Genomic DNA, 563,814 nt, shown 5'->3' with positions numbered 1-563,814 from the left:
ATTTTTGATCCCAATCTTTTTGTTAGCAGCTTTATTTAGTTATCAGTCTCTCCATCAGATTTCTGTAATTTCTTACCAAGTTCAGTTTTATGATCAGAAAGTTTGTCAGAAACTTGTATTCTAGTGTAAATGTCAGAGTCTTTGTTATGAATTTTTTTGAAGTGGAAACATTTTGTAAAAGCATTAGAGTAAAGAAATGTCTGTAAACAACAAGACCTCAAAATGGCCATTGACAGAGAAATTTGGTTAATTTTGTGACATACAACACTTTAAAATAATAATAACCAGAGTTATGACTGATAACCAGGACAGATCAGAATTTTAGTAATGTTATACAATTTTAAAACACCTATGTCAATAACATTTGTCCACATAATACCACCTAAGTAGGTTTATCATCACTTGTCTGACAACGCTTTCCATGTAATTTACCATACTGAATAAGCCTAATAAGTTAAGTATCTTTTTCCTTATAGGAAGAGAGCAAATTTTTTGGAGAAGTTCTAGGGCCCTTTGAAAATTTTTAAAGAAAAAAATAAAAAAAAGACTTTATTTAAGATATGAATTTTGGGGAGCTTGTCAAAAATATAAAAAGTCTAAGCAAACAGAGCATTAACAGTCTAAAAAGCCTTAATAGAGAGACCTCAGTCTTTTGAACACAGGAAATTATTTTAACAGTTTTTTTTTTTTTTTTTTTTTGTCTTTTAGGTAGACTTACCCAAAGGTAAAGAAAAATCTTTTATAACTGCTTTATCAAGTTTAAGAAAATTATCTTTTAGGAGAAATAAGACCAAATTATAATTTTGTATGAGCTTACTTTTGATATTAAAACTCATTTACTTAATTAAATTTATTTTAATCTTAGCCAACTTGACCATGCAAAAACTCTTTTTTCAGAATTCTTCTTTCACAAACCTATAACTTTTTTTACATTTAGAATTTGTCCCATGTCTTTTTTTACCCTCCTAGTACTTGAAGACAAATTTATCTTTTTTTAATCAACCAAACAAAATATTTCTATTCTTTTTAACTTCTTTATATATCTTACTTTTCTTGTACACAGACATATTTTTTTAATTTTTAGTAGCTTCGATCACATATATTAATTAGAAATTTTAACCCTTAGAAACCTTAATTTGTAAGTAAAAACTAAGTAAACAATTATAAACTTTCTTTTACATTAGTATCTTGTGGCTTGGAAAATTTATAAACACTTCATAATTTCTAGAAATATGTTATTTTATAGTACAATCTTTTAATAAAACACATGTTTACCAATAGACCCAAAACAGCTTTTAGTTTTCCTGTAATGAAAAGCCAAAAGTAGACAAACATATACTTAGCAATCAATGTCTAATATCTTATCTTATTTGGAAATGATGATATTCAGAATTTTTATCATAAAATTTAGCAAAACTCTAAAGTTTTAAGTCACCAAAAAGAGTTTGGAAGCTGTAACCACCATAACACATAATTATTGTTTAAAGTTTACCTAACATTTATCTTTTTTACAACTATTTAGTTACTTCTTCCCAATAATTATTTAGATTGCCTATAAGACTTTATAAGACATTAGATAAAATTAGCCATCATTTAAATTGCTATTTTTGTTAACCAGTTTTGTAATAGAAATAACATCAGTTTTTTCCTACAAAATTTTATGTAAATTTTATCATCTCTTATACTTTTAAACAGAGTTATCATTAAGATTTTTATTAATAAGTCTTGGTCTTTTAATTTTGGACAAGGGAAGCATTCCCAGTCAGACATTTTATTTTGTTTATTTTTTATTTTTTTGAATTTTTTATTTATTTATTTTTCCCCTAAAGCCTCAAGCGATAGTTGTAAGTCATAGTTGCACATTCTTCTAGTTGCTGTACGTGGGACGCGGCCTCAGCATGGCCGGAGAAGCAGTGCGTCTGTGCGTGTCCGGGATTCGAACCCGGGCTGCCTGCATCGGAGCGCACGCACTTAACCGCTAAGCCACGGGGCCAGCCCGCAGTCAGACATTTTAAAATATACTCAGGCAAAGTTGATGTAACCTCTTTATATAAAATTAGCTCAAACATTTCAACCTTTATAATCTTATCAACACTTACACTTTTACATGTTCTCAATTTAATTGTAACCTGAATCAAGGTCTTAAGGCTATTTAAATTTTTTTTCTTTCTTTTTTGGCCTTTTTTTAGGTACCAAATAAACAATTATGTGAGAGCTCTCAAAACATTTTTTTTCCCCCCAATTTAGAAGTTTTCCCAATTCAAAGGATCCATCGTCTGGCCATTGACGAGTAAGATCTTTATTTGTATATTTATTCCAATAGTGACTCGATCCAATGAGCCTTTTTAAGGAAAGACCCGGAGGTAACTTTTCACGCTTAGAATAATCTTTACCATGGACACAAGAGGCGTCCCTGGTGAGGGCGCAGATGATGTAGCCCCCATGATCCACAGAATTTACTCTCAAAGATATTCAGAGAAAGTAAAGACCTTCATTGCACAGGCGGTAAGGATGGTGTAGTGAAAACGGTGTCTCCGGTCTCCCACAGTAGTGTGGGACGCCTCCAGTCACAGACCCGCTAATCTGTGACACCGGGCAGGCGATAACGGAATGGGATTTTTCCAGCACTAACAAGCAACGAAGGTTAAGACGACAAAAGCCCTTATGGACTGGGCCGTTTATGACAAACTCCCCTGAGAGCTTGGCACAGCCGGACAAAGAGACAGTTCGGAACCCCAGTGTACTCGACTGGCCACCAAGGTGCACTCCGGTAAATGCACCTTCTGTATGGTGGAGACCAAGGAGAATATTCTCACTGGTCACAAAGCCAAGTTCTCAGGACACAGAACAAGACAGAGACTACTCTGGGAGGAAAAGGGATCAAGATCAAAACCAAGAGTACTCTACCAAATTTAAACCAAGAGTCACTAAAAGCACAAGAAACTAGTTTTCTAAATATTTTTTCCTGCCAATCTAAATTTAGAAAGAGAAAAAAAATTTTCACCACTTCTTTCTACCGGACTCCGCAGATAGAGATTCCGGGAGGCTGTCGTGGTAAGAAGTCTTACGCTTTGTCGGCTTTCGTCAGGTGTTCCCGTATCTCATCATCTGCAGTAGTCCAGAGAGAAGGCAGTTCTTCCAGCCGGAGAAGGCAACTTGCCAGCCAGTTAGGGTCCCATCTGGGTCGCCAAAACTGTGGGGGAAGAGGGAGAATCTCCCTCTGCCCTTTTTTTTTAAGGTTTTTATGGCTGGCCAAATAATTAACAAGACAGGTTAGCAGGAGAAAATAATACTAAGTTTAATAACATGTATATATGGGAGAAAGCAGGGACACTGCGTTTCTCAACACAATAGCAGAAATTCTCGTCTTAAATACCATGTTCAGCCAACGACAAAGGAGGATATTGGGGGAGGGGGGAGTCAGTTACAGGAGATTACCACTAAAGCATAGTAAACAAGAGTAAGGTTATTATGTAGATTCAAGGCCTCACCTTCTACATTGATAAGCCTCTAGAAATGAGGCCATCCCCCCTCTTCCCAAAACAGAGAGGGAGATACCTTTACAAATGGAGATTTCTCTTATAAATGTAAATGTTTGTCTGGCAACTCCTTGCAGGGCCATCTAGAGAATGTGGCCAGAGAGACAGAACTTCCGATAAGATGGGCTTGTTGGTGCATTTCCTATTGTAACATTTATCTTATATTATTGTGGGAGATCAAGATTTGGCCACCCTGAAATTTATCTCTTTACCTTGATTGTTTTCTCTGAGGGACATTTGACCTCCCCCACTAACTGCCTAAAGAATTTGACATGGTGACTCCTTCCTGGAACAGATCTTCTATCATGATGGCTATAAAGATAATGTAGGATAGAGGTTACAATAGCAAAGGCACCAAGCCTCTTTTATCAAAAAACTCTGTCTCTCTCTGACCACATTATCTATAGATGACCCCAAAAAGAATTGTCCTCCTGCCCTCTGAAGTCCCAGGCCACTACCCACCCCCAAAACGCTCCTCGCCTTTAGCTGCAATACTTAAGCAAGCAGCTTAGACAGAGGGACGAGTTGCTCATTTCTGAGTTTCTCCCATGTATACATGTTATTAAACTTGGTATTATTTTCTCCTGCTAACCTGTCTTGTTGATTATTTGGCCAGCCATAAGAACCTTAAGGAAAAGGGCAGAGGTAGATTCTTCCTCTTCCCCCGACAGTTTTGGCGTAGTCGCCAGGAGCCACACTGGCTGGCAAGTTGCCTTCTCTGGCTGGAAGACCTGCCTTCTCCCTGGACTACTGCAGATGATGAGATACGGGAACGCCTGACGAAAGCCGGCAAAAAGGTAAGACTTCTTACCACGTCAGGCTCCCGGAATCTCTATCTGCGGAGTCCGGTGGAAGGAAGAGGTGAGAATTTTTTCTCTTTCTAAATTTAGATTGGCAGGAGAAAATATTTGGGAAACTAGTTTCTTGTGCTTTTAGTGACTCTTGGTTTTGTAGGGGGAAGAGGGAGAATCTCCCTCCGCCCTTTCCCTTAAGGTTCTTCTGGCTGGCCAAATAATCAACAAGACAGGTTAGCAGGAGAAAATAATACCAAGTTTAATAACATGTATACATGGGAGAAGCTCAGAAATGAGCAACTCGTCCCTCTGTCTAAGCTGCTTGCTTAAGTATTGCAGCTAAAGGCAAAGGAACGTGTTGGGGGTGGGTAGTGGCCTGGGACTTCAGAGGGCAGGAGGACAATTCTTTTCAGGGTCATCTATTGATAATTTGGTCAGGGAGAGATAGAGTTTTTTGATAAAAGGGGCTTGGTGCCCCTCCCATTGCAACATCTATTTTACATTATATTTATAGCCATCATGATAGAAGATCTGTTCCAGGAATGAGCCACCATGTCAGATTCTTTAGGCAGTTAGTGGGGGAGGTCAAATGTCCTTATTGTCTTCAGCTCGAAATAATCCGCAAACCAGAGTGGTGCTTCCTGGGGCAGCTTGCCCTGAGCACCATCAGTTTAAATTTGGTAGAGTACTCTTGGTTTTGATCTTGATCCCTTTTCCTCCCAGAGTAGTCTCTGTCTTGTTCTGTGTCCTGAGAGAACTTGGCTTTGTGGCCAGTGAGAATATTCTCCTTGGTCTCCACCATACAGAAGGTGCATTTACTGGGGTGCACCTTGGTGGCCAGTCGAGTAGACTGGGGTTCCAAACTGTCTCTTTGTCCGGCTGTGCCAAGCTCTCAGGGGAGTTTGTCATAAAGGGCCCAGTGCATAAGGGCTTTTGTCGTCTTAACCTTCGTTGCTTGTTAGTGCCGGAAAAATCCCATTCCAGTATCACCTGACGGGTGTCACAGATTAGCGGGTCTGTGACTGGAGACGTCCCACACTATTGTGGGAGACCGGAGACACCGTTTTCACTACACCATCCTTACCACCTGTGCAATGAAGGTCTTTACTTTCTCTGAATATCTTTGGGAGTGAATTCTGTGGATCATGGGGGCTACATCATCTGCGCCCTCACCAGGGACGCCTCTTGCGTCCATGGTAGATTTATTTTAAGCGTGGAAACTTACCTCCGGGTCTTTCCTTAAAAAGGCTTATTGGTTCGAGTCACTATTGGAATAAACATACAAATGAAGATCCTACTCGTCAATGGCCAGACGACGGATCCTTTGAATTGGAAAAACTTCTAAATTAGGGGAAAAAAATTTGTTTTGAGAGCTCTCACATAATTATTTAATTGGTACCTAAAAATTAAGGCCAGAAAAAGGAAGGGAAAAATTTGACTAGCCTTAAGACCTTGACTCAGGTTACAATTGAATTGAGAACACGTAAAAGTGTAAGTGTTGATAAGATTATAAAGGTTGGAATGTTTGAGCTAATTTTATATAAAGAGGTTACATCAACTTTGCCTGAGTATGTTTTAAAATGTCTGACTGGAAATGCTTCTCTTGTCCAAAATTAGAAGACCAAGACCTATTGATAAAAATCTTAATGATAACTATGTTTAAAGGTATAAGAGGTGAGGAAATTTACATACAATTTTGTAGGAAAAAACTGATGTTATTTCTATTACAGAACTGGTTAACAAAAATAGCAATTTAAATGATGGCTAATTTTATCTGAAGTCTTATGAAGTCTTGTAGGCAATCTAAATAATTATTGGGAAGAAGTAACTAAATAGTTGTGAAAAAGATGAATGTTGGATGAACTTTAAACAATAATTATGTGTTACGGTGGTTACAGCTTCCAAACTCTTTTTGGTAACTTCAAACTTTAGAGTTTTGCTAAATTTTATGATAAAAATTCACTGAGTATCATCATTTCCAAATAAGATATTAGACATTGATTGCTAAATGTACATTTGTCTACTTTTGGCTTTTCATTATAGGAAAACTAAAAGGTGTTTTGGGTCTATTGGTAAACATGTGTTTTATTAAAAGATTGTACTATAAAGTAACATATTTCTAGAAATTATGAAGTGTTTATAAATTTTCCAAGCCACAAGATACTAATGTAAAAGAAACTTTATAATTGTTTACTTAGTTTTTACTTAGAAATTAAGGTTTCTAAAGGTTAAAATTTCTAATTAATATATGTGATTGAAGCTACTAAAAAATTAAGAAAAATATGTCTGTTTACAAGGAAAGTAAGAGGTATAAAGGTACAAAGAATGGAAATGTTTTGTTTGGTCGATTAAGAAAGATAAATTTGTCCTCAAGTACTAGGAGGGAAAAGAAAGACATGGGACAAATTCTGAATGTAAAAAGAAAGCTATAGAAGTTTTGTGGAGGGAATTCTGGAAAAGGAGTTTTATGCATAGTCAAGTTGGCTAAGATTGAAATGAAGTTAATTAAGTAAATGAGTTTTAATAGCAGAAGTAAGCTGGTACAAAATTATAATTTTGTCTTATTTCTCTTAAAAGGATGATTTTCTTAAACTTGATGAAGAGGTTACAAAAGATTTTTCTTTACCTTTGAGTAAGTCTACCTAAAAGACAGAAAAAAAAAAAAACATGGGGAGGTAAGCACAATCATGTTTTGGGTCTGCCCATAGGGACAACCTATGACCAGCTCAGAACCAGCTGCCCATCACAAATCTCATGACACCTTCACCACCTCCCTGAGACCAGAGCAGCATTTCTCAGGGACTCTCAGCAGGTGCTGTCACCAGAGGGGGTTGGGGCAGAGTGAGGACATTGATGCCAGGCTCTTCCACTAAGACTCTCATCCTATCAGGATATAAACTCGATTCCCACCCTGGCCCCACCCCTGCCCTGCCTCTAGCACTCCCACACTCACCCATACCATCACCCCTTGCTGCTCCAGGCTTCCCTACCCCTGGTTCCTCCCACATCCGTCCCTATCTTAGATAATTCCTCTGCGGCCTCTGAACCATTTTTCTTTTCTTCTTCTTCTTTTTTTTGTTTTTTGGTGAGGAAAATCGGCCCTGAGCTAACATCTGCCAATCCTCCTCTTTTTGCTGAGGAAGACTGGCCCTGGGCTAACATCCATGCCCATCTTCCTCTACTTTATATGGGACGCCGCCACAGCATGGCTTGACAAGCGATGTGTCTGTGCGTGCCTGGGATCTAAAAAGGCGAACTCCGGGCCGCGGAGCGCGCGCACTTAACCGCTTGCGCCACCGGGCCTGCCCCTGAACCTCTTTTTCCATACAAAGCACACTTCTTGATCTTTCCAGAATGTTTCCTTCCATCAGGCCCTTGTACAGGAGTAAACGGGAGGCCTTGACTCGAGGTTGACTTCACTTGGAGGAAGGGTGCTTTGTAAATTTGTCCAAAGAGATGTCCTAATCTTCACAAAGGCCTTCATGGTGGCCGTGTCTCCCCTCCTGAGCCTTCAAAAAGGATACTGCTTCCGCTAGGGCCCTCTCAAGCAGAGGCCTCTAACTTCCTGACATCCCTATACATCTCAGAACCTTCTCCATTCCCGGTGTTTCTTGCACATTGTTACTTCTCGTTGTGGGTGTTCATCATCCCTTTTAGCCACCCAGCATCTGAACTCCTTTCCTGTGTTCAGGAAAAATCCCCTGCCTCTGAGACAGAGCCATCCTTCCATACTATAAAAAGAAATGTCTCTCTTGCTGCTAGGGTATAGTCATGTGACCTGGGCTCCACCAGTCAGATACCCACAGGTCCAGAAAGACTCTATGTGTGGGATGCCATGTTTGGGCTACTGGCAGCTACAGTGCTGTCTTCATAGGGACAGTTCTGGCCCAAGCTTTAGGGCACTGACCTTGGCTAGGTCATCTCTAAGCCTGGTTCTCTACACATCCACAAGAATCTGTGAGTTATCCATTATCTTTTTGTAAATAATTCTTCTGCTCAATTAGTCAGAATTATTTTTTGTTTCTTACAACCTAAACTATCCTGATGGATGAATTCTTCCTCTTCACATCAAAACACCAGCTCTTTGGGGGTTCATGATTTCAATTACATTCCCCTCTTCCCTGCTTTGCTGCTACCAACTTCTTCATTCACTGAGGACTTTGGCCCCTGCCCCACACTCTTTCTCTCCCTCCCAAGTCCTGCCATCTCCCTAAGTGACTTCACATTATACAAGGTTGACCCATTTTACACCTTGGCCTCCTGATTCCTCATCCTCCTGATCATCAATGACCTGCACCTCCAGTTCACATCAGCCACCGACTCCAATGGCCACACGCTGGATCTTATCCTGCTCATATTAGTCAAAATTTGGGCTGCAAATACATAAAACCCAAATAAAATGGGTTTAACAAAAAGGGATGCTCTTATCTCATGTAACAAGAATCTGGAGATAGGATGGCTCCGGGTTACATTAATTCAGTGGCAGTTCTGTGACTTCATCAAGGACCCAGATTCTTCCTTTCTCTCCATTCTGCTGTCCTCAGGAATTGGCCCTGTCATCAAACTGGCTCCCTGCATGCTCACAAGATGGTCACCTCAGGCCCAAATATCGCATCCTATGACAATGTTCAGAAGCAGAAGAAAGGGACCTTCTCTTCCTTCTGTCACTTTTTAAGATGAAAGGAAAACTTTCCTAGGTGTGCTCTCCCTCTCCCATTCCCACACTTGGCAATAAACTTCCCCAGTGACCAGAACTGCATCCCCTACTCATGCCTACACTCAATGCTGGTGTAGCAGCAAGAATCAGGTTCAGGTGCATGGAATAGAAAGGAAAAAGTAAGTGTGGCTTAAAAAGGAATGAAGTTTCTCATATGTAAAGAATTAGGAGGTAGGATTGGGGATAGGCTGCCCAGGGTTGTTATGGCAGCTTCTTGGTGTCATTAGAAACGCGGAAGCTTATCTTCCCACTCCACCGTTCTCAGTGTGGATTCCATCATTAAGGGCATCATAGTCCAAGAGGGCTGCTTGAATTCCGGTCACCACATCCTTCTTCTAGACAGAGGGAAGGAAGAAAAGGAAGAAGAAAGATATGACATCACCTCTTCCCCCAAATATCCCAGAAAGCACACAACATCTCACAGCTTACGTTGTACTGGCTAAACTTGTCAAATGGCCACAGCCAATTGCAATTCTGGAAAATACAGTCTTTTATTTCACGAAGCTAGGTGCCTGGTTAAAAATTTGCTGCCACACCTTTATCTGACCCAAACTTCCTTTTGCTGTACTCCTAGGAAGCCAGGGAAAAAAAATCTCATGATTTAGAATCAGACAGATTTGGACTTGAATCCTTCCTCTGGCCAAGTCAATTGACCTGTCTGAGCCTCTGTTTCCTCAGTTGTAAGGCAGAGGTAGTTCAAATGTTGCCGAAGAATGCTCTTGCTTGCAAGTAATAGAAAACCTGACCAATAGTAGGTTAGGGCATTTCTTGTCTTACGAGAAGTCTCAACACAGGGAGCTGCTTGTATTGTTTCACTGGCTTGATCATGTCATGGCCAGTGTCTCTGTGATTGTCTTGGTCTTTTCCTCATGTCGTGGCCTCACAGAATATGTTGTTCTGTAGATGACATCATGTCCATGTTACAGGCAGAAGAAAGAACGGTAAAAGAATGAAGGATAAGCAATCTGAAAAGGGAAAGCCAGTGTGTTCCCAGAAGCGTCACCTAGTGTGCATTCTCTTCTGTCTCATAGCCCAGAACTATATCACAGGGCCCCCCATTAGCAGGAAGGTAGCTAGAGAGAAGGATGTTGATGAAATCAGTCACTAACCAACAGTGTCTACACACACACATCTACCTCTTAGGGGCAATGTGAAGATTAAAAGAGCATAGTGCCACCAGAATAGCTAAAATTTAAAAGACTGACAATATCAAGTGTTGATGAGGATGTGGAGCAACTAGAACTCTGATCCATTGCTGGTAGGAAAATAAATTGGTACAACCCCTTTGGAAAACTATTTGACAATACATACTAAAGCTAAATATATACCTTCCTTCTGATTCACCAGCACACCTAGGTTTATATACCCAATGGGAATGAATACATATGTGTCCCAAAAGACATGTGCATGAGTGTTCGTAGCAGCCTTCTTCACTGAAAATGACCGAAATGCCCATCAACAGCAGGATAGGTAAATGGTGAACTATTCATACAATGGAACACTTCATAACAAAAAGAGAGAGAAGGAGAAAGAAGAGGAGGAGAGGAAGAAACCACTAATACACACAACAGCATGACTTGCCCAAAGTCATGTTGCAAAGGCAGGACTCACACCCAGGTGAGGTGGCTCCAAATCCTGTGCTTCTTAGAGGAAACAAGATCTCCAGTTGAGGGGAGTATAAATTAGAAAGGCCTTTCTGAGGGAAGTTGGCAGTATCACTATTAGAAATGTAATGGCCTTTGACTCAGCAAGTCCACCATCATAACACATCCTAGGAAACATATCCGTGTAGACATAAAGAGGCGTGTGCAAGGATGTTCACTTCAGCATTGTTTGTGATGGGGAAAAGTTGGAAACATCCCAAATATCCACCAGTAGAGCAATGGGTTAAATAAACTGTTCCATTTAAGAAGGCACTTAGAAGTACAGTGGTTAAAAGTGTGGACTCTCAGTTCAAACCCTGTTTCATTCACTCGGGTAATGTACTTAACTTCTTCATCTTTAAAATGGAAAGCATGCACGTGATCAGAGGCTGTAGGGTTGAAATGAGATATGCATGTGAAGCACGGAGGATAGGACCTGGTACCTCGTAGGCGCTTGGGTGCATTTTCACAGTATACACGCTGTGGAATACTGGGCAGCAGTTAAAAATAACTAGTAAATCTATATGTACTTGTATAGAAAAGAAATCTCTAAGTCATGGAGTGAAGCAGGAAAAGCTAGTTGCAGAACAACATGACGCCCCTGGAAAGCGAAATGATGTATTTCTATATGTTATGCCGCAAATACATAAAAGCAAGATCTGGCAGGATAAACATCACATTTATGCCAGTGTTACCTTTAGGGCAAAGGAGGAGTTTTGTTTTTTCACCCCTGGGTTCTGACACTTTCCAGCTGTGTGGTCTTGGGCAAATTATATTGCCTCTCTGTGCCTCAGTTTCCCCATCTTTAAAATGGGAGTGCACTAGTAGTTAATTGAAAAATGGTTGTAAGGATTAATTAAGTTAACATACATGAAACACTTGGAATAGTGCCTGTTACACAGTGTAAGGTAACTGTTTGCTATTACTCATGGAGTTAAATTTCTTTTCCTTCTCTGTGCCCTTCTCACTGTACGAAATAACCTCTCTGTCCTGGTCAGAAGTGGGGGACAACTTCCCCCTCACAATTCCTTCAGGGTCTTATGCAGAGGAAAAGCTTTAAAAAGCTTGGGGGATTGTACTGGAGACACAGGGTTAAGACAAGACTGCAGGGGAAGGACACGCCTGTGGGTGGCAGAAAGCCTGGGTAGGGGGAGGTGGAGGAGGGAACACAGTAGGGCCTGGCCTCCAAGAACAGGGCCTAATTACTGTATTTCATCAAATTTAAGATGCATCATTGCAATGTGCACCATTACTTTATGTAATAATACGTACTTTTAAAAACGCTGCGATTAGTTTATGACTTGTCAACTGTTACATGCATCTCAATTTTCAACATATTAAAAGGCAAACAATGTGCATTATAGAATCATTAAAATACGGATCCTTAAAGCACTGAAAGATTTTAATGCCCTCACCCCAGTTTTTTAATATCACGCTAAACTATAAAATAAGTGGGAGGATTTTCCCCATGGTGATTACTTTGAATTTTTTGGGGGGGGAATAGTAAATGTCAAATTCTTTCTCTAAACCATATCTCATTTCCTTCGTTCCCCTGCATAGGCTGAGTGAGTCTGTTGGGGGCCTGGCCTGGGGGAGAGGGGAAGCCACACGACTAAGTTCTTTGATCCTTTCCTCTGCCCCGGAGGGCAGCAGCAGCTGGAAAGGGGCCCAGCTTTATGGGGGAACAATGGTGCCAGCCAGCTGCGGGTGAAGCAAGGCTGAGCAGCCTGGCCTGGCCTGGCCTGGGTCCAGAAAAGCAACCCGTGCACCTGAGAGGTCCACTCCACTTGGGCAAAGGTCTGAGAGATCCGAGGAAAGTGGAGAAGGAATCCCCTCAGCATTCCTGGTGAACAACTCTGTGCATGGAATCACAGAATCTCTCAGCCAGAGGACCTCAGGGCCCATGGAATCAAACTGCCCCATTGTACAGATAGGAAAACAAAGGCCTCAAAGGGGCTGGAACTTGCCCTCGGTCACACAGTAAGTCAGTGGCAAAGCTCAAGCCAGAATCGCTAAGTCCACTGTCAAGCGACAATTTGTGCAATCTGTTATAAACCCAGGTTATGTTGCTTTGACAAAGCATCTGTCTGACACATCAGATAGTGTCTGACCCACCTGATCACTGGAATGAGATGCACAGGACATCAAGTATGAATATCCGGAGGACAGGGGAGACCTGTGGGTACCTGCCTGCCTCTGCTCCTTCAAGCCAATATTTACTGTGACATAGTAACTGCCTGGGTTTAAAGCCCACCTCTAACACTTCCCATGTCATGACCTTGGGTAAATTACTCTGTCACCTGTGGTAGCTGGCCTCCAAGATGGCCCTCAATGATTCTCACCCCCTGGTATTCATACCCTTGTGTAGCCAGTCCCCTCCCACGATGATTAGGGCTGACCTGTGTAACCACTGGGATATTGCCAAAATGACAGTATGACTTCTGAGGCTGAGTCAGAAAAGACATTTCAACTTCTACTTCACTCTCTTGGATCACTTGCCTAGGGGGAAGTCAGCTGCCATGCTGTAAGGACGCTCAAGCAGCCCGGTGGAGAGGTCCACATGGCAAGTAACCAACACCTCTTGCCAGTTGCTGACTCATTTGCCAGCCATGTGTATGGGCCACCTTGGAAGTGGATCCTTGAGCCTTTTTCAAGTTTTAAGATGACTGCATCCCTAGTCAACATCTTGGCTGGAATCTCATGAGATGCCCCAGGCCAGAATCACCCAGTTAATCTGCTTTTAAATTCCTGACCCAAGGAAAATGTATGAGATAGTCAATGTTAATTGTAGTTGTAAGATGTTAAGTTTTGGGGTAATTTCTTATGCAGAAATAGGTAATCAATACAGTCACTCTTTTCCTTCCTTTCCTCATCTTTAAAATGGAGATGATGATGGTACCTGCTTCATAGAATCACAGCGAGGATTCAGTAGGATGACGCATGGAAAGGTTCTGGCTCATAGCAAACAGTAGCAGTGGGGAGCCAATATCACTGCATTATTTTACAGTCTTGATTAACAGAGACCAGAGGTTAAATACTGTTTGGCCGCATGCCCAGCTGGGTGAGCAGTGCAGGATGTGTTGAGGAGAGACCAAAGAAAAGCCCTGGAGACGGCGGGCGAGACATATAGATTTACTGGGACTTACATGCAGGGAGAGTCCAGGGGCGGCCAGATGGACACAGATTTGTGCGCCGTTCCTCCCCCCGGAGAGAAGCTTGCTTAAGTAGGCAGAGGAACAAAGACTGTGTGCTTGCCGAAGGGGATTGTCCTTGTATGACCTGCATTCCAAGGACCAAAGCTCTCCTCTGGCACGCCTCCATGTTGCCTCAGACAGCGATGGTCTTTGTGCTAACGATCCCACAAGAAACAGCTGGGTTGGCCAAGCCCAGGACTGTTATCATCAGGGGTGCTGGCGCGTAGCCCAGATAAGGGGCCTCAAGGACGCATGGCTGCTGGAAAGCACATAGGCCCTGTTTGAGCAAGGTCCTACAAATACCATGTGAGGGAGGGCCAGGAAGGAGAGCGAAGCAGCAACAGCCAGTATCTTGTTTATTTTCCTGGCAATTCAACTCTGACTCAACACTTGCATACCCTCTCCAAGACAGAAGTCTGATAAATAAACGGCAAGCAATAGGATATATTGGAGCATACGGGGAAGCCATTTGAGGTAAAACTAATTCAGCCTGCGTTTGTTTTTCCAACAGGGGCTGTCACCTTTAAACATGCATTGTGTATCTGCTTTGCCATGTCCCAAAGAGAAGAGTAAATGCCCTTAAGATAAGGATGCAACTTCCTCGACACTGGCATTTCCTTACGGATAAGCATTTCTCCCTAGGCTAGGATTTGATTGCTGCACTCATCCTGTGACCACACAGCTCGAGACAACAGACCTGACACCAGCCACGCCCATCGAGACAGCAGACCTGCTCCCCACTGTGTCCATCAATAGCTATTCTGGCAGGGCAATCTGGCAGGGCAATGTTGCAGCTATTGTAAAAGGAACATTGCAATCACACGTGATACGTGCTCTTTGTCGGTATATAACCGCCTGTACACCCCACTTCTTTGGTGCCCTTCCTTCCTTGGGGAAGGAGGGCCCTGGGCTATGGTCCTCAAAAGTTGGCTCATAATAAACTCACCCCAATTTTGATTTCGAGATTGATTATGGATTATTTACAGCAACAAGTCCTTCAGGGAACCTCAATCTCCTCTCCTTAGAAGGCCATGTGGGGGCTACTGATTGCTCCTCAAGCATTTCTCGTGCAGGTCTCAGTCTCTACCACCCCCACTCCTGGAGTTTATCGAGCAATTTCTTGCTCCTCTGCTAGGAGGCCTTATCAACAGAATTTGGTTCATCTCAGTCCTTTCCAGGACCAATCCTTAGCCCAGCTAAGGATTGCTTTGCTCCTTCATCTATCCCTGAGAAGCAAGTGTAAATTTTAACTCTGCTACTGATTTGCCCTTTGTCAAGTCACTCAACCTCTTGAGCCCCATTTCCTCCTCTTCCAAACAGAGGGAGTGAATGTTGCCTCAGGGTTGTTGGGGGAAGAAAAAGAAGTAAGACAGTGAGGTATGAATGCTTTGTTAAGTGGAAATAGTCAACTATGAATGCCCCCAGACTGTCAGGTGCCTCCCAGGTCCCTGCTCTGCCCCATTAGACTTCCCCCCACAGCTGGAGCCACTTAACTCTCACATGCAGCCTCTGCCCTGCCCTGGGCTTGAGACCAACTTTGTTTTTTAATCAGGCAAATTCAGAGAGATTTAATTCCTTAATCAGGGGCTCAGCTATAAACTGAAAATATGCCCTAGTACCTTCTTCCTATGTCCAAGCCCAGCTTAAAGTAAATTATTTTTAAATCACTAAAGTAATAAACTCACAGTATAGAATAGTGATCCTTAAATTTGGATGTGCATTGGCATCAGCCTGAGGGGTTAATGTTGATGCCTGGACCCCACCTCCAGAGATTTGGATTTAATTATCTAGAGAGTGGCTTAGGCATTGGGATTTTTAAAAGCTCCCCTGAATGAAACAACTGTTTTTGAGACATTGGACATCAGGTAATGTAGGACAGTGATCCCTGAGAGACTGGAAACCAAGGACGTGAGACCTGTGATTCCCCAAATTACTGTCTTGAGCAAGCGTTTTCGGGCCATGGTCCAGGGAAGGGGAACCCAGGTAGAGCCCAGCAGACTCTCTGAGTTGGGGAGACAGAGCTGAGAGTCTGTGGAGATCAAAGAGGCTAGAGTTTGCAGAGTATCAGAGAGGAGTGAGTTGCACAGAGAGACAACTCTGGAGGTCTACTCAAGTATTCAGCTGAGTACTCACTAGCGCATGCATGTGAAGAAACTATCTGAGGACAGGGGAAGAACCACCCACGAGCTTTAGAGGTAACACTGTTCAGTGCTCAAAAAGGGCCGGGAATAGTGCCTGTCCCACCAGCCCGACTGGAAAGCCTCACGATTCATGGTGCGTTCGGTAGAGTACAGAGGTGTGTATTGCCTCAGTAGTGGTGAAAAATTAGCCCTAGACCAAGCACTGCTTTGGACCCACCTAATCTTAAAAGCAAGACCCAAAAGGATGAAACTGTTTCTCAATAACTTAACTGCATCCCAGAACAAAGTTCAAGAATACTTATAGGATTACAAAAATATCCAGCATCCAACAGGTAAAATTCACAATGTCTGACATCCAATAAAAAATTGACCAATTATGCAAAGCAGGCTATAATAAAGAGAAAAAAGAATTGAAACTGACTCAGAACTGACTTAGATGTTAGAGTTACCAGACAAGAAATTAAAACAATTATTATAACTATTTTACCCATGTCCAAAAATTTAAACAGAGACATGGACAATATAAAAAACAAGTCAGGAGCCAATGTGGTGGTGCAAGTGGTTAAGTGCGCACGCTCCGCCGCGACAGCCCGCGGTTCACTGGTTTGGATCCCGGGCACACACTGACGCGCTGCTTGTCAGGCCATGCTGCGGTGGCGTCCCATATAAAGTGGAGGAAGATGGGCACAGATGTCAGCCCAGGGCCAGTCTTCCTCAGCAAAAAGACAAAAAGTAGAGCATTGGCAGATGTTAGCTCAGGGCTGATCTTCCTCACCAAAAAAAAAAATAATAATAATAATCAAACTTCTAGAGATGAATGAGATTTAAAAAATATACTGGATGGGATTAACAGCCTATTAGACATTATAGAAGAATAGATTAGTGAACTTGAAGTTACAGCAATAGAAAATACCCAAAATGAAACACAGAGAGAAAAGAGAATTATTAAATAATGAATAAAGCATCAGTGAGCTGTGAGATGACTTCAAGTAGTCTAATATATGTGTAATTAGAGTCTCTGAAAGAGAGGAGGGTAGGACAGAAAAATTATTTGAAGCGATAATGGGCTGAAAATTTTCCAAATATGATGATATAATGGTCTATGTAGAAAGAAAGCCCAATGGAATCTATTTTTAAAAAAACTCTTGGCACTAATATAAAGATCAATCTACAAAAATAAATTGTATTTCTATATAGTAGCAGTGAAAAATTGGAAATTGGAATAAAATATATCATTTATAATAGCTCTAAAACTATGAAATATTTAGGGATAAATATGATAAAGGATATGAAATATCTCTGTATGCTGAAAGCTATGGAACACTGCTGAGAGACTAAAGAAGACCTAAATAGGGCCAGCCCTGGTGGCCTAGTGGTTAAGTTCAGTGTGCTCCTCTTTGGCACCCAGGTTTAGATCCCGGGCCAGACCTACACCACTCATCTGTCAGTGACCACGCTGTGGTAGCAGCTCACATACAAAAAGAGGAATATGGACAGCGTATGTTAGCTCAGGGCAAATCTTCCTCAGCAAGAGAAAAAAAAAGAAAGACCTAAATAAATGGAGAAAAATACTGTTATGGGTCAGAAGATTTAATAGTGTTAATATGTCGGTTCTCCCCAAATCGACCTATAAATTCAATGCAAACCCAATAAAAAATTCTAGTGGACTTTTTGTAGCAATTGAAAAACTGGTTCTAAAAATCATTTGGAAATGCAAGAGCCTAGTGTAGACAAAACCTGATTTCAAGTCAATATAAAGCTATAATAGTCATGAAAATATGGTCTTGGCTTAAAGATTGAGATATAGATTCATGGAAAAGAACAGAAAGTTCAGATACAGATCCACACATATATGAAGAGCTGATTTTCTACAGAGGTTCTAAGGCAATTGACTAGAGAAAGGATAGTCTTTTCTACAACTGGTGCTGAAACAACTGGTTATTGCTATGCAAAAGAAAAAATAAAATGAAATTTAAAAAGAACTTTGAGGGGCCGGCCCCGTGGGGTAGCGATTAAGTGCGTGTGCTCTGCTGCTGGCAGCCCGGGTTCAGATCCCGGGTGCACCGATGCACCACTTCTCAGGCCATGCTGAGGCAGCGTCCCATGTAAAGTAGAGGAAGATGGGCATGGGTGTTAGCCTCAGGGCCAATCTTCCTCAGCAAAAAGAGGAGGATTGGCGTGGATGTTAGCCCAGGGCTGATCTTCCTCACAAAAAAAAATTAAAAAGAACTTTGATCCACATCTTGCACCATAAAAGAATTAACTCAAATTGAAGTATACACCTAAATGTAAAACCTAAAGCTATAAAACTTCTCAAAGAAACCTTTCTGACATTGGGTTAAGCAAAGTTTTCTTAGATACCATGCCAAAAGCACAATCCATTAAAGGACAAATTGGTAAATTGGATTTCATCAAAATTAAAAACTTCTGCTTTTCAAAAGACCCTGTTAGAAGAATGAAAAGACAAGTCACAGACTGGGAGAAAATATTTGTAAATCATGAATAATAAAGTACCAGAATATAGAAATAACTTTCAAGATTCATTAAGAGAACAAACAACCAACAATGACCAAAGATTTGAATAGACATTTCACCAAAGAAGATATACAGCTGGCAAATAACCATATGAAGAAATGCTCAACGTAACTAGCTATCAGGGAAATGCAACTTAAAACCACACTTAGAAACCACTACACACCTGTTAGAATGGCTACAATTAGTAAGAGTGACCCTACCGAGTGGAGGAAGAACTGGAGCTCTTGTACACTGCTGGTTGGGAATATAAAATGGTACAACCACTTTGGAAAAACATTTGGTAGTTTCTTAAAATGTTAACAATACCATATAATATAGAAATTCCACTCCTAGACATATACCCAAGAGAAATGAAAACTATGTCCATACCAAGATTTGTACATGAATGTTCATAGCAACAGCTTTATTCCAATGAGTATATATTCCAAAAAGTGGAAACAATTCAATGGCCAATCAACTGGTGAATGATAAACAAATGGTGGTATATTCATGCAATGGTGTACTGCTCGTCAGTAAAAACAAATGAACTATTGATATATGCTACAATATGGATGAATCTCAACACAATAATGCTGAGTGAAGGAAACCAGACACAAAAGAGTATATACCATATGATTCCTTTTGTATAAAATTCTAAAAAACACAGTGATGAAAAGCACATCAGTTGTTGCCTGGGGAGAGGCAGAAGGAAGGGATTATGAAGGGATATGAGGAAACTTTGGGGAGTGAGGAATACGTTTGGTTTCCTACATCTTTATCTATGTTAAAATTTATCAAACTGTGCATTTTAAATATGAGCGGTTTATTGAATGTCAATTATATGTTAATAAAGCTGGTTTAAAGAGTTCTCCAAGTGATTCTAAGATACAGCAAAGTTTTAGAATACTGTTACAAAACACTTAAATCTTAAAAGAAACCCCATAATCCCACACAATCCCAACTACTGTTGGCATTCTGATCATCTAATCTTTTCTTCAAATTGCATATATTTAGTTATGTCAAGTTCTTTGGGATTTGGGGGATTTGTTTTGTTCTTAAATTTGTGTGTGTGAGGAAGATCGGCCCTGACCTAACATCTGCCAATCCTCCTCTTTTTTGCTGAGGAAGACTGGCCCCGGGCTAACATCCATGCCCATCTTCCTCCACTTTATATGGGACGCCACCACAGCATGGCCCGACAAGCGGTGCGTCTGTGCGCCCCCGGGATCCGAACCCGCGAACCCCGGGCCGCGGCTGTGGAGCGCGCGCACTTAACTGCTTGTGCCACCGGGCCAGCCCCCTTAAATTTTAACCAGAAGAGTAATATATGCTCAATGAAATCTTGAAAAATATATGAGAGTAGAAAGAAGAATCACAATCACACTACCCAAAAATAATCACTGTTGACATTTTTAGTATATTTCCTTCCAGGCTCAGAAGAAGGATCTGAGCTATAGAAATAAAATTTCGAGTCACTGGCACAGGGATGGTAATTTTGAGTTTTATTTTTTAAAATAAATTTTGATTTTGATGGGGCCAGCCTGGTGGCATAGTGGTTAAGTTTGCACCCTCCGCTTCTGAGGCCCGGGGTTCGCAGGTTTGCATCCCAGGCCCATACCTACTCACCACTTATCAAGCCATGGTGTGGCAGGCGTCCCACATAAAGGAAGATCAGCACGGATGTTAGCCCAGGGCCAATCTTCTTCAGCAAAAAGACGAGGATTGGCAATAGATGTTAGCTCAGGGCTACTCTCCCTCACCAAAAAAAAAAAAAAAAAATTAATTTTGAAAATGTTCTAATACACAGAAAAGTTGAGAGAATAGTACAATGATTACCCAAATACCTAGCATCCAGATTTAACAACTGTTAACGTTTTGCCATATTTGCTTTACCTCCACATAGGTGTATCTGTGTGTGTGGTTGTTTTTTTTTTTGCTAAACCTTTTGAAAAAAGTGTTAGACCTCATGACACTTCAGCCCTACACACCTCAGCATGCATGCCCTAACAAGAAGGATGTTGTCTTTATCACACATAGGATAATGAATAATAATTCCCTTATACCTAATTTCCAGTTCACAGTCAGATGGTCTTAGTTGCCCATTGTATAGCTTTTTTTGAACTATAATCTATGGAAATTTCACATAATGTGTTGTAGTTTTTTGTCTCTTTAGTCTCCTCCAATCTGGAACAGCAGCCCTCTTCCCCTCTTACTTCCCCATGGCATTGATGTTTTAAAGTAACAAGGCCCATTGTCTTGAGGAATACCTTACATTCTGTCATTATCTAATTGTTTGCGGTCTATTTAAATTGTTCCTCTGTCTCATATATTTCCTATAAATAGGAAACTAAGTCTAAAGACCTCGTTATATTCAGGATAGATATTTTGGGCAAAAATACAGTGCTTTATAGGTCGTGTTGTGTACTTCATATTGTATCACTTCTTTTTTTTTTTATTTTTTTATTTTATTTTTTTCCCCCAAAGCCCCAGTAAATACTTGTATATCATAGCTGCACATCCTTCTAGTTGCTGTATGTGGGACCAGGCCTCAGCATGGCTGGAGAAGCGGTGTGTCGGTGCGCGCCCGGGATCCGAACACCAGGCCGCCAGCAGCGGAGCGCGGGCACTTAACCGCTAAGCCACTGGGCCGGCCCCAAATTTTTTTTTTTTTTTTTTACTTTTATTCATTTATTTATTTATTTTGAGGAAGATCAGCCCTGAGCTAACATCTGCCAATCCTCCTCTTTTTGCTGAGGAAGACTGGCCGTGGGCTGACATCCATGACCATTTTCCTCCACTTTCTATGGGACGTCGCCGCAGCATGGCTTGCCAAGCAGCGCGTCGGTGCGCACCCGGGATCCGAACCGGCGAACCCTGGGCCGCCTCAGCGGAGCGCGCGCACTTAACCACTTGTGCCCCCCCTTTATTGTATCGCTTCTATAGGCACATCCTGTTAGGCTGTCCCTTATAAGTGATGCTAATGTTGATCAGTTGGTCAAGGTGGTGACCCACTGTCAGATCTCGCTATTGGAAAAAGGATCTACTTCCTCTTTGCAATTAGCAAATAATCTGTGGGTTGATACATTGTCACGGTGGGACTACTCTGTTGTCCAACAGCCTTTCACCTAATGGTTTTAGCAGCCATTGGTGATCTTTCATCAATTGTTTCACTGGGGATTGCAAAACGGTAGTTAAAAACGTTTTGATTCTGTCACTCCTTCTACATTTATTAGCATCACTCTTCTGTAAAGAAGAGTTTTCCTTTTTCCTAAGGATGAATTACAGGTTCTACTGAAAAGACGGGTTAAATGCTTAACTCTTTCCTTTTAATAACCAATAACCAGGGTGACGAGGTGATATAATAGTCTTCTCCAACGGTGGCAAATGAGTTCTCTCTCTCTCTTTCTCTCTCTCATTTTATAAACTCATAGCTTTTTATTTAGTCAATATTTTACAGTTGATTACATTCATTTTTTGTTGTTGATACTCCCATTGTCCCAAATTTAGGTAGTGGAAGCTTCTTCAAGCTGGCTTTTGTTTCTTATTGACATACCATTATTAATCTTGAGTACATCCATATTTTTTGGCATAACAAGATGTTCCAGGCTCTACTTGTACTTTCCCCGCCCCAGCTCTAGAATCAGCCATTTCTCTGAAGAGCCTTGGCCACTTTTAATGGGGAAAAGGTATTAAAGACTAAGATTTGGGCTCCAGGTATGCTCATTGCTACTGGCTTTTTATTACCTCCAGACCCTCTCTTTCATTGAGTAAGTCTAAGAATATATATAAAAATATATGATCGTGAGATTGTATTATTATGTCCAATTCATAAGTGTTTTTTCTGAACTTCTTTGGCTTTATATTAGGATCTCTTTTCTCTTACATGGAAAATTTTGATTCCTAATAACATATTTACTTATTTGCTTTACCCTACACTATACGTACAATAGTTCCAAAATCACGATGCCAATATTAATAGTAAGAATAAAAATACCAGGTGAAATTTTGGTCCTCAGAATATATCCCCTTAAGCATGTAGACTTTCTGTGTTCAAAGGTCACTCTGTTGTTCCTTATTCATTTTAAGCCATGGGAATGAATTATCTCACTTAGGTGGAGAAGAGGTCCCTGAGGTCAGCAGCATTTAGATGTCAGGTAGAACAGCTGGCAGGAAGGAAAGCAAGAATTTGAGGTATCACAGGGACCCAGAGAGGAAAGTTTTTCATTACCAATGGAGGGTCCGCAATTGTATCGACAGCTGCTGAGAGCTCAAACATGATACAGACAGATACTACTAATGATAACCAAAAACATATTTATTGGGTACTTTTCTACATGCCTGTATGAAATAATAGAAAACATATGTATAGGTCTCTGCCCCTGGTTCCTGGCACAGAGCTCCTAAAACCCTTGTAATTTCCTGGGTGATAGGAGCATCTTTTATTCTAATGAGTTGACTCTTGCTGGTGTCGACTGAAATAAAGAGTTCAGGTGATACTAGAAGGAGTTTATTCAATCATCAGCGTGAGGAGGTAGAACCCCGGGAAACCAGCTCAACAGAGCGCTCTGACGGAACTGCCCCAAGGTGTGTGCAGCTTATATCTCTTCCACAAACAGTGCACGTGCAGAGAAGAGGAAAAGAAAACAAACTTACAACTAGATTTTTTGAAAAAGGGGTAGAGAACATCTGGGCTTTTCTCTAGATTATGCACTGAAGGTAACATAAACAAGAATTTCTTGGTTCTACATCAAACAAGTTCACAGATGCTTATGTTATCTGTGTGGAGGGAGGCAAGGACCAGGGTCGTTAATTACTCCCTCAATCTCTATGAAACGCAGCTGGGAAATGTGAGAGTGAGGTACCCCTTTCTCTTTTCCTGTTGTGGATCTGTCCAGCTGGTGTCTTCAGTCATGAGGTGTGGGGTTGCAAGGTCATTTTGACACAGGCTGAAGATGGCCTGCACGGCTGCTTCACAGTACAGCGTGGATTTTATTGTACTGACTTAAAGCCTATGCAGTTTGCTTGCTCTCTGTTAGACCAGGGAAAGGTGTCCCCAAAATCTGTCCTCACGGGGCTCCTGGATAGCTTCAGGATAGGGCCCTGTCACAAGAAAGACCAAGCCATGATTAGAGGCTTGGAACTTTCAGCCCACCCTCCAACCTCAGGGAGGGGAGAGGGGCTAGAGATTGAGTGAATGATCCGTCATCATTAGCTATGTGATGAAGCCTCCATAAAATTCCCAACAGTATGGGGTTTGTGGACCTTCCAGGTTGATGAACATATTTATGTGCCAGGACGGTGGTGCCCCCTCAAGTCTTCGAGGCAGAGGTCCTGCGCTCAGGACCTTTCCAGACCTCACCCTGTTCATATCTTCATCTGGCTGTTCGTTTGTATCCTTTAAAATATCCTTTGTAATAAATCAGGAACAGTAAGTAAATTGTTTTCTTGGGTTCTGTGAGCCACTCAATCAAATTATCAAACCCGAGGAGGGGGTCATGGGAACCTCCAGTTTGTAGCCAAGTCTGACAGAGGTTGTGGTGACCTGGGAACCCACTACCTGTGATTGGCAGCTGAAGTGGGGGACAGTCTTATGGGACTGAGCCCTTAACCTGTGGGATCTGTGCTAACTCCAGGCAGTTTGTGTCAGGATTGTTTGGTGTGGAAAACTCGCACATCTGGTGTCAGACGTGTTGTGAGTGTGGTACCAGTGTGAGAGTGAAGGAAAACAGTGAGTTTTTCATAGATAACCAGGCACCGTGTTTAGTGCTTTACACAGTTACCCATTTAATCTTTGTAGTAAGCCTATGGGATAAGCACTACTATCATGTCCATTCTCCACATGAGAAATTGAGCTACAGAGAGATTAAGCAACTCGCCCAAGGCCACACAGCAAAGGAGTGAGGGAACTTGGTTTCTCCCCCAGGCAGTTTGCCTCAGAGCAAGCTCTGAACCATGAATGTCCGCTGGATTTGGAAACGTGGCAGTTGTTGGAGGCCTTGATAAGAGCATTTTCAGTGGGAAGGAGGGAACAGGAGCTAGGAGGGAGTATGATAAAGAGTGGATTTGTGTGAGGAAGTGGAGACACTGAAGTGAGTCAGTTCCTTGAAGAAGTTTGGCTGTGAAAGGGAACAGAGGATAGAAACACAGATAGAGGGGGATGTAGAGGCAAAGGAGAGTTGCTTGTTCTTTTAATATGGGAGGCTCCAAAACATGTTCATTTGCTGATGGAATAAACCAATAGAGAGAGAGAAACTAGTGATGCAGGAGAGAAGGGAGAATTGAGAAGGTGAAAGGAATAGGACCCTGAGACCCAGAGCATCAGTGAAGGGGATGGTTTTAGATAGGGTGAGAGATATTTCTTCGGTACAGATGGGAAAGTAAGGGCATTCTCTTGACTTCATTTCCCCAAAAACTTGAGACAACATTGCCAGCTGAAAGTGGAGAGAGGTCTATGAGAGAGGTTTGAAGGAAAGGAGAAGGTATAAAATGGCTATCTGACAGAGTGAGCCAAAGGAGTTATCCCGGTAAGGTTGAGACCCAACTGGGGTTTATGAACTTGAATCTAAAGTAAAATAAAGCTAAGATGTATGGTTTTCTCCAGCTGTGTTCAACATGGCTGCCAGAGAACGCAGACAGATGATGGGGCTCATTCTGTGTTGGGAATTACCCAGGAGCAGACAGGGCAGAGTGGATCACAATGAGTTGATCATAATGACGGAGCAGGGAATCCAGGTGGACCAAGAGGCACATGGAAGCAGAGGGGATGGATGGGCAATGTGTCAGGGCCAGTATATCTGTGGGCCCAGTGAAGTCAAGAATGGAAGAGGAGGAGGTGGTAAAGGGAAATCAAGGGTTCAGATCTGGTGTTCAAGTATGACCCTGGGAGACCACAGTCATTGGAGGTCAGGAGACCAAGGAAGGCTCTGATTTTGAACTAATCATCCTAGAATGATGATAAGAGTCGAGGTGAGAAGTAAAACAATCAGTCTTTCTACAGGGGAGGAAACAGAGGTCAGAGATGGTGAGGAATGTTCTCAAGGTCACATGGTGATCTGGGAGGTGGGACTGGGATTTCAGGCCAGCTCTGCCTAACTCTAGATCCTGGGTCAAACCACTGCTCTACTGTTGAATCAGGGAGTTAAGCCTCTGGGGCTGGGGCCTTGAGTGCTTTTGTTTCCTCTCCTGCAGGGCTGGTGTCTGCCAGGCCACCTCATGCCAACTGCCAACACGGGTTACCCCAGCCACCTGCCTCCAGCATTTCTAAATCCTGCATTCTTCTCGCTATCATGAACTTCTTCTCCTCACCTTTAGCTGCCTCTGTCTCCAGAACCTGTTCTACCCTGGTGGCTGAGTCTATAGCTCCAGATCCTGCTTTTCATGGCACAGTCTGTCCCATGGCTAGGACTTCTTTTGACATGGACTGTCAGAGAAATGAGCGATAATGAAAACAACAGCACCTTCTTCTATTACCTTTATCAAGCACCTACTCTGTGCCAAGCTTGACATGTATCCTCTTTCATTTGATCCTCATGACATCTCATTATTGTCCACATTTTACAGATGAGAACACCAAGGCTCAGAGACATTAAGTCACTCATCCAAGACCACATATCTGGGAAGTTGCAGATCTAGCGTCAATCCTGAGTATGTCTGGCTCTGACAGTCCTTGCCCTTTGCAAAATGTGAAAATTACATAAGATAATGGACATGACAGCATTTGCACCGGTATAACACATTCTTATTTAAATAACTTTTTAAAAGAATTTCATGTTTCCTGGCCCCTATCTGCCTAATCAGGCTGGCATTCCCTGTCAAGTCTCCTCCAAGAATTCCTTGGAATCTAGGAGGGTGTCTTACCTGCATTCCAGAACATGTCCTGTCAGCTGCCGCATGACCTTCCCAGGTCTAACCTAATTGAGGAGGCACTTACAGTGTGCCTGGTGTCTTGTCCAGCACTATCTGCGTGATTTCATATACGTGTACTCACCCCTAAAATATACATTTAACACTGTTTCTATTCCACGAGTGAGGCACAGAGAAGTGAGAGTGGTAGCTATTGGTAGCATCCAGTGCTCAGAGTTGGCAAAGCAAGCTGTAGTGTCCGTACCGTTCAGTAGTGACCTTGGCATCTTTTCGAGCCTGAATCCTCAGGGTGATTTAGGGAGCTGTTCCTAACTGTACACAGCCTCCAAGCCGGGCACTCTGGCTCTCATGAAGATTCTGTGAGACACCCAGCATCCTTTAATATATTTCTTTGCTACTCAAACAGAAGAGAGCGGGTTTCTTTCACTTGTAACTAAGAATCCTGATTGATACACCCCATAACAGCTCTATCAGGTATGTGTGTCATTTGTATTATTTTAAAATTATTTTTGAGTATTTAATTAGCTTTTTAAAGTAATGACGTAGGTGCTTGTCAATCAACCACCCCAAAAGTAAAATGCAGAACCTCACAATAACCTGCGTCTAACCACATGCTTCCCTCCCCACTCAACCCTTTCCCTGACCAGCGGAACCATCCTCCTGAATCCTGTGTTTATCGTTCCCTCTCTTTTTTATTTTTAAAAATATCTATGGCATTATAACATATATACAGTAAACTGCACAAATATTGTGTACAATTCAAATTTATATGTGTGTATGTGCTATAGATTTTTGTGTAAACAGATCAACGTATAGAACGTTTCCTACACCCCAGACTGCTCCCTCATGACCCCTCTCAGCTAATTCCTGATGCTCCAGAGTAACCAGTGTTCTCACCTCTATCACCTTATGTTTGTTTTGCCTGTTCTTAAACATTAAAAAAAAGTACACTTTTTATGATGTATGTTCTTTTTATGGTCTGGCTTCTTTCACTTATCATTGTGTTTGTGCAATTCGTCTATGTTTCTGTGTGTAGTGGTAGTTTGTTCTTTTTATCGCTGTATATGTTCCATTGTATGAATACACCATAATTTACTTTATTCATTCTCCTATTGATAACATTTGGGTTGTTCCTTACCTTCCTTTGCATATCGCTTTATTTCATTTATATGTATTTCAAAAAGTATCATTTCCATGTTCACGTCTGAGGAAACTGAAGCTCAGAGAAGGTAGAGGACTTGCCTGAGCTCATGCAGCAAACAAGCAGCAGAACCAGGATTAACTCCACATCCTGAGTGGAGTCAACTGCAGAGGAGTGGGAGAAAGACCCTTCCTCTTTCCATTCTGTGGGACTTAGGGGTTCCCTGGGGTCCAAAAGACCCAGGTGGCCTGACCATCCTTGGTGGCAGCAGAATTGTGATGCAGCCTGGTGGCAAGGGGCTCTGTGTTGGTGACATGAGCCTATTCTCACCCTCCCAGCCAGGAATCACAAGTACCTGACAGCTCCTTCCACATCCACTCTGCTGGGCAATGTCGGGAAGGCTCAGGTTTCAGGGGCCTAGCCTCTGTCCCCCTCCAACCTCAAGCCAAGCAGAGTGGGGTGTGGAGCCACCAGGTAGGCAGGCCCAGGCTGGCCACCCTGATAGATGGCCTTGGGTTGGCTCCCAGCTCCATTTTCCACATCCCACCTTTGTGGTTTTTCCTTCTCTGCATACACTCTGTGACGTGACTTACTCATGTCTTTCTTTAAATCAACTCACTTTTTTTAACTTAACAATGTTAATAATTTTAAAAATTCTATTTTTCAAATAGCTAGTATAGGCATCTGATACATTATTCAAAAACCATGAAAAGGTATAGAAGGAAAATGTTTTCCTCCTACCCTTGTCCCCCAGCCACCCAATTCCTGTAAGAGACATCCAATCTTACTCATTTCCTATGTGTCTTCCAGAGGTGTTCTATGCATATACAAGCAAACAGGTACAAAGTCTATTTATTTTTGTATTTTGCCAAGTGTTTAGACTTTGTTTATTTTCTAAATAAAATAAGTTAGAAACTGTTTCATATCAGTACATACAGATCTTCCTTGCTCTTCTTTTTAAAGGCTGCGTAGTTTTCCAGTGCCGTAATTTATCTCATCCCCAACTCGTGGACGTTGACCTTATGTCCAATCTTTTCTTATTACAAACAATGTTATGATGAATAACCATGTTCATCTGCTATTTTGCTCATTACATATTTATCTGTAGGAAAAATTCTTAGAGATAGAACTGCTGGAACAACAGGCATATGTGTTTTCTAAAACAACTTTATAGAAGTATGATTGACATACCACAAAATTCACCCATTTTAATGGTACAATTCAGTGATTTGTGGTAAGTTTATTAACTTGTACAATCATCATCATAAAATATTTTTAGAGAGATGTCAGCATCATCATGGAGTGAGCTGTTCCTGTAGGCTCTCCCCCCAAGATACAATGAAAAGGACATTCATTCATCAACAGAAGACATCCACACAACCCAATAGACACCTGAGAGATCCACACAACCACATGTCTGAAGGCAGGGGTGCTGGACCACCCGGAGGCAGTGGAAGGAGAAGCGGATCTCCTCTGCCTCCCCTGCAGCAGTGATCTAGGGTGCAGGACCTCACATGGTGGCCGGTATGTGACTCTGAGAAGAGAAAGGGGGAAAGGCAGCCCTCCACAGGAATGCTTTCACTCTTGGAGTTGCTTCCCAGCCCCCAGGAATGCTCCACACCGAGGCAGCTAAGCCACTGTGGGGGCACCCCCACCACGCCAAGCAGCCCAGGCGGGCAGCCAGCGAGCGCAGAGTGGGAGCTTGGGCAGGAAAGAAGACTCCCTGTCCCCCCGATTCTGCCCAGCGCATCAGCTCGGCCAGTCAGCAAGGGCACGGGATCCCCACCAGACTACCTGAACCAGCGTCTGTGAAGCAGTGGCGGCCAGATACAGAGACCCCCATTGGCACAACTTCCAATGGCTGGGCACAACTGCCAGGGGTCACAATGGGCTCAGAAACACAGCTCCTGCTCCCCTAGTGGTGGCAGGTGGAATCTGCAACCAGATAGTACCACTATACGACGGCAAAGGTCCACTCCACCAAACAGCATGAAGAAATACATTACCACTCCATCGGAAGGAAAATGACAAGTATCCAGAAACCAATCCTAAAGTCACAGAAATTTACCACCTAAATGACAGAAAATTCAAAATATTATGAAGAAACTCAATGAGTTACAGGAAAACTCAGAAAGACAGTTCAATAAACTCAGGAATAAAACTAATGAGCAGAGGGAATTCTTCACATGAGAGATTGAAACTATAAAAAAAAAACAGAAATGTTGAAGATAAAGAGCAAAATGAATGAGACTAAAAATATGGAATTCTTAAAACACAGAGCTGATATTATGGAGGACATAATTAGTAATTTAGAGGACAGAAATATAGAAATGCTTGAGGTGGAGGAGAGAGAGAGCTAAGACTAAAAATAAATGAAGAGGGCTGGCCCCATGGCTGAGCGGTTAAGTGCGTTCGCTCCACTCCTGGCGGCCCGGGTTCAGATCCGGGGCACGCACCGACGCACCGCTTCTCCGGCCATGCTTGGGCCGCGTCTCACATACAGCAACTAGAAGGATGTGCAGCTATGACATACAACTATCTACTGGGGCTTTGGGGGGGGGGGAATAAATACAATCTTTAAAAAAATAAAATAAAAACAAATGAAGAAATTCTCCAAGAAATATCCAATTCCATTAGGAAATGCAACATAAGGATTATACCTATTCCAGAGGGAGAAGAGAGGGAGAAAGAAGAAGAGAGCTTGTTCAAAGAAATCATACCTGAGAATTTCCCAAACCTGAGGAAGGAGCTGGAATTATACATAAATGAAGCTAATAGAACTCCTAATTAAATCAATGTAAAAAGACCTTCTCCAAGGCATGTAATAGTAAAACTGGCAAAAGTCAATGACAAAGAAAAAATGTTAAGGGCAGCAAGGCAGAAGAAAATAACCAACAAAGGGAGCCCTATCAGGCTTTCAACAGGATCCTCAGAAACCTTACAGGCTAGGAAAGAGTGGAACGATATATTCAAATTCCTGAAAGACAAAAACTTTCAGCCAAGAAGACTCTATCCAGCAAAAATATCCTTCAGATACAATGGAGAAATAAAACTTTCCCAGATAAACAAAAGCTGAGGGAGTTCATCACCACACGACTTCCTCTACAAGAAATGATCAAGAAGGCCCTCATACCTGAAAAAAAAAGAAAGAGTTTACAAAGCCTTGTGCAACGAGACAAATACACAGACAAAATCAGAAAATTGCAGCTCTCTCTCAGAACAGGTTAGCAAATACTTAATTACAGCATTAAAGAGAAAGGGAAGGAAAGCACCAAAAATAACTATAATCACTTTATTTTAATCACAAACTCACAACACAAAATGGAATAATTTGTGACAACAATAACTTAGACAGGGAAGAGGAAAGGGATGGAACCTGCTTAGGCTAAGGAGATAAGAGGCTATCAGAAAATGGACTATCTTATCTACGACACATTTTATATAAACCTCACAGTAACCACTAAACAAATAATCAGGACAGAGACACAAATGATAAATAAAGAGAAAATGGAGAAAACCATCATAGAGAAATACCAAACTAAATTGGCAGTCTGAAATACATGGGACGATAAACAAGGGAAATACAGAACAACCAGAAAACAAGTGATAAAATGACAACATTAAGCCATCTAATATCTATAATCACTCTAAATGTAAATGGATTGAGTTCTCCAATCAAAAGACACAGAGTGGCTGGATGGATTAAAAAACAAGCCCCAACCTTATACTGCCTCCAGGAAACACACCTCAGCGCTAAAGACAAACACAGGCTCAGAGTGAAGGAATGGAAGATGATACTCCCAGCTAATGGCAAACAAAAGAAAGCAGGTGTTGCCATGCTTATGTCAGACAAAGTAGACTTCAAGACAAAAAAGGCAATGAGAGACAAAGAGGGGCAGCATATACTGATAAAAGGGACATCTACCAAGAGGACATAACACTTATAAATATACATGCACCTAAGACGGGAGCACCAAAGTACATAAAGCAACTATTAACAGACCTAAAAGGAGAAATTAACAGCAACACAATAATAGTAGAGGACCTCAACAACCCACTTACATCAATGGATATATCATCCAGCCTGAAAGTCAACAAGGAAATAGTGGAATTAAATGAAAAACTAGACCAGATGGACTTAATAGGTATGTATATGTATATAACACTCCATTCAAAAACAGCAGAATACACATTCTTCTCAAGTGTACATGGAACATCCTCAAAGATAGACTATAGGTTGGGAAACAAGGCAAGCCTCAATAAATTTAAAATTGAAATCATATCCAGCATCTCTTCTGACCTCAGTGCTGTGAAACTAGAAGTCAACTACAAGAAAAAAGCCAGGAAAGTCACAAATATGTGACTAAACAATATCCTGTGGAGCAACCAATGGATCAATGAAGAAATTAGAGAAATCAAAAAATATCGAGAGACAAATGAGCATGAAAATACATCACCAACTCATACGAGATGCAGCAAAAGCGGTCCAAATTGGGAAATTCATAGCAATACAGGCCCACCTTAACAACCAAGAAAAGTCTCAAATAAATAATCTTAAAACTACACCTAACGGAACTAGACAAGGAAGAACAAACAAAGCCCAAAGTCAGCAGAAGGAAGGAAATAATAAAAATTAGAGCAGAAATAAGTGAAATAGAGTCCAAAAAAACAGTAGACAGGATTCACGAAACTAAGAGCTGGTTCTTTGAGAAGATAAACAAAATTGACAAACACTTAGCCAGACTCACCAAGAAGAAAAGAGAGAAGACTCAAATAAATAAAATTAGAAATGAAACAGCAGAAATTACAACAGATACCACACAAATACAAAGGAATGTAAGAGAATACTATGAAAAACTATATGCCAACGAATTGGACAATCTCAAAGAAATGGATAGACTCTTAGACTCATACAACCTTCCAAAACTGAATCAAGAAGAAAAAGAGAACCTGATTAGACCAATCACAAGTAAAGAGGTTGAAATACTATTCAAAATCCACCCAAAAAATAAAAGTACAGGACCAGATGTCTTCTCTGGAGAATTCTACCAAACATTCAAAGATTTAATACATTTCCTTCTCAAATGCTTCCAAAATATTGAAGAAGATAGAACACTTCCTAACACAACTCCAAGGCCAACATTACCCTGATCTCAAAACCAGACAAGGACAACACAAAAAAGGAAAATTACAGGCCAATATCGCTGATGAACATAGATGCAAAAATCCTCAACAAAATATTGGCAAATCAAATACAACAATACATCAAAAGGATCATACACCATGATCAAGTAGGATTTATACCAGGGACACAGGGATGGTTCAACATCCACAAATCAATCAATGTGATACACCACATTAACAAAATGAGGAATAAAAATCACATGATCATGTCAATAGCTGCAGAGAAACCATCTGACGAGCTCCAACACCCATCTATGATAAAAAAAAATCTAAATAAAATGGGTATAGAAGGAAAGTACCTCAACATAATGATGGTCATATATGACAAACCCACAGCCAATATCATACTTAGTGGTGAAAAACTGAAAGCCAACTTCTGAGAACAGGAACGAGACAGGGTGCTTACTCTCACCACTCCTATTCAACATAGTACTGGAGGTTTTGGCCAGAGAAAGTCAGCAAGAAAAAAAATAAATGGTATCCAAATTGGCAAGGAAGAAGTGAAACTCTTGCAGTTTGCAGATGGCGTGATTCTATATATAGAAAACCCTAAAGAATCTGTCAGAAAGCTATTAGAAATAATCAACAACAACAGCAAAGTTACAGGGCACAAAATCAACTTACAAAAATCAGTTGCATTTCTATACTCTAATAACGAACTAACAGAAAGAGGGCTCAAGAATACAATCCCATAGGGACATAGGGAAGTGGAATTGTTGGGTTGTATGATAAATTTAACTTCTTAAGAAACCAACAAACTGTTTTCCAAAGTGGCTGTACCATTTTACATTCCTACCACATTTATGAGACTTCCTGTTTCTCCGCATTCTTGCCAACGTTTGCTATCGTCTGGATTTTTTTATATTATTGTTATTATTATTATAACCACTGTAGTGGGTATAAAATGGCATCTCGTTGTGGTTTTAGTTTGCGTTTCACTAATGACTAATCATGTTGGGCATCTTTTCATGTGCCTATTAGTCATTCTTGTATCATCTTTGGTGATAAGTTTATTCAAATCTTTTGCTCATTTTTAACGGGGTTGTTTGTCTTTATTATTGAGTTTTAGGAGCTCTTTTTATGTTCTGTATAGAAATCTTTTATCATATATGTGTTTTGCAACTATTTTCTCCTAGTCTGTGGCTTGTCTTTCATTTTCTTCATGGTAGCTTTTTAAAAAGTCTTATTGAAGTGAAATTCACATAACAAAATTAACCATTTAAAATTCAGCAATTCATTAATGGTGTCTTTTGAAGCACAAAACTTTTGAATTTTTATAGTTTAATTTATCAATTTTTTCTTTTATGGATAATGGTTTTGGTGTCATATCTAAGAAATCTTTGCCTAACCCAAGGCCTCAAAGATTTTTCTCCAATATCTTCTTCTCAAAGTCTTACAGTTTGACTCTTCTCTTTAGGTTTCTGATCCATTTTGAGTTGTTTTCTGTGTATGGTGTGAAATAGGGGTATAAGTTCATCTTTTTACATGTGGATATCCTGACACATGTATTTTTAATTTCAATAGATATGGCGAAATTGTCTGCCCACCACATAATTGGCATCACACCAATCAGCAGTGAGCATGGTTGCTTTCTCACACCCTTGCTAACACAATTGAAATATCAAACTCTTTGTTCTTGGCCAATCTAATAGTGAAAACATAGCATCTCATGGTTTTAAGTTCCTAAATTCCTACTTTACCCACATCCTAAGCATTATCTGTGAAATGACCAGCTCAATGTATTAGCTGCCTGCTGTCTCAGTATACGTTCCTAAGAAACACCACTGCTAAAAAAAAATTATAATATAATCTATCAAAAAGTTACAGATGAAATGATATGATGCCAGGAATTTCCTTCAAAATGAGGCATCAGTGGAGGTAATGGATGAAAGCTATTGTTAATGAGTTGATACTTGAAGCTGTGTGAAGCTAGAAATTCATTATACTGTCTTCTCTTCTTTTATATATGTTTGAAATTTTTCATAACTAAAAGGTTTTTACTTTTTCCCTTGTCTTTTCCTTTGTGTTTATTCTTTTTTGTTTTTGATTTTTTTTTTTTTTTTTGCTGGGAAACATTTGCCCTGAGCTAATATCTGTTGCCAATCTTCCTCTCTCTCTTTTTTGCCTCCCCAAAGCCCCAGTATATACCTGTATATTCTGGTTGTAGGTCCTTCTAGGTCTTCTATGTGAGGTGCCGCCACAGCATGGCTATTGATAGATGAGTGGTGCGTTTCCAGACCTGGGAACCAAACCCCAGGCCACCGAAGTAGAGCACCCCAAACTTTAACCACTAGGCCATCAGGGCTGGCTTGAAAACTTTCTTTAAAATGAGTATTTATGGCACCACCTAAAACGATCTTGTGTACATCCATCAGTGCACAACGCCTTGGAAGTTGCTGGCTTAAAGTTAAGAGTAAGGGCTCTAGGGCCGGCCCCGTGGCTTAGCGGTTAAGTGCGTGCGCTCCGATGCAGGCGGCCCGGGTTCGGATCCCGGGCGCGCACAGACGCACTGCTTCTCCGGCCATGCTGAGGCCGCGTCCCACATACAGCAACTAGAAGAATGTGCAACTATGACATACAACTATCTACTGGGGCTTTGGGGGAAAAATAAATAAATAAATAAAATTATATAAAAAAAAGAGTAAGGGCTCTAGAGTCAGGCTGACCAAATTTGAATCCTGCCTCCACCAGTTACTAGCTGATCTCAGGCAAGTTGTCAAACCCCTCTGGAACACAGTTGCCTCATCTGAAAAATCAAGCACTAACTTCAATTGAACACTTACAATGGTCCTCTTCTGTGTTAACGCTCTCCAATTTTATCCCCCCAACATCCCTAAGAGGTAGGGTACTACTATTAGTCCTGTTTCACAGATGCGGAAACGGCCTGATCGCAGGTGACTGGACCATTTGATCTTGCAGGACCTGCCCCTCCTCCGAAGTTTAGAAGCTCCTCAAGGACTAGAAACAGGCACACATCCCTGTAATCATGAGGCCACCTCATGAATCAAGGCTGAGTTCTAAGACGCCGAGAAGTGTTTCTGGTTTGACGACACCTTCCCAGCTTGTGTAAAGTGACCAGGATGCTTGTGGCTTGATTTTGTCTTTGCCTGAGGGATTTGCAGGCATGACTTTAATTTTTTTTTTTTTTTTAAGAGATGTAGATTCTGGTTTAGGACAGACATTTCCAGTGAGAACTGTAGGCAGGAACTGATTCTGATCTGCAATCTGTAGAGATGGGACAGTGGGCCTTTCCTAGGAGAAGGACTTGAGGTTTGAGAACAAGGAAACAGGGAACTGAGGATAATAAGCAGGACTAGAAGAAGCTCTGACTGCCGTTCATGATCTAAGGGAGTTCTTTGGTCCTGCGATTGCTCACCTGAATTTCAGTCCTCCCAAAAACTGCAGGAGGAGGCGATGAGAGCTCTTTATGGATATTTATTTTTATAACTTTTTTTCCTACTTCTGTATTCAGTACAGAAAATCTGAAGGATACGGAGAAGCACAAAGTTTCTTCTTTACATTCATCCAAGAAGAGGCAGTTGTGAAGTAGTTGAAAGAGACACTCCTGAGTTTAAATCCCAAGTCTGGTTCTTGCGTTCTCTGTGAGTTTTGGCAAGTCACTGAACCCTTCTGAACCTCTGTTTCCTCCTCTAGAAAAATGGCAAACACAATATCTCCTACCTCATCCGGGATGAATATAGGCACATCTAGTTCAGGGCATACAGTGGGCACTCAATAAATGTGTCTCTGTCTCTTCTTTTCACAATTTACAAAGACGTTTTCTTTTTCTTTTTCTTTTTTTTGTGAGGAAGATCAGCCCTGAGCTAACATCCATGCCAGTCCTCCTCTTTTTGCTGAGGAAGACTGGCTCTCAGCTAACATCTATTGCCAATCCTCCTCCTTTTTTTCCCCAAAGCCCCAATAGATAGTTGTATGTCATAGTTGCACATCCTTCTAGTTGCTGTATGTGGGACGCAGCCTCAGCATGGCCGGAGAAGTGGTGCGTCGGTGTGCGCCCGGAATCCGAACCCCGGGCCACCAGTAGCGGAGCGCACACACTTAACCGCTAAGCCATGGGGCCAGCCCCTACGAAGAAGTTTTCGTTCAAGTATTCTCTGAGCACCGTTAAGTTGTTACTACATGCCAGGGGAAATACAGGGATGAATAAGACTGGTTCTTTTCCCTTGATGGGCTTGTGGTTTGGGGAGGGAGGAAAACTTACAAGATTAAATGGTCCAGTCCGCTGCCTTTAGATAAAAAAGGACATGTGACCTCAACTTCCAAACGTCAGCAAAGGCCCAGAGAGGCCAGGTCATACAGCAAGTAAATGGTAGGGAGGGGACTGGAACCCAATTAGGAGAAATATTGGGACAGAGGCAATGAGAGTGGGATTTTGGAAATAAAATTATGCTAGTTTGTAGCTCAAAAGGGAGGAACATTAGGAGATGGAGATGCCTGTGAATGGATCAGGAGTTACAAACCCAGCCCTGAGGATGGACTGCGTTTTTCTTGTGCAGGATTTACTCCTCCTCTGACAACATTTTACTATGAAAAATTTCAGAAAGTTAAGGCATGGAAAAAGATACTCCATGCAAATGACAAAGAAAAGATAGCTGGGGTAGCAATACTTCGATAAAATAGGCTTTAAAACAAAATCTGTAACAAGAGACAAAGAAGGGCACTACACAATGATAAAGATAACAAGCCAAGAAAAGGATATAACACTTGTAAATATCTATGCACCCAACATAGGAGCACCTACATATATAAAGCAATTATTAACAGACATAAAAGGAGAAATAGACAGTAACACAATAATAGGAGGGGACTTGAACACTCCACTTATGTCAATGGATAGATCATCCAAACAGAAGATCAATAAATGAACCTTTGGCCTTAAATGAACCATTAAACCAGATGGACTTAGTAGATGTATATGGAACATTCCATCCAAAAATCGCATAATACATATTCTTTTTGAATGCACATGGAACATTCTCCAGGATAGACCACATATTAGGCCACAAAACATTTCTCAATAATTTAAGAAGATTGAAATAATACCAAGCATCTTTCCTGACCACAATGCTATGAAACTAGAAATCAACTACAAGAATAAAATTGCAAAAGCCATAAATATATGGAAATTAAACAAAACGCTACTGAACAACTATTGGGTCAATGAAGAAATCAAAGGAGAAATCAGAAAATACCTGGAGAAAAATGAAAATACGACATGCCAAAATTTATGGGATACAGCAAAAGTGGTTCTAAGAGGGAAGTTTATAGCAATACAGGCCTACCTCAACAAATGAGAAAAATCTCAAATAAACAATCTAACAGTGCACCTAAAGGAACTGGAAAAAGAAGAAGAAACAAAGCCCAAAATCAGTAGAAAGAAGGCAATAATAAGAATCAGAGCAGAAATAAATGATATAGAGACTAAAAAAAATAGAAAAAAATTCAATGAAACTAACAGCTGATTCTTCGAAAAGATAGACAAAATTGACAAACCTTTAGCTAGACTCAACACAAAAAAACAGAGAAGGCTCAGATAAATAAAATCAGAAATGAAAGAGGAGAAATTACAATGGTCACCTCAGAAATACAAAAGATTATAAGAGAACACTACGAAAAGCTATACGCCAACAAATTGGATAACCTAGAAGGAATGGCTAAATTCTTAGAATCATACAACCTTCCAAAACTGAATCAAGAAGAAACAGAGGTCCGGCCCCGTGGCTTGGCGGTTGAGCGCGCGTGCTCTGCTGCTGGCGGCCCGGGTTCGGATCCCGGGCGCGCACCGACGTACCGCTTCTCCGGCCATGCTCAGGCCGTGTCCCACGTACCGCAGCTAGAAGGATGTGCAACTATGACATACAACTATCTACTGGGGCTTTGGGAGAAAAAAATTAAAAAAATAAAATAAAAAAGAAGAAACAGAGATTTTGAATAGACCAATCACCAGTAAGGAGATCAAAATGGTAATCAAAACCTCCCAAAAAGTAAATGTCCGGGACCAAACGGGTTCTCAGGAGAATTCTACCAAACATTCTAGGAAGATCTAATACCTATCCTTCTCAAACACTTCCAAAAAATTTAAGAGGAGAGGGAGCTTCCTAACATATTTCATAAGGCCAACATTACCCTGATACCAAAACCAGACAAGGACAACACGAAAAAAAGAAAATTACAGGCCAATATCACTGATGAATAGCAATGCAAAAATCCTCAACAAAATACTAGCAAATTGAGTACAACAATACATTAAAAAGATCATATACCACGATCAAGTGGAATTTATTCCAAAGATGCAGGGATAGTTCAACATCTGCAAATCAATAAACATGATACCCCACATTAAGAAAATAAAGAATAAAAATCACATGATCATCGCAATAGATGCAGAGAAAGCATTTGACAAGATCCAACATCCATTCATGATAAAAACTCTCAAAATGCGTATAGAAGGAAAGTACCCCAACATAATAAAGGCCGTATATGACAAACCCACAGCCAACATCATACTTAACAGTGAAAAACTGAAAGCCATCCCTCTGAAAATAGGAACAAGATAAAAGTGCCCACTCTCACCACTTGTATTCAACATAGTACTGGAGGTTTTGGCCAGAGCACTTAGGCAAGAAAAAGAAATAAAAGGGATCCAAATTGGAGGAAGAAAGAGGTGAAACTCTTGCTGTTTGCAGACGACATGATTCTATATATAGAAAACCCTAAAGAATCCATCATAAAGCCAGTAGAAATAACGAACAACTACAGCAAAGTGGCAGGGTACAAAATCAGCAAAAAAAGCAGTTGCATTTCTAGACACTAATAACGAACTAGCAGAATGAGAAATTAAGAATACAATCCCATTTACAATTGCAACAAAAAGAATAAAATATCTGGGGGTAGGGCCGGCCCTGTGGCTTAGCGGTTAAGTACGCGTGCTCCACTGCTGCCGGCCCGGGGTTCAGATCCCGGGCGCGCACGGACGCACCACTTCTCCGGCCATGCTGAGGCCGTGTCCCACATACAGCAACCAGAAGGATGTGCAGCTATGACATACAACTATCTGCTGGGGCTTTGGGGGAAAAAAAATAAATAAATAAAATTATAAAATATCTAGGAGTAAAGTTAACCAAAGAGGTGAAAGACCTGTACACTGAAAACTATAAAGCATTATTGAAAGAAAATGAAGAAGACACAAAGAAATGGAAAGATATTCCATGATCTTGGATTGGAAGAATTAACACAGTAAAATGTCCATACTTCCTAAAGCAATCTACAGATTCAAGGCAATCCTTATCAAAGTTCCAATGACATTTTTCACAGACATAGAAGAAAGAATCCTAAAATTTATATGGAACAACAAAAGACCCCGAGTAGCCAAAGGAATCCTGAGAAAAAAGAACAAGGCTGGAGGTATCACGCTCCTTGATTTCAAAATATACTACAAAGCTATAGTAATCAAAACAATGGTACTGGCACAAAAACAGACACACAGATCAATGGAACAGAATTGAGAGCCCAGAAATAAACCCACACATCTATGGATAGCCAATGTTCGACAAGGGAGCCACAAACATACAATGGAGAAAGGAAAGTCTCGTCAATAAATGGTGTTGGGAAAACTGGACAGCCACATGCAAAAGAATGAAAGTCGACCATTATCTTATACGATACACAAAAATTAACTCAAAATGGATTAAAGACTTGAATACCATGTCTGGTATTTGAAACAATAGAAAAAATTAACAATAGAAAAAATAAACGAATGGGACTACATAAAACTAAAAAGCCTCTGCACCGCAAAGGAAACCATCAACATAATGAAAAGACAACCTAACAATTGAGAGAAGATATTTGCAAACCATATATCTGATAAGGGGTTAATATCCAAAATATATAAAGAACTCATACATCTCAACAACAAAAAAACTAACAATGCAATTAAAAAATAGGCAAAAGATCTGAACAGACAATTCTCCAAAGAAGATATACAGATGGCCAACAGGCACATGAAAAGACGTTCAACATCCCTAATTATTCGGGAAATGCAAATCAAAACTACAATGAGATATCAACTCACAACCGTCAGAATGGCTACGATTAATAAGACAAGAAATAACAAGTGTTGGAGAGGATGTTGAGAAAAAAGAACTCTCATACACTGCTGGTGGGAATGCAAACTGGTGCAGCCACTATGGAAAACAGTATGGAGTTTCCTCAAAAAATTAAGAATAGAGGGGGCTGGCCCGGTGGCGCAGCGGTTAAGCGTGCACACTCCACTTTGGCGGCCCGGGGTTTGCAGGTTCAGAACCCCAGGCGCGCACCGATGCACTGCTGGTCAAGCCGTGCTGTGGCGGCATCCCGTATAAAGTAGGGGAAGATGGGCACAGCTGTTAGCCCAGAGCCAATCTTCTGCAGCAAAAAGAGGAGGATTGGCATCAGAAGTTAGCTCAGGGCTGATCTTCCTCACACACAAAAAGTTAAGAATAGAACTACCATACGATCCAGCTATTCCACTGCTGGGTATTTAACCAAAGAACATGAAAACACAAATGCATAAAGATATATACACCCCTAAGTTCATTGCGGCATTATGCACAATAGACTTGGAATTCACAATTCCAAGATTTGGAAACAACCTAAGTGCCCATCAAGGGAGGAACGGATAAAGAAGATGTGGTATACATACACAATGGAATACTACTCAGCCATAACAAAAGATGAAATCTTGCCATTTGCAACAACATGGATGAAGCTTGAGTGTATTACGCTAAGCAAAATAAGTCAGAGGGAGAAAGTCAAATGCCTTATGATCTCACCAATAAATAGAAGATAAAAATGACAACAACAACAACAAACACACACATAGATACAGAGATTATATTGGTGGTTACCAGAGGGGAAGGGGGGGAGGAGAGCAGGCAAAAGGGGTGATTAGGCACACGTGTATGGTGATGGATGGTAATTAGTCTTTGGGCGGTGAACATGATGTAATCTACAGAGAAATTGAAATATAATGATGTACACCTGAAATTTATATAATGTTATAAACCAATGTTACCTCAATTAAAAAAAAAATTCAAACATATAGAACAAATATGCCCCCCAGGCTGATAACCAGGATTCATTGTCATAGGTCAGAGCTCCTTCCTGCTCATTTTTCAAAATAATCCTGGAGAATAAAATGTCTCTTAACTCATTTGGTTTGGGAAAGCCCTGTACGCCAAGAATCTAATATGCAGCTTAGCATGTTAGAGGCTCTGAGACAGCCTGAAGTCAAGACACAAGGTGAATTTGGTTTAATTTAGCATTTCTGAAACTCATTGAATCACAGAACTATTATAAATGGTAAAATACTTTAGGAAACGCTGCAGAATATAACCAAGTCTGGGAAGAACTAGTCGTGTCATGCCAGGGTTGAGAGTCACTGCTCAGGAGAAATATGAGGGGCATTAGAGCCTGGCATTGGAGATCTTCTGGTTTAACTTCATCGGATAATAATCTTCTTCCTAGTTCACAGTTGAAGAAACTGAGGATTAGAAAAGTTAAGTAATTAACATAACATCACACAGTGCTATTTTTTTTTTGGAGGAAGATTGGCCCTGAGCTAACATCTTTTGCCAATCTTCCTCTTTATTTTTTTCCTCCCAAAGCCCCAGTACATAGTTGTATATCCTAGTTGTAGGTCCCTCTAGTTCTTCTATGTGCTGTGAGTAGGTCCGCACCCAGGATCTGAACCAGCCAACCCCAGGCCGCTGAAGCAGAACGTTGGAACTTAACCGCTGTGCCTTCGGGCCCCAGATCACGCAGTTCTTAATTGGCAGAGCCAGAATTCCAACCTAGCTGTTTAACTCCAGAAACTATGCTCAAAACTAATGTCCCTTACTGTCTTCCCTCGCACTAGGAAAAGAGGATATTCTAGACGTATCAGGGAAGTAAAAGCAGGAAAGGGGCTGGAGCACATCAGCAGTGATTGATCACCTTCAATGTGCCAGCTTCTCCACTTTATAAATATACCTCATTTATCCTCAAGACAACCCTGCAAGATAGATATTACAGTACCCTATTTGCAGATGAGAAAACTTGAGTCTTAAGGAAGTTAAGGAGGTTGCCTAAGGACACACAGCTGTTAAATGGCAGAGTAAGGGTTCAAATCAGGTGTGCCTGGCTCCAAAGCTCTGGGAAATGGAAAGTAGGAATACAGGAAACACAGGTCCATCCATGTACAGGACACTGAGTCCATTTTCCAGGGCCTTCTTGGATTTCCCCTTTGCCTTCCCTCAGAGGACACCTTGCTCTTAGTCCCTGGCTCCAGGCCAGCAGCCAGGCTAACGAGAACCTGCCAGCTTAATCCCAAGATGTGATCTATCCAGCCAACCTGTCCTCCTCTCCCTATCCTGGGACTTCCCAGAGTGCCCTCCGCTCCTCCCACTGCTCTGCAGCTCTGGGCCTCCAGAAACATCTGACTTTGCTCCTTCTGTCTCTCTTGGAAGCACTGAACAAGAAATCCAGAAAGATCAGCAGAAAAGAGGCAGAAAAGAAGAAGAGATCTTCCAAGGTAGGCCTGGGAGTTCTCATCGTGGGGGTGGGACCAGACTTAAAAGCGGAGGGCCCCATGTTCTGGCTAGGAACTGAATGAAGGATTTTTCAGGCCTACATGAAGAAGAGAAGCTGAAAGCTACCAAAAGGCTTCCTGGCCTGGAGCCCTGAACCAGACTCCACAGAAGCCCAGGGAGCTGAGGTTCGCTGAGCAAAATAGCTTATCTGCTGAAAAGCATCTCTCTATACTAGCTAGCCCCCTGCCCGAAATTTCACCATCATTCATTCTTATGGATGAATGCAGTGTTTCCCAAACCTCAGTCATTTCAGCACCATTTCCACAACTTTTGCCATATCTAAGTTTCACCTGTTTATTTTTATTTTTGCTGAGGAAGATTGGCCCTGTGCTAACATCTGTTGCCAATCGTCCTTTTTTTATATGTGAGCCTCCCCGACAGCATGGCCACTGACAGACAAGTGGGGAAGGTCCGCACCCAGGGAACCAAACCCAGGCCACCGAAGCAGAGCCTGCCAAACTCGGCCACTGGGGCTGGCCCTCACCTGTTTATTTAATATATTTGTTTAAAATTAAAACTTAAAAAATTATATAACTCTGATAGAAAAACAGTATCACTTGCCATAAATAGAAGCTAACCATAAAAATAAGTGAAAAATGAAAATACAACCTTGTTAGTGAATTCTGGCTGGATGGTGTTGCCTGCCAGAGGCTCTAAATCTGAGGCTTGCTCTCTGTGTTAAAAGGAAGATTAGAGAGTGTTGGGGAAGCATTAAGGATACATTGGCACCAAACTGAGCCTTTCAAGTTGAAAGAGATTGAAAAAAGAATCCTTTCCCAGCATGTGATCCAGCGTCATTTAATATTCATATACCACCTAAAATCATACCGCCGTGGTACAGGCTCCCATACTGGGAAATACTGGATTAAGGCATTGTTGAAATGCACATGTTATTCCTGTTTCGGTGTGCCTTCGTTTATCAGATCAACTGTAACCAGAGCAGAAAGTACTGGACTAGGCATTGGGAGGTACGACCTGGCACTGTGTGACCTTGAGAAAGTTCTTGCTCCTCTCTGTAAAGTGCACAAGCAGATCAGATGATTGACAGAACTGACAGATCTATTTACATGCTAGGTAGTGGGAATAGAGTAGTGAACAAGAGAGATACATCCCTGCTCTCATGGAGGTTACATTCTTGTGGGGGAAAACAGGAGAACAGGAAGTAAACCAATAAAGGGGTAAAATAAATTCAGATGATGACAAACGCTGTGAAGGAGTTAAAGTATGGTAATGAGACAGAGTGAAGGGAAGAGTGGTCAGGGAAGACCTCTGGAAGGAAGCAGCACTTAAAGACTGAAATCTCAGTAATCTCGAGCAGCAATGTCCAACAGAAATACAACGTGAGCCACATATATAATTTTAAAGTTTCTAGTAGCCGCATTAAAAAAAGTCAAAAGAAACAGGTGCAATTAATTTTAATAATATTTTATTTAACCCAATATATCCAAAATATTATCATTTTAATATGTAATGAATATAAAGTTATTGAGATATTTTACATTTTTTAGGGTGCTAACTCTTTGAAACCTGGTACATATTTTACACTCTCAATTCCAGTGCTAATTTTTTACAAAGTGAAGTATAGTCCTAACAAAACAACAAAGTTGTGTTTAACGGATAAAATTTTTTATACTCCGTTTTAAATTTAAATTAATTAAACAAAATTGGAAAATTCAACTCCTCAGTTGCACTAGACACATTTCAAATACTCAGTAGCCACATAAGGCTAGTGGCTACCTGTACTGGACAGCACAGCAAAGAATGACCCCAGGAAAGGGAGCAGCAAGGTCAAAGCCCCCGCAGCAGGAACTCATTTGCCGTGCTCGGTGCACACAAGGAAGGCCGGCGGGGCACCGTGCTCAAGACTGCTCGGAAAGGTGGACGGAGCCAAACCAGAGAGGGCCTCAAGGGTCAAAGTAAAGTTTATGTTTCACTCTGAGTGCAATCAGAAACCACTGGGGGCTTTAAGGCGGAGTGGGATGCCATCCTAGGTCCGCGGAGAGGTCCCATGGTGCACTGGAGACGGACTGTAAGGGGGCCAGAGCAGCAGACAGAAGATAGTGGCCTGGCCAGCGGTGAAGTGGGTGGCCTCCGGATCTATTGTGAAGGCAGAACTAAGAGGATCGCGGATGCCCTGGGAGGGGAGGACAGAGATGGTAGTTAAAAACTGTAGAGATGAGTGGGATCCCCAAGGGAGAAAAGAGGGCCAGGCCGGAGCCAGCTAAGTTTTGATGAGGCACGGCGGACATTATGGGGGAAGCAGGCAGGGACCTGCTGGGGTGCCCTGTGGGCAGGGGCGAGCGGGCGGTGGCAGCGGGTGGGGATGTCAGGTCGGCGGCATCCATAGCTCCCAGGCAGGGGTGAGGACGGGTGGGGCGGGCGTGGCTGGCTCGGGCAGCCCCGGCGTTTCCCCGCAGAAAAACGCTTCGATGAAGAAGGTGGCGCGGCCGCGGCCCCTGCCGCCCGCCCCCTGCGTGGCCACCCGCGACAGCTGCAAGCCGCCGGCGCCCGCCTGCTGCGACCCGTGCGCCTCGTGCCACTGCCGCTTCTCCCGCAGCGCCTGCTCCTGCCGCGTGCTCAACCCCGCCTGCTGAGCCCGCCCGCCTCCCGGCCGCCGGCGGGGCTCCCTGGGGACCCTCGGGGCCCTTCCGGGGCGGCTGATCTCTAGTAGGTGAGGCTTCCTAGGACTGGGCGCGGGCGCGGCTCCCGAGGCTGGCGCGCAGCTTTCGGGAGCCGGGACTTCAAGCAGAATTGGCTTGGGTTGGACTAAAATCCAAATATATGTAGGCTGCTCCAAGGTGTGTGGCTGTTTCTTTAAAGGGCAGGAAAGCTTGCTTTTCCTTCGCCGAGTCCCCTTCGCCGCCCAAGTCCCGCCGACTGCGCACGCGCTGTCTCCTGGGCCTGGAGAAACCCGGTTACCCAGCCCTAGGGCTGCGCTCCTGGTAAACTCTGCTCTGGTTCCGGGCACTGGAGACAATGCTGCCCCCTACCTTTAAACCTCGGAACACCCGAAACTGCCTCCAAAACCAGGAATGCAGGCCAGCCAGCAGAAAGGAGACATTAAGGAACCTCCATTCAGTCTTGCACCCTTTCCTCCCTTCTAAGGATTTCCCCCCACTCCTGAGAAAAACGAGAAAGGCTACGACTCCATACACAGTCTCACTGGGCGGTCTGTCCTGGGGATCTGGGGATCTATGGCTGGGTCCCTACAGCCAGAAGGCTCTGGCCTGAGGATCCTAGAGCTTTAGGAGGCTTCCAAACCAAGGTGCCACTTGTGCCCACTCCTCCCTTTCTCCCAGGGTTGCCAGAGGTGCTGGGGCCTGGGAGGAGTTTCTCCCACTCCCAGGCTGAATGAACACTGACCGTTGGTCGCCAGGCATTTTTAACTCTGACAGCCTAGAGTTTGGGCTCCCAAGTCAGAAGCAGGGGTTCAGGAATCCTTCCTCACCACCCACTTCAATCCTGTCAGCCAGTAAGGAGGCTTTGGGTCTGGGCTTGGTGAGCAGGCAGCAACCTTTGTCCCGGATCATCAGGGCCTGTCGCTTAAAGTGTCCCAAGCCATCGTCTGAAATACCATCCTTAGAGATTCTCTGAGTCTGTGAGAAACTGAGTGCAGCATTATATCTCTGGAAGGACGCCGAGAGGGAAGCACTGGGGATACTGCTTTGGGGAAAGAGGGGTAAGAGGCAGGAGCTGGGTCTGTGAGGAAGGACCAGCCAGGGTCAGGGGTCACATGGAAACTTCCAGCACATCCAGGGGCAAGGGCTCTAAATGACATCATCTACTCGTACTGCTTGGCTGGGGGCATCCCTGCCAGTAGGGGGAAAGCTGCGATGTCCCCCGTCAGCACCTCGCAGCAGCTGGACCTCTTCCCCAAAGAAACACTATAAGCAAGAAAGAGGAAGCTGCACACAGTGGTGGTATAAGATGCTTTTAACAAGGCCTATGCCCAAGAAAGATTCTAGAGAGAGCCTGTGAGACAGGATGATGTGGAGCAGTTGCCTCAGCCCTGATAACCACCATGTATCTCTGTCCCTGGAGGTGAGGACAGTGGTGCTCAAGGGCTAGCACCAGTGAGGCCACCTCCCCTGGCCCACTTGTCCACTTGCAATCTTCCATTTTCAGATTCCTTAAAACTTCCTCCTTTCCAAGGACCTTTTTGCAACTGGAGACCCAGGTTGTGCCTGCAGTGACATAGCCAGTATGGAATCAAGGAGGCACATATCAGACCCTGGACTGGATAGAGTGGGAACCACCTGGACAGAGCCCAAGAAAAAAGATGAGTGCCCCAGGCTAGGCTGTGGACACAGTTCTGCACACTGGGCAAGTCTCTGTGTTTCTCTGGGCTTCCATTTACTTGTCTATAAAATGGGAAATAATCATTCCTGCTCTTCTTGTTACAAATCTGAGATAGTGATGCTTCATGTGCCTTAACACAAGAAATACACACACACACACACACACACACACACACACAGAATAGCTCTAGTTGCTTGTTTTGTTTTCTGTCATTTAGGCGGCAGGTCCACAGGGCAAGAACCTTTTGTTCCTTGTACCACAGCGGCTGCTGAGTAAATGTCATCAGTAATGAGAATATGGGGAACATACTGCAGCCACTGCTCCTGTTTTCCAGACATTGCTCACCAACCAGGCACCATTTGGTCCCCAGGGGTGAGGATGCAGATGCAAAGCCAAAGACCCAGTCCATTAGTGACAGTACCACTTGGCTGCTGGATCCAGACAACTACATGGAAGACCAACCCATTCACTCATTCAGCAAATGTGTATTGAACACCTACTATGTGCCAGGCATTGCGCCAGGTGCTGTGAATACTGTGGTGAATAAGTCCAATATGGATCTTCTTATAGAGCTTATGGTCCAGGGGGCCATGCCTATTGGTCCTTGTTAGAGACTAGAACCATTGTTAGCATATGTAGTCTATTCCTCAGACTCTCAGTTCTTGCTTCTGTTGATTCAGAACCCTGTTTAGGTATTTATCTGCTCAAGTTTCCCTTCAGCTTGAGTTCCTAAGATTCCTCCACCTTTTCAGAATTCCTCCTCAAACCTTAGGGTCCAGAGAGCACGGTTCTGGGCTTTTGCAAAACCCTGCCTGAGGGACCAGAATTGAAACACTTCTGTGGGCCGGCAAAAAGGGACCCTCTTTTCCTCCCTGGCTGCTTGAGGATCCACCACTATCATGAACGACACAGTAACTATCCGGACCAGGAAGTTCATGACCAACCAACTAGTTCAGCAGAAACAAATGGTCATCGATGTCCTTCACCCTGGGAAGGCAACAGTACCTAAGACAGAAATTCGGGAAAAACTAGCCAAAATGTACAAGACCACACCAGATGTCATCTTTGTATTTGGATTCAGAACCCATTTTGGTGGTGGGAAGACAACTGGCTTTGGCATGATTTATGATTCCTTGGATTATGCAAAGAAAAATGAACCCAAACACAGACTTGCAAGACATGGCCTGTATGAGAAGAAAAAGACCTCAAGAAAACAGCGAAAGGAACGCAAGAACAGAATGAAGAAAGTCAGGGGAACTGCGAAGGCCAATGTTGGTGCTGGCAAAAAAAAGGAGTAAAGATTCTGCAGTGACTTTATCTGTGGTGATTGTGGAGATTTTTCATGAGAGGATTAATAAACTAAGATCTTCTAAAAAAAAAAAAAAAAAGACTTCTGTGGCTCAGAGCTATGGTTCCACTGTTATGAAGATCTGCGACCCCCTGCCTTTCCCACACCATCATTCGTTCTCTTTCTCTCTGTCATACACACATCATGAACTCTGTCCTAGAAAGATTTGTTCCACTTGTATGACTGTTGATTCAGGATCATTTCTTCCTATAGGGCATGGCCTTAAACCCGTGCCCAGAGTTCTCACAGCGTGGCCTGAACAAGTCACTAACCCCTTGATGCTGCTACCGTTTCCCCATTTGCAAAATGAAGAGCAAATCAGTCAGAGTGTTTTGGTTGCAAACAGCAGCAACTATTCTGGCTAGCCTAAGCAAAAAATAAAGCAGGGCAGGGAGGGTAGTCTACTGGAGAGGTCTGGGGACATGAAAGTATCAAAGAGAAAGCCATACAACCAGCCTCAGAAAAGACAGGACCCTGAGGGGTGCTAAAGGAGCCAGGTCAAAGAAACCAATGGGCGATGTCTTCACAAGGCCAGGCAAGGGCAAGGCCACGGGTAAGTCATCTCCAACCACGTCAGTTCTTGCATTGGACTATTCATAATTGAAATTCCCAAGAGAGAGATTGTGATTGACCTGAAGTGATGCCCAGGAAAGGGTGGTCCATCTTCACTGACAGTCCTACAAAGTCTGGAATATGAGAGGGGTAATTCCCTCAGAGAAAATCAAGGATACAGTTGCTGGGGGGCAAAATCCACAACTGGCCACTATGAGAGAGCTGGACTCCAGATTTATTCTAAGGATACTTCCAGCCCCAGAAATTCTGCAACATAATCTGAAGCGATGGTTTTCTTTTGTTTTGTTTTGTTAAAGAGAGGTACCCTTTCCTCAGTTGAAATCTTCAGGGGGAACCACATTATATAATACACATTAAAGCAGTTTTAAGTTAGTATAACATTATAATGATGCACATAATAATTTGAAATCAGGGATTAGAGATTAACAGTTGCCCTCCTATATCAGCCTCAGCAACCAGTTTGTTTCCATCTTTTGTTTTGGTTGTGCGGTACTGAGAAAGGTCTAATTCATGCAGAGAAGTTGTTGCAGAAAGGTTTTAACAGCTCACCCTGGGACCTCAGGACAGTCTTCTGTTAAACAGAAACAGCAAGAGGTTGATTTCAAAATCTGGTCCAGGGGGTCTCCGGTGTGTTCAAATTGGTGCATGGCACATTTAAACACGCATGTTTTTATTACATCTTTTAAATGGCTTCAATGTTCTTGAAAGTAGAAATTGAAGGAGCTGGCCCGGTGGCGTAGTGGTTAAGTTCACACGCCCTGCTTTGGAGGCCCGGGGTTCTCAGGTTTGGATCCTGGGCACAGACCGATGCACTGCTTGTCAAGCCATGCTGTGGCGGCGTCCCATATAAAGTAGAGGAAGATGGGCATGGATATTAACCTAGGGCCAATCTTCCTCAGCAAACAAGAGGAGGATTGGCAACAGATGTTAGCTCACGGCTCATCTTCCTCGAAAGAAAAAAGAGTAGAAATTGAAGCACATGGTTCTATGGAAGCAATATACTTCAAAAACCACTACCCTGAGGAGTAGCAGGGCCTCAGGGCCTCAAACCCCTTCTTGGATATGAACCATAGACCAACCTAATTGGCAATCTTTGCATCCTTAATCTAAGTTCCTCTATCTGTTTGAACAACCACAGATCTAGCATCTCTACCCACTGTTGGGAAATTACCCCCAGTCATACAATAGGAACTTTATAAAGGAACTTAACTCCTCAAGTCAATTCCCATGTGTGAAGGAGACAGGGTAGGTGAAGAAAGGATTTGATTTGATTTGAATTGAATTAGGAAACCATCTGTAGTAAATTCCAGGTTAGTCTAGAGTAAACTTGTTCCTCTCTTTCTTCTTCCATGCACCAAGTATATTTATGGTGGCATATTGGGCATGTGTGTTGGAGGGGTAGAGGTGGGGCAAGAACGTCTTTTGTTTTATCGGTAAAATCATCAAATGTTTATGTTCACTCCAGAAAGGAGTGTTCTATGATGGCTTGCAGAGAGACAGTAGCTATTGCCAGCCCTCCCAGCTGGCTATGGGAATTGTAGACTCTGAGAGGTGGTGATGCCAGTCCTGATCTCAGTTCCCCTACATTAAACCCCGGGCCGCAGAAGCGGAGTGCGTGAACTTAACCACTATACCACCGGGCCAGCCCCTGGAAGCCTATTTTAATCTTTTGAGGCTTCTAAATAAAATCAGAAATACTGTACTGCTTCTTTAAAAGAAAATAATTAAATAATTAGAAATGCTAGCAGCCAAAGCCAAATCTGCCACTCCTCTCTCCTCTCCCACGGAACTTCCCTACTTCAACTCCCCCAAAATTCCTGACCTAAAATTAAGCAAGTGAAAATAAGTAAACTTTTGAAAAAATTTGGCATTGTAATGGCCATTCTTGGAAACTCTGTTTCAGGTGAGTCCACCTTAAGGGTCACCCTTCGAAGAGAGGATTCAAAACCTCTAATAATAGAATGCAGTCTTTAATTAATATGCAGAAACTTCTAAAAGCAAAGTTATTTCACATGCTATAAAATGATCCTTGGTAAATCAAAGCCTGTTTAAGTTTGTTGGTTTAAATAAAATAAATATGTTTTCAGAGTTATCAACATTGGATATGACACAGACCTGATATCTCTGTTATGCAGTTTGTCAGCAAAAATAGTAACTTAGAATAATAGCTGATTTTGATTAATGCCTCATGAGGTTTTTATAGACAATCTAAATATAATTGTTGAGGACAGGTAAACTAAATAGATGTAAAAAAGATAAAAGTGTTTGGAGAAACTTTTTAACAGTAATGATGTGTTATGGTGTATATATGTAAAACAACTTGAGATTATGGCTCACTGCTTTAATGTCACACAAAGTTTTTAAGAGCAATCTAAACATAATTGCTGAAAACAAATAATTTAGATAAATAAAAATGGGTAAGAGTTTTTGGGTGTAATAATTATGTTTTATGGTATATATGCTTAAAAAAAATAGCTTCCAAAATCTTTTTGGTAACTTAAAACTTTAGAGTTTGCTAAATTAAGTTAAATGATAAAAATTTGTTGAGTATCAGGGTCATTTTCTTTTTTTGTGTGTGTGAGGAAGATCAGCCCTGAGCTAACATCCATGCCAATCCTCCTCTTTTTTTTTTGCTGAGGAAGACCGGCTCTGAGCTAACATCTATTGCCAATCCTCCTCCTTTTATTTTTCTCCCCAAAGCCCCAGTAGATAGTTGTATGTCATAGTTGCACATCCTCCTAGTTGCTGTATATGGGACGCGGCCTCAGCATGGCCGGAGAAGCGGTGCGTTGGTGCGTGCCCGGGATCCAAACCTGGGCCTCCAGTAGCGGAGCACGTGCACTTAACCGCTAAGCCACGGGGCCGGCCCCAGGGTCATTTTCAAGTAAGATAAAATACTAAAACATTATGGCTAAACATATCTAAATTTGTCTACTTTTGGCTTCTTATTACAGAGAAACTAAAAGGTGTTTTGGGTCTATTGGTAAAGGTATCTTGTGTTTTGTTAAAAGATTGTACTATAAAGTAACGTGTTTCTAAAATTATAAAAAATGTTTATAAACTTGCCAAGCCACAGACCGCTAATGTAAAAGACAGTTTATAATTGCTTACTTAGTTTTTACTTAGAAATTAAGATTTCTAAGGGTAAAAAATTCTAATATGTGATTAAGACTACTAGAAATTAATTTTAAAAAGTTTGTATTGAAGGAAAGTGAGATAGGTTTTCAGTAAAAAAGGTATAAAAAATAGAAATCTTTTTGTTTGTTTTGTTAAGAAAGATAAATTTGTCCTAAAGTACTAGGAGGAAAAAAAAGGGAAAACATATGACAAATTCTGAATGTAAAAAGTAAGTGACAAAAGGTTTATAGAAGTAAAACCCTGAAGAGTTTTGTGCCTGGTCAAGCTGGTTAAAGTAAGCTGGTGGAAAATTAAAATTTGATCTTCTCTCTCTTAAAAGGAGAATTTTCTTAAACTTTGTGTCTGCTCTTGATAAAAGGCTTATGAAATGTTTGTTTTGTTTGTTTGTTTGCTTTTTTGCCTGTTTAAACTCTGCCTTCAACTGTTTCTCTTATCACTTTGATTGGATGGATAACTAAACATTATTTCATAGGGACCTATAATATTAGGTGGGTAAATGTTATTGCTATAAATGTTGAAAAATTATATAAGATTCCTAAAATTCTGATTGTCCTGGTTGTCAGTCATAAACCTAGTTATTATCTCAAAGTGTTCTATGTCACAGAAATAACCAAATTTCTTTGTCAAATGTCATTTTTAAGACTTTGGGCGTTTACAGACAGTTATTGTTTTACTCTGATGTCTTTACAAATACATTTAATCTTCGGAGAGATTCATAGAAAGAACTCTGACACTTACTCTAGAATATAGGTTTCTGATAAACTTTCAGATTATGCAACTGAGCTAAGTGAAAAATTACAGAACTGTAAAGGGAAAACCAATGGCATCATGAAACAGCTAACAGAAGATCAAGAGTTGGTTACATAAAACTAAGTCAACTGAGAAAAATGATTATAATTTTTATGACTTTTTGTTTGAAATATTGCTCATTTTTTTGGTGTTTTGTTTTTTTCAGATTAAAGAAAAACTTATTCTCTTTTCTCTTAAGCTAACTATGACTTATAACAGTTTGGTAAATTATACCTTTGTAAGCAGAACTGAAACGTGTATCTTTTTCTCTCTAGCTGATCCCTCCAGAATTTGTAAACTCTTAGTAAGCAAATGTTCTTGTTTCATGGCAATATAGTTATTTGCATAAGTTCAATAAGAATCTGTTCTGCTTATAACAGGACACAATTGGAAACATTGGTTATATTACCAAAGTCTTTGACTGGAATATCCTATTTGAGAGAAACATACATGCACTCAGATATGACCAGACAGCTTTTGAGAGACAAAGACTGGACTTTATGGAATAAAGCCACTTGAAACTATTGGCCTGGTACCTTGTTTATAGCGTTCTAAACAGCAACCTTACTGGATAAGTAAGGAAGGTCACTTGTCTGGCAGGTGCCTAGAACCTCAATATTTTGGGGAAACTCAAAACAAGAGAGGAATTCACCCAGATCTATAGGTATTGCAGGCAGAGTCTGATGACAAGTCCTTGGCTTGGCTTTCCTGGCCTCGAGAGGCCTTTAAAGTTCAATCTGAGATTCCTTATAAAAAATTTCAGCAAAGCAGATTTAAAAGAGCCTATATGATCAACTGCTATTCTTGCTGTACTTATGTAAATAATTGGGCCAAGTTTATTAAAACTAGACTTATTTACAAACCAGTGAGGCTTAATTTCGCTATATTTTATTAAAAAATGAGGGTGATTTTAGAGAGAAAAATTATGTTTCAATAGAAACTATAATACACATTTGTGAATGTTGAATTCTGGTTCTGCTAATTGTCTTGAGGTTTTTATTATGTCTGTTAACTGAATTGAATCATGAATCCTTCTAGTCTCCTGAAATATCTGGCTAAATCTCTGAATTAACGTTTTCCATTTTCTCCATCCTTTTCATTTGGAATCATTGATTGAGAACTGAACCTGTCCCTTTTCCTGAAGCCTTACAAACTGAAGCTGGAGGACTTGATATAAACTTAAGAGAGATGCAGGTCTGTTGCTGTGTAAGCCACTCAGAAAGGTACCTGAATACCCAATAACATCATCAGAGACATTTCAAACTGAAAAAGGTGCTTTGACCCTGACTTCTAAAAATCTTGATTGGCTGCCCCTCTGGGCTCAAGAACTGGTTTATAATTTGCTCCAACCATTAACCTTGATTTTCTTTTTGTTTATCTAGAACTACTTCTTATTAAATACTTGGTTACTTACTTACACAATACAGGCCTAACATTGGGAGCCCACCTGCATCACCACCTTACTAAGAGACTGGTCCAATGAGATGGAACAACCTCACTGCTTATCAGCAGGTATCCCCAGAGGTACCAGATCCAAACTGGTTTTAGAACTGTTTTCTTGGATTCCCCAAGGGATTAAATCAATTTTTCAGGAACTGGTCAAATTTGGGTTGTCTATTCTTCTTATCCTCCTGGTCAGATACTTAATGTACCTTTAGATGCTGTTCCAAAACTGTTGAACAAGGTACAAAAGTTCTAATAATACAAAATGTCAACCTGAAGCCAGGAACAAAAAATATTTCCAAATGAGTGCTAAACAGTCTCATTCCTCTAACTGGGACCTACACCCTGATTCAGCAGGAAGTAGCTAGATCAGTCATCACCACAAATCCCTCAAGATTGAGGAATAAACATAAAATAGGGGGGAATTGATGCCAGTCCTGATATCAGTTCCCCTACATTAAACCCAGCATATATCAGGTTAAAACCAAAAGCACTCATCCTCTTTTCCTGCTTCTCAAAGTTACATTCATATGTAAATATCACGTTTCTTCAAAACCTTTGTATCTCTGAACTTCACAAGGCAAATAGAAGTTACAAATTGTTAAAAGCCCAGTGTGAGGCCACCTGAAGTTTTGGCTAATTACAAGTTCTTGAGGTTTGTTATAGGAAAACTGATATCCAGAAAATAGCAAGAAGCTAGAGCTTCCCAGACCTCAACTCCTTGGCTTCCTGGTGCCAGAATCCACCATCCACCACGGAGACAGACAACGAAGGACACCCACCTGTGGATTCCCTTATCTCACCATCCTCCTCCCTGCCAGCAGCCTCACAAGGCCAAATGCAGGCTGGTGGGAAAGCACCGAATAGCAAGGCCACAGGCTTCCCCTCCCTACAAGCAGCCACATTCCTCGCAACCTTTAAAGCCCCTTGCCTCCTATCTTTTGGGGAGATGAGACAAATTTGAGGGCTCACTCTCATCTCCAGGCTGATGTGACCCAAAATAAAAACACTTTCCTTGCCATCAGCCTAGTGTTTCAGTTTTTATTTGGCCCCTCTTGTGTGGCAGGTAAAAGAACCTGTGATTGTGGCACCAGAAACAGTGGCACCGCCTAACAGTAATGATGATGCTGCTGATGATTGTGCCTTCTTCCTGTCTGGGGAGCCCAGCAAATAGCTTTATTCCTTTGGCCCCTGAAAGCTTTCACACCTTCCAGAGCTCTTCTTTAGAATTCCTGGACCCAACAGCTGCATAGACTATCATAAAAAAAAAAAAAACAAAAAGACTACTAGAAAAATTAACATGATGATGATGATGATAAAAAATAACCTTCCCAAGTCACCTGGTTTGCTGAGATCACATTTACAAGCCATTGGGTGAGCTGATTCCTCCCCAAATCGAAAAGTAGAATCTTGTGACATTGGGAAAAAGTTTATTTCTCCTCTTTTTCTCTCTCATTACTTATCACAATATTTATCAACATCTGGAATTCTGCATAATGTATGCATGTTAGAGGTTGCAAAGGTAAAACAGATGAGGCCTGAGGGGAAGGGTGGGCAGTGCAGCCACTAGGGAGCTGGGAAATAAAGAGAAGAGGTGGACTTGATGAGGGGAAAGGAACACTGAATTCACTGATGGGCCAAGGGCTACTCCTTTGGAATCCAAAGGCAGCCTCGGTTTCCTAGTTTTGAATGATCTGGAATTAGTTGATCTCTGTCTGACAGAAGCCCTGCAGGAAGGCCCAGCTGTACTGGAGCACCCCAAGTAACCCTCAGTAATTTCATCCAAACCAGAATCATGGAGCCCCTGTACTCACTGATGCCTCTGGAGGGCCCTGAAACATGTCCTCTCTCCAGGATGTCTCTGAGGTTGTTTCCTGCCTTTTGCCAGGGACCCAGGACTGTTGCTCACTTCTGAGGCCTGTGTGATCTGTGGTTATCATAATATCATACTAACAGTGACTACCGGTTGAGCAGCTACTTGATCCCAGGATGATACCCAGGCTCCCAAATTTGCTTGAGGTAGGTATTATTGTAAATAAGGGAACTGGGCCTTGGAGATGCTAACTATCACACCTAGATCTCATGCCTCAGCGCTGAAATTCATACCCAGCCCACCTCATCCCAAAGCCTATGCCCTTAACCACTAGGCCACTGAAAGCCAGACATAGGGGATTCTGTCTGCCCAGAGCCTACACCTTGCAGGAGACTCAGCTCCAAGATCTTTTCCCCTTTTCTTTTCTCTGTTGTTTTCCTGCAACCTGGTGCCATCTCTGTCTTCTCCACCACAGCAGGACTCTTGAAATTGCCAGGGACGGCAACTCAGTTCAAACGGCCTACAGGAAAAAAGGGAACTTTTTCGTTGTTGTTCACGGCATTAAAAAGTCCAGAGGATAGATCTAGTTAGTATAAAGCATGGCTAGATTCAGGTCCTCTGGAATGTGTCACTCTGTCTCTCAGTTCTGTGTTGGCGTCACCTTCTGGCAGGCTTCCCCTCCTGGGGGCAAGGAAGCAGCTCTAGGCTCACCTTCCTGCCAAGCCTGACAGCCCTACTGAAGAGAGTGTCTTTTCTCCATTTTCAGGACAGGCAGGTCTCTTTCACAGTTGCCGCCTGCAGTGCCACAGGCACAGGGGCAAATCTGCTATGGATCAGCAGCATAGGCATCACCTGGGACCTTCTTAGAAATGCCAATTCTAGGGCCCCATCCCAGACCTACTGAGTCAGAAGCTCTGGGGATGGGCCCAGCGAGCTGTGTTTCAACAAGCCATCCAGGTGGTTCTGATGCACACTCAAGGATAACAACCACTGGGTTAAGGAACAGGCTTTGGTGGGGATACATATAAACCAGCAATTAGTAGAAGAGCAGGCACAGGTCCCCACGGAGAGACACGCTGAGGCAGGTCATTCTGTTGGACATCTTGTAGGTGTATGTTCCCATCTACCTCTCTTTTTCTCTCCCTTGTAATAGGGCAAGTATGAGAACAACTGTGAAGGGGGGCAATCAGACTATCAGGGTGCTAGGCAGTGTGAATTTAGGTACTGACTATTTACAGGGGTTGTCAGGAAAAGCCCACTGCCTAGCACTTGGGGACCTTTGGGACCCTTGGGAGGTCATAACTCCACCAGCCACAGAAAGGACGCTAGTAGACCTGGGGGAATCTGGGTCCAAGCACAGCCCCCACTGGGTCCAGGCATCCCAGGGTAAGCTTCTGGCATCACTGTTGGACAATTATCTCTTTTGCACCAAACCACATTTCTAGTAAAAGTCCTAAAGTTTGGGGGTTGAGTCTGGACCAACTTGAGCCATGTGCCTGTCCTTGAGCCAGTTTGGAGAGTTGATCAATGAGGAACTTATTGAAGCTGATTGATGAGGCCTAATCACATAAGCATCCCTGCCTGCCTCCATCACTTCAAGCTGATTTCCTAGCCTTGTCCCCTGGGGTAGTTCTAAGTGGGTCTCAGGGATCAGAATCCGGATTCCTGAGGTTTCCTGAAATCTCAGACCCCCAAAGCAGAGCTGACTCCTGCCAGCTACCTCCTGTAGTTCTCACCGGCATAAACAGGCCCCCCCCAACCCCTCCTGGGTTTTAGTCCATGCTACCTCAAGCCCTCCAAGCTCCTCATTACTTGTCCCCAGCAGGACTTGAAAAGGGATCCCAACACCTCTAGCCTAGCAGGGCCCTCCCACCACAGCCTGCCACAGAGGTGGGCAGAGGGGCTTAGTAGGCAGGAAAGAGCTCTGACCGGGAGGCAGGCAGGACACCTGGATCTGCAAATGACTTTGGACGTCACTTAAGCTCTCTGGGCCTCCATTTCTCCATATGTAAATGCTGGATTCAGTTCTACACATGCTCTAAGGTCGTTCCAAGTTCTAAGATCCTATAATTTTCTAAAGTGTTGTCTAATATTTCTAAGTATTCTAAATTCCCTGCCCTCAAAACAGCTCTATCTCATGCATCGCTGACTGACACAACCCTTAAAAACTTGACATAAAACTCTTCATACATGTTATATCATTGACAGTCAAAATAACCATCTAAGGTAGGTATTTCTGTCTCTGCCCCAAGCCATATGGTGAGTTAACAGCAGAGCCAGGTCTCCTTTCAAAGCCCAGTCCACTGCTCCACAAACCACCCCCACCCAGGCCTTAACTTTCCCTCTCCCTTTCCTAGAAAAAAAATCCAGCCAGGGCAGCCCAGACTATAGGACCGTTGGCTAATTCCTTCTTTCCACATGAAGCTTTGATGGGGGAGCACAGACATCAGGAGTGGGGAGTTGGGAGAGTAGGAGACACATCATCTTTCATTATAGGTACCTGGTCAGTGTCACACACATGACAGATTAGCAGACCAATGATCAGAGGTAAGGCTGAGACCATGTGTGAGGGTGTTTTTTTAAAAAAGACAGCAAAGGTTCTAAAGCTGGAGGCATCACAATCCCTGACTTCAAAATATACTACAAAGCTATAGCAATCAAAACAGCATGGTACTGGTACAAAAACAGACACACAGATCAATGGAACAGAATTGAAAGCCCAGAAATAAAACCACACATCTACAGACAGCTAATCTTCAACAAAGGAGCTAAGAACATACAATGGAGAAAGGAAAGTCTCTTCAATAAATGGTGCTGGGAAAACTGGACAGCCACATGCAAAAGAATGAAAGTAGACCATTATCTTACACCATACACAAAAATTAACTCAAAATAGATCAAAGACCTGAAGGTGAGACCTGAAACTATAAAACTCCTAGAAGAAAATATAGGCAGTACACTATTTGAGATCGGTCATAAAGGGATCTTTTCAAATTCCATGTCTACTCAGACAAGGGAAACAATAGAAAAAATAAACAAGTGGGACTTCATCAGATTAAAGAGCTTCTACAAGGCAAATGAAACCAGGATCAAAATGAATAGACAGCCCATAAGCTGGGAGAAAATATTTGCAAGTCATATATCCGACAAGGGGTTACTCTCCATAATATAGAAAGAACTCACATAACTTAACAACAAAAAAACAAACAATCAAAAATTGGGCAGAGGATATGGACACTTTCCCAAGGAAGATATACAGATGGCCAATGAGCATATGAAAAGACATTCAACATCACTAATTATCAGGGAAATGCAAAGCAAACCTACACTAAGATATCACCTTACACCCGTCAGAATGGCTATAATCACCAAGACAAAAACAACAAATGTTGGAGAGGTTGTGGAGAAATGGGAACCCTCATTCACTGCTGGTCAGAATACAAACTATTGTAGCCTCTATGGAAAACAGTATGGAGATTCCTCAAAAAATTAAAAATAGAAATACTTTATGATCCAGCTATCCCACTACTGGGTATCTAGCCAACAAACCTGAAATCAACAATCCAAAGAGGCTTATGCACCCCTACATTCACTGCAGCATTATTCACTATAGCCAAGAAGTGGAAGCAACCCAAGTGTCCCTCGACTGACGATTGGATAAAGAAGATGTGGTATATATATACAATGGAATACTACTCAGCCATAAAAAAGACAAAATTGTCCCATTTGCAAGAACATGGATGGATCTGGAGGGTATTATGTTAAGGGAAATAAGACAGAGAGAGAAAGACAAACAGTGCATGATTTCACTCATATGTGGGATATAAACTAACACATGGACCGAGAGAACAGTTTGGTGGTAACCAGGGGCAAGGGGGTTTGGGGGTGGGTACAAGGCGTGAAGGGAGGCATTTGTATTGTGACTGACAAACAATAATGTACAACTAAGATTTCATAATGTCAATTAAAAAAAAAAGACAGAAAAAGTTCTGCAGGACATCTCCAAAGAGAAAAGGAAAAGGCAGGGATAACAGAAACCAGAACCCCTGGGGGACCAGAGATGGGGGACTGCATGGGATCTCACAGGAAGAAACAGCTTGAAAGGTATTTCCTGTCATGTCCAGTATTTCTGCCCTAAGTATCTTTGCTGCAAGCAGTTTTGCCACAAGCACTTCCTGTGTCTGGGAGGAGACAGACTTGAGGGAAGGGAGTGTGCTTCCACACTTGGAGGGGGCAGCACGGCTGCCGTGCAACAGAAGGCATTAAACCTCTCTGGCTCAGTGAGCAGCAGCCTCCCCTTGCTTTCTACTGAGAAGCCACTGCGCTAAAGACCACGATGGCAGAGGAGCTGGGGTCGGCACTGTGGGCAGCACCGTCTGGTGGCAGCCTTGCATTTAGGGGACCTGGGTTACACTTCCAGATTTATTGTTCCAAGTTGAAAGGCTCCTTTCCTCCTAAACCTGGGCCTGTGGGTGTGGAAATGGCTTGGATTTTGGTCTGAGAGAGTCCTACCTAGTACCAGAGCCAGTTCACTCTGTGTTTCTTGAACTGTAAAACAGGAATTCAAGTCTCTACAAGGCTATCATTTGGAATAAATAAGCACTTACTTAGCACACACAGGAACACAATTAGGTGTAAAAGAAATGGCGGTAGGCAGTAGTAGATCTCGGACTATTTTGACCATTGGTGTCGAGATCAGTTGAGAGGTAGGTCCCGGGCCATTTGTTGCTAATAGCTGAAGTACCAAAGTATGTAAATTATTTACAGTGGAGTCATATCATATATGCATGTAACTTAATGAAACTTCAACTATATGCATGCAGAAAAAAAAAAGTGAGAATTAATGATCTAAGGGAAGACACTCTGATAAGCATCTAAGCTTGAGTGAGCATGGGGAGGGTCTTGTTGATCCTCCAGTTTTCAGCCCTTCACATCTCTGTGAGACCACAGGCCACTGAGTGTGCCTCAAGGGTTTTGCTTGACACCATGTCTTTAGAACTTAATGTAAGCCCTGACTCAGTGCACTTTAAAAAATAATTAGATAAAACAAGGCCTTCTTTGTAGCACTCAGATGCATTTGCACTCAAATAGTAGAAGAGGTGGAATTACAACTCCAGATACAGCCAAAGATGTGCCAAGCATGATGCTATGGACTTACAGTTGGGAAAGCTGATCTGTGAGGAAGGGTCAGCCTCGACCTCCATTGCCTCATGTTCCCTTGTTCATTCAACTCAACTCAACTCTGAAGAAGGAAGAAATACTGAAGAAAGCCCCAACCCCAACCCACTACCTCTGTCAGACATCATGCCCTAAGTGCAGCAATCTTCACTTAAACATTTCCCGTTGTCTCACATGAGAGCATGGCCCTGGACTTAGACCAACCTGAGCTGGAGTCCAGGCATCACCACTTACTGTATGATCTTGGGTCAGGCCACTTGGCCTCTCGCAACCTCTCTGCTCACTAGTAACATGGGAGTAATACCATCACCTCATAGCCAGAGGCTAAGAATACAAAAAGGAACAAGCCACAAGTGTGGACTGTTCAGTCAAGTAGGAACATTTCAGGAGTCTGTGCAGCTCAAGGATTAAAAGTAAGGTCTCATCCTGGTGTTCAAGGCCTCTCCTTCCAGTCCTCCAGACCACCTTTCTAGCCCTCTATCTCATAGTTCCCCCTATACTAGAGCTGAACCCCCTGCCCCCTAACTCACTCTTGCTTAATCTGTTCTGCTGCCTGGAATGCCCTTGCCTTTAATTCCTCCAATTCAAAATCTTCAGTTCTTTCAAAATCCATTTCAAGCACCGCCTCTTGCATGCGGCCCTTTTCCTATTGCTGCCAGGCACTGGAGTCTGAAGCAGGGCAGAGAAAAGGAAGTGCCAACAGATGGCAAGGCTGTTCATGTGCCTGCCTTCTCCCTCTAGCCTGAGATTCCCAGCAGGTTGAGGTTAGGTCTCAAACATTCAAGCAAACTCTGATATCAGGCCTTCCATTTAGTGGATGACCCTTAGGAGAGCCTTAGTTACCCTTCCAAGGTGGGTTCTTGTTTTTCTTTGATTTCTAAGACCAGACAGGGGTTCAGTACATGACCATTTAGGCAAGTAGGAGGGAGCACAATTTCCCACCCACTTTCCTATCATTTGAATCACAGTGAGGCCTCTTATAAACTGTGTGACTTTAGGACAGATACTTAACCTCTATGAGTCTCCATTCTCATCTATAAAATTAGGCTAATAATATTACTAAGCTTCTTTTGAGAAGAAAATCAACTACAAAGCACCTAGCACCCAGTAGGTGCTCAATAAATAACAGTGCCCCAAGGAGAACTGGATAAATCTAAAGTGGAAATGGGGAGATAAAGAAAATATGAATTGGAACACAAAAAATAAGGTGGAGGAAATAAATACAAACAGGAATTACAATAAATATAAATGGGTTAAATTCACCTATTAAATGACAGTCTTAGGTTGGGTTAAAAAACAGGCTGTTTACAAGACACACATGAAGAGATAAGACTTCTTTCACTTTACCCATCCTTTCAACCCCAAGGGTTTGCCTGCAGCCTTTATCCCTCTGCACTGCAGACAACTGCTTGTCTTTATCAGCACACAACTATTACCCCTTGCTCTAACCCTTGCTCATGCCGTACGTTGTTGGCAGTGGATTATCTATATAATAAAGGCTCAAAATTCATTTAGGCACCAAAATTTTTATTTACTCACCTTCCTGATCTCTTTTGATATTACAAACATCCTATATAAACACTATAGAACAAATTAGTCTCTTTTTGATCCAAGGTTGTGATAGGAACCATCATGTTACAATGTGGTGGCAGATCTATGCCTGCTTTTATGTTTCTCTGGGCCTTCTCAACCTCTGGCTGTCATTTTTCTTATCCTTTCTTCGCTTTTCCTTAACAGTACATTCTAACCCCTGTAAAATAGGGACTGAAAGTACCAAGCTCATTGTTCTGAGGTTTAAGAGAATGTCTAGCACTAAGCCAAGCTCTTAGGAACACTCAAACTCCAACAGTTCCTCCCTGCCCTTTGATATAGGTCCTTCTCATCTGTCATGGGCTGAGGAACCAGTGAACCTGTAAGCCAAGAACATGAGTATAAAGTCCATAAGCCAGGTGAGGGCCTAGATGGTAAAGTGGATGGGCTGCTGACTTCCAGCCTAAAAAAGGACTGACTGAGTGAGCAGTTCCAAAACCCCTGAGCTCATGGTTCCCTGTGGGTATCTCCCGTGTACCTCCGTCATGACCAGGGCTTGAAGAAGGGCTTCTCAATTCCCCCTGCCAAACTTAGAAGAGTATGAGAGGTGCAGCAGAAGCCAAAGACTGAGTGACCAGCCCCAGGGAGTTGATGGGGGACATTAACAAACCAAGCTCAAAGTTGGTGCCATTGTTCTTGGGGAGGAGAGGTGGGATCCGGGCCAGGGCAGCAGCTGGAAGGCTAAGGGCCGGCCTGATTCTCAGTAGCGGTAGTGATCAGGTTTGAAGGGGCCATCACGGGACATGCCCAGGTACTGGGCCTGTTTCTCAGTCAGCTTGGTCAGCTTCACATTCAACTTGCCCAGGTGGGCTTCAGCCACTGCTTCATCCAGCTGGGGAGAAACACAGGAAGACCTACAATCAGTGCCATGCTCTGGGACCCCTTACCTGCATCCAGCTGCCAACAGAGGTCAGAACTGTTCTGTTGTGTCTGCCATGTGTGTTACACATACTATCTCATTCTACCCTCACAGCCAACCTCAGTGGACATGTTGTTTTTGGCTACCCAGTTCCCTTTCCTGAGGAGAGAACCACGCTACATCCTCTCCTCCAAGTAGCCCCGGTAGGACCACCAATTACATATCCTTCCTCACCATCCACCAACCCAAGCAGCTAACCAACAAGCTTCCCTGGAATTTATCCATGGACAGGACATATTTTCCATGACAAGTAGAGACAGGCTCTCCAATTCCACTGGGATTCCTAAACAGGGAGGGTGTCAGTCTCAGCCCACCAGTGGCAAGTCTATTTGACAAATGAAGTGAATGTAGAGAAAAAATGAGCCAAGAGACAGAGAAAGACAGCTCTGACATTGAATCCCTGGATCCAGTGTCTGAAACTTAGACTCCTCCATTATATAGCCAATAGAGCTCCTTTTTAGATTAAACTGGTTGTGGTTGTTTTTAAATATGTCCTTAAACTCTTTGTCTACAAATTCATAATACTCCTTCCCTCAAGAGATGGAGCCTAATTCCTCACCCCTTGAGTTACTCACTTCTAATGAACAGAATAAAGCAGAAGTGATGGTGTATGACTTGGAGACTAGGTCCTAAAAGGCATGCAGCTTCCTCCTTGGCTCTCCCCCTGGAGAAGAAGGCCAGCTGCCATCTCATGAGGACACTTAAGCAGCCCTATGCAGAAACCCATGTGGCAAGGAACTGAGACCTCCTGCCAACAGTGATGTCAAGTGGATCTTCCAGCTCCAGTGAAGCCTCAGCTGACTGCAGCCCTGGCTGACTTTTTGACTGTAACCTCATGAAGGCCTCGAGTCAGGACCTAACCAAGCTAAGCTGCTCTCAAATTCCTGACCCACAAAAACTGAAATAACAGATGTTTATTGTTTTAAGGCAATAAGTCTGGGGGTTAAATTGTTATACAGCAACAGATAACTAATACACTGGTTTGAACACGGTTTCTATCTACCACTTGCCACCAAAAGGATGCTGATTAATAAAAAATTGCCATCTCCTTTTACAAATGAGGAAATCAAGGTTCAGAAAGGTGGAATGACTTGCTCAAGGTTAGTTAATGACAGCCCAAGGTTAGTTAATGACCACAGGTAGTTAATGACAGAGCTAGGATTTGAACCCAAGTCCATCTGGCTCCAAAGTCCCAAAATTGTCTCAAGATCCCAACTTATGGCCTCCAAGGCAGCTTTGAAGAGCCAGAACAGAAACCAAGGAGGACAGAGGCTGGGGTTAGACAAGGCCAATTTCTAAGTCTCAGCAGTGCTGAAACGCATAAAAGGGGTCTGAAAAGAAGGGCAAGTGGTTGCACTTAGAGAAGGGGCTCTCACTCTCTCAGCTTCTAGCTCTGGGCGGTGCCTCTCTCTACTCTCAGGGCCCCATGTCCCATCCCATGATGGCATGATAGCCTTGACTACAGCCCAGCCCAGAGAGCTTTACATTCCCAAGTGGTTTCATATCTACCGTCTCACCAGAGCCTCACAAACAACCCTAAGAAGGAGGGCAGGATTTATTCTTCTATTTAACAGATAAAGAAACTGGGAAGAGGCAGGCAAAGGCAGGAGCAGAACCCAAGCCCACATCAGTTCTGGAGGCAGAATGAAGGTCTCCAAATCCCAGAGTACACTGAATCCTCCCTTTGCTTGACTGGTCCTAGCCCAGAACACCCTTCCTTCTCCCGGCACCCTGCATCCAGAAGGCAGTGTGTCATAACGGTTAACTACTTGGACAGACAGAGCTGGGTTCTAATCTGGCCTAATACTTAACAGCTGTGGGGGCAGGTCAATATCTGAACCTTAGTTTCCTCATTTGTAGTATGGATCTCTCACTGTTACAAAGATCAGTGCTATTCAGAGTGCTTGGTACAAGTGGGTACCTTAATAAATGGTGGCTGCTCTCTCTGTCACTGTTGTTAATCAAAGTACCTAATCCCTCGCCCACACGTTGCACATGAGGCATGAAGCCTGTCCCCAATCCATGTCTTGGCAGTGATGGAGGAAGGAAGTCAGATTGGGGCCAGGTGCTGGGGTAGGAGATGAGATGTTTGCCTTTTCACTTCCAACTCTGGCATCATTTCAAAGGCCTGCTTACTTTCTCTCCATATTCACAGCCATATTTCCTCCAATTGGGATCAGATGAAGGTCAAATGAGACTTTTTTTCACCCCATAACAAGCCTGGGACCCTGGCAGGCTACATAGAACGGGATAGCCCTGGAGGCCCTTATGAGTAAAATATCTAGGCTGGCAACACAGTGCCTAAGGAAGACTAGTGGGAAAGGAGTTGGTTGGCTCTGGGGACAGACACCCCAGGCCTTGAGTGGACACCCAGCACTCTTCTTACTTCTTATGAGTTGGCAGAACCAGCTTTTCAAGGGCTGGGAGGGGTTGTATGGAGACTCCATCACAGCCTCTCCAGTAGCTAAAGGCTGGAAGAGTAAAACCTACTCCTTATATTTAGCTGATAAGGAAACAGGCCCAGATAGGCTAAGGAGCAAAGCCAAGTTCACCCATGACACTGGCAAAAAGAGCCAGGACTAAAACAGAGCAATTCTGACCCCTGCGGGGGAACATGTTGCATGGGGTGTTAGGATGAGCACTGGATTTGACGTCAGAGAACCTCATTGTCATGGTAACCCTGACCACACACCCCTAACATGTCAGGGCCACGCTCAGTGTGTTAATGGCATCATCTCATTCCAAGGCCATAGTCCTGCAGCCTATAGGCTGCATTCGGCTTACGGACATGTCCAAGTTGACCCACCTGGTTATTTTTAAAAACGGCAATGAGTTGCCTACATATAAAAATTGAATATTTCATACAAAAATTTTGATATCTGGCTTTTCTTGAAATGTCAGTGTAACTGTTAATCACAGGTTACTAACTAATCACTAATCTATATTAATCTAGCTGAGGCAGTGCTGTATAAAGTACACTTCCCTAAAAGGGACACCATTGACATGCCTCAGCAGTCTTATAAATCTGATAATGGAATTTGGCTGACCCCAGTATGAGTTATTTTCCAGGAACCAAGAAGAATGTGGAGCCCGCCCATGATGGAAACCCATTGTTAGAACAGGAAATAACATCGGACCCTGCCAGCAACACAGGAGACAAGAAGTCTGGATAGTGGATGCCAGAAATAACTAGACCTCCTCCTTATTCCCCTTTCTCCCTATGTAACTGCCTCAAGAGTTTGTACTTGTTTAAGATGGTCTTTGGGACATAAGTCCACCATCTTGCCATTTTGCTGGCTAATCAAATAAAAACCCCTTTCTCGACCACCGGCTCATCTTGCAAGTGATTGGCACCAGGTTGTGGTGGGCAGAACAAGCCCTTGCTCACTTATATCAGGAGCCCTGGTCCAACGGGTCCGGACTCCAGGTTGATGACAGGCAGCCAATCCCTTCAGCTGGGGCATGTGTTCTTCAGTCAGTTCCCACCCAGCCCACATCACTCATTTATCTGCCCAATCCCTGTGGGCTAATGCATTTGTGACCCCCGATCTAAGGAAATCCTCACAATTCTTAAAGGAGGTACTATCACCCTCATTTTACAGGTAAGGAAATAGAGGCACAGAGAAGTTAAGTAACTTGCCCCAATCATACAGCTTCTAGGTGGTAAGGCCGAGATTTAAACCTGGGTGTCTTTCACTCCAAAGCCCATGCTGTTCTCACCACCCAGCCCTGCCACTTCAGGGTGTCATTCCCTGCTTTGGGCCTCAGTTTCCTCTTCTGTTAAATGGAAAGAATGATTTGTGCCCTGTAGAGGATGCTGTGAGGACCTCTAAGAGGGTAGAGAGGTGAGCACTTTACAAACTCTGGCAAGCCCTGTGAGGAGAGCCCAGCATTGGACACATGACCCTTGGCCTGGGGTGGAGGTGGGAACCCACCTTCTTGGGCAGGAAGTGGACCCCAATAGAGTACTTGTCTGGGTGGGTCCACAGCTCGATCTGCGCCAGCACCTGGTTGGTGAAGGAGTTGCTCATCACAAAGCTGGGGTGGCCCATGGCGCAGCCCAGGTTGACCAGCTGGCCCTCAGCCAGTAAGATGATGCGGCGCCCATTTTTCAGCCAGTAGCGGTCCACCTGCAAGTGGGCGGAGCAGTGGTGAGGGCTGGCAGGGCACTGCTCCCAGTGTCCACCCTGCCTCATCCGACCCTGTTGTCTAGCAGGCCTCCCTACCTCCAACAGTGTCCAGGAAGGGCCTGGCACACACAATTAGTAATAAGAGCCAATATTATTAAGCAACTCTAAATTGCAGACCTCATAGGTCTCCTGGGAGAATATATAATGAGCTGACACATGTAAAGCACTTGACAGATGGCTTAGCACATACAAAGTACTTGGTAAGTATTAGTTAATGTTGTTATTGTTATTATTATTATTACTGCCATGTGCCCTGGGCTAAGAGCGTACACATAACTATATATATACACACACACACACACATATAAATAAAAATATGTATATACATATATACACACATAAAATTATCATATTTAATCCTAATAACAACCCTACGATTTAAGTACTACTATTATTCCCATTTCACAGATAAAGAAACTGAAGTTTAAAGGGTTAAGTCATTTGTCCAAAGTTGCACACTATAAAGTGGCTGCAATTTGAGCCTGGACAGTGTGAGGACAGATCCCATGTTCTCAATCCCCATGCTTAGGAAAAGCTGAACTCAGCAGCCCTCAGTGTTAGCTGCACATCAGAATCATCTTGGGAGCTTTGAAAAATGGGGGTGCCCTGGCCTCACTCTGAGATTCTGATTCAAGTGGCCCTGAATCCAGGCCCTCTTCCTCCCCATCCCACTGCCCAGGTTGCCAGAGCCTCCCCATCTGCCATCCTTGGCGGCCAGCCCACAAGCACGGCCCTCCGTCAGCCCTCCATCCCCCCACCCTGCTGGCAGGGCTGGGGATTCTCACCTGAGGCTTAATGTTCACCTTCTGCACAGCGTTCTCATTCAGCCACTTGACATCAATCTCCACGTCAAACTGTCCGATGTTACACACAATGGCATCATCCTTCATCTGCTCAAAGTGCCTGTGGGGAGCCCAAGCCCATGGGAGACTGTCAGGGACAAAGAGCAGCCCCAAGCCTGCCCCCTGCCTCGCTGCCCAGGATCCGCCCACCTGGTACCTACCGGCCGAGGATGATGTCAATACAGCCCGTGGTGGTGACAAAGATGTTGCCCTCCTGACAGGCCTCATCCATGGTGGTCACCTCATAGCCTGTGCAGAGACAGTGGCCACGGGTCATCCAGGGTGGCCTGGCCCCTCCTCTGGCCCCAGTGGCTGACTGCCAACCCTCGCCCTATCATACCCTCCATGGCAGCCTGCAGTGCGTTGATGGGGTCGATCTCCGTGATGATGACGCGGGCCCCAAAACCCCTCAGGGCCTGGGCACAGCCCTTGCCCACGTCGCCATAGCCCGCTACCACCGCCACCTTGCCCGCAATCATCACGTCTGTGGCCCGCTTGATGCCATCTATGAGGGACTCTCGGCAGCCATAGAGGTTGTCAAACTTGCTCTGAAAGGAGAGGGAGCAAGGGGGTGATGTGGGCAGGCAAGGCCCTGAGATCTCAGACCCACTCTCAGCATCTCAGCCTGGAGGGCCTTGGGCTGATCACCTCCTGTGACTTCTCCCCACCAGCTAATGCCCTCATGTGCCCCTTACCCTGATCACCCTCAAGACCTTCCTCCTAGCCTTTCTCTGCTGGTCCAGAAAGCTTCCTGAGGATCAATTACTAGGAGAGATTGCTCAGTCAAAGAATCTGCTCCACTTTAACGCTCTTCATGCCCAGCTCTGAGGCTCACTGCGCAGTTCTCTCCCTCTTCAATGCACTCCTTACGCTCAGTCTACAGCCCCTCCCTCCCACCAAATAAGGGCTTCACATGCCTAGTCTGCAGCCTTCCCAGGGTCCCCTCTCCAGGGGTCTACTCCTGAGCTGCACTGGGAGCCAAGGGCTGGAGCTGTCACTGTCCCATGGGCTCACCTTGGTGACAGAGTCATTGACGTTAATGGCAGGCAGTTTCAGGATCCCGTTGGCCATCATCTTGTATAGGTTGTGGACCCCCGTCGTGGTCTCCTCAGAGATGCCTCGGATGCCTTAACAAGAGGGGAGGGGATGAGCTTCAGGCCAGGAAGAGGCTGCCCGAAAGATGGGGGCCTCTGGGATGAGGCCCCAAGAGGCTACACCTGAACTCAGCCAAACTCCTCATCTTTGCCCCCTAAAGCCACTCCTCTTTCTGGGTTCCCATCTCTGTGACTGTGACTGATACCACAGTCCACCCAATCACCCAGGCCAGCATGAGGGAGGAGTCACCACCACCACCAGTCCTAGTCATTCTACCTCCCAACCACTCCTGACTCTCCATTCCCACTGCACTGCCCTGGTCCCTGCCACCATCAGCTCTTGCCTGATCTCCCAGCCACAACCCATCCTCCACACAGCAGCCATTTTTTTTTTTCCTCAGGAAGATTTGCCCTGAGCTAACATCTGTTGCCAGTGTTCCTCTTTTTTTTTATGTGAGCCACTGCCACAGCATGGCAAATGACAGACGAGTGGTGTGGTTCCATACCAAGAAATCAAACCTTGGCCGCCAAAGTGGAGCATGCCAAACTTTAACCACTGGGCCAACGGGGCACAGCAGCCTTTTTTTTTTTTTTATTGAGGTCATAATAGTTTACAACTGTGAAAATTCAGTGGTACATTATTATTTATCAGTCACTATATATATGTGCCCCTTTACCCCTTATGCCCACCCCCAACCCTATTCCCCTCTGAAACCACTAATCTCTTCCCTTTGTCTGTGTGTTAGTTTATCTTCCACATGAGTGAAATTACACAGTGTTTGTCTTTCTCTATCTGGCTTATTTCACTTAACACAATACCCTCAAGGTCCACCCATGTTGTTGCAAATGGGACAATTTTGTCTTTCCGTGACTGAGTAGTAGTCCATTGTATATATATATACCACATCTTCTTTATCCATTCATCAGTTGTTGAGCACTTGGGTTGCTTCCATGTCTTGGCTATTGTGAATAATGCTGCAATGAACACAGGGGTGCATAAGTCTTTTTGAATTGTTGATTTCAAGTTCTTTGGATAAATACCCAGTAGTGGGATAGCTGGATCATAGGGTGTTTCTATTTTTAATTTTTTAAGAAATCTCCATACTGTTTTCCATAGTGGCTGCACCAGTTCGCGTTCCCACCAACAGTGTATGAGGGTTCCCTTTTCTCCACATCCTCTCCAAAATTTGTTATTTTTTGGCTTGTTGATTGTAGCCATTCTAAGAGGTGTAAGGCGATATCTCATTCTAGTTTTTTTTTTTTTTTGGTAAGGAAGATCAGCCCTGAGCTAACATCCATGCCAATCCTCCTCGTTTTTTGTTTTTTGTTTTTTTTTTTTTGCTGAGCAATACTGGCCCTGGGCTAACATCCATGCCCATCTTCCTCCACTTTATGTGGGACACTGCCACAGCATGGCCTGACAAGCAGTGCGTCGGTGCACGCCTGGGATCCGAACCCGGGCCGCCAGCAGCGGAGTGTGCACACTTAACCGCTACACCACGGGGCCAGCCCCCTCATTCTAATTTTGATTTGCATTTCTCTGATGACTAGTGACGTTGAACATCTTTCCATGTGTCTGTTGGCTGTCTCTATATCTTCTTGGGAAAAACGTCTGTTCATATCCTCTGCCCATTTTTTGATCAGGTTGTTTGTTTTTCTCAGGCTGTGTGAGTTCTTTATATATTTTGGAGATTAACTCCTTGTCAGATATATGATTTGCAAATATTTTCTCCCAGTTGGTGGGTTGTCTTTTCATTTTATTCCTGGTTTCCTTTGCCTTGCAGAAGCTCTTTAGTCTGATGAAGTCCCATTTGTTTATTTTTTTCTTTTGTTCCCCTTGCCTGAGTAAACATGGTATTAGAAAAGATCCTTCTAAGACCAATGTCAAAGAGTGTACTGCCTATATTTTCTTCTAGGAGTTTTATGGTTTCATGTCTTACCTCAAGTTTTTAAACCATTTTGAGTTAATTTTTGTGTATGGTGATAGATAACGGTCTACTTTCATTCTGTTGCATGTGGCCGTCCAGTTTTCCCAGCACCATTTATTGAAGAGACTTTCCTTTCTCCATTGCATGTTCTCAGCTCCTTTGTCAAAGATTAGCTGTCCGTAGATGTGTGGTTTTGTTTCTGGGCTTTCAATTCTGTTCCACTGATCTGTGTGTCTGTTTTTGTACCAGTACCATGTTATTTTCATTACTATCACTTTGTAGTATATTCTGAAATCAGGGATTGTGATGCCTCCAGCTATGTTCTTTTTTTTCAGGACTGCTTTAGCTATTCAGGGTCTTTTGTTGCCCCGTAGGAATTTTAGGATTCTTTGTTCTATTTCCTTGATAAAGCTCATTAGGATTCTGATTGGGATTTCATTGAATCTGTAGACTGCTTCAGGTAGTATACATTTTAACTATGTTTATTCTTCCAATCCATGTGCATGAAATATCTTTGCATTACTTGATGTCATCATCAATTTCTTTTAACAATGTATTATAGTTTTCATTGTATAGGTGTTTCCCCTCCTTGGTTAAATTCATTCCTAGAAATTTTATTCTTTTTCTTGCAATTGTAAATGGGATTGTATTCTTGAGTTCTCTTTCTGTTAGTTCGTTATTAGAGTATAGAAATGCAACTGAGTTTTGTAAGTTGATTTTGTACATTGCAACTTTGCTGTTGTTGTTGATTATTTCTAATAGTTTTCCGGTGGATTCTTTAGGATTTTCTATATGTAGACTCATGTTGTCTGCAAATAGTGAGAGTTTCACTTCTTCATTGCCAATTTGGATTACTTTTATTTCTTTTTCTTGCCTAATTGCTCTGGCTAAAACCTCCAGAACTATGTTGAATAAGAGTGGTGAGATGGGCACCCCTGTCCTGTTCCTGTTCTCAAAGGGATGGCTTTCAGTTTTTCCCATGTTTAGTATGATGTTGGCTGTGGGGTATAATATATGGCCTTTATTATGTTGAAATACTTTCCTTCTATATCCATTTTATTGAGAGTTTATGTCATAAATGGATGTTGGATCTTATCAAATGCTTTCTCAGCATCTATTGAAATGATCATGTGATTTTTATTCCTCATTTTGTTAATGTGGTGTATCTCATTGATTGATTTGTGGAGGTTGAACCAACAGCAGCCATTTTTAACATGTATATTTGAGAGAAATCTTTTCAAAACCCTCCAATTACCTCCCTTTGCTCTCAGGATCAAGCGAAATTCTTTTCTCTTGGCCTACTAAGTCTTCACTAAACCCCAGCAACAACCTGGCTTCCTTTCTGTTTCCTCAAAGTCAGTCCTTTCCTGCCTCAGGGCCTTTGCACTCACCGCCTCCCTCCCCTGCACTTTCTTCTCTGCCCTGCTTTTAACAAAGCTGACTCCTTTCCCAGAGGTTTCTAGCCCTGGTCTTATGCTTGCCCTTGGACCATCATCTCAACCAGGCCTTCCCCAGCCACCCAACCCCCACACCATCAGAAGTCAGGAAGCCACACCCCAGCACGCCTACAGGAGCCTGCTGTCCTCCCATCTTCCATAGAATCTGCTGCTCGAGGCACTGGGAGTCCTGCCAGACCTGCTGCTTTTACATGGGCAAGCAGGTACTCCCCATCTGTTTCTAAACTGCCAGCACTCAGCCCACCACCTGCCTTACTCACCCGACAGGAGCTGCGGGTACTTGGTGTGGACAAGGTTGGTGAGGTCACCGCCATCATCCAGAATCATGTTGAGGGGGCCATCCTTGAAGTACAGCGTCTGCTCAATGCACCACAGGTACTCCTCATCTGTTTCACCCTTCCAGGCATACACTGGAGGGTGAGTAGCACATCAAGAACTGCCCTCCCCACTGGCACCTGCTCCAGGGAACTACCTGGAGCAGAGCCAATACTATCTCCTTCCTAATTCTCATCCCCAGCCACCTCCAGCCCCTCTGAGGACTCAGTGGTGGGAAGAACACAACTTGGACCCATATAGATCTGCGTTCAAATCCTGGCTCTGTACTTGCCAGCTGTATGACTTTGGGCAAACCACTTTACCTCTCTGAGCCTCAGTTTCCTCATCTGTAAATGGGGCTCACAACAGTATGGATTAAGTCAGACAGAGGCCAAGTACAGTTCCCCAGATTTAAGTATCTAGATATAATTATTTCCTTTCCCACTCCTTTCTGCTTGGGCCCCAAGGACTGGGCATCAACCCACAGTGACCAGACTCCCACCCACAATGCCTACAGTGGGGAGTGGGGTGCTGCAGGGGCAGGGCACCACTCAGGTGCACCCACAAGGCAAGATCCACAGTTCATTCTTCACTGAAAATACTTGAGGGCACAGCAGTCTTGTAGTGGTTGGCCTCAGGCAAACTCTGGCCAAAAAATTACTAATAGCATCTACTATGCATGGAGAACTTTCTCTGTGCCAGACATTACTCTCACTGCTTCATGCCCCATCTCATTTTTCCTCACAGAAACCCTGTGAGGCAGGCATTACCATCATCATCATTTACAGATGCCCAGAGAAGAGCTAAGACGTGCCTAAGTCACTCAGCATGGCATTTCAGAGCAGGCCTCAGAACCCAGGGCTCCTGACTACCAGCCCAGGCTCTTCTCATCATATGGTATGACTGGGACACAGGTATAGGGCTCCTATGAACCTCCTGTGAGCAAAGGACACCAGCCAAGTAGGGGCAGCTACCCCGCCCCCTAACTGGGGCAGACAATGGTCTTGATAAAAAAGCCTTTTCCAGAAAAGGGCCATGAAGCCCAACCAAGGATGAGGAGACAGAGACACAGCGTTCCAGCCCCGGTCAGTCTCTAGAGGGGTCCTCTGGACCCTTTCCCCTCCACCTGAGGTTGGCAAGAAGGACTCATGAATGTCCTATTTAATCACCATCAGAGCTAACTACTCCCCTCCCCAGGCCCAGGCAGACATGTGGACATTTCACTAGCACCTTATGAAAGTCCCTCTCCAGTGCTGGTCCCTCCCCACTCCCATCAACCATCAGACCCGAGGCAATAGATCTCTGGGGCTCTTTTTCTGCCCAGTGTCCCTCCCCAACTTAGAAACAGACCCACACCCTTTCTTTAAGGATCTTCAGTTCCTTTCTTTAAGGAACTTTCCTTCCTCTTCATCATGTGGTTCCCAACCATAATAAGCTCCCACCTTTCCTGGTCACGTGACTGGAGCTAGGCCAATAAGAACCTCCGACAGGATTTGAGATGACCAGTAGGACAAAACAGCTCTTTCCTATGGGTCACTAGGTTAGGATTCTGTGGCCATGACTCCTCTCCCCTGTGGTAGGGAAGCCTGTTGCTGTAGGAGTCTGTGAAGCAAACAAGGAGAAGCAGAGGCCCTTCATGTGGTCCCACATCCTCAAGCAGCAAGCAGGACCCACCTGGAATGCCAGCCTTGGCAATGGCCGCCGCTGCATGGTCCTGGGTAGAGAAGATGTTGCAGCTGGACCACTGCACCTGGAAGAGCCAGCAAGACAGAACCGTGGTCACAGATGGCTCAGCAGCACCAAGGCCCATGGACAGGGATAAGGAAAAGCCCTGGAGCTAAGGGTGAGAGGCTCGGGACCTAGGCCCAGCCCGCTCTGCGACCATAGGCTGGGGACCTTGGTGAGTGGATGGGAGCCAGAGCAGTGACAAGACCTGACTTCCATTTTAAAACATCACTCTGGTGCTGTGTGGAGGGAAAGGGCTCCACAAGGAAGCAAGAGGACAAGTGAAGAAGCTGTTGTAAGTACACACAAGAAATGCAACAGTAGCAGTGGAGGTGATGACGGGTATATTTTGAAGGCTGAGCTGATGGGATTTGCTGCAGAATTAGTTGTTGGAGTTTGAGAGTCAGGGATGACTCCAGGTTCTTGTACCGAAACAACCTGGAAGGCTAGAGTTTCCTTTTGCTTACCTGGGGAAGACTGCGGGAGGAGGAGGGTTAGGAAATCACGAGTTTGTTTGCACATGGTGAGACCGAGATGTCTATTACATCTCCAAGTAGAGATGACACATCAGCTGCCTGATATACAAGTCTGGAGTTCCTGGGAGAAGTCCAGGCTAGTACATGTATTTGGGAGGCATCATCATATAGACAGTGTTTAAAGCCATAAAATGATACCACCCAGAGTGTGGATGTTGTAAAGAAAGAAGAGGTCCAAGGACTAAACCCCGGTGTGTACTTTGTTAGTTTTGGCTGCTCTGCCGAGCCTACTCCTTAGGAAACCATCTTGCTCTGAGACTCGCGGAGAGGTAGGAAGACCTGTCAATCACTGGTACACATGACCCTGGCTGAACCAATCAGAGCACACCATCCCTCAGGCAGCCAGGATTGGCCCAAGGCAAGCACATGACCCTGGGAGGGCCAATGAGAGCCAGTCCTTAGTTGACCCAATAGGACTCTGGGGTTGAGCTTTTCCAACCAGGGCTTCAGTGTCAGGAGCTGTGACTTAAGGGCAGACAGACGCTGTCTTCCCAATCAGGGAGAAAATGTGCAGAAGTCACCACAAAGGGTGGAGACCCTGTGACAAGGCTGGAGCCCCTGCTGGGCCCGAGGGGGCACCACATTGGACTTCCCTGCCCCACAGAACAGCTTCTGGCCTCACCTCAGCACCCAGGGCGACGAGGGTCTCAATGAGGACGGCTGTCTGCACGGTCATGTGCAGGCAGCCTGCGATGCGGGCGCCCTTCAGTGGCTTGGAGGCCGAGTACATCTCCCGCATGCGCATCAAGCCTGGCATCTCGTTCTCCGCAATGTCCAGCGCCTTACGTCCCCAGGAGGCCAGGCTGATGTCAGCTGCAGGGGCAGGATGGATGGGAGTTCTGTGAGGCACCTCATCCCACCAACCAGGAAGCACCACCACTCGTCACTCATCCACTTATGGACTCGAAACACCAGGCCCAGCAATCTGCTCGCCGCACCTTCCCACTCATTCAACCAGGATTTATGGAGCTGGGGCAGTCAAAAAAGAAAGACCTGGTCCCTGCCTAACCGCAGCTTACAGCCTTGTGGGAGAACACGTTTCATCAAAGAATCACACAGGTACACGAAAATTACAACACAAGTAAGTGCCTTCTTGAAAAACAGCTATCAACCTACATATACCTCCCACAACCCTTTCTGCTGCCACCTCCCAACCTCTCGTTCCCTAAAGATTGCAGCTCCTGGCTCTCTATCTTCCAAGTCATCACTCCTGGTACCTTCAATACTCATCAATGATGTTATCTAACACCTTGCACTCAACACACTTCCTTGATCTCCTTGAAGATATGAAAATCCTTCTTCCCCACTCCTAATGTTTCTTTCCAATGGAGGCAACACATCTGTGTAACTAACACTCTTGGCCTCTCTCTGCCCCGGGGAGGTAGAGTGACCCGCCTGATTAGTCAACTTGAGAGGAATACACTGGCCATATGCTCAGTTGAGCTCTCCCTTCTTTTGCAAGCCAGCAGCAGCCAGCCTGCCTCCAGGAAGCATGTTCTTCCACAGAGACCTACTCAGGCCCAGCTTACCTGTAACTAGTGGGTAACTGCTCAGTTTGGGGTTCAGTTAGCAGGATCACTGGGCTTGGACACTAATCTACATAATCTGGCCTCGATGTCATTAGGAATGAAAGTTCAATTTTGGCCTCTATCTGCCACCCCAAATGTCTCAAATTTGTCCAAATTCTCAGGCAGGAAAGGATACTATTATGAGCTCTCTCACTATCTCAATACTCTTCCCTCTAATAGTCTCACCCTCCCTCCTCTGCCACACTAGCCCATTCCTAAGGTCAGTCCCTAGGTCAGTGTTCGCAAGCTTCCCTGATACAAGTCATCCGGCAAGCTTGTAAATCTCCCCTGGAAAATCAGATTCAGTAGGTCTAGGATGCGGCCTGGGACTCCTGGTGATTTTTATCTTTAGGGAAAATAAGATCCTGCCGATCATGAAGGGGGGTATGGGCGGGAGGGAAAGGAATGTAGAGAATTTAATACAGTAATAACAAATAAACCAACTAAGTCAGTCTGCTTCCTACTGTACATCTAAGCAATTTCAGAGATGAAATGTCCTCCCCCGATGGGAGGGACTTGTCCCACTGTGCCTCAACACACACCCTCTCCCCCATCCCCCAGCCCCACCCAGTCCACCTTTTGACAGGCCATCACCTATGACACTCTCCCTTGGAAATCTTGATTTCAAGCAACCGACTCTGGCCATGACCCATCTTTCCAATCCTCTCCCTCTAGAGCCCCAAACTCCAAGGCCCACCTGGATGGTGGCAGCCAGTCAGGTCAGAACCTCTAAGCCATTAAACCTACCGATATCCACTGTCCCTCACCACACCCCCTTCATGTTCTCAACTTCTTCCTCCACAGTTTAAGATGGCCCCTCCACCCTCTTGTCCTCTGAAAACTCCTTGGCAAAACTCCCACCCTGGTTAAACCTAACCCTGCACTGCACCCAAGCCACTGAGGCCAACAGGAGGAAAATCACACCAAGAGGTCTCATTTATTAAGACCACAAATCTCAAGGGACACTTCAGCAATCCTATGACATTTTCTTAGTCAATCTACTCTCCAAACCTCTAATACCTTTCCTCATCAACTGATGACCTCACTTCAGGATTCACTGAGAAGAATTCAGAACTATGCCACTTTTCCTCCATGGACTCTACTAGTTCTCATCTGTAGCTACAGACCGGGCATTCTTTAGTTACAATAGACCAGCTGTCCCTGCTCCCTGGGGCCTGATCCCGTATCCTTTCACCTCCTGAGGACTTCACTACTCCATTGAAACTGCTCTTCTCAAGGTCTCTGAAGACCCACCTGATGCCCACATCTAATGGTCAATCATCTGTGTTCATGTTTCTCCCTGAGACACTGATCCCACTAATGTCCCCCTCGTTCTGAGACCTTTTCTTTACTTGGCTACTATGCCTGTCTTTCCGTGGATTTCCTCCTACCCCTCTGGCTCCTCCTCATATAACTGACTAGTGTTTGGAAGCCCTCAGGCCTCCATCATCTCTCTCTTTAACTCTCACCAGCTGAGCTCATCCCACTTTATGGCTATAAATACCTTCTCCACAGCAATGACTCCCACATATTTATCTTCAGCCCAAACTTCTCCCCTGAACTTGAGACTCATGTAATCCAACTGCCTACTCAGCACCTCCACTTGGATGCCCAACTGGATCTATTATGTGTCAAGTTTGAACCCTCGTGACTCCTTGTGCCACCCCACCAAACTTGTTACTCCCCTAATCTTCCCATTTTAAGGAATGAAACCACCATTCGACCAGCTGCTCTGGCCAAAAACTTACAAGATGTTTTGATTCCTCTATTGCCCTTTCACCCCCTTTCACCCCATCAGCATGCTGTTGGCTCAACATCCCAAATATGTAAGCAATCCAACCACATCTCCCCACTGTCATCTAAACCACTTCTCACTTGGACTGCTGAAGCAGCCTCCTCACTGCTCTTCCTGCTCCCACATGCTGTTCTCCCACAGAACCCAGAGGAAGGGAGCTTTTTAAAATTTAATTTATATCATCTCCACTCTTCTACTAAAGTAAAAAACATACAAACCAACCAACTTCCAGTGGCTTCCCCTTACCCATAAATAAAATCCTAACTCCTCACATGGCCTTTAGGGCCCTACCCCCATGACTGCCCACCCTTCCCCCAATCTCTCCATCCTCTTCTCCCCCTCACTAGCTCAGCCTCATGAACCTCCTTACTGTCTTCAGACAAGCTAAACTCATTCCCACCTCAGGCCCTATCCCAGGTACTTCTCTTAGCCTGGAAGACTCTTCCCCAAGACCCTGATACACTATGTGGCACATAATAGGTGCTCGAGAAAAACATGGAACAGGAAAGATCTTCGTATATTGGTGCTGGAGGAACAGAGAGTGCGCCAGGGTGAGTCTAGTAGTTGGAGTGAAATGAAGAGGCAGGATTTTATTCCTAATGAGGTGGGAAGCCTACAGAGTTTAAGGGGAATATCATGACCAGATCTGTTTTTGAAAAGACTCCTTTGGCTGCTGCATGGATCTGTGGAGCCAAAGACTGAGGGAGATCTGTGAGGAGGGAGACCAGAACCGGGGTGGTGGCTGTGGAGACAGAGAAGCGCGCAGATCTCCTCACTTATAAATTGGAGACCATAATACGACATTATCTGTATATGCATGTCTGGCCCACCCTGATCCTTGAGTCGCCTTTGTAGCTCCAGTGCCCAGCCCAGGGCCTGGCAGAGAGAAAGGGTCAACAAATGTTTACTGACCAGATGTGTTGTTAGGACTGAATGAGAGAAGGTGCATGAAAGGGGCTGGCATAGGACAGGGGTGGCAAAAAAAATGAAATAAATCTGAATCTCGCCCAACTCCCAGCATTTCCCAACAAGCAAAGGGCCCAGAAAGGGCTTTGCCCCAGGTTCCATAGCCAGTCAATGGTGGCCAGGCTGGGCTAGAGCCAGAAGACCTTCTCAAGGCTCCTGGGAGGGGCCCAGCAGTATTGGACAATGGGTTCTGTCCTATCCTCCACCCCCTCCACTACCACCTGTCCCTCTAGCTATAAATAACTCCTTCACTGCCCTCAGGACAGCTATGCCAGCCCCAGAGTTTTCTGTGGGTCTCTCAACTCCAAGAGCATAGGAGGGTCTGGGGCTCCAAACTCCAGGGCTTTTGGTGCCCAGGGAAACTGAGGACTGCAGAGGTTGCAGGAACACCTGCCCCAGGACAAGCCAAGAGGAATGGCAAGACCCTCTCTGAGCCTCAGTTTCTTCATCTGTAAAGTGGGAATAATCATCCCTAACCTTGCTACGAGTCCTGAGTATTAAAGAAGATGCCATATGGCCAAGGTGTGGCATAGTATGCCCTCCTTGATGGGGGCTTCCTTCCTCCCGCCCTACCCCACCAAGCTCCTCCTCTTCCAAATGCAGCCTTCTTTCCTCCCACACAACTCAGTGCCCTCAACCCTGACCCAATGATCTCTCCACAGTGTGACAAGCCCCCATTCCAGCTCTGCCACTGATGTGACCGTGACTTAACCTTTCTGCACTTCAGTTTCATCATCCACACAATGGGGACAACAGTCTACTCTGGACACTACCTGATAAGCTACTAGTTTGACAGAATCTTTGCAAATCACTTCCTATTAGGGCCTCAGTTTCTTCCTCTGTGTAACGGGATCAAGTCCTTCTCTAAAGATAATTCTATAAACACATGCAAATCACCAGATACACAGCAAGTGCTCCCTAAATGTTGATGCCTTTCTCCAGGTTTAATGGTGTCTTGACGTTACTTAAAAATTGCCAGCCAGCCTGAACTGGACTTTGCTGACTGCTCATTAGGGTTGTTCCAAGTGTGTTCACTTATATACAGTGGTGAAAAGGTGTGCTCAGAAGCCTACCTGGCCAGGGTTCATATCCTGCTCCAACACTGTAAGATCATGGGCAAGTTACCTTTATTGCTGTGTCTCAGTATACTCTTCTTAAAATAAGCAAGTAACAGTCCCTACCCTAAAGAGCCGAGAGAATAAAATTAATTAATCTATAATAAAGGTAGAAGGTGGTGCCCATGCCACAGTAAACGCCCAATAAGCGTTTAACTATCCATAGGACAGCAGGAAGGATTTTTCTAACCGCTCCAAATTTTCTCCGAGATTCTCAGCACGACGGTCACCGCTGGTCAGGCAGGTGAACCCAGAAGTTGAGCAACGAGCCCAAAGTCCCCGGAAAGCTGGACCAGTGCCGGCCCCGCCTCAGGCTCGCGCTCCAGGCCTCTCCTCACACCCTTCGGGGCTCCAGTGCCCTGGCCCTCCCTGGAAGAGGCCCAGGGAGGGGTGGGCCCTTGTCAGGGACCACCCAGCCGGCCAAGGAGCCTGTCCAGGCCCAGGAGACAGGATCCGAGCCTCCTAGCGCAGGTCCCCGCAGGTACCAGCCGTCCCAAGCCGCGGCCAGGTGCGCACTCCCCGCCTGCCTCCGCCGGGCCCGGAACACATCGCCAGTTCTCGGCTCCAGACTCCGACTTGTAGTCCGCGGCGGCCTCCGACGACCCGCTCGCCGCGGCACTAAACCTCCCGCCCCCGGCGGCCTCACGCGGCCGGGATCGCGCCGAGCTGGAGATTCAAGGGGTCCTGAGCGCCCGGGATTGGCCCGCGGGCGCGGAGCAGACGCGGCCGGCTGCGCGTCCTGGAACTCACCTACTTTGTAGGGCAGTTTGTCCGACATGCTGGCGGCGCTTCCGCAGGGAGTGATGGACACGGGCGAAGCGGCAGTGCGCCTAACTCAGGACCCGTGCGCGGCCAGCGGCGCCGGGCAGCGTTGTGCGCGTGGCGCGGCGCCTTTAAATACCTTCCTCCGTTTTGCATATTCATGAGTCCCGGGGAGCTGAGCTGTCCGGGGCGGGGCCAACGCACGGGGGCGGGGCCGGAACGGTCTTCGATTCCTGCTGAGAAGTGACTAGACTTATCTCGTGCCTTCCTCCGACCTTCAGCACCTTCAGCGCTGGTCGCGACCGGAGCTCGCCCTAGGCCTGACAGCGAACCCGCGGCCGTTCTTTCACTTGTTCAGCCAGTGAATCCGATGTCAAAACCGAGTGGAACTGACGTTCCAACCAGTTCGCTTCCCTGAGCCTCAATTTCCTCATCTGCAAAACGGGCCGAGTGATACCTATCACACAGGTTTCTGGGCTGACGGCACATTTTTAACTTTCCTAGATATTGCCAAATTGCTTTCTAAGGTAGCTTTACTGACCCTCCCACCAGCAGTGTTTGAGAGGGCCTGTTGCTCCACATCCCTGTCACCACTTGTCAATCTGACACCAGTTTTTGCTAAACTGATGGATGTGAAAATGTATCTCCTTGTGTTTTTAATTGGCCACCCGAACACCCTTTAACATCTCTCAAGGAATCCTTCCCCCAACCTCCACCCAGCTGCTATCCCATCTCATTCCTCCCCTTCTGGTACTTGTACTTTTTCAGTTGTCCCATTCTGGCCCTGCACTGTTTCACCTCCCACTCAGTCCTCAGCTGTGTGGCCTCCACCCCCAGGTCTCCGCTGAGACTGATCTAGCCAAGGTCATCAGGGAACTTGGCTGAATCCAGCGCATGTGCCTCAGTCTGCGCCCCAACCCCCCTCCCTGCTCTGCTGCACGCAGTGTGCCCTAGTCTTCCACTTTCCTGACTCTCCTCCCACTGTTCACACGGCTCCTTCTCTGGCCTTCATAACTTCCTCCTCCTTCTCTAGCGCCTTCAAGGGTTGGTGTTCCTTTTTCCTCTGCTCCGTCTTCCTGGGCCATCTCACCCACACTTATGGCGGTTGTGACCACTTATGTCCAGCTGATCCATGTGTCCGTGGAATAAAACACTGCCTTACCCCGGAAGCCACCCGCCTCCCCTCTCAATCACGGGCCCCTTCTCCCCACCCCTGGAGTTACTGCTACAGTGAATTTTGTGTTAACCGTTGCTTTCCTTTTCTTAATTGGTTTTAATACCTATGAGACTATCCCTAAACAATACGTTGTTTCGTTTTGACTGTTTTTGCCTTTGTATAAATGAAATCACACTGTATATATTCTTCTGCAACTCGCTTTTCTCTTTCAACACTGCTTTTGAAAGTCATTCATGTAGATGCTGTAGCTGTGGTTTATTTTCATTTCAATATAAACCACTTATTTTTTTCATTCTATTCTTGATGAATGTTGGGTTGTTTCAATTTTTTGCTACTATGAAGAATACTGCTCTAATATTCTTGTGTGTATATATAGATATAGATATAGATACCCAGGAGGCAAATTGGTTGAACAGATATGCTCATGTCTAACTTAACTAGGTAATAAGAAACTGTTACCCAAAGTGGTTGCATCAGTCTATACTCCCACCAAGAGTAGATAAAACAGCTTGTTCTTTGCCCTTATCAGCACTTCCTATTATCAATTTTTTTTTTTGCCAATCTGGTGGGTGTGAAATGGTATCTCGTTGTGGCTTTTGTTTTTTTTGTGTGTGAGGAAGATCAGTCCTGAGCTAACATCCGTGCTAATCCTCCTCTTTTTGCTGAGGAAGACCAGCTCTGAGCTAACATCTATTGCCAATCCTCCTCCTTTTTTTTTCCCCCAAAGCCCCAGTAGATAGTTGTATGTCATAGTTGCACATCCTTCTAGTTGCTGTATGTGGGACACGGCCTCAGCATGGCCAGAGAAGCAGTGCGTCGATGCGCGCCCGGGATCTGAACCCTGGCCGCCAGTAGCGGAGCGCGCGCACTTAACCACTAAGCCATGGGGCTGGCCCTCTCGTTGTGGTTTTAATTTGCATTTTTCTGACTACTAATGAGGTTGAGCATCTATTCATATTGTTATTATAAACCATCTAGGCTTCTTTCATTGTAAAAGTTCCATTCATGTCTTTGCTCATTTAAAAATAGGTGGTTTGTTTTTTCTTTTCAATTAATCGGATAAACCAGATTTAATAATTAATATCTAATATTTTATCTTATTGGGAAATGATCTAGATACTCAATGAACTTTTATCATTTAATTTAACCTAGTAAAACTTCAAAGTTTCAAGTTATCAAAGACACTTTGGAGGCTAAGTACTCGTGTCATAAACTATAATTATCATTAAAAGTTTATGTATAAACTCATCTCACCTACATCTAGACTGTTTGTTTGTAACAATCATATTTAGATTACTCACACAAATATTTTATGTGACACTGAAGCAGTTAGCCATCATCTTAAGTTAGCACATACATTATAACACATAAACATTGTTAAAAAGTTTCCCCAAAACTTTCACCTTTTTTACACTTATTTAGTTTACTTGTTTTCAATAATTATTTAGATTGCCTATAAAGACTTTGAGACATCAGACAAAATCAGTTATCACTCTTAGCTATTATTTTGCTGACAAATTTGTAACAGGGATAACATGAGCTTATTTGACTAGTAAATCCAGGCTGTATGTCTGCATCATATACAATGTTCATAACTCTGAGGACATGCCTATTTTAATCAAACTAACAAACTTAAATGAGCTTTTATTTACCGAAGATTATTTCATAGCATGTTAACTTGAAAGACATTGGGTTAGGGCCGGCCCCATGGCTTAGCGGTTAAGTGTGCACGCTCTGCTGCTGGCGGCCCGGGTTCGGATCTCGGGCGCGCACCAACGCACTGCTTCTCCGGCCGTGCTGAGGCCGCGTCCCACATACAGCAACTAGAAGGTTGTGCAGCTATGACATATAACTATCTACTGGGGCTTTGGGGGAAAAAAATAAATAAATAAAATCTTTAAAAAAAAAAAAAGACATTGGGTTAGTTTCTATTACATTTAGAAATAATTTATGTAAATGCTTACTTTAGGCCAATTAAACAGAGCTCTTAATTTTGGCCATACCATCCAGAGGTAAAATATCATATATATATACAGCATACATATAGACACACATACACACAAAGACTCTACAGTTATTGTTTTAAAAATCTAGGACAATGTACTATCACCACTTTCACGTCATTCTCATGGGATTCCAACCCACACTCGCAGGAGCTCTGAGGAGGGGCCCATGAGTGGGCCTCATATCCACAATCTGTCCCTTCCTCTGAGAGTTCTTTCCTGTTTGGTGTCATGGATTTGAAACAAAACCAAAGCTGAGCATTCAATAGCACAATCTTTATTCAATGGCCAAAGAATGGAGAAGTGGGAAATAAGTTCACAAATCAACTTCTCAGCTCCTGGGGTGATTAAGCAGCTGTTATAAGGGGTGCAGGTAATGAAGGGGATGAATATTCACAATTGTTCAGGGAACTGGGGAGGCTTTTCTGGGGAGCAAGTGTGCCACCTCTTTTCTTTCCTTATTTGGTTATATCCTGCCGTTGCCGTGGCAGTTGTAAACTGTCATGGCGCCAGTGGGTGTGTTATGTATCATGGTAATATATTACAATGAGCATATTATGAGCTGCAGGGTCTATATCAGGTCAAGTCAGACTGCCATGTTGCCTTCAACCGGTTTTAACTGGATGTGACCTATGTCTCAGCCATCTTCTCCTTCCTCTCTTTGTGGTTTCCTACAAGCTAAAGACAATGTGTTAGGCTTGTTCTGAGCCAGGTTGTGGTTAATGTCTTATGGGACCAGGGGCCAGGGTAACAGTACCACACCTTTAAAAGTGTGCACAAAGCATTTAACAAAGGCCCTCTTTCTAAGTGTACAATTTAACCTTAGACCAATTTACCTTCAGGGGGGGTGAGCCTTTATTATGTTTTTAGCATCTGATATTAGCCTCTATTTTTTATCTCACATGATGTGGGCTCAGGTAACCTTATTGCTTTCCCTTTAGCATGTTTAATTAACATTGTCTGAAGGGCCGATTTATCCCAAAAATACAATCAGGCAAAAAGAGATGCAATCATTTTATATAAAGCCCATTTAAATATATCATTTTTTTCAAAACTTTATCTTAATTTTATCAACTCTTATACCTCTAATTATAACTTTTAAGATTCCATTAACAAGTTTTGGTGTTATAATACCAAAGGGGCAAGCATTTCCAGCCAGACATAACATCTATTTCCAAACAACATTCAGGCAAAGTTGACATAACCTCTTCATATAATATTAGCTTAAACACTTTAATCTTTATGATCCTATTAATATTAGCAGCCTAATTCTTGCCCCAAATGATTGTTGGTCAGGTTTCTCATTGTGATTTCTGCCTTCTGGCTTTTTAAATTTTTTCAAACTGGGGTGAATAGAACAGGCCTCTTGGAAACCCTTTAATGTTGGGGGAGGGCCAGTAGGAGGTCCCTTTATTTTTTCCCTCAGCTTCTTTCATTCTTTTGTTAAATGTTGTTAAAATAAAAACTTGTTTTATTTATTTTTTCTTTATTTTTTTATTTCATTTTATTTTGCTTGTGAGGAAGATCAGCCCTGAGCTAATATCCGATACCAATCCTCCTGTTTTTGCTGAGGAAGATCAGCCCTTGGCTAACATCAGTGCCCATCTTCCTCTACTTTATATGGGATGCCACCACAGCATGCTTGACAAGTGGTGTGTCGGTGTGCACCCGGGATCCGAACCTGCGAACCCCAGGCTGCCAAAGCGGAGCGCGTGCACTTAACCGCTGCGCCAACTGGCCGGCCCCTGTTAACTTGTTTTTATTAGTACCTGTAAGACCATGAAAGGAAGCTGAGACCCCAAGTTTGATTAAGATCTTAAGACTAGTCATTGTATTTTCTTTTTAATTTGGTCTTTTCATAGGTACCAATAAAGCAGCTGTTTATGATGAGAGCTCTCTAAAAAATTTTTCCAACTTAAGGATCCATTGTTTGGAGATTTTCTTTACAGAGTCTAAAGAATATTGTGGTCATGTGGTGTTACAAAAGAAAATCATCCTTTTTTAGACATTGGCTTATAATTATAATCAGACTATCTAATCAGAATCAGCCCCAATGGGCTTTGCTTGGGGATAGACTGCACGTTCACCATTGCGATACATAGAGATGGACAGACACACAGATCCAGACACAGAAAAACCAGATGCCAGTGAACTAGTTCCCAGATTTCAGGTAAAAAGTCATATAATTGTTCCTACTTTGAATGCATGCCCAGATAGTCCTGCCATAAATGGCAGGACTCCAGATGGAGGGGGAGGGAGTTTCTCGGGCATCCCTAAGGTGACTTACCCTATTCCAGATTGAGCCTATCAATTCACCAGAAGCAAAAGCAAACAAACAAATCTAGAGCCTGTTTCCTTGCCACAAGATAAATGTGCCTAGGGCCAGTGGTGCCAGGTCAGATGGAAAGTACTGGGGACAGTCCCCAGGGCAAATCACCTAGGCAGCTGCTGGACTTCTTCCCAGGAAATCCCAGTCAGCCCGGGGCTGCAGAGCTGCAGGCAAAGAGCCTCCTGGCTGGCTCACCAAATTGTTACCAGTCACAAACACGGGATCATTTACCCATCACACAAGAGAGGCCAAAACTAACAACGGGAGTGACATCTGGACATGGCAGAATGAACTGTTCCCTTTGTCTCTCCCCCTTCAAGCTACAACTAAGTGGACATTCACTGATCAGCCGGGGATACCCACACAGCACATCAGGATGCCTGCGAGACTTGTGCAGCTATACATCTGAAGGTGGATGGACTACCCCTGGGGAGGTGGTGGAGATAGGTAAGCAATCTCCAGCCCCCTAGCAGCCCTGTACACACGTACGAATGCTCTTCCAACTGGAGCTCTCATAGCACTGCTGCAGCCCTGAGGGTGGGAATGCGCCTCGATGCAACTGCAAGAACAGGTGATGGCAGCCCTGAGCCCCCACGTGATCACTTTCCCATCCAGTGGGAGAGCCCACAGAGCCACCATGGTCCCCAGGGGGTGGCCCAGGCTTGGAACCAGTGGGGAGACCCCACCCAATAAGCACAATGGCTGGTGTGACATAGGAGGAGATGGCTGTGGATCTGCAAGACCAGGCGAATGAGTTCCCAGCTGCTTCAAATGCCCATAGTACCACTGCAGCCCCAAAGCAGGGAACACATCCCGGTGGAACTGTGGGAGTAGGCAGCAGCAGCCCTGAGCCCCCACATGATTGCTCTCCCATTCAGTGGGAGAGCCCACAGGGCTGCTGCAGTCTCAAGGAGTGGCCCAGGCAAGGACAGGCACAGCTGAGAGGGATCATGGCAGGCTCAGAATACACAGCTCCTGCCCACCCCCAGTGGTAGCAGGTGGAATCTGTGACCAGATACTATCATTATGCAAAGGCACAAATCCACCCCATCAAATAGTATGAAGAAATATATTAATACTCCAGACCAGAAGGAAAAATACAAACACCCAGAAATCAATCTTGAAGGCATAGACATCTACAATCTAAAAGACAGAGAATTCAACACAGTTATCATAAAAAAACCCAACAAGTTACAAGAGAACTCAGAAAGACAGTTCAATGAAATCAGGAACAAAATTAATGAACAGAGGGAATTCTTCACAAAAGAGATTGAAACTATAAAGAAAAACCAATCAGAAATGGCTGGATATGAAAAACACAATGAATGAGATAAAGAAAAAATCTAGAGTCCTTAAATAACAGAGCTGATATTATGGAGGATAGAATTAGCAATTTAGAGGATAGGAATATAGAAACGCTTCAGATGGAGGAGGAGAGAGAACTAAGACTAAAAAGAAATGAACAAATTCTCTGAGAAATATCCAACTCAATTAAGAAATGGAACGTAAGGGTTATAGGTATTCCAGAGGGAGAAAGGAGCAGAGAGCTTATTCAAAGAAATAACAGCTGAAAACTTCCCAAACCGAGGGGAGGAGCTGGAATTACAAGTAAAAGAAACTAATAGAACTCCTAATTACAGCAATGTAAAAAGACCTTCTCCAAGACATATATTAGTAAAACTGGCAAAAGTCAATGACAAAGAAAAAATATTAAGGGCAGCAAGGCAGAATAAAATAACCCACAAAGGAACCCCTATCAGGCTTTCAGCAGATTTCTCAGCAGAAACCTTACAGGCTAGGAGAGAATGGAAAGATATATTCAAAATTCTGAAAGACAAAAACTTTCAGCCAAGAATACTCTATCCATTGAATCTATCCTTCAGATATGATTGAGAAATAAAAACTTTCCCAGATAAATAAAAGCTGGGGGAGTTCATTGCCACAAGACCCCCCACCCCTCACGCGCTACAAGATATGATCAAGGAGGCCCTCATACCTGAAAAAATAGAAAGCGTTTACAAAGCCTTGAGCAAGGAGATAAATAGGCACACAAAATCAGAAAATTGCAACTCCCTTTCAGAAAAGATTAGCAAACACTTAATTATAACATTAAAGATAAAGGAAAGGAAAACATCAAGAATAAATATAATCACTTCATTTTAAGCACAAAATCACAACAGAAAACAGAATACATTGTGACAACAATAACTTAGAAGGGGAAGAGGAAAAGGATGGACCCTGCTTAGGCAAAGGAGAAAAGAGGCTATCAGAAAATGGACTATCTCATCTATGAGTTCTTTTATACAAACCTCATGGTAACCACTAAACATAAAATCAGGGCAGAGACACAAATGATAAATAAAGAGAAACCTGAGAAAACCACCAAACTGAATTGGAAGTCCAAAACACATGGGATGATAAACAAGGGAAATACAGAACAACCGGAAAATAAGTGATAAAATGGCAGCTTTAAGCCCTCTTATATGAATAATCATTCTAAATGTAAATGGATTGAATTCTCCAATCAAAAGACACAGAGTGGCTGGGTGGATTAAAAAACAAGACCCAACAATACACTGCCTCCAGGAAACACATCTCAGGTCAAAAGAAAAACACAAGCTTAGAGTGAAGGGATGGAGGACGATACTCCAAGCAAATGGCAAACAAAAGAAAGCAGGTGTTGCCATACTTATATCAGACAAAGTAGACTTCAAGATAAAAAAGACAATGAGAGACAAAGAGGGGCAGTATATACTGATAAAAGGGACATTCCACCAAGAGGATAGAACACTTATAAATATATATGCACCTAACACAGGAGCAGCAAAGTACATAAAGCAACTATTAATTGACCTAAAGGAGATACTAACAGCAACACTATAATAGTAGGGGAACTTAACATCCCACTTTCATAAATGGATAGATCATACAGACAGAAAGTCAACAAGGAAATAATGGAATTAAATGAAAAAATAGACCAGATGGACTTAATAGATATACATAGAACACTCCATCCAAAAACAGAAGAATACACATTCTTATCAAGTGTACATGGGGATCCTGCCTGGTGGCACAAATGGTTAAGTGTGCGCACTCCCCTTTGGCGGCCTGGGGTTCACAGGTTCTGATCCCAGGTGCACACCGATGCACTGCATGTCACGCCACACTGTGGCAGCATCCCATATAAAGCAGAGGAATATGGGTATGGATGTTAGCTCAGGGCCAGTCTTCCTCAGCAAAAAAAAAAAAAAAAAATTATGAGAACCTCAAGTGCACATGGAACATTCTCAAAGATAGACCATATGTTGGGAAACAAGGCAAGCCTCAATAAATTTAAGAAGATTGAAACCACATCAAGCCTCTTTTCCAAACATAATGCTCTGAAACTAGACATCAACTACAAGAAAAAAGCTGGGAAAATGACAAACATGTGGAGACTAAACAACATGATGCTGAACAACCAATGGATCATTGAGGAAATGAAAGGAGAAATCAAAAAATATCTGGAGACAAGTGAAAATGAAAATACACCATCAACTCATATGGGATGCAGCAAAAGGAGTCCTAAGAGGGAAATTCATAGCAATACAGGCCCATCTTAACAAACAAGAAAAATCTCAAGTAAGTAATCTTAAACTACCCCTAACAGAACTGGAAAAAGGAAAACAAACAAAGCCCAAAGTCAGCAGAAGGAGGAAAATAATAAAAATTGGACCAGAAATAAATGAAATTGAAACCAAACAACAGTAGAAAGGATCAATGAAACTAAGAGCTGGTTCTTCGAGAAGATAAACAAAATTGACAAACCCTTAGCCAGACTCACTAAGAAAAAAAGAGAGAAGGCTCAAATAAATAAAATTAGAACTGAAAGAGGAGAAATTACAATGGATACCACAGAAATACAAAGGATTATAAGAGAATACTATGAAAAACTATATGCCAAAAAACTGGACAATCTAGAAGAAATGGATAAATTCTTAGACTCATACAACCTCCCAAAACTGAATCAAGAAGAAATGGAGACTCTGAATAGACCAATCACAAGTAAAGAGATTGAAAGAGTACTCAAAGACTTCCCCGAAAATAAAAGTCCAGGACCAGTTGGCTTCTCTGGAGAATTCCACCAAACACTCAAGGAAGATTTAGTACCTATCCTTCTCAAACTATTCCAAAAAGATTGAAGAACAGAACACTTCCTAACACATTTCAAAGGCCAACATCACCCTGATCCCAAAGCCAGACAAGGACAACACAAAGAAGGAAAATTACAGGCCAATATTGCTGATGAACATAGATGCAAAAATCCTCAACAAAATATTGGCAAATCAAATACAGCAATACATCAAAAGGATCATACACCATGATCAAGTGGGATTTTCACCAGAGATGCAGGGATGATTCAACATCCACAAATCAATCAGTGCAATACATCACATTAACAAAATGAGGAATAAAAACCACATGATCATCTCAATAGATGCTGCGAAAGCATTTGACAAGATCCAACATCCATTGATGATTAAAACTCTCGATAAAATGGGTATAGAAGGAAAGCACCTCAACATAATCAAGGCCATACATGACAGACCCACAGCCAAATCATACTCAAGGGGGAAAAACTGAAAGTCATCCCTCTGAGAGCAGAAATAAGACAAGGGTATCCATTCTCACCCCTTTTATTCAACATAGTACTGGAGGTTTTAGCCGGAGCAATTAGGCAAGGAAAAGAAAAGGTATCCAAATTGGCAAGGAAGAAGTGTTTCTCACTGTTTGCAGGCGACATATTTTTATATATAGATAACCCTAAAGAATCCATTGGAAAACTATTAGAAATAATCAACAACTACAGCAAAGTTACAGGGTACAAAATCACTTACAGAAATCAGTTGCATTTCTATAATAACGAACTAACAGAAGGAGAACACGAGAATACAATCCCATTTACAATTGCAACAAAAAGAATAAAATATCTAGGAATAAATTTAACCAAGGAAGTGAAAGACCTATACAATAAAAACTGTAAGATATTATTGAGTGAAATCAATGATGACATAAAGAAACGAAAAAATATTCCATGCACTTGGATTGGAAGAATAAACATAGTTAAAATGTCCATACTACCTAAAGCAATCTACAGATTCAATGCAATCCCAATCAGAATCCCAAGGACATTCTTCACGGAAATAGAACAAAGAACACTAAAATTCATATGGGGCAACAAAAGACCTAGAATAGATAAAGCAGTACTGAGAAAAAAGAACAAAGCTGCAGGCATCACAGTCCCTGACTTCAGAATATACTACAAAGCGATAGTAATCAAAACAGCATGGTACTGGTACAAAAACAGACACACGGATCAATGGAACAGAATTGAAATCCCAGAAATAAAACCTCACATCTACTGGCAGCTAATCTTTGACAAAGGAGCTGAGAACATACAATGGAGAAAGGAAAGTCTCTTCAATAAATGGTGCGGGAAAACTGGACAACCACATGCAAAAGAATGAAAGTAGAACACTATCTTTCACCATACACAAAAATTAACTCGAAATGGATTAAAGACTTGAAGGTAAGACGTGAAACCATAAAACTCCTAGAAGAAAATATAGGCAGTACACTCTTTGACATTGGTATTAGAAGGATCTTTTCAAATACCATGTCTACTCAGGCAAGGGAAACCTAAGGAAAAATAAACAAATGGGACTTCATCAGACCAAAGAGCATCTGCAAGGCAAAGGAAACATGAACAAAACAAAAAGCCAACCCACCAACTGGGAGAAAATATTTGCAAGTCATATATCTGACAAGGGGTTAATTTCCAAAAATATATAAAGAACCCATACAACTCAACAACAAAAAAAGAAACAACCCGATCAATAAATGGGCAGAGGATATGAACAGATATTTTTCCCAAGAATCTATAGAGATGGCCAACAGACACGTGAAAAGATGGTCAACATCACTAATCATCAGGGAAATGCAAATTAAAACTACAATGAGAGGGCCGGCCCTGTGGCTTAGCGGTTAAGTGCGCGTGCTCTGCTATTGGCGGCCCGGTTCGGATCCGGGCGCGCACTGACGCACCGCTTCTCCGGCCATGCTGAGGCCGCGGCCCACATACAGCAACTATAAGGACGTGCAACTATGACGTACAACTATCTACTGGGGCTTGGGGTGGGGGGAAGGAGGAGGATTGGCAATAGATGTTAGCTCAGAGCCGGTCTTCCTCAGCAAAAAGAGGAGGATGAGCATGGATGTTAGCTCAGGGCTGATCTTCCTCACAAAAAAAAAAAAAAAAAAACTCCTCTTCTGCTTCCTCAAGGAAAAAAAAAACAAACTACAGTGAGATATCACCTTACACCTGTTAGAATGGCTATAATCACCAAGAAAAAAACAACAAATGTTGGAGAAGATGTGGCGAAAAGGGAACCCTCATACACTGCTGGTGCGAATTTGAACTGGTGCAGCCACTATGGAAGACAGTATGAAGATTTCTCAAAATATTAAAAATAGAAATGTCACCGACTAGGTGTCTTGAGAAACTCAAAGGTGGGTTTGGAAGCAATTAACTGTTTTTCCAAGTTGCTTCTTTTCCTTTTGTATGTTAAGGAGATGTAGCCACCAGCCATCCTGAAACTGACCAAGCCCCACCAGAAGAGCTATGCCCATGACCTTTGCCTTATTTTTAATGCAAAGATCTCTCCAGGGGCTGGCCCCGTGGTTTAGTGGTTAAGTGCGGGCACTCCGCTACTGGCAGCCCGGGTTCGGAACCCGGGCATGCACCTACTCACCGCTTGTCCGGCCATGCTGAGGCAGCATCCCACATACAGCAACTAGAAGGATGTGCAACTATGACATACAACTGTCTCCTGGGGCTTTGGGGAGAAAAAGGGGGAAAAAAGGAGGAGGATTGGCAATAGATGTTAGCGCAGGGCCAGTCTTCCTCAGCAAAAAGAGGAGAATCGGCATGGATGTTAGCTCAGGGCTGACATTCCTCACAAAAAAAAAAAAAAGTTTCTCCAGGAGGAGCTTAGGCCTCATTATGTGGAAGCATGTTTTCCAGCTGAGCCTATGCAAGCAAATACCCACCTCTCCCTTTTGAATCTTCATTCCCCAACCAAATAAAAGTTTCTGCTTCCCTTTGTTCAGGGATGCCATGACTTTGGAAATGATTCCTCACGGCCTCCTATTTGTTGCAAATACACTTTATTTTGTGAAACAACTTACACTGATGTAGGGTCTTATCTAACTCACCAGGAGGTGAGCCCACTTGGTTTGGTAACAGAAATACCGTATGACCCAGCTATCCCACTACTGGGTATTTATCCAAAGAACTTGAAATCAACAATTCAAAGAGACTTATGCACCCCTATGTTCCTTGCAACATTATTCACAATAGCCAAGATATGGAAGCAACCCAAGTGCACATCAACTAATGAATGGATAAAGAAGATGTGGTATATATACATACAATGGAATACTACTCAGCCATAAAAAAGACAAAATCATCCCATTTGCAACAACATGGATGGAACTTGAGGGTATTATGTTAAGCAAAATAAGTCAGACAGAGAAAGACAAAAACCACATGATTTCACTCAGATGTGGAAGATAAACAAATACATGGAGAAAGAGAACAGATTAGTTGTTACTGGAGGGAATGGGGTTGGGGGGGTGGGCATAAGGGATAAAGGGGCACATCTATATGGTGACTGACAAATAATAATGAGGATCATGTTAATAGGGTTTCCCATATTAACCACACAAAACAGATGAGTGGCTTTAAAATACTCCTTCAAATATATTGCAAATTCCAGATAATGCTAAAATTACAACAGCAAAAAAAAAAAAAAAGAGAGAGAAAAGAGCAAAGCTGACTGGTCTCCTCCTTCTCATATGAACTCCTGTCCGTATCAGCCATGATGTAAGGAATGTAATAAAATTTGAGGAAAAAAATTGATCAAAAAGACACTTTGAAATGTGAATTTAGGGCCGGCCCCATGGCTTAGCAGTTAAGTTCATGCGCTCCACTGCTGGCGGCCAGGGTTCGGATCCCAGGTGCGCACTGACGCACTGCTTCTCCGGCCATGCTGAGGCCGCATCCCACATACAGTAACTAGAAGGATGTGCAACTGTGATGTACAACTATCTACTGGGGCTTTGGGGGGAAAAAAATAAATAAATAAAATCTAAAAAAAAAAAAGAAATGTGAATTTATATGCTCTATCATTAATGACGAATCTCATCCTAAGTCTATATTGTGCCTTCAGATATCAGCTAAGGGCATATGTGCTAATCTATGTATATTAAGTTCATTTAAACAAGACTTTTGGAGACTGCTGGCCTCAAGAGAAGGTCCATGAACCTTAGTCTGGCCTTCAAGGCCCTCCCTTCGTGGTCCCTGCTTATCCACCTCACCTTGTCTCTTTGCCCCCAACAGCATCACAGTTCACATTACAGCAACTCAAAACTTCCAGATGGTTCTCTCAGACCCACTATGTTCTTTCTGGCCTTGATACTCTCCCCTGTCTCTGCCTGGATGCTCCGCGACTGGTCTCGCTATCAAAGCCGCACTTGTGCTTTAAGGCCCAGCCCTTCCTTGACCCCCCCGGCCAGATTAGATCCCCCACCTGTGCTCCCATAAAACCCCTAGTGAAGCTCTAGCCCTGTACTCCCCACGTTGCTTTATACCATCTTTTGGGGGGCATTCTCTCTTTTAGCCCCAGGATCCAGCAATGCCCTGGCTAATAAAAATAATAATCATAAAAATATTAATAAAACCAGAAGTTGAAGTCATTCGTTTATTCATTCATTCATTCAGCAAGTATTGATGGAGTTCTACTTTCTGCCAGGCGCTGAGCTAGCTTCTGAGAATGCAGCTGTGATCAAGCCAGACACAGTCCCAGCCCTCAGGGAGTTTGCATTCTAGTGGGCAGGGGGTGGAAAATAACACATAAATGAACAAGAGATTTCAGGTAAAGATTTGTTTGTCATGCCAAAAGGGCCTTTGCACATGCTATTCTCTCTGCTTGAAAAGTATTTCCTGACCCTTTGCACGAAAAGCTACTGCTCTTCCTGTAGAGGGTACAAATTTCACAAACCACAAAATCAGGTGTGCAAAAGTGTAGCTTTATTATTCTTTTTCTGTGACTCAGTGGGGGAGAGAGGGGCCCTCAGTGGGGAGAGAGGGACCCTCAGTGGCTTCTGAAGTCCCTCCCAACCTGAGACACTGCATTTCCCATTGCAGCAATGTTGTCAGCCACATATCAATAATCATTCTGTAGATAAGAGAAATAAGGTGAGTTTACTTGAGCCAGAGTGAGGATTATAACCTGGGAAGGCCTTAGAAAGCATTCTGGAAAAGCATGGTTTTCAGTACTGTCTTATATCTTTTTAGAACAAAGAACATACATTAAACACCCCCAGGATACATTTTCATCAAAATTTCAAAAAGGTATTCAGTTGCAAATTAGCAGGTCAACTTGACCTGGATGTCAGGAAAGGGACTAATCAGGGCATTATCAATAGGACGTTACTTGTAGGAGGGGAAGTATGCATTCTTAAGAGAGTGGGTTCTTTACTTTAATGGTTAAGCAGATGTACAATGTATGTTTAATAGGTCATAAGTCAGGATTTTTAGTTCAAGCAGAATCAGTTTTGAACCCAAATAGTTACCCTATGTACCTCAATATGTGAGAATCTCTTTGATACCCGCTCAAGACAAGGTTGACATAAAAGAAGCCATATTTTTTTTTTTTTTAAGATTTTAGTTATTTATTTTTTCCCCCCAAAGCCCCAGTAGATAGTTGTATGTCATAGCTGCACATCCTTCTAGTTGCTGTATGTGGGACTCGGCCTCAGGATGGTCGGAGAAGTGGTGCCTCGGTGCGCGCCCGGGATCCGAACCCAGGCCACCAGCATCGGAGCGCAGGCACTTAACCACCAAGCCACGGGGCCGGCCCAAAGAAGCCGTATTGTAGAAAAGAAACCCTATTTAACTTAGGATAACCTCTGACTAAGTAACCCAACTGGATATGAACCCTCCAGGAGACCTAACTGCTCTGTAGATTTTACAACCCCCACTGTGCATGTACCTCCCAGCTTTGATAAGATGATAACTTTGTTCTTTTGAGTTTCTTAGGAATGTGATGACCCCCGAACAGAGAGTCTATGCTGATATTCATCATCAACGAAAACTGAAAGATCTGGTGTGGCAACTCCCAGTCTGTAAAACCAGAGGGTCAACATTCCTAACTTCCTTCCCTATAACCCACCAGCCTATATAACTGCTGCAAGATTTTGTGCCCCCTTAAGACGGTTCTTTGAGATATTAGTCAGCCGTTTTCCCCTTTGCTAGCAAGCTGGAATAAACTGTCCTTTCTTTTCCACCATCTTGCCTCTTGATGATTGGCTTTTGTCTTGAGGCGAGCAGATCATACCCTTTGCTCAGTAACATCTTGTCCCCCACTTTGGCCGCTTGGGCTCCTAAGAAAATCATCCTGGCACATAGCAGATGTTTAATTTGTGGTATGATTGATTGAATGAATGTAGCTGCATTTTAGCTTTTGACATTAAATTAAATTAATTTTTCATTCTAATATAGAGGAGTTGGAAAATAAAGAAAAGAAAAAAATGCACCTGTCTTAGCCCAAGTTTCACAGAAAGTAGAACCTGGGACAGAGGATTAAGTGTAAGTCCTCTGGGGTGTGTGATCCAGGGAGCCAGGCTGAGGGAGGACAAGGAGGCAGAGCAGAGAAAGGAGAGCAAATGAGAAGCTGCGTTACTGAGCCGGCCACCGCTCTGGGTTGCTCAGTCCCACCCTAGAACCATCTAAGGAATTGTATGAAAAGAGTCTCTGTGCCCAGGCCTGGCTACATAAATTGCAGGGCCCAATACAAAATTAAAATGCAGGATCCTTGTTCAAAAAGCAGGGGGAAAAAAGTGCCATTAAAGGTACTAAACTATAAAAGTTTTCCTTTACGTCCATGGTCTCTCTCTTGACTTGTCATGGTGTTTTTTATTTGGTATTTAATGTCATTCTAAGTAAAGAAAAATTAAAAATTTAAACTTTACCATTCATCTTTGTACAGTACAATGCCATTTTTTAAGGTAAGTGTAAGAGCAACTAATTCATATTCATACCAAAATTACACAATTTATATTTCATAGCTTGTACGTGCATATGTGTTTTGTTCTAACCAGAAAGTGGAAACACTGCATGAAACCAACTTTATTTCACTTTTCTCTACCTTCAAGATTTTATTTTATTTATTTATTTTTTCCCCCCAGAGCCCCAGTAGATAGCTGTATGTCATAGCTGCACATCCTTCCAGTTGCTGTATGTGGGACACGGCCTCAGCATGGCCAGAGAAGCGGTGCGTCGGTGCGCGCCCGGGGTCTGAACCCAGGCTGCCAGCAGCGGAGCGCGCGCACTTAACCGCTAAGCCACGGGGCCAGCCCTCTCTACCTTCAGCTTAATAATAAGTAAGGGAGTATGGAAAGGAAAAGGAACTATGGATTTCCCTGTCTTTCCTTTTCCTTCTCTATAATCATTTTCAGCCTGTTTGGCTAGTACAGAGTAAGTACTATGGGAGATCAAAATTGGCCATGTCAAAATATGTCTTATTACCATGATTATTTTCTCTGATGGACATTTGACCTCCCCCACTAACTGCCTAACGAATTTAACATAGAAGGCCTGTTACAGGAAGGAGCCACTACCATATGATAACTGTAGTATAATGTAAAATAGATGCTGTGATAGGAAAGGCACCAACAAGCCCATCTTATCAAAAATTCTGTCTCTCCAGCCACATTATCTATAGGTGGCCCTGTAAAGAGTTGTCTGACAAACATTCGCATTTCCATCTCCATGTGAATTGTCTTCTTCCCCTCTGAAATCCCAAACCACTACCCCCCAACACCCTCCTTGCCTTTAGCTGAAAATACTTAAGCGAGCAGCTTAGTCAAAATGACGAGTTGCTCAGTTTCTATTTTCTGAGTTTCTCCCATGTATACATGTCATAAATCTTTGTTTGATTTTCTCCTGCTATTTGGTCTCACGTCAATTTAATTTGTAGCCCAGCCAGAAAGGACCCAGAGTGGGTAGAGGATACTCTTCCTCCCCCCTTCAGTACCGTGAGAAAGACAGACATGACAGGGTCCCTTGGTTGTTAGGGTTTTTCTGTGTTCCAATCAAGTTCTGGTGTGAATGGAAAGCATGGCCTCTTGGAGCTGTGGCACTCCTGCTTGTGTAGATTTAACACGGTTACCTTGTCAACATCCTACCCCCATGGATCCAAGGTTCTCTCCACATAAATAACATACTAAGTATGTTAAGCCATAGATTTTTTGTAGATGCTCTTTATCAACTTGAGAAAGTTCCTTCTACTCCTATTTTTCTAATATTTTTGAAAAATCATGAACAGATGTTGAATTTTGTCATATGCTTTGTCTGATGTCAGTTGATATCATGAGGTTTTTTTTTCTTTAGGCTGTTCATATGGTGGATTACACCAATTGGTTTTAAAATATTAAACCAGCTTTGCATCTTCGGAATAAGCCCCACTTCATCATAGTGTACAATTCTCTTTATTATTGCTGAATTCCATTTGCTAATACTTTGTTAAGGATTTTTGCATCTATATTCATGAGGGATATTGGGCTGTAGTTCTCTTTCTTTGTACTGTCTGTCTGGTTTGGGTATCAGGATAATACTAGCTTCATAAAATGAATTAGGAAGTTTTCCCTTCTCTTCTATTTTCTGGAAGAGAGTGTGTAGAATTAGTGTTAATTCTTCTCTAACACTTTGGTAGAATTCTCCAATGAAACTATCCGGGCCTGGACATTCCTTTCCTGAGAGTTCTTAAACTACGAATTCAATTTCCTTGATAGTTATAGGGCTAGTCAAATGATCTCTTTTACCTTGAATGAGTTGTGGTAGTTTGTCTGTTTTGAAGAGTGGACCATTTTGTTGAAGTTGTCTAATTTGTGTGCGTGGAGTTGTTTGTAGTATTCCCTTATTATGCTCTTGATGTCTGTATGGTCTGTAGTGCTATCCCTGTTTCATTCCTGATACTGGTAACTCCTGTCTTTTCTCTCTTTTTTTCTTTGTCAGTCTTCCTAGAGGTTTGACAGTTTTATCAATCTTTTCAAAGAACTGGCTCTTGGTTTCATTGATTTCTTTACTGTTTTTCTGTTTTCAGCTCATTGATTTCTGCTCTTATCTTTATTATTTCCTTCCTTCTGCTTGCTTTGGGTTTATTTTGCTCTGCTTTTTCTATGCTCTTGAGATGTGATTGATTTGAGACTTTCTTCTTTTGTAATATACACATTTAGTGCTATAAATTTCCCTCTCAGCACTGCTATAGCACAAATTTTAATATGTTATACTTTTATTTTCATTCAGTTCAATGTATGTTTTTAATTTCCTTTGATACTCTCTCTTTGATTTAAGGACAATTTAAAAGTATGTTGTTTAGTTACCAAATATTTCGATATTTTCTTGTTATCTTTCTGACATTGATTTTTAAGTTTGATTCCGTTGTGATCAGAGAAGATAATCTGTACAATTTCAATTTATTTAAAATTTTGTGTTTTTTTGTGAGGAGGACCAGCCCTGAGCTAACATCCAATGCCAATCTTCATCTTTTTTGCTGAGGAAGGCTGGCCCCGGGCTAACATCTGTGCCCAACTTCCTTTACTTTATATGGGACACCGCCACGGCATGGCTTGACAAGTGGTGCGACGGTGCGCGCCCGGGATCTGAACCAGTGAATCCCGGGCTGTTGCAGCAGAGCATGCGCACTTAACCACTTGCGCCACCGGGCCGGCCCCTCAATTTATTTAAATTTGTTGAGATTTGTTTTATGACCCAGGTTGTGGTCAGTCATGGTATGTGGTCTTTGGGCACTTGAAACAAATGTGTATTCTGCTATTGCTGGGTGGAGTATTCTATATTTGTCAATTAGATACTTTGGTTGATGATGCTGTTGAAGTTTTATATCCTTGCTGATTTTCAGTCTAGTTGTTCTATCGGTTGTTGACAGGTGTGTTGAAGTCTCCAAGTGTAATTATCTATTTGTCTATTTCTCCTTTCAGTTCCATCGGTTTGCTTCACATATTTTGCAGCTCTGTTGTATTGTGCAAATGCATTTAGGACTGCTTTGTCTTCTTGGAGAATGACCCTTTTATCCTTATATAACAGAAAAGAAACAATAAAAAAAAAAATGGAGAGGCCAGCCCCGAGGCGTAGCAGTTAGGTGCAGGCGCTCCGCTGCTGGCGGCCCGGGGTTCCGATCCCGGTTGTGCACTAGCCCACCGCTTGTCAGGCCATGCTGTGGCAGCGTCCCACATAAAGTGGAGGAAGATGGGCACGGATTTTAGCTCAGGGCTGATCTTCCTCACGCGCGCACACACACACACACACACACACACACAAAATCGAGGAGAGGAAGGGATTCCTTGTTAGTGCCAGGTAGGGGTGGAGTCTGGGCTCCCCATGTGGTTTAGGAGAGTGATCAATTTCTTTTTAAGTTTACTACCAGATAGGAAAAATTAAAACATGTGATAACGGTTGGTTATCTGTTGGTGAGGCTGTGGGGAAGCAGCCCCCCTCATACATTGCTTTCGGGATTGTACATTAGTCCAACTTTCGTGGGCAACACTCTGGTAACAGCTAACAAGTTTACAAACTCACAGACCCTTTGACCAAGCTGTCCCGCTTCTAGTAACTTGTCCCACAGATGTAAGTACACGCGAGTGAAATAGCGTTAAGAACAAAAATTGGAAACAGTCTAAACGTCCTTCAGTAGGAGACTTGTTAAATTAATAACGGTGAAGTCCACGCGGTGGACACTGAGGCTGGCACCATTTAAAAAAGATGTTTACCTGTTGATATGGAACGATGGATCGTCAAGATTAAAATGTTAAGTGAAGGAAAAAAGCAACGAGCAGAACAGTGTGTCTAGTATGTTATTATTTGTGTAAAAGGAAAAACACACAAACAGGTATTTGCCTATATACGCGAAAAAAACATGTATCAGGCTGGATACACAAGCAACTGCTAACAGCGCTTCCCCGGGGGTCGCCCGCCCACTCCGCTGAAGGCCACTGCGGACCAATAACCGTCAGACACGCCCTCTCCCAGCCCAGGCGCCAGCGGCGGGCTCTGAAGCCAGGGGCGCGGGAAGCAATCGGCAGAGACAGCCCAGGCCCTGCGGCCGCACCGCCCGCCCTTTAGACCTGCCCTGTCGGCGTTTGCTTTTGCTGACTCCTAGGTCCCCAGTGTGGAGGGCGGAGAGGGGCGGAGAGGGAAGGAGCCCGCCCATTGGCCCCAGGGCCCTCTGGATTGCCCTCGCTCCGGCTTCCTGCGCTCAGACTCGGGATTAATTGAGAGGCTGCGAGATGGGGGAATGGGGTCCAGGTGCTGCGGACGCCCGCTGGTGGAGATGAGACAGAATAATACAGTTCTGGGGAGACCACCCCGCCCCCGCTCCACCCCAATCAGGTGTCTCCTCCCCCTCCCCAACTCTGTCCACGCCCCTCCCTCAGGGCCACTCGGATTTGTAACTATCCATTGGGTCCACCTTGATATCACTGCTGGGCGGGGCAGTACAGAGGTGGCGGGATTTCTTAGAGAGCTTGGAACACCCCTGCCCCCATCCTTCTCTTCCCAGACTGCCCAGTTGTGGGTGCTGAGGGGGCCTACGAGAGTCCCGGAGCTGGCTGCACCCCCCACTCACACACTTCTCCCCTCGGAGATAGAATACAAAAGAATGTTCCTCACTAGCTGGGTGCCCTCTCTAAGCCTCAATCTTTCCAGCTGTAAAGTGGGGGACCGAGGGGTGTGTTCGATTACATATCATTATGTCAAAATGGTCTGATTATGTGTCTGACTGTCCCACTCCTTCCAGAGGGTCAGGACGAGTCTGGTTTGCCTGCTGCTGTATTCCCAATGTACAGCTCGGTGCCTGGCACACAGAGGCACCCCAATATTTGTGGGGTGAATTAATGCTCCCAGATGTCTGCCCAGGAGCCACCTTGTGGTGTCTCTTGGCTTCAGCCCACAGATCCGGCTGTCCTTGGATTGGGGCGTCAAGAGCTCCCCGAATCTGGGTCTCTAATGTCCCCAACTGAGGCTGGAGCCTTCCCCAAGGGGGCTAGGTGTCCTTTTGGGTCAATTCGCACTCGAGTCGGGGCTTCCAAGATCCTTTCATTCTAACATTTGCTGAGAGCCTAATGCAGGGACCCTAGGGATCCAATAGTCTGGGACACTGCACTCCCTTTCATTTCTGAGATGATCCCTTCCCTCGCGGAGAGAGAGACATCGCCTGAATAATCCCACAGGGAAATGCAAAATGAACACGGGATGCTCTGAGAACGCGTCACAGGGGTGCCAGGTCCAATCTAGCGAAGGGTCAGGGAAGACTTCCTGAAACGAGATCTGAGGGAGGAGGAGTTCAGCAGACAAAGGGGGAGGAGGCAGCTCATGCTGGGGGCTGGACAAGTCTCCTCCCCAGCCCCCTGCCCCTCTGCCCGGCTCCATTTGCTGGGAGATCAGCCTCTTTCCCGCGAGAGCCAACCTTTACCCAATACTGCCAGCAGAGGGCACCCTGCTCCTGGCTTTGGCTTCGGCCTGCCTATGACCTCATGTCCTGTATACCTCCCAGCTCCCCTGGGAGACAGGCAAAATGCAGTTTATTGCTCCCTCTCGTGGAAGAAACTAAGGCTCAGAAAAGTTTGATGGACATGGCTGGTGAGTAGTCTTTTGACTTGTTTTGAGGGCCCTTAGCCCTTGGAAGCATCTGCTCTGAGTGTTGATAGTGACTCGGTGTGATGATACTAGTTGACATTTATTGAGTACCTCCTATGCTCCACTCTGTAAGGTAGATGCTGCAATTATACCCATCTTACAGGAGAAAAAAACTGTGGCTTATAGTGGTCGATTGGCCCAAAGTTAGGAAGCACCAATGATGTCTGACTCTAGAACCCCTGCTGGTAAGCACTGTGCTACTCTGCTTTCCCATCATGCTCTCCCCTATACCTGCCACTCCTCCACCCTCGCCCCCACCCCCATCCCCCATTCACTACAGAGTGTTAGATGCTAGATGGGAAGACACAAGAAGGAACAGGACAGAGACCCTGCTGCCCTGGAGCTCCATCTTAGTGAACATGTTTATGTTTACACACAAATACAGTCATAGAAACCCTCACATGCATATTCATTCAGGCATACACTTTCTCAACCGTCACATAAAAATACACACACACATATTTACACTCTTACACATGCACACATATTCACACACTCACATACTCACATGTATTCAGACACGCTTACACACACTCTGTTAGGTATTAGACAAGGATCTTATCTTGTGCTTTAACTGCCAGGGCCCTGGGGCCTGAGGTTCAGCCAGTGATCTGTGAGCTGTTTGGGACACCCCTCCCTGCCTCTTTCCTTCCATTCATTCCACAAACATTGCTGGCTGCCCACTCAGGGGCAGGCTACTGGGGAATACAGATGACTCAGACCTGGCCCCTGTCCTCAAAGAACTTCCTAGCAGTGGGGGAGAAAAACTCACCAACGACCACCACACAGATCATCGTGCCAGGGCAGGTCTGAGCGGAACGTCCAGAGTGGAGGGAGGGGATAACACACCAGCCTGGGGGCTGTGGGGGTTTCTCAGAGGAAGAGGTGCCCACCTGGGTCTTCAGAATAGCCAGGCAGAGAAAGCAGAGAGAGACTTGTCCAAGTGTGGAAAAACATTGCAAAGTCATGGCAGGGTAAAAATGTAGGCGGAAAAATAGTAGCTAACATCATGAACTGTTTCAAACCCTCTGTGTAGAGTATCCTGTTTAACCCCCTCAACAAGCCTATGGGATAGAAATCATTAGTTACTGCATTTTATAGATAAGGAAATTGAGGGTCAGGAAGACCCAGCTGGTAAGCTGCAGAGTCAGGGTCTAAACCCAGCTCTGCCTGTCTCCAGGGTATAGGCTCATGGCCCCAGGGCTCTGCTACTTTGGCTCTGATTGCTTTTGCTTCCCACACATCCACACACACACACACGCACACACATTCCTTCTCTCCCTCTGGCACTGAAGGGGACACTGACAGGTGCACCAACATAACATCACCTCCCTACTCCCTCCAAACTCGTCTAAGTACCCTGATGCCTCCTCAACCTAACATGCTGCTGTTCTGCCCAAGAACTTCCTGGTAGTGTGCCCTTAGGGACCACCTGGTTTGGTTTTGTTTTTGGCAGACAGCTTTGTAAAATGTGTTATACGTGCTCCTTCATTCTTCACAGAGGACTGAAAGCTCAGAAGGCCGTGAACTCCTCCGGGGCAGCCACCAAACCTTGGGCATCTCTGCATCCCAGCATCCAGCTCCAGGCCTGGACCAGGACAGCTGCCTGGTCAAGGTTTGTGTGCTGGAATGGATGACACATGGGTTTGAGCAGAGGTTTTCTGATGTTTTGAATTAGTTGTAAATGTTTTAAAATCGGAGAAGGTCACATGGAAATTCGTATTTCCAGCTACTCTTTAAAAAATTATCATGTCCCGCAACTGAGCCTACATTGTCATATAGCAATAGGTGGGTGTTAGCAGACCTCTTTAGATGATGTATAAACTCTCCAGGCCAACAAATGTCCCTACCCTGGCCCACTTCAGTCGTCATGCAGTCTGATCTCTGACTTAAAGTTTCCTCAATGGTGCAGGATCATCCCGATGAATATTGGTTGTCATTCTCATTTGCATGGCATCCACTGAGTTGTTTGCCAATACGCTAGATGTCCCCATATTGCAGGATTCCTGAATTCTCGTGTTGGTTATAATTACCTATCTTCCTCCTTTTGTAAGCTGTCAACTCTTGGTGATGTCAGTGAGGCCACCTCTTGTGCCTTGTTCTCTCCCTAATAGAGTAGAGGCTGTAAGTATGGGACAGAGAGGGAGGGGTCACTCCAGGCCCTGCTGATTGCCTATTTTCAGGGCAAAGATGGTGTTGTGAGTTAAATGGTGGCCTCCCAAATGATGTGTCCCCATGGAAACTGTGACTGTAACCTTATTTGGGAAAAAGGTCTTTGCAGATGTCCTAAATTAAGGATCTTGAGATGAGATCATCCTGGATTCAGATGGGCCCTAGATCCAATGACAAGTGTCCTTTTAAGAGAAGGGAGGGAGAGAAGACAGACACAGAGAAGACCACATGAAGACAGAGGCAGAGACCGGAGTTACGCATCTACGTACAAGCCAATGAACAGCAAGGATTGCCATCAGTCACAGAAACTAGGAGAGAGGAATGGAAGAGATTCTCCGTTAGAGCCTCCAGAAGGAAACAACTCTGCTAACACCTTGATTTCAGACTTCTGGCCTCCAGAACTGTGAGAGAATACATTTCTGTTTTGTTTTTTGGTGTTTTTTGTGTGCGTGTGAGAAAGATCAGCCCTGAGCTAATATCTACCCATCCTCCTCTTTTTTTTTTTTTTTTTTTTTTGCTGGGGAAGACTGGCCCTGGGCTAACATCCGTGCCCATCTTCCTCCATTTTATATGGGACGCTGCCACAGCATGGCTTGCCAAGCAGTGTGTGGGTGCACGCCCGGATCCGAACCGGCGAACCCCAGGCCGCCGCAGCACAGCGCACGCACTTAACCACTTGCGCCACTGGGCCGGCCCCTGCCTTCCAGCTTCTGGTGGCTCCAGGAGTTCACTAGTTTGTGGCTGCATCACTCCAGTCTCTGCCTCCATCTTCACATGGCCTTCTCCTCTGCTTCCTCTGTCTCTCTCCTCTGTATGTCTCTCCTGAGGATACTTATTGGATTTAGGACTTGGGGCCACCCTGATAAACTCATCTGAAGATGCTTAACTTAACTGCATCCACAAAAACCCTTTTTCCAAATAAAGTCACAATCACAGGTTCTGGAGTCAGGACGTGGATATAGCTTTTGGGGGCCACCATTCAACCCACTACACTTCATTTTTCCGGGATCTAAGGCAGAGCCAAGTGGGGCCTCTCTGAGTTTCAGTTTCCCCCTTTGTGAAAGAGGACGATAGCACAGACTGCTAGGGTTGTCAAGAGGGAAAGATGAGATCATGAATATAAAACAAGTTCTCAGGTTCCTCACGTACAGTAGGTGCTCAATTTTGAATTATTATTATTTGGATGATGTCCCCATGAAATTAGTCACTTTATCGAGTTTCTTGAGTTTCTTTTGAGTATGATACCGAACCTCTTAATCTCAAGTTTGTGTGCCTGATGCACAGCAAGCCAAACACTGAGACATCAGTGCTTGGAGACGGAGAAAGGCCCCATTCGAGTTGGCCAAGATGAGAAGGCAGGAGCATGGGTTTGCTCAAATCCACCTTAACCTGAGCAAAAAAGCAAGGGGGTTTTACACAGCTAAGGGGCTTGGGCAGGAGGAGGAGAGGAGGAAGGAGGAGCTTTGGAGAAACAAATGGGTCACTCCCAATAAGCCCCTTGGCAATCAGGAACAGGCCGCAACCTCCTCGAAGGCATTCAGTTTCTTCTGCAAAACAAACTCACAAATCCTGGAGATCTGAGTCACCCCTCAAGTTAAACAAGAAAACAGCAAATTGACAAGATTCATAACAAAGTCAAAAGGAAATCATGTACTTACTACACGTAATTACTACAGTAATCCTCAGGTACCTGGCTTCAAGAGTCTCTACTAGGCACCATGGGAGTCACAGAGGAAGAGGCAGGCCCAGGATTTGATCCTCTTCCTGAGGCTGCTCTGGTTGGCAAAGGGTACCCACCATCCTCACACTTTGTGATGGTTAATTTTATGTATCAACTTCACCGGGCCGTGGGGTGCCCACATTAAACACTATTTCTGGGTGTGTCTGTGAGTGTGCATTTGAATGATGAGATGAGATGCGATTAGCATTTGAATCAGTGGACTTAGTAAAGTAGATTGCCCTCCCCAATGTGGGTGGGCATCATCCAGTCCCTTGAGGGCCTAAATAGAACAAAATGTGGAGGAAAGGAGGATCCTTCCCTTCCTCACTGCTTGCTGGAGCTGGGACATTGATCTTCTCCTGCCCTGGGAATAAATTATACCACCAGCTTCCCTGGGTCCCCAGCTTGCAGATGGCAGATCATGGGACTTCTTAGTCTCCATAATCAGGAGAGCTAATTGTTCAAAATAAATTCCTCTCTTTCTCTCTCTCTCTCAACATGGATGAATCTCAGATACTATATTGAGTGAAAGAACCCAAACAAAAAAGAGCATGTGCTAATTCCACGTGTATGATGTTCAGGAACAGGCAAAACTAATTTATGTTTATAGAAATTAGAATAGTAGTTACTTTGGCAGTGAGGATTGGGGACCCTTGGGGGGGAAGAGGGAGAATCCCCCTCTGCTCCTTCCCTTAAGGTTCTTATGGCTGCCAAATAATTAACAAGACAGGTTAGCAGGAGAAAATAATACCAAGTTTAACAACATGTATACATGGGAGAAAGCAGGGACACTGCGTTTCTCAACACAATAGCAGAAATTCTTGTCTTAAATGCCATGTTCAGCCAAAGACAAAGGAGGATGTTGGGGGTGGGGGGGTCAGTTATGGGAGATTACCACTAAAGCATAGTAAACAAGAGTAAGGTTATTATGCAGATTTAAGGCCTCAACTTCCACATTGATAAGTCTCTAGAAATGAGGCCATGCCCCCTCTTCCCAATACAGAGAGGGAGATACCTTTACAAATGGAGATCTCCCTCATAAATGTAAATGTCTGCCTGGCAGCTCCTTGCAGGGCCATCCAGAGAATGTGGCCAGAGAGACAGAACTTCTGATAAGATGGGCTTGTTGGTGCCTTTTCTATTGTAACATCTATTTTACGTATACAGCTATCAGATAGAAGATCTGTTCCAGGAAGGAGTTACTATGTCAAATTCTTTAGGCAGTTAGTGGAGGAGGTCAAATGTCCCTCAGAGAAAACAATCAAGGTAAAGAGATATATTTCAGGGTGGCCAAATCTTGATCTCCCACAGTCCTGCCTTTGAAACTAAAAGTTTCACAGTCCTTTTGAAACTTAAAGAAGTTTCATAGTCCAGAAGCTGAGTTGGTAGATGTTCATCTCACTGAACACATTTCTTAGTCCTGATAATAGATCAGTTTAATTAAGTTCATTTTAGAAGTGGTCATGCAGGTGGGCTCCCAAAGTTAGGCTTTATATATTGTGGAAGCAAGCAATCAAGTATTTAATAAGAAGCATTTCTATGGAAACAAAAGTAAAACAAGGTTAGTGGTTGGAGCAAATTGTAAACCAGTTTCTGAGTTCAGAGGACAGCCAGTTAAGCAGATTTTTAGATGTCAGCGTCAAAGTATCTTTTGCAGTTTAAATGTCCCTGATGATGTCATCAGGGAAATCTCTTAAGTTTATGTCAAGTCCATCGGCTTCAGGATAAAGGGCAGGTTCAGTTCTCAGTGATTCCAAATGAAAATGATGGAAAAAATCAAAAACGTTAGTTAGGAGATCTGTAGCCAGATATTTTAGGAGACTAGAAAAAATCAGGATCCAGTCCAGTGAACAGATATAAAAGAAAAAGCTCAAAAGATAATTAACAAAACTAGGATCTAATATCCGCAAATGTATACTATAGTTTTTACTGAAATATAATTTTTCTCTCTAAAATCACCCTCATTTTTATTAAGATAGCCAAATTAAAACTAACTAGTTTGCAAAATAAGTCTAGTTTCAATGAAGTTGGCCCAATTATTTATATAAGTACAGCAAGAATAGCAATTGATCATATCAGCTCTCTTTTTTTTTTTTTCCCCCAAAGCCCCAGTAGATAGTTGTATGTCATAGCTGCACATCCTTCTAGTTGCTGTATGTGGGACGCGGCCTCAGCATGGCGGGAGAAGCAGTGCGTCGGTGTGCACCCGGGATCCGAAGCCGGGCCACCCGTAGTGGAGCGCGCGCACTTAACCGCTAAGCCACGGGGCCGGCCCCATATCAGCTCTTTTAAATCTGCTTTGCTGGAACTTTTTATAAGAAATCTCAGGTTGAACTTCAAAGGCCTCTTGAGGCCAGGAAAGCCAAGCCAAGGATTTTGTCATCAGAATTTACCTGTAATACCTACAGATTTGGGTGAATTCCTCTCTTCCAAGGTTCCCCCAAAATATTTTGAGGTTCCTTGTACCTGCCAGATAAGTGACATTCTTTACTTATCCTGGTAAGTGTTGCTTGGAACATAAGGTACCAGGCCAATATTTCCACATGGCTTTATTCCATCAAGTCCAATCTTCATTCCTCAAAAGCTGTATGGTTATATCGCAAATATGATGTTCCAGTCACAGCCTTGGTAATGTAACCAGTGTTTCCTATTGTGTCCCGTTATAAGGAGAACAGATTCTTATTGAACTTATGCAAATAACTATATTACCATGAAAACAACAGGACTCACTTACTAAAAGTTTCCAAATTCTAGAGGGATCAGGTAGAGAGAAAAAGATAAATATTTTAATTTTGCTTACAAAAGTATCATTTACCAAATTGCTATAAGTCATAGCTAGCTCAGGAGAAAAAAGTTTTCCTTAAATCTGAAAAAACAAAACATTAAAAATTTGGCAATACTTTAAAAGAAAAATCGTAAAAAATTATAATCATCCTTACCAGTTCATTCAGCCCTGTGTAATCCATTCTTGATCTCGATCTTTTTGTTAGCAGCTTCATGAAGTCATCAGTCTCTCTATCAGAGTTCTGTAATTTTTTACCCAGTTCAGTTTTATGATCAGCAAGTTTGTCAGAAACCTGTATTCCACATTAAACGTTCAAGTCCTTTCCGTGAATTTCTCTGAAGATGAAACATGTTTTGTAAAAGCATTAGTGAAAAGAAATGTCTGTAAACGAGACCTCAAAATGGCAATTGACAAAGAAATTTGGTTAATTTTGTGACATACAATACTTTAAAATAATAACTAGAATTATGACTGATAACCAGGACAGATCAGAATTTCAGTAATGTCATACAATTTTAAAACGCCTATATCAATAATATTTGCCCACATAATACCACCTAAGCAGGTTTATCATCACTTGTCTGACAATGCTTCCCATGTAGTGTAACATACTGAATAAGCCTAATAAGTTTAGTATCTTCCTCCTTATAGGAAGAGAGCAAATTTGTTTGAGAAGTTCCAGGGCCCTTTGAAAATTCCCAAAGAAAAAAAGTAAAAAAAAGACTTTATTTAAGATATGAATTTTGGGGAGCTTGTCAAAAATATAAAAAGTCGAGGCAAACAGAGCATTAACAGTTGAAAAAGCCTTAAAAGAGAGACGTCAGTCTTTTGAACACAGGAAATTATTTTAACAGGTTTTTTTTTTTTTTTTCTGTCTTTTAGGTAGAGTTACTACAAGGTAAAGAAAAATCTTTTATAACCTCTCAGATGAAAAGTTCAAGAAAAATTATTCTTTTAAGAGAAAGAAGATCAGGTCCAGCAGCGTGGCTTAGCGGTTAAGTGCGCACACTCCGCTACTGGGAACCCAGGTTCGGATCCCGGGCGCGCACCGATGCACCGCTTCTCTGGCCATGCTGAGGTCGCATCCCACATACAGCAACTAGAAGGATGTGCAGTTATGACATACAACTATCTACTGGGGCTTTGGGGGAAATAATAAATAAATAAAATTATAAAAAAAAGAGAGAAAGAAGATCAAATTTTAATTTTGCATCAGCTTACTTCTGACATTAAAACTCACTTAATTAAATTCATTTTAATCTTAGCCAACTTGACCATGCATAAAACTCTTTTTCCAGAATTCCACTTCCACAAACCTTCTATAACTTTCTTTTTACATTCAGAATTTGTCCCATGTCTTTCTTTTCCCTCCTAGTACTTGAGGACAAATTTATCTTTCTTAATCAATCAAACAAAATATTTCCATTCTTTGTACCTTCTTTATACATCTTACTTTCTTTGTACACAGACATATTTTTCTTAATTTTTAGTAGCTTCAATCACATATACTAATTAGAAATTTTAACCCTTAGAAACCTTAATTTGTAAGTAAAAACTAAGTAAACAATTATAAACTTTTTTTACAGTAGCATTTCATGGCTTGATAAATTTATAAACACTTCAGAATTTCTAGAAATATGTTACTTTACAGTACAATCTTTCAACAAAACACATGTTTACCAATAGACCCAAAATACCTTTTAGTTTTCCTGTAATGAAAAGCCAAAAGTAGACAAATGTACCTTCAGCAATCGATGTCTAATATCTTATTTGGAAATGATCTAGACACTCAATGAATTTTTATCATAAAATTTAGCAAAACTCTAAAGTTTTAAGTCACCAAAAAGAGTTTGGAAGCTGTAAGCACCATAACACATAATTATCGTTTAAAGTTCACCCAACATTCATCTTTTTCAGAACTATTTAGTTACTTGTTCCCAATAATTATTTAGATTGCCTACAAGACTTCATAAGACATTAGATAAAATTAGCCATCATTTAAATTACTATTTTTATTAACCAGTTCTGTAATAGAAATAACATCAGTTTTTTTTTTACAAAATTTCATCAACTTTTATACCTCTTTTTTTTTTAAAGATTTTATTTATTTATTTTTTCCCCCCAAAGCCCCAGTAGATAGTTGTATGTCATAGCTGCACATCCTTCTAGTTGTTGTATGTGGGACGCGGCCTCAGTATGGCCGGAGAAGCGGTGTGTCAGTGCGTACCCGGGATCCGAACCCAGGCCGCCAGCAGTGGAGCGTGTGCAGTTAACCGCTAAGCCACAGGGCCGGCCCATCCTCTTATACCTCTAAACATAGTTTTCATTAAGTCTTTTATCAACAGATCTTGATCTTCTAATTTTGGACAAGGGAACCATTCCCGGTCAGACATTTTAAAACATACTCAGGCAAAGTTGATGTAACCTCTTTATATAAAATTAGCTCAAACATTCCAACTTTTATAATCTTATGAACACTTACACTTTTACATGTTCTCAATTCAATTGTAACCTGAGTCAAGGTCTTAAGGCTATTCAAATTTTTCTCTTCCTTTTTCTGGCCCTTTTTAAGGTACCAATTAAACAATTGTGTGAGAGCTCTCAAAACAATTTTTTTTCCCCCCAATTTAGAAGTTTTCCCAATTCAAAGGATCCGTCGTCTGGCCATTGACGAGTAGGATCTTCATTTGTATATTTATTCCAATAGTGACTCAATCCAATAAGCCTTTTTAAGGAAAGCCCCAGAGGTAACTTTCCACACTTAGAATAAATCTTTACCATGGACGCAAGAGGCGTCCCTGGTGAGGGCGCAGATGATGTAGCACCCATGATCCACAGAATTCACTCCCAAAGATATTCAGAGAAAGTAAAGACCTTCATTGCACAGGCGGTAAGGACCGTGTAGTGAAAACGGTGTCTCTGGTCTCCCACAATAGTGTGAGACACCTCCAGTCACAGACCCGCTAATCTGTGACACCGGGCAGGCGATACTGGAATGGGATTTTTCCAGCACTAACAAGTGTGGGAGATCAAGATTTGGCCACCCTGAAATATATCTCTTTACTTTGACTGTTTTCTCTGAGAGACATTTGACCTCCCCAATAACTGCCTAAAGAATTTGACATAGTGGCTCCTTCCTGGAACAGATCTTCTATCATGATGGCTGTAAAGATAATGTAGGATAGAGGTTACAATAGGAAAGGCACCAAGCCTCTTTTATCAAAAAATCTGTCTCTCCCTGACCACATTATCTATAGATGACCCTGAAAAGAATTGTCTTCCTGCCCTCTGAAGTCCCAGGCCACTACCCGCCCCCAACATGCTCCTCGCCTTTAGCTGCAATACTTAAGCAAGCAGCTTAAAAAGACGGACGAGTTGCTCATTTCTGAGTTTCTCCCATGTATACATGTTATTAAACTTGGTATTATTTTCTCCTGCTAACCTGTCTTGTTAATTATTTGGCCAGCCATAAGAACCTTAAGGAAAAGGGCAGAGGGAAATTCTCGCTCTTCCCCTGACAGTTTTGGTGTAGTCGGCAGGATCCACACTGGCTGGCAAGTTGCCTTCTCTGGCTGGAAGACCTGCCTCCTCCCTGGACTACTGCAGATGATGAGATACGGGAACGCCTGACGAAAGCCGGCAAAAGGTAAGACCTTACCACATCAGCCTCCCAGAATCTCTATCTGCGGGGTCCGGTGGAAGGAAGTGGTGAGAATTTTTTCTCTTTCTAAACTTAGATTGGCAGGAGAAAATATTTGGGAAACTAGTTTCTTGTGCATTTAGTGACTCTTGGTTTAAATTTGGTAGAGTACTCTTGGTTTTGATCTTGATCCTTTTTCCTCCCAGATAGTCTCTGTCTTGTTCTGTGTCCTGAGAAAACTTGGCTTTGTGACCAGTGAGAATATTCTCCTTGGTCTCCACCTTATGGAAGGTGCATTTACCAGGGTGCCCCTTGGTGGCCAGTCGAGAAGACTGGGGTTCCGAACTGTCTCTTTGTCCAGCTGTGCCAAGCTCTCAGGGGAGTTTGTCATAAAGGGCCCAGTCCATAAGGGCTTTTGTCATCTTAACCTTCGTTGCTTGTTAGTGCTGGAAAAATCCCATTCCAGTATCGCCTGCCCGGTGTCACTGATTAGCGGGTCTGTGACTGGAGGTGTCCCACACTATTGTGGGAGACCGGAGAGACCATCCTTACCGCCTGTGCAACGAAGTTCTTTACTTTCTCTGAATATCTTTGGGAGTGAATTCTGTGGATCATGGGGGCTACATCATCTGCGCCCTCACCAGGGATGCCTCTTGAGTCCATGGTAAAGATTTATTCTAAGCATGGAAAGTTACCTCTGGGTCTTTCCTTAAAAAGGCTTATTGGATTGAGTCACTATTGGAATAAATATACAAATGAAGATCCTACTCGTCAATGGCCAGACGACGGATCCTTTGAATTGGGAAAACTTCTAAATTGGGGGGAAAAAAAATTGTTTTGAGAGCTCTCACACAATTGTTTAATTGGTACCTAAAAAAGGGCCAGAAAAAGGAAGAGAAAAATTTGAATAGCCTTAAGATCTTGGCTCAGGTTACAATTGAATTGAGAACATGTAAAAGTGTAAGTGTTCATAAGATTATAAAGGTTGGAATGTTTGAGCTAATTTTATATAAAGAGGTTACATCAACTTTGCCTGAGCATGTTTTAAAATGTCTGACCAGGAATGCTTCTTGTCCAAAATTAAAAGACCTATTGATAAAAATCTTAATGATAACTATGTTTAAAGGTATAAGAGGTGATGAAATTTACATGAAATTTTGTAGAAAAATACTGATGTTATTTCTATTACAGAACTGGTTAACAAAAATAGTAATTTAAATGATGGCTAATTTTATCTGAAGTCTTATGAAGTCTTATAGGCAATCTAAATAATTATTGGGAATAAGTAACTAAATAGTCGTGAAAAAGATGAATGTTGGATAAACTTTAAACAGTAATTATGTGTTATGGTGGTTACAGCTTCCAAACTCTTTTTGGTGACTTAAAACTTTAGAGTTTTGCTAAATTTTATGATAAAAATTCACTGAGTATCATCATTTCCATATAAGATATTAGACATTAATTGCTAAATGTATGTTTGTCTACTTTTGGCTTTTCATTACAGGAAAACTAAAAGATGTTTTGGGTCTATTGATAAACATGTGCTTTATTAAAAGATTGTACTATAAAGTAACATATTTCTAAAAGTTATGAAGTGTTTATAAATTTTCCAAGCCACAAGATACTAATGTAAAAGAAAGTTTATAATTGTTTACTTAGTTTTTACTTAGAAATTAAGGTTTCTAAAGGTTAAAATTTCTAATTAATATATGTGATTGAAGCTACTAAAAATTAAAAAGAACATGTCTGTGTACAAGGAAAGTAAGATGTATAAAGAAGGTACAAAGAATGAAAATATTTTGTTTGATTGATTAAGAAAGATAAATTTGTCCTCAAGTACTAGGAGGGAGAAAAAAGACATGAGACAAATTCTGAATGTAAAAAGAAAGTTATAGGTTTGTGGAAGAGAAATTCTGGAAAAGGAGTTTATGCATGGTCAAGTTGGCTAAGATTAAAATGAATTTAATTAAGTAAATGAGTTTTAATATCAGAAGTAAGCTGGTACAAAATTATAAGTTGGTCTTATTTCTCTTAAAACGATAATCTTCTTGAACTTGATAAAGAGGTTACAAAAGATTTTTCTTTACCTTCGGGTAAGTCTACCTAAAAGCCAAAAAAAAAAAAACTATTAAAATAATTTCCTGTGTTCAAAAGGTTGAGGTCTCTCTTAAGGCTTTTTGGACTGTTAATGCTCTGTTTGCTTTGACTTTTTATATTTTTGACAAGCTCCCCAAAATTCATATCTTAAATAACGTCTTTTTTTTTACTTGTTTTCTTTGAGAATTTTCAAAGGGCCTTGAAACTTCTCAAAGAAATTTGCTCTCTTCCTATAAGGAAGAAGATACTAAACTCATTAGGCTTATTCAGTATGTTAAATTACATGAAAAGCATTGTCAGACAAGTGATGATAAGCCTGCTTAGGTGGTATTACGTGGGCAAATGTTATTGACATAGGTGTTTTAAAATTGTATAACATTACTGAAATTCTGATCTGTCCTGGTTATCAGTCATAATTCTGGTTATTATTATTTTTAAATGTTGTATGTCACAAAATTAACCAAAATTCTCTGTCAATTGCCATTTTGAGGTCTTGTTGTTTACAGACTTATTTCGTTTCTCTAATGCTTTTGCAAAATATGTTTCAACTTCAAGAAAAATTCGTAGAAAGGACTCTGACAGTTACACTAGAGTACAGGCTTCTGATAAACTTGCTGATCATGAAACTGACCTGGGTAAAAAATTACAAAAATCTGATGGAGAAACTGATGGCTTCATGAAGCCACTAACAAAAAGATTGAGATCAAAAATGGATTACACAGGACTGAATGAACTGATAAAGATGATTATAATTTTCATGATTTTTCATTTAAAGTATTGTTGAATTTTTAATGTTTTGTTTTTTTCAGATTTAAGAAAAACAACTTTTCTTTTCTCCTGAGCTAGCTATGACATAGCAATTTGGTAAATGATACTTTTGTAAGCAAAATTGAAATGTTTATCTTTTTCTCTCTATCTGATCCCTCGAATTTGGAAACTCTTAGTGAGTGAGTATTGTTGTTTTCATGGCAATATAGTTATTTGCATAAGTTCAATAAGAATCTGTTCTCCTTATAACAGGACACAATTAAAAACACTGGTTATATTACCAAGGCTGTGACTGGAACATCATATTTGCGATATAACCATACAGCTTTTGAGGAATAAAGATTGGACTTTATAAAATAAAGCCACGTGGAAATATTGGCCTGGTACCTTATGTTCCAAGCAGCACTTACCAGGATAAGTAAAGAATGTCACTTATCTGGCAGGTACAAGGAACCTCAAAATATTTTGGGGAGACCTCGGAAGAGAGGAATTCACCCAAATCTGTAGGTATTGCAGGCAAATTCTGATGACAAAATCCTTGGCTTGGCTTTCCTGGCCTCGAGAGGCCTTTGAAGTTCAATGTGAGATTCCTTATAAAAAGTTCCAGCAAAGCAGATTTAAAAGAGCCTATGTGATCAATGGCTATTCTTGCTGTACTTATGTAAATAATTGGGCCAACTCTATTGGAACTAGACTTATTTTGCAAACTAGTTAGTTTTAATTTGGCTATCTTAATAAAAATGAGGGTGATTTTAGAGAGAAAAATTATATTTCAGTAAAAACTATAGTATACCTTTGCAGATATTAGATCCTAGTTTTGTTAATTGTCTTTTGAGGTTTTTGTTTTATATCTGTTGACTGGACTAGATCCTGATTTCTTCTAGTCTCCTAAAATATCTGGCTACAGAGATCCAAACTAACGTTTTTGATTTTTTCCATCATTTTCATTTAGAATCACTGAAAACTGAACCTGCCCTTTTTCCTGAAGCCTTACAAACTAAAGCAGATGGACTTGATATAAACTTAAGAGATTACCCGATGACATCATCAGGGACATTTTAAACTGCAAAAGATGCTTTGACGCTGACATGTAAAATCTTCTTAACTGGCTATCCTCTAAACTCAGAAACTGCTTTACAACTTGCTCCAACCACTAACCTTGTTTTTCTTTTGTTTACATAGAAATGCTTCTATTAAATACTTGATTGCTTGCTTCCACAATATAGGCGTAACCTTGAGAGCCCACCTGCATCACCACCTTCCAAAGGAACTTAATTAAACTGATCTATTATCAGGACTAAGAAATGTGTTCAGTGAGATAAAACAATCTACCAACTCAGCTTCTGGACTATGAAACTTCTTTAAGTTTCAAAAAGACTGTGAAACTTTTAGTTTCAGAGGCGGGACTGTGGGAAATCAAGATTTGGCCACCCTAAAATATATCTCTTTACCTTGATTGTTTTCTCTGAGGGACATTTGACCTCCCCCACTAACTTCCTAAAGAATTTGACACGGTGGCTCCTTCCTGGAACAGATCTTCTATCATGATGGCTGTAAAGATAATGTAGGATAGAGGTTACAATAGGAAAGGCACCAAGCCTCTTTTATCAAAAACTCTGTCTCTCCCTGACCACATTATCTATAGATGACACTGAAAAAAATTGTCTTCCTGCCCTCTGAAGTCCCAGGCCACTACCCACCCCCAACACGCTCCTCGCCTTTAGCTGCAATACTTAAGCAAGCAGCTTAGACAGAGGGACGAGTTGCTCATTTCTGAGTTTCTCCCTTGTATACATGTTATTAAACTTGGTATTATTTTCTCCTGCTAACCTGTCTTGTTAATTATTTGGCGAGCCATAAGAACCTTAAGGAAAAGGGCAGAGAGAGATTCTCTCTCTTCCCCCGACACAAGCAACAAAGGTTAAGACGACAAAAGCCCTTATGGACTGGGCCCTTTATGACACACTCCCCTGAGAGCGTGGCACAGCCGGACAAAGACAGTTCAGAACCTCAGTCTACTCGACTGGCCACCAAGGTGCACTCCGGTAAATGCACCTTCCGTATGATGGAGACCAAGGAGAATATTCTCACTGGTCACAAAGCCAAAGTTCTCAGGACACAGAACAAGACAGAGACTACTCTGGGAGGAAAAAGGGATCAAGATCAAAACCAAGAGTACTCTACCAAATTTACTAGAGTCACTAAAAGCACAAGAAACTAGTTTCCCAAATATCTTCTCCTGCCAATCTAAATTTAGAAAGAGAAAAAAAATTCTCACCGCTTGCTTCTACCGGACCCGAAGACAGAGATTCCGGGAGCCTGACGTGGTAAGAAATCTTACCTTTTGCCGGCTTTCGTTAGGCGTTCCCGTATCTCATTATCTGCAGTAGCCCAAGGAGAAGGCAGTTCTTCCAGCCAGAGAAGGCAACTTGCCAGCCAGTGGGGATCCTGGAACTACGCCAAAACTGTGGGGGAAGAGGAAGAATCTCCCTCTGCCCTTTTCCTTAAGGTTCTTCTGGCTGGCCAAATAATCAACAAGACAGGTTAGCAGGAGAAAATAATACCAAGTTTAATAACATGTATACATGGGAGAAAGCAGGGACACTGCGTTTCTCAACACAATAGCAGAAATTCTCGTCTTAAATACCATGCTCAGCCAAAGACAAAGGAGGATGTTGGGGGTGGGGGGAGTCAGTTACAGGAGATTACCACTAAGGCACAGTAAACAAGAGTAAGGTTATTATGCAGATTTAAGGCCTCACCTTCCATATTGATAAGTCTCTAGAAATGAGGCCATCCCTCTTCTTCCCAATACAGAGAGGGAGATACCTTTACAAATGGAGATCTCCCTTATAAATGTAAATGTCTGCCTGGCAGCTCCTCGCAGGGCCATCCAGAGAATGTGGCCAGAGAGACAGAACTTCTGATGAGATGGGCTTGTTGGTGCCTTTTATATTGTAACATCTATTTTACATTATATTACAGTGATCAGATAGAAGATCTGTTCCAGGAAGGAATTACTATGTCAAATTCTTTAGGCAGTTAGTGGGGGAGGTCAAATGTCTGTCAGAGAAAACCATCAAGGTAAAGAGATATATTTCAGGTGGCCAAATCTTGATCTCCCACACCCTCAACTGGGAAGGGGCATGAAGGAAACTTCCAGCAGTCTGGAAACAATCTGGGTAGAGGTTACGCTGGTTTAACAAGTGTAAAAATGCATAAAAATGCATGAATTAGGTGCCTTTTATTTACTTAAGTGTATGTTTGTTATATCTCAATCAAAACATTAACAAGTCTGTCAGTACCAAGTGTTGATGAGGATGAGGAACACCAAGACTTCTCATGCTTTCTTGTAGGAGAGGAGCAAATAGGTACAACCACTTTGGGGAGCCATTTGGCCATAACTTGCAGAGTTGAAGTTGTACATGCCCTTGACCCACCAATTCCACTCCCAAGTCTATACCTGAGAGAAACTCACACATGTGCAGAAGAAGACATGTACAATGATGTTCATTGCATCCTTCTTTATAAACGCAAAATATTAGAAGCAACCTGAAGGTCCATCAACAGGATAATAAAATGTGGTGTACTCATGTAAAGTAGTTATACATACCAGGTGGGTTAGAGAGAATAAAAGGTAAGAGGATCATAGGTAGTAGATCTAGGAGGCCCTCAGAGACCAAGTCCATGCTCTATTTTATCTCATGTGTGTGTGTGTGTGTGTGCGTGTGTGTGTGTGTGTGTGTGTGAGGAAGACTGGCCCTGAGCTAACATCTGTGCCCATCTTCCTCTATTTTGTATATGGGATGCCACCACAGCATGGCTTGATGAGTGGTGTGTAGATCCGTGCCAGGGATCCCAACCTGCAAAGCCAGGGCCCCTGAAGTGAAGTATGCAAACTTAACTACTACGCCACTGGGCTGGACCCCCATTCTCTATTTTAGACATAATGAAACTGAGGCTCAGAGAGGTTGACTGATTTGTCTAAAGTCACACAGCAAATTAACAGACAAGTCATGTTAGGCCTAGGTTTTCTTATTCCCGATCCAGTACTCACCCTGAGGGATAGAAAAGGAAATTAGTTATAATCCCTGCTCAAGGAGCTCCTTTGAGGTTGACAGGCACAAACATGGGGAGGTAAGCACAATCATGTTTTGGGTGTAGGGACACTCTGCCCATAGGGACAACCTATGACCAGCTCAGAACCAGCTGCCCATCACAAATCTCATGACACCTTCACCACCTCCCTGAGACCAAAGCAGCATTTCTCAGGGACCCTCAGCAGGTGCTGTCACCAGAGGGGGTTGGGGCATAGTGAGGACATCGGTGCCAGGCTCTTCCACTAAGACTCTCATCCCATCAGGATATAAACTCGATTCCCACCCTGGCCCCACCCCTGCCCTGCCTCTAGCACTCCCACACTCACCCATACCATCACCCCTTGCTGTTCCAGGCTTCCCTACCCCTGGTTCCTCCCACATCCGTCCCTATCTTAGATATTTCCTCTGTGGCCTCTGAACCTCTTCTTCCATACAAAGCACACTTCTTGATCTTCCCAGAATGTTTCCTTCCTTCAGGCCCTTGTACAAGAGTAAATTGGAGGCCTTGACTCAGGTTGACCTTACTTGGAGGAAGGGTGCTTTGTAAATTTGTCCAGGGAGATATTCTAATCTTCACAAAGGCCTTCATGGTGGCCTTCTCTCCCCTCCTGAGACTTCAGAAAGGATACTGCTTCTGCTAGGGCCGTCTCAAGCAGAGGCCCCTAATTTCCTGACAACCCTATACATCTCAGAACTTTCTTCATTCCCCAGTGCTCCTTACATATTGTTACTTCTTATAATGGGTGTTGATCATCCCGTTTAGCCACCCAGCATCTGAACTCCTTTCCTTTGTTTGGGAAAAATCTTCTGCCTCTGAGACAGAGCCCTCCTCCCATACTATAAACTAGAAATGTCTCTCTTGCTGCTAGGGTATAGTCATGTGACCTGGGCTCCACCAGTCAGACACTCACATCCACAAAGACTCTATGTGTGGGCCGCCATGTCTAGGCTGCTAGCAACAGTGCTGTCTCCATAGGGACAGTTCTGGCCCAAGCTTTAGGGCACTGACCTTGGCTAGGTCGTCTCTAAGCCTGGTTCTCTACACATCCAAGAGATTTTGTGAGTTATCCATTATTTTTTCATAAATAATTTTTCTGCTAAATTAGTCAGAATTATTTTTTGTTTCTTACAACCCAAACTATCTTGATTGATACATTCTTCCTCTTCATGTCAAAATAGCAGCTCTTTGGGGGCTCATGCCATTCAATTACATTCCTCTTTACCCTGCTTTGCTGCTACCAACATCCTTTCATTCACTGAGAACTTTGGCCCCTGCCCTACACTCTTCCTCGCCCTCCCAAGTCCTCCCATCTCCCCAAGTGACTTCACATTATACAAGGTTGACCCATTTTACACTCTGGCCTCCTGATTCCTCATCCTCCTGATCATCAATGACCTTCACCTCCAGTTCATATCAGCCACCGATTCCAATGGCCACACGCTGGATCTTATCATCCTGCTCATATTAGTCAAATCTTGTCTGTGAACAACAAAGGGGATGCTATTATCTCACTTAATAAGAATCTGAAGACACGCTCGCTCCAGGGTACATTAATTCAGTAGCAGCTCTGTGACTTCATCAAGGACCCAGATTCTTCCTTTCTCTCTGTTCTGCTGCCCTCAGGTATTGGCCCTGTCATCAAACGGACTCCCTGCATGCTCACAAGATGGCTATCCCAGGCCCAAATATCACATCCTATGACAATATTTAGAGGCAGAAGAAAGGGACCTTCTCTTCCTTCTGTCACTTTTTTTTCCCAATTATTTTATAGAGGTCACAATGGTTTATAACATTGTCTAATTTCAGGTGTTCATTATTATTTTGTTAGTTTCTCTATAGACTGTATCATGCCCACCAACAACAGTCCAGTTTCTATCTGTCACCACATATATGTGCCCCTTTAGCCCCCTCACACACCCCCACACCCCCATCCCCTCTGGCAACAACTAATCTGTTCTCTTTATCCATGTGTTTGTTTATCTTCCACATATGAGTGAAATCATGAGGTGTTTGTCTTTCTCCATCTGGCTTATTTCGCTTAGCATAATACCCTCAAGGTACATCCATGTTGTTGCAAATGGGATGATTTTGTCTTTTTTTATGGCTGAGTAGTATTCCATTGTATCTATATACCACATCTTCTTTATCCATTCATCCGTTGATGGGTACTTGGGTTGCTTCTACATCTTGGCGATTGTGAATAATGCTGCAATGAACATAGGGGTGCATAAGCCTCTTTGAATTGTTGATTTCAGTTCTTTGGATAAATACTCAGTAGTGGGATAGCTGGATGATATGGTATTTCTATTTTTAATTTTTTGAGAAATCTCCAAACTGTTTTCCACAGAGGCTGAACCAGTTTGCATTCCCACCCACAGACTGTGAGGGTTCCCATTTCTTCACATCCTCTACAACATTTGTTATTTTTTGTAACAGGTGTAAGGTGATATTTCATCATAGTTTTGATTTGCATTTCCCTGATGATTAGTGATGCTAAACATCTTTTCATGTGCCTGTTGGCCATCTGTATATCTTCTTTGGAAAAATGTCTGTTTATAGCCTCTGCCCATTTTTTAATTGGGTTGTTTGTTATTTTGTTGTTGAGTTCTATGAAATCTTTATATATTTTGGAAATTAACCCCTTGTGTATATATGACTTGCAAATATATTCTCTCAGTTGATGGGTTGTCTTTTCATTTTGTTCGTGGTTTCCTTTGCTATGCAGAAGCTTTTTAGTCTGATGTAGTCGTATTTGTTGATTTTTTCTTTTGTTTCCCTTCCCTGAGTAGACATGGTATTTGAAAAGATGCTGCTAAGACCAATGCCAAAGAGTGTACTGCCTATATTTTCTTCTAGGAGTTTTATGGTTTCATGTCTTACATTAAAGTCTTTAATCCATTTTGAGTTAATTTTTGTGTATGGCATAAGAAAGTGGTCTACTTTCGTTCTTTTGCATGTGGCTGTCCAGTTTTCCCAACACCATTTTGAAGAGACTTTTCTTTCTCCATTGTATGTTCTTAGCTCCTTTGTCGAAGATTAGCTATCCATAGATGTGTGGTTTTATTTCTGGGCTTTTGATTCTGTTCCATTGATCCGTGTGTCTGTTTTTGTGCCAGTAACATGCTGTTTTGATTACTATAGGTTTGTAGTATATTTTGAAGTCAGGGATTGTGATGCCTCCATATTTGTTCTTTTTTCTCAGGATTGCTTTGGCGATATGGGGTCTTTGGGTGTTCCATATAAATTTTAGGCTTCTCTCTTCTATTTCTGTGAAGAATATCCTTGAGATTCTGATTGGGATTGCACTGAATCTGTAGATTGCTTTAGGTAATATGAGCATTTTAATTATGTTTGTTCTTCCAATCCACCAGCATGGAATATCTTTCCATTTCTTTATGTCTTCTTCCATTTGTTTCAATAATGTCTTATAGTTTTCAGTGTATAGGTCTTTCAGCTCCTTGGTTAAATTTGGTCCTAGATATTTTATTCTTTCTGCTGCAATTGTAAATGGGATTGTATTCTTGAGTTCTCTTTATGCTAGTTCTTTTTAGTGTATAGAATTGCAACTGATTTTTGTAAGTTGATTTTGTACTCTGCAGCTTTGCTGTAGTTGTTGATTATTTCTAATAGTTTTCTGGTGGATTCTTTAGGATTTTCTATATATAGAATAATGTCATCTGCAAACAGTGAGAGTTTCACTTCTTCCTTGCCAATTTGGATTACTTTTATTTCTTTTTCTTGCCTAATTGCTCTGGGCAAAACCTCCAGTACTACGTTGAATAGGAGTGGTGAGAGTGGGCACCCCTGTCTTGTTCCTATTCTCAAAGGGATGGCTTTTAGTTTTTCACTGTTAAGTATGATGTTGGCTGTGGGTTTGTCATATATGGCCTTTATTATGTTGAGGTACTTTCCATCTATACTCATTTTATTCACAGTTTTTATCATAAGTGGATGTTGGATCTTGTCAAATGCTTTCTCAGCATCTATTGAGATGATCATGTGGTTTTTATTCCTCATTTTGTTAATGTAGTATATCGCGTTGATTGATTTGCGGATGTTGACCCATCCATGTGTCCCTGATATAAATCCCACTTGATCATGGTGTATGATCCTTGTGATGTGTTGCTGTATTTGGTTTGCCAATATTTTGTTGAGGATTTTTGCATCTATGTTTATCAGCAATATTGGCCTATAATTGTCCTTCTTTGTGTTGTCCTTGTCTGGTTTTGGTATGAGAATGATGTTGGCCTCACAAAAGCAGTTAGGAAGTGTTCCATCTTCAATTTTTTGGAATAGTTTGAGAAGGATAGGTATTAAATCTTCTTTGAATGTTTGGTGGAATTCTCCAGAGAAGCCATCTGGTCCTGGACTTTTGTTTTTTGGGAGATTTTTCATTACTGTTTCTATCTCTTTACTTGTGATTAGTCTATTCAGATTCTTTTTTTTTTTTTTTTTTTTGTGAGGAAGATCAGACCTGAGCTAAGATCCATACCAATCCTCCTCCCTTTGCTGAGGAAGACCGGCCCTGAGCTAACATCTATTACCAATCCTTCTCCTTTTTTCTCCCTTTTTCTCCCCAAAGCCCCAGTAGATAGTTGTACATCATAGCTGCACATCCTTCTTAGTTGCTATATGTGGGACGCTGCCTCAGCATGGCCAGACAAGTGGTGCATCAGTGCACGCCCGGGATCCGAACCCAGGCCGCCAGTAGTGGGGCACGCGCACTTAACCGCTAAGCCATGGGGCCGGCCCCGGATTCTCTATTTCTTCTTGGTTGAGTTTTGGGAGGTTGTATGAGTCTAAGAATATATACATTTCTTTTAGGTTATCCAATTTGTTGACATGTAGTTTTTCATAGTATGCTCTTATAATCCTTTGTATCTGTGGTATTCATTTTAATTTCTCCTCTTTCATTTCTAATTTTGTTTACATGAGCCTTCTCTCTTTTTTTCTTAGTGAGTCTGGCTAAGGGTTTGTCAATTTTGTTTATCTTCTCAAAGAACCAGGTCTTTGTATCATTTATCCTTTCTACTGTTTTTTTTTTTTTTGGTCTCTTTTTCATTTATTTCTGCTCTAATTTCTATTATTTCCCTCCTTTGCTGACTTTTGGCTTTGTTTGCTCTTCTTTTTCTAGTTCTGTTAGGTATAGTTTAAGATTGCTTATTTGAGTTTTTTCTTCTTTGTTGAGGTGGGCATGTATTGCTATGAATTTCCATCTTAGAACGCTTCTGCTGCATCCCGTAAGAGTTGGTATGTTGTATTTTCATTTTCATTTGTGTCCAGGTATTTTTTTATTTCTCCTTTGATTTCTTCATTGATCCAATGGTTGTTCAGTAGGGTGTTGTTTAGTCTCCACATATTTATGACTTTCCCTGTTTTTTCCTTGTAGTTGATTTCTAGTTTCATAGCATTGTGGTAGGAAAAGTTGCTTGATATGATTTCGATCTTCTTAAATTTGTTGAGGCTTGCCTTGTTTCCCAACATATAGCCTATGAGAATGTTCCATGTGCACTTGAGAAGAATGTGTATTCTGCTGTTTTTGTTTTTGTTTTTTGTGAGGAAGATCAGCCCTGAGCTAACATCCGTGCTAATCCTCCTCTTTTTGCTGAGGAAGACCGGCTCTGAGCTAACATCTATTGCCAATCCTCCTCCTTTTTTTCCCCCCGCAAAGCCCCAGTAGATAGTTGTATGTCATAGTTGCACATCCTTCTAGTTGCTGTATGTGGGACGTGACCTCAGCATGGCCAGAGAAGCGGTGCGTCGGTGAGCGCCCGGGATCCGAACCAGGGCCACCAGTAGCGGAGCACGTGCACTTAACCGCTAAGCCATGGGGCCGCTGCTGTTTTTGGATGGAATGTTCTATATGTATCTGTTAAGTCCATCTGGTCTAGTTTTTCCCTTAAGTCCACTGTTTCCTTGTTGACTTTCAGTCTGGATGATCTATCCATTAATGTAAGTGGGGTGTTGAGGTCCCCTACTATTATTGTGTTGCTGTTAATTTCTCCCTTTTGGTCTGTTAATAGTTGCTTTTTACACTTTGGTGCTCCTGTGTTAGGTGTATATATATTCATAAGTGTTATTTTCTCTTGGTGGAATGTCTCTTTTATCATTATATATTGCCCCTCTTTGTCTGTCATTGCCTTTTTTATCTTGAAGTCCACTTTGTCTGATATAAGTATGGCAACACCTGCTTCTTTTTGCTTACCATTTGCTTGTAGTATCGTCTTTCATCTCTTCACTCTGAGCCTATGTTTGTCTTTAGAGCTGAGATGTGTTTCCTGGAGGCAATACATTGTTGGGTCTTGTTTTTTAATCCATCCAGCCATTCTCTGTGTTTTGTTTAGTGAATTCAGTCCATTTACATTTAGAGTGATTATTGATGTATGAGGGCTTCATCCTGCCGATTTATCTCTTGTTTTCCACTTGTTCTGTATTTCCATTGTTTCTCTTTCCTTGTATTTCTGACTGTCATTTGAGTTTGGTGGTTTTCTGCGCTGGTTTTCTCTTTGTTTATGATTTATGTCTCTGCTCTTATTTTTGTTTAGTGGTTACCATGAGGTTTGTATAAAAGATCTCGTAGATGAGATAGTCCATTTTCTCATAGACTCTTGTCTCCATTAGCCTAAGCAGGTTCCATCCCTTTCCTCTTCTCTTTCTGAGTTATTGTTGTCAGAAATTATTCTGTTTTGTGTTGTGAGTTTACGACTCAATTGAAGTGTTTATAGTTATTCTTCATGCTTTCTTTCCCTTTACTTTTATGTTATAATTATTTGCTAACCTGTTCTGATAGAGAGCTGCAATTTTCTTATTTTGTCTATTTATCTCCTTGCTCAAGGTTTTGTAAACTTTTGCCTTTTTGTTTCCAGTATGAGGGCATCCTTGATCATTTCTTGTAAGGGAGGTCTAGTGACAATGAACTCTCTCAGCTTTTGTTTATCTGGGAAAGCTTTTATTTCTCCATTGTATCTGAAGGATAGTTTCTCTGGATAGAATATTCTTGATGGGAAGTTTTTGTCTTTCAGTATTCTGAATATATCGTTCCATTCTCTCCTAGCCTGTAAAGTATCTGCTGAGAAATTTGCTAAAATCTTGATAGGGGTTCCTTTGTTGATTATTCTCTTCTGCCTTGCTGCCCCTAATATTTTTTCTTTGTCATTGACTTTTGCCAGTTTTACTATTATATGCCTACTATTAAAAGACCTTGGAGAAGGTCTTTTTGCATTGATGTAATTAGGAGTTCTATCGGCTTCATGTACTTGTAAGTCCAGTTCCTTCCCTAGGTTTGGGAATTTCTCAGCTATTATTTCTGTGAACAAGCTCTCTGCTCTTTCCCCCTTACTTCTCCCTCAAGAATACCTATAACCCATATGTTGCTTTTCCTAATTGAGTCAGATATTTCTCAAAAAATTTCTTCATTTTTTTAGGTCTTAGTTCTCTCTCCTCCTCCACGTGAAGCATTTCTATATTTCTGTCCTCTAAATCACTAATTCTGTCCTCCATAATATCAGCTCTATGTTTTAAGGATCCTAGATTGGTTTTTATCTCATTCATTTTGTTCATCATATCCAGAATTTCTGTTTGGGTTTTTTTTTAATAGTTTCAATCTCTTTGGTGAAGTATTCCTCTGCTCATTAACTTTATCCCTGGGTTCATTGAACTGTCTTTCTGAGTTTTCTTGTAACTCTAGTTTCTTCATGAGAACTATTTTGGATTCTCTGTCATTTAGATTTTAATTTTCTGTGAGTTCAGGATTGGTTTCTGGAGACTAGTCATTTTCCTTCTGCTCTGAAGTGTTACTCTAGTTTTTCATGATGTTTCATGAGCTGACCCTTTTCTGAGGCATTTGTAGTACTATCAGGTCACAGATTCTACCTGCCACCTCTAGGGGTGGGCAGGAGCTGTGTTTTCTGAACCTGCTACATCTGCTGGAAGTTGAACCAGTTGGGCTCCTCTGCATTTGCCCACTGGCTGCAGCTGCTTGGCAGGTGACAGATGCACAGGCACTCTGTTGTGGGACCGCTGCCTTGGCAGGGGACAGGCATAGCTGGTGCACTAGATGGGAGGGAAAGGGCCCTTTCTTTTGCCCATGGGCCTGCTCTGTGCTCACAGGTAGTTTGCCTGAGCTGCTGCGCTTGGTGGGGACTTCTTCACAGGGGCTGAACCATGTCACTTGGTGTGGAGCATTCCTATGGTGGGGCTGCTGGGGCATGGTGGGCACTCTCATGGGCCGGGCTGCAGGTCAGAAAGTGAAAGCATGTGCACACAGGCCTGCCTGACCCCCAACTCCTCTTACTGTTGTGCACCAGCTGCTGTGCACCAGTGACCTAGATTGCTGCCACAGGGGAGTGGGTGGCATCAACCCACCTCCTTCCACTGCTTCCCAGGCATCCAGTACTCTCCTTCAGATGTATGGCGGCGTGGATCTCTCAGACGTCCTATTGTGCTTTGTAGGTAATCCTTTGTTGGTTAATGAATGTCCATTTAGTTGTAACTTAGTGGGGAGACACTAAGGGAACAACTCACTCCACCATGATGCTGATGTCACTCCAAGAGCTCTTTTTCTAAGTTGATCTCTGGATGAAGGATCATCCACAGTCCCTTCTGTCACTTCTCAAGATGAAAGGAAAACTTCCCTAAGTGTACTCTCCCCTTCCCCTGCCAACACTTGGCAATAAACTCCCACAGTGACAGAAGTGCATCCCCTACTCATTCCTAAACCAAATGCTCGTGTATCAACAAGAATTAGATTCAGGTACATAGAAAAGAAAAGAAAATTAAAGTGGCTTAAAAAAGAAACACGTTTCTCATGTATAAAGAGTTTGGAGGCAGGCTTGGAGGTAGGCTGTCCAGGGTTGTTGTGGCAGCTTCTTGGTATCATCAGAAACCCAGAAGCTTATCTTCCTACTCCACCGTTCTCAATATGGCTTCCATCATTCAGGTCATCTCATAACCCAAGAAGGCTGCTTGAATTCCAGTCATTACATCCTTTTTCTAGACAGAGGGAAGGAAAAAAAGGAATAAGAAAGGTATGACATCACCCCTTCCCCCAAATATTTCAGAAATCATGACAACATCTCACAGCTTACATCTTACTGGCCAGACTTATCAAATGGCCACAGCCAGTTGCAAAGGATTCTGGAAAATACAGCCTTTTACTTCATGAAACTAGATAACTGGCTAAAAATCTACTGCCACACCTTTCTCTGACCCAGACTTCCTTTTCTTGAGCTCCTGGGAAGCCAGGGAAAAAAGTCATGATTTGGAATCAGAAAGATTTTGAACTTGAATCCTTCCTCTGGCCAAGTCAAATGAACTGGCTGAGCCTCTGCATCCTCAGTTGTTTTTTTTGTGTGTGTGTAAGGAAGATCAGCCCTGAGCTAACATCTGCCAATCCTCCTCTTTTTGCTGAGGAAGACTGGCCCTGGGCTAACATCCATGCCCATCTTCCTCCACTTTATATGGGACGCTGCCACAGCATGGCTTGACAAGCTGTGCGTCAGTGCACGCCTGGGATCCGAGCCAGCGAAACTAGGGCTGCCACAGCAGAGCACGCACTTAACTGCTTGCGCCACCAGGCCGGCCCCTGCATCCTCAGTTGTAAGGTGGAGCTAGTCCAAACATTGCCAAAGAATGCTTTTGGTTGTAAGTAATAGAAAACCTGACCAATAGTAGGTTAGGGGATTTCTTTGTCTTTCAGGAAGTCTCAACACAGGGACCTGCTTGTGTTGTTTCACTGGCTTGATCATGTCATGGCCAGTGCCTCTGTGATTGTCTTGGCCTTTTCCTCATGTTGTGGCCTCAGGGAACATGTTGTTCCATGGATAACATCAAGTCCATGTTCCAGGCATAAGAAGAAAGAAAGGTAAAGGAATGAAGGATGAGCAATCTGAGTCTCTTCTTTTCTCAGGAAAGCCAATGTGTTCCCAGGAGTCTCAGCCAGCAGTCATTCTATTCTGTCTCATTGGCCAGAACTATATCATAGGGCCCTCCTTAGTAGGAAGGTAGCTAGAAAGGAGGATATTGATGAAATCAGTCACTAACCAACAATCTCTACACACACATCTACCTCTCAGGGGTGATGTGAAGATTGAAAGAGCACAGTGCCATCAGAATAGCTAAAATTTAAAAGACTGACAATATCAAGTGTTGATGAGGATGTGGAGCAACTAGAACTCTGATCCATTGCTGGTAGGAAAATAAATGGTACAATCCCTTTGGAAAACTATTTGACAATACATACTAAAGCTAAATATACACCTTCCTTCTGATTCACCAGCACTCCTAGGTTTATATACCCAAGGGGAATGAATTCACATGTGTCCCAAAAGACATGTACATGAGTGTTCGTAGCAGCCTTCTTCACTGAAAACAACCCAAATGCCCATCAACAGCAGGGTAGATAAATTGTGAACTATTCATACAATGGAACACTTCATAACAAAAAGAGAGAGAAGGAGAAAGAAGAGGAGGAGAGTAAGAAACCACTAATACACACAACAACATGACTTGCCCAAAGTCATGTTGCAAAGGCAGGACTCACACCCAGGTGTGGTGGCTCCAAATCCTGTGCTTCTTAGAGGAAACAAGATCTCCAGTTGAGGGGAGTATAAATTAGAAAGACCTTTCTGAGGGAAGTTGGCAGTATCACTATTAGAAATGTAATGGCCTTTGACTCAGCAAGTCCACCATCATAACACATCCTAGGAAACATATCCGTGTGGACATAAAGAGGCGTGTGCAAGGATGTTCACTTCAGTATTGTTTGTAATGGGGAAAAGTTGGAAACATCCCAAATATCCACCAGTAGAGCAATGGGTTAAATAAACTATTCCGTTTAAGAAGGCACTTAGAAGTGCAGTGGTTAAAAGTGTGGACTCTCAGTTCAAATCCTTTTTCATTCACTTGGGTAATATACTTAACTTCTTCATCTTTAAAATGCAAAGAATGCACGTGATCAGAGGCTGTAGGGTTGAAATTAGATATGCATGTGAAGCACGGAGGATAGGACCTGGTACCTCATAGGCGCTTGGGTGTATTTTGACAGTACACATACTGTGGAATACTAGGAAGCACTTAAAAAGAACTAGTAAATCTATATGAAATTGTATAGAAAAGAAATCTGTAAGTCATGGAGTGAAGCAGGAAAAGCTAGTTGCAGAACAACATGACCGTCTTGGAAAGCAAATGGTGTATTTCTATATGTTTATGCCGCAAATACATAAAAGCAAGAACTGGGAGGATAAGCACCACATTTATGCCGGTGTTACCTCTGGGGCAAAGGAGGAATTTTGTTTTGTTTATCCCACTTACTGCCACTCACTAGCTATGTGATTGGGCAAATTATATTGCTTCTCTGTGCCTCAGTTTCCCCATCTTTAAAATGGAGATATGCTAGTAGCTACCTGATAAATGGTTTAAATATTAAATGAGTTAACACACAAAAAACACTTAGAATAGTGCCTGTTACACAGTGTAAGATGTTAGCTATTATGGAATTCAATTTCTTTTCATTCTCTGTGCCCTTCTCACTGTACGAAATAACCTCTGTGCCTTGGTCAGAAGTGGGGGACAGCTTCCCCCTCACAATTCCTTCAGGGTCTTATGCAGAGGAAAAGCTTTAAAAAGCTTGGAGGATTGTACTGGAGACACAGAGTTAAGACAAGACTGCAGGGGAAGGACAGCCTATGGCTTGTGGTAAGGAGTGGGTGAGGGAGGTGGAGGAAGGAACACAGTAGGGCCCAGGCTCCAGGAACAGGGTCTAATTACCATATTTCATCAAATTTAAGATCCTTCACTGTAATATTCACCGTTACTTTATGTAATGCTACCTACCTTTTAAAAAAGCTGCAATTAGTTTATGACTTGTGAACTGTTACATGCATCTCAATTTTAAAGATATTAAAAGGCAAACAAATGTGCACTGTAGAATCATTAAAATACGGGTCCTTAAAGCACTGAAAGATTTTAATGCCCTCACCCCAATTTTTTAATATCACACTAAACTATAAAATAAGTGTGAGAGGATTTTCCCCATGGTGATTACTTTGAAGTTTTTTTGGGGGGAATAGTAAATGTCAAATTCTTTCCCTAAACCATATCTCATTTCCTTCGTTCCCCTGCATAGGCTGAGTCAGCCTGTTGGGTGACCCAGGCCTGGCCTGGGGGAGGGGGGAAGCCACACAACTAAGTTCTTTGAGCCTTTCCTCTGCCCCGGAGGGCAGCAGCAGCTGGAAAGGGGCCCAGCTTTATGGCGGAACAATGGTGCCAGCCAGCTGCGGGTGAAGCAAGGCTGAGCAGCCTGGCCTGGCCTGGCCTGGGTCCAGAAAAGCAACCTGTGCACCTGAGAGGTCCACTCCACTTGAGCAAAGGTCTGAGAGAGCCGAGGAAAGTGGAGAAGGAATCCCCTCAGCATTCCTGGTGAGCAACTCTGTGCATGGAATCCCAGAATCTCTCAGCCAGAGGACCTCAGGGCCCATGGAATCAAACTGCCCCATTGTACAGATAGGAAAACAAAGGCCTCAAAGGGGCTGGAACTTGCCCTCGGTCACATAGTAAGTCGGTGGCGAAGCTCAAGCCAGAATCGCCAAGTCCACTGTCAGGCGACATTGTGCAATCTGTTATAAACATGCCCAGGTTATGTTGCTTTGACAAAGTGTCTGTCTGACACATCAGATAAAGTGTCTGACCCACCTGATTACTGGAATGAGATGCACAGGACATCAAATATGAATACCCGGAGGACAGGGGACACCTGTGGGTACCTGCCTGCCTCTGCTCTTTCAAGCCAGTATTTACTGTGACATAGTAGCTACCTAGCTTCAAAGCCCACCTCTAACACTTCCCATGTCATGACCTTGGGTAAATTACACTGTCACTTGTGGTAGCTGGCCTCCAAGATGGCCCTCAATGATTCTCACCTCCTGATATTCAAACTTTTGTGTAGCCAGTCCCCTCCCACAATGATTAGGCTGACCTGTGAAACCACTGGGATATTGCTGAAATGACAGTACGACTGCTGAGGCTGAGTCAGAAAAGACATTTCAGCTTCCACTTTGCTCTCTTGGATCACTTGCCCAGGGGAAATCAGCTGCCATGCTGTAAGGACACTCAAGCAGCCCGGTGGAGAGGTCCACATGGCAAGTAACTGAGACCCCTTGCCAGTTGCCAACTCATTTGCCAGCCATGTGTATGGGCCACTTTGGAAGTGGATCCTCAATCCCTTGTCAAGTTTTAAGATGACTGTAGCCCTGGTCAACATCTTGGCTGGAATCTCATGAGATGCCCCAAGCCAGAATCACCCAGTTAATCTGCTTTTAAATTCCTGACCCACAGAAAATGTATGAGATAGTCAATGTTTATTGTAGTTTTAAGCTGTTAAGGTTTAGAGTAATTTTTTATGCAGCAATAGATAATGAATACAGTCACTCTTTTCATTATTTTCCTCATCTTTAAAAATGGAGATGATAGGAGTGACGTCAGCATCATGGCGGAGTGAGCTTTCCCGTGAATTCTTCCCCCACAAGATACAACAAAAGCAACAGCCACAGACCAACAACGGAATCCCAGACAGTGAAAAGCTAGAGCGGAGGGATCCACACTGCCGCACATCTGAGAGCGGAACGTGCTGGGCCCCCGGAGGAAGTGGGGAGAGGTAAGGAGAACTCCGCTCCCTCCCCATCAGATCAGCGATCCGGTCCGCGGGGCTCCCAGAGAGGGGGGAGGGGCGGCCCTCGGCGGGAAACTGTAGCTCTTCGGGCTCTCTCAGCCAGTGGGAAACTCCCGCACAGAGGGCTCAGAGGAGCCACAGGGCTACCATCAACATCTGAGCACCCCAGAGAGCGGATAAAGAGGGGCAAACCAGAAGCCTCCCACGTCAGGGACCCAGAGGACAAAAGAGAGAGCTCCCCCCTCCCCGCAACCCGGAGTCTGCAGCTCGACCAGATCTAGCGATCCGAGGCAGACCTGAACAAATGGACTGGACCCGTGGATCGCAGTGGGGAAAAAACAAAACAAAACAAAACAAAACTGCGGATCGCAGCAGAAAAACTGGGGCAGAGCGCAGGGGGCTTAGACTACACAGCCCTTTACCACCAGACAGTGGCGGCAGGTGGAAATTGCAACCAGAGACTTCCAGGATGAGGAAAATCAAAACCAACACAGGAACCACAATGCAAAAATATATGAAATCACCAGACCAGAAACAAAATGACAAGCACCCAGAAATCAACCCCGAAGACACAGAAATCCATAAACTAAATGACAGAGATTTCAAAATAGCTATCATAAAAACACTCAACGAAATACGAGACAACACAGACAAACAATTAAATGAGATTAGGAGTTTCTTCACAAAAGAGATTGAAATCATAAAGAAAAACCTATCAGTGCTGATGGAGATGAAGAACACAATGGAGGAGATAAAGGAGAATCTGGAATCTTTAAAGAACAGAGCTGACAATATGGAGGAAAGAATTAGTACTTTAGAGGATAGGAATACAGATATACTCCAGATGGAAGAAGAGAGAGAACTAAGACTAAAAAGAAATGAAGAAAGACTCCGAGAAATATCGGACTCTATTAGAAAATGTAACATAAGAATTATAGGTATTCCTGAGGGAGAGGAGAGGGAAAGAGGAACAGAGAGCCTATTCAAGGAAATAATAGCTGAAAATTTCCCAAATCTGGGGAAGGAGCAGGAAATACCAGTAAGCGAAGCCAACAGGACGCCTATATATATTAACAGACAAAGGCCTTCACCACGACACCTAGTGGTAAGGCTAGCCAGGGTCAACGACAAAGAAACAATATTAAGGGCAGCTAGACAAAAACAAAAAATAACGTACAAAGGAACTCCCATCAGGCTCTCAGCGGATTTCTCAACAGAAACTTTTCAGGCTAGAAGAGACTGGAATGATATATTCAAAATACTAAAAGACAAACCTTTCAGCCAAGAATACTCTATCCAGCAAAAATATCCTTCAAATATGATGGAGAAATAGTAACTCTCCCAGATAAACAAAAGCTAAGGGAGTTCATGGCCACGAGACCCCCACTACAAGAAATACTCAAGAAGGCCCTCAGGCCTGAAAACAAGAAGAGAAAGGGAACACAAAGCTTGGAGTAAGGAGAAAAGTAGGTAGACAAAATCAGAGAAATAGTAGATCTTTACCGGAATAGGTTAGCAACCACTTAAATACTAAACTCAAAGATCAAAGGAAGAAATTCACCAAAAATAAATTTAACCTCATCACTGTAAACACACAGCCACAACACAAGATAGAATAAGGTATAACAAGAGCAACTTAGAAGGGGAAGAGGAAAGTGACTGAATTGACTTAGTATAAGGGAATAGGAGGCTATCAGATAATGGACTATCTCATACAGAAGATTTTTCGCCCAAACCTCAAGGTAACCACTAAACAAATAATCAAATTAAAACCACATATGATAAACAAAGAGAAAACTAGAAGAATCATAAGACAGAACAACCAAACTGAATTGGCAGTCCAAAACAAATGGGACAAGAAACAAAGGAAATGCAAAAGAACCAGAAAATAAGTGACAAAACAGCAACATTCAGCCCTCATATTTCAATAATTACCCTAAATGTAAATGGATTGAACTCTCCAATCAAAAGATACAGAGTGGCAGGATGGATTAAAAAGCAAGACCCAACAATATGCTGCCTTCAGGAAACACATCTTAGCACTAAAGACAAGCACAGGCTCAGAGTGAAAGGATGGAAGACAATACTCCAAGCTAATGGCAAACAAAAGAAAGCAGGTGTTGCCATACTCATATCAGACAAAGTAGACTTCAAGATAAAACAGGTTAAGAAAGACAAAGAAGGGAAATATATAATGATAAAAGGGACACTCCATCAAGAAGACATATCACTTATAAATATATATGCACCCAACATAGGAGCACCAATGTACATAAAACAACTATTAACAAACCTAAAAGGAGAAATCAACAACAACACAATAATAGTAGGGGATCTTAACACCCCACTTACAGCAATGGATAGATCATCCAGACAAAAAGTTAATAAAGAAATATTAGACTTAAATGAAAAACTGGACGAGATGGACCTAGTAGACATATACAGAGCACTCCATCCAAAAACAGCTGACTACACATTCTTCTCAAGCGCGCATGGAACATTCTCTAGGATAGACCATATGTTGGGAAACAAAGCAAGCCTCAATAAATTTAAGAAGATTGAAATCATAACAAGCATCTTTTCAGACCATAAGGCTATGAAACTGGAAATGAACCAGGAAAAAAAAACTGGGAAAGTGACAAAAATGTGGAGATTAAACAACATGCTACTGAACAACCAATGGATCATTGATGAAATTAAAGGAGAAATCAAAAACTATCTGGAAACAAACGAAAATGATAACATGCCATATCAAACCATATGGGATGCGGCAAAAGCGGTCCTGAGAGGGAAACTCATAGCGATACAAGCCCACCTTAACAAACAAGAAAAAGCCCTAATAGGCAACCTTAAATTACACCTAACAGAACTAGAAAAAGAAGAACAAACAAAGCCCAAAGCCAGCAGAAGGAGAGAAATAATAAAAATCAGAGCAGAAATAAATGATATTGAGACCAAAAAAACAGTAGAAAGGATTAATGAAACAAAGAGTTGGTTCTTCGAGAAGATAAACAAAATAGACAAACCCTTAGCCAGGCTTACTAAGAAAAAAAGAGAAAAGGCTCAAGTAAATAAAATTAGAAATGAAAGAGGAGAAATTACAACGGATACCATGGAAATACAGAGGATTATAAGAGAATACTATGAGAAATTATATGCCAACAAATTGGACAATCTAGAAGAAATGGATAAATTCTTAGACTTATACAACCTCCCAAAATTGAACCAAGAAGAAATGGAGAATCTGAATAGACCAATCACAAGTAAAGAGATTGAAATAGTAATCAAAAACCTCCCAAAAAATAAAAGTCCAGGACCAGATGGCTTCTCCAGTGAATTTTACCAAACATTCAAAGAAGATTTAATACCCATCCTCCTCAAACTATTCCAAAAAATAGAGGAAGATGGAACACTTCCTGAATCATTCTATGAGGCCAACATCACCCTGATACCAAAACCAGACAAAGACAATACAAAGAAAGAAAATTACAGGCCAATATCGCTGATGAATATTGATGCAAAAATCCTCAACAAAATATTGGCAAACCGAATACAACAATATATTAAAAAGATCATACACCATGATCAAGTGGGATTTATACCAGAGACGCAGGGATGGTTCAACATCCGCAAATCAATCAACGTGATACATCACATCAACAAAACAAAGAATAAAAACCACATGATCGTCTCAATAGATGCAGAGAAGGCATTTGACAAGATACAACATCCATTTATGATAAAAACTCTCAATAAAATGGGAATAGAAGGAAAGTACCTCAACATAATAAAGGCCATATATGACAAACCCACAGCTAACATCATACTCAACGGGGAAAGACTGAAAGCCATTCCTCTGAGAACAGGAACGAGGCAGGGCTGCCCACTCTCACCACTCCTGTTCAACATAGTACTGGAGGTTTTGGCCAGAGCAATTAGGCAAGAAAAAGGAATAAAAGGAATCCAAATAGGTAACGAAGAAGTGAAACTCTCACTATTTGCAGATGACATGATTGTATATATAGAAAACCCTAAAGAATCTGTTGGAAAACTGTTAGAAACAATCAACAACTACAGCAAAGTTGCAGGGTACAAAATCAATCTACAAAAATCAGTTGCATTTCTATATGCTAATAATGAACTAACAGAAAGAGAGCTCAAAAAGATAATACCATTTACAATTGCATCAAAAAGAATAAAATACCTAGGAATAAATCTTACCAAGGAGGTGAAGGACCTATACAATGAGAACTACAAGACATTATTGAGGGAAATCTACGATGACATAAAGAAATGGAAAGATATCCCATGCACGTGGATTGGAAGAATAAACATAGTTAAAATGTCTATATTACCTAAAGCAATCTACAGATTCAATGCAATCCCAATCAGAATCCCAATGACATTCTTCACAGAAATAGAAAAAAGAATACTAAAATTTATATGGGGCAACAAAAGACCCCAAATAGCTAAAGAAATCCTAAAGAAAAAGAACAAAGCAGGAGGCATCACAATTCCTGACTTCAAAACATACTACAAAGCAATAGTAATCAAAACAGCATGGTACTGGTACAAAAACAGACACACAGATCAATGGAACAGAATTGAAAGCCCAGAAATAAAACCACACATATACGGACAGCTAATTTTCGACAAAGGTGCTAAGAACATGCAATGGAGAAAGGAAAGTCTCTTCAATAAATGGTGTTGGGAAAACTGGACAGCCACATGCAAAAGAATGAAAGTGGACCATGTGCTATCGCCATTCACAAAAATTAACTCAAAATGGATCAAAGACCTGAAGGTGAGACCTGAAACTATAAAACTCATAGAAGAAAATATAGGCAACACACTATTTGACATTGGTTTTAAAGGAATCTTTTCGGATGACATGCCTACCCAGACTAGGGAAACTAAAGAAAAAATAAACAAGTGGGACTTTATCAGACTAAAGAGCTTTTATAAGACAAATGAAACCAGAATCAAGATGAACAAACAACCAACCAGCTGGGAGAGAATATTTGCAAAACATACATCTGACAAGGGGTTGATCTCCATAATATATAAAGAACTCACACAATTGAACAATAAAAAAACAAACAACCCGATCAAAAAATGGGCAGAGGAAATGAACAGACACTTCTCCAAGGAAGATATACAGATGGCCAATAGGCACATGAAAAGATGCTCAACATCACTAATCATCAGGGAAAGGCAAATCAAAACAACACTAAGATACCACCTCACGCCCGTTAGAATGGCTATAATCACCAAGACAAAAAACAACAAATGTTGGAGAGGATGTGGAGAAACAGGAACCCTCATACACAGCTGGTGGGAATGCAAATTGGTGCAGCCTCTATGGAAAACGGTATGGAGATTCCTCAAAGAATTAAAAATAGAGATGCCCTATGATCCAGCCATCCCACTACTGGGAATCTATCCAATGCACCTGAAATCAACAATCCAAAGAGGCTTATGCACCCCTATGTTCATTGCAGCATTATTCACCATAGCCAAGAAGTGGAAGCAACCTAAGTGTCCCTCGACTGACGATTGGATTAAGAAAATGTGGTATATATATACAATGGAATACTACTCAGCCATAAAAAAAGACAAAATCGTCCCATTTGCAACAACATGGATGGGCCTGGAGCGTATTATGTTAAGTGAAATAAGCCAGAAAGAGAAAGACAAACACTGTATGATCTCACTCATATGTGGAATATAAACCAACACATGGACAGAGAAAACTGGACTGTGGTTACCCGGGAAGTGGGGGTGGGGGGTGGGCACAAGGGGTGAAGGGAGTCATATATGGGGTGATGGACAAACAAAAATGTACAACCCAAAATTTCACAATGTTAGAAACCATTAAAACATCAATAAAAAAAAAATGGAGATGATGATGGTACCTCTTCATAGAATCACAGTGAAGATTCAATAGGATGATGCCTGGAAAGTTTCTAGCAAACACTAGTAGATGGGAGCCAATATTGTTGTATTATTTTACAGTCTCCATTATTTGAGAGCAGAGGTTCAATACCATGTGAGGAAGGGCCAGGAGGGAGGTGAAGTAGCAACATCCAGTATATTCTTTATATTCCCTGCTATCCAACTCTAACTCTACACTTGCGTACCCTCTCCCAAGACAGAAGTCCTGCATGGAACCTCAATCTCCTCTCCTTGGAAGGTGAAAAATAAATGGCAAGCAATAGGACATATTGGAGTATGTGAGGAAGCCATTTGGTGTAAAACTAATTTGTCATGACCTGGTTTTTCCAAAAGAGGCTGACTTGGCCTTTGAACATGCATTGTATATCTGCTTTAATCATTTACCATGTCCCAAAGACAAGAACAAATGCCCTTAAGATAAGGATGCAACTTCCTCCACATTGGCATTTCCTTAAAGATAATCATTTCTCCCTAGATTAGGATTTGATTGCTGTGCTTATCCTGTTACCACCCAACTTGAGACAACAGACCTGCTGCCTGCTGTCCTTCGAGACAGCAGACCTGATACCTGCTGTGTCCATCAATCACTGTGCTGACAGGACAATCTTGTGACTATTGTAAAAGGGACACTGCAATCATATGTAATAATGATCTTTGACGGTACATGACTGCTTTGTACACCCCACTTCTTTGGTGACTTTCCTTCCTTGGGGAAGGAAGGCCCCAGGGCTATATGGTCCTCAAATTTGGCTCATAGAAAATTCACCCCAATTTTGAATTATAGATTGATTATGGATTGTTTGCATCGACAAAGGCAATGTGGGGACTACTGATTGCTCCTCAAGCATTCCACTTGCCAGTCTCAGTCTCTACCACTCCCACTCCTGGAGTTTATCGAGTAATTTCTTGCTCCTCTGCTAGGAGGCCTTATCAACAGAATTTGCTTCATCTCAGCCCTTTCCAGAGATGTTCCCTTAGCCCAGCTAAGGATTGCTTTGCTCCTTCATCTATCCCTGAGAAGCAAGTGTAAATTTTAACTCTGCTACTGATTTGCCCTTTGTCAAGTCACTCAACCTCTTGAGCCCCATTTCCTCCTCTTCCAAACAGAGGGAGTGAATGTTGCCTCAGGGTTGTTGGGGGAAGAAAATGGAGTAAGACAATGAGGTATGAATGCTTTGTTAAATGGAAATAGTCAACTATGAATGCCCCCAGACTGTCAGGTGCCTCTCAGGTCCCTGCTCTGCCCCATTAGACTTCCCCCCACAGCTGGAGCCACTTAACTCTCACACGCAGCCTCTGCCCTGCCCTGGGCTTGAGACCAACTTCGTTTTTTAATCAGGGAACTTATAAAGAGATTTAATCTCTTTAATCAGAGGCTCAGCTATAAACTGAAAATGTGCCCTAGTACCTTCTTCCTATGTCCAAGCCCAATTTAAAATAAATTATTTTTAAATCACTAAAGTAATAAACTCACAGTATAGAATACTGATCCTTAAATTTGGATATGCATTGGCATCAGCCTGAGGGTTAATGTTGGTGCCTGGACCCCACCTCCAGAGATTTGGATTTAATTATCTAGAGAGTGGCTTAGGCATTGGGATTTTTAAAAGCTCCCCTGAATGAAACAACTGTTTTTGAGACCTTGGACATCAGGTAATGTAGGACAGTGATCCCTGAGAGACTGGAAACCAAGGACGTGAGAACTGTGATTCCCCAAATTACTGTTTTGAGCGAGAGTCTTTGGGCCATGATGCAGGGAGGGGGAACCTAGGTAGACCCCAGCAGACTCTCTGAGTTGGGGAGACAGAGCTGAGAGTCTGTGGAGATCAAAGAGGCTAGAGTTTGCAGAGTATCAGAGAGGAGTGAGTTGCATAGAGAGAGAACTCTGGAGATCTACTCAAGTGTTCAGCTGAGTACTCACTAGCGCATGCATGTGAAGAAACTATCTGAGGACGGGGAAGAACCACCCACGAGCTTTAGAGGTAACACTGTTCAGTGCTCACAAAGGGTCAGGAATAGTGCCTGTCCCACCAGCCAGACTGGAAAGCCTCACGATTCACAGGGTGTTCGGTAGAGTATAGAGGTGTGTATTGCCTCAGTAGTGGTGAAAAATTAGCCCTAGACTAAGCACTGCTTTGGACCCACCTAATCTTAAGAGCAAGACCCAAAAGGATGAAACTGTTTCTAAATAACTTAACTGCATCCCAGAACAAAGTTCAAGAATACTTACAGGATTACAAAAATATCCAGCATCCAACAGTTAAAATTCATAGTGTCTGACATTCAATAAAAAATTTACCAGTTATGCAAAGCAGGAAATAATAAAGAGAAAAATGAATTGAAACTGACCCAGAACTGACTTAGATGTTAGAGTTAGCAGACAATTATCATAACTGTATTACACATGTCCAAAAAGCTAAGCAGAAACATGGAAGATATAAAAAAGAAGTCGAGGGCCGGCCCCGTGGCTTAGCAGTTAAGTGTGTGCACTCCACTACTGGAGGCCTGGGTTCTCATCCCTGGCGCTCACTGGTGCACTGCTTCTCCGGCCATGCTGAGGCCACATCCCATATACAGCAAATAGAAGGATGTACAACTATGATATACAACTATCTACTGGGGCTTTGGGGGAAAAAAATGGAGGAGGATTGGCAATAGAAGTTAGCTCAGAGCCAGTCTTCCTTAGCCAAAAGAGGAAGATTGGCATGGATGTTAGCTCAGGGCTGATCTTCCTCACAAAAAAAAAAAAAAGAAGAAGTCAAAATTCTAGAGATGAATGAGATTTAAAAAATATGCTGTTTGGGATTAACAACATATTAGACATTACAGAAGAAAAGATTAGTGAAAATAAAACCATTTTTAAGAATTGGAAAAAAAAAAGAAAAGAAAAGATTAGTGAACTTGAAGATATAGCAATAGAAAATACCCAAAATGAAACACAGAGAGAAATGAGAATTTTAAAATAACGAACCGAGCATCAGTGAGCTGTGAGATGACTTCAAGTAGTCAAATATATGTATAATTGTAGTCTCTGAAGGAGAGCATGGTGGGACAGAAAAGTTATTTGAAGCAATAATAGGCTGAAAATTTTCCAAATATGATGGCATAATGGTCTATGTAGAAAGAAAGCCCAATGAAGTCTATTTTTTAAAAAAACTATTAGAACTAATACAAGTTCAATATACAAAAATAAATTGTGTTTCTATATACTAGCAATGAGTATTGGAAATTAGAATAAAAAATATCATTTATAATAGCATCTAAAACTATGAAATATTTAGGGATAAATATGATAAGGGATATGAAATATCTCTGTATGCTGAAAACTACAGAACATTGTTGAGAGACTAAAGAAGACCTAAATAGGGGCCAGCTCCATGGCCTAGTGGTTAAAGTTCCACGCTCTCTGCTTCGGCGGCCCGGGGTTCGCAGATTCAGATCCCACACATGGACCTGCACACCACTTATCAAGCCATGCTGTGGTGGTGACCCACATACAAAATAGAGGAAGATGGGCACAAATGTTAGCTCAGGGCGAGTCTTCCTCACAAAAAAAAAACAAAAAAGAAGAAGAGGAAGAAGACCGAAATAAATGGAGAAAGATGCTGTGTTATGGGTCAGAAGATTTAATAGTTTTAATGTGTCAATTCTCCCCAAACTGACCTATAAATGCAATCCCAATAAAAAATTATAGCAGGACTCTTATAGAAATTGCCAAGCTGGTTCTAAAAATCATATGGAAATGCAAGAACCTAATGTAGATTGAACTTGTTTTCAAGCCAATATAAAGCTAAAATGGTCATGACAGTGTGGTCTTGGCATAAAGATTGAGAAATAGACTAATGGACAAGAATAGACAGTTCAGAAACAGATCCACATACACATGAGCAAATGATTTTCTACAGTGATTCTAAGGCAATTGAGTGGAGAAAGGATAGTCTTTTCCACAACCGGTGCTGAAACAACTGGTTATCCCTATGCAAAAGAAAAAAATTAATAAAATAAAATTTAAAAAGAACTTTGATCCACATCTTGCACTATGTGAAAGAATTAACTCAAATTGAATTATATGCCTAAATGTAAAATCTATAACTATAAGAATTCTCAAAAAAACCTTTCTGACATTGGGTTAAGCAAAGTTTTCTTAGATACCATACCAAAAGCACAATCCATTAAATGATAAATTGGTAAATCGGGTTTCATCAAAATTAAAAACTTCTGCTTTTCAAAAGACACTGTTAGAAGAATGAAAAGACAAGTCACAGACTGGGAGAAAATATTTGTAAATCATAAATAATAAAGTACCAGAATATAGAAATAACTTTCAAGACTTATTAAGAGAACAAACAACCCAACGATGAGCAAACAATTGAATAGACATTTCACCAAACAAGCTATATGCACAACAAATAAGCACAAGAAAAGATGCTCAACATAATTACCTACCAGGGAAATGCAACTTAAAACTACAATTAGAAACCACTACACACGTTAGAACGGCTAAAATTAGTAAGAGTGACCCTGCCAAGTGTTGGAGGAAGTGGAGCTCTTGTATACTGCTGGTTGGGAATATAAAATGGTACAACCACTTTGGAAAATAATTTGGCAGTTTGTTAAAATGTTGACAATACCATATGATATAGAAATTCCACTCCTAGGCATATACCCAAGAGAAATGAAAACATATGTCCATACCAAGATTTGTACACGAATGTTCATAGCAACAGCTTTATTCCAATGAGAATATATTCCAAAAACTGGAAACAATTCAATGGCTAATTGGCTGGTGAATGATAAACAAATGGCAGTATATTCATACAATGGTATACTGCCCATCAGTAAAAACAAATGGGGGCCGGCCCCATGGCATAGTGGTTAAGTGCGCGTGCTCCGCTGCTGGCGGCCTGGGTTCGGATCCCGGGCGTGCACCCACACACCGCTTTGTCAGGCCATGCTGTGGTGGCATCCCATATAAAGTGGAAGAAGATGGGCACGAATGTTAGCTCAGGGCCAGTCTTCCTCAGCAAAAAGAGGAGGATTGGCATGGATGTTAGCTCAGGGCTGATCTTCCTCACACACACACACACCAAATAAATAAATGAATAAATGTTTTTTTAAAAAAAAGTAAAAACAAATGAAGTATTGATATATGCTACAATATGGATGAATCTCAAAATAATTATGCTGAGTGAAAGAAACCAGACACAAAAGAGTATATACTGTATTATTCCATTTATGTAAAATTCTAAAAAATACAAACTACAGTGATAAAAAGCACATCATTGTTGCCTGGGGAGAGGCAGAAGGAACGGATTACAAAGGGACATGAGGAAACTTTGGGGAGTGATGAGTATGTTTAGTTTCCCGGATCTTTATCTATGTCAAAATCTGTCAAATTGCACATTTTAAATACGAGCAGTTTATTGTATGTCAATTATATCTTAATAAAGCTGGTTTAAAATTTCCCCAAGTGATTCTAAGATATAACAAAGTTTTAGAATACTGTTACAGAATATTTAAAATTTACAATAAACCCCATAATCCCGTATAATCCCAACTCCTGTTGGCATTCTGATCATCTAATCTTTTTCTTCAAATTGCGTATATTTTCTTAAGTCAAGTTCTTTGGGATTTGGGGGGAGGTTTTTTGTTTTTTAATTCTAACCAGAAGAGTAATATACGCTCAATGAAATCTTGAAAAATATATGAAAGTAGAAAGAAGAAAAAAGATGACTCACAATCACACTACCCAAAAATAACCACTGTTGACATTTTTAGTATATTTCCATCCAGGCTCAGAGGAAGGATCTGAGCTATAGAAATAAAATTTGGAGTCACTGGTACAGGGATGGTAATTTCGATTTTTATTTTTTAAAATAAATTTTAATTTTGAAAATGTTCAAATATACAGAAAAGTTGAGAGAATACTACAATGATCACCCAAATACCCGGCATCCAGAGTTAACACCTGTTAACATTGTGCCATATTTGCTTTACCTACACATAGGTGTGTGTGTTCTTTTTTGTTTTTTTGCTAAACCTTTTGAAAATAAGTGTTAGACATCATGACACTTTAGCCCCACACACCTCAGCACGCATACCCTAAAAAGAAGGATGTTTTCCTTCATAACCCTATCTTTATCACATATAGGATAATGAATAATAATTCTCTAGTATCTAATTTCCAGTTCACGATCAGATGTTCTTTTTTTTTTTTTTGTGAAGAAGATCAGCCCTGAGCTAACATCCATGCCAATCCTCCTCTTTTTGCTGAGGAAGACCGGCCCTGAGCTAACATCTATTGTCAATCCTCCTCCTTTTTTTTTTTCCCTTTTTCTCCCCAAAGCCCCAGTAGACAGCTGCATATCATAATTGCACATCCTTCTAGTTGCTGTATGTGGGATGCCACTTCAGCATGGCCAGACAAGCGGTATGTAGGTGCGGGCCCAGGATCCGAATCTGTGAACCCTGAGCCATTGCAGGGGAGCGCGCACACTTAACTGCTGCGCCACCAGGCCAGCCCGTCTGTTATTTTATGAACTCATAGATTTTTATTTAGTCAATATTTTACAATTAATTGCATTCATTTTTTGTTGTTGATACTCAAATTGTCCTAAATTTAGGCAGTGGAAGCCTCTTCAAGCTGGCTTTTGTTTCTTATTGACACACCTTTATTATCTTGAGTACATCCATATTTTTTGGCATAACGAGACGTTCCAGGCTCTACTTATACTTTCCCCGCCCCAGCTCTAGAATCAGCCATTTCTCCGAAGAACCTTGGCCACTGTCAATGGGGAAAATGTATTAAAGACTAAGATTTGGGCTCCAGGTATGCTCATTGCTACTGGCTTATTATTACCTCTAGGCCCTCTCTTTCATTGGATAAGTCTAAGAATATATATATATAAAAATATGATCATGAGATTATATTATTATTTCCAATTCATAAGTGTTTTTTCTGAACTTCTTTGGCTTTATATTAGGATCTCTTTTCTCTTACAAGGAAAATTTTGATCCCTAATAATAACATATTTACTTATTTGCTTTATCCTTGTCCCAAAATTACCATGCTAATATTAATAGTAATAATAAAAATACAAGATGCAGCTTTGGTCCTCAGAATATATCCCCTTAAGTATGTAGATTGTCACGTTCAAAGGTTGCTGTATTGTTCCTTACTCATTTTAAGCCATGGGAATGAGTTATATCACCCAGACGGAGAAGAAAACAAGTCCCTAAGGACGGTAGCATTTAGATGTCAGGTAGAACAGTAGGCAGGAAGGAAAGCAAGGATTTGAGGTATCACAGGGACTCAAAGAGGAAAGTTTTTCATTGCCAATGGAGGGTCCCCAGTTGTATTGACAGCTGCTGAGAGCTCAAACATAATACAGACACTTTTTTTTTTTTTTGGTGAGGAAGATTGGCCCTGAGCAAGCACCTGTTGCCAATCCTCCTCTTTTTGCTTGAGGAAGAGTGCCCCAGAGCTAACAACTGTGCTCATCTTTCCTCTATGTTGTATGTGGGATGCCTCCACAGCATGGCTTGATGAGTGGTGCAGGTCCATGCCCAGGTCCGAACCCATAAACTCTGGGCCGCCAAAGCAGAGCACGCTGAACTTGACCACTATGCCACCTGGCCGGCCCCATACAGCTACTATTAATAACAACAAAAATATATTTATTGGATACTTTTCTATATGCCGGTGTGAAATAATAGAAAACATATGTATTGGTCTCTGCCCCTGGTTCCTGGCACAGAGCTCCTAAAACCCTTGTAATTTCCTGGGTGATAGGAGCATCTTTTATTCTAATGAGTTGACTCTTGCTGGTGTCGACTGAAATAAAGAGTCCAGGTGATATTAGAAGGAGTTTATTCAATAATCAGCGTGAGGAGGTAGAACCCCGGGAAAACAGTTCAACAGAGCGCTCTGACAGAACTGCCCCGAGGTGTGTGCAGCTTATATCTCTTCCACAAACAGTGCACGTGCAGAGAAGAGGAAAAGAAAACAAACTTACAACTAGATTTTTTGAAAAAGGGGTAGAGAACATCTGGGCTTTTCTCTAGATTGTGCACTGAAGGTAACATAAACAAGAATTTCTTGGTTATACATCAAACAAGTTCAGAGATGCTTATGTTATCTGTGTGGAGGGAGGCAAGGACCAGGGTCATTAATTACTCCCTCAATCTCTATGAAACGCAGCTGGGAAATGTGAGAGTGAGGTACCCCTTTCTCTTTTCCTGTTGTGGATCTGTCCAGCTGGTGTCTTCAGTCATGAGGTGTGGGGTTGCAAGGTCATTTTGACACAGGCTGAAGATGACCTGCACGGCTGCTTCACAATACAGCGTGGATTTTATTGTACTGACTTAAAGCCTATGCAGTTTGCTTGCTCTCTGTTAGATCAGGGAGAGGTGTCCCAAAAATCTGTCCTCACTGGGCTCCTGGATAGCTTCAGGATAGGGGCTGGTCAAAAGAAAGACCAAGCCATGATTAGAGCACTTTCAACCCACCCTCCATCCTCAGGGAGGGAAGAGGGGCTGGAGATTGAGTTAATGATCGATCATCATTAACTACGTAATGAAGCCTCCATAAAAATCCCAAAAGCATGGGGTTTGGGGAACTTCCAGGTTGGTGAACACATCTGCCTGGCAGGACGGTGGTGCCCCCCCAAGTCTTCGAGGCAGAGGTCCCGCGCTCAGGACCTTTCCAGACCTCACCCTGTTTATATCTTCATCTGGCTGTTCGTTTGTATCCTTTAAAATATCCTTTGTAATAAATCAAGAACAGTAAGTAAATTGTTTTCTTGGGTTCTGTGAGCCACTCAAACAAATTTTCAAACCCGAGGAACGGGTCATGGGAACCTCCAGTTTGTAGCCCAGTCCGACAGAGGTTGTGGTGACCTGGGAACCCACTACCTGTGATTGGCAGCTGAAGTGGGGGACAGTCTTATGAGACTGAGCCCTTAACCTGTGGGATCTGTGCTAACTCCAGGCAGTTTGTGTCAGGATTGCTTGGTGTGGAAAACTCGCACATCTGGTGTCAGACGTGTTGTGAGTGTGGTACCAGTGTGAGAGTGAAGGAAAACAGTGAGTTTTTCTTAGATAACCAGGCACTGTGCTTAGTGCTTTACACAGTTACCCATTTAATCTTTGTAGTAAGCCTATGGGATAAGCACTATTATCATGTTCATTCTCCACATGAGGAATTGAGCTACAGAGAGATTAAGCAACTCGCCCAAGGCCACACAGCAAAGAAGTGAGCGAACTTGCTTTCTCACCCAAGCAGTTTGCCTCAGAGCAAGCTCTGAACCACAAATGTCCACTGGGTTTGGAAACGTGGCAGTTGTTGGAGGCCTTGATAAGAGCATTTTCAGTGGGAAGGAGGGAACAGGAGCTAGATGGAAGTATGATAAGGAGTGGACTTGTGTGAGGAAGTGGAGACACTGAATTGAGTCAGTTCCTTGAAGAAGTTTGGCTGTGAAAGGGAACAGAGGATAGAAACACAGATAGAGGGGGACGTAGAGGCAAAGGAGAATTGCTTGTTCTTTTAATATGGGAGGCTCCAAAACATGTTCATTTGCTGATGGAATAAACCAATAGAGAGAGAGAAACTAGTGATGCAGGAGAGAAGGGAGAATTGAGAAGGTGAAAGGAATAGGACCCTGAGACCCTGAGAGCATCAATGGAGGGGATGGTTTTAGATAGGGTGAGAGATATTTCTTCAGTACAGATGGGAAAGTGAGGTAGTTCTCCTGATTTCACTTCCCCAAATCTTGAGACAACATTGCCAGCTGAAAGTGGAGAGAGGTCTATGAGACAGGTTTGAAGGAGAGGAAAATGTATAAAATGGTTATCTGACAGAGTGAGCCAAAGGAGTTATCCCAGTAAGGTTGAGACCCTACTGGGGTTTATGAACTTGAATCTAAAGTAAAACAAAACTAAGATGTATGGTTTTCTCCAGCTGTGTTCAACATGGCTGCCAGAGAACGCAGACAGATGATGGAGCTCATTCTGAGTTGGGAATTACCCAGGAGCAGAAGGGGCAGAGAATTGATCCCAATCAGTTGATCACAATGATGGAGCTGGGAATCCAGGTGGACCAAGAGGCACATGGAAGCAGAGGGGATGGATGGGCAATGTGTCAGGGCCAGTAGATTTGTGGGCTCAGTGAAGTCAAGAATGGAAGAGGAGGAGGTGGTAAAGGGAAATTGAGGGTTCAGACTTGGTGTTCAAGTATGATCCTGGGAGACTAAGGTCATTTGAGGTCAGGAGACCAAGGAAGGCTCTGATGTTGAACGAATCATCCTAGAAGGATGACAGGAGTAGAGGTGAGAGGTAAAACAATCAGTCTTTCTACAAGGAGGAAACAAAGGTCAGAGATGGTGAGGAACGTTCTCAAGGTCACACGGTGATCTTGGATGTGGGACTGGGATTTGAGGCCAGCTCTGCCTAACCCTAGAGCCACTGCTCTACTGTTGAATCAGTGAGTTCAGCCTCTGGGGTTGGGGCCCTGAGTGCTTTTGTCTCCTCTCCTGCAGGGCCGGGCTCTGCAAGGCCACCTCGTGCCAACTGCCAACATGGGTTACCCCAGCCCCATACTTCTTCTCCTCACCTTTAGCTGCCTCTGTCTCCAGAACCTGTTCTACCCTGGTGGCTGAGTCTATAGCTCCAGATCCTTCTTTTCATGGCACAGCCTGTCCCATGGCTAGGACTTCTTTTGACATGGACTGTAAAAGAAATGAGTGATAATAAAAATAACACCTGCTTCTATTACCTTTATCAAGCACCTACTCTATGCCAAACATGGCATGTATCCTCTTTCATTTGATCCTCATGACATCTCATCATTGTTCTCATTTTACAGATGAGAACACCAAGGTTCAGAGAGATTAAGCCACTCATCCAAGGCCACACAGCTGAGAAGTTGCAGAGCTGGCATCAATCCTGAGTATGTCTGGCTCTCACAGTCCTTGCCCTTTGCCAAATGTGAAAATTAAATAAGATAATGGACATGATAGCATTTGTACCAGTATAACTTTTTATTAAAATAACTTTTTAAAAGAATTCCATGTTTCCTGGCCCTCATCTGCCAAAGCAGGCTGGCATTCCCTGTCAAATCTCCTCCAAAAATTCCTTGGAATCTCAGAGGGTGTGTTCCGGAACAAGTCCTATCAGTTGCCACATGACTTTACCATTGCTAGCCCTAACTGAGGAGGCACTTATAGTGTGCCTGGCATCTGGCCTCACACTTTATATACGTGATTTCATATACATATACTCAGCCCTAAAATATACATATAACATTGTTTCTATTTCACAAACGTGGCACAGAGAAGTGAGGCTGGTAGCTATTGGTAGCATCCAGAGCTCAGGGTTGGCAAAGCAAGCTGTAGTGTCCGTACTGTGCAGTAGTGACCTTGGCATCTTTCCTGGCCTGAATCCTCAGGGTGATTTTGGGAGCTGTTACTGACTGTACACAGCCTCCAAGCCTGGCACTCTAGTTCTCTTGAAGATTCTATGAGCCACCCAGCATCCTCTAATATATTTCTTTCCTACTCAAACAGAAGAGAATTGGTTTCTTTTACTTGTAACTAAGAATCTTGATTGACACACCCAATAACAACTCTATCAGGTATGTATATCATTTGTACTATTTTAAAATTATTTTAGTTATTTAATTAGTTTTTTAATGTAATGATATAGGCACTTGTGAATCCACCATCCCAAAAATAAAATGCAGAACCTCATAATAACCTGCACCTAACCACATACTCCCCTCCCCCTCCCAACCCTTTATCTGATCAAAGGAACCATCCTCCTGAATCCTGTGTTCATCATTTCCTCTTTTTTATTTTTAAAAATTTCTATGGAATTATATATACAGTAAACTGCACAATTCAAATTTATATGTGTGTGTGTGCGTATAGATTTTTGTGCAACCAGATCAACATATAGAACGTTTCCCACACCCCAGACTGCTCCCTCATGACCCCTCTCAGCTAATTCCTGATGCTCCAGAGTGACCAGTATTCTTACCTCTATCACCTTATGTTTGTTTTGCCTGTTCTTAAACATTAAAAAAGATACACTTTTTATGGTGTATATTCTTTTTGTGGTCTGGCTTCTTTCAGTTATCATTATGTTTGTGCAATTCATCTATGTTTCTGTGTGTAGTGGTAGTTTGTTCTTTTTATTGTTGTATGTGTTCCATTACATGAATACACCATAATTTATTTTATTCATTCTCCTATTGATAGCATTTTGGTAGTTCCCTTACGTTCCTTTGCATATCGCTTTATTTCACTTATATGTATTTCTAAAAGTATCATTTCCATGTTTACAACTGAGGAAACTGAGGCTCAGAGATGTTAAGTGACTCGCCTGAGCTCATGCAGCAAATAAGCAATATAACCAGCATTGACTCCACATCCTAAGTTCTGCACCTCAACTGCAGAGGAGTGGGAGAAAGACCCTTTCTCTTTCCGCTTTCTGGGACTGAGGGATTTCCCTGGGGTCCAGAAGACCTGGGTGGCCTGACCATCATTGGTGGCAGCAGAATTGTGATGCAGCCTGGTGGCTGGGAGCTCTGTGTTTGTGACGTGAGCCTATTCTTACCCTCCCAGGCAGCAGTCACAAGTACACAATAGCTCCTTCCACATCCACTCTGCTGGGCAATGTCGGGAAGGCTCAGGTTTCAGGGGCCTAGCCTCTGTCCCCCTCCAACCTCAAGCCAAGCAGAGCAGGGTGTGGAGCCACCAGGTAGGCAGGCCCAGGCTGGCCACCCTGATAGATGGCCTTGGGTTGGCTCCCAGCCGCACTTTCCACATCCCACCTTTGTGGTTTGTCCTTCTCTGCATACACTCTGTGATGTGACTACTCATATCTTTCTTTAAATCAACTCATTTATTTATTTATTGTGAGGAGATCAGCCCTGTGCTAAAATCTGCCAATCCTCCTCTTCTTTTGCTGAGAAAGACTGGCCCTGGGCTAACATCCGTGCTCATCTTCCTCCACTTTATATGGGACGCCACCACAGCATGGCTTGACAAGCGGTGCGTTGGTGCGCGGCCGGGATCCGAACCCGCGAACCCCGGGCCGCCGCAGCGGAGCGCGCGCACCTAACTACTTGGGCCACCGGGCCGACCCCGACTTATTTATTTTTTAACTTACCAATTTTAATTATTTTAAAAAATTCTATTTTTCAAATAGCTAGTATAGGCATCTGATACATTACTCAAAAAGTATGAAAAGGTATAGAAGGAAAATGTTTTCCTTCTACCCTGTCCCCCAGCCATCCAATGCCGGTAAGAAACGTCCAATCTTATTCATTTCCTATGTGTCTTCCAGAAATGTTCTATGCATATACAAGCAAATGGATACATAGTCTATTTATTTTTATATTTTACCAAATGTTTAGACTTTTTATTTTCTCAATAAAATAAATTGGAGACTGTTTCATATCAGTACATACAAATCTGCCTTGCTCTTTGTTTTTCTAAAGGCTGCATAGTTTTCTGGTACCATAATTTATCTCATCTTCTACATGGACATTGACCTTATTTCCAGTCTTTTCCTATTACAATGTCATGATGAATAACCATGTTTATCTGCTATTTTGCTCATTGCATATTTATGTACAGGATAAATTCTTAGGGATAGAACTGCTGGAACAATAGGCGTAAATGTTTTTTAAAACAACTTCATAGAGGTATAATTGACATACTATAAAATTCACCCATTTTAAAGGTACAATTCAATGATTTGTAGTAAATTTACTGTGTTGTACAATCATCATCATAATCTATTTTTAGAATATTTTCAACACTCCAATAAGACCCCTCATGGTCATTTACAGTTAATTCTCATTCCTACCCCCTGCCCCAGGCATCTATGTTCTGTATCTATAGATTTGCTTTTACTGGGCAATTCATATACATGGAATTATATAATATGTGCTCTTTTGTATCTGGCTTCTTTCATTTAGCTTAATGTTTTTGAGGTTCGTCTACGACATAGCATGTATCAATAGCTCATTCCTTTTTATTACTGAATACTATTCCATTGTATGGATATAGCACAGTTTTTAATCTGTTCACCAGTTGATGGACATTTGTGGGTTTTTTCACTTTTGGCTATTATGAATAATGCTGCTGTGAACATTCATATGCAAGTCACTGGTGGACAAATTTTTAAATTTTTCTTGAGTAGATACGTAGAAGTGGAATTGTTGGGTTGTATAGTGAATTTGTGTTTAACTTCTTACGAAACCAACAAACTGTTTTTCCAAACTGGCTGTACCATTTTACATTCCTACCAGGAGTGTATGAGACTTCCTGTTTCTCCACATTCTTGCCAATGTTTGCCATTGTCTGGGGTTTTTTATATCATCATCATTATTATTATTATAACCATTCTAGTGGGTGTAAAATGGCATCTCATTGTGGTTTTAATTTGCATTTCACTAATGACTAATGATGTTGGGCATCTTTTCATGTGCTTATTAGTCATTCCTGTATCTTCTTTGGTGAAAAGTTTGATTCAAATCTTTTGCTCATTTTTAATGGGGTTGTTTGTCTTCTTATTATTGGTTTTAAGAGCTCTCTGTATATTCTGGATACAAATCCTTTATCATATATGCGTTTTGCACATATTTTCTCCCAGTCTGTGGCTTGTCTTTCAATGTTTTAATGATCTTTTTAAAAAAAATTTTATTGAAGTGAAATTCACGTAACATAAAATTAACCATTTAAAATTGAACAATTCATTAATGGTGTCTTTTGAAGCACAAAAATTGTGAATCTTGATGGTCTAATTTATCAATTTTTTCTTTTATGGATAATTTTTTGTGTGTGTGTGTGAGGAAGATCAGCCGTGAGCTAACATCCATGCCAATCCTCCAGTTTTTGCCCGGGAAGACTGGCCCTGGGCTAACATCCATGCCCATCTTCCTCCAATTTATGTGGGATGCCGCCACAGCATGGCCTGACAAACAGTGCGTCGGTGCATGCCCAGGATCTGAACCCAGGCCACCAGCAGCAGAGTGCACGCACTTAACCACTACGCCACGGGGCTGGCCCTTATGGATAATCTTTTTGGTATCATATCTAAGAAATCATTGCCTAACCCAAGGTCTCAAAGATTTTCCTCCAATGTCTTCTTCAAATCTTATAGTTTGACTCTTCTCTTTAGATTTCTGATCCATTTTGAGTTGTTTTCTGTGTATGATGTGAAATAAGGGTATAAGTTCATCTTTTTATATGTGGATAACTTGACATATGTATTTTTAATTTCAGTAGATACGGCCAAATTTTCTTCCCACCACACAATTGGCATCACACCAATCAGCAGTTAGCGTGGTTGTTTTCTCACACACTTGCTAACACAACTGAGATATCAAATTTTTTGTTCTTGGCCAATCTAATAGTGAAAATATAGCATCTCATAGTTTAATTTGCTGAATTCCTAATTTAGCCACATCCTAAGCATTATCTGTGGCTCAATGTATTAGCTACATGCTGTCTCAGTATACATTACTAAGAAACACAACTGCTAAGATAAAAAATTAGTATACAATCTACCAAAATAGTTATAGATGAAATGATATGATTTCTAGAATTTGCTTCAAAATAAGGCATCAGTGGAGGTAATGGACGAAAACTATCATTAATGAGTTGATGCTTGAAGCTGGGTGAGGCTGGAAATTCATTATACTTATTTTCTCTTCCTTTATATATCTTTGAAATTTTTCATAATGAAAAGTTTTTTTATATGGCACCACCTAAAATCATCATGTGTACATCCATCACTGCACAACCCCTTGGAAGTTGCTGGCTTAAAGTTAAGAGTAAGGGCTCTAGAGTCAGACTGACCAAATTTGAATCCTGCCTCCACCAGTTACTAGCTGATCTCAGGCAAGTTGTCAAACCCCTCTGGAACACAGTTGCCTCATCTGAAAAATCAAGCACTAACTTCAATTGAACACTTACTATGGTCCTCTTCTGTGTTAATGCTCTCCAATTTTATCCTCCCCACATCCCTAAGAGGTAGGGTACTACTATTAGTCCTGTTTCACAGATGCGGAAACAGCCTGACTCATCTGGTGACTGGACCATTTGATCCTGCAGGAACTGCTCCTCCTCCTTCCAAGCTTAGAAGGTCCTCAAGGACTAGAAACAGGCACACATCCCTGTAATCATGAGGCCACCTCATGAATCAAGGCTGAGTTCTAAGACGCCGAGAAGTGTTTCTGGTTTGACGACACCTTTCCAGCTTGCGTTAAGTGACAGGATGCTTGTGGCTTGATTTTGTCTTTGCCTGAGGGATTTGCAGGCATGACTTTAATTTTTTTTTTTTTTTAAGAGATGTAGATTCTGGCTTAGGACAGACATTTCCAGTGAGAACTGTAGGCAGGAAATGATTCTGATCTGAAATCTGTAGAGATGGGCCCGTGGCCTTTCCTAGGAGAAGGACTTGAGGTTTGAGAACAAGGAAACAGGGAACTGAGGATAATAAGCAGGACTAGAAGAAGCTCTGACTGCCGTTCATGATCTAAGGGAGTTCTTTGGTCCTGCGATTGCTCATCTGAATTTCAGTCCTCCCAAAAACTGCAGGAGGAGGCGCTGAGAACTCTTTATGGCTATTTATTTTTATAAATTTTTTTCCTACTTCTGTATTCAATACAGAAAATCTGAAGGATACGGAGAAGCACAAAGTTTCTTCTTTACATTCATCCAAGAAGAAGCAGTTGTGAAGTAGTGAAAGAGACACTCCTGAGTTTAAATCCCAAGTCTGTTTCTTGCATTCTCTGTGAGTTTTGGCAAGTCACCGAACCCTTCTGAATCTCTATTTCCTCCTCTAGAAAAATGGTAATCACAATACCTCATTGGGGATGAATAGAGGCACATCCAGTTCAGGGCATACAGTGGGTACTCAATAAATGGTGTCTCTGTCTCCTCCTTTCACAATTTAGAAGAAAGTTTTCATTCAAGTGTTTTCTGAGCACCCTTAACTTTTTACTACGTCAGAAGAAATACAGGGATGGATAAGACTAGTTCTTTTCGCTTAAAGGGCTTGTGGTTTGGGGAGGTAGGAAGTCTTACAAGGTTAAATGGTCCAGTCCGCTGCCTTTAGATAAAAAAGGACATGTGACCTCAATTTCCAGACGTCAGCAAAGGCCCAGAGAGGCCAGGTCATACAGCAAGTAAATAGTAGGGAGGGGACTTGAACCCAATTAGGAGGAATACTGGGACAGAGGCAATGAGAGTGGGATTTTGGAAATAAAATTATGCTGGTTTGTAGCTCAAGAGGAGGAACATTAGGAGATGGAGATGCCTGTGAATGGATCAGGGGTTACAAACCCAGCCCTGAGGATGGACTGCATTTTGCTTGTGCAGGATTCCCCCACCCCCTGCAACATTTTATCATGAAAAATTTCAAACATAGAGAATAGCTGAAAGAATTGTACCGTGAACATCAACTTTCCACCACCTAGGTTCTAGAATTAACAGTTTGCTATATTTGCTTTGTCACATATTTATTCATTCATCTCTCTCTCCACACATCCATCTCATTTTTTGATGCATTTCAAAGAAGCTCTAGAGTTCACTCTACCTCTTAACACTTCAGCACGCCTGTCACTAACTAGAGTTCAATATATTTTTTTTAGGTTAAATTTATATACAATGATACACATATATCTCAAGTAGACCATTTACTGTTTTGACAAATGTGTACCACCACATAATCCACACCCCTAACAAGATACTGAAAGAACCTTTTCAACACCCCAGAAAATTCTCTCGCTCCAGAGGCAACCACTATTGTGATTTTCTTTCACCATTGAATTGATTTACCTATTCTAGAACATAGTACAAATAGAATCTTACAGTGTATACTCCTTTGTATAAGGCTTCTTTCTTTTAGCTTAATGTCTGAGACTTATCTGCTTTATTTTGTATATTAGTAATTGTTCTTTTTTATTGCTTAGTAGTATTCTACTGTATGAATGAATATACCACACTTCATCCATTTTCCTGCTGATGAAACATGCAGGAGTTTTAAATGTTTTGAATTGGTTGCCAATGTTTTAGACCTGAGTTCAAATCCTGGCTTTGCTACTTGCTAGATGTATGACCACAAGCTGGTTATCCTGCCTCTTTGAGACTCAGTTTCCCCATCTGTATAATGGGAAAAAGTATAGCTATTGCTTATTGAGTGCTTGCCTGGCATTGTTCTAAGTGTTTCACATGCTAATTTAATCCTCACAATGACCCACGATATAGGTTATATTACCATTCTCATCTTATAGATGTGGAAACTGAGCACCCCACCTAGGTTGCTGAGAGTATTCAATGAGATAGTATATATAAAACACTTAAGACTCTATTTGGTAATTACAATGTAGAAAGTAAATATTAGCTGTGATTTTTTATTTTTCCTTACTGGCCCTTGGAGGAATTTAAGTTTACTACCCCTGATGGAAAAAGTGGATAAAGCCCTGGATGTCGAGTTGCCAAAGAAAATGCAGGATGCCCAGTTAAATTTGAATTTTAGATAAACAAGGAAAATAATTTTAGTATAAGTATGTTATACCAATATTTGTTACATATTTATGCTAAAAAAATTATTCATTGTTTGCCTGAAATTCAAATTTAACTGAGCATCCTATATTTTTATTTTCTAAATCTGACAACCTTACCTGGGAGGGAGTAACTGCAGAATGTGTGCGCCTCATTTTGCAAATGAAGAAACAGTCTTAAAGAGGGGAATTGATGGAGCCATGACCTCAGGTCTTAAGTGGTCTCTTTGGATCCAGATCTTAGATTCCCAGAAGCCCCATCCAGTGTCTTCTCTCCATCTACACACAGCTCTGCCACATTTCAAGTCTTCCCCTGTCTCTGGCAGTTGAATACAGAGTGGCTTCAGGGAAGAGAGGGACAACAGCGTGACTAAGCCTTCTGCAGGGAAAGCCAGTAAGTGACAGGCTGTGTGTGGGCCACTGGGGTTTCTCTCCCCACTCATTCCAGCTCTGCATCCCTGCTTCCTTCCCCCCTACTCTCCCCAGAGGCCTGGGAAGCTCCTTCTCTTGGTGGTGGGGGCCTCCTCCAGGCTTCCTGCCCCTGCTCTAGCAGGGCTGGGTCTTGTCCCAGGCTGACCTGGGTGTCCAAGGCAGAATGAGGGTGTAGGTGGCTCACAGCTTTATCAGCCACAGGTCCTGCATTCTGACCAGGCCAAGACTAGGCTGACTTCTGGATCAGGGAACCTGGGGGCCAAAACTGCACAGCATGAGAGATGAGGAAATGGCCAGGAGAGGATTCTCTGCCCTCACCAACTCAACTTCTCTTTGGAGAACCACCAACTACCTACCTGGATTTTCTAGAGTCTTCACAACATCCTAGGAAGTAGGATCTATTATTTCCATTTAGAGATTGGACACTGAGTTTCAAGGCACTTGCCTAAGACCCTGAAGCAAGTTGTTGATAGTCAGGACTAGATCTTTGATCCATATGCCTCTGAATAAGCCTAAATTATTAACTCTTCCAAGTACTGCCTCCCAGGGCAGAGCTATTCCACCCTGTTGGCATTAGCATGAAAGTTAGGTTGGCATAGTTCAGTGTTTCTCAAAATGTGATCCTTGGGCATCAACATCACCTGGGGAACTTGTTAGGAATGCAAATTCTGGGGCCGGCCCCATGGCTTAGCAGTTAAGTGCATGCGCTCCGCTACTGGTGGCCCGGGTTCAGATCTTGGGCGCACATCGACACACTGCTTGTCTGGCCATACTGAGGCAGCATCCCACATACAGCAACTAGAGGGATGTGCAACTATGACGTACAACTATCTACTGGGGCTTTGGGGAGAAAAGGGGAAAAAAAGGAGGAGGATTGCCGATAGATGTTAGCTCAGGGCTGGTCTTCCTCAGCAAAAAGAGGAGGATTGGCATGGATGTTAGCTCACAGCTGATCTTCCTCACAAAAAAAAGAAGAAAGAAATGCAAATTCTTAGGCCTGATTCCAGAACTTCCTAACTCAGAAATTCTGGGAGTGATAGCTGACAATCTGAGTTTTAATAAGCCCTCCAGGTGATTCTGAGGCACTCTAAAGTTTGAGAATCTTTGGCATGTAGTAGAAAGAGATGCATTTTTGGAACAAAATGAGCATATATTTAAAACATATATTTGCTTGAGGTAAACTTTTATTGACATATAATACAAATACAGAAAAATACACAAATCATAAGTATACAGCTTGATGAATTTTCACAAAGTGAACATGCCTGTGTACCAGCACACCACATTATTACCAGCCCTGAGAAGCCCCTTTGTGTCTCCTTCCTGGTACTACTTCCCCTCAAAGGGATTCACTATCCTGACTTCAAACACCGTAGATTAGTTTTGCCTAACATTATATAGTTTAAAAAATTGTAGATGAAGACAGAATCTGGAGCCAGAGGACTTTGGTTGGATCCCTAGCTCCTGGCTGAGTGATCTTGGATCAGTCATCTAATTTCCTTGAGACTCATTTCCTTCTCCGTATAATAGTCATAAAAACACCTCATACCTTAAAGAGATAGTGTTTCCCAAACCTGCCTGCTGACAAAAATCACCTGGGGCACTACTTTAAAAACCCACGTTTCCCAGAGCATACATTCTTTTTTTTTTTTTCCCTCGTGTGTGTGAGGAAGATCAGCCCTGAGCTAACATCCATGCTAATCCTCCTCTTTTTGCTGAGGAAGACCGGCTCTGAGCTAACATCTATTGTCAATCCTCCTCATTTTTTTTTTTCCCCCAAAGCCCCAGTAGATAGTTGTATGTCATAGCTGCACATCCTTCTAGTTGCTGTATGTGGGACACGGCCTCAGCATGGCCGGAGAAGCAGTGTGTTGGTGCGTACCCGGGATCTGAACCCCGGGCCGCCAGCCGCAGAGCGCGAGCACTTAACCGCTAAGCCACGGGGCCGGCCCAGAGCATACATTCGTAATGGGACAAAAATTGGTTGGGGGTGGAGAGGAAAATTTTTTTACTTTTTCATGTAAAAGCACAGATATACATATAGTACATAAATAGATATACAGTATACTTGTGATATTAAAATTTCATGGGGGGAATGACTAGAGAAAAAAATGTCTTAAAATGTTCCTTAGAGAGATGATTAAAAAAAGGTTGAGAAACACTGCCCTACAGCAGTGACTCTCCAAGTGTAGTCTGTGGTTAAAAATGCAAATTCTGAGGCCCCATTCTAGACCTACTGAATCGGAAATTCTGGGGGTGGAGTCTAGCAAACTAAGGTTTAACAAATCCTCCAGGTGATTCTGATGGGCACTAAAGTTTGAGAACCACTGTCCTAGAGAATTTGAATAGGTAGGACCCCCCCAAGAGTACAGGATACTGTATCTGTATCTTTAAGAAGATCTGTAAGCAGGAATCTGTATCTTTAACACACTCTCCTAAGGCATATTGCAGGAAACATTAACATACAGGATTTGAAAGTATTTTGAAAAGCGTTAAGTGACTTTCTAGATGGTGAAATATTATTTTCACTAGGAGGAAACAGGCTAAACAATAATAGCAAAGGTTACTAATTACTAAGCACTTAGTTGTTCCTCTGAGTCTACTTAGCCTATCTATTCTCATAAACAACTCATGAAGGAAGTTAAGAGGATGGACTCTGAAGCCAGACTGCCTGGGTTCTTATCCAGCTGTGACTTTGTTTATGCATCTGTAGAGTGAGGATAGTGAAGATACTTCCCTCATAAGTTTGTTGTGAGGTTTAAAGAAGTTTATTGAGTAGCTCTTGGAACACCTGCCCTGTTGGCACCAATTACGTGTAAGCTATTTTCATCAACCCTAAGCGCACCCTGTTAAAAGGTATATTTGAACCGGATCAATGTAACTCCCGAGTGCACTTCCTTAAGGACAAATCTTGGTTCTCAAAGTGTGATCCTCCACCAGTGGCACACCAGAGAGCTTGTTAGAAATGTAAATTAATACAGGCCATCTAAGATCAGCTGAATTAGAAACTCTGGGGGAGGAGGGGGGGCCCAGGAGTCTAAGTTTTAGCAAGGCTTTCAGCTGATTCTGACGCACACTAGAGTTTCGGAACCGAAGCTACAGTCTTTAGAGGTTGGGGGTGGGGGTGGGGGTGGGGGTGGGGGTGGGGCGGGAGGGATTAAAAAAGGGCCTAGAAGCGCTGGGAGGGAGCAAACTCCGATTTAGCTGCGCTCACCAGCTCCAGCCAGCTCTTCCGGCCAGAGGCTGGCAAGTTCGCCAGGCCTTCTGGGGTTTGTAGTCGGGGTCGCTCCCGAGGAGGAGGCGCCTGCGCATTGGCGGCCTAGTGGCTCCGGTCCCTGTAGTCGGGGCTCGGGACCGGCTGCCATCTTAGTCGAGGGACTGAAGAGTCGCCGCCGCCCCGAGTCCCGGTAAATACCCGCAGGCGGGCTGGGGGCAGTTCTGGGGAGAGTGGGGTGCCCGGATGAGAGTGTCCGAGGAGAACGAGGAATGGAGAAATGTGGCGCGCGAGCCGGGCCCCCAGAACCTTGGCTCCTCGCTCTTCCCTCAGAGCCGGTGCCCCTGGGGGCGCGAGGAGCTCGGGCTAGTGGCCCGGGCCGGGCGGGAGGTGGGACGGCCGGACGCACCGAGTGGCCACTGTCGGGCTGAGGCGTCCGGAGCCCCTCGCCTCGCCGGCGCCAAGTTGTGGGAGGGCTGGGCCGCGGCGGACGCCGGCAGGGTCCGGCCCCGCGCCCCTCAGCCCCGCCCGGGGGCCACTCTCCCGCCGCCGGGCCTACGCGCGGGGCCCGGCGGCAGCGGCCGGCGCGCGCGACGTGGCCTTGTGAGGGGCGGCGGCGAGGCCCACCTGCCACCCGGCTGGCCTTCTCGAGACTTTTTGGAGCCCCCAGTCGCGAGGGGGGCCCAGCACAGCGGCTACTTACCCTTGTCTTTTCCAGTCCCCTCCTCCTTCCATTGTCCCCCAGCGTGGTGGTCCCGGCCCGGGCGCCCTGCTCGGCTCCCGCCGCCCCGACCCTGCCGGCGCCTCCCGGCGCCGAGTTTTGCAGACGTGGAGCTGTCACTGTCCTCCTTCCTGAGAGTGTCCGTTCCTTTAGCAGAGAAAAGAAAAAAGTAGCCGTGAACGTATTATAAGGGTCAAAACATGATGAGGACATGACTTCGTAGGGACCTCAAGTTTTAAGATTTATTTCCGGGCAGCGAGTTAAAGAGAGATAAACACAGGGACCGTGCGCCCGAAGTAGACTTTGGGCCTAACGTTAGTCCGAGATGTAACCAGGTGAACTTGCAAACCACCCGAAATTCACGATTCCCGGTAACAACCCAACTTGTTTTCTTGGTTACATTTGTATCTTTAATCGTGTTACATTTTCTGCCATTATTTTACAGCTTCAGTATACTTTTTTGGGGGAGTGAGGGGTGGGGAAGGAAGAGTGGGACTTGTCTTTGAAAATTAATGAGGCGCTGGAGCCAGCCGCCTATCATTGGCACTTAGTTGGGGTCTCCGGCATCTATTCCTAATATAATTCGATTTTAAGGAAGTATGTAGAGGCAGTGTATTTCCACTCTCAAAATCTGCTAAGGATTTGTTTCTCGGCTGAAATGAAGTTCTCGTGGCAGATCTGGTGAGCGCCTGCACTGTGTATTCATAGGTTTACTCAAGGTACAATTACTTCATTTTTAAGATTTAGAAATGAAGGTGGAAATTCAACTGTTTTTTTTGAACAGTGAATGTAAGGTTTTTGGGTGTGAGTCCAAAAGGAATTCCTTCATCTTCAGCATATGAATCAAGTCAACAAGGATTATGATATGAAATAAAAAGCAAGTGCAGAATACTTCTTCAGTGTATTCTAGAGTAAATCATTTCTACATTCTTTTAAAAAACACATCTTTACACCTATTGGAAGAGACAGACCGGTAGTCCCCAAATTTGACCATTAGAATAATTAGGGAAGATTGTTAAAAGTAGAATTTCCGGGGTCTTGTCTCCTGAGATTGATTTAGTATGCCTGTGTTGGCTCTAAGGAGTTTATTTTTACAACATGCCTCAGGTAATTCTGATGGTGTTGGGAACCACTGAGGCAAACAATACTGTGAGCATACCTAGGACAGCTCAAAAAACTTGGAGACAGATGAGGAAGTGACCTGTTCTATCTGGGGGTTGGCCACAGAAGGAGGCAGAATCTGCCTGTGGACCTAAGTTGGGTCTTAGATGATGAGTAGGAGTGTGATAGGGATGGGGAAAAGGAAGGACAAGGCAGATAAAGGAAGAAACCTTAATGCTGTTTGTAAATGCAGAGGATTGTAGAAGAAAAAGGGTTCAGAGAGCAGGGAGTGGAATGAGGAAGGAGAGCATGTGAGACATGAGGCCAGAAAGGTCAAAGGAGGCAACTATATGAAAAGTTCTAAGTATAATGCTAAAAAACTTGAGTTTTATGTTGTTAGCAATAGATGCAAATTTTTAAACAGGAAAGTGGGATGAGTATGTGTGTGTTTCAGAAAGATTGCTCTGGTGATAAGAGTGAAGGGATGGAAGAGTGGCCATTGCAGAGGTCTAGGTGAGAGGTGAAAAGCCTTGACCTTGGACAGAGGCTGTGGGGATGTTTAAGGGTTTGAGTTTAGTTCTTTCCTAGTGTAATATTGTTGCCATATTTTTGGATGAGGATTTTTTAGGGACAGTCTGGGCAAAGGACTCCTTTTCTGTCAAAAGAACCCATTAGCAAGCCTGAATTATATTGCCAGGTTAAATATGTTAATGGTATTGGAGTGTATTGTTCATTAGCATCTTTGAAAAAATTAGAACGAGATTGGGTGCAATTTGGAGGAGAATTAGGAGATAAGACTGAAATTTATGACTATCAACGGTGATCTAAGCTTGTTTGAAGTTTTTCTCCCACTCAGAAACTTGGTCTTAGAATTTTAGAGTTGCAAGAGATTGCAGAGATTATACAGTGGCAAATATGGTTTATGGGCCAACTCTGCTTTGAAGTAGCTGCCAGAAGCACTGTATTGAGAGGGATTTTGGTCATATGGGTTCTCTGGGAAAGTGACTTATGATTGATTGGTGATGCCTCCTGCGGGCACAGTTATCTAGTGGGTGGTATATGTGCCAGGTATATACTATTCTTAGACTAGTCCAACCTCTTGGTTTTCTGTTTGTTTTAAAAAAAAATGTCCTAAGGAGGTTAAATAATTTACCTAAAACTAGTTAAGAATCAGAGCTAGAACTAGAGCTAGAACTAGAGCTAAGTTTTGTAACTCTTATTCTATTATTCTCCAGTGTACCAAGATGAATGTGTGCTACTAAAGAGCTTTGGATATTTTATCAAAAGAAAAAAAAGGTATTTCTAGCCTGTGCCTCTTGACTATTTAGGCAAGAGTTTAGCAAGGAACTTTGGCCTAGAAGTGAGTTTTGTTGTGTTCATTCTGGGTTAAGAAATTTGTGTTAGTACTGATAGGAAATAGTCACCTGTTTTTTTTTTTTCCACTTCCTTTTTTGTTCTTCACCCTTTCTCAATTTTGGGTTTTGGGGATTGGTTTCCTTTATATGAATTAAGGCAAAAGTATATAAAGTTAATTTTTTGTGTATTTATAGTATCTAGCCAAATTCTGGGCTCATAATAAGTACTCAGTAAAGGCATGTTGATTTTTATTGCTCTAACTGATACTGGCTTTGAGTCAATATAAATTAGCAAGGAGGGTTGCAGAATTGAACTGTAGCATTCTCTGGTTGGGAGGTCGGCCCTCAGCTCAAAATGTTGGGTTGAAAACTAGCCTTACAACTAGAAGTAGTTAACCAGAAGAAGTTCCTGCCGCTATCCTCCTTCCGTCTAGTAGTACGCTGTCCTTGGAAAACTGTTGCCAGCTCAGCTCTTTTGCTTTTGACTATACTCAGATCCTTGGAGTGCTTTTTTTTCCCTATCCCTAGGATCCTCTAAGTTGCAGGGACCATTCTTACAGTGACCCCAATAAGTAGAATATGTTTATATTCCCATCCTCATTTTGCCATGTGGCCATCATACCCAGGTGGGCATCACCCCATACTATGCATGACTCATTTTCCCCCGACTCACCTTCTTATTCTTTCTGCCCCATCAAAAATTATCTATCCCGTGGAACTTTTTAAAAGACATAGTGCTATCAGATTCCCAAGGTCATCGCTAATCTGATGCATTTAACTATAGGAGTAATATGTTAATGGACCCTCCTTCCCCTCTCAGGTAACATGCATTTAACAGTGGCCTTCTGGAGACAACGCCTTAACCCAAAGAAGTGACTCGAATGGTGAGAACTTCAGGTATGGTGGCATGCCTGTGAGAGAGATTGGGGGGCAAGAATGCTGCACAGGGAGAACCCTGGTCTTATAACTGCTATAGGGAGGTATGGGGAGAGAGCATTGTTGATGCTGGCTACATCAGTTGGTTGAAGTAGGTAGTTTCCACTTGGATCTGAAACTCAAAGACTATTCTACAAGGATTAGCCTTTGAGCCACGCTGTGCTCTTAATTTGGGTCCTCTGACTTTTCTGTTTTTATAGCTTCCTTAGACATACCACACACTTTTCCCACTTGTGTTGTTTTATAAATATTTGTCTCTGTTTGTCCAGATGTGTGCATGTGTGTGGCTAAAAAGTGTAGAAATTAAAAAGAAGGCAACATGGTGCAATGGAAAAAGAATAGGACTTGGAAAGAAATGATCTGGGTTCTGGTTTGATTTTGTCGCTGACGAACTGTTTGACTTCTGGCAAATTATTTAATCTTTTTTTTTTTTTTGGTGAGGAAGATTGGCTCTGAGCTAACATCTGTGGCCAATCTTCCTCTTTTTGCTGAGGAATGTTATCCCTGAGCTAACATCTGTGTCGTCTTCCTCTATTTTGTATGTGGGACGCTGCCACAGCATGGCTTGATGAGCAGTGTGTAGGTCTGCACCTGGGATCCAAACCTGCGAACCCTGGGTGGCCAAAGCAGAGCATGCGAACTTAACCACTGTGCCACAGGGCCAGCCCCAAATTATTTAGTCTTGCCAGGACTCAGTTTATATATTTCTAAAATAGATTTATTGATTCCTACCTGGCATTGTTGTGAGGATCAGCTGAAATAATACATATTAAATGTTTAGGAAAAAATGAGTTCACAAGGCATTATGGAGATCTACAGAGTGGGAGAAATTGGCAATAATATTGAAAAGGAAAGCATGAGGACAAGACAGATTCACTTTAAAAGATGAGGAGAGAGAAAAGGAAGACTATTGGATAAGAAAAAAAGAAAGCATAGAAAAAGTCAAGCAGTAAGAGAAAAGGGAGTGAATGAAGTAGAGCAGGTGAATTGGTAGGTGAGAAAGCTGAATAGGAAGAGTCCCTTTCGTTTGCTTAACCCTAACCTTGTGACTATTTGGTGTCATTGTCATTACCACCTCCCTTCACATAAATGTTCCATTCATACTTAGATTCTTGTCTCCACTGTAAACGTGAATGTTTATTATTCATTCATTTATATGACCTTTTTGTGTTTATTATATTTTTGTTAACTAATTGCCCTATAAATGCTTAGAGACCAGGCTGTGATTTTCTTATGGTGTCCCAGGCCAGTGCTGCAATCAAAAGTATGCTTAATCTACTCTTTTTTATAATTATGGAGGGAAAGGAAGGAGATGGTGGTGTGCTTCGTGAGAGATACTAGGAAAGGAAGTGGGTAAGAGGGAAAGTAGATAAACAAGAGATGGTAAGAAGAATTCTCAGAAGATAGTGAAAAGAAAGACATGAAAATGAAAAATATGCAGCGCAAAAAAAGAAGGGGAAAAGGAAATGCTATTATCTGCAATAAAGGAACAAGGCAGCTTTCATTTCTTTAATGATGATGTAATACCCCATAGAAAGTTATGTGCTGGGAAAGATCATTCTCCATACCAAATATCTTTAAAATATTTCTGAAAGTATCCACTTCATCCTGAGCTTACAAAGTAGTTCTTTGTGGAAGGAAAACTGGGCCAACATTCAAGAGACCTGGGTTCTAGTCTTGGTGTTGCTAGTTACTTAAATTCTGTGATCTTGGGCAATTAATTCACTTAAATCTCTCTGGGCGTCCATTTCCTCACTTGTCTATTCAAAGTATGGAACATGATGATCTCTCAGGTTCTTTCTAGCTCACTCTTTGATTATACTTTGTGCTTCATGTGCTGGCTCACTAATTTTTCAGGGCTTTGTTGATATTACAATGTAGGACTGGTCTCAGAAATATCTTATAATGGGACTTCATAATATCCAGTGCTTTCTAAATGAGAAACCATTTTATTTTAAGTTCTACTTTAAATGCTGGTAGAAAGAGAGACTTGTAGGAAACCTAAGTATAGAAATGTTAAGTTTGTAATATTTAGCAAGCATTTATTGAGCCCTGGTTGTGGTAGGTCTCAAGGGGTACTTAATATAAAACCCCCTGCCTCAAGGATTTTTGTGTTTTTGTCAGGAAAAAAAGTTGCTCACCAGTAATTATAAAAAGCAAGATGATAAATGCCATAATAAGGATAGCCTTGCAATTTAAGATATTAACTTCAGATTTCTTGGTTCCTTTAATATAATTGAATATATGCTAAGTGCTGCTCTGTGCTAGGTACTGCAGGAACTCATGACGAAAAAGTAGTCCCTGCTCTCAAGAAACTTGCAATTTTTTTTTCACACCTAGAAAATAGATAATATACTTCTACCCCAGAAAAGAGAAGTTGTTTTGTACATATCATCACTTTATAGTTTTTTTTTTGTGTGTGAGGAAGATCGGCCCTGAGCTAACATCTGCCAATCCTCTTTTTTTTTTTTTTTTTTTGCTGAGGAAGACTGGCCCTGGGCTAACATCCCTGCCCATCTTCCTCCACTTTATATGGGACACCGCCACAGCATGGCTTGACAAGTGGTGCATCGGTGTGCGCCTGGGATCCAAACCGGCGAACCCCGGGCCGCCGCACCGCAGTGCGCGCACTTAACCTCTTGCGCCACCGGGCCGTCCCTATAGTTTTAAACTAAGAATTCATCTGCATATTGAGCTTACCTCACTCCAGAAATATCTAACAACATGTTTGCTTTCTGAGAAAATATATTTTTTGTTGGATTCCATAACCTTTTCTCTATTACAGAGAAATTTTTCTTGTAAGACAAGGAAAAAGTCCAGAAATGCCCTCTGCATTCAGGTGAACTTTGGTTTGCTTCTTAGTCATTCGTACAAAGAAAGAATGGGCTCTAATATTTAGTCTTTTGGTTCTTTGTTCCAGAGAATCACTTCAGTTGGTCACAGAGGAAGGGATGCTAGTCCAAAGGAATCATATTATAGAGGTTAACAGTGTGTACTGGAGTTAGATTGTCTGATTTTGAATTTTGGTTCTACAGGTACTGGCAGTATGACCTTGGCCAAGTTGCTTAACTTCTTTGTGCCTTAGTTTCCTCATCTGTAAGTTGGTAATAGTAATAGCATATATTCATAGAGTTATTGTGTGGATTAAATGAGGTAATGTATTTTTGCTTGAACAATAGTTGGCTCACAATAAGCATGAGATGTTAGTTGCTATTATTGTTATTGTTGTTGTCATTCTCATTACCACCAACCTTATCTATCTTAAAATTATCATCTCAATTCATTCATTCAGTAAGCTTATCTGAGGAGAGTATTATAAATTCAAATGCCTACAAGTGCTAGATGAACATTTTAAATAGAAATGATAGATCAGTTTGGGACTTAAGTGAACTAAGGAATTTGTGTCCCTCGGACAGGGCAGCTGTTAAGCAGCTTTGGCTCACTTTTTTTTTTTTTTTTTTAAACTGGTCTTTTACTTTTTTTTTTTTTTAATTTTATTTATTTATTTTTTCCCCCCAAAGCCCCAGTAGATAGTTGTATGTCATAGCTGCACATCCTTCTAGTTGCTGTATATGGGACGCGGCCTCAGCATGACCGGAGAAGCGGTGCGTCGGTGCACGCCCGGGATCCGAACCCGGGCCACCAGTAGTGGAGCGCACGCACCTAACCACTAAGCCACGGGGCTGGCCCTCACTTTTTTTTTTTTAATTGTAAAATTCACCATTTTAAAATAACTTAGTGTTGGCTCACTATTGATCTAGGGAGGAGTGTAGACTGAGGTGGCCTGAACATCTTAAGTTTTTTCTAAAGAGAAGCCAGATTTTGTGAGAAATCTTTATTTTTAAATGTTGGCAACTTATGAATTCATAATATAAACATTGTGGGCCAGACAAATCACTGCTGTGGGCAGAATTTGTCTTGTGGGTTGCCGCTTTGCAACCTCTGATATGGGGCTTGGCTTTTTGCAGCATAACCCATGTTTCCCTGTCCTCTGGGAAGAAAGTCCTTACCCACATAAAGATTTAAAACAGTTCAAGCAATACCTCAAAGCAGTCTAGGGCTGAATGAGGGGTGTGCAGAATAATTATTAAGGCAGAGAGGAGAAGGGAAGTTTTTTAAGACCAGAATTCAGAGTGGGCAAAAGTACAGAGGCAGGAATGGCTTGAGATGTAGAAGTGCAGTGAATAGATTAGTTGGAGTTTAGATTCTGAAGAGGGTTTGTGTGGGCCTGGTAATAAGAGAAATTTTGGAAAAGTTAAAGAGACCAGCCTTCTTATTTTGGGATAACCTTCGGTCCTGTTGGCTGACAGGATGAAATGGTATTTTATGAAAATTTATTTGGTAATATTGAGGTCTGCAGGGTTAGTAGGGTCTGAAGGCAGGGAGACCAGGCTAGGGAGGCGGAGTGGGAATGGAAAAGAAGGGACAAAAGCTTATATAAGAGAAAAGCTTATATATGGGCCACCCTGTGACAATGGGACCCTGCATTAAATAAAGAGGGCCAATTTTGAATGCTTTTTCTCTATTTATTCTTTTGTAAAAACTGGAGTATGTGAGGATAGTACTATGCTATCCCTCTTTTTTTCGTGTTTTGGGTCTTGCTTCATCACTGTCCCAGCCCCAGTACCCTCCTTAATGATGGATGGCATACATTGTCTTATGATTTCCCAGCTTGCACACGTAGAATAGAAAGAAAAGGAAGAATCACAATAGTTCAACTGCTCATCACGTTTCTAGTTTCGAATTTTTGGTGATGTCAGTTAACCTCTGATAAGTTTCATTAGATTTTGGTTTATACATGGAATTTTTGTATTTACCAAGGTTTGGAAGCACTGACAAACAGTTTGCTCGTGGAGAAGATGTAGAATTTTGCTGCAGAAACTTGACACAATAGTTAATCCTTGACTCAGAATGTTTAAAGAAACTGATAAACGTTGTAGAAAAGTGGAATGTGTTTATTTTGTATAACCTGAGAAAGTGATTTTTAAGATTTTATTTTCACCAAGACTTTTGTTCTGTTAATACTTTCTCATGAAAATTTTCTTGACATACACAGGGAAGTTATTCCTTATTGTTGGCTAGAATGCAAAATATAATTATTGTAAGTAGTCTTTTTAAGTAAGCTGAATAGTGTGTTAAATATAGCCTGAGTATTAAGAATATTTGAGATACAGCAACGGTTCCCTCATTGATGAATAAGAGTACTGAACTGAGCCTATGAAAAGTACACAAAGTTGCTGCTGTCATAGAGACGCAGCAATCGGGTCAAATTGAGCTAAATCTAAATCTCATTTAATGGAGTACTTTGCTTTTTTTTTTTTTTTTTGCTTTTGAAGCATAGTCTAACCTAGTTTTGGGAGTTCATTTGTTCTGAAAATTAAAAGGGATTTTCAGGTGGTTCATTTAATTATAGATCTGATTTGGAAGTGGGAAGGAAAGGAAAATGGGAGAGGGATTAGTTGCATTTGCTTCTGTGGAAAGTCAGTAGGCAAAGCGAAATCCCAGATTATCTTTTTCTGTTCTTGAATTTTTTGGAGAAAAGATATTTACTATAGGTCTTAATTAAAAACTATATTCTCTATATATGTTGAAATGTGCAAGAACCTAGCTACTACTGCTTTTCATTGCCCAGAATGTTGCTGATATTTATCTGCTGTCATCTCTTCTCCCTTTGTGTTTGCTCTTGAGCGTTTATGCTTTTTTATTCCTTAATTTCATTTTGTTGGGGTTTCAGGAGGGAATGGAGAGGGAGCACATATGTTCAGTCTGCCCTCCTAGTTGATTTTACTATATAAATTGATGTTTTCATCTCTAAGGGACAAAGAAAATGATGAACTTATCTGTCCTGATTATTTTTTTGTTTCTTCCTTATTTTGGTAATATATACATAACATAAAATTTACATTTTAACCATTTTTAGGTGTTCAGTTCATTGACATTAAGTACATTCACATTGTTGTGCAGCCATTATCACTATGTGTCTCCAGAGCTTTTTCATCATCCCAAACTGAAACTCTATACCCGTTAAACAATAACTCACCATTCCTCCTCCCCTAGCCCTGGTAACCACTATGCTACTTTCTGTCTCTATATAGAATTTGACTATTCTGGGCACCTCATGTAAGTGGAATCATAACATATTTGTTCTTAGTGTCTGGCTTATTTCACTTAGCATAATGTCTTCAAGGTTCATGTTGTAGCATGTGTCAGAAATTTCATTCCTTTTTAAGGCTGAATAATATTCCATTTTATGTGTATACCACATTTTGTTTATTCATTCATCTGTTGATAGACAGATTTTGGGTTATTTCCACCTTTTGGCTATTGTGAACATGGATGTACAAATATCTGTTCAAGTCTCTTCTTTCAGTTCTTGTAGGTATATTACCAGAAGTGGAATTGCTGGATCATGTGGTTTAATCTTTTGAGGAACCACCATCCTGTTTTCCACGGCAGCTATACCACTTGCATTCCCACCAGCAGCGCATAAGAGTTCCAATTTTCCACACCTATGCCAATATTTGTGTTTTTTTTCATTTTTATTTTTTAATAATAGTCATCCTCACGGTGAAGTGGTATCTCATTGTTTTGATTTATATTTCTCTAATGATTAGTGATATTGAGCGTCTTTTCATGTGCTTTTTGGCCATTTGTATATCTTCTTTGGACAAATGTCTATTCAAGTCCTTTGCCCATTTTTTAATTGTGTTGTTCGGTTGTTTGGTGTCTTAATTACTTTGTAGGCTGCTGCCCGTGTGTTTTCTGCTTCTGAGTCTACTGCTATTCTTCCTCCTTATCTATTGTTGACAAAGCAGCTGGAACCATTCTCTGCAATATATAGTCCCTCAGTAAATGTTTGATGATAAAAGGTTAAAAGTAGTGTGTTCTGGAATGGTGAAGGCAGGTCAAGGCAGTCTAGTTTTGGACTTCTCTATTCTCTTTTAACCATTTACTTGGCGAGGTAAACATTTATAAAGGATTAAGCTTTTAGGCAAAGAAGTCCCTGTGCCATTTAAATTTCATTTTAGAGAAGGAAAATATAAGATCTTATTGAAAGAAATTTGATTCTTCTCTTGGAGGACTGCTGTTGTTACTGTTTGCCTAAGAAAATACAACTCAACCTGAGATATCCAAACAAGGATTTTTACCTTTTGTAATTCTGAAGGGAAAAAAATCTGTTTTAATTATTTCAGTGGTTCACTTCTTACTTGATTTTATTGTGTGATGATTTGGAATTTCTTATTTTGAGACTGTGCTATTTGTTAGGGTTTTTTGTTTTTGTCAAGAGGGGGTTGGGAGTGATCCTAGACTCAGTATATGTTTTAATAATTTTGAAAAGGACCAAACTAAGTTCAAGTACAGCAATGACATAAGTATTTTTTGTTTGTTTGTTTCTGTGTTATCTTTTTTGGCTTCTTTATGGAACCATGATTTTAAATCATGAAATTAACATTGAGCAAGGCTAGAGATCTTGGTTTTTAACCACATCTTCTGTTCTGACCTTGGAGAATCCATTTTCATTGGGTTGTTTGTCATATTATTATCAGGTTGTAAGAGTTCTTTGTAAATTCTGGATATAAGTCCTTTATTGGATATGCGTTTTGCGAATATATTCTCCTAGGCTTTTACTTGTCTTTTCATTTTCTTAATAGTGTCTTTTGAAGAGAGAAGTTTCTAATTTCGATGAGGCTTAATTTTTCAATTTTTTCTTTTATGGATGGTACTTTTGGTGTCATATCTAAGAAATCTTTGCCTAATTGGGCAATCCGTTTAACTTTCCTGGATTTCCATTTGTTTACCTATGAGAACAAATAAGATGTGTGTGGTATTTTGCCTTCTTTGGAATGATATTTTTATTCAGGTCTTTTTCAGATTCAAAGTAGAGGAGGTAGTCTTGGAATAGAAAACTAAAGTGAAAATCCACAGACCCAAATTGGAGTGTAGAGTTGGCTCTGCTTTTGTAATCCTGTTTGTTTCCTAATGGGAAAGTGATAATTTGTCTTTTTCCTTCTTCCCTTCACCCAGTATTTAGGGCTTGTGGGTGTAAATGATTCTCTGATTTTTTTCTAAGTTTTTAATACAATCTGAATAACAATGCTTTTTGACTTCTCTTAATAAAAATGCGTAAATTTGTTTATAAAGTATACATATGCATTACTCAGTAACTCATTAGTATTGACATCTAGTTTACTTGCTGATTCTTAAATAATGTTTGGAAATGATCTAAGAAAGGTTTGCTGGAATGATGGGGATGGTGGCTAGCGGGGTCTTGTATTTTCAGAATTCATGGGTATTAAGAGATGGTCAGAAACAAGAGTTTCTTGGGAGCTAGGAAATTCAACTTTATATATAATTAGGTTGTATAATTTCACACAAGCATTGTTTGCAAAAGAGAGCAATATTTATAGTAGCACAACAGTAGTTGTATTTATTGTGGCATGTCAAATCCTTTAAACTCGAGCGGTAAATAGTCAAAGCCAGGAAACAACTTGTAATAGTAGTTAATATTAAAATGTTTGTCAGAAAGCTGTTTGGGAGAACAGGGAAAAAGTTGCCTTCTGGAATACTGAGTACAGAGTTCAAACCAGCAAATGAATGCTAAAGTTCGATTCTGTTGCCAGTTTCCTTAAACTGTTTTCTTACTATTGAACCTTGAAAGTTGTACCTTCCTGTTTTTCTCTTTAATAAGGTAATCGTCTTTTTGTGCATATGCCTTAGAATCCATGCTGATATATTTGGTTGGAAAATGGACAAAGAGCTTTGAGTGATCTGAGATCATTACATGATGTTCAAAATCAAGGTGTCACTGTTGTGGAGGAGAGAGGATGGTCCACATCCTACCTCCTTATTAAGGTAATTTTCTCCAGTAAATAGGAAAGCAACTTTTCCCGGTTGTGAGTGAGTTTGAGTACATTCCCTCTTTTTTGTTGAGAAATTAGGTTATGGAAATGAGTATTTACCTTCTACCCCAACCCAAAGAACTCTTATCCCCTCTGACAGTACCTTCAGCAACCCATACACCAAGGTCAGCTCCTTTGCTATCATTAGTGGAGAATGGGATCTAAACATTGTTCCTTCTAATTAGTCTCAGCTCCTGTGGCCCTAGGGAACAGGATCTAGTTTTCAACCTAGCTGGGTAGTGTGGCTACTGGTTGCATACACAAGAACCATTACCAGCTCCATGGTTTCACTTCCAACTGGATTGAGGCCCAAGTCCGTTCCTCACAGTAGTATCTGGTGAATGAAGACAGATTTTTCAAAACGGATCCTTTGATACAGAGCTCTTTCACTTGAGTAGTGAGTAGTGAGTAGTAGTGGCCCTATCCGAGGGAGACTACTCAATGTTTACAGTTACCATGTATGCTTCTGTATTTTAGTAAGGCTGTTTGAGAGTTTGACTTCATTAGGTTTTAGTTCTCTGAATACCACTGTGTACTTTAGCAATTTGAACTCTGTGCTATCTGCTTCAACAAGCAATTTTTCTCTCTATCGGTTTTGTGTGTTTTCTGAAATGTCTTTTTGGTGGCTTCTTTTAAGAAAATATAGACCTATATTAAATTATTGAAAAGTTTTCTAGGTCAGAATAGACATGACGTATAAAAATAAGTGATTATGTTGAATATGTTATTTCTGAAAATAAACCAAGGAAATTTCATAGTATCGTGACTATTTAATAATTTATCTATAAATAGGATACATATTTTAAAATAAGGCTAGAAATGTAGTTTGCCTGTTTTTTGCTTATGGGGCAAGGTGTTACTGAAATAATCTCCTGAAATTGTCTGTCTCTTTCCACTATCTTTCAGGAAGATGTTAAGGTTAGTTTTTACCTCTGGCAATGTTTTAACACCTTCTTTCTACATTAGACGTTCTGTCACATTTTTCAAGTGTGATAGTAAACATTAGTCAAAATAAGTGTTATAAAACTGTTGAATTGACCCTATTTTAATTTTTTTTTTTTGATAACTGACAGACTAATAGATAATAGATTATTTTAATATTATACCAGATCTTAGATTAAAACTAATATCTTCATTAGTTCAAGTCACAGTGGTTTACTAGATGAAGATATAGGTTCCACACCACTGTATTTGATTGTGAAAGCTTTTTAAAAAATCATGCAAAAAGTCAGTTATTTTCCATAGAAAATTCATGCAGAAGCATCCATCTCCGTCTCTGTATCTTATGAATTTTAAAGCTGTAGACAGAGGCAAAGTTGAAATTGGCTTTTAAATTGAGTGTTAGAAGGAAGTAGAGGAGGTGAAAGAAAGATTATAAAATGAAAGGGACATTAGAAAAGATAGGTTGGGCCGGCCCCGTGGCTTAGCGGTTAAGTGCGGGCGCTCCGCTACTGGCGGCCCAGGTTCGGATCCCGGGCGCGCACCGACGCACCGCTTCTCCGGCCATGCTGAGGCCATGTCCTACATACAGCAACTAGAAGCAACTATGACATACAACTATCTACTGGGGCTTTGGGGAAAAAAAAATTAAAAAAGAAAAGATAGGTTAATCTAGCAGTGAGATATGGAGATAAAGGAGAGGTGCTAGAAAGGAAGAATAGGTGCTGGAGAGATCCCCCCAAGATACATAGGAGATCTAAAGTCAATTTTTTTTTCTTTTTATTGTAGAAACTAGATTGACAGCATTTTTTTGTCATTCACGTTGGGAATACTCTTTTTCTTTTTTTGGAGTCAGGTTTATTGAGACGTAACTTAACACATAGTAAAATTCATCATTTTCAAGTATACAGGTCTTTGAATTTTGACAAACACTTGCAGTCTTTACTTGTGCTCCTTTGTAGTCATTTATTTCTCCCCAAACCCATCCTCTAGGAAGCACTGATGTGTTTTCTGTCCCAGTAGTTTTGCCTGTTTCAGAATGTCATATACACAGAATCATAGGGTGTATTAGTTTTAAAGAATTCAGGCCAGTTGACTTGTAGAGTGTCATGCATTTTGGATATAATTATTTCCTCATTATTAGATTCAGGTTAAACATTTTTTGGGCAAGAGTACCAGTCTCGGTGATATTGTATAGTACTTACTTTTTTCATTATATTGGGAGGCACAGTGATGGCAGATTGTCATGCTAATTGTGTTGTTAAGTTTATTTACTTGATTAAGGTGATATTGTCAGATCTGCCCATTATAATGGTATACTTTTCCTTTTGTAATTAGTAAGCAAAGTGTGGGTTAATACTTTGAGATCATGCAAATATCCTATTTTCCAATAACTTTTCATCCAATTGTTTTAATGTTGTACTAATTATCTATTAGTGCGTAACAAATTATCCCAAAATTTAGCTGCTTAAAACAACGAATATTTTTTATCTTATATAGTTTCTGTGGGTTTGAAATTCAGAAGTGGCTTAGCTGGATGGTTCTGACTCTGGGTCTCAACAGGTTGCAATCAAGATGCTGACTGGGCTGCAGTCATCTAAAGGCTTGACTGAGGCTGGAAGATCAGCCTTTAAGGTATCTCACTCATGTGGTTGGCAGGTTGGTGCTGGTTGTTGGCAGGCAGCCTCAGTTCCTTGCCGCATAGACCTCTTATAGGGCTACTTAGTTTCTCCTCACAAACTGGCAAACTACTTCCCTGAGAGCAAGTAATCCAAGAGAGCAAGTGGCATTGCCTTTTTTTTTTTGGTGTCATAATAGTTTATAACATTATGAAATTTAAATTGTATATTATTATTTGTCAGTCACCATATATATGTGCCCCTTTACCCCTTATGCCCACCCTCTAACCCCCTTCCCCTCTGGTAACCACTGATCTGTTCCCTTTGTCCATGTATTTGTTTATCTTCCACATATGAGTGAAATCATACAGTGTTTGTCTTTCTCTGTCTGGTTTATCTCACTTAACATAATACCCTCAAGTTCCATCCATGTTGTTGCAAATGGGACGATTTTGTCATTTTTTATGGCTGAATAGTATTCCATTGTGTATATATACCATATCTTCTTTATGCATTCATCAGTTGATGGGCACTTGGGTTGCTTCCACGTCTTGGCTATAGTGAATAATGCTGCAGTGAACATAGTGGTGCATAAGTCTCTTTGAATTGTTGATTTCAAGTTCTTTGCATAAATACCCAGTAGTAGAATAGCTGGGTCGTATGGTATTTCTATTTTTAATCTTTTGAGAAATCTCCATACCATTTTCTATAGTGGCTGTACCAGTTTGCATTCCCACCAACAACGTATGATGGTTCTCTTTTCTCCACATCCTCTCCAACATTTGTTGTTTTTTGTCCTGGTAATTAAAGCCACTCTAACAGGTGTAAGGTGATATCTCATTGTAGTTTTTTTATTTAATTAATTTATTTTTTTGTGAGGGAGATTGGCCCTGAGCTAACATCTGTTGCCAATCTTCCTCTTTTTGCTGAGGAAGATTGGTCCTGAGCTAACATCTATGCCCATCTTCCTCTGTTTTGTATATGGGACACCGCCACAGCATGGCTTGATGAGCGGTGCCTAGGTCCACGCCCAGGATCCAAACCTGTGAACCCCGGGCTGCCAAAGCAGAGTGCACGACCTTAACCACTATGGCACGGGGCCAGCTCCTCAATGTAGTTTTGATTCGCATTTCCCTGATTAGTGATGTTGAATATCTTTTCATGTGCCTGTTGGTCATCCATATATCTTCTTTGGAAAAATGTCTGTTCATATCCTCTGCCAAAATTTTGATCGAGTTATTTGTTTTTTTGTTGTTGAGTTATATGAGTTCATTATAAATTTTGGAGATTAACCCCTTGTTGGATATATGATTTGCAAATATTTTCTCCCAATTGGTGGGTTGTCTTTTCGTTTTGTTCCTAGTTTCCTTTGCCTTGCAGAAATTCTTTAGTCTGATGTTGCCCCATTTGTTTATTTTTTCTTTTGTTTCCCTTGCCCTAGTAGATGTGGTATTTGACTCTTCTAAGACTGGTGTCAAAGAGTGTACTGTTTGTATTTTCTTCCAGGAGTTTTGTGGCCTCACATCTCACCTTCAAGTCTTTAATCCATTTTAAGTTAATTTTTGTGTATGGTGAAAGATAATGGTCTACCTTCGTTTTTTTTTGCATGTGGCTGTCCAGTTTTCTCAACACTATTTATTGAAGAGACTTTCCTTTCTCCATTGTATGTTCTTTGCTCCTTTGTTGATGATTAGCTGTCCTTACACGTATGGTTTTATTCCTGGGCTTTCAGTTCTGTTCCATTGATCTGTGTGTCTGTTTTTGTACCAGTACCATGCTGTTTTGATTACTATAGGTTTGTAGTGTGTTTTGAAGTCAGGGATTGTGATGCCTTCAGCTTTGTTCTTTTTTCTCAGGATTGCTTTAGCTGTTCGGGGTCTTTTGTTGCCTCATATAAATTTTAGGATTCTTTGTTCTGTTTCTGTGAAGAATGTCATTGGGATTCTGGTTCTGATTGCATTGAATCTGTAGATTGCTTTAGGTAGGATGAGCATTTTAATTATGTTTATTCTTCCAGTCCATGAGCAGGAATACACGCAGCAGTGAATTTACCATCGTAACCATTTTTAAGTGTACAGTTCAGTGGTATTAAGTACACTCGTATTGTTGTGCAACTATCATCACTATCCGTCCCTAGAACTCTTTTCATCTTGCAAAATTGAAGCTGTACCTATTAAACAATAACTCCCCATTCCCTCCACCCCCCTGAGCCCTTGGTAACCACCATTCTACTTTCTGTCTCTGATTTTGACTACTCTAGGTACCTCATATAAATGGAATCATCTTTTTGTGGCTGGCTTATTTCACTTGGCATACTGTCCTCAAGGTTCATCCGTGTTGTAGCATATGTCAGAATTTCCTTCCTTTTAAGACTGAATAATATTCCGTTATATGTATTTACCACATTTTGCTTATCCATTCATCTGTTGATGGACACTTGATTTGCTTCCACATTTCAGCTATTGTGAATAATGCTGCTATGAACACGGGTGTCATACCTATTCAAGACCCTGCCTTCAGTTCTTTTGGGCGTATACCAAGAAGTGGAATTGCTTGGTCATATGGTAATTTTATTTTTAAATATTTGAGGAACCGCCATACTGTTTCTCACAGTAACTGTATGTTTTACATTCCTACCTACAGTGCACAAGCTTTCCATTTTCCCTGCATCTTTGACAAAATTTGTTATTTTCTGGGGTATTTTGTTAGTAGCCATCCTAATGGGTGGGAGGTGGTTTTGATTTGCATTCCCCTAATGATTAGTGGTGTTGAAAATCTTTTCATGTACTTATTGGCCATTCTTCTTTGGAGAAATGTCCATTCAAGTCCTTTGTCCATTTTTTAATCAAGTTATTTGTTTTTTTGTTGTTGTTGAGTTTTAGGAGTTCTCTGTATATTCTGGATCTTAATCCCGTAAATGAATGATTTGCAGGTATTTTCTGCCATTCCATAGATTGCCTTTTCACTCTGTTGATAGTGTCCTTTGCACAAAAGTTTGTCAATTTTTTCTTTTGTTGCCTGTGCCTTTGATGTCCTAGACAAGAAATCATTGCCAAATCCAGTGTTGTGAAACTTTTGCCCTAAAAATTCCTCTACGAGTTTTATAGTTTTAGATCTTCCATTTAGGTCTTTGATCCATTTTTAATTTTTGTGAATGGTGTTAGGTAAGAGGTCAGCTTTATTCTTTTGTGAATGGATGGCCAGTTTTCCCAGCACCATTTGTTGAAAAGACTGTCCTTTCTCGATTGAATGGTCTTGGCACCCTTGTCAAAAATCATTCTACCATATATGTAAGAGTTTATTTCTAGGCTCTCTATTCTGTTCCAATAGAATAAGTCTATATGTCTGTCTTTATGCCAGTACCACACTATTTTGATTACTGTAGCTTTGTATTAAATTTTGAAATCAGGAAATGTGAGTCCTTCAACTTTGTTCCTCTTTTTAAAGATTGTTTTGGTTATTCAGGGTCCCTTAAGATTCCATATGAATGTTAGGATGAATTTTCTATTTCTGCACGAAACATCATTGGGAATTTGATAGGGGTTGCCTTGAATCTGTATATTGCTTTGAGTAGTATTCACATCTTTTTTTTTTTTTAAGATTTTATTTATTTTATTTTTTCCCCCCAAAGCCCCAGTAGATAGTTGTATGTCACAGCTGCACATCCTTCTAGTTGCTGTATGTGGGACTCAGCCTCAGGATGGACGGAGAAGCGGTGCCTCGATGCGCACCCGGGATCCGAACCCGGGCCACCAGCATCGCAGCGCGCACACTTAACCACTAAGCCACGGGGCCGGCCCTAGTATTCACATCTTAACGATATTAAGACTTCCAGTTCATAAACACAATGTGTCTTTCCATTTATTTGTGTCATCTTAAATTTCTTTCAGCAATGTTTTGTAGTTTTTGGTGTTACAAGTCTTTTACCCAATTGGTTAATTCCTAAGTGTCTTATTGTTTTTGATGCTGTTTGTAAATGGAGTTGTTTTCCTGATTGTTGATTATTTGTGTACAGAAATGCAACTGATTTTTGTGTGTTGATTTTGTATCTTGCTACTTTACTGAATTTATTATTTCAAATAGTTTTTTTGTGTGGAATCTTCAGCGTTTTCTATATATAAGATCATATTTTCCAACAGAGAATTTTACTTCTTCCTTTCCAATTTGGATGCCTTTTATTTCTTTTTCTTGCTTAATTGCTTTGACTTGGACTTCTAGTACTTTGTTGAATAGAAGTGATGAGAGTGGGCATCCTTGCCTTGTTTCTGATCTGAGAGGAAAAGCTTTCATTCTTTCACCATTGAATATGATATCTGCTTTGGATTTTTTATATACAGCCTTTATTATGTTGAGGTAGTTCCCTTCTATTCCTAGTTTGTTGAATGTTTTTATCATAAAAAGGTGTTGAATTTTGTCACATGTTTTTTCCCCATCGTGTGTTTTTTCCTTCTGTTAATATGCTGCATTACATTGATTTTCATATGTTGAACCATCCTTGTATTCCAGGAATAAATCCCACTTGGTCATGTTGTGTAATCCTTTTATTATGCTGAGAAATGTCTATTTCTTCCATCAAATATGTCAGTTTTTGCTTCATATGTTTTGATGGTCTGTTAAAAGGTATGTAAATGTTTATAATTATCGTATCTTCTTGCTGTATTGGACCTTTTATTAATATGTAGTGTCCTTTGTCTCTTATAACCTTTTTTGATTTAAAGTCTATTTTGTGTGACATTAGTATAGTCATCTCTGCTATCTTTGATTAGTATTCAGATGGAATATCTTTTTCCATCATTTCACTTTCAACCTATTTGTGTGTTTGGATCCAAAGTGAGTCTCTTGTAGACAGCATATAGTTAGATCATGTTTTTAATCCAGTTCTGCCAATCTCTGTGTTTTGATTGGAGAGTTTAATCCATTTACCTGTAAAGTCATTACTGATAAAGAGAGACTTAGTTCCTCATTTTACTGTTTGTTTTCTGTATGCCTCATAGCTTTTTTTGTCCATCATTTCCTTCATTACTATCATTGTGTTTAGTTGGTGAATATATATATATATATTTTTTTTTTGGTGTTGAAGATTGGCCCTGAACTAATATCTTTTGCCAGTCTTCCTCTTCTTGCTTGAGGAAGATTGTCCCTGAGCTAACATTTGTGGCAGTCTTCCTCTATTTTGTATGGGATGCCGCCACAGCATGGCTTGACGAGCAGCACATAGGTCTGTGTCTGGGATCCGAACCCATGAACCCTGGGCTGCTGAAGAGGAGTGTGTGCACGCAACCACTACACCACCAGGCTGGCCCCTTAGTTGATATTTTGTAGTGAAACATTTTCATTCCCTTTCATTTTCTTTTTTGTATATCCTATAACTATTTTCTTTGTGGTTACCATGGGGTTTACATTTAACATCCTAAATTTATAGTACTCTAATTTGAATTTATAATAGCTTAATTTCAATAACATACAAAAACTGCTCTTTTGCAGCTCTGTCATCACCCATTTCAGTTATTGATGTTACAAAACTGCATCTTTATACATTGTGTGTTGTGGCATTGCCTTTTATGATCTAGCCTCATAAGTCACATACTGTCACTTCCTGCCACTTTCTACTCATTAGAAGAGAGTCACTAAATCTGCCCTACATTCAAGAGGCAGGGTATTAGGTTCTGTCTTTGGAAGGGAGGAGTGTCAAATAGTTTGTGGACATATTTTATTTTATAATTTTATTTATTTATTTATTTATTTTCCCCCAGAGCCCCAGTAGATAGTTGTATGTCATAGCTGCACATCCTTCTAGTTGCTGTATGTGGGACGCGGCCTCAGCATGGCTGGAGAAGCAGTGCATCGGTGCGCCCCCAGGGTCCGAACCCAGGCTGCCAGCAGCGGAGCGCGCACTTAACCGCTGAGCCACCGGCCGGCCCTGATAGTGCTTACTTAACACTGTATATTGGTCATTGTTAATTAGGTGACATTGACTACATCAGTCATTCACAATTTACCCATTTGTATTTGGAAATTATATTAATCAGCCTCTCCCAAATTGCAAGATTTCTTAAGTAATGGAGTTTAAATATAAAGATATTTATGAAAATAAAGAATGGAAAACTCACCTGTGCTATCAGGTCTCATAGGAAAAACAGGATATCACTAGCCGGTCCTCACGAGCACCAAAAAGTAGTTTAAAGCTGCAAGATTATTTAAGATTATATCATAGCTCTGGCAACCAAGTTATTTTGTCAGCCTGGCAGCAGCAGGTATCAGTTGATCCCTACTCCAATGCTCTCACAAGCTGAAATCTATGTACGGAGCTTACAATTTCAAACTACTGAAGAGCTGACCAAATTGGTGTAGCCTGTCTCCGTAGTATAGGCTGTTCCTGTTGGGGAGAGTTTTCATGCTAATTCCTTCTTTTCCCTGAATGTTCTTTTTTTCCGGCATCCTGTTTTTGTTTCGTGAATGTAGTATCTTTTCATCTCTCTGAGGATATTTATATATCTTTTGAAGCTTTCTGTGTTTCTTTGGCGTCACTTTTCATGATAGAAGCTTTTCACATTGCCTGCTAATGCTTTATCATGTTTAAGGGTGGGAGACTAAAAATCAGGCTGGGAGCTCTGAGTGTGCATGTGGGGAGGAGAAGACTTGTTCACTGAGAACCTCACTTTAGGGTTATCTGGTGGACTGTTCGGGAAACTTCACAAGAAGACTCGTCCTATCTCCTGCGTGGTTGGTTAAGTCTTGGCTACAGTGGGGTGAGAGCCAAGTGGGAAAAGGTGATGGGGAGTTTTGTCATTTAGTTTGTGTGTGTTCCTTTAATTCTCCAGTTTTTGATACACTGTTCTCCAGCCTTCAGCTGTGCCTGGCATCTCCCATTCCAGAGATGCTCTATTTTACCCTCTCTAGAGAAAATAACCTGAGCCTTCTGGTATGAAGTAGGGGATGTAGGAATCAAAATGTTTGGTAAGTTGGGGCCGGCCCGGTGGCGCAAGCGGTTAAGTGCGCGCGCTCCGCTGCGGCGGCCCGGGGTTCGCTGGTTCGGATCCCGGGCGCGCACGGACGCACTGCTTGGTAAGCCATGCTGTGGCGGCGTCCCATATAAAGTGGAGGAAGATGGGCACCAATGTTAGCCCAGGGCTGTCTTCCTCAGCAAAAAAAAAAAGAGGAGGATTGGCGGATGTTAGCTCAGGGCTGATCTCCTCACAAAAAAAAAAAAAAAAAATGTTTGGTAAGCAGCTTTCAACCAATCCTGCTTTTGTGTCCCAGCTTTACTGCCTACTTCCAGAATTACCTGGTGCTTCGTTTGGAGGACGCTGCAGTGTGAACCATTTTGATTCTTGGCTTTTTGCCATTACCAACATAGGAGTCAAGTTTCTTGGCTGTGCTGTCAGCATTGGTCCCTCTGCTTTGTAGCTTATTGAAGTTACTTGCTTGTTGTCTCTACTTCTATTTTTTTTCATTTTTACTATTATTACTTTTTTAATTTTTAATATTCCTTCACCAGAGTTAAAAGGAGATTCAGATGCACATGTGTAATCTATCATCTTTTTGTGAAAGCCCACATATTCCTTTTTTTTTTTTGGTTTTGCTTACTTTTTGCGTTCTTTTGGATTCATACATTTTTTCTCTCAAGTCTTTTTTCTCCATACTGGTTTGGAATTTGTGTGCCCTATTTTTATTGTTTTGTACTGCTTCCCTTTGAAATTTTATCTTGCATATTAACTTCACAAAATTTAATCAGTATGTTTGCTTTGTCCTGAGCAATACAAGGATCTTGCAACAATTAACTCTACTTACCTCCATTCCTGACTTTAATGCTGTTATTCAGTATTTTAACTTCATATTTTTAAATCCCCAAGTTAGACATTGTTTTATATATTTTAGATTTACCTAATGTTTACCACTTTCTTAGCCACTTTTATATCTTGAATTGAAGAACTTCCTTTGAGGATCATTCTCCTTATTCTTGAAGTACATCATTTAGAAATTCTTCTAGTGAGGGTCCATTGGTAGTAAAATATTTTAGTTTAGAAAAATAAAGTTTTTCCCCTAATTATTTTGTTTTTTTGTTTTAAACAGCTTTATTGAGATATAGTTCACATATCATACAATATACCCATTTAAAATGTACAATTCACTGCCTTTGGGTGTATTAAAAGTCGTGACTCTATCACCACGATCAACTTTAAAACATCCTTATCCCCAAAATAATCCCTGCACCCCTTAGCTGTCACCCCCAACCCCTCATCCATTCAGCCCTAGGCAACCAGTAATCTACTTACTATCTCTATAGATTTGTCTACTCGAGACATTTCATATAAGTGGAATCATACAATATATGGTCCTTTGCGAGTGGCTTCTTTCACTTAGCATAATATTTTCAAAGTTTATCCATGCTAAAGTATTTACTAGTGCTTCCTTTCTTTTTATTGCTGAATAATATTCCATTGTATGAATATACTACATTTTATTTATCCATTCATTAGTTGATGGACATTTGGGTTGTTTCTATTTTCTGGCTATTATGTATTTTGTTGTTGTATTTTGTGAGGATTAGCCCTGAGCTAACGTCTGTTGCCAATCCTCCTCTCTTTGCTGAGGAAGATTGGCCCTGGGCTAACATCCGTGCCCATCTTTCTCTACTTTTGTACATGGGACGCCTGCCACAGCATGGCTTGATAAGCGGTGCATAGGTCCACGCTCGGGATCTGAACCTGTGAACCCCGGGCCGCTGAACCAGAGCATGCTAACTTAACCACTACGCCACCAGGCCGGCCTCGATTTTCTGGCTATTATGAATACTACTGTTGTGAACGTTCACATTCAAGTTTTTGTGTGGACGTGTTTTCATTTCTCTTGGGTATATACCTAGGAGTAGAATTGTTGGATCATATAGTAATTCAGTGTTTAACTTTTTTTGTTTTTTTTTTTTTTTGGTGAGGAAGATTAGCCCTGAGCTAACATCTGTTGCCAATCCTCCTCTTTTTGCTGAGGAAGACTGGCCCTGGGCTAACATCCGTGCCCATCTTCCTCCACTTTATGTGGGATGCTGCCACAGCATGGCTTGACAAGCGGTGAGTTGGTACGTGCCCGGGATTGAACCCCAGGCCACTGCAGCGGAGTGCGCGCGCTTAACTGCCATGCCACCGGGCCGGCCCCTCAATGTTTAACTTTTTGAGGAACCAAAAAACTGTATTCCACTGCAGCTGTACCATTTTATATTTCCACCAGCAGTGTATGAAAGTTCTAATTTCTCCACATTCTTGTCAACACTTATCTATCATTTTGATTATAGCCATCCTAGTAGTTGTGAAGTGGTAGCTTGTTGTGGTTTTGATTTCCATGTCCCTGATAGCTAATGATGTTGAGCATCTTTTCATGTGCTTATTGGCCATTTGTGTATCTTCTTTGAAGAAATGTCTATTCAGGTCTTTTGCCAATTTTTCAGTCATTTGTCTTTTTATGTTGAATTATAAGAGTTCTTTATATATTCTAGATACTTTTATCAAATATATGATATATAAAAATTTTGTCCCGTTTTGTGAGTTGGCTTCTCGTTTTCATCATGGTGTTTTTTTTTTTTTTTTTAATAATTTTATTTATTTACTTATTTTTTTCCCCCAAAGCCCCAGTAGATAGTTGTGTGTCATAGCTGCACATCCTTCTAGTCGCTGTATGTGGGACACAGCCTCAGCATGGCCGGAGAAGCAGTGCATCGGTGTGCGCCCGGGATTCAAACCCGGGCCGCCAGCAGTGGATTGCACGCACTCGACCGCTAAGCCATGGGGCCGGCCCTATCATGGTGTTTTTTGAAGCACAAAACTTTTAAATTTTGATTTGTGTCCAAGTTATCTTTTTTTTCTTTTGTTGCTTTTGGTGTTATATCTAAGAAACCATTGTCTAATGCAAGGTCGCATAGAATTACGCCTGTTTTCTTCTAAGAGTTTTATAGTTTTAGCTCTTAGATTTAGGTGTGTGATCCATAAGTTAAATTTTGTCCATGGGTGTCAGATAGGGATCCAGATTCATTCTTTTGCATGTGAATATCTACTTGTTCCAGCACCATTTGTTGAAAAGTTTAATTGTCTTAGCACTCTTGTCAAAAATCAGTCGGCCATAGATATTTGGGTTTATTTCTTGACTTAGTTCTATTCTGTTAACCTGTATATCTGTGCTTGTACCAATGACACATTGTCTTGATTACTGTGGCTTTGTAGTAAGTTTTGAAATTGGGATGTGTGAGTCTTCCAAATTTGTTTTTCGTTTTCCAGATTTTGTCTATTCCTGATCCTTTGCATTTCCATATGAATTTTAGGATCAGCTTGTGAATTTCTGCAAAAAAGGCAGTTGAGATTTTGATAATGATTGTAATTAACCTGTAGATCATTTTGGGGACTGTTGCCATCTTAATGATGTTAAGTCTTCATTCATGTAGGTCTTCTTTAGTTTTTAGTTTTGTACTTCTTTTGTTGAACTTATTCCTAAGTATTCATTTTTATGCTATTATAAATTGAATTGTTTTCTTAATTTCATTTTCAGATCTTTTTTATTGCTATCATATGGAAATACAATGGCTTTTGTATATCCTGCAGCCTTGCTGAATTTAAAAGATTTTAAGTGGATTCTTTAGGATTTTCTATACACAAGATCATGTCATCTTCAAATAGGGGATAGTTTTACTTCTTCCTCTCCAATCTGTATGCTTTTTATTTCCTTTTCTTTCGTGATTACCCTGGCAAGAAACTCCAGTACAATATTGAATCAAAGTGGCGAGAGCTGCATTCTTGTCTTGTTATTGATCTTAGGGGGAAAGCATTCAGTCTTTCACCATTAAGTAGGATGTTAGCTGTGGATTTTTTTGTGTGTGTGTGAGGAAGATCAGCCCTGAGCTAACATCTGCCAATCCTCCTCTTTTTTGCTGAGGAAGACTGGCCCTGGGCTAACATCCATGCCCATCTTCCTCCACTTTATATGGGATGCCACCACAGCATGGCTTCACAAGCAGTGCGTCGGTACGTGCCCGGGATCCGAACCGGCAAACCCCGGGCCACCGCAGCGGAGCGCACGCACTTAACTGCTTGCGCCACCAGGCCGGCCCCAGCTGTGGATTTTTAATAGATGCCCTTTATCAGGTTGAGGAAGTTCTCTTCTGCTCCTAATTCCTTGGGTGTTTTTATCGTGGAGAGGTATTGAGTTTTGTCAAATGCCTTTTTTGTGTCTGTTACGATGATCATGTCTTTTTTGTTTTCTATTCTAGTGATGTGGCATATTATATTAATTGATTTTTTTGATATTTATCCAACTTTGCATTCTTGGTATAAAATCCAGTTGGTCATGGGATGTTGCTGGATTCAATTTGCTGGTATTTTGTTGACAATTTTTGTCTCTATATTCAATATAAGAGATACACCAACTGTGTACAAGAGTTCCAATTACTCCACATCCTTGCCAACACTTGTTATCTTTTGTTTTTTGGTAGTAGCCATCCTAACAGGTGTGAGGTGATGTCTCATTGTGGTTTTGATTTGCATATCCCTGATAATTAGTGATGTCAAGCATCTTTTCATATACCTGTTGGTGGTATGTATGTCTTCTTTGGAGAAATGTCTCTTCAAGTTCTTTGCTCTTTTTTTAATTGGGTTATTTGGTTTTTTTTTTGCTATTGAGTTGTAGGAATTTCTCATGTATTTTGGATATTAACTCCTTATCATATATATATATGGTTTGCCAATATTTTCTGCCTTTACATGGGTTGCCTTTTCACTCTGTTGATGTTTTCTTTGCAGAGCAGAAGCTTTTTAGTTTAATGTAGTTCCTCTTGTCTATTTTGGTTTTTGTGGCGTGTGCTTTTCGTATAATATCTAAGAAACCATTGCCAAGATGAATGTCATGAAGCTTTTTCCCTATATTTTCTTCTAGGATTTTTACAGTTTCCTGTTGTATATTTAAGTCTTTAATCCATTTTGAGTGGATTTTTGTGTATAGTGTAAGATAAGGGTCCAGTTTTATTCTTTTGCATGTGGATATCCAGTTTTCCTAACACCACTGGTTGAAGAGACTGTCCTTTCTCCATTGTGTATTCTTGACACCCTTGTTGAACATCAGTTGACTATGTATTTGTGGGTTTATTTCTGGGCTCTCTATTCTGTTCCACTGGTCTATATGTCTGTCTTTATGACAGTATCATACTGGCTTAATTACTGTATCTTTGTAATGTATTTTGAAATCAAGAAGTGTGGTATCTCCAACTTTGTTCTTCCTTCTCAATTTTATTTCGGCTATTTGGGACCCTTTGTGGTTCCATTTGAATTTTAGGATTTTTTGTTTTCTATTTCTTTAAAAACTGCCATTGGGATTTTGATAGAGATTGAATTTATAGATTGCTTTAGGTTGTATGGACATTTTAACAATACTAAATCTTCCAATCCATGAATACAGGATATCTTTCCATTTATTTGTGTTGTTTTTCATTTCTTTCAGCAATGTTTTATAGTTTTCATCTCCTTGGTTAAGTTTATTCCTAAGTATTTTGTTCTTTTTGATCCTATTATAAATGGGATTTTTTTTAATGTCTTTTTCAGATAGTTAATTGTTAGTGTCTAGAGATGCAGCTGATTTTTGTATGTTGATTTTGTATCTTGCAAGTTTGCTGAATTTTTTAATTAGTTTTTTAAACAGTTTTTGTGTGAAGTCTTTAGGATTTTATATATAAGATTATGTTGTCTGGGAACAGAGATCATTTTACTTCTTCTTTTCCAATTTGGATACCTTTTATATCTTTTCTTGCCTAATTGACCTGGCTAGGAGTTCCACTACTATGTTGAATAAAAGTGGCGAGAGTGGGCATCCTGTCCTGTTCCTGGTATTAGAGGAAAAGCTTTTAATTTTTCACCATTGAGTGCAATGTTAGCTGTGAGATTTTCGTATATAGCCTTTATTTTGTTGAGGTAATTTCCTTCTGTTCCTAGTTTGACAATTTTTATCATGAAAGACTTGAATTTTGTCAAATGCTTTTTCTGTATCAATTGTGATGATCGTGTGATTTTTATCCTTAATTCTTTTAATGTGATATAACACATTGATTTTCATATGTTGACCCACCCTTGCATCCTAGAGATTAATCTCGCTTGACCATGGTGTATTAATCCTATTAATGTGCTGTTGAATTCAGTTTGCTAATATAAAAACTGAACATTTTGAATGTTATAAGATGAAGACTCTGGAAATCAGATTCTTCCCCCACCTCATGATTTCTAGTTGCTGCTTGTTGTGGTGGTTGTTTGCTGGTTTGGTGACTTTCCCAAACTAATTTTGTGTAGTCTGTATTCTTTGTTGTGTGTGGCCACTAAAGTCTGTGTTCTCATAGGTTAGTAGTCAGCTAGTGATTTGACAGCTATCCTTAAACTCCTAGAACCAAAAAAACCCAAACCCTACCAGTGTTTGCAGATTGGCTCTATTTGGGGGCATTCCTATGCTTAGCCAGGCAGTTTAAAACTGTGCCTTAGCTTTCACTTGTTTGCATGGAGCGTGAAGGTCAATCAGAGTTAAGAGCCAGGGTCTTCTCAGGGCTTTTCTGAGCATGCATCCACCCCTGGGCATGTGCATGGCCTTCTAGATTCTCCATAATACGTAATACCCGGGAGTTTTTCAAAGCCCTTATTACCCCAAGTGTCTCCTTCTCCAGCCTCTTTCTTCCCAGTCTTTTCAATTGGTCTATTGTGTGCTCACCTGTAATCCCTTGTCCCCGAGGTAGTGGTTAATACATTTGCTGTTAAATGCTTTTGGCTACTTAGGAAGGTGTCTCAGCACCGAGGAACCTCCAAGGCAGGGAAAACAAAGGCAAGCCCTTGAGCCAATCCTTCAGGGAACTTCCAGACAGGTCAAAACACACAATCACAATTCTTTGAGAGTAACGTCCAGTCCACGTTGCTTATCTTTGATCCATTTTTTACTTAGTTTTGATACTGAGCAAGGGCTCTCCACCCCTGTGCACAGAAGCCGATACTGTGTACATCCGTCTTTGATGGAAGAAAGTTTCTTATTATGCAAACGATTGGCAAGGAGACAGGAGAAGGGCTCTCAAATCTGTCTCCCCGATCCAGGATATAGGGTCAGGTTTAAGGGATCAGGCTGTTATGCAGAAGCACTGGCAGGATGAGTGTTGATTGGCAGATCAAAATTTTCTCTTCTTGCACACACTCCTAGGTGGCTCGCTGCCCCTGAAAAATAGCCTTAACGTTCTGTTGTTAAGGTGAGGTCAGCACAGTAAACAAGAATGAAGTTATGTAGATTTAAATAATTCCCTTCTCTACTCATAAGGATTTCTAGAGATTTAGTCTTCCTCTCCTTCCTGGCTCAGAGAGGAAGACACCCTTACAAATGGAAATTTCTCTTTATAAATGTAAATTTCCCCTACAAATGGGTAACTTCTACTAGGTTTTCAGAGCTTTTCCCTATGTCTGCTGTTTCTTCAAAATAATCAGCCTAAAATAATTCTTATGCCAAAGAGGCATATTTTGGTGTGACAAATTCTGTTCCTGGTCCTGTGATTACAGTTTTGGTATATGGTGTGAGGTAGGGCGTCCGACTTCATTCTTTTACATGTGGATATCCAGTTGTACCAGCACCGTTCGTTGAAGAGATGGTGATGAGTTTTTAGACACAACACCGAAAGCACAATCCATGAAAGACAAAATTAATGTTAGACTTTATTAAAATTAAATCTGGGGGCCGGCCTGGTGGCGCAAGTGGTTAAGTGCCCACGCTCTCCTGCGGTGGCCCAGGGTTCACCGGTTCGGATCCCAGGCGCACACCGAGGCACTGCTTGTCGAGCCATGCTGTGGCGGGGTCCCATATAAAGTAGAGGAAGATGGGCACGATGTTAACTCAGGGCCAGTCTTCCTCAGGAAAAAAAAAAAAGAGGAGGATTGGCATCAGATGTTAGCTCAGGGCTGATCTTCCTCACCAAAAAAATCTGGTCTACAAAAGGCACTGTGTGCTATTGTGATGTTTTAATAAGAAATATATATATCTGGTCTGGTCTTCTATCCTGTTTCTGGCACAGAGCTCCTAAAACCCTTGGAATTTCCTAACTGATAAGAGCTATAAAGATGTCTTTTGTTATGTCAATGAGGTGACTTTTGGATAGCGCTTAAGGATGGGGACTGGTTGCCAGTGGAGCCAACCATGTGATAAGAGGGTTGGAACTTTCAGTCCCCTCCCACCCCCAACCTCTGGGGAGGAGAGAGGGGCTGGAGATTAAGTTCAGTTGCCACCAGCCAATGATTTAATCGATCATCCCTATACAATGAAGCCTCCATAAAAACCCAAAAGTATGGGGTTCAGAGAGCTTCCGGGTTAGTGAACACGTGGAAATTTGGGGAGAGTGGCATGCTGGGAGAGGACATGGAAGCTGTGCACCCATTCCCCATATCTTGCCCTTGCATCTCTTTCGTCTGGCTGTTTCTGAGTTTTATTCTTTTATAATAAACCAGTAATCTAGTAAGTAAAATGTTTCTGTGAGTTCTGTGAGCTACTCTAGCAAATTAATCAGACCCAAGGAGAGGACATAGGAACCACCAATTTATAGCTGGTCAGTCAGAAGCATGACAGCCTAGACTTGTGACTGATGTCTGAAGTGGGGGTGGGGGGGGCAATCTTGTAGGGCTGACCCCTTAACCTGTGGGATTTGACACTATCTCTGGGGAGAATTGAGTTAAATTGTAGGACACCCAGCTGATGTCAGAGAATTGCTTGTTGGTGTGGGAAAATTCACTCCACACATACCCACACATTGGAATTGGTGACCAGAACCTTTACACTGTTAAGAGTGTATGGGAGGAAGACAAATCCTCTACCTTCTGGGTCCTTCTAGCTGGGCACTTGTTACTGCACCAGGTCCATTTTTGCCCGCCACCCAGAAAGCCAATCACCAAGACAACGAGACTACAGAGAGAGAGGGTTTAATCACAAGGCAACCAAGTGAGGAAAAGGGGAGAACAAGTCTCAAATCCGCCTCCCCGAAAATATGGACTCAGGTATTTATGGGGAAGGGGGCAAGGTGGTCTGAAATGATTGGAGGTGAGGAGAGATGTGGTAATTGATGATTTGCGCAAGCATAGTCAGCCTTCATGCCTCTTTGTAGGACACATGTTCACAGAATGGCGGCATTAGCGTGCCCTGAGGGTGGAATTCCAACCTCTTGCCATCAGAAGGGCCCAGTTGATGGGTTGGTGGTCTCAATCCGGCCTGAAGTGGACAAGGAGTTCAATTCCTGAAAAAATAGCTCAAACACCCATTACCATGGTAACCCAGGCTCCAGGGGGATGTCATCTATAGGAACGTAGTGGGAGTCAGATAGCATATTGCCCAAACTGCACAGTTAACAATGAGTAAGTTTATCATGCAGATTTAAGTCCTTGCCTTCCATTCTGATAGGTTTCTAGGTAAGGCCATCCCCCGCTTCTTCCTGGTACAAGGAAGAAGATACCCTTACCGATGGAGATTTTCTTTTCAAATGTAAATGTTTCTCATCAAGGGTAGCCAGAACTAAGAATGGGCGTAGCACGGACCCACCCAGACACCGGAGATGTCTATGGTAATGGCCTATTCTGGGGGCAGGCCTCCCATCCCAAACTCCTTTGGTTCTGTAGTGGGGGTAGGGGCCAATGTGTCATTCAGGCAGAGACATATTCTGAGCTGGCAAATTCCAATCCCCCATAGTTACTAGCTGGTTAATCATCAATGGCTGTTTGCCGGTTTCACTATGAATTAAATTGACATGAGACAGAATAACAGGAGAAAATCAAACGAAGCTTTATAACATGTATACGTGGGAGAGACTCAGGAAAACTGAGTAACTCAGCCAAAATGGCCAAGCTGCCAGCTTAAATATCATCTTCAGCTAAAGACAAAGGAGGATGTTGGGGATAGTGGTTTGGGACTTCAAAGGGGAGGAAGGCAATTCACCTGGAAATGGAAAAGCAAATGTTTGGTAGATAGAACTTTGATAAGGGTGGGCTTAGCAAGGACCCTCACAGTCTACCGATACTCAGAGTTATCTATGGTGATGGCCTGTCCTGGGGACAGGCCTTTTATCTTAAATTCTTTTAGGCAGTTAGGGGGAAGGTCAAAGTTTCTTTTAGAGTCTTTTGTTCTTACAAATAATTAAGGCAAAGAGACATATTCTGAGGTGGCCAATTCTGATCCCCCATAAGAGAGTGAAAAGAGAAGCCATAGGCTGTAAGAAAATATTTGCAAAACACATATCTGGTAAAAGACTTGTATCTAAAATATACAGAGAACTCTTATTTTTTTTTTTTTAATTTTATTTATTTATTTCTCCCCAAAGCCCCAGCAGATAGTTGTAGGTCATAGCTGCACATCCTTCCAGTTGCTGCATGTGGGACGCAGCCCCAGCATGGCCAGAGAAGCAGTGCGTCGGTGCGTGCCCGGGATCGAACCTGGGCCGCCAGCAGCGGAGCGCGCGCACTTAACCGCTAAGCCACAGGGCCGGCCCTAAAATAGACAGAGAACTCTTAAAGTGCAATAGTAAGAAAATAAAAAGTGAGCAAAAGATCTGAACAGCTACCTCACCAAATATACATAGATGGCAAATAAACATATGAAAAGATGCTCACATCATATGTTATATGGGAATTGCAAATTAAACCATCAGTGAAATATCACTGTATACCTATTAGACTGGCTAAATTCCAAAAAGGTAACAATACCAAATGCTGGTGAGGATATAGAGTAATAGGAATTCTCCTTTGGTCCTACTAGGAATGCAAAATGGTACAGCTGCTTTCGAAGACCATTTGACAATTTCTTACAGAGCTAAAACATAGGCTTACCATTATCATCCTGCAGTTGTATTCCTGTTTGAGTAGAAAACTTATGTCCACCAGTAACTTGCACATGAATATTTATAGCAACTTTTTTCATAATTGCCCCAGATTGGAAGTGACCAAGATGTCCTTCATAGTGAATGGATAAACTGTGGTACAGACATACAGTGGAACATTATTCAGCAATTAAAAAAAAAAAAAGAACTGTCAAGCCATGAAAAAGTATGGAGGGACTTTAATCATATTGCTGAGTGAAAGAAGCCAGCCTGAAAAAGCTCCAAATTGTATGATTCTACTTGTCTGACATTCTGGAAGAAGCAAAACTACAGAGACAGTAAAAAGATCAGAGGTTACTAGAGGTTCTGAGTGAGGGGAGAGGGATGAATAGGTGAAGCACAGGGGATTTTTAGGGTGGTGAGATTATTCTGTTTGATACTGTAATGGTGGATACATGGCATCATGCATTTGTCAAAACCCATAGAGCCGTGCAACACAAAGAGTGAACCTTAATATACACTGTAGACTTTAGTTAATTAAAAAAAGACAAACTGTAGAATATTCTGGGCATTGATTAAGAAGGTAGACAAGGTGCCTACTTTTGTGGACCTTATAGTCAGTAAACAAATCAGGAAATTTTCAATGATGTGATAGAAAGTAATAGGATGGCTATTTTAGATTGGATAGGCAGGGCAGACCTCTCTGAGGAGGTGATATTTAACTTGAGGCCTGAATAAGAGAAGGTGTTAGCTATTTAAAGATAGAGGAAAAAGCATTCCCAGCAGAGGGAACAGTTAGTGCAAAGGCTGTAAGGCTGGAATGACCTTAGTGTGTTTGAAAAATAGAAAGAAAGCCAAATTTGCAGTGGGTGAGGGGGAGAATGAAATATTAAACTCAAACAGTTTAATGACTTGTAGTAATTTATTGACAGGGAAGGGATGGATGTGTGTAGCTTGGACTACGATGGTTAAGAAGAGAAGGAGAAAAGTACGTATATATTTTAGGGTATGTAGTAGGGTATATTTTGTTGGTGGTATTTTTAGAACTTGTTGGTGAGGGAAAGATAATGCCCGTATCTTTGGCTTGAGCAGCTTTTGGATGGTGGTGCTGTTGAGGCCAGGGTGAGTGTGCCCAGATACAGACAGTTTTGATTTAGTCATTTTAACCATGTAGGAAGTTATAAATAATATTCAAACATAAGAGTCTGGAGCTCAGGGGAGAAGATGGGGCTTGAAGTGTAGATTCTGCATTCTGTCTACTCTGTCTTGCCTGTTTTTTAAATTCTACAAGTCATCAGTGATACACGTTTTCTTTTAAAAACCTCCAACAATACATATAAAACCAAAGTTACCCACAACCACCTTCTTTAGTACACAGACCGCCCCCATGTGCACAAAGGTAACCACCGTTACCAGTTTGGGATTTTATACTTTTTCTGCATTAATTATAAATATATGTACCTATAGGAATGTATAGTTTTTGTTTGCAAAAATAACATCATGTTGTAATATTCTGTAACTTTAAAAAAAATGTTCTTGGAATCATTCCATTTCAGTCATTAGTAAGTTACTTGTTTTAATGGCTGCACAGTGTTTTATTATGGTATGAGTATGTGGTTTATTTAACTGGTTGCTGATTGATATTTAGGTGGTTTCTTTAGTTTTTCTATTTTGCTGTTATACAAATGGTAATTTTTATTCTTTTCAGGAATTTAAAATACTTAGTTAATTTTGATTATGTAAAACAAATGTTTCAAGTACATAAATAATTAAAATTACCAGCATGTTTTTGCAGAGCATCTCACAGTTCTACCACAGTGATTCTCTGTAATTATCTGGAGAGAATCACTGTTCTGTACTTCTGTTAATCTTTTCTACATGAAGTTAATTTGAGTTTTTAAAATATATTTTATTTCTGTGGAGATTTTTAATTTCTTTTCTTTGCAACTTTGTAAGTAATAGACAGTTTAGGTTAATGTAGAATAGTCTACACTATTAAAAAGGGTATTTTTCCAGCAATAAATTGTTGATATAGATCAGCACCTAGAGTAGTACTTTATCATGCATAAAATCAGCACTCAGATATTGGATTTTTCTCGCTCCCTCTTAATTTACTTGTCTTGATGTCATAGTTCTGTGGCAAATAGTCTTTTCGGTATCGAGGAGAAAATAATAACTATATAGAATGTGGTAATGATGTCTTTGAGGGCCCTTTCTCTAACAGGCAGTTTGAATTAGAAGAATATCCTATGCAATACATTGTTAAAGCTTTTATATTACATCTCATTTCCTTTATATTCTGGATGACTACTAATGACTTTATTTATGTCTTTATTTATGTACGCATACAACCTAAGTGAAATAAAAGGGCCCTTTTAGTAAATTGTAGGTTATAAAACATCTGAAATGGTGCAATTTAAATAAAGAAGCTGAAGGAGAAAAAATACATATATGTACACCAGGTCAAGGGAATGAGCTAGTCACTATAGTTAAGGCCAAAGTTTTAGCTTTGAGCATTTTCAGGTATAAGTCAATGGATAAAACATATTGGATTTTATAGAGTTTGTCTCAGTAGGAATTACTGTTCCATTTCTTCTTGGCAGATTTGAGAAGACATGAGAATTGTTTTATATTTAAAATTTTTAATGGAAACCTCGTTGTGTATAAAATCTCAAGGCAATGCCTTTGTAGTTTCAAGATATTTTGTTTGCTGTATTGTATTTGTGTACTTCTTACAGAGTACCTGGCAAATAGTAAGTGCTAAGTAAATTTTGTTTGACTTTTAATTTTTACCTTGACCCACTTGAAATATTTCTGATATTTTTATCCAGTCCCCAAAAGCCTAAGAAAAGATTTTTATTTTACAAACATTTTTAGTTTAATTCAAGCACAGTTAATGATAAATAAACATTTACAGAGCACTTTTTTCATATACATAATCATTCAGTTTTTACAACAACCCTGTGAGATAGAGGTGGTGTTATCCCCATTTTTCTGACAGGAAACTGGGACCTAGAGAGGTTACCTAACTCACATAGTATCATATAGTAAGTGTTGTAGCCAGGAATCAAGCCCAAGTGCCCTGACTTTGTTATAAAACCTTTGCTGTATGAATCATGCTGTTTATACACAGGGATTACCTCTTCCATGATTAGGGATTGAAGAAGATATGTTGGAGTTGTTCATTTAGTATAATTCAATAGCTATTTCTTTGTTCGTTTCATTGAACAGATATTTAAGTGTTTTCTATATGTCAGGCACTCTTTCGGGCTTCTGGGTTTCATCAGTGAACAAAACAAAGATTCCTGCTCACATGGAGTTTATATTCTAGCCTGGAGAGTCAAAACCAATAAACATAATTACCAAGTAAATTACTTAGTATGTCAGAAGGTGACATATTCTACAGAAGAAAAAAGTGACCAGGGTAGGTGGAGTAGACTGTAATATCGTCAAGAGAACAAGAAAATCAAAGGTCCTAAGGTTAAAACGTGCTGGCATATTTGAGGAATAGAACATGTTGGCATATTTGAGAAATAACAAGGAGGTAGGTGCCTGAGTAGGGGAGGGGAGTACAAGGAAATAAGATCAGGAAATTGGGAGCAGAGGAAGCACTCATAATGTAAGGTCTTTTAGGTCATTGTAAGAATTTAGTCTTTTACTCTGAGTAAAATGGGAAGCCTTTGCGGAGTTTTGAACATTTTAAGAGTCATCTTGGTTGTGTTGAGAATAGGTACTGAAGCTAGACGAGGGTAGACACAGGGTGACCTGTTAGGTTATTGCAGTAATCTAGGAGAGAGGCATAATACAGGAAAAAGATGGCTGTCAGAGGTGGCTCTGAACAGATTGGTGGTATAGGTGGTGAGAAATGGTTGGATTCTGGATATGTTTTGCAAATAGAGACAATAGAATTTGCCAGCAGGTTGGAAGGGAAATATAAAAGAAGGAGTCAAGGATGACTCCAAGGTTTTTAGCCTGAGCATCTGAAAGGGTGGAGTTGTTGTCAATGGAGAGAGTTTACAGGGAAGATCAGGAGTTCAGTTTTGGATGTGTTAAATTTGAGATGTCTTTTAGATACCCAAGGGAAGTTGTTTAGAGTTTAGAAGTGAAGTCTGGGATAGAAATATAAAGTTGAGAGTTGATGATATATAGATGATATTTAAAGCCATAACACTGGGTGATATCCTTGAGGAAATGAGTAGTACCACAGAGAGGTTTGAGAATAGGGAACCAAGAACTGAGCCCTAGGATACTCCAACCTTAAAGAGTGGAGAGAAGAGCAGGAATCTTCAAAGGAGACTAAGAAGACTAAGAGACTAAGAATCAATGAGGAAGGATATAAACCTAGAGAATGTGTCTTGGGAACTGAAGGGAAGAAAGTAAACCGTAGAAGAAGGAATGATCAACCAGTGCCAGATTTTGCTGATAGGTTAGGCAGGATGAATACTAGAATTGAAAATTGTATTTAGCAATGTGAAGCCCACTGGTTATTATGTGGGACGTGGAAATGGCCTGGTTAGTACTATTTACTTAATTTTTAAATGGGAATATTTGATGTTTACAGTGTCTTTTTTGCCGTGTTCAGGTTTGCTGTCCTGTCGGTGGTATGTCTGACAGTGGATCACAGTTTGGTTCAATGGGTAGCCTGACCATGAAATCACAACTTCAGATCACTGGTAAGTCTTAAAAAGGTCCACTACTTTACTTTTTTGTTTCCCCTAGGATAAAAAGGAATCTTAAGAGAAGAAAATCTTTAATGGCTGTTACATATACTGTAATTAATATTGCTGAATTAATATTTGCTTAATGAATGAATGAACAAAATGTTTAGATGTGTAAAGATTACGTTTTTATTTCAGGATATTCTTGGGTATTTTGCAGGATTTGTGGGTTTGTTTTTTTTTTCCATTTAAATTGGTGCCTGGGCAATTGCTTTTTGTTTTGTATTGTATTAATAGCTTTATTGAGAGATAATTCACATACCATAGGTTTAGAGGTCAGTGATTGTTAGTACATTCACAGAGTTGTGCAGCCATCACCACAGTCCATTTTAGAATATTTTCACCACTCCAGAAAGAAGCCTCTAACCATTAGCAGTCACTCTTCATATCTCCCAACCACCCTCAGCCCTAGGCAACCACTAACTACTTTTCTGTCTCTATAGATTTGCCTATTCTGGATCTTTTATATAAATGGAATAATAAAATGTGTGGTCTTTTTGTCTCTGAGTTCTTTCCTTTAGTATAATGTTTTCAAGGTTCATCCATGTTGTAGCATGTATTAGCATTTTATTTCTTTTTATTGCCAAATAATATTCCATGTATGGACATACCACATTGTATTTATCCATTTATCAGTTGATGGATGTTTGGGTTGTTTCTACTTTTTGGCTATTATGAAGAATGTTACGAATATTTGTGTACAGGTTTTGTGAAGTTGTAAGTTTTCAGTTTTCTTGAGTATATACCTAGAAGTAGAATCATTGGGTCATATAGTATCCATGTTTAGCGTTGTGAGGAATTCCAAATTATTTTCAAAACATCTGCTCTATTTACATTCCCCACCAGCCATGTTTGAGGGTTCCAATTTCTCCACATCTTTGCCAATGCTTATCTGTCTTTTTGACATCCTAGTAGGTGTGAAGTGGTATCTCATTATAGGTTTGATTTACATTTCTCTGATGGCTAACAATGTTGAGCATCTTTTCATGTGCTTATTGACCATTTGTATATCTTTTTTTGAGAAATATCTGTTTAAATCCTTTGGTTGCTATTACTTAACTAATATCTCTCTCTGGTAACCATACTAACCAAGTATATCACTTTCAGATTAATGTTCTTAATATGCCACCTGAAATGTTGCATTCCTGCTCAAAAACCTTAAGTGCTTCTCCTTGACTATGGTATAGAATTTCTTTAACCTGGGCTAAGACGTTTCACCGTCTGGCTCCATATGATGTCTTTGTAGGTCTTTATATATGAACTATTTGCACTAGCCAAGGTGAGTCACTGGATTTTCTTCGGACTTGCATGTGTCTCTGTCATAGAGTGAAACCCCAGTCTCTCTCCCTTTAATTTAATGGTATTTATTGATTGTAGACAAATTATCATCCTCTGTATAGTATTTTAGTTTCTACTATACCTGGCTTATATCCATCTCTGGATTATGAATATTAGTCCACACTATATACTTATTATCCTCCTCAAAACCTAAAAGTGATTGAATTATATAAAAGTGACACTTTCTTAAGGTGACAGCATCCTAGAATTGATTTTTGGGAATTCCTTCAGTAACTCCAGTCTCTTTCCTTAGCAATGTCTGATTCTTTTTTTTGTGTGTGAGGAAGACTAGCCCTGAGCTAACATCCATTGCCAATCCTCGTCGTTTTGCTGAAGAAGATATTGGCCTTTAGCTAACATCTGTGTCCATCTTCCTCTACTTTATATGTGGGACACCTGCCACAGCATGGCTTGATGAGCAGTGTGTAGGTCTGCACCTGGGATCTGAACCCACGAACCCTGGGCCGCCGAAGCAGAGCATGCACTTAACCGCTACGCCACCAGGCCAGCCCCAGCAATATCTGATTCTCAGTGAAAGATATTAGTATTTATTTACCAAAGCCAGATTCTGGTTGTTTCCCCCTCTCCCCATCCTCAAGCTAGCCTGAATAACTGGTTTAAATTGGGCCAGGGTTCTTATGACTTTTCTTTTCTTTTTGGCACCTTAATGTTGAAACCTTTGATTGGAACCATCTTTTAAAACATTATTTAATTTTTCAGATTATATAAGTAATATACATGCTTTTTATTTTCAAAAACTCAGTAAAATTATAAAATGAGGAGTCCTTATTTATAATCTTAGTCCTCAGAGATAAATATTGTTATATTTCTTAGATTTAGGTTTACTTACCTTTAGACTTTTTCTTTGCATAAACTAGCTATCTTATTTGCTATCATCTTTATTATCATAGTAGGAAAAACATTTAATAAATGCCTCAATGCACCTCAAGAAGACATAATTCTTAGCCATTTTAAAGTTTTTAATCTTGGGTCTAAACATTCTGAGAATGCACAAGTATAGGGCAAAAACAATTTAATAAAAACAAACACCATGTATAATGGATAAAAATTAATTAGCAAAAATATCATTAGATATGAGACAAATGGAGAGCAGGGGAGAGCATAAGATAATAAACAGTTAAGTGCCAAGTTGAATAGAATCAAGTACCCTTCATCATTCATTATTTACTTCTTTGCTTTTGATGCTAGAAACCTCAGAACTAAGTTTTTTGCGCGAATCCCCTTTATTTTTTATTCTGTGTTAATGAATCACTTATGGTATTTGTTTTTATTGTAAGGTGCCTCAACATCTTTCTAGAATCAAGGAAGGCGTAAATATGCAAGTGTAAAAAGTAAATGCCTGGGCAGGCCCCGTGGCTTAGCGGTTAAGTGCACGTGCTCCGCTACTGGCGGCCCGGGTTTGGATCCTGGGCGCGCACCAATGCACCGCTTCTCCAGTCATGCTGAGGCCGTGTTCCACATACACCAACTAGAAGGATGTGCAGCTATGACATACAACTATCTACTTGGGCTTTGGGGGAAAAATAAATAAATAAATAAAATTATTAAAAAAACAAAAAGTAAATGCCTTGGTATATGGTAATGGCAAGAAGAGAGAACTTTGGTCAGGAAAGAGAGATCAATATTTGACTAGAGTTGCTGTGAAAGGAAGTGGTGCTTGAAGCATTGCTACTGTTTAAATGTAGAGCGGTAGAAAGGGATCCTTTCAGGAGAGAACATGTGCATTTCCCTCCTTCGTGCCTCTTGCTTGAGACTTCCCTTAATGCCCCTAAAAGCTGCTGCTGCAGAGAGGAGAGCCATGAGAATTAATGGAAGTAGGTCATCTCCTTCAGGTGTGTCAGGGCTACAAAAAAATCATGGCTAAGGGAGATGGGAAGTAATCAGGGTCTTTAACAAAGAGCAGTCAATCAGATATGTGTTTTAGAAAGTTGGTGTGCAAGACTGATAGGAGTATTTAGGGTCAAAAGTTAAAATCCTCCTCTGTGGTTCCACTCAAGTTTATGTTCTTAACTCTATCATACAGACATAAATATATCCATACATTCCTATTAATTATTTACAATATATATTTGCTAATTGGTCTCCCTTACCAGATTAAGTGAGGGCAAGTAGAGAGATGGCAGGTGCTCTTTCAGAGAAACGGTACCTATTATAGGTTGTAGCAAAATAGAAATTTAAAAAATAATTCATAGTGCTGTTGATAAATGGATTGTTTAGAGAACTTAGATGTTTTAATTTCACTAATTCTTTATAACGGTATCAAGGAAGGGCAACCTCACCTTTCCTTTTCAGCATTTATATAGAATAAAAAAGTATAGTACCAGTGCATTAGTAACACTTTCCGTAACTTGAATCTAACTAATTTATGGAAATAACCTGAATTAGCTATTTAGCTATTCAAGTTTGAGTTGAATAAGAAAGATTGTTTTTTGTGCTATTCTTTCACATAGATCAAGGTAATTAATTGAAATAGCCCCTTTGGGAACTTCTATTGATCTGTTAACATTTTTGTTGGATATTGAATGTTACCTGTATCGATCCTTGTGTTGGACAATAGCTTTCCTGTGTAATTTATCGATAGGTGCAAAAATTATAGCAGGAAATCATAAATACTTAATCGCAGGTATTTTGACTAGTGCGCCATTAAAGCTTCTACACTTAAACTCTTGGGGAGGTCATCTAGCCCCTTATCCCCAGTTTTAATCAACAAATTTATACAGACTAATGACTCCCATTGTTATCACACAAAATTGGGGTTCTCCTGCCCAGTGCATAAAAAAGGCGATTATTATGGCATCAGCTTTTGGAAAAAGAAAACAGCTTTATTGCTAGATTGATCTGCAAGGAGACAGGGGGCATATGCTCTCAGATATGTCTCCCTGATCCAGGGCTTGGGGCAAAATTTATGGGATGAAGGACAGGGCAATCTGAAGTGTGGAGATAGATGAATGGAGGTAAGGAGAAGCGAGATAATTGATGATCTGCACAAGTATAGTCAAGCTTCCTGGCTCTTCATGGGATAGATGTTCACAAAATGGTGGTTTTGGCATGATCTGAGGATGGAGTTTTCACCTTTTGACATAAAAAAAGGTCTCTTATTGGACATTTTGCGCCAGCCCAGTTGATGGGTTGGTGGTCTCAACCGGCCTGAACTGGACGAGGGGTCTCACTTCCTGAAAAACCACTCTTAATCACTCTGTTAATAAGATGGGGTCAGTCGAACTGGTCCTAGAGGGCCTGTGGTTACATGATTTTCAGGGGAGTTAATGTCACTAGATTTTAGCTCTGATTCTGATACCTAATAGTTGTGTAACCTTGTGCACGTCACTAATATCTTTGAGCCTCAGTTTTCTTATCTGTGAACTGAGGAAATTAACATCTTTGTCACGTGGTTGTTGGGAGGCAGTGTATATGAGTGGGAAAACTCCAAAACACTGTGTGAGTACAGAGTAGTGTATTCTCTTTCCCCTAATTCCTTATTTCTTTCTCCTTCTAGGATTACTTATATCTAATTTAATATCTTAATAGCAATCTAAGCTTAAATCTTTTATAAGGTTGGTTGCTTATTTTACATTGTCTTTTCTTAACATCATCATTCTAGTTTTCTTAAAATTTAAAAAGGGCCAGAATGAATGCCAAGAATGGTACTGATTTTGTGAAAGGTCATTGATGTTTATTGTAAAAACTTAATTTATGACCAGAATGGAAATGTTAACATTGTTATCAAGAGGCTAGCTGTTGGATCACATGTTTAAAATTTTTCTTTACCTCTTTGTTCTTTACCCTTCCATCATCAGACTCTGCTGATTTTTACTATGGCATTTCCTGGATCATCTACCTCTTTTCCTCTAATGCTGTGGCCTGAGTCCCTTACCTTGGACATAAGTCTGTTTTCTTAGTTCTTCTCTGTCTTGAACCATTTCCTGTTTAATTATGTTCTATACATTAACTCAGCTATTATACTTAATTTATCTGTGATTTTTATTTGATGTTTGCAGTGTGCTAGCATAATACTATGTGGGCAAAATAAGTACTTTTGTATTTCCTAGAAATTTCTTAGTCTCAGTCTTACTCAAAACTTGTCATTTGAGGAAGAGAAACCATCTTGATTTTTTTTTTTGGTGAGGAATGGTGGCCCTGAGCTAACACCTGTTGCCAATCTTCCTCTTTTTGCTTGAGGAAGAGTTGCCTTGCGCTAACGTCTATGCCCGTCTTCCTCTGTTTTGTATGTGGGACGCTACCACAGCATGGTTTGATGAGTGGTGTAGGTCCGCGCCTGGGATCTGAATCTGTGAATCCTGGGCCACCAAAGCAGAGTGTGCTGAACTTAACCACTGTGCCACCGGGCTGGCCACAAAACCATCTTGATTTTAGTTACTACTAATTGGAATTAAATGCTATTACTGAATTTTCCCAAATTTATTAGAATACCATATATTTAGCTGTGATTGCTTAGAGACCAGGAAGGTCCTTCATACTTAAAATTTTAAGTCAAGAGTTTATATCCAATTCTGCCCAGCCAAGACATAGTTCTGCCAGAGGCCTCCTGTGGCCTGTCCTGACTTCTGATTACAGAGGTAGCCCTTGCCTAATTGATTTTCTCTCTTATCAGCTAGCTCATCATACTGCTAATTTACCTCATCTCAGCACCTTTACTTAATTTATGTTGTTTACTAAAGCTCCCTGCTTCTCAAAATAGGATAAGCTAAGGATTCACGTTTAGTTTCTTTATATTTAAATTGTCCAAGTTTTTATTTTCTACCAGAGAGGTAGGATGAAGAACTGAAATCAGGTCAAAACATTGACCTTCAGAACAGAAGGATCAGAAGAACATTAACATTTACTATGAAACTATATGTAGTAGATAATGTGTGTGTGTGTGTGTAACTATAAAGCAAGGAAACTTGTTTTCTGCCATTGGGTTCAACAAATGTATTAAATGTCTCTCAGGTTTAAATCACTGAGTGCTGGGCCGGCCCCATGGCTTAGCGGTTAAGTGTGCGCACTCCGCTACTGGCGGCCTGGGCTGGGATCCTGGGTGCGCACCGACACACCGCTTCTCCGGCCATGCTGAGGCCACGTGCCACATACAACAACTAGAAGGATGTGCCACAATGACGTACAGCTATCTACTGGGGCTTTGGGGAAAAAAAAGGAGGAGGATTGGCAATAGATGTTAGCTCAGAGCCGGTCTTCCTCAGCAAAAAAAAAAGGAGGATTAGCGTGGATGTTAGCTCAGGGCTGATCTTCCTCACACTAAATAAATAAATAAAGTAAGTAAGTAAGTAAATCAGTCAATCAATCAATCACTAAGTGCTGTAGGAGTTATAAAGACTGGCTACATTTTTGCCATGAAGGGGATTACAGGGTGAGTTAAATAGATAAAAACCAATAAATTTACTAAAAACTAAGAATGAAAAGCTAGGGGCCGGCCCTGTGGCGTAGCAGTTAAGTGCGTGTGCTCTGCTGCTGGCAGCCTGGGTTTGGATCCTGGGCGAACACCGACGCACCACTTGTCAGGCCATGCTGTGGTGGCGTCCCACAAAAAGTGGAGGAAGATGGGCACAGATGTTAGCTCAGGGCCAGTCTTCCTCGGCAAAAAGAGGAGGATTGGCATGGACGTTAGCTCAGGGCTGATCTTCCTCGCAAAAAAAAAAAAATAAAGAAAAGAAAAGCTATAGGAGCCATACATAAATATGAAAATGCTGTGGAAGCATAGAGGCAGGAACAATTTAACTTCTTAGGTTTAAAGAAGCATTCAATCAAAGAGAAGGGGGCATTTGTCTCTCAAGAAGTTCGGTTTTATTGGGTGGAAAAGGAAGAAGGATCATTATGAGTGGAGGGAGTAGCACATATAGAGGCATGAAAGTGCATGTCCCTTGTGAGGGACAGCAAACAGCTAAGGGTGGTTAGAATAACAGGGGTCTGGGTGGGATTTGTTATAGGAAGAGGCTGGAAAGGTATATGGTAGACAATATAAAATACCCCAGAAGAATTTAAACTTTATTTTGTAGGCATTAGAAAATCATTGAAAAGTATTGACATGATCACATCTGTTGTTTTTTAATTTTTATTTATTTATTTCCCCCAAAGCCCCAGTAGACAGTTGTATGTCATAGCTGCACAGCCTTCTAGCTGCTGCATGTGGGACGCGGCCCCAGCATGGCCGGAGAAGCGGTGCGTCGGTGCGCGCCCGGGATCCGAACCCGGGCCGCCAGCAGCGGAGCGCACGCACCCAACTGCTAAGCCACGGGGCCGGCCCTGATCACATCTGTTTTAGGAAGATAATTCTAGTAGCTGTGAGGGATTGGATTGCAGAAGTGAAAGTAAAAACAGACAATTGTTAGAGGCCTCTTGCAGTAGCCCAGGTGACAGATGATGTACTTTTCTGGTTTCTTTTCTTCCAGTTTATAGTTTACAGTTCTTTTGTTCTTTTAATTACTAAGGGAATTTAAATTTCTGGAAGTAGTACATTGATCTGTTTTATAATATTAAGACTGTAACAAAAGTGTTATGCAGTCTAAACTTTGAGATTTAAACACTTAAATAATTTCTCCTGTCCAGACTTTGCAGTGAACCTTGGGCAAACTTTTAAATTCTGTTGAGCTTGTCTTTTTTATGTGTAAAAATTAAAATGATACTACTCATCACAGAACAGTCGTAAGTATTGAAATGACAATATTTAAGCGCCAGACACATAGCAAACACTAAAAGTTGGCGTTCCTTACCCCTTTTGTTTCCCGTTTAAACTTTCCTAAAATGGCTCTAGTGCGGTTGAATAGGATTATGTGGCAAAAAGGCTTTCAAAAGTTTGAATCCTAAAAAGCCACTGAGAGCAGATCATTTCCTTCCTGTCAGACCTGCATTGCTCTTTGTTCTAGATTCAATCAGTTTCAGAGGACCACAAGAGCCCCTGAAATATAATGGGCTTATGTTTGGGCTGTTTTACATTTTCTCAGACCAGAAATGTATTAAAAATAGGAATTTTATATTTTTCTATGGCAATCTTGTGGTTGAATTTGGAACTGTATTAAGGACTAGAGCTTTATAGTACCTGTTAATCAGAGATAGGTCTGGTCCCCACTTGAATATTTTGTGTTCTGAAAAAGACTTCTTACTTAGTGTTTCCACTTAGATTGCTCACAAGCATCTCAAATTTTAGTGAGATGGCTCACAAGCATTTCAGCATTCATTATAAAACTCTTAATTTCCTGCCCACACCATCCTTCTCAAACTTGTTCTTTCCCAGATCTTTTTCATCTTATTAAATGACACCATCTTCCATCTAGTTATTCATGCCAGAAACCTCGGAGTTATCCTTGCTTCTTCTTTACTCCAACTTCCTCGTGCAATCTAATCCTCTTGGTTCTCCTTAGAAGATACTTAGTCCTCCCCATATCCATGTTCACCACCCTAGTCCAAACCACTGTCTCTTGATTGGATGACTTTGTAGACTCTTAACCCCTACTTTTGTCTCCTTTTCAGTTTATTTTTCCCAGAGCAATAGAGTGATCTTTGAATGTTAATCTGATCATCACTGTATCCTCATCACTGTGCCCGTACCAATAATTGATATATATTGTAGGCACTCAGTAAATTTGTTGAATAGCACTCTTACTGAAAAATTTCTCAGTGGCTCCTTATTACCTACTTTTCTAGCATTATCTCTTGCAGCTCTTCTTTTTTTTTCTTTGGCAGATTTTTTTTTTTTTATGAATATATTTTTTTTTATTGATATTTTAATGGTTTCTAACATTGTGAAATTTGGGGTTGTACATTTTTGTTTGTCCATCACCCCATATATGACTCCCTTCACCCCTTGTGCCCACCCCCCACCCCCACTTCCCGGGTAACCACAGTCCAGTTTTCTCTGTCCATGTGTTGGTTTATATTCCACATATGAGTGAGATCATACAGTGTTTGTCTTTCTCTTTCTGGCTTATTTCACTTAACATAATACGCTCCAGGCCCATCCATGTTGTTGCAAATGGGACGATTTTGTCTTTTTTTATGGCTGAGTAGTATTCCATTGTATATATATACCACATTTTCTTAATCCAATCGTCAGTCGAGGGACACTTAGGTTGCTTCCACTTCTTGGCTATGGTGAATAATGCTGCAATGAACATAGGGGTGCATAAGCCTCTTTGGATTGTTGATTTCAGGTGCGTTGGATAGATTCCCAGTAGTGGGATGGCTGGATCATAGGGCATCTCTATTTTTAATTCTTTGAGGAATCTCCATACCGTTTTCCATAGAGGCTGCACCAATTTGCATTCCCACCAGCTGTGTATGAGGGTTCCTGTTTCTCCACATCCTCTCCAACATTTGTTGTTTTTTGTCTTGGTGATTATAGCCATTCTAACGGGCGTGAGGTGGTATCTTAGTGTTGTTTTGATTTGCATTTCCCTGATGATTAGTGATGTTGAGCATCTTTTCATGTGCCTATTGGCCATCTGTATATCTTCCTTGGAGAAGTGTCTGTTCATTTCCTCTGCCCATTTTTTGATCGGGTTGTTTGTTTTTTTGTTGTTCAATTGTGTGAGTTCTTTATATATTATGGAGATCAACCCCTTGTCAGATGTATGTTTTGCAAATATTCTCTCCCAGCTGGTTGGTTGTTTGTTCATCTTGATTCTGGTTTCATTTGTCTTATAAAAGCTCTTTAATCTGATAAAGTCCCACTTGTTTATTTTTTCTTTAGTTTCCCTAGTCTGGGTAGGCATGTCATCCGAAAAGATTCCTTTAAAACCAATGTCAAATAGTGTGTTGCCTATATTTTCTTCTATGAGTTTTATAGTTTCAGGTCTCACCTTCAGGTCTTTGATCCATTTTGAGTTAATTTTTGTGAATGGCGATAGCACATGGTCCACTTTCATTCTTTTGCATGTGGCTGTCCAGTTTTCCCAACACCATTTATTGAAGAGACTTTCCTTTCTCCATTGCATGTTCTTAGCACCTTTGTCGAAAATTAGCTGTCCGTATATGTGTGGTTTTATTTCTGGGCTTTCAATTCTGTTCCATTGATCTGTGTGTCTGTTTTTGTACCAGTACCATGCTGTTTTGATTACTATTGCTTTGTAGTATGTTTTGAAGTCAGGAATTGTGATGCCTCCTGCTTTGTTCTTTTTCTTTAGGATTTCTTTAGCTATTTGGGGTCTTTTGTTGCCCCATATAAATTTTAGTATTCTTTTTTCTATTTCTGTGAAGAACGTCATTGAGATTCTGATTGGGATTGCATTGAATCTGTAGATTGCTTTAGGTAATATAGACATTTTAACTATGTTTATTCTTCCAATCCACGTGCATGGGATATCTTTCCATTTCTTTATGTCATCGTAGATTTCCCTCAATAATGTCTTGTAGTTCTCATTGTATAGGTCCTTCACCTCCTTGGTAAGATTTATTCCTAGGTATTTTATTCTTTTTGATGCAATTGTAAATGGTATTATCTTTTTGAGCTCTCTTTCTGTTAGTTCATTATTAGCATATAGAAATGCAACTGATTTTTATGGATTGATTTTGTACCCTGCAACTTTGCTGTAGTTGTTGATTGTTTCTAACAGTTTTCCAACAGATTCTTTAGGGTTTTCTATATATACAATCATGTCATCTGCAAATAGTGAGAGTTTCACTTCTTCGTTACCTATTTGGATTCCTTTTATTCCTTTTTCTTGCCTAATTGCTCTGGCCAAAACCTCCAGTACTATGTTGAACAGGAGTGGTGAGAGTGGGCAGCCCTGCCTCGTTCCTGTTCTCAGAGGAATGGCTTTCAGTCTTTCCCCGTTGAGTATGATGTTAGCTGTGGGTTTGTCATATATGGCCTTTATTATGTTGAGGTACTTTCCTTCTATTCCCATTTTATTGAGAGTTTTTATCATAAATGGATGTTGTATCTTGTCAAATGCCTTCTCTGCATCTATTGAGACGATCATGTGGTTTTTATTCTTTGTTTTGTTGATGTGATGTATCACGTTGATTGATTTGCGGATGTTGAACCATCCCTGCGTCTCTGGTATAAATCCCACTTGATCATGGTGTATGATCTTTTTAATATATTGTTGTATTCGGTTTGCCAGTATTTTGTTGAGGATTTTTGCATCAATGTTCATCAGCGATATTGGCCTGTAATTTTCTTTCTTTGTATTGTCTTTGTCTGGTTTTGGTATCAGGGTGATGTTGGCCTCATAGAATGATTCAGGAAGTGTTCCATCTTCCTCTATTTTTTGGAATAGTTTGAGGAGGATGGGTATTAAATCTTCTTTGAATGTTTGGTAAAATTCACTGGAGAAGCCATCTGGTCCTGGACTTTTATTTTTTGGGAGGTTTTTGATTACTATTTCAATCTCTTTACTTGTGATTGGTCTATTCAGATTCTCCATTTCTTCTTGGTTCAATTTTGGGAGGTTGTATAAGTCTAAGAATTTATCCATTTCTTCTAGATTGTCCAATTTGTTGGCATATAATTTCTCATAGTATTCTCTTATAATCCTCTGTATTTCCATGGTATCCGTTGTAATTTCTCCTCTTTCATTTCTAATTTTATTTACTTGAGCCTTTTCTCTTTTTTTCTTAGTTAGCCTGGCTAAGGGTTTGTCTATTTTGTTTATCTTCTCGAAGAACCAACTCTTTGTTTCATTAATCCTTTCTACTGTTTTTTTGGTCTCAATATCATTTATTTCTGCTCTGATTTTTATTATTTCTCTCCTTCTGCTGGCTTTGGGCTTTGTTTGTTCTTCTTTTTCTAGTTCTGTTAGGTGTAATTTAAGGTTGCCTATTAGGGCTTTTTCTTGTTTGTTAAGGTGGGCTTGTATCGCTATGAGTTTCCCTCTCAGGACCGCTTTTGCCGCATCCCATATGGTTTGATATGGCATGTTATCATTTTCGTTTGTTTCCAGATAGTTTTTGATTTCTCCTTTAATTTCATCAATGATCCATTGGTTGTTCAGTAGCATGTTATTTAATCTCCACATTTTTGTCACTTTCCCAGTTTTTTTTTCCTGGTTCATTTCCAGTTTCATAGCCTTATGGTCTGAAAAGATGCTTGTTATGATTTCAATCTTCTTAAATTTATTGAGGCTTGCTTTGTTTCCCAACATATGGTCTATCCTAGAGAATGTTCCATGCGCGCTTGAGAAGAATGTGTAGTCAGCTGTTTTTGGGTGGAGTGCTCTGTATATGTCTACTAGGTCCATCTCGTCCAGTTTTTCATTTAAGTCTAATATTTCTTTATTAACTTTTTGTCTGGATGATCTATCCATTGCTGTAAGTGGGGTGTTAAGATCCCCTACTATTATTGTGTTGTTGTTGATTTCTCCTTTTAGGTTTGTTAATAGTTGTTTTATGTACATTGGTGCTCCTATGTTGGGTGCATATATATTTATAAGTGATATGTCTTCTTGATGGAGTGTCCCTTTTATCATTATATATTTCCCTTCTTTGTCTTTCTTAACCTGTTTTATCTTGAAGTCTACTTTGTCTGATATGAGTATGGCAACACCTGCTTTCTTTTGTTTGCCATTAGCTTGGAGTATTGTCTTCCATCCTTTCACTCTGAGCCTGTGCTTGTCTTTAGTGCTAAGATGTGTTTCCTGAAGGCAGCATATTGTTGGGTCTTGCTTTTTAATCCATCCTGCCACTCTGTATCTTTTGATTGGAGAGTTCAATCCATTTACATTTAGGGTAATTATTGAAATATGAGGGCTGAATGTTGCTGTTTTGTCACTTATTTTCTGGTTCTTTTGCATTTCCTTTGTTTCTTGTCCCATTTGTTTTGGACTGCCAATTCAGTTTGGTTGTTCTGTCTTATGATTCTTCTAGTTTTCTCTTTGTTTATCATATGTGGTTTTAATTTGATTATTTGTTTAGTGGTTACCTTGAGGTTTGGGCGAAAAATCTTCTGTATGAGATAGTCCATTATCTGATAGCCTCCTATTTCCTTATACTAAGTCAATTCAGTCACTTTCCTCTTCCCCTTCTAAGTTGCTCTTGTTATACCTTATTCTATCTTGTGTTGTGGCTGTGTGTTTACAGTGATGAGGTTAAATTTATTTTTGGTGAATTTCTTCCTTTGATCTTTGAGTTTAGTATTTAAGTGGTTGCTAACCTATTCCGGTAAAGATCTACTATTTCTCTGATTTTGTCTACCTACTTTTCTCCTTACTCCAAGCTTTGTGTTCCCTTTCTCTTCTTGTTTTCAGGCCTGAGGGCCTTCTTGAGTATTTCTTGTAGTGGGGGTCTCGTGGCCATGAACTCCCTTAGCTTTTGTTTATCTGGGAGAGTTACTGTTTCTCCATCATATTTGAAGGATATTTTTGCTGGATAGAGTATTCTTGGCTGAAAGTTTTTGTCTTTTAGTATTTTGAATATATCCTTCCAGTCTCTTCTAGCCTGAAAAGTTTCTGTTGAGAAATCTGCTGAGAGCCTGATGGGAGTTCCTTTGTACGTTATTTTTTGTTTTTGTCTAGCTGCCCTTAATATTGTTTCTTTGTCGTTGACCCTGGCTAGCCTTACCACTAGGTGTCGTGGTGAAGGCCTTTGTCTGTTAATATATATAGGCGTCCTGTTGGCTTCGCTTACTGGTATTTCCTGCTCCTTCCCCAGATTTGGGAAATTTTCAGCTATTATTTCCTTGAATAGGCTCTCTGTTCCTCTTTCCCTCTCCTCTCCCTCAGGAATACCTATAATTCTTATGTTACATTTTCTAATAGAGTCCGATATTTCTCGGAGTCTTTCTTCATTTCTTTTTAGTCTTAGTTCTCTCTCTTCTTCCATCTGGAGTATATCTGTATTCCTATCCTCTAAAGTACTAATTCTTTCCTCCATATTGTCAGCTCTGTTCTTTAAAGATTCCAGATTCTCCTTTATCTCCTCCATTGTGTTCTTCATCTCCATCAGCACTGATAGGTTTTTCTTTATGATTTCAATCTCTTTTGTGAAGAAACTCCTAATCTCATTTAATTGTTTGTCTGTGTTGTCTCGTATTTCGTTGAGTGTTTTTATGATAGCTATTTTGAAATCTCTGTCATTTAGTTTATGGATTTCTGTGTCTTCGGGGTTGATTTCTGGGTGCTTGTCATTTTGTTTCTGGTCTGGTGATTTCATATATATTTTGGATTGTGGTTCCTGTGTTGGTTTTGATTTTCCTCATCCTGGAAGTCTCTGGTTGCAATTTCCACCTGCCGCCACTGTCTGGTGGTAAAGGGCTGTGTAGTCTAAGCCCCCTGCGCTCTGCCCCAGTTTTTCTGCTGCGATCCGCAGTTTTGTTTTGTTTTGTTTTGTTTTGTTTTTTTTCCCCACTGCGATCCACGGGTCCAGTCCAGTTTATTCAGGTCTGCCTCGGACCGCTAGATCTGGTCGAGCTGCAGACTCCGGGTTGCGGGGAGGGGGGAGCTCTCTCTTTTGCCCTCTGGGTCCCTGACGTGGGAGGCTTCTGGTTTGCCCCTCTTTATCCGCTCTCTGGGTTGCTCAGATGTTGATGGTAGCCCTGTGGCTCCTCTGAGCCCTCTGTGCGGGAGTTTCCCACTGGCTGAGAGAGCCCGAAGAGCTACAGTTTCCCGCCGAGGGCCGCCCCTCCCCCCTCTCTGGGAGCCGCGCCGACCGGATCGCTGATCTGATGGGGAGGGAGCGGAGTTCTCCTTACCTCTCCCCACTTCCTCCGGGGGCCCAGCACGTTCCGCTCTCAGATGTGCGGCATTGTGGATCCCTCCGCTCTAGCTTTTCACTGTCTGGGATTCCGTTGTTGGTCTGTGGCTGTTGCTTTTGTTGTATCTTGTGGGGGAAGAATTCATGGGAAAACTCACTCCGCCGTGATGCTTTGGCCGATTTTTTTTGATAATGCATATTGATTTTGAATCCGATTGAACTTTATTATACAAAATATTTCAACATAATGATCAAGCTCTAATTTATAGAATGTGAATACATTGTTAGCGTGGCAATCCTGCAGCTGGTTTGCATGCCACCTAAAAGGCACATAAGCACAAAAGAACAAAAGTGTTTGATGTGTGTGAAGTCAAGAATTCAGGACTGCTACCTGGGACTGTGCCTGCTAGATTGCCCAGACTGTCAGTGCTTTGGACTGTACATTGAGCTTCTTGAGTAGCTGCTATACAAATTCCTCTAGCAACTCCAAGGCCCCTTGACCTTGAAGGGCACTGGCAGTCTCTGAACTTTGCTACTGGAGTAGATATCCCCGTGGTAGAGGATTTTCTTGACTGTGTCACCTCATTTATAGGGGAGCAATGAGTTGTCACTTGTGGGAACCATGGGGTTCTCTGCTAGATTCAAATCTATGTGTTGCACCTTCCAAAGGGCTTGGACAGGCGATTTCATGGCAAATGTGATAACTCAAGGGTGAAGGCTGAGGAGTCAATATCTCAAGATGCATGATATAGGAAGCTCTTGTTAAGATAATATGAGATATATGAGGTGCTAAAAATTATCTTAGTTTGTAACTCTCGTCCTCCAGTGGCTTTCCAGCATGCTTAGAATAAAATCCAAATTCCTTATCTTGGCCTACAAAGCTAAACGTGATCTCACCTCGTTTACCATTCCTTCCTGTTTGCTATACTTTTCCTCAGATATGCCAAGCTTTCTTGCCTCTGTCTGGAATGCTCCCCTCTTCTCAACTCCAATCTTCACATGGTTAGCTCCTTGTCATTTAGATGGTTGCTTTCCTTATTACCAAGTCATATTCTGCCACATTAGCCTGTTTTCATCACAAGGACTTTTCTCTAACTAGAATATTACCTCTTTGAGAGCCGGGGCCTTAACTATATTGTAAACTGCTCTATCTACAGTTTAGAGCAGTATCTGATACATGGTAGGCATTCAAATATTTGTTGACCAACTTTGTTTATTTACTTTTTAATTGACCTCCAAGTTCTGGGACTATTGATACTAACAGTGGGGGTCTACTGATGGGAATCTGAGTGGATGGTGTGGAGAAGTCCTATATTTATTTACTAAGATGGGAGGAAATACAAAGGTCATGAGTGAATGAAATTAGTAAATATTTTAGAGCAAAACTGCTTCTCTGAGTAAAAGTAATAATGTTCTGTTTAACCTTGATGAAATTAAATTGATTTGAAGGATGAACTAACATCTCGAATATTGAAATATTTTCCCTTTTCTTTTACTTAGTCATTTCAGCAAAACTTAAAGAAAATAAAAAGAATTGGTTTGGACCAAGTCCTTATGTGGAAGTCACAGTAGATGGACAGTCAAAGAAGACAGAAAAATGCAACAATACAAACAGTCCCAAATGGAAGCAACCTCTTACAGTGTAGGTTTGAAAGTATTTTCTACTGTATATTTTGTTTAGTAGGTGAGCAGAAATGCAGCTTTAAAAAAAAATTTCTCCCTTGTTTTTCTTGGCTTTTCCTCTCTCTGTCATCTTTCTTTTTCTTTTTCCTCGGTTCCTAGGACTCCTTCCTCTAGTCCCCTTTTTGTTTCTCTTTAAATATTTCTGTTTTTCCAGTGTCATCTTTTTTTTTTTTTTTTTTTACCTTCTCCAGTTTAGTTGATGATGGTATCACTGTTGCCCCTGACAGCTGGGAAAGCCCATGGTCAGTGGGTCTGGAAAGATTCGTAGCAGCTTTTTCCTTAACTTAGGATTGAAATAGAGGGCTATGAGTAGCTCACTTTTTTAATTTTTAATTTTTTATTTATTTTTTTGTGAGGAAGATCAGCCCTGAGCTAATATCCATGCTAATCCTCCTCTTTTTGCTGAGGAAGACCGGCTCTGGGCTAACATCTATTGCCAATCCTCCTCCTTTTTTTCCCCAAAGCCCCAGTAGATAGTTGTATGTCATAGGTGCACATGCTTCTAGTTGCTGTATGTGGGATGCGGCCTCAGCATGGCCGGAGAAGCAGTGTGTTGGTGCGCGCCCAGGATCCAAACCCGGGCCGCCAGTAGCGGAGAGCACGCAGTTAACCACTAAGCCATGGGGCCGTCCCAAAAGTAGTTTGTTTTTTATTTTTGTTTTTTTTTAATTACAGTGCCCACATAGAACCTACACAGGGCATTTCTAGCCGAGTACGTACAGGTCTAACATTCCTCATATAGCTACATAATATTCCTTAATATGGATGGACTATCATTTATTTTACTAGTTCCTATTGTTTATTATTTGCTATTTACTATTGATCAGTTGGTTTCTGATGTTGTGCTACTAGACAGTGTTGCAGTATGCATCCATGAGCATATGTCTGAATGTTGGTGTTTTCATCTGTAGTATGAATTCATAGAAGTAGGATATAGCTCAATTTCAACACTTATTGACAAAGCCCCAAATGTTGGTACTGAACACTTGTTGAAGGGAATTATAGGTTAATTTTAATTTTTTACTAAAATGAAAGAAAAAGTATGATTTATCAACAAATGATTTTAAAATAATAGGGCATATTTGGCTGTGGACCAAATGTGTATTTAAATGTTAGTTCAAAATGTAACTAATTGTTACCATATCAAATATAGACAAATTGCTTTCATTACCTAGCATTGGAATTCTTGCATTCGTTTCCCTTAGAGAAACAAACCAGGGACTAAAAAAAAAAGTTATTTCTAAATGGTGAGATGAGACATTTGGAACTATAAGCTCTTCTCTTCACATGATACATGCATATGTGGATAGTATTTATATCTAATAAATGACAAAACAAATTGGATATACCTATATTATTCTTTAACATGGATTTTTGAAGTTCTAGGGCATGTATTTTCTAGTACATGTTCTAGTTAATGCACTTTATGATGATTTTGAGCAAATGAGTGAAATTTAAGAATTTACTGAAGATCATCTTGATGCCTATTTGTAGAAATATTCTAATGCTCCTCATCAATATTTATTTTAACATTAATGTTTCTTAGACTTTGTTTTTAATTAGTGGTTCATTAGAGATTGAATCTAAATTAAACAATATGTGAGTAAAAATTTTAAAGAGACAAATGAAATCTATAAAAGGTCACAGCCTCCATAATGACTAGAGATGTTCTGCAGAATAATAGACTGAATGCCCATCTACTTTCTACCAACTGCTGTCTGTGCTCACTAGATATGCACTTTGAGGCTCTTAAGCTGATAATGACACGCACTCCTTAGTGGTTTAAAAGTTAAGAAAAAAGAAATTCTCCTTGTAGCCTTATATGGTAGTGCTGTTGTTGAGCCCAGATGTTTGGGGGAAACATGTAGCTCAAGTTCTCCTCCAGAATTTCTCAGTCGCAGCAGATTGACCTGCAATTTTAACACAGCTTCCATTGTTGCTTAGCAGCCTTTCCAGACTTCTCTCTAGAATTGAATTGAAATAATTCAGATAAGACCATCTTTGACAGTATACTTTATCCTCTCTCAAATTAAAGTAAAATTAAATTTATGAACTCTTTTATTCCATCCCCATTATGATTTCCCAGAGGACTAATAGAAAAATGTTTTATTAGTATAATATGTACTATATATTCTCCTGAAAGTAACATCTTAGAATTTTGACAAGAAGAAAGTGAATACATTGTACCCCCCAACCCTAAAAAGAAGCAATGTTAAGGTGAAAATTTTTTAGTTTGTTTAAACTACCTGTCACTGTTAAAATGGTGGTGGAGTTATGATGATGGGGGTGATAGGGATAGGTAGACTTCTAAGGAGGAAAGCGTTTATTTGTCCCCCCAAATTTGATCACATTTTAGAGAAAATGAGGTATAGAGAAATTCAAATATTTCTAGAATTTGTCTTGATAGCATTGAACCATAGGCCTATGGTAGATTATATAGTGTTCCTATAGTTCTTTTTTTTTTTTTTATAATTTTATTTATTTATTTTCCCCCCAAAGCCCCAGCAGATAGTTGTATGTCATAGTTGCACATCCTTCTAGTTGCTGTATGTGGGATGCGGCCTCAGCATGGCCAGAGAAGCGGTGCGTCGGTGCGCGCCCGGGATCCGAACTCAGGCCGCCAGCAGTGGAGCGCGCGCACTTAACCACTAAGCCACGGGGCCGGCCCTGTTCCTATAGTTCTAATTGATGACTCTAAAATAGTTTTAATACAGTTTATTGCAAATTCAAATTTCCCGAAGTTTGCTTTGGAAATTAACATTACAGATAGCATTCTTTATTGGCATTTAGCAAAGTATGAGTGAATCTATATTTGATAGTTGTCCTAGACACTTTGCCCCTAGCAGTGTGAAACTTGGGATATCTAATATAATCCTGAAGTCATTATGTAGCTGATTGAGGAACTTTTTAATATAAATTTTAACGACAGACCTCTTTCAGGTTACAGTCTGCCTCTGACTGGCTGTGTGATGTTGGGCAATTTGCTTAACCTCTCTGAATATCAGTTTCTATATCTGAAAATGGGAGTGGTAATTCCCAATTCATAGGGTTGCTATGAAGATTAAATGAGGGCCGGCCCAGTGGCTTAGCAGTTAAGTGCGCGCGCTCCGCTACTGGCGGCCTGGGTTCGGATCCTGGGTGCGCACCGACGCACCGCTTCTCCGGCCATGCTGAGGCCGCGTCCCACATACAGCAACTAGAAGGATGTGCAACTATGACATGCAACTATCTACTGGGGCTTTGGGGCAGGAAAAAAAGGAGGAGGATTGGCAATAGATGTTAGCTCAGAGCCGGTCTTCCTCAGCAAAATGAGGAGGATTAGCATGGATGTTAGCTCAGGGCTGATCTCCCTCACCAAAAAAAAAAAAAAAAAAGATTAAATGAAATAACCTCAAGCTCAGCAAACTACCTGACAGAAAATAAGGATTTAATTTATAAATTAACTTTTTTTTTTTTTGTGAGGAAGATCGGCCCTGAGCTAAGATCTGCCAATCCTCCTCTTTTTTGCTGAGGAAGACTGGCCCTGGGCTAACATCCATGCCCATGTTCCTCTACTTTATATGGGACGCCGCCACAGCATGGCTCGACAAGCAGTGCATCGTTGGTGCGCGCCCAGGATCCGAACCGGCGAACCCCAGGCTGCTGCAGCAGAGCACATACACTTAACTGCTTGCGCCACCGGACTGGCCCCTAAATTCACTCTTTTATACTACTTATTATACTATTTTTATACTACTAAAATAAGACTAGTTTACCAGTAGTTTATATAGCATGATAAACATTTACTTTTGTTGACGATACATGCATAAAGTTGCCCCTATAGTTCAACCACAAGTGAAAATGAGTGCAAGCCTGTGGCATTCAGATATGTTTTTCATAAGATTATAGAATATAGGCAATATTGGCTGTACAGTAAACTATAAGGGATGCAGTGAGAAGATTTTAGCCATTAAAACTTAATTGTAATTTATATACGATCCTATTGTAATATTTAATGAAAATAATATTTTTTTTCACCTTTCTTCACTTTTAGTATTGTCACCCCTGTGAGTAAATTACATTTTCGTGTGTGGAGTCACCAGACACTGAAATCTGATGTTTTGTTGGGAACTGCTGCATTAGATATCTATGAAACATTAAAGTCAAACAATATGAAACGTATGTATGTAAAAATAATAGAAATTGTGCTTAGCTGTTTTTCTGCAAGAAATTCATATACCAAACATGCAGAATGACTATTTGTTTTTAAGTTTACTTGGTTATAATATTAACAGGGAGAGGAATCTTGAACTATTTAAAGCATTCCGAGTAACTTTGGTTTGGCCATTCATTTTGGATCCAATATTTTAAATAAATATTTTTATTTAGTAAATAGATATTTATTAAAGTACTACATACTCAATTATGAAAAATTAAGAAACATAGAGCAGAAATGAAGGAAAAACATAATCCCACTTCAGAGAGACAAATATGGTTAATATTTTGACAGATTTCCTTTTTTGTGTGTGTGTGTGTGTGTGAGAGGAAGATCAGCCCTGAGCTAACATCTGCCAATCCTCCTCTTTTTGCTGAGGAAGACTGGCCCTGGGCTAACATCCATGCCCATCTTCCTCCACTTTATATGGGACGCCGCCACAGCATGGCTTGACAAGCAGTGCGTCGGTGCGCGCCCAGGATCCGAACTGGCGAACCCTGGGCCGCCGCAGCGGAGCGCGCGCACTTAACCGCTTGCGCCACCGGGCCAGCCCCAGATTTCCTTTTCAGATGCTTATTTTTTTAATTTCCTCATTTTAGATGGTTGTGGTTTTATTATTTATGTGTATATAGATATATAATAGATAAAAACTTGAAACGTGCTTGTTTTTATTGATATATCATGATTTTAAAACAGATATTTTTCCACCCTTTGACTGTCCAAAACATACTTCTAAGAATTTTATTTCTCATTTAGGACTTATGAGATATAATCCATTCTTAAGTTATATGCTTTCACTCAATATAATTCAGACATACATTGCTGGATAATCTTAGTTGTCCTGCTGGCTCATTTTATACAAAGAATTAATGTAATAAATGAGGTGATTGAGCTATTTTACATTATGGATATTGAGCTGTAGCAAATTTTGTTCTGTTTTTAAAATGTTTTGGTGTTAAAAGGCCTGAAACCTAGGATAAAATATATTACAATTAATATACACGTAAGTGGAAATTTTTTCTGACATTGTTTTTAACAGTTAAGATAACTTAAAGGAAAAAAAGTGAGTATTTTGTTCTGTAATTTTATTCTCTTTCAGTTGAGGAAGTAGTTGTGACTTTACAGCTTTTAGGTGACAAAGAGCCGACAGAGACAATAGGAGACTTGTCCATTTGTCTTGATGGACTGCAATTAGAGTCTGAAGTTGTTGCCAATGGTGAAACTACCTGTTCAGAAAGTAAGTAGTCACTTTTTGTATAAGGTCTTTAATGATACTTCTTATGTTAGCCACTGTAGTATGCTGTATGTAATTATTGCTATTCTTATTCACATTAAAGAAATTATTTCCTTTTTAAAAAGAGTCAATGAGGGCCGGCCCCATGGCTTAGCAGTTAGGTGCGCGCGCTCCACTGCTGGCGGCCCGGGTTCGGATCCCGGGCGCGTACCAACGCACCGCTTCTCCGGCCATGCTGAGGCTGCATCCCACATACAGCAACTAGAAGGATGTGCAACTATGACATACAACTATCTACTGGGGCTTTGGGGGAAAAATAAATAAATAAATAAAATCTTTAAAAAAAAAAAAGAGTCAATGATCATTTTAAACATTTTCCTTTTAGTGCATTGTTTCTATGAATAAAACATATTTCTATAAGTTGAAAAGCTAGCCAAGTAAAAGTTGAATCACAGTTGGCCCTATGAATAATGAATTGATATATAAAATATTTATTCTGTAGGCCAACAATGGCAGTTAATATGGCATATATGATGCCATACCCCCTCTAGTGCCTAAGGCAGACATAGTTTGTCTGTAGCAGTGTCCAGTTGAGTTTAAATTTTACTCGAAATCCTCCTTAGTACTGTACCAGGCAGCCAATACAAGCTGAAAGCCATTTGTCATTCCTCTTCCATTTCTGTAGGCTACATTTACAGAGATGTCTTTGTGTTATAATAATAACAAATAATAACAAAACCAATTCATTGTATCTATGCTGGTATGTCTTACAATTTAGGATTTACTAGTGCTTGTTAAAGGGAATACACATGAGCTGTGATTAAAAGAAGTTTGATGGCACCTGAGTTAGTGCCTGCACAGCTAGCGTGGTAATAAAACTACTTCTCAGCGGATTCCCTTTAGATATTTCCGTCACTTAGCAATGTGCTAAGTGTATTTTCACTTGAAACATAGATTTTAGAGGCCCCAAGACAAATAGCAGATTAATGGTTTCCTAGATTAGTCTGAAAAAGATCTTTTGGTTTACTTAGAAACTGTGTTATGACACATTTTGTAGTTGTCAGTTGCTGTTATTCTTCTGTTTCTACTTTGGAGGACTTCCTACTTCCCTCTTTAACTCATGACCTTTTTTAATAGCAGAACCTTCAAAATAGTCCTGGTATATGTTCCAGATGGGTTCTTTGGGCTTAATGAGAGTGGAGAGAAATTTCTGAAATAGTCACAATGCTTCCAGGTTGACACATTGATTTTAATTGACTACGATTCACAGGAACTTTATAATAGTTACATTTTTCTATAAATTGGAATTCTGGAAGATAATATGCAAGTTAAATTACATTGTTAAACTACTTTAAACCTTGGGATTTATAGCTTTCTAAGTTTTTTCCCTTGCAAATTGAAACTATTACTAATGCAGAATATTTAATAACTAACAAAAGTAAAACGTGTCAGTCTTCATATTTCAGAGTAGGATCTAAACTGCATATTTATACTTATGACTTTACTGTTTATTTCCTACAGAAGTGGACATTTCTGTGTCACCAGTTTTCTGCTCAAATAGGAAAGTAATTGACAGAATTTAACTTGATTCTTTGAAGTAAAGAGAGATTTTAACCGGGAAGTCACAGTGGATTTTAGCGTTGAAGTTGCCAGATATAATAGTTGCCACTTTTTGAATGCTTATCATGTGCCAGGCACTATGTTGGTGTGTTTACGTAGATACTTATTTAACCATCACAACTCTGTAAGGTGTTACCTGCATTTTGCCTGTAAGTGAGGCTCTGAAAGTTTAAATAGTATGTCCAATATCACACCAACTAGTGTGATGCAGAGTCAAGATTGAAACAAAAATGTTTGTTGATATTTCCTTTTCTTTCCAATACACTATTGGTTTCACACTTAAAAACCTAGGAACTTTAGGGGCCGGCCCATTGGCTTAGTGGTTAAGTTCACACGCTCTTCTGCAACGGCCCCGGCTTTGGCTTCACAGGTTCGGATGCCAGGTGCCGACCTATGCACTGCTTATCAAGCCATACTGTGGCGGCGTCCCACATATAAAGTAGAGGAAGATGGGCACGGATGTTAGCTCAGGGCCAATCTTCCTCACGAAAAAAACCCTAGGAACTTTAGATCAAATCATGAATTGTTTTAAGCAAACAAAGAAAACCCGGTTCAGCCCACAAGCATGTATGGTGGGAACTGCACTTGTATTGTTCTTTGATTGGTTCCATTTCTCTAACTTTAACTATGAGCCAGAAATGAAAATTAGAGTTTAGCACTAAAATTGAATTTCCAGCACCTGGGCACTGTTTGGTTGGATCAGAACTGGGGGTGAAGGGGGTATGGGGTGGTGTTATTGCTTTGTATTCTAATATTTTTCTTGTGTTTTTGTTTTGCCTTTTTTTTTTTCTTTTGATGAGGAAGATTGGCCTTGAGCTAACATCTGTTGCCAATCCTCCTCTTTTTGCTGAGGAAGATTGGCCCTGGGCTGACATCCGTGCCCATCTTCCTCTACTTTATGTATGGGATGCTGCCAAAGCATGGCTTGATAAGCAGTGCGTAGGTCCACGCCCAGGATCCGAACCCGCGAACCCTGGGCCTCCAAAGCGGAGTGCGTGAACTTAACCACTACACCATTGGGCTGGCCCCCCTAATAGTTTTCTAACGTTGCAGGTTTTAGATATTTTTTTTCTGAGCGTGTTCAATCAGAGGTTTTTGTGGAAGAACACATAGGATGGTTCTTATAAGAAATCTATTATAGACTTTAATATTTTCTGTTAGTTTTTCTTTCCCTTTTTTTTTTTTTTTTTTGCTGACGAAAATTGGCCCTGAGCTAACATCTGCTGCCAATCTTCCTCTTTTTGCTTGAGGAACATTTGCCCTGAGCTAACATCCGTGCTAGTATTCCTCTATTTTTTATGTGGGTCACCACCACAGCGTGGCTATCAATGAGTGGTGTAGGTCTGTGAACCTGGGCCGCTGAAGCAGAGTGTGCCAAACTTAATCACTAGGCCATGGGCCTGGCCCCTATTTTCAGTTAACTTTTATTTATTTATTTTTTTAATTTTATTTATTTATTTATTTTCCCCCCCAAAGCCCCAGTAGATAGTTGTATGTCATAGCTGCACATCCTTCTAGCTGCACATCACATCTGTATGTGGGACGCGGCCTAAGCATGGCCGGAGAAGCGGTGCGTCAGTGCGCACCCAGGGTTCCGAACCCAGGCCGCCAGTAGCGGAGCACGCGCACTTAACCACTAAGCCACGGGGTTCAGTTAACTTTTAAATGTTTACAAAAAGAAATCACTATCTGAATTTTGATATTAAGTCACCACATAATAGCTTGCTATATATTTAGATATACTGTGAAGATCGGATTTTCCTGATGAGATAGCATTATCCCTTTTGGTACTTATAAATTTTTGGTTCATTCTTTCTGGTGGATGGATTTTCTAAAAATGGCAGTTATATAAGTAAACCTTTTTCAAGAGAAACAAAATTTACTCGGCATGTTTGTTTGTTCTTCCCACTCTTCTTCAAGCTTTATTTAAAAATCGGAGAGCTTCATATCCCCACCCCACCTCCTCATCCCTGCCCTCGCTCAGGGAACAAGTTTAATATCCCACTGAGAGACTCAGTGGTAACGTTTCTTTTTTGGTACTCTTATTTCTCTGGTTTAGAAAGTAACTACATAATTTGCCCTGGTGTTTTCCTCTACTTAAGTACAAACAATCTACTTTTATGAATCTCTGGGAAGAAGCCTTTATTGAATTTGCTAGTTAGGTAGACTTATTGTTGTAGCCCTCAGATATAAATTAACTCAACAAATTGAGCGTAGGCAGTTGTTCCTATCTACAAAAACTTCCATTCATCTATTTTTACTTGTTGGGTGGGTGGTGGTAGTGGATTGTTAGTTTTAACACCTGTCCTCCCAAATATGGCATCCAAGAAGAAACACCGAAAAGTATTATTATCAAAGACATTAGTTTTCCTAAAGAGAAATAAAAATCTATTTTACTTTTAAATTCACGGTTATAAAATAGGAACGTATTCTGATAAAGATCTTTGTTCTTTACCACGTATACTCGGGAGATGTATTTAAAATTAATTTGGGGATAGTTTTTCGCATATATGACCTCTGGTTCTTATTTTGTGTGTTCCATTCCATTTTGATTTTATCTCATTCTTTCTTGTATTAGACTCTAGTTTTTGTGGTTCTTTCTAATTTTAGGGTAAATAGCCATTTTCCTGTGTGAATATATCTATCATTTTTCTTATCAGTATAATAAATTCTAAGAAATTAGCCTAATTTTTTTGGTTTACCAAATATTATTTGAAATTACTAGATCTCAACTGGGTCTGGGTACCAGCTAATTATTTTATAGAGAGAAACTTTGCTGTAATGGTATTTTTAAAAATCTGAATTATACTTGAACATTTTTTATGTATGCCCAGAATATTAACTAACTTATTTTCCAAAAAAAGCCACTAAAACTCCCATTCCACACTTTTATGTTTTTATCGTACTGTACCAGTGCTGCTTTAAAAATTGAAGTACTAAAGCTGTAATATGGTCATTGTAGGTTTCAACTAAGACTTTTTGTGTTCTTCATTCATTTTTAGAATTTACAAAGCATTTTGATTTATATTCTCATATATAAAAATATATAACACATATTCTCATATTTAATATGTGTAAGATATAAACCAGCATAGTAAAATGAGTACCCATGAACTACCACACAGCTTAAGAATTAGAAATTAACAATATCATTACATCCACCTGTATATTCTTCCCTATATCATTGCTTATCTTTCCCCTGGAGATAATTACTGTTCTGAATTTTGAATTTATCATTTTCTTTCTTTAAGAAAATTTTTAGGGGGCCGGCCCGTGGCTTAGCGGTTAAGTGCGCGTGCTCCGCTACTGGCTGCCTGGGCTCGGATCCCGGGCGCGCACTGACGCACCGCTTCCCCGGCCATGCTGAGGCCGCATCCCACATACAGCAACTAGAAGGATGTGCATCTGTGACATACAACTATCTACTGGGGCTTTGGGGAGAAAAAGGAGGAGGATTGGCGATGGATGTTAGCTCAGAGCCGGTCTTCCTCTGCAAAAAAAACAGGAGGATTAGCATGGATGTTAGCTCAGGGCTGATCTTCCTCACAAAAAAAAAAAGAAAGAAAATTTTTAGGGGCCGGCCCGGTGGCGTAGTAGTTAAGTCTGCACACTCTCCTTCGGTGGCCTGGGGTTTGTGGATTCGGATCCCAGGCGTGGACCTACATACCGTTCATCAAGCCATGCTATGGCGGCATCCCACATATAAAACAGAGGAAGATTGGCACAGATGTTAGCTCAGGGCCAATCTTCCTCACCAAAAAAAAAATAATAAAATAAAAATTTTTTTTATTGCATATGCATGTGTCACTAAACAGCATATTGTACTTTTTCTGGAGCTCTATGAAAATATCTATATTGCCCTTTAAGATTTATCCATGTTATTGTATCTGTAACTCATTTATTTTCACTGCTGTATACTAATCTGTTGGGTGAATGTACCTCAGTTTATTCTTTTGTGTGTGTGTGTGAGGAAGATTGACCCTGTGATAACGTCTGATGCCAATCTTCCTCTTTTTTCTTTTTTCTCCCCAAAACCCCAGTACATAGTTGTGTATCATAGTTGTAGAGTTATAGCTCTTCTATATGGGACGCCGCCTCAGCATGAGCGGTGAGTAGGTCTGTGCCCAGGAGCCGAACTGGTGAACCCTGGGCTGCCGAAGCATAACTCGTGAACTCAAACACTAAGCCACCGGGCTGGCCTAGTTTATCCATTTTTATGTCAAAGGATATTTGGATTGTTTCCAGTTTTTTGCCATTATGAACATACAATGACACGTTGAACATTTTTGCATTTATGTATTTATATGTCTTCTGGTACACAGATTGAAGGGTCTATATAGGAGCTATACTGGGGAGTGGAATTGCTGGACTCTGACGATATGTGCATTTTCATCTTTACAACATTTATTGTTTCTTTAAATATGCCCCTTTTCTGTGATTCTTTTAATTGAGGTGAAATTTACATAACATATAATTAACTTTATAAAGTGTACAATTCAGTGGTATTTAGTATATTCACAATCATGTGTATCCACCACCTCTCTAATTTCAAAACTTTTTCATCACCCCAGAAAAACAAACTATTGCCCATTAAGTAATCATTCCCCATTCCCTCGTTCCCGCCTCCTCTGGTAACCACTAGTCTGCTTTCTATCTCTATGGATTTGCATATTCTGGATATATCATAAAAAAGGAATACAGTATGTGACCTTTTGTGTCTGGATTCTTTTACTTAGCATATTGTGTTCAAGGTTTATCTAAGTTGAAGTGTGTATCAGTACTTCCTTCCATCTTGTGGCTGAATAATGTTCCATTGTATGTATATACCACAATTTGTTTATCCATTCATCCACTGATGGACATTTGGCTTATTTCCACCTTTTGGCTGTTATAAATAATGCTGTTATAAACATTTGTGTACAAGTTTCTTTGTGTACATGTTTTCATTTCTCTTGGGTATATACCTAGGTGTGGAATTGCTGATGCTTGTGTTTGATAGTTTCTCATTTCTTGCTCGTTAATTTTCTCTTGATAACATAGTTTTTTTACATTCTCCATTTGAAAATTTTAGTATTTTTTACATTCTCCATTTGAAAATTCTAGTATCAGAAATCTTTGGGAACATAAATGTTTTACGTCTCTCCTTCACTGAGGATTGTTTTGTTATGTGTTTGCTGCTCTTTGATTGCCAATTTATATTGATCTTACTCTGTGGAAATCATAGGGACCTAAATTGGGGATTATTTGCTCCAGAGAAATTTCTTTTGCTTCTGCTGTGCCACATACCTGGGAAGACTTTAGCTCCTTTCCAGGATTCCCAGCCTAATGTGACTGTCTCTGGTTCAGCCCCCTCACCTTGGTGCTAACCCAAGCCTTTCTTTCTGATCCATCTCAGAGCTGGTAACAGCCTTCAAATTAACCCTTTCACATTTGCTTACTGCACCCTGTTCCTGCTCTAGTATCAGTTCAGTTGTTTGTTTTGCTTTTGAGATTGCTAGGCACCCAGAAAATAGGAACAATGTGTTAAATTGGTTCATCTAAGCTAGTTATTTTGCGGTAAGAGGGCCCTTTTGAGTAGTACCCAGTTATCTATTGAAGAGATCTTTTTTAGATCTTCTTCCAAAATGTCCTGTGGGTAAAATGTGTGCATTTAGAAATCTGATCAGTTTTTCTTGAGGAAATTTGGATTGGGAATATTTTTAAAGAGCAAAACATTTGTAAAATGCTATTAAGTATACCCATTGTTCTCTTGAATATTCCTTGTATATATACGTGTTGGATATTTTGTTTTTGTTTTTATTTTTTAACTATTCTCTTGTTGAAAGCACAAGATCAGATATAAACAGTTATTTATAAATTTCATAATTTTGGCTTCACTCTATATTGAAGTGAAATAAAAGATTGAAAAAAATGGCCCTTGTTCCAACTTCCCTGATGAAATGTAAATTTTTTTTATTGATATTTTAATAGTTTTTAACATTGTGAAACTTTGGGTTGTACATTTTTGTTTGTCCATCACCATATATATGACTCCCTTCACCCCTTGTGCCCACCTCCCACCCCCATTGCCCCTGGTAACCACAATACAGTTTTCTCTGTCCATGTGTTGGTTTATATTCCACATATGAGTGAGATCATACGGTGTTTGTCTTTCTCCTTCTGGCTTACTTCACTTAACATAATACCCTCCAGGCCCGTCCATGTTGTTGCAAATGGGACGATTTTGTCTTTCTTTATGGCTGAGTAGTATTCCATTGTATATATATACCATATTTTCTTGATCCAGTCGTCAGTCGAGGGACACTTAGGTTGCTTCCACTTCTTGGCTGTGGTGAATAATGCTGCAATGAACATAGGGGTGCATAAGCCTCTTTGGATTGTTGATTTCAGGTTCATTGGATAGATTCCCAGTAGTGGGATGGCTGGATCATAGGGCATCTCTATTTTTAATTCTTTGAGGAATCTCCATACCATTTTCCATAGAGGCTGCACCAGTTTGCATTCCCACCAGCTGTGTGTGAGGGTTCCTGTTTCTCCACATCCTCTCCAACATGTGTTGTTTTTTGTCTTGGTGATTATAGCCCTTCTAACAGGCGTGAGGTGATATCTTAGTGTTGTTTTGATTTGCATTTCCCTGATGATTAATGATGTTGAACATCTTTTCATGTGCCTATTGGCCATCTGTATATCTTTGGAGAAGTGTCTGTTCATTTCCTCTGCCCATTTTTTGATCGGGTTGTTTGTTTTTTTTGTTGTTCAGTTGTGTGAGTTCTTTATATATTATGGAGATCAACCTCTTGTCAGATATATGTTTTGCAAATATTCTCTCCCAGCTGATGGGTTGTCTGTTCATCTTGATTCTGGTTTCATTTGTCTTATAGAAGCTCTTTAATCTGATAAAGTCCCACTTGTTTATTTTTTCTTTAGTTTCCCTAGTCTGGGTAGCCATGTCATCCGAAAAGATTCCTTTATGACCAATGTCAAATAGTTGTGTTGCCTATATTTTCTTCTATGAGTTTTATAGTTTCACATCTCACCTTCAAGTCTTTGATCCATTTTGAGTTAATTTTTGTGAATGGCAATAGCAGATGGTCCACTTTCATTCTTTTGCATGTGGCTGTCCAGTTTTCCCACCACCATTTATTGAAGAGACATTCCTTTTTCCATTGTATGTTCTTAGCTCCTTTGTCGAAAATTAGCTGTCCATATATGTGTGGTTTTATCTCTGGGCTTTCAATTCTGTTCCATTGATCTGTGTGTCTGTTTTTGTACCAGTACCATGCTCTTTTGATTACTATTGCTTTGTAGTATGTTTTGAAGTCAGAGATTGTGATGCCTCCTGCTTTGTTCTTTTTTCTTAGGATTGCTTTAGCTATTTGGGGTCTTTTGTTGCCCCATGTAAATTTTAGTATTCTTTTTTCTATTTCCGTGAGGAATGTTATTGGGATTCTACAATAATAGCTAATATTTATGGAGTGCTTATATGTGCTGGGCTCTGTTCTAAATGTTTATATGTTTAATTCTCACAACTGTTCTGTTAAGTAGGTATCACTATTGTCCCCATTTTATACATGCAGTAAAAGGCACAGGAAAGTGTACTTTTCTAAGGTCACAAAGTTAGTACATGATAAAGCTGGAATACAGACTCAGAAAGTCTAGCCTCAGAGTCCATGTGATTAAATACTATGCTTCACTGTAGTAAATGAGAAACTTTAGAAGTAGCAGTTATTGGTAGATTTAAATGGATTATTCCAAATGGTTCTCTTAATTTTTGAGAAGAGTAGGATAATAACTGACTGATTTAAGTAACTTACGCTGTATATTTTCGTTTTGTTTTCTGATTTTGTTACTGGATACAAACATAGGTTCTTTACCTACCACGTAAGAGGGGCCAAATAAAACTGGAACTCCAGGCTTACCGCAAGGCAAGGGTTTATTTCGGGTGACGTCAGCCAGGAGCTGAGAGTCAGTCCTCAAATTCATCTCATCTCACCGAAAGATGAGAGGCAAGGGGTTTAAAGGTTGTGAGGAATGCAGCTGCTTGTAGGGAGGGGAAGCCTGTGGCCTTGCTGGTTGGCACTTTCCCACCAGCCTGCGTTTGGCTTTGTGAGGCTGCTTGCAGGGAGAGGGATGGTGAGATAAGGGAATCCACAGGTGGGTGTCCTTGGTTGTCTGCCTCAGTAGTGGATGGTGGATTCTGTAGCAAGGAAGCTGAAGAGTAAGCAGGGAAAGGGGATGGGTGCTTTTGCTTTTAACCCCATATATGCTGGGTTTAATGTAGGGGAACTGATACCAGGGCCAGTATCAATTTCATTTGTCTCATTTATCAGCTATTTTAGGGGAATATATCCCATATAAAAATAATTCTTGTAAAACTGAAATGTGCCCTTTTAACTAAAAATGTATTTCATTTTACCATGTTCTTTAAAACCGTTTTAATAGCTTTATTGAGGTGTACTTTATATTTCATAAAATTGGCTTACTTCAAGTATGCGATTTAATGATTTTTAGTAATTTAACTGAGTGATCCAACCATTACTGTAAATTGGGTTTAGAATATTTTCATCCCCCCAGTAAGATTCCTCTTGCCCATTTACAGAAAATCCTTTTCCTACCTCCAGCCCCAGGCAACTACTAACCTATTTTCTGTCTCTCAAAATTTATCTTTTCTGGACATTGCATATAAATGGAATCGTATAATATGTGGTCTTTTGTGTCAGGCTTCTTTCAGTTAGCATAATTTTTTTCAAGTTCATCCATGACATAGCATGTTTCAATAGTTTGTTCCTTTTATTACTGAATAGTTTTCCATTGTATAGATATACCACATTTTATCTATTCACCTGTACCATTTTTTTAATGTAATATTTCTAGACTAGATGAAATACTTGCCAACCTTGCAGAGTATGATATAGTGGTGACTCAGCATCTTGTTTTTTTGTTTGCTAGGAAAGATTCATCCTGAGCTAGCATCTGTTGCCAATCTTCCTTTTTTTTTTCTCTCTCTCTAAAGCCCTAGTACATAGTTGTATATTCCAGTTATAAGTCCTTCTAGTTCTTCTGTGTGAGCTGCCACCACAGCATGGCTACTGACAGACGAATGGTGTGGTTCCACACCCCGGAACCGAACCTGGGCCACCGAAGTGGAGCATGCCGAACTTGAACCGCTAGGCCATCAGGGCTGGCTGTCAGCATTTTTTTAATGAATTAACCCATTAATTATGCTTTGGAGTAATATAGTGATGATTTCACTGCTTGAAACTATGACTGTATTCGGGAACTATTGTTCTTTAAATGGACCTAGACTATTAAATTTGAGTTCTTGTTTCTGCATTTTATAGTTTTTCCTTCTCTGTCTACTGTTTTTGCTGCAATCACTGTGCCTGCCTCTAGCAGCCTCCCTCTAACGCTTTTATAGTGCATAGGCCCTTACTGAATCCTAGGGATATTTCTCATGAATGAAATTTGAAGAGTGAATGTTGTAGCATTCATTTTGTCCACTTGGAGACCCATTTGTGCCTTTCCTATTCTTGAAGCTGTTTTCCGGGCCATTGCATAGTAAACATGTTATTGTTACTTTATTTTTGTTATTGGATTTTCTGTTTTCAGAATCTGTTTTATTCATCATCCTGCTAGTGATCAGCACTTTTTTTGTGAGGTATTTGGAATACAAAAGATGGCTAAAATAATAGATTTGAGTTAGAATCAAGCAAACATACATTTCAAAAAAAGGCACAAGTAGCACATGAATTTATACCTTGACTAATTAACATCTCCTACACATGATGATAAGCCTTTGCACAGAATTTTGGTAAAACTTTTCTTATTTCAATCATATGACCTTTATCACATTTTCCTTTTAAATGTCATGTTGGAATTTAAGTTCTAGTATGTTCTTTACTAGAAGATTTAATAAAAGGCTTTCGTTATATAACATGTTTAGGAAAAAAGTGAAAACCACTTTTGAAACTCATTTTCTGTCTAAATTTTATTAATGTTAAAGGTGCTTCACAGAATGATGATGGCTCCAGACCCAAGGATGAAACAAGGTAAGAGTTCGCTTATTGCTTACCACAGAATGCAGAAAGAGACGAGGGTGAATGAATAAAGATTCATTTTAGTCAAAACTTCAAGTTCAGATTGATATAAGAATATATGAGGGTCAAAAAATTCAGGGCTCAGGGTAAGAAAGGAAATATTTATGAAAGATTCAAGACCCACTTTATCTGACTACAGTTCTCTGCAGTAGGCCAGGGATACCCAAATTGCTAATACTTCTTGAGCTTGTAGAAAGTGAATATATTGACACTTTTCCAAAGGTCGAGTTCAGAATCCTAGGGCCATCACTGGGCTGTTGGATTTCTTTTCTAGGAAAGTTGGGATATAAGCTTTGAGTATATGTGAAGGTCCCCACTAGCTGTAGTATCTTCTGGGCCTTCAGAGAAGGGTTAGAGATTTGTAGGAGCTGTTTGCTCTTAGCTTAGATTCAGCACTTTAATTCAGCACTATCAGTCTTCAGGTCTAGGGCCTGAAAAGTGTTGAATGCTGTGGGTTGTGTTAACTGACTTAACAAACTTTGAGTGTTTATTGGTTATCCTGGAAACTGGTAATAGGAGATAAAATTAGGAAAGGAGATGACCCTAGTCTTAAAGCAGTAAGTGACTTGTCTTAAACAGAGAATTTAAAAATCCCACTGGATTCTTTGTTTTTCCCCAATTGAGTGAGCAGTGGGTAGGAAGAAGATGAACCACAGAAGGAGTAGTCACAGGAGAGAAGAAGAACCAGAGAAGCTGTGTCACAGAACATAAGGGAAAATATCCAGAAAGATGGGATATTTTAGTGTCAGATGCTGCAGGGGAGGATAGGTAGAGCAAGTAGAATAAAATGTTGATAGTTGTTGAAGCTGAGTTGATAGGTACATAGGAGTTTGTTGTACTAGTCTGTCTACTTTTGTGATGTATGGAAAATTTAATAATAAAAAGTTAAAAAAAGACAACTCATCAAGATCTTTAGGAAAATCAAAGTTTATAAAACTTGTATTAAGGGGCTGGCCCGGTGGCATAGCAGTTAAGTGCACGCGTTCCTCTTTGGCGGCCCAGGGTTCGCAGGTTCGGATCCCGGGCGTGCACCACTGCGCTGCTTGTCAAGCCGTGCTGTGGTGGCATCCCACACAAAGTAGAGGGAGATGGGCACGGATGTTAGCCCAGGGCCAGTCTTCCTCAGAAAAAGAGGAGGATGATTGGCAACAGATGTTAGCTCAGGGCTAATCTTCCTCACAAAAAATAAATATAAAACTTGTATTTTACCTAATAGAAATCTACCTGTACAGAGTCACTCCTGTGATAGTCATCTGTTATAGTACTCTCACAAGAGGTAGAATATTAAAGAGTAGTAACTTCTTGCCCAGAGAAAAATATCTACTTTTATTTCTCACTGTGATTAAAAAGCAATAGAGGGGCCAGCCGGTAGCGTAGTGGTTAAGTTCACACACTCTGCTTCCATGACCTGGGGTTCGTGGGTTCAGATCCCAGGTGTGGACCTACACACCACTCATTAAAGCCCTGCTGTGGCAGTGTCCCACATACAAAATAGAGAGGAAGATTGGCACAGATGTTAGCTCAAGGCTAATCTTTCTCAAGCAAAAAGAGAAAGATTGGCAACAGATGTTAGCTCAGGGCCAGTCTTCCTCACCAAAAAACAAAAAGCAATAGAAAAGGTTTTTAAAATTCCATAAATATCTCTGTAGAATCGAAGACAACTTATGCCTCTTGTGCCTCTGTTTTAGTTTTATGTTAGTAGGTTTTTTTAATTCCTGAAATTTCCTCCATAAAAAGGTTTTAATATTTCAGTTTGCTTTGGTCAGTTAACTCCTCTTTTGCATAATAAACCCATGTTTTTTGCATTAATAAGTGAGAATGTGATAGAATTTTATACACCCATTGAAAGGTTCTGTTATGCTACTCTGTTATTGTTTTCTCTTTTGCAAATCTCTTTCTTACAATACTTTTATGAAACCACTCTAGACAACTGTAAATTTCTTATAAAGGCATTGCTAGAGCCCTAGCTTCATGCCATTTATTTAATCAATGGTTTACATCTTCCCAAATGAATCTTTGTCATAAATAATCTGAGGAACAGTGTCTTCTAAGTTTCTGAGGCTGCCGGGCTAATCTTTGAGCATGTCTTTTGTGTTAAGCGTGAATTCATTTGCATTAGCTTTTATTCCAGAGAGCATACCTCTGAGATGATGGGTTTGAAATGCATTTTGCAAACTGTCAAACGCTGTTTATTTTATTTGTTTATTTTTAGGAAGATTGGCCCTGCACTAACATCTGTTGCCAATCTTCCTCTTTTTCTTTTTTTTTTTCCTCCCCAAAGCCCCAGTACATAGTTGCGTATCATAGATGTAGAATTGTAGCTGTTCTATGTGGGATGCTGCCTCAGGGTGGCTTGATGAGCGGTGACTTGAATTCGAACCAGCGAACCCCGGGCCACCAAAGCGGAATGGGAGAACTTAACTGCTATGCCACCAGGCCAGCCCCTGTCAAATGCTGTTTAAATGTTACTACACAACAGTCATGGCCATGACTGGCTTTTCCCCTTTGCTTTTATTTGCAGACTTCATAACTATAAGACTAAAAAGCAGGTCAACATATATCTAGTGAACAAGGGCTTCAGCTCCCTGCCAGTTACCATTTAAGAAGTTTACTAAACACCTTTAGGTTGTATTACCTTTTTGTCCTAATTCAAGTGCCATGTTTATTGTAAATGTAGCTTGCTCATCTCCTTTCCCCCGTAGCATGTCTGGATGTTTTATGTTTCTCAGTGTTGTCTTGGTCATTTTTATGAAGTACCAAGATGATTGGTGCCTGATGTTCAAGATTTTGTTGTTAGATGTGACTTTTTGACTGTTACTCTTTGATTTGTATATTTCTTATGACCTTATTGTATTAGCATCTTGATTCTCAAGGTTCTTTTTCCTGTCCATAAACATCTGAGTTTATGTGTAGGTCAGATGTATATGTATGGTGAGATAAGCAGAGGTTTGCAAGATTGTGGAACAAAGCCTTTGTTAGCACATAATTAGTAGCTAGTTGCTTTTCAAAGATAATTAATAGTAGCACATAATTAGTAGCTAATTGCTTTTCAAAGATAATGGTGGTAGTGAGTTCACATTGACAATTCTGTATAGTGTATAGGTTTCCATATTGCTTTTCAAAATCCATTTCAGGTTTTAACTTGACACCTACTTATTAAAGGAACTAAAATAAACCACCATGGGCCGGCCCCATGGCTTAGCGGTTAAGTGCATGCGCTCCGCTGCTGGCGGCCCGGGTTCGGATCCCGGGCGCGCACCGATGCACCACTTCTCCGGCCATGCTGAGGCCGCATCCCACATACAGCAACTAGAAGGATGTGCAGCTATGACATACAACTATCTACTGGGGCGCTTTGGGGGGAAAATAAATAAATAAATAAAATCTTAATTAATTAATTAAAATAAAATAAAATAGAAATAAACCACCAGTGTTATTTTAGTACTATGGCCGTGTTTCTGAAAGTTCAGAGTATGTTAGAATCACCGGGAGGACTTTTTCAGCCATGCATTGCTGAGTCTCATGTCCAATTCCCAATTCATTAGGTCTAGGGTGGGGCCCAAGATTTGAATTTCTCACAAGTTTCCAGGTGATGCTGATGCTGCTAGACCAGGCCCTACACTTTGAGAACCACTATGGCTAGAGAGATAGGTATTTCTTAGATTACAGCAAGCTATTATGGGTTGTTCAGTTACGTAACAAAGGCTATTTCTTGAAAATCCAGGCTTGCAGAATTTTCCAGAAATGTCACTCCATCTTAATCTCATACTCTTTTATTTCAGAGCTGGTTTGAATCTTGTTTCTTTTTGAACTGTTTTTATTTTTTTTTATTATTAGAAGATATAACATTATTTTTAAAATGTAAATCAGTGTATAAAATGTGTAAAAACTTCATGGAGAAATAGAGTTTGACCTAAGACCACGAAGCATGGTTATAATTTGGATATGCATGTGTTGGAGAAATTGCAAAGAGGAAGGAGTTCTAGGGGAAAGGAAGAAAGATTGTCATGGAGGTGGGAAAGAACACAGTGTTTTATTGGAAATCTTCAGTCACAGTGTTTGGCTGAAGATAGAGTAATTGAAAGGGGGAAATGGCAGGAGGTGAATTTGAGAGTAGAATCAATTAATATTTATTGCCTCTTATTATATGTCAGGCAATATGATGAGACTGTTTCCTGTTATTTCAGTTACTCCTTAAACGTTTCTTTGAGGGAGGTAGGTATCATTTTTACAAGCGATGAGAACACTGAGGCTCAGAAAGACAGAGAAATTTGGCTGAGTTAATAGGGTAAGTGGCACAGTTGAACCTGGGGCAGCCTTACCTTCAGAGCCTGAGCTCATAATTATGCTTTACTGCTGCCTAAAGTGGATTTTTTTTTTCATGTAAGTGTGTGCTTAGCCCTCAATAAAAGTTAGTTATTTTTAGTATTACAGTTGTCAAGGCCAGATGGAGATTTTGGTTTGCAAGTACAGGCTTATAGTATCTTTTTCTGTGGAGGGGAATGTCCCTAAAAATATTTGAACAGGCCATTGGTATGATCAAAACTCCATAGGAGAAACTATCTTGTTTGACAGCTGTGTGTAGTTTGGATTATATGGTGGTGAGTGAAGGTGGGCAGAGCTATGTGGGAAGTTGTTATAGTAATCCACTGAGAGATAATGAGGGTTGGAACTGGAGCAGTGGTGGAAGAAGAGTAGAGAGAATATGGAAGTGAAATTAATGGGACTTGGGTATTGAGTGTCAAGAGGCACAGGAGAGAAGAAAAGTCAGATTGTCTGGGAGGATAGCAGTGTCCCCTACAGAACCAGAACATAGGAGGAAGAGTAGCCTTAGGATTGGAGAGTTATTCTAGGTCTCCTGCATTTAGGTGATAATTTGGTACCAGAGGATGGGAATGAGACAAAGATTAGAGATTCTGATTTGAGAGTGGTTTTAGAGATGATCTTTGTTTGTTTTTTTTTTTGTGTGAGAAAGATCAGCCCTGAGCTAACATCCATGCTAATCCTCCTCTTTTTGCTGAGGAGGACTGGCTCTGAAATAACATCTATTGTCAATCCTTCTCCTTCTTTTTTTCTTTCCCCAAAGCCCCAGCAGATAGCTGCATGTCACAGTTGCACATCCTTCTAGTTGCTGTATGTGGGACACGGCCTCAGCATGGCCGGAGAAGCGGTGCGTCGGTGCGCGCCTGGGGTCCGAACCCGGGCCGCCAGTAGCGGAGCACGCGCACTAAGCCACGGGCCCGGCCCTAGAGATAATCTTTGAAATCATGGAATTTGAGACCCTAGGGGATAATCTATGGAGAAGGAAAAGGAAGACAAGAACAGAACCACAGGGACCTACAATTTAGTAAATGAGAGGAAGAGGACAAACCAAAGAAAGGATGGTTAGAAGTGGAAGTACAAGATTAGAAAAGCAGTGTCACAGAAGTTAAGAGAAAAATGGTTTTAAAAGATGGGGTTTTTAACGCTGTCAAATACTGCAGAAAAGGGTGAGGTCTTAGACTAATCAAGCCAGGCAAGACTGGCTGTGTGGACAATGAAAAATCAGGTTAGAGCTTCAGCTCATCCCAAAATCAGAGTAGATTCCAGGTTGATTTTAAAATTGATTGCAAAAAAAATGAAACTATGAAAGCTTTAGAAGAAAATATGAATAATTAACTTATTTGTGAATAAATTTAATTATACAGAAATATAAAACTCTTGTATGTTTAAAAATATAGAAATAAAAGCAAATGACAGATATTTAACCAATATGAAAAATGATAAATTAGTATCCTCAGATTATAAAAAGCTCTTACAAATAATAAGGAAAATACTCTCTTATAATAGAAAAATGTATAAAATACATATACAGTTCATGGAAGAAGAAACTCAGATGGCCTATAAATGAAATCTTGTTGAACATTAACCTTTTTATTTACCAAATTGGCAAAGATTTAAAAATATTTAAATACTTGACAGTGAAATGGGCATTTTCATATCCAGCTGATGAGAGAAAAGATCAATTATTACCCTTAAAATATTTTTTAAAAAATTTAGCAATCAATATTTCTGTCTTCAAAATATTTGCATACTTTGTCCCAGCTATTCTATTCTGGCTATCTGTTTGAAGGAAATAGAAAGTGCCGGAAAAAAACCCAATCAACCAACAAAAAGAAAATGATTAAATTATGGTATGTCCATATGATAGGGTATTCTACAGTCATTAGAAATGTTTTTGAATAATTTGGGGGAAAAGCCCAGTATATAATGAATAACAAAACACAGAAACAAAAACTCACCAGGATCTGAAACATCGTGTAATCATATATACATTGTATGATCACAGTCATAGCCAATGAAGAAAGACTGGCAAGACATACTTCTATATCTTAATGGTAATAATCTCCAGAATGTAGGATTGAGGGTAATTTTTATTTTATAATTAGAAGTTACTTTTCACTTTGAAAACCTTTTAAAAATTAAAATACACTAACTACATTAATTGCATAAATACAAAAACTTATAATGAAGGAAAGGAGAATGAGAGAACAGCTTGAGGAACTGTTAGGATTGAGGAAGTGTTTTAGGTTGAGGGGTTCAATTATATTTGTGAACTAAGAGGAAAGATCTAGAAGAAGGAAGATGATGAAAGATACAAGAAAGGTGTTAAATGAAATTAGAAAGCTTTTCTCAAGCTCCTAAAACTTTAAGTTTTGGTCTCCCTACTGTTTTTTTGTGAAATTCAAGGAACATTCTTTTTCCCTTCCCTTTCCTCCCTTACCCAGAGCAAGCACAAATGGATCAGAGGACCCTGAGGACGTAGGGTCTGTTGAAAATAGGAGGGTCAATGAGAATAATTCTCCATCACTCTCAAATGGCGGTTTTAAACCTTCTAGGCCTCCAAGACCTTCACGACCACCTCCACCTACCCCACGTAGACCAGGTATGTATTCCAGCCATATGCTAGGGGTGTAGCTCTCAGTATTGTGATTATAGATAATGTTCTGTTTGGGAATTGGCCTTCAGATAGTGTCAAGAGAACCTGTTAGGTCGGTTTTCTAGGTGTATTATTACATTTCAGATTTTGGCCAAGAATGATCTTTCTATAGATAACGAAGATGTGGCTTTTCCCTAAGTTTTTCCTCCAGAGGTGAAGTTATTAAGGCAAGTGCTCTATTGAGAATGAAAGTCACATGTGCATTATATAAAGTATAGGCGGTGCAGATAAGATTGCAACTTTCTGGCAGGCTTTGTAACTGTGTGGACATAAGCATGTCATAGAGTCAAGAATCTGGTTGTTTATTTTCATTATATTCTTTAAAAAGACAATTCGTAAATGGAAAATAACGCAGCAATGCTAAATGATATTCAGATTTTAAAGCAAAAATTATACAACAAATGAATATATTTCATGTAGTAAAAATGTGAACATCTACAGGCAGAATGTTCATTTTTCCTGATTACTCAAAATGAAACTTTAATCTTTTATTATTTTCCTGTGCCAGTGTGTGGCAGGGAGTGTAAAATAATTAAACCAAATATTATTAGAAAAGTAAATTGGTTGTCTACAAATCATTTTATTAAATGACTTTGTGTTTAATTATACATCTCGTTTTCTGTAGATAATTGTGTTAACAACATATTTCCAGTCTTTAATATTGTATACTACTTTGCCATAATATTGGAGACTTCCTCCAGGAATTATTTTGTCAACAAGTATTTCTTGAAGACATAATATGTACTTAATAACTATTTGTAAGAATATTATTGCTTATCAGTCAGATCTTCCATATTTATAATTAACATCAAAAATTGGTCTCTGATCTGCAGGATTTCATGGGAAAGACAGTCTTAAGGATCTAGAAAATTACTAAGTGAACTTATAATACCAAGGGATACCAACTTTCCTATTCTAAAAGTTTTCATTTCTTGTGGCATCAGGAAATCAGAATGTGATGTGCTTCATAATTAATAATGAAACATGGGGTAATCGGAACTTAAAAAGTTGTGAACAAGCCTGTTAAGTGGGACCATTGACTAGTTCCCATTATTTATTTGATTTGTCATTTTCATCTGCATATCCACATCTTAAATTTTGTATCTCTCTTTTTATTTTTTAAAGTTAATATTCTATCCTGAATTTAGATTTATGAAAATAAAAGATTTTCCTATTTTCCCCAAATCTTTTATAGCATCTGTCAATGGTTCACCATCTGCCACTTCTGAAAGTGATGGATCTAGTACAGGCTCTCTGCCGCCAACAAATACAAATTCAAATACGCCTGAAGGAGCAACGTCTGGATTAATAATTCCTCTTACTATATCTGGAGGCTCAGGCCCTAGGCCATTAAATCCTATACCTCAAGCTCCCCTACCACCTGGGTGAGTAACTGTTTTTGGTTAACATTTATTTTCTTTAGGCTTCTGCATATACTTATTAATAAGAAAAATAATACTGAACTCCATTCTTTAAAAGACTGTCTCCAAGCAATTGTAACTGATTTTGGGAGGGAGTCTAGAGTCAAACTGAACAAAAAAAGCTCACCACATTTGAAATTTCTCCCCTCGTTTCCAGGGCAAAGTGGAAGAATATATTTCTTTATTGAAGGACTCTGAACCATAGAAAGTTAGCAAAGTCTAAGGAATAAAATAGTCACCTAATTCAGGTTGCTTTTTCTTTGAAGGGAAAAAGAATCACTTTTTAAAATAAAAAAAATTTTTCCATCATAAAGTCATTTAAAGCAAAATAATAATAATTTAGGAAACTCAGAAAAGTAGTACTCATAATCCCATTTTAATCTCTACTGATTATTTTAAAATTAATAATACTCCAGTAATTTATATATGTATATACATTGTGATATTCAGATTAATCCAGAGCCCAGAATGCTAATCAAAGTTAATTGACTGGCTGATAATAAACTCTCATGATGAGAATTTTAATTGCTAAACAGATTATATTACTTGTGTGGGTAGTTAGGCCATTTTCCTTTTGGAAAGCCTACATAAGAAGCCAGAATTGAAAGTTGTTTGTGCAGGAGATTAGCAAAGAGAAACTGGATACTCTTAGAAGTAATTGGTACTTCTAAGCTATGATGGTTTATTCCTATCTTCTTCACTTTGGGGATAAACCTATCTAGCAGACTAGAATAGTGAGATTGACTTTGTCTGTTGGACCGTGCAGAGACACATCTGATAAAGTCTTATTCTTTGATTTTAGTTTTTCTAGAACCCAAACAATCCTTTGCCCTTCAGTTAGCAGCTCAGTCTTTCTTCAGATTTTATAACATTAATTACATCTTTCTTTTTCACTCAAGTCCTGCGTATACCCTGATCTAATTGAGACAGACTTGGTCTCCTGAGTGCATCCGACCTCAAGCCTCTTTAGAAATACAAGGCATTTCCTAATCAGATACTTCTGCAGAAGAAATCTCATCTACTATGTGTCACCCTCAGGATAACATTTCTTGACTTTATTCCTAAATTCTTTTGGTATCTTCTTTATATACTGATATGCTTATTTGCCTCAGTTCTGTAATATGGTCATATAAGAGAAAAAGACTAAGACAGGATTAAAAGGCCAGGCTGTTCATACAAGTACCATACTAGCCTTTTTAATTTTGTGTTTAAGTTGGGAGCAGAGAGTGGATCAGCATGGGCGAGTTTACTATGTAGATCATATTGAAAAAAGAACAACGTGGGATAGACCAGAACCTCTACCTCCTGGGTAAGTGTCTGAATTAAAGAAGAAAAGAAGTATTTATTCAGAACTATAGATTATATCTGTACAAAATCTTTCCTACATTGCTACTTTTCCTCTCTCCAACAGTCTTTTTTCTATCCACTCTATTTTGTAGTAGGTGCAGACTGGAAAGAGTCAGAGACTTGATTGAGCATGATGAATGATTTTTATTTTCACTCATTTCTGACCTAAAGATTCCCTAGGTCTTGCTACTTTCAAGTTTTCCTTTTTGAACTTTTACCTGGCTCAAACCACAGGGTTTTAGGATTGGTTTATTCAAGAGTAATTATTTAACTGAATAAGAATTATAGCCCATATCATATCTATGAGGATAAAGTCCCTATTATATTAAAAACCTTAATATATAATAGTGAATTCATTGCAAAATAGTTGGGGAAATAAAGGATATATTAGTACATGGTGTTACGCATTTAACATTTACATTATAGAAAATAATTGGAAGAAAAATATTTTTATTCAAGGGAAGTCAGTAACAAACATGGGGAAATATTTAATTTTGCTAGTAATCTTAAATGCACACCTAAAAGATACTGTTTTACCTGTTAAATTAGCAGATAGTATCCAGTATTGGTGAGATTATGGAGGAACTTGACATAACATTGCTGGTGGTAGTGTAAATTAGTTACAACTCTTACAGGAAGTATATGTAACCATCAATACACATACTCTTAGTAATCCTCTCCAGGAAATTTATCCTAAAGAAATAATGCAAAGTAAGGAAAAAAGTTTTGATAGATTAAAGGTGTTTATTATTTTACTGTTTATAATATCAGAATATTGGAAAGAACCCTAAACAATCAACCAGGTAGAAATCACCAAGTTATTGTGTCAGTGTTTACTTAATATTATGCATCCATTTGAAATGATAAATAAGATAGTTGTATTCTTGTGAAAAAGTGCTTTTTGATATTTGCGAAAAGCTATATACAGTTGTGTCCCTAGAAGGATTACAACAGTCAAAAGAACATGGGAAAGAAAATGAAAACTTTTTTCTTAATGACTGAATATACCTTGTTTTAAAACCTGACTGATATATCTTAAGAACTTTTAAGAAAGAATTTGTAGAAATATTTCTCTTAAGTTCACTTATAGACCATTTAAAATATATAAAATAAAAGACTTCAGGTAGATCAAAAGTAGTTTCTCAAGGTAAAATCTTAACCAAACCTGCACCAGAGCCAACATGAAATCTTGTTTAATTCTTATCTGTTTCACAAGTATTTATTGAATTAGGTTGTTTTTGTCCTGATTTAGCTGGGAACGGCGGGTTGACAACATGGGACGTATTTATTATGTTGACCATTTCACGAGAACAACAACGTGGCAGAGGCCAACATTGGAATCCGTCCGGAACTATGAACAGTGGCAGCTCCAACGTAGTCAGCTTCAAGGAGCAATGCAGCAGTTTAACCAGAGATTCATTTTTGGGGTGAGCAGCCTGTTGCATTATAAACTTAATAAGAGCATTTGGTTTTTAACCTTTTCCTATATATGAAATGTAAAGCACTAAAAAGAAGGTACAAGTAGGACGGCAACCTAGTTGTGGTGTTGATAGATGTTATTTTTAGACTTGACCCGAGTATTCTTTGTATGTAATCTATTCTTTCTTCTTTGAAATTTCCTGAAATTCAACCTCCTTTGATTTTATTAATGTCGGGGGGGAACAAAAAAAGTTAAGACAGCATACAATCCATGGACAAAAGAATAGTAAAAATAAACCCAAACAGTTTGAAAAGAATTAAAACAGTTCTAAATTTAATACTGCCTAACTTAGCAGAACATTTGAAACTTTGGGTCTAAGAGCACCTGACTCTTAAGTGGTTGTATAGAATTGATGATAGAATTGAATCACTTTGTAACATATAAAGGTAAAGTTTACCTAATACATTATTTGGTGCTCTGGGAGACTAAAGAAATTTGATTTCTTATAGGATTATGCTAAATATATTATTCTGACTTCAAAACTATATTATCTTTTGTATAAAAAATTTCCTTTCTGGAAATGGCTTAAATTTTACATATTTTCATTTAGAGTACTAGTGCAGCAACAGTGATAAGCACACCAAAACGTATTAATGTTTTGTTATGCAATTTTTGGTGCTAGGAATTTTACAGTCTTTCAAATCATAAAGTATCACAGATCTTTTCTCTGAGGAAAAGAACATAGTCCTTGGGGAAATTTGATTCTATGTGCCAAACAAGAGGGATTTGTTTGAGTAATATATAGAACTTAAACAGAAGAAAGCCAACTCTCCAAGAGTTCAAGAGAAGCTGACCCTCTTTATTGCCACTGCTTCCCCTCCACCACCATCGGTATCATCCCTGTTAGAATGCATCAGAGTAAATTCCTGTCCTCACTAGGCATTACCTTTTTGCTTTTTCTCCATATTCCTGTCTATTTCTTGGATCTCATCACCATAATAGTTCTTACTCACTACTGTAGACGAATTCACCTTTATCAGCAGCCTTCCCGTCACTACCTGGTTATGACTAAGGTAACTTCTTTCATGTAACAATTTTTGCTGCAACCTTCTGTAGACATATGTCACTATATTCCCCTTCCCAGTGGTTTCAGAGGTGAAGTTAATTTTTGTCTCTCGTCTACCTTACCCTTTTCTTTTTTTTTTTTTTTTTCCCCTATACTGTTTTACATCTTCCTTTCTTTCTAAATTATAATCACTTTTGGTATGCCTGGCCAAATTTCTTCTAGGTTTGAATGCCTAGCTTGCCTGCCTTCTTTAAAGCTAGTTTCCACATGGGTGTCCAGTGGAGAGAGCATGGGCTTTGGAGTCAGACACAGCAGGGTTCGAATCCTGATTCCACAGTTACTTTCTCTATATGGCTTTGAATAAGTTACTTAACCTCATCAAGACTCATTTACTTTATCTATACGTAATTACCTCAGAAGGTTTTTTTGAGAGTTCTGTAAAATAAAGTTCCTGATATGTTTGGCACATACTAGGTATATAGATATGTTATTTTTCATCTTTTCTCTCCCTCATATCCACAAATGTAAATGTGCCCTTTATCTTACTTTTACAGTACATAATCTTTTTAACGACAGATTTAGCAAATTTCTGGAGCATATACAATGTGTATTGCTTCATTGTAAACTTGACCAATTTGATACTCAGAGTCTTTGCAGCTTTTGCCTCATCGTCCATGTTCTTTTTTTTTTTTCCCCATCCGAAATAATCTGACAAATTTTATGCAGTTCTTACTCTTTGCTCTTGTTATAGAATGGTTCTAGATCATAAAGAACTTAGCCTATTTTAGTTACTTTTAAACATAGCCAACGATATGAACTGAATTGAATAAATTGAACATTCTTTTTTTTTTTTAATTAATTAATTAATTTATTATTTTTTTTCCCCCAGAGCCCCAGTAGATAGTTATATGTCATAGCTGCACGTCCTTCTAGTTGCTGTATGTGGGACACAGCCTCAGCATGGCTGAACAAGCGGTGCGTCCGTGCGCGCCCGGCATCCGAACCCGGGCCGCCAGCAGCGGAGCACGCGCACTTAACCGCTAAGCCACGGGCTGGCCCCTGAATTGAACATTCTTAATGCCAGCTACTTAAAAAGTGGTGGAGTGTTGCTGAGAAAGTCTGTTTATTGAGTATATGAAGTGGCCTTTGTTCTGATCCTGGTTACAGGGTGGTAGACTCTCATACACCCAGCATTTTTAACCTCAGAATGGATATGGCTGATGATGGAACACGGTATAATGGCTCTTTCTGGCCCATGGCTTCATTGTGCATATTCCCAGCTTATCTGTCCAGGAAGAGCCAGTGGGATAGGCTTGGGTCTTAGAAAACTGCCAGAACAGTTTGTCATATGCCAAACTTTTCAGAGCTGTTCTATAAACAGGGTTCAGCCTTTTATAGTGTTTCTCCCTGGCCTCTCTACTCTTACTCCTTTTCGTAATTGTGTCTGTCAGGAGAAGCAAGGCCAGTTCTTGACACGTCTGTCTTCCAAGAGCTGTTAAATTAGGAATGGAATATCTCTGATGCTTTCCAACTTTCAGTCGGTTATCCCAATTTCTGTAATAAGTCAGTGACATGGAAAAAAAAACAAAAAGAGATGGTGGGAGGAGCTGCTATAGATTGAGACTTGAGACTCAACCAAATGTAATGTGAGGACTTTGTTTGGATTCTGATTTGAACAAATAAGCAATCAGAGGCATTTAATTAGAGATTGGGCATTAGATGATAAAATTAATATAGATTCTTTGCTAGGTGTGATAATGATATGTGGTTATATAAGAAAATGTCCACAAATTTTGGAAACGCATGCTAAAGTACATAGGGGTGAAATGATGACTGATTTTTCTTCAGCAAAGAATACGGAAAAAAAGATAAATGTGGCAAAGTCTTGATAATTGTTGAATTTTTGTGCTGGGTATATGGGGTGCACAGTCCTATTTTAGTTTTTTTTTTTCACTAATAATTTTTTTTAAAAAAAGCAGTTAGTGTCTATTATTTATTTGCCTTATCTTACTAAAGAAGAAAGGGCTTGGGCCGGCCCCGTGGCTTAGCAGTTAAGTGCACGCGCTCTGCTGCTGGCAGCCCAGGTTCGGATCCCGGGTGCGCACAGACGCACCGCTTGTCTGGCCATGCTGAGGCCGCGTCCCACATACAGCAACTAGAAGGATGTACAACTATGACATACAACTATCTACTGGGGCTTTGGGGGGAAAATAAATAAATAAATAAATACATAAATACATAAATAAATAAATAAGAAAGGGCTTAACTAAATCTTACTGAGAAACCACAAATTGTCCCCACTTTATTATACATTTAAACCAAAACCTACTCATTAACCCTACACAGAGTCAATATGACTTTTGCTTCTCTTTTTCCAATGGTTGACTCCTGCTTTCATTTTATCTAGCCAAACCTCTCTCTCCACCAATGTGATAATTGCAAACAAATTTAAGAAGTCTTCTGTACAGTTCTAGGCTTATCAACTCCTTCCGACTGGAATTCTTTCCTTTTACTCATTTGCCAACCTGTTCTTCCTGCTCCCCCAACTCTCTTCCCATAATTCTTTGTATATACTATGTTCTGTATGTGATCCTCTCTTTTTGAGTCAGAAATACAAGATTTTTCTCAGCCATCTGATGACTCTGAGTTCTATTATTTATAAATGACTTTTGGGGGTTTATATATTTCTCTAATTTACTGATTTGTAGCTAAAGAAGAAAAAATGGTCATTTGGGGGTTATGTATTTGTAATGTTTGGATTTCAGATAGTTACAAATGTTAAATAATGTTTGCAGAGATTTTTTTTTCTCCACCAGAGTATAGTGGCATTTATTCATGACTGCGTGACACTTCTCTAAGATGTGGACTCTGTAAGAGTGTGTTATATTGCACATGGCCAGGGAAGGCATATCAGAACTCAAAGCTTGCTCTCAAGTTATCTGTTTAAGTTGTTCATTATTTCACCATTTTATTGTTGTTGTTCTTTTTAGAATCAAGATTTGTTTGCTACATCACAAAATAAAGAATTTGATCCCCTTGGTCCACTGCCACCTGGTTGGGGTAAGTCACGTGAATTTTTTCACTGAATTTGGTCATTTTAAAAATCAGATATTTATGGATGATACTCTGCCCTAGCTTGAGTGAATATCTGGAAGCTTTTTGGGTGTGTTGGTTTCATTCAGACTACCAAATAGGCATTAAATTTCCCAAAAGTTATAAGTTGACTCTTTTATCATAGTAAATTTTTATGGGGATTCAGAATTATTTTACTTTTCTAAAGTTTAAAAATATTACTCAGCAATAAAAAGAAATGATTTATTGATACACACAACAATCTGAATGGACCTCAAGGGGCATTATGCTTAATGAAAAAGTCAATCTCGAAAGATTATATACTGTATGATTCAATTTATATAACATTCTTGAAATGACAAAACTATAGAGATGGAAAACAGATTAATAGTTGCCAGGAGACAGAGCCAGTGGTAGACGGGCGCAAATACAAGAGGTAACAGAAGTTGTTCTTATGTGGTGGTGAGACCATTCTATATCTTGACCATGGTGGTGATTACACAAATCTGTACATGGGATAAAAGTGCGTAGAACTATACATTCACATAAATGAATTCAGCTTTAAAAATTGGTGAAAATTGAATAAAGTCTATAGTTAAGAGTAATGTACCAGTGTCACTCTCCTTATTTTGATACTATAGTAGAGCTATGTAAGATGTCATCATTGGGGAAACTGGTTGAAGGGTACGTGAGGTTATTTGAACGATTTTTGCAACATCCTGTGAGTAATAATTATTTTAAAATTAAAAACTTAAAAAAAAATTTTGATCACATTGGTGCTTCCAAAACACAGTTCAGAGTTTGGTTGGGTTAATGTTATCTGAAAGAACAGTGGAAGGGGAACATGTTAGGGTGGTGACTTTGTGCCCCACACCACGGAGCACAAGAGCATGCTCTGTTATTGAGTACATTTGGTACCTTAGTTATTGATAGGCCTACCCTTTCCGAATTCTGTTTTATAGCGTTATATAAGTCATAGCACTGTAGCAAGTTTCCAGAATAAACATGGCAATGTAGAAATAGTTTTGTATGGAAGCCAAAGAGAATATTGAAAGTGGAAAACAGCAAAGTAAAGCCAGTTATAGAACCAGTTGAAGTTTTATCTTCAGGAGCTGCAGATATTTCGTATTGGGGTAAATTCGAAAATGATATTTCTAGATAGTCTTGTTGGGAAGCATCGATCCCCAGGCTCTAGCATTACTTTATTAAGGAGTTGAGAAACAAATTGATGTATCAAGATCACATGAATCTGGGCAATAAATGATACTAGCTGTGTAAGCCTACCTTTGAGAAACCTCATTGCTCTTAACATTGTTTATCCTTAACACTCCTGTGAGTCAAAGAGGTAAAAAATGTAATAGGTCATATTTATAACTATTATTGTTACTAGCCTGTAACCAAAGGAGGGCATATGAAAGTTGTGAGTTTCTGCCTTCACCAAAGCCTAGCAGTCTGGTAAGGAGTCTTTAGGCTCTATCAGAGCCTGGGTGGATAATGCATGGTTGGTATGAAGTACTTTGGAGGAGGGGATGTTGCCCTTAAGAGGCATGTTGAACTAGACCTGTCAGATTGCATTCACAGACATGGGTGGTTTTCCCAGCTTTATTTCTTTATTGCAGTGTATGTTGCCTTTATTCGAAAAGCTTTTCCTGCAAGCTGGTCCTTGCCTTCTATATTTATCATTATCCTTATCATCAGGATCTTCCTCATTTTTACTTTGGCTTGCAACACCTCCCTAAAATACTGCCTCTGAAGTCCCAATCCCAGCTTATTCAGGTTATCAGAATCTTGCCTTGCTTATTTTACATTCTGCTTATTTTTAGGTTTCACACTCCTGAAGTTGAAGTGTGCCTCCCTTCCTAAATGCGTTCATGATCATCCTATTACTCAAACTGAACACTACTGTATGACTCTTTGCCTTTGGGGCATATGCCTTATTTGTGGAACCAGTGACAACACTGGTACCGTAATAGATGAGACCCACCTGACATACCCTCACGAATGACGCAGGAAATAAAATCCCAGTTTATAGCCTGTGTTTAGATTCTGAAAATGACAGCATTATTTTTGTGACACCATATATATTTAAATCCAACTTCCTCACCCTTTCAGACTTTTAGCTAATAGGGCTAGACATTACCACCTTACAAGCTGACAGTGAAGGATTCTTAACACATGCAAACTATAGAGGCTAGAGAACAAAGAATGCTTTTGGTTTGACAGTATAGTCTAAAAGGGCTTTGTATAGCTGGTTTTACTCATCAAATATAGATATTTACTCATTTTCAGAGTTGCTGTGAAAGAATACAGAGAACAGCAAGAAGCTTCTGTTTTTTACTGTTTTATTCATCAAGTCAGGAAGTGCTCTGATGTGCTTTCAGGTTTGATGTTCAGTAATTTCAGTATTGTTTATCATGTGATTTTTCCAACAAAGTAAGAAATCAGCTCTACAGTCACAGTACTTCCTCTCATTAAGCAGATGAGTTTTCAGTTTACAAGTGCATCCACCTTTGAAATTTTGTTTTTGACAGCCTCAGCAGAATATACTTAGAACATGCATAGAAAATAAGTTTTCTATTAACTTTATCTTGCCTCATGTTAGATTTTAAAGAGAAAATCTCTGGCTCTGAAATCTGAACTTACATGGTAGATAAAAGATGAGTATATGCTCAGCTATGTACTCAGGGTATTATTTTTAGATTGTAGAAGTTACTTTTCTTTCTTTTTTTTTTTTGGTGAGGAAGATTGGCCCTGAGCTATCATCTGTTGCCAGTCCTGCTCTTTTTGCTTGAGGAAGACTGGCCCTGAGCTAACATCTGTAGCAGTCTTCCTCTATTTTGTATATGGGTTGCTACCACAGCATGGCTTGATAGTGGTGTAGGTCCATGCCTGGGATCCGAACCCATGAACCCTGAGGCACCGAGGCAGAGCGTGTGAACTTAACCACTACACCACCAGGCCGGCCCCTATAGAAGTTACTTTTAAAAAATTATTTGGATATAAGAAATTTATAGATTCTGCAAATATAGTTAAAAATTTATTTTTTATTTATTTAATTTTTTTGGTGAGGAAGATCGGCTGTTAACTAACACCTGTTGCCAATCTTCCTCTTTTTGCTGAGGAAGATTAGCCCTGAGCAAACATCTGTGCCCATCTTCCTGTTTTTGTATATGGGATGCCGCCACAGCATGGCTTGATGAGTGGTGTGTAGGTCTGCGCCCAGGATTCGAACCTGAGAAGCCAGGGCCGCCAAAGCGGAGCACACAAACTTAACCACTACGCCACCAGGCCCCTTTTATTTATTTATCTTTTGTGTGAGGAAGATTAGCCCTGAGCTAATATCTGTTGCCAATCCTCCTCTTTTTGCTGAGGAAGATTGGCTCTGGACTAACATCCGTGCCCATCTTCCTCTATTTTATGTGGGATGCCTGCCACAGCGTGGCTTGATAAACGTTGTGTAGGTCTCTGCACCCGGGATCCAAACCTGCGAAACCCTGGGCTGCCAAAGCAGTGCACATGAACTTAACTGCTCTGCCACCGGGCTGGCCCCTATAGAAGTTAGTTTTAAAAAATAATTTGGATAGAAGAAATTTATAGATTCTGCAAATATATTTAAAAATTTAAATTTAATGTGACTGCTAAGAACATTAACTTACTTTGTTCTCATGTACCCAGCTGTGGCACCCTTGGTGCTTCTTATTGTCTCAGAAACAGCCTTGAAGTTGGTTACATGTTTCCACACTCAAGATGCCATGACCAGCGAAGCCAGTGTTAATATTCAGAGTATGTCAAAGATGCAGAGTCCCATTTTTCTGTATATTATGCACACATGGAGTTCTATTTCCCCTTTTAGTCTCAGCTGATGTAGAAAGTAGCTGAGATGTCAGGAGTGGGTTCATGATACTCACCAGTATATCCCTTCTAACCGCTCATATCACTGCTACTTGAAATCATGGAATCCGTGCTGGAGATATAGTTAAAAGTTACCAAATACTAACTTGACAAGGCTGTATAATTTGGCCTAAGACTCATCCTGCAATATCTTGCTTAAAGAAAGATCCAGAGGATCTAAATAAATGTTATTTGAAAAATAGATACCAACTTTTCAAACCATAGGAAATAAAAATTGACTTTATCAATATGGAATTAGTCTTAAAATTTTCTTTGAAAATTGCTCATTTTTAGAAACTTATGCTTTTAAAAAAGTTGGAATCCATTCTATATTCTTTAATATTTCCAATTATTCATTTTGAGACATCTTGGCCAAATTAAATTCGGGTACAGGAAGAGACTTATCTTTTGAAGAATTAGTAATAGAGCAGAGAAGTCAATAGTTCAAAACAACAGAACTTAATATAAAAATTTCTAAACTATTTGTTTATTAAGAGAGAAGATAATATCCACATGTCTTCTAAACCTTAATGAGAAAGTTCAGGGAAGCAGGGGACATTTTGTAGAATGGAAACAAGAAAACAAGGAGAATCCTAAGGCAAGAGGCAGGTGAGGAAACAAGCAGCAGCTTCAGACGCAGTAAATTAAAGAACTGAGCCCTGCTGCCCAGCCCCTTGTGTAGAAAGTTACTATAGTTATTTAGGATTCGGGAACTGAGTATATTATATTAAGGAACAGGATATATTCTGAAACAGTGTCTTCCCTAGTAGAATAATGCCTAACGTACAACAAAGAAATAATTAAGTTATATCCCATTATATTTTTAGAAATGAGATAGTATAGTATGAAAAAAATCCCTGAATGGAGACTTGAGTTTCCATCCTGTCAGTGCTACTTTTTTCTGAGATTTTGGGCAGATCACTTAACCTGTCTGAGTTTCCTTATCTTGAAGATAAACTAAAACCACCTACCCATGGGACTCTTAAGGATAAAATGAAGTCATGTATGAAAAATTAAAACAGTTAATTATTCTTGCTGCTTTTATCTGGATTGAGCAGAAAGGTCCTGTGGGCAGGACATTGTGAATTAAGTCTATTTAGCTTCTAGGTTGTAATGATGTTTTTGTAACCTTAGTAAATATGTGAATTTAATAATGAAAGAATAAATTAAAACTTTTAAATTTGTGATTTAAAAACTAAAAAATCTGCAGTGCAGTGAGAAATGGGCAAATTCAGTTCATCATATTATTTTAGTTTGAGGAAGACTATGCCAATTCTAATGCTTTGAATTTTTTTTTTTAAGAGAAGAGAACGGACAGCAATGGTAGAGTATATTTTGTCAACCACAACACTCGTATTACACAATGGGAAGACCCCAGAAGTCAAGGGTAAGAACTTTCAGTTACTAGTGTATAGATAACCTCTTAAAGATTATACCCTGTTTCTGACTCAGTTATGAAAAAAATCAGTTACGTGTTCTTCCCCAAAGGCCTTAAACATTAATCACCCACATATATTAGAAAGAGAAAAAATTGTTACTATTACTTTCATATAATGGATATGGGTTTCTTGAGAGTATAGGGGAAAAAACCTCATTGGTATATGCGAATCCACTTACATATTCAAAAATACCTATTTATTATTAGTAAGACCAGATTAGTAATTCTAAAGCAGGGTTTTGCAACCTGGGATCACTGGATAGAATTCAAGGAGTATGTGACTTAGGAGGAAAAAGTACATATTCAGTTTCACTAACCTCTACCTGAAATTGAGTGTTTCCTTCCATTATCATTGTAGGCTACAATCACAGTAGAATTAGCAATGCCTGGAACTTTGCCACCAGTAGAAATCACAGACTTTTTTTTTTTTTCTTTTGGTGAGGAAGATTGGCCTGGAGCTAACGTCTGTTGCTCTTCCTCTTTTTGTTTGAGGAAGATTGTCCCTGAGCTAACGTCTGTACCACTCTTCCTCCATTTTGTATGTGGGACGCCACAGCATGGCTTGATGAGCAGTGTGTAGGTCCACGTCTGGGATCCGAACCCACGAACCCCCGGACCACCGAAGCGGAGTGTGCAAACTTAACCACTATGGCACTGGGCCGGCCCCTGAAATCACAGATTTTTTATATCATTCTGTAGTTGTTGTGGCTGTCTCACAATATTGTTTACACACATTATAAGAACTTGCTAGTTAATATGTTAATAAAAAGACACATTATTATCAGTTGTCTTTTTAATATTTTGATAACTATGTATATATGATTGTTTTTCTTTGTAACATTATGTAATAGTGTGTGTATCAGTTTGCTAGGAGTGCCTTAACAAAGTACCACAAATTGAGTAGCTTAAAACAACAGAAATTTGTCTCATAGTTCAGGAGACTGGAAGTCTGATATCAAGATGTTGTCAGGGCTGTGCTCCCTCTGAAGGCACTAGGGAAGGATCTGTTCTAGGCCTCTCTCCTAGCCTCTGGTAGTTCCTTGGCTTGTGACAGCATAACTCCAGTCTTCACATGGCATTCTTCCTGTGTACGTGTCTCAGTGTCCAAATTTCCCCTTTTTATAAGGACACCAGTCATATTGGATTAATGGCCCGCTGTCCTCATGATCTCACCTTATCTAATTATATCCATAATGACCGTATAAGATCACGTTCTGAGGTACTGAGGGCTAGGACTTGGAAAAATCATATGAATTTGTAGGGGTTGTAATTCAGCCCATAACAATATGTATTATGCATTTGTCAGACTGCCAGAGGGTTCCATTCTGCAAGGATTGTGGCAAGCTATAGAGTCAGAGAGCACACTCCCCACAAGATTGCCCTCACTTCACACATCAGCCACAAGCTGAGAGGTCCCGCTACTCTTACTTCAGACCAACTGGCTACAAATTCGGAGGTCCCCACAACCACTTACAGGTTTGATAACTCATCAGAGAGACTAGAACTCACTGAAGCCTGTTATATTCACAGTCACTTTTATAACTGGGAAAGGATACAAATTAGAACCAACAGAAGGAAGAGATGCATATGTCAGCATCTAAGAGGGTTCCAAACACCCAGAATTGATGTGGAACAGTATGCATGGAGTATTGCCAACCAAGGAATCTCACTTGAGTCTCTGATATCCAGAGTTTTTATTGGGGCTCCATCATGTATTGCCTGCGTGGCTAACCTTTAGCCTCCAGCCCTTCACTAGAGTTCGGGCTAATACCTTTAGTTTCCAGTTACTCCAGAAGTTGGAACTGATATAGCAGGTCCCAAAGCCTCCATCATAAATCACATTGTTGACTGTTCAGCGTTCAAAGCTCCCAAGCAGAGATACTCCTGACGGGCAGGACATTCTAGAGGCCTAGAAATCACCTCCCAGTAGCTGAGAGCAAAGGCCAGACTTCTCTTTAGGTATGATTAATTCTTCACATATTTCATGGCTCAGAGTTTTAAGAACCTCTGTTCTAAAGATATACTTTAAATTTAAAATCTATTTCTGGATACCAACAATTCACATTTTTTATGGAGTTATGGTATTTAACTTAAATATATTCAGTTTCCCAAAAAGGAAGAGTTAAGAATTTCAAAAGTAATATTTCTAATGCCTCTTCAAAATTCTGTCTCTAAGGATAGGATAGACCATGTCATCTTTCTGTAATTTACTACTTTTTTTTTTTGTTCCCCTGTGACCTTTAAAGTTTCAGAGTTGTTAGAATCATTTTAATAAGTAATACAAATGACCCAGTTCTATCCAGTTGGTTTTGTTTTCAAGAAAACAACTTGTTAGTGAGCGTGTCTTGTGAATATAATTACAACAAATGAGAAGTGTTATCTTTTAAAAATTTTTGGTAGTGTATTTTATCCGACATCTGTATTCAGTTCTGTGAATATAGCTAAATCTTCTTAACCTTTTGACATAGTTTACAAACACTGTTTTAGGCAATGGTTGTCAGCCTTTTGTTTTTCTGAAGTACACTTGAGGAAAATGACACTCCTGTCAGCAATCTTGGCTCTCTAAAACAGTGAAGAACTTAAATGCCTCCAAACCCTCCCTTTCTTCCTTCTTTCTCTCTCTCTCTCTCCCCAAACTCACCAGATGAGAAAATTGAACCTGTAGAATAGAGAAAATGAACTGGCAAATACAGATAAAACTTGGAACACTTATTATACCTAACCAGCTAAAAAGACTGGCTGTCGTGGCAGAATACACAAATAAAAATTGCAAAGAAAGTGTTCAATAGTTACCTACTCATTCTAGTGTAATATTTTGAAATGACACAGGAGCTAAAATACTTGGTTAATGCTGTGCTAGCAGTATGAAGGAAGTACTTTGAGAGACCTGAAGAAAATGATCAATATAAGTAGGAGGAATAAGAATAGTTAGAATTTGAGGGCTTACTATGTGCTAAGCTTTTTACTTGCATTATCTCATTTATTCCTCATATAGTCTTATTACATAGACATTGTTATCTCCATTTTATGGACAAAGAAACTGAAGTTTAGAGAGATTAAGCAAGGTCTAAAGATATGTATTAAAGAAGTGACTATGAATATTTCATAAAGAACATTTGAGTTACCTTAACAGAGGACTCATACAGATTCTGGATAAGGGGAAAGGCTTCACTTGGAGGTGTGGTAGATCATGTCTTGTTTAGGGAAACGGTGAGTAGCCATATACTATGAAATCATAGGGTTAATGGAAGGGAGTTGGAGGTAGAGTGCAGAGATAATTCTGAAAGGGAACATTGAGGGTGGAGTATAGAGGCAGAGTGAGTGCCAGGTGGAGGAGTTTAGATCTTATCATTGGTAGTGGTGAACAATGTTATCATTACTTTAAGGAGAGAACCAGTTGGGTCAGATCACTATTTTAGTACTCTGTCAGTGATATGAAATAACAGAATTTAGGACCAGAGAGAGACTAGAGGCAGGAAAACCAGTTAGGGGGCTCTTGTGAAAGTTTAGAAGAGAAATGAATAAAGCCAGAGTAAGGATGGTGCTGGTGATTGAGAACAGTGAAGAACATGAAGACTTCTAAGGCAGAATGGGCAGAACTTGGTTACCATGAGATATTTAGGTGGGTTATTAGGTAGATGGGGAATATAGGCCAGCTAGATGGGAGAACACTGAATGGTGTTTGATGGACCTGTTGACATGCTTGTAGGATATCTAGATAGAGAGGTCTAGTAAACAACTGGAAATACTGGACTAAATGGTTTTCTAGAAGATTTCTACTGCATTTATGAGTACTTTTAGTTTCTATACTTGGCAAACAAGCAACTCTTTAACATATTCTTATTGGTTTATATTTTTTTCTTATGTTTCATAGTCAACTAAATGAAAAGCCCTTACCTGAAGGCTGGGAAATGAGATTCACAGTGGATGGAATTCCGTATTTTGTGGACCACAATAGAAGAACAACCACCTATATAGATCCCCGCACTGGAAAATCTGCCCTGTAAGTTTTCTAAATATTGTAAATTAAAAGTAAACCTGATTCCTGAGATTTTGCTGTAAAGATTTGAATTAGCAAAGAGTGCAATTCTTATTATTTCTTTTTTTTTTTTGGTGAGGAAGATTCACCCTGAGCTAACATCTGTTGCCAATCCTCCTATTTTTTTTGCTTGAGGAAGATTAGCCCTGAGCTAATCTGTGCCAGTCTTCCTCTATTTTGTATGTGGGTTGCCGCCACAGCATGGCTGATCAGTGGTGTAGGTCCGCGCCTTGGATCCAAACCTATGAACCCTGGGCTGCCGAAGTGGAGCACACCGAACTTAAACACTATGCCACAGGGCTGGCCCCCCAGTTCTTATTATTTCTTGAGTTGGCTTGCCCATAGGTCTCTGTTCATAAATATTTTATATTTCCATTACCTTCTTGAATATTTTCTCCTAGAGACTTTTCATATTTGTTACCATCTGTTCACATAGCACTAAATGAGACTGTTTAGAAATTATCAGTGCAGTACTGCCCACTAATTAATCTTTGATTTCTAATACCTGCTTTCTTTCATTTCCATTACTTTTTAACGTAAAAGCTCCCATTACTTTTGTTTTTCTTTTCTGTTTTGAAAAGTAACTTTGTGTTTTGTTGATTTGCTTAGTTTTTTTTTAGGTTTTTTTTTTATAGTGGTAAAATATACCTAACAAAGTTTATCATTTTAACCATTCTACAGTTCAGTGGCATTAAGTACATTCATACTGTTTTGCAGCTGTAACCACCATCCATCTCCAGAACTTTTTTTACCATCCCATATTGAAACTCTGTACCCGTTAAACAATAATTCTCCAATCCCCCTTCTCCTCCCAGCCCCTGATAACTACTGTTCTATTTTCTGTCTCTACGAATTTGACTACTCATGTAAGTAGAATCATATAATATTTATCCTTTGTGACTGGCTTATTTCACTTGGCATCATGTCTCCAAGATTCATTCATGTTGTAGCTTGTATCAGAATTTCATTCCTTTTTAAAACTTCATAATATTCCATTGTATGTATATACCACATTTTGTTTATACATCTGTTCATGGACATTTGGGTCGTTTCACCTTTTGGCTATTGTGAATAATGCTGCTATGAACATAAGTATATAAATATCGGTTCAAGTCCTTGCTTTCAGTTCTTTTGTGTGTGTACTCAGAAGTGGAATTGCTGGATCAAATGGTAATTCTGTGGGGTTCTTCTGTTTTTTTTTTGTGAGGAAGATCGGCCCTGAGCTAACATCTGCCAGTCCTCCTCTTTTTGCTGAGGAAGACTGGCCGTGGGCCAACATTCATGCCCATCTTCCTCCACTTTATATGGGACGCCGCCACAGCATGGCTTGACAAGTGGTGCGTCAGTGCACGCCTGGGATCCGAACTGGCGAACCCTGGGCCACCGCAGCGGAACGTGCGCACTTAACCACTTGCATTGCTGGGCCGGCCCCGAATTCTGTTTTTTTTTGAGGCACTGCCATGCTGTTTGCCACAATGGGTATACCATGTTACATTCCCACCAGCAATGCACATGGTTTCTAGTTTTTCCACATCCACACAACAGTTGTTGCTTTTTTTTGTTTTTGTTTTTTTTTTATAATGCCATCCTAATGGGTATGAAGTGACATCTCATTGTGGTTTTTATTTGTATTTCTCTAATGATTCATGATGTTGAGCATCTTTTCATGTGCTTATTGAGCATTTGTATGTATTCTTTGAAGAGCTGTCTATTCAAGTCCTTTGCCCATTTTTGAATTGGGTTATTTGGTTTTTTTGTTGTTGAGATTTAGAATTTCTTTATATATCCTGGATATTAATCCTTTATTAGATATGTCATCTGAAAATATCTTCTCCCATTCTGTGTGTTGCCTTAGAGTTTTATAGCTTTAATTCTTACATTTAGGTGATGGATCTATTTTTAGTTAATTTTTGTAAATGGTATTAGGTAAGTGTCCAACTTCATTCTTTTCCAAGTGGATACCCAGTTTTCCCAGCACCATTTGTTGAAAAGACTGTCCTTTCCCCATTGGATGGTCTTGGCACCCTTGTTGAATAATCATTTGACCATATATGTGTGAGTTTATTTCTGGGCTTTCTATTTCATTGTTCTATATGTTTGTCTTTATTCCAGTACCACACTGTTTTGATTACTGTTACTTTTACTAAATTTTGAAATCAGGAAATAAGAACCCACCAACTTTGTTCTTCTCTTTCAAGATTGCCTTGGCTTTTCAGGGTCCCTTGAGATTCCATATGAATTTTAGGATGGATTTTTCTATATCTGCAAAAAAAGTCATTGGGAGTTTGATAGGGATTGCATTTGAATGTGTATTTTGTTTGGGTTAGTATTGATGTTTTAATACTATTAAGTTTTCTAATCCATGAACAGAGGCTGTCTTTACATTTATATATTTATTTGTCTTTAATTTCTCTCAGCAGTGTTTTGTAGTTTTCAGTGTGCAAGTCTATCCCGTTGGTTAAAATTCCTAATTCTTTTTTCATTGTTTTTGATGCTATTTGTAAATGGAATTGTTTTCTTAATTTCCTTTTCAGATTGTTGCTTGTTATTGTATAGAAATGCAACTGATTTTTGCTTCTTGTTTTGTATCCCACTTTGCTGAATTTACTTATTCTAACAGTTTTTTTGTCTGGAATCTTTAGGGTTTTCTATATATAAGATCATACCATCTTCAAAAAGAGAGAATTTTTACTTCTTCCTTTCCAATTTGGGTGTCTTTTATTTCTTTTTCTTGCCTAACTGCTCTGGCAAGATCTTCCAATACTATGTTGAATGGAAGTGGTGAAAGCAGGCATCCTTGCCTTGTTCCTCATCTTAGAGGGAAAGCTTTCGTTCTTTGACCATTGAATATGATGTGAGCTATGGAATTTTCATATATGGCCTTTATTATATTGAGGTAGTTTCCTTCTAGTCCTAGTTTGTTGAGTGTTTTTAATCATAAAAGAATGTTGAATTTTGTCTGTTTTTTTTTTTGCATCAGTTGAGATGATCGTGTGGTTTTTTTCCCTTTGTTATTAATGTGTAGTGTGTTATATGGATTTTTCATGTGTTGAACCATCCTTGCATTCCAAGAATAAATGCCACTTCATCAAAAAGATTAAAATATCAATACTTTTAATATACTACTGAATTCAATTTGCTAGTATTTTGTTAAGGATTCTTGCATCAGTGTTCATACGAGATATTGATCTGTAATTTTCTTTTCTTGTAGTGTCTTTAGCTGGCTTTGATAACAGGGCAATGCTGGCTTCTCATTACTTTTTAATTTTATACTCTCTGCATATTAAAAGCTTTCATGTTTAAAGCAGAAACTAGGAATTCAGGCCAGTTAGGTATTAATGAAATTAGAAATGATTTAGATATGAAAATAAATTATAAATAGATACTGTTGTATCATTCACTTTTGTTATATTTAAGTTTGGGTGCATATAACAGAAAACTGCAAAACAGTAGTGGTTTATAGGGGCCGGCCCAGTGGCATAGTGGTTAAGTTCGCTCACTCCATTTCCGCAGCCTGGGGTTCACAGGTTCAGATCCCGGTGCAGACCACACCTATGCACCGCTCATCAAGCCATGCTGTGGCAGCATCCCATATATAAAGTAGAGGAAGATTGGCACAGATGTTAGCTCATCGACAATCTTCCTCAAGCAAAAAGAGGAGGATTGACAACAGATGTTAGCTCAGGGCCAATTTTCCTAACACACACACACAAAAAATAGTAGTTTATATAAGACAAGTATATTTCTCTCCATCATTTAAAAATAGTCCAGTGGGGGCTGGCCTGGTGGCGTAGCGGTTAAGTGCGCATGCTCTGCTTTGCCAGCCCAGGGTTTGCACGTTCAGATCCCAGGCACAGACCGACACACCGCTTGTCAAGCCATGCTGTGGCAGCGTTCCATATAAAAAAGTAGAGAAAGATGGGCACGGATGTTAGCCCAGGGCCAGTCTTCCTCAGCAAAAAAAGAGGAGATCAAGAATAAGATGACGGTGAGCCAGCCCTGATGGCCTAGCGGTTAACGTTCGGTGCGCTCCACTTCGGCAGCCCAGGTACCCTTCCCAGGTGCAGAACCACACCACTCATCTATCAGCTGCCATACTGTGGCAGCAACTCATATAGAAGAACTAGAAGGACTTACAACTAGAATATACAACTATGTACTGGGGCTTTGGGGAGGGAAAAAAAAAAAGAGAGGAAGATTGGCAACAGATGTTACCTCAGCCTGAATCTTTCCCAGCGAAAAAAAAAAAACAAGGCAAGGATATCTGTCACTGCTTCCATTCAACATTGTATTAGTAGTCCTATGAGATAAGAGAAAGAAGTAAAAGGTATATAGATTGGAAAGGAAGAAATAAAACTGTCTTTTTTGGGGCCAGCCCGGTGGCGCAAGTGGTTAAGTGGGTGTGCTCCACTGAGGCAGCCCGGGGTTCGCCAGTTCGGATCCTGGGCGCGCACTGATGCACCGCTTGGCAAGCCACGCTGTGGTGGCGTCCCATATAAAGTGGAGGAAGATGGGCAGAGATGTTAGCCCAGGGCCCATCTTCCTCAGCAAAAAAAGAGGAGGATTGGCAGATGTTAGCACAGGGCTGATCTTCCTCACACACACAAAAAAACTGTCTTTTTTTTCACACAGATAACATAGTTGTATATAGAGAAAATATAGGAATTTAGAGAAAACTACTAGAACTAGTAAGTGAATTTAACAGTGTTGCCAGGTACAAAATCAGTATACAAAATCAATTATATTTCTACATAGCACATTTAAAAAATGAAATTAAAAATAGTCCAGGGGGCCGGCCCGGTGGCGCAAGTGGTTAAGTGCGTGCGCTTTGCTGCGGTGGCCCAGGGTTCGCCGGTTCGGATCCTGGGCGCGCACTGATGTACTGCTTGGCAAGCCATGCTGTGGCGCTGTCCCATATAAAGTGGAGGAAGATGGGCACAGATGTTAGCCCAGGGCCAGTCTTCCTCAGCAAAAAAAGAGGAGGATTGGCAGATGTTAGCACAGGGCTGATCTTCCACACACACACACGCGCGCGCGCACACACACACAAATAGTCCAGAGGAAAAAGCAAATAATCCAGTGGTATGAAGTCCAGGGCTAGCTTGGAAGCCCTATGGTGCTGATCTTACACACACACACACACACACACACACACACACACACACACACACACAAATAGTCCAGAGGAAAAAGCAAATAATCCAGTGGTATGAAGTCCAGGGCTAGCTTGGAAGCCCTATGGTGTCATCAGTGATCTAGACTTCTTTCTTTCTATTCTACCATCCCAGACCATGGTCTCTATCCTCAAAGTCACCTCATAGTTTGTGATAACTGCTGAAACTTCAGCTATCATAGTCATACTCCAGGCTGGAATACGGAGGAAGAGCAAATTGGAAAGAGAAAAAAAATCTCTTTTCAGTTAGCTCTCTTTAAAAGAGCCTTCCTGGAAGTCCTACACAGTACTTCCACTTATAGCTCATTAGCCATATTTAAGTCACATAGCCACACTGGGAAATGTAGTCTTGATTCTAGGTAGCTGTCTGCCCAGGTAAATATCAAGTCTGATTTAAGGACAAAACGAGAGAATGGACTTGAGGATAGACAGCATTCTCAGAATAAACCTCCTTTACCTAACCCTGTTAGATTGATTTGGTTGTATATAACAGAAAATCACACAATAGTGACTCTAAAAAGATCAAATTTTATTTCTGTCTTTTACTTAAAAAATAAAAAAGGTGACATTAAGGAGTCTGCTGTACTAGGGTATTTTTGCATTTGACTGCTAAGTACTGAGGAAGTGTGGTATTTTGCTTTCCTTCAATATTTTATCTTACATGCAACTATATATGTCATATTAACATTCTTCCGTAGAGACAACGGACCCCAGATAGCCTATGTACGAGACTTCAAGGCAAAGGTTCAGTATTTCCGGTTCTGGTGTCAGGTTAGTAGCAGGACTATATTTCTGTACTCCCTGGTTATGTTGCTTATATTACACAGTCAGTGATTGTGAAAATAACCCATGAAAAACAGGTAAAATGGGAAGCATTGGAATCTCTCCTATTTTTAGGGCAAACAAATAGATTTATCAGTGAGATAATTTGTGGCTTCTGTTGTCCTGAAGTATAATTTTGAAACCATTTAAATAAGAAAACATTGCTACTCTCTTTCTAGTACTCATTACTTTCAGATAGCAGAAATCTTCAAACAAATGAGTTAAAACATTTTCTGGTGTAAATGTAATCAGCCCCTTTCACATCTAGCATTTGATATAAATAACTGTTAAATGCATACATATATGTATCACTTTGATAGATACATACGTATATATGGTTATAGTCAGAGTATTTTTCCCAGATGTGATCAACTATTTCTGATGTATAAATATTTACTGAATTAATGATTTCTTTATGCTTTCTAAGTAAAATTAATGTCCTCGTCAAAGTGTTACTATGATGAATATTTTTAAACTTCAAACTCCTATAATTAACTGGGTCCAGGCAAATAAGAAGAATCTGAATTAGCTTTTTGAAAATAAAATTAAGGAAAGGTTTATTTGACTCCTTAAGTAAGCACTGTGCATATAAGATCTTGTTTTCTTCTCTTTCTTATGTATCAAATGATCTATGATTAGCATGAATGGTCACAAATGCATGGTTAAACATTATTGAATATAAATTCATATTCATAGTCTACTTGTTTCTGTAAGCAAAGATAAAAGTAAATAAAACTTTACTTTTTTGGGGTTTTGATAGGCCATTTTAATGGTAAGAGTTGACTTAAGTCATTCTTATATTTCAGCAACTGGCCATGCCACAGCACATAAAGATTACAGTGACGAGAAAAACATTGTTTGAGGATTCCTTTCAGCAGGTACTGTTTCATCCATTCAATAGTTTGCCTCCTCACGCCCAGCCTAATACCACCTTTTGGTGCTGGCAGTTTAATCTAAATAGTTGAATTGTTAAGTCTTATCTCATGCCAGCTACCTTAGTACTTAAAATTTAGGAACATGCAGATAGTTTTGTATTTGTGTATGTGTATATTTTGTGCTTTTGAAATGTCAGAGTAACATAAAGTGATTAGTGAGTTTCAGGTTTCCATTTTTAAGCTAAGTGTTTGATTGGAAATAGATATTTAAGTAAGAAAACAGGCGGAGCCAGCCAGGTGGCACAGGGGTTAAATGCGCGTACTGTGCTTCGGCAGCCCGGGCTTTGCAGGTTCAGATCCCGGGTGCGCACTGACACACCGCCTGTCAAGCCATACTGTGGCAGTGTCCCATATAAAGTAGAGGAAGATGGGCACAGATGTTAGCCCAGGGCCAATCTTCCTCAGCAAAAAAAAAAAATGAGGATTGTCATCGGATGTTAGCTCAGGGCTAATCTTCCTCACACAAAAAAAAAAGAAAACAGGCTTTTGGTAGACAAGAGTCTGGAAATATCCATATAAACATTGGATAGGTAGAAAAGGAGAGGGGAACATTTTGTTGTTATACTTCCGTATTACTTGCATTTTTACATGTATGTAAAATACATGTTAAAAAAGCACGTTACTCTTATAATTTTAAAAAACATTTTACGTAGGAAAGAAAGTAGTTGGTCAGTGGTGACAATATCTAAAAAAAGATATGTTTTCAGAAATAGTCAACAAATTTTTTTAGTTGTTCTCAGAACCTGAGTTAATTTACTACTTACCTTTGTTGTGCAACCTTATTTACCAACCAACTGCAACTAAATGTTAAGTAATTTTGTTATAGGGAAGGTTAAAATGACCAGTGAAAAAATGTCTTAAAACATCCAGTTAGTCCTTATTTTATTGTCTTTATTATCAAATCCCTACGATAATTGTGGTAGCTATAGCTTCAAGAATTGCCAAACTGAATGCAAAGGGAAAAGAGATCGTCTGAGATAGCTGACAGTACCTGGCTACTTGCTTTCAGAAATAGTTATGTTCATTTCCTAATGGAACCTCAATTATTAATATTGAAGGGAAAAGCCAGTTGGCATCCTGCAAAGTAGGAGGAGAAAGCTTTTTAGCAGCAGAGCTTGACTAAGGCCATTTAGAGAATTATGAGTCATTCCCTTGATCTGATGTAAGTCTCCAAGGCCATTCCCCACCCCACTCGTTACCTGTTTCTAATTTTCATATTCATAACCACCGTGTAGTCACTGGTGGACCAATTTCTTGGAACATAGCTTGCCAGTAGCAGTGCTGAAAAGATACAAAACATGATTAAATGTCCCTTTATCTTTTGACTTTTTGTGTGTGTGTGTGTGAGGACATCAGCCCTGTGCTGACATCTGCCAATCCTCCTCTTTTTTTTTGCTGAGGAAGACTGGCCCTGGGCTAACATCCGTGCCCGTCTTCCTCCACTTTATATGGGATGCCGCCACAGCATGGCTTTCCAAGCAGTGCGTTGGTGCGCGCCCGGGATCCGAACCAGTGAACCGTGGGCCACCGCAGCAGAGCACGCGCACTTAACCGCTTGCACCACTGGGCCGGCCCTATCTTTTGACTTTGAAAACCTAATGGCTTTTGCAGAATGACAGACCAGATGGTGCTAAAACAGTTGTTTAAAATTGTCACCCTAGATTTGACGTCCATCAAATAAATGTGAAATAAAAACTTAAGAGTTTGGAAGAGTGACAAATCTGATAGCAAAATTAGTATCAGATTTTCTAAATAACTGTTGGATAAAGTTGTTTTGGGTAGTAAGTGTTTTTGTTAACATAGCACAACTATTTATGGGGGAAATTGCAAGAGAAAAATTTCTTTTTTTCCTTCATATTAGGCATTTGTTAAAGGTTATTATTTAAAGATATTTTTTTCCGGGGAACAGTGAATCCCCAGATATCAGACACAGGGCAAAGGAACAACCAGAACTTCCTAGGGGAACAGTCTCAGTTTTGGGGGAACAGCAAGAGAGATCAGGGACAGCCCTAGGGTTTGGGGAGCAGCCATAGAGACAAGGAATAGCAAGAGGGAGCAAGAAACAAACAAAAAGATGTTTAACTTAACATCTCTCATTTGCATTGCTATATATCTAGCCTATAGTATTTGTAGAATATTTTGTCATACGCATGTCATAAGCATTGAATTTTTCATTACATCTGAGATTTTCTTGTTTGAGTGGGATATGAATTCATGAAAGCGATTTATCTGTTTTGTGGTAACTGAGAGAGCCCCAGCATAAGCAGGTTACCTACTAAGCCTCTCTGGATATTTAAATGTGAGAGTTCAGTCTTATCATTTCTTAAAATAGAGGCATTGTATCCACTTCTCTTTCACCATGCCCTGTCATTTTTTTCCCTAAGAGTAATTAATATTTGTAATATTCTACTGGCCCAACTTTAGGCAAGTAATTAAATAGTTTTAGAAAGGAAGAACCCAAACGACCTATCCCTTGTAGCTCAATAGTGGTACAGTCAGTCCTTCAAATATGAAGATGATCTTATTAACCACTCTAGTAGGACACAAAATGTGAGTAGTTTTTCCAGGTATTTATAGGTTTCAACTGAGAAATGAGTTTCCAAAGTTAACTATATTCTCTCTGTAGCCATTGGTTTTCATATCCAAGTTAGGCAATTAGCTATTATATGTATCTTTTGGCTATAAAACAAACACAAACCTATCCAAACCAAACCAAACCCCACCCCTGCAAAGGATATAACCTTTGACCATGCCCACAATTAACTCTGCTCTAAGCAAGTGAGAGAAGCAACTTTATGTCAATAGTAGGATCATTTAAAAGAAAATTATGTATGTATAAAGTATATAAAAGTATGTATAATAGATAAAATATTATGGAACTTTAATGTATTTTCTGTATGTGTGGTATTGACTAGACCACAAACACCATTCTATGTCATGGGGAATTTAAGTTGCCTATAATGAAGGAGATTTCAAACCTGAAAGTGGTAGATTGGTGTTTCAACAACGGCTTTTACCAATTCTTTTACTTTATTGTTTTGTAGATAATGAGCTTCAGTCCCCAAGATCTGCGAAGACGTTTGTGGGTGATTTTTCCAGGAGAAGAAGGTTTAGATTATGGAGGTGTAGCAAGGTAGTGATAATATGAATACTCACAACTTAGTACCTTTCCTCCAAAGGTATCATTACACTTTGCTTGCAAGTATTATTTTCTCAATCTTATATTTCAGGAAAATGAAATGTAGCAAAATTATTGTACCTTTATTATGCTGCAGCTACAGAATTTCAACAACCATTAATTCAGCACTTTTTCTCAAAGGTACTGCTTAGTTGAATTTCACCCTCATCACGCGTTTAATCCTCAGGATAACCCTTTGAGATAGAATTTTACAGGTAATAATGAGGTTAAGACGCATAGCTAACTTGTAGAGCCCGGATGCAAGCTCTGTGTCATCACACCAGAAGCCAGTATTCAATCCACCACCTGATGTCTGTTCCACAAAGCATACAAGGCCCTATAGGGATCAGGTCATTTTCCCCATCACAGATTACTGACACAGATAATAGTCACTCAGTTCCCAAATGAGATTAATGTATCTGTTTTGAGAATATAGAAGGCTGTATAAAATAGGAGGTGAAATTTTTAATTCTGCTTTCTTAACATTGGAGCTTCTAATCAAACCCTAGAAGATAGACTTAAGCAAGAAATTGCTTTGCTTATTCCATAACAATATATTATATCAGGTTAAAAGTTTGCATAGCAGTGGCAGTGAGGAAAGGCAAGGACTTTGGAGTCAAGGCTGCATTTGAATCCTTTTTCTGCACTCAGTAGTATGACCTGGGGCAAATATCTTCATCTGTAATGTAAAAATAGTCATATCTACTTTTCTAGGATTCTTTTGAAGAGTAAAAATACTGTTTATTCATTACCTAGTTGAGACCCTGAGCCTTTGCATGCTAACTGGTGGCTACATTTTAGTACTTTTTACTTATGTTGTGTTTCAAAGTTCATGTTTCAAAATGTATGAAATAATCACAGGTAAATAATAAATATCTATAGAAATATTTAATTTGGTTCAAGTTAAAGATAATTCAGGAAGAGGGCAATCATTCATTCTTAATTAGAAAATCAACTAGCAGTATTAAAGTATAAGGAGCGTTACCACTAGAGGCCATGAACTAACAGGAAGAGAAATCATGGACAAAGCTGACACCACATGTACTGCTCCAGATCCTCTCTGCCTACAGTCCTACCAGACCCACCCTTGTTACATAGTTAGTAACTATATCTTATGTTAATATTGTTTGGTATTTTCACAGCATTTGAATTAGAGCTTCTCAGAGCATTTTTCTAATGAATGAGTGGCTTGAATTAAGTATTTTATTGCCTCTCTGAAAGTGGAAGGTTTTTCATATTTATCTAAGATTTAGGAGCAGTGGTACTTAATGAGGATCACTGTGGGGCTTAGTAATAGATGGAATAATCTTAGACTTGTTTCAGCTGCTCTAACCACAGGGTTAATAGTGAATTTTAAACTTGCCTATGTATAGTATTTCATCGATTCTAAGACTACCATTTTCATATTTTAATGTCTCTGAAATTGGGACTGTATCATAATTATAATTGGAAAAAAATTCTTCAGTGGTTCATCAAAGTCAGTGATGTCTTAGATTCTTTGAAATATAATAATAATAAGCAGTGTGCAAATATTATCTCTAAAATAAATACCAGTTTGAACAGAAGCAGTAAAAATCGACATGAAATTAGAAAACCATCACCATCTGAGGAGTGTAGATTCCTGAGAACTTTGTAGCACTGCTCTTTGATTTGTTGGCATGGTTACTTACAAGATTTTTTACGCTAAATTTTCTTTTGATTTCAGAGAATGGTTCTTTCTTTTGTCACATGAGGTGTTGAACCCAATGTATTGCCTGTTTGAATATGCAGGGAAGGATAACTACTGCTTGCAGATAAACCCAGCTTCTTACATCAATCCAGATCACCTGAAATATTTTCGTTTTATTGGCAGGTTTATTGCCATGGTAAGTGCAGATGGAGAACTGTGTTTACTTTGCTAATTCAGCAACACTAAAGCATTATTTCTTTAACGTTATCATTTGAAATTTTCTCATCACTAAGACATTTCTAAGATTGGGTTTGTTATATTTGCCCATTTTCCAGAAATGTACCATAATAGATCATATGACAAGGGAGCCTTTTTTTTAATGAAGAACTCATCTAACATTCTGAAATACAATGACTATTACAAAATTCTCTTAAATGGTATTATTTTATTCTTGCATAGGCTCTGTTCCATGGGAAATTCATAGACACGGGCTTTTCTTTGCCATTCTACAAGCGTATCTTGAACAAACCAGTTGGACTCAAGGATTTAGAATCTATTGATCCAGAATTTTACAATTCTCTCATCTGGGTTAAGTAAGTTTGTTTCCATTTAGTTTATCAACATATAGTCTATATGCTTCCATTATGGTATTGGTAACTTATCCAAACTGTAAGCATGTAATTGCTTTATTGAATTTAAATAGTTTACATTTAACCTATCTCATTATTCAATATGATAAATGTTAAAGAAATACACCCAAAATCTTAGGCAAAAATATGATGACTTTAGAGCATAATCTTCTAGTTTTCTTATTATTTTGATGTTGTAGTTTAATAGTAATTATTTAAGAACATAGTCTGTTAGTTAAAAACTCTTATATGATTGAATTAGTGTAACACATAGTGTTAATTTCATTTGTACAGAGAAAACAATATTGAAGAATGTGGTTTGGAAATGTACTTCTCTGTCGATAAAGAAATTTTAGGTGAAATCAAGAGTCATGATTTGAAACCCAATGGCGGCAATATTCTTGTGACAGAAGAAAATAAAGAGGAATATATCAGGTGAGAGAGAATGCTCCTTTTGACATAGTTTAGCCTTTCTGTTGGTCTACAGCATGTTGATTATTGCCTAGTAATACTAGTGGACAGTGTTTTTTAAAAAATTTGCCTTTTAACTAATTACTATAAGAACTGATCGTGTATTAATAAGAACATGATTGATCACCTTCTACCTTATAAGTGCATTGAGGAACATGGAAAGTGCTTTGGGAACTCAAAGAAGGGAGACATCATTTCATCTAGTTGTAATCATGGAGCAAGTAGCTGGTGATATTTAAGTTGAGCCTTGAAAGTTGGGGAGAATTCAGTTGTGCAGAAATGAGAGCAAAAGTTATAAGCAGAGATATGGAGGCTAGAAAACACAAGTCACAAATAGTAAATAGGGAAGAGTAGCCATGGTGTGTGGTGCTGTCAGCTCAGAGTTGATATCCCATTCTGCCGTGTCCTGCCTTACAGAAGCCAAAGAAAATGAGGAATATTGAGAAGATGTGGAGGCTAATAAGTTATAATAACCCTTAAGAAAACAGAACTACAGCCAAGTGGTAGATATAGAAGCCAGATTACAATAAATTCAGGACTAAATTCAGTAGACAGTCTAAATTTCTCTTTGAATAAGTCTGGCAGCAAAACAGTGAGAGGTAGGATGGATTCTTGTGGAGGCAGCAGGGTAGAGGGACTGTCCCACAGGTTAATTCAAACTAAATCTGACAGAGAATTAATCTAGTGGGTGCTAATGGGTTTTATACCCCCTTTCTGGCACGTTTCCATTTAACCAGAATTTTGAAGATTTATAAAGTGATAAAAAAAATTTTCGTTATATAGAACTTTCACTTTTTCTCCATAAGTGGGAGTTTTAAGGGTAGAAGTAGTGCCGGATCACTCTTTTATTTTTTTAATTTTTATTTATTTATTTGGTGAGGAAGATTAGCCCTGAGCTAACATCTGTTGCCGGTCTTCCTCTTTTTGCTGAAGAAGAGTGAAGGGTGGCTCTGAGCTAATATCTGTGCGCATCCTCCTCTATTTTGTATGTGGGATGCCGCCACAGCATGGCTTGATGAGCAGTGCATCAGTCTGTGCCCGGGATTCAAACCTGCGAACCCCGGGCCGCCAAAGCAGAGCGGGCAAACCTAACCACTATGCCACCTGCCAGCCCCTAGATCACTCTTTTAAATACCAATTCTGTAACCACTATGCCATGTAACATCATGTCATTGAAGAGAATCTCAAATTTATATGCAGATATTTTCATGGGGAATATTTTAAGATCAGGTAAAATATAAGTAAAATGATGGTTTATAGTGTATCTCTCTTCTATTTTGCATTGGTTCATACTTTTAGTCTCAGGAGTTAGTAGTTCATTCACATATTCTCAACACCAATTCTGTCAGACCAGGGTTAGATTTCACATATCTGCTGCTGCTTGAGTTCCAGTTTCTGGGTCTCTTGCCTGCTTTTCTACTTTTACTTCTTTTGCTTCTTATTAATATAGCCGCTCCAGCTTTCTTGTGATTGGTATTTGCATGGTATATCTTCCTCCATCCTACTTTCAACCCTGTGTCTTTGTATTTAAAGTATGTTTTCACTAGATTTAGAATATTTTCACTAGATTTAGAATTCTAGATTTCTAGTTTTTTTTCTCTCTTTTTTCTTTAGCACTTTCTGTCAATAACATTCCATTTTTGGCCTCTGTTGTTTTTGATGATGTGAGACATTGTTTTTGTTGTTTTTCTGAATGAAATGTGTGTTTCTTCTGTGGCTTTTAAAAGATTTTCTCTTTAATTTTGGTTTTTAGCGTTTTGACTCTGATGTACCTAATCGTAATTGCTTCTATATTTATCCTGTTTGGCATTTGCTGAACTTCTCGTATCTGTGCTTGATGCCATTTCAGCAGTTGTGGAAAATTTTGGGGCTTTGTCTCTATGGATGTTGTTCCTTTTGCCTCATTCCCTCTCTACATACTTCAGAGACTTCAGTTACATTTATATTTAACCTTTGCTATCCCATGGTTCTCAGATGCTGTATATACTTTTTATCTACCCTTCAGTTTGGATCATTGTGATTGATCTGCCTTTGAATTCACTACTCTTAAACTCATCTAATGAAATTTTCATTTCAAATATTCCGTAATTTCCATTTGGTTCTTTTAAGAGTTTCTCTGCTGAGAATCTCCTTCTCTTTACCCACTTTGTCCACCTTGTCCTATAAATTCTTTAATACATTTTTAATAGTTTTTTAAAAGTCTTTGTTGACTTCAACATTGGGCCATCTGTGGTCCTTATTCTATAGACTTTTTTCTCTTGATTATGGGTCACATTTTCCTGCTTTTTTGCATATGTAGTAATTTTTTATTGTGGATGATACATGGTAGAGACTCTGGATTCTTTTCTCTTCCTCTGAATAATACTGAGTTTTGTTTTGACAGGCAATTAGATTAAGGGCAGATCACATTGATCTGTGGAAGCTTGCTAGAGCTGGTCTATTTCCATTTTGCCTTTAATCCTAAAACATAACCTTTATTCCTAGAACATGGTCCTTACTCCTCATAATGGAAAGCCCAAGGTGTTTACCACATAACTTTGTGAGATGTAAACTCTTAAATTCTGTCTGTCTGGTCCTAGGTAGCTGCTGAAATTTCTTCTTGGGTCTTTGGCTTTCCAGATGTTGCTTTGCATAGGGTTCCTTGGAGTCTCTTCATCCTACACGTGTGTTTTAGGGGTCAGCTAAGGATTTGAAGTAAATTTCTGTGCAGATTTGGGAGCTCCCTCTTCTTTCTTTCTGGGATTTTTCTGTAGCAGCTTTGGCAGCTTCAGGCTTCCCAACCTCATGTCTCCTCAGCCCAGTAAGGCTGTTGCTTTCTGTTTGAGCTGCATTCCCTGTGCTTCATGTAAACTAGGAAGTGCCCTCAAGGAAAAAGCCTGTTAAATGTGGATCTGCTCCAGTGTGCCAACCTCCTTCAAGAATTTCATCACCCCCAGTTTCTGCCTGCTTTTGGTTTTTCTCCGATGCCTTCAAACATTTATTTTTTATAATTTGCCCAGAGTTTATAATTCCAATCACCAGAAAGATTAGTCCAATACAACCTCCACTGCCATTTCCCATAATTTCAGAGTTTTCAATGAACTTTAGGACTTCACTTGTCTTAAGTTGTCATCAAGTAATCAAATGTCTAAAATACACATATTTGCTCATTAAAATTGTTAAAAAGTAAATATTCTGTAGTAAAATGGAAAAAAGTTTGTCATTTTAACTCTGTTAATATGTATGTATGTAGATGAAGATTAGAAGAAAGTCCAAGTTGAAATCTAGAATATTTAGTTGATGAAAATTTTCATTAAAAGTATTTTCATTAAAAAAAATTGCGATGGGGAAACCTATAAGTTAAAAGAAGCTTAAGAGACTTGCAGTCTCTTTTTTAGAGTCTGATTCAAGCAATATGTTAAAAAAAAATTGAGTCAATCAGTAGAATTTGAGCACTGCATATTTGATATAAAGGAATTATTGTTCACTTTTTTTGTGTGATAATGGAATTGTGGTTATGTTTTTAAAAAGAAACCTCATCTTGTAGAGATATATACTGAAATACTTATATTTAAAATTAAATTATATGGTATCTAGGGTATGAGTTAGGGGCATAATGAAATAAGATTGGTATTGTATTGAAGCTGGGATATCTGTACATGAGGTTCATTATATTCTACTTTTTATATATATTTGAAGTTTTTCATAATAATAAAGTTTTTAAAAATTATTTTTACACTCAGAATTTAAAGGTAAAATCTAAACTTCCTGATAGTTTTTTATATTTATTTACCAGAATGGTAGCTGAATGGAGGTTGTCTCGAGGTGTTGAAGAACAGACACAAGCTTTCTTTGAGGGCTTTAATGAAATTCTTCCCCAGCAGTATTTGCAATACTTTGATGCAAAGGAATTAGAGGTAATGAGTTTTTCTTCTTTCCTCTGCAGCATGCTGGTAAATAATGCCTTCAGGTGTCTGCTTTCAACTCACTTTCCCATTTTTCCAGTGGCAATAGTATTTTTTATGCTGGCAGGATGTTTTGAAGCATCTCCAGTAGTTTAAAAAGTCCACGACTTATCCAAATATATTAAAGTATTACAAAAAAAAAACTATTACTATCAGAACCTCTCTACAATGAGTGACTTATTTACCTGAATACGTATATGTATTAGACACCATACATGGAAACTCAACCTTCATGAATAATGTAGATATAATTCTTGATACACAATGTACAAGCCAAAGCTGATTAATTTGTTTTTTGAAAGTTGTCTAATATTAGTCTTTTCTTACCTACATCTAGCATTTTTGTATAGGTTGTACTATTACTTAAAGAAATCATTTGTCTTTTTCATCCCTAAAGGTCCTTTTATGTGGAATGCAAGAGATTGATCTGAATGACTGGCAAAGACATGCCATCTACCGTCATTACACTAGGACAAGCAAACAAATCATGTGGTTTTGGCAGGTTTGTCTCAGTTTATTTCTATTGGCGGCCACACCATAATTTTTTAGAAATTGCTTACCACATATGGAAATGAGTCACAGAACAAAATGTACCAGTATGTTCAGACTCCTTATTCCATCCTATTCATTTATAATAAATGAATACAGATTATAATAGCATCCTTTTAAGACTATTGCCAAGTAAGCAACACACACCTTATGCCTTTGCCCAGAGTATGACAATTCCAGATGATTAAGATTCCCCTGCATTTGATCTAAATGTTTTTAGAATTTTATAGAACTATCTAAAGTATGGTTTTTATCATCATACCTCATTAAGAATTACATAATGTTTAGAAGGCAAAACTTAAGAGAGACCTGGTTTGGAATCATAATGGTATCTCTTCAAAAAATGTCTGCTATAAACACATTTTGAAAACATGCTCAAAATCACTAATCATTAGGGAAGTGCAAATCAAAACCACAATGAGATACCATTTTACACCCATTAGGGTGGCTGTTATCAAAAAATGGAATGTAATATTCATGGTGAGGATGTGGAGAAATTGGAACTCTCTTACATTGCTGGTAGGAATATGAAATGGTGCACCACGTGGAAAACAGTTTGGTGGTTCCTCAAAAAGTTAAACATAAAATTAACGTATGACCCAGCAATTCTACTCCTAAGTATACCCAAAAGAATTAAAAGCAGGGACTCAAACAGATACTTGTATACCTATGTTCATAACAGCATTATTCACAATAGCCAAAAGGTGGAAACAACTTAAGTGTGCATCAACAGATGAATGGATAAACAAAATGTGGTATATACATACAATGGAATATTATCCAGCCTTAAAAAGGACATTCTGACATAGGCTATATAACATGGATGAACCTTGAGGATATTATGCTAAGTGAAATAAGCCAGTCACAAAAGGACAAATATTGTGATTCCACTTACATGAGGTGTCTAGAACAGGCAAATTTAGAAAGTAGATAGAAAGTAGAATAGAGGTAACCAGGGGCTGGGGAGAGGGGGAAGTAAGGAATAAATTTAATGTATTCAGAGTTTTTATTTGGGATAATAAAAAAGTTCTGGAAATAGAAGTGATGGTTACACAACAGTGTGAATATACCTAATGCCACTGAATTGTATACTTAAAATGGTAAATTTTTATGTTTTTATATATTTTACCACAACAACAACAACAAAACCTTTTTGAATGTCTACTATTCATGTAAAGAAATTCATAAGAAACTCAGATGAACTGGGCTTCTTGTAACAAATGAGATTAGCATTTAAAAATACTTAACAGTAGGGGGCTGGTCCAGTGGCATAGTGTTAAGTTCTCATGCTCCGCTTCGGTGGCCCGGGGTTTGTGAGTTCAGATCCTGGCTTGGACCTACATACCACTCATCAAGCTATGCTGTGGCGATGTCCTGTATACAAAAAATAGAGGAAGATTGGCACAGCTGTTAGCTCAGGGCCAATCTTCCTCACCAAAAAATAAAATAAAAATAAAAATAGTTAACAGTAGTACAATAGGATAAAAAATATTCTTTACAAAAAAATATCTGGCTGAGCCAAAATACTTGTGCTACAGGCTAAAAAGCATCCTCTAGAAACCTAATGCTTTGAGTCAGAGTTGTGGGAGTTAAAAGCCACATAATTCTGGCAACGCATAGCTACACCAAAACCTAAAGAACATTGAGAGGAGGAGGTTATTGGGATATATCTGGATCAGATTTCTGTGAGCTTGATTTCATTTGTTTATAAAGCCAAAAAGTCTATACTGACTCAAGCTCTGTGTCCTGTGTAACCACATGAATATCCTATAGGATAGGCAGATCTAGAGGGAAAAAGGAGGGGCTGCCGTAGAAGAGCTGATCTTGAGACTGCATGAGTAGGAAGCTCTTAGGCCCACAGCACTCTTCTTTTTCTATCTCCCTATAAGGATGTGGTCCTAAGATTTATATCGGGGAAGGTTAGTGGGGATTTTTAACCAACATGGAGAAGCTCCTCCATCTACAGTGGTAGGTACAGTCATTATCTAGTGCATCTGATACCGGGAGTTCAAGATTTGAAATTATCATTTTTCTTTCTTGTTTAGTATGCTAAATGTAACATATGACCTATATATCTCTTCAAATGTGCTTTTAACAGTTTGTTAAAGAAATCGATAATGAGAAGAGAATGAGACTTCTGCAGTTTGTTACTGGAACCTGCCGATTGCCAGTTGGAGGATTTGCTGACCTCATGGGTATGTATACAGGATCACTTTTCCTATACAGAAAATTGTTTATCACACTGCTGTTACATCAATGTGTATACAACTTATCAGAAATAACAAAGACAAGTTATAGGCATTTTCTTAACTAGTCACAGTTATCCTGGATTTGTATAAACTTTTAAATTACTTTGTCGTCCTTAACATCTAGAAATGTTTAACCCTTAGGATAGACCCCATATTTTAACTTAGTAGGATAATGGTCTTCTATATGTAAATCTGTTTAGTCATTTGGTCATTTGGCAAACATTTTAGTGTCTCCTACAAGCCAGGCACTATTAGTTGTATTATACTATACAGTCATGCACCGCGTAATGACATTTTGGTCAACAATGGACCGCATATACAACGGTGGTCCCATAAGATTAGTACTATACAGCCTAGGTGTGTAGTAGGCTATACCATCTAGGCTTGTGTAAATATACACAACGACGAAATCACTTAACGATGCAATTCTCAGAACGTATCCCTGTTGTTAAGTGACGCATGGCTGTATTTTAATGTGTTTACCGCTATTCCTATTATACCTGGAGCTCCTTGAGCTATAGATCCGTATCTTCATCTTTTTATTTCTGGTGCTTAGCACAGTGCCTGTCATGTAGTAATCACTGATTAAATTTGCATTGTTTTGAAATGAATGATCATGAGAATATTTATTTTTTGACTAAATAAATTAAGTAAATTCAAGTTTTACTTGAATACAACATAATGCCAAGTACCATAGGAGAATAGAAGAGAAGTTGTGATCTCTAAGCCTGCTTCAGCTGAAGCAGAGTGTCAGAATTCAAGAACTAAGCAGGCAGTTTTGGATACAGTGTAGACCCAGTTTAAAAGACTTCAGGGCCGGCCTCGTGGCTTACTGGTTAGGTGCGCGCGCTCCGCTGCTGGTGGCCCGGGTTCAGATCCCGGGCACGCACCGACGCACCGCTTCTCCAGCCATGCTGAGGCCATGTCCCATATGCAGCAACTAGAAGGATGTGCAGCTATGACACACAACTATCTACTGGGGCTTTGGGGGGGGGAAAATAAATAAATAAATAAAATTAAAAAAATAAAAATAAAAGACATCAAAAGCCAGACAAAAAGAATTTAGAAATAACTCTGAGGGTATTGGAAGCTATGGAAACTTTTTGAAGGGAGGAAAACTTGCTGAAGCTGCATTTTAGGAAGATTTGGTAGCAAGGTATAGCATGCATTAAAAGATAAGGAGAGCCTGGAGATAGGAAGAAATTATTGGAGCAATGATGAGAGCCTGATCTTAGGAGCTGGAAGTAGAGACGGAAAAGAAGGGATAAATGCTAGAGAAGTTAAAAAAAAAACTAGAAATAGGACTTGATTAGAAGATGAGATATAAAGGAAGAATGTCAAAGATAATACCATGTTATGAACCATGGAAAAATGGAGAAGTTGTGACGTGTAAAGAACATGGTTTGGAGGTGTTGGGGGAGGATAATGAGTGGTTTAGAACCTATTGAGTTTAAGGTGACTGCCAGGCAACTAAGTAGAAAATTTTGGGGGGCCGGGGGTGGTGGCGGGTGCGCAATTTTACAGGTGTTACTAAACTATGAGTTGAGAGGTAAGAATAGAGAGGGAAAGTAGAGTCATCAGAGCAGTGACATTTGAAGCTGTGAGAATGCGTGGGCTTATGCAGAAATAGAACACAGAGAAGAGTTAGAGGGCTGATGCTTAGGAACATCTGTATTTAGGGATGAAACAGAAATAGCCTAGAGGCAGACTTAAAGGAGAGGCCAGACAGAGGTTGAAAAGGAGAAATAAATATTCTACTCTCTCGGAAGCAATATAGAAGGGAGGTTTTTATCCAGTGCTGCAGAGAGGTCTCAGAGAAGGATGATTTCTAAGTTTTTGGAGAGGTGCACTTTTGAGAATGCTCTCTAGTTCGAAAAAGGAAAACCATGTTGGAGGTTGGGGAGGTAAGGAGTAGTGACCAAAATGAGGAAAAAATTGGTACAAGCTTCTCAGTATAAACTGGAAGTCTGATCATTAAAAAGATGAGAACTATGGGGGCCGGCCCTGTGGCATAGTGGTTAAGTTTGGCACGTTCGATTTTGGTGGCCCAGGTTCGTGGGTTCGGATCCCAGGGGTGGAGCTACACCACTCATCAGCCACGCTGTGGCAGCAACCCACATATAAAGTAGAGGAAGATTGGCACAGATGTTAGCTCAGGGCTAATCTCCATTAGCAAAAAAAAAAAAAAAAAAAGAACTAGGTCTGCTCTTGGGAATAATATTTGGGGTTGTGTGGGGCTGTCTACAACACAGAAGGATACCTGTGGAAGGCAGAGACGGGAAGATTATGGTTTGTAGAATTTTAGAGGCCATCTGATTTAACCCAGTGTTGGAGGAGAAATTTGTAAGAGTGGTGTATATAATAATTTAATGTGGTGGTTCTTGACCTTATCAGTTCTAACGTCCCATTTTTATAACAAATATTTATAATAGCTTCTTTAATATTCTGGAATGAAATTGGTAGATGTGAAATAACGTATCTACAATCTCCAAAAAATACATACACGTAGCATTAACTGTAATATAAAGGAGAAATTTTTTAAAAATGATTTATAATGAAATAATATTTATTTTAATACATGTATATTTGGGAACAGCTATGTTAGTAGTCAAATACTTCTTCCTACTTAAAAGAAAAGGTTTGGGTTTAAGAAAAGATGAGAAGCCCTTCTGTATAGCACTGGAATATGAAAGAACAGATAGAAAAGGTAAGAAATAAACTTAAATATGATAACAAAAAGAGGGAAATAACCTAAATGAAGTAGGGATAATACTGCCAATAAGTTATAGATGATCAAAATGGAGAAAAATTAGGTAGATCTTAATTTAAAATGTAGCGTCGGGGCTGGCCCGGTGGTGTAGTGGTTAAGTGTGTGTGCTCTGCTTCAGCAGCCTGAGGGTTCACAAGTTCGGATCCCGGGCATGCACTGACGCACCACTTGTCAAGCTATGCTGTGGCGGTGTCCCATATGAAGTAGAGGAAGATGGGTGGGCACGGATGTTAGCCCAGGGCCAATCTTGCTTGGCGAAAAGAAAAAAAAAAAAGAGGAGGATTGGCATCAGATGTTAGCTCAGGTCTGATCTTCCTCACAAAAAAAAAAAAAAAATGTAGTGTCTATCATGAAATTCCACTACAGGCCAAGGCTCTGATATGTAAAAAGGCCTCAGAGACCATATCATTTGAAAGTTGAAATAGGCTGAAATTAGGAACATAGGTGTAAGAGTCTACCTAGAAGTTGCGTGGTTTAGGGACAGTGTCAGAGTAAGATTGAAAACAACAGGCAACCTAAAAATAATTTCATTATAAAATGTTTGTAACTTGATGTCTTACCATTCCATAAAATTTTAGAAAGCATTCAGGATGATAGTATGACATATTTGTAAAATAGCCTTTATTAATGAAATTCACTAAGATCTCTTCAATTCATATTTCTCTGCTAGTTTAATATTTGATTCTAAGTCTATTAAAAACAATCCAGACTCTTGTTACATATTAATTAGCACTATTAAATGAAACTTTCCATCTGTGTGGTTAGAAATGCTGTAATGGGGGCTGGCCCGGTGGCGCAAGTGGTTAAGTGCACGTGTTCCGCTGCAGCGGCCCGGGGTTCGCCGGTTTGGATCCCAGGCACGCACCGACACACCGCTTGTCAGGCCATGCTGTGGTGGCGTCCCATATAAAGTGGAGGAAGATGGGCATGGATGTTAGCCCAGGGCCAGTCTTCCTCACCAAAAAAAAAAAGATTTGGCAGATGTTAGCACAGTGCTGATCTTCCTCACAAAAAAAGAAAAATGCTGTAATATATTGAGTAGAGAGAACGTGCAGAGTAAACTATTTAATAATTTTAGGCTTAATTATTTAATAATTTTAAATATCCTTTTCCATAATGACCATTTCCTATATTACTGAGCTTTTCACATAACTTGTGAAAACACTTTGACGTTATTAGATACAAAAGTACTACCAATTTATATTTGTACTGGGTTTAGTCAGGTGGGACATAAGGAAATTCTTTGAACATGACTGACCCACACATTGCAGAACATTTAGTGTGCCTGGCCCCTTCTAATTAAAAAGTCCAGTAGCACTACCAGTCATTGAGACCACCCGTAAATGCTTCCTAGGGAGCAGTAGTGACCTTTTAGAAAACCAATGCTTTAAGATCACCATTCACAGCTGTCTCCAACAGAAGGCAAATGAGAGGCAAGAATTGGGTGTGTTAAGTGTGTAAGGGTATGCCCGACAGGACGTATAAGCACAAGCATTGTTAATATTGAATTCACTAGGATGTTCATAAAGTTTTAACAATTTTATATTTAAATTGTTTTATTGTATAAAATAGTGGATTATAGTTTCCCTATTGTGTTTACACTAAAATTAAGCTTTTTATGTGTTCTGTTCTTATGTGAGGTATTATTAATTATAACATTTCTGTTATTCTGGCTAAGGAACACTAGATAAAACTGCATTTTCTCCTCATGGGCACACATTAACAAAATGGTTCTCAAACTTTAGCACTCATCAGAATCACCTGGACGCTTGTTAACAAAAAACACATTGCTGAGCCTCACTCCCAGAGTTTCTGTTTCAATTCAGTAGGCTTGGGATAGGGCCTGTGAATCTGTGATTCTGACAAGTTCCCTGGTGATGCTAATGTTGCTGGATTGGGGATCACAATTTGAGAATCATTGTACTATCAAACGTTGATGATTTCAATATGTTTTAGGGAGCAATGGACCACAGAAATTCTGCATTGAAAAAGTTGGGAAAGAAAATTGGTTACCTAGAAGTCATACCTGGTAAGTAAAATCAGAAAGATTAGAGAACATAGCCTTTTTCCAGTTATCCTGTAGATATTAGAGCCTGTTAGAAATTAGAAATGAAATATTTTCCACATGGTATTGAATTATTTTTAACAGCTTTATCAAGGCATAATTTACATACCATAAAACTTACCCATTTTAATTAAATGATATAGAGTACATTTAGAGTAGTAACCATCACTACAATCCAGTTTTAGAGCATTTTCAATACCCCAAAACAATCCCTTATGCCTATTTGCAGTCAATCCCTTTTCCCACCCATGAATTTTTTCTTTAATGTGATATTTAGAAAACTTTTAACTTTTTTTTTATTGATGTCTTAATAGTTTATAACATTGTGAAATTTTGTCTTTTTTTGTGTGTGTGTGTGTGAGGAAGATCAGCCCTGAGCTAACATCCATGCCAATCCTCCTCTTCTTTTTGCTGAGGAAGACTGGCCCTGGACTAACATCCGTGCCCATCTTCCTCCACTTTATGTGGGACACCGCCACAGCATGGCCTGACAAGCGGTGCATCAGTGCACACCCGGGATCCGAACCGGGCCACCAGCAGTGGAGCATGCGCACTTAACCGCTATGCCATGGGGCCAGGCCCTGAAATTTTGGTTGTACATTTTTGTTTGTCAGTCACCATATACATGTCTCCCTTCACCCTTTGTGCCCACCCCCCACCCCATTGCCCCTGCTAACCACAATACAGTAGAAAACTTTTAACTTTTTTCTCTGAAGGTAGAGGAAGAAATCAAGTCTAGATAGCTATTGGGAAAGCTAATTTCTAACATGATGAATAGAAGTATTATTTTCTCATTATAAATGTAGTTTAACCACATTTCCAAAAATGTACAAAACTAAAAACCAACCCTAATCTTAACTTAAATACAATATGTTTGAATTTGACCTAACATCAACAGTATCTGAACTTTATTTTGTGAGATGTTTCACTGGTCATATAGGGACCTTTATTTTCCCCATCTGCCCTTTTTACTTGGTTTATTGTCTATTCCTTTATATTTTCATACATATACATACATGTGGGGGGGTATTTTTTTATTTTTATTTATTTATTTATTTTTTTGAGGAAGATCAGCCCTGAGCTAACATCCATGCCAATCCTCCTTTTTTTTTTTTTTTGGCTGAGGAAGACCAGCCCTGAGCTAACATCTATTGCCAATCCTCCTCTTTTTTTTTTCCCCCTTTTTCTCCCCAAAGCCCCAGTAGATAGTTGTATGTCACAGTCTCACATCCTTCTAGTTGCTGTATGTGGGACGTGGCCTCAGCATGGCCAGACAAGTGGTGCATCGGTGCACGCCCGGGGTTCCGAACCTGGGTCGCCAGTGGCGGAGTGTGTGCACTTAATCGCTAAGCCACGGGGCCAGCCCCGAGATTTTTTTTTTTTTTAAATAACAGCTTGGCACCTTTGTTGAAAATCAACTGACCATAAATACATGGGTTTATTTCTGGATTCTCATTTCTGTTCCGTTGATCTATATATATCTATCTTTAATGGCAGTACCACATTATCTTGATTACTATAGCTTTGAGTAAGTTTTGAAATTAGGCGGTATTCATTCTCCAACTTTGTCAAGATTGTTTTGGCTGTGCTGGGTCCTTTGGATTTCCATATGAAGTTTAGGATCAGTTTGTCCATTTCTGCAAAGAGGTCAGCTGGGATTTTAATACAAATTATTTTGAATGTGTAGATCAATTTGGGGGGGAGTATTGCCATCTTAACAGTATTAAGTCTTCCAATCCGTGAACATGGGATGTCTTTCCATTTATTTACGTCGTCTTTACTTTACTTCAACAATGTTTTGTAGTTTTCATTATACAAGCCTTGCATTTCTTCTGTTAAGTTTATTCTTAAGTTTGAAGCTATTATAAATGGAATTGTTCTCTTAATTTCATTTCAGATTGCTCATGCTAGTATATAGAAAAACAATTGATTTTTGTACATTCATGTTGTGCATATATGTTTTGATTTGACCTCTTTTCCCTTGCTTTTTTCAAACTTGGAACAGACTGTGCCATTACACTGTTGTGAACAGCTTATCTTAATCACACAGGAAAACTAGCCTCATTACTTTGTCAAGTTCCATGTTTCCATTTAACAAAAGTAATAATTGTACACTTATTTTCCCTTTGTGGATAGTATTATTTCTTCTGTTGCCAAATGTTTACCTAGGCCTTATCCTAAAAATATAGCAGAGGGCCAAGGCTTTAGGGCAAATTCATTACATGTTACCTTGTGAAGGTGATATTAACATGGCCCAAAATGAGAAGATGCCCTTTAAAAACTCACAGCTAAGAACAAGGCAGAGAAATTCAGTAGGAGCAGAATATTAGATATTAGAGCAGAAGATTGTTCCTTACTATTAAAGTGGTATACTTAAAACCTTTTGATAAGAGACCTATGGCCCTAGGTCAGAAAATTACAGAAAAAGTTTGCTGACCACTGATCTAGATTAGGGTGGATGGGAGAGCATGAGAGAACTAAACTTTTACTGAGTACCTGCTGAGCATCAGGCACTGTGCTATATAGATGCTTGTTTTTTCTTCACTCTACCCTGAGAGTTAAATAATATTATTCCCATTTTACAAAAGAAGAAACTGAGACTCAGAAAGGTAAAAGTACTTGCTCAAAGGCTCAGTGACAGAGCTGGGATGTGAACCAATTTTGTGTGACTTTAAAACTAGTGCTGTTATATACTACACTGCCTATATTATTCTTTGTATATTTCCTTTTCTAAAGCTAACAATTCTTGCTTTTAGTTTTAACCGCCTGGACCTGCCGCCGTATAAGAGCTATGAGCAACTGAAGGAAAAGCTGTTATTTGCCATTGAAGAAACAGAAGGATTTGGACAAGAGTAACTTCTGAGAACATAGACCACCGAAGGACAAGAACTTATTTGCAATGTTTCTCCTTTTCCTTCTCTGCCTATTGCACATCTTGTTGTAAACTTGGACTGTGACTGATTAGAGAGTTATCTGAGTGTAAGTAAATTAATGTTATCTCAGAGATTTATCTCCCATTGATTCTAGATTTCTACTCAGCGTTTCCAGAAATCAGATCTGCAAACGACTAGTCAAAATCTTACTTAACATAAGATTTAACAGCAATGAAATCTACCTTGTCTTATTCCACTAGATTGTTTCCTTAACAACAATTTTGTATATGTGTGTCAGAAGTCTCACTTGGGGGTAGGTTTTTTTCTTTTAGAGATACTACAGATATGCAGGGAAGTCCCATGGTAACTGAAATATGTAAGATCTTCCTATTAAGCCTCTTGGTAAGAGGTATTTGTTAAAAGAGCAAGCTTAGCCCTGCTTCTGGGGACATGAGCAAATTTCTGGCTTGTGCTCTCCCTTTCATTTCATCTGGCCTGTTGTTTTTCCTTTCTGGAGCATGAATCCATGCATCATTTTGATGTTATCACTAGAAAGTGATGCAAAACTCTTGTATCTCTCTACAGAGTAGTTTTGTTAATTTGAATTCAGGGAGAAGTTGGTCCCAGCCTGCAAATGACTTCATAACTTTCTTCATTTGGAAGTTTGATTAATTGCCTTGCAAATACTAAACTTTATATAAACAATATTAACACTGTGCTTCCTTCACTGTCGTTTACAAAAGTTAACCTAGAATTGGAATTAATTTAGCTGAATTCATCAAAGGCCATCATTGACAATTTTTGTATGTTTCTCTATATAAATTGCATCTTTATAGTTTTATCATAATCCAACAACTTCGGTTATATTATTGTTAAGGAGTTCAAGTTGTAACTAGAGTGCTTTCTAGTCCAAACAGAGGTCAATGAAACATCCTCTAAAATTACATTTTCATTAGGGAGGGAGAGCTCTGGTACTGGCTAAAAAGAAGGGAGTAATACATTTACTAGCAATATATTTCTAATAACCACAGAAATGTATTCTCTGTGTAAATTAAAAGTCTGCAAATTTATTATTTCTCTGACATAGACTGGAGTAGTCATTTCCATTCTTTACATTATCCTGAATTGGATGTTCTGTTCACCTCTAAAAATTTTAACAGGTTTTTCCCATGACTATTTAATTTTAGACTGCTCTGTTAGTAACTGATGAATACACTTTGAACTTCTGTGTAGTTAATTCTTTTAACTTGGCCCAGCTTAGACTCTGTCAAGATATCGCTGCTGTCAGAGGTTTGACTTTATAGACAGTGGGATGAAGCCTAAGCTATCTGAGTCCTATCATAGCTGAATCCTGAAGACAGCCTCATAACTTGTGAAACAGGGACTCGGGCAGGTTTCAGTAGCATAGCATGAACAAGTAGCATTGAGCCAAAAATAAGCAGAGAGTAGCAAACCCCTGTTCCATATGGAAAGAAAATGTTTTTTTGTCCCTAACTACTCTTTTTTTTACATCCTGGAACAACAATAAAAACATTTTTAAACTTGTGTATCTGTATTCTAAAACACTGCCATTGTAAAACAGACTTATGTGAGTGAAAGGGTTGCCTCATCCAGAAACTGTCAGTGTAAAGGGGGAGGTTAGGCTCTCCTCAACCCTATATTTTGTTTTTTATTCCATGTACTCCAGGAAACTGTAGTAGGGCTCTCTAAAAGCCCTAGTTGTTTTCAAAGTAGGGACTCTCTGCCTTTTTGTTGGTAGGGAAAAAAAGTGCTATTGCTTTGTCTCACAGAGCGAATGTCTGCCAACTACCCATTCATTATATAAGTCTGAATTTTGGTAATATATGGCTATGGAGATTAAGCCTTCTGTAAAGACTTTCTATTGAGGTGAATTCTTATAGTGAAATGTAGTTACCTACAATATTTACTAGAGATTTATGAGATTAAATTAAGAGATAATGTAAGAAAGTAGACTTTTTTCGTTCTACATAATGCTTGATGATTTATTTAGGGACCTAGACATATTGTGTGAAAATGTATAAATATCACCCAAAAGGCTTTCTGCCCTATATTTTTAAAATACAGAATAGTTATATTTGAAGTAGCCCTGGCCCTAGTTCTATAGGGCTTGGCTATTTAATATTTTTATGGAAGAAACGTTTAGTTCTGGAAAAGGTAAATGCTTGTATATATTTTTGCAGCCTGGGATCTCCCTTACTCCAGTTCTTCCTTTAATTTAAGTGGCCACATGTATATGTCTTCCCTGCTGTGTTAGGAAAATGGGGGCTGGATATCCCAAGAATCAGAGGTTATATAAAAATACTGCAAATAGACAGCAGACATAAATATCTACCAAATGCTATCTTAAATTTTGGTCCAAACTGAACATTTGGAAATAGATTTATTGTAAGTGTTTAATTAGAGTGATTTCTTAAATCTGAACTAAATTGCTTTTAGAATCCTTTTTCTTTGTAAGCATTGTAAATGCTAATAAATCCTGTTAATTTTTTTACTGCATGTTATGTTGAAATAAAAACAAAGTAAAATGAGCAATTGCCTTATTCTTCTGCTCTTTTGGGAGGTTGGGGAAGTCAGCATTTCACAGCCTGAGTCAGGAGGGAAGGACCTCGCTTGTTTCATCAAATAGAGTGGTTTAAAACTGATCCAGCAGCTTATAATAATGAATTCCTGCTCTGTCTTTTATGATCTTATATCGGAGTGGAGAAGAATCTTAATTTCATAAGACTTACAATAACTCTAAAATTCGGGTACTAATTTTTCATCAAGAGATTGACATACCAAGGTCAATTCATCAGATTTTAGTGAAACATGACTCACCTGCCCACAAAGGTCTCATCGTAAATGAACCATTTCCGTTAAGCCCACTCTACCACTTCTTATTTATCTGGTTAATAATCTGAAATGTTATCAGGATGACTCATGGAATAAGACTTCTCTTTTTATATCCCTCCTTGTTTTGGATGTAATTCCATCCTTCTAAACTCCTTTAGGTTAATTTCTTCTATTTAATATTGTTGGTATCTCCAGCCCCCCTCATTTTTGTGTTTTTGTTTCAGAGTTATTGATAAAATTATTTGTATATATGCTATGCTTTCATTAACTAAAAACAGGGAATGGCAGCACTGGATTGTATATTACTGTATTGGAGTTCCTTTGTTTTCTTGAATTGTAATTTCAAATACTCAGGTAACTCTACAAATATCACAGGGAGTCAAGTGCTCTTATAAAGGTCCTTCGGGGGCTGCCTCACTTGCATTTCCTTAAAAGATGTAAGACTGTTTATAATTAAACTTTTTCGATCCTTCATTTGCACACTTTTTTGTTAGTCTTGAGTAAGAAGGTATTCCCCACCTGTAGAAGAGCCTTCTATATGACTGGGTTGTATAGATTTCCGCCTCTCTGCTTTCATAATTGGGCAGGTTACAGCCTCTCTGTACTGTAGAGTGGGTAGAAGAAAACTAGGAAGACCACTGAGGTGAGATTGGATTTGGCGCCTATGTTGAAGAGAACTGAGATGAAGACATCTGCTTTTCTGAGACAACTAAAGATGCTCTTAAGACAAGACCCCAGCCATGGGTGCCAACTAGAGAATCACCAGCTAGCTTCCAAGACTGACTGACTGTTCTCAATAAGCTGTCCTGCTCACTAACTTCAGTAGACTTTTATCTTATTAGGAAACCAGGTGGTCATGGTCTCATTTAAAATAGAACCAATGGAGAGGCTAAGGGAAGAGGGATCTTCTAATAGGCTGATCTAACAGTGACTGGAGGACAGAAACTGCAGGTCCCCCCCAGGTCCCAGAAGCAGACCCTGTCCTGTTGAATCTATCCCATATAAGCAGCTAGGAAGTTCTAGCTTTAGTATGGCTAAGAAAAAGGGGGAAGACATATTGCCCTCAGCATGAGGAAATCTTTCATGGGGAAATAAGTAGTGGTTCTTACTGACCATTTGGCTCTCTGGCCCCAGACCCTACAAAGCATCAAACTGAGACTCAGCTGTGGCTGGCTGACTGCTGTTCTCTAGACTTTTAGGAAGAGTGTCTCACATGTTCTGAAACTCCAGAACAGAAACGGCTGTCACTCCCAGCCCATTTCAGTTGTCAACTCCTTTGTGGTCCGGACATTTTAGGGGAGAATCTAGGGGAATCTTCCTGGTTGGCAAGGAGAGGAGAGTCTTCAGTGGAGAGCTCAGAAAGACAATGTTGGTCAATGAACAGGTTCCCATTAAGCAAAGATGTTGTGGGCAAGAGGGTTTCCTGAAAGCACCCCACAGGGAAGGATCTTAAGAATTTGCAGTCATACCTGCAGATCACTGAAAACAGCCATATTGTTATTTTTCCTCTTTTTTTCCTAGGAAGATCAGCCCTGAGCTAACATCCATGCCAATCCTCCTCTTTTTGCTGAGGAAGACCAGCCCTAAGCTAACATCTATTGCCAGTCGTCCTCCTTTTTCTCCCCAAAGCCCCAGTAGATAGTTGTATGTCATAGTTGCACATCCTTCTAGTTGCTGTATGGGGGACACAGCATGGCCAGACAAGCGGTGCCTCGGTGCACACCCGGGATCCGAACCCGGGCCACCAGTAGTGGAGCGCACACACTTAACTGCTAAGCCACGGGGCCGGCCCCATTTTTCTCATTTCTAATTCAGACCTCTTCTATTTGTCTTCCCTATCCTAGCAACCATTGCTACACCTATATTCACTTAGTCCTAGGACAACTGTCAACATTTACTACTATGTCCCAAACACTGTTAGATATGCTTCATGCACTGTCATTTAGTTTTCCTGGCCACTCTCACAGAAGGATGATTATCTCTATTTTACAGATAAGAAAATAGAGGCTCAAAGTGATGGAGTAACTTGAAGTGTCCACAGCTATTAAGTGGCAAGAGTGCAAACAGGAATTCAGGACTGACTCCAAAACCTGCGTTCTTAAACGTTTTGCTGTACTGCTACTCACCCTGGGAGTCTTCTATAACCAATTAAGGTGTTCCATCTAACTGGTCTCCAAATCTTGTCAAATCCATCTTCAAAACTTCTTTTGAGTCACTTTCAGAGCTGCCCCCATTGCCACAGCCCACATCCTTCATCCCTACCTTGGTTACTAGCAACCCCTTGTCATTGCTTCCATTCTTCTCCCTACAGTCCATCTGTGCTGCCTCAGAATGATATGTGGAAGACCTCAGTCTCATGCTTCTCCCCTGCTTAAAATCTTACAATGGTTCCTCCATTACCACAGTATAAACTCCAAAACTCATAAGCCTGCCACTCAAAGCCCTAACTATCTCCAACTCCTTCCCCCTCATTCTGGCTCCAGTAATTTGAACTACTGGCCATCCTCTTTTTTGCTTCTGTGATTGTGATCATGTTAAATCCTTTCACCTCTCTCAGTCTGGTTCTCCATATGTAAGATGGTGGTGAAGATCCCTCATGTGCTTATCTTCCAGGATGTTTTGAGGTACAGTCACTGCAGCCCTTCTCCCTACTAAATGCTTTCCTAATGTTTCCAGCATTCAATAGTCATTTCTTTGTACCCAATCCTCTTTTAAAAACTTTACTTTGAAATAATTTTAGACTTACAGAGCTGTTGCAAAGATAGTACAGAGAGCTCCTGCACAACCTTCACCCAGTTCTCCCCAATGTTAACATCCCATATAACTTGGTACAAAAGATTGGTTAAATAACACTAAACTACAGCCCTTATTCAGATTTCACCAGTTTTTCCACCAGTGTCTTTTTTCTGTCTCCTCCAGTCTGCGACAGTTCCTCATTCATTCCTTGTCTTTCATGACCTTGATAGTTTTTGAAGCGTACCTGTCAGCTACCTTGTAAAATGTCCCTCAAATTTGGCTTAATGTTTTCTCATGGTTGAGGCCATAGATTTTTGTGGAAAAATGCCACAGAGATGACATGTCCTTAGTGCAAGATGTCAGGGAGCACACATCAGTATATCCTATTACCAGTAATGTTAACCTTGATCCTGTCGTTAAGAGGGTGTCTGCCAGGTTTCCTCACTGTAAAGTCACTATCCAATCCTTTTAACATGCAGACATCCCTGGAAGGAGCACCAAATCCTTCCCCAATTAAAAGAGGCTACAGTGGAATGAAAATTTGGAGTTTGATAATCTGCGTTGAATTCAGCAAGCTCCAGTGCCTGGAAGAAACAGCATTTGTAAAGGAATGCTGAGGCTACTGGAGATAGTGCGTGCGAGCGTTCAGCCCAGTAACGTGGCACAAGGTTCGCTAAATGGCAGTGTGATTTACCAAGTTATTTCTCGCTAGACAACCCAAAAATTTCGCGAGAGTAGAGGGCTAAAGGGTGGAAAGGGAAACAACACAGAAGGAAGAAAGGTCCCCCTCTTAGAGGTGAGAAAATGAGCACAGAGATGTTAAGTGGCTACTCCAAGGTAACAGAAGGGGTGGGGCTGAGCTCGGAGCCCAAAATCTGCAGACTCCCAGGCTAGCCCTGACCACTCCATCTCAGAGCCTTCGTGAAATATTCCCAAGGGGGCCGCTCTGGAGACCCCAGAGACACTGGACTCCAGCCCCTCCCGGGCCTTCCCGCGTCTTCCGCGAGTTTTGGCTCCCCGCCTCACTTTGTCTCAATCTGGGCGCAAAGAAGGTCTCAGCAATCCCCCGCCTCGCCTTGAAACTCTCCCATCACCCTCCCCCCAGGGCTCCCAGAGCCAGCTCAGACCTCGGCTGAGAGTTGAAAGCCTCTTCTGACACCTCAATCAGCATCTTTTTCGGCACAGCGGGAGTTGGGAATTTTCCACAGCTGGAGTGCTGCCTTCGGACAGCGCAGGGCAAATTCCCCATGATCCCTGGAGGCGCTAAGCACCGCCTGCCTGTCTGCCCCACGCTGGCTCCTGATAGGCTGCCGAAGCTGTCCGTTTTGACAGGGTGCTCTGCGCAGGCGCGGAAAGGTACTGGGCTTAGGCTGAGTGCCGGGGTCGTGGAGCTTCTCGTTCGGTCCGACATGGTGAGTGTCCGCCCGGAGTTTGCGGCTGGTGGCCGCCCACAACCAGGGCAGCCCACTACCTTGAGCTTGGCCGTCCATCGTCCGGGGGCGTCTCAGAGCGCCGGGCTGGGAATCCGCGGGGCTGGGCGGGGCCGGGCCCGAGCTGCCTGAAGGGCGGAACGCGGACAGCGCGGGCCTCCAGACCCGGACCGAGGGGACCCAGGCGGGGCCAGCACATCCCGCTGCCCCTTGACCGGAAGCAGGAGCTCGGGCCTCAGCGAGGGTCTGACCGAGATGGGGAGGCCGGCCCACAGGCCCCTGCATTCTAGCGTCCTGGGCCTTGTTGCACGATGATAGCAGTCATGACGTGTCCTGGAAGTTTAATTTATGTCAGGCACTGCCAAGCGCTCACGAGTCTTGGCTTTCCTTCTCACCACAGCTCTGTGAGGTAGGTACGACCATTGTCCCCAGCTGACATACTTGGAATCGAGAGCCCGGTCAAGCCAAGTGCCTTGCCCTCGGAAATGGCGGAGGTGGATTTGACCATTAGAAGCGTGGCTGCCGCCTTTCTATCCGTCTGGTTCTTTCGAGTCGCTGAGACTTGGTGTTTAGTCAGAAACGGGTGGTGTCCGCCCTTGGGGATCCCAGAGCCTCCTGCCTCGCTGGCTGGAATTGTGGGCTCTTCACGCCTTTACAGATTTATTTTCTCGTGTTTTTAATCCAACTTGTAAAAAAACATGACCTTTTACATGTTAAACCATGTGACTGTTACCTTTTCAAAAATCTTATTTAAAAACTTAAAGCCTATAAGAAAAATTGGAAAGGAAAAAGAAACAGTGCTATGACCTAGAGGCAGTCACATAATTAGGCATTTTACTTCTAGTCTTTTTCTCTTCAGTGTTTGCTTTGTATAGTTTAGTTTAGGTCCTACTGAATGTGCAATAATAGACTCTGCTTTTTTCATTTATGATTACACCACAAAGAATGTCTTCACCTCACTAACAATTTGTAATAATGCATCAAACATGTGTAACTTCATCTTTCACATCACCTTTTAAACTGTAAAAAAAAATTTTTAACAGATAATACTTAGACAAGCTAAAAAAATAATCTGAAAGGATCTAAGTGTAAAATAAATCTACCCAACCCTGACCCCCAGCCTCAGTCCCTTTCAGAAACATTGTTAGTTTCTTGTATATCTATAAGAGCAAGTATATGCCCCCTCTTTTTCTTGCACAAATGGTAGCTTACTGCAACCTGTACCATGCTACCGTCTGTTTATACTCATAAAAGCAGAACATATTTGGATGCACTTTTTTTTTTTTTGGTGAGGAAGATCAGCTCTGAGCTAACATCTGATGCCATTCCTCCTCTTTTTCTTTCTTTTTTTTTTTTTTTTTTGCTGAGGAAGACTGGCCCTGCTAACATCGATGCCCATCTTCCTCTACTTTATATGGGACGCCGCCACAGCATGGCTTGCCAAGCTGTGCGTAGGTGCTGGCCTGGAATCTGAACCTGCGGACCCAGGACCGCCAAACTGGAGTGCGTGCACTTAATCGCTGCGCCACCAGGCCAGCCCAGATATGCTGTTTTTCGTAATCATTTTGTGTGATGTTTTGGAATTACTCTTTTGTCTGTTATATTTGATGCAGATGTTTTTCTATCCTTTTGATTCATTTTTGTTTTATAGAAATTAACATTTTTATGCTTAGTAGTCAAATTGGTCACAGTTCCTGTGTGAATCATTTGCTTCAGATGGTTGTCCCTCCTATGCTGAACCAATAAATAATCCTGGAGTTTGACTGCTACTTGTTTTTCCATCTGTCAGCAACATGCACCTAGAAACTAGAGAACTCAGGAGCTTTGTCCCTTCCCTGATGCAGACACCCATAATAATAGTACTAAAAACCCAGGATGCTGAGGATACCAGTTGGGCCCTTTCTAGGAGCAGAACAGAAAATTGGAGATGGGAGCTGACCCTGGGGGCTACATATCCACTCAGATACTTCTGGTACCAGTTTGCTGGCACTGCAGGGATGACAAGCTTTGAGGCAGAGCTGACATAACTTGGATGCCTGGCTAGGATTGTCCTTTCCCATCTGCAAATGTCCCTGTTACTGCTTGTGGCTTTTTGGCAACATTTGTTTTCTTTCTTGGCTCCCTTAGGGCTGAACTTGAGGTTTGTTTTAAGCAGTGTCTCCTGAACCCCGTCAGGTAGCTGGTGCCCTGCACCTCCTGGAGACCCCTCTAGACCTCATGGCCCGCACTCACCCAGGCCTAGCCCCACCCTAGTGGTGGGGGTCAGGTTGAAGAAGCTATTCTCTAGTCTTACAAGAAAAAATTTTTATTAAAAATTTTAAACTTTTGGTTATTGAAAAAAATAAGATTAAATGAAAAAATAGAAGTATAATTTATATGATGGATAAAAGTCTAATATTTCTAACTTATGAGAGTTTTTGAAAGTCAGTAAGATTTGTATAAAATCAAAAGACTCAAAAAAGGAGAGATGCAAACAGTCAATAAATTCCATTTTAACTTCTCTGATAACTCTAAAAAATTAAAGAAAAATGGGCTTTCTATTATTTGGCTTTTGTCTATCGGTTAGCAAAGAATCAAAAAACTTGGCAATAATGATCATCTCTCTATTCCTTAAACATGCCACACTTGTTCTCACTTCACTGCCTTTACTTTTCATCCATTGCCTGGAGTGCTTTTCTTTCTCATCACTTAGTTCTTGGCTTAAAAATTACATGCTCAGGTGTTCCTGACCACGCTAGCCAAAGTAGCATCCCTCTGCCCCCCCAGCCCTGTCCCTGTCCCCTGCAAGAATCTTGGTCACTTGTTTTTTGAAGGTCTCTTCCACCACAATGTGAGCTCCCTCAGGGCAGCGAGCTTATCAGTTGTGGTCCATGGTATATTCATCTCTTCTCTTGACCTAATATGTGTCCTTGGGCAAAACTCTTCTCCTTTCTGAATCTCAGTTTCCTCATTGTAAAATGGAGATCATACTAACCATGAAAGGTTCAAATGAGAGATGTGTCTGAAAACATTCATCCCAATATCCGAGTAGGTACTGAGTAGGTCACTGTATACTTGTATGTCCTCCCTTTCTTGGTAAGTGTGTGTTTACTTTTTAAGCAGCCAAATCTCAGTGGCTGGTTCTCATCAAACTCAGGATTACCTAAACCCTAGCTCTTTTTCACACTGAGTACTGTAAGGCCATGTCCCCCTCCTGTACTTAAAAAGATTGATTTTTGTAAAACATAGTTGCAGACATGCTTTTTATTTGTTCCTTAAGTATTTAATGAGCCTATACTGTACCAGGTACTGGAGCTACAAAGTCTAGGTCCCTGCTCCCAGGGTGCTTTGGGTCTGGAGGAGGAGACAGATACGAAACAGTTACACTGCGTTATGTTAAGTGCTGTGAAGGCAGGGTGCCGTGGGTACCCAGAAGAGGAGCAGGTGTCAGAGAAGGCTTCCCGCAGGAGGCTCATGTGCTGAGTCCAAAGAATTAGGAGTTAGTTACATCAAGTAGTGAGGAAGAGAAGGTTGCTTTCTTCAGAGGGAACAGCGCATGCCAAGGGGCCCGGCTCAGGTAGGCTGTGCTTGCCCCCTGCAGTCCATTCTCCACACAGCAGCCAGAGCCATCCTTTTGAAACATCAGATTTTGTCACTCCTCACCTCAGACTCTGCTGGTAGCTCCCCAGATTATCCCCAGTAAAAATCAAAGTCATTACGGTGGTCTACCAGGCCTGCGGACATCTAACCTGGTCCTGGCTACCTCTCTCATCTGGCCGCCTGCCACTCACTGCACTTAAGCCACGCTGGCTCCTTTACTTTTCCTGGAACATGCTGCTTTTCCACCTCAGCTTCCTGAGGGCAGGGGTTTTTGTTATATTTTGTTCACTACAGCATCCTCAGGCCTAAAACAATGTCTGCCATGTAGAAGGTACCCATATAGTTACTGAATAGCAGTCTCATGAAATTTCATCTCTTTCATTTCAGCTCCACTCTCCAACCTCCAGGGGACATTTTGGACCTCGATTCTGACATCTTTGGTTTTAGCTTTCTTTCCCCTTCCCCAGGTTGATTGCAGATTTTTTTTTTTGTGAGGCCCTGAGCTAACATCCATGCCAATCCTCCTCTTTTCGCTGAGGAGGACCGGCTCTGAGCTAACATCTATTGCCAATCCTCCTCCTTTTTTTCCCCTTTTTTCTCCCCAAAGCCCCAGTAGATAGCTGTATGTCATAGTTGCACATCCTTCTAGTTGCTGTATGTGGGACGCAGCCTCAGCATGACCGGAGAAGCAGTGCGTCAGTGCGCGCCCGGAATCCAAACCCAGGCCGGCAGTAGCGGAGCACATGCACTTAGCCACTAAGCCACGGGCCCGGCCCCTTGATTGCAGATTGATTGAGCTGTCCTAAATGGTCATCCAACTTATTCTTATATGTTCTTATTCTTATAACGGTGAGCCTGTCAGAGCCCTGTGGTCCTCATATCAGAGATCTCTCTCTTGGATACACAGAGAGAGAGGCGTTAAGAAATGTTTTTAAATAGAAACAATAGAATAAAAAGAGGCTGTTTTGAAAAAAAGAAAAGAAAACCCTATCTATAATTCCCTGCTCTCAATGTGGCTTTTTGTTTTTTTCATATTCCCTCTAGTCCTCTTCTTGTTTTCATGTGGTTGCAGTCACCAAGCACTTTATTTTTGCATTTAGCTGTTTTCACTTAATGTTATATCATAAACCTTGTGCGGTGGTATAAATATTCTGATCACCATTGTTAATGTTTGTATTATGTTCCTGTGAATGGACATGCCATTAACTTACTTGGCCTTTTCCCTAATCATTGGGCATTTTTGGCTCTTTCTGCTTTTTGCTATTGCAGATGTCATTGCATCAAACATCTTCCTGTGTCCTTCTTTTAGTTATTTTGGATTATTTCCTTAGGATGAATTTCCTAGTTATTTTGGATTATTTCCTTAGGATGAATTTCCAGGAGGGTTACCAGGTCAGACTGAGTACTGTGTAGTATTGACCACTACCATGCTTTACCCCTCCTCTCCAGAATAGCGCACAGTAGGGGCTCAGTGAAAGTCTGTTGGATGAATTATGATCTCATACATGCATGACCCACTCCATTGTACTCATGTCCACAGAGCTAACCCTGTCCTTTTACCCAGGCCCCAGATTTTAGAGGCGTCAGGCTATTTGCCATTTTGTAGGAGGAACTTGTTTGTGCTTCTCTCCAGCATTTGAGAGTATTCTTACATCATTAGGGAGTGGGTGGTGGTGACTGGATTGTCAGCCTTGTGCCTACTAGAAAAACAATAATTCATTGTGCTATCTCCATCCACTGTTTAGAAGCTCTTCCTCCCTGCCGCACTCATTAGCCCCTCGGGGTGGGAAACCACTCTCTTTTGGTGAATTGAGCCTCTGTTTCCAACATAGTCTAACTCTTAGGCTTTGAGGAGCTTCCGACTGGATTCTGGATCAGTCTGGAAGGGGCCTCCTGAGAACAAGCACACTTCAAGGCCAGTTTCCATCCACAGGAAGAGTTAGGCCTAGTTCACTTAAGCATCTGTTTATTGAGCCCCAACTCTGCAGACCATTGTAGAGGCTCTAAGTAAAACAGGATCTTGGGGGCCGGCCCTGTGGCTTAGCCATTCAGTGCGCGCGCTCTGCTACTGGCGGCCCAGGTTCAGATCCCGGGCATGCACCGACGTACCACTTGTCTGACCATGCTGAGGCGACGTCCCACATACAGCAACTAGAAGGATGTGCAACTATGACATACAACTATCTACTGGGGCTTTGGGGAGAAAAGGTGGAAAAAAAAAGAGGAGGATTGGCAATAGATGTTAGCTCAGGGCTGATCTTCCTCAAAAAAAAAAAAAAAACAGGATCTAATGCATCCCCAGATAGGTACAGTGAAGAGTTTGGGGAGTCAGAAGTGGGCAAAGACTCCACTGAGTTAGGGATCAGTAAAGGCTTCATGGAGGAGGCAATGTCTTAGATGGCCTAGAAGAATTTATTAGATTTCAGCAGAGAAGAGGCCGCCTTAGGGTAAAAAGATGTGGGGACAGGGAGGTATGGGCATGTAGATGGAGAGTGGAAGGAAGGGTAAAAGAGATGGGAGTGATAATATAGAAGGCCTTGCATGGCAGGGCGAGTACCCAACGTCTTGTTGTCCCCTCTGTTTACAAATTCTATTGCCAAAGTATCCCACCTTGACTAGTTTCTAGAGAATCAGGATTCACGAGCCCCTTCCCCAGACAGATTTCTTGTGGCTCTGTGCCACATGTCACACTATCTCAGATGCTAGCTTATTAAGTCACTGAGTCTATCCTCATGGAGGCATTTTACTTCCTTTGGAATGTTTTCAGTTGTGCTCTTTGGGCCACAAATGACAATGTATCTCCTTCCTGTTAGACACCACTGTTTGGGTTTTTTCAAATCATCAAGAGTCCTGTCCCCCGGGTATAACAAATGTGTGAGTCATGGATGTGTCTATGCTCCTGGGAATGGTATTTATATTCTGCTCCCAGATAACTGAGACAGGAGGGATAATAGTGCCTGGTGAGCAAAGGGCCAGGAGCAGCCGTCCCCAATGCTAGGGGTGGGAGCAGTTGGTTTAGGTGCTGGTGGTGGCCTAGGGACCACTCCAAACAGACCTGGGGTGCTTTGAGGAGGTGCCACGTGCCAAAGCATTACTTGTTTATTATTGGGAGACAAGTATGTGATTCATCTGCCGAGGTATTGAGGGAGTTAATCCAGCCGTCCTGGCCCCTCCTGACTTTGGTCTTGTTCTCTGTGGCAGGCAGAGGTAGAGGAAACACTGAAGCGACTTCAGAGCCAAAAGGGAGTGCAGGGAATCATCGTGGTGAACACAGAAGGTATGCCCTCCCTCCGCCCATGACCTGCCCACGGGCAGGCCCCCAGAAAACAGCCCAAACACAGCATAACATGTGCTGTTTGCTAAGCCCCTTCATGTATGTGATCTAATTTTCATCCTTTTTTTTTTTTAACACCTCCAGTGTCCCATTACTATTATTGGAATCCTAAATTTAAAAAAAGGAAAAATTCACTTAATCCCACTGCCCTGACAGATCACACTTTTCAATATGCCATGCTTTTTCAGTGCTTATCCAGGTGCATTTTCTCTTGGTCTCTCTTTTGCATGTGTTTACTCATGAGGGTTTTTTTTTTCCTTCATGGTTTACATAAGGGAATTTTTTTTAACTTCGAGTACAAGCTTTATTAACCATCCTCCATTTATGTTTCTACTTTTTTGCTAGGTACTACTCTGGTCAACTTTGTGCCTGTAGCTTTTCTCTCCTCTTCTGGGGTGTTATTTCAACAATTAGAAGAGTACAGATACTAATTTTCCCAAACTGGAGAGACATGGTGAAGAAGGGGACTAACACCTATCACATGCCTATCTGGGCCAGGCCATGGGCTGGCGCTTTACAAATGTACTGTTTCATTGATTCCTTAAAGCAGCCCTGTTGTCTCCATTTTGCAGTGGAGAAAACTGAGTCTAGAAATTTAATTGATTCACCTGCCATCACAGAGCCAAGATTTTATTCCAAGTCCATGGGCTGGCGCTTTACAAATGTACTGTTTCATTGATTCCTTAAAGCAGCCCTGTTATCTCCATTTTGCAGTGGAGAAAACTGAGTCTAGAAATTTAATTGATTCACCTGCCATCACAGAGCCAAGATTTTATTCCAATGCACCTGTGCTCTTTCTTCCACATTGTGCTGTGAAGGAGCAGAGAGTGGCTGCTAGCCTGGCCTGTGGCCCAGGCCATGCCCAGGGTCACCCAGCTGGGCGCCCCCAATTCTCTAGCCCATTGCCTTCAGTCAGCTCTAATTTGTTCATGGCTCCTTGAAAGCCCCTGTGTGTATGTGTTGTCATTCTAGGCCTTGTTTTGGAAAGGCAGAATTCTCAACAATGCCTACTTAAATAGAGCAGAATGAAAGTCACCAAGGGTGACAAAGTGCAGGTGGCATGTCCTCAGAATGTTGTTTTCCAAATCGTCAGATCCTGGCCAGCCCAGAGCTAGGCAGAGCATGCTCCGCAGCTTTGTCAAACTCTGATTAAACCATGTTGTCATTGCATTCAAAGGAGGCAACAGGTTGGGAGCACTCAGGACACTGTGGGAGGCAGGAGCGGGTTCCAGCTCAGGTCTGCCACTGATCAGGTGGGTGGCCCGGGGCTTCCCCTTCCCAAACTCTTCAGACCTCAGCTTCCCCAAGTGGAGTGGTTGGTCCAGGTAATCTCTTTTGGGTGCTTCTTGCTCCAAGACCCAACAGACTGTTTATATATTACTCAGAGAGAAACTGTCTTCTGGGACTGGACATTTTTGATTCCTCAGAGGCTGACCCCCAAGCTGGGACCCCTAGGCCTCCACCAGTCAAGCCTTCATTCTTGCCTTAAAACTGCCCCAGTGCGGTGGGGCCGGCCTGGTGGCGCAAGCGGTTATGTGCACGCGCTCCGCTTCGGGGGTCCGGGGTTCACAGATTCAGATCCTGGGTGTGCACGATGCACCGCTTGTCAAGCCATACTGTGGCGGCATCCCATATGAAGTAGAGGAAGATGGGCACGGATATTAGCCCGGGGCCAATCTTCCTCAGCAAAAAGAGGAGGATTGGGCTCACATGTTAGCTCAGGGCTGATCTTCCTCACCAAAAAAAAAAAAGACAAAACTGCCCCCAAAGCTAAGCTTTTTCATTGGGAAAATACAGCCCCAAATGCTTACTTTTTGGATACTAATGAGCACTTCTTTTTCACATACTAATGTGGCAGTTTTGTTTTGTTTTTTAATAATTTTATTTATTTATTTATTTTCCCCCCAAAGCCCCAGTAGATAGTTGTATGTCATAGCTGCACACCCTTCTAGTTGCTGTATGTGGGACGCGGCCTCAGCATGGCCAGAGAAGCGGTGCGTCGGTGCGCGCCCGGGATCCGAACCCTGGGCTACCAGCAGCGGAGCGCGAGCACTTAACCGCTAAGCCATGGAGCCGGCCCCACTAATGTGGCACTTTTGCACGGTGGTTAAGAAAATGGAATGTGGAACCAGACTGCCTGGATTTGAATCCTGACTCTACTTATTTATCAGCTGTGTGGTCTTGGATGAGTCACTTACCCTTTCTGTTCCAATTTCCTCATCTGTAAAATGTGGATAATCATACTACCTTCCTCTAAGGGAATCTTTTAGAACAGTGCCTGATGTATAGTAAATGCCATATAAATGTTCAAATTATTGCGTGTGTGCTTTTATTTTTAATTTGTGTCCCATTCACAGAGCTCCCACTTCAGGCTCTCATTTACATTTTACACAGTGACCCTGCAAGGCAGAAGTGTTTGCCCATTTTTCGGATGAGAAACCTGAAGCTGAAAGAGGTGAGGTGACCTGCCCAAGGTCACCCAGCTGTGGATGAAATGGTCAGAACTCACTGCTCCATGGGGCCTTTAAGCCTTCTGGAAGCTTCCATTAAGGATGACTAGTTGGGGCCGACCCCGTGGCTTAGCGGTTGAGTGCGCATGCTCTGCTCCTGGCGGCCCGGGTTCGGATCCCTGGTGCGCACCGACGTACCGCTTCTCCGGCTATGCTGAGGCCGCGTCCCACGTACAGCAACTAGAAGGATGTGCAACTATGACATACAACTATCTACTGGGGCTTTGGGGGAAATAAATAAATAAATAAAATTATTTAAAAAAAAAAGGATGACTAGTTAGGGATCCCTATTATCCTCTCTAGGGCTTTCCTACCCCAGTGATTCAGCTCAACTGCCCCTTCCTGCAGGATGCCTTCCCTGACCACCCCAGCCCGGAGTGATTGTTCTTGCTCCTGAACTCATGACTCACCCTTGTCCCAGCCACTTAACCAACTCCCTGCCACTGCCTTTTAACATCTCTACCTTGGCCAAATTCAAATATTTCATAATAAAAGTGTGAGTTTAAGCAGACTTACCAAGAAGTTAAAGAATGTTTCATTCCATTTGTACCTCTCCAAACCCCTGCCATCCTCTGCTGCTACCACATGGGGCAAAATAAAAGACTCACGTGTAAGCTCCATGAAAGCAGAGATTTGTCTCTTGTGTTCACTACTGTATCCCTAGCACCTAGAACAACGCTAACACAGAGTTGGTGCTTAATATCTGTTACATTTTGTTAATGTTTTTTTATTGTTGATTGATGGAGCTGGGTTTGGTGGGAGGACCTGGCTAGACAACCTGACAGATCCGAGCCTCAGGTTAAAATCACGCCTCCCTGGTGATCAGCCATTTCTGCAGGTTGCACAGTCCCCATTTATGAAGGCAGGGGCTTGGAGTAGGCGGCCCAGTCATTAGGCCATCTTTGAGTTGTCCTCAGCTCTGGCATCCTGTGAATCTGGAATTGATCTCTTGTCCTTATTTGAACTTCTCCCCAGTTTTGGTCCCTGCCCACCCCCACCCCCCACCCCCTTTATGTTTTCTTTTGTTTTTAAAGTGAGCCAACAAGTGGTTAATTTCTTGTCTCCTTTACATACCCTCTCACTTGGTAGAAATATGATCAAATTCATGACAGTATTTGTCTGAACTACTGAAAGTAGCCCTTGTGACCACTCATTTATCAACAGCAATAAATGCTTAATGCGGTCTCTCTAAGGACACTGGTGAGCAAATCAGACCTGGTCCTAGTCCTCAGGGAGCTTACAATCTGCCAGAGGACACACATAATAATCACTTCCATAAAGGTGTGATGTCAAACTCAGGTAACTGCTCAGAAGGAAATTGCATGGTGCTGGGACATTAGAATGGGGGCACTGACCACATCTGGGTGTAGGTGAAGCCACCAGAAGATGAAGACCTGAGGGACCAGTGGGAGTCATGAGAAAGTAAAGGAAGGAAGGAAAGTTCCAGGCAGAGGGACCTGAAAGACGGTGGCCTTCTGGTATATAAAAAGGAAAGGTCAGGAGGTTTGATCACCCAAACATTGCCAGGCCTTGAGACTGGCCCCTCAAGTTACCTGGGGAATGGGATTTACTGTGTGGGTGATGTTCATAACAAACCAACATTGATTCCATGCATGCTCATGCTAAACATTCTTAAATGAATTAAGCCATGTTTAATCCTCACAGCAGCCCAGGTGACTTGGTCATCTTGTCCCTTAAAAGCAACTGATCACTACAACCTGTTCTCATGACTTCACTTGGCTTAAAACAGCCTCTCTGACTCAGCTGCGTCTCTTGCCACTATGTCCTCTTCTGCCCACTCGTGTTCCTATGCCCTAAGAAGGCAAGGTTGGGCTAGTTTCTTGCCACCCACTGGTAGGCCTGAGGGTGACTGCATTTGGCGGATCCCTAGGCTGGTCAGTTGTGGGTCAGATTAGCAGGGTCCTAAGCCCAAAATCCAGCCACTTATTTGTCAAGAACCACTTGTGCCACATTTGTCAACAAGTGGCTGTCAGCTGTGGGCGCTTGGGGCCTCATCGATACAGCCTTCTGCTGACATGTCACAATGATTCATAGGCACCTGATGATCCAGTTGTGACCTGAGGTGGCTCAAGCTGAGCCCCATTCCTCACCTCCATGACAATAGGCACTGTCCAGTGAGGGAGGTCCATTTAATAGTTCATCGCAAGGAAGCAATCCTCAAAACAGAAAAGTCTTGATGCACGATGGTCTTCACCGCATAGTAATTAAGTTAAAAATCCAGCCTAAGTACCCAACAATAGAGGAATGATTAACTCTGTGGAATGGCCACTGTGAGCTCTTTGAAAGCATAAGGATGATGCAGCCAGAGAAATGGGCTTTAATTTTGGGGGCACGATCATGTGTATAGACAGTGTGTTTACAAGGGGGCCCTAAGCCTCCCTTGGTGGGAACTGGAGCAGAACACTAGTGATGGTTATGTCTTGGCACAAGCTGACCTTTTTTCTTCCTACTTTTCAGTATTTACAGATTTGTAAGAGCTGTCCTTGTTCAGGTTCTAAGTGTTGTGAATGATAGTCTCTCCTATTATTGTTGGAAACCAGTCAAGACAGTGTGGCCCTGTGACAGGAACCCAGCAGGGGGGCCAGCAGGCCTATATTTGAATCCTGGCCCCCCTGCTTATCTGTTGTGTGACCATAGCAGGTCATGTCACCACTCAAAGCTTCTGTTGCCTCATTGATGAGTAAAGATGGTGACACCATGCTTGGAGTAGTTCTGGGGACTGGCACTGACATAACATGAAGTGCTCAGCACTGTCCTTGTCAAGCCCTCAGTAGATAGTGGCATTGAATGTCAACTGCCAGTCCAGTACTCTAGAAGTAGGGGTGTGGGGTTGGGAGCTGGGCAGAAAGAGGCTCCAACATCCTGCTCAGTCTCTGTCTGCTCTCCCCTCAGGCATTCCCATCAAGAGCACCATGGACAATCCTACCACCACACAGTATGCCAACCTCATGCACAACTTCATCTTGAAGGCCCGGAGCACCGTGCGTGAAATTGACCCCCAGAATGACCTCACCTTCCTTCGAATTCGCTCCAAGAAAAATGAAATTATGGTTGCACCAGGTAAGAGGTCTTCCACATCCCCTTAGGAGCAGACCCTCACAGCACATGTTCTGTAGCATCAGGAAGGCTTAGCACATTGGTGTCTCCACAGCTTCCATGTAAACCTGATGGAAAAGGCCTTTTCTTCAGGAAAGGCCTGAAGAGTTGAAGATACAGAGTTGATTGCCTCACTGCCTGGCCAGTCTCCAGCTGGCATCTCCAACAAATATGCATTCGCAGTGCCTCTAGGCCAGACCCTGTCCTGGGTTCTAGGCCACAGAGGGGAATCGTGGTCTCATGTGGGGAGATAGACACATAAGCACGACACAGTGTAACCCTCACCTTGATGTCGGGAAATTCAGGGAGCACCTGGGAATATTAGAGGAGGGTATGATTAGGCCTGCTGGGGGCAGTCAGCAAAGACTTCCCAGAAGAGAGGACATTTGAGCTGAATCTTGAGGGCACAGGAAAGTGTAAGCAAGATGGAGGGGCAGGAAAGCTATGTTTGAAGGAAAAGGAATTCAGTGATTCTAAGGCAAAGCATAAGGCAAAAATACTGCATCGTTATTTTATCCTTGAAGAAATGTTAAATTGCCCACTTCTGAAGTACAGTCCTATCTCTCGGGGCCCCATACAGCCAGCTGTTCCTCCAGCAATGGAACAGATTGCTGCTTTTGTTTCACTTGAAGTGCTTGGCTCACATTTGGGGGCTGTGCAGTACAAACAATACCTGTCTTTAGGTCTTAGGACCATTCTCAAGGTGATGAGATGCTCATCCTGGGAGGAGCCCACAAGAGCTGGGAGCACGGGAGGGAACAGCAGGGCCACCTGTCCTGCCCTGCCTCACCTCATTCACATTCACAGGCTGGCGTGGTGGACAGATTCTCCAGGACTATTTTTGCATTGCTATTTCTCTCTCCCTCTCTTTTTTGGCTAAGCCACGTAGTTGAGTGTGCATGAGTAAACTGTGCACATGATGATGTAGCTAGGCTGCAGTGCAGCTTGTCTAGGGCATCAGAATATGTGTAGGAAGGAGTGGGAGGTGAGAGTTTGGTCCAATTTAGAAGAGGCCTCAAACACCAAACTCAGCTGTGTGGACTTGACCCTGTGAGCAGAGGTTTTTAAGGCAGGAGGTGATATGATTGTGATTAGGGCCTGGATAAAGGAGGGCATTGGGAAGGGTGGGGACACTTAATGCCCCTGGGCTTAGCAACACAGATAGCAAGGAGGCTGACTGCAGAATTCTGAGGTAATTTGAAGGGGAGTCAGCCACTCCCAGCAGCAGAGCCATGTTGGTTCTGTTCCCATACCTGTTCTGGCCCAGTCTGGCTGCTTGGAAGGTGATAACCAGAGAGCCAGTCACAGGGGTCCACAGTCTCTCTGGGACACTCCCTAGAGGGTAGGGACAGAGCAGGTCAGTCACAGAGAAGAACATAGGCTAACTTCAGTCATTTATTCCAAAAACATGCGGTACACTGTTTATCACTTTAATCACTGTCTGGTGCATCACATGCCAACTATGATGAGCTCTCTGATTCTGTCAGGGAGACAGGTTGTAGCAGGCAGAGTCTGTTTGCCCAGCTTTACCTCTTATGAATGTGACCTTAAGAAGTCACAGAACTTTCCAAACGTCTTATTTCCACACCTGTAAAGTTTCAAGTAGGGGACTGTACTGTTCTGGTCTTCTGAGACACCGCCTCTGGTTGAGTGCATTGGCATGGGGTGGGGCAGAAAGGCTCAGAAACAGATTTGAACTCAAATCCCTCTCAAGATTTCACACTGTGTGACTACAGATGAACCTCCACTTCCCTACAATTAGGCTCAGAAGGGTCTCTCTACTGACCCTGTGTGTTAGAGCAGACCTTGTGCCCACATGGGAGCTCAGTGTGAGGCAAGGACAAATTATGCATCTCCACATCAGACAGACTCTCCATGGACAGTGTCTCTTAAAGCTTCCGAGAGTGTTTCCTCTGGAATGGCAGAGTCGTCTGAAAGCTCCTGGCCATCCGTGTCTCAGCTTGGCAGCAAAGGCATCTATCTCCAGCTTGCCCTTGAGGACCTGCAGACATTGAAAGCTCGTGGGTGTGGCTGGTGCTTAAGTCCTGGATTGGCAACTTCCAAGTTAGAAGTTCTCCTTGAGGTTCACAGGCTCAGAAGCCCGTTAGCTTGGTAGCAGAAGCAAGGATGAAGTGGTCAGATCCTTGCCTGGGTGACACACAGAGGAGTGCAGGGAGGGGTATGCATACTGTCTCTTGCTTGCTCACTTGCTCTCTGTCTCACACTCACACACCCACGGGACCCACTCACACACATCTTGTTATCCTGGAGGGGTGTGTGACTTTTCAGGGTTACCTTAAACCCAGTGAGTGTTCCTTCTGAACACCCTCACCACTTCTCCAGCCACCCTGCTGCCTTTCAGAGCCCCAAGAGACTTCAACTCCTCTCCCTGGGCTCTCACACATGCTGTCCTGCTGCTGGCAGTGCTCCCATCTTGCCTTTTCACTTGGCTAACCAGCTGCTTATCTGCATTTTTAAGTCTGTCTCCCCTACTAGACAGTTCCAAGAGGACAGAGACTTGTAAGCACATAGTAAGCATTTAACCAATATTTGTTGACTAAATAAATGAATGACTCCAGAAACCTCCCTCCATTGCTGACACCCCACTATGGGGGTCAGAGGTGCAGTCAGTAGTGGGAATAGGGGTCAGGGATGTCTGTGGGACATGGTATTGTGATTTGACATCTTGACACACCCACTTTGATATGGTAAAAAAAAAAAAAATACTGGATTTTGATGCCAGAACTCCACTGACCAGATCCTCTGAGGCATTAGGGCTGGATCGCCTTGGGATTTCCATAGAGCACAGGCCCCACAGGAGCAGCTCCCAGCGTAGAACAAGCCTAGCTGCTGCATGTTTGAGGTGGGCTCTTCTGGGACTATAATTAGCACCCCACACGGTGATATTATTGGATTTAGAGCTTAATTATTTGGAAGAAAAGACATTAGTATTGCTAATGGTGTCTGTTTTTATCAGTGGCTTGTTAGTTATTTCTGTTTTTATTAGTAAGTGAATTTTTACTTATACAAATTGCTTAGCCATGAAACTTTAGTCATATAAGATCTGCTTTGTCATGGGAAGAAGCCAGCTTTAGGCTTGAATCAGTGGACACAAAGCAGACAAGGCCGAGTTCCTGCTGTGTCTGTCCTGTTCAGCAGGGGCCAGACCAGAGGCATTCAGAGCATCTGGGTCAAACCCAGCTTACCCCACCTTGCATTTTTGCCTTGGCTTGGGCAAGTCATTTAACTCTCTGAGCCTCAGTGTTCTCATTAGTAAAATGAGAAAACACTAGTACCTGCCTCACTGAGTGATTCGAGGATTCACTGAGGTGCTGTATGAGAAATGGTTAGCCTTGGGCAGGGCATATGGAAGCCTTGGCAGGTGTTTTTGGTTTGATTGTTAAGTGGGCAAAGTTGAAACACCCTGCTTCTCCAGTTTCCTCTTCTATAAAATGAGGGGCAATCACGCTCACCTCTGAGGACTTGGACTTACTAAGATTTCATGATGGACATTCCTCCTTACTAGACTGGATCCCAGAGCTGGGATCCAGATAGCTTTGGCCCCCTTTGACCTGGTGCCTTTGAAATATTCTCATCCAGAAGGCTCTGGAAGGCTAGCAACTGAGCTTGTGACAGAACTGACACTAACCCAAGACCAGTGGGGTTGAGGTTGGAATTCCATCTTTGACACTAACTAGCTGGGTAACCTTAAACTAGTGGTTCTCTCAGAATCTGCTTCATCAGCATCACCTGGGAACTTGTTAAAAATGCAAATTCTCGGGCTCTACCCCAGACCTACCAAATCCAAAGGGCTGGGGGTGTGAGTGGCAGCAGTGTTTATTTTGAGCCCAGCCCTCCAGATGATTGACATGCCCTCTAGTTTGAGAACCACTGCCATAGGCAATTCATTTAAACTCTCTGAACCTGAGTTTCTCTACCCAGAAAACAGAGATGATAATCCTGCCTCCCTGTTGGTATTGGGAAGAATAGAAAAGAGGATGCGCTACAGAGCGCCGCTGCCAGGTAGAGTGAGGGACTTTGCATCCCAGCAGCCACACTTGCAGAAGCTGCCACGGGAAACTTGCAAGTTTATCTTCTATTTTCCCAGCAATTGGAAGTAGCCTGAGCATTGCTGCTTTTCATTGCCCCGCCCCCATTTTATGGTTGGTGATTTAATGATTTATTTCCTTTCTAGTGTGTTTTTCTCTCATTTTACATTTAGTGATTTGTTTTTTCATTTTTCTTTTGCAGATAAAGACTATTTCCTGATTGTGATTCAGAATCCTACTGAATAAGCCACTCTCTTGGCTCCTCTGCATCATTACTTAACTTAATGCCCCCCAAGAATAATAGTGTTAATCATGTCAACCGACTGGCTGGTAGAAATCACCTTAGAGCCCACTCAGATCAATCCAGTGACCAAGGGTGGGCTGCGGCTTCGCCCACCCCACCAGAGTCATCTCTCTGCTGGCCAGTCTCCCCTGAGTTCCTGGGAGGCCCTCTTCCCTCACGTCCTGGTTTTGGAGCAAGAGCTTGTGAGAAACCCACATCCTGCTTCCTTCTGACCTTCAGTTCACTTTGTCACCCTTGGAAAAGGCTGTTTTTCTTTAACTAAAAATAACCAAAATGCTTACCCTGCTGTGTGTCTTTAAACACTAGGTTGAAAAGGCCTCTCTCTTCCTGTGTAATCACGTGGTCTGAAGACTGAGGCCCGGTGCTGCCTCCAGCCTCCACGGCAGATTGTGTTCATGGCTCTGAGAGGCCTGCTCCTTGCTGCACCTGTGGCCACACTTGCTGAGCCGAGCCTGGTTTATAATTGGTACCCTCGTTCCTGGGCTTTTTGTCCTTGGCCACCCCTTTTATCATTTCCCACTCCCACCAATGTTTTGAAAGATTTTTATCTACTACACCACACTGGGGAAAGGCAAGGAAGGATATTCGTTGAGTACCCAGAATGCCCCAAGCGTGTTATATAGTGTGGTTCATATCATCCTCATAGTACCCTGCAGACAGCCTGTTAAAGCCATCTTAAAGATGAGGAAATTGGGGTGTAGAGAATGAATGGCCCAAGATCTCACAGCTGGGAGCACAGGTCTTAGACTCCAACTCTGCTCTTTCCACACTACCTTCCCCAGAAATCTTGGCTGGTCCCCGTCATCTGAGTGAGCTCATCCTGGGTAAACATCTGCCTTCCCTTAGACTCATGCCTGGGGGGTCCCAGAACATGCCTGGTACTCTCTGAGGCTGTAGGCACCCATCATCTGGCAGCACTCTGGGATTTTTCCCCTAGAAACTACATGTATTTATTTTTTATTACGTTTTTCTTTTTGTCTTTTGTTTCTTTCAGAGGGAAAAGATGCAAAACTGTATAGTGCAAACCTTGAAATCCCCCTTCATTGTCCTCCCTTCCCCAAAAGTAACCTTTGTGTACAGCATGAGTTCTTCTACATAGCAAAAATATTCTAAATTTTCCAGTGAAGTTTCTTTAACAGTATCAGGGGAGTAAAACCTGTATCCCTGGGAGCCTAGGGGTGTTGTTTATAAGGACTCAGCAAAATTTTTTCAAAATCTCCTATTTTAGTGAAAGATCATAGGAATTTTCCACTTCATAATATATTCATGTTTGTCTTAGTATAGAAATAATCCTTTCAAATAATTTTCCCCAAATCTTCAAGTAAAACTGATTCTCTGGGAAACCACTGCATGTTTGCCTTGGCCTTGTGGTGTCAAGAAGCAGACCCTGAGGTGAGGGTGATTCTAGGACTGGAGCAAAATGACCCTGGATCGGTAATTATCTCAGAGATTCCATTTTAAAAGAAAATGAGATATGGCCACCAGTATGTTCTCTTTGTTCTCAGAGGCTGTTGGAGGCTGGGATCCAAGTCTGAGGTTCCTGTGTCCTTCCGGCTCCAGTTTCTCCAAGCAGGATAGTAGTGGAAGAAGGTCTGATTAACATAAGTTATCCCTGGCAGGGAGGTCAGGTTTCTAGAGGAGGGGAGAGCCTCTGTTCCTGGGGGAGGAGGTGGTCTGGGTCCAGAGCCAGAATTGAGGACCTGGCCTCAGTCCCTCTACCACACCCTCTTGTTTGCCTTAAAGTTCCCCATCCTAAAACTCGCCCTCTAGGTCCTGAGGAAAGTTTAGGCTCAGTCTGGCTTTGGGGAAAACGAGATGACTTGGGAACATAAAGATGCTCTGCCTCCCAGTGCCCTGGGCAATGGGATTTCGCACATGGGGAGCCTTGGATGCATTCCAATTTGTGATGTGGCATATAGAATTCCCTGGATTCATCTTAAGATGTAAAAATTCAGATTTTTAAAAGTCGAAATAATGGTATAACACATGCAAATACCCTAGTGTTTCTGTACTTAAAAGTAGCAAGTGTACAGGAATACAATACCTACTAAGGTCGGAAACCAACAGCTGTCCTGGGCATAGAGGGAAGGCCAAGACTTCTGGGTTTCAGTACATGTGCCAATGTAACAAGGCTGTCCCCACTCACAGCATTAGGAAAAATTTCAAACATACAAAGTTGAAATAATTGTATAATCTCCATTTAATTCTATAATTAACATTCTGCTATATTTCTTTATCACATAACTATCCATTCCTCCACCCCATCCATCCTATTTTCTGATGCATTTCAAAGGACAGTTGCAGACAATACATACTCCTAAACACTTCAACACGCATATCATTAACTAGTTTACCTTTTTTGGAAGGTGGATAAGACTCAGTGAAATGCACAAATCCTAAGTGTACCACTTACATGACAAATGCTTACTCCTGTCAACCCAACCCCCTTTTCAAGATCACATCGCCCCAGATAGTTCTCCCGCTGCTTCCCAGCCAGTCTCCACCCCTACTTCCAGAGGCAACCCCTGTGCTTATTCCCTTCAGGAATGATCTACACCCTCCAAGGTACAGCTCTTGGCTGGGGTCTGAACAGGATCAGGGAAGTGGTTGCCCCTCAGACACAGTGCAGCAGCTGCCATCTCCATCATTCATCCCTCCACCTTAGCGCTTGTCACTGTACCTTGGAATTCTGATGTTCCTCCATGAGCTGGTATTGCCTTTTCTCCAAAATTATGTTTTTAAAACACTCCAGGAATTACATGCTTTCTCCCCTTTCATATGTTGGACTCAAACCAACTAGGCTTTTGTAGGTTTTTTCATTGAGAATCCTAAACCATCTTTCCACACCAAATTCAGGTTGTGGTGAACACCAGAAAAAAGAAGAAAAAAGAAATGGAGATCTCATAAATTGATCATTGCAGCAGGTAGAAATCATTAAGTTGCCAAACACATCAAATTGGTAGACATGATCCGATGTCAATGAACTTAAGCTGATCAATCATATTCAAATTGAAAAGGAAAATAACACAAAACACATTCAAAGTGCTAGTCCAACCGTTAAGTAAGCTTAACTGGATCAAAAGGTAACTTTATTTTGGTCTCCCACTGTCTTTAAATTTATCCTCTGGGGCCCATTCTTCCCCTGTCCCTGGATGAGTGTAAGGCAGTTCCCGGGGCTTCTCCCATCACTTTCAGGTCCTGAAGGCCCTTCCGTCCGTAGATGATGTGTGAGGTCCAGTGTAACAACAAAACCTTTGAAGTGCATTTCAAGAGAGAGGCTGCCCCTTCCCCAGCTTGGGCCCGCTGCCAGCCTTTCCCTCTGCGGTGAGGGGGCAGCAAGTGCTTCACCTGGGCCTTGTTTTCCACCTTGCGCTGTCACCTGTTTTGCCCCACATTGCTAACGGGAGTGAGATGGAGAGAGGACAGTTCATGCTTTACCAATACTGTTGTGAACTGGCTTCTGGCTCTCTGAGCCTGGTGTGTGTTTAAAGCTGCAATTTGTGCTTCTGGTGCATCTTTCATGAGTTTTCAAAGACCTGCCCCATGTCCCCCACTTCCACTCCCTTCTGTTGTCCTTCTCTCACCTGCCATTCCCTTACTTTGAATGATGCACTCTCTCTGGCTGGCCCCTTATAACTTTCCTTTTGGCTCCTGGTTTTCAGGGTCCCCCTCTACCCACTCTCCCTTTGTTGACTCAAAGTGAAGCAGAATCACCCCACCATCTCCCTCCACAGGTGGTGAGACTCACAGCACATCAATAGCTTCTAAAAATTGTCTTCTAACTTCCAGCTCTTATAGGCTAAAGATCAGGCAGAAGTCTGAACTCATTTTGGGCCACCTTGTTTTGCAGCCTGCAATGGTCCTGCTCCTCTCCTTGGCCTGTGGCAACTATTGCCTTGGGGTCTCAGCAGAAACTGTGCGAAGATAATTACGCTTTAACTTCCTAGTTCACAAGAAATATGTTGTTAAAGACTTTGCCTAAAAGGTGAGATGAAATAGGGAATTTCATGATTTTTTTTTAACTCTCTGAATTTTAAATACTTTTTTGACCCGCAAGATTATTGTTTGATTTTCAGGTATTAGGTTTTCATATATATTTAGGGAAACCTATGAACAAAAGTAGCAGATTGCCTGTAACTTGTTCTTATTTTATTATCTTCCTTTACAAAACAATGCTTTATTCATTTATCATTCAACAATTATTTAGTGAATGCCTGCTATGCACCAGGCCCCAATCAAGACATAAAGGAGATGGTGACAGAGCTTATTTCTAGTGGAGATGAGACAGCCACCTCAAAAAACAAAAACAAACTATGTTTGATGGGGCTGGCCCTGTGGCATAGTGGTTAAGTTTGGCCCGTTCTGCTTCAGTGGCCCAGGTTTGTGGGTTTGGATCCCAGGTGTGGACCTACACCACTCCTCAGCCATGCTGTGGCAGTGACCCACATACAAAATTGAGTAAGATCGGCAACAGATGTTAGCTCAGGGTGACTCTTCTTCAGCAAAAAAAACAAAAAAACCCACCAAACTATGTTTGGGCCCAACCCTAGACCAATTAAATCATAATCCCTGAGAGTAAGCCCTGGACATCGCTAGTTTGTAAAAGCTCCGCAGGTTTTTGTGACATGCAGCTAGGGTTGAGAACCACTGGCATAGTGCCTTATATGCCATAGTTAAGAGTACAGGAGGCTATAACAAAAATATACAGAGCTAAGGAAGAACTCTTAAAAGATTAAAACTATGAAAGGAATAAATTCCACAGGAAAGTTGCAATATAAAGTTGAGAAAGATCTCCTAAAAAGTGGAAAAAAAGAAAGAGAAAATGGAAAAGTTAAGAAGATTAAAGGATCAGTCTGGGATATTCAACATCTGATTAATAAGTGTTCCAAAAAGAGAAAACAGAGGCTAGAAAATTATCAACAAGAGACTATAAGAAAGTTTTCCAGAACTAAGGATGTAAATTTCAAAATTGAGGGCCAGCCCCATGGCTTAGTGGTTAAGTGCGCGTGCTCCGCTGCTGGCGGCCCAGGTTCGGATCCCGGGCGTGCATCAACGCACCGCTTCTCCAGCCATGCTGAGGCCGCGTTCCACATACAGCGACTAGAAGGCTGTGCAACTATGAAATACAACTATCTACTGGGGCTTTGGGGGGAAAATAAATAAATAAAATTTTTAAAAAATTCAAAATTGAAAGATCTAAGTGTCCAGAGCAATTAATTTTAAAAAGACACATGCTAGGCCACATCCTCATGAAATCTCAGAACACTGGACAAAATCCAGAGAGAGAAGAAAAACGGTACAAAGGATGAGAAATTCGAACAGCACTGGATATCCCAGCAGCATCACTAGACACTAGGAGAGAGTGGAGCAATGCCTTCAAAATTCTGATTTAAAAAATGATTTACAACCTAGAGTTCTATACCCTGGCAAACTATTAGTCAAGTATAAGAGTAAGATAAGGGGCCAGCCCGATGGCATAGTGGCTAAGTTTGGCACGCTCCACTTCTGCGGCCCAGGTTCATGGGTTCAGATCCCGGGTGTGGACCTACACCACTCATCAAGCCATGCTATGGCAGCAACCCATAAACAAAATAGAGGAAGACTGGCAGAGATCTTAACTCAGGGCTAATCTTCCTCAAGCAAAAAAAAAGAGGAAGATTGGCAATAGATGTTAGCTCAGGGTGAATTTTCCTCAGCAACAAAAACAGAGTAAGATAAATATTTTCAAACATATAAAGTCATATGTATTTATCTGCCATGCATCCTTTCTTAGGAAGCTACTGAAAAATATACATCAAAATAAGAGAGTGAAGCAAAGAAAGTGAGACATGGGATCCAGACAATTTGAGACTCCAACACGAGAGACAAAAGGGATACCTCAGGATGATGGTAAAGGGTGCTGGGCAGTAAACCTAGAGAAAAGTCTTGGATAGAGTAGGAGGATGTTTCCAAGAAGACAACAAAACTGGTTGATTATCTCAGGTATTTAAATGTATTCAGAGGAGATTTTTAGTTCTGCAAAAAAAAAATTGGGATAATTTAGTATTGGGGCATGAAAATAGAACAAGAGCTGGAAAATTAAGGCAAAACTCTAGAAAATAAAAAATTGTACAACAAAAAGCAAATCTAGGGCATATCATATAGCTCAGCTGTGACTAACAGTTGTGTAGGTGAAATACTATGAACCCTGAGTGGTGCTGTAACTGTGGGGACAGAAAGGGAGAGGGGAGGCAGAGTTAAATCCCCTTCCACGCTAAGAACTAAAGAAATAGGAAAACCATGGTGCTTAGAAGCATGGAGACCAATATCAGAAGGAACAGCTAAAGTATTTAAATTGCTATTTGACTTTTTTATACTACAGGTATTATTTGGGTAAAAATTAAATTTTAAAAGTTTGCAATAACCTAATGCTACACTTATAATATGATAAGCCAGTGCTTCTAGCCCTTTTCCAGTGAAGTAATTGAAGAATGAGGAGAGTTTTCTAGAACTCCAGGGGGAATCTGGAGGGATAGACCAAAGGGAACCCATTGCAAGCATGAAATATCTTTGAAGTTTCCTACTGTCTTTAAAGTTGTAGGCATATATTGCGTTCTGGTGGCTCTGTGGAGACTGCAAGGCCCGAGTGGAATCAGGAGGCGAGGCAGCCAGGTGAACACTGATGGGGGCCTGGACGAGAGGGGTAACTTGGGGTTATTGTTGGAGGGAGTCCCAAGGAGAGCATCAGGACTTGCTGATGGGTTTTGAACGTGGGAGTGAGGGAGTGAGACCTCAAGGGGACTCCTAGGCGCTTGCTTGGAGCAACCAGTGCTGCCATTGACTAAGATAGGGATGACTGTGAGCAAGTTTGGAAGGGAAGAGGGGATCAATGATTTTGAAATGGCCTGCTTAATATGAGCCTATTAGACATCAATATGTCTAATAAGATATGTCGAAAGACTGTTGAATACATAATTCTGCCAATCCGTGCTGGACATAGAGGTTTGGAACCATAAGCTTGTGATTAAAGCCAAGGGGCTTTAAATGAACTCACCACAGTGAAAGAGGGAGCAAGAGGAGACAGGAGAGGTCTGAAGGCATCACCTGGAACACTTCGCCTCTGGAGGTCTGCTCGAGGAGCAGGAGGCAGCAGAGAATGAGGAGGGAGGCCAGGAGAGTCAACTGAAACAAAAGCTGTTTCAATTAGGATTCAGTTCAGCTGCAGAAAACTCAACAGTGGCTTAAACAAGACAAAAGTTCATCTAGTCAGCAGGCTAGACCAAGGATCCAGGCTCCTTTTGACTTTCAGTTCCACCATCCCCAGGGTATAGCCCTTGTCCTTGTGATTCAAGATAGCTGCTGGAGCCCAGCTATCATACTCAAGTTCCAGGCAGCTGATGGAGGATGGAGGTAAAGAAGGATGTACACTTTCCCTTTAAGATTTCCAAGAAATCCCATACAGCACCTTCCACATTTTTTTTTTTTTAAGAGAAGTCTGTGCCCTTATTGACAGAGCAGGTTACTTGAGGGGGGTGAAGCAGGAGGAGTGGGTGGCCCAGTGCCAGGCCAGCTGTGATTCACAGCCTTGTTGGTGATGGAAAACTTGCCCAGGTGGTGACTGATCATCTCGGGCTTGGTTTCTACCTGGTAGAAGGCCTTGCTGTTGTAGACACCCACCATGGTTGGCAGGATGGTCATGTCCTGAAACACTTAAGTTTTATTGACCAAAATTCAGTCATCTTGCCACTCCTAACTGCAATGGAAGCTGGGAAATCAAGTCTTCTAGCTGGGTGCATGGCCACCCTGAGAGACATTCAGGGTTCTGTTCTGTTCAACGGTTGCTGGGATACCAGTCAGCAGTCTTCGCCATAGAAGCCAAGAGAAGAATTTCAAGGAGAAAGCGGTTATAGCAGTGGATGGGAAGGGAGAATTTAGAAGTGGGGTGAGAGGTGGAGGGGGGCTGTGAGTTATAAGAACATGTTTGCTGGTGGGAGATACTGAGGAGCCTCTTGGAGGAGCAAAGCCCATGAGAGAGTGAGGAGGATGGCACCAGGCATAGGGGGAGGGGCTGGCTTAGGCTAGAACAGGGACAGCTATTCCACTGCCAGTGAGGGGAGGCAGGGTGAGGGCACAGAGGACAGGGCAAGGTCTCTGCTGGTGACGGCAGGAGGGAAGGAGTTCTGGAGCTATAGGGGGAGGAGCTCAAACTTCCTAGGAAAGCATAGTGGGAGGGTTGGGCAGGGCCTAGCCAAGCGTTGTTGCATCAACACTTTTGCATCATCTTTTGCAGCCAAGGATGCAGCTGTATAGTAAGCGCACAGCTGGCTTTAACAAGGGCTGGGACTTTGCCAGGTTAATTCAGCAGAAGAATGAGGGGTTAAGTGCTCTGGGAAATAATTATCATAATGGGCTGTGAAATTTGTGCTGGGCAAGGAGGAAGTAGAGACAGGTAGGGAAGAGATTGATAGCGAGCTGGTGGAAGTAGAAATCTTCTTTGAAGGGTGGTGGTCAGTGTGCCCCTGGACTTGCATTTGCAGGGGAGGTGCGTTGGTGACATGCAGTTGGTAAGGCTGAGACTGGGAAAGTGGGAGGCCAAGGGGAAAGAGAGCAGGTTCCAGGGGAGAGCCAACCTGGTGAGCTCACAGTGGGAGGGCTGGAAGGGGACAGACGGGTTTGAGAGCAACTTGGGGTAGACTCAAGAGGACTCGGAGAGTGACTGGATTGCCGGGTGAGGGGGAGAGCCCAGCTGAGGCCTGGGTCAGGATGGAGTGATGAAATGCGAAGGCAGATGGGGATTAGCTGGAGGTGCAGGTACTGGGGAAGATAGTGGCTTCATTTGGACATGTTGAGTTTGAGAAGCCTAAGCCCCAGAGGTGACCTTTGCTCAGGAGGCAGGACCCAGACCTGAGGCCTGGAGGAAAATCAGGGGCTGGAGGTGGGGATTCAGGAGTCACTGTCAAGTTGGAGGCACTGATGGGTGTGAAGGTGGACATGACCCAGGATGACATGAGCGGGCTGAGGACAGCTGAGGGCTATGGCAGGACCAGAATTCTGAGGTGCAGCCGGAGGCTAGAAAGGCCATGGGGAGGCAACCTCCGCAGGTGACTGGTCAACTGTGAAGGCCAGTGTCTGGGGAGGGCAGGGGCTGAGGTTATAGGAGGAGCGGAAGAAGGTGGCAACCCTGGCCCTGTCATTCAGTGAGGTGGGGTGAGAACTGAGCTAGAGGGAGAGGAGGGGACCAAGGGAGTGAGGCCCCATGTGGCCAGTGGGGATGGTGGTCATGGCCTCCACTTCCCAGTGAAGCCACAGAGCTTCAGGGGTAGGAGCCAGAGGCTTGGGGACTCCTGGGTGGGTCTCTGTCCCTCCAGTCTTTAGAAAAATTCCACTTAAAAGTCTGTAAACAGAACAATCAATCCTTACTCAGAAATAATAATCCTGACTCAGACCTCATTTTTCCTGGGTCCTCCCAATGTGAGGCCCATTTTACAAGTGAGTTCGTTGCCTTAAATAAGATATTACAGTGCTGTGGTGCTAAAGTTGGTCCATCTGCTTCCAGGCCCTGTTTCCCTAGGACTTTGTGCCCTCCTGGTCACTCACTGATCCTTGACCTTGCAGGTAGGTTCTGTTAGTGTCTCCATTTTGCAGATGAAGAAATTGAGGCTCCAGGGGAAAGAATTTGCTCAAAGTTATCCAGTAAGTGGTAAAGCTACTTTAGACCTAGGTCTGTCTGCCATTGTGTACAGGAACAAAGAGAGACCCAGAGAAGGAACCTGCCTTGGTCACATAACAGTTGGTGGCTACCCAAGCCAGCAGGCCAGGGATTGCTCCACCCTCGTGTGACAAATCAGCTGTCTTTTCTCAGGCCCATGGGTCCCAGTCAGAAGCCACAAACAGCAGGAATTCGGGGGGCGGGGGGTGGGGGAGGATGAGCTTGACCATGGGTGAGACACTGCCCTGAGCTGACAGTGTTTCCTCAATCACCCCAAACAGTCCTCTCGGACCCCCTTAGCACCGAGCAGCAGTGCTTGGCCCAGACTCGGCCCCCGCACATGGTCTAGAGGGGTGACAGACCCTCAGATGGGCAGTGACCCAGAGAGATGACATCATGGGGGCCCAGAGGAGGAGTCCTCATCAGACGAATATGTACTAAGCACCTACCACGTGCTACACTGTAAATGCTGAGATACAGCAGGAACCAAACACATAGAAAATGCTGCCCCTTGGCGCAAGCAGTTAAGTGCGCTCACTCTGCTGCGGCGGCCCGGGGTTCCCCGGTTCGGATCCCGGGTGCACACTGACGCACCGCTTGTCAAGCCATGCTATCGCAATGTCCCATATAAAGTAGAGGAAGATGGGCATGGATGTTAGCTCAGGGTCAGTCTTCCTCAGCAAAAAAAGAGGAGGATTGGCAGATGTTAGCTCAAGTCCGATCTTCTTCACAAAAAAAAAGAGAAAAGAAAAGAAAATGCTGCCCTTAAGGGGCTTGCATGTTAATGGTAGGGAGAAACGAAAGAACATTTTAAAAACTATTTGGCATATTAAATTTAAACCCACAGTGAGATACCACTACATACCCACCAGAATAGCTAAAATTAAAACAACTAGCAACACCAAATGTTGGCAAGGATGCAGAGCAACAGGAACTCCCAAATATTGTTGATAGGAATCTAAAATGGAACCACTGGGGCCGGCCCGGTGGCGCAGGCAGTTAAGTGTGCGCGCTCCGCTGCGGCGGCCTGGGGTTCACAGGTTCGGATCCCGGGCGTGCACCGACACACCACTTGTCAAGCCATGCTGTGCTGGTGTCCCATATAAAGTAGAGGAAGATGGGCACGGATGTTAGCCCAGGGCCACTCTTCCTCAAGAAAAAATAAAAATAAAAACAAAATGGAACCACCACTTTGGAAAAAGATCTGGTAATTTCTTATAAAACTAAACACACACCTATCCCATGACCCAGCAGTTCCACTACTAGATATTTGTACAAGTGAAACAAAATGAATATGTCCATACAAAGACTGTTACAAGAATGTTCATAGCAGCTTTATTCACACTCCCCCAAAACTGGAAACAGTCCAGGTGTCCATCAACAGAAGAATGGATAATCAAACTGTGGTACATCCATACAATGGAACCTACTTGGCAATACAAAGAATCTACTGATACCTGCAACAACATGGATGAACCTCAAAAACTTTATGTTGTGATAAAGAAGCCAGACACAAAAGAATACATACTGTATGATTCCATTTATATGAAGTTCTAGACGAGGTCAGACTAATCTATGGTGAAAGAATGGTGGGTGGTTGCCTCTGGAGGTGGACATGGAGATGAATTGGAAAGGGGCAGGAGGGAATTTTCTAAAGAGGTGAAAGTTGTGTTCTGTATCTTGATAGGGGTTTAGGTTACACAGGTGTGTATACTTGTCAAAACTCATCAAATGCACACTTAAAATCTGTGTGTTTCATTGTATGTAAATTTTATCCCCCCAAAGAAAAAAAAACCAAAACAAATACTGATATAAATGTGAAGAGTTTAGGGATAAAGTGAACTTATGTCTGCAACTTACTAGTTTTTTTTCCTTTTTTAATTGAGTTATAATTGACATATAACATTATATTAGTTTCAGGTGTACGACATAACGTTTCAATATTTGTACATATTGCAAAATGATCACCACAGTAAGTCCAGTTAACATCCATCATCATACATAGTCACAAATTTTCTTCCTTGTTATGAAAACTTTTACAGTCTACTCTTTCAGCAACTTTCAAATATACACTACAGTATTATTAACTGTAGTCACCATGCTGTACATTATATTCCCATGACATTTATTTTATAATTGTAAATTTGTACCTTTTGGCATGCTTCACCTATTTCACCCACCGCCTACTCCCCACCTCTGAACCACCAATCTCTTTTCTGTATTTATGAGCTCGGTTTGGGGTGTTCTTGTTTTTAGATTCCATATGTAAGTGAGATCATGTTCCATCCATGTTGTTTCAAGTGGCAAGATTTCTCTTTTTTATGAATCAATAATATTCCATTGTATATATACATATATATACCATATTTTCTTCATTCATCAATCAATGGACACTTAGGTCATTTCCATATCTTGGCTATTAATAAATAATGCTGCAATGAGCATGAGGGTGCATATATTTTTTTGAGTTAGTGTTTTTGTTTTCTTCAGATATATACTCAGAAGTGGAATTGCTGCATCATATGGTGGTTCTATTTTTTTTTTTTTCCCCCAAAGCCCCAGTAGATAGTTGTATGTCATAGCTGCACATCCTTCTAGCTGCTGCATGTGGGACGCGGCCTCAGCATGGCTGGAGAAGCGGTGCGTCAGTGCACGCCCGGGATCCGAACCCGGGCCGCCAGCAGTGGAGAGCGCGCACTTAACTGCTAAGCCATGGGGCCGGCCCTGGTGGTTCTATTTTTAACTTTTTTTTTTTTTTCCGGCTGGGAAAGATTCAGGCTGAACGAGCATCTGTTGCTAATCTTTTCCTAGTACATAGTTGTATATTCTAGTTGTATGTCCTTCTAGTTCTTCTATGTGGGCCGCCGCCACAGCATGGCTACTGACAGATGAGTCGTGTGGTTCTGCGCCCGGGAACCAAACCTCGGCTGCCGAAGCAGAGCATGCTGAACTTTAACCACTAGGCCATGAGGGCTGGCTCTCTATTTTTAATTTTTTGAGGAACTCCATACTGTTTTCCACAGTGGCTGCATGAATTTACATTCCCACCAACAGTGCACAAGGGATCCCATTTCTCCACATCCTCACTAAGACTTATTTCTTTTTGATAACAGCCATTCTAACAGGTGAGGTGATATATCATCGTAGTTTTGATTTGCATTTCCATGATGATTAATGATGTTAAGCACTTTTTCAGGTACCTGTTGGCCGTGTGTATGTCATCTTTGGAAAAACGTATATTCAGATCCTTTGCCCTTTTTTATTTTATTTTTTTGCTGAGGAAGATTCACTCTGATAACATCTATGCGAATCTTCCTCTATTTTGTATGTGGGTCGCCACCACAGCATGGCTGATGAATGGTGTAGGTCTGCGCCCAGGATCCGAACCCACGAACCCAGGCTGCTGAAGCGGAGCGTGCCAAACTTGAACCACTGTACCACGGGGCCGGCCCCATGCCCATTTTTCAATCAGATTGTTTTTTTTCTATTGAGTTGTATGAGCTCTTTATATATTTTGGAAATTAACCCCTGATCAGATATATATGATTTGCAAATATTTTCTCCCATTCAGTAGGTTGCCTTTTCATTTATTTTTTTAATAATTTTATTTATTTATTTTTTTCCCCCCAAAGCCCCAGTAGATAGTTCTATGTCATAGTTGCACATCCTTCTAGTTGCTGTATGTGGGATGCGGCCTCAGCATGGCTGGAGAAGCGGTGCATCGGTGCGCCCCCAGGATCCGAACCCGGGCCACCAACAGCGGAGCGCGCACACTTAACCGCTAAGCCACGAGGCCGGCCCTGCCTTTTCATTTGTTAATGGTTTCTTTTGCTGTGCGGAAGCTTTTTAGTTTGATGTAGTCCCACTTGTTTATTTTTGCTTTTGTTGCCTTTGCTTTTGGTGTCAAATCCAAAAAATCATCACCAAGGCAGATGTCAATGTTTCAGAAGTTTTATGATTTCAGGTCTTATGTTCAAATCGTAATTATTTTGAGTTGATTTCTGTGTATGGTGTAAGATAGTGTCCAGTTTCATTCTTTCGCGTGTGGCTCTTAGTTTTCCCAACACCATTTACTGAAGAGACTCCTTTCCCCATTATGTTCTCTTGGCTCCTTTGTTGTAAATTAATTGACATATACGTGTGGGTTTATTTCTGGGCTGTCTGTTCTGTTCTAGTGATCTATGTGTCTGTTTTTATGCCAATACCATACTGTTTTGATTACTATAGCTTTGTAATATAGTTTGAAATCAGGAAGTGTGATGCCTCCAGCTTTATTCTTCTTTCTCAAGATTGATTTGGCTATTCAGGGTCTTTTGTGGTTTCACACAAATTTTAGGATTGTTTGTTCTATTTCTGTGAAAAACAGCATTGGAATTTTAATAGAGATTGCATTGAATCTGTAGATTGCTTTGGGTAGTATAGGCATTTTAACAATATTAATTCTTCCAATCCATGAGCACAGAATATCTTTCCATTTATTTGTGTCTTCTTCAGATTCTTTCATCAATGCCTTATAGTTTTCAGTGTACAAGTCTTTCACCTCCTTTGTTAAATTTATTCGTATGTATTTTATTCTTTGATGCAATTTTAAATGGGATTGTTTTCTTAATTTCTCTTTCTGATAGTTTGTTATTAGTGTATAGAAATGCAACAGATTTTTCTATATTGATGTTGTATCCTGCAACTTTACTGACTTTATTAGTGCTCACAGTTTTTTGGTGGAGTCTTTAGGACTGTCTATATATAATATCATGTCATCTGCAAATAGAGACAGTTTTACTTCTTCCTTTCCAATTTGAATGCCTTTTATTTCTTTTTCTTGTCTAATTGCTCTGGCTAGGACTTCCAATGCTATGTTGAATAAAAGTGGCGAGAATGGGCATCCTTGTCTTGTTCTTGATCTTAGAGGAAAAGCTTTCCCCTTTCAGCTTTTCACCATTGAGTATGATGTTATCTGTGGGCTTGTCATATATGGCCTTTGTTATGTTGAGGTACATTCCCTCTATACCCACTTTATTGAGAGTTTTTATCATAAATGGATGTTGGATTGCAACTTAGTCTGAAATGTATCAAAAAGATAAAATGGATGGATGGACAGATGGACAGATAGTGATCAAGCAAATGGAGCAAGTGTTAAATGTAGAATATAACCAGTGGGTATATGGGTGGTCATTGAAGAATGATTTCAAGTGTTCTGTATGCTTGAAAATTTTCAAAATAAAACGCTTAGAAAAATTATATAGCATATTAGAAGGTGATAACTGCTCTGGCAAAAAAATTAAGCAAGGCATTGGGAGAGAGGATAGGGTGACTAGTGAGGGGGCTGAAATATTAAATAAGACCATTTGGGATGGCCTCCCTAAGGAGAACTTGGAAGTGAGAGTGTGAGCCACATAGAGATCTTGGGGAAGAATGTTCCAGGCAAAGGGAACAGTAAGTACAGAAACACCCTGGGGCACAAGCATGTCTGGGATTCCCAGAATAGCAAGGAGACCAGAGTAGCTGAAGCTAAGGGAGCCAGGGTGAGTGTAGATGAGGCCAGAGCAGCAGCAGGGAGTCAGATCCCCCAGGCATCATGGGCCACTGTTCAGCCTTTAACTTTTGCTCTGAATGAGTGGGGTGCAGGGATAGCATGATCCAACTCCTGTGTGCACAGGATCGCTCTTGTCAGTGTAGTGAGACCAGACTGAAGCAGGCAAGGCCAAAGCAAGGAGATGATGGCAGCAGTCCAGCAAGAGATGGTGGTGGCTTTGGCCTGCGTGGCAGTGGTGGAAGTGGTAAGAAGTGATCGGATTCTGGAGATATTTGAATGTGGAACCAATAGGATTTGGGCATGGATTGGATGTGGGGGGTAAGGGAAAGGAGTCAAAGATGATGGATGGGGATAGGAAAGATTACATTTTAGGGGAGCTCATTTTAGGGGAAGATCATGGGTTCATTTGGGGCAGGTCAAGTTTGAGATGTCTGCTAGACTTTCAAATTAAGACATGGAGTAGGCCAGGCCTTTGGATTCTGGGGAGACAGGGAAAAGGAGGAATTAATGAGGAGATAAACCAGAGGACTAGAGGAGGGAGTGTCAGCCCTGCTGACTGATCAGGTAAGAGAAAGAGTGAGCACAGACCTTGGGATTTGGGGGATGGGCCCCTCCCCCACTGTAACCTTAGCCCAGGACTTAGTCTGACAAAAGAGAGGTGTAACCACTTCCCCAAGGCCATGGCTGACCTAGTTCTTTTTTGTGTGTGTGTGAGGAACATCAGCCCTGAGCTAACATCCTTGTTAATCTTCCTCTTTTTGCTGAGGAAGACCAGCTCTGAGCTAATATCTATTGCCAATCCTCCTCCTTTCTTTTTTTTTTTCCCCAAAGCCCCAGTAGATAGTTGTATGTCATAGTTGCACATCCTTCTAGTTGCTGTATGTGAGACGTGGCCTCAGCATGGCTGGAGAAGCAGTGCGTCGGTGTGCGCCTGGGATCCGAACCCAGGCCACCAGCAGCAGACGGCGTGCACTTAACCGCCAAGCCACAGGGCCGGCCCTGACTTAGTTCTTACAGCTGCTCTTAATGGCTCTGATCACATTCAATCTCCTGCAACTTCGTGTTTGTGAGATTTGTCCATTTTGACACACACACAGCTCTAGATCAAGAGTCAGCAAACTTAAGGCCCTCACGCCAAATCTGTTTGTTTTAGCAAATAAAGTTTTATTGGGACATAGCCATGCCCATCCACATTGTCTAAGGCTGCTTCCGCACTACAACAGAACTGAGTACTTGCCAGAGACTATATGGCCTACAAAGTAGAAAATATTTAGTATCTGGCCTTTCAAAGGGAAAGTTTGCTGACCCCTCCTCTCTCTCTTTCACTATAACAGTGTGTTGTTCTGTTACAGGAATACACAAGATATTTAATAGGACATTTAGGTGGGTCCCAGTTTTTTGCTATTTTGAAAATGCTCCAGTGAACATACTTAACTGTGTTTCCTTGGGCTCATGTGCACACCTGAAAGCGGAACTCCTGGTTTGTAGGACATGGGCATCTTCAGTTTGGGTAGATTTTGCAAAATTGCTTTCCAATGTGGCTGAAATGATTTACACTCCCATTCGCAGTGGAAAGAGTTCCCCTTTTCCCATATTACTCTAAAACTTGGTATCACGTGTTGTCAGATGTTATTAGTTAGCGATCTTTTATTGTTTGTAGATTCCTTTGGGTTTTCCAGCTGTGAAGGGTAGTTTTGCTCCTTTTTTTTCCCTTGTCTTGGTGCTCTGGCTGGAACCTCCAAACAATGTTGCATTTTGTTCAATGATAAAATTCAAAATTTTGTTCCTGGCTTTAAAGGGAATCATGCTTAACATTTTACCATATAGTATGGCGTTTAATCACTAAGTATAACGTTTGCTGCAGGTTTGGGTTTATTTTCGGAGAACTCACCTAGAAAACCATCTGGACTAGTTGGTTTTTTGAGGCACATGGCTACTCAGTTTGTCTTTTTCTTTTTGAATTAGTCTTGGCAAATTGTCTTTTTCTAGAAAATTGTCCATTTCATCTCAGTATTAAGTTAACTGGCATAAAGTTTATAACATTCTTATTTTTGTCATTTCTATATCTGTAGTTATGTCCCTTTTGCACATTAATGTTTATTTTATTGGTCTTTTCAAAGATCCAACTTTGTTTGTGGTCCATACTAGTGTTTTTGTTTTCTATGACATCAATTTCTGCCATTCATTATTCTCTTCCTTTCACTTTCTGTGGGTTTACAGTTATTCCTTTTTAAAATTCTTTTGAAACTCAAATTTTCCATGTTTCTTCTTACCTAGTATAACTAATAAGGCTATAAATCTTCTAAATGCTGCTTTAGTTGCCCCCTCCCTGAATTTTTATGTGTATTCTCATTTTTGGTTTGATCTAAGTAGTTTTCATTTCCATATGATTTCATCTTTGAGTAAAAAGTTTTTTAGAAGTATGTTTAAATGTCCAAACATTTGGAATTTACTTGGCTCTTGTCTGTGGTCAGAGAATATGGTCTGTATGAAACTCACTATTCGATACCTGTTGAGACTGGACTTGGGGTCTAGTAGGTCATTTTGTAAATGTTTCTTGTGTACTTGAAAGTAAGGGTATTGGGTTCAGGGCTCTATCAGGGCCCAGTGATCAGGATTATTCATAGGATTAAAATTGTCTATATCCTTTTTTGGCTGTTTGGTCTATCAGTTACTGAAAGAGGTCTTAAATATCCACTATGATGAATGATTTGGCCATTGCTCCTTGTATCCTTGTCACTTTTACTTTATACATTTTCAGCCTTTTTTTTAACCTCTAACATAGAAGTTACAGCTTCCTTTATCCCTAATAGTGTCTTTTACCTTAAAGCCTATTTTGTCTGATTTTGCTATAGATATATCTTTTGGTTAGTTTTTCTTTAGAATACCTTTTTCCATCTTTTTACTTTTGGTGCCTTTTGGTTTTATTTATTTTTTCTTGTGAGGAGATCAGCCCTGTGCTAACATCTGCCAGTCCTCTTTTTTTTTTTGCTGAGGAAGACTGGCCCTGGGCTAACATCTGCACCCATCTTCCTCCACTTTATATGGGACGCCGCCACAGCATGGCCTGCCAAGCAGTGCCTGGGATCCAAACCGACGAACTCCAGGCCGCCGCAGCAGAGCGCGCACACTTAACTGCTTGCGCCACGGGACCAGCCCCTGCCCTTTGGCTTTAAATGTCCTCTTGTAAGCAGCAGGGAGCTGCATTTTATTTTTCTTGGTCAATCTGATCATCTGTTTTAATAGGTGAACGTGAAGGGCATTTTGTCCCTCTGGTTTTGTACCATTTATATACTTGTTACTTTGCCTCCTTTTTCTCCTTTCCTGCCTTCTATTCTAATACCCTTTACTAACCTTTTCTTTTTTACACTGGCAGTTCTACTTTCTATTTCTAATATTTTAGTGATCTCTCTTAAGCATTTGAAATACATACTTGACTTTAGAAAGCCGGACAATTATCAATATCTTTATCCTCCTCTCAAATAAATCAAGCTGCTTAGCACACTGGAAGGCTGATTACCCTCTCCAGTCTTACATGTTACTGGTTCCCTGCTCCTGGTTTTGTACTCCACAAATCTTCATCACTAGCCATGTTTCAATGAAGTGCTTGTTTAGATCTCCTTACCCACTGATCAGTTTAGTTGCTCACCATTTTTGCATCTAATTTCTTCTCTTTGGAGTTCTGTAACTTCACTACAAAGTGCCTAGATGCTGATTTTATTTTTATTTATCCTGCTCTGGATTTTATGTGAAGATCCTGGTCTTTAATCAATTTGGAAGCTCTTCTTCAGGAACAGCCTCTCCCACAGTCTGTCTTTTCTCTCCTTCTGGAACTCTGACTGGACCTGTGAGTTCTTTTCACTTTACCATTCTTGTCACTCCCTCTTTTATACGTTTCATCACCTTGTTACTCTGGTTAATTGCTTCTGATCTATCCTCCAGCTCAGTGATTTTCTCTTCTGCTGGGTCTAATCTGCTTTCTTACCTCATCCTTTGAGACTTTAATTTCAATAGCTCTAGTTTTCAATTCTGGAAATTTCTTTTTAAAACCTGTGTTCCTTTTTAGTGCCTTGCTCTTTCATGTTTTAACCCCTCCCACCCGCACCTTTTTCCTTTTCTAACCATAAGCTCCACGAAGGCGAGGAGGTCTTTTGGTTTACCGCTGTCATCCCCAGCGCCTCCTACCGTCCCTAGAACAGACTCCGAGTGTGCGTTGTCAGGTGAATTTACTGACAGCGGCAACAGAAGGACGCTGAGCCGCAACCCGGCCCGCACTCACCCCACCGCCAGAGCTGCGAGTGAGTTCCCACAACAGCTCGCCGGCTTTGCAGCCTCCGCTCAGCCCCGACCTGGGGACGGAGAATACGCGCAGGCCATGACGTCACGAGATTGTGACGCCCGCAAGGCCCCGCCCCTTCGCGGCGCGGGGTCGGGAATCCAGGCTCTCTGCGCCGTGACATCACGGTCCGGGCGGGCGGGTTTTGCGTCGGCCCAATGGGAGCGGCGCGCCGGCCTCCCCTTTAAGGAATGTTGTGACCTGACGTCACCCGGGCGAGTTACCTCCCCGAGCCGCCACCGCCGGGCTCAGCGCGAGCCCGGAGCCCTTGAGTGCGAGGCGCGGAGCTCGCGGAGCCCCCGAACCGCAGCCACATCCCCGCGCCGCGCACCCCGGAGCCTCGGCCTGCGCGCCCCGCCGGGCCCGCGCGATGCCCTCGGACCGGCCTTTCAAGCAACGGCGGAGCTTCGGTGAGGCCCGGCGGGCGATCTGCGAGCGAGGGGTGGGGGCGCTGGGGGAGGGGGGGGTGCGACCGACCCGACTGCCGTAGGTGACGTCAGCCCCGTGACGTCAGGCTCCGGCCGCCCCCTGGGCTGGGACGCAGGCTCGGGCCTGGGCCGGGGCCTCCGCCTCCCAACCCCGTCCTGTGCTGGGGCTGGGGGGCCGACGGCCCGGGGGGCGGGGGCTGTGGGGAGGCGGGGGCTGTGGAGAGGCGGGGCGGGGCCTCACCGCCCAACCGCTGTCTGCAGCCGACCGCTGTAAGGAGGTGCAGCAGATCCGCGACCAGCACCCCAGCAAGATCCCGGTGAGTCCCGCCGCCCCCTCCCATCCCCAGGCCCCGCGCCCCGCCTCAGGCTCACGCGTCCCGCCCCACCCTGCTCCCAGGTGATCATCGAGCGCTACAAGGGTGAGAAGCAGCTGCCTGTCCTGGACAAGACCAAGTTCCTGGTCCCGGACCATGTCAACATGAGCGAGTTGGTCAAGATCATCCGGTGCGCGGGCAGCAGCTGTCAGAGGGGGACTTGGGTCCTGCTGGGGTCAGGCGGGGGGCTGGGTCCTTCTGAGAAGGTTGGGAAAGGTCAAGGTCAAGGCTGGGGTCACTGTCAGTGTCAGAGATAAGAACCTTTAGAAGGGGCTGGGATGGGTGTGAAGCAGAGACTCGGAATCATTTTGGGGAGGGGGGGTCAGGGCTACACCCGCCCAGCAGCCAGGGTGCTCACAGTCGGCATGCCCTCCTGCCCACCTCAGGCGCCGCCTGCAGCTGAACCCCACGCAGGCCTTCTTCCTGCTGGTGAACCAGCACAGCATGGTGAGCGTGTCCACACCCATCGCCGACATCTATGAGCAGGAGAAGGATGATGACGGCTTCCTCTACATGGTCTACGCCTCCCAGGAAACCTTCGGCTTCTGAACTCGCAGTAGGGGGGGTTGGCCTGGGAGTAGGGGGCCCTGTCAGGCTCTGCCCAGGTAGCTCCTGGCTCCTGAAGTGAGCTGCCTCTGCCCCTGGTGGGCTGGGCAGGGATGCGCCTCCTAGCCAGGAGCACCAACCATGCCTACTCTGCCCCTGGGTGGATCCTGGGCCAGTCATGTTAGGGTTGCCCCTCTGGGTGCTGGCTGGGATGGGGGAGGGTGGGGAGCAACCCCCGGCACCCCTACTGTGTGATTTGTTTTTTTTTTAGGCCCCTGCCTGTCTGCCCATCTGTCCCTCCCCTGCCTGAGGCGCTGCCCCCTGCCTGGACCCGCCCACCCTTGAAGGACTGGCCCCTGGCTCACCCAGTCTTGACATGGTGTATGGATCTGTGGTCATTGTCCCTCTGCAGAATAAAGATTGCTCAGGCCTGCCTGGCCCTTTGCCTCCAGCTGCTTGGGGAAGGGGGAGGGCTGCTGATGGGGCTGTTCCACACCATTCTCAGCTCGCCAGTGCAGAGACCTGTGTTCTGCGGACTTAGGGCTCATCCTGGAAACCCACACCAGTGTGTAGTGTACCATAGCTGTATTAGGAGCCAAGCCCAGCCCTTCCACGGTACAGTGTGGTCCCAGAGTAGACTTTTTCATAACAAAAAACATTTATTAAGTAGCCACAACTTAACAAACCCTGCTCACCTTCTTCTTCCCTTTTCCTGCCTGTGAGGGGCTCCTTGGTGTGCAGAGTCACAAAGTGGGGGTCCAAGTGGAGGTGCTCCTGGCTACTCTCCACAGGCCTTGATGCCACCCTTGGCTCCCCTCTGGTGCCGGAGATTCGTGACCCTGGACTCGAACCTCATCTGCCCGAGGACTCGCCTGATGGCAACTCTGGCTAGAGGGCTTGGCCCAGCTTCTGGCCTTTTCACCCCCTGAAATCCGTGCAGGCCTGGCCCAGCCAGGCCTACTTGAGCACAAGCATGGCCTCCGTGCCGTCCTTGGCCGTCAAGTAGAGACCATGTGTGAGGTAGTACTCCCGCCGCAGGAAGGCGTAGAAGTAATCAGAAATGAGCAGGATCTGCATGGAGAGAGAGGGTGTGAGACGCTTTGAGGTACTCTCCCTGAACCTTGGGTCCCTGAGGGCACAGGCAGGTGTTGGGGAAACCCTGCCCAGGGACTCTCACGTCAGGGCCTACACTTGACCCTGCAAGGTCTCACTAGCACCTCAGAAGTTGCCTGTACTGCCCTCCCTCCCCTACCATGGTCCACAACGCCATCCCAAGCCCTGGCCTCTGAACTCCAGACCGGTGCCCCTCCACCCCAACAAGGTCCTGTCAAACCTGCTTCTCCCACTGGAAACCTGTGCCCCCATCTTCTATCCAGGTGTTCAGGCCACAGAATCAACTGACATTTCTCCCACACACAAAGCGACCAAGTCCTGTCAGTTCTACCCCCAAACTCTCAAATCCACCTATTTCTACCCATCCCCACAGCTACCACCATGGACAAAGCCACTGTCATCTAAACAACAGCAGTCTCTTCTCTGGGCTCCCTGCTCTCACCCCTCATCCCAGTGTTTTCCCCAGCAGCCACAGACCTTTTCAAACAAATGTGGTCATGTTACTTTCCTGTTCAAAGTCTTCTAAAGCCTTCCTATGGCTCTTAGGGTGAAGATCAAACTCCCTGAGACTCCCAGGCCTTGCACCTGGGCCCTGCCCATGTACATGCACTGCCCTCTCCCCTGCTCCACCTCACTGGGCTCTAGCCACACTGGCCTCTTCCCTCCCGCTGCAGGATCTTTGCTGTTTCCTCTGCCTGGGATGTTCTCTCCCCTTTCATCTAGTCAACACTTGCTTGCCATTCAGGTCTCAGGAAGGATAATTTCCTCAGAGAAGCCCTCCCTTACCCCCCAGATTGGGTCTTGGCCCCATTAACCTCTATTTGGTAGCACAAACTCATCCAAATTGCAGTCTTACATTCATCTGTGTGACTGCCTGATGACTGTGGCTCCTCCCCTGGACTGGGCAGGGTCCCTGAGTGGTTCTGCCACTATGGTATCTATGCCCAGCTCAGTCTGTTTTTCCCGTCTGGGCCACAGAATCAAAGGGACCCTAGAAGCTCAGCCCACCATCCCTCTCACTGAGGCCCAGAGGGTAACAGGGATATGCCAAGGTCCCCTGCACGATGGACCTGCAGTCTTAAAATCCCATTCATCCCAAACTCCCAAGACCTCCATCCAGTGCCTGGAGCAGGACAGGTTATGGCCCAGCCCCACTGACGGATGAGGGGAGAGGGGCTCACCACTGCAGACACCACCAGCTCTCAGGCACTTAGAGGCCTCTCAGACTATCATCACTAATCACCTCTTAGCACAGATTGGGAGACAGAAGCCCAAAGCAGGGGGAACACCTGGCTAGGGTCTTGGAGCTGAGCCTGGGATCTCGACTCTCAAAACTCTGTCCTGGGTAGCCTCTCTCACACCACGAGTAGGAGAAGGAGAGCACAGAGTAGCCTGGAGGAGGAGCTCAGGACCAACACCAGTGATGGCCTCTGGACAACGGCACCACAAGAGTCCATCTGGAAGGCTCGATGGTCCCCACCTTACAGATGAGGAAATTGAGGTGCAAGGAGTTCAATAGTTGGTCTAAGGCTATACTGGGAGAGCTGGACTAGCGGCCATGATCCTGCAAGGCCATGCATTAGGGGCCCAGTCTGCCAGTGGGCACAGAACTTGGTCGATGAGGGTATCAGTAGAATAGACAGAGCCCAGGGAGCCCCTGAGGACCTGCCCCACAGCTGCCCATGGAAGGTAGTTATCACAGCAAAGGTTGACCTTACACCCTGCAGCCCCTTTCTCACCTGCACCCAAGGTGCCGGGTCTTGGGAGGGGGAGCCTGGAGCCATGGCTGAGCTAGTGGGGGCAGATCCCTGAGCTGCGTCAGATGAGGACCAGGTGCAAAGCTACAATTCACAACAAAATAAAATGAGCCAACTCCCATGTCACACACAATCAGCTGGACAAGTAGTAGGAAGTCAAAATACTAGGTATTAGGTTGAACCGTATGAAATTGCCATTTTTGCAGATCAAAAATCGTTGAGTATTGACAATTTCATATGGTTCAATCTAATATAAAATGGAAAAAAATCAAATAGTAAGCATGTTATTTAGAAGTACCACAACAATAAGACTTTAGGGAGCTATTCTTTTTCTTTATAAGCCTTAACTTTGTAAATTATGTACATATATTACATTGATGAAAGAAAATCCAATTAAAAACAATCATCCAATAAATGATTAAATAAATAAATGGGGGAGAATTCCTTTTGGAATCCTTACAGAAGAATTCCAAATAATATATGTAAATAATCCCCTCTAGGAGGTGGAGCTTAATTCTTGCCTGCTCCCCACCTCCTGCCCCGGGCTAGACTTAGGGACTCACTTCCAACTGAGCAGAGAAAGAGAAAATCGTAACTCTACACTGGAGAAGCCCGGCAAACACTATCTTAACGAGATGAAGGGTAACATTAGCATCAAATCATGTGGCTAACTAGCATGTACTGCCTGAGCGTTCCAAAACCCCAAAACCCAGGCTCATGATGAGAAAAACATCAGACAAACCCAAAATAGGGACACTCTACAGGACACCTGGCCAGTGCTCCTCGAGACTGTCCAGGCCATGAGAAATTAGGAAGACTGAGAAAGCAAGCAGAGGACACAGGGGAGACAAGACAACTAAATGTAATGTGGTGCCCTGGACTGGATCCTGAAAGGGCAAGAGGACATTATAGGGAAAACCATGAAATCCACATTAAATCTGGAGTTTACTTAACAGTAACGTACCAAGGTCAGTTTCTTGGTTTTGACAAACGGTACCATGGTAATATAAGATGTTAACAATTTGGGAAACTGGGTGTGGGGCATACGGGAACTCTCTGTACTATCTAAAATTATTCCAAAATTTAAAATTTATTTTAAAAGCAACACACTATTATTATAAGCAACATGGATGAACCTCAAAAATATTTTGCTGAGTGAAAGGAAGCTTTGGGAAATGTACATGTCAGATTTGTATTTTTCATTGCACGTAAATTTCACATAAGAAAAATGTAAGTAAGTATTGAGCTCTGGTTAATGGTACACATGCTGAAATATTTAGCAGGAAATATACTGATGTCTGCACTTCACTCTGAAATACATTAAAAAAATGTGTGGGGGATGGATAATTTGTGATCACACAAGTACAGTAAAATGTTAATGGTAGAGTCTAGGTGCTAAGTATATGGGTGTTCAATGTTAAAGCTTTCAATTTTGCTGTCTGTGAAAATTTTCATAATGAAGTGTCAGGGGAGAGTGGTGTGGAGGGAAAGAGCCCTATGTGCTGGCTTGGTCCGTCTGGAACTGAAGGTCACTAGTCCTCAGTGGGTGAACTGCCCCTGCCCCCAGGGAGAGGGCATCTCGTGGACACCAGGCTGGCCCGGAGGCATGGCTCTTTCAGAGGGAAGCCCCTAGCTGGTTTCAGGCTGGCTGAGACAACCTCTTCTGACCTTGAGGCTTTCCATTTGGGCTGAGGAGAAGGGATTTCCCAGAGGTCCTGGGATTTAGCCAACACAGCAGCTGCAGACCCAGAGCCCTTTGCCCAGTCTGGGCAGGGGAAGTTGGGCAAGAGGTAGTGGAAATAGCATGGGCGAGTTAGTGGCTGTGTGACCCTGTGTAAGTCACTTCCCCTTCCCTAAGCCACATTTTCCTTATCTGTAAAATGAGTGATAAATTCTAATTTATTATTGACAATGGTGGCTCCCCTAGTCCTTGCTCTGTCCTTCTCTGCTTTCAGAGACCTGAAGAGCAGCCCTTTTTTTTTTTTTTGGCTGAAGAAGATTTGCCCTGAGCTAACATCTGTTGCCAATCTTCCTCTTTTTGCTTGAGGAAGATTCGCCCTGAGCCAACATCTGGAGCAGCCCATTCTTTAAAGCTGCCCTCACCAACTACGGCTGAGCCCCTCGGCCTCTCTCCTGTCATCAACCATCAAGTCCTGCCAATTCCCCTCCTCAGACTTCCAACTCAGCTCCCTCTTCTCCCTCCCACTGCCATCTCTTGCTGGGAGGCCTCCCTCATCCCTCCTGACCCCCGACAGTCAGTTATATGGCCTCTGAAGTAAAGTTATTTCCTGTTGGTCTCTCTACCACATGAGGTGACATCTGCTCCAGCTCTGTGGCCCCAGACCCAGCACAAGGCTGGCGCTCTGGGAGTAGTTTGCTGGTCCCCACCCCCTTGACACTGCCCCAGTGAGGGCTCAGTCAGACCACATTCCTCTCACTGGCAGCCAGAGGGCTCCAGGACTCCCCTTTGGGCCAGATGCAGATTTAATGGGGCAGCTGATAAAAGGGTGCCAGAGACAGAGATGGGTAGATCAGAAGTGGAATGAAACAGTCAGTACATGCTCCATTACAGGGTGGGATAGAAGAGAGACAGAGAAAACAACATCTGCGTATCTGCCCTGGGCCAGGCCCTTTAACAAAAAGCACTGAATCTTCACAACACCCTGGGGTAGGGCTTATAAACCCCACTTAGAGACAAAGCAAACACAGAGGTTAAGGGTCTTGCCTAGGGTCATATGGGAATAAGGGGAGTGTTTAGGCTGCAGTACTCGTTCTGCCTGTCTGAAGCCCGAACCCCAGTTCTTCCTATCACCCCACAACCCCTCTAAGTTAAGGATGCTTGGGTGGGGCAGGTGCAAGGGACTGCGCTCACATGTGCTGAGTCCTGCTATGGACCCCTGCTAACACTACATATATACTAACACTCCTGTCGAGGCTGTGCTCCCCAGTTCACAGCTCTATCCCTTAGCCAAGATGAGAGAGAGTTTTCTGGGAAAAGGCAAAACAAGTGTCTCATGCCTCCGAGCCAGTGGAGGCCATTAATTCAGTGCGTGTAGAAGCTGTGGGGCTCAGGATAGCAGACGCAGCCAACACTGGGCCCCGGGCAGCAGATTCCTGGAGAAACAGGTGCTGTCACCCCAGGCATGTCCCAGTTCCCCAGGTCTCTTGCTTGTGTTGGAGACGCTGACACTTGACAGCCAGCTCGCACTTGGGGGAACTCATGGGTAGTCACCACTGGCAAAGTACAGCATCCTCTGCCCATGCTGCCTGGGGATGAGGAAACTGGGAGCAAGAGGGACTGACAGCTGGCTTGTGGAGCTGGATGGGGCTTTGGTGTGTCAAACTCACAGGCTGAATGGACACCGCATGGGAGGAGATGGTTGAGAAACAGAGCTCCAGCCTCCAGCTCTAAAGAGGTAAAACAACAGGGAAATCACTGGACCTCCATCTCGGGGTCTGGACAGTCACAAGGTAAGATCAAAGCCAGCTAGGATGGCAATGATCATCTACGTGGCACTTTTCAATTCACAAAAGCTTTCCTCACCCAACTCCATACTGAGTCCTCACAACCATCCTTCTAGGCTGAGGAGACTGAGGCTGCCACCCCTCTTGCCAGGTTTAAACAGCCTCCTCCCTGGTGCTCACAGCCCTCACCTCTTGCCTTCCTGGAAGAGTGAGGTTTTCAGAGCATGCATCTGATCACAGTTGTCCTAAGCTTAAAACCAAAGCTCAGCCTGGTCCTCAGCATAACAAGGCCCATGTAGGCCACGTGGCTCTGACCACCATTGTCCTGAAATGGCCTCATTCCCTATCAGGTGGCATGTGCCAGTCCTACAGAATGACCTTCCACAGTCACTCACTCGCTCTCTCTCATCCCCAGGTCTCACCACCAAGAACCCTGTTACACCCTACATCCCTCCAGACTCCACTTAGAGGCTGCCTCCCTCAGAAGCTCCCACGTTTACCCCGTTCACAGCACCACCACGCTGCCTGGGCCCTACCCATTTCCTTCCTTCTCTCCCACAGAATGTGGGCTCCTTGGAAGCAGGGCTGTGTCTCATTCACCCCTAGCACAGTGCCTGGCACATAGCAGGCACCTAATTAATATTTGCAAATAAATAAATTAGGCCCGAGGAGTTATGTGACTTGCCTAAGGCCAGTGAGCCAGGACACAGGGGGCTGGGAGTCACTGCAGAGTTTGAGCCTCCAAAGCCTAGGCCTTCCTGCTGGTCTTGCCCCCCTGTATTTAGCCTGGCTTTTCTTGTCACTCTGGTTATAGGGAGAGGAGAGTAGAGAAGAGGGGGAAGGGAAGGGCCTAGGAAGGCCTTGGGATGCTAAGCACTGAGCTAAAAGTCTGAGGATAGGAGAGACAAAGGAATGAACTAAGACCTTGACAAAATGCCACCGGTTGAGGAAAGCAAAGTAAATATGCACACCCAGTTGGACGAGGACAAGGGCTCCAGCCTGGGCCACAGGCACCTCATGTCAGGAGGAACAAACCTTCCCACACACAGACCCAGGACTTTGCAGCCAGTGCCACACACAACCCTGGAATAAACCTGAAATGGGCCCCCATCCGTCCACAAATGTGGGCTACACGTAACCTCTCAACCACTGATGATCTGCCCAACATGTCCCCAAACATTTCCTCCCTGGTCCCATTCCCCAGAATGACACACCAGGCCATTTGAGAGGCAATTTCAGGAGACAGGACTGTGGTTTCAATAGTGCTGGAATGAATAAGCAAGTCCTGAGCAAGGCCCAACATGCCAGAGGGTTGGTGCCCAGACCCCAGGGCTCCAGGCCTCCCTGGAGACAGAAAGCAGAATGGCCAAAGCAGGGCCAGCCCAGGGTCTACCGAGTCTGCAGCACAAGGAGGGGAGTTGGGGCTGGCCCCCCACAAGCTGCGAGGAGGCAGCAGCTTGTGGAGTGTTCCAGACCCTGCTGGGGAGGGCAGAGGGATGGCCTCCAGGGAATCTGTTTTGGACACAGACACAGAGCAGGAATGGGGCTCTCGGGGCCAGCCACGGGGGTGAGAGGGGAAGGCGGCTCTGGCTCTGACCCATGGGAATCCAGCAGGACCTGCCCCAGGCCCAGCTCTGACCAAAGCAGGGACTGGAACTGGGAGGTCAGGGTGTACAAGATTATGTGAGATCACTGGGCGTAAGATGTGGTTTCTGATCCCAGCTCATTTCATTTATTCATCAATAAACAGTCACTGAATATTCTTCTTGGTGCTGGGGCTATGGTCGTGGACAAGACAGACCTGGGGCTTCTCTAATGGAACCCACAGTCTCTTGAGAGGACATGATAAACAAGAGCATGAACAAATAGACCCCTGCGGAGCTTTGTGACTTCCAAGGTTCAGCCTCCTCGTTCTATCACGAGATGATAATAATAGTGCCCCCATCAAAGGCTGTCATGAGGATTAAGTGAATTCTTTATCATAATAAAAAAAAGAGGAAAACATCTTAAAGGGCTGTCAGTAGGGGAGTAGTTACATCAAGTGTGGTGAGTCCACACATGTGGGACTCAAACAATGAGGAGCTTCCTCTCTCATGTACCAACAAGGAAAGATCATCAAGATGTTTTATTAAAAAGAAAGAAAGTCATACATTCATTATGATGCCAACAATAAAACACACACAAATAAAACTCTTTCTCCATGAGCATACGAGTAAATGTAAATGCACAGGGAAAGGTCCAGAAGGCTACTGTACAAGCACATGATCCAGAAGATTAAAGGGATCATATGGGCCTGGCCCCTAGAAAGCTCTCTTTAAACATGAGCCACTATTAATTATCATTTTAGGGAAAGATTTCCTTATGTTCCCTGTTTTTAAGTTGAATGAGGGTGAGTGGGACATCTTACCTTACTCTTTAAAAAAGCTAAATTTAAACCCATTCTTTTTTGTTTATATGTAATCCTTGATGACCATTTTTCTTCTGCTGGTCACTGACTTGCAGAAGAAAAAAGGTTAAAAAAAAAGAGAAGTGGGATTGTTCTCTTTCCCTTGGTTTCCGGGACTGAATGTTTCCCTGGGAATTTGCTCTGGGTATTTGAAGAGCATGTTGCTCGTGCTGTTTCCCATGTCAACATCTGAATAATGGCAACAGGACCCACACATGACGTCCAATCGTCTCAACACTCTAGGAGGTGGGGTCATCATCACCATTTTCAAGAGAACTGCAACCCAGAGAAGTTCAATCACTTGCTGAAGGTCACACAGTGAGGAAGTGGAGGACCTCAATCAACCAATCTCAATCCTTCCTTCTCTCTCCCACATGTGTGTGTGACACACACACACCTCTTGCACCTATGGATGGCTTACTGTTTTCATTTCCTGGTTACTGACTCTGAGGCATAATTATAATTAGCAAATGATCCGTGCCACATGCTGAAAAATACTTAATAGCCCCAGGGGAAAGGATGGGGCCTAAGTCACTGGTTTACCTGCTGGTGTAACTAATAATCTACCAATAATTTGTTCTGTAATAAGGTATGGCATTGCCCAACTTAAACAGAGCAGGACTTAGAATCTACAGGTCAAGCTGTTCTCTACATTCAGCTCCTGATTCAGCAATGATGGACCCAGCTCTGGACACCTGCTGAAAATCTGTACTCATCTAGTTCCCAGGACAGCTCTGATCTGTCTTGCCCAGGGAGGGGAGAATGAAGACCAGGTAACTATAAGGCACCATCCCAGCTAGAAGAGCTGAGAAGAGCTAGCTGTGGGGCTGAGGACACTTCCGGAATGCCATACATCTCAATGGAAGTGCTGACCATAGGTCAGACAGAAGCAGGGGCTGGCTTGGGCTATGGAGGACATGTAGGGCTTCACTAGCCACGGAGACCAGGTTCTGACAAAAGCTGGAGAAGGGCTGAGGACAGAGCTGTCACCCACTGAACTTAGCCAGTAGGGGTGACTTGGCCCCCATCCGCCCACCTCCTAGACCCCTTCCCCTCTCACTCTCTGAGTCTGAAAGGCCCAGCTCCTACTCCTCATTCCCTAGGGCTGTTCCTGATCACTCACAACAGGCAAGGTGACCTCGTTCCCTCTAGATTCCTCCAGCGGTTACTCTGCACATCTGGCCATTAATCACATGATGTTCTCCCCGGCTATCTTTGGTTCATTCATTCATTCAACAAATATTTGCTAAACAACTGCTCTGGCCAAGCACAGATCTAGCAGTCAGGGACCTTGCAGCGGGTAGGACAGGAAGATCTCTGCCTTCATGAAGCTCACAGGCTAATGGGGGAGGCAAAGAGAAAAGTAAACAATATAAAGTTACAAATTGGGTAAGTGCTATGAAGAAAACAAACGGGGATAAGAAAGGGACAGCGGGGCAGGGGAATCTCGTGGAAGGCCTCTTTGAGGAGGTGACATTTAACTCTTCCTCAAATTCTAAATGTCTCATATTGGCACTCTGGTTCCCAACAGGTGCAAGGGCAGGGGCAGTATAACCCTCGTGAGAAGGGGCACTCTTCTATCTCAGTCAATGCTCCAGCATAGTGACATGAATTGAGTGACCACCTTGGTGAGTAAATGTCCACCCCACGACACATCCCTTTAGTAATCTGGCGGCGGCAGCCACAAAGTCCAAAGCCAGCAGTCCCAGGAAGCATTTGACCCAAAAGAGTTGTCTCTGGCTCACAGCCACAGAGCCGAGACCCAAGGAGGCCGATGACACAGGCGTGCTGGATGCCTGAACAAGCTGCCAGCTTACGGGCACTTGGACCACTGCTGGGAGGCCTGGAGGCTGGTATGACCTGTCTGAAGGGCAACTTGGCAAGATATGCCAAAAAGTACATGCCTATGCCCTCTGACCTGGCAAATCCCACCACCTGAAATCTGTCCTAAGAAAATACTGGCATGTGTGTACAAGAGCATGTGGAGGGATACGCAAGGCTCTCCCATTTATAACAGCAAAACAACCAGAAGCAACCTTAATGTCCATCAGTGAGGGCCTACCTAGTCAAATAAATCAGAGTACATCATCCTACCATGGGATATCAGAGCTATTAAAAAAATAATCTGAAGGGGCCAGCCCAGTGGCGTAGCAGTTAAGCTCGTGCGTTCTGCTTCGGCAGCCCAGGGTTCGCCGGTTGGGATCCTGGGTGCAGACCTATGCACCGCTCATCAAGCCACACTGAGGCAGCGTCCCACATAGAGCAACTAGAAGGATGTGCAACTATGACATACAACTATCTACTGGGCTTTGGGGAGAAAAAGGGAAAAAAGGAGGCAGATTGGCAATAGATGTTAGCTCAGGGCCAACCTTCCTCCAAAAAAAAAAAAAAGCTTTGGAAAAAAAGAAAAATAATGAACATTTGGAAAAAAAATGATCTCAAGATGAGATCATTAAGTGAAAAACAGCAGAGTAGGTTGTCATTTCTTTATAGAAACAGAAAAACTCTTTATGTGTGCACATGTAAATGCACAGAGGAAGTCTGCAAAGACATACACCAAACTGATCCTAATGACCACATCTGCACTGGGTGGGAAGGGATGGGGGCCCAGGTCGAGCTTTGCTTTTCATTCCTTATGACTGTATTTTGTTTGACTTCTTTTCCCCAGCAACAATGAATTCATGTACTACTTGTATGATTAAATATACATTTTAGGAGCCGGCCCGGTAGCATTGTGGTTAAGTTCATGCGCTCCACTTCTGCGGCCTGGGGTTCGCAGGTTCGGATCCTAGGCGCAGACCTACACACCACTTATCAAGCCATGCTGTGAGGGCATCCCATATATAAAGTAGAGGAAGATGGGCACGGATGTTAGCCCAGGGCTAATCTTCCTCAGCAAAAAGAGGAGGATTGGCAACAGGTGTTAGCTCAGGGCTAATCTTCCACACACACACACACACACACACACACACACACACACACACACACACACAAAGTACATTTTAAAAAGCGATTTAAAAAAGGTTGGGGCTGGCCCGTGGCCTAGTGGTGAAGTTTGGTGTGCTCTACTTCAGTGGCCCGGGTTCGGTTCCCAGGCACGGACCTATACTACTCATCGGTGGCCATACTGTGGTGGCGACACACATACAAAATAGAGGAAGATTGGCACAGATGTTAGCTCAGGGTGACTCTTCCTCAAGCAAAAAGAGGAAGATTGGCAACAGATGTTAGCTCTGGGTGAGTTTCCTCAGGAGGGGAAAAGGTAAAAGACAATGCCAAGAGTTCAGCCTGGTTCTTCTCTACAGCTCAGCCACTAACACACTCCCTCTACTTGGCCTTTGGTTCCCACTCCCAGCCCCTTCTCCTTTTCCCAACAATTCAGTTTTTCCTGCCTTAGATGGCACCTGATCATTTGCAAACATCTCCCACGCCATTTACAGAGATCCTTCTCTCATAAAGGCAGCCACATAAAAAAAGCTGTTATCTGGCAAGTTCCATGAATGCTTCATAATCACTGCAATTGTACTCCTGACCCACACTTGGCACTCATGACCTGACAACAGGCTGTGGACTATTCAGTGGAGCTCACCAACCTCCTCAGAGGCCCAGGGCAAGCCCAATGCCCTCACATGCCAGTCATCACTTTCAAAGGAAAAGTAAGGGGATTTCAGCAATAGAGAAGAACCAGAACAATCTTTTGGATCCCTTCAAGATAGTAAGTTGAATCCTCCAGGTTTGTTTGCATGGAACATAGGGAGGAGGTGCTGAGCATCTACCATCAATAACCTCTGTGTGGTTAGTGAATAGACCCTCTGGCCTGGTCCCACACAGGCTACAGGGTCCTGTGTCTCGCTTACTGCTGATCACAGAACGAAGATAAATAGCTGGGCTGGACATTAATTGTCCAGAAATGTCCCTGCAGGAAATACCAGACCCATCATTCACTGAAAAAGCCCTAACTCTCTTCTTCTCTCCCAGCACTAACACTGGAGGCAAGAATCTCCCGGGGGATTATTCACTGGCATCATTAGTCTTTCCAGCTAGCCTTGCTTCCCATCCAGTCCATTACGCACAGGAAGTGCCTGGCTGTGCCAATGGTAAACGGGACAACTGATTCTCATAAGACCTTGACAATGAGGACAGAAGTGACCTGAGAGAACGCAGCACAGTGGACGAGGGGACTCCAGAGAAGTCTGCTACACCACCTGTAAGGGAATCTCTGCGAGAGCTTGTTAAAAATACCAATTCCTGACCCTGTTTTCCACATCTATTGAATCAACATCTCTGGGAATGGGATCAGAGAATCTGCTTTTTTTCCAAAAACAAAGCCATGTAATTGTAACAGTCACAACATAACTACAGGATTTAAAACATACTAACAGGGAATCTGCATTTTTAACCCGCTCCCCGCAGTGATTCTGATGCTGAGAACCAAAGCTCTATGGCACCAAGGGAGAGGTTCTCCCGGGGTCAGAGGAAGGTCAGAGCTCCTTGCCAGTACTTCTCATTCTGTGACCCCCTCCGGCCAGCCTCCTCTCCACTACTCCCAGTGGTATAATTTGTGCTCCAGACTTACTCAACAGCTAGACCAAACTATTTCTCATCCCCCTGCCTTTGCTCCTGCTGTGGAGTTGGCAAAGTCTCTCCTCCCCTCGCCCTTGCCCTCCCCATCCTCACATGGTGCACTCATTCTAGATGCCACGCAGCCCAGGCACTGTTACAGAGAGAACGTGGCCTCAGAAACTGAGCCTTCCCTGATTTGGTTTTTGGCTCCTCCAATGACCTTGGGCAAGAGACAACCTCTGCGAGCCTCGGTTCCCATTTGTAAAACATGGCTAACGCTGTCCCACAGGCTCGCCGTGAGAATTCAGTGAGGTGATGGCTCAGCATGGTGCCCAATAAATTGTTAGCCAAATTCAGTTTTCCCCGACGCTCTTACTTCTCTTTCTTCTCCACCTGATGGAGAGCTACTTGAGGGGAGGAACCGTCCCCTCATTCACATTCAAACCCCCAGTTTGCAGAACCCAGGGCCAAGGTCAAAAGTCTGAGGCTACGAAAAGAATCCTTGTCCCCGTGCTGCCCTTGACTCTTACCTGTCCAACGTTGAAGGTCAGTGTGATGGCATAAAAGAAATTGGAGTTGGCACTTCCTGCATAAATCCAGAGATGCCACAGGACAGGGAAGAGCAGGGAGCAGACGATAATGATGCAGGCAAGGACAAAGATGTTTCGCAGAACTGCAAAGACAGATGGTCACAGTTAGCCCAATGCTGATTCTCTTTGAGACCCTTTCTTACTGTGATGGCCCCGCAGGACAGAGAGGCCCAGGGGCAGCCTGGTGTAGCTCAAAGGCAGAACCCCTACCCCCCAATACTCAGAGGCACCAGGGTGCCAAGGGGCAAACCTCAGACTCTTAGCAATGGCTCCCTATGCCCAAAGCTGGTGGGAGGTCCTAGATTTGTGGACCTCCCACTGTGGGCTTGGCTGGCCAAAGACGGCAATGCCGTGAACGCCTCTGGGCATAGCACAGGGGGCACTTCAGCAAGACACTGCCCTCTACCCCCTAATCTCGGAGTGTCCAAGAGTAACTCCTCCCCTCTCCCCAAGCAGGGTGCTGTCTGGCCACCTCAGATCATGAATGGGAATGGCAGCATGAACTCATGGAGATTAGAGCCCCACAGTGAGTCTCTATGGTGCCACATCCCCAGGTCTTAGGAACGTGTTTTCCATTCTCCTTAATTCATGTCTGAGGTCCCTTGCCTTGCTCTTCATAAGTCCCTCACTCTTCCTCAGATGATCCAAAAATCTCTTTTTGACACCCTCCCTCCCTAATACCACCCCCCACTCACAGAGGGAGGACCTGCTACACAGGATGGTCCACGGGCAGGCAGCCTGGTTCAGCTGAGGGGAAGGTAGCTTGATAGTGGGGCACAAACCTGGCCTCAGAGAGATCTTGGTTAAAATCCTCGCTCTGCCAGCAAGTTTCTCTGAGTCTCAGCTTCCCCATCTCTAAAATAGGGCTAAAACGCCCACTTCATAGGAGTGTTACATGAATTAAGGAAGAAGATGTGTGAAAAACCGGGCACAGATGTATTACTGTGTGTTTTCAACTACGGCTGTAACAAATTACCAAAAACTTAGTGGTTTAAACAATATAATTTATTATCTTACAATTCTGGAAGTCAGAAGTCCAGGGGCCGGCCCAGTGGCGCAAGCGGTTAAGAGCGCGCGCTCCGCTGCGGCGGCCCGGGGTTCGCCAGTTCGGATCCAGGCATGCACCGACGCACCGCCTGTCATGCTATGCTGTGGCGCTGTCCCATATAAAGTGGAGGAGGGTGGGCATGGGTGTTAGCCCACGGCCAGTCTTCCTCAGCAAAAAGAGGAGGATTGGCAGATGTTAGCTCAGGGCCAATCTTCCTCACACACACACAAAAAAAGTCCAAATTGGGTCTCACAGGCTAAAATCAAGGTATTTGCAGGGCTGCACCCCTCTGAAGGCTCTGCGGGAGAATCCGCTTGCTCGCCTTTGCAGCAATGTAGAGGCTGCTGCATTCTTTTTCTTTTTTTTTTTTGTGAGGAGGACTAGCCCTGAGCTAACATCTGATGCCAATCCTCCCCTTTTTCTTGAGGAAGATTGGACCTGAGCTAACATCCGTGGCCATCTTCCTCTACTTTATATGGGACACCGCCACAGCATGGCTTGACAAGCGGTGCGTCGGTGCGCGCCCGGGATCCAAACCTGCGAACCCCAGGCCGCCACAGCGGAGCACTGGTACTTAACCGCTTGCGCCACTGGGCCAGCCCCAAGGCTGCTGCATTCTTGACTCATGACCCCCTTCCATCTTCAACCAGCAATGTTGATTAGGTCCTTCTCACTCTGACCTCCTCTTTTGCCTCTCTCTTCTACTTTTTTTTAAAAATAGACTTTAGTTTTTAGAGCAGTTTTAGGTTCACAGCAAGACTGAACAGAAGGTACAGAGACTTCCCATAACCACCTGCCCCACCTCTTCCACTTCTAAGGGCCCCTGTGATTACACTGGGCCCATCTAGATAATCCAGGATAATCTTCCCATCTGCAGGTCCTTTTGCCATGTAAGATGATATATTCATAGGTTCTGGGGATTATCATGTGAACATCTTTGGGACAGTGAGGAGAGGCAACCTTATTCTGCCTACCACACTGTGCTTTTTTTCCCTTTTAATTCAAAACGGAATATCTGACAATAGGATTATATGCTATTTTCATTTCTTTCTTTATACTTTACTGGATTTTTAAATAAACTAATAAATACTATTTAAAATAAATTAATTAAAAGAATACTTTTTTTTTTTTTTTTTTTTTTTTTTTTTTTTTTTGCAGCACTTTACATTTTTATTGATATTTTAATGGTTTCTAACATTGTGAGATTTTGGGTTGTACATTTTTGTTTGTCCTTCACCCCATATATGACTCCCTTCACCCCTTGTGCCCATCCCCCACCCCCCACCCCCCACTTCCCGGGTAACCACAGTCCAGTTTTCTCTGTCCATGTGTTTGTTTATATTCCACATATGAGTGAGATCATACAGTGTTTGTCTTTCTCTTTCTGGCTTATTTCACTTAACATAATACGCTCCAGGCCCATCCATGTTGTTGCAAATGGGACGATTTTGTCTTTTTTTATGGCTGAGTAGTATTCCATTGTATATATATACCACATTTTCTTAATCCAATCGTCAGTCGAGGGACACTTAGGTTGCTTCCACTTCTTGGCTATGGTGAATAATGCTGCAATGAACATAGGGGTGCATAAGCCTCTTTGGATTGTTGATTTCAGGTGCGTTGGATAGATTCCCAGTAGTGGGATGGCTGGATCATAGGGCATCTCTATTTTTAATTCTTTGAGGAATCTCCATACCGTTTTCCATAGAGGCTGCACCAATTTGCATTCCCACCAGCTGTGTATGAGGGTTCCTGTTTCTCCACATCCTCTCCAACATTTGTTGTTTTTTGTCTTGGTGATTATAGCCATTCTAACGGGCGTGAGGTGGTATCTTAGTGTTGTTTTGATTTGCATTTCCCTGATGATTAGTGATGTTGAGCATCTTTTCATGTGCCTATTGGCCATCTGTATATCTTCCTTGGAGAAGTGTCTGTTCATTTCCTCTGCCCATTTTTTGATCGGGTTGTTTGTTTTTTTGTTGTTCAATTGTGTGAGTTCTTTATATATTATGGAGATCAACCCCTTGTCAGATGTATGTTTTGCAAATATTCTCTCCCAGCTGGTTGGTTGTTTGTTCATCTTGATTCTGATTTCATTTGTCTTATAAAAGCTCTTTAGTCTGATAAAGTCCCACTTGTTTATTTTTTCTTTAGTTTCCCTAGTCTGGGTAGGCATGTCATCTGAAAAGATTCCTTTAAACCCAATGTCAAATAGTGTGTTGCCTATATTTTCTTCTATGAGTTTTATAGTTTCAGGTCTCACCTTCAGGTCTTTGATCCATTTTGAGTTAATTTTTGTGTATGGCGATAGCACATGGTCCACTTTCATTCTTTTGCATGTGGATGTCCAGTTTTCCCAACACCATTTATTGAAGAGACTTTCCTTTCTCCATTGCATGTCCTTAGCACCTTTGTCGAAAATTAGCTGTCCGTATATGTGTGGTTTTATTTCTGGGCTTTCAATTCTGTTCCATTGATCTGTGTGTCTGTTTTTGTACCAGTACCATGCTGTTTTGATTACTATTGCTTTGTAGTATGTTTTGAAGTCAGGAATTGTGATGCCTCCTGCTTTGTTCTTTTTCTTTAGGATTTCTTTAGCTATTCGGGGTCTTTTGTTGCCCCATATAAATTTTAGTATTCTTTTTTCTATTTCTGTGAAGAATGTCATTGGGATTCTGATTGGGATTGCATTGAATCTGTAGATTGCTTTAGGTAATATAGACATTTTAACTATGTTTATTCTTCCAATCCACGTGCATGGGATATCTTTCCATTTCTTTATGTCATTGTTGATTTCCCTCAATAATGTCTTGTAGTTCTCATTGTATAGGTCCTTCACCTCCTTGGTAAGATTTATTCCTAGGTATTTTATTCTTTTTGATGCAATTGTAAATGGTATTATCTTTTTGAGCTCTCTTTCTGTTAGTTCATTATTAGCATATAGAAATGCAACTGATTTTTGTAGATTGATTTTGTACCCTGCAACTTTGCTGTAGTTGTTGATTGTTTCTAACAGTTTTCCAACAGATTCTTTAGGGTTTTCTATATATACAATCATGTCATCTGCAAATAGTGAGAGTTTCACTTCTTCGTTACCTATTTGGATTCCTTTTATTCCTTTTTCTTGCCTAATTGCTCTGGCCAAAACCTCCAGTACTATGTTGAACAGGAGTGGTGAGAGTGGGCAGCCCTGCCTCGTTCCTGTTCTCAGAGGAATGGCTTTCAGTCTTTCCCCGTTGAGTATGATGTTAGCTGTGGGTTTGTCATATATGGCCTTTATTATGTTGAGGTACTTTCCTTCTATTCCCAAGTTATTGAGAGTTTTTATCATAAATGGATGTTGTATCTTGTCAAATGCCTTCTCTGCGTCTATTGAGATGATCATGTGGTTTTTATTCTTTGTTTTGTTGATGTGATGTATCACGTTGATTGATTTGCGGATGTTGAACCATCCCTGCGTCTCTGGTATAAATCCCACTTGATCATGGTGTATGATCTTTTTAATATATTGTTGTATTCGGTTTGCCAATATTTTGTTGAGGATTTTTGCATCAATGTTCATCGGCGATATTGGCCTGTAATTTTCTTTCTTTGTATTGTCTTTGTCTGGTTTCGGTATCAGGGTGATGTTGGCCTCGTAGAATGATTCAGGAAGTGTTCCATCTTCCTCTATTTTTTAAGAATACTTTTTAAACAAAGCTTAGCACTGGGTCTGGGTGCCGGCAGGCACTTAATGAATAGAAGTTCCCTTCCTCTCTCTGATCCTGACCTTCAGGAAATCCCTTCTCCTAAATCAGAGTTTTAAGATTTAAGAGATGGGAAACTCCAGAACCTTAAGGCTGCTTGTCTCAGATGTACGACAACTTGGTTGAAATGCTATAGTGGGGGTTCATGCATTGGAAGGGGGACTGGATTACACACACGATTCTCAAGTCTGGTTATAAATTAAAATCACCTGGGAGCCCCACCCAGCCTAAGGAAATCAGAGTCTCTAGGGGTGGGGCCCAGGCAGTCATATTAGTTTCTAAAAGTTTCCCCAGTGATACCAATATGCAGCCAAGGGTCCAACCCACTGGATTACAGCTGCAGACTTACCCAATAAGAGGCCCATAAAGTCTGCAGCAGAGATTTCACTGGTTTGTGTCACAGTGAGAATAATCAGGACAAGGTACTGCAAAGTTCTTGTTAAAGCTGAATGTTTTCAACTTAAGATTCATTCTTTATTGAGAAATAATAGGTGTCTTTTTGTTGCTGGTTGTTGTTAAAAAGTCCTTTCTTTTATGAAATGGGGACAAATGGCTGGTAGTTGACTGTTTTAATGTCTTCAGCAAACTAAAAAGTTGGCAATTCTGTCACCAGAATTTTTTGAAATGTCAGTGGTCTATGAAATTGCACAATTTGGAAACACTGGCCTGGAGGGCTTGCAAGGTCCTCTTTTCTAACCTGAAATTTCCACGATTCTGGGTTTTCAAAGCTGAGCGATTATAACTCTGACTCAAGCCTTTCTGAGACCTCTTGGAAACCTTGTCCTTGCTGGCAGAAACAGTAAATCTGGGAAAAGTCAGGAATTTTGCACTGAGAATTATTATTACTAAATAATGTTACAACCTCAAGAAAGGAGAGCAAATCTATTTGCCATTCCTCCACTCTAACATCACTATTTACATTTCTCAGTGGTTCTTTCTGATCCCCTGGAAATTATTTGCTGAAAAGAATATACACTATTCCTAAAATAAAACTCCTATGGCCTGACAGCCCAGGTTGGTCTTTGTTCCATGCTTCTAGCCACTTTGGATTTCAGACCAGGTGACAAAAAGGTGACCAAGTGCACAGAGACTGAGAGAGGCTCACAGCAGCTCCAGGCTGCAATCAAAAGAGTGCAAAGATACATTCCCATGTGCCTGGAGGAACTGTCACCAGTGTCCAGTTGGCTTCTGGCCTGTGGTGACCTTTGCAGGACTGGGGAGCTGCTGCTCACTCTTGCTGGCTGACAGGCCAGAGGATTAAAGCTATATGCCAGAGCAGATGGAGCTGGGGAGCCGGGGCACAGGACAGCTTGTTCCAGGCAGCAGGAGGTGTCAGAGATGTCAGAGATGACCAGGGCCTAATGAGACGAAAGGGTTCACCCTTTACCAGTCTTGCTAGGCCAAATGGAATCAGATTCCCTACTATGTTCACTGGGTGGCTTATCTAATCTCTGGCTCCACTACCGACAAACTGAAACTTCAGGCAAGTTACCTTCCTGCTCTGAGCCTCAGGCATTCAGAAATAAAATTCCACTTGAAGAATACAGTCCCATTGGGAGGGGCAGGGGCACAGAGGGGATTTAGGGACTTCAAAGGTTGTGGTGACGTTCCCTTTCTTAAACTAGGTGCTAGGTACATGGGAATTTATTGTATTATTCTTCTTTAAAATTTATATGTATCTTTATCAATTTTTTAATCTTTATACAACAGTTAATAAAAACAAAATAAAACACACACACACACAAAATCCAGCTCTTTGGTAACTGGCTCTTTCAGCTGGACCACTACAGGCTGGCACTGGCTTTGCCAGCAGGCTGTTCCCTAACACCGCAATTGTGTGTCTGTATGACTCATCCTGGCCCCAAGCACCACAGAGTCCCGGTGTCTGGGGCCCTCACTCAAGGAAGGGCCCACGTGCTTCTTCTCCTCCCCACTGATCAGGATAGGAAAACAAAAAGGTAAATGTGCGAGCAGGCGTGTCAGCACCAGTAACTAATGTTTAAACTGAATTCTTAACCCCATTAAGGGTCTGAATATATTCGACCTAGGCTTAAATACTTCTCAAAGTCTCCACTCATAGGTCCAAGGACCAGGCTGAAGAGGCTCCTGGCTGAATTAATGACTCATAGTTGTTATGGCCCAAACAGATACTCTGAGCATGAGTATTCTCTGCCACAGGAGCTGGGCATCAAGGGGTAGCAGCCAACGCTCTCTGCAGGACCTTCAGACAAGCTGAATTTGCCCAGCCAGCCAACAACAGCATCTATTAAATCGCCAGGTTTCCGGAAACCCCAGCCTTATTTTTTGTGCCTCATCACCCCAGAGGGCATAAAATAGCTTATTTCAAGTCTTGAAAAATATGTTTACTCTAATGACTCTGAATAACTCTGGCTACCAAGCCTGAAGCTTTGATCATGAAACTATGCAGGAGACTCCCCTGCATAATTATTTGTGATGATAACTGCAGTGTTATTTACATTTATTTTTTCTCACACTTAAAACATCCATGAAAGATATTCTCCCCATTTGACACATTAAAAAATGGGAGGCTCAGAAAGGTTAAATGATTTGCCTAAAAATACGTGGCTAGTAATGGGAAAGACAGGATTCAGACTCAAGTCAGTCTGGCTCAGACTGTGTCCAGCAATATGGGATGAAAGCTATTACCTGAGGGAGAGAGATGTCCTGTTTGCGATACTTTTGGGGAAAAAGGATCAATGTCCCCAAGACCCACCCTGTCACAAAGTGGGGTATTTTCACATGTTTGGTGGCCTCATGACTTGTCACTGCCACTCTGCCAAGCGGCCCCAAGCTGACTCTGAGCCCGCCGCACTGGGTGATTTTTGTCTGTGCAATAAGGATGTCACTTCCTCCTCCCAATCAGGCTGGACTGGTCACCACCCGACCAGGCCATCACCACCCTGGCTTGGCCTGCCCACTCATCTGTTCACCTTCGCTCAGAGGCCCACTCCTACAGGTAGGTTTCTTTCTGACAGCTGGTCAGTTTCACTTCCCAGTTGATACCCAGACAGCCCAAAACAACAACCAAGACTCACTTCCTCTGGAGCCTGCTCTCCCCAATTTCTTTTGACACCTTGCTGTGCACCCACTGTAGGCAAGGAAAGTTCAACAGCTCCCTTCACATTTTGGTTAGAGAATCAAGTGGTGTTGGCGCACTGACACTGCCTCTTTATTAGGGAGGTTTAACAAACCCATCCACAAACATCTGCCGAGTTGTTCTGTGTGTCAGGTTTGATCCTGGGTGCTGGGACACAAAGGTGAATCTACCCTAAGGGAGCTCACCAACACTGCAAAGAACCCACACAGAGGGCGAAGAGTCCGACCGAGGGAAACACTGGGGGCCTACGAAGCACAGCTAGATCACCACCAGGCCGTTTTCTGAGGAGGGGATGGTTAGAGTTTAAAGGGGTCTTCAGAGAGGGCAAGAAGTCTAGTGCTGCCCAGATATCTGTCTTCTATGGTCCTTTGGGTGCAGCACTGGGAAATGGTTCAAAGCCCAACGTCCAGCGTTGCACTGTCCAATACAGTAGCCACTAGCCATGTGTGGCTCAGCTTCTCTGTCACACTAGTGGCTACTCTACTGGACTGTGCAGATATAGGACATTTCCATCATCACAGAAAGTCTTATTAGACAGCGCTGGGTAGAGGCTCACAGATCTGGATTCTAATACCAGCCCTTCCACTTACCAGTCATGTGACCTTGAACAAGTGGCTCTACCTTTCTATACCTCAGTTTTCTCATCTGCAAAATGGGGATACTTTCCTCAAAGGCTGGTGTGAAGATAAAATGAGCTAATGCATGTAACATTCTTAGAACAACAGTGACCAGGTACATAGTAAGTGCTCAATAAATGGTAGTTATTATTATTATCATCACTAGTCCATAGCACCCAGGAGGCAGATATTGTACCTCATGTCACTGCCTCTCTCCTGTTGCTGCTAGCACAGCAGATGCCCAGCAAATGCCTATCGATTCCCTTTTCCCTGGCTGTTTCATCCAGGGGCCTCGCTGACACAAATCTGCCACCAGGGGGTTAGAGGCGAGAGTACTCACATCTGTACAGATGGTTCCACACGGGGAAGAACGCCATGTAGAGAGCCACATCCCCCACCGTCGGGTAGGACTTGAAGATAGAGATGATAGCAATCTGGATGAACATGAAGAAGATAGGGTGCTCCCTGGGGTGGGGCAGGGCAGACAGACAGAGAGAGAAAGATCAGTCCAGGACCAGGCCCCCCCCAGAGACTCTTGACCCCATCCCTCGAACCCAAAAATACTCTTCAAGGGACTTCAGGCAGTGGCTGCTCTGCTACCAGGGCCAGGCCAAGTAGCAGAGCAGAAAACTGCGGGAACCCAGAGATGCCCAGAGGTGGTGAGGAGGGCCCAGCAAACACAGAGAAACAGCCCACAGAGACATTTCCCATCAACCCCCTCCTCCAGCTCCAGGCCTTCCCCCAGGAGCCACTGAGGAAGAAAACAAATGAAGTCAGTGCTCTTTACGACTAGGCTTAAATGACTGCTTGTGAGAGTAACAAGAGGCAGCCTCCCTTGCCAGAGGCCCCTCTGACAACTGGACCCAGGGCAAGAAGTGCCTCCCTGCTGATGCTTTTTTCTCTGACGATAGGGTCAGAGGGGTCTACAGACCCTTAGCTATGATGAGCTCCTTTCCAGAAAGAGAACTGAGAGCTGCATGCAGCTTTTCAGCGCTTAAGGGCTGGAACTGGTATTCTTGTTACCTTAATGGCTACCATTTCCTGACCCTCACTCTGTGCTAAGTTCTGTGCTAGTCCCTCTTCTTGCATCATTGCATGTGGTCCTCACTATACCCCAACTACCCCTCGAGGTAGGCAGCACTGTCACCTGCACTTTGCAGATGAGGAAATGAGGTTCAGAGAAGTGAGTCAGTAAGCGACGGAGTCGTTTGTCTCCAGCACTCCTAAGCACCACCAATACTGTTCTCCTGAGTGCCTAGCATGATCACAGCTCTAATCAGGGAGGGACAGAGCTCAGCCTCCAGCGCTCCTCTGAGAGCTGATGAAGTGCTCAAGAGAAGCCAACAGGAAGAGGTCAGATCTACACCCTCCTCAGCTACACCTAAACAACATGCACGTGGCTTACTTCTGCACAGTACCTGGATGCCTAGCTCATGAAGGTTTTCTTCAGAGGTTAATGGCATTCTTGCCTTGCAGGTCAAAGGTCAGGGTGACTCAATGGGTGTAAATCTGAGATGTGGAGACAAACATGTACACACCCAAACGCTCCAGCACTTCTACACAGCAAATGCCTCAGAAACTCGCGTGGCCAAGTCACGTAGTCCTGTAGCCTCTAAGAAGGGTTCAGCTAGCTCAGTGAGCATCTTGCTAAAGACAATCTAAATCATTGGCTTTGGGCTTTTTAGGTAGCTGGTAACAGCTACAACATTTCTACGCAAAGGCCAGTGAAAATGTAGTGCCAAAAAACATGGAGACCAGAACCTCTAGCAACACTGCCTGGGGAGAGGTGGCCTGAAGGGCCCTGTTCCCACAAAGCTAGCACTGGAAGCAAGCAGTGCAGTGAGCTGGAGAGTCAGTGGAGCTTCACATCCAGGCAAAGGAGGGCAGCAGTAGGGGAGGTCAGGTATCTTCATATCCTCTGTCCCCACAACCCTGAGGCCCTCGCCTGGGGAGGTGCCGGGGAGGGAGGGGGTGTCACATGATGGTGGTGCTATTGTCTACTCAGGAGCTATCTGTGGCCTTTCACATGCAGACGTTGGAAGCTGCTGGAGAGCTAGCTACAACAGAGCGAGGAAAACTGTTCCAGGTTCCCTGCTTCTTTCAGCCCAGTGGCTAGGCCTGACCAGAACAAGGGCAGGGAATGTGGACCACAGACAGCTGGAGAGCTTGGCTAGGCAAGGCTGCCAGAGTTCTGGAGCCTACCAGGCCAAGGAAAGATGATTTTCTGCCAGATGACGGGCCAAAGCTGTGTCATGGGAAGAAAGCATTAACTCTGAGCTTTTACAGAATGGGAGCCATGTACATTGGTTCACTGGCCATGGAGAATGGCAGGAAGGTTAGAGCAGAGAACTCAAGCTCTTGAAATCTGAATCAAACTCTCTTCCAGCCTCCCTGGACCATCCAGACATATCTGTACCTGTTGGTACCTGTTTTCCCTTTTCTGAAGCTAGGATAATAGAACCATTTCCAGGGGCTGCTACAAGTGATCTCTATCAGGAGCTTGGCGTGGTGCAGAGGGCTAAGCATAGATTCTGGAGCCAGACAAACCTGGGTCTGAATCTCCACCTCCACTGCTTACTAGCTGTGTGACTCTGGGAAAACCATTCCACCTCTCTGAACATCAATGTATTCAACTATAAAATGGGAATGATGATAATAAAATAATGCCTACCTCCGAGCTGCTGGAAGGGTTAGGTATGAATATATTTCAGAAAGCCTAGAAAGGTATCTGGGACGGAGCCAGGCTCAACACGTTAGCTCTCGTATACTGCAGAAGAGAGCTCCACAGACAACCCTTTTGAGGGAAACTGATCAGAAGATTAAACAGAGCTGCAGGTAGCCAGCCTTCCAACTAACACATCCTGAGTTCTCTCGGGCAAACTGTCACTGGGCTCATGATAGAGGACACCCAACAAGATCCACTTTTTTCTTTTTGTGAGGAAGATCAGCCCTGAGCTAACATCTGTGCTCATCTTCCCCTACTTCATGTGGGACACCGCCACAGCATGGCCTGACAAGCGGTGTGTCAGTGCCGGCCCAGGATCTGAACCCCGGGGCCGCCAGCAGCAGAGCGCACACATTTAACAGCTACGCCACAGGGCCAGCCCCAGATCCACTTTTTCCAAAGACACTCCACCCCTCACTCCAACCCCCGCTCTTATCCAAAACAGTGAGTGGGCTCAGCAGCAGTGTGGGCACAAGTACCCCAAAGTGAGGTTGGGAAAATATGAGGGTGCTCCAAAGCTCTCTCCCAACAGGCTGCACTCATGTGTGACTCCATTGCTGACTATGGCCACTGGCACCTGAGGCAACTGAGGGCAGGGTTCCCTGGGCAAAGATGGCATAAACCTGACAGCAGATGCTCCCAGTTGGAAGGGCACCTGTAAAGCTATAGCTGGCTCTGTAGACAAAGCAGCAGCAGGTCTCACCACTTACTTTAGCTTTATGGCTAAGGGGATGGTGTAGAAGAAGACGTTGATCTGAAACACACATACAAAGAAGAGGCTGAAGTGCTCAAACATCTCCGCAAAGAAGTACCAGAAAAGACCAATGTTTGGAGTGAGATCTGGAACAGAAAGTCTGGAATGAAGAAAACAAGGGGAGAGAAAACAGAGAGTGAAGTTATAAATGGTCTGCTTTGATCTGATTTTCTCCTGAAGACTTTGGTCATTACTGAGCAGCCAAGGATGACTTTGTCCTGATAAATAAATGGCAAGCAATAGGATGTATTGGAGCATATGAGGAAGCCATTTGGGGTAAAACTAATTCGGCCTGAGTTTGTTTTTCCAAAAGGACCTGTCACCTGCATTGTGTATTTGCTTTGCCATGTCCCAAAGAGAAGAGTAAATGCCCTTAAGGATGCAACTTCCCCCACGTTGACATTTCCTTAAGGATAAGCATTTCTCCCTAGGCTAGGATTTGACTGCTGCATTCATCCTGTGACCACCCAGCTCTAGACAACAGACCTGACACCAGCCATGCCCACGAGACAGCAGATCTGGCCCCCTGTGTCCATCAATAGCTATTCTGGCAGGGCAATTTGGCAGGGCGATCTTGTGGCTATTGTAAAAGGGACATCGCAATCATATGTGACATATGCTCTTTCACGGTATATAACCATTCTGTACACCCCACTTCTTCGGTGCCCTTCCTTCCTTAAGGAAGGAAGACCCCGGGCCACGGTCCTCAAAAGTTGGCTCACAATAAACTCACCCCAATTTTGATGTATAGATTGATTATGGATTATTTACGTCGACAGTCCTCAAAGAGATCAGGATGGGAGGGGCTCTCCAGGTACCCTGGATATAGGTAATCAGCTTTTTGCTAATTGGCAGTAATGGGCAGAGGCACAGAGAATGATAACCCATAATAAATATTAGCTGAGCCAAACTCTGACATGCATCAAAGATCTGAAATGAGGCAGGGATTCATGCTAGAAATCCAAAGACCAGCCCCTCTTTGACTGCCTAAGACATATACATTTAAAATTAGGAGATATCTAGTAGTGTAACAAAAGAGGAATGGGTTTAAATAAACAATGTCTATTCGGGACTTTCCAAAGACTTGCCTAGTGACTTGGAGTGAGATCTGGAACAGAAAGTCTGGAATGAAGCTCCTTGCCTAGAGGAAGAAGCTCAAAGATTCTGCTCCTCCCCGTTCTTGCTCCGCATCCGCACAGCAGGAGCCAGAAGACTGAGCACCTGACACTGCAGTGAGACTTCTAGGGGCTTGAGGAACAAGAAGTAGGTTCTGGCTAGGATTCCAGACCTCATTTGAGAAAACAGAGTTTAACTGGAAAACTTTTTGTCTAGTTATATCAGATAAACGTTGGCTACAATTTTGACTCATCTAAAAATTTACATTATATTTTTTATTTTAAAAAATATGGAGTTTAAACTTACGTCAATCCACAATTTTAAAAGGGCAACAGATGGAGCATGGAGAAAGGAGAAAACAGGCAATGGCTCACGGTCAGACTTCAGTGACCAAGGCCTCCAGCCAGGGCAAGTCTTTGCCTCCTGCTGTAACTACATTTCCTTTTCTGTGAAATGAAGTAAAGAACACAACCTATGGCCCAGCAGGAAACCAGGAAAAGCTTTTTAGCAGACATTACAAACTCCTACCCAAGGAAGAGTATGAAGAGCTGAAAGTTACTTAGTCATTGTTATGCTCAGCCAAAATTTAACACAAATTTGGAGTCCAGAATCAAAAAGGGGATCTGTCACTCCAGGTCCCTTCCCCACCCCAGCAGGTTTAAGTGTCTATCACCCCACTGGGGTGTGAGTGCCTCGAAGCTTGGGCAGTGACCATCCCCCTTAGCATACCACACACAGAGCATCTAGAAATGTCTGCAGAATTCATACTGCAAACCCATTTCAATTTTCTCTAAAAGTTTGACAAATCAGAGGTGGCTTTATTTTAAAACTGTCAGAGACCTTCCTACAGTAGAGGAATATATCCATTCCTGTTTTGGATTGAACCAAAACCTCCCAGGCAGAGTCTGTAGTCACTTTGGATGCTCCTAGAGAGTGCTCTTTAATCTCACTAGAGCAAAGGTATGCTCTAGACCAGTGGTTCTCAAAGGGTGTTCCGGACCAGCAGCATCAGCATCACCGGAAAACTTCTCAGAAATGCAAATTCTTGGTCCCTACCCCATACTTACTAATCAAAACTTCTAGAGGTGGGGCCTAGCAATCTGGGTGCTAACAAGCCCTGCAGGTGATTCTGATGCACACTAAAGTTTGAGGACCACTGTGTCTAGATGCTTCCCCATGGTCGCTGGCCCTCTGATTCCAGCTGGAGCTGTGAAAACAAAATTAGCTTCCAGAGTTTTCTAATGAAGTCATTACTTACATGAAGCCATAGACTGCAGGGATGAAATCCCAGGAGCTGAGAAGGAAGAAGGAGAGGCAAACGATTACCACTAGGCTTCCCACGTACATCATGGCATACTCCCAAGAGAAGATCCAGAAGGCTTTGCTCTTCACTTTCACAGGTATGTACTGCCGCTAGCAAAGAAAGCAAAACGGTACATTTAGGGACATCAAGAACAGAGAGCGGTTATCAGCTTCAACTTCAAGATCCCTCCTGTGAAACATAGGACACAGAAAAGTTGAAACTCAAAGGATCGAAAAGATATGCTAGGTAAACACTAACCAACAGAAAACTAGCTTGGTTATACTATTATCAGATAAAATAGACTTTAATGTAAAAAGTATTGCAGAAATAAAGATGCTTCAGAATGATAAAGGGTTCAATTCATCCAAAAGACATAACAGTTCTAAACTTGTATGTTATCTTAATAACACAGTCTCAAAATACATAAAACAAACATGAATAAAAGGAAAAACAGGCAAATCCATTATCGGTGGTAACTGATGGACCAAACAGACAAAAATCAGTAACTAAGTAGGAAATATGAATAGCACACATAATGAGTTTGATCTCATAAAATCTTACAAAGCATAATATATAGAACAGTACACCTAATAACAGGGAGAATTCACATTCATTTTAAGCATCTTGGGGGCATTTATAAAAACTTACCACATACCTAAAACAGGTCATAAAGCAATATCAACAAACTCAAGGAGTCTGTATCATACAGACCCCATTCTCTGACCATAATGCCATGCATCAAAATCATTAACAAAAAGAGAACCTAAAAATACATTAAGAAAATTTTAAACCTTTTTCCAAATAACTCAGAGGTCAAATAAGAAATGATGATAGAAAATTCTGACGTTAGAAATTAATGGTTATCAATTATATCACCTCATATCACTATTGTGTAATGTAGATAAAAGAGTACTCTGAGGAAAAAATATAGCCTTATAAACTTATATTTGAATAGAAGGCTGAAAATAAATAAGCTAAACACCTGTTTTAAGATATAAGAAACAGAACAACAGAATAAACCCCAAAAGAAGGAAGGAAATAATAAGAGTAGAATTTGTTGAAATGTAAAACAAAGTCACAATATAAGCAAACAACAAAGCCAAAAGCTGGCTCTTAGAAATGACTAATGAGATTGATGAGTCTCTGATAAGATTGATCAAGAAAAAAGAGAGAATAAACAATATTAGGAATATAAAAGGGGACATAACTAAGGAAGCATCAGGGGTAAGAAAGAAAAAACTTATGCCAATGTGTTTAAAAAACTGAGGCGAAATGGAAACATTCTATGAAAAATATAAATAATTTAAACGATTCAATTAAAATGCCAGCGTCAAAAAAAACACAATAAAAGGTAGAGATCAAAGGAGAAGACAATGAAATGTAATACATGATCCTTAATTGGATCCTGAACCCCACCTCCCCCCAAAATGCTATAAAGGTCATGTATATATTGGGGAATTTAAATTTGGAGTGCATATGTTAGATAATATTAATCTATGAAAGCTAAACTCTTTGGGCGTGCTAGCAGTATTGTGGTTACGTGTAAGAATGCTCTATTTCTTAAGAGTTACCTGCTGACTATTTATGGTTCATATGTCTTATTGTTTGTAACTTCCTTGCAAATGAGTCAGGAAAAAAAAGAAAAAAGTCTATATTTCTATATAGATATAGAAAATGCGGCAAAATCATAACTGGGAAATCTAAACAAAAGGTGGTATTATATTAGTCTTTCTTTCTTTTTTTTAAATAATTTTATTTATTTATTTATTTTTCCCCCAAAGCCCCAGTAGGTAGTTGTATGTCACAGCTGCACATCCTTCTAGTTGCTGTACGTGGGACGCGGCCTCAGCATGGCCGGAGAAGCGGTGCGTCGGTGTGCGCCCTGTGGCTTAGTGGTTAAGTGCATGCGCTCCGCTACTGGCAGCCCGGGGTTCGGATCCCGGCGCGCACCAACGCACCACTTCTCCGGCCATGCTGAGGCCGAGTTCCACGTACAGCAACTAGAAGGATGTGCAGCTATGACATACAACTATCTACTGGGGCTTTGGGGGAAAAAAGAGGAGGAGGATTGGCAATAGATGTTAGCTCAGAGCCGGTCTTCCTCAGCAAAAAGAGGAGGATTAGCCTGGATGTTAGCTCAGGGCTGATCTTCCTCACAAAAAGCAAAACAAAACAAATGGACCAATATCCTCTCTTCTTGTTTAGGACAATTCAACATTATAAAGATGTCAGTTCTCCCTAAATTAATTTATAAATGCAATGCAATCCCAATAAAAATACCAACAAGCTATTTTATGGAATTATACAAGATGACATTAAAAGTTCATATGGAAAAACAAACATGCGAGAATAGCTAGGAAAACAGTGATAAGGAAAAATCATGAAGGGGAGACTAGCCCTATCAGAAATTGAAATATAAAATAAAACCTCTATAATTGGGCCGGCCCCGTGGCTTGGTGGTTGAGTGTGCGCACTCCGCTGCTGGCGGCCCAGGTTTAGATCCCGGGCGCGCACCGACGCACCGCTTCTCTGGCCATGCTGGGGCCGTGTCCCACATACAGCAACTGGAAGGCTGTGCAACCATGACATACAACTATCTACTGGGGCTTTGGGGGAAAAAATAAATAAATAAAAATTATTAAAAAAAAAAAACCTCTATAATTAAAACAATACAATACTGGTACATAAATAGACAAATAGATTAGTGGAATACAATAGAAAGTCCAGCATTAGATTATGGAAATTTAGCATATGACAAAGGTGGCATATCACTAGGGTAAAGATAGATTTTTTAATAAATGGTGCCAGGACAACTAGGTAACCATCTGGAAAAAGAAAAAATTACATCTATATTTCATGCCATTCATAAGAATTAAACTCCAAATGAATTAGGGATCTAAATATTTTTTTAAATGAAACAATGAAGTACTAGGAAAAAACATGGTAAATTCATCTTGAACCTTGATGTAGGGAAAAGCTCAAACTCCAGAAGCAATAAAAGAAAAGATTGATTAAATTTGATTACATGAAAAGTTTTTACATAAGAAAAACAGTATAGATAAATGAGAACACTTGTCCACACAAAAACTTGCAAACAAATGTTCATAGAAGCATTACTTATAATAACCAAAAAGCAGAAACAACCTAATGCCTATCAACTGGTGAATGGATAAATAAAATATGGCATATCCATACAATGGAATATTATTTGGCGATAAAAAGGAATAAAGTACTAATACATGCTACAACAGGTATGAACCTTGAAAACATCATGCTAAGTGAAAGAAGCCAGTCACAAAAGACCATATATTGTATGATTCCATTTATAGGAAACGTCCAAGATAGGAAAATCTATAAAGACCAAAAGCAGAACAGTGGTTGCCGTGGGCTGGAGGGGAGTGGGGTTTTGGGGAAAAACAGAGAGTGATTGCTAATAGGTATGGGATTTCTTTTTGGGTGATAAAAATGTTCTAGAACATTGATTGTGGTGATGGCTGCACAATTCTGTGAATATCCTAAAAATCATTGAATTGTACACTTTAAATAGGTAAATTGTATGGTATGTAAATTATATCTCGATAAAAAATAAAAGCTGTTAAAAGAAAAATATTATAAAAGTCAAAAGACAAATGAAAAACTGGAAGAAAATATTTGCAGACAAAAAGTTAACATTCCTAGGGCTGGCCCCATGGCTTAGCGGTTAAGTGCGCGCGTGCACGCGCTCCGCTACTGGCGGCCCGATTCGGATCCCGGGCACGCACCGACGCGCCGCTTCTCCGGCCATGCTGAGGCAGTGTCCCACATACAGCAACTAGAAGGATGTGCAATTATGACATACAACTATTTACTGGGGGAAATAAATAAAATTATAAAAAAAAAAAGTTAACATTCCTAATATATAAAGGATTCTTAAAAATTGAGGGGAAAAGGACCGAAATGCAATAGAAAAATGAGGGGGGAAAATGAAGAGACAATCCACAAACAAGAAAAAATGTTCAAACTCACTCATATTTAGAGAAATGCACATTAAAACAACACTGAGGGGCTGGCCCCGTGGCTTAGAGGTTAAGTGTGCACGCTCCGCTACTGGCAGCCCGGGTTCACATCCCAGGCGCGCACCTACGCACTCCTTGTCCAGCCATGCTGAGGTGGCATTCCCACATACAGCAACTAGAAGGATGTGCAACTATGACATACAACTATCTACTGGGGCTTTGGGGAGAAAAAGAGGAAAAAAGGAGGAGGATTGGCAATAGATGTTAGCTCAGGGCTGGTCTTCCTCAGCAAAAAGAGGAGGATTGGCATGGATGTTAGCTCAGGGCTGATCTTCCTCACCAAAAAAACAAACAAACAAACAAACAAAACACTGAGCTACCATTTCTCATAACCAGACTGGCAAAAATTTTTAAATCTGACAACACATTCTGTTAGCGAGGCTGTGGGAAACTAGGCATTTTCATACTTTACTGGTGGGAATAGAAAATTTGTACGATCCTTCTGGAGGGAAATTTGAAAAGACCTAACAAAACTACTTGTATACTTACCTTCAGATCCCATAATTCTACTTCTAGAAATCAGCGTTAAAGACATACCTCCAACAATATGAAGATACATATACACAAGGTTACTCATTGAAGCATTAATTGTAATTGCAAAATATTGGAAACAATCTAAATTTCCAGACACAGGACAGAAATTCAATAAACTATGATATGTCCACACAATGGAGTACTATGTAGCCATAAAAAAGAATGAGGAAGATCTCTATGTATCAATATGTAGTGATTTCCAGGAAATAATGTTAAGTGAAAAAAGCAAAGCACAAAAGAGTACTTAGAGTGTGCTATCCTTCATATAAGAAAGAAGGGGATACAAGAAAATATACATGTATCTGCTCATTTGTGCAAAAGATATACAGGAAGTTCCTTCCTGAAACTAACCAGAAACTAAAGAGAATAGTTACTTGGGGTGACAGGGAAAGAAATAGAAAGAAAAGAACAAGATAGCAGGGATGAGGACAGAGTGCTACTTCTCTAAACGTATCTTTTGGTATAGCTGACTCTTAGAACCATAGTAATATTTCACAGTTTCTTCACATACACCTCAAATAACAAACAATTAAACCAACCAGGATGTAGGGGAAATTCAAAATGAATACAAATAATAATAAATGAATGTAACTATATTACAAATTAATAACATAACCACACCGAAGAGCCCCATGAGGGAAGAAAAGAACTAACCTAAGTGACTATGAGAAACAGTAACTTGACAGACTACTATAAACCTAAAGACAAAAAGAACTATGTGTAAGTGTTATAATCAAGTCAGTAAATGTATTTCCTACAGGAGTACTTCTCATAGCAATTCTAGAACTACTTTATGTGCATACTAGAATTGAACAAATAAGCAAATATATTACAGATAATGAAAATTAGGTTTCTCACCATTGGAGAAAGACGTTATAAACAAGGAAAAGGGAGAGACTAAAGTGAACCCTGTGGTGTTGGACTGGAATCACAGATATCAGTATCAACAGAAGGTATTAGATCAGAGATATCAGACGAACAGATAGAAAGATAAAGAATTATAGATGTGTGTGTATGTGTGGGTTAGTATACTGTCTGCTAGAAGCAATGATACCCCAATAACAATAAGCATACCTAACACCCTTGGTTTCTAAATAGCATTCTCCAATAAAAGGAACCAGGAGTCCTTGAAGAGGCAGTTGATTCCAGGGCTGGGGCAGGGAAAATACACGATGAGCCTGGAAAATACCACACGTCTTGTGGTACCAGAAAGAAAGGAAAGAAAGGCTCAAAAATAGAAAGGGCTTGTCAAAAGAACACAGGAGCCAATCTGAAGGAGCTCCTAATGGTCAAAGCCATAAAAATTTGAGCAATAAGCTAATGATAATATGGGATTTTTTTCTTGAGGTGAAATTCACACAGCATACATTTAACCACTTTAAAGTGTGCACTTCAGTGACCGTTTTGGTCATGTATAACTCACAGGTTCTTTAATAGTTGCCTTGAAAGAAGTTTGAGGTGGAGAAGGGTTAGCTTCTCCTCTACAATCGCATCGCAAAGAAAACAAGTTTCAGACCAGATTCTGGCACACTTAGTGACATTTATTAAACAAATATTCATTAGCAAGCAGGCACAAAATAGTTCACACAAACCATTCTAGAGCTCGATTAAGTCCCAGTTCTCTCCCCTTTTAGTTGTTATAATCACCACTTGCAAGAAAGGTTCACTCAAGGCAGAAGTGACAGTATCCCAGAGGCGAGGTTCTGTTGCCCCTGGAGTCAAATCAGGCAACCAGAAATCCTCCAAACTGAAGGCTACACAAAGGATCAGTTAGAAATTAAGCCTCAGGCACCATCTCCAAGAGAAGAAGCTATAGGCCTTCCTAGATTCTTATTCTCTCTTCATGCAAATACAGGAAGAGTCTCTAAACTATTTTAGTCAATTCCACTTCTTTTGAATACTTCAGTTTCACCAATGAGAGCCTACTTCTAATATTCATTTCGCTAATTAATAAAACACTAATCCCACCAATAAAAATCCAATCTGCTTCTGACATTCACTATGCTAAATAGCAAGGTGTGGATCAAGCTATAGAGAGCTGAAGCACTGACAGTAGCCACCTAAGGAGTGTGGCCTTTCTGACGTAAAGCTAGGTGACCACCATGGAGTGTGGATGCTTCATTTAAGTACTCATTGCCCCTTGAGTTGAGGCTGAAACTAACTGACACACATATAATATCAGATAGTCTATGTGGAAGTATTTTAAAATAAATTATAGACATCATAACTACAGGGTAAAGACTTAAAGGAGAAGGGGAGGTCAGTCAAGAGATTTAGGCTGGAAGTAACATTACTGTTAACAGATATGAGGTGAGAGGAACCTGAGCAACCCGAGGGCCCCTCTCTAAGCTTGCACACAAATAACTCTACTCTTACCCCTCTTTAAGACTGCTATCCCCTAGCCACACGTGGCTATTTAAATTTAAATTAATTAAAATACAAAATTCAGTTCCTCAGTCTCACTAGCACACTTCAAGTTCTCAATAGCCATATGTGGCTCGTGACTACTGCATTGATAATATGCAGATATAGAACATTTCCATCATCACACCAAGTTCTATTGGCAATGCTGCTCTCAAAGAACAAAGTTTCAAGAGAATAGTACATTTCTGGGGATGGAAAATAATTCAACAAAGAGGAGGCATCCATAGATAAATTCAAAGAGGAAGGTACTTACGTTCTGAATTCCCTTCTAGAGTTCTACCTGCTTTTGATCATCTTCATCTCTCCTTCCTGAAAAATAACTGCCATCTATCATAGAATGATGGGAGGAACGGAGGGAGGGAAGGAGGAAACCATAGCCCAGGAGAAAGAAAAAAACCCTCGAAAGTAAAAATTTTGTTTTATTTTCCCCTTCCTCCCTACTAATGATATTTAAAAAGAAATAAGGCAGGAAGTGAAAAAGATAGCCATGAAGAACTGAATCAAGTAGACTGTTCAAAGTAGCTCTCCTAGGAGAGTCCTAAGCACACACCCAGGAGATGAGGTTTCACTCTTTACCAATCCCATTAGCAGCCCTCAAATTTTGGTTTGCTACCATGTTCTCAGAGCTTTACTAGACCTAAATAGTGTTACTGTTGGGGCTGGCCTGGTGGCATGACGGTTAAGTCTGTGCACTTCACTTCAGTGGCCCAGGGTTCGTGGGTTTGGATCCCAGGCACAGACCTACACACTGCTCATCAAGCCATGCTGTGGAGGTGTCCCACATACAAAACAGAGGAAGAGGGGCACAGATGTTAGCTCAGGGCCAATCTTCCTCACCAAAAAAATAAAAATAGTGTTACTGTTGATGTTTGAGTGGAAAATGATTTTTTTCCCTGGCAAACTTGTGATTATAAAATGTGCACTAAATTTTAGTATAATTTTTAAGACTTAGTCTTGAGGTCAGGTTTGCTTTGGGAAACAGAGCCCTGAAAATATAAAGTAATGTGGACTATTTACTGAGTCTACTTATAAAAACCGGACTTGCACTTCATCTTTCAGGACTACTGCTTTTACATAAAGTGAGGCAGGCCCGAAATTCTTAAAAAAGAAACTCAAGCAATCTTTTAATGGCTTGTTATTTATAAACCCTAGAGTCAAACTTTTTTTTTTTTAATTTTATTTATTTATTTTTACCCCAAAGCCCCAGTAGATAGTTGTATGTCATAGTTGCACATCCTTCTAGTTGCTGTATGTGGGACGCGGCCTCAGCATGGCAGGAGAAGCGGTGCTTCGGTGCGTGCCCGGGATCTGAACCCGGGCCGCCAGCAGCGGAGCGCGCGCACTTAACCGCTAAGCCACGGGGCCGGCCCATCCTAGAGTCAAACTTAATCTAGAAGTCCACATTGCAAATTTCCCAGTGAACAGATAAGTATTCACTTTATCTACCTCTTTTGCTCAATAGCAAATGCTGACTTAAAATGAAAAGTATGTAAGTAGAAGAGTTGGAAGAATGGTGCCTTAAACATTCTGATCAATTTTTTAAACTTTTTATTGTAAAATAAAATACAAAAAACCACATAAAACAAATATGTAGCTTAGTGAATGATTATAAGGCAAACATCCTTATAATCACTACCTGGGACAAAAGAAAGGAATTTCCAGCGACTCCCCAAGTCTCTGTGCCCTGTTCCAACCACAATCCCCTCTTCTCTCCAAAGTAACCATTTATCCTGGCTTTTATAGTAATCACTTCCTTGCATTTCTCTATGGTTTTACACCTAAATGTGCATCCCTTTACACCATAGTTTAGTCTTGCCCATTTAAAAAAAATTTGATTCGACTTTTAAGTCTCTTTTAATTTACAGGTCCTCCACCCCACCCCATTCTGGCTCGTCTTTTTTTTTTTCCTTACAACTCATCTGTTGAAGAACTTGGGGATTTCAACATATAGAACTTCCCACAATCTCGTTTTGCTAATTACATCCTTTGTCTTCAGTATTTCTTGCAAATTGGCAGCTGGATGCAGAGGCTTCAATTTTGGATTTGGTCCCTTTGGCAAACCTTTGGTGGCAGTGTGTTCTTTCATCAGGAGGCATGGTTTTTGTTGTTTTTGATGTTAGTAGCTATTAATGCTCACTGCCTAGATCAACTGGGGTTACAAAATGATACTATCCTATCATTTTGTTTTCATTCGTAAGCTGGAATAATTTTATAAAAAGATGCTTCCCCTCACCTACTATACGGTTATCTAGTGGTACAGGAAAGGCAGAACAAGTGCTTAATTTTTTCCCTTTATTTATCCAGTTTTCAAGACAATGAATTGGTTCCCTGTCAATTCTCCTAATTTGACCAATTAGGTTTCTTTTTAAATATCATTATGAATGCCTGGACTTAAATATATTTATAGGTTTTAATCCATTGCAATTCTCATCCTAATGAAGCTCAAATTGTCCATATTTGGTCAGTGGGAGCCTCTCAAGTTGGATCCTGAGTCCTTTTGAGATGACCCTAGCAGCCTTTGATGAAGCTTCCTTGTTATCTGGTATCACGGATCATCCTGTACATTTCCTGCCCTAAACCGAGAATCAGCCATTTCTCTAAGAAACCTCAGTTTTTTTCAACGCGTAAATGGTATTTTAAGATCATAGTCTGCGCCCCAAGGATGCTCACTGATACTGAGTTGGTCACGGTTTCTAGATCTTGTAGTGGACATAAACATAGACACACACATATACATATTCAAATACCTATAGGGACTAGGCAGGTAACAAATGAGTGAAGTGGGATAGAGATGAAGCACTGGGATTGTGGTAACCTGAAGAGGGCATGCCCTGTCGAAAAGAGCCAGATCTTCCAATTTTTCAAAAGAGGCCAGAAACATAAATTTTTAACATGAATTTTCAAAACATTGACAACTAATTTAAAAAAAATAAACACTAGGGTCAAACAAAACACATCTGTGGGCCAGATGTGGTTCTTGGGCTATGTGCGTTCTCAACCTGAAAAATTTAACCAGTGGTTATAACCTGAAGTTACATTGTTGCTAATACACAAAAACATTTAGGGAAGTAAGAGAATTCTCAGACTGCTTCCGGAAAAGCCAAACTATAATAAGGAAGGGGAGAAATGTATAATTATTTCCCTCCCCCGAACTCTCTAAAACACTAGGGAGAAAAGCATTTTCCCTACAGAAACCATTTTCCTTCTAGGACATGGTATGAAAAGGAAAAGTTAGTTATCAGAACAAACTCTTAAAGAAGCTCTTTAAATAAAGTCTTAAAGAAACAAACTCTTAACAAAAGTTTTTATACCTAAGCTCTTCGAGTCTCAGGATGAGACCCACTGCAAATGCAAGATCATGCCCTTACCCTCATTTTTACCTGTTCTAAAATGAAGCTAACAGCATTGCCACCTCTGCCTTGGCCCCCTCCTGGAAGCAGCAGAGACAACAGAATGCTGCTGGGGAAAGAGAAAGATGTGAAAATTCTAAGTAAGGCCCCAAAGAAGGCCTGGGGAAGGGCCCAGTTACCAAGAAACACTTGGTTCAATTTGGCTTCTTTGGTAAAAGCTAGTATCATGTTACTTGCCCCAAGCTCCAGAAAGTATAGAAATTACAGGATTAACCTTTTCAGTTCAAAGACAAGACAAGGTAAGATTGGACTAAAGCAAAAACCATAAGAGCACTAACAAGGTATTTTCCCCTGGTTTCTGTTACTTTCTTTCAAAGAAAATAAGGACCTCAAACCATCTAAAGGGGTCTAAGTCTTTAGGAATCCCAAGCAAAAGGAAGGAAGAACTAGAAACTTTCCTGACTGCACCATGAGCCTCCCTCCACCAGCCTCACAGCTTCAGCCTCGAGGTCCCGTGCACTTGGCATATACTTCACTGTACCGTCTTGGTCCTGTGCATTTCAGGACTCTATTTTATTCTGCATGTTATCAGATCATAACATTTTAAGCTTCTCTCTAATTTGGAAACTAGGCCCTAAGCCAAGGTCAGAGGAAAAGCAAAGTTGGGGGAGGGGACCAGATGAGCTCAAACTACCATTCTCGTAAGTGACTCACCAGGGAGCCAGACGCAGCATCCCCTGCCTTTGATCCTGAAGCCTTCCTGTGTCTTATGTAGGGAAGAGAAAAACAACTTTGCCTCTGGCACTGATCATACATTAGCTTAACCACCACCTGCCTTTTGTACCCTCTAGAAATTCCACCAGACGCAGGTTTGTAGTGTCAAAGCAGGAAGTACAAACTAACTTTTAAGTTCTTCTGACTCTAGAAAATGAATTATTTTCTTTTCCCCTCATGACTCCATGTACCTCCAGACTGGTGACCATGTCCTTTCTATGAATATTTGAATACTAATAACCACAGCTAATATCTGTTGAGCTCTTCTCATCGTCTGTTCTATACTTGACATGTATTACCTCTTTGTGGTACCTATTATTATCTTATCCCCATTTTACAGATAAGGAAACTAAGGCATAGAAAAGTTAAGTAGTCATTTGCCCAGGGTCACAGAGCTAATAACTATCCAAGCCAAGACAACTTCAGAGTCTATGGTCTATTTCCTTCCTTTTCATTATAAAATTTTTCAAACACACAGAAAAGTTGAAAGAATAATACAATAATCAACCATAGGTCTGTTGCCTAGATTAAATGTTAACACCTTGCCATATTTTTTTTTATCTCTGTGTATAAATTTTTCTGTGTGTATAAATTTCCTACATATCATGACACTTTTCCCCAAAACACTTCTGCGTGCCACAACTAAAAATAAGGACATTCTCCTATATACCAAAATACTATTATCACATTCAAGAAACTAACAATTCTCTATCATCACTTAATATCTATCCAATCTATCTTCAAAATATTCTAAATGTCCCCTACACATCTTCATAGCTGTTTTTATCAAACCAGAATGCAATCAAGACTCACCCATTCCATTCGGTTATGATGTCTCTTTAGCCTAGAACAGTCCCTCCACTTTTTCTTTTTCATGACTTTTTAAAGAGAACCAGACCAGCTGTCATAAAGACCGTCCTACATTCTGGTTGTTTTATTGGTTCCTCATGCTGTCATTTATCTTGTTCCTCTGCTCTTGTACTTCCTAATAACCGGAAGTCAGATCTAAAGGCTTAATTAAGGTCAATGTTTTGGGTAAGAATACTTTGGAGTTGATGCTGTGTGCTCTGTACTGCATCACACCAAGAAGCATATCATGTCACACTGCTCCACTGTAAGTGATGCTGAGTTGAATTCTTTGATTAAGGTGGTGACTGCCAGAGCACTCCTTTGTAAAGATACATTTTCCCTTTGCTATTAGCAAATAATTTAGAGGTGGGAGGGGGGTAATATTTTGGCACCACGCAAATGCAAATATCCTGTTCTCCCAAAATCTTTCACCTAATGATTTTAGCATCCATTGATGATCTTTGCTAGATACAATAATTTCACTGGTGATTTGCTATTCCGTCACTCCTTCTACATTTATAAGCTGGCATTTTTCTGTAAAGAAGAGCTTTCCTTCCTCAACTAGGGAAGAACTATAGCTCCTTTTTAAAAGGCAGGGTAACTGCTTAGTTCTTTCCTTTTAACTATTGATTTTCAGAATAAGAAATTGGTAACATAGCCACATCTAATGATGGCATATGTATTTTTTTTCTCTCCTCACCCCTTTTCTGAACATCACTGTGGACACATGGATTTTTATTGATTCAGTGTTTTACAATTACTTGTAGTCATTATTCTTTTGATGCTCAGAATATACTCAATTTAGCCAGTAGGAGCCCCTTTGGGCTAGGTCCACTGTTCTTTTGACATAGTACCATTAGTCTGTTAGGACTGCTTTGTTTTCCATCTTAACAAGATGTCCTAGTCAAGCCTGTGCTCTTATGTACTACATTACACAACCTTGCCTAGAGGGAAGTACTTGCCTACGGAGGGCTTGAAAGAACTCTGAGGAAAACATAATGTCAAGAGCAGATGTATTACTTCCTTGTGGTTATCAAATCCATTTGGATTTGGGGGTTGAAAGGATTTTTAAGATTTTCAGGTCCAGCTACCTATGCTGATGCTTACAGCTTTGCTAAGACTTCCCAGTAAGTGGCCATTCAGCCAGTAGCCTAAACAGTGGGATTCACAGAGAACTCACCTCACTCCCATGCTGTCACAGAACTGCCTTAGACTGAGCTGCTTATATCTTCCACCACTAGTTCTAGCTTCTCTCCTTGGAGCCCATGGATCTCTGAGGAACTCAGCCCTAAAGGATAATTTCCTCTTCTGTTCCCTCCCTCATATTTAAACAGGCGGGTTTATTTCCTGGATGTGACTGGACTGATTTTCCAAATGCCCTACCATGACTCACAAGGCCCTACTGCCTTTCAGGCCACTTTATATACTTACACAAAAACATATAAATGCAGTATGGGCGGGACCGGCCCGGTGGCGCAAGCGGTTAAGTGCGAGCGCTCTGCTGCGGCGGCCCGGGGTTCACCAGTTCGGATCCTGGGCGCGCACTGACGCACCACTTGTCAGGCCATGCTGTGGCAGGCATCCCATATAAAGTGGAGGAAGACGGGCATGGATGTTAGCCCAGGGCCAGTCTTCCTCAGCAAAAAGAGGACTGGGGAGGACTGGCAGATGTTAGCTCAGGGCTGATCTTCCTCACAAAAAATAAATAAATAAATAAGTTAAAAAATAAATAAATAAATACCGTATGGGCTGGGATTTTAATTTCTATATAATGGGATCCTTAAGTTCATCTCAAACTCTTCCCGGTACTGTTCCCCACATACAGATGACTGCCAAGCACAGCCTATGCTACCTCCTGGAATTCTGCATCCAGTCCCTCATCTCTCCATTTCCCCTGGCACTGGTTTGGCCTCCCAATCAACCGTCAGACTTGATCTAACACGATGGTCTAACCTTTCCCGACCTCAGCTCCTCCTCAGTCTGATCCACCCCACAGGCTGCCACCAGAGCAGTCTTTCTACTCATCAGCCTTCAATTACTTTGTATGTGCAGAGTCTAGCACAGCATCTAGCACACTGCAGGTGCTCAGTCAATACTGGTAGAGGGAGGGACTGAACAAAGCGACCGGCTGAGCTGCTTGATGCCATGACTCAGTTGTACTGTCCACTGTTGTCAGGAGGAAACTTCCTTGAGTTTTAAACAAAAGCTATTTTACAAAAAGCAGTATTTAGAAATTAGTTTAACAATACATTTTAAAATTTTTGGTCAGTTTATATGTATAAATAAATATATTTTAGTAGTATTTATTTGATAAATAGTTGCACAAAAATTCCAGTTGCATGCATTCTCCTTAGTGCTCAGACTTTTAAAGAATAAACTGTAAATATGAAGTAACAAAGAAAATACAAACAGCATACTGTTATGTGGAAAAATGCTTGGATTGAACAAGAATCTAGAAAATCAAAGAAAAATAACTTCACAGTATGACACATTTATTAAACTAGCAATCATAAATCAAATTTGAAAAGCCAGCATTGGTAGCCTGGGAGGAAGCGGTTCACTTCACTTTACTGATGGTGGCACTGCAAATTAGCTCAGGCTTTCTGGTGAACAATCAGGTCTTGCATAATAAGAACTATAAAACTTCTCACACCTTTGGGTTCAATGATTCAGCTGGAGGAAGATACCATAAGGAAATAACTTAAAGAAAAACAAATTTCTACACTATTTACGTTAGTGACAACTAGGGCATATCTCAAATACCCCCAATAGGAGAAACACCAAGCTAACCATATATCACTGTGTACATCAACCCAAAGATACATTACAAAGTCACTTAAAATGACAAGCATATGACCTATTTCAATAAATGGACTTGGTTTTAGCAACAGTGTTTATAACTAAGAACAGGAGCTCTAAGAGGCCGGCCCTGTGGCATAGTGGTTGAGTTCAGCGCGCTCTGCTTCTGCAGCCCAGGTTCGCCAGTTTGGATCCTGGGCGCAGACCTACACACTCGTCAGCCACACTGTGGTGGTGACCCATATATAAAGTAGAGGAAGACTGGCACAGATGTTAGCTCAGGGCTAATTTTCCTCAAGCAAAAGAAACAAGGAAGATTGGAAACAGATGTTAGCTCAGGGCTAATCTTTCTCACCAAAAAAAGAAAAGAACAAGAGCTCTCAAATCAGACGTTTCTTGGTTTGAATCCTGGCACTGCCATCTGTACACTTTAAAGAAATGTTTCTCTTCTAAGAATGGATTTACCATGCAGCAGTTACTTGCTCTTGAGGAGATGTGTGTATTCTTATTTGAGTAGAAAAGAGAGAGAGTTAGAGAGCAGGCTCTTCCAAGAGGATGTCCCAGTTCAGATCTCAGCATTGTCACGTGCTGGCCCCGTGACCTTAGGCAAGTGACTAAACCGCCCAACATTCCAGTTGCAAATCATGCGTCTAATACGGCTAACATTATACTGATGCATGGCTAACAATAAGACCTACCCCATAAAGTTCTTATGAGGTTGAATTTTAGAGTGCTTAGCATTGTGCCTGACATGTAGTAAGTTCTCAGTAAATGCCAGCAATTTCTATCCTTCAATTAATATTTACGAATCACCCACTATGGGCCAAGCATTGCATCAGGTGCACTCACTACATTTAATCCCTATAAGAATCTTACAAAGTGAGTGTTATTATACAGAAAAATTAAAGAAATAAGCTCGGGGGGCGAGGCGGTCTATGTATATTAGGTAAGAAAAGGAGAATGTGAGATGGTTGGTAGATCCCAACTACAAATACGTAAAATGAAATGCGCTTATACATTTGCAATGACATGCATAATTAGAACTTAATGATCATTAGGTCCATTTTGTTTAAAGTTAGTCAAGTTTCTTTGTTTGTGTTTTTAAGCAGAAGCAAGCAAGCATGAGTTGGGGACCCAGTCCCATTGCTTTTATTAACCCACGCCCTTCCTTCCCTCAAGCAGGGACTAAGCCATGTTTTGAATGTCACTTGAGTGCTGGCTTCGGACCAGCAAGTGCTTACCTGGAGGAGATAGAGGAGTCCTGGGACAAACAAGGTGAGTGGGTACAGAGACTGGTATGTTGCCAAGGCAAGAAAAATAGCACTGAGGAAGGCACTACCTGTAAAAAGAAATAAATGTATGGAATAATCCAGCCTCGTCAACCAGGATTAGACTCAGTGAGTCCCCAAAACAAGAAACTTTCCATAACTGCTCAAATAATCACCTGCCAAATATCTCCTGGTGCACCAGGTGCTAAGCAAACTCATACAGAGTGAGAGCTTCTTGCTGATTTCCAATGAAAGGAAAGCAAGGAAATCAATACCATTTACCTTTAGCAACCTGAGACACCACAGGTATATTTCTTGTAAAACTTTCAGACATAGAAAGATTTTTCAAAACTTCAGCCCAAAGATGAATAAAAGGATCAAGTCTATTAATATCCATGTCCTATTTAACATATTAATTGATAAAGCCTACAAGTATTGCTTATGCTATTCAGAGCTATGAAACCTATCCCTTTGGATGTTGCAACACCCCATCACTATTTTTATAACACTCCTTCCTTATGTACTCTTCAGGTCACATGTTTATTATTTGTTTCAAATTAAAGTACATTAATTTTTATTAATAATGTCCCCATTCTCTACATAAAATGGACCACTACAGAACCATTAAACATGATGTTATAAAGAATTTGCAGTGACATGGAAAGATGTTTATAACATCCTATTAAGTGAAGGTTATAAAAGGTGTATATACTATGATCCCTTTAAAAATATATGCAAACAGATTTTTAAAAAAAGACTAAAAGGTTAGGCCACAAAGTTCACAGTGGTTATCTCTGGGTGGTGGGATTATAGACGATTTTTCATTTTTGCTTCTCTGTATTTTCTAAACTTTCCATAATGAACATGCTTTGTTTTTGTCATAAGGAAAAAACTGATTTATATTTTAAAAAAACAAATAGCTATTCCCTTTCGAATGGCATAAGACAACAGAGTACCCTAAAACAAGGTTAGAGAACCCTAGTTTACAACAGAGGTTTCAAAGTGGCCCAGAATTAGGGTACAATTGATGATCCAAGGCTAGTGCCTTACAATGATAGTGTTTCATAAAATGACAGTACCCATGGTCACTCTTATTATTATTATTATTATTTTTTGTGTGTGTGTGAGGAAGATCGGCCCTGAGCTAACATCTGCCAATCCTCCTCTTTTTTTGCTGAGGAAGACTGGCCCTGGGCTAACATCCATGCCCATCTTCCTCCACTTTATATGGGACGCCGCTACAGCACGGCTTGACAAGTGGTGCGTCGGTGTGCACCCGGGATCCGAACTGGCGAACCCCGGGCTGCTGCAGCAGAGCGCGCACACTTAACTGCTTGGACCACCGGGCGGCCCCCGTGGTCACTCTTATTAGTGTTGGGTCAACTGTTTACTGACAATAACAGACATCTTCTCAATGATGTTTCATAAAAGGAGGAACTAGTCACTTGACCCAGTCCAAGGAATTTTACCCTTTCCCAACTCAGCTCCACAGACAAACAGAAGGAGATGATCCATAGGATCTTTTGCCCACCAGAGTGGTCTATATACTTGAAACACCTAAGAGCCATCTTAGAAGAAGGAGGGTTATGAATGTGACTACGTCATAGGAGATAGAGTGGAGAGGAAAGAACTTTGAGTGTTCTATCCCTCAAACCAAGGAAACTCACCAGCTAGGAACAATTCCTAGTTGAAAGAAAGTGGAAGGAAGGCAGAGAAAGGAGGAAGCTAGGAATAAAAGACCAAAGACAGAATTCTATGGGGTGGGCTATCTTGCCATGTTGATTACTGCCAGGCATGATGTCCTATATCTAGGGTACTTGTAAATATGACTGAGCAGGGACAGGATCATGCCAAGCCAAGCTGATCCACTAGCAGAGGCCCCCACACACCTGCTGAGCCAGAGACACCTAGAACCAGAACCAGGTCAACTCTGAGATAGGGAGATAGCAGTGGTGGGAAAGCTGCTGTTCTGGAGCCCAACAGCTAGGATGGACTCAGGAGTCCTCGACTTGGCCAAAAATCTGAATGACATTTTGTGGAAAACCGGCTAAGAGAGAAAAACTGGAAAGAATTTTTAAATTTAACACAGCTTTCTACAGAGATTGGGTGTGGGAAACAGAAGAGGCCCATTTGTCTATTAGCAGAGAAGGGAGGCTAATGTTCCAACTCCATCCACTCTTACAAATGTGGTGAAAACAAACACATGACTTTTACCTCTCTCCCCCAGGAGACACCAGGGAGCGAAATAAACACAGCCACCTCCTGCCCTAATTGTCTGAGATCAGTAATTACTTGTTGGGAGCAGCTGACTATTTATAGGGCCCAAGAGAGAAGAAAGGGCTTATTAGCCTAAGAGAACCGACTTGTGAGTTTTAGAATACTTGCCCCCAAGATCAGGAAGAAGCAGACTTCCTTTCTTGGATGGAATCATTAGAAAGGAAAAGTCTATTCCTTTCTGCTGTTCTCTGTCAGTAAATGGTATTACCATCCCCCTGGACACCCCAGCTATTCTTCACCTTCCTCCTCCACACTCTTTACACCAGTCACCATGCCCTGCTGATGCACCTCTGAAGCACTCATCACCACAATTCCCACTCTCCCCACCTCTCACCAAGTTTTCAACAGCTCTTCCTTCTCCTCCTCAACGGTTCCCCCAAACCCCTCCCATCTAGTCCATTCTCCACAAAAGCACCAGAAGGATCCTTCTAAAACACAGTTTAGATTGTGACAAGCCCCTCTTTAAAGACTTCTGATGGTTTTATTTCGTCTATCAAATTAAGTGCAAACTCCAACAGCAAACAAGACCCTTCACTATCTGGGTCTTATTTCTCCAGTTTCACCTCTTACCACTCTCCTACACACACCCTGTCCTCCAGCTACACTGGATCATTCCCTGATTTCTGAAAACATCATGCCCTTTTATTCTTCCATGTCTGTTCTCAAGCTATTCACTCTGTCTAAGCTGTCCTTCCCTGCCCTCCTTCTAGTAGAGACCCACCCTTCAGTGGCCAGTTGACATGTCACTTCCTCTATGAGGCCTAAGCAGAGATGATAACAATAGTGATTAGAAGTACATTTACTGATCACTTACTAGGTGCCAGGCACCTATCCACTGTATCTGCTGCATCAAGAACAGTGCCTGACTCAAAAAAAAAGCCCACACAGTAAACATCACGACAACCTTATGAAAGTTCGATTTTTCTATCCATTTTTATCCTATGCATTTTACAGATGAAGAAACCAAGCACAGAAACAGAAAGGTTAAGTAATGTACCCAAACCCATTCAGCTGATTCCAGTGCCCATTCTCTTAACTCATTCAATACTGACACTGTCTTATAATAATTTGCTAATATTTCTCTCTCTCCCCACTTGTCTATGAGTTTCTCAAGGGCAGTAATCCTCTCTTAATTTTAAATCTCCAGCATCTGGCATATATGAGAATGAATGAATGAATATCATTCACTGATACCTATGAAATCCTTTATAAAAATGCAAGCATATTAAAGTAAACCAATGTTCTTTTTTTTAATTAAGATATAATTGGCATATAACTATATCAATTTGAGGTATACAACATAATGATTTGATATTTGTATATACTGCTAAATTATCAACACAACAAGTCTAATTGAAACCAATGTTCCCGAGGAAGGAAAACTTATGAAGTGTAAAATATAGGGTAATAAAACATGGGCAAGCACAAAATAAATCTGACTTGAATAAGACAGAACCTGCAGAATAGTAGTTGAGGACTTGTTGTGGCAGGGGGCTGGGTGCAGAGAATGCTCTCTGTGGAGTAAACTATCCTGGGATGGCTGAGGCCTGCAGTCCGGGGGCAGAAACATGGTGCTGCAATAGTCAGGAGGCTGGTGTGTGGGATGCTGGGGCAGGTGTGGATGGGGCACATGTACAGTCTAAGCAAAACTGAGGGGGAGTATGGAGGCACACAAGAGACTGAGAGGGCTGATATGTTTTGAAAGGAGCTAGAAGGGGCAAGAAGAATGGGTTAGGAAGGCAGAAGGAGGATGAGACGTGCCTGGGGCAGGGTCAAGGAAGATAAAGAAAAGTAAAAGGTAACTTCAAATATTTTAGACAAATCGTGCAATAAGCAAACATTTCTGGAGTGCCTGCTCTAGGCCAAGCCTGTGCTAGGTGCCAGGGAGACTGGCGACTCAGTGTCTGTCCTCAGGGAGCTCCCAGTAAACAATGATAAAATATGGGAGGAAAGTAGGAAGGAAGTATATCTAGCCCATTAGGGGAAGCTGACACCTGAGTTATGAACAATGAGTAGGTGAGGCCGGCAGTCCAAGGGAACAGCATGTGCATAGGCAGGAAGGCAAGAGAGAGAATGGTGTGCTGGGGGTGGAGGGGTGGGAACTTTAATTAGCTCAATGTGGCAAAATCAGGGTGAGAGTTAGGAGGAATGACTGGAAGACGGCGCGACAGGGGCTCTTGTGGATGTTGGTAACGTTCTGTTTCTTAATCTGAGTGCTGGTTACTCAAAACCAAACAAATGGTTTTGGTTAAAAACCAAAACAGGGCCGGCCCCATGGCTTAGCGGTTAAGTGCGCGCGCTCCGCTGCTGGCGGCCCGGGTTCGGATCCCAGGCGCACACCGACGCACCGCTTCTCCGGCCATGCTGGGGCCGCGTCCCACATACAGCAACTAGAAGGATGTGCAGCGATGACATACAACTATCTACTGGGGCTTTGGGGGGAAAAAAATAAATAAAAATAAAATCTTTAAAAAAAAAACAAAACCAAAACAAATTAACATTTTGTGAAAATTCATTGGACTATACACTAATGATTTATGCACTTTTCTGTATACGTGTTATACTCAGATAAAAAGTAATCAAGGGCCGGCCCCGTGGCTTAGCAGTTAAGTGCGCGCGCTCTGCTGCTGGCGGCCGGGGTTCGGATCCCGGGCGCACACAGATGCACTGCTTCTCCGGCCATGCTGAGGCCGTGTCCCACGTACAGCAACTAGAAGGATGTGCAGCTATTACATACAACTATCTACTGGGGCTTTGGGGGAAAAAAAATTAAAAAAAAAAAAAAAAAGTAATCAAGAGCCACATGCAAAAGAATGAAACTAGACCGCTATCTTAGATCATACACAAAAATTAACTCAAAATGGATTAAAGACTTTAAGACCTGAAACCATAAAACTCCTAAAAGGAAACATAGGCAGTACGCTCTTTGACATTGATCTTAGCAATATCTTTTTGAATGTGTCTCCTCAGGCAAGGGAAACAAAAGCAAAAATAAATAAATGGGACCACATCAAACTAAAAAGCTTCTGCACAACAAAGGAAACCATCAACAAAATGAAAAGACAACCTACCAAACAGGAGAACATATTTGCAAATCATATATCTGATAAGGGGTTAACATCCAAAAAAATACTCATACAACTCAACAACAAAAAAAATAAACAACTCGATTAAAAAATGGGCAGAGGATCTGAGTAGACATTTTTCCAAAGAAGACATAAAGATAGCCAACAGGCACATGAAAAGATGTTCAACATGACTAGTTATTGAGGAAATACAAATCAAAATTGCAATGAGATGGGACCGGCCCAGTAGCGTAGTGGTTAAGTTTGCATGCTCCGCTTCGGCTGCCCAGGGTTCACAGGTTCAGATCCCAGGCACAGACCTATGCACCACTTATCAAGCCATGCTGTGGCAGGCATCCCACATATAAAGTAGAGGAAGATGGACACTGATGTTAGCCCAGGGCCAATCTTCCTCAGCAAAAAGAGGAGGATCGGCAACAAATGTTAGCTCAGGGCTGATCTTCCTCACCAAAACAAAAAAAAAAAATCACAATGAGATATTACCTCATGCCTGTTAGAATGGCTACTATCAGAAAGACAAGAAATAACAAGTGTTGGAAAGGATGTAGAGAAAAGGGATCCCTCATACACTGTTGGTGGGAATGTAAATTGGTGTAGCCACTATGGAAAACCGTATAGAGTCCTCAAAAAATTAAGAATAGAACTACCATATGATCCAGGTATTCCACTGCTGGGTATTTATCCAAAGAATATGAAGACACTAATTCGAAAAGATATCTGCACCCCTATGTTCACTGCAGCATCATAAACAATAGCTAAGATATGGAAACAACCTAAGTGCCCAGGGACAGATGAATGGATAAAGAAGATGTGGTATATACATATACAATGGAATACTACTCAGCTATAAAAAAAGATGAAATCTTGCCATCTGTGACAACATAGATGGACCTTGAGGGTATTATGCTAAGTGAAATAAGTCAGACAGAGGAAGACAAATACAGTATGATTTCATGCACATGTGGAATATAAAAAACAAAACAAAACAAAAACAAATGAACAAATTCATAGAAGCAGACAACAGATTGGTGGTTACCAGAGGGGAAAGGGGCTGGGGGGAGGGTGAGATGGGTAAGGGGGGTCAACTGTACAGTAACGAATGGAAACTAGACTTTGGTGGTGAGCATGCTGTCATATATACAGATGTCAAATTATAATATTGTACATCTGAAACTTATATAATGTTGTAAACCAATGTTACCTCAAAAAAAAATTATAATCTAAAAAGTCTCAGCAAGCAGGTAGGTAGAGGTCAGATGATGGAGGGCTTAGCTTGCACAGTCATCTAAAAACATCTACCTACAGGCCTAGACATGACATTTCAAATAATGCCTGAAATGGCAGCCTCGTTTGGGCAAGGGCTCAGGCATCCTCCTCATCTAAGCAGGAGGAACTATGCCAAGAGGACTGTGAGTTTTACCAAAAAAAGATGTAATCTACCATTTATCTGCTAGTACAGCCCAGATACTCAAGCACTAAGTTTTCCGTATAAGCCCTAGTCTTCGGCCTTATCGTGGGACTATTAAAGTAAATCAGTCAAATGTATACGATCACGGGCTAAAGTATCGAGGAATTTCATCACCTACCCAATCTAGCTTTGAATATGTTTTCCAACTCTCTATTTGTGACAGGGTGGGAGCCAAAACAAGTCTAGGCAAGACCTGGGGTAACACTCTGCCTCCAGGGACTGCACCTTGAAGTGATCTGGGCCTGGGTGGGTGGCATAGCTACAGGATAGAGCAGGAATGTAGATGAGGTGGGGCTGTGGAGGCTGGTTCAAGATCTGGACTTAAAGTAGAATGAGTGGAGACTGGGTCATAGACAGTGACCTGTACCAGGACAGGCAGTGGGACAGAGTGGAATACGGTCAAAAGGACTGAGGTCCCACAGGACACTCAGAAGAGAAAGTTGCACTAGGGCCTGAGCAACAAGCAAGATTGCTGGGGAGAAGGAGGTGATGCTGGGGCCTGGCCCAATGTACTACATTCCTTGCCAAGTGCTCTTTTAACAGGGCAGGCACTCTCAGAGTAGTCCATCCATATCAGTGATGATGATAAGAATTTATTCAGCATGTTCTCTGTTCCGGCCTTGACTGTAAGCACTTTAGACATATTAAGTCATTTAGTCGTTCCAATAACGCCATGATGTGGGTTCTATTACTATCCCCATTTTACAGATAAGGAAACTGAAGGACAGCGAGTTTATTTGTCCAGGGTCACAAAACTAGTGAATAACAATACTAAGATTTGAACCCAGACAGTCTCCTTCCAGACTCCACACTCTAACTGCATCACTATGCTACCTTCTTGATCTCAATCTATGGCTGTGCCATAAAAATCACAATAAGCAGAGAACTATTTGTTGAGCAAGTTCTGCTAAGGAAGCATGCTAAGCATTTTATATGTCTCATTTTCCTCCACTAATCCATGAGGCAGATATTATCTCTGTGATCAAAGTGAAGCTCTTGTGCCCAAGGCTACAGAACTGGTAACTAAAACTGACAGGTTTTGAAGCTGGGTTGATGTGACAAAACCCTAGACTGCTTGGTCCTAGCGTCCTTGGGTGCTTACGTCCTCTACAACTCTCTTCATGGGCAGGGCTTTACCCTAGAGGAACCCCATATAGAAGTGATGGGCTCATCAGGACTCAGGATCATCACCCGACATTGTTCTTTCCAGGGCTGGGCACCAGGAAGAGAACTTCTCATTTTAACCTTCTCCTAGTCCTCCCCAGAAGGCTCAGAGAGACCCTATCAATCCTGAGGGATCTTTTAAAAAGGAGGATATTATTCAGAGTGACAACCAGCACCACCATTTACTGAGCAGTCAGTACATGCCCCCACACCATGCTAAGTGTTTTACAGGCACCATCTCATTCATTCTTTACATTTACTCTATGCAGTAGGAACTGTTTCAATCCTCTGTTATAGATAAGGAAACTGAGGCCCAGAACAGTTAAGTGACTTGCTCAAGGCGATACAGCCAGAAAATGGTGGAGCTGACATCAGAGCAGCCCAAGCTCTTAATTACTCTGGTCTGCCTCTGATAGTACTGATCCTTCTTTTTCCTTGGGAAACAAGTCCTGACACTTAGGCCTCTTTTGGTGGAACAATAAGGGGAGTTGGAAGGGTCCTTAGGTGGCAAAACTCAAGAATTCCTAGTCTGGAACATTTCATTGTTGACAAACACCAACACTGAACAAGCAAGAGTACCTATTAACATCTGTTTGTTTTCCTTTTTAAAGCCTAATGAAGACTACTTCACAGGGATGGAGTATTTTAATTAGCTCACTGAAAGGCAGAGTACCCCTTGACCAAAGCACCAACCTTTGAAGTGAAACCCAAGCTGCCCCACTAAATTAACATCAACCCTGCCCACAGACCTGTGTTTCCCAGCTAACACCCCAATAAGGACATGACAATACAATGGCCTGGGCCTTGTCCTGGCATGCAGCTCTCAGTGTGTCCCAGGCAACCCTGGGCTGCCACAAAGGAATCCAGGGGAGAGCAAGTAGAAGGAGTCAAGGGGACAGAGCAAACAAGGACACGCCCTCCTGTGGGGCACCTGCTCCATGGAAATCTGGGGAGAGAGCTGCCAAGTTTACTTCTGCTGTTCTTATTGTCTTATCAAGCAAGTTAATTTATTTTTAATTATGTGCTCATTGAAGAAACGTCGGAAAAAAACAGATATGAAAAGGAAAGAAAAATCACTCATGAATTTACTCTATAGAAACAAGTATTACTCTTTTGGAATCTATTTTCTATTTAATTTTATTGTTTTAACATAGTTGAGATTACATTTTATTAAAATATACAATTTTTTACTATTTTAAATTTATTTATTTATTTATTTATTTTTTGTGAGGATGATCAGCCCTGAGCTAACATCCATGTCAATCCTCCTGTTTTTGCTGAGGAAGACTGGCCCTGGGCTAACATCTGTGCCTATCTTTCTCTACTTTATATAGGACGCCGCCACAGCATGGCCTAACAAGCGGTGTATCCGTGCACGCCCAGGATCTGAACCCAGGCCACCAGCAGCGGAGCGCGCGCCCTTAACCGCTATGCCATGGGGCCGGCCCCCTGCACTCCGCTGTAAAAAATAAATGTACTCACATAATTTATAATTATTTTTAAACATCATGTGCATGGGTAAACTGTACTTTATTTAAGAACATGGGCAAACCATGTTTTACTTAGCCATTCCTCTCTCTATTTTGAAGTATTTTCCAAGTTTTCCAGTCATTATAAATAATTATAATGGATTATTATAAATATAATGCATTATTATAAACAATCCTGCAATTAATGACTTCGCAGGGCCAGCTCAGTGGTGTAGCAGTTAAGTTCACGCGCTCCACTTCAGTGGGCTGGGGTTCACAGGTTCAGATCCCGGGTGCAGACATTCACACTGCTCATAAAGCCATGCTGTGGCGGTGTCCCACATACAAAACAGAGGAAGACTGGCAACAGATGTTAGCTTAGGGCCAATCTTCCTCACACATACACACAAAAAAATGACTTCGCATCATAAAGCTTTATCTGTATTTCTGCATTACTTTAGGATAAGGTCTCAAAAGTAGAATTAATAAATCAAAAGTACAAACAATTTTTCTGTGTGTGAGGAAGATGAGCCCTGAGCTAACATCCAATGCCAATCCTCCTCATTTTACCGAGGAAGATAGGCCCTGGGCTAACATCCAGGCCCATCTTCCTCTACTTTATATGGGACGCCACCACAGCATGGCTTGACAAGTGGTGCATCGGTGTGCACCTGGGATCCGAACCTGTGAACCCTCAGGCCCCCGAAGTAGAGCGTGCGAACTTAACTGCTACACCACGGGGCCTGCCCCAAAAGTACAAACATTTTAAGACTACTGCCAAACTGCTTCCCAAGAGGGCTATACTAATTTATAAGTCAACTTGCCATGGGGGAGAATGCCTATTTGCTAGCACCTTTGTCAGCACTGAGAATTATCTTCTAAACTCTTTGCCAATTTAAAAGGGAAAAAAAAAGCAGCCACTTCTTTGTTATTTCAATTTGCTTTTCTTTAATAACTATCTATGGAGTTGAATATTTTTTAGTCATTTATATTCCTTCTTTTGTGAATTCTCTCAACTGTTTTCTTCTTTAAATAAAAAGTCAATTATTCCTTTATTAATTTTATTAAATATCTAATTATGTGGTACAAATGTGAAATGTAGAAATAGGACTTGCACATTTTATAACTGAACTAACTTTATTGTATATACTGTTAGTACAGATTACTAACATACTCAAAGAGTTAGAGTGGTTCAGAGACCTAACTAAAATAGAATTCTTCAAATATTTTAACAGATTAGAAATGTTATTTGTGATGGTCTCTATTTATAGGTGTCAACAATGAAAAATAACTTACATGTCCAGCAAAAGGGAAAGCCTAGGACCCCATGACAAATACCTGAGGAATGGAAATGGAGGTGTGGCAGGGTGATGAAAGACTTTCACTTCTCATTTTATATGTTTGAATTTCTTTTATTCTTACTAAGTACTTGAACTACTAATATTTAAAAAAAATTAAATTTAGATTTAAAGAAACTGACAAATATGTACCAATGTCACACATGATTAATATGAAATAAGTGATAAAAGTTAAACAAAATTGTGTGTATAACATTACAAAAATGTCTATGAATTCATTCGACAGAAGTCTAGAATGATATAACAATAAAAAAATTTGCTCTGTGGAACAAAAACATTGGAGCTACAAAAGAGAAACACGTAACTGTTTTACACATTTTGTCCCCTCCCAAAGAAAACCTTTCCATTGATTTAAAGGGTTGTACAAAAGATGTTTTTAAAATAGCATACTTTACATTTTTGTGTCAGACTCCTACTGCAACCACCTTCAGAGGCCATGTCTTCAGTCTTTCTATCTTTGCGCTCAGCGATCTTAATGGTGACATTTCCAAAGGCCCGTGCTCACAGTTCCTTCTGCCAGGCTGCAGCATATATTCCTTTATTTTAATTGATAATGAGTCTTGATAAATGAGTCTACCTGAGCCTGATACTCTGGAAATAGGGACTGAGGCAAGGAGAATTCACCAACAGCAAAGAGTCTTCACTATTTCAGAGCTGTTTCTGATAAAATGACCACAATCTTCAGAATAAGACAATTTGGCTTAGGTAATATCTAGTCTTTTTAAATAACCTGATGATAAGTTAAGCTAAAGAGTCTACAAAAAGACCAGTCACAACCACTCCAAGAGAAACAATGTCTTATGAAGACCTAAGTCATTCCCATGTGCCACTCTAGAAAAGGTAAGTAAACTGTAAATAAAAGGTTCTATGTACAACTTTTGATTATTTCCCGAGTATGCAAACTATTAAGCAACAATTTAGAGAAATAAGGACTTTCATACACTTCTTACAGGAGTATAAATTGGTAAAACTCTTAAAGGCAATTTAGCAACAAATTTCAGTAATCTTTTTTTTTTTTTGTGAGGAAGATCAGCCCTGAGTTAACATCCATGCTAATCCTCCTCTTTTTGCTGAGGAAGACCGGCTCTGAGCTAACATCTATTGCCCATCCTCCTCCTTTCTTCCCCCTTTTTCTCCCCAAAGCCCCAGTAGATAGTTGTATGTCATAGTTGCACATCCTTCTAGTTGCTGTATGTGGGACGCGGCCTCAGCATGGCCGGAGAAGCAGTGCATTGGTGCGCACCCGGGATCCGAACCCGGGCCGACAGCAGCGGAGCACGTGCACTTAACCACTAAGCCACGGGGCCGGCCCTGACACAATAATTCTATTTCTAGGACTTTATTGTACAAAAATAACTGAACATGGGTGCAAAAATTACTGTACATTAGAAAATTAATTGTAGTATTACTTAAATAGCTGAAAACTGGAAAATTACCTAAATATTTAATAGTAGAAGTTGGTTAAAGAATTCCTATACATTCATCCATACAATGGAATAGTATGCCGCTATTTAAAATGACAGACTAGATGTTTATTGATATATGTGGTAGATTGTACTATTGGCCCCAATTCTCCACCCCTCCTTATGTCCAGGCCCTTTGCCATGTAACTTTGCAGTGCCTTCCCATTGTGGACAGGATGGAAGTCTCCACTCCTGGGCTCTGCCATGTGTTATGCTTTGATCAATGGAATGCTAGGACATGTTATGCAACCAGAAACTTAAAAAGCGCATGCCTGATTGGGCTTACTCACAGTTGTGCCTCTGCCATCCTTATTAGAAGAACATGCCTGGGGCCGGCTCCGTGGCTTAGCAGTTAAGTGCGCGCACTCCGCTACTGGAGGCCCGGGTTTGGATCCCGGGCGCGAACTGACGCACTGCTTCTCCAGCCATGCTGAGGCCGCATCCCACATACAGCAACTGGAAGGATGTGCAACTATAACATACAACTATCTACTGGGGCTTTGGGGAAAAAAGGAGGAGGATTGGCAATAGATTTTAGCTCAGAGCCGGTCTTCCTCAGCAAAAAGAAGAGTATTAGCAGGGATGTTAGCTCAGGGCTGATCTTCCTCACAAAAAAAAAAAAAAAAAAGAACATGCCTAAATTAGTCTCTTGGTCCAGGAGGATTACAGATATATGGAGAGGAGCCCGGCCTAGATTAGCCAACTCCAGCCAGCCACTGATGCACGAATGAGCCCCGACGAAACCAACAAACTGCCTAGCCACCTAGATCAGCTGACCTCTAGCTGACTTACAGATAGATGAGCTAAGTAAATGTTTATTGTTCTTTTCACCCTCTGAGTTTTGGAGTGGTTTGTTAAATAACATTTTTGTGGCAATAGTTAATTGATACAATATTTAAAAGTCTAAAAGAAAAACGTGGGAAAAATCTGGAAATATATACCCCAAATGCTAATAAACTTCCAGTTAAAAATGGTAGATTAATCACATGTGTATCATCTCTTCCTCCAAAAACTCACTAAAATGACAATAAAGGAATAAAACTAATCTTAAGCCACAAAGAACAGGAGAAGAGATTATAGCAAAAATAATTTTAACACAATAGTAGACACATAAAGCAGATGGAAGAGGGATAAATGACTTAGCAATATGGAAGAAATTACAGCTCAATAGCCTACAGAAAGGAATACCAATAAAAATCAGGCCAACTCACTCCAGAGAACTTCTGAGAAATTTAGCACCTTGAAGGCATCAGGTGCTGTGGAAGGTGGGGATAAGGTACAGAGATGAAAATCAAGCTGAAAGTTGGTATACTGACCAGTCAGAAGCTCAGGTCTCATCTCAGCTATGTGCAGACAGGTGACTACCCCTACATACCCCATTCCTTCTAACTTTCTACTCCATCCCCAGAGACTACAGTTCGGAAGAAAATTAACTAAACAGGCACAAGTCTAGGGGATACTAAGCATAGTAACGGGCTGAAGAGAGTGTGAGCTGAAAAGTAATGTGATTAAATAAAGTCTATATATTGCAACCTCCCTTGTTCCTGCTCTCACAAGTCCAGTAGTTGGTCACATGAACCCCCTCACCCCACTGCAACTCCAACTCTGTTACCTTAAGGCAGGAAATTAGAAGATTCCCCTCTGGAGAAACTAAATAGTTTCAGAGGAAAAGAAAATCTATAAATGATGACCCTTAGGGATACTTCCAACAAAAAAGGTCAGCCCACTGCCTCATCTCCCCACAGTGAGAATGATCCATCAAGTCCTGCCCATGCACAGAGTCTCAAATCAACATGTTAGTGCCTTACTCTTAAATAACAGACAGCCAAGGATCACCACAAATTAGAGAAAATCTTCCCATATGAAAGACAGAGCCCAAAACAAACAGATAAAAAAAGGAGGGACAAGTGAGAGAGAGAGACTATACTTGGAACAGATGGAAACTCAAAAAAAAAAAAATAGAGAGATAAGAGAGGACATTATGGTAACAAAATAATAGGATGCTTCAAAGAAACAACTGGAGACCAAGAAAGAATTTAAAAATATAAAAATAAAAAATTAAATAGAAGAGTTGGAAGATAAAAACAATGAAATATTCCAGAAAAAGTAAGAGGAAGTAAGTAAAAAAGATGGAAAAATAAATAGAAAATAAAGTATGCAAATTAGATCAATCAAGAAACTCCAATGTCCAATAGATGTCCCAAACAAGAGGACAGAGAAAACAGAAGAGAGAATTTGAAAAATAGTACAGGAATATCTTCTAAAACTAAAGGACTCTAGTCTCTATGTTAAAAGGGCCTACCATATGCCCAGCATAATGAATGAAAAAAGACTCATGTTAAGACATAGCATCATGAAATTTCAAAACACTGAGGATAAAAAGAAGATCCTAAATCTTTCAGAAAGAAAAATTAGGTTACACATAATGGCATCAAACTGCTCAGTAGCAACCAGGATGCTAGAAGGCAGTGAAGCAATGCCGGCGAAAAAGTTTTTCCAGTCTAGAATTCTATACCTTGCCCCAACTATTAATTTGGTGCTAAACTAGAACAAAGACTTTTTTCAGACCTGGAATGACTCAAAATATATATCTCATACACTCTTTCTTAGAAAATTACTAAAGGAAGTACTTTAGCAAAATAGAGGGAAAAAAATCAATAAAGGAGAGAAGGAATCCAGGAAAGAAGGCATAAAACACAGGAGGATTATAAAGGAAGTCCCAGTATGACAGCTTTGCACCAGGCCCAGACAACAATCAGGATAGACTGGGGCAGGATGGAGGATGTGTGAGGGAGGTCTCCAGAATAATAATGGAACTGACAGACTGTTCGATGTATTTAAGCATTTTTTTTAAAACTATCGTTAGGCACCTGGCAGATCTAGCAGAGCAACTAGGGGGAAAAACAGTGATTGGTACAAAAAGAGTAAGCAAAAAACCCAACAAGCGAAAAAAAAAAAAAAAAAGACAAGTATTAACCCTGGGAAAAATAAAAGGTTGTACAAGAAAGAAAAAGTAATCATAGTTACTACTTTGCCCAGCAGTGAATAATACATAGCGTCATAAAATATAGGTACTGGGCTGGCCCCGTGGCTTAGTGGTTAAGTGCGCGTGCTCCGCTGCTGGCGGCCCGGGGTTCGGATCCCTGGCGCACACCGACACACCGCTTCTCCGGCCATGCTGAGGCCGCGTCCCACATACAGCAAACAGAAGGACGTGCAGCTATGACATACAACTATCTACTGGGGCTTTGGGGGAAAAATAAATAAATAAATAAAAATTAAATAAATAAATAAAATAAAATATAGGTACTGATTACTGATTTAATCAAAACTATGACTTAACTTCTCTAGGAAAGTTAGGTAAAGGGGAAGTGAAGATATTAGTACAAAAGAGCTAAATCTTTATCTCCTATAATGGGAATGCAATAGATAATGTCTAAAATGTATAATTCTCAAAATAGCAATATGAGGTCTTACTTAGAAATATGGAAATAAATACTAGCAAAAGACAGAAAGTAGTTTTTTTGTGAAGCTGAACTAGGGGTGGAAAGAGAGAGGCAGAAGGCTGCTATTATCATTATAAGCTTTTTAGAAGTATGTGCTTGCTTGTTTGTTTTAACTACGTTAACAGTGACTCTCTGAGTGGTAGAATTTCAGGATGTTTTAATTAATTTTTTCTCTTGTCTTAGCTAAATTTTCTATAATAATCTTGTATTACTTTCATAATTTCAAAAAATGTTTTTAAGTGTTGCATTTTTTTTTTTTTTTAAATCCATACACATAAGTGTTACAAAACCCTACACAAACCAGGGACTGAGTTTTGTACTTTCCTTTGGGGACTTACCTTTTATCGTAGTCAAAATGAAGAAAGCAATGAGGGTGTTGTTGATGGCACATGTAGACTTGGCAACACAGGACAAGACCGTGTAGGGATTTAAGAGATAGCTGGGGAAAAACACACATATTTGTTATTAGTAATCCTGGTCAAAGGACCAGGAAGTCCAGGCCACCAGAGCCAGGAAGTTCCAGAGATTTACTAAAAGCATACTCAAGGGAAGGCAGCTTCTTAGAAATGAGTTCTCCTAAGTAAAAGAGAATGGAGTTGGTTGAGGCCAATGAGTAAAAGGCATTGAACATTCGCTGCCTATTCTGTGCTATGTGTTATATGGAAAACTGTTGTATTTAATCATCACAGAGATTCTGCAAACTAGCAATAACATGATTCCCGTTTTGCACATGAGAAAAGTGAGACTCAGTGGTGAAGTAACTTGCCAAGGTTTCACAAGCTAATAAATACATCCCAAATCAGGTTTTTCTGGCTTTAAAACCGATGTTCTTTCTACTACTAGAGACTTCAAAAATGATAAAATTCTACCAATTCTCACAGGGCCATATACTTCAGGAACGGCTACAGCTGTCTCTGAAAACCAGGAAAGTACTTTTTCCTCAGTCAGGTTTCTAAGCTCTGACACAGGCTACCCCCATTCAAGAGGTCAGAGTAGCTTAACTTTAGCCGTTTTGGTAGCCAAGCTGTATCCACCAAGCCAGATCCCAAGGACAGAATAAGCACCTGCTGAATTCAACAAGCTAGTTGCCATAGAACTTCACAGGACATCTTAAACTTTCACTGGGAATGAATTAAGCTGAAACACATGGTCTTTTCGTGACGTGGGAAGGAATAGACTGAGAAAATGAATTTGAAATGCTGAGTAGGAAAATCTTATATAGTCATAATGGATTATTATTTTTATTTCTATCCTGCTTCCACAAAAGATTTGAGGCAGCTCAAATGAGAACAGATAAAAAATAACAGCAAAACAAAAAGAGAGGGCCGGCCCCGTGGCTTAGCAGTTAAGTGCCTGCACTCCGCTACTGGCGGCCCGGGTTCGGATCCCGGGCGCGCACCGACGCACCGCTTCTCCAGCCATGCTGAGGCCGTGTCCCACATACAGCAACTAGAAGGATGTGCAACTATGACATACAACTACCTACTGGGGCTTTGGGGGAAAAAAGGAGGAGGATTGGCAATAGATGTTAGTTCAGAGCTGGTCTTCCTCAGCAAAAAGAGGAGGATTAGCATGGATGTTAGCTCAAGGCAGATCTTCCTTCCAAAAAAAAAAGAGAAATAAAGAATCTAGACCAGAGAAAGCATAAATAAAAGGAAAAAGTAAAGGCCAGATAAAGAAGACCAAATGGATCTTCTACAGCATTGTTATAAATCAGCTTCAAATCTGGCTCTGAGTTTCCTGGCAGACAAAGTGAAAAGGGAGACCAGTTACAGAATTCTGATTATCAGTTAGGAAGAAACATACCAGTGTCTCAGGAAGAGATTATAATTATTATTCACAAATAAAGACCTTAAATTCAATACCTCCCATGGCTGTAAGATTAGCAGTTCTAAAGCCAAAGGCCCAGAAATTGTTGGTGGTTTTTTCAGCAATTACAGATAGGCTTGTTACACAAGGTTTTAAAGAAATGGCTGCTGCTATTACAAAACTACCCCCAAGGGACATATGAGTCCATAAGGGATTCATAATGTTGCTAAACTTCTGGTTCTATTAGGTAGTTCCCACCAATATTTCTGAAATATATAAATAGGAACTGATACCTCAAAATTGCTTGGTGGGAGGTGGGGGGGGCATTGCTAAACAGCAGGTGTTGTTCAGGAGGCAGCTGCACAGCTACTTATCTGGAATACTGAACAGGAGAGGCACACACAAGGCAGAGGGTGGATTAAATTGTGCTCATAAGGCCCCTTCTAATTCTGAAGTTCTAAGGTCATATTTTTCCACGAGGAAACTTGTCTGTCCTGTTTACTGTGTATCCCTAGAAACTAGTATATTATTAGTATTCAATGACTATTGGTTGACTGAATAATTATTTACATTTGCCTATCCCAGGAATATAAACAGGAATAACCTGAAAGAATTAAACTTACTGGCAACACTGAGTACTCCTAGGAAATTTTTTCATAAAGACTCAATAAGTTTCACTCTCCCATACTGGTCACCTAGCTAGGATGGGTCTGTTGGGCACTTTACTTCAATTTCTGAACCACAAATGTGGGACTAAATTATACATAAAACATAGGAGCTGCTCGAAAGAACAGCCACATAAAGATCAGAATTTTGTTCAATCCATATATCACAACTGAAGAACTTTTTTTTAGAAACACTGGGTAGAAGTAGGCTGGAGCCCAGATCAGCATCGAGGGAAAAAGCATTTGTGAAGGGTTGATTGTGCATGTCCCTGTGTGAGGCTTTGTCCCAACAGAAACAGAATGGCTCTGTCTCTTTTGCTGGCCAGAACCCCAGTTGTGCAACAGAACTACAGCAAATACTTGATGACTAAGACTGCAAATCTCCAAAAATACAACAAACAACATGAGAAAGTCTCATCAGACTTTCCTCGCATTTGTTGGCACTGAGCCCTGTTTTGTCAGAGAATACTTACAACAAGGCCACTTTCAGAGGGATGTAACGCATTTCCATAGGGGTTCGGATGAGTTCGGCAACATCTGGGGCATACTGGTCTAGTTCTAGGAGGAGTTTCTGCTTTTTAAACTGGAAAAAAATGACAAAACATATGAAACAAATTACCTTCCATTGCTTTTAGGATGAAGATAAAAGTCCTTCCATGGCACACATGGCCCCAGCTGGTCTGGCCCTACCTCTCCAAGCTCATCTCACACTCGATCTCCTCACTTCTCACTTTCTGGGTTCAAGTGCCACAAACATACCACACCCTTCCTGCTCCTAGGACTTTGCATCTAACCTGGAACAACCTCTTCTGTTTCCCTCGTTAACTCCCACATAGTCTTTATATCTCAGTCAAATCATCACTTCCTCAGGAAGGCACACTCAGCCCCCACCCCACCCTAGGTAAAATCTCCCTATAATATACATTCTTTCACAGCACTGTTCACAATTATAACTTTTTAATTCATTTATGTGACTGATATCTGTCTTCCTCACTAGATTGAGTTCCATGAGGGCAAGGACCATGTTATTTGCCAATACTCGGCACAGTGAGCAAACAATAAATATGCTGAAGGACTGAGTGGCAAAGCAAAGTTTTAGCCATTTTGAAGAGTTATCATCAGTGGCCTAAGGACTCCAAAGTTCAATCAGCAAAGCAAACTATTTTCATGCAAAGTGGAATGATCCCCTGAATGTCACAGTATCCTGGGTTTTCTTCAAGCTCTCCTGTTTCAAGTTTTTGACTTCCACAGAGGAATTGGGCAATCGCCATGATGAGGAGAAGGAGGAGGAGGGCTGGGTATGGCTGGGCAGCTGGACAGTTAAGAGCGAGTGAGATGGGGGTGGAAAGCTCTTGCCGTCCCCCGGTGTGTCCCAACAAGTTCATGGTTGTGTTCCAGAATGAAAAAAAGTTAGGCAATCCTATAAGCAAACATGGGTCAGAATATAGATGGAAAAAGCCTCTGAACCCCAAATGGGTAGCCCTGCTGATTTAATGATCAGAGAATCTTATTTAGACAGTATAAAATCAATGCTGCAACATATTATAAAACAGAGCAATTCAAAGGAACCAAAGTAGCAAGTGCTTAACTACTTGCGTGTGATTAAAGACTTAATGATGAAAAAAGCAGATGACTACAGAACATATACTGCACTATACCATTTACATAAAGTTAAAAGCATGCAAAATAGCACTATATGTTATTTAGGGATATTTACAAATGTAGTAAAAGTTAAGGCCATGTGTGGGAATGATAAACACTAAATTGAGAACAGTGGCAACTGGTGGCGGGGGGATGAAAGAATCAGAAAGAGGCAACTATATGCGGAATGTTTTATTTTTTAAGCTGAAATAGGTTCACAGTATGTATTATTCTTCATATATTTTTGCAAGTTTTAGTTATTTTAGAATTTTAAAAAATTGTAAATTAAAAAAAAATTTTTAAAGAGCCATCTTTCAGTTTAAAAGAAAATCAGGGGGTCATCACCAGAATGCAGGTAACCTCAGATTTCTTGCATAGGTTTAGGTAGAGGCTTAATCAGAAAACCTGAACAAACTTCAAAAACTTCCCTTTGATCATCTCTGACAGTCCAAGTTAAGTGGTGGGAATTATCTTCAGTAAGATTTATGCTGCCATTCACAGCTGGGGTTGTTTAATTAAAAGGACAAAATATAAACTAAGGTGCTTTTATCAGAGAGAAGGGGGCTGGCTCAGCAAACAAAGCACTTAGTGAGGACAGCTGCAGCAGCGGTAGAAGGACGGAGGCCCCAATAGCTAAGGGATCTGGAGTTCTACTGCAAAAAGAAGGCCACCTGGAGGGTGTGAGATCCACAAAGAAGGCTGGTAAAAGGAAACAAGGAGTTCATCTCCGAGCAGCCAGAGAGACAGGTGGGAATGCAGAACCATTCCCCAGGCTAGAAGCTAGCCAGCAGGACTACAGTAAGAGATGGAGGCAGCCAAACAGGGATGTAGACCCTGGGCAAAGGTGACATTGTGCCAACAATGAAAGAAAAGTACTTCTTGTAACCTCAATCTTCCAAAATACTTTAAAACAGAAAGATTTTATGAAAGGAGAGTCTCCAGGAGAAAAGGGCAGTCAGGTCAACAATCTTGAGTCTCTACCCCTCTTTGTCTCCCCTAATCTCCCCAGCACAGCTGCCATAATGCCTGGCCTCACAGGCTCAATACTGACTCAGCTCCCCTAAGCACAAAATCCCTTTTAAAAATTCCCACTGCATTCAGTTAGAGACAGGAAAGCAGCTAAAAATCTAAGGAAAATCAAACACATACATGCACACATCAAGAAAATACTAGAGGGCCGGCCCTGTGGCTTGGCGGTTAATTGCACGTACTCGGCTGCTGGCGACCAGGGTTCAGATCCCGGGCGCACACCGACGCGCCACTTCTCCGGTCATGCTGCAGCCGTGTCCCGCATGCAGTAACTAGGAGGATGTGCAACTATGATGTACAACTATCTACTGGGGCTTTGGGGGAAAAATAAATAAATAAAATTTAAAAAAAAAAGAGAAAATACTAGAAGTATAAAAATAATGAGGTTAAGGAGTACAATTTAAAATCCATAGATAAGTATTTCTAGATATATTCAGCAGCCTTGACAATGATGAGATTTACAGCTGTCACAGGAGAGGTTAAAAGTGACCTAAAGGGTAATTACCTGGATGTGTTACCTTTGTGATCATTAATCAGCTTATACACAGAAGCTTGTACACTTTTCCACGTGTGTTATATTTCAGTAGAAATTTTTGAATTAAAAAATATCTCCAGGGTGGAGTTTTCATTCCTTTTTATCCATTCCCCCATGCAGCCCTTTCCTTGTCCCTTGCAAGATTTGGTTTTGCAAGGGCATAACTCCCCTACTTCAAATACAGGGTTTTTTCTAACCATTCAAACTGTGTCTACACCCACTTGCATCCTCAAAACCTATGGTGCCAGGGCAGGGGGTGCGGGGTGAATACTCCCCCACCACAGCATCTCCAACTGTTAGTCTCAGCACATTCCAAATTCAGGAGCCTATCCTCCAAATTCACAACCCTCTAATCACATTAAGGGGATACAGGTTTTTATCACTCCCAATCAAACTACCTGCAGCTTTGTAACACGAATTCTGAGTTCCAAATAGAAAGCATGATCTCAGATAAGGACAGACTAGACTTAGGTGGCTTTTGTCAAGTGAGGCAGATGTAAAATGTCATGAGAATCAACTGGTCAAAATCAATCAGCAGGGCCGGCCCCGTGGCTTAGCGGTTAAGTGCACACACTCCGCTACTGGCGGCCCGGGTTCGGATCCCGGGTGCGCACTGACGTACCGCTTGTCTGGCCATGCTGAGGCCGTGTCCCACATACAGCAACTAGAAGGATGTGCAACTATGACGTACAACTATCTACTGGGGCTTTGGGGAAAAAAAAAAATATATATATATATTAAAAAAAAAAGCAATTAGCATTCATATTCCACAAGCTAACAGTCAGAGATGAGGTGGGAATGGAGTCCCCTGTCTCTGCACCACAGTTTTCCAGGATGCATCTGGGTGTAGACACAGCTTCATTACCAGGGATAAAAAGTCTCAAATCACAGCAAGACTAAAATGCTTCCAGACTATATGATATGGGCCCATTATGACAAAGTGGAAAAGATTTTGAGGAAGATATGTGCTGATATTCTATTTAAATCAACAGTAGTATATTAGCATCATCAAAATCTTCCATTTAGAATGAGTTCATTTGTGACACAGTGTAAATAAAACTCTTATTCTGACCAAGAAAACTAATGTTCCAAAAGGCTGAATTCTGAGGATGGAGAAACTAAACTATTCCAAATTTTAATTCAGTCTTGATGATAACAGAGTATTGACAACAGCTCATTTGGTTTTCTCTCCCCCTCTTTAAAGCACACAAAGAAACAACCAAAAATCACTATATGTTTCCATATAAACTCAGAAATAATTAAGAAATGAATTAAAATTATTGGTGCTGTAAATTAACGGTATCTCTCCTATTGACACTGAAGCCGCACTTTGTTAGGAAACTAACTGAAACCTAGCTTCACTGCTTGCACATAAGCTTCTCCCCCCATTAAAAATTGTTTTAACTGGAGTATATGTGTGATGTTTTTATAAACAGAAAAAAAAATAGGAGTACATATGATGTTGCATTTTTGTGTGTGTGTGAGGAAGATTAGCCCTGGGCTAACATCCGTGCCCATCTTCCTCTACTTTATATGGGACGCCACCACAGCGTGGCTTGACAAAGCAATGCGTGGGTCTGCGCCCAGGATCCAAACCTGCGAACCCCGGGCCACCGAAGCAGAGCACATGATCTTAACCGCTACACCACCAGGCAGACCCAAGTTTAGCATTTTTAATCAACTTTCATTAAAACATATTTCAGTTTTACATTTTGGTTGAAAAGATCTGGCTGATCGTGTTCTTATATGAAAGCTACCAATCCTGCCTTAGATATTTATATATATAACATATATATGATATACATACACACACACACACACACACTGGTGGGTACAGACATGTATATATATATATATATATTTTTGTGTGTGTGAGGAAGATCAGCCCTGAGCTAACATCCATGCCAATCCTCCTCTTTTTGCTGAGGAAGACTGGCCCTGGGCTAACATCCGTGCCCGTCTTCCTCCACTTTATATGGGACGCCACCACAGCATGGCTTGACAAGCGGTGAGTCGGTGTGTGCCCGGGATCCGAACCCCGGGCCACCGCAGCAGAGCGCACACACTTAACCGCTACGCCACCGGGCCGACATGTATATATTTTTTTCTCCAGTGTTTTATATTGAAAAATTTCAAACTACAGAGAAGTTAAAAGAATAATTCAATAAAACACCTAGATCCACCAACTGTTAACATTTTGCCACATTTCCTTTATCTCTACACAAACACTCACACTTTTTTTTTTTTTTTTGTGAGGAAGATCTTTTTTTGTGTGTGAGGAAGATCAGCCCTGAGCTAACATCTGTGCTAATCCTCCTCTTTTTGCTGAGGCAGACCGGCTCTGAGCTAACATCTATTGCCAATCCTCCTCTTCCCCCCCCCCCCCAAAGCCCCAGTAGATAGTTGTATGTCATAGTTGCACATCCTTCTAGTTGCTGTATGTGGAACACGGCCTCAGCATGGCCGGAGAAGCAGTGCGTCGGTGGGCGCCCGGGATCTGAACCCAGGCCGCCAGTAGCGGAGCGCGTGCATTTAACCGCTAAGCCACAGGGCCGGCCCAGCACTCACACTTTTTTTTTCTGAACCATTTAAAAAGTAAGTTGCAGATATCATGACCCTTCACCCCTAAATATTTTATCATTCAACTTCAAAGAACAAAGATTGTGGTTTACATAAACAATCTATCTTGGAGAAGAAAATAACCAATGCTAATTTACCTCTGAATTCCTCTGTGTGTGAATCTCATGACCAGTTATTTCATCTCCCTTCTAGGGAATCCTGTCAAAGCATTTCATCTCAGCCCCTAAAATTTTCTTTTCTTTTCCAGCTTTCTTGAAATATAACTGACATATAACATTGTGTACGTTTAAGGTGTACAACATGATGATTTGATATACATATATATTGCAAAATGATTACCACAATAAAGTTAAGACATCCATCACCTCACATAATTACCTTTTGTGTATGTGTGTGTGGTGAGAGCATTTAAGATCTACTCTCTTAGCAACTTTCAAGTATACAAGACAATATTGTTAACTAGAGTCACTATGCTGTATACTAGATCCCTAGAACTTACTCATCTTAATAATTGGAAGTTTGTACCCTTGACCAACATCTCCCCATTTCCCCCACCCCCCAACCCCTGGCAACAACCAATCTACTCTCTGTTTCTATGAATTCCACTTTTTTAGATTCCACATATAAGTGAGATCATACAGTATTTGTTTCTGTCTGACTTATTTCACTTAGCAGAATGCCCTTAAGGTTCATCTTGTCACAAATGCTCCATTAGTTTAAGATGCATACTTCCTGGGCTGGCCCTGTGGCTTAGCAGTTAAGTGCGCACGTTCCGCTGCTGGCGGCCTGGGTTCAGATCCCGGGCGCGCACCGACACACCGCTTCTCCGGCCATGCTGAGGCCGCGTCCTAGATACAGCAACTAGAAGGATGTGCAGCTATGACATACAACTATCTACTGGGGCTTTGGGGGAAAAATAAATAAATAAAAATTAAAAAAAAAAAAAAGATGTTTACTTTCTGGTCTTAGTGATACTAAGTCTCTAAAATGTAGTTCTTAATCCTTTAGGGGAGGAATCAAGGATTCTTTGAGCACTGATAACAACTATGGACTCTCCATTTGGAAAAAATGACATATGCACGTACACATATAATTTTTCATACCATTTCAAGGTTTTATAAACCCATTAAGCCTATAAATGGATGCCAAGTTAAGAACCCTCAGTCTAGAGATTTTAAAAATCTCTTGTAGGTCTAAAATTCTAGAATTCACCAGCTTTATTTGTTACTGATGACCAGTGCCACAGAATGGCAGACTGCCATTTCTGGTTCTATTACTTGATAACAGAAGTGAAAATGAACCACAGACAGACAACACTAATAGGATGCAGCCTTCTCTCACCCCGATCTAAATCCTCTCAGTGGCTCCCAGCCAATCAAGGAGGACTGCAGCCAATTTTTTTAATAACTACATGGATAGTACACATGGTTAACCTATTAACTCTCTCAGAACCCAGGAAAATGAGAGTGGCCCCACTATACAATTCCCTTTGGCTATTACTTAAGGATTAAGCCTAAAGTTTACATCAATACTTTCAACAGGCATTTAATACATGCCAAATTTTCCAGTTAAGATTGCTCTCGGCATGGAAACAGGAACTACATTGGGAATCCAGTTTTACCTCGGATAGGCATAACACAGTGAGTTAAAAGCCGTATTCATTTTCCCTTTGAAAAGAAAAACTGGTGAAAGGAATGGAAGCTTTTTAAGGGTCCTCATTAATATAATTGTAGTTTAACTCTGTTTGCTCCAGACAGTCTGAACTTGCACAGGTGAGTGGATATTAACCTACACAGATTAAGCTGATCTTTCTGTCTCTATTAGTAAAGCTGTCTCTTTGGTTCAGGGCTGGCTGAACAGGCCAGAAGCTTCATTCCCACTTCTTAGTATTTTAAAACAGTTGGATCCTTAAGTATATGACCTTTGAGTCTTTGTAATAACAGAGACTAGCAGGCTACCAAATTCCACCAGTTTTGTCCCACCTACTGGCTACTCACCACAACTTTATTGAAGTCCTGGATTGCAAAATACAGGGCAATGGCAGTGAGTGCATCAGTTATCTGTCAAGAGAAAGAGAAACAATAGGAAATGAACCCAATTAGTTCAGGAGTAATGGAACGCTGCCAGGGCCTGGAGTTTTTGGATGGTGGCAGACTACCCAGTACTGAACTCTTACAGTCAGGCAGAACCTCAACCCTCACTTTGACTACCCAAAGATAAAGCCTTTTCAGGGAGTTCTGACTGGAAAGCCCTGAGGATTAGGACCTATCTAGACTCATACCAGTTTGTTGTTCCACATCTGTTCTGTAATTGTAAGTTACTTAAGTTTTCTGTAAAATGGGAAAAATACCCACTGTTTTGTAGGTCTGACATATGTCAAGTGCCTAGCACATAGCAAGTTCTCAATAAACCGCAGCCATTATAATTATTAAGGAAGATCTCAGTGGACCTGCTACTTGATCCAGATTGTCAACTCTAGTTTAGGCAAGTGTTTCAAATTACTATGTTCTCAAAATAGCCCTGTCATCTCAATTTTGAAGGTTCTTGCCCCTGAAAGTCTCATCAGGCCCATGTCCTCTAGACAGAATCTCTTGGCAGAATGCTTAGAAAATTCAGGATGCCCTCTACACTGGCACCACAATTGAAGTGAATCACAGAATCCTGGAGCTAGAAAATTCAACACTACACAGTCTATAAATCAAATTTTAAAAGTATAAGGAACTGGAACTGGCCCGATGTCAGACACCTCTCCTCACACTTCCATAATACTATCACAGTTCCATGAATTCAAATAAAGATAAGGTTTTTGCTTTTTATATTCTGAGAAACTCCTGAGCTTCTAAAATAGATATTTTTTTCTTAAAAACAAGAAGGAAAAAAGACTGTAAAATTAAAAATATATATACTGATTTTATGTGGAAGGTTACTTACCATAAATACCAATTCAGCATAGTCAATCAGGAAATGAAAGAGGTATATTATTAATGGAGTCTGCAGGAAAAAAACAAATTAAGTTAAATCTTACTATTATCAGTTTCCAGAGTAGGGGATGGAGAGGAGGCTATTCTGTCAACAAAAATCTCTTTCTTTCCTAGAATACTGTTCTACGTTAGTTGGACAGGGTACATATGAGGGAGAATAATTTAGTATCACTGGATCATTTTGTTTCATTGGACTATCTGCTGAATTGAGTAAAGACAATAAACAAAATCTGACATGCATTAAATATCTGTTGAAGAACTGTTAACACACTAAAGGTATGAGGTGAATTTTAGTTCTAAGACATATATATTAGCCAAGGGGAATTCCATAGTGGACCAAGATTGCTGAACTCATAAACTGGGAACTGTTTTCCCTTCTTCTGTTTTCTGAGACATTTTATATGATTAGTGTTATTTCCTCCTCAAAGAGTCAGGGAAATTCACTCCTTGTAAAACCACCTCAGCATGGGTTTTCTTTGAGAGAAGATTTTTAATTACAGATTCAATTTCTTTCACAGATAAAACGCTATTCAGATTTGCTATTTTTTCTTCGCCATTTTAGGTAAGTTGTGGTTTTCTAGGAATCTGTCCATTTCATATAACGTTGCAAATTTTTTGGCACAAAGTTGTTCATAATATTTTATTTCTTAGTGTCTATAGGAACTACAGTGATGTCCACTTTTCATTCCCAATATTAGTAATTTGTACCTTCTCTCTTTTTTTTTTTTTTTTTTTGGTGAGGAAGATCAGCCCTGAGCTAACATCCGTGCCAATCCTCCTCTTTTTGCTGAGGAAGACCGGCCCTGAGCTAACATCTATTGCCAATCCTCCTCCTTTTTTTTTTTTCCCCCTTTTTCTCCCCAAAGCCCCAGTAGATAGTTGTATGTCATAGTTGCACATCCTTCTTAGTTGCTGTATGTGGGATGCCGCCTCAGCATGGCCAGACAAGCGGTGTGTCGGTGCACACCTGGGATCTGAACTGGACCGCCAGTAGCGGAGCACGCACACTTAACCGCTAAGCCACAGGGCTGGCGCCTATGTACCTTCTTTTTTACCTTGACAAATTTTGTCAGAGATTTCTTAATTTTATTAGTCTTTCAAAGAACCAACTTTGGGCTTTGCTGCTTGTTATACTTTCGTTTTCTATTTCATTAATTTCTGAACTTTACAATACAATATACAATTCTTCTTTCAACGTTTTCTGGGGATAATTGCTTTTTATTTTTCTAATGATACTAGGTCACTGATTTTCAGACTTTCTTCTTTCCAAATATACTCAAGACAACAATTTTCCCTCTGAGTATGGTTTCAGCTGCATCATGTAAGTTTTGATATGTTGTTTTTTTCAAAATCATTCAGTTCAAAATATTATATTTCCACTAAGATTCCTTCTTTAATTAAGACTACTTTAAAATGTACAGTGTTTAATTTCCAATTATTTGTAAGTTTTCTTTTTATATTTCTGTAATTTATTTTTAGCTTAATTCTCCTGTGGTCATAGAAAATACTCTGTATTATTTCAGTCATTTAAAATGTGTTGGAACTTGCTTTATGGGCCATGATATGGTCAGTTTTGGTAAATGCTCCATGTACACTTGCAAAGAATGTGCATACTAACATTTATGGGTGTAAAATTCTATATATGACATTTACATTAAGTATGTTAATAATTTATTCAAATCTTCTATATCTTTATTGATTTTTTGGTCTGTTAGTTATGTCAGTGACTAAGAATGGTATGTTAAAAATCTCCCTCTATGACTGTGGATTTGTCTATTTTTCCTTTTAGTTATATTATTTTTGCTTTAAATATTTTGAAGCTATGTAGTTAGATGCATTTATATATAGAATTACTGTATCTTCTCAGTGAATTGATCTTTTTATCATTATAAAATAATCTTCTTTACCTCAAGTAATATTTCTTGCCTTAAAGTCATCTTTATCTGTTAGTATAGCTATATCAGCTTCTTTGGATTAATGTTTGCATGATATATCTTTTCCTATATTTTTTCTTTCTACTTTTTTGTGTTCTTATATATAAGATCTTTCTTAAAAGCAGCATATAATTATTTTTCTTTAACCCAATCTGACAATCGTTATCTTTTAGTTGGATTTTTAGTCTATTTACATTTAATGTAATTACTGATATATTTGTGTTTAAGTTTACCATCCTACTATTTCACTTTACATTTGTCCCATTTTCTCTATACTCTATTCTCTCCTTTCTTGCTTGATTCTGCATTATTTTTTATTATTCCATTTTCCCCTCTATTAGCTCGTTGGTTATACGTTTAGCTGCTATTCTTCTAGCAATTAACGACACACATCTTTGACTTTAATTAGAGTATAACAAAAACGATTACTTTTACCACTTCCTAGACAACATAAGGACCTTTGAACACTAACTCCATATAGCTACTCCCAGCCTTTTCTGTTATTGTTGTTATAGCTTTAATTCAACATATATTTTAAACCCACAAGACATTATTATTGTTTTATACATCAATATTTATTTAGATTTATCCACATATTTACCTTTTTCACTGTTATTTTTTCCTTCCTATAGTCCATAATGCTGTCGAGGATCATAATCCTTCTACTCTTTTGTATTTTTTTAAATGTAAGTCTGCTGGCAACAAAGTCTATCAATTTTTATTTGCTTGGAAATGTCTTCATTTTGCCTTCATTTCTGAGAGCTAGTTTCACTTAGTATAGAATTCTATGTTGGCAGATATTTTCTTTCTGTATTCCACCATTTTTGTTGAAAAGTTAGTTTCCATCTTGCTGTTTTTTAAAGATAATTATCCCCTTTTAGCTGTTTTTAATCTATCTTTAGTTTTGAGAAGTTTTATTATGATGTATGTTTTTATTTTTTTTTAAGCTTTTATTTTTATTTATTTTTTTGCTGAGAAAGATTTGCCCTGAGCTAACATCCATGCCAATCTTCCTCTATTTTTTAGTATGTGGGCTGCCAGCACAGCATGGCCACTAACAGAGTAGTATAGGTCTGCACCCAGGAACCAAACCCAGGCTGCCAAAGCAGAGCGTGCTGAACTTAACCACTAGGCCACTGGGGCTGGCCCTTGTATGCTCTTCTTTGATTTATCCTGCTTGGGTTTATAGAGCTTCTTGAATTGTAATATTTCATAAATTTTGAAAAAATTTTCAGCCACAAATTTCTTCAAATATTGTTTCTGCCTCATTATGTCTCTCCTCCCATTCTGGAACTCCATTAGTATGTATGTTAAACCTTTCACTGTATCTCATAGATCTCTTATTTTTTTCTTTTTTTTCTATCCTTTTCTCTTCAAGCTCAATCTGGATATTTGCTAAAGACCTATCTTCCAGATCACTAATCCTCTCTTTAGCATTGTGTAATCTGCTGTTAACCCTGTCCATTGTATTCTTTTTTTTTTTTTCCTTTGCCTGAGGAAGATTGTCCCTAAGCTAACATCTGTGCCAATCTTCCTCTATTTTGTATGTGGGACACCACCACAGCATGGCTTGATGAGCAGTGTGCAGGTCCGCGCCCGGGATCCAAACCCACAAACCCCAGGCCACCGAAGCGGAGTGCACGAATTCAACCACTATGCCACTAGGCTGGCCCCCTATCACATTATTAATTTGTTATCTTTTCCAGTTCTAGAATTTCCATTTGATTCATTTTTATATGTTCCAGTTCCCTGGTGAAATATTCTATCTTGTCACCTATTTTTTTAAACATATTAAGCATTGTTCACAAATTTTTGTTTTTTTGCTGAGGAAGATTCACCCTGAGCTAACATCTATTGCCAACCTTCCTCTTTTTGCTGAGGAAGATTCTCCCTGAGCTAACATCTGTTGCCAACCTTCCTCTTTTTGCTGAGGAAGATTCTCCCTGAGCTAACATCTGTTGCCAATCTTCCTCTTTTTGTATGTAAGCTGCCATGACAGTATGGCCACTGACAGAGGAGTGGTGTAGGTCCGTGCCCAGGAACTGAATCTGGGCCGCCGAAGTAGAACGTGCCAAACTAAACCACTAGGCCACCGGGGCTGGCCCTTTAGTGCCTATTTTTATCTATCTTTTACTATGATTGGTAATTTTTTGTGTGTGTGAGGAAGACTAACCCTGAGCTAACATCTGTTGCCAATCCTCCTGTTTTTGCTGAAGAAGACTGGCCCTGGGCTAACAACCATGCCCATTTTCCTCTACTTTATATGTGGGATGCCTGCCATCGCATGGCTTGATAAGTGGTGCATAGGTCCATGCCTGGGATTCAAACCTGTGAACCCTGGGCTACTGAAGCAGAGCGTGCAAGCTTAACCACTACACCACTGGGCCGGCCCCTATGATTGGTAATTTTTGATTGAATAATGGATGTTGTATATGGAAAACTGTAGAGGTTCTGGATGAGGCTATTTTCTTCCAGAGAGGATTTCTTTAAACTTCTGGTAAGCAATTAGAATAGAATTGTTTCACCTTAATCTATTAGGGGTTTAGCTAATTAGAAGCTGGATTCAGTCTTTGTAAGACTAGTCTATATGTGGTCTACTCTTATTCCTGGACAGTAGTCTTTCAGAGGTCCCAACTAGAAGCCAAGTCCTTTACCAGAGCCCTGCCACCTCAGTTGGCTGTGCATTCGAATTTGTATTTCTCTAGCACCGTGACACTGCCAATAATTCTGCTCAGCCCTTAGCCCCTTAATGGCCAATTTCTGTTCTCTTTCTCTGCCTCTCAGCCTGTGCCACTTACAAACTGGTAAATGCATCAAGGAGAAAGCAGCTCAGACTGTCAGTTTCACTTTCCACACATTCCCTTCTACGATCTCAGCCCCTCAGGTCCTGGCTATCTTGGTACTTTCCAATGACATTTTTTGTATTCATCCGGCTTTTCTAGTTCTAGGCAGGAGGGTTGGTCTGCTACTACAAGCCAGTTCACCAAGCCAAGACAGCCAGAAGGAAAGTGCATGACTTGGTTTTAGTGAGCCCATGCTGGTGTCTCAGGCACACCTCTTCCCAATTTCCAACCACGGGCAAAAATGTATCCCATACTGGGGCCAGCCCCAGTGGCGTAGTGATTAAGTTCGCATGCTCCACTTCAGTGGCCCGGGGTTCATGGGTTCGGATCCCGGGTGCAGACCTACATACAGCTCATCAAGCCATGCTGTGGCAGCGTCCCACATCCAAAATAGAGGAAGAATGGCACAGACGTTAGCTCAGCAACAGTCTTCCTCAAGCAAAAAGAGGAAGATTAGCAATAGATGTTAGCTCAGAGCCAATCTTCCTCACACACACACAAAAAAAGTGTCCTATAATATTGTGAAGGTCATCGACAACTTTTTAGTAAGAATAAGCTAGTGTGGTAGAAAGAACAAGGTTTTGGGGTCAGATTCAGGTTTAAAACCAGGTTTCACCTATGTATCTCTGGGCAAGTTGTTTTCCCCCCTGAGCCTTAATTTCCTCAACTATAAAATAAGAATAATTACCTATTTCTCAGGGTTCTTGGGAGGATTAAATGATAATGTGCACAAAGTACTCAGCAGAGTGCCTAGCATACAGTAGACCTCAATATGTTAGCTACCTGAGATCAACTTTTTTTTTTTTTTTTTTGTGAGGAAGATCAACCCTGAGCTACCATCCATGCTAATACTCCTCTTTTTGCTGAGGAAGACCAGTTCTGAGCTAACATCTATTGCCAATCCTCGTCCTTTTTTTCCCCAAAGTCCCAGTAGATAGTTGTATGTCATAGCTGCACATCCTTCTAGTTGTTGTATGTGGGATGTGGCCTCAGCATGGCCGGAGAAGCGGTGCATCGGTGCGCGCCGGGATCCGAACCCGGGCCGCCAGTAGCACAGTGCGCACGCTTAACCGCTAAGCCACAGGGCTGGCCCCTGAGATCAACTTTTTACCTCTTTTTATAAACAGAGGCATCAGCTTTGCCTTTCCAAGTTCTAAAAAGATTAAATTTTTACAACTATCTAGTAATGGATTCTTTTTTGCATTTATCTTTGTCAGTAAAAAGTAGTAACTTGATATTTATATTACCAAAAGCCTGCTTTCAAAGTGTTTTGATGCTTCAGATAGTTTAGAATGGCACTAAATAGGTCTCAGAAATAACAGAACAAACAGTTCTCAAAAAGCCTATCAGCAAATGGCCTGGTTTCCATAATGAACTAACATGTACACAGTAGTTAACTGCATATTATACTATTATAGAGAAGTATACACTGAATATAATCTGTCTTTATGCTATATCGCCATTTGGGTGACCACTCCCAGTAAAGGTAGGGTATATATAGATAAACTCACAATTTTACTATCAGTACTTGGCTAAACACAGAAACAGAAACATCTGTTGAAGGCAATCATAAAATCTAACCTGTAATAGCTAAATTTCTTTTTCCTTTCCTGTGCAGATTTTTCTTCTCCACTTTCCCAAAGAACTAGATAATAAAACCTACTGAAGATTAAGAAAGAAACAATGCAAAGCAATGATGTACTTTCTCTTCAAACATGTTCTTTCACATGGCTTGACATCATTTTATTTCTTTATATTTTATTACTCAAAGAAACTATATTAAAGTATAGGTAGCTCTTGATTCATGAACACCCAGCTTACAAACAAACTAACTCATATTCAGGAATGGGGAGCAAGGGACTCTGAGTTTGAAGTCTTCCTCACTGTTTTCAGGGGAAGCAAGTGTTCTTGCCTCTTAATTCAGAGTTCTTAAAGGTTAACAGTCCTAAAGGGGTCATCTTATATAGGTATAGAAAGTTAACACGGTTTTGGTAGCTAGAAATTACTACCTCATGCCTTTATCCCTCTTTACATGCACACATGCGCGTGCACACACATGATGAGGAGTAAGAAGATGTTCTAGGCTCCCTCACTGTATCTAAGAATGCTTTTTCCCAGAGAAACAACATTTCAAACAATGGTTAAATGGTTAGATACAGCTCTTCCATTTATTCATTCAACATATTCTTTCTGCAAGGACTATTTCACATCATCCCCCCTCCTCAATCTCCAACTTCCCTCCCCACTTTTCACTTTCAGCCAACAGCTTAACATGGTGAAATCTGAACTCTTATTTCCCACCCCACTAAAACCTGCTCCTCCCTCACTATGCCTCATCTCATTAAATAACACCACCATTCACTCAGTTGCTCAGGACAAAAACCTGCTATTCTTGAAATAATATCCTTGAATCCTCTCTTGCCTTCATATCTCAAATAAAATCTATTAACAAGTCTACCTCTGAAAATATAACTAAAATCTAATCACTTTTTTTTTTAGAATCTAATCACTTTTCATCATCTTTATTGTTATCACCCTAATTCCAAGCCACCATCAGCCTGCTTAGACTATTGCATAAGCACCCTAATCATTTTCCCTGCTTTACTGCTTGCCCCTAGAGTCAATTTCCTTCACAGTATCCACAGCAATATTTATTAAATGTAAAATACATATGATGACTTCTCTCCTGGTTTAAAAGTCTCCAGTGTCTTCCCATCAGAGTAAAAATAAAATCCACTTGCTACCGTGGGCCACCAGGGTTGGTGGAAGATCTCAAAATGGCTGGGTAAAAACTTGCTTTAAAAGACATTGACTAGGTAGCTTTTGGGGAGATCATACCATGAGACCAAAATACCATTGGTAACTCCCTGAAATCCTAGAAGGAGATCTTCACCTCCAGGTTAGCTACTCTATCTAAGAATCCAGGGGCCGGCCCGGGGGCATAGCGGTTAAGCGCGCACACTCCGCTGTGGCGGCCCGGGTTCGGATCCCAGGTGCGCACCGACGCACCGCTTATCAAGCCATGCTGTGGCAGCATCCCATATAAAGTAGAGGAAGATGGGTACAGATGTTAGCCCAGAGCCAGTCTTTCTCAGCAAAAAGAGGAGGATTGGCAGATGTTAGCACAGGGCTGATCTTCCTCACAAAAAAAAAAAAAAAAGAATCCACCTGCTATCAATTGGGCTCACTAGAAGGCCAATGTAGTGGAGGTCAGCCTGGCAGATAACTCTGAGTATAAGATTTATGCCTCGAATGTTCCTATGCCAGAGGATAAATATACTGTTCAGGTAGATGCTGAAGAAAAAGAAGACATGAAAAGTTGTGCTGAGTTCTCTCTCTCAAAGGCCAGAATCGATGAATATGAGAAAAAGCTGGAGAAGATAAAGAACATAATTCCATTTGATCAAATGACCATTGAGGACTTGAATGAAGTCTTCCCAGACAACCAAATTAGACAAGAAGTATCCCAATTGGCCTCACTAGCCAATTGAGAATTTATAAACTTGAGTCTGGGAGGAAGCTCTGGCCCTCATATAACAAACTCTGGGCATTAAAAATAATAATATTTAGGGGGTCGGCCCAGTGGCGCAAGTGGTTAAATGCCCGCGCTCCACTGTGGCAGCCGGGGGTTCGCCGGTTTGGATCCTGGGCGCACACCGACGTACCGCTTGTCAAGCCATGCTGTGGCGGCGTCCCATATAAAGTGTAGGAAGATGGGCATGGATGTTAGCCCACGGCCAGTCTTCCTCAGGAAAAACAAAACAAAAAAAAAAAAGAGGACGATTGGCAGATGCTAGCTCAGGGCCAATCTTCCTCACAAAAAAAAATAATAATAATATTTAAAAATAGATAGATGAAAGATAGACAAACAGATAGAAAATCCAAACTCCTAACCATGTCTATAAAAAGTCCTACATTAAGACAAAAAAAAGTCATACATAATCTAGCCCCTAACTTCTTACAACTTATCTCCATTATTCACCTCTTTGCTCATTCTGCCTTAGCAACACTGGCCATCTTTCTGCAACTCACAAATGCCAACCTCATTCCCAAATCAGGGCCATCATATTGCCCTAGCTTCATTTACTTATCTTATTCAAACTTCACATCCTCAGAATGCCTTCTCTGAACACATTATCTAAAATAGTGACACGTACCCCTGTCACTCTTTATTTCTTCACCCAGCTTTATTTTTGTACATGTACTTACCACTTAACTGAAATCTCATTTTTTTAAACTTTAGCTTTACAAAGGTATAATTGGTATAAAATAAACTGCACATTTTTAAAGTGGACAACTTGATCAATTTTGACCCATTATACATCTGTGAAACCATCACCACAATCAAGATAGTGAACATATCCACCATTCCCAAAAATTTACCAATTTTACTGTTCATCCCAAAGAACCAACGTTGTTTCAGTGATTTTCACTATTGTTTTTCTGTTGTCTTTTTCATTTGTTTTTGCTTGGATCTTTATTATTTATTTTATTCTGCTTACTTTGAATTTATCTTCTTTTTCTAGTTTCTTAAGGTAGAAACTGAAGTCATCAATTTGAGACCTTTCTTCCTTTCTTATATAGGCATTTAGCACTATAAAGTTCCCCTAAGCGCTGCTTTTAGTGACATCCCACATATTTTGATAGGTTGTGTTTTCATTTTCATTCAGTTCAAAATACTCTCTAATTTCCCTTCTAATTTCTTCTTTGATCCATAGGTTATTTAGGAATATGTTACTTAGTTTTCAAATATTTGGGGATTTTCCAGATATCTTTCGGGTATTCATTTTTTATTTAATTCCATTGTAGTTAGAGAATATACTTTGTATGACTTCATTCCTTTTAAATTTATTGAGTCTTGTTTTATGGCCCAGAATATGGTCTATCTTGCAAAGGTTCCATGTACATTTGAAAAGATTATGTGTTTTGCTATTGTTGGATGGAAAGTTATAAATGTCAATGAGATCAAGTTGGTTGATAGTGTTGTTCAAGTCTTCTATATCTCTGTTGATTTTCTGTCTGCTTGGTCTATCAATCATTGAGAGAGGGATATTGAAATCTCTGACTCTAATCGTGGATTTGTCTATTTCTCCTTGCAGCTCTATCGGTCTTCATATATTTTGAAACTCTACTATTAAGTAGATAAACATTTAGAATTATTATGTCCTCTTGATGAATTGACACCTTTATTATGATGAAATGACCTTATCCCTGGTGATATTTTTTGCTCTGAAATCTGTTTCTTTTTTACTAACTTACTGTCTGTTTCTCTCAGAAATATACGTACCATGGAGCCAGGGCCTATATCTTGCTCTGTATCCCTAGTACCTTGCAGCATAGCTGGCATGTGGTACATACTTAACAAACTTAAAGGAAAGAAAGAAGAGCGGGATTAGATTCTAATCTATGTGGATTAGAATACACAGGCAGACATAGAGCTAGGCACTAGGAATAAGTGATGAAAAGGTGCCAGTATTTGTTCTGAGAAGCATATATCATAATGGTCAAAACAAGTACAGAGGCAATTTCAAGAGTGTGATACAAGCCATGAAAAGGATAAGCATAAGATTTTCTGAAGATAACAAGGAACATCTAACCTAGTCTAAGGTGATGAGAGATGGCTTCCTGGAAGATGTAAAACTTAAGCTGATATCTGAATAGTAGAACCAACCACAAAAAGAGGGAAGAATGGCCCTCCATAAGGAGACAATAGCATGAGCAAACACACATAGGTAATAGAGAATATCCTGCTGAAGCACAATGAAAGTATGTCAGAACTCTCTCAGGGGGTTCCTATTCTGTCTAGAAAATATATTGCCCAAGGCCCACAGCACACTGAGCCCTCATAACTAACGGGCTACTCTTTGGTATGCCCATACAATCTGTTCCCAATAACTGAATAGTGTGCTTATTAAGAATCTCATAGGGCCAGCCCAGTGGCTTAGCGGTTAAGCGTGCGTGCTCCGCTACTGGCGGCCCGGGTTCGGATCCCGGGCACGCACTGACGCACCGCTTCTCCAGCCATGCTGAGGCTGCGTCCCACATACAGCAACTAGAAGGATGTGCAACTGTGACGTACAACTATCTACTGGGGGCTCTGGGGAAGAAAAAAAGGAGGAGGACGTTAGCTCAGAGCCAGTCTTCCTCAGCAAAAAGAGGAGGATTAGCATGGATGTTAGCTCAGGGCTGATCTCCCTCACACAAAAAAAAGAGTCTCATAAATTGCTCTTAACCTGTTTCTGCAAGTAGTTCTTGTTATTGTGGTTCAATTAGATAGTAATACAAAGATAATGAAATATGAATGCAAAAGACAGTTATCTCCATGAAAACTAAGTTGAAAGCTTTTGAAAAACTAGATAGAAGAACCAAAAGAAATTGTTCTCAAAGTAGGTATGAGGGAGACAACTGTAAAAATTAGGGGTTAAATTATCAAATTAGAAGATTTCTACTTTAAAATGAGATGGCCAATAAGAATGGAAGGGGAGAATGGAAAGAAATGTGGTTGATGTGCTGAGCAGGGCCCACAGGGCTTTATGCCCCCTAATCTAAGGTGTTCAGATTTTATCCTGAGGTCAAAGGTACATTCAAAGGTACGGAGCAGGACAGTTACAAAATCAGATTCACATTTCAGAAAGATGGCTCTGAATGCAAAATAAAGAGTAAATGAGTAAGATTGAATGCAGAAAGAATTGTCAGGAAGCTGTTGCAGTGACTCAACCAAGAAATGATGGTGACCTAAGAGTGATTTTACTATTCTTAAGAACTAATTTTATGAGTTAAAAAGGCTTTTGTGGGCTTTCTAAGAAACCAACATTGCGGTCACAGTTTTCATGGGAAAGCATGACTCAAAGGACCAATTACATGCCAACTAGCATACAACCTATTCATGGACTGGGAACTGTGTACAATTTATTTGCCGTTAAAAATGGTAACTTCTGGGGCCGGCCTGGTGGCGTAGCGGTTAACTTTGCGTGCTCTGCTTTGGCGGACCGGGGTTTGCAGGTTCAGATCCTGGCTGCGGACTGACGCACCACTTATCAAGCTGGGCTCTGGCGGCATCCCATATAAAATAGAGGAAGATGGGCACGGATGTCAGACCAGGGCCAATCTTCCTCAGCAAAAAGAGGAGGATTGGCCACAGATGTTAGCTCAGGGCTAATCTTCCTCACAAAAAAAAAAAAGAAAGAAAGAAAGAAAAGAAAAGAAAAAAAATGGTAACTTCTACAAAAGTCTCATCTGCTTCCCCAAATTACAATCTTAATCTGGATCATTTCCACTGCAATTGTGAAACCTCCTTCTTAAATGAAGGACACCTGAAAAAGAGCTGTTTCTAAATATGATTTTCAAAACTAGATCTTTTTAAACGTTCATACTAAACAAAAGTTAGGCTTTGGTATCTGTGACTATAAATTACTCTTAGTACACAGAAAAGAAAACAAGAACACTTACTTCATGAAATACTGCTCCAGAATACGGGGACACTCCCAAATCCAACAGTGAGAGGCCTTCAACCACTGAAAAGTAAGACATCCAAGTTCACTCTTACTTCAAAGATATATGTAGATGGCCATAAACCAAAGTTTTAGACACTCACAGGACCAACAAGGGCCTTATAATTTATCTAACCCCCTTTACCTCATTCCCACCAAGTGGCTTTAAGTCTTGATTTGAACATTTTGGATAATGGGGAACTTCCTTCCATACAGAGTATCCCTTTCCATTGTGAGGCAGCACTCATTATGAGAACGTTTTGTGTTAAACTATAAGCTTCCTTTGATGTCCTTGTAACTTCCACCTACTCTAAAAAAGTGTTTCGTTTATATATATTCTGCTCCATTCCAAAATACAGTAAGATAACAAATTAGAAGCTGATGAGAAATGTTGTCCATAGTGTGGGGAAATGGGCAGTCACTCTCATATGTTGCTTGTTTGAGTGACATTTGTTATCTTTTCTACAGGGCAACATGTACTTTTTTTTTTGGTGAGGAAGATTGGCCCTGAGCTAACATCCATTACCAATCTTCCTCTTTTTGCTGAGGAAGATTAGCCCTGAGCTAACATCTGTGCCCATCCTCCTCTACCTTGTATACGGGATGCTGCCACAGCATGGCTTGATGAGCGGTGTGTAGGCCCACGCTCGGGATCCAAACCTGTGAACTCCAAGCCACTGAAGTGGAGCTTGCAAACTTAACCACTACACCACCAGGCTGGCCCCTGTACTTTTTAGGTACGTGCCTTTTGACCAACAAATGATTGTTCTTAGGGCAATTTATCCTAGGGAAATAACTAGACAAGTGCCCAAAGAAGTATGTTTATTATCATGCTCAGAGTACTGAAAAATTACAAATAATCCCAATGTCCATTAATGGAGATTTATTTAAATGAATGATATGTATATATATGTATGGATGGATAGATACACAGATAGGAACACTTTATAATTAAAAATCATACTATGATATAAGTAGTTCAATAAATTAATAAGTAAAGAGAAAAGAAAGCTCTTTCTTACAGACAATTTTAAGTATCAAATGTAAAAGGAAAGATAGAAACAGAAAATCACTGTTTGGCAGACCCCAAAGTAATAATCGTGAAAGGCAAGTATCACCAATGGATACTAAAATTAGTGGGTAAAAGTATGATGAGAAACAGAATATTTGCAAGGGGAAAAATAATAATTTTATGTGGATAAACCTGGCATTCACTACCTTTAATCAAGCAACTGAAGTTAATATCACCAGTAATATGTTGACCAGTTAATATTATCAACATTAAGTACCTCCTGATAGGATTCACTGAGATGGGGATAAAAACACTTCTGTGGTCCTTATGCCATAAATGTGGCATCCTTGCCAGAAAAGCATAACTTCAATTTAATCATGAGAGAACATCAGGCAAACCCAAATGAGAGACAAAATAACTGGCCAGTACCCTTTAAAAATGTTAAGCCTGAGGAAGTGTCCCAGATTGGAAGAGACTAAGGACGCATAACAACTAAATGCAATGTGGGATCATGGACTGGATCTTGGACCAGAAAAAAGACATTAGTGGAAGAACTGGAAAAATTCTAATAAGGTCTGTAGTTAATAGTATTGTATCAATGTTAATTTTCTGGTTTAGGTCATTGTACTATGTAGGATGTTATTAGAAGAGGCTGGGTAAAGGATAAACAGGAACTCTACGTACTATTTTTGCAACTTTTTTGAAAATCTAAAATTATTTCAAGATTGAGTTAAAATAAGGGGCTGGCCTGGTGGCACAGTGGTTAAGTTCACATGCTCTGCTTCGGTGGCTGCGGGTTCACAGGTTCAGATCCCAGGCACAGACCTATACACCGCTCATCAAGCCATGCTGTGGCAGCGTCCCATATACAAAATAGAGGAAGATTGGCACAGATGTTAGCTCAGCAACAATCTTCCTCAAGCAAAAAGAGGAAGATTGACAACTGATGTTAGCTCAGGGCCAATCTTCCTCATTAAAAAAACAAAAAGTTAAAATAAAAAAGTATATACTACAGATATATATTTACTGAAAGAAAGATGTCTATGAAATACTCTTAAATGAAAAGAGGTCATAACACAGCATGTAAAATATGATCAAATTTTATTTTAAATATTTGTAAGCATTTATTCATTTAATTATTTGAGTGAATATGTATTAATGAAAAATGCCTCAAAATAAATATAAAACATAAACATTAAAAGAACAAAAATAAACAAGAAATGTTAACAGTGACCATCTCTGGATGGTAAGACTACAGATGTTTAGTTTCTTTTATCTTTTCTTCATTTTCTGAATCTTTAGCAATGAGTATTATTTTATAATTATTAAAAAGAAACAGGAAAATTAATTTTAAAAGAAAGTGAGTGACAAAGGATAAGAAAAAACATAAAACAAAGCCACAAAAAGCTATAAAGTATATAAGCTTATAAATGCAGAAAATATCTCAGAAATATACATAAGAAACTGATATACATAAGAGACTGTTCCTGGGCTGGCCCCATGGCATAGCTGTTAAGTGCACGCACTCCGCTGCTGGCGGCCCAGGGTTTGGATCCCAGGCACACACCGATGCACACCGCTTGTCAGGCCATGCTGTGGCAGCCTCCCACATAAAGTAGAGGAAGATGGGCACGGATGGTAGTCCAGGGCCAGTCTTCCTCAGCAAAAAGAGGAGGATTGGCACGGATGTTAGCTCAGGGCTGATCTTCCTCACAGAAAAAAGAGAAACTGTTCCCTCAGGCAACAGAACTAGGTGGTTATAGGAAAGTGGTGGAAAGGCGCCTTTTAACCATATAGCCTTTTGCACCTTTGATTTTTCATGGGTGATTGAATTACCTACTCAAAAATTAAAAAATAAATAAATAAAAGTTACAAAGCTTGCTCAAAAAAACACTATATATTTGAAATGAGTGGGCCATAAATATGGCTTTAAACTTTATAGACCTACCCTAAAAGTAAACCTAATCAGTTACACAATTCATGGTGGCTATAAAATAAAACAAAGTCCATTGCTCCAGACAACTGTAACTGGTCCTTATTCTAGGATCAGAAAGAAACTTTCCTCAAGGAGCCACATTAAGAAGCTGCAGTGTAACACAACCATTAAACTCTTCATACTAACATCTCTACTGGAGACCCAAGGAGATGATTCATCAGACCACTTCACAAAGCAACTCTCAATCTAAGCCAATGGCATGCTACCACAGAGCAGTAAAAGCAACTCTACAGAGGACCAGTAAAATGCTGTCCAGGAACATCACTCTCTACTGTTTTAATCCAGAGGGAGATTCTTGCTTATGTAGCTAGAGGAACAGACTGCACACCTTAAAGGCAACTGTCTAAAATACAACTTCTCTTGGGCCGGCCCCGTGGCTTAGCGGTTAAGTGCGCGCGCTCCACTGCTGGCAGCCCGGGTTCAGATCCCAGGCACGCACCGACTCACTGCTTCTCTGGCCATGCTGAGGCCGCATCCCACATACAGCAACTAGAAGGGTGTGCAGCTGTGACATACAACTATCTACTGGGGCTTTGGGGGAAAAATAAATAAATTTAAAAAATTAAAAAAAATAAAATAAAATACAACTTCTCATACATACACTTTTGCTAGATATTGTACACCAGTGAATTTGTTAATGTGTTCTCTGGCAAGTGGCTGGAATATGGCTCTGCTATCTTGATGATTAAATATGACCTCACATTACTTAATAGATAATTGACCTGGGGGAAGTGTCAACCTCACGTAAAAACATTAAAAAACAAAGACTACCATTTACTACTACCATCTATAACATTAAAAGTGTAGGAGGACCATAAACTCACAATATTTTTACTTAAATACATTTAGCTTTATGATAGACTTCTTACAATGTTCTTGTTTTGGTGCACATGATTGAAAACTTTGGCATCCTCTGCAGTGTGTTTGGGAACATCTGAGCTATAGAGTACCAAAATATTCTAGAATATAATAGTGAATCTACTCTATGTATAAAATAATAATCAGGGCCCCCAAATTCTAATATATATAACAATGTTCCAATAATATTTTGCTGGAAACATTTTAAAGTAGGTTTCACAAAATGCCTGTTTGGGGAAAAAAACAAAAAAAGTCAATTTAAAAAAAAACAAAGAACCCATAGCTTTAAGTCATTCTTTTTCCTAGAGTACCCTCCAAAATAAAACCTGTGAAAAGTACACCAGAGCAACTGAACAACACTTCTACTTCATGGGATTATTATCCAACAATTAATGTTTTAGAATAGTTGACCATAAAAGCTAATTAATTATGACCAACTATTCTAAAACATAAGTTGTTTTTTTCGATAACGTCTCTCAATTCTTTTTTTTTTTTGTAGAAAGACTAGCCCTGACCTAACACCCAATGCCAATTCCCCTCTTTTTTTTGCTAAGGAAGATTGGCGCTGGGCTAACATCCATGCCCATCTTCCTCTACTTTATATGGGATGCGGCCACAGCATGGCTTGACAAGTGGTGCGTCGGTGCACGCCTAGGATCCAAACCTGCGAACCCCAGGCCACCACAGCAGAGCACACGCACTTAACCACTGTGCAACCGGGCTGGCCTCAAAGTCTCTCAGTTCTTAACTGATAAATCCCATGAAATAAGAATTCTTAGTTACCTTGATGTACTTTTCCTGTGGGTGATTATAAAAGCATATCATCTAGTATAAGACAAACATTGTCTTTGAGCTTCCCATATCAAGAAGGGCATGCATTGAGCTTCTTCAAAAGAAGTGGTATCCTTTTTTTTTTTTGTAATTTATTTATTTATTTATTTATTTCACCCAAAGCCCCAGTAGATAGTTGTATGTCATAGCTGCACATCCTTCTAGTTACTGTATGTGGGACACGGCCTCAGCATGGCCGGAGAAGTGGTGCGTCGGATCATGCCTGGGATCCGAACCCGGGCCGCCAGCAGCAGAGCGTGCGCACTTAACCGCTAAGCCACAGGGCGGCCCGGAAGTGCTATCCTTATATTTCCAGCCAAGAGGTCCCAAGAAACAGTGCCATCCCAGTAGCAAGGAACACACCTAGCACCTAGATCTGGTTTCTTTTTTTTTTTTTTTTTGTGATGAAGATCAGCCCTGAGCTAATATCCATGCTAATCCTCCCCTTTTGGTGAGGAAGACCGGCTCTGAGCTAACATCTATTGCCAATCCTCCTCCTTTTTTTCCCCCAAAGCCCCAGTAGATAGTTGTATGTCATAGTTGCACATCCTTCTAATTGCTGTATGTGGGACCCGGCGTCAGCATGGCTGGAGAAGCGGTGCGTCGGTGCGCGCCCGGGATCCAACCCCGGGCCGCCAATAGCAGAGCGCATGCACTTAACCGCTACACCACGGGGCCGGCCCCTAGATCTGGTTTCTAAACAATATTCTCGGATAGAAAGAATCACGGCTCCTTGGAGAAGTGGTTGATTCCAGGGATGGATCAAGGAAAATATAAGATAAGCCTGGAGCATCTCATGGTTCCAGAAACTAATGAAGTGCTAAAAAAAAAAAAAAGGTGGGAGGGAGGTATGTCAGAAGGACAAAGGAATCAACCTGAAAGGGGTCCCAATGGAATAATTTAAGCAATAAAATAAGTCCATGAGTCCATACTGATATAAATAAATGATTGAATGGATAAATAAACAAATAAGAAAGGACAACTCTTCCTTATAGAAGAATTCCAATTAATAAACGAAGAAGGAATGAAGGAAATAGAAAAGTCACCATTATAACACCACAGTAATGTCTGCTACAGGCAAGATCAACCTACAAATGCAAAAAGTAGTGGGCAAAACTTAACGAGAAACAGGATATTTACAGAGCTCCAAAGTATATCCCTAAAATGTTTATTAATTAACAAGGGAAAATAGCAATTTTACAGTGGGAAAACAGGGCAGATACTACCTTATCCAAGGGATTAAGATTAACATCACCAGTAATAAGACTTTTCAATAGGATGTACCCCCTGGTCCAATGCATCAAGAGGGTCACATCACTTCAGTGGGATTCTTCCGCCAAATCCATTACCTCAGTCTAACTATGAGAAAACATCAGACAAACCCAAACTGCGGGACATTCTACATAATACCTGACCAGTACGCTTTAAAAGCGTCAAGGTCATAAAAGACAAGGAAAAGCTGAGGAACCGTCACAGATCACAGAATAAGGAGACACAACAACTAAATGCAATATAGGATCCTGAATCAGATCCTGGAACAGAAACAGAACAGTGGAAAAAATGGTAAAATCTGAATAACAACTATAGTTTAGTTAACGGTATTTTACCAGTTATTCTCTTAGTTTTGATCACTGTACCATGATTATGCAGGATGTTAACATGAGGGGAAGCTGGGTGAAGGGTATACGGGATCTCTTTGTACTATCTTTGCAAATATTCTGTATGTTTAAAATTATTTCAAATAAAAAGCTAAAAAAACAAACAAAAAAGTACTGGTATCCAGTCTCTGGATCCAGCTGCAATTTGCAGGAAATACAGAGGACACAAGAACATTTTATACTGTACCATGAATACACAATCACGAAAATCCAAATTATGGGAAACTTTACAGGTCAAATGGTCTGGGTTCTTTAACAGATATATAAAACAATGGGACAGACAGGGACCTTCAAGATTAAGGGATACTTAAAAGACATATAAAAACTTTTTTTTAAGGGTAAGACTAAGCTTTAGTGTCTAGGGATGCTCATTTGGGTAATAAAACAAAAAAAAAAGGAAAGATATTACTACAAACATGAGGATAATGGTTACTTATGAAGGGGCTGAGGGGACTGATTGAGATGAGGCATATGGAAAGGCTTCTGGCTGGAGTGAGCGGCCAAGTTCTGATTCTTGACTTGGATGACAGCTACAAAAGTGTCTGTCTTACAATAACTCATATGCAATACATTGTTGTGTGTGGTTTACTAATTCCGTATTTTATTTAACAATAAAAGTTTTTTGTTTTTTTATGTAGTGCAGTCAGAAGCCTTCCTCCTGACTCTGACTCTCATAGCTGCATTGGAGCTTGGGCTCTACCCTGAACTCAAGAAGCTAAGCCCATACTAATTCTTAATCTTTAGGTCAAAGGCTGAGGAAATATCAAAATATCACAGAAAGGTTCCAAAATTATTTCTGACGGATTTCTACACAAGATAGTATACAGTAAACTCAGATGGAAAAGCCATGCCTAAGATAGCTAGCTATTCACATAAAACATTATTATCTACCTGACTTTGGGCAAGTGACTTAACCTCTCTGTGCTTCAATTTTCTCATCTATAAAATGGGGTTAACAGTAATATTTATATCATAGAGCAGCTGTAGAGATTAAATTAGTTTTTTAACATACCTAAAGTGCTTAGAACAGTGCTTGGCAGATAGAAAGCATTACACTAATTATTATTATTTTTATTGGACTGAGAAGCACATGCTTACATTTTGTCAAGCAGGAAATCTGTATAAATTTTAGTTGAACTATCAAATAAATTGACGAGTCTGTAGAAATGAGGGACATAAAAAAGATCTCTTTCCTATTATAATGGATATCTGTTATTTTCACCTGCCCAACATCAATTTCCCCTTCTTCTGGTAAGAGCACCCTAGTTTTCCTATAGGATACCCCCCTCTTACATGGTTTGGCAGGTTGCCCTCTCTCCAAAGAAGAAGATATAGATACATGACCCAGGCTGACCCCAGTAATTGGTTTAAGAATTGGCATATTACCCAAATAAGTTCAGCGTGACTCAATTCCAAGGCTTTTGTTGTGCTCTTTAACAAGAGTCACTCTCTTTCCACTGGACTTGACACTGTGAGGACACAAAAGGCAGAGGCTATTAGTAGCCAATCTTGCCAATATCTGGGAAGAGCCTTCCAGAATGCAGTCGATGCCAAAACAGAAAAAGAATAAGTCCTGAGGAAATCATTGAGTCTCTGGACTCCAGCTAGGCCTGAAGTCAGGATCTACCCTTTGATCGTTCCATTATATAGGCCAGTAAATTCACTTTTTATTATAATTTGGCCAGTTTAAGTTGGATTCTGTCATTTGCACGTGAAAGAACTGACAATCCATTTAAAACCCTTCAGATATCTGAAGACAAGAATCATCCCCTCCAAGTATACAACTTCTTACTTATTCCCATCAAAAATCAGTCCATGATTACAGCCATCAAAATCTATTTGGATCCAAGGCCCTTCACCCAAAGAACTGGTCACTCAAAAAACTCAAACTGGGGCTGGCCCAGTGGTGTAGTGGTTAAGTGCGTGCGCTCCGCTTTGGCGGCCCGGGGTTCGCAAGTTCGGATCCCAGGAGTGCACCAACGCACTGCTTGTCAGGCCATGCTGTGGTGGCATCCCATATAAAGTAGAGGAAGATGGGCACAGATGTTAGCCCAGGGCCAATATTCCTCAGCAAAAAAAGAGGATTGGCATCACATGTTAGCTCAGGGCTAATCTTCCTCACACACAGAAAAAACTCAAACTGTCATGTGAAACCAGAAGGGCTCCGATTTCAATATTTTTAAATGCCTACCTTTTAGGGTTTAATACAATCACCTGCTTTATAAAATATCCCATTTTAAAGTATACTCTGAAGACAAGTGATACTTACAGATGTCATACTTGACCCTCCCAAATGGGACAAATAGTTATCCTGACTTAATCAGATCCAGATAGGTGATTATAAAATCTCTCTCTCTAGCTGACATTGGCCCCAAGCTCCAGACCCAAACCTTTGAATATCATACTATCATCTTATACACACATCAAACACTGCTGTCCTTTCTGACTCACCTATTTCAGCCAATATCACCACTGTTCTCCCTATTATTTAAACTCAAAATCTTAGAATTAGTCATTTTAGCTTTCATTATCGTGCTAAGAGCTTCAACATGGATTATCTCATTTAATGGGGTACATATTATAACTTTCTATTTTACAGATGAGAAAACTGATGTTAGAGGTCACACATACAGTAAGTGGCAGAGGCAGAGAAAGACTCAAACCCTTTCTGAGATCCCAGACCCTGTGCTCTTAATCACTGTACTACATTGCCTCATCTTTGGATCCTTCACCCTGTCTATCCTATAAGTACTCAGATCTTATGTTTTCTTTTCTTCAATATTTATTCACCAGTAACTATACAACTACTCTATGCCAGGCACAAAGGATTCAGGAATGAACAAAATAATCCTGGCCTTCAAGGAGCTCATAGTACAGTGGAGAAACCAGATATAAACAAATATGATATAAAGTGAGAAATGTTTAAAGTGCTAAGAGAGCAGACGAAGGAGGGCCTAATACTGCCTTGGGTCTTCTAGTATCCAGAAGAAAACAGGAACCAAGTGGCTTCAATAAACAATTCAGTTTGCTCAACAAACAATTATATGCAATATTATATGCAAAAATATCAAGTCTAAGCTCTTACCATCACGCATATGAATTACTACTACCTTTATTGCCATTTGTCAACTGGGAAACTTGGGCAAATTACTTAACTTCTCTAAATCTCAGTTTCATCATCTGTAAAATGGGGAAAATAACACCATCTAACACATAGAATAACTGGAGGATAAAATGAGGTTTAGCACAGTCTCTGATATATAGGAAGTATTTTTAGGAACCTTAGCTCTAATTATTCATAAAACTCCCATTCATCACACCATTCCCCCATTCCAAAATGTCTATGGGATAATCTCAAAACTCTAGTATTGAAAGTTCGAGGATACAAAGGGGACTTCTGGGATGCTGGTAATGTTCTGTTTCTTGATCTGGGTGCTGGCTACATGGGTATACACAGTTTGTGAAAATTCACTGAGCTCTACACTTATATGTGCATGGTATGTTTATTGTACTTCAGTAAAAAAAGTTTTTTAAAAAATCTTCAAACTTTGGCCCTAACCTAACCCCCACCCCATTACTCCCTACTTTGGACATTTCACATTCTTCAACATTTCTTGATCCTGTTTACCTTCTGCTACCTGGAACTTCTCTTTCTCTAATCTTGCTTTCCAAACTCTACATCCTTCAAGAGTTAGCTCAAATCCCTCATCCTTAGGAAATCGGAAAAGAAGAGGACACTTTCTTCAGGGTCAGAACTCCAAGGAAGGAACTGGATTTATACAGGAAGTACACTTTTCATAAATGATGATAACTCTTTGTCTCTCCCACTAGCCTGTGGATCCTTCAGCCCAAACTCTGTCTCATTGTACACGCTGATATAAAACAATGTTTGATGAAGGTCTTAAAGAAATAAGAAGAAACAGTAGAAAAAGCCGCACTGCAAGTCTCACACTGAGATGAGGCGTCTAAGCACACTCACACACTCTCCTCGCTTAGGCAACATTGGTCCCCTCACTCGGGGTCTCCTCACACACCAACCCATACCCCAACGAGCACCACTTGCGATCCCGCGGCAAATCCCAATTCCCATCCGCAAATCCCACTCCACCCACAACGCCCTTTCTTATTCCGACCCTTCCTCAGACCACGCCCCCCGGCTCAGGACCCGAGCGGGACACACCCCCTCAGATCCACTCCTCGGGTGATCTGGCCCCTAGGGCCCAAACCGCATCACGCCCCCCTCCCCTCAGCGGCCCCGCCCTCAGGCCCCGCCCTCTCTGAGAAAGCCAGAGCGGGTTAGTTCCCTCAGAATCTTGAGTTCGAGGCCACTGCCCCCGCCTCCCATTCACGGGGGCCAGGAGAGCAAAGGCGGGGCCTGGCCGCCTACTCGAGCCGGTGACCTTACCTCTTTTCCAAGAGCTTAGTGGGGACACCACTTCCACCCGCTCGGAGATGAACTCGGCCAGGCTGGAGCGGAACAAGGCCGCCCGCACGGTCACGGCCACCACCAGCACCAGGGCCAAGGGAGCCGCCATGATAGCTGGGGCGGGCGGGAAGGCCGGGAGGGAAAGGCGAGGCGGAAGAGCCTTGCGACCAGTGCGCCACCCTCCGTAGTTCCAAGGGCCAGCGCGCCTCGCTGCTGCGCCAGGAGCTGCCAGACTAGGGACTACCACTCCCAGGGAGCCTTGCGGCGAGACCCGGCGGGACGACGGAAAGCGAGGCGTCTCAAGCTTGTAGCAAAGGATTGGGCGACGTCGCCTACGATAGCAGGTGAATTGTAAAAGCCCTCAGGGCCTGGAGTGTTGCTGAAATTAGACAAGTGAAGGTAGTTATCTTCCTAGGACTGTGAGAGAGTTTTAAAGAGATGTTAACTTCACTCTTGTGTGTATGTTTTTAATGTGAAAATGTTTCTTTTTTATGTTTTTAAAGAGTATTAAATATGTATTCATTTATTTATTCTACAGTTGTGTATTGAACGCCAACTATATGCCAGGCACTATGTTGGGTTGTGAGGATACATTTTGGAGTGGTAAACAGATTTATTAGCTCTGCGGCCTTGAACAAGTTGCTTAACCTTTCTGTGCCTTGGGTTCCTCATCTGAACAATGTGCTTGCTGGTTGTTGGCTGGTACAGGCTCACTAGAAACTGTTAGAAATGCTTAGATGCGGGCCGGCCCTGTGGCTTAGCGGTTAAGTGCGCGCGCTCTGCTACTGGCCGCCGGGTTCAGACCCCAGGCGCGCACTGCCGCACCGCTTCTCCGGCCATGCTGAGGTGGTGTCCTACATACAGCAACTAGAAGGACGTGCAACTATGATGTACAACTATCTACTGGGGCTTTGGGGGGAAAAAAAAAGAGGAGGAGGATTGGCAATAGATGTTAGCTCAGAGCCGGTCTTCCTCAGCAAAAAGAGGAGGATTAGGACGGATGTTAGCTCAGGGCTGATCTTCCTCAAAAAAAAAAAAAAAGAAAGAAATGCTTAGAAATTTTGCCAGTTGCTTTTAAACACAGCCATTATCAAAAATTAAATTATATAAACTTACAGTTAAATAAGTTATATTAAAAACAAAGTAATAAATACTCAAAGCTCATCACTTCCTAATTATTTTACTACAGTTTTATCTGTGCTCTTGAGGTTATTTACCACTGCTATATCACTTTATGGCAAGTACTGTATAATGGTGGCGCTACTGCCCTTCGCTTCCCAAATCGGTGTTCAGTGACGTCAGGTTGGTAGCTTGAAATCCCTACTGATGGGAATGTTTACACCACAGAAATCAGCAGACACTACAAATCAGGGTTTTGGAGTTGAGAGAGCCCACTGATAAGCATTAAGTAGCACACCACTTCATTAGTTAATATATGAAAAGTGCCTATGGTGAGTGCTTAAATGTTAGCTATAAAAATTAATATTAAATAAATATATAAGGAAATTTCAGATCTGTGAATAAAATGAAACAGGTTGCACCATCAAGAATAACTTGGCAGAAGAGTGGTGGTAACAGTGGAGAGGGTGGTAAAGGAAGGCTCTGGGAAGAGGTGACATTTGAGCTGAGACCTAAAGGATGAGAAACTAATCAGAGCTTCCAAGTGAAGGGAACAGCCTCTGAGTCAGGAAACAGCAGGTGTGTTTGAGAAAGGAAACAAGTATGGTCCAAGTGGAGAGACTAGTAGAAGGTGTGGGTGAAGAGGCAGATAGGGGCTAATCAGGTAGGGACCTGTTCTCCATGGTTGGGAAGTTGGGCTTTACTGAAAGTGCAATCTATGTGCCACTGGAGAATTTTAAACCAGAAAGTGATGTGGTCAGATTTTTAAGAGATCGCTATATCCCCAGGCCGTGTGCTGGGTGTTGGGGAATATTGCAGTGATAAAGTTTCACTCCCTGCCTTTATGGAACTTGGAAAATAGTTGAAGAGAGCTGATAGTCTTAAGAATAACACAAATAAAAGTAAAATCACGAACCATGGTGAGAGAAGGAAAAAGGGGAGCAGGATGCCACGAGAATCCAAAAATCAGCCCTGGAGCTGATAGCTTTCTTGACCAGTGGGAGGGGCAGGTCTCCATTGGGAGAGAGGATCATGAAGGAATGGAGAGAGGTACTCTCATCCTTTGAGCCCTGCTCTGCAAGCACTGTGGCATACTTTTAACACACGTGAGCTTATTTAGTCTGCACAACCTTCCTTCATAAAGATGTGTTGGTACCTAAAAGGAGGAGCTATATGTATCACATCATCTTAGAGGATATATATATATATACACTATATAAATATAGTATATAGATATATGTATTACATCATGAAAAGTGGAAGTGATTATAACACAAACCTCATTGTGAAGATTGAAGAAGATTGTGTAATATAAAATGCTACCAAGTGCTCAATATACATTAGTTAGCTGTTTTGTTATTATTTACATCATCCTAACAGATGACTTAAAAATTCTTCTTTGGGTGAAGATTGTCGTTGCTTGGGAAAAACAGTGATTAGCCATTATAGGTAGAAGGTGTAACCCAAGTCAGTGGTTCTTAAACATGAGTGTGCATGGATCATAGACCTAAATATAAGAGCTAAAACTATAAGCCTCCGAGAAGAAAACGTAGGAGTAAATCTCCATGACTTTGAGTTAGGCAATGTTTCTTAGATACAACACCAAAAGCACAGGCAACAAAATAAAAAATAAATAAATTGGACTTCATAAAAATTAAAAACTTTTGTCCTCCAAAGGACACCATCAAGAAATGAAAAGACAACCCACAGAATGGGAAAAAATATCTGCAAATCACATATCTGATTAGGAACTTTTATCTAGAATATATAAAGAACTCTTACAACTCAATAATAAGAAGACAACCCAATTAAAAATGGGCAAAGGATTTGAATAGACATACACGTCTCCAAAGAAGATACACAAATGGCCAATAAGCATGTGAAAAGATGCTCGACACCATTAGTTATTGGGGAAATACAAATCAAAACCACAATGAGATATCATTTCACACCCACTAGGATGGCTACACTAAAAGATAGATCTTAACAAGTATGGCAAGGAATTGGAGAAATTGGAACCCTTATACATTACTGGTGGAATGTAAAATGCTGTAGTCACTTTGGAAAACAGTTTGGCAGTTCCTCAAAATGACATGTCCACACAAAAACTTGTACACAAATGTTCGTAGATTATTTATAGTTATTATTTGAAATAGCCAAAAAGTGGAAACAACCCAAATATCCATTTTGTTTGCCAAGAATGGATAAACGAAATATGGTATATCTATACAATGGACTATAAGTGGACAATAAAAAAGAATGAAGTATTGATACAGGCTATAATATGGATGAACCTTGAAAACATGCTAAGTGAAATAAGACAATCAGAAAAGACCACATTGGGGCCGGCCCTGTGGCTTAGCGGTTAAGCGCACACGCTCCACTGCTGGCGGCCTGGGTTCGGATCCCAGGCGCGCACCGACGCACCGCTTCTCCGGCCATGCTGAGGCCGTGTCCCACATACGGCAACTAGAAGGATGTGCAGCTATGACATACAACTATCTACTGGGGCTTTGGGGGAAAAAAATAAATAAATAAAATTATTAAAAAAAAAAAAGACCACATGTTGTATAATTCCATTTATATGAAATGTCCAGAATAGGCAAGTCTATAGAGACAGAAAGTAGATTAGTGGCTGCCTAGGGCTGGGGTGGTTGGGGAGGTAGGAAAGGGGAAATAACTGCTAATGGGTACAGGATTTCTTTGGGGGATGATGAAAATCTTGTAAAATTACATTGTGGTGATGGTTGTACAACACTGTGAATATACCAAAAACCACTGAACTATACAATTTAAATGGGTGAATTTTATGGTATGTGTATTATGTCTCAATATCTTTTAAAAAGAAATGAGCATTAAAATCACTTGGGAGATATATTCTTTAAATGTAAATTTCTTAGCTCTGCCCTAGAGATTGTGATTCACTTGGCATGGGCTGGAGCCCAGGAACCTGTTTTCTTTTTTTTTTTTTTTTTGTGAGGAGGACTAGCCCTGAGCTAACATCCGATGCCAATCCTCCCCCTTTTTCTTGAAGAAGACTGGCCCTGGGCTAACATATGTGCCCATCTTCCTCTACTTTATATGGGACGCCGCCACAGCATGGCTCGACAAGTGGTGCGTCAGTGCGCACCCGGGATCCGAACCAGCAAACCCCGGGCCGCTGCAGCTGAGCGCGCGCACTTAACCGCTGCGCCACTGCGCCACCGGGTGGCCCCAGGAACCTATTTTCTTAATCTCTCCAGTTTATTCTGATGCTGGTGGTTCAGGAACCATACTTTGAAGAACATTACCCTGAAGGCATGGGTATCCAGTAGCTTATGCAACAAAAAGATGAAAATAGTAATAATAGGTAGCAAGTATTGAGTGCTTACTATGTGCTAAGTATTATTTTAAGTGCTTTACCTGTTTTATCTCATTTAATGTATATACTATTACAGGTACTATAATTTCCCGATCACCACATGCACATGAGGAAACTGAGGCACAAAGAGATTTAGTAATTTATCTAAAGTCACATAGCTGGTAAATGGTGTAACTAGGATCTGAGTGTTAGCTCCAGACATTGTGGTTAAGCTGCTCTGCCTCAGAAAATGAGAGGAATTTGGGTTGGGTTGGTTGAGTTGGGTTGGGTTATTTTGTTGTTATAGCTGAGAAGGGAAGGGTAGAGAATTCAAAGGAGGGCGATAATAAAGGAACAATCAAGGTGATTTCTCTCCTGAGAAGCCAGAGATTCCAGACGATAGGTAGGTTACCTAGGAGGAAGAAACTGAGGCTCTAAGATATTAAGTAACCAGCTTTAAGCCACACACCTGAGTAGTTTTTCCTTTAGCATTTATTGAACACCTACCATTGCCAGGTCCTGCACTAGGCTGTGGAGATACAGTCTATCCAGCAAGTTTCTCTTATTCCAAATAGCAAACCGATTCTGGTCATCTTTAACATAAAGGAAATTAACTAGGAGGCAATGAGGGAGCTCACAGGGCCAAAGAGAAGACTGGGGAACCAGACTTGGAATAGTCAGGACCCAGGTAGACAACACAGGGCCTGGGTAGCAGGAACCACCTGTCAGGTCAACCAGGTACTACCACGGGAATGAGTGAACTCCAGCCAGTTTTTAATGGCCTTGCATCATGCCATTCAACAAAAGTCTTGGAAAGAGTATGAGATTGATTGAGATTAGGTCCCATACCTGCCTCTTGGCTGTGTGTAGGGCAGCAAGAGAAAAGGATCTGTAAGAAGTCGGATGATGAATTTACTATGCTTGCCTTAGGACAGCACACCCTGAGGCAGTTGAGTGAATTCATTTGAGTAAAGGCAAAGGGTGATTGGATGTGCTGGATGAGAAAAAAAGGCAAGTATCCACTAATAATGGTGATGAGAAAGATAGATACAGTCCCTCCCATATTGGAGTTTATAGTCTAGCAGGAAGTCATATAAAATAGAAGTAATCAGACAAATAAAATAATTAGAGGTTGTGATTAGACCTATGAGGGCAACAGACCAGGAGCAATGATAATGAATAATGGAGGACCTACTATAGACTGGATTGGGTGGTCAAAGAAAGTCTGTCTGAGGAGACAATATTTAAGCTGAGACCTAAAGGATGAAGAGGAACCAATGATAGAAAGAACTGTCAATGGGGAATGGTGCGTATGGCAAGGAGACAATTGAGGTTACAGTGAACTTGCAGTGAGGGAGGCCAATGTGGAGTGAAGTGAGCAAGAGGTGAGACTTGGAGAAGTAGGCAAGGGTCAAGTGGCTTTTGTGGACCATGAAGCAAAGTTGGATTTTTATTCTAAGAGCAATGGGAAGTCCACTAAAGAGTTTCAGTTAGAGTTGGAACATGATCACAATTTAGATTTTAAAAATATCCCTCTGGCTACTGGGTGAATAATGGATTGGAGGAAGCGAGGGTGGCATCAGGAAGACCAGTGAGGAGGCTGCTGCTGTCAACCAGGTGAAAGAAGATGGTAGCTTGGACCAGGGCGGTAGAGTGAAGTGGGTGGATTCAAGAGATATTTTGGAGGTAGCATTGATCAAGTGATCAGTTGCTTCCTGAATCCCACTATATCTGGTCCCTGGCGCTCAGGGACTTTAAAGGTCTGATGGACGGTTCTCTGAAACTTTCATTAATAGAAATTTGACACACAGAAACTTAGAGCAATAATCTCAGATTGACAAGTATACAAAATCTTTAAACACAACCGAGGGCTGTTTTCCACCCCAGCTGCCTGATGACCAGCCACCGTTATGAATGACACAAGTAACCAGCCAGGCAAGGAAGTTCTTGACATACCAACTGTCTCTACAGAAACGAATGGTCATAGAGGTCCTTCACCCTGGGAAGGCAACAGTACCTAAGCCATAAATTCTAGAAAAACTAACCCAAATGTATGCGAACACACCAGATAATTATCTTTGTCTTCGGATGTGAACCCACTTTGGCAGTGGCAAAACAACAGACTTTGATAAAATTTACAATTGCTTGGATTATGCAAAGAGAAATCAACCCAAACATAGATTTGCAAGATATGGCCTGGATGAGAAGGAAAGAACTCAAGAAAATCACCAAAGAAACACAAGAACAGGGTAAAAAAAAGTCAGAGTTGCCATCAAAGCGGAAAGAAGGATTAAAGATACAGCATTGGCTTGATTTGTGTTTGTGCAGATTTTTCACCAGAAGACAATAAACTATACAAAAACTCAAACAATAACAACTCAACAAATGGGGGTGAGTGGAAGGCAGTGTCATGTAGGGAAAAATAATTAAAGGCATCCTTAAGATTGAAAAAGTAGGAAAGGCCTAATCTAGTTCACTGTACAGATTGGGAAACTATGGCCCAGAAAGGAGCAGCGCCTGGCCCAAGATCACACAGCAAGTCAGTGGTGGCACTAGGCTCAGAAATCAGGGTTCTCATCATCTGTCTCCTATACTAGCTACCTCTTGTTCCTAAGCTGGGTTTCTGGTGAGGCCCCATGGGAGGCCCACACGAGCTCCCTCCTCGGCTCTTGGATCTGCGTATTGTAAGGGTCCAAAAGGAACCAGAGATCTGGCCTTACATAATGCCTGAGGACAGGTTTCCGGGACCCTGTGCCTCCAGCTCTCTCAATTTCCTTCCTGTCGCCTACCTGCAAATGCCCACCATTGCAAAAGCCATGTTAGGAAAACAAGACCAAGATGTAAATCAGGCCTACAGGCCGGCCCCGTGGCTTAGCGGTTAAGTGCGTGCGCTCCGCTGCTGGCGGCCCGGGTTCGCATCCCAGGCGCGTACCGCCGCACCGCTTCTCCGGCCATGCTGAGGCTGCGTCCCACATACAGCAACTAGAGGGATGTGCAGCTATGACATACAATTATCTACTGGGGCTTTGGGGGAAAAAATAAATAAATAAATAAATTTAAAATAAATAAATAAATAAACCAGGCCTACAACCTGAAGGCTAAAGTTTGGCTCCCCCTCCCCTAGCCTCCTCTCTCTGAGCCCCTCTCCCTCCTCAGGAGCCACACCCTCCACAACTATGCATCCAGACGCCTCATGCCCTGCCTTCAAACACACACAAACTTCCCTGCTCTGGGAAAGAAGACAGGTATAGTGGGCTTTGCTTGTTGCTTCCTGGCATTCATTCCCCCTTTACCCTTTCCTAATAGGACCCTGAATTCTCAGCCATGTGATTTGAGTAGAATTGACCTCAACCCCATTTCCAGGAATGGGCCCTAAATGGCTGAAATTAATCAATACATTCCAAATCCCTAGCCTCAGTGATTGGTTCAGGGATGAGCATATGACCCAAATCAGGTCAATCAGAGCCAACAACACAATTCTGGAATTTTGGATCAAGCCATTTGGGGATATGAGCCTTGTCTTTGCTGGGTTTGAGCTTGGAAGCACCCAGACCTATGAGCAGCTGGCAGCTTATATGTACAAGGCAAGATAAGGCAAGGCCAAGGCCACTGATTCTTTCTACTGGTAAAGATACAATGAGCCACTTTTCAATTTAAGCAGTTTATTACTTACATAGACAGCAAGAAGAACAAGCCAGCTCCCTGTGATCCTTGTTCCACACACCAAAAAGGATGGCACTGAAACAAAAGGGGCTGGACAATTGCAACATGAGTTGTGGGGTACTTTGTTGCTAAGGAGCCAATTCTAGACTGCAGTTAACAGGTTTTATATTCTGCAGGTCGGTTCTGAGTAGGGTGGGGCAGAAAGTCTTTTTGTCAGAACCTGGGAAGCAATAAAACTGTCTCATGACAGTCTCCCAGGGGAGATAGGAAGGCAAGTGGAAAGTGGCCTCAACGCCTTACAAGCCTCCCACCTTCTCATGTTCTGGGAGGATCACAAGGCATTCTGCCAAGACTCAGATAAGCTTTTCAAACTTTTACCTGTGTGACCTATATGAATGAATATGTGCAGGGTCACCAGGGTGCCGTGGCAGAGCCATTTCCCTACACTATCATGTGGTCACAAAGAGACAGCCTGTCAAGAATTAATCCAACTCCTAGGAAGTGTTTTGGAGAAATTAGAAAAGATTGGATCTTAGTTCCATTATTTGAGCCAGTGGATCAAGACTTGCCTGAAGGCAATTATTACTGAACAGTTCAATCAAATTCCTTTCCTAGTTTAATCCAGTCTGAGTTGGGTCTTTAGTTACTTGCAACCAAAAGCTCTTAACCAATAGAACAGGAGATGGAACACAGCCTCCCAAAGGACTCTTATATACTTTCCTGGTTTCAATTATTATTTATATATTGATGACTCTCAGATCTTTATCTCCAGTCCAGATTTCTCTTGTTGCGATTCAGACATACAATCAAACTACCTCCTAGACATCACCACCTAGGATATCCCAAAGTCACTTTAAACTCCAAGTATCTAAAACTGAGCTCATGATCTTCCTTCCTTCCAACTCACTCTTCCTCTTCAATTCCTTGTCCCTGTGAATGGCACCACCAGTCTTTCACTTGCTCTGCCAAAAACCTGGAAATCAGCCTTGACACCTCCCACTTCCCCTTGCCTTGTATACAATCTACTTTCAAGCTTTGACCTAAATATCAGTCAAATCCACCTACTCTTGTTCTTCTTTACTGCCACCACCCACCAGCATTTCTCACCTACATGTCTGCTATACTCTCCTGACTGGTCTCCTGCTACCACTCTCTGTTCTCTAACCCATTCTCCATGCCTGACACCCATTGTTGAATGAATGAATGAATCAACAAGTGAATGAATGAATATCACTAACCTGGTCACTGATTTTCCTTTGCACTTAGTTTTTTTTTTTTTTTTTAGGAAGAGCAGCCCTAAGCTAACATCCATGCCAGTCCTCCTCTTTTTTTTGCTGAGGAAGACTAGCCCTGGGCTAACATCTGTGCCCATCTTCCTCCACTTTTTTATATGGGACGCCGCCACAGCATGGCTTGACAAGCGGTGCATTGGTGCGTGCCCTTGGTGCACGCCGGGGATCCGAACCCGGGCCACCAGCAGCAGAGCGCACGCAGTTAACCGCTATGCCACAGGGCCGGCCCCTCCTTTGCACTTAGTTTAAGAACCAAGTCCATAAGATGGCTCACCAGGGCCAGCATGATCTATCCCCTACCTACCTCCCTTGCCTCATCCCCCACTTTTCTGCACTATTTGCACCTGAGAAAATAAACTATCAATAGTCATTCCTGGGCTGGCCCCGTGGCTTAGCGGTTAAGTGCGCGCGCTCTGCTGCTGGTGGCCCGGGTTCGGATCCCGGCGCGTACCGAGGTACTGCTTCTCCAGCCATCCTGAGGCCGCGTCCCACATACAGCAACTAGAAGGATGTGCAGCTATGACATACAACTATCTACTGGGGCTTTGGGGGGAAAAAAATAAATAAATAAAATCTTTAAAAAAAAAAATAGTCATTCCCTTGGTACATTCTACTTTGTACACCCCACCTGCTACCCGCAACAGCACCTGTCCTCACTTGGCAAAGTCCTACTTATGCTTCAAGGGCCATTCTTAAAGTTTGCTTCTTTACGGAAGACTTTGATTCCATCAGGGAGTCAGTTCTTTCTCTATGCTCCCAAAGCACTCAGGAGTGGCCTTTAACCTGCACTTAGTAATCACCTAATCACCGATAATTCTGTTATCTGAAGTTCTTGGGAGTCTGATTCTTCTGTTTGTTGTGTCTACTGAATCTTACTCATGGTAGATTGTTTCCTTGTGTATTTCATCAATTGCTTCCTTGTGAACTATTAGCTAATATTTGGAAGGGCTTTCTATATAGGAATTCTGTGTAGCCTGCAAGGGACTGGGGGATCCAGAGAGGATTTGCATTTGTTTCTGCTAGGCATCTAAGAGACGGTTTTGGAGTAGGTCTCCTTTTATGTTAATTTCTCAGCCTTGGGGCTTCCCCGCCCTGCAGGTGATGTAAATATGAACCCCAGACTCAAGGGCAGGCACGTGGTTTCAGACTCTCAGGAGCTAGTTTCTTTTCCCCGCCCAGAGACCTAATCAAGATGGACACAGATCCTTTTTGTCTCCTTTGCTAGCATCAGATGTTTGTTTTTCCCTAGTCTACTCTTTCACTGGGTGTAGCCCTTCAAGGGTCCTAGACTTACCAAGGGTCTCAGTTCCAACCCCTAACTTCATGTAAGCCCAAGGCTTCCCAAATGTCTGTTAAACCCAAAGTGTTGCAGATTCAGTTGTTCATTTAAAAGGATGTTTGTTGTTTTTATTTCCAGCATTTCCATGTGTGATGTAGCAGGAAGTTCCAGATATTATCAGAAAAGGAAGTCCAACTCAATACTTAGTAGATAAAATTGTCACTGTCTGTTTACTTGTCTATTTTCTTCATGAATATCAAGCTCTGGGAGAGCAGGAACTGGGTCTGACTCATCTCTGGGTCAAGACACCAGCCCAAGACCTGGTACAGAGTAAATGTTCAGTGCATTTGTTGGTACCAAACCTCCGCTCAGACACCTCTAGTGATGGGGAGCTCTCTTTTTCCCAAAGTAGCCTTTCCTTTGGAGAGGGTTGTGTTCCCTGGGTGACCACCTGGCTAATGGGGCAGAGCCTGCCCCTCATTTGTGTTCATCCTTCCCGACACTCAGCTTGTCCACTCAGATTCTGCAGAGAGGGGCTCAGGGCCTGGATGATCACAGTAATAACTGGAACTTTGAGCTTTAATTCAGGGGGAAGCACATGGGCCAGTTCTAGATGTAAACCTAAAGCTCTCATGCACCATTGGTAGAAGTCCAAATGGGCACAACATTTTGAGAATGCAATTTGACAGCACCTATTAAAATCTGAAATTTGTATACTTATCAATCTTGCAGTTCACTTCTATGAATCTATTCTATTCATACAAGAATAGTCACTGTAGCATTGTTTGTGGCAGCAAAAAATTGAAAACCACCCAAATGTCCATCAATAAGTGATCAACTAAATAAGCTATCTACGGCCATACAATGGGAAACTGTAAGTATTTTTTTTTTTATGAGGTAGATCTAAATGTATTGGCATAGGTAGAACTCAAAGTCATATTGTTGAGTGAAAAATGTGAGTCTGCAGGACAGTGTGTATAATATATTTATGTAGAACCAAACAAACCTACAAACAGTATAAATTCGTACATCCTGGAGGCTATTTGGCAATATTTATCAACTTTTAAAATGTTATTTAAACTTGTAAAATAACCTCAACTGACTAATCTCCACTAATAGATATTCATCTCACAAATAAATATGCAAAATAATAGATAAAAATATTAATTGCAGCATTGTTTGTAATAATAAAATATTGGAAACAGCCTTTCTTTCCACAGGGGACTGGATAAATATCATGCATACATACAATGGGATACTATGCATATGTGAAAAAGAATGAGGCTTTTTTCCATACTGATAAGGGCAGCAAGATACACTGTAAAGTGAAAAAAGCAGGCTGCAGAACAGTGTCTCTATTTCTGTGAAAAATACATACATGTATATATGCATTAGATTTTAAATACATAGAATATCTCTGGAAGGAATCACAGGAAATTAGAATTGATGGTTGCCTCCAAGGAAGAGACCAGATGGTTGGGAATAGGGGAAGGAGGGATACTTCGTTTTTACTGTATTCCTCATTGAACATTTGGAATTTTGAACTATGTTCCTGTAGTTAGGCAAGTAAATAAAAAATTTTAAAGTATAATTCTAAAACTAGAAACAAAAAGCCCTGTGAAACAAAGCACTGTCTATATGTAAATACATATGTTGCGTAGAAAGAGGAAAAAAGGATACACTCCAAATTAGGGGCAGTTGTGGAAGGTCTCTGGATTGGACAAGGGGTGGTCAAGGGTGACCTTCATTTTATCTTAATTGTTTGAATTTTATGTTTATAATTTTTAAAAAATTACGAAGCTTGCTTGGATTTTATGCAATATTTATGTAAAATGTTGCATTATTTAAATTATATTTTAATTTTTAAAAATAGACTACAGGTGGATAGAATACAACCACTCCAGGCAAAGGAGTGAAGCTGACCTTCCTCCTTCTGAGAGAAGGATTCATGTCATGCCCTTTGTTCCACCTGCCTTCCCCTCGGACACCCTGGCTCAGAAGGAGGCACCTGGGCTACTCCTGGCATCGTTCCAAAGAGTCTCTCCTGTCACCTTTCACCCACATGGCTCCCTGTCCCCAGTGTTCTGGGCTGAGAACCAGAGCCGATTGACCATAGGGTTGTATTTCCAGAGGGCCCTATCAATGTGAGGTTGAGCAGGACCAGCCCAGGAAAATTGGGACATCTGGCTCCGACCTCTTAATTCTCTGTTCTTCCCCTTCAATGCTCCACTACCCTTTTCCTCACCTCCCAATCTGTGTTTCTCTCTCAGTCCATTCAGTGGAAAGAAGGCATCTGAAAAACCCATTCGACTAGATGCGTAGGGATTTAGCATTCCCCTATCTTGATTAGTTGTATTTTAGAAGGTATCTAGGGGCCGGCCCCCTGGCTTAGCGGTTAAGTGCGCGCGCTCCGATGCTGGCGGCCCGGGTTCGGATCCGGGCGCTCACCGACGCACCGCTTCTCTGGCCATGCTGAGGCCGTGTCCCACATACAGCAACTAGAAGGATGTGCAGCTATGACATACAGCTATCTACTGGGGCTTTGGGGGGGAAAATAAATAAATAAATAAAATCTTTGGAAAAAAAAAAGAAGGTATCTAAAGAGGGCAATGCTTAACTGTGAGGGAGGATGTAATAATGGTGGAATTTCTGGCACCAGTGAGGATCCTGAGGCAAAAGGGCCTTGCTCTCACTCTTAAGTCATGTTAGTAGGCAATGCCATATAGTCCTTAAGAGCTGTATGGGCTTTGGAGCCAGGCTGACAGGATTCATATCCCAGTCTGTCACTTAGTAGGCGTCAAACTTTGGGCAGATAACTCAAACTCTTTGCCTCAGTTTCCAAACCTGCAAGATGGGGATAATAAGAGTAGCTCCTTCACAGGACCGTTGTGAAGCTGTAATGAGATATTACATGAAAAACCTTTAGAACATAGAAAGCAATCAATAAACATTAGCCATGATTATTATTACTTGTACAAATACTTCTTTTTTTTTTTAAGGAAAGAACTAAAAAGCTTTGAAGGACCCTGCAGAAGAAAAATTAAATCTGGCAAGTCAATAAATCACCTGGATATAGAGCAAAGAGGTATTGGTTGGTCACTAGCCTTTATTTTTTTTTCACCAGTTTTCTAATCCAACCCAAGTCAGGAACAGTTGTCATGACAGAGAAAGTTCTTGAGCAAAAGTCTAAGGAAAATGATGTTCTGACCAAAATCTGTGACAACTTCATTTCAAAGATGGAAAACATCTGACCTGGGGGTTATGAACTGCTGAACTTGCTCTTCTCAAATGAATTGGTTAATGTTGATTTTGTGCATGTAGGTCAGTGGTCACATTGTATTTTCTTAACTAAATTGAGTAAGTATATTTCAATGTTGCCTTTTTTTTTCTTTTTAAGGCAACTTGGAGGTATAATGAGTTTTGACAAATATATACACCCATGTAACCAATCCCACAATCCAAATATAGAATGTTTCTATCACTCCAGAAAGTTCCCTCATTTTCCATTATAGTCAGTCCTTCCACCCATCCCAGGGCAGCTGTTAGTATGCTTTCTGTCAGTATATATTACTTTTGCCTGTTATAGAAGTTCATAAAAATGGAATCATATGGTATGTACTCTTTTGCATCTGGTTTCTTGTGTTAAGCATGGTATTTTGAGGTTCATTCATATTTGTTGCAGGTGTTAGTAGTTTATTCCTTTTTATTGCTGAATAGTAGTCCATTGGATGAATATACTGCAGTTCTGTTAACTTTATAGGCTATATTTTGAGACAATAAACGTTGACTGAGTTTGAACTCTAGGAGGAGAGGGTGAAGAGGTAGGAACTGGAAATCAAAGCGGCAAGTTCCTGTTCTATCCCTTTCATTCACACATTCTGTTACCCTGGGCAGGTCCTTCCCCCTCATCTAGGCTTCAGTTTCCTCACCTGTAAACTTAGGGCACTAGATGATCTCTAAATAACCATTCCATGCAATTCCATTACAGGGAGAAGGGTTTCCTCTCCTGTAAAAGGCACATTTTTTTAAGGCTCACGGGTAAGGCTGCCCCCAGGAGCTTAGAGTAGATCCAGTGAATTTCTCTGGCAGAAAGATGGCAAAATCCACAGAAACCAGATAAGCAAATTAAGGATAAGCAGGGAGGCCCCTGGCAAGTCCGGGAATTGATCCGTCAATATTTACACACTGTTCAGAGCCTCTATCACTGCAGTTTCTGCCAAAAGCTCCTGGTGGTAAACTCTTGGCTGGAATCGAGGGAGTCAGGCGAGGAGGATTTTATGGAGTAGGAGAGGTTCTGAGGACCTCAGACAGTAGGCCATGGTGAAGGGCTGAGGCTTCCACCCAGCCCAGAGGGTAGGGTGGGTAGAACCAAGGGAAAGGGTGATGGGAAGAGCTTGATCCAGGGAGTGGATCAGAATCTTTCACAGACACCATTGAGTCCAAACACCCCCATAACCCAGATAAATCCCAGGGCCCCACATAGCTCAGGCTTAGCACCTTCAATGTCACATTCAAGAACTGCAGTATAAAGGGCAAATTGCGGGAGATCATGTATAGATATACATACTTGTATATGCAGGGAATATTTCTGACAATTCACACAAGAAACTGGTAACAGCAGTCGCCTCTGGGGAGTGGAAGTTGATTGGAGGGTGCAGAGGGTGGAAATGAGAAGGAAATCTATATCTTTTTGTTCTCTGGGATTTTTGAATCGTGCATTTTAACCTATTCAAAAATGAATTAAAATGTACTAAATCCAAGGACAATTGTCCAACTCCCAAAAGTAATTTAAAATTGACTCTAATATTTATTTGTAACTCTTGAAAAAATATCAAAAGGTCTCCAATCTGTGTCATCACGCTTTAGACTCTCCTTTGTTCTCACTAATCTTCTCACGCCCCACTGCTGCCTCTCAGTGTCCCTCACCAAACTTGTCACTGTCCATTAAAAACTGTCCCCCTAGGCCCTTTCCCAGAAGCCTAGCTTTTTTCTTTCCTTCCCTCTTTCCTCTCACCTCTCCATCCTGTCTCTGTCACCCCGTTATCCCAGTTCTGTATCTCAAAATCCTAGAAAGCAGTCAGACAAGACAAAGCTCTCCTTAGAAAAGTTCTCCTTATGGGCAGAAAAAAAGTGAGCAGGTGAAGGAGTCCCCATCATGCCCTCATTGTATAGATAGAGAAACAGAGGTTCATGGAGGGGCAGAGAGTCACCCAAAGTCACATAGCAAGTCAGAAGAAGAGCCAAGGCAAGAGTGCAGGAATTCTGATTTGAAATCATATTCCAGGCCTTTCATCCCATTTGCTCCAAGCTTCTACTCATCCTTCAAAGCCTAGCTCAGATGTCCTCTCTTCCAGGAAGCTTTCCTTGAATCTCTTTTTTGTGGAGGGAGAGGTACTCCCAAAGAGATCTTGGAGAGCTTCCTGGAGGAAATTCCATTACTCGACTTCAACTATATAACTTTGGCAAAAGAAAAAATGATTTTTCCCAGTTATAACACTATTTATTATGAGTTTCATGGAAATATTTGCACTAAGACAAAATGTGCTAGAGTAAGATTAGTAACTCAAGCTGCCTCAGTTTTCATGTAAAAAACTTTTTAAACACATGTGTAGCAGTTTTCTATTGCTGTGTAACAAACCTCTACAAACTTAGGGGCTCAAGACAATACCCATTTATTATTAGCTCACAGTTCTGTAAGTCAGAAGTCCAGGCACAGTGCATCTAGGTTCTCTGCTCAGGGAACCACAAGACTGAAATCAAGGTGTTGGCCAGCTGGGTCCTCATCTGGAGACTCAATCAGGGAAAGATTGGCTTCCAGGCTCCCTCAGGTTGTTGTCAGAATTCATTTTCTTTCGGCCATGTTACTGAGATCCCCATTTTCTTGCTCTCTGTTGGCCAGGGAGCACTCTCAGCTTCTAGAGGCCCCCAGTGGGTCCTTGCCATGTGGCCGTCTCCACAACATGGCAATTTGCTCCTTCAAGGCCAACATGGGAGTGTCTGCTGCTTAAGAAAATGATTTTATGTGAGGTAAAAATACTGTACATTTTTCACACATAGACTTTATAATTTTTATGCTATTTATTATTGTACATACAGTATTTATTATGCACATACAATATTTCTATACACAGTTGAATACACAGAAACATGCACAGACACTTATTAGCTCTGTGATCTTGAGCCTCAGCAGTCTGAGCCTCAATTGCCTCATCTGTAAAATGAGGATAACAAGAGTGTCCATCTTGGACAGTTATAGGCACATCATAAATGCTCGATAAATATAAGCTGCTGATTATATTAGTCCAGAAGAATAGAGATTGTCTAGACACAGGGAGATTAAGTGAATGAGGGGTGGGGTACCCTAGGAGGAGGAAAGTGCAAGAGCAAAATCCTCAAAGCAGGAAGGCTGGTGGTGGTTTGGAGTGTGATCATTTGCACAGGGTGTGTATGTGTGTTGACAGAGAAGGCTAAAAGAGTGGGTGAGGGCAGCTTCACTCACAGCACTTACTAAGTGCTTACTGTGTACCAGGTACATGAGAGAGGGCCTGGCTAGTAGTATAATTTTCAGCCTGGAGGTGGTAGGGAGCCAACGAAAAGCAGAGATCAGGAAATGGCAGTGGTTTAAGCTTCAGGGAGTCCATTTGCTCCTAGAACAGTGGCTGGTGCAGCACGAGGGAACCCCACTGTCCACACTCTCCTCTCCAGTCTCAGAGCTTGAGGGACCATTTTCCTTCAAAAGTTCCAAATGTGGGAATTCATGCAGGGCACTCACACCAGAGCAGCTCACTCAGGTACTTGTTCATACTCACATACATACCCATGGAGCCCCAAAGTCACACCCTACCCTCACACCATGAGCAGATGGACTAAAACTAAGCCAGGCATTTGGCTTCCTGCCACCCATCTCCTCTTCTTGAAATGAATCCTGTCCTGACCATCACCTCCTCCTTGTCAGGGGCATTAAGCACAGTTCACACAAACAAACTTGGATGCCTGGAGATTGGGACTGGAGGTACTATTTAGGGAGTGTGGAGCCAGCCATTTTGCAGATGGGGAAACTGAGGTTCAGACAAAGAAAGTGACTTGCCCAGGGCCAGGCAGTGAGGCCAGGATTGATAGAACCAGGGTTGAAATCTGGATTTACTGACAATCAGACCAGGGTCTTTTTCATGGTGTGTATGCACACACACACACACACACACACACACACCACAGTTACCCTCAATTCAGACATCTCTGGCTTGAACAACAAATCTTTTTGAGTAGGAGTTCAGGGCATATGGCCCCTTGTTAAGGTCTAGGCCTATCTGTTGAGGGAATTTGGGGATTATGTCTGCCCTAGCTGGCTTTACCAGTTAAATTTCTTCCCCTCTCTGTCTCAGTTTCTTCATCAGTAAAACGAGAAGAATATTACCTACATTAGGGGATTATTGTGAAGATTAAATGAGTCATCAACACAAGTAAGGACTTAGAATAGTACCTGGCACATAGAAATCTCAATGATCTCATCATTAGTATTATTTGTTTAACTCTGTAGATCTGGGGCTGGTAGGGGGAGAGCTCTGCTTCTAGAGTGATCAGAGCTTACTGGTTTTGACTCAGATTCCAAGCTACCCACTGGCTTCCTCTCAGCCTTGCCTTCTAGCTTAGGGAGTAAGGGGGGAGAGGGGAGTGGTGAGACAGTTCTCCAGCAGGCTCATACCTTCGAGTACACGCAAGGTCCTGTGAGGGACACACCCAGGCTGACACATCTTTGCCCTTGGAAATGGGGGGCCCCAAGCCATTGGGAAGCCCCCAGGGTTTAGTGGTGAATAGAAGGGTGACCTCTTGACCTCAAACCTGGGGCCCATAAAATTGAGCAAGTGCTTACATCTGGGCAGGGATTGGATGGGTTAACCCCATGGATGTGAGCTCATGTGCACATGTGTGTATATCTGTACATGGATGCTTCATGTGTATACATAGATGCCCATGCATATGCATATCCATGTATGTACACAGGAGTGGCACCCTATGTCTGATTGGAAATGAGACTCCAGGATTACTCCCAGCCTGGTGCCCACTGCCCCTTTTTACAGCCTCCAGGCCCAAGCCAGGGTCCCAGAATACTAAGCCCACTCCCCCAGGCCAGGGTCAGTGGATGGCTCTGCTGCTCTATAATTCTAAGCAAGTACCTTGGGCTCTGTGTGCCTTAGTGTGCCTCAGTTTCTCCACCTATAAAATGAGGAGTTTGGATGAATTGAGAGCTGAGGTTTCCTCCAGCCCTGATAATAAATCTCTGTAGTGAGGAGGGATGGGTCCCAGGGGTTTCAGGAAGGGATTCTACTGGGCTCCAGCCCCCAACTTCCATGGGTACCCCTGACTCTTCAGAGAAATGGAAGACTGGGATCTGACCTAGCAGTCTGTACACGGGGTTCAGCTAAGGCTGGGAGCAGAATCCAGGTTGTTTAGGGTATCAGAGTGTATGTCAGGAGCCCCCTTCCCTGGGCTCGGGGAACCAGAAACCTATGCCCAACAAAATGCGTCCTGTACCAGGATAAAAGGTCCAGGTGTCAACTCCTGTACCAGCCACTCTTCTTGAGCACTAACTGCTGATCTGATTGGAGTCTACTCTGTGCCAGGCCCAGCGCAGGCTGGGTGGGGGAGTATGTGGACAAAGATTCTGCCCATGGGATGCCAATCATCCACTTGGTAAGACACATACACACCCACAATTAGTCATCTTCACTTACTGTTTATTGAACAAATAAATGACTGTCCATCAAGGTAGCTCTGGACACATGGGTGGGGACAAGGAAAGCTACCTAGAAGAAGGGGTGAGTAGAATCTTGAAGACAGGAAAGATCTGAATTCAGAAAGGCCTGAAAAGGGCATACCAGGCAGGGGTGGATGTGGGAGAGTGTTGAAGAGACAAAGAGGAGTTTGACCTTAACACAAGGCACATGTTGGAGAAGAAGGGAGATGAAGCTGGAGAGAACTGGGGCTGGATCATAGAAGGCCATGAATGCTGTGTGAGGAGTGTGGTACTTTGGGAGCCACAGAAGGTTTTAGAGCAGGCAAGTGGTGTGACAGGAAAGGTGTGTTAATGATTATTTAGTTTAAGTCAGCAAGGAGGTCAAGAGAGGGTATGAGGTTAGCAGGAAGTAGATGTGATGGGCAGAGGCTCAGGGTTGCCTGGAATGAGGACACTTTGGGGACACCACTCCAAAGGCCAAAACACTGCTCCCTCCTCCCCCAGCAGCCTCTGGGTATTCCTGGCTCCTTCTCCTGGTTGCTAGGGCTGAGGAGTCCCTCTGGGGTTTCAAACTAGGCTGGGACAGGATTTTATCACCAGAGCATGAAGCTCTGGCCTAGCTCACCACCTGCCTCCTGTTGGGCCAGATGGGCAGCTCTCAGACCCACCCTCACCAGTCCTGCTCTACTGAGAGAGGACTCAGAACCTCTGGCCCTAGAGATTCTGAGGATGTATATTTGTGGTCTCTCCCCAGGCATTTCTCAGGCCACTGGGAGAGCTGGGGGCTTAGGACATGTGATTGGCAGAATCCTGAGGGTGGAGTGTTTGAAAGAATCTCCAGAAGGAAGCTTGGATATGTTAAGTTTGACAATAAGGGAATTGGGGCTCAGAAAGGTAACATGACTTCCTTGAGATCACACAGCAAGTTTGGGGCAGTCAGGACTGAGCCCAGGTCTCCCTGGGGAGGCTGGAGCACTCTGGGGTTTAGGCAGTCTGGTGCATGTAGAGAGTGGAGAGGGCTGGGGCCAGGAACTGAGTTCAAATCCTGGCTCTGCCATTTACTACAACTTTGTGACATTAGGAAGTCACTTAGGCTCTCTGAGTCTGTTTTCTCAACTGGAAAATGGGGATAATATTCACCTTTTGGGGTTGTTGTGAAGATCAAAACACATATAAAGCACTATAGCACAGTGCCTGGGACTCAGTAATTGTTCAATAAGTGTCCGCTAGTGGGCTGGCAGCGGCAGCAGTAGGTACTCAATAAATGTTTGTTAAATGCATTATTGAATAGGAATCACCATACTAACAGTGAGATTTGTGAGCCTCAGTTTCCCCGTGTGAAAATCGGGACTAATAATCCCTGTCCTGTCACTCTTCTGTCCAGCCCCAGTAGCAACGTGGATTAAATAAGGTGTGTAAATATTCCCGTACAGAACAGTCTCTAGGTCAATGTTTATTCAGCCCAGAGCAATTCCTCTCCAAGTCCTACTCTGCAAAATTTCCCGTCAGCCTAACCAACTCTTCTACACTCCCGAGTGCTCCTCCGGAACCAGAAAAGAGGGATGTCGCTCACCTTTCAAGCCTGCCCAGCTGAGGAAAAATGAGGTGGGAAAGCAGAGAATGTGTTGGGGTGGAGATGAGAGAGAAAAGCGAGGGAGAGCAAGGAGAAAGGTGGTGGGGAGAATGGAGGTGCAGGGACGTGGTGTGGAGTTGAGAAGCGGGTACAGATTGGGGGATTTGGATACAGGATGCAGGTGAAAAGATATGGAGGGAGTGGGAGAGGTGAGGGCGCTGGGATATGTGAAGGGAATGCAGGAAGATGGGGATCCCGTAGGAAGGAGTGAGGACTCTCCTCACTGAGAGGTCTGTGGGTCGCCCGGGGCAGGGGGTACAAGCTCCCAGCAGTCACCTTTCGGGGCGGCCCCCGGAGGCTCGGAGCTGGGCTCCCGGGCAGGAGCCACTAGCCAGCGAACCGTGGAGGGGGCAGGGAGGGGGGATCCGCAGCCTGGGATTGGCCGCCGCTCCGCCGGCCGGTGACGTGAGGCGGGCGGGCCCCTTTGTGACGTCACAATCAGCTGTTTGAACGTTCCAATTTGTGCCGTGAGCCCAGCAGCCGCTGCACAGACTCAAAGCCCCGCGGGCGAGCGCAGCAGCCGGCAGCGTCCGGCCCGTAGCCCCGCCGCCTCTCCGCCCAGCCCCCGCGATGCGCCCCGGCCTGTGATCAGCCGCCGACCCTGGGACGCTCCGCCGCACAACTACCTCAGCGCCACCGCGCCCACAGCACCGCCCTCGCCCCCAGGTGAGTCTGGAGCAGCTCCGGCCAGGGGGCTCCCCGCGCCCCGGGACACGCCCCGCGCCCCCTGCTCCCGGGTCTTTGTCTGTTTTTGCCGGCGGCCGCCGAGGCTGCATTCGGGTCTCCCGATTGGCTGCCGCACGCCGGTAGACCATGACGTCTCCCTATTTGCATATGACATTGAGACGTCACCAAGGCCGGCACCGCCCCCCCCGCCCCCTCCCCGCTCGGGTCGCTTGTCCTCCAGTGACCCGGTGGGCGCTGGGTCCGGGCTGGGCCGGTGGGTGAGGGACGCTGAAAAGCAGCGGGACCCGAGGGGCCTCGGCAGTTTGCTGGGCTAGTTCAGGGGCTGCGGCGGGCCTCTGATCCCCTATTTTCTCCTTGCCAACTTGAGAGGGGTTCGGACGGCCCTGCTGGATCTAGGTTGGGAGGGTTGTCAGGAGTTCAGAGGCAGCTTGTATCTCCAACTCCAGGGTGTTGGGGCAGCGCCAGATGGTGGAATCCCCTCCCTCCGGCTCCAGGCTCTGCCCCCCCGGGACTAACATAATAACATCCTCCTAATCCCTGGCATGTGTGCAGCGCCTTAGCTAACATCACTCCCAACCCCAAAACAGGGATCTTAGACCTCATTTCACGGAAGGGGAAACTGAGGCCGAGAGAGGAGAAGTGGCTTACTTGAGCTCATGCAGCCAATTAGAGTCATGACTACTGAGTGAGTGACAGACACATTAGGCACGGGCACATACCTAGTAGGAGCTCAATACTAGTAACAAGTTACACATCCTCCTTCCATTGGAGACTCTACCTTAGGCTCAACACCATCCAAATTTGATAGGGCTGGTAGGTCTTCTCACTCCTGGATCTTTTTCCAGGAGGTCTCTGGAGATTGGGTCCCCTTTTGTGGCCCTGACTCTCTGTACCCTGGAGTCCTAGAGCCCAGTAAAATTGCTGCTTCCCAGCTGTTTTGACCACAGGAAGGTGAGTCATGGCTGCATCAGGGTGTCTCCAGGGCTGATGTAGGAGTGGGGTGGGAGGTACGAGTTTCCTCTGTTTGGCCCTTCATCACCTCCCTAACTCCCAGAGTTGTCAGCTAGGAAGGACTGACCTGGCCAAGTGCTGGTGATTACAAGGCTTGTGCTGCCCCTCTCTCTGCTCACAGAGAGGGGCCAGAGAAGAGGTAGGAGAAAGAGAGCTTCTGACTTTCCAAGTCGATGGGCCTAGAGGCTGGACCAGGAACCCCATCCCAACCTGGGCTTTGCTCAATGATGGGCTGGGGTAGAGGTGGCTTGGGGCTCAAGTGCTATTCCGGGCACAGCTGCTGTAGTTATTAAAGGGAATGGTTCTCCCTGGAGCAGAGCTGGGAATGTGAGAATCAGGAAGCTGGCAGGGCTGGGAAAGAAAATCTGAGAGGCTCCCCCAGTGGTCATGTGAGGGGGCAGGTGCTGGCTGGCTGGTGCTGCTGTTATTCCTGGCCCTGTCACTGACTTGCTGTGTGACCTTGGGCAGGGAGCTTCCCTTCCCTGAGCCTCCCTTACCTCAATCTGTCTATAATTTGAGGAGGCCCAGAGAGGCTTGGTACACAGAATGAATCTTGGGGCCAGGAACCCCAGACCCTTTATAAAAGGGGTGGGCAGAGGGACTCTGAGGGGGGCAGTAACTCGATCAAGGTCTGACTCCTGTCTGGCCTCCCTATCTCCCCTGCATCATTATATTTTGGGGGATTGTTTGCTGAGGATTTCCCTACTGTGTACACTCTCGACTGGATGCTCAGTGACCTGGGGCTAGGTCTGCCCTGCCACCATCTAGCTGGCTTTGGACAGACTTATGTCCTCTGACCTGCAGGTTGTAAAATGGGCTGGGTGAACATGTTGGTCCTGAAACAGCTCTTCACTTCCCTTTCATCTTCTCTAATGAAGTAGTAGGTCCTTGGAAGGAGGGTGTGCCTCATCAAGGCCCCAAACTTCCCTTCCTTCAGGAGGGGCCAAACTTTCTGGATTTTTGGTAACTGAGTCACTAACTCCTGTGGCTACAGACGGGTTGGGATATATGGCTTGTGCCGGGCAGGCACTAGGTAGGGGTGGCCCAACCTTTCATAATCCCTGTAGATCTCCCACCAGCACCCAGGGAGCACTTCCTTCTGGAGTCCACTGTGGGTCTGCAAATGTGGGAATATTGTCAGGGTATGCAGGTTAGGTGATTTTGTGGCAAATGTGAAAACATTCCCAGGGAATGGGAGAGGTAGCAACAGGCACAGAAATACCCGGGGTAGGTTAGCAGTCAGAGTAGAATGTGGACATGCCCCCCCGGAGTTCTATAGGAAGTGTGGAAACATCCCTAGAGGAAGGCGATAAGGGGCTCAGCAGCAAAACTGTTGATCTTCAGGGGAAAGATGTGGAGGGCTAAGCTTTAGGGACATTCAGGGTGTCTGACCAGCAGCCCCTAGCCCAGATCTAGTCCTGAGGTAGGCTGAGGAGGGGAGGGGGGCAGATCTACAGCCACCTCCTTGGTGTCTCCATGGAGCCGGGGGTCTCCTTTCTCATCTTTACCCAGGGAAGGACTGATTGGGGGCTTGAGTCCTGGTCCAACCCTTAGCGCTCATCTTTAAGGGCTCCTGGGGTCTGATAGCTCCCTTCCTCCCTCATCCCCTCCCACTGACCCGCTGTCTTCCTGGGGCCAGGCAACCTGATCTTCCTCCTCCTAGCCAGGGATGCTGCCCTTGAACAGGAGCTTAGGAATAGGGGGTAAGAGAGGGGAGGGCCTGTGGGAATAGGATCTTTGAACTTCATCTGACAGACATAACTGAGGGCTGTGCGATCACATGGTGAGATGGTAGCAGTTCTGTGGGATTTCTGCTAGCCAGCACTTTTCAAGCCACCCAGGCTCGAGTAGTGGTTCTTAATTTGTGGGGTCAAGGACTGCTGTTTAGGAAATCATGAAGAAAACCAAGGTCCTTCTTCCCAGAAAAATATGGGACCATGGCCCCTGGCCACCACGTTAAAAATGCCTAATCCAGACAGACATCCAGCTATGGAGTGTAGTGACTACAGGTGACTGCATGGGTGACTCTGTGTCTTACTAGCTGTGAGACTTTGGGCAAGTTACCTTACCTCTCTGAGCCTCAGTTTCTTTACCTGTAAAAGAGAGATAATAATACACACTTCCTAGAGTTGTTGTGAGGATTATATGAAGTAATATAGGTAAAGGGCTTAGTATAGTACCTGGCACATGAATGTTAGCTATATTATGATGATGATGATAAATAATCACAATATTGGGCAATTTCTTCCTTGCTTGGAGAACTCCTATTTACCCTTCAAGGTCCAGCTTGGATGTCCAATCCTCTGGATACCTTCCCTGACAGAGTCTGGTCATATATATCACTCCTTCCATGTCCCTAGAGCATGCAATAATATTACTATTTAGTTGATTAGTTTATTGAGTGCTTACTCTGTGTCCAGGTATTATTCTAAGCACTTCGTGTTTAGCTCATTTAATTCTTATTAGAGCCCAGAGGAGGATACTATTATTAGCTCATTTAATTCTTGTAAGGACCCAGATGAGGGTACTATTATTGCTGTTTGACAGATGAGAAAACTAAAGCACAGATAAGTTAAATAACTTCCTAAGGTCACACAGAAAACGGAAAAGCCTTGAAGGCAGGCTGACCTACCAGAAAGTGCACAGGTGGCAAAGCTTCCCCACACGACCCTGCTCTGGGGGCTGGGGGTGGTATCCCAAGCCAGGAGTGGGGGTAGACTTCTAGTCAGGGGTGGCTCTGAATCCTCTTTACGCCTCCCAGGTTTCTGCACTGCCATAGGGCGCCCCCCTGAGGCGGCTTCACTCCCCCACCATGTTCCAGCGTCTCACCAGCCTCTTCTTCAGCAACCCCCCGCCCACTGAGGACCCCGACTGCCCCCGAGCCTACGTCTCTGAGGAGGATGAAGTGGATGGCTGGCTCATCATTGATCTGCCGGGTGAGGCCCGAGTCGGTGGCCAGGAGTCTGACTCCTGGGCCTGTGAAGTCTTCGTAAGGGCAGGTGGCCTAGCAGCAGAGTGGAAGGGAGCCGTTAGGGGATTGGGGAGTTCCCCCAGGCCTACTGGGCAAACTGGGGCTGAGGCAGTGACACTGGAGGTGGAGTAACAGGGCCTCATCCCATGCAAGCCGGGGGATCTCCGGGCGGCGCAGTGTTGGGACCCACACCTCACATGCCCTAAGGCAGCAGGTCGAGACTCCTGGCCTGTGGGTGCCCCGTGGGCGCGGCGGGCAGGGCTGCGAGTCTGACTAACGATACCCTTTCTCTCCCCGCTCCCCTGTGTCCGGTGTGTGTGTGTGTCCTTCCCCGCTGCGCCCCCTCCTCCGCATGGCTCCCCCTCCCGCGCCCCATAGATAGCTACGCGGCTCCACCCAGCCCCGGGGCCGCCCCTGCCCCCGCAGGCCGCCCTCCGCCCGCGCCCTCCTTGATGGACGAGAGCTGGTTTGTTACCCCTCCCGCCTGTTTTACTGCAGAGGGGCCGGGACTCGGGCCCGCCCGCCTCCAGAGCAGCCCCCTGGAGGACCTCCTCATCGAGCACCCCAGCATGTCCGTTTACGTCACCGGCAGCACCATAGTGCTGGAACCTGGGCCCCCTTCCCCGCACCCCGACGCTGCCCTGCCTGACGGTGACCTTAGCGATGGGTGAGCGGGCCGGGGGCGGAGCCTGGAGGCCTAGAGAGGCGGTATCTCGGTATCTCGGAGGCAAGGGTCCAGGCCAGGAGGCTGGAGGAGCGAGCCCAGGGGCCAGCCCAACACTGAGGGGGCGGGACCCTTAGGGGCGTGTCTTAGTGGCAAAGGGCGGGCCTATGGCCCCGGACGAGGCTAGGAGGGGGACTGAGGGCAATGGGGCAGGTCTTTGAGATAGTGAGAGGCGTGGCTTCGTGGCTGGGGCGGGGCTTGGGAGAGACGCAGCTAAGAGGCTTGGGATGGGTTTGGAGGCTGGAGGAGTGAAGCCCGAGTTTCCCGGGGTGGGGTTTCTAGAGGCTTGTACAGAAGACATGAGCTAAATTAGAGGTTGGAGCTGAGCCTTCCCAGGGATCCGGTTTATCTGTCACAGGGGCTACAACAAAGAGCATTGGGAACCCCACTATGAAGTCAGCTCCGCCCCCTGACTTTTCCGGCCCTAACCGAGCCCTGCTCTGTCCCCGCAGGGAGTTGGCGCCCGCGCGCCGCGAGCCCCGGGCCCTGCACCACGCTGCCGCCCCTCTGCCGGCGCGGGCTGCACTGCTGGAGAAGGCGGGCCAGGCGCGGCGGCTGCAGCGGGCCCGGCAGCGGGCCGAGCGCCACGCGTTGAGCGCCAAGGTGGTGCAACGGCAGAACCGCGCCCGCGAGAGCCGTCCGCGCCGGCCCAAGCACCAGGGCAGCTTCGTCTACCAGCCGTGCCAGCGCCAGTTCAACTACTGAGCGTCCGCTGGCCGCACCACAAACCCCTCGCCGACACCTGACCCCTGTCGGGCCCCTCCGCCGCAGCCGGTGTGCTGCTCGAGGGGCGCCCGAGGCCCGCCTCAGGCTGGACACCACAACCTCCCTCCTTCTTAAGTGTGTGAGGTGGGGTGATAGCCCCCCTCCCCCCTCTCCCTAAATTTCCCCATCTCTGATCCTCTAATCCGCCTCTGAACCCCCTCGCGCCCTTCCCCCTCCCTCCTCCGGCCACCATATCCAGCATCTAATCCTCCATTTCCCCTGCATCCCGATCTCTGCCCTGACATTCCCCTTCATCCTTGCCCTCCAGTCCTCTACCTCTGGCCCACTCCTGTTTCTGAGAGTCTCTTCTTCCAGTCCCAAATATGGCTCCTTCCCCACCTTCAACTCCCACTTTATGAGCCTCACCCTATCTCATGTTTGGCACTACACTCATTCCTGCTCCCTTATTATTCATTCCCAGTAATTCCCTCCCAAATGGATGGGTGGGGGGGAGCACTCAGACTAAAGGGTTCTGCCTTTAGTCTCCCCCTTCCCTCTCCCCTGGGGGCTGGGCTCCTTGGAGTTGCTTAGGCATGGAAAGGTAAAGTATGTGGAAGATGACTGTGAGATGTGAGTTAGAGAGGGAAGGTGGAAGGAATCAAGGGAAAGAGGCAGCCTACCCGAGATGTAGACAGGACAAGACAGGTTGAGATGCTGTAGGGAACAGGGCACCATGGGAGCTTGCACTGTGCTTGCTCTGAGATGCCAAGCCCTGCTCTCAGGCTAAAGCCTGGAGTTTTCCCCCACTTCCCTTTCCTATAATTCTACCTCCCAAATCTCTTCCTGAAACCCAACCTTCTGCAGGCCCCCAAGTCTGAAGGGCTTAGTTAGTACCTTGCCGCCCTATCCCAACATGTCATCTCAGGAGTAGAGGCTGGGCAAGGCCCTGCTATCCCAGCCATCTGTTCACATGCCCAAGGTGCTAGAACTAGCTTAGGAGAGATGCAGGTCAGAGGGCTTCTAGGCAGGGGATGTGCATACCCCAGAATAAGAATGTAGAGGAATGATGCTGTGGGGGTGAAGCCATCCCGAGACTGACAGCTCAGCCTTCATCTTGCCTCTGGCCTTGTATTTCCCACCCTGCCCAGGATGGCTAATAAACATTCCTGGGTAGGAGGCCTGGAGCCCCACTGTCCCAAATAGTCCATATCCAGGTTCAGGGCCTTCAGGGGGCCTCTCCTCATTTTGTCCCCCTGGGCTCTCTTCCTTTCTAGGCTGTGGGAGAAATGGGTACCTTATCGTTCCCCTCCCCTTCTCTTCCAGTAAGTACCTGGAGAAGGGAACCTGAATCCCTGGGTGAGACAGAGGGGACAGGGGCAGCCAGCTTTCCCTTTCTTGTGGTGAGACTGAATTTTGGGCTCAGACACCAGCAACAGCCTCCTGGGATGCCCCGAATTGCTTTTTCCTCTTTCTAACTGTCTTTTTCTAGTGTGTGCTCTTTCTTCCTTGAAACTTTTAAGATTTCCTGTTACATACTAACATAGGTCTTCCCCCTTACCCCAAGTCCAGGTTTCCAGGCCTCACAGCCAAGCTGAGGCTTGGAGAAAACTCTGCAATCCCATGAGGGTAAAGGCAGCTGCCCTCCCTGACCCTATAGCCCCAAGCCTCATGTGGGGTGTGTGGGCAAGGGAGGGAGTAGCCCCATGAATGCTGGGATGGGGAGAGAGGAAGCCCTGTTGGAGTCTCCTATCCAAGGGAGTAAGCCAGATTTACACTAAAAGCAGATCAAAGTCCCCATGCCAGTCCACTAGGGCCCCCGTAGCTGACAACCTTGTCCTCTCCCTAAGGTTCTCCTTCAGCTAGGACCTAGTCACTTTTATTCTTCCAGCTGCCCCTTGGTCACTTCACAGCCAGCTTAGGGTCTTCAGCACTTCCAAAAGCTGAAACTCCCTCCAATTCTTCCTGCCTACTCCTTCGCTGCCAGCTGGGGCCTAGGCTCAGTCCTGGGCAGTGCCCATGATCTTTCTGGTGGGGGAAGAGTGAGATATAGGGCATTCGGCTCAAATTTCAGAAGGCCCCTCCCTTACCCATATTTCTAGAGGCTCCTGTAGTTCTAGAACTCTCCAATCTCATCACCTGGCTAGTTGCAAGGCTCATCTGTTTTTGTACTTTCCTATAGATTCTGTAGCACTGAGTGTGGCAATATTTTAATTGTGTATAGATTTCTCAGAACCAACACTACTCAGTCTCCAGCTAGTCTGACTCCTGAAGCATCAGACCTCATCATACTGTATTGACTGTGTATGTGCCTTTCACCTTTAGCATGCTTCAGGATTTATTTTAAACCACAGAACTTGAATACATGAGGGAACCAGAATTCACAAAGTCCTATGCAACCTTAGACAGGAGGGGGTTAGAGAGTCTGTCTTGACTGATGTTTTCAGAGACCCTGGAGAAGTTTGTTCCAGTTTGTATTAATTAATGTCAATACTACCAGCACTTTGCCAAAACTGAGTATGTCAGAGGGACTCCTGTTTTTAGAGTGAGTCCCAATTATAACAAAGGGCAACTTCCAGTAATTCCCCAATCTGTCTGAGTGCTCTCTTCAAGCTGGGTGTCACTATTCAGCCTTTGCCAGTCTGGCCCCAGCAGGGTACCACGTGTGTATGAATGCAGTTTGCTGCTGTTTTGGAGTATGCCTGCTCCCCAGACCCCGCCTGGAACCCTGATCAATTTGCTCTGACTCATAATGTCTTAGGTGCAACAAGGACCCCACCAGAGCTCTTGGATGACTCCTCAGATCCATGTGGCTTTATGTGAGGGGATCGAATGCAGACACAGCTTAGCCCCTTTTATCTTCCCTCTTGCCCTGCCACCTAGTTCCAAATGGAACCAACAAGTTGAGTGCATCCCTCTTGGGTGTTTTGTGTTGAGATTGGCTGAAATGAGGAGATTCTGGTTGACCATGTTGTGATGTGTCAACAGGCTCAAGGACACAACCACCTCAACCTGGTCATGTGGCCTGCCTGTGTATGTGTGTAACAGGCTTCTCATTGTTAGATTGTAATGTTATTCCTCTATGGGAGAAAAAAATTTAATATAAAGAAAAATAAAAATCTATTTAAAGCACATTGTGCTTTCTGTCTGAGTAGAGCTGAAGTAGAAGCACTCTGCAATCTCAAGCACAGTATTGGCATAGGGTATTATTAGGTTGGCTTTGGTTCTGGTTGTGTGTGTCATGCAGGGAAGGAAGAGGGTAGATAAGCTTGCTAGGAACAAAGCCAGACAATGTAGGGTCTGACTCATAAATAACTATTTTTAGAGGATCCTTATATTATAAGACACATATATATTAACACAGCTGAAATAGAGATGAGGAAAAGAACATGACACAGAATCACCGACTCATCCTTTTTGTCTCAGGCACTGGGTTATGGCAAGGGCAAGGAGCCACTGCAGGGGAAGGGGTGGAGTATACGTCTAGCTGTAGAAGATGCAGCAGAAAGCTGAGGCCCAGACCAAGACAGGGCCCTAAGTACTGGAGTCCTCTGAAGGTGAGGGGTAGGGTGGGGGCAGAAGCAGCTGGTTTGGAGACTACAAATTTTTAGGTAAGAATTGATCCAGGAAAGGGTGAAACCTGGGCATGTTGATGAGAAGTCACCCCTAAGCCTGATGCAGATGACAAACAGGGCAGCCAAAGAGTGGAATGGAGTGGACATCTTTGAAGTATATAACACCAAATGACTGCTGCTATTTGGGAACTGCCCCCTCTAACCACAGAACTGGACTGAAGGTAGAAAACTGACCTAAACTGGGCTAGATTCTTGATGCTGTTACTAAGAGTCCTGCTGGTCAGTCTGGGCTTATCTCTTGGATGGAGGAGGTGTAACACAGTTGTTTTGGAGTAATCCGTCATGTCCATGGAGAAGCAGATGTATGAGGTGGAGAAAAAGTGCTATCTGGGTTGCTGATGGCTTCCTGTCCCTGGGTGGCCTTTGATCCTCTCTAAGTTGATTCTGTTATATGCAACCACAGGAAATTTGACCAACATATATCAAAGTGCCTGGTACAGTGCTGAAAAGGGCTAGTTTCTTCAAAGCTGAGAATGAGTTGAGTGAGCAAATATGTGCATTTTTCTCAACTTGCCAGGTGCATCTCAGGTGCAATGAGGACAAGATGGGATTCTAATTCACAAAGAAGGCTGTTCCTATTCATTTATGGTCCAAAGAAAGAGCTTGCTCACCCATAATCCCTGACCAATAACATAACGTTTATGTTCTAGGACAATGACATTTATTTAACACATTCAGTATTTCACATTGTACAAACCCTTAGATTCTCTTTATTCACTGGTCCGTTTCTACAACAAATACATCCAAAACACTATATAATAAAATTATTTACAATGTTTCCAAATGAGAAGATTCCTTTTGCCCCCCTACTGCTATTCACACACAGTACTTCCACAGCACAATACATCATTAGAAGATCTAAAAATGCTCACCCTGTACTCTAGGCTGCTTAGGAAACGTGAAAACTAATAACATAATCTCATTAGCTCTCAATACATGGCAACATTTTAGAAACCTTGAACTTCATCTTGTAACACCAAAAGGGCTCAACAACTCTGCTTTCCCCATTGCACTTTACGAAACAGGTTGCAGGGACTAGGAAAACGGCCATATTATTAAAATGACTAACTGTACAGAAATGGATTTTAAAAAGTCACAGCTCAAAATTGCTTTTTGTAAAATTCACACACATTTACAAGTATCAAGTTGCCGTCCAGCATGTTTACTTGGATTTTCTTCGCTTGGATTGCACCGCACTGGTTATGTCTGTGGGGGGAAAGAAAGGACATGTTCAGCTGAGGCAACTCCTTACAGCAATGCCTTTTAGGCAGTCCACAAGAACCAGGGCTGACCTAAGTAGAGTCCTACTGGACTCTGAATCAGTCTAAAGGCCTCAAAAGGGGCACTTATTGTGGAGAGGGTCTCAAGCTTCTGTGGGAAGAGGGTACAGCTCTGTATATTAGGGCCTACAACTGGGGAAATGTGATACAGGTGGTGGGAGGTGAAGCACACATACCTGGCTGGAAAAAGTGGCAGGATGGAGAGAGCTTCTTTAGCTGGGCAATTAACCCCACAATCTCCATCACCAGTTCCCATCACCCAATGAAATGATGGATAGACTGACAGTGCTTTTGGTGAGAAATCAGAGTGATGCTACCAGCAAGTGAGTAAATTGTGCCAGAGTGCAAAAAACCAGCCTTTGGATCCCTTTTGGAGCCAAGCCATTGTTTTGCAGTAAGGAACTCATTTTGTCATGCTATAGTCAAAGTCTCTAAATAACATGACTGTGACCCTTGGTCAACACGTGTCTACTGTGGCCTAGCCAGGTGTATCAACGCTGTGGATACAAATAGGCGTTGAAGCAATTCAGAGCAAGCTACAGCCAGCTCTGAGCCCAGGTTAGTCTGAGGGCTTCAGGGAAGAGGTGGGAACTAAGTGATTTATGCACAGAGTAACAGCGACATAAAGAGGAATGAGTGTTTTAATTCCTTTAATTCCTCTTGTATTTTCATTGTCTTAAATCAATCAATTTAATCTTATCCCATATTTAAATCATGTTCTCAAAAACTTTCCCAGGGGCCAGCCCTGTGGCTTAGTGGTTAAGTGCGCGCGCGCCGCTACTGGCGGCCCGGGTTCGGATCCTGGGCGCGCACCAACGCACCGCTTGTCCGGCCATGCTGAGGCAGTGTCCCACATACAGCAACTAGAAGGATGTGCAACTATGACATACAACTATCTACTGGGGCTTTGGGGAGAAATGGGAAAAAAAGGAGGAGGATTGGCAATAGATGTTAGCTCAGGGCTGGTCTTCCTCAGCAAAGAGAGGAGGATTGGCATGGATGTTAGCTCAGGGCTGATCTTCCTCACAAAAAAAAAAAAACTTTTCCACACAAAAGTCTTCTACAGCAGACTACAATGAATAGCTTTAAGCTCTCCAAATGTACGTATTTCCTTAAAATCTCATATTGATCTTAAAAATTCACCCTCATTCTTCATGCTGCCCCACGGCAGATACTTTGGTTTTAATATGAAAACAGTATTTTAAAATTACTTCCCATCAAGGAGAAAAAAAATGTTTTCTAACACATTAATGTGTAAGATTAATCAGATTTATCCATTTCTGGAAACTAGGCTGAATTTTCTGATGCTGCATTCTAGGTTGAGTGTTCTAAGCAATTTTTCTTCTCTGTTTTTTTTAAACTTTTTTATTTATTTATTTATTTATTTTATTTTTTTCCCCCAAAGCCCCAGTAGATAGTTGTATGTCATAGCCGCACATCCTTCTAGTTGCTGTATGTGGGACGTGGCCTCAGCATGGCCAGACAAGCGGTGCATCGCTGCGCGCCCGGGATCCAAACCCGGGATGCCAGCAGTGGAGTGCGCGCACTTAACCGCTAAGCCACAGGGCCGGCCCACTTCTCTCTTATAAGATTTTGAGAACCCAGACTCAAAATGTAGATGCAAAAAGCAAAAATTTTACTGCTCTATTAGCGATACTAATTACTAAGAAGTGAGGCCTCGATGACTTTCCAAGAGGTGACCTGTGTAATGTTTTCGAGCTTCTACTGGTGGAAATTTCAATATGCTTATCTTCTTGCTGGGAGGTCATGTTGCTCGTGCCATGTGGTAGAATCAGTCTCTCTGATTTACTCATTTATCTTTTGCTACTCAGAGGGTAGTTAATCTGACAGGATGTTGATAATGGTGTTTTTTATTTTAACTCCATGTAAATAAACTAAGAGTCTTACATAGCCCACAACTCCCCATAATCAACTCTACGTCCAACTCTCAAGCTTCATTTTCACTGTAGAAATTTGTCATTTGCAGTAAAACTATACAGAGTTTTGTCTTGACTGAGTGTTCATCCTTAGAAAAATAACTGTTAATAGGTCAACTTTGGGAATTTCCCCTTTGTTGTGATAAGAAGGATCAAGTGGTGTATCTGAGAAACACATATGTGGCTGGAAAAAGAGGTAGGGAGTGGGGGGAATAAGCAACCTCCCCCCACTCCTTCCTTGCTCATTGCCATCTGTCACTGCTTCAAAGCACCCAATAATCTGGCAGGATGCCTCTGCTTCTGAGGATGAATCAATGAGTGGGGCCATAAGTAAATAAGTGATTTATGCTAAAAACTGCAAAAAAATAATCTTTTAGATACCAGGGTGGGAGCTAGGAGTGGTGGTGTAGGGTGTACTTTTATACTTCCATGAGGGAAAAAAATCACATCAACCTGATTTTGAAGTCTCTTATCACCTTCCCTGGATATATCTAGCCAATCTGGGTCATAGAGCAAAGTCACTTTTGATGTCTTTATAAATCTATCTGAAAAGATGAGTTTTTTCTTTTTGTGGTTCAATTTTATACTTCCTCCAAAATGTTACCACCCCATTGAACACAATAAGAGAATCTAGAGGCAAACTCTGTAAGGTAAGGCATTCTAGGGAAGTAATGTAGTGGCTGATGGTACATTCAGGTTGTACTTCAGGCCTGTTCCTAAAGGCTGCCTAGTTTATCTGACTGTGCATAATCCCACTCCCAAACCCCCATAATCAATACCATACTGGCAAAAAAAAAAAATCACGTATTGTTGAAAAATTCTCAGTTTTTTAAACCATGAAGGATTTTACAAATTGATGTCTTCACAGATATACAAACAGTCCAAGGACTAATAGTGTAGTTACATCATTTATAGTCATATTTTAGAACCAACTATATGGTAAAAAACTGGGTCAACAGTAGTCTTTGAGGTGGTTGTCCATATATGTCCTTGGGGAACATTTAAATTTGTAATTTGATAAGGGCATTTTTTCAGCCTGATTGTCTCGTTTTGACCTTAAGCAAATTTGGCCAAATCTATAGTACAAGGTTCTATTAAATCTTCTAGTACGTGGATTTTATCTTCTGAGAAAGTTTAGAAATTGACCTCGGCCTTGCTCACTTCAAGGTCTTTCTACTCTATTACTTCTAGCCAAGATTTCTATTTAATTGTAAAGAATTCTGGAAATTTCCTTTCAAAATTTGCATGGCTTGTTTCTAAATGATGCTACAAGAGTGCAGTATCAGGTAGTTAATATTCAGGGTTTTCTCCCGTAAGATGTATGTAATTGTGCTCACTGGTATTTCCACAATAATAACACTTCTGTTTTAAGTATATCTGTATACTCTGTTTTTGGATTATTGTTTCTCAAGTCACTGGCTGTGGGCAGGGTAGGGCTATCACCTTACTTTGCTGTCAGAGCATCTTAGGACACCCTAGGAATACCCACAGTGGCTGATGATTACAAATTGCTCTGAACTTCTCTCATATTAACATATCCTCCCTGGTTTCAAACTTATGCATTGAACTTCATGTTTTTAACTACTGATCTTTTTTCCCAGTTGAAAATATAACATAACAAGTATTATAAACAGATGAGTAAATAAAGAATAACAAGAGAAACTAGAAAAATCATTTCTGTGTTAATGGGGAACTCATCAGGTCAGGAAGCAGAACTACTCATTTGCATACTTGTAAACAACACACCTGATCAAGTGCAATTTTAAAAGATGTTCACTGATTTGTGGGAGCCAATTTTTGTGTCTGTAATTAAAAGTGTGTGTGGGGGGAATTCAAGCAACCCAAAACAAAACAACAGATTAGAGAGTGACCTATCAACAATGTCGGCCTCCCTGGACTTGCCCAGAAATCATTCATCCCACCTGCTCCAACTGGCAGTCTAGTAGGCCTTGGCCAGCATGACATAAGCAAACTCTGTTCTCACAGCAGGAGCATGATTAATCTCAATGGATCCCCGACAATATAAAAGTAGCAATACTTTTCATTATAAACACTCATAATATTTCTCAGCTTTCAAGATTTTCATGAAAAAAAGAATGCTTCTGATTTTGTTTGTGCATATATGATCAAAATCTTATGAGTGTGAAAAGGCAAAACCCTTTTTTCCCCTCAAAAGTTTAAGAAGTAATGATGCTGCAGGAAGATGTTTCAAGTACCCAGCACTACATATGTCTCCAAGTTTAAGGCACATAAATTTTTTGTGTGTATGTGAGGAAGATCAGCCCTGAGCTAACATCCGATGCCAATCCTCCTCTTTTTTGCTGAGGAAGATTGGCCCTGGGCTAACATCAGTGCCCATCTTCCTCTACTTTAGATGGGATGCCACCACAGCATGGCTTCATAAGCGGTGCGTCGGTGTGCACTCGGGATCGGAATCTGCGAAGCCCAGGCCACCGCAGCAGAGCACGTGCACTTTGCTGCGCCACCAGGCCCACCCCAAAGGCACATAAATTTTTAGAAACTAGGTTGATATTTTGTGATCACTCCCCAGGTATGAGTTCAAACACAGAGAAAGTTATTTTATGACTTTGGTTCACATTTTTGGATATAACATAGCAGGCCAAATAATATGCATATTTATTCTTTAATTTGGATCCAAGAGCTCTAACACTTAAAAACTAAAAGAGCTACAGCACTCATTTCTGATTTAAAAGGTAACTTACCCTAGGACTGTTAAGGACTGACAGCCTGAGGGCTTGAGGCTGATGTGGAGATCTATACATGACTATGATTCCTGGGATCTGGCCAGAGCTCTGCCATCCTCTAGGGAGACACTTACCCAGCACCTCTCCGTGCAAGGTCGCAAAGCCTGGGAGTCATTATGTCTTCTCCTAAGCCAGTTGCTAAGCCTCAAAGCATGGACGGGGCAGGCATTCCAACATGACTACCACCACCTTGGGACAATGTCCAGTTTAAGAATACAGGCCTATTCCCCACTCTCCTTCTAAAACAGGTTTCAGCTTTCCATCTTTTCCTGGCTGGCAGTTCTCTACAGAGTGACTCTAATTTGGGCATCTCTTCTTAACTGTAGCAGCTGTTCCTTAGATGAATTCTTTCTGGTGCACTGTAAATGACACCTTTAGTGTCTTGAGGCTCTGCGTTCAGGTCAAGTTTCCAAAAATCTGGTGTGCAACATCTCTAAAGGCCAACACTTTTTTTCTGTTTTAAAGGTAATTAGATACCATATTCTAGAGCCTAGAAGACCTTGATCCTTTGGGAAAGGGAGGGGCTAAAAGAATACACAGGATTGAGGGGAAGCAGATTTTCCCATAGAACTCCAGGAATCTTTCCTTTTGTGCTCTAAGTTTAGTACTCAATATACTGAAAGGTGTGCTTCCTTCCAAACAAGTTTCTATCTAGGAGATGATTCCCAGGGAGGAGGAAGAAAGTTGTTGGTTTCATTTCTGTATCCAAGGAGGGGATACCTAAGAGGACCCCACCTGTGGTGTACACAGTATGTCTGGAGAGGAGAGAAGGGCCCTCCCAACTTCTCCTCTCACTCTCTGGCGGGCTGAGGTAAGGTGACGTCTACACCTCTGCTTTACCTGTGTATGATCTATAGACCTGTGGCCTACTCCCAGAGGCTCTTGTGAGGCATCATGAAATTCCTGCACAGAAATATGACCTGCAAATGACAGCTAAGTTCTCAGGTCAGTGTCTGGTGTCTGGTGTTGGTGCACCACAACCTGCCCTGGTCCTTCAAGCTGGGATCCCAATGGTACCTGACTGTTTCTCAGCAGCCTTGCTGATATCACGCACTTGGCCAAGATCCCAGCTCTTGCCCAACCTGAGCTATTCAAGCTCAGCGTTATTTCCTAACAGGATGAAGTATCATACCCTCCCTCAGATCTGGGCCTTTGCACATGCTGTACTTTTTGCCTAGAAAACTCCATTCAACTCCCATAGCCTGGATAATGCCTCCTCATTCTTCAGGTCTCAGCTTAAACATCATTTTCTCCAGAAAGCTTTGGCAGAGGAGCATATGCTCCTACAGTACCATGTAATTTTGCTATCATAGCTTTAACATTTAACACACTGTATTAGAGTCTGTCCTTTCGGCTAGTACATAATTGATGTGATGAAGACAGAGACTCTATCTGTCTTTTCACCATCATATATCCCCAGAGCCTGGTATGTAGTAAGTACTTAATAAATAGTTGATAGACGGTTATTAATTTAATAATTATTGATTATATATCTTTGTATTAGGCATCATACTAGGCACCAGGGATACAGTGGTGAGCAAAACCAGACATCTCCTGCCCTAATAGAGTGTATATATTAATTACCTATCACATACATAGACATAACTTCAAGTTACAAATGTGGTATTATGAAGGAGAAGAACACGGTGCTATGATTTCTCATAGCAGTGACAACTAAGCTAAGTAGGAAGAGTAGGAAGTTGATGAAAAGCAGAGAGGAAGAAAGAGGGAGGAACATTTCCTGCAACAGGTGTAACATACACAAGCTTGTGATAAGAGGGATGAGGATGGTATGTCTCAGTTGCTAAGGGAAGTCAGATGAGGCTGGGAGAGGCTGACAGGGGCCAGACCACATAAAATCATGTGGTCCACGTTGATGCTTTTAGAGTTTAATCCTAATTTACAACGGTAAATCATTGAATAATTTTAAGCTAGGGCAACAGTGAAGATGGGGAAAAGTGGATGAATTTGGGCCACCAGAGATAAAATCAGCAGCTTTTTGTGATGGATTAGATGTGAAGGTAAGGGACAGAGGTGCCAAGGAAGACTTGCCTAATGGACAGATGGTGGTGCCATTCACTGAGATGGGGAACAACGGCGAGGACCAGACATTGGGGGTGAAAAATCACAAGTCTGGTTTCAGACATGCTGAGTTTGAGGCCCTGTTAAGGATGTACATGCAGTTGTCTAAGCTCTCTAGAGGTCTGTACGAGAAATAAAAATTCATGAGTCATTTGTGAACGGCTGTAACTAAAGAAGGGGGGCATGAATAAGATCAGTTAGGGAGAAAATATAAGTTGAAGAGAAAAGGTGACTCAGGATCGAAGTTTGAGGAAGGCCAACATCTAACGGCTGGGTACAGAGATTGAGAAAGAGCAGCCAGAGGGGAAGACAGAAAATTATGTAGAGTTCTGGGTTACAGAAGCCAAGGGCAGAGTTAATTCAAAAAGGAGATGGGAGTCAATAAAGAAGAGAAAACTGGTAGTGTAAGGTTCTTGAGAAGGTCAGAGAAGATGAGATCAAAGGCACAAGTGGAGGAACTGGCCTTACACTTGAGGAGGGACAGCTGCTCTATTATAGTAGGAGCAAAGGAGGACACTGGTAGATTTATGTCTTGGTAGTGAGAGTTGAGGGGGTTCTATTTTCTTTGTGAAGATGTGAGAGTCTCTGCTGAAAGAGAACAGAGAAAATAGGGGCCAGAGGTTTAAAAAGAGTAGAGAGTGGGAAAGACAGTTGGCCACAGAAACATAGAAAGATGGCTGGGCCATATTGAGGACCTATCTGAAGTGGTGATCATGATCCAATCTGCCCTGTTATGTTCTTTTTTTCCAACAGTGCTTGCTGCTCTTGTGTACATATGCAGAAAACAGTTAAATGAACTAACAAATAAAGGAAGAACCAAACAAGCAGCAGAAGTCAAGGCAGCCTGACAAATTTAAGGAATAGAGGCAAAGATGAAGGACAAAGTCCTCTGCTGCTGTGATAAGGACCCTATTCTTCTATTTGACCCACAAATAGCACCCACTCTCCACTGCTAACCTTTAGTAGAGCTGGAGGCTGAAGCAGGCCGAGAGGATCGCTTACGATGTCCATTTTCCACACTTTCAGAAGCCGTAGTTGGCTCTTCAGTTCGGGAGTTTCTTCGGCTGGGGGTTTTTGACTTTTCAATTATCTCTTTGGGCTCACTGCTGACAGAAGGAAGCAGAAAGTTTCCACGGAGGTGAGGGAATCAAGTCACATAAAAAAGGGCTCTTTAGATAGTTTCATTTATAAGGTAGGAGATTAAGAACTACATAATTATTCTGGAGAGAAAATATTCCATGCAGGGATAATGAGCACAATTACCTTCTATATTACTGACAATTTAAAAGTGAGTCTAGCTTGTTTCATTAGTAAAAATAAAATACTAAAGCATAATGCTAGTGAAATTGTGGAAAAACAGGTAGAAGACATCAAGAACTTGGACCAAAATTCCCAAACTTCCTCACCTATTTTCCTAAGATAATAATATTCCCCTTCAAAAATTAATAGTACCTAAAGTCTAGGAAATTACTAATATAATACTGGCATTTATTATGAGCCCGGTAGAGTCAGATAATGGCATATTACAAGTCACATTATAGAATGTACATAGGAATATATTCACAATACACGCTGGGTATATTGATTGCCCCAACCTCAATCCCCTTTTTTTAGTATGCAAAGATTTAAATTGGTAATATCCAGTATTATTGAGGGTTAGGAGCAAAAACTCCTGACTGGAGTGTAAACTGTGTAACCCAATGGTTCTTAACAGGAGGCAGTTTTGCCTTCTAGGGGACATTTAGCAATGTCTGGAGACATTTTTGATTGCTATGACTGAGGGTGGGGGGTGCTACTGGCATCTTTTGGGTAGAGGCCAGGGAAGCCACTAAACATTCTATAATGCGTAAGACAGCTTCCCCCTCCCCCAACAAAGAATTATTTTTGTCCAAACTGTCAATAATGCTGAGGCTGAGAAACACTGGTGTGATCCTCTGGCTCAGCAATTTCATTTCTAGGTGCCTAAAAAAACAAATCTTTTTACAGAGCTCTAATTACACACAAGGATGTGAAAGCATGTTATTCTTACTAATGAAGACAGAAGGCCTAAATCCTTAACAATAGTAAATAAGTTAACTAAAACATGGCACATCCATATGCAGTCAGGAAAAATCATGTTACAGAAGGTTATTTAATGCTAAAACATTAAATGCTACAACATTATGAACAGTATAATCCCATTTTCATTATAATATATATTGAGTGTATACGTAACCACAAATGAATGAATGGGTGTGAGATATATATGTGTGTATGTATAATGGGTAGTGTTTATATATAGATATAACACTGTATCTAGTGTTTATATAGAAAATGCTCTTTCTCTATCTGTACACATACTCTGTGAAAAGGACTAGAAGAAGATGAAATAAAAAATACACACTGAATATTGTTGAGTCATAGGAATGCTGGTTTATGGGCGAGTAATTTTCTTCTTTGTAATTCTCTGATCTGAATTTCAAGTTTTCTTTTTTTTTAACTTAATTAATTTTAGTGAGGTAACACTGGTTTATAACATATGTATTTCAGGAGCACATCATTATATTTCAACTTTTGTGTAGGCCACATCATGTTCACCACCCAAAGTCCAGGTGCCGTCTGTCACTGTACACATGTGGCCTTTTATCCCTTTCACCCTTCCCCCTCTTCCTCTGGTAACCACCAATTTATTCTCTGTGCCTATGTGTTTGTTTGTTGTTGTTGTTTTATCTTCCACATATGAATGAAATGATACGGGATTTATCTACAGATAATATCGCCAGAGAGGTAGCGATGTGGTAAAGACTAGACCAGCTATTGCTGGTTTTGAAGACGGAGGAAGTGGGGGGCCATAAGCCAAAAAATGTAAGCCTCTAGAAGCTGGAAAAGTCAAGTTTGCTTTTCTTTCTTTCTTCCTTCCTTCCTTCCTTCCTTCCTTCCTTCCTTCCTTCCTTCCTTCCTTCCTTCCTTCCATCCATCCATCCATCCATCCATCTATTTTTGGTGAGAAAGAGTGGCTCTATCTATCTATCTATCTATCTATCTATCTATCTATCTATCTATTTATTTTTTGGTGAAGAAGAGTGGCCCTGAGCTAACATCTGTGCCAATCTTCCTCCATTTTGTATGTGGGTTGCCGCCACAGCACAGCTTGATGAGTAGTTTAGGTCCACTCCTGGGATCCAAACCTGCGAACCTGGGCCGCCAAAGCAGAGCACGCCAAACTTAACCACTACGCCACCAGGCCAGCCTCAAAGTCAGGTTTTCCTTGATAAACTTTTTACTACTTTCATGGTTCAAAAAATGCATGTTAAGGGGCCGGCCTGGTGGCGCGAGTGGTTAAGTGTGCACGCTCCGCTGCAGCAGCCCGGGGTTCGCCGGTTCAGATCCCGGGCGTGCACCAACACAATGCTTGGCAAGCCATGCTGTGGCGGCATCCCATATAAAGTGGAGGAAGATGGGCACGGATGTTAGCCCAGGGCCAGTCTTCCTCAGCAACAACAACAAAAAAAAGAGGAGGATTGGCAGATGTTAGCACAGGGCTGATCTCCTCACAAAAAAAGAAAAAAAGCATGTTTAAATGATTAGGGGAAAAAAAGAAGCTGATTAAATTTGCTTGTAAGGCATGGAACTGAAACAATTGTAATGCAACAAAACACAGAAAACAACTCGTCAAAGGGATGCCTCTTCTGGAAAGTCTTCCATGACCTCACTCCCCAGGTGGAGTTGTCTCTTCTGACTTTCCAGTTCACAGTCTGTATCTGGCATTCTAGAGCACCCATCAGACTGTACAGCATGTTTTATTCTAACATCCTGTCTTTCCACTAGATTGTGAGCTCCTTAAGGGCATGAACCATGGCCTATCAACTATTCCTGCCCCTCCACTGCTCACTCCTGCCAGAAGACCCTTTGCTACTGTCACTATGGCTGGGAATTTGGCCACACTGTTCACTACTCTAGCTTTATATCTAACAAATGCCCCACAAACCAAGGCAAGTCAAGGAGAAGTAAGACAGGAGCTGGGGTGGAATTACAAGTCAGGGGGATTTACACATCCTTTTAGAGGTGGTGAGGATGGCTTTCTGCCTAGGAGCCCAGAAAATGCTTCAAAGCTTCTGAGGAAGGAAGATTCCTAATGAAGGTGCCTCTTTCTCCTGGCAAAACAAAAGCCACAGCAATACTGTCCTGGTGTTTATATGGTCAGTGCTTACACAGCTCTAGAAACAAACACCCACAGGGTATTTTTGGTCTGATTACCTTCTTTCTATAGCCACATAGTTGTGTATGCTTGAGAAATGCAAATGAATTCACATATTAGCCCAATCCAAATAAAGCTGGACAGGCAGAGTAGTGTAGTATGAATAACAATAAATTTGAAGTCAGAAGAACAGAGGTCAAGTCTTAGCTATGCATTTATTGGCCATGATATTTAACTTTCTCTATGCTTCAGATTCTCGATCTATAAATCCCCATCATGTGTGCCACAATACCTAAGTTAAATGTGAGGGCTCTGGAGTCAAAAGGTCTGAGTTTGAATCTCAGCTTCACCATTTCCTAAATCTGTGGCCTTGGGCAATTTAGTTAACCTCTCTGAGCTTTAGATTCCTTATCTGTAAGACAGAACTTACTTTCCTCATAGATACTGTGAAAATTAAATGAAATAACACATCTAGGGGGCTTGGAGGCCAGCATATGGCATGGAATCTCATTCAAATAAATGCTGGCTATTATTACCACCTCATAGAGCTGAATGAAGATTAAATGAGAAAATGATTGTGAAGGTGTTTTACAAACTAAATTGATGTACAAATATGATAAATTCTTTGAAACGTTATCTAGTACATTCCTGCACTAAAAAAGGAATGACTTGGAAAACAGTAATACTCCTCTCCATAGGGCTAATGAGGTTGAAGCCACAGTTGTATTTCATTTTGTTAGGTTACGTGAGGCAACGTAGTAAAAACAGAAAAAGCATGGTTTCGGGGTCAGACCCTGCCTGCCTTTCTCTCTCTCTTGCCTTGAGGATCAAACAAATACACTTCAGAAGGTGTTGCAAAGACTATTATTAATGCCAATAAGAACAGCAGCTCCTGTATATTGAACATTTACTATATATATTGAACATTTACTATTTACTCACTATGCTGAGTGCTGAACATGTTATCTCATTCAGTTTTCAAAACAACCACAAAAGGTCAAACTTAGCTACCAAGTTTTATTAAGAGAAATGTTACCTCTGAGGGGTTAGGACTCATGACAGCTCCCTACTTCAGCAGGAAAAACAGACTGGTACAAAGAGTGAAGGAAAAAGGACAAGGTGAGGAGAGGTTTAAAGGCTGAGAAAGCTGATACCCTTCAAAGAGGCTTATGCCGTATTCAAGCTAACTCTGCAGAAATGCTCATCTTACCTTTGTCCAGAGACTATGGCAGCATTTGCCTCGAGTTCTGTAAAAAATACAAAGGACAGAAATGAGATGTGGGAGCTTCTGGTATATATGTCCACAGGGAGAAGCTAGTGTCTATGAGAATTTTGAATGCCCTATTTAGGCTAAGATGTCTCCGTGGCCAGCAGGATCCTCACCCTACATGGTATACAGACAGAGCTGGCACGGACACAACTCGGTTGTTTGGGGCGTAAGACACTTACTCAGTCTATTTTTATTTCTACTCTGCACTGTGAAATAATCCTGTTTGGATCAACAGAACTAAATTCACACTGCCTGGTTCATACTTCACCCAGCTATAACTAGGTTAGTAAAACAGGAGAGATTGTTTTCATTCTTAGAATATCTCTACCCTCTTGACACTTTTTTTTTAAAGACAGCAATCTTCAAATGTCTTAAACATCTATTTAGGATGCATTCTCCTCAGAAGGACTTCCTCACTGAGTTTTAGAGGGCAGACTGCTTTGCTTTGAGATATCACCTAGAGACCCTGTCATGTTCCCTCTTTTGCAACTTGCCAGCAATGCCCTCTAAGAAAGGAAAATCTCAGTAGCTTGTCTAGCAGGGTTTTGCTTAAATGAGCATCCTGTGGGTTTACCAAGCACTTCTTTCTCAGTAACAACAGAAAAACATCTTCTTCCTCCATTATATGTCTTTAGGCAGCTCCATCTTTTCCAAAAGACCTTCCCTGATGCACCAGATAGCAGGGACGTCTCCTGCCTCTGGCCTCCCACAGCCCTGTACCTGTACCTGTCCTCCCTTTTAGGGAGTTCAGCACCTTAGACTCAGTGTACATGTCTAACCCACCCTACCGATTACATGGTAATCTCCTTGAAGGCAGTGAAGTCAGAGCGCCTTGGTTACAAGTTTGACCTCAATGCTTATTAGTCATGTGATCTTGAGCAAATTACTTGACCTCTCTGTGCTCAAAGCCTCATCTAAAAAATGGGGATAACCACTTTACCCCCTTCAAAGTTAAGATTAAATGAAATACATATAAAAAATTTAGTACAGCACCTGCTGCTTAGTAATAACTCTATGTTAGCTATTATTATTATTGCTATGATGCTCATATTGAGGCAGCCTTTGTGTGAGGAGGCTGCACTACTCTGCCTTCAATGCAAGATGCTGGCAGGAGAGAATCCTTGCTTCTCATTTGCTATTTAGCTTCCCATATCTAACTCATAAAACTTGGGAACCCCTCCACAAGAAAGAGATACCAACTCACTGAGACTCTGCTGCCTTGCTGGCTCTTCTGGAGCAAAGAAACTCAGGTAATATGTGCTCAAAAATGAAAATGGCTCAAGTCAAAAGAGGTTGATTTCAAAAAAATCTTGATTAGTTCGCTCTTTTGAAACAAAATTCAATGCTTTTGAGAATTTTAACACTATCACAGCTAGTTCACATAAGTGGATATCAAAGGAGTTTGGTGAAGGCACTTAATGGCTTAGGGGGTATTTTAAGGAGATTCACTGAAGCCAAACCTTTTAAAGGAACAGGATTCTTCAGCCAATTACTCTGAGAAGGAGAACATACGATATGGTAAAGCCCATTTTCTGGAGAAAGGATCTGGAGTAGGAAATGGAATTTCATTCCCCCTTCTAGTTGTTCCTTTTCTCACCAAAAATGAGTTTTACCATCTGACCTCTTCTCTGAATAATTTGCTCCATTCCTACCCTTCTCAGATACTAGCACAATGTCAGGTATCATGTGGGCAGTTGGCAGCAAAGGAAGAATCTGGGTGGCTGAAATGTTTTTTGCTCATCCATTTTTTTCAGAGGCCTGTTTTTATCCAGAGTGTGCAGTGTAAAGTCCTATCCATCATGTAGGACACAGCACCCTGAAGCAGGTTTTAAAATAATCACAAGTTATACCTTACTTTTACTGGCTTAGACTCATAAAATTAAACATGGTTGTATTGTTGCTTTTTTTCTTACTAATTTTGTCAAGTGTGTGAACCGTACTGTCAATGAGATTCTAACCTCCTTGTGGAAAGCAGTCATGCCTCAATTTTTTTTTCTACCCTTCAATGACCTACAATGACAAAGAGCCAGGCAAGACTAAACTGTAACATATCTACAATATTTATCGGCTTCAGCAGTCTAATTTATGAAGGCAGTGTGCTATTACTGCCATCAAGATCCTCATGTGTTCAGAACTGACCCAGCATCCCACAGCAGTTATTTGTCAGATTACCATGGACTCCACCTTCCAGAAACACCATCCCTAGTGCAATATCTTAGTCATGGGAAGAAACTTAATGCCATCCAGAGATGACTGAAATGACTCTTCACTCCCTGGAGGAATGGCTACCTCACTGTAGCAGAGGTTCTCAGAACAAGCCTCCACTCCTGTCATAATGCAATTATTATCTTGGTGCAGTAATGCTTGTCACCCCAGTGAGTTACCATATGCTAGTCAGAAAGCTGCCAGCTACGAGTGCCAGGGTCATGGAACAGGGCAAACTCTGCAATGGAAACCACCCACGGCTGGTTGGCAGACAGACAATGGGCACTGAGATGCCCTTCTTGAGTTCCCTGGCTGACACCAGGAATGCATAAGAGAGCAAGCTGGTCAGGGGGAAAATAACCTCAAACAGTACTGCACAAGCTCTGCCACTCAACCCAAGTCTACTCTAAAGCAAATGGATAAGATAGTTTCAGCCATTTCCTGGCGCACTGAGGACCAGCAGTAGTTCCTTCACATTTAACCCATTCCACACTGAGAAGTTTTTCCAAAGTGTGCCTTACCTGGTCTGGAAACAGACCCCTGCAGTGCTGTAGCTGAAGTTTCCTTTGGGACTAAACTCTGTGAAGGGGCTAAGACAAGAAAAAAAAATACAGGCCTTTTACTTTCTTTTCTAAACAAAACAGGAAGCATTGACCGAATCAAGGGCTAAGTAACTGGTGAAATACATGTACTCTTAGAGAGCAGTACTTGAAGTTGGCCTTGAAAGTACATTTCAAAACTTACTTAAAAAATTAACTATTATAACGTTTACTAAGAAAGAATACAACTAGGGATACTTGTTTTTCCTTTTTGTGTGTACAAAGATCAAGGAAGGAGGTAGCCATGAGAACAAAAGCACCCATAATTTTTGCTTCTTGGGGTCAAGTTCTGTCCAGTACTCTAAAAAACCCAAAAGCATACCTTAGTAGACAACCCAAACCACTTTCAGAGGAACAATTACACAGTTCACCTTAGCATTTAAAAAATTCTGTCTCATCTCTCCAAAGACTAGGCCTTGAGATCTAAAATGAATCATACAATTTATTTTGTACTCTTCTATAGCACCTGGCAAGAGTGATGGACATAAAGCAGGTATTCAATTCATACTTAATGAATAAATCAATTTGATATGTTACTTACTTATCTAACAAACAGTTACCAAGAACTTATTAGGGGCAAGGCACTGTGCCAAGCACATTTAGAGATCGAATTACATCCTTCTTGTCCATCAAGAACTCAGTCTAGTATTAAAGATAAGATATACACAAGTGGTACACTGGAGTGCACTGTGACGTTATATGAAGGAGATTATTCATCAAGTATAAAGTGTTATAGGAGTCCAAGCAAGGGAGAACAATTCTAGATTAAGAAATTTGAAGGTACATTAAAGGGAGAAACATCAGAATTAGGCTTTGAAGGACAGAGAGAACTTAGGCCCTTGAAGAGGAATGGAATAGAATATACAATGTACTCTAGAATGGAAACTTCTTGGACCATACAGTAAAGATTAAGGACATAGATATGCCACAATCACTCAAGTGTATGTCCTCCCATCTTGACACTTTAGTCTAACATCCTAGATAAACTCTGCAACAGTAAGTTTTAACCTCTTGCGGAAATTATGAATATTGTAGATTTCTCTCCCTGTGTAATCAATAATGCATTTGTGTTAAGCATTTATTTTGGATGCTTATCTGATAAAGCTTAAAACTATACTTTTACTTTTAACTCCAGTATTGGTTTCTCACATCTTCAAGGTAAAAGCATAGAAGCCCCTTGAAAAAGAATGGAATTATCTTAACTAAAACTGAGACTTTTTCCAACTGTTAGTTCATCTCCCCAAGTCTCACATATTTCTCTAGGATTATATATGATGGAGAAAAAAATATTTTTTAATCACTTCATCATTATTCTCTCAGACCTGAGGGAAAAGTTCTCTGAAAGGATGTAGAATGGAAACATTTAACAGCAGAGAATATATTTTAGGCACATCAGGTTTCTTTTTAATTCTTAGGGCTCAACTACATCAACAAAACTAGAACCAGAAACCTAAAGCAACCAGCCCTGTAAAGTCTGTCTCCTGCAAGGGCAGCGAACTCCTTAAGGGCCTTTATTCCTCCCTGTATCTCTAGCATTCAAGTAAAGAGGCAGAGAGAACGGAAATTAACCTTTCCAGAATTCTGTGTGAGGCAGTGTGCTGGCCACTTTATGCTAAGCCCTCTCATTGAATCTTTGTATAAATTCTGGGAGGTAGAAATCACAATCTCCATTTTACAGGTAAAGTACATGGCTTACGAGAGGTTAAAGAATTTATCCAACTGTGATTGGTAACTAGTGGAGCTAGAATTAACTGTGATTGGTAACTAGTGGAGCTAGAATTTGAGCTCTGGTCGTACCCTGAAGCTTGTGTTCTTTCTGCCCCTCCTCCTGGGTGCTTACCACTCAGTGGTAGGCACTGGAAGCAGTTTAGCTGCATAAACAAGACAGGCACTATTAGCAGGCCTAAGATATAGCAAAGGTCCTTGCCAGCTTTGGCAGTGTGTGACTGATCCCACTCTGGGGAAACAGAGCTTCTGTACCGCTCAAGCCTTGGAGCAGGAGGAGTGTTGTGTGTGTGTGTGTGTGTGTGTGTGTGTGTACATGTGAAGGGAAGGAAGGATGTATAAGGACACTTATGCTTCCATCAGTAGCCCACCCTAACAGTAAATAGGAAATAATCTGAACTACATATACGTGAATGGAATGGTCTAATTTATAAAGAGATTGCATCAAAAAGAAACCGGTAATAATCTTTTACCATTTGTTGAATGATTACTATATTCTAGCCCTGTGCTAAGCATGCTATATACATTATCTCTTTGAATTCTTACAACTAATATTGTCTCCACATTACAAAGGAGGAAACTGAAGTTTGGAGTAGCCAAGTAACTTGCCTAAGCCCATACAGCTGGTAAATGCTGATGATGATACCAACCCAAGCCTATCTGTCTCTCAACCACTTTCTCTTTCAGTGTCTATTACCATGAAACATGGTTTTCTGGAAAGCTCTCCTCTGGAGTAGCCAGTCAGAAGGGAATAGTCCCTGGAATAGAGTACAATGAAGAAGGGGCTAAGGGAACCCTGTTCTGAAACTGTTGAGAGCAAGTCTTTGTCACGGTAAGGAGAACCTGCTATTCACATTTAAGGGACAATGTCAAACTGGAGGTTCACAGTATAGACTTTGAACAAATACTGAACTTCTCTGAGCTTCAATCTTCTCACTCATAGAATAGGGTTAGGGCTACCTGACACGTTGGTATGAAGATGAGTTAAGATAACAATTGTAAAAATGCTTACTTGTAAAATGAAAAACTTTATATAAATGAAAGGTATTATCATTTCAGGAGCTGAGAGAGAACCACGTTAATGAATGTAAACTTAACATGAGATTTTAAAAGTATATTTCCCAATGTACTTCCAATAAGTGAAACTACCACTCTTGCCATTTAGCCCATTCTTCTTCCTCCAAGTAGAAAAGGAGTCATGCTTTCTCTTGTGGGATAGTCATGAAAAAACTGACATGAGGAGAAGATGCCAGGCCCCGAGTACATACCTATGCTGGGTAGAAGCTCTGGATGGGATCCCACCTTCTCCTCCACTAGGCCACCTGCAAGTGGCTCAGATGCTATGCCAACATGATTGTTTTTTGTGGTCGGCGCCGCAGAGATGAGCTCAGAGGGTACCAAAGTGGTTACTATTGAGCGTACACTGGTGGGGAGAGTACCGCCAGGTAAGCTGGGTCCTGCTGAGGTGGAGCCCAGGCCCACGGGGCTAGAGGTCATTTTTAGCAGAGTGGGTGCTGGGGGCGTTGGGGTTTTACTGTCCAGCTCTGTTCCCATGAGCCCTGGAGCTGTGGTCTCTAGCCCTTGGCCTTCAGTCTCTCCATCTGCACCATATTGCTCTTCCCCTTTCTCAAGAGAGCCTGTAACTTTCTTACACGCCTTGGTCAGCAAAATCTGGCCGATTTTGTCCACTTTTCCTTTGCCCTTACTAGATGAGACTGGGCTTCGCCGGTTGACAGAGGAACCTGGACTATTAGTCAAAAGGGGAGAAACCATTGTGGTTGACTGTGAAGAGGGCAGAGTGCTCTGATCTGATGAGGCGCTCACCTGAGGACTAACCTCATCTGGATTCAGTTCTTTCACTTGCTGGACAGGGGGATGAGGAGGGATAACTGGAGAAGGTGTACAAGGCGGGGAAGGAAGCTGGACAGGGGTGGCTCGTGAGTTAAGGACCAAGGGTCGACCTGTTTGTATGTTTGGAGCAGGACTACTGGAGGGGACATTAGGTGGTACAGGAGCAGAAGAAAATTTTATGTTCTGAGGTATGTGTAAAGGGCCAACAACAGCAACGGAGGGAGGCATCAAGCCAGAGCTGGTTGTCAGTGGTGCTGCAGGAATTGTGCTTGGTTGTGATCCTTTCATAACCTGAATTATTGAGGATGAATTGATAAAGACAGGTGTAATAAACTGAGGCCGGGCATTAGACTGAGCAGCTGACTGTCCCTCAGAAACCATAACCTTGCTACCCACATTGGGCATTGTGACGACTGTTGACATTAATGCAGACTGCAGGTGAGTTGGCAGAGCTGCTGATGTGTTAGCTGAAGTTGTGATGGGATTGGAAGTTACGAAAACAGTTATCTGATTTGGGGGCAAGGGAGCAGAAATGGAGGAAGAGCTGACAGGTCTTGACATTACTGGAGGGATGGTTGGTGCAACATTAGAACTGACCTCACTCAATTCTGGATGCACAAGGGTTGAACACGGCTCATTACTGTGAGGTAAATTTAGGGAATTAGAGGGTTCTTTAGAAGAAGACGGATCTTGCAGTGTCGGAATGACAGATGCTTTTTTCAGGTCCTCCCCAGAAACTACTGGAGGTGTTACTTCCAGATCTGTAAGCCCAGGAGGTTTAATGGTCACATTAGGAGCTCCAGAGTTGTCAAGAAGTTGACTTAACGATGTTGGTGCTTCCCTCATAGCAGGAGACACCAAATTTTTGTTCTCTTCGACACTGGTAAGTTTGTTAGGATCTGAAGGTTGATCCTTTTTGGATTGATCTTCAGGGACAATCATCTTAACTTCTTGGGCAGTGACTGCTTTTAGCTCAACGTTTACCTGCTCCTTCCTACCCTGGGAATTCTGGCAATCGCTGTCCTGAGGCACATTCATGCTCTCCTTGTTATCCTCTAGAACACCTCCCACTGCAGCCACAGGCGTGGTAGGATTCTGAGGATTCAGCCCGCTGTTGTTAGGGAAGGTCCCAGGTACAGGGGGATTGGCCAAAGGAGTAGGACTGACCAATACGTTTCTTGGCAACTCCACATTCTGCAACAGCGCTGCATTTGTTTGAGAGGCCAGAGTAAGTTTAGGGGCTTTTGAATTTTGTCTCCCAGGACTTGGGGTGGTTTTCCTACTGGAACCAGGACTAGACCTGCGACTGCTGCTTGGACTTGCCCTTTTTGTTGCTCCAGAATTAGACTGCTTTCCGGAATTCACCACCACAGAATCTAATTTGTGAGTCTGTGGGGCAGCAAAATTGGAAGGATTATTCATGTTAAGATTGGAAGGTGCTTGCCCGATAGCCTTCAAAGTTGTTGGATTTAAGCCCTGTTGATCAAAGCCCCTGTTTAAATTTGGCCTAGGAGGTAAAGGTATGTTAATCTGTGGGGGGAAGAGTCCTGCTATGGAGGCATTGAGTCTTTCTGGTGATAGACTGATTTCTGAAGGTTCTGTGCTGGGAGGGCGGTTGTTAGGTGTCTGAGGATAATAGGGTCTGGGGCTGGCTCTGTTTGGTGTTTTAGGCCTAGATGTTTGGGTTGGAGCGGCCACATTTGGAAAGTGGTGGCCATGAGAGCTGGGCAGGGAATTTACAGGGGGTTGCTGGGGAGTTGCACCTTGAGCTGCTGCAAGGGGTGATGGTCCAGATTTTGGCCCTGTCATCATTAACTGATTCTGGGAAACTACTAAATGTGAAGGCATGTTATTTGGGCCTCCCGAGACAGATGGTACCTCACTGCCACTCGCTTCAGGGAGTGAGGACATCTCTCCTAGTGGTGAGCTGGAAGGATTCTGGGGGTTCTCCTGATATACCATTTTCCTTGAATTGCTTCCCAAAGGAGTATTCACAGGCATTGGCATTCTTTGTTTATCAGGTGACGGCGGCACAGAGGCAGGTCCTTGCAAACTGACCATGACAGGCACACTGCCACTCTGTTGCGTGGGCATTCTTTGGGAATCTGGGTTTAGGGGGCCCCTTGGGGGATGAACATTTTGGGAGACTGGAAGCCTAACTGATTTGGGGTCCTGCTGCATCATAAGCATCATCATCATTTGTTGCTGCTGCTGCTGTTGTTGCTGCTGCTGAGACTGTGGCTGACTGGGAGGTGGTGGCTGCTGCTGCTGCTGCGGCGGCAGTTGTGGCTGTGGCTGCTGCTGTGGCGGCTGTGGTGGGGGTGCCACATGCTGCATGAGCTGAGGAGGCATCTGCTGAAGTGGCCTCTGTTCAACTGGTTGAGAAGGATAACCTAAAACGAGCCCCCAAAACCAGGGAAGTTAGATTTTCAGCAAGAAAAGCTTTGCTATCTTTAGAGTACAGCCAAGCAATACTCATCTAGGTGGCACAGACTGTGCACAAACAGCTCAGGCATGCCCACTCCCAGGGGGGCAGGGGCAGCCCCTCATTATTTGTCATAAGCAAATGCTTAAGCAAACTGCTTAAGGAAGCAAAAAGCAAAGCATCAAGAACCTGGAGCTCCTCAGTCTTCAGGCTCTGAATGAGACATTACTGTATTAAGCTTCTAATAGACAGACATTCTGTGCTATGTACTGAAAGTGGCCAAGTCTATACCAGCCACATGTTCAGATGAAATGAGAAAAACTCCATCAACAGCAAGTAACTGACCACCCAGCACTGGGGTCTCATTCAGGCATAATCAATATTTCACTGTACTCATGAATGAAGTAAAGCATTTAGGATTCACCTTTTCTGTTAGCACAGATTAATTTTTTTAAGACTTGGTTTTGCTGAAAACGCCAGCATCGGAGATAGCCTTTTCATTGTTTCAACAAAAGTAAAATATAAACTTCTAGGGTTCAATTTCTTAAGAAAGAGAGATTAATTACTCCAATCCACTGGCGTCACACACCATGCTGCATCCTTCAGTGTCAGTCCTTTGGGGGAACTCAACTGAATTAAACTGCCCCTCCAACATAAATCAGTTTAATAAATAGTAGGAGCTAACAGAAGCTGATGCACACGTTGAAAATAAAATGAGGGCACTGAAGTTTTTATGGATATTAATTTCCATTTACCTTCTTACATGTAAAACTGTATTTGGAGAAATATTTTCTAGGAATCCACAATTGGAGAATTAAGTAAGCCAGAAGCAGAGCCCTCAGGAATAAAAAGTAATTTTGGGAAAAGAACTCTGAGGCACAATGCCTTACAGATTTGCAGAAGGCAACATCTCAAATGATTCTTTCTTTTGTGAAGATTTTACTTGGCATTTTAGAACCCAAACCTTATACAATCAGCAGAAAGGATGGAAAGATCATTAAATTAACCATGAATAAACATGATTCAGTGGGAAAAAGTGGGCATACAGCTGAGATACAATTTCATTTATCCATTTGATTTATTCCACTGTTGCATGAAAAATACATTAGAAAAGTTTGAAGAAGGTGCAGGAGTAAGAATGGTTGGTGCTGGCAGTCAGAAGAAATGCTGGCTCAAGATATTCACAGAGCAGCTACCAAACGTTGCTGATCCACAGAGTCAGACCCTGTGCTCAATAGCTAATTAATGTCTTCTGGCCAAAGATTTCCATGGCACCAATGAGTACAATGTGCAGAATCCAATTTTGTTTTTTTTTTTTGTGAGGAAGATCAGCCCTGAGCTAACATCCATGCCAATCCTCCTCTTTTTGCTGAGGAAGACTAGCCCTGGGCTAACATCTGTGCCTATCTTCCTCCACTTTATATGGGACGCCGCCACAGCATGGCCTGACAAGCGGTGCATCGGTGCGCACCCGGGATGCAAACCCAGGCCACCAGCAGCGGAGCATGCGCACTTAACCGCTACGCCACACGGCCGGCCCCCAGAATCCAGTTTTGAGGATTCTTTTTAAATCCTTTTTTGTTTTAGGCCCAAGTAACTGCTTTACATTTATAAAGCCAACACACAGCATTCCTATAGGTTTAATTCGGGTTTTCATGTTAAGAAAATTGTAATTTCTGTAGAAGCCCCTTGATGTCAGGGCTATGATACAAATGCCTTTTATCTTTAAAATCAGTAAATCCCAAAGAAAGCAGAATAGACATTACAGCAGCCTCTCGAAAGTAAAGAGTTAAAGGCATGGCTGCTATAAAAGTTCCAGAAGCTGGAGGTAGCAGTCCAAAGGGCACTAATGATAAGAAGACAGATTGGGGTTACCATGACAGAATGGTGTTAAGGGAAAGCCAGGACACACACAGTGCCTATAACATTATGAAAAACCAAATTTATTAATCAAGGGATGCAAACTCATATGCCTTTAGGGGCCAGGCTGGTAGTGAAGAAGAGAAGTGGGCTAGTACAAGACAGTACAAGACAGTACTTCCTGTTCATAACACCTTCTGGACATACCGCCAAAGACTGGTGACCTCCCAGCCTCAATTGTCCTGCTGCAACTCACTGATAAGAAGTGTAGTGTCCCTGAACAATTTTTAATAAATAACACAAAGTACTGACATCATGATGCATCATGATGATGGGTTTACCTTTTTTTCTTGATTCACCTTTAAAATACATAAATTAAGGATGGATTAAAGCTTATCTCTAAAATAACATCACTCTCACTTACATGCCAAAAAGGAGGTGGAATAATTTGTGAGGAAGAAACAAAACATAATCCTTTGTACACACAGGGGAGAGTTGCCTAAGTGTGACAGGCTTGTGTGTCTTCAACTGTGTCACAGGGGAATAAGGTTACAAATCCCTGCTCAGGCCCAGAGTAACCAGGTATAGAGATATTGTGGCAGCTGGCCTTAGTTTTATAACACCTAGGTTGGAATGAATGAATTTTAGGAGCTTTTTCCTTTTCAACATAATTTTTCACCATTTAGAGGATATTACTATTTTATAAAATAATCAGAGAGGGGTACAACACAGTGGGCTTCAACAATATTGGTCCTATTTATCATTAAGCTTGGTGGTAGGTACATGAGTGTCTCTTTCATGATTCTTTATGTATTTTTTATGTTTAAAGATTCATAATAAATTTTTTTTTTAAATCTTATTTTAAACCCTGTTCTCTGCTTTGAGAAAGCCCCAGTAGGAAAGGCTGCAGCTAAGGCAGGCAAGCAGGATTAGAGTGAAAACATCTTTCCATTTAATCTTATTTCATTTTGATGCCAACTAGAACCTTGATATTGACAAGAATAAAGAGGCACTTGACATTTCAGTCTGATTTTATGAGGACTTAGAATAATGAAGACTAATATGAGCAGAATACACACACACACACACACACACACACACACACACACACACACATACCTTCAGAAGTTATATTTGAAATTTTTAACAATACCAAGGCAAAGTTTCCAAATACTAGACACATTAAATCACTAAAGTAGCCTCGTTAGGAGACAAAATAAAATACTACTGTTTCCTTGAAGAGAAGCTTTGTAATGTGTATAAATGATGACAAGTGTATAATCTTTAGCCAACAATTTATCACCTGGTGGTCGGTTTGAAAATTCTGGCAGTTTAGGGCCTGAGTTGTCCAAGTTAATTCCTTGTTCTCCAGGCAACGGCTGCTGATCGGCCTCCTCCAGACCACCTGGGCGAGCATCTGGGGTGCTAAAAAATCAATTACACATTTGAGAGTAAGTTATATACTTTACACACACAAACTTAGCTTAACCCCTCCCCTATTTCTGAAGAACTAAAATCTGCTTGCATTATCATCCTTACCATTATTTACGTCTCTCTAGTCTGACAAAATATTCAATATTTGGCATAAAAAATAATCTAGCAATATCATTATATGTTAAAATCCACTTAATCTAATAGCATGGCTATTTACTCAAAGTGCTTTCTACAAATTTCGGATATAATGATTTTCATGTAATCATCCATTCCTTAGATGTTTTAAGATCTGATCATAGTTTGGGCTATCAATAATAGAAAGTACTGTTCCTGTGAAACCACACTATCTTTGATGTAGCTATCAAATTCAACCAGGGAATCCAGACTGTTTCTTTTTTGTGGATATTACAGTGACGGCTCCAACAATTCATAACACCTCGCAAGAAGTTGTAGGTTGCCTGATGAAAATGGTATTCAGAGAACAAAGAAAGACAGAGAATACCAGAACAAAGTTAATTAATTCTGCTGCAGAACGAGTATTTGCAGACATTCCCATAGGCTTTGAGATGCTTTCATCTTAACTGAGCGTAGCTTAGAATTTTTAGTGGAAAAGAAAATGTTATCTACTAACACTCACATGCCCAAAGAACCAGTGTGTTCACATCTCTCATTTTGTCTGTAATCTTACTCCTACCTGTACCTTTCTTTCCTACCTTTAGTTTCCCTTTGCCCTAATCTTGGTCACTCACTTTTAGACAGCATTTTATCTCATTGTTTTCTGTGTAGTTTCATAAGCCTCACCTTAATCCACTTTAAAAGCCTCAGCACATGGAAATTTAGAACCTGAAGTAGGTCCTTAGCACATCCAGATGCCTATATCGGTTTGCTCCTTATGTGACTTCTCTCTCACTTCAAATTATAGGCAAAGATTCTGTAGTATTCTTTACTTTCAAGAACTATACTGCTAAAAAAATCTCAGATATATGATCCAGCCACCTTATGTTATGGATGAGAAAACAAAGGCCCAGAGAGGCATGAGAGACAGGCCCAAGGTTCCACAGTGAGCTAGTGGTAAAGCTGGGAGCAGGTGCTCTTCCTATTAAACCTACTGTCTCCCTTTCCTAGGAGCCCTGATGGTGTATAAGGCTCATGAAACAATTTGTAGCCCCAACAAGTAAGCCATCTCCCTCAGGGCTAGGGAACACAGCAAAAATACATACTAATGGCAACTGAATAACCTTGCAATTTTACTTCTAGACTACTGGGAGGAATATATATCACCACAAAAAACATTATATCCACAGCTTGACAGCAGTAAAGAATTTAACTTAGAGCTATTGGAAAAATTAGATAATTAAAGGGCTTATTAAGTCTAAATTCAGGAAAATATAGGTTGTTAATATAAAATTATTGACTTAATTTATGAGAGTCAAGAAGCAGCAAGTGAGTATAATATTAGAGTACAATCAAAGAAATGTTGTGGGAAGGCTGGGAGAAAGGTAGTTGGTTTTGTTTTGAACATTTATGCTTGTTTAACTAAAGCTTCCTATTCTTTTCTATAGTTGTAGCAATTTATTTCAATTAACTCCTTTTACATTCATTACTAACTATTCCCTAATAAGCATCTCTGAATTCCAGTTTTGTGATTAAAGGCAGAAAATCCAGTTCAATCAATATTCCTTCTGGAAACATTTTATCAAAGCCAAAACCATGATTTAAATTAACACTTAGCTTCAGGAAATGAAATATAAATCAACTGCCCTTCCTGCTGTGATCTTGCAAAATAACTCACCTGCAGAACCTTTATTGAAAGGGTAACTGATTTAAAAGGTCCAATCATCTGAGCAGGAGGTTTTAAGCTTCTAGGGATGATAAAGAGCCTTTAAAGGAAAGGCACCTATACAAAAACCCACTTCTATTTGAGAGACAGCAGGGAGTCTCCATTAGCAGTTTTTATTTCCAAAACACACTTTGTCCTCTCTGGTTCCCCAACAGCCACTATAAGCCTGAAGTTCTCTGTGGAGTTGCAGCATGGTAGCACTGGCTACTTTTCAGGCTCTGAGTGCCACAACCCCCCTGAGACTACAGACATAAGAGACATATATCAGTCAATTGCATTATATAAACCTTGTTTGGCTCCTTATTTGAACAAACTGTAAAAAAATTAATTTGAGACAATCAGGGAAATTTGAACCCTGTCTGGATATGTGAGAATATGAATGAGGTATTAGTTTTTCTAGGTGTGCTAATGGTAGTGTGTGGTCATAAAAAAAAAACTGTCCTTATCTTTCAGAGGTACGTACTGAAATATTTAAAGTGAATTTGCTTTACAGTAATCAAAAGGGTAATGGGGAGGGCATGGATGAAGGCAAGACAGGCTATGAGTTGATAATTATTGAAGCAGGGGGATTTCATTATACTACCCTAATTTTATATATGTTTAAAATTTTCCATCAAAAAAAGTTGTTCACATAGAAATAAATGAATAAGATTTGAGGTAAAACTATCACAACCTACTTTAGATCTTGCTGACTATTTTTCTTCTTCCGAGGGGGTTTCTTCTTCTTCGGTTTATTTGCGTTGGTATTATTTTGCTTATTGTTTACCCCAAAATGGCCTGCAGAGATGTCACTCTGCAATAAGTTGACCAACAATGGGCTTGTTAGCGTGACATCCTTATTGACCGGGAAGCCTGGATTCTGACCACAGGACATCTGATTTCCATTGGGCGCTCCACCGAAAGGTGCATTGAAAGGCATCCCATGGCCTGAGAAGTGGTTTCCCGAGGCACTGTTTCCCTGCATGGCCTGCACGTGGGGGGGGACCATGTTGGTTTGTTGCATGCTAACGTCTGGCATCATCTGAGACAAGCTGACATCATTATTTGCTGTAGTAGCAGGATCACCATGCTGCTGGGCCATGTGTGGGCTGGGCCCTGGTGGCCGCAAGACCTGTCCCTGAATCCCCATAACCTGAGATGGACTGTTGTTCACAGGCCCTTGCTGGGGCAGCATCTGTCCTGACATCTGTCCCGTAAACTGCACCATGTTTCCTTGCATGTTTGGAGTTGGTCCCCTCATTATCTGTGCTGGTCCCGGCATGACATTGGATTGGTTTTGAGTGTTAAACTGTTGCTTATTCCCCTGCATCTGATTGGTCATGATCTGCTCTATCATTGGGTTCTGTTGGAGCAAAACTTGCCCCTGGGGCCCCATCATCTGGTTATGTGGCGCCATCATTTGTGGGCCCTGTTGGGGAAGCATCTGCTTGGGTGGGGTCATCCTTTGGGGCGAGGGCCCAAGATTTTGGCTCTGAGGGTTCACCATCATCTGGCCCTGTGGCATAAGCTGGGCCCTTGAAAGGATCACAGGGTTCTGAGGGTTCAAGGTTCCTTGTTGCTGGACCATCTGGCCCTGGGAGGGCACGATCTGCTGGTGCATGCTCATCAGTTGAGATGGTGGGCCCTGCTGGGGCTGGCCTTGCATGTTGCCCAGGTTCACCTGAGGAACCCCAGAACTACCAGCCTGCTGGCTGTTCATGTTGCCATGAATTCCCATGAGGCTGGGCTGCATCATATTTGGTGGCCCGTGGGACACCTGCATCTGATTTTGAGGAGGACCAGCTCCTTGGCCACCTTAAAAAAAAAAAAAAAAAAAGCACAGTTTCAGAAAGAAATATTATCTTATTGATATAAAGATACTCAAATTACCTTAATTAGAAAAACACCCATCACCCATATATCCACTAACCAGCATAAACAAATGTGCTGTGCTTGACATACTTTCTGTGGATTTTTTAAAATATGAAGATGTGACTGTGGAATAATTGTTTACATTCTTAATGACTAGATAATAGAGACGGAGAAACTGTTTCTTTATTCCTATTTGTCAACTTAAAGACAACATTTTGAAGATCAATAAAGTTTCCTTTTTTTCAGATTAAATAAAGAGAAAGGCAGCATCTCATTGTTTAAAAATGACTTGTAGCTACCTTAGGAAGTAGAAAATTAATGAAAAGCACTGTAGGCTAGTGAAATAAGCTCTGCTTTAGATGAGTCAAGGAAACAAAGAATGTGATGTATCTTCTTAGGACAACCTTAATGCTGAGAAGACATTTAAAAATGTTTCTTGGCAAACTATGACTCTCAAAGGTTATGTGTGTGCTATCTTTAAAGTGATGCTGCACTTTAAAAGAAAAGAACAACTAATATTTCCTAAGGATAGGTCTCCTCTGCCCCAACGTGGTGAAAATTATTTAATCCTGATCTGGAAGCTGAGCCTCTACTGGGAGTCAACTGACAGGCAACCCAGAAGCTGCAGACAAAGGATAGTTAACAAGGGATGTTAAAACCTCAGTGACCCTCCCCTGTGGCAGTCTCTGCTGCACTACATGGGATATGTTCTATTCTTCTCAGTTATTTCTAATTTAGACAAAGGACACTGCCTGGCTTGCAGTGTTTACTCATTGTTGAGTCTTCGGGATTTTCCTATAGCATTATCTCTCCTTTTTATTGAATAACCACCTTCTAGCTTATTTTATCTCCCTTTTATTTTTCAGTTTTAAATGGGGACTAGAAAGTGGCAACCACAATGAAGTTATGAGGCCAGTCCATGCTCAGGGAGGCAGGGGAGAAACTGTCCCTTGTTCACACTGTCCAGAGTTTTCCTGAATCCCGAAGAAGATTTTTAAACCAGCCTTATAAACCCTTAACTTGAACTCCATGACCAATATATACTATACACTATATGCACTGAATACACCACTGTAGATTCATTCAATCAAAATTATTTATTGAGTACCTAATACACACAAGGCACTTTTGGTGCTGAGGTATTATCAATAAACAAGATAGACCAAATCCCTGACTCCTTGGAGTCTAGTTGGCAAGAGACAATGACAAACAGACAAGCATTTTTTCAGAAAGAAGTAAAAGCTAACAGGAGAAATAAAGTAGGGTTAGAGAACAGAAAATGACAGACAAGAGCAGAGCTATCTTAGGTGGGATAAACGGCGAAATCAAAACAATATGTGCATGTGGAAGGCACCATATAAAAATACAAAATAGCTGTGCTTGGGGAGGAATTATGAATGGTTTTATCACTGTTTTAGAACTTCTTATAGAAAACATGAAGTCACATGACGCAGGAATGTAGTTTCGCATTAGCAGATAGCGAAAGTCAAGCAGTTTGTCCTACCCTTCTCTCACCCTCCAAGAGGTAGTTTACATTTTTTTTTAAGTTAGGACTTTTCTTGTTCCTTAGTGATTTACAATTAAATTTGGAACCACATAACTAAATTAACTCCAAGTGGGGATGGGAGTTCAGAAAATATTTGTACTACCTCGATCCAAGCTGCCCGAATGAGAAAGGGTAAGAGGATCAGTCACGTGGTACCTAAGCAACCAAACACATGAAGTTTGGGCTTATACAATACTGCTTTACCAATATTTTTTAGCCGTTCTGCTCCACCCTATTTCTCCTCCAAAATTTCTTCTTATATACAGTACACTGTTGGCATTAAATTTATACTGATTGAAGGCTAGTCTTCAAACACTACATTGTAAACCAGAACTCAAGACACTCAGCATAAACAAAGCTAACATGTACTATATAGAGAGTTTTGTTTTTTTTTTTATGTGAGGAAGATCAGCCTGAGCTAACATCTGATGCCAATCCTCTTCCTTTTTTTGCTGAGAAAGATTGGCCCTGAGCTAACATCTGTGCCCATCTTCCTTTACTTTATATGGGACGCCAACACAGCATCACGACAAGCAGTGCGTTGGTGCACGCCCGGGATCTGAACCGGCGAACGCTGGGCCACCGCAGCGGAGCGCGCACACTTAACTGCTTGCACCACCGGGCCAGCCCCAATATAGAGAGATTTAAAAAATTGTAGTTGTCCAAAATGCCATGTGCCTCCATGCCTTTGTACCTATAGTTTCCTTTGCCAGAAACGCCTTTTGCCCTTTTACTAACTCAGGGGTAGGCAAACTATGGCCCATGGGCCAAATCAAGCCCATTGCCAGTTTGTAAATAAATAGTGTTTGGAACACTGCCATGCTCATTCATTCACCTATTGTCTATGGGTACTTTTGTACTATAACAGCAGAGTTAAGCAGTGGCAACAGAGACCATATAACTTGCAAAGCCTAAAATATTTATTATCTGGTCCTTTACAGAAAAAAAAAATTGCTGAGCCCTGCTCTAACTGAAGTTCCACCTCCCTTCTTTAGGTGTTTCCAGGTCCCTGAGACATTTCACCTACTTTTGATATATCAGTTATTGCTCTGAAAGAATAATTATTTATGGATTTGAAATTAAGGGGAGGGATCAGGACTTACATTTATCTGTATATCCTTGTTGCCTATCACGGTATCTACCACACAGCGCTCAATAAATGCGGGCTGAATAAATCATAGAAAACAAACCTGCATGCTGGACATTTTGATTTGCTTGCAGCTGAGGGGCTCCTGAATTCCCAGGGGTGGTTGCTGTGGTCGAAGGCACCTGACCTTGCATAAAGTTCGGATTGGCCTGTCCTGCTGAGAAGCCAGGTGGGAGGCGTTTAGGCATTCCTTAATAGAAAACAATGAGTAAGGCAGTTACCTAGCAAATTTATACTCTTGCTTAGATGTGGAATGAATAAGGAAGGATGAGCTGCATGAAGTCTCCACTGGCTTAGCTCTCTCTGTCACACTGGTAGGATCTTTAATAATAAGGTTGGGAAAGATGGTTAAAAAAATCAACACAATCTCTTACATGAGCATTGTCAAAATGAAAAAGAAATACTAAAAAATTTACACTTAGAACATGCCAAGGAAAAGATGGCAATCTGCTCCCTAAATGTGATCTGAGGCCACGTCACAGCAAGGTTTAGGGCTCACTTTTCTCTGTAATACAATGGACCCCCAAACTTTACATACTTTAACACAGGCACCAAAGGAATACGCTAAATTCTCTCATAGTCAAACAAATTGATAAGAAACACTACAAAACAAAGAGGTGGGTCCTGATATTAAGGATAGGTGATTTTTTTTCCATTGAGGGAAATGGATGACAATCTCCTTTGTGGAAAATTTCCCCCCAATATTGTGCTTGTCTCTTTGGAAGAGACAGGAGATTAGAAACACTTCACAGGAGCTTCAAAGTGAGGATATATTAAATTTATCATTACACTTTCCCCTCATAAAGTTTGCTGCAATTCTGACAGCTATGGTACCAAAAACTATGCTCTAATGGAATCTTACTAAAGTGTTACTTTCTTTTACAGGAAAGTTTATTTCAGAAAACAAATCTGTAAGGAGAATCTCAGAACCCACTCATTGTTTATAATGTAGGCCTTGATGTGGCCAGATCACCTAGGTGAGCACATCATCTGCTCTATGAAAGCATCAAGACCTAAAGATCACTTAAAAATTTTTTGTATTAGTCCATTTATTTTTTTTAAGGGCCAAATTTTCAATGTCCTGAAAAATGCTTTGTAGACAAATATGCATTTGTCTTTTCGTTAGCAGTGACAAGTCCCCATTTGCAAGCTTCCATTGTAATTAAATCAGCAATCACATTTGCAGGAGGGACTACCCAGCTTCCACTGATCCAGGGCTAGATGCCTAGAACAGTGAAGTTTGGAGCTGAAACATTGCATTTTCTAAAAACTTCTTAGGATTCAAATATTAGAGCCTGCATGTCAGTAAAATTAATTACAAGAGAGTGAAAAGACTGATGAGCAACTTAATTTCACCAGAAACCATGGGAACATGCCTTTGCTATGTTGCGCTAAAGATGTAAGGGTTTTTTCTGGGTAGGCAATGGGTGTCTTTTGGTGGGGGGTATGTTTATTAGATGACAGTATTACTGACACTCTCTATTCCTTACTGAAAAGCTCCAAGCACATTCATGTGCACTAGATCAATGATTAATAAGAATAAATAATAAACATGGAGATGGATAAGTTTTACTGTAATCGTTTTACCTCTCACACATTAAGCTCCATTGCTTTTTCTTCATACAAGAGGCACCTTACAAAATAAATAAATAAATCTCCTTTAGGTATAACTAGTGGAATTCCCTCTCTAAGGAGCAGGCATTGGCATTATAAAACTATAAAAGTCAATGATTTCTGAACTTATTCCCCTTTAATACTTTAATCAAATTTAACAAATACCATGCTTACTATTTTACTAACTAGGATTATCAAAATAGAAAACTAGAAGGGCCTTTTCCCCAATAAGACCCTGCACTTATCTTTTCATTTTTGATCTACTGCATAATCTTAATTTTTTCAACAGCTGAGCAGTTTAAGTTGTTAATAAAATGCGTTTTTCTTCTGGACATTTTAACTACTAGAACAAGATCAAGCAAAAATAATTTGAAGAACAAAATGAACATCTCTATATTGAATTTTACCTGCATTTTTATCCAGAGGGCTAGCTTAAATGTAACCAGTAAGATGCTACATAATGTATCAAGTTAACTAAGTTATATCAAGTGTCACCAATATATCCACAAAACCAAATAATTACATCCTTATTTCACTCCCTCCATTAACTCTAAAAATTGAAGTTCTACTAAGATCTATCTCCAGTACATTTACGAACACAAATCGCTTCAGTGTTCCTCACCTCCTAGGCCTGGATGTAAACTCTGTGGCCCCTGGTTTGGTGGTTGCTGCTGCATCACCATGAAGTTAGGTGGCACGTTTCCCTGTTGAACCAAAGGATTCCGACCCGGAGAGCTGACGGGCTGCTGAAATCCCTGGGGAAGTGGGTTATTTTGAGGTGGCCTTGGTCCCATCTGCTGCTGAGTTTGGTTAACCGTTGGGGAGGATGCAGGGGATCCCTGCTGGAAGGAGGAGGGTGAGGAGGCAGGAGACTTGTTGGTGAGGTGGGGCTGCTGCAGGGGGGTTGGGACCCTGGAGGGCCCTCCCTGCAAGCTCTTCATCTGAGGAGCTGTGAACTGGCCTGGGTTGCTCATCTGAGGAAAGTTTGTATGGGCTTGTGAGGCTTGCTGGCTGCCAAAGGGATATGGAGGGGGAGGGTGGGAAGGTGTCTGTACCGTGGCTAAGGATGGTCTTGCCTGGAGTTGCTGTTGCATTGGGCCAGGCAAGGGAGCCTTCTTCCACCCTTGGTTTGCAGTCATTGTGCCCAGAGAACCCTGGGCTGGAGGAGGCTGAAGAGCTCCGGAAGGCAGCTGGTTCCAGCCTGGAGGAACAGGCACCTGAGTTGGGGCAGTAAACTGGGGTCGAATTCCCTGTGGCTGTTGCTGCTGATGTTGCTGTGGGGGTCTTGCCTGCAGCTGTTGCTGCTGCTGCTGTTGCTGCTGCTGCTGCTGTTGTTGTTGCTGTTGCTGCAGCTGGGGAAAATTAGCTGGGTTCATCTGTCTGTTCACAGGGACAGGCTGCATTGGGTGGTGTGGGGGAGCTAAAGATCCTGAGGGATGACTCTGCTGCTGTATATGGAGCCCAGAGAGGAGTGGATCCATTGCATCTGTTTAAAGACAGTCAACAAAGCAATAATTAACTTCCTGCAACCTAGATCCTAAAGCAGCAGTCTTGACAAGTCTGCAAATATAGAGTAAAATCTGTTAGTACTATTCAATGAAACGTTCATGAGCACCTTCTACGTGCAAAGCAACATACCAAGATGATAGAAAGATGAATCTTGTCTAAAAAGAATATATGGTTCAAAAGTGGATGCAAGAGCTAAACATAAAATGCGGAGAGTGGTATTTTCCAAAGCATATTCTGGGGGACTATGTTCATTAGTGTTATGAGAAAACAAAATAAAACAAAACATAGTCAATTAGGTTTAGGAAAATCCGGACCTAACAACCTTAAACAGGTTTCTTTACTGTAGGACTTTCAGTGCCTCCAATATGTTAATCTGAATCTGAATCTCCAGGAGAAAGGATAAAGTATGATGCATATACCAAATTTAGTTGACAATAGAATTTTTTGTCGTAGAGTATCTTGCAGGACTAAGTAGGCCAAGGAACAGATTTTTAGGAATGCTGGGGTATAACTGATAAGAGAATAATGAGAAATTCTGAAAAGGAAATGATGACTTTTAACTTGAAGAAATTAGGGTAGATTTTGTAAAGAAGGTGGTATTTAAGTTGGGCAGTTAGGAATTTGGCATCAGAGACAGGTGAATTTTGTAATGACCTGTGCAGGGAGTTCTAGCCTCTTTAATCCTCAAAGATTGGAGGTCATTACCTGACTGAGAAGCAGGGCGAGGAGTCCTGGGCTGTAGCTCTGAATTAGGGCCTGGTGGCATCATGGAAGATGACACGTTTCCACCCTGGGGTATCATAACAGCAGCAGGGCTGGTCATCCTTATTAATCCTACAGAAAAAAAAAATCTCTAGAATAGAGGACTGGAATTGGTACAATGTTTTTTAATGAAATATTTCAAGAATATGAAAAGGTATGAAAAATTTCTGTACCCATCACTTTGTTTAAATATTTTGCCCTATCTCCTTCAGATACATACGTAGATACACCAGAAGCCCCCTACTCCTTCCTAATCTCATTCCATTCCCTTCTTTTTTTTTTTGGTGAGGAAGATTGGCCCTGAGCTAACATCTGTTGCCAACGTTCCTCTTTTTGCTTAAGGAAGACTTGCTGAGCTAACATCTGCGCCAATCTTCCTCTACTTTATATATGGGATGCTGCCACGGCATGGCTTGATGAATGGTGTGTAGGTCTGTGCCTGGGATCTGAACCCACAAACCCTGGGCTGCCAAAGCGCAGTGCATGAATTTAACCACTGTGCCACTGGGCCAGCCCCTCTGTTCTCTTCCTTTTATCTTATAACTGGGGTTAACAGTTCCATGCATGCTTTTCTACATATGTAGGTGAACTGTATTGCATTTTTTGTATGCTTTTAATCTTTGTATAAGTGGCACCATACTCTACGTATTCTTCTTCTGTTTCCTTTTTCACTTAATGTTCTTTTTTCACATTCATTCATCTTGACTGCTATAATAGTGCTCCATTTTATGGAACCCATATAGCTATTCTTTTGCTGAGGAATACTAAAGGTGCCCTCCTCCAACTTTTCATTCTTAGAATTTTGCAATGTCATGTATTTGTCATGTATTCTTGTGGACATGTGAGAATGTCTTTAGACTATATACTTAGAATTGCTAGGTTTCAAAGTATAAGCATCTTCAATTTTACTAGATATTGGTAAACTGTTCTCAAAAGTGGTTATACCAATTTATACTCCAACTAGCAGTTTGAAAACTCCCCTTACTCCAAATCTAATTTCTGACACTGTTAGACTTTTTAGGATTCGGCACCTATGTTCACAAGTGAAAACAGCTCATAATTATCCTTTCTTCCTGTTCTTTAATTTTGGCATCAAGATTAAAATAACTTCAAAATGAGTTGTAAAGCATCTTTCCTCTTTTTCTATGCCCTGGAAGAATACGTGTATCTGTTCTTTAAATATTTAGTAAAACTCAACTGTAAAACCATCTGGGCCTGTGGGTTATACTAACTGATTCACAGGGAGACAGATTTTTAATTATTTCAATTTCTTAAGTAGTTACAGATTTTTCAAGTTTTCAACGTCTCATTAAGTTACTTTGGGTTAAATTATATTTTCAAGAAAATTGTTAATTTGCCAATGCTTTAAAATTTATTAGCAGTTATTCATAGGATACTCTTTTTATCCATTCTTTTTTTAAGTTGAGATATAACTCACATACTATAAAATACTCCCTTTTGGGGCTGGCCTTGGGGCGTAGTCGTTAAGTTCACGCGCTCCGCTTTGGTGGCCCAGGGTTTGCAGGTTCAGATCCTGGGTGCGGACCTACACACCGCTCATCAAGCCATACTGTGGCAGCATCCCATATACAAGAAATAGGGGAAGAGGGGCCAGCCCAGTGGCATAGTGGTTAAGTTTGCCTGCTCTGCTTCGGTGGCCCAGGGCTTGCAGGTTTGTATCCCGGGCACAGACCGACACACCGCTTGTCAAGCCATGCTGTGGTGGCATCCCATATAAAGTAGAGGAAGATGGGCATGGATGTTAGCCCAGGGCCAATCTTCCTCAGCAAAAAGAGGAGGATTGGCAACAGATGTTAGTTAGCTCAGGGCTAATCTTCCTTACACACACACACAAAAAATAGAGAAAGACTGGCACAGATGTTAGCTCAGGGATAGTATTCCTCAAGCAAGAGGAAGCTTGGCAACAGATGTTAGCTCAGGGCCAATCTTCATCACCAAAAAAACAAACAAAAAAACCCCAAAAAACAAAAAAAACCCCACCTGTTAAAATGTACACTCTTTTTCATTCTTTACACTGTTTGTGCCTCTCTTTTTTTCTTTACTTGTCTTATCAGGTTCATCAATTTTAGTTGTTTTTTCAAAGAAACATCTTTTGGTTTTGCTGGTCTGGGTCTGTTCTGTTTTTTGTTTTTTTTTAATTTATACTTTACTTATGTCTACTCTTATCTTTATTATTTCCTTCCTTTTAAATTATTACTCTGCTGTTCTTTCTCTCTCTCTCTCTCTTTTTTTTGCTGAGGAAGATTTGCCATGAGCTAACATTTGTTGCCAATATTCCTCTTTTTTCATTTGAAGAAGATTAGCCCTGAGCTAATATCTGTGCCAATCTTCTTCTATTTTGTATGTGGGTCGCCGCCACAGCATGGCTGACAAGTGGTGTAGGTCTGCGCCTGGGATCCAAACCCAGGCTGTGGAAGTGGAGCGCACTGAACTTAACCACTATGCCACAGGGCCAGCCTCTGCTGTTCTTTTTCTCAATTCTTAAGTCAGACACTTAGCTTGTTAATTTTCAGTTGATGTTCTGCTCTAATATAAGTATCTGAGGGTTTAAATTTTCTTCCAAGTGCTGTATTGGCTACATCTCACAAATTTTGATATGTACTACTATTTTCATTATCCCATTCTAAATATTTTCTAGCACGTTTGTATGGTGATGGATGGGAACTAGACTTTTGCCTGTGAACACAATGTAGTCTACACAGAAGTTGAAATATAATGATGTACACCTGAAATTTATATGTTATAAACCAACGTTACCATAATAAAAAATAAATATTTTCTAATGTCCATCATGATTGTTTTTTAAAAAAATCACTGGTTATTTAGAAAATATTTTTAAATTTCTAAAAATATGAGATATTTTGGTTAGGTTTTTTTTGCCACTAATTTAATTACACTGTGGTAAGAGACCACGATCTGTGTGATACTAATATTTGGTATTTACTGAAACTTGCTTTGGGAATAATACATGATCAATTTGTATAAATGTTCCATTTATGCTTAAAAAGATTAAGAATTCTTGAATTATTAGTGCATGGTTTCTATATATATCTATTATATCAAACTATTTTTTTTTTTTTTTTGTGAGGTAGATCAGCCCTGAGCTAACATCCGTGCTAATCCTCCTCTCTTTTTTTGCTGAGGAAGACCAACTCTGAGCTAACATCTATTGCCAATCCTCCTCCTTTTTTTTTTCCCCAAAGCCCCAGTAAGGTAGCTGTATGTCATAGTTGCACATCCTTCTAGTTGCTGTATGTGGGACGTGCCCTCAGCATGGCCGGACAAGCGGTGCATCAGTGCGCACCTGGGATACAAACCCGGGCCGCCAGTAGCAGAGTGCGCGCACGTAACCACTAAGCCACAGGGCCGGCCCTCAAACTATTTTAATTATGTTATTCAAACTTTCAATTCTGTCCATTTTTGCCTCACATATTTTGAAGCTAGGTTATTAAGTATGTACATAAAAGTTTAGCTCTCTTCCTGGTGAATTTTTCCCTTTACCTCACACAGTGGCCCTACTTTTCCTCAGTAATGCTTTTTAGCTTGAAGTCTGTTTTATCTAATAAAATATTGTTATAGCCCCTTTTCTTGATTAATATTTACCTAGATTATTTATGAACTGAGTCTTTATATTTTATGTGTTTCCTGTAAGAGCACATAGCTAAATCTGAGATTATTCTTCAATCTGATTAATCACTTTCTTTTTATCAGTGCTCATAATCCATTTACCTTTACTGTTAATTACTGGTATATTTTTATTTTTTTTTACTCTTTTTACTCTTCTTTTTCTATGCTGTTTTCCTATTTTACTATATTGTTTTCCTATTTTCCCTGAATTTTATTAGATTGATTTTTTTTTCCATTATGCCCTTCCTTTCTACCCCTCCACTACTAGTTTAGAAGTTATAGATTCTACTTCTATTATTTTAGTGATATCTTTAAAATGTCAACAGACATACCTGACAAAGTCTAAAGCCAATATATGATCTTTATTATTTTTAAATAAGTCAATGCTTGTTTAGATTTACCCCATGTTTACCAACTATTTAGCTCACCACTCCTTCTTAGATCTTACTTCTTCCATCTTAGGTTAAATTTTCTTCTTCCTGAAGTACATCCTTGAGCAGTTCAATTAGCAAGGGTCTGTTAATGGTAAATTCTCTTAGTCTCTTTGAAAACGTCTTTACTTCATACCACTCCATAGTATAGCTAGGTTTAAAACTCTAGGCTGTCTGGGCTGGCCCAGTGGCTCAGCGGTTAAGTGCGCTCGCTCTGCTACTGGCGGCCCAGGATTGGATCCTGGGCACACACCGACCCACCGCTTCTCTGGCCATGCTGAGGCCGCGTCCCACATACAGCACTAGAAGGATGTGCAACTATGACATACAACTATCTACTGGGGCTTTGGGGGGGAAAAAAAGGAGGAGGATTGGTAATAGATGTTAGCTCAGAGCCGGTCTTCCTCAGCAAAAAGAGGAGGATTAGCATGGATGTTAGCTCAGGGCTGATCTTCCTCACACAAAAAAATAAATATATAAAATAAAATAAAATTACATTTAAAAAAAAACAAAAACTCTAGGCTGTCAATTATTTTCTCATCACTTGGAAAATATTACTTCAACGTTTCCCGGCTTCCGATGTTGCTGATGAGAATCAGCTGTGGTCTGACAGTCTTTCCTTTGTCAATAATTGGTCTTTTATTTTGAGTTGCTTTTAACATTCTTTGTTTTTCATGTTCTGTAGTTTTCTAATTTTGTGTCTAGATGTGAATTAATTTTTATTTGTAGCACTCAGAACTACTGGGCTTCTGAATCTGAAGACTCATGTCTTTCATCAATTCTGGAAAAATTTCAGCCATTCTCTCTTTGACTATAGTCCCTTCTCAATTTTTTTTTTTTTTTTGTGAGAAAGATCAGCCCTGAGCTAACATCTATGCTAATCCTCCTCTTTTTGCTGAGGAAGACTGGCTCTGAGCTAACGTCTATTGCCAATCCTCCTCCTTTTTTTTCCCTTTTTCTCCCCAAAGCCTCAGTAGATAGTTGTATGTCATAGTTGCACATCCTTCTAGTTGCTGTATGTGGGAAGCCACCTCAGCATGGCCAGAAAAGCGGTGCGTCGGTGCACGCCCAGGATCCAAACCCAGGCCACCAGTAGCGGAGCACATGCACTTAACCGCTAAGCCATGGGGCCGGCCCCCCCTTCTCAATTTCTTGATCTTCTTCTTCTGGAATTCTTTTCAGAAATATGTTAAACCTTTTCATTTTATCCTTCATGTCTCTTGACCTCTTTCATATTTCCATTTCTTTATTTTTTTTCTCTGCTGCATTCTGGGTAATTTCTTCAAATTCACTTTCCATTTCAGCTGTGTCTAATTTGCTGAATGTTATGCACTTTAATAATTCTTAAATTTCTATAAGTTCTGTTTTTATTCCCCCAAATTCTCTGTTTTGACAGTGTCTTATTCTCTTCTTATGATTTTCATCATTTTAAACACCTTGATATTCCTATTATCTAGAATTCTGAAGGAAGGGAGTCTAATCCTAAATTTCATAAATTTGGAGTGTAAGCTCATTTATAGTAAGCTTTAACTATGAGAAGTCTGCAATGGCTGGGGTTGAGAACGTGCCCCTCCAGAGCTTCAACAATTACTACCAGTCTAGAACCACTTAATGACTTAGCTTGGCCGTTCCTGGGTCATTTCAATAATATATTAAATGTCCAACATGCAGGAGGATGAAGACAATTCCACAACCACCATTTCCTCCACCCCCTCCAACTACAGCCCAGGCCAAGAGATGAGTTTTTTATTTGTCTCCCTGTGCCAGAGGGTGAAAATCTTCTAATCTACTTTTCACTGAAAATTCTGGCTTCAAGAGAGATTCTGAATTCTAACTTTCTTCTTTTGTGGACCCAAGACAAGGTTTCATATTTTACCCCTTCCTGGCCATTAAAACTCAAATTCCTTGGCCCCTACAGAATCTCCTCATTTGTTTACTGCTATTTAAATTTTCATCTTCGACTTCTCTTTACCCTGCGGATTTCCCTTACTTTCTTACAAGCTCAGCTGTGCATTAAATGTTATATTTTATCCAGCATTTTTTAAGTGTTTTGTAGTTGGAGAGGGCAGTAAGGTAAATGTTTACCTGTTGAAAATGGATTTGTTTCTAAGGAACCCCACCCTATTTTTCAAAGATGGTAATTAGACAGTAAGAAAGTCCTTAGCAGATAAAGAAGAAACAGGTTTTCATGGTTTAAACTGAGCTTTATATCTCCAGAAATGTTCAAGTACACACTGACTACATGCTTAGTAGTGATACTATAAAATACATTCCAGCACTAGGTGAGAAGTGGACTAGATCCATGGTTCTCGGCTGGGGGCAATTTTGTCCCCTAGGAGACATTTGGCAATGCCTGGAGACACTTTTGGTTGGCACAAATGGGGCAAAGGGGTGGTGGTGCTACTGGCATCTGGTAGTTAGAGGCCAGGCATGCAGTTAAACACCCTACAATGCACAAGGCAACTCCCCACAGCAAAGAATTATCAGCCCAAAACATCAATAGTGATGAAGCTGAGAAGCCATGACTAAATAACTACTATAGTATCCCCACTAATCTTGGGATTCTATAAGGCTATGAAGAAAAAGGCTATGGATTTGGTTTTAATTACAAAAGACTTTTACTTATAAGTTAACTCTCTGTTGCCAATGCTAAGAGAAGAAAGTAGTGCTAAGAATAATTGACAGTCTAAGACATTCTAGATACACAATTCCCAAGTCATTTATGATTGTTTTAGAGGGTAGTTAAGGTCTCTTTCCCTAGAAAAATTTCTCTGCTTAGTTTAACCTAATATTAAATTTTGTTTGCATCCATTGTCCCAGTCGACAACAGAGAAAAACATTCCTAAAGTATGCTTGGCAGTAAAGAAAGATACCTAGGGGTTAAAATGTTACTGCGACTATAGCTCATTACTAATTGATTATTTCTGAAACTTTACATTGTATATATTTGTCACAGTGTCCTGCATTAAATACCAATCTAACCTAACTTCAACCTAAAGCTTTAAGTTTCCTGTGTTGATAATGAACTATATCACTATAATTTACACTCACTTTCCAGATACACTTAGTATATATGCCTGCTATTTGCCACATACTAGCTTAGGAGAGCTTGCAATTAGTGTGTTGATATCAGTTTAACAGAGTCCTAACATTTTAAGGCTGGAAGGGATCTACACGCATTGTTTCCAAGACATAATTAAATACGTTTATAGGCAACTAAGGCCAGTAAATATTAAGTCATTTGTCCAGGAGCTGAGACTAGCACCCAGATTTCCTGACTCTCATCCTAGGTCTATTCATTCTTTCACTAACTATATGCAACTTGGCTAGGCTCTTCCCATTCTTCTTCTGGCCCTGGTTCTTCAGTAGTGGCAATAGTGTCACCAATAATCTCTCATTAAGCTGCCATTAACACCAAATGCTCAGATTTCTGTGGAGAACTATATCTACTTACTCCCTACTATAGGTTCCAGGCTGGGTATTTTACATCTACTATGTGGTACTCCACAACAGCCCAACAGCACAGGTCCTGACATATAATACGAATTCAGTAAATGTTTGCTTCATGGCTCAGGGCTTATCCACCTTCAAGCATGAGCTCAAAATATTGTAGGCATTATTATTTCATTTTACAGGTGAAGAAACTGTTGCTTGTAGAGGTACATGACTAGCTTAAGGTAACTAGTAAATGGCAGTGCCAGGATAAAAACCTAGTTCCAATTCTAAATGGCCAAGTATTCAGCTACAGTTCAGAACAATGGCTTTATAAATTGAGCTTCTCCACTCTGCTGCATTTCTTCAACAGCTACTGTAGTGAGTGGGGAGGTGAATGACTGGGTATAGTATCAGGTGCTTACTCTGCTTCAACCACAGAAGCCATGCTTTTCTGGTTTACTTGATAAAAGGTTCTGCAGCAGAAAAAGTTTGAAAGCCACTAGTGTAGTGAAAAGAGCACTGAACTGGGAGTTAGATCTGTGATATCAGCCTACTGTTACTTGACCCTGGCAAATTGCCTCCTTTCTGTGAGCTCCACAGCTTCCTTAGCTTTAAATGACAGAGCCAACTCAATTCTAATATTCTGTGATTCAAAGAATATTGAATTCAATCACTAAAGAAGAAATTTAAGGATTACTAGAAAAGTTAGCAAATAACTTACAACTCTCTGAAATCCTAAAAACATAAAAACACACATTTCCCCCCATACTTCTACAGATTCCACATAAGCACGCAAGAATTCTCAGCTCACAGATTCTCAGTCTCAGAGAAAGTGGGAGTTGGAAAGCCACATTCTCCATTAAGCTATAAACACCTGAGGGTAGAAAATGTTTTATTCATTTCTATTTCTAACACTTAGCCTAGGTCCTGTCATACAACAAGAACTCAACAGATGTTTGCTGCATGGCTCAATGCTCATCTACCTTTAAGCATGAGCCCAAGATTGCAAAGGCTACATGCTTCATCCTCTGTGACTCCAGCCTCCCAAGAGTGATTCATGTTTTGCTTTCCTGAACCAGTAAACAGAGATGTGCCAGGAACTCCTGCCTATCTTGCAGGACTAAAATGATCATACGTTAGCAATTAAAGCCAAAACAGGAAACTAATAAAATGCCACGCAATTGAGTGGGAGATCTCACCTGGACCACCTGCCATGGGAAATCCTGCCTCCATCCTAACTGAACTTCCGGCTCCCATGGGTCCATTCATTCTCACATCTTGGCTTCGGTTCTGAGCCAAAGCCAGGTTGATAGCACCTTCCCCTAAAAACGACAGACAGGTTATAAAAAGGAAATCATCAGAAGAAGATGCAAATTTTGTTTAAAAACAGGTACGCAAAAGCTTTAGTTTTCTGTATTTCTGAAGAATTATGGTAAGTTTACCACCACAAAAACAGTAGATTCAATATGATATGGGTCTTTCTTCAAACTCATTTGAGTAGGTTTACTTACATGAGGCACAGGAGAACATAATTCTCACAATACAGCAGATAGGCAATCATTAATGATATGTAGCATCAGTAGAGCTTGGAACTCTGAATATTTATTTTCAACCATTTCATCAAGTGTGTGTGTGCACACATGTGTGTGTGCATGTATATGAGAGAGAGAGAAGGAGAAAATGTTCTCAGAAAGTCTCAAAATCCTCGATTATTTTTTAGGAATTTACCATCAGAAGGTAGAGATATAAGTAGGTTTAATGGAGAAAGAACATATGATGACACGGGAACACTGTAATATTTGTAAGCAAAATATAAAGAAATACCTAGCAGAGAAATTCATGCAATGAAGAGTAGATAGGTTGCTACTAATCTACCTCTGAGACATCTGAGACCAATATGTGTATAGGGTTTTTAAAACTTACAAAATTTTATCTCATTTGAACCTACAATAGCCTAGTAGGTAATGTCACCAGAAGTGTTCCAACTCAGTAGACCCTAAACTTAGAAGCAACTTAACTCTTACTTGGTCTAATGATAAAGAGGTGTCTGAAATAAGTTTTAGGGTGCTCCCTGCGCTTAATCCAAAATTTTGACTATTATTACTCTGGAAGACAGCACCACCTTGTGGACAAATAGAAGTATAGCTAGCCTGCCTGAGGCTGCATTCACCAGAGTCCTTCCTTACTGTGGGGTCCTGGTTTAGAGTCAGATGATAAAGCAGGAAGCTAAAGAGGGCACAATAGTTTCCTCTGTCTTGTCACTGATCTAGGTCAGCATTCTGTACTAAGTATTTTAAACAGGCAGGCAGGTTGGTCATAGGGAACAAACATCCTGCCAGTAAGGAATCAATCACCAGGGGCCACAAGATGCTCTAAGTTGCCTATGGGAGTCAGGAGTAAAGAGAGAATACAGATCTTGAGGGTTTCCACTAAAAGGAAGGAACTATTAATATACCAAACTTGATAAGACATTCTAAGCACAAAGAGTATTGTTCTTGAAAAGAACATTAGATCATGTCACTTCTCTGCTTAAAACTGCTCCATTGCTTCCCAATGTTTTAGAAATAAAAGACAAACTCCTTGAAAGGATATACAAAGCCTCAAATTATCTATCTAGCCCAGGGCTGTTCAACAGAAATATAATACAAGTCACAGATGTAAATTTAAATTTTCTAGACACTGTAGTAAAAAGGTAAAAAGAAACAGGTGAAATTAATTGTAATATATTTTATTTAACCCAATATAGCCAACATATTATTATTACAACGTATAATTAATATAAAAATTATTAATGAGATACTTTACATTCTTTTGGAGAAGTGCTAAGTTGTCAAAATCCAGTATGTGTTTTAAACTTACAGCACGTGCCAGTCTGGACTAGCCGCATTTCCAGTGCTCACATATGGCTTGTGGCTACCATAATGGACAGCCCAGATGTGGCCCTTGCCTATGTCTCTAACCTCAACTCACACTACTTTCTCCTTCAATAACAAGGATTCAGCCTCAGAGGCATTTTTTAAGTTTATTAGGCACGCAAAGCTGGTTCTCACCTCAAAGCCTTTGCATGTGTTGTTCTCTCTGCCTAGAACAGTTCTCCTGCTCTCTTCACATAAGCCAACTTCTCAATTTTCACGTACTCTTTTTTTGGAGGGAGGGGGCATACTGGCTTACAACATTGTGTAAATTTAAGGTGCACATAACTATATTTCAGTTTCTCTATAGACCGCATCATATTTACCACCAATAGTTCAGTTTTTATCCGTCACCATACATATGTACCCCTTTACCCCTTTCGCTCTCCCCCCATCCCCTTCTCCTCTGGTAGCTACTTATCTATTCTCCTTATCTATGTGTGTTTACCTTCCACACATAAGTGAAATCATATGGTGTTTGTCTTTCTCTGTCTGACTTATTTTGCTCAGCATAATAACCCAAGGTCCATCCATGTTGTCACAAGTGGCACAATTTTGTCTTTTTTTTACGGCTTAGTAGTATTCCATTGTATATATATACCACACCTTCTTTATCCATTCATTTATTGATGGGCACTTGGGTTGCTTCCACTTCTTGGCTATTGTGAATAATGCTGCGATGAACACAGGGGTGCATAAGCCTCTTTGGATTGTTGACTTCAAGTTCTTTGGATAAATAGTGGGATAGCTGGATCATATGGCATTTCTATGTTTAGTTTTTTGAGAAATCTCCATACGGTTTTCCATAGTGGCTACACCAGTTAGCATTCCGACCAGCAGTGTATGAGGGTTTGCTTTTCTCCACATCCTCTCCAACACTTGTTATTTCTTGTCTTGTTAATGCTGATCGTTGTGAGGTGATATCTCATTGCAGTTTTGATTTGCACTTCCCTAATAATTAGTGATATTGAACAGCTTTTCAGGTGCCTCTTGGCCATGTGTATAACTTCTCTGGAAAAATGTCTGTTCATATCCTCTGCCCATTTTTTGACTGGGTTATTCATTTTTTTGTTGTTGAGCTGTATGAGTTCTTTACATATTTTGGAAATTAACCCTTTGTCAGATATATGAGTTGCAAATATTTTCTCCCAGTTAGTGGGCTGTCTTTTCACTTTGTTGATGATTTCCCTTGCTATGCAGAAGCTTTTTAGTCTTATGTAGTCGCACTTAATTTTTGTTTCCCTTGCCTGAGTAGACATGGTATTTGAAAAGATACTGCTAAGACCAATGTCAAAGAGTGTTCTGTCTATATTTCCTTTTAGGAGTGTTGTGGTTTCAGGTCTTAATTCAAGTCTTTAATCCATTTTGAGTTAATTTTTATGTATGGTATAACATAATGGTCTACTTTCATTCTTTTGCATGTGGCTGTCCAGTTTTCCCAACACCATTTCTTGGAGACTTTCCTTTCTTCATTGTATGTTCTTGGCTTCTTTGTCAAACATTAGCTGTCCATAGACGTGTGGTTTTATTTCTGGGCTTTTAGTTCTGTTCCATCGACCTGTGTGTCTGTTTTTCTGCCAGTACCATGCTGTTTTAATTACTGTAGCTTTGTAGAATATTTTGAAGTCAGGGAGTGTGATACCTCCAGCTTTGTTCTTTTTTCTGAGGATTACTTTAGCTATTTGGGGTCTTCTGTTGTTCCATATAAATTTTAGGATTCTTTGTTCTATTTCCGTGAAGAATATCATTGGGATTGCACTGAATCTGTAGATTGCTTTAGGTAATATGGACATCTTACCTATATTTATTCTTCCAATCCATGAGCGTGGAATATCTTTCCATTTCTTTATGTATTCTTCGATTTCTTTCAATAATTATAGTTTCCAGTGTACAGATATTTCACCTCCTTGGATTTATGCCTAGGCATCTGATTCTTTTTGTTGCGATTGTAAATGGGATTGTATTCTTGATTCTTCTTTCTGCTATTTTGTTGTTAGTGTATAGAAATGCAACTGATTTTTTATGTTGATTTTGTACCCTGCAACTTTACTGTACTTGTTGATTATTTCTAATAGTTTATTGGTGGATTCTTTAGGGTTTTCTATATAAGGAGTCATATCATGTGCAAATAGTGACTGTTTTCCTTCTGCCTTTCCAATTTGGATCTCCTTTATTTCTTTTTCTTGCCTAATTGTTCTGGCTAAAGCTTCCAGTACTATGTCGAATAAGAGTGGTGAGAGTGGGCATCCTTGTCTTGTTCCTGTTCTCAGAGGAAGGGCTTTCAGTTTCTCAGCGCTGAGTATGATGTTGGCTCTGAGTTTTTCCTATATGGCCTTTATTATGTTGAGGTACTTTCCTTCTATACCTATTTTATTGAGGGTTTTTTAAATCATAAATGTATGTTACATCTTGTCAAATGCTTTCTCTGCATCTATTGAGATGATCATGTAATTTTTATTCTTCATTTTGTTAATGTAGTATATCACATTGATTGATTTGCAGATGTTGAACCATCCCTGCATCCCTGGAATAAATCCCACTTGATCGTGGTGTATGACCCTTTTAATGTATTATTGTATTTGATTTGCTAATATTTTGTTGTGGATTTGTGCATCTATGTTTATCAGTGATATCGGCCTGTAATTTCGCTTTTTTGTGTTGTCCTTGTCTGGTTTTGATATCAAGGTAATGTTGACCTCATAGAATGAGTTAGGACGCATCCTGTCCTCTTTAATATTTTGGAATAGTTTGAGAAGGATAGGTATTAAATCTTCTTTGAATGTTTGGTAGAATTCACCAGAGAAGCTTTCTGGTCCTGGACTTTTGTTTCTTTGGGAGGTTTATGATTACTGTTTCAATCTCTACTTGTGAACGGTCTATTCAGATTCTCTATTTCCTCTTGATTTAGTTTTGGAGATTGTGTGGTTCTAAGAATTTATCCATTTTTTCTAGTTATCCAATTTGTTGGCATATAGCTTTTCATAGTATTCTCTTATAATCCTTTGTATTTCTGTGGTATCTGTTGTAATTTCTCCTCTTTCATTTATGATTTTATTTATTTGAATCTTCTCTCTTTTTTTCTTAGTGAGTCTGGCTAAGGATTTGTCAATTTTATTCATCTTCTCAAAGTACCAGCTCTTAGTTTCATTGATCCTTTCTATTGTTTTGTAGTCTCTATTTCATTTATTTCTGTTCTGATTTTTATTATTTCCCTCCTCTGCTGACTTTGGGCTTTGTTTGTTCTTCTTTTTCTAGTTCTTTTAGGTATAGTTTAAGATTACTTATTTGAGACTTTTCTTGTTTGTCGAGGTAGACCTGTATTGCTATAAATTTCCCTGTTAGTACCCCTTTTGCTGCATCCCATAAGAGTTGGTATGTTGTGTTTTCATTTTCATTTGTCTCCAGGTATTTTCTGATTTCTTCTTTGATTTCTTCACTGATCCAATGGTTGTTCAGTAGCATGTGTTTTAGTCTCCACATATTTGTGACTTTCCCAGCTTTTTTCTTGTAGTTGATTTCTAGTTTCATACCATTGTGATTGGAAAAGATGCTTGATATAATTTCAATCTTCTTAAATTTATTGAGGCTTGCTGTGTTTCCCAACATATGATCTACCTTTGAGAATGTTCCACGTGCACTTGAGAAGAATGTGTATTCTGTCGTTTTTGGATAGAATGTTCTATATATCAATTATTAAGTTCACCTGGTCTAGTGTTTCATTTAAGTCCACTGTTTCCTTGTTGACTCTCTGTCTAGATGATCTACCCATTAACGTAAGTAGGGTGTTAAGGTTCCCTACTATTATTTTGTTGCTGTCAATTTCTCCCTTTAGGTCTGTTAATAGTTGCTTTATATATTTTTGTGTTTCTATGTTAGCTGCATATATAAGTGTTATGTCTTCTTGTTGGAATGTCCCTTTCATCAATATATAATGCTCATCTTTGTCTCTTGTTTTCTTTTTTATCTTGAAGTCTGATATGAGTTTTGTCTGATATAAGTACAGCTACACCAGCTTTCTTTTGCTTGTCATTTGCTTGGAGTTTCATCTTCCATCCCTTCACTCTGAGCCTATGTTTGTATTTAAAGCTGAGATGTGTTTCCTGGAGGCAGTATATCGTTGAGTCTTGTTTTTTAATCCACCCAGCCACTTTGTCTTTTGATTGGTGAATTTAATCCATTTACATTTAGAGTGATTATTGATATATGAGGGCCTAATACTGCCATTTTATCTTTTGTTTTCCAGTTGTTCTATATTTCCATTGTTTCTTTTTCCTTGCATTTCTGTCTGCCATTTCAATTTGGTGGTTTTCCGGGATGTTTTTCTCTATCTTCTCTTTATTTATGCTTTGTGACTCTGCTCTGATTTTTTGTTTTGTGGTTACCATGAGGTTTGTATAAAAGATCACATAGATGAGATAGTCCTTTTTCTGATAGCCTCTTATCTCCATTAGCCTATGCAGGTTCTGTCCCTTCTTCTCCTTCTATGTTTTTATTGTTATAAATTCTTCTTTTTTGTTGTGAGTTTGTGAACTAATTGTATTGGTTATAGTCATTTTTGATGCTTTCTTTTCCTTCATCTTTTATAATTAAGTTTTACTAACCTATTTTGATATACAGCTGCAATTTTCTAATTCTGTCTGTCTATGTACCTCCTTGCTCAAGGTTTTGTAAACCTTTGCTTTTAGTTTCAGATGGGAGGGCTCCTTTCACCGTTTCTTGTAAGGCAGGTCTAGTGGTGATGAACTCCCTCAGCTTTTGTTTGTCTGGGAAAGCCTTTATTTCTCTGTCATATCTGAAGGATAATTTTGCTGGACAGAGTATTTTTGGCTGCTAGTTTTTATCTTTCATTATTTTGAATCTATCATTCCACTCTCTCTTAGCCTGCAGGGTTTCTGCTGAGAAATCCACTGGAAGCCTGATGGGAGTTCCCTTGTAGGTTATTTTCTTCTGTGTTGCTGACCTTAATATTTTTTCTTTGTCATTGACATTTGACAGTTTTAATATCATATGCTTTGGAGAAGGTCTTTTTGTATTGAGATTATTATGAGTTCTATCAGCATCATGTATTTGCATGTCCAGTTCCTTCCCCAGGTTTGGGAAGTTCCCAGGTATTATTTCTTTGAACAAACTCTCTGCTCCTTTCTCCCTCTCTTCTCCTTCTGGGATACCTATGATCCTTATGTTACATTTCTTAATTGACTTGGATATTTCTCAAAGCATTTCTTCATCTTTTAAAAATCTTAGTTCCCTCTCATCCTCCACCTGACTCATTTCTAGGTTTCTATCCTTGAGCTCACTAATTCTCTCCTCCATATAGTCTGCTCTATTTTTTATGCTTTCTACATTATTTTTCATGTTATTTATTGTGTTCTTCATATCCACAATTTCTGTTTGTTTTTAGAGTTTCAATCTCTTAGGTGAAGTGCTCCTTCTGTTCATTAATTTTATTCCTGAGCTCAATGAACTGTCTTTCTGGTAACTTGCTGAGTTTCTTTATGACAGCTATCTTTAATTCTCTGTCAGTCAGATTGTAATCTTCGGTGACTTCAAGTTTGGTTTCTGGAGAGCTATCCTCTTCCTTCTGTTTTGCTGTGTTACTGTAGTTCTCCATGGTGTTTGATGAACTGATCCTCTGCTGGCGCATTTGTGGTAGTAACCATCTTTCTTATTTGGGTAAGGCTTTGGTTACTTTGGTTCTGTGCTGCTTCTGATTGTATCTGAGAGCCTACGCTTTCCTCTCTCCACTGCCTCTGCCAGGGGTGTCAGCAGTGCCCTCCTTGTGCCACTTGTGCCTCCAGGGTTGCTGGTGCCTTCACTTTAGTCTCAAGTGTTGCCACCAGGATAAGCAGGCTGCAAGCACTTCTACTGCTTCCAGGGTCGCCTGGGTCTCATGTTCCTCCAGTGGCTCTCTGTGGGCCCTCCACAGGCTCGGATGCTGCTGCCCCATGCACCAACTGTGCTGCTGTTCCTGGGTTGTCTGAGGGTGCTGGTTGCACTGCTGCCAGGGGTACTGGGCTCACGGGTGTCTCTGTCACTGCCAAGGACCTAGGGACCTGGGGAATTGTGCACAGCCCCCGCTGTTGGTGGAGCCTGTGTTGGGGATGCCACCACTGAGGGCTAGGTCACTGATTCTGCTGTGGTTCCTGAAGCCTCTGGTTCCAGGTTCCACTTGCCACTGCTGGAGAGAGCAGGGGCTAAGCAGGGAGAGGTTTTTGTTGCTGCTTGCTGTACAGCCTCTGGTCTCTAATGTTAGCCAATATGTTTTTAAAACTCAGGTCAGAGTGCCCCACCCAGCCTTGAAAAGCCAAGTTTTACATACTATCTCCACTGTTGGAAGGACCTGGCCACTACTTGGGGAGCGAGAGGGGTGCAATGCTGGATCTGCTGGAAGACGGGCAGGGAGCAATCCAATCTGCCCTCTCAATCCCCACTGAGACCACTCACAGGCACACAGGCTAAGTCCTCTGGGAGACGGGCAGGTAGAGAGCCAGCCCGCCTTCTCCAACCCTGCCAGGACCACTTGCAGGTCAATTTTCATATACTCTTTAAGTGTCACATGCCCCAAAAGGCCTTCTCCAACTATCTTATCCAAGGTTAGATCACCCTTATCAGAACATCTTATTTCTTCAGAACTCATCCCATGTAATTACTTATTCATTCATTTGTTTTCTTGTCTACCTCCCCCACCACTATAAAAGGGTAACCATAAGTCTGCCCTAGTTCCTTTATATTTGTTGTCCCAGGATAGTTATTAATAAGCATCCTTTTTACTCTCAGAAGTGTCCTAATTTAGATGATAAATTATATGGCCATCCTAATTATATCCTTTATACATAGAACAGTGCCTGGTACTTGGTAGGTACTCATTAAGTATTTATTGACTATATGATGAATAGTCATCTTATAATCTTACAAACAATTACAGGCATTTTTCTATATTATAAATGCATTCTTGGAAAACCTCACATTTTGTAAAATCTCACACTGAAAATAATAGGTCTTATGGGAAAAAGAGTGTTGAGGCAAACTCAAAACCTATGTGGCTTTGTAACCAGAATCTTAATAAAAACAATTATTGGTGGAGGCAACATACCCAAAAACACTAGAGTGGAAATGCCTGGTTAAAGGTGCTGAGACTGTAGCTCTGAGCCAGTGGGGCTGCCATGAAGACAGACACAGGAGGAAGCGCAACTTGTCATAAGCCAAGAGCCACGCAAGTCTAAGGGTGCACTTCTGGGGAAGGTACCAGAGTACTATAAGTTCTCATTCTTAATTTTTTTGTGTGTGTGTGAGGGAAGATTGGCCCTGAGCTAACATCTGCCAATCCTTCTCTTTTTGCTGAGGAAGATTGGCCCTGGGCTAACATCCATGCCCATCTTCCTCCACTTTATATGGGACACCCCCCACAGCATGGCTCGACAAGCGGTGCGTTGGTGAGTGCCTGGGATCCGAACCGGTGAACCCCAGGCTGCCGCAGCAGAGTGTGCACACTTAACCGCTTGCGCCACCAGGCCGGCCCTTTTTTTTTGAGGAAGATTGGCCCTGTACTGACATCTGTTGCCAATCTTCCTCTTTTTTCTCCCCAAAGCCCCAGGACACAGTTATGTATCATAGTTGTAGAGTTGTAGCTCTTCTATATGGGACACTGCCTCAGCACGGCTTGATGAGCAGTGTGTAGGTCTGTACCCAGGATCTGAACTGGCGAACCCTGGGCTGCAGAAGCTGAATGCATGAACTTAACTGCTACGCCACTGGGCTGGCCCCTCATTCTTAATTTCCTTAAAAAACAAAGCTGAAAGGACTCCCACCTATGCAGCAGCTGAGCTAAAAGCTTTTTTTTTCTTGTCGTAATTATCCTTCTTTTCCCACTATTCCAGCTCCCCTTGCCTAGAAAAATCACATATGAATAAACACAATTTCCACATTATATTGCTATTATTTCCCTATCTGCCAACTGCATATAAGCTAACTGGTGTCAAAGAAATACATGTAGAGAACACTACTGGCTCCCAAACTTGCCAATTAGGGCTTGGCAAACTATGGCCTGTGGGCCAAATCTAGCTTGCTGCCTGTTTATTTAAATCAAGTGTTATTGGGACACAGCTGTGTTCATTCATTTACATGTTGCCTATGGCTGTTTTTCTGCTACAATGGTAGAGTTAGGTTGCTGTGACAGAGATCTTATGGCCCACAGAGCCAAAAACATTTATTTTCTGGCCCTTTACAGAAAAAGTTTGCAGATTCCTGCTTTAAAGGACCATGAATTTACAGAGGGGTCAGAAAATGTCCTCAAAAAAGATGTCTCGCCAACTCCCTGGCAAAAACTCAAAAAAGGAAGGGTACAAGGAGTATTCTTCAATGGAGAATAGACTGCTAGGGGAACAACCTGTCCCTCCACCCCTGCAGCAGACACCATCACAGTGGCAACACCTCCTCTTACAATTTACAAAGGCATCAGCCCATCACCGGTTTCACAAAAGCAATAGCTGCTGCCACCACTTTTACTCCTGCCTGAATTCCCAGGGAGTGTGGAGAGAGAAAAGATCACCTGGGACATGTAAGTGTATCCTAAAATTTAAAGAGCTCTCTTCTGTAATGTGATAATCATTGCCATATGTGAATTTCATAATTTCTTGAAACGTGTTATCTATTTTGCTTCCTTGCTGGTACTTACGTTTTAATTTATGGCTATAACAATAAAGGGGAACTAGCATCTTACCTTTTTAAGAAATTGTAGGAAGTAGGTCTGATTAAGAGAAGAAACTGGTGTTTCCCTTCTCCGGTAGAAAACACTACCGTTAAGGTTCCAAAGCCCTTTCAACTCAGGTAAATAGGTAACAGAGACCATAAAACGTTTGGGGTTTTTAAGAAACCCCTTATGTCTTTCTTATAAATAACACCTGGTCCTATGTGCTTATAAAGTATAAACAGCCTATATAGTGTTACTATATCCAATAGTTGTTTGACTTCCACTCTTCCCAGAAGTTCATCCTATATTGTATAGATTGCTGTGAATTAATTTTACTTTTCTGAATCCTTTCAGACAATCCAACATTATTCAAAATAAACTGGCTATTGTTTAAGCCACTATTCCCTCATTTGTCAAATGATAGAATTTACCCCATTTCTCAATCTACATATAACCCTCTCTAAATAATCTTTATTTGTTTGTTGGTATTGCCCCTTCTGGAGCACAGCAACCTACAATCCTAACTACACAAAATGTGTCTCACTCCCATATACAAAATGTTGATCTTCTTGGCTGCTAAGGTTTTATGGAGCATTTAGGTTCTAAGCAAGCACCAAGTCAGGAGGGCTACGCCCATCAGTGGAAGGGAAGGCTGGAATCGCTGGTTGCTACCTTGTTTGCATCAAAACAGGAAGGGAAGAGAGAATTTTAGTTCACTGGGCACCCAAAGACAGAACCTCCTTTGTGCTCCCCCATACTTGGTACTTATATCTCTCAAAGGTTTGTCTCCCTCGCCAAAGTCATGAGCTCCTCTTGAGCTGATAATGGCAAGGACCATATTTCATTTATCATTGTATTCTGACTACTGAAGCAAAGTGGTGCTATTATATATGTGCTTCCCTTGCTTTCATTCAACATATGTTTACTAAAGAACATGTAGAGGTGAGCAGAGATACAACAATGTGCAAAACAAGACATGGTCCCTGCCCTACTAGAGCTTGTAGTCTACGGAACAAAATAATAATCAAATAATTGTTCTAATCAACATGTGAGATAAATGATCTGAGAGAAAAAAAACCATACTTTTGTGAGAGCACATAACAAAGGACCCTGACTTAGTCAAGGAGTTCAGAAAATACATCCCCAAGAAGATTTAAGCTGATAATTGAAGGCTGAGTAGGTATTAATGAATGAAAGGGGGAATGGTAGGGGACAATATTCCATATACAGAAGACATCAATGCAAAGGACCTGTGGCAAAAGGAAGAAATGCATATTCAAGGAATCAAAAGAAGGCTGGAGAGGGCTGGAACACTGACAGAAAGGAGGAGAGTTGTACAAGATACGGCTGTATGAGAAAGGTAGAGGTCAGACCATGCAAGGCTTGAGGTCATAATAAGGAGTTTGGTCTTTATTCTGTGAACAACAGCAAGCCATAAGCAGGGTTTTAGGGGTCTGTGTGTGTGTGTGTGTGTGTGTGTGTGTGTGTGTGTGTGTAGCATATTTTCATTTTGAAAAGATTACTCTGACAAAATATTTGAAAAATGACTACTGCTACAAAAGGATTGTTCAGGGCCTCTAATCTGTTAGATGAATAAAGAAATGAAGGAAGCAATTGAAATTAGATACTCTTTAAAAGACAAATCCGTTCCTGGTCAGGGTGCCAGTAAAATCAAAGTCTGAAAGAGTGACAGCCAAAAGCAGCCAAGGGAATGCAGTCTGAGGCTACGAATGCTGAAACATCAGGACTCAGCCAGAGCCTCAATCTCTCTTTATCCTAAGGTGCTGGAAGGTGAAGCAGAGGCTACGTAAGTTACTTGGCATTCTGAAACATAAGAGGAGAAGAACAGACAAAGCAACACAGAAAAGCATCCTATATTCTACTGTTGCTATGATTCGGGTCCAGATGGGCACCTTCAATCTGAACGGAGAGAATCCCCAGATCCCGAAGCTGCTGGTTGTTGCTCTGAGCCAGGATCCGTAACCGCTCCGCTGCTTCCCGGGGGATGTTGAATGTCACACGCACGCTGTTCCAGGGCTCCACTTTCTGTACCTTTAGCTTGCTGGATTCTTGGGCATGAAAGAAAGAGAGTAATATTAGTAATCTTTTAGTTACCAGAAGACATGGAATGAATAACAACAACAAAAAAATAAAAGAACAATGCAGAGCACCAGCTTGGAGTAGCTGAGAGAGTTTAGGCTTTGGCGTTACATAGCCTTCAAATCTAATCCCAACTTTACCAATTAGCACCTAGGTGACCATGAACAATTTATTTAACCTTTCTGAAACTTACCTTTCTCTTCTCTAAAACCATGAAAAAACTACTTCATGAGATTGTGAGTGCTAAACGAAATAATATATGCCAAAAACCTAGCACAGGACCTGATACACCACAGGCACTGAATAAATGGAAAACAGTAAGATAGACTAAAGATTGTAAGAGAGAGATAAGTTTAAATTAACAGCATAATGTATACTTCTGGACTCAGTTCAATGATGTGAACTGAAAAGCTGAGAACATTTAAGTCTCAAATTTCAAGTGAAATTCTATAAAAATTGAATTGTCAGATATGCCAATTGTAGGATATTAGGCAATCTGTAGCTACAATGCACTAAACTTATTTAAAGAAAGAGCACTAAGAAGGAAAATAGATTTACTTATAAAATATTAAGCAATTTTACTTCTTCAAATGAAATATTTGAAATGTTAATACTCATATTTAAATATTCACTAAGCATCTCTGTGGAATTATTCATAGAAACAGGAAGCAAACATTTCCAATGTCCCACAAATGCTTCAATTTAAGGAGGGCTTAAGCCTTGATTCTTTATGTCTTTGATTTTTAAATCTTTTCCTACTTTAAGCAAGAGTAGAATTTCCACTGAAGCACACCAAACTGAGGGGAAAAACAACATAAATTTGACAACTAAGATTCAGTTAGGATATGAAAACATTACATTTCAGCAAGTCTGAAAAGGCAGTGCAAACTTCAGGACACGTTTTTAAAAGAAGATACAAAAGTTGATTGAGGAGGCAATGTTGTTTGTAATTCTATTTTACAGATGGAAAGCAAATCTCAGGTCTACTTAGCTGATAAAAAAATTTTTTTTTCAACAACCCCAGACAAAATAATTTTCCCTGTTGTTATGAACTCAGGTAGATTAAATCTTTTGTATTTTCTGTTCAGTTATATATTCCAATATTAAGAAAATGGTCATATAGGCATATCTGTTCTCAAAATAAGAAATATCTATGGAGAGGGGAAAGTGCCTACTTGTTGCCTAAAGCCCCTTCCAGGTCCAAAAACATTATACATTGAAAATTAACTCAACCAGACCTGGAGTTCACTTGTTCTAACATGGAAAAAAGGGACCACTTGCTAAGAGCAGAGAGATAATACAATCACAGAAATTTAGAAAGGACCAAGTTTATTTTACAAGGTCAGGAAACTGAAGCCCAGAAAGGCTAAGTGATTTGCCCAGAATCCTGTGGCTACCTAGAGGCATCACAGACAGCATTAAAATCTAGCTTTGATTCTCAAGTCAATTTCCTTTCCATGACACTTATGCCTCTAAAGAGCAAAAGGCAGGAAGCTTGGGATCCTGGTTCCAGAGTATAGATGCTACAGGGCTTTTTCCCAACCTGAAAAGTACTGGAATCTTGTACATGGTCTAGACAAACATTAAATTTGCTTATGGTATTATCTACTTGTGATATGGTTGCAGAAAAATCCTTGTCTATAACATAGTTATATATATACATATTTTTTTTCATGAGGAAGATTGGCCCTGAGCTAACATCTGTTGCCAATCCTCTTCTTTTCGCTTGAGGAAGACTGTCGCTGAGCTAACATCTGTGCCAATCTTCCTCTATTTCTTTTTTGTATGTGGGACACTGCCACAGCATGGCTTCATGAGTGGTGTGTAGGTCCAAGCCCAGGATCTGAACCCGTGAACCCCAGGCCACCGAAGTGGAGCACACAAACTTAACCACTACACCACTGGGCCAGCCCACAGTTATATTTTATCAAAAGTTTTTTAACTTCCATCAAATTTGAGAAGCTTTGACTTAAAATACTTTTTGGACCAAGAATATAACCTGATAACATCATAAGTCTGGGTTTGATAATTTATTTAAAAGCCATAAATAAACTGATTCAGCAATTTAAAAATGAAAGAACGTGAGTAATTAAGAGCAGTGAACAATTTCAGGCCCAGCTAGGCCCTTATAATCTGATATATTATGACTATGATTACCATGACAATGCTGGTGATAACTGCAACTTTAACATATAAAATTCTCTAATACTATGCTAAATAATCCCTAACTATAAAGAAATCTTATACAACACAGTAAAAAAGCCCTTGAAAAAAATCACAGCTTTCCTCCAGACATGAAATCTCAAAGGAAAGAACCCTAAAACCTAAAAAAGTTAATTAGCACCTGATCAAATCAGGATTTGTGATAAAAGGATAAAATCTAGGCATTGCACTATGTCTGAAGGGATTAGATAATTGTGCTAACCAGAAGAGATGGAGAATACCTAAACAACGCTCAAAAACATATTTGTGTTTTTTGCCCAAAAATCCAAGACAGGTAATCTGAATGTACGAAGAGGTCAGATGGGAACTGAGGTGAGGTGAGGGCCTGCCCTCAGTGGCAGCTGCTACTCAGCACCATCTGGGACAGAGGAAGAGCTCAATGTTATCAGATCTTTCTACTTTTGAAGACAAATCTAAAATCTGGATTTTTTATGTAAAATATCTAAATTTTTAAAGCACTGGCAATGAAATTCAAACATTAAAAAAACCCCAAACCACTAAAGTGAGCCCTATACATGGCCACAGGCTGGATCCAGCAGGCTGTCAGTTAATAACCTCTATCTAAAATTTAAGAGAACAAATTTCAAGTCCATTTTAAGTAGAACCACTGAGTAAAAGAGTTTCATAAGCTGTAAGGGGCCTTAAAGATCCAGTCTAACCTCTTTATTTTACAGGTAAGGAAAATGAAGACCAGAGAGTTAAAAACAATAAATATATTTGGGTCTTGAGAATTACCCCTATCCACTAGAGAAGATTATTTAAGGATTACTATGTTAAGCAATACTTTATGTTCAATTCCTCCACGTACTTATTAAAAGAAACAGAACAGCATTTCTATTAAAAAAAAAAACCCTAAAATTCCAGCTGTGCAATTAAAACCAGTCTTTCAACCCAGTATAGTGAAGTTTTACTTTGTAAAACTCAAGATAATCATAGAAGGGCAAACTCTTCAAAAAGAGTAAAAAGAAGGAAAAAATAATTAAAACAAATTACCCATGTGTAACAAATTGGGCACATTCTCCAATATTGTGTCCAATTTCCATTTGAAGTCTTTATCATCTATATTTCCTTTGAAGGCCACAAAGATTGTGGAATCCTCCAAAATACTATCACTTTTTGTGTCATCTTCTAGTCCAGAATCAAAATCCATCTCTGAGTCTTCCACTGTTGATGAACACAAGGAAGTATAGATGTCTTCTAAGTTTGGAAGGTCATCCAAAACCATGGTGAATATTATTCCAGAAGCATATATGCCAAGTGGACAATAAGAAAACCTTTGAGAAGATACAAAGAGCATTACAATGCATAATTATACAATCAATAATGTATAATCCATAGTTCTGTGAAAACTGTAATTTATTTGCCAAGTAATAAGGAAATACTATAAAAATTAAGAAATTACAGAGAGAATAAACTATTTTAATTAAGATATCCTATAATAATTAGTTCTTAAAGATACTAGAAATAAAAAACAGTTTTAAATAAAGCTCCCTTTATTATGTTTATGTAATGTTTATATCTATTATGTTTTATGCTACCTTTTGTAAGCCTAGAATATGGGGCAGAAGAAGGAAGAGATCACAAGAAAATAAAACAAGTATTTTCTGAGAATTAACTTATATAGGGCTTTGGTTGACCCCACAGAACAAAGGGCTCCCACAGACTCCCCTCACTCCTGTCCTAACAAAAGCTTCAGAGGAGCCAAGGTTTCTAAAGCCCTCCTCTTTCTCTAACCTGCAAAGCACAACTTGACCCAACTAAAAGCATCTGGAGGATTATCTAAAATCCTAAAAATCTTTCATGAGGACCATTTTAAACAACTTGTAAAGGGTTATTAATAGTGGTATGGCTGAAAATAATGAATCAGAAACAAAACAAACAAACAAAATATTTAAAACCACTTTTATGAAAGGAAAATAAGTGCTTAACACATGTTTACAGAGGCAAAGAAATATGTTTAGGACAGGACTAAATTACTTTTTAATTTTTAGAACTAGAGAAGTCACATTTTCCGCTATTTTCAGTTATTTTGCCTACTTAAGAGTGCGCATATTAAAGATCACACTGTGTAGCCATTTCCTCCATTAGCTTTGTGATTGAAGATCAGATACTTAATTCAAAATGAATGAATGAACATTAATTTTCAGCATTTGTGTTAAGCAAGAATAGCATGGAAACATAAGAACCTCATACAAATCTTCTAATTTTAAAAAACTCCTTACATAAACTATAATTACTACAATATTATTGTTTTTTTAAAAATGGATAAGAAAAAAGGACTGAAAATAAATCTACTAAAACGCAAACAATGACTGCGCTAGGTTGGTAAGATCGCCGGTAAATTTTCTTTTCCTATTTTCCAAGTATGCTCTAAATCATTAGGGAAACGCGAAGCTAAATATGCTGTAATATGGTTATACTACTTGCATAAATGGAAAAAAATTATCAACTTTTAAAAACTGTTTAATTTTTCTTTTTTAAATAGTCACTAAACTTTAAGAGCAAAGGCTTTCCAAAAACAATCTAAACAATCTTAGGGGGAAAAAATTCCTCAGTTATAAATAAATGGAAAAAAACTTTCATATTTGAGCAGATAACCTTATAGTCTGGCAATTATAGCCTTTTCTAGTACTGTGATTGCTACAACGGAACAGTGATTTGGGTGGTTAAGAAACAACGGCATTCGGAAAATCGTTTACAGATATCATTGCCCTTAGCAATCTTATTCCTGTAAAATGGCATTTTACAGATTTTAAAGAACTTTAAAGGTAAATAAACAAAACTAAAAAATATTTTTAGGACTTAAAAGCTGCTGCTCAGCAGGAATAAGATTGCTGAAACTGCCTGAAAAACGACAGCTATCTAGCAGCTGTTTCAAAGTTGCAACAACTGCAAGAAGAGGATTTAAAATTTAAGAATTGTTTTCCAAAAGAATCCTTAACTGGAAAGAAGGAAACCAACTAAAAAACCTGGACTTTGGTAGTCTTCTAAAGAGGTCATTGGTCATGCCATGAAGGCTGTGCATCCAAATTTAGAAAACCCTCTACTGACAGATGCAACAAGTCAGCTAATTCAAATTCAGGTATTACCAGTTTAACAGTTCTATGGGCACCACACAGGTGCTTAAAAAAATGAAGAAATTGAAAGTCAGTCTATGCAAAAAATTGCTGGCCTTCCCTCCAAAAAAAAACTTTTTAAAGAAACTTCTTCTAGACAACATATTCATTGAGATAATGTCCACTTAAAATCTAGTCTTTAATAAATAAATTATTATCAAGATATCTGATTAATCTTTGAGTAAATGCAGTTCAGTGACCTACTCTTGGAGAGAGAAAACAGATTATAGTTGACTAGCTCAAGAGAGTCATTTGCTCATTTACAGTCATCTATCACAAGAGAGCATGTGCTATCTCTCTGGGTTTGCTAAGATTAACCACCAGTTATCTTGCTCACCCACATAATAACTTTCCAGATTATCTATCGATTTCACTTCTTTTGGTTTTTTATAAAGAACCTAAGAACAAATCTGAAATGTAGGAGAACTTTAAAAAACAAGCATATTATTTATTCTACCTTTCCAAGGTAGAATGAAACAGATTTCCAAATGAAATCATTTCAGAGTAAATATTTCAGGGTAGCCAAATAGCTCTAGTTGATGAAGAAAAGCTCTTTTTTATAGAATAATACCAAATTAATTGTAAAAAGAAAGATATCATTAGAAAAAATCACAATTTTGCAGTCTCTAATAAAATAATTCAGGCAAGGATTACTAATAAGGATAAAACATTATGTGACAAATTGACAGAGAACTGGATATTACCATGATGTTAACGTATCATCCTAGAGATTTGTTGCTTGGCAAAGGGAAAACTGTAACTTCCCAATGGAAGGATCTGACTATCACTACCTGAATGCAATGATCAACCTTAGCATTATTAACAGAAAAACAATCAGAAATTACGTACAATATTAATTGCACCTATGCAATTCCTGCCAAAAATATTTAACCCAAATCCAAGAAATTTTCAACAGGAGACAGAAGAACAACTTAAACAACACCATGAGGAAATAATTGGATAAATCTAGAATGTAGGATTTCCACAGCACAATTGGCTTGGCCTCTTCAATAAGCTGTCATGGGGAAAGAAAAAGGTGGGTAAAACTGTTCTACATTAGAAGAGATTTAAGAGACTTAAAAATCAAACGCAGTGTATGGTCCTTTATTGGATCATGGTTTGGGGAAAAAACAGATGCAAAGCATATTTTTTAGGATAATTAGGGAATTACTGCTAATTTTGTTAGGTGTGATAATAATAGTGTTGTGGTTATACAGGTCAATGTCCTTACTGTTTCTTAAGATGTGTATAATGAAGCATTTTGGGGTGAAATGTCACAATGTCTATAATTTAGTCTAAAATAATTCAGGAAAAAAATAAATTAAGCAAATATGGCAAAATGTTAATGATGGTTAAATGTAGGTGATGGGTATATCGGTGTTCATTATACTTTTATTTGTACTATAATTTTATGTTTGTTTGAAATTGTTCATATTAAAAAGTTAACAAGATCAAGTGGGATTTATTCTAGGGATGCAGGAATGGTTCAACATCTGCAAATCAATTGATGTGATATACCACAATAACAAAATGAAGAATAAAAATCACATGATCATCTCAATAGATGCAGAGAAAGCATTTGACAAGATCCATTTATGATAAAAACCCCAATAAAATGGGTATAGAATTAAAGTACCTCAACATAATAGAGGCCATATACAAAAAACCCACAGCCAACATCATACTCAATGCTGAAAAACTGAAACCCATTCCTCTGAGAACAGGAACATGACAAGGGTGTCCACTCTGCCATTCTTATTCAACATAGTACTGGAAGCTTTAACCAGAACAATTAGGCAAGAACAAGAAACAAAAGGGATCCAAATTGGAAAGGCAGATGGGAAACAGTCACTATTTGTAGATGACATGATTCCATACATAGAAAACCCTAAAGAATCCACCAAAAAACTTTTAGAAATAATCAACAAATACAGTAAAGTTGCAGGGTACAAAATTAACACACAAAAATCAGTTGCATTTCTATACACTAATAACAAACTGGCAGAAAAAGAATTCAAGAATACAATCCCATTTACAACTGCAACAAAAAGAATAAAATATCTAGGAACAAATTTAACCAAGGAGGTGAAATACCTATGCACTGAAAACTATAAGAAATTATTGAAGGAAATCAAAGAAGACATCAACAAATGGGAAGATATTACATGCTCATAGATGGAAGAATAAATATAGTTAAACTGTCCATATTACCTAAAGCAATCCACAGATTCAGTGCAATCCCAATCAGAATCCCAAAGACATTCTTCACAGAAACAGAACAAAGAATGCTAAAATTTATATGGAACAACAAAAGACCCTGAACAGCCAAAACAATCCTGAGAAAAAAGAACAAAGTTGGAAGTACCACACTCTCTGAATTCAAAATATACTACAAAGCTATAATAATTAAAACAGCATGGTAGTGGCAGAAAAACAGACACACAGATCAATGAAACAGAATTGAGAGCCCAGAAATAAAACCATATATCTATGGACAGCTAATCTTTGACAAAGGAGCCAAGAACATAGAATGGAGAAAGGAAAGTCTCTTCAAGAAATGGTGTTGGGAAAACTGGACAGCCACATGCAAAAGAATGAAAGTAAACCATTATCTTACACCATACATAAAAATTAACTCCAAGTGGATTAAAGACTTGAATGTAAGATCTGAAACCATAAAACTCTTAGAAGAAAATATAGAGAGTACACTTCTTTGACATTGGTCTTAGCGGTATCTTTTCAAATACCATGTCTACTCAGGCAAAGGAAACAAAAGAAAAAATAAACAAATGGGACTACGTTAGACTAAAAAGCTTCTGCATAGCAAAGGAAACCATCAACAAAACAAAAAGACAAGCCTCCAACTGGGAGAAAATAGTTGCAAATCATATATTCGACAACGGGTTAACTTCCAAAATATATAAAGAACTCACACAACTCGACAACAAAAAAATGAACAATCCAAGGGGCTGGCCCGGTGGCACAGTAGTTAAGTTCGCAAGCTCTGCTCTGGCGGCCTGGGGTTCACAGGTTCGGATCCTGGGTGCAGACCGATGCACAGCTCATCAAGCCATGCTGTGGCGGTGTCCCATATAAAGTAGAGGAAGATGGGCATGGATGTTAGCCCAGGGCTGATCTTCCTCAGCAAAAAAGAGGAGGATTGGCAATGGATGTTAGCTCAAGGCTAATCTCCCTCATGAAAAAAAAAAGAACAACCCAATCAAAAAATGGGCAGAGGATATGAACAGACGTTTTCCCAAAGAAGATATACAGATGGCCAACAGGCATAAGAAAAGATGTTCAACATCACTAATTATTAGAGAAATGTAAATCAAAACTACAATGAGACATCACCTCATATCTGTCAGAATGTCATAATTAACAAGACAAGAAATAAGTGTTGGAGAGGATGTGAAGAAAAGCGAACTCTCATACACTGCTGGTGGGAATGCTAACTGGTGCAGTCACTATGAAAAACAGTATGGAGATTTCTCAAAAAACTAAACATAGAAATACCATATGATCCAGCTATCCCACTACTGGGTATTTATCCAAAGAATTCGAAATCAACAATTCAAAAAGATGCATGCATCCCCATGTTCACCACAGCCTTATGCACCATAACCAAGACATGGAAGCAACCTAAGTGCCCATCAACAGATGAATGGATAAAGATGTGGTATATATATACAATGGACTATTATTGAGCCATAAAAAAAGATGAAATTGTGCCATTTGTGACAACATGGATGGACCTTGAGAGTATTATGCTAAGCGAAATAAGTCAGACAGAGGAAGACAAATACCATATGATTTCACTCATATGTGGAAGATAAACACACACACAGATAAGGAGAACAGATTAGTGGTTACCAGAGGAGAAAGGGATAGGGGGAGGGTGAAAGGGGTAACGGGGCACATATGTATGGTGATGGATTAAAAACTAGACTATTGGTGGTGAACATGATGTAGTCCACACAGAAACTGAAATATAGTTATGTATACCTGAAATTTACACAGTTATAAGCCAATACAACCTCAATAAAAAAAAAAAAAGTTAAAAAAAAAAGAAAGAAAAAGCGAGCATACCAGCAACATGGTACTGTTACAAGGTAAAACTCCACCAGACATCAGGAAGGCTTAGAAGCTTACTTATGAACATCTCTCAAATCACAGTAGGATTAAAAATAAAAAAACATATAAATATATTTAAATATATATATTTATATATAATAAATATATATTTATATTATTTATAAGTAAATTTATGTCATATATATATTCAGCTACCTACACCAGTCCTATCTATTCAGATTTAAATATATAAATATATATATAAAATATATAAATATATACAGATCTTTCTTGACTTATGATGGGGTTACATCCCAATAAACCCAACGTAAGTTGAAAATATCATTAAGTTGAAAATGCATTTAATACACCTAGCCTACTGAACATCATAGCTTAGCCTAGCCTACCTTAAATGTGCTCAGAACACTTATATTAGCCTACAGTTGGACAAAATCATCTAAAGCAAAGCCTATTTTATAATAAAGTATTGAATATCTCATCTAATTTATTGAATACTGTACCAAAAGTGAACAACAGAATGGTTGTATGGGTACAGAATGGTTGTAAACATATCAGTTGTTTCCCCTCGTGACTGTGTGGCTGAGTGGGAGCTGCAGTCACTGCCACTGCCCAGTATCCAGAGAGAGTAGTGTATGGTATATCTTGCCACTGCCCAGTATCTGGAGAGAGTAGTGTATGGTATATCGCTAGCCTGGGAAAATATCAAAATTCAAAATTCAAAGTACGGTTTCTACTGAATGCATATTGCTTTCACACCATTGTAAAGTCGAAAAATTGTTAAGTCGAACCATCGTAAGTCAGGGACTGTGAGTAAATATATACATATATATATAAATATGTATATATTATATATAAATATATATATTCTCTTCAGATTTAAATATATAAATATGAAGAGAAAGGACTGGTGCAGGTAGCTGAATAATGGGTAGAAGATTGTCACAGGCTATTCAGATGATCTGACTTGGCCGCCATTTGAGCAAAAGACAAGACACTGTTATCTACATCAGGAATCACAAACTCACATACCTACACGGATCAGGCAGGTAAAATAAATAAGAGAAGAACACGGGATATTAAATGCATTTGCACATACTGTAGGAATGGTTTGGGCAATGGGAAACTCGGAATACTCTTCTATGCTGAGCAGCCACTATTCTGCTCCAACTTATTACTTTCTTTTTGGAGGGATGGGAGGAGTGGTGCAGGCCCAGGAATAACAGATATTCTGAATTTTAAGAAAAGACTAAAATCCATATATTTAGTGAAATCTCCAGATTTTAAAATAGATCTACATTTTTTGAAAATACTCTATGGGCCAAATGAAACACATTGCAGCTGCATATGGCCCACAAGCCATCAGTTTTCAATTTCTAACTGAGTCTGACAATCCAGTAAGACTCATGTGATTGACTAGTACAACACTAGGCCCAAGTGAACTATTTATGCTAGGTTTGGTGTATGCTGGGGGAGACCAGATACTTAAAACGCATTTAAGTGTTATGATATGCCTCTTGGGAGGTCTGTGGACTCCCTGAGAGAAAGAAAAAGAGATCAAGGTCTTAACTGAGAGGAACAGAAGGCACTAAAACTTAGTGAATTTTTGGCATCATTAAATATGTTGATGTCTCCCATAACTGGCTGAAGGACTATATTCTCCTTTGACAAAATGCTAGATGATGTAGGAAACAGAATTTTCTACTTGCTATATAACTTTGGTAGAGTCATTCCATCACTTGGAATTAAGTTGAGCTGTATCTCTCTCATAAGGTTTCACTCACCAAAATGTCTTTCTTAATTTTTATCATTTATCGAGGTCATCTTCTAAGTCCAAACAAGCTGGCATTTTTAGGGCCTATATTTCAAGGTAGCAGCCAAATAAAAATTCTGAAAAAAAAAGGACAAATTAAGTTACAATATTATACAGAAATTACAGAAGGTGACCTATCTTTGCAACAGACATCAATGCAAATATCACAAGTTATAAAGTCAACTTAGACACCTGCAGACTTAAAAATCGGTTTTCATTATGTCTACAAAGAGTATCTTTTTTCTGAGATCTTAAACCACTCATCAACAAGCATTCAAAGAAGACAGAAGCAAAACTCATGGACATACACCAGCTTCACTTAAGAATCATAAAACTGGGAACTCAAGCCTTTGAGCCCTCTCTACGCCTTCATTTATAAATCTGTCAAATTAAAATGAATTAACATCATGCCACACTGTTTGCAATACTTGAAGCCAAAACCAAAATATTTTGTACACACACTAAATACAAGACCCATTTCTTCTAACAGAATTTCAAAACTTGTTTTTAAACTTCATAAAGTATAGATTTAATTTTCCTATTTTATTTATAATATCTATACATTTTATTTTTCATTAAATTTTCAGTTGACGTTCTAAAGTATTCTTTAATGTACATATAAAAATTACGCATGGAAAGTGCATAATTTTGGCACGCTTCAGAAAAAATTTCCCACTTAATAACATAATATCAGTCTACCATGTCTTTAACTTGGCTGTTAGGGTTTTAGGTTATTGCCAAATATTGATTTTATAATCTCAAAATTTTAGATGGATATATGTACTAGGTATTAATAAATAATTATTAGTGAAAAAACTGTCCCTTAATTATTTTTTAATTCAAGAAAAAGCCATTTTTTAAGTCTCCATGGAATATGGCCTTTAAGAAAGGCCATAAAGAAAATCTCAATAAATCTAAAAAGTAACAATAGGATAGTCAAATACTCTGATGACAATGCACTGAAATTACAAATCTAAAATAAAATCAAGAAACAAAGGCCTTTCCACCTTAAAACAACAACAAAACGCTTGCACTGGGGTTAAAAAAGAAACCAAAATTGCAAAATTTCTAGAAAATAATAATAAGGAAAATACTACATACTGGAACCTAAAGAATATAGTCAAACCAGTAAAGAAGAAAATTCACAGCCATAAATAGCTATACCGTAAAAAGAAAAAAAAGAAATGAGTTGAACATCTGATTCAAAAAGTTAGGAAAAAATCCAATAAAGTGAACTGAAAGAAAGCAAAATGAAAGAATTAATACAGATAAAAGCAGAAATCAATCAGAAAATAGAAAGCAGAACTAATAAATAAATCCCAAAATTGGTACATTGGGGGGAAAACTCAATAAAATAGTTAAACCACTAGTCAATCTAGTAAGTAAAAAGGAAGAACGTCCAAATATATAAAATAAGAAGAAAATAGCCATAGAAACAAAGGAAATTAACAGGACCACAGAGACCATTTTGCTCAAACTTTTACTCACATTTATCTATGTAAATATGATAATGCCCCCAAAAGCACCACACACAGATTTAATGGAAACACTATTAACCCTTTAGAGAGCAAATAAGTGTAATGATCTGAAATTGCTCCAGAGCATACAAAAAGAAAGAAAACTTCCCAATTCTCCTCATGAAGCAAATACAACACGAGTATTAAAAGCTGATACAAACTGCAGGCAGAAAGCTACTGATCAATCTCTCTTATATTGCTCAATCTCTCTTACAATGATGCAAGTTTTTTTTTTTTTTTTGTGAGGAAGATCACTCCTGAGCTAACATCCATGCCAATCCTCCTCTTTTTGCTGAGGAAGACCGGCCCTGAGCTAACATCTATTGCCAATCTTCCTCCTTTTTTTCCCTTTTTCTCCCCAAAGCCCCAGTAGATAGTTGTATGTTGTAGTTGCACATCCTGCTAGTTGCTCTATGTGGGACGCCGCCTCAGCATGGCCGGATAAGTGGTGCGTCGGTGTGCGCCTGGGATCCAAACTCGGTCCGCCAGTAGCGGAGCGTGCACACTTAACCGCTAAGCCACAGGGCCGGCCCCTTGATGCAAGATTCTAAATCAAACTTTAAATAGAATACAACAGTACAAAAGAATAATAACGCATCATGATGAAATGGAGTCTGTTCTAGGAATGCAAGGAAGGCTCAGTATCAGGAAAGTAAGGAGGAAAAGTCATATGATCATCACCACAGATTTGTCATTTGACAAAATTCAACAACACTTGATTAAAAGAAACCCTCAAATAAATAGGAACATACGAACACTTCCTTAACACAACAAAATATATCTTTTCAGCCTAAAAGTCAGCAGCTTGCTTAATGGAGAAAGACTAGAGACATTTGTCATCTAAATATGAGAAGAAAATAGATACCTATGATGTATTATTAAACATTATACTAGAAGTATAAAGTCAGTGAAATTAAACAAGAGTAATAAAGATATAAAAATTAGAAAGAAGGATGTAAAACTACCATTATTCGCAGATGATATAATTATGTTCTTGAAAATCTTAGCAAATCAACCAAGAAAACAGCAAAACTAAGAAAACTCACCAAAGTAGCATGGTACAAAATTAATATACAGAAAACAATAGCTTTCATTACACATGCAATCAATCACGAGTAGGTGGAAAAAAGGTCTCATTTACAATAGCAACAAAAAAGAATAAATATTTAGGAATGAACTAAAAAGAAACGTAGAGCTATAAGAAGAAAATTTAAAAACACTAATGAAGGATACAAATACAAAAAAGACCTGAACAAACAGAATGACACACCAAATTCTCAGACAAAAAGATTCATAAATGTCAATTCTCCCTAATTTATAATTTGAAAATCCCAATAAAAATGCCAACTTCTTTTTGTAAATAGATAAGCTTACTCTAAAATTAATATGGAAACAAGTAAGAAGAGTTTGGAAAACTCTGAAAAGTAAGAGTAGTGAAAGGTTTGAGTCCTATCAGATGTCAAAATATAAAGTCTCAATAATTAAAGCTGTATAGTACTGGCATATAAACAGATGGGAGACCAATGGAACAGACTAGAAATTCCAAAAATTGATCAAAATGCATATGAAATTTTAATATCTCAAAAAGGTAGAAAAAAATGGATTTTTCACTAATTGGCACTTACTTAGCCATCTAGAAAGAAAAGAAAATTAGAGCTATACCTTACATCAAGATAACTCCAAATGGACCCAAAACTTTAATGTAACAAATGAAACTCTAAAAGTATTAGAAGAAAGTACAGAAGAAATTTTTATAACCTTGGAGTGGAAAGTGGAGTTTATAACTATGACCCAAAATCTAAAGCTATAAAAGAAAAGATTGATAAATTCAAATACATAAAAGTCAAAGAATTCTGCAAGGCAGGGCCGGCCCTGTGGCTTAGCGGTTAAGTGTGTGCGCTCTGCTGGTGGTGGACCGGGTTCGATCCCGGGCGCGCACTGACGCACCACACCGCCTCTCTGGCCATGCTGAGGCTGCGTCCCACATACAGCAACTAGAAGGATGTGCAACTATGACGTACAACTATCTACTGGGGCTTTGGAGGAAAAAAAATAATAATAAAAAAATAATAAATAAAAAACAAAGAATTCTGCAAGGCAAAAACAAGCACCATAAGTAAAAAAGAAAAAAAAAAGACAGGTAAGAAAAAATATTTACATTCATATCACTGATAAAAGAGCAAATCTCCCATATATAAACATATTATAGAAAAAAATGTATTTATAGGTATGTGGGTGTATATGTGTGTGCATATAGATATATAAAATAAAACAATCTGGACACATTATTGTTTCCAAAAATAGACACAGGATATGGTCAGAAAATTCACAGAAAAGGAACTACAAATGAACTTTAAATATATGAAAAGATGTTCAACCTCATATACAAGAAGAAAAAAAATTTTTTTACTCATCAGATTAGCAAAAATCCAAAAATTTGATAATGCACTGTCTTGGCAAAGTTATGGGAAAAGAGGTATTCTTATACATTGCTAGTGGTAGTGCAAATTGGTGTAACATCAGCAATCAAGTAATATCTATCAAAATTACAATTATATATACCATTAACCCAGCAATCTCATTTCTGGTTGGTGATGCTTACAGATACACCTGCCCTCACACAAGAGGACATATATACTCAGTTATTCACTAAAGCTTCCCACCCCCCCCCCAAAGCCCCAGTAGATAGTTGTATGTCATAGTTGCACAGCCTTCTAGTTGCTGTATGTGGGACGTGGCCTCAGCATGGCCGGAGAAGCGGTGCGTCGGTGCGCGCCCGGGATCCGAACCCCGGGCCGCCAGCAGTGGAGCGCGCGCACTTAACCGCTAAGCCACAGGGCCGGCCCACTAAAGCATTGTCTGTAATAGCAACATAGAAAATTATTCAGATGTCCATCAACAGAGACTGATTAAATTATAGTACATCCAATAAAAGTGAAATGCAGAGAAATGAGGACGCTCTCTATGTACTGATATGGAAAGATCTCCAAGATATACTGTTGAGAGAAAAAAAACAGGGAGTGAAACAATGACCACAGTATGCTACCTTTTACGAGAAAAGAGGAGAAAAAATATTTTTATATGCTAGTATTAAAGTACTCTAGAAGGAAATACAAGAAACCAGTAAAAATGGTTATCTTTAAGGTAAATTTAAAAAAATCATGTTGTACCAGAAGGCAAAGAAGCACTCAGACCAATGGGGAGTATGTCACAAGGACACAGCACAGGAGCCAGTCTGAAGGGTTTCCTACTGGCAAATTTGAGACAATTTGAGTACCAAAAAGAATAATGACTAAAGTTGATAATAATATGAATAAATAAGAATCTATAAATCCATAGTAATAGCTCAAAGAGAGAGAATGTAAAAAAGCCTGTCATATGCCACCACTGCAGATGACTACTACATGAACTCCTTACTCTAAAGATTGATAATTAAAGAGAAAGAATTAAGCAATTTACTCTGTCTTTTTAGAAGGGTTTAATCTCAGTAGAGACGGAAAGCTCTCCTTTACAGAAGAATGCCAGTTAATAAATGTGGAAGAAAAGAAAGAATTTTTAAAAATCATCATTTTGCAACCTCCAATGAAATAAATAATTCAGGCAAGGATGACCAAAGGATACTAAAAATCATTTGGTGAAAATTGTTAGGGAACAGAAGATTCTCATGGTGCCAAAGGATTATTCCACAGATTACTTCCTAACTGCAAAGAGAAAAACGAGTACCTTTAGAGTGGAGACGTTTGACAGTCACCAGCTTAACCTAGTGATCAAACTCAGCAACAATTAGAATGAGACCTTTCATTTATGCCTCCTGATGTGATGTAACCTGAAGTACAAGGCATCATCTATGATGTGTTACTACCAAAAATGCCTAAGATAGGTCTAAACAAGTCTTCAAACCTAATTTCTCCTTTATAGGAAATTCAGGAGATAGAGCAACAAGAAAAATTACATATAGAAATTTTTAAAAGAAAAAATCACAAGAAGAAGTAATCGATCACATGAAGAAATAATCACATCTAGAATGTGGGACTTGCTACAACAAAACTGAGCTGATCTCTTCAAAACCCAAAATCTTGGGGAAAAAATTAGGGACAGGATACAGTACTAGATTAAAAGAGACTGAAGAGATATAACAATCAAATGCAATGCATGAACGTTACTTAGACCTGATTTGAAGAAAACAGCCATAAAATAATTTTTAGATATTTGGGAAAAACTGAACGTGAAGTGAGTAACAGAAGACATTAGGGCATTAAAAAAATTTTTCTTTGGTGTGGTAATGTTATTTGTGATTATGTAGAGAATGCCCTTATTCTTAGGAGATGCATGCTGAAACATTTAGGGATAAAGTATCATAATGTCTGCAACTTATTTTCAAAGTATTCAGCAAAGATAGATAGGTAGATAGAGAGATGATGCAAATATAGCAAATATCATCATTACATTATTCTTTCAACTTTTCTGTATATTTGAAATTTTTCATATCAAAAAGTTGGCGGGGAAAGGTGTAACTAAGGCCCATGGGAGCTGAGGGCGGGATCAAGACCTCTCACTGTATCTTTTTTAGAACGTTTCGACTTTTGAGCCATGTGAATGTATTATCTATTGAAAACAAAAGCCAGCTATCTACCAGCTTTTAAACCCTTAGCAGTAATGATAATATTTCTACTGTTACCCCATCTCAGACATGCAACAACAAAAATATCCTCGCCTTTCTATCTCCTTGTGGAAGCTCCTCTGACCACATTTCCCCCGTGAGCCACCTGACAGTAATATAAGAACCTGGACCACATTATTACCAGATGCTAAGCCACTGCTACTACCTCCAAAAATATTCCCTTAGGCCAGTCTCCCACACTTGTTCCCCAGCCCTATCCCACCCCAGCTCCCTTACCTCCAGGTTCTGTTGTTCACACACTTTGTTTCACCACTCACTCCCTTCCCATCCCACAGTTGGCTCCTTCAACAATGCTCTTATCAGTATCATGGGCCCCCATGCTCACCTATTCTTCAGGCACACAAAGTCCACCAGCTGCCCCTCCCTCATCCCCACTGGCTCATAAACTTGAAGTATAAGAGACAGAAAGGAATTTACAAATAATTAGTCTAACTCCTCCACTCTCAAAGACACCTAGACAATGGTATTGTGACTTAACTGAAGTTACAGACTAAGATTGTGGCAGGATCAGGACGAGATCTTGGTCTTTCAACTTCAAGTTCAGTGCTTCTTCTCAAGTTCAGTGCTTTCTTCTCACCAGGGTGACTCTACCCCACTCACACAGTGGACAGTTAGTATAAATATCAGAATCAAGTGATCTAGTCTATTTCAGGCCAATATTCACTAATTAGAACTGCCCTAACTACTCCAAAATGACTGAAGTCAGAATACCTGACATCAAATGAGTATATGCTTTGAAAGAACTTCAGTAGCTCTCAACCTTGGCTACACATTATAATCATTTGGGAAACTTTTAAAAATAATAATGCCTGAGTCATACTAGGTCTGCACTGTGGCCTGAGCTTGGTATTTAAACATTATCCAGGCGATTCTAATATGCAGCCAAAGTTTAGAACCACACTTTTCATACATTATTTAATTTGCCTTTGGATGACGTAACTGAGTCCGATAGGGAATGTGGCTTAAGAATTTGCACCAAGAAAGCGATGAAGGAAAAACAAAAGCTTTCTCTTCTCTTTTGCTTATTATAAACTTTGGTTGTTTCTTTAAAATTTTTTGTTTTTAACATCAGTGATATAAGATCATATTGCTTGTGAGAAAATCAAACAAAACATAACTGTACAGAATCTAAACGTGAACTATACCACCCTAAGTTCCATCTTGTTTTTTCTGTCTGTGACCTTGGAGTCTCTTAAACCTTTCTTGGCTTCCATGTTGTCATTTAGAAAATGAGGGGCTAACATGCTTTTCAGATCTAGGGACACTATGACTATTTTAAACCTTGGCTATTTGACTTTGGTGTTATCATATTTCCTCGAGAAACTGGAAATCATTTGGTGCAAGATCTTGAACTCTTCCTTCTTCCACTAGTGACTGTCCTCCACACTCTTCTTTCATCTTCCTTCTTTCAAAAAGTTAACCCAAAGCTGGGAGTTAAAATGGAGGCTACCTAACAATGCCTAGTTGATTTCTATCATCACTTGCACCCTAATTTTTCATTGGCATACTTTAGGAAACACTGAGAGTCAGAGTTATTAACAGCTATGGAAACTAGGACTGCTGCTCAAAGAACTGCTGGACTCAAAGGCGACTTTTCTGCCAAAGAGCAGGAATGGGGCTTGAGACTCAACAATACAGTCAGGCAGGAAGGTTAACAGGTTTCTAACTAACCCCCAACATGTGGCTGTACCTCCTCCAACTGCCTGCTCCAAAACAGCTTTCTCCTGAGGTGGCAATGGTGGTGATGAGGTGCACCACCCTACTGTGAGAGACCCACTTAGAATGGTCAGTGCTATTACAAGCCCACAGCTTTCTCTCTCTACTTCAGACTCCGTAACATACAGAGTAGTACATACATCCTGGGATTTGAAGACACATAGGAAGGGCTGAGAGAGCAAATGTTCTGGGAGCATTACGTTCTGGGAACCACAACTGTTTGTAGCCTAGGCTTCAAATGATCACAAAACAAATTCTCAGGGCCGGTCTGGTGGCGCAAGCGGTTAAGTGCGTGCGCTCTGCTGCGGTGGCCTGGGGTTCACAGGTTCAGATCCCGGGCGCGCACTGACGCACCGCTCGTCAAGCCATGCTGTGGCGGCGTCCCATATAAAGTAGAGGAAGATGGGCCCGGATGTTAGCCCAGGGCCAGTTTTCCTCAGCAAAAAAGAGAAGGATTGGCATCGGATGTTAGCTCAGGGCTGGTCTTCCTCACAAAAAACAAACAAATTATCAGGCAAGAGGAAGGGATTTCACCCTCTCAATCCAGCAGGAGGCACATAAATGACTGTTAGACACTAGAAAGTATTCAGAAATTATGTGCACCAATTAGTCCTTTAACTTAACATCTGAAAGGAGAATTCATACAGCTAGCAGATAGCCAGTGAGGGAACCTATCTACCCTGTTTATCTGGCAAATGCTAGACCTGTATATCCCTCTCCTCATTTAAGGAAGAATAAGAACTGAGGGGAGGGACTGAAAAACATTTCGCAACGTAAGAGAAACTCTGCCTCTGTAATTCAGAAAATGAACATATATAATTTTATTTATTTATTTCCCCCCCCCAAAGCCCCAGTAGATTTGTACATCATAGTTTCACATCCTTCTAGTTGCTGTACGTGGGACGTGGCCTCAGCATGGCCGGAGAAGCGGTGTGTCGGTGCGTGCCCGGGATCTGAACCGGGGCTGCCAGCAGCGGAGCGCGTACACTTAACCGCTAAGCCACGGGGCCGGGCCAGAAAATGAACATATAAAGAGCAACAGGTTAAATTTTAGAAATCAACTACATTACTCTCAACAAATTTGATAAAACACAGGCAGAAATGAAAAGAACTAGTTGAGATGCAGGTGGAAATAAGAGAGCAGGAAAAGAAAAGGGAAAATTATAAATAAAATAAATATACCAAAGCAGAATTCAAATCTTTCCTAGAAAGAGTAAAGAGCAGAACACTTAATTAGAAATGTGGGGATACCAAATTTGAGAAACTCTTCCAGAATGGAGAGGGAAAGGACAAAGTAATGAAAACAATGAGAGAAGATTGATAAGGAGAGAAGAGAGAAATAAATGTCAACTAATTGTTATCCCTGAAACAACTGAACAGAAACAATAATCAAAAGAGCTGACAAAATACCAGGCAAAATTACCAAAAAGATAGTTAACAACTAGATTTGTTCTGATGAAACTTTTAGGTTTCAAGGATGAAGAAAATGCCTTGCTTTGCAAGACCAGAAGACAATGGCAAAATAATAAAGAATTAGGAGTGGAAAATAATGTGACCTAATGATTCTGCCTCTTCCCTGGCCAAGCTGTCATTCAGTGTGAAATCAACATAAAGATACTTTCAGATGAAAGTATACCAATCGAGTACTTTTCATAAAAATATTATCTGAATAATAATTAACCAAAACGAAAGACCTTGAAAATAGGAAGAAAGAGATGAAATCAGTTAAACATACGGCTAAGTTTAAATAATTATTATAAATATGATTAGCACCAAATGCTACTTTTAAAAAGTAATTATTGAAAAGGAAGATATATAAGGTAAAAAATAAAAATGAACTATTATTAGTCATCATCATCATCACCTGAGTACTATGAACATTTTGCTAATATGCTCTATCATTAATTTAACGATTAAAGGATTAAGAGTTTTAGACAAGGACAAAGAGCACTGTTCTATCCTAGATATCTCATATAATTGGAACCATACAATAAGTGGTCTTTTGTGACTGGCTTCTTTCACTTAGCATAATTTTTTCAAGCTGTTGTAGCAAGTAACAGTACTTCATTTTTTCTTTTTTTTTCTTTTTTCTTTTAATAATTTTTATTTATTTATTTTCCCCCAAAGCCCCAGTAGATAGTTGTATGTCATAGCTGCACATCCTTCTAGTTGCTGTATGTGGGACACGGCCTCAGCATGGCCAGAGAAGCGGTGTGTCGGTGCGTGCCCAGGATCCGAACCCGGGCCGCCAGCAGCGGAGCGCGCGCACCCAACCACTAAGCCACAGCACCGGCCCAGTACTTCATTTTTTAAATTGCCAAATAATATCCCTTTGCATGGAAATACCACATTTATTTATCTATTCATTCATCAGTTGATAGATATTTGGGTTGTTTCCCCTTTTCACTATTATGAATAATGCTGCTACGAATATATGTGTACAATTTTTGTGTGAACATATGTTTTCATTTCTCTTGGGTGTATATGGGTCATAGCTGGGTCATATGTTATCTCTATGTCTAACCTTTTGAGAAATTGCGAGACTGTTTTCCAAAGCAGTTACATGATTTTACATTCCCACCAGTAGTGTATAAGGGTTCCAATTTCTCCACATCCTCAACAACACTTGTTATTATCTTTCTGATTATGGCCATCCTAGTGGGTGTGAAGTGGTATCTCACTGTGGTTTTGATTTGCATTTCCCTGGTGGCTAATGGTGTTGAGCATATTTTCATACCTTTATTGGTCATTGGCATAATTTCTTTGGAGAAATATCTATTCAAATCCTTTGCCAATTTTTTAATTGGGATGTTTGTCTTTATTATTGAGTTGTAAGAGTTCTTGATATATTTTAGATACAAATCCCTTATCAGATATATGATTTGTAAATATTGTCTTCCATTTTGTGGGTTGTTGTGTACAACCTTTCTTTTTATCTATTTCTCTTCTGATTGCTCATTAATAAATGTTGTGTCATATTTCTTGGGGGGGTGATTTTATTTTGTAGTTTGGGACAAATTGGTTGAGTATTTGGAAAAATTTTTATTAAATTCTCACTTCACAATTGGCTTAGTCTGTTTGAGCTGCTATAACAAAATACCACAGACTGGGTGGCTTATAAACAATAGAAATTTATTTCTCACAGTTTTAGAGACTGACAAGTCCAAGATCATTGTGCCAGCATGGTCAGGTTCTGGTGAAGATCCTCTTCCGGGATGCAGACTGCCAACTTGCTATGTCCTCAAATGATGGAAGGGGCTAGGGAGCTCTGCGTGGTTTCTCTTATAAGAGCACTAATCTCATTCATGAGGGCTCCACCCTCATGATCTAAGCACCTCCCAAAAGGCCCACCTCCTACCACCACCACATTGGGCATTTGGATTTCAATATCTGAATTTGGGGGGGACACAAACTTGCAGACCATAGAAACAATGTATACTAAAAAATTCTGGCTAATGAGTTAAATTTAAATAAAAAATAAAATAGTACTACTACAATCATATACTGGTTATATATTCAAACATATTTATCAGTTCATTAACTGAAAAGCTAAAGCAAAATATATATTTGATTATATAATTACATTATTATTTTTAAAATTTTGCAGGTCAAAGTACACAGGAGCAAAAAGGCAAAATACATGTTGGGAATTATATTTGTAAATGACAAAAGGTTAACAAACTTAATATTTAAAACCCTTTTAAAAATTAAGGAAAACATCATCCCAACAGAAAAACTGACCCCAAAAATGGACAATTTATAAATTTAGAAATAGAGATCATCAATAAATTAATGAAGTTTATTACATTTCATAAGTAATCAAAGAAAAGCAAAATGAAATATGCCTTTCTTCCAACATCAAACTGGCAATTTTTTTTTTCTTTTTGCTGAGGAAGATTCACCCTAAGCTAACATCCTCTGTCAATCTTCCTCATTTTGCTTGAGGAATATTTGCCCTGAGCTCACATCTCTGCCAATCTTCCTCTATTTTGCATGGGGGTTGCTGCCACAGCATGGCTGATAAGTGGTGTAGGTCTGCACCCAGGATCTGAATCTGCAAACCAGGGCTGCCAAAGCAGAGCCCGCTGAACTTAACCACTACACCACCAGGCCGGCCCCTGGCAAAGATTTTTAAAATAAAATACTCGATTGTGGCAAAGGTATAATGAAATAGACTAACATCCATATTTTGCTTTAAAATGTTCATTCTCCTTAACATCTTTTGTTCCCCCCAAAGCCCCAGTAGATAGTTGTATGTCATAGCTGCACATCCTTCTAGTTGCTGTATGTGGGACGCAGCCTCAGCGTGGCCTGAGAAGCGGTGTGTCGGTGTGCGCCCAGCATCAGAACCCAGGCCACCAGCAGCGGAGCGCGCGCACTTAACCGCTAAGCCACGGGGCCGGCCCATCCTTAACATCTAGGAATCTAACCTAATAAAATAATTAAAGATGTGGTTAAAAATTTTAATTCATCAAAATATTATTAATAGTGAAAAACTGGAAGCTAGCTCCTGGTTCAACAACAAAAGAAGTGGTTAAAAAATTTAAATGAACTCAAATATTGCTTCTGCATTAAAATTCATGTTTTCAAAAATATTTAACATCATTGGAAATGTTCCTATTTTAAATATAAAAATATATAAAACTGCATTCATTATTTCAATTTTCTTAATTGTGTGTGTATGTTTATACACACATATGGAAAAAGACAAAGGAAACTCAATAAGATGACAAACAATTCAATAAAAAATGGGCGAAAGATTTTTTTGTGGGAGGCAAAAGACTTGAAAGACACTTTACAGTAAGCACATGAAAAGATGCTCAATATCATCAACCAGGAAAATGCAAATTAAAGCCACAAAGATATAACACATCTACCATAATGGCTAAAATTAAAAAATGATAATATCGAATGTTGGCAAGGATGTAGAGCAACTGGAACTCTCATACTGGTGGGAATGTAAAAAGATACAAACAATTTGTCAGTTTCTTATAAAGTTAAGCATATACTTATCGTAGGACCCAGCAATCTCACTCCTAGGTATTTACTCAAATAAATGAAAACATGTCTACACAAAGACTTGCCTATGAAAGTTAATAGCAAGTCTATTTATAATAGCCTCAAAGTGAAAGTAAACTGGAAACAACCTAAATATCCATCAATTAATAAATGGATAAATTGTAGTATATCCCTACAACAGAATACTGCCCAACAATAAAAAGGATCAACTATTTTAAGGATTCTTAACCAGTGGAGGGAGACGATTTTATCCCCTAGGAGACATCTGGTAATGTCTGGAGACATTTTTGATTGTTCCAACTGGGGAGAAGAGTGCTAACAACATCTAGTGGATAGAAGTCAGGGATGCTGCTGCTAAATATCCTACAATGCACAGGACAGTCTCCAAAACAAAGAATTATTCAGCCCAAAATGTCCTTAGTGCCAAAGTTGAAAAACTCTGAACTAGTGATATATCCAACAACGTGGATGAATCTCAAAAACTTCATGGTGATCAAAAGGATCCAGACATTTCTACGACATTCTAAAACAGGCAAAACAACCCATAGTAATAGAAACCAGATGTCTACTTGCCTGGGTCTAGGGTGAGGATTGATTACAAAAGAGCATAATGTATCTCTGGAGGGAAAACGTTCTATATTTTGATGTTGGGGATATATACATCTGCCAAAATGCAAACTGTACACTTAAAATGAGTGCATTTTACTGTAGGTAAATTATACATACGAGATTGACAAAAAATAAACTGTTGAAGCTGGGTGAAAGGTACATGGGGGTTCATCATAGTATTCTACTTTTGTATCTGTCTCAATTCCATAACAAAATGTTTTTTTAAAAATACATATATAAACACTAAATGATTCAGGGAGAGGCCTTAATTGAATCTCTCAGAAAAAATCCTCAAGATTAATATCTCACTGTAGGAATGACCTTTATGTCTGTTCTTGAAGGGGAGAGGCTGATGTGACAGACAGAGAGAAGGAAGAAAGAGATACAGTTTGACAGAGAGAAGGTAAAGAAAATTTCACAAGCTACTTTTTCACCCCCTATAATGTCCTATCTACTCCCAGCCTGGCCCTAAGCCATACCTTCTGGGATAGATGGACTTCTAAGATAGCCATCAATCATTCCAGCCTTCTGATATTCATGCCCTTGTGTAATATCCTCCCTCCTGAGTGTGGGCTGGCCTAGTGACTTGCTTCTAACCAATAGAATACGGCAAAGGTAATGGAATGTCACTTTCATGATTAGGTTATAAAAGATTGTGAGTTGAGTCTCCCTAGGAGACTCTCTCTATTGCCTTCTCAGTTTGCCACCTTGGAGAGGCCAGGTGGCAAGGAACTGAGAGCAGCCTCCAGCCAACAGCCAGTGAAAAATCAAGGACCTTAACACAACATCCGTTGAGGAAGTGAATTCTCCCAACAACCAAGAGAGCTTGGAAGCAGCTCCTTCTTCAGTCAACCACTGAGATGAGACTCCAGCCTTGGCTGACACCTTGAATGCTGCCCTGTAAGAGACCCTGAAACAGAGGACCCACTTAAGCTGTGCCCAGATTCCTGACCCCATGGAAACCATGCCATAATAAATGTATGTTGTTTTAAGTTGCTAAATTTGTGGTAATTTGTTATGCAACCAGAGAGAACTAATGCACCCTCCTTGGAAATCCTGCTGAATATTCACCTCCTTTAAAACTGCCTGGCAGTTTCTTGAAAAGTTAGATACACCATACAACCCAGAAATTCCACTGCTAGGGATTTACCCAAAAATAAATGAAAACATGTCTACACAAAGACTTGTACAAAAATGCTTATAGCAGCTTTATTCACAATTATTAAAACTGGAAACAACCCATATGTCCATCACCTATCACAGGTGAACGGATAAACAAATATGTTATATCCATACAACAAAAACACTACTCGGCATTAAAAAGGAATGAACTACTAATACATGCAACAACAAGGATAAATATCAAAATCATTGTGCTGAGTGAAAGAAACCAGACACAAAAGAGAACATAATGTATGAATGCATTTATATACAATTCTAGAAAATGCAAAGTGATATATAGGTGGGGGTGCTGGAAGGGACAGACTACAAAGGAGTATAAGGAAACTTTTTAGGGAGATGGAAATTTTCTGTATCTTGGTTGTGGTGGCTGTTTCATAACAAATACTATAAACCAATAAAGACATCTGTCAAAACTCATCAAAACATATTTCACTTTTAAATGGATGCAGTTTATTGTGTGTAAATTATACCTCATTAAGTTGACAAAAAAAAATCACCTTGTCAAGTCTTCGTTAATTACACCTAATGCAGCTGATTCCATTATTCTACCCTAGTCCTCGAACAGTATTCTACAGATAAATTACCCAAACTGCAGAGAATCCAGGGCTTCTTAAATTCTACAGAGGCTAAAACTTACCGAACACTAGTATGTACCAGACACTGTTCTAAGCACTTTGTGTTATTAACTCAACTAGTCTCCCCAACAACCCCATGAAATAGATTCTATTACCCCCATTATACAAATGAGGAAACTGAGGCACAGAGAAGTACTTGCTTAAGGTCGTACAGCTAGTAAGTGACAAGGTCATGATCCAAGCCCAGGCAGTCAGATTCTAGGGGCTGGGCTCTTCTCAGACCACTCAAGTATTAGTAAACTTGGTAAACGCATACTCTCAGCTCACCAGAGACTGATAGGTTCATTCACTCATTCGACAAATATTTAAGCACGCAATATATGCCAGGTATTGTTCTAAACGCTGAAGGTAGGACGGTGAAGAAAACATAGACAAGTACCTACTTTTATGGAGCTACATTCTAGTAAGAACTTAGGTTTAAAGCATAAGATTCTTTTTTTTTTATCATTATAAACTCTTTATATTTATTTATTTTTCCCCCAAAGCCCCAGTAGATAGTTGTAGGTCAGAGTTGCACATCCTTCTAGTTGCTGTACGTGGGACACGGCCTCAGCACGGCCAGAGAAGCGGTGCGACAGTGCGCACCCGGGATCCGAACCCGGGCCGCCAGCAGCGGAGCGCGCACACTTAACTGCTAAGTCACGGGGCCCGCCCTAAAGCACAAGATTCTTAAATCAAAATATTTATCCCCTTATTTATATATTTATCCAAATATTTATGCAAAACAAAGTCCCAAGTTGCACAGTGGCCAGATCTGCTTAAATCAGCTAAAGCAGTGGTTCCCAAACTTGTCTGCACTTTAGAATCACCTAAGGATCTTTTAAAAATTCTAAAACCCAGGCCATACCCCCAGACCAATTAAATCACAATCTAAGTAGGGGCAAGGGAGAGAGACAAAGGCATCAGTAGTTTGCCAAGTTCTACAGGCGATTCCAGTGTGAAGAAGACAAGTTTGGGAAATCACTAAGTTAGAGTTTGTATCTGTCTGAATAATGATAAAGTTCATTTGTGGTGACATAGAGGTAGATGACTAAAAAAAAAAAAAAAAACTATATACAAAACTTGTCCTTCTCTGAATCAGAAACTTGCAAGGTAGCTTTGTTTTTTTTTTTCAACGTTATGAATTCTGAGAACATCAGAAAGAGGGCCAAATAATTATTTTCTTTCTTGTATTTATCCATGCCCTCATTCCCCTCCAGAATCATGGAAACTGAGATAGTCACACTTTCACCTTTTCTTGGTACTTCCCATGTGACCAATAAAGAATTCTTCCTTGTTACATATATCCAACATAACTGATAAAGACATGACTCAACTGCTTCTCTACTAAGCAAACCTTATTTAATTCAGTCACTTTGGGTCCAATCCAGATGCCAAACACAGCTTGCCAAAGTAAAATACCCTACAGACATTGAGATCAAAATGCCTTCTTTTTTAAAAACTAAAGTCTATTTCTAATTCAATCCTTTGCTTAAGTTGAAACCAAGTCTTTTATAAATCAAATTTGCATTTGTATTCTATAGAATCAACAGACCTGTTTAAGAACTCTCTGACCACTCTCAGAAAAGATTTAGAGGTTCAGTAGGACCCCTCTCCATTCCATCCAGGACCTAGGCAAAAAGGAAAAAAGGCAAAAAGGAAGAAGAGAAACATCAGAAGACTAAATATATTAGTCCAATAAACCTATTCAGAGTAAATTTTTTTGACTGGCCAAATTCATTCTACCATTCTTTCTGCTAATTTCACTCTAGAAAGAGTTGTTAAAGACATGAGATTATCTACAGTCCTAAGTCCAGCGATTTTTTTAACAAGGAAAGCTTATGATAATCACTAAGGAAGCTTTTTCAAAATACATCAGTAGTGGTTACACAAGCATGTTTATTTTATAATTCATTATCCTTATGATTTGTGCACTTTGCATAATGTGTGTTATACTTCAATTAAAAAATATTAAAAAACAGATACATTTGTTCTGGGCAGAATCCCTGAGGGATTCTAATTAAGTAGGTAGCAGAAACAGAGTCCCACAGAGGTTACATGATTTACCCTAGGTCACACATGTAGTTAGCTATAGACTTAGTGCTTCCTGTCACTTTCCTACTCTTTCTGTTGTAAAACTATAAATATGCTGATAATATTATATTTTTTAATTTAATACTTACTCTCCTACTTATACTCTGAAAAAAATCTTATTACAAATGACAACTGCAAAAAACAAACAAGCAAACAAATAAATAGAAAACACAGATGTGCTGGGTTCACACCTATGTACCATCGCAGCTGCTGCATCATTCATATAAGAAAATTAAATAAAGTGTAATACCCATGCAAAGATTCCATAACCTCGGTATCCATTTTTTATAATGTTTTCAATACAAATGTCAAATGATTAGTAGGAAAATCAACTGAGTATATCTTGACAATAGACTAGCATTATTTATTTATTTATTTATTTTTATTTTTTGTGAGGAAGATCAGCCCTGAGCTAACATCTGATGCCAATCCTCCTCCTTTTGCTGAGGAAGACTGGCCCTGGGCTAACATCCGTGCCCATCCTCCTCTACCTTATATGGGACACCACCACAGCATGGCTTGACAAGCGCTGCGTTGGTGCGCGCCCGGGATCTGAACCTGCAAACCCCGGGCTGCGAAAGCAGAGCACGCGCACTTAACCGCTGGGCCCCTGGGCCAGCCCCTAGACTAGCATTATTTATGATAATGAAACACAAGGTGACAGAATGGAAAGAGAGGTAGGCTGAGCATGGCAGGGTGAGTGTGCCCTGAGTTCTAGTCACAATCTTCCAATAAAGTTGTTGTATAATTTTGGGCAGGACACAATCTCTCTGGGCCTAAGATTCCTAAATTATAAAATAAGAGCATGAATCACTAAGCTAGAGCTAAACAAAATCTCAGGTACCTTCTAGGTTTAAGAAAACTCAACTATTTATCACGAAATTTAATTATTATTCTACATGCTTTCACTTTATCTCGATTCAAACGTTTTAAGTAGATTTGTAAAACAAGAATCCTAGAATTCCTATGGTATCTGCCTCATAAGCACAAGCATATTCTTCAGCTTGTGCCAAATACAAATCTCCTAGATTCGCTGTCTAGGTACAAAACCTCTTCCTTCAAAGACAGCTAATAACATTATTCTCAATACTTTACCAACACCAGGAGACTCTTTCGCGTGAGTTTTTTTTACCTTTATATTTTGAAATCATTTCAGACTTACAGAGCATGAGCTATTTTTTATTTATTTTTTTCTTTTCTTTTTTTTTTTGTGAGGAAGATCGGCCCTGAGCTAACATCTGCCAATCCTCCTCTTTTTGCTGAGGAAAACTGGCCCTGGGCTAACATCCATGCCCATCTTCCTCCACTTTATATGGGATGCCGCCACAGCATGGTTTTGACAAGCGGTGCATCGGTGCACGGCCGGGATCTGAACCAGTGAACCTTGGGCCGCCGCAGCGGAGCACGCACACTTAACCACTTGTGCCACCGGGCCGGCCCATGGGCTATTTTTTAAATGGAAAATGTGTGTACAGAAGGCCCTCATAATTTCTAATCTCCTGTAATTTGAGTACTTTCAAGATACATTTGTTCAACCACCCTTTACCAACTGCCTACTAGGTACCAGGCACCCACTAGGCACTTTCCTGCTCCTAAAGTTACTATATAGGAAACAAAAAATTTGTGGAATGGGTAATTTAAATAACATTTTCATGAATGCCTAAATCTTATAGTACTCAAAAAGTTAAGTTGGCCTTTTAACCACATAGCCTTAAATGTTTCAAGATAATTTATAAGGCATTTAAAAGTGTCTGAATAAACTGTTAAATGTGAACTCTCAAAGACCATTTGTCATGGCACAACTAACATAAGATCCAATCCCATCCTTCCTACACTCTCTCATGAGGTTCTTATAAAACTATTACATGCTTCCTGTTCCCAAGTCCAGGGCTCTGAAGGGAAAATTTATGCAAACCTCCAGCCAAATCATAGAAACTTAGTGCCTTGAAAGAATCAACAAAATGCCTGTCAAGGAGATTGGCATTTCAATACTGTAACAACCCTGGTTTGCTCTTGGTGGAGATATCAGACAATTTAAGACACCAGAGAATATTAACATTAACTTTTAAATTTCAACCCTGACATTTTAGTATGAGAAACAAAGATGAATTAGTGAAATATGAAATTTGAGATTCTTAAAACTACTCATCCTAACATAGATATACATAGTTAATAATTTAATCTAGCATATTATAAACCAACAGAGTCAGAGGCTCAATGAGATTTTTCCCATCTTGTCAGTTATGACAGTAGATGGATAAAGTAAAATTTAGAGAAAAACTACTTTATACATCATGTTCTAATTATGAACACCACCGTGTTCTTTCCATCATAAACAAGCTACAGTCAAAAAGCAACACAGGTTTGGAGTACCAATCTTTTAATCCACGCTCTAAATATACAAACGACATTGAAAAGCTAACCAAATCCTACAATCTGGGAACCAATAAAAATTCCCTAAAAATAACGATGAGAATCTGAGTAGAGTAAGAACTAGAGCCCCTGGCAATCATCTGGTCGAATACCCTCATACAGAACAGACAAAAAATTAAGTCCCCAGTGAATAATTTGTTCAAAGCTTCCTAGTATTAGGGAAGTCTTTCATTTCATATGTGACACTTCTTTACAAATTAAAGACTTCATTTTAAAAGCACTAGAAAAGTATGTTATATAATGATAATGAATGTTGTCTTGCAATAAGACAATGATGGAAGACAACTTTAAAGAAGAATGGCTTTCTTCCTCTATTAAGTTTCTAAAAAGAGTTAAATCATGAGATCTGGGCTCTAAGTTAAAGAAGTCCTTAGATCATCATTCTAAGAGTCTGCCAGTGTTTCTTCTTCTGCATGGTCTTAATAATGACAGTGTTGGCAGGTTTTTTTTTCTTTATGCCCTTATAATTGTCACTTTTCAAATGAAACACTGAAGTCCTAAGACCAGCTTTCAAGTTCTGTAGCTACCATTCATCATTATCAACGATGCAGATGAATACATTTAGCAAACCTGCAGACAGAACTGTATTAGGTGACTACACTAATGTATTCAAACACAGGTATAGCATTCGAAATTACTTGAAACAACTAAAAAACTTTTCTTCAAAGTTCAAAAGAGATTATTTAAAAACTAGAAAATCTAATACTATGTTTATCCCCAATGAAGAGATAATTTTTTGATCAGAAGAGGAAATTCAATGACAAGATAAACATGTTCACTTACACTAAAAAACAAAGAAATAAATCTCTGCCCAAAGTGCAAAAAAAAAGAGAAAAAAAATTAAGTTTAAAATGAATAACAGTAAAACAAAATATAGAAATAAAATCTAGAAGAATTATTAACTTCAAGGGTGGTGATGAGCAAGACATGAACCCAGAAGTCATAAAGAAAAAGACTGACAGACATGGTTAGATAAAAATTAAAATAGTCTAGGGGGCCGCCCCGTGGCTTAGCGGTTAAGTGCGCACGCTCCACTCCTGGCGGCCCGGGATCAGATCTCGGGCGCGCACTGATGTGCCGCTTGTCAGGCCGTGCTGAGGCAGCGTCCCACATACAGCAACTAGCAGGATGTGCAACTATGACATACAACTATCTACTGGGGCTTTGGGGAGAAAAAGGGAAAAAAAAAGGAGGAGGATTGGCAATAGATGTTAGCTCAGGGCCGGTCTTCCTCAGCAAAAAGAGGACTGGCATGGATGTTAGCTCAGGCTGATCTTCCTCACACACACACACACAAAATTAAAAGAGTCTATACGTCAAAAGAAACCACAAAGTCAAAAGCCAAATGACAGTCTGGGATAATATATTTGCACCATGTGACAAAAAAGGGGTTAATATCCCAAATACACAAAAGCACCTACAAACCGATTCAAAAATAAAAAATTAACAACCCAAGATAAAAATAAGCAAAGGATTGGAAACATTGATTTGCAATCAGGGAATGCAAATGTTTGATGAATGCGTGCAACTTATTAACGGTCAGGGAAATGAAAATTAGAATAAGAAAACACTTTCCCACTTTCAGTGGGAATAAGAATTGCAACAACCTTTACGGAAAATAACACAGCAGCTCATAATACTGAAATAAGCTTATCTTTTAACCCCCATTTGGGAATTTATCCTACAGAAGTAAAAGCTCCATTTCTTAAAGGTATATGCACAAGGATGTCTACTGTTTGTAATGGGGAAAAAATCAGAAACAACCTGAATGCCCACTGAGAAAAACCTATGTGAATGGAATATTATGCAGCTAGAAAAAAATTGAATTAGATATATGTTTAATGATAAAGAAGAAAATATATGATATCCTATAAAGTAAAAAAATAGAAGTTGTAGAATAATGTGTATGGCATCATGATAATCTTATAAAATAAAAGAGAAAGTGAATCAGTATGTATATCTGTGTTTCTAAGAGCACAGAGAAAAATATGGAAAAATCACACTAGGCTGTTACACTTGGGTAGCCTGGAGGATAGGAACTGGAGACGAGGAGATAGTTGGCTTTTTCTTCATGCACCTCAAATGATGGTCAGCTTATTTCAATTAGTCTATACTGCCTTTGTGGTTTGAAAGGAAAATCCTATTTGAGTACAACATAACAGAAAAGAAATGGAATAAGAAAAAAGTCTACAATAGGAATGACAGAAAAAAATGTTATTTAAAATTAATAAAGAACTGGTGTATAAAACACAGCCAAATGAAACACTCAGAGGACAAGGAATAAAAATAAATTCTGGGTGCTTTTTGTGTGGGTATGTAAAACAACTTCTATGAATTCAAGATTTACCTCTACTTCAAAAAGAAAAATAAAAGAAGTTTTTGATTCAAGTGCTTTATGTTTTTTAGGCTTGTCTGCTTAGAATGGTTTTTTAAAAAGCAAACACGGGGGCCGGCCCCGTGGCTTAGCGGTTAAGTGTGCGCGCTTGGCTGCTGGCGGCCCGGGTTCGGATCCCGGGCGCACACCGATGCACCGCTTGTCAGGCCATGCTGTGGTGGCATCCCATATAAAGTGGAGGAAGATGGGCACAGATGTTAGCCCAGGGCCAGTCTTCCTCAGCTAAAAAAGAGGGAGATTGGCATGGATGTTAGCTCAGGGCTCATCTTCCTCACCACAAAAAAAAAAAAAAAAAAAAAGCAAACACAACTCATCACAAAATCCTGTCAAAGAAATGCCCCCTGTTATATACTTGCAATCCGTATCTGTTTTTTGGTTAAATTATATTTGATTTTAGCTATATTTTGAAAGTGAAATTTGTCGTTTATAACAATGCACCATTCTTTGTTACACTTAATATTTTTAAATGCATAGTACAAACTTAAAGGGAAAATATCAAATTTACACTGAACAAATGGTCAAACGATATGAAAATTAGTTCAAACAAGATTGAAAAAATGCTCATCACTGACAAAAATAAAAAACATATTTGCTAGTCACACAAAAAAAATGCATCTTCACTATGGAGAAATCTGGCAGTCATAATCTTAACCCTGTGATTGAAGTTATCATTAATATTGAGACAACCAGACATTTATGTACCTCATGATACGACGCAATGTGAAGAATAAGTATTCTTGCCAAAATGTTTAACTACAATCTAATCAAGCCTTTAGAATCTAATTCTTCAGAATCTAATCAAGTCCTTAAACCTTCTAGTTTAGGGAAATACAAGGAATAAAATAATCAGATAACTCCAGAATGTGGGACATTCAACAAGAAAATTGCTCTGGTTTAAACAAATCAATGCCATGAAAAAAAATGGTGAGGGAGCAGACAAGAAATGGAAATTGCTCCAGGTTAAAAAGACTACAAAAATAATAACGTGCAAACACAATGCATGGTCCTTAATTTGATTCCACTTCAAACAAGTCAGCTATAAAAGTCATCTTGGAGACAACTGGAAAAACTTACACATACCACTTAACGTTAGATAATATCAAGGAATTACTGATAATTTTGTCAGGAGTGATAATGATATTGTGATTATAAAGGAGAATGTCCTTATGTGTAAGAGATGCATGTTAAAAGTATTTAAACGCATAGTATCATGATGTCTTTATTTTAAAAAGGTTTAACATAATATTACTAAGCATATGGCAACATGTTGTATATAGATGGTGGGCATAAGGGTGTTCATTGTACTGTTTCTGGGGAATTTTTTTTGTATGTTCGAAATTTTTCATAATAAAACATTTAAAATATCAAAAATTCCATAAAACTGTGAGGTACTACTATTATACTGGAAGAAAAAAATTATAAAATCCAATATTAACTACTGGCTAGTGGCAATATAAACTGGTAGTTGTTATAAAAACACAACATGGCTAAAAACTGATACTCTTAGACCTAACTGAATCATTTTAGGGAATATATTCTAAGAAAAAATTGGGGGAAAAAAATTATAAAAAGATGTTACAGCAGTATAATTTAGAATTGAGAACCAAAAATAAAAACAAACTGGAAATCACCCAAATGCCAAATACCAGAGAGTATTTAAACTTTGGTTATTATGCATCCCTTAAAAATGATAACTATATAGACAAGTGGAAAAGTGCATCAACATATTGCCAAATGAAAAGGCTATAAAAACTATACAAATTAAAATTGTAAAGATTATAAGCATATGATAATGACTAGGAAGTCAGGTGTTTATTTCTCTGTAACGTTTAAATACAATTTAAAACTTTTCATGAGGACACATGCTCTTAGAGAAAATATGAACAATGCAAATATAGAATGAGGAAGAACTGCCTAGGTACAAATAAGGAAAAGCACCTGAGGACTTCCATTGACCACAATTTGAATGAGTATTCACAATTTGAATACATTCCTATTGTGGACAAAAGTCAACATAACTATCATTAAGAGGACACAGAAAAACAATGTATCATTGGCTTGAACAGTATACAACCTTCCTCAATTCTTTCCATTAGTCAGATGTTTTAAAAAGATACGGAAAAACTGAAAAGAGTTCAGACAAAAACCAAGAGGTAAAAAATAGGATGGAAAAGAGGTGATTTTTAAGAAAGGTTTGAAAGAAAATGAAGAGCAATATGATTATTACTACTGAAATCCATGGAGAGGCTTTGGAACAGAGATTCTAAAAAGCTGCTGTATCTCAACGCCCACAGACGACTGACCAGGAAGCTAATAAAACCCACCAAGTTTGTTGTTGTGGAGTTTTTGTTGTTTTGTTTTTTTTATGCAAGATGGATGCCTTGACTGTCTTGGTGAAAAGCTGCTGGCATAGGCAAATGAGGGAAGCTGGGTGTGTTAAATCACCGACCGTCTGTTTTTCTTTGGGGTGTCTACTTATCCGTGATCAACTAATCACAGAATCTCCCTGAAGCTTGAATTAGTTATCTAAAGCTTGAATCAGTTATCCACCATTTCAAAATTCTGCAGTGCCATCCTGCTCCCACATGCTACACACTCAGTAACATTCAAATTCCTGGATCTGGCATGTAGGGCCCCAACAAACTACTATGGCTTTATCTCCCCACAACTCCTCAGCATGCCAGCAAACTAGACTTCTCACTATGTCATTTCCTAAATATTCCTTATGCTTTCCTTATGCCCATCATTCCCTTGGTTCTTTTCCCAACTCAACTCGTTGCAATCTTATCTTTCCTTTTATTTTGTAAATTTTAATTCAATACCTCTGTATCACGTCACCTGTTATGAGTTGAATTGTGTCCCCCAAAGAGCTATGTTAAAGTCTTAACCCCCTGTACCACAGAATGTGACCTGCTTTGAAATAGGGTCACTGCAGATGTAATTAGCTAAGATGAGGTCATACCGGAGTAGGGAAGGCCCTTAATCCAACACGACTGGTGTCAGAAGAAGAGGGAAATTTGGACACTGAGACACACAGGAAGAATGCTTTGTGACAACAGAGGCAGAGACTGGAGTGATGCAGCTGCAAACCAAGAAATGCCAAGAATTGGTGGAAGCTAGGAAGAGGCAAGGAAGGATTCTACCCAAAGTCTTAGAGGGAACATAGCCCTGCTGACACCTCAAACTCAGGTTCTAGACTCAAGAACTGTGAGAGAATAAATTTTTGTTTTAAGTCACCCAGTTTGTGGTAGTTTGTTACAGCAGCCCTAGGAAAGTAATACACCATATTTTCCATGAAGTCCTCCCTGATCCTTCAAGTGGAAGTGATCTCTCTCTCTCTCCTGAATTCCCATAGCACTTAACTATCTTATTTAAAACATACCTTACCCTCTTTTTATTTATGTTCACATCACTTCCCCAGATGAATTAGTTTCCTGAAAGGCAGAAACTAATTACTCATCAACTGTATACACCTCTCAACATTGGCAGGCAGTCAACATATACTGACTATAATAATCAAATTTCTCTCCATACTTATTTATTCTGATCTCAATGCTTTTTTTTTTGTCTTTTTGTGAGGAAGGTCAGCCCTGAGCTAATGTCCATGCCAATCCTTCTCTTTTTGCTGAGGAAGACTGGCCCTGGGCTAACATCCATGCTCATCTTCCTCCACTTTATATGGGACACCGCCACAGCATGGCCTGACAAGCGATACGTCGGTGCGCGCCCGGGATCCGAACGCGGGCCGCCAGCAGCAGAGCGCGCGCACTTAACCGCTACACCACCGGGCCGGTCCCTCAATGCTTTTGAATGAGTCATCTCCTCATCCACTGAAGAGTTACTCATAACCTAAAAAAACTCAGATGAAGGCTCATTTTCTTCAGGAAGCATTCCTAGATTCAAATTTACTCATACTAGTTAAATCAATATATTTCACATTCATATTTGCATGTGTGTATATGCACATACAGTACTGCTGTTAACTAATATCCACAATGGGAAAGAACGTTTATCTAACAAATCCATTATTTAGGGTCTATTGATCTGTCTCTTACTAAGTGTAGTCAGATCCTTGTTTACCTAAAAATCTTCCCACTTTAATGGTATTTGGTAGTTAACCACAGTGTCTTTGAATGTCTACAAGTGTTTGAATTTTTTGTCTATATTTTATAGAAAGGACACAGCCTTATTTCCATACAACATTGAAAATGATGGTAACAGACTTAACCTAATGAACAATTTCCCTCAGTAAAATCCAAAACAGGAACCTGATTCACAAATTTGCAACTATTTCTTCCTATAGGAGACTGCTGCTGTCTGGTCTTTAGAAAATGTACATAAATAGTACTATGGAACCAATACTCAACAGGTTCAATATTAGCAAAGGAGCTGGTTAATGTGAACATTTGTTGCCTCTTTGTGTGTGCCCTGAGTTTGCAGCTGGTTAATGCTAAATACAAACCTAAATATCTATTTAAAGTATGAACATCCTCTCAATTTGGTGTTCATTAATATTATTAACTGACATAGTTTTTTTCCAGCTTTATTAAGATATAATTGGCATATAACATTGTGTAAGTTTAGGTGTACAACAAGATGGATACACATATATATTGCAAAATGATTACCACAATAAGGTTAGTTAACACATACATCCTCACATAATTACCATTTTTGTGTGTGTGAGGTAAGAACATTTAAGATCTACTCTTAGCAACTTTCAAGTATATAATACAATATTGTTAACTAGTCACCATGCTGTACATTAGAACCCCAGAACTTATTCATCTTATAACTGGAAGTTTATACCCTCTGACCAACATTTCCCCATTTCCCCTACCTCCCAGAGCCTGGCAACCACCAATCTAGTCTCTCTTTCTATGAGTTCGGCTTTTTAACTTAGTTAATATTAACTGATTATTAATATTCTTACTGACATAAAATATACAATTCTTCACAAGATAAAGATGTGGGGGCCGGCACTGTGGCTTAGCGGTTAAGTGCGTGCACTCAGCTACTGGCGGCCCAGGTTCGGATCCCGGGCGCGCACGGACGCACTGCTTGTCCGGCCGTGCTAAGCCAGCGTTCCACACACAGCAACTAGAAGGATGTGCAACTATGACATACAACTATCTACTAGGGCTTTGGGGAGAAAAAGGGGAAAAAAAAAGGAGGAGGATTAGCAATAGATGTTAGCTCAGGGCTGGTCTTCCTCAGCAAAAAGAGGAGGCTTGGCATGGATGTTAGCTCAGGGCTGATCTTCCTCACAAAAAAAACAAAAAAGATGTGATTCTGGTCTTTTGCTTTATAGGGTTTATATATAAATTATAGCTTATTACCAAATTCTAGGGCTGCATTACTTCCTCCAACAAAGCTATAGTATTCCCTTTATATACACACCTCTAATCATTTATTAATTAACTCAGCAAATGTTTACTGAGCTCCTAGGCAGCCACCTAAGTCCTTTTTAGAATAAGGTGAGGTAAAAAAAGAACAAAATTTTTTTAAATAAATAAATGTGCCAGACAACACAATAGGTAGACAACACAATTGGAGCCAAAGGGAAGAAGAAAACGACAGAGACACAGGCCTAGGCCTCAAGAAACACCCAATATAGTGAGGAGGGAGAGAGTAAACTAGCTCTATGTCTCTCCTCTCTCCGCATGCTGTTCTTACACTTCATGACCAGGCTTACTTTCCTAATGTATAGCTTTCATTATGTCACCATGTGGCTAAAAACTTTTGATCACTCCCTATTACTTAGTCAATCAAGTCTAAACTTCCCAGCTTGGAAATAAAAAGAATTCAAAGCCTTCCATGATTCAGGTGCATAGTATGCACAGACTAAGAACATAGGCTTTGGAATTAGACTGCTTGGACTCAAATTCTTTCTCCATCAATTGTTAGCTCTATTCCTCAGTTTCTTTATCTATAAAAAGAGATAAAAAACAGTGCCTATCTCACAGGGTAGTTGTGAGGATTAAACGAAATACTACTTATAAAACACCTGGCACATTACCTGGCAAATAGTATGCATGCAAAAAATGTGAGCTACTATTATTATTATTATTATTGCTGTTGTTGTTCAATCTCTATTTCTAGCCTTAACTCCAACAAGAGCCTTGTAACAATCCTGTTTTCCAGCCAAAATGGACTCTTTACTACCTCCTAAATACTCATCTCTACAATCATGCTTTCACTCAGCCTGGAAAATACCCCCTCATCTCCAAGTATTAAGATCCTAACCGGGCTGGCCCCATGGCTTAGCAGTTAAGTGCACGCGCTCTGCTACTGGCGGCCCGGGTTCGGATCCCGAGCGTGCAGCGGCGCACTGCTTCTCTGGCCGTGCTGAGGCCGTATCCCACATACAGCAACTAGAAGGATGTGCAACTATGACATACAACTATCTACTGGGGCTTTGGGGAAAAAAAGGAGGAGGATTGGCAATAGATGTTAGCTCAGAGCCGGTCTTCCTCAGCAAAAAGAGGAGGATTAGCCTGGATGTTAGCTCAGGGCTGATCTTCCTCACACACACACAAAAAAGATCCTAACCATTCTTGGCAGCCCTGCTCAAAGGCCACCTCTTTCAGGTACCATACTCTGATATCTCAGCTCCATCACACAGTACATACACCCCACATGACACTTAAGCCCTAGCTAAATTCATCTTTGTATCCTGCAGAGTTCTAGCCCAATGCACATAGTAGGGCCCAATAAATGTTGGATAAATGAATGAATTCCTATATTTCCTCTCTCTCAACCGCTCTCTTGGAGAACAGCTTTAAATCACAAATAAAAAGATCACTTCTGTAGTATTTCAAAAAGCCGGCCAGCTAGTTTTCTTTTCTATCACCAATATGGTAACTTCTAATGTCCCAGCATATAGTAGATGCCTAAATATTCAGCGATTTCAACTGAATTTCATCGCATTTTTAATTTCAGTTATCATTTTATTCCTTAGGATCAAGTATGACTCAGCCTTAGAAACAGATTTTAGTTTTTACCTGCCCACAAACTCATCTGCCAATTTCTGGCCATCCTGACCCTATCCCAATATGTCATGTATTGGTTTAGGAGAGAGAATATTTAAAACCTCAGCAAAGTAAGAACCAGAAAATCAAACACCTATAGGGCAATAAAAGTAAATGAGCAAAGCAAGAGAGTAGTGAGAACCATGCAGAGAACTAGGAAACAACAGCCCACCTAAAAGCTTTAGCTTTTATTGTACTGCTATGAGAGAATATGGGCTTGGTGGTGACAGATCTTCCAATTTTTCATGGTAAGTCAGAAACTCAGAAATTTGTGTAAATTTTTAAGACATTAAAAATATTGTACTAGCCAAACAAAACGTGTCTGCAGGTCAAATCTGACTATAGGCTGCCAGTTTGCATCCTCTGCTACAGAAGTTCTCTGCAAAAGAAGTGATGGGGTGGGAGGAGTTCCATTCCAGCAGACAGTCTAAGGCAGCAACTAAAACTAAAAGCAGCAACTTGGAAGCATCTCCTGCAACACTAAGCCTAGCTTTCAGCCATTCCATTTTGACCTGAAAACCAAATTAATTCTACAATTGTGTCGAGCATATTGAGCCTCTCTTCTGTGCCTGGTGCTGAGAATCAGAAATGTACAATAGCGCTAAATAACACCTAATATCATTAAGCATTTTCTAGGTGCCACACTGTTCTACTCATGTTATATGAATTAACTCACTTAATCCTCACAACAATTCTACGAGATAAATACTATTATCCTTATCTTAAAGATGAGGAAACTGAGGCACAAAGAGGCTATGCAACTTGTCCAAGGTCACACAATTAGCAAGCAGCAGAGCTGGAATTAGGACCTCAGACAGACTCCAGGAGAAAGAGCTCACAATTTGAAAACAAATACCATTCAACAAATGGTGCTGTGATAATTAATCATATATAGGAAAAAATAAAACTGGACCCTACCTCACACCACACACAAGAGTCAATTCCAGATCGATTAGAGATCTAAACATCAAAGGCAAAGCAGTAGAGATTCAAGAAGATAATATGAAGAATAACTTCAAAATCCTAGGGGAGGAAAAGACGGATAAATTTGACTTTATTAAAATCCAAAACCTCGTTTTAACAGAAGACAACTTAAAGAAATTAAAAAGATTAGCAACAAAATGGGAAATGATATCTGTAATACGTATAATCAACAATGGATTAATAATCAGAAAATAAAGAAATCTTTTGAAAAAAACAACCCAATAGAAAAATGGCAAAACAAGCCCCAGCATGGTCTAAGCTGTGAAAATCTGGCGTTACCACAGGTGCCATATAGCAGGCCCCAGAACAGGAAACATTGGCATCACTGACCAATATAAAATATTCAGGGGCCTGTCATGTTGCAGGTACACAGAGCATGGGGGATCCAGCCAGAAGGACAGAGCCAAAATGATTATTCTCCATCGTATCAGAACTGGATGGCAAATCAGAAGCTGAAGATCGAACATTTGGATACATAGATCATCGATCAGCAAATGTTTTTGGTAAAGGGCCAGACAGTAATTGAAGTATATATTCTCTGTCACAATTACTCTCCTCTGCCATTGGTAGAGAAAAAGTAGCCAAAGACAATATGTAAATGAACGAGTGTGCCTGTGTTGCAATAAAACTTTATTTACATGAATAGGTGGTAGGCCAGATTTCACCTATGCCATAGTTTGCCGATCCCTGACACAGATAGCGGTGATTTTCCTACACTCTAGGAATATTTTCCAGGTCTTTCACTACCTTTTATGTCTGCTGATACTTACTTCCGATTTTCTTAAGCAAAAACTACACCACACTTGACAGCATTGCAATGGTTTCCAAAAGTCTATTACTCTACCAAAAAATATCTCCTCCCTTATTTTCTGTGGCAATTCTTACCTCATTTTCCTTTCACCTTTTTTTAACCTCTTTGACAGCCACCATCCCAAACTAGAAATCTAAAAAATTCCCTTTCTCTCTCACCATTCACAATGTCAGTTATATCAATACCTGAAAATTCTAACTCTGTTAATACTTCACAGCCTCTGTCTTAGTTCAGGCCCTCATTACTTCTTCCCTGCTCTCCAGTCCACCCTTCTCCAAAGAACATCCATTTATCTCCTAAAAATTAAACCTCACCATACACTCAACTCCTTGAAAACCTTGAATACCTCCCTATCAGCTAATGATTCAGTCAAAACTCCTTAGCAAGGTCCTTCACAACCAGATTCCAAACCACCTTCCCAATCTCATCTCTGACCACTCTTACACCCTTACACACAGACACACACACACACACAGTGTGATCCAGTCACATTCACTTACATTCCCTGAAAATGCATGCCTTTACCTGGAAGGCTTTTCTCTCCAACTCTGCATCTAGCAAACTCTACCTTTCAGAACACATCTCAAGCGTCGCCCCTTCACAAAACCTTCCCTGATTCCTAGAGCAGAGACATGCCACCTCTGTATCTTTACAACCTTTGATAACTCTCCTTTGGCATTTACCATCTTGAACTATCAGTGTTTACATGTCCACTTCTCTCATGGGATTGAATATCCAAGGTGAGAGGATCCTGCCATAAAGACTTTTGAATCTCCAGAGCCTAGCATAATGCTTGACATGCAGTAGATGTCTCAGTGCACAGTAAGTGTCTGTTGAATGGAAGACATGCTTGGTGGTAGAAGTAGGGTTTCTTAACCTGGGGTTCATAGATAGGAGTCCACAGATAGAATTCAGGGTGGGGGGGTCCATAAACTCGGATAGGAAAAAAAAATTACCTCTTTATTTTCACTAAATTCTAACTGAAAGTCACCATTTTCTTCAAATATGAATGTAGGCAACAAACCATTCTAGTATTAGCAGCATCTATGACTCTGTCACAGTAATCATAGATATCTTTATATCATATTACAGTTGATGCAGATATCTTAAAATATTATTTATGCTCATCATGTCTTTTTTTTTCCCCCCAAAGCCCCAGTAGATAGTTGTACGTCATAGTTGCACATCCTTCTAGTTGCTGTATGTGGGACGTGGCCTCAGCATGGCCAGAGAAGCGGCGCGTCACTGCGTGCCCGGGATCCGAACCCGGGCCGCAAGTAGCGGAGCACGCGCACTTAACCGCTAAGCCACGGGGCCGGCCCTCATCATGTCTTTAAAATTGTAATTATCAAGAGAAACAAAAGAAAAACTAAACAAGTGGGACTTCATCAGACTAAAGAGCTCCTGCAAGGCAAATGAAACCAGGATCAAAATGAAAAGATAACCCACCAGCTGGGAGAAAATATTTGCCTATCATATATCCGACAAGGAGTTAATCTCCATAATATATAAAGAACTCACACAACTGAACAACAAAAAAACAAACGACCCGATCAAAAAATGGGCAGGGGCCGGCCCGGTGGCGCAAGCGGTTAAGTGCGCGCGCTCCGCTGCGGCGGCCCGGGGTTCGCTGGTTCGGATCCCGGGCGCGCACCGACGCACTGCTTGGTAAGCCATGCTGTGGCGGCGTCCCACATAAAGTGGAGGAAGATAGGCACGGATGTTAGCCCAGGGCCGTCTTCCTCAGCAAAAAAGGAGGAGGATTGGCGGATGTTAGCTCAGGGCTGATCTCCTCACAAAAAAAAAAAAAAAAAAAAATGGGCAGAGGATATGAACATTTTTCCAAAGAAGATATACAGATGGCCAACAGACACATGAAAAGATGTTCAACATCACTAATCATCAGGGAAATGCAAATCAAAACTACACTAAGACATCACCTTACACCTGTTAGAATGGCTAAAATCACCAAGACAAAAAATAACAAATGTTGCGGAGAAAAGGGAACCCTCATTCACTGCTGGTGGGAATGTAAACTGGTGCAGCCTCCATGGAAACCAGTATGGAGATTCCTCAAAAAGTTAAAAATAGAAATACCTTATGATCCAGCTATCCCACTACTGGGTATTTATCCAAAGAACTTGAAATCAACAATCCAAAGACGCTTACGCACCCCTATGTTCATTGCAGCATTATTCACTATAGCCAAGACGTAGAAGCAACCCAAGTACCTATCAACAAATGAATGGATAAAGAAGATGTGGTACATATATACAATGGACTACTACTCAGCCATAAAAAAAAAGACAAAATCATCCCATTTGCAACAACATGGATGGACCTGGAGGGTATAATGCTAAGCAAAATACCCCAGACAGAGAAAGACAAACACCGTATGATTTCACTCATATGTGGAAGATAAACTAACACACAGACAGAGAGAACAGTTTGGTGGTTACTGGGGGAAGCAGGTTGGGGGTGGGCACAAGGGGTGAAGGGGTGCATTTATATGGTGATTGACAAACAATAATGTACAACTGAAATTTCGAAATGCTATAAACTATTATGACATCAATAAAAAAATTGTAATTATCAGACTCATCACTAGATCTGATTTCTTAATGTGCTGATAAAGAAGTATCTCTATATTACTATATCAAAATTTGTATATTTTGGTAACTGTATTTCAACATAATTGGTTTTCTTTGTAATCCAGTGTATTTTGTTTTATGCAATTAAAAATATTCTGAGAGAGGGCCTGCACAGTGGTGCAGCAGTTGAGTTCACGCTCTCCACTTGGGTGGCCTGGGGTTCGCCAGTATGGATCCTGGGCGCAGACCTACTCAATGCTCATCAAGCCATGCTGAAGTGGCATCCCACACAGAAGAGCTACAACTCTACAACTATGATATACAACTATGTACTGGGGCTTTGGGGAGGAAAAAAAAAAAATTCTGAGAGAGGCCCATAAGCTTCACTAGATGCTAAAGGGGCCCATGGCACAGACAAGGTTAGGCCTTCTTGCATTAGAAAGATCCAGAACAAATGAATCCTGTTGCTGTATAAATGTATGGCATATACGTATTGAATATACTGTATATTGAAAATCTTATTGCTATGAACGTCCTCATAATCTTTTTGCTGAAAGTCCTTTTTGATTATATGGGAGCCCAGGAACTACTATATCATGACTGATTTGCATAGTTTCCCTCAGAACTCTCTCATAGCCCATATGAACTTTGAACTCTTCTCTATCATGATCAAACCTCAATTAAAGTTTGATCATGATAGAGATCCTAGGTCTCTACCATTGTTCACGGTTATCTTTTTAGGCTTTCTGTGTCCCTTTGCTGTGTAGTAAACACCTAGAAGAGAAGGAGCCTCTCTTAAAACTCTAGAAAGTTAGAAGTCACAAGTGTCCTGCAGATAATTTCTTGGCACAAATGGAGGTGGGCTAGAAATTATCAAATAGCTAGTTACCTATACTTTTTTGTATCCCCCTCAGTCTTTGTACTGACAATCTTATTACAAAAACAAAATTAATTAATAGTTCTTTGATCTATACTGCCATGATTGACTTCACACTTTTTTCCCAACTAACAAATTCCTCTAAGGTAGTATATGGAATGAGGAGGCAGCAGACCCCCTCTGCCACTAATCGGTAAGATCCTGAGAAGTCAACTTTTTCTTTCTAGGTCTCAGCTCAAGTCACTACATGATCTGAAACTGTTACAGGATCCCTAAGACCCTTGTAGTTTTTATATATTCACTCCTCTTCATCATTCTTACTAGCTTCAATAACGCCTTTCTGATGACCTCCCCAGGTGACCCTGCTCTTAAAACAGTGGGCTGTCCCCTTCCTGGGAAGACACCTTGGGTCACCGCCCACAAACAGCCCAGTCCCTCCTTTTAAAGACACACAAACTCCCTAAGTTGATGGAGGTTCTCTCTCTTCTTGCCAACCAGTTCCACTCTCTGCACCCCTTTTGCTACCAGCTCCTTCATCCAAACCTCAGCCCTCCTTCTCCCCCTTCCTCATCAAAGCCTTCCTTTTTCCTGTTGCTCTCCCCAGCAGGGAGTGGAGGATCCTCGGGGCACCTATGTCCTCAGTCCCTTGGGAGTTACACGGACTTGCAATCCAGCCCCGCGACTCCGACGACTGCCCCAATCTGCTATCCTCGTCTGTACCCAAAGGGCCCAATTTCTAACCAACACTCTTCCCACCACCACCAAAGAAGTGTCCCCAGCCCTGACAGCTTGAGTTTGGACCCCACGCCCCTCCGGGTCCTACCTGCTCTGGGGTCCTAACACTGCCCATAGCCTAACACAGCTCCCGGTCCTGGTCCCCCAGCCCCACGGACCCCGATCCCGTTTCCGTGTGGACCCAGTGTCCCTTCTCCGCGACCCCGGCCACGACCCCACGTCCGGCTCCCGCCAGTACCTCGGGCCTGGAGCGCCACCCCGTGCAGACCCCGGCCGGCCTTGCACTCCCTCAGCGCCCCGGACCCCGCGTCCCGCACCCTCCCCAATCCCAGCCGGGCCCCCGCTCCCTCCAGCGCCCCCGCCCGCAGGCCCCGGGCCCGCTCCCCAACATGGCGACGGGGACAGGAGCGCGGCGGGCGGGGCGGCTCCGGGCCGGGCCCGCACTGGGGCCGTGCTCCACGGTCGGCCGGCGCCATTTTCCCGCGCCGGGCCCGGGCGGCACCTCCTTCCAGCGGCGCCAGCCGGGCTGGGACCGTGGACGCCCGGTGGGCCCACCCCTTACGGGCCCGCGTCGCCGTCACCTCACCTGAGCGCGGCCCCAGCCCTCCCGGGCGGGCCTCGGAGCACCGGCCGGGGCCGTGCGTGCCCGCGGCCCTCCGTGTGTCCGTCCGTCCGTCCTCGCGTGCGCCCGTCTCTCCGGCCGTCGGCGCCCGGCCGCCCGCAGCCCGACCCGGCAGGGCCTCGGGGAGCCGGCGGGGAGGGGGATGGGCCGGACCGGGCCGGGGAGGGAGGGGGAGGGAGGGCGAGAGGGAGGGAGCGCGGGAGGGGCGGGGCGGACCCAGAGGCGGGGCCCTGGGTCACGTGACCAAACGTCCCCGGGAGCGCGCGCCCGCTCACTTGGGTGCAGAGTGCTTAGGGCCGGGATCCAGTGGATCTCTGTATGCCGCCTGGCACTGTAATATCGGCGGTGGCTCCTATCCTCACTTGGGAAGCTCTGCACAGCCCTATAGGAGCCCTCTGGCTGAGTGTCCTTGGGCAAGGCAACTCTCCAACCCTCAGTTTACCCATCTGAAATATGGGGATAATAATAGCGCTTGCGAAGAGGAAATAAGGGCATGGACAGCCTTTGGCACAGTGCCTGACACATAGTGTCTAATAACGTTAATGGTGATAAAGATAGTTAACCTTTATTATTATTATAAGCTCCTCTCTACTTTTCCCATTACCGTCAGGCTTGCAAGTTCAGTGGGTGCTCAATAAAATAATTCTTGCGTGAACAAGGGAGTGCGGCCCCTCCCCTCTCCCCAAATGTAGGGAACCCTCACCAGCGCTGGGCTTGATACCTGTCATATAGGCCTGGATTCAGATCTGGCTTTCACTCTTGATAGCTGTGATTTTCTTTTGCATCTGAACCTCAACTTTCTCATCCCTAAAATGAGAGTTAAGGATCTGTTATGAGCATCACAGAAGATAGAATATGAGCAGGTGGATTGTAAACTGCACAGCTCAGGCATACTGGTCTCATCTACAAAAAGGAGTCTGGAGTCCTGTCCTTCCACAAATATTTATTTGTGTGCTTGGACTGGTGCAGTAGCTATCCATGGCCTTTTCACATCCTCCTTGGTTCCCTGCAATCTATTCTTCATCCTGCTGTCAGAGTATTATTTCAAAGTCAGAAATCTGATCATGTCCCTCATTTCTTTAAGACTATTTGATGGCTCCACATTGCTCTTGAGATAAAGGCCAAATAAATATCTTACTGTTGCCTTCCCACATCTTCAGACTTCTCTCAGGGCCCTCTTCCACTCTCTCTAGACTGTAACTGCCATCATCTTCTTCACATATTGTACTGCCTCCCTTCTCAGGACCCTTGCACATGCTGATCCCTCTGCCTGAAATGCTCTCCTCCGTCAGAGATAACTCAACAGCCTTCAGATCCC

The 563,814-nt window shown here is 41.3% G+C and overlaps 9 protein-coding genes and 1 pseudogene across 26 annotated transcripts; 7 read left to right on the top strand and 3 right to left on the bottom strand.

The window, feature by feature from the left end:
• The first annotated feature begins 41,990 nt into the window (after nucleotides 1–41,990).
• Nucleotides 41,991–46,381, top strand: LOC131418179 (agouti-signaling protein-like). Its single transcript, XM_058562176.1, has 3 exons — nucleotides 41,991–42,030; nucleotides 43,185–43,300; nucleotides 45,776–46,381. Exons 1-3 carry the CDS (start codon nucleotides 41,991–41,993, stop codon nucleotides 45,950–45,952), a joined length of 333 nt encoding a protein of 110 aa, XP_058418159.1. The 3' UTR covers nucleotides 45,953–46,381.
• Nucleotides 46,382–48,541: 2,160 nt separating this feature from the next.
• LOC131418133 (small ribosomal subunit protein eS24-like) lies at nucleotides 48,542–49,045 on the top strand. The gene has a single exon (XM_058562131.1). It carries the CDS (start codon nucleotides 48,557–48,559, stop codon nucleotides 48,953–48,955), a length of 399 nt encoding a protein of 132 aa, XP_058418114.1. The 5' UTR covers nucleotides 48,542–48,556; the 3' UTR covers nucleotides 48,956–49,045.
• Nucleotides 49,046–63,449: 14,404 nt separating this feature from the next.
• LOC131418512 (adenosylhomocysteinase-like) lies at nucleotides 63,450–82,816 on the bottom strand. Of its 2 annotated transcripts, XM_058562876.1 has the most exons (10): nucleotides 82,730–82,816; nucleotides 77,158–77,348; nucleotides 75,949–76,024; nucleotides 74,220–74,369; nucleotides 70,495–70,607; nucleotides 69,821–70,028; nucleotides 69,642–69,729; nucleotides 69,424–69,541; nucleotides 68,384–68,578; nucleotides 63,450–64,361 (listed from the first exon to the last, which is right to left on the bottom strand). In XM_058562876.1, the coding sequence occupies exons 1-10, from the start codon at nucleotides 82,755–82,757 to the stop codon at nucleotides 64,230–64,232; spliced, it is 1,299 nt and encodes a 432-aa protein (XP_058418859.1). In that variant the 5' UTR covers nucleotides 82,758–82,816; the 3' UTR covers nucleotides 63,450–64,229. The 2 variants fall into 2 exon arrangements, with proteins under 2 accessions (XP_058418859.1, XP_058418860.1); XM_058562877.1 differs by lacking the exon at nucleotides 74,220–74,369.
• Nucleotides 82,817–164,300: 81,484 nt separating this feature from the next.
• On the top strand, nucleotides 164,301–291,472 carry ITCH (itchy E3 ubiquitin protein ligase). Of its 6 annotated transcripts, none has more exons than XM_058562870.1 (25): nucleotides 164,302–164,380; nucleotides 168,185–168,248; nucleotides 202,180–202,270; nucleotides 218,819–218,960; nucleotides 223,035–223,159; nucleotides 224,296–224,433; nucleotides 236,054–236,099; nucleotides 242,915–243,072; nucleotides 244,322–244,511; nucleotides 245,761–245,856; nucleotides 247,147–247,321; nucleotides 251,371–251,440; nucleotides 256,646–256,730; nucleotides 260,656–260,784; nucleotides 266,692–266,764; nucleotides 267,622–267,693; nucleotides 270,795–270,883; nucleotides 272,634–272,793; nucleotides 273,057–273,190; nucleotides 273,521–273,661; nucleotides 277,473–277,593; nucleotides 278,039–278,143; nucleotides 280,289–280,385; nucleotides 285,166–285,238; nucleotides 288,031–291,472. In XM_058562870.1, exons 2-25 carry the CDS (start codon nucleotides 168,246–168,248, stop codon nucleotides 288,128–288,130), a joined length of 2,613 nt encoding a protein of 870 aa, XP_058418853.1. In that variant the 5' UTR covers nucleotides 164,302–164,380; nucleotides 168,185–168,245; the 3' UTR covers nucleotides 288,131–291,472. The 6 variants fall into 6 exon arrangements, 5 of the variants coding, with proteins under 5 accessions (XP_058418853.1, XP_058418855.1, XP_058418857.1 ...); XM_058562872.1 differs by having other exon boundaries at nucleotides 168,185–168,261; XM_058562871.1 differs by lacking the exon at nucleotides 164,302–164,380 and adding an exon at nucleotides 167,157–167,305.
• Nucleotides 291,473–294,748: 3,276 nt separating this feature from the next.
• DYNLRB1 (dynein light chain roadblock-type 1) lies at nucleotides 294,749–312,339 on the top strand. 2 transcript variants are annotated; one of them, XM_058562869.1, is made up of 4 exons: nucleotides 294,749–295,148; nucleotides 301,947–302,022; nucleotides 303,257–303,332; nucleotides 304,474–304,851. In XM_058562869.1, the coding sequence occupies exons 1-4, from the start codon at nucleotides 294,984–294,986 to the stop codon at nucleotides 304,541–304,543; spliced, it is 387 nt and encodes a 128-aa protein (XP_058418852.1). In that variant the 5' UTR covers nucleotides 294,749–294,983; the 3' UTR covers nucleotides 304,544–304,851. The 2 variants fall into 2 exon arrangements, with proteins under 2 accessions (XP_058418852.1, XP_058418851.1); XM_058562868.1 differs by lacking the exons at nucleotides 303,257–303,332; nucleotides 304,474–304,851 and adding exons at nucleotides 307,503–307,670; nucleotides 311,958–312,339 and having other exon boundaries at nucleotides 294,969–295,148.
• Nucleotides 312,340–331,804: 19,465 nt separating this feature from the next.
• On the top strand, nucleotides 331,805–333,403 carry MAP1LC3A (microtubule associated protein 1 light chain 3 alpha). Of its 2 annotated transcripts, XM_058562866.1 has the most exons (5): nucleotides 331,805–332,026; nucleotides 332,306–332,361; nucleotides 332,442–332,548; nucleotides 332,805–332,974; nucleotides 333,236–333,403. In XM_058562866.1, the coding sequence occupies exons 1-4, from the start codon at nucleotides 331,987–331,989 to the stop codon at nucleotides 332,965–332,967; spliced, it is 366 nt and encodes a 121-aa protein (XP_058418849.1). In that variant the 5' UTR covers nucleotides 331,805–331,986; the 3' UTR covers nucleotides 332,968–332,974; nucleotides 333,236–333,403. The 2 variants fall into 2 exon arrangements, with proteins under 2 accessions (XP_058418849.1, XP_058418848.1); XM_058562865.1 differs by having other exon boundaries at nucleotides 331,808–332,026; nucleotides 332,805–333,403.
• Nucleotides 333,404–333,600: 197 nt separating this feature from the next.
• PIGU (phosphatidylinositol glycan anchor biosynthesis class U) lies at nucleotides 333,601–427,583 on the bottom strand. Of its 2 annotated transcripts, XM_058562863.1 has the most exons (12): nucleotides 427,437–427,581; nucleotides 416,636–416,700; nucleotides 404,360–404,419; nucleotides 403,426–403,488; nucleotides 396,117–396,226; nucleotides 393,508–393,608; nucleotides 377,352–377,449; nucleotides 361,281–361,435; nucleotides 358,863–359,006; nucleotides 355,768–355,892; nucleotides 346,839–346,981; nucleotides 333,601–334,035 (listed from the first exon to the last, which is right to left on the bottom strand). In XM_058562863.1, the coding sequence occupies exons 1-12, from the start codon at nucleotides 427,564–427,566 to the stop codon at nucleotides 333,922–333,924; spliced, it is 1,308 nt and encodes a 435-aa protein (XP_058418846.1). In that variant the 5' UTR covers nucleotides 427,567–427,581; the 3' UTR covers nucleotides 333,601–333,921. The 2 variants fall into 2 exon arrangements, with proteins under 2 accessions (XP_058418846.1, XP_058418847.1); XM_058562864.1 differs by lacking the exon at nucleotides 358,863–359,006 and having other exon boundaries at nucleotides 427,437–427,583.
• LOC131418509 (ATP synthase subunit d, mitochondrial-like) lies at nucleotides 411,964–412,687 on the top strand (annotated as a pseudogene).
• A 21,407-nt stretch (nucleotides 427,584–448,990) lies between the features above and the next one.
• On the top strand, nucleotides 448,991–457,744 carry TP53INP2 (tumor protein p53 inducible nuclear protein 2). Of its 2 annotated transcripts, none has more exons than XM_058562861.1 (4): nucleotides 448,991–449,183; nucleotides 452,977–453,151; nucleotides 453,685–453,853; nucleotides 454,363–457,744. In XM_058562861.1, the coding sequence occupies exons 2-4, from the start codon at nucleotides 453,028–453,030 to the stop codon at nucleotides 454,613–454,615; spliced, it is 546 nt and encodes a 181-aa protein (XP_058418844.1). In that variant the 5' UTR covers nucleotides 448,991–449,183; nucleotides 452,977–453,027; the 3' UTR covers nucleotides 454,616–457,744. The 2 variants fall into 2 exon arrangements, with proteins under 2 accessions (XP_058418844.1, XP_058418843.1); XM_058562860.1 differs by having other exon boundaries at nucleotides 453,565–453,853.
• A 960-nt stretch (nucleotides 457,745–458,704) lies between these two features.
• NCOA6 (nuclear receptor coactivator 6) lies at nucleotides 458,705–562,625 on the bottom strand. Of its 8 annotated transcripts, XM_058562853.1 has the most exons (17): nucleotides 562,461–562,625; nucleotides 556,795–556,899; nucleotides 543,479–543,554; nucleotides 526,557–526,662; nucleotides 518,558–518,838; nucleotides 515,155–515,310; nucleotides 502,840–502,962; nucleotides 494,070–494,198; nucleotides 492,478–493,341; nucleotides 490,285–490,431; nucleotides 486,375–487,491; nucleotides 483,727–483,848; nucleotides 477,556–480,531; nucleotides 474,485–474,553; nucleotides 471,699–471,735; nucleotides 467,269–467,417; nucleotides 458,705–459,453 (listed from the first exon to the last, which is right to left on the bottom strand). In XM_058562853.1, the coding sequence occupies exons 5-17, from the start codon at nucleotides 518,787–518,789 to the stop codon at nucleotides 459,410–459,412; spliced, it is 6,165 nt and encodes a 2,054-aa protein (XP_058418836.1). In that variant the 5' UTR covers nucleotides 518,790–518,838; nucleotides 526,557–526,662; nucleotides 543,479–543,554; nucleotides 556,795–556,899; nucleotides 562,461–562,625; the 3' UTR covers nucleotides 458,705–459,409. The 8 variants fall into 8 exon arrangements, with proteins under 8 accessions (XP_058418836.1, XP_058418838.1, XP_058418834.1 ...); XM_058562855.1 differs by lacking the exon at nucleotides 543,479–543,554; XM_058562851.1 differs by lacking the exon at nucleotides 556,795–556,899.
• Nucleotides 562,626–563,814: the final 1,189 nt, after the last annotated feature.

This window comes from Diceros bicornis, chromosome 19 (assembly GCF_020826845.1).
Source record: "Diceros bicornis minor isolate mBicDic1 chromosome 19, mDicBic1.mat.cur, whole genome shotgun sequence".
Lineage (NCBI taxonomy): Eukaryota > Metazoa > Chordata > Mammalia > Perissodactyla > Rhinocerotidae > Diceros > Diceros bicornis.
The sequence above is the reverse complement of the archived record's forward strand: the minus strand, read 5'-3'. Positions and strand labels throughout refer to the sequence as shown.

Excerpts from the sequence above, each read along its gene's own strand:
- LOC131418179 (XM_058562176.1), top strand. The coding sequence starts at position 41,991 with ATGTTAGAGGCTCTGAGACAGCCTGAAGTCAAGACACAAG. Across the intron at positions 42,031-43,184 it reads GCCTGAAGTCAAGACACAAG|CTCTGGGCCTCCAGAAACAT; the intron begins GTGAATTTGGTT and ends ACTGCTCTGCAG. Across the intron at positions 43,301-45,775 it reads AGAAGAAGAGATCTTCCAAG|AAAAACGCTTCGATGAAGAA; the intron begins GTAGGCCTGGGA and ends GTTTCCCCGCAG.
- LOC131418133 (XM_058562131.1), top strand. The coding sequence starts at position 48,557 with ATGAACGACACAGTAACTATCCGGACCAGGAAGTTCATGACCAACCAA.
- LOC131418512 (XM_058562876.1), bottom strand. The coding sequence starts at position 82,757 with ATGTCGGACAAACTGCCCTACAAAGTAG. Across the intron at positions 76,025-77,157 it reads TCGTCGCCCTGGGTGCTGAG|GTGCAGTGGTCCAGCTGCAA; the intron begins GTGAGGCCAGAA and ends TGGCTCTTCCAG. Across the intron at positions 64,362-68,383 it reads TCCACTTCCTGCCCAAGAAG|CTGGATGAAGCAGTGGCTGA; the intron begins GTGGGTTCCCAC and ends GTTTCTCCCCAG.
- ITCH (XM_058562870.1), top strand. Across the intron at positions 244,512-245,760 it reads CAAGCTCCCCTACCACCTGG|TTGGGAGCAGAGAGTGGATC; the intron begins GTGAGTAACTGT and ends TTTGTGTTTAAG. Across the intron at positions 278,144-280,288 it reads AAATCATGTGGTTTTGGCAG|TTTGTTAAAGAAATCGATAA; the intron begins GTTTGTCTCAGT and ends TGCTTTTAACAG.
- DYNLRB1 (XM_058562868.1), top strand. The coding sequence starts at position 294,984 with ATGATCCCTGGAGGCGCTAAGCACCGCCTGCCTGTCTGCCCCACGCTG. Across the intron at positions 295,149-301,946 it reads TTCTCGTTCGGTCCGACATG|GCAGAGGTAGAGGAAACACT; the intron begins GTGAGTGTCCGC and ends TCTCTGTGGCAG. Across the intron at positions 307,671-311,957 it reads TGAAATTATGGTTGCACCAG|ATAAAGACTATTTCCTGATT; the intron begins GTAAGAGGTCTT and ends TTTCTTTTGCAG.
- MAP1LC3A (XM_058562866.1), top strand. The coding sequence starts at position 331,987 with ATGCCCTCGGACCGGCCTTTCAAGCAACGGCGGAGCTTCG. Across the intron at positions 332,362-332,441 it reads AGCACCCCAGCAAGATCCCG|GTGATCATCGAGCGCTACAA; the intron begins GTGAGTCCCGCC and ends CCCTGCTCCCAG. Across the intron at positions 332,549-332,804 it reads GAGTTGGTCAAGATCATCCG|GCGCCGCCTGCAGCTGAACC; the intron begins GTGCGCGGGCAG and ends TGCCCACCTCAG.
- PIGU (XM_058562863.1), bottom strand. The coding sequence starts at position 427,566 with ATGGCGGCTCCCTTGGCCCTGGTGCTGGTGGTGGCCGTGACCGTGCGG. Across the intron at positions 361,436-377,351 it reads GACTCCTCTATCTCCTCCAG|CGGCAGTACATACCTGTGAA; the intron begins GTAAGCACTTGC and ends TTTCTTTGCTAG. Across the intron at positions 346,982-355,767 it reads GTGGAACCATCTGTACAGAT|TTCTGCGAAACATCTTTGTC; the intron begins GTGAGTACTCTC and ends CTGTCTTTGCAG.
- TP53INP2 (XM_058562860.1), top strand. The coding sequence starts at position 453,028 with ATGTTCCAGCGTCTCACCAGCCTCTTCTTCAGCAACCCCCCGCCCACT. Across the intron at positions 453,152-453,564 it reads GCTCATCATTGATCTGCCGG|ATAGCTACGCGGCTCCACCC; the intron begins GTGAGGCCCGAG and ends CGCGCCCCATAG. Across the intron at positions 453,854-454,362 it reads GACGGTGACCTTAGCGATGG|GGAGTTGGCGCCCGCGCGCC; the intron begins GTGAGCGGGCCG and ends CTGTCCCCGCAG.
- NCOA6 (XM_058562853.1), bottom strand. The coding sequence starts at position 518,789 with ATGGTTTTGGATGACCTTCCAAACTTAGAAGACATCTATACTTCCTTG. Across the intron at positions 471,736-474,484 it reads GGGGTCTGTTTCCAGACCAG|AACTCGAGGCAAATGCTGCC; the intron begins GTAAGGCACACT and ends TATTTTTTACAG. Across the intron at positions 467,418-471,698 it reads GCCATAGTCTCTGGACAAAG|CAGTGAGCCCAAAGAGATAA; the intron begins GTAAGATGAGCA and ends TCCTTCTGTCAG.